Source organism: Macaca thibetana, chromosome 1 (assembly GCF_024542745.1).
Source record: "Macaca thibetana thibetana isolate TM-01 chromosome 1, ASM2454274v1, whole genome shotgun sequence".
NCBI classification, from domain to species: Eukaryota; Metazoa; Chordata; class Mammalia; order Primates; family Cercopithecidae; genus Macaca; species Macaca thibetana.
The window spans coordinates 91861803-92438518 of NC_065578.1; the positions used below are offsets into that span (position 1 = coordinate 91861803).

The following is a 576716-nucleotide window of genomic DNA, read 5'->3' on the forward strand; positions in this document are numbered from 1 at the left end:
TGGATTTTGATCACAACTTCGTGCACAATAAGCCTCCAATGTCAGACACACACAAGGAGAAGGGATTGGTGCTCTCCAGTTCTTGCAAAATAACTACCATGTTTTAGGTTAATCTTAAATTGTTATGGGGAGGAAGCCCTTAAAGCTCTTTTTCTAGAAATAGTTTTGAAATTATTCTTATTTTGCATTGTAAATTTAAAAATTTGCAGGGAATATTTGGTTAGTATAGCAGTGCTTCGAGCATGTTTTCATAAATTACACGTTTTGTTAAGCAATGGCCTGTGCCCCTATTGTATGCCAGGTGCTGGGCACATCTTGTCTGCCTAGCTGTCCTACTTCATTTGCTCAACACATCCCTTCTTTATATATAATTGCAGAGGCAAGCAATCTTGGTCAGAAAGGAAAATTAAGGACATTTTGTTAATACTTTATTTATTGTGTGCTTTGTCTTGGCCTAAGGTATAAAAATCTCACAGTAGTACAAAAACAAATCTTTCCCGTATTCCCTTCTCTCCTACTCGATAGCAGAAAAAAAACAAAAACAAAATTTTAGAATGAAATTATAAATGGGACAAAATGAAATTTCTTATCAACCAAGTTCTAGAGAAATGGTTGGACTATTTCCTTTGCACATTAGCAAGTTCAAAGTCAAAATTTCTTGAAAAGGTGTGGTGACTATTTTATAGTTTAGTTGAGTGTTGCTATTTGAAGTCTCAGAAAACTTGAGGGAGCCCCTGAAGGGGGCAGATAAGCACCTTGAGCAGTGAGCAGTATCACCTTAGAATAAACTCCTTTCATTCAGATTTAGTCTAGTCATCTTGCTTTTCATTTGCCCTTCACAGACTCTTGGGATTTCTGAGTTTGAAAAAGAAAACTGAGAACTGGAACAGGGACACACAGAGAGGAGCAGGTGGGAGGGAGATGGCACTGAATTTCCCTTTATATCTTTTACATGTTGAACCATGTGTATGTAGTACTAACTCAAATAAATACATGTTTAAAAAGTATTTAACAGGTATTCAACACGTTTAAAAAGTATTTAACAATACTTTTTAACAACACAACACTCCTGGATGTACAGTGTTGAAGTGTGACTCCCACACTTGGGGAAGAATAGAAGAAAGGTAAGAAGAGGGGAACCCAGAGAGGTTAAGAAACTTGCCAAGGAACAGTGAAGAGCTAGGACTAGAAATAATGATACAATGAACCCACCTCTGACTTCCTGCTTCTCCAAACTACCTCTTGCTTCTGTTAAACTAAGGGCAAAGAGAGTAAGCCACTCCTTCATGAACATTTTTAGAAGCTACAAAGACTCCCTCTCTCTCCATATATTCCTTTGGAACTGAAATAGATCTAATGGTAAGCAAAATGCATACCTGAGGCATAATTTTCTGTAAATAGGGTCTTTCCAAAGAAATAATTTTACTTTTACTGACTTTTCAGTAATTTACTAATTGTTTCTAAATAGCAATAATAATGTATCTGTAGCTGCCAAATAATAACTGACTTTCTCATACCACAAACATTTCCAAGCCTTGGCCAGTAGCCCATTTATTTCAAGCAGCCTCTCATAGATCAGAATTTCCCTACAACAGAAGATTTGAGACACTAAAAAAAAAAAAAAGGTGGAGATGGAGTCTCGTTATGTTGCCTAGGCTAGTCTTAAACTCCTGGCCTCAAATGATCCTCCTGCCTCAGCCTCCCAAAATGCTGGGTTTACAGGCGTGAACCACTGTGCCTGGCTGAGACATTTTCAAAAAGAAAATTGTAACAGGATATTACCAGTCTCTTCTTTATTTTTTCACAAAGCTTTACAATTATGATCTCTGTCCTTTGCGGGACGGCATGGGAAAAGTGGGTGATCCTGAAACGCTAGGGGGGGCAATACCCCCATTTCCAGCATACATTTCTATGTTTGCCTAATTTGATTCTCACCATGATGATACCAGGAAGGGAAAAAAGAGTTTAGGCATTTTAAAGCTAGTAAGATGTGATTGTCAATCTCTGTTCTGCTAGTACCAGCTTTGAGACCTTGGGTAAGTTAGCTCAACTTCCAGCCTGTTTCTCACCTGTGAAGTCGAAATACTGGTACCTAACCATGCAAGACTGTGGAGCAATCTTTTTTTTTTTTTTTTTTTTGAGATGAAGTCTTTCTCTGTTGCTCAGGCTGGAGTGCAGTGGCATGATCTGTGCTCACTGCAACCTCCACCTACCGGGTTCAAACAATTCTCCTGACTCAGCCTTCTGAGTAACTGGGATTACAGGCATGCACCACCATGCCCAGATAATTTTTGTATTTGTAGTAGAGACGGGGTTTTACCATGTTGGCTAGGCTGACTCTTGACCTCGTGATCTACCTGCCTCAGCCTCCCAAAGTGCTGGGATTACAGGCATGAGCCACCATGCCCGCTGGAGCAATCTTTTAATTTGCACTCTTTACCTGTGCATTTCGGCAGCAAGAGGGTTCCAATGTTCCAATGAGGGTTTCTGAGTTTTAAATATAAACATATAAGAAATTATGCTATATTATTCGTATATTATAAATAATAATATAAATAAGAATATATTACAAATTATGCTACATATATCTGATAAGAAAATAAAACCCTGTAAAACAACTTTCAAGTATTATTGCTCTATTATTTAACAAAAATTTTAATCATATCACAGATACAACTGAGTAGTCTGCTTTTCCCCCCGAATATTATTATTATTTTTCTTTTTTCTATTGTCCTTATTTTCCTATTTCCTTTAATGGAATATAAACTTTTTATAGTAAAAATTATTTAAATAAAAATAACGACAATCATCTTCCTTGCTTTTTATATACCATCTTTCATCATTTTCAATTGCTATAAAAAAGTTCTATCAACTAGTTTACTATAATTTACTCAGTCACTCTCATCTTAATATTTAGCTTGTTTCCATTTTTTACTATTTTAAGTAATACAATGAAAGTATTTTTGAATATAGCTTTCCCTACATTTGGAATTATTTCCTTAGGATATATTTTTAGGGGTGAAATTTCTAGATCCAACAGTGATTATTTTTATGGTCCTTGATACATACCAGAACAAGTTTTATGGATGGCGCTTATGTAATGCATAAGCCAAAATAATTCATATCACTTAACAGTTAAAAGACTACAAAAATAAACTAAGGAAAAGTTAGACCTGGATTGAAGACCAGATATAGAACTGGTCTTTATTTTATGTACAGGAAGTACTTGTTAGAGCCACACCCTGTCATATTGCCATGGTTTTATCCTCATGTATACTAACAAACTATTTAATTTTTATCTTTGGATTAGCTGTCATGATAGGCGTAGTCAAATTGAAATAAGAATTACATATATTTTAATTGTATTAATTCAAGGAAAATAAATGCAAAGTGGTAATTGTGTGATGCCTTAACTTAAATGATAGGTAATATAATTATCCCCTTCTACTCTTATAAGAAGCAGGCTATCAAAATAGAATTCCACTGACACCATAAGTCAGAATATTATTTAATGGTACCATCATTTGTGGGAAGTGGATAATGTTTTTTTGTACCAGCTTATGCAAAAATTGGGAAATGAAGTAAAGGAGAAACACGGAGATAAACAAGTTAATAGAAGAAGACTTATGGTATAAGAACCAACTTTGTATTAATATTTTTTACTTTTCAAACATGAAGAAAAACATTATTTGCTTTTAATAAACATTTTGGGACTGATATATTTAAATCTCATCATATTTAAAAATATTATCTATTACTATAAAGTTTAAATTAGGCTTTTACATAAAGGATTTCAAACATCTGAAGAGGGAGGAGGCTGTCAGCTTTGGTGTTCAGAGTTCAAATAAGAAAATTGTTAATCTCACCACATACGTATTTTTACATTGTTCCTAAGAATAGATTGAATGAAGTGTCATCTTACTGTGGGCTGCGTGATATGACTCCTCATAGAAACATACCTAGTGTGAACTTTTATAGGAAAAAAAAGGAGTATAGTTTGCTTGGTGAATGGAAAATGAAACGAGAGAAAATGCAAAAATTATCTTTCTTTCGAGTTTTTCATCATTTCCTCCAGTATGTTTGGTAATTAGTTCGCCGTACCCCAGATGAAACCCTTCACTTTAAAACAGTACAGCCTATATATTGTAAATTTTAAAAATTACTCACAAAACACAACTCCCTTAGAGGAAATATATGACCCCATATCTGGAGTAAGGTGGGAGTTGAGGCTTCTGAAAATCTCTGGCCACTGCTGTCTGCATGAGGCAGGGCTTGGAGGATCAGCCCACATGAACACCCTCAGGCTCGCCCAAAGAGACAGACAGACAAAAGGACAGCATGAACCGGTAATAGGTAGATGCAGCCCACTGGGTGTTCCACCTCTGCTGCTGTCCTGGGCCTCATGGAAGAGAAGGAAATGCTGGGAGTTCTCCAAGGTAGGCATTCTGGTCATTTCTATTTTATGGATAAGGACACCAGTGGTCCATACATGTGAAAGGAAGGGAAAAAAAGCGGGAGACACCAGTGGTTTAAGAAGCCCAGGTTCTGATAACTAGCAGCCTCTACTAAAAATACAAAAAAATTAGACGGCTGTGGTGGCGGGCGCCTGTAGTTTGTTTTTTATGTGTTTGTGAGCCGAGATTTCCACTGCACTGTAGAGGTAGGCCCACTATGTTTCCCAAGCTGGTCTGGAACTCCTGGCCTCAAGGTGATCCTCCTGCCTTGGACTCCCAAACTGCGGGGATTACAGGTGTGAGCATCCATGCCCAGTTAAAGGCTAGGAATTTTGTCAAGTCTACGGACACATATTGACAAATAATTTTCCTGAATGGTTGTAATAATTACACCCCTGCCAAGAAAAATTATAAATACCACAGTAGCTAAGAGGCAGAAGAGTGTAGCAATTAAGAGCGTGGACTCTAAGCCAGATTTCTAATGTGTGGAAATTTTGGCTCTGCCTTCTTCTATCCTTAGACAAGTTCCTTAACCTCTCTGTACTTCAGTTTCTTCATCTGCAAACATGGTTACAATAACAACACCTACTTCATAGGTTCTTGTACAGATTCAATGAGTTAATACATGTAAAGCATACAGTAGGCATTTACTAAGTGTTAGTTATTGTCACTATTACAACAGGCACTATTGGAGGCCCTTTTTATATACATTATCTCTAACCATCCCATTGAACAGGCTGTGGGAATAGACTCAGAGAGGCTTGCCTTCCCCAAATCACATAGCCAGAGAAGGACAGAGTCCCGATCCAACGTCCCGGTCCTGATGTAGCTGGGATTATAGGCACCTGCCACCACATCTGGCATGAGCCACCATGCCCAGCCATTTTTATATGGATTTCTGATATCCCAATTAGACCTGAGAGACTCAGGCTGCCTTCCCCAGCTCATGGACCTTATTTCCCACAGGAGGCTTTCCAAGGGTCACTTCCAGCTGTCATGGTCTGTGTCCCCATAAAACCAAGCAGTTCATCTGAGCTGAGTCTGGTAGAGAAGTGTTAGGGGATCATTGCCTCTTCCTAAAATATTCTCAACTGTTCTTACTGTCTGGCAAGGAGCAATTTATCAGTAGGGACTATCATGAGTTTTCATTTGAGCTTTAATTAAAACACATGAAGGGCCGGGTGCAGTGGCTCACGCCTGTAATCCCAGCACTTTGGGAGGCCAAGTTGGGTGGATCACCTGAGGTCAGGAGTTCGAGACCAGCCTGGCCAACATGGTGAAACCCCATATCTACTAAAAATACAAAAATTAGCCAGGCGTGGTGGTGCGCACCTGTAGTCCCTGCTACTTGGGAGGCTGAGTCAGGAGAAACGCTTGAAACTGGGAGGTGGAGGTTGCATTGAGCTAAGATCATGCCATTGCACTCTAGCCTGGATGACAGAGCAAGACTCCATCTGAAAAAAACAAAAAAACAAAAAACAAAAAAAACCCATATGAACATACACATACCCCTCCCTGCACACACACATACACATACCCCCGACCCAGCATCAGCTGGAGAATGAACAGAACTTCTGTACAAATCAGAGATTTGCTCATGTACCTCACAGTCACTTTGTTCGATAGTGGAAGAAATAATGGGTTGGTAGCAACAAGGAAACACCAGGGATAAACTCTGCTCAGGATGCTGACCCAGGGGTGACCAGTGTGGAGGATGGTTTAAAAGCAGTCACTGAAGCCTGAAGAATGGAAAGACCCAATGCTGGCACATGTCCTAAAGGAGGACAGAGTTTGTGGACTCAGTTGTACAGTTCAATTCAACAAATATTTACTGAAAAATCTTTGTCCTACGCCATGCCAGATGTGAGGTACATAGACTGGATATGGGGTCTCTGCTCTCCTTCAACTCAGAAGTGAATGTAGGAAGGAAGTTGAATAAAGGAGAGAATAAATAAAGAATGTTTCCCTCCTATCCCAGGCCTCTGAGATGGCTGTCTGGCCTGGGACACAGGACTTTTCTTTTGACCAATCAGCACTTTGCACAGTTGCCACTATAGTTCTGAAACCCACCTGATATGAGGCTGGGGTTAGGATTTTGCAGCCTCAAAATATTCTACTGACTGCAGAATAATAAGATCTACTTTTTGCACAAAAATATTTTTGCCTCTGGTTTGGGAAGCATTTAGCAGTTTGGATTATAGAAAGGCATTTGGCATATTCCACAATGCTTCTCTATCCCAAACTACTCATTGTTTTTGCTGGGATTCTTTGAGGAGGAAGTTGGAGGGTAGGTGGAAATGTTTTCCTTCCTTCCTTCCTTCCTTCCTTCCTTCCTTCCTTCCTTCCTTCCTTCCTTCCTTCCTTCTTTCCTTCCCTCCCTCCCACCTTCCTTCCCTTCCTCTTACCCTCTCTTCCCTCCCTCCTTCCCCTACTTCTCTCCTTAATCACAAAATTGAGATAACTACGACTATTAACTATCCTTGGTACCAGAAAGAACAGACATATTTCCCGCTGCGATCCTGAACAGTAGTTATTGTGATAGAAATGAATAGTGTTCTTATACAATCTTAAAATAGAGGCAACAAAAGTTATTTCCCATAACACTCAATATACATTGTTGACATCACACGAAAGTGCAATTTGGTAAAAACTATACTTTGGGAAACTATGACACTGTCTAGCAAGGTACCAGCTGTCTACTGATCTGGTTTAATCCACGGATATGTTTGAGACTAGACTGTCTGAAAAAGTACATAAGCTGATATATGCTTCAAATAATCCTCTCTGAAATTGCTTCTCCTTACTGAGTTTTTAATAAATATTTGATGACAGGATGAGATTATGCTCTCAGTGAAATCCTGGAATTCTATTCTGTGTTGTTTGAATTCAGATCCATATGCCTTAATAGACAATTCAAAGGTAGGTTTGACCTATTGTGAAAGCTGAGGTACCTAAGAATAGCCGGCTGTATCAAAGGCTTTCTCACCCACAAGGGAAAACCAAAGTCAGGTGTAAGCTTTACCCCAGAAAATTGTTTTGAGTCTGCATAGCACACAAATGAGACCCTACAAGGTCACATCCATAGAACAGGACCAAAAGAGTATTTCCCCAAATTTGCGAATAGAGAAAAGTTTAAAGAGTGGGTACAATGAACTTCCAAATAATCCAACTAAAAAGTTTAAGGAATGGTACAATGAACTTCCAAATAATCCAACTAGATTTGACATCAACATAATTTTAACATTAAACAAAATTTAAAATATTAACACCAATAGAAAAAAATCTTAATTTAATCGTGAGTTATTAGTATGAGTAGGGCTACTTCTTGTCACGCCCTCCAGGATTATTTGTGATGTACAGGGAGGTAATTAAACAAAGTGACTTTTATAACATTGTTATTTCTAAACCAATTAAAAGATGAAAAATACCTACCAGATACCTACCAAATGTAAATTTGCAAATATAAAATATATTTTATTTTGTAAATATCTAATCTTTCTGACAGTGATTAGCCAAAAGGGTTTTATCAGGAGATCTGAGTTTCAGATCATAAGAATTATCTTATCTGCATATAGAATAGTGCATGCCTTTCTGTTTTCTACACTAGAAATGAGTTGTCTTGCTCATCTAGGAAAACTTTTCTATTGTTCAGGTTTGTTCTTTTTTTTTTTTTTTTTTTTTTTTTTTTTTGAGACAGAATCTTGCTCTGTTGCCCAGGCTGGAATGCAGTGGCACAATCTCGGCTCACTGCAATGTCTGCCTCCTAGGTTCCAGCAATTCTCTTGCCTCAGCCTCCTGAGTAGCTGGGATTACAGGCATATGCCACCACATCCGATTTTTTTTTTTTAATTTTTAATTTTTTTGAGATGGAGTTTCGCTCTTGTCGCCCAGGCTGGAGTGCCATGGTACAATCTCAGCTCACTGCAACCTCCACCTCCAAGTTTCAAGCAATTCTCGTGCCTCAGCCTCCAGAGTAGCTGGGACTACAGGTGCCTGCCACCACACCTGGCTAATTTTTTTTGTATTTTTAGTAGAGACGGGGTTTCATCATGTTGGCCAAGCTGGTCTTGAACTCTTGACCTCAAGTGATCCACCTGGCTTGGCCTCCCAAAGTGCTGGAATTACAGGCATGAGCCACTGCACCCAACCACGTTCTTTGGTTCTCCACATACAGTCAAAGGTATTATGTAGACAGTCACTAAACTCCTTGCCTGGAACAAATGGTGAATCAGGAGTGTCAAATGCATTTATTTTGCATAACTCTCTAAACAGTTCATGCCAAGGACTATCAGTGTTCTCCATACTATTAGAATTAGAGCCCTTAGCATTTTTGGGTCCAATCATATTAAGCAGCCAACCCCAGAAACCCAAAACCAACAAAAGAACTCCATCCTTAATATTCTGTTCCTCTAGAACCACTCCTGGTACCAAAATCTGTATTAGTCAGGGGTCTCTAGAGGGACAGAACTAATAGGATACACACACACACACACACACATGCACACACACGTATATATATAAAGGGAAATTTATTAAGTAGTGTTAACTCACACGATTACAAGGTCCCACAATAGGCCGTCTGCAAGCTGAGGAACAAGAAGACAGTCCGAGTCCCAAAGCTAAGAGCCTGGAGTCCGATGTTCAAAAGCAGGAAGCATCCAGCACAGGAGAAAGATGTAGGCTGGGAGGTTAAGCCAGTCTAGTTTTTTCACATTTTTCTGCCGGTTTTATGTGCTGGCAATTGATTAGATGGTGCCCACAGATTAAGGGTGGGTCTGCCATTCCCAGCCCACTGACTCAAATGTTAATCTCCATTGGCAACACCCTCACAGACACACCCAGGATCAATACTTTGTATCCTTCAATCTAATCAAGTTGACACTCAGTATTAACCATCACAATACCCAAGTCAAGATCTAGAATATGTCCAGCACCTCAAGTGCTTTACTGAATTTGCATTTTAAATCAGTTGCTTAAAGTGGGAGACCATTACTGAGCTCTGGTTAAAGACTGGCTTGGGTGCTCCAAAAATCTGGGCCATTGACTATGGTTTGTAGAGTTAGGTAGAGTGGGCTTCCCATGAGCCAACTTACATCTGGGATGCCAGTCCTTCATCTTTCCTTGGAGATTGTTCACATTGCCAAATCCTCAGGTCCTCCCACAAGTTCACAGCAAAGGATGTTTTATTGTTTATTGCTTATTTGCATGGAAAATATTGAACATCTTTTTTTTAAATTTTATTTTACTTTAAGTTCTGGGATACATGTGCTGAACGTGCAGGTTTTTTACATAGGTATACATGTGCCATGGTGATTTGCTGCACCTATCAACCCATCATCTAGGTTTTCAAACATATTTTTAAAAATCAAACTCTACCTAAGAGAATAGAAAAACACACCCAAAGTACCTATCACTCAGCTTCAGAAGTAAATCCATGGCTAATCTTGTTTCATTTTTGTCCCCTGCACTGCTTCCCTCCTCCACCAGACTACTTTGAAGTAAATTCCAATATCATATCATTTCTTCCTGAAAATATTTCAGAATGTCTCTACAAAGAATAAGGAGTCTAATTAAAATAAAGAGCTTCTGCACAACAAAAGAAACTATCACCAGAGTGAACAGACAACCTATAGAATGGGAGAAAATTTTTGCAATCTATTCATCTGACAAATATCTAATATCCAGAATCTATAAGGAACTTAAACAAATTTACAAGAAAAAAGCAAACAACTCCATTAAAAAGTGGGCAAAGAACATAAACAGACACTTCTCGAAAGAATACATACATGTGGCCAACAAACATGAAAAAAAGCTCATCATCACTGATCATTATAGAAATACAAATCAAAACCACAATGATACCACCTCATGCCAGTCAGAATGGTGATTATTAAAAAGTCAAGAAACAACAGATGCTGGAGAGGCTGTGGAGAAATTGGAACGCTTTTACATTGGTGGGAATGTAAATTAGTTCAACCATTGTGGAAGACGGTGTGGCGATTCCTCAAAGACCTAGAACCAGAAATACCATTTGACCCAGCAATCCTATTACTGGGTATATACCCAAAGGAATATGAATCATTCTATTATAAAGATACACGCACAAGTATGTTCACGCAGCACTATTCATAATAGCAAAGACATGGAGTCAACCCAAATGTACATTAATGATAGACTGAATAAAGAAAATATGGTATATATATGCTATGGAATACTATGCAGCCATAAAAAGGAATGAGATCATGTCCTTTGCAAGGACATGGATGGAGCTGGAAGCCATTATCTTCAGCAAACTGACACAGGAACAGAAAACCAAACATCACGTGTTCTCACTTATAAATGAGAGCTGAACAATGAGAACACAGGGAGGGGAAGAACACACACTGGGGCCTGTAGGTGGGAGTGGGGGGAGGGAGAGCATCAGGATAAATAGCTAATGTATGTGAGGCTTGATACCTAGGTGATGGGTTGGTTGGTGCAGCAAACCACCATGGCACACGTTTACCTATGTAACAAGCCTGTATGTTGTGCACATGTATACTGGAACTTAAAATAAAATAAAATTAAATTAAAAGAAAAAAAGAATAAGGAGCCAGGTGCAGTAGCTCATGCCTGTAATCCCAGCACTTTGGGAGGCGAAGACAGGTGGATTACTTGGGCCCAGGAGTTTGAGACCAGCCTGACAATATAGTAAGGCCCCATGTTTACAAAAAGTAAAAAAGAAAAAAAGAAAAAATTAGCCAGGTGTAGTGTTGCACACCTGCAGTCCCAGCTACTTGGAGGCTGAGGTGGGAGGATCAGTTGAGCCCAGGAAGTTGAGGCTGCCATGCCACTGCACTCCAGCCTGGGTGACAGAGTGAGACCCTGTCTCAAAAAAAGAAAGAAATAAAAGAAAAGGAAGGAAGGAAGGAAGGAAGGAAGGAAGGAAGGAAGGAAGGAAGGAAGGAAGGAAGGAAGGAAGGAAGGGAAGGAAGGAAGAGAACTGTTCCTAGCAACGGCTTTTGAGCAAAAGGAAAATTATAGAAAATCTTTAATTTTATATGGGTCGAGTAGCCATTCCAGATTTTGGTTTAATTCATTCATTAATTTAAATTGGTAAATAAAGATGGTATATATTTATGATATACAACATGATATTTTGAAATATATATACATTGTGGAAAGGCTAAATCAAGCCAATCAACATGTGCATGACCTCACATACTTACTATTTTGTAGTGAGAAAATTTAAAATCTATTCTCTTAGCAATTTTCAAATACAGAATGTTATTAACGATAGTTAATACTTAGTAGACAATAGTTAATTGTCACCATGTTGTACAACATATCTTTTTAGCTTACTCCTCCTGTCTTATTGAAATTTTGTATCCTTTGACCAGCATCCCACCCCACCCCCTCCCCCAACCTCCTGGTAACCACCATTCTACTCTCTGCTCTTATGAGTTCAGCTTTTATATATTCCACATATAAGTGAGATTGTGTGGTATTTGTCTTTCTGTACTTGACTTATTTCACTTAGGGTTTTTCATCATTAATCCTACTAAGCTTTCATGGCTACCCAGCAGTCCTTGACAAATCATTTACTAGGAAGATGATGGCCTCATCTGCAGTGAAAACTGGCAATGAGTTTTCTATATCCAAAGCAGTTTATTTAAAATTCAGCTAATGATAAATCACCAGGTATCTGAAAGCTCTCAGCCATTTCACTCTTCTCAGTGCCCTGACCACTCTAATCTCCAGGTATGCTGGCCCTAGGATAGGGATGCTCTTAGTTAAACCAGAGAAAGGATAACTCTCTGTAATTCATAATATTCATTCTAAGGATGGTAAGAAGCATGATAGCAATAACATGTGCTGTAACTACAATCTATGAAGTTATCCGATTAGAGAGGAAAATTTCCCCAATTATATTCAATATCATAAATTTCCATTTGTAATGAATATAAGTTTTCAGCCTAAACATTAGTGGAGAAACTGGTAGAATTGAATAAAGTCTGTGGTTTATACTATTGTACAATTCTTAATTTCTTAGTTTTAACAAATGTACCATGATTATATTAGACGTTAGAGGAAGTTGAGAGAAGGGTATATGGAAACTCTCTACTATCTTTGCAACTTTTCTGTAAATCTAGAACTATTCCAACACAAAAAATTTATTTTAAAAAGCACTTGATTCCTACCTCTTACCATATGCAAAATGATTCATCAACCTAAATGTAAGAGCTAAAACTATAAAAGTCCTAGAGGAAACATAGGAGTGAATCTTGGTGACCGTGAATTAGGCAACGGTTTCTTAGATATGACATCAAAAGCACAAGCAACCAAAGGAAAAATAGATAAAATAGACTTCATCAAAATTAAAACTTTGTGTTTCAAAGCACACCATCAAGAAAGTAAAAAGACAACTCATGGAATAGAAAATATTTGCAAAATTTGCAAATAATATATCTAATAAAGGATTTGTATGCAGAATATATAAATAACTCTTACAATTGAGCAATAAAAAGCAAATAACCCAATTTTTTAAATGGGCAAAGGATTTAAGTAGACATTTTCCAGAGTATGTATATGAAGGGTCAATAAGTATATGAAAAGATGCTCAACACTATTAGTCATTAGGAAAATGTAGATCAAAACCACAATGAGATTCCACTTCACACCCACTAGGTTGGTTAAAATAAAAAAATACATAAAGTGTTTAGCCTGATTTAATCATTCTACATTGCAAACATATATCAAAACATCACATTGTACCTTATAAACATATATAATAGTTGTTTTTCAATTAAAAATAAAATTAAATGATATTAAAAAAACAAAACAAAGAAAAAATATTAAGTGATGATGAAAATGTGGAGAAATTGGAACCCTTATCATATATTGCTGGTGGGATGATAAAATACTCCAGACACTCAAAACAGTTTGGCAAATTCCTCAAAATGTTAAACATGGAATTATTATATGACCCAGCAATTCTACTCCTAGGTATATGCCCAGCAGAATTGAAAACCTATGTCCACACGAAAACATGTACATAAATGTTCATTGCAGCATCGTTCATCACAGGAAAGAAATGACAACAGACTAAATCTTCATTAACTGATGAACAGATTAACAAAATGAGGTATACCCATATGATGGAACATTATTCAGCAAATAAAAAGAAAAAAATAATGAAGCACTAAGAGATGCTACAAAATGGATGAGCCTCAAAAACATTATGCTAAGTGAAGCACACAGAAAGCCACATTCTATTATTCATTTATATGAAATGTCCAGAATAGGCAAATTCATAGAAACAGTAAGTAGAATAATGGTTGCCAGGGGCTGGGAAGAGGAAATGGTAGGTAGTTGCTAATGAGTATTAGGGTTCTTTTTTCATGATGAAAATATTCTGAAATTAGATAGTGGTGATGGTTGTACAACTCTGTGCTGTATTATGCAATTGTACACTTTAAAAGGTTGAATCTTATAGTGTGTGAATTATATCACAATAAAGCCATTGTTTCTAAAATGTACTCAGAGTACTTGTTGGCACAGAGTAAGTACTATGTTTCCAAATATTCACTGCCCTCTCCCTGGGATGTCTTAGCATGTGACTTACCTTAGCCAATGAAATGTGCCTCTGGCTGTGCACAGTGGCTCACACCTGTAATTCCAGCACCTTGGGAGGCCGAGACGGGTGGATCACAAGGTCAGGAGTTTGAGACCAGCCTGGCCAACATAGTTAAACCCCGTTTAAAATATACTAAATATACTAAAAATACACACACACACACACACACACACACACACATACACACACACACACAAATTAGCCGGGCATGGTGATGTACTCCTACAGTCTCAGCTACTCGAGAGGCCGAGGCATGAAAATCGTTTGAACCCAGGAGGCAGAGGTTGCAATGAGCCGAGATCGTGCTACTGCACTCCAGCCTGGGAGACAGAGTGAGACTCCAGGTAAAAAAAAAAAAAAAAAAAGAAAGAAATGTGCCTCGAAATTATGTATATTACATCCAGGGAGAAGCTTTGGGAGCTAGCATGTGGTTCACTGTATCCCTTTGCCCTCTACCATAACACTCAGCAATGTTCAAAACAGGAGTAGCATCATCAGCCTGGGTCCTAGAGTAAAAACAGCATAGAGCAGAGCCACAGCCAGCATTTGATGGACACACAGTATGAGTGAGAACTGATGTAAACTACTGAGATTTTAGAGTATTTGTTAACACAGCAAAATCCAGCCTATCCTGACTAATGCAGGATATTACCGTATAATAATAACTACTATTATCATTACCACGACTAGCAATCAGGAAGTAGAGACTGTTGTGCAATCACCTCAAACAATACCTCCAATGTGCCACACATGGCAAACATGTGGAGATACCATGTGGACAGAGGACGCAGGTGAGAAGTCAAGTCAGAAGGAACACTCTCATCAATAACGATTTACCGAGCAGCCTGTACTGGTTCTGGGGAATTCAGAGATGCCATGTACAATCTCTCTTTCTCAGGGAACTCAGCTAACAACAGCAGCTACTGTTGATTGAACACTTACTATGTGCCAAGCCCTTCAGGCTCCAGTACATGCATTGTCTCCAGTCTCACCAAAGAGCAGTTTGGTGATGAACAAGAAACTTCTCCAATTTTCACCCACAAATAAACAATTCTATTTTAGAGAAATTAGTGAAGCAAATGAAAGGTTGTGGGATCCGTTTAAAATAGCTGCAGAGTGTCAGCGGCTGTGAGCCAGACCAAACAGCACACCTTCCCACACATCCTACTTGGGCCTGTGATTACTCAAATCCCAGCACTGGCCTGGGGAGCTGCCCACCAGGAACATCCCTCCACAGAACAACTAGAAGGCAGCTTGCCAGAAAAGGGCAGAGCTGGACCTGCCTTCAGCCTCTGAATGGACTAAGAGTTAATGGGTGGAAATGCATGAAATTGTTCTTTAAAAATTTGTGCTTAACATCATGACTCCCATGCTTTGGTTTTCTACCACTTCACCTGGCTGTTTGCTTTTGTAGTTCTGGCACTAGTTCAGCCGTGCCGAGGGAGCTGGGAGAGGGAAATGGCTCACAGACTCCTGGGAAGCTGAAGCTTGATCTTAAGTCTATTTGGTGGTAAGGAGGCTGCAGAGACAAACATTCATTCATGTGCTAAATGTTTTAAAACTCTCTTTGTAAATGGAGCATGGTAAGTCTAATTCTGCACTCCAGTGACAGGCACAAGGACAGATGCTGGACCTTGAGACATACAAAAGTGACAAAGCAGGCTGATGAATAAGATGTCATCTCTTCTACCCACGAAGAAGTCATCCTGGTTGAGGTTAGGCTGAGACACAAAATTGTGCCTTGAATGTAGAAGTACAGCAAGTACCAAGGGGGTGCATCTTTTCCTGTCCTGGGGCGGGAAGGGCATAGGTGACACCAGAGACTAGGAAAGCTTCTGCTGGAGGGGAAGAGCCCCTCGGTGGGGAGAAGAGACAAGATTTGACTGGTTTGCTGTGGAGGGGGTGGTGTGCAGTGGCTGCCGTCCCGCCCTCTGAGGCAGAGGCAGGGAACAGTTAGGAGCTCCCAGGTGCATCTCAACTGCCACACCATCTCAGCCTTGGAGTCTCTCATGTGTACAGTATGCATTTCCTTTAAAAAAAAAATCAGAGAAACAACATCTTTAAAGCCAACCAGTTTCTTTCCACCTGACCCTGCTTTCTCCTGTAACGGAGGACAGCCTCAGAGAAGACGCTATGCGGTCTCTGAAAAAGTGGCCAACCGTAGGTAACAGGGGAGTGAGGACACAGCAGCCTTCTGATCTCACTGTGGACACAGTAGCGAACTGACAGTCAGTTCAGGAGGATTTAAAAACGTTCTCTGGGCCTGGTTTAAGATGCCCCATTTTCAGACATTCTTGGTAAAATCTGGAGTGCAGGAGAGATGCAGCTATAGACCCAGTTAGGTGACATCAGCAGGTCACCTCTGAGCAGGTCATAGGGTAGGAGAGAATGGGACGTGGTACATAAGGGTTGTGGCAGGGTCACGGGCACCATCCTGTACACAGGGTGGGGAATGGGCAGGGATGCAAAAGAAGTCCCTCCCCCAAGTTGGATGTAACCTCTGAATTCCCATGGCAGTGCATCTGTATTCCTGTATCTCTTGCCCCATGCATGAGGGTAGGAGTTGGTCTGGTTCATCTTTGCTTCCTCAACAGTGACTGATGGGTGCCTGTGCCAAAGCAATATTGTGTAATTAGAGGACTCCTGAGCTAGGCTGGCTGCATTGGAATCCTGGACTTTCTACTGACATTTGTATTTCACAGATGTTGCTTATCTCGTTAAAATAACGAAGACATTGAAGTAAAATGACTTCTTCAGTTATTCATGCATTCATTCAACAAATATTTATTGAGAGCCAAGGCACTGCTGGGATACAGATAAAAATCTCTGCACTCATAAAGCTTGCATTCCAGTGTGAGGAGATAAACCATAAACCAACGAATATGTAAAACGGGTAGGATGTCAGACTGTAATCAGTGCTATGGAGAAAAGCAAAGCTAGGAAGAGCCTTTTTCAACGGAAGGATCAGAAAAGACCTCCTGTGCAGTCTGAGCAGAGACCTGGTGGAGGTGGGGATCTGCCTTGTAGTATTTAGCTGAGCATCCTAGGAAGGGCAGGGTCCTGATGGGAGTCTGGTGTGTCCATGGATCAGCAAGGAGGTCATGATGTTCTGTTATTTGTCCAGGATTAATCAATACAAAGCTTGAGTCCCAGTCTAGTGCTGTAGTGCTAGAATTTTACACCTAAATATTTTCTTACTTCGTGGGCGCTGCAAATTTTATAACTGCAGGTTTTACTTTTTTTTCCTTCTAAATATCTTTATTTGAGTATCTTTAGTAAATAAGTTGACTTTAAGTTCTTTGTTTCTTTTGAGATGGGATCTTGCTATGTTGCTCAGGCTGGTCTTGAACTCCTGGGCTCAAGTGATCCTTCTGTCTTGGCCTCCCAAAGTGTTGGGATTACAGGCATGAGCCACCATGCCTGGCTGATGCTAAATTCTTAACATGCCTAGTATATTTTAAAAAATAATTTTAACCATTTTTAAATGTACAACTCCGTGACATTAAATGCAATCAGTGTCGTGTAGCCATAACCACTATCCATCTCCAGAACTTTTCCAGCATTCCAAACAAAAGTTCTGTATCCATTAAGCCATTAACTCTCTTCCCTCACCTCCATTGCTGGGTAATGTCTACTCTATTTCTGTCTCTATGAATTTGCCTGTTCTAGATATCTCATATAAGTGGAATCATACTATGTGTCTCTGGCTTATTTCACTTAGCATGCTTTCAAGGTTCATCTATTTTGTAGCATTAGTAAAATTTTACTTTTTATGGCTGAATAGTATTCCATTGTATATGTAGGATATACCACATTTTACTTACCCATTCACCTGTTGATGGTCATATGAGTTGTTCCCACATTTTGGCTATCATGACGAATGCTGCTGTGAACACTGGTATGCAAGTATCTGAGTTACTGCTTTGAGTATATGTCTAGAAGTGGAATTGCTGGGTTACATGGTAATTCTACAATTAACATTTTTTTTTTTTTTTTTTTTTTTTTTTGAGACGGAGTCTCGCTCTGTCGCCCAGGCTGGAGTGCAGTGGCGCTATCTCGGCTCACTGCAAGCTCCGCCTCCCGGGTTTACGCCATTCTCCTGCCTCAGCCTCCTGAGTAGCTGGGACTACAGGCGCCCGCCACCTCGCCCGGCTAGTTTTTTGTATTTTTTTTAGTAGAGACGGGGTTTCACCGTGTTAGCCAGGATGGTCTCGATCTCCTGACCTCGTGATCCGCCCGCCTCGGCCTCCCAGAGTGCTGGGATTACAGGCTTGAGCCACCGCGCCCGGCCTAGTTTTTGTTTCTGTATTTTACAAACCCTTGTGTCAAGGGCTGACTTTCAATATATTGCAGTGAGGGAGCTGCTCTGCCATGTACGAAACCCCAAATGATGTATACATTTTTGTTTGGCCCTAGTGACTTTTTATGACCCAATTCTAAATTTATACCAGTGGTTCTCAACTAGCAGTGATTTTCATTCTCTGTCCTTCCTGCTGGTGACATTTGACCATGTCTGGAGACATTTTGGGTTGTCACAACTAAAGGAGGGGGCGCTACTGGCATCTACTGGGTAGAGGCCAGGGATGCTGCAAAACATCCTACAATGTACAGGGGAGCCTCCCAAAACAGAATTATTTGGCTACTTCCAAGTATCAGTGCCAGGGTGGAGACTCCCTGGATTATAGCTTGTCATATTTCAGGTATCTTCAAAACGTGCCTTAATTCCTTTTGGGAGTAAAGCAGAATATATAGTAAGCTCTTGTGAACTAAATGACATTAACATTGTGATAAAGATGCAGAAGGTATAACTTTCCTTTTATGCTACTATCTATATGTGTACTCAAATTATATATAATTGAATGTATTTATTGAATTAGTTGCTAATTAATAACCTAAAGTACAATGTGAGATAAAAATACTGCTATTGATATTTCCAAAAAATTACCATGTTCCTGAAGGAAACACATCTAGACATCTTTCACTGAAGATGGTCTTTCATTAAATTAAAAAAAATTTACTGGGCCGGGTGTGGTGGCTCATGACTGTAATCCCAGCACTTTGGGAGGCTGAGGCGGGCAGATCACCTGAGGTCAGGAGTTCGAGACCAGCCTGACCAACATGGAGAAACCCTGTCTCTACTAAAAATACAAAATTAGCCAGGTGTGGTGGCGCATGCCTGTAGTCACAGCTGCTCAGGAGGCTGAGGCAGGAGAATCACTTGAACCCGGGAGGCAGAGGTTGCAGTGAGCTGAGATTGTGCCATTGCACCCCAGCCTGGGCAACAAGAGTGAAACTCCATCTCAAAAAAATTCACTGAATGCAATCACGTGCCAGATTCTCTGTTTAGAACTAAAAATATATGGGTGGACCAGGTGGATGTAGTCCCTGTACCTTCAGAGCACAAACCTCGCTAATTAACATTTTGCATCAGGCCAACCTTTTTTTTTTTTTTTTTTTTTTTGAGATGGAGTCTTGCTCTTTTGCTCAGGCTGGAGTGCAGTAGTGTGATCACAGCTCACTGCAACCTCCACCTCCCAGGTTCAAGTGATTTTCCTGCCTCAGCCTCCTGAGCAGCTGTGACTACAGGCATGTGCCACCACACCTGGCTAATTTTTGTATTTTTAGTAGAGACGGGGTTTCACCATGTTGGCCAGGCTGTTCTTGAACTTCTGAGCTCAAGTGATCTGCCCACCTCGGCCTCTGAAAGTACTGGAATTACAGATGTGAGCCACTGTGCCCCACCCATTTGTTAACAGTGTTTTGATGCCCCTCCTCTTTTAAAGTTGAAAAGCTGAAGGCAACAGAAATTCTTATGAAATGGAAAACTTTAATTGTTTAAAGCAAAGGCACAAGTAAACATTTCAGGTTATTATACAATGTTACAATAAAAAATTCCAACAGTAAAATGAAACACATTATAACTTTGCTCCTTGGTAGTATATTGAATGTATTATTCTATCATCTCCTCTTTGGAGTGAAAAGAAAGGATAGGCAGATCAATGGATGTGATGTAAAAACTTGGATCATAAATAGCATCCACTATATCTTTAACCAGAAATTGAATTTCAGTAGAATTAAAATTAATTTTTAAAACTTAGTTTTGTTAATAATAGAGCAGCAATAACTTTCAAGCTAAAACTCATTGTTTTAATAAGTAAATAATTGATTTCATGAAATGTTTGCTGTCAATGTCTGGTATGTTAATGTACATTAATCAAGCTGGTCATGAAACAGTTTTACCAAAATATAATTCATATACTTATTTTACTTTAAACTTGAATATTACAGTGCATTATATAAAAGATAAATGAGAATAAGGAACTAAATTATTTCTTATGATGTCAGATATAATATACTTAAAAAGGTGTAGACCTTATTTTCAATCAAAGGCACTATCTGGAGAGTTAACAAGCTGCATCATGTTCAGAGCTGAGAAAAAGTTTTTCTCCTTCCCAAATAACTGGCCGATTAGTTGAAACCTGACATCTCAGCTAGCAAACACTGAATACCTAGTATCTAGCCAAAAAACAAACAAACAAACAAAAAGACGGTGGGGGTAGAAATTGTGTAAAGTTACATCTTTGACTTCTTTTCCCAGGAAGAAAAAAAATTTTTTTTTTTTTTTTTTAAAGAGATAGGGTCTTGCCATGTTGCCCAGGTTGGAGTGCAGTGGTTATTCATTCACAGGTGTGATCATTACACACTACAGCCTCAAACTCTTGTACTCTAGTGATCCTCCTGCCTCAGCCTGTTGGATAGCTGGGACTACAGGAGTGTGCCAATTTTTAAAAAGGCTGTTGAAGTGTTTTCTTGATCTAAAAGTGTCTGTTTCATTAACTCAATGCAATTTCCATTTTATTCACATCACTTGTATCCTATACTCGCAGCTTGTCAACCCAGGATGGCAATGACAACCAGGAATGTAATTATCCCAAGGGAGCAAGCTTTCTTATTATGAGTCATTTCAGTCACTTTTCTCCCCTGAATATTACTCAACTCTAAGTGTTTAACTTAACAACATTTAAATATCACAAAGTGTCAGAGATTAAATAAAATTTATCAAGAGAACATTGTTCAATGCTTCAAAGTCTTCAACAACATACTTACATTAATTTGAATGAAAAGGAGTCAAACCAGGGCATGATATCCTATTGCATCCTAAAGGCCTGGAAGATTTTAAACTCTTCTGAGGTGTATTTGAATCAGATCTTCAAAGAAAAGAGTGTTATTTCTAGTTTTTTGTTGTCCAAATTACAAGAGTTTCAACGAATTAAGGTTTCCTTACCATGATTCTTTTAACACCTAATTCCTAATCAGAAATGGTACTTAAGAATATCAAAGTTTAGAATTCAAACATGATTCTGAAAATTTCTTATCTTAAAGTCAAATGATAACCTTTACTCAATAAAGTATACCCTTAAAGGTCTGTGATGCATGCTTTAAAGAACGGTGATGGGATTCTGGAATTCTTTCCTTTCTTTCTCCTTCTCGAAAGATACCGATATCTTTCTACAATTTTCTATGGAATAAGAGACTTCATCATATAAAATGGCTGGCATGTTTTCCCTTTTGAATAGTTCTAAGATCCACCATGAAATTTTACGTTTCCAAATCATAAGCTTAATAGCAAAAGCAAACAATTTGACCTACCACTGAGTTAAACTGAAGAAGAAAAACCTGCATTTTAGAGTATCTGTTATCAAGGGTTAGCAAACTTTTTCTGTAAAGGATCAGATAAATATTTTAGGCTACCTGGGCCATATAGTCTCCCTCGCAATGACTCAACTCTGCTACTGTAGCACAAAGCAGCCATACACAGTATTTAAAAGGGTGAGGATGGGTGTGCCCCAATAAAACTTTACATATGGACACCGCAATTTGAATTTCATATAATTTTCATGTGACACAAAATATTAGTCTGTGGAACTTTTCCCCCAACTATTTAAAAAAGTAAAAAGTGGCAGCTGACTGGAATAGCTTGTAGGCTGCAGTTTGCTGACCCCTAGTCTAGATCATTCAGATCTCTTGATGTGAGGGTCAAAGCAATAATGTGGCCATGAATCATCTCACTTCACTTGGGCATTGATAGCCTTTTGAGCTGATAGTATAGAACTCCGAACGAAAAATCCCCAAAGCACAAGACAATCCTACGAGTAAGTAGTATCTACACTTACAAACTGTGTAGAGCTTGTAAGTGTTGATACTCGATATCTATCTGCATATATATTCAGGAAACATTTAAATCAAATTTATTTAAATTACATTGTCAAAAAAGCAGGGAACTGCCAGGTGTGGTGGCTTACGCCTAGTAATCCCAGCACTTTGGGAGGTCAAAGCGGGTGGATCACCTGAGGTCAGGAGTTTGAGATCAGCCTGGCCAACATAGTGAAACCCCATCTCTACTAAAAATACAAAAATTAGCCAGTCGTGGTGGCGTGCACCTGTAGTCACAGCTACTTGGTAGCTGAGGCAGGAGAATCGCTTGAACCCGGGAGGTGGAGGTTGCAGTGAGCCAAGATCGCACCACTGCACTCCAGCCTGGGTGACAGAGTGAGACTTCATCTCAAAAAACAAAACAAAATAGGGAATTGAGAAATTCTTCAGCTGAACCTTTTCAAAAGCTTTGGTGTTAAGGAGATCTAGGTTAAAATCTTGGCTCTCACTGGGTGTGGTAGCTTGCACCTGTAATCCCCACACTTTGGGAGGCTGAGGCAGAAGGACCGTTTGAGACCACGAGTTCAAGACCAGCCTGGACAACACAGTAAGACACCTGTCTCCATATTAAAAAAAATCTTGCCTCTGCTACTTACTAGCTTGTAACCACAGGTAAGTCATTTAACTACCAGAATTTAGCCTGGTGTTAAGGACAGACACAGGGGTATGTTTTCAATTTCATTTCTCAGGCAAGCAAATACCTATAAAAACCTTCCTGGAAAGCCTAGTTCAAAATGTACCTGAAGGCTTAAGTCCTAGGTTTTGACAGAAAACTACTTATCTTTTACTCTATTTCATAATTTTTTTCTCTGCACGCAACATACTGTGCAAAACTGTGCCTCCATACATACTGAATTCTACTTTTCTCTTCCAAGGCTTTTTTCCATAAGTTAACAAAAAAAAAATTTTTTTTTCATAGGCTAAAATGAGAGTAGAAAGTACCCAGTCAACATATTCATGTCATCTTTCCATAGTGCAAGTATAATTTGGGTGTTTTCTCTAATTTATCAGTGACAGGCATCCTGTTTTCTTGGAAATAATATCTAAATGATAAAGGAAAAACTGGTAGGAAAGGATTCTTATGGCTTTATCTATAGAACAAAAACTAGAGATTCTGAAGATCACGTTCATAGATTATTTGTAGATATAATTGCTATGTTTCTTGGACCATAGCCCATTACTTAAATTATATTCAGTAGAATATTAGCACTAACTAATATGTGCTATAACCTCTTCAGTCATGAAAAATTTAGTAGTTACATACACATGAAATAAGATTCCACCAATAGTGTTTTCGAACAGGCATCAGTTATGAATTTGCTAGTGCTGAATGCTAAGCAAAATACTAAAGCTCTTAAAATATTAGTGTTTTATTTTTAACTTTTCATTTAACCTATTATTTACAGAAGTCCTGTTAGATGCCAAAAGCAGTCATTTTGCAACATGTATGTTTTCATATAAAATGATGTTCAATGTTAGGTGGTACAGATTTATAAATATGTACAAATAAACAGTATGTCTGTAGTTAACCTACTACTCTGGTAACCAACACATGGAAGCATCATATGCACATAAAAGTTAAACATTAAAACAAAACTTAAAACTCTCAAAACAGATAAGCATGAATTTGTGTTTATATAAAGTCTTTGCGTGTGGGGACTTTCAGTGGCCCACCAATAATTTTCACGGAAAAAAAAAAAAAACTCCCAGATACAAACACACAAGGTAGGCTGGGTGCAGTGGCTCACACCTGTAATCCCAGCACTTTGGGAGGCTGAGGCGGGTGGATCACTTGAGGTCGGGAGTTCGAGACCAGCCCACCCAACATGGTGAAATCCAGTCTGTACTAAAAATACAAAAAATTAGCCAGGCGTGGTGGTGCGCACCTGTAGTCCCAGGTACTTGGGAGGCTGAGACAGGAAAATTGCTTGAACCCGGGAGGCGGAGGTTGCAGTGAGCTGAGATCACACCACAGCACTCCAGCCTGGGTGACAGAGTGGATCTCTGTCTTAAAAAAAAAAAACAACAATAAAAAAAACAAAACACAAGGTAAATCAGACGTATGTCTTGGTCAAATGTCTGTAGACAGCCACCTTGAGAACAAATTGATAAACATAAATATACAATTTGCTCACTGAGCATAAAATATTGCACAAGAGCAGTTTTGTCTGAAGAAAACTCAATTTTCCATAGTTTTGAACTTCAAAATGGTTCCCCCATATAGATATAGTTGCATTTTCTAAACAAGAAACATTAATATTCAGTAATACTGTTAGAACCTTGTTTTACACATTAACCATATACCAGTCTACTTTATGGCAATGGTAAGTCAGTGGTAAAGATTTGGCAAAGATAAAAAGGCAGATAAGACTGTAAAATATATATATATATGTATATATATATGTACATATGAAACAAATTATTTCCAAAAATCCCTAATCATATGATAGCTGATCCCTTAAATAAATCCATAGTCTAGGTCACAGTGATGGTCAGACAGTGGTTGAATACGACTCTCTTCTTCTCGGGGGCCGCTCCTTTTGAACCACTTGATTGCTCTCTCTGGTCTCCAGCACACTGTCTTCTGTTTCGCTCTCACTACCATCTGCCACTGCGGGGTCCAAAGACATCGAGCCAGATTTTCCGTGCAAAGGAAAACCAACACCAGTTTCCTGTAAGGAATTATCTATAAAATCTTCATCGGAGGAATGGAATGATTCATCATCTCCTATTAAATGGTTGACAATGTGGATTCCATCAAAAGGCGGTTGGCCTGAGAAGCCCCTCTGGCCTTTTAGGCACCTGAGCTGTTAAAACAAAATCCAAATTAATATAGTCAAATGGGGGAAACACACACACACCAAAAAGCAAACATTTTTAAGACTCTTAGCAAAGTTTTAATAATTTGTAAATCATTTTCATCATTTACAGAACTATGGAGACATTTTAAGGAAGAAGGAAGTTTAAGGAAGAAGATGCCTTATTATTTTTCTATTTACAGGTATAATCATAGTTACTAATTTTTGAGTGCCTTCTATGTGTTATATAATGGGCTTATAACTTATTTTTATTTTTTTTTTTTTGAGACAGGTCTCAGTCTCACTTTGTCACCCAGGCTGGAGTGCAGTGGTGTGATCTCAGCTCACTGCAACCTCCACCTTCCAGGCTCAAGCGATTCTTCCACCTCAGCCTCCTGAGTAGCTGGGACTACAGGCGTGCGCCACCATGCCTAAGTTTTTTGTATTTTTTGTAGACATGGGGTTTCACCATGTTGCCCAGGCTGGTCTCAAACTCCTGGGCTCAAGCAATCTGCCTGCCTCAGTCTCCCAAAGTGTTGGGATTACAGGTGTAAGCCACCACACCCGGCCTGTAACTTATTTTAATTGAATCATAACAACAGAGCTATGTGGTAGATTTTAGTATTTACTTTTCTCATTCTACAGATCAGGAAATGGAGACTCAGGAAGAGTAACTTACTAAGGACATATGTAGCTAGTAGCAGAGTTTACAGTCAAATTAAATCTTCAATATACTAGAGATAATATAATGGACTCCATGTACCTATCACCTAATTTCAACAAGTAACACCCATCACAGACAATCTTTTTATATTACACCCCTCTTGTTCCTGGATAATTTTGAGATAAACTCCAGACATCCTATCAGTTTATCTGTAAATATTTTGCTGGCATTTCTAGAAGGTATGAACTTAAAAACCATACTATCACACACACTATCTTGAGAGAATGTCTCCATAGTTCTGTAAATGATGAGAATGATTTATAAATAATTAAAACTTTGCTAAGAGTCTCTATCCTGTTATAATAGCCCAAAGGCCAGCATATCACTGTCACTCACAGTGGGGGAGGACTGCTGCTTCCCACTCATGAGGTTTCCTTCTGCATGGGGGGAGTGCCAGTCCAGTATAGTATTTCTGCCTTCTCTCCCCAACTCCCCCTGGGGAGAAGGTGGGGCTTCTCTTAGTGGGGAGGAGGAGAGAGGAATGGTATGCCTCGCTCATCTCTTTTCCCTTTCTTCCCAGCTTTTAGAACGAGGCTCAAGTACTCAATCCGTGGAGTTTTGTAGTATAAGACCCTCACATGAGAAGGCTTAAGGAGGTCAAAAGCTACCTGTTACTGGGTGGGAAAGTCTGACTAATTCTAGAGTTTAGTATTGAAAAAACTGTGCCACATTTAAATCTAAACCACATTTTCCAAAACCAGTTTTATCATAATTAAAACTGATTTATTTTCATCAGCTGCCACTTCTTTGCTCAAGTTTCCTCAAACTGCCAAACCCACAACCATGATAGTACCAGTTCTACTCACATACAATTAAGTCATCAGTTCTGCCCTCAAGAGTTTATGTTTTAAATATAAAGCTTGATTTTGACATTCTGTCACTTATTTCATTTCTTTCACGCACCATGAATTTTCTCCTACAATAAAGTGAAGAGTAAAAAACCAAAACCAAAAACAAGAATTAGCTACCAAATATCTACTCTATTAAGAATCTTGCTAAAATATGCTCCACGTCTCCTACCCTCATCCTTGGTTCTAAGGGACAAAGTCCTAGTCACAACCTTTCAATTCTTTAGATAAAGGCAATGTGAAATATTCAGGAAATATTACATACACTTTCAAAACTAACGGTTCTAAGAATAAAGACATTACAGCCTCGCCATAATACCTCCCAGCTTTCCAGAAAGACTTCCAGGAAGAAGTGAAGAAACCTCAGCACTTCCCTGCTTATACATGACAGCAAGAATCAACAGGGATGCTGGGACTCAGAACACTGATGTCTGGCCCAAACAGACCTTCAACTATAAAATTCCTGTGCCCTAGACCAAGTGGACAACTTTATAGTGAGGTACAATGTAATTTAAATAATACCATTCTCCTTGGCAGAACAGAGGGATCTATACTTGGAGTTGAATCTTTAGGAAAAGGGCATAGAGCACCACAAAGGCCTCCTCAAGTTTGTGATACCCACTGCATTGTTACAACTGCCACGTTCTGATGCAACATCCTATCGCCATATTGCAACACACGATTTATAGCTCCAAGTGTTAAATTAAGTCAGTTAATCTCTTCCTTTCTCTTTTTCCCCCAGACCTTTTTGAAGAAATCATATGGAACACGTGTCTTCCTTCTTCCTGGCTGTTATAAAGGAGGAGTATGGCAGAAGAACCACAACTTCCCAACTGTTTGGAAAGCTGCAGCTTTCCTTTGCTCTAACAAAATTTACTGCAATTAAAACATGTAGCCTCATCATCAGATGTAATTATAGAAAATTAACTATAGGTTGAAGGGTCATTTCCTCAACATCAAAGGAATCTCACTAACAGCTGTTAATATGGAATAGCAAAGGTAAAGGAATTTATTGGTGGAGAGAAAAAATGGTGAAGGTAAGCGACTATCTGGTAAAACTGAAGCTATCCCTGGTTATCTGTCCCTTAGACTTAGGTGTGTGCACACTGGATCTGATGAGGGAGGAGTCCTGTACTAGGCCTGGAAGTGGGCATTTGGGGAAGGAATTCCAGGGTACTGAGTACCCAGAATATGTTCTAGAAGGGGTTGCATGAACTTCAGGGTCTTCTGGGAGTCCTCATCCTGTGGAAACGGGTTTGGCTAGAAGAAAGCCACAGCTGGGCCCTCTAAAGTGTAGTCCTGGCTATCTGATCTAAATGGTATACTGCTTATCCTTATTACCAGACTGTCAGGGGCAAACTATATTTAGGCAACAACAAAAAGCAGGCAGACAATCAACCTTCCCAACCCCCCCTTTCCTCCAAACAAACAAACAAAAATCCTTCATGGGTATTATCAGTAGCAAACTGAGATTAGCATATTTCAAAATGTAATCCACTAGTCATCTGCATAAGAACTGAGGATCTCTGTCAAAAATGTAGAATCCCTCTTGAGATCTAAGGATTCAAAATTCTGAAAGCGAAATCCCAGAACATACATTTTTTACATGCATCTCAGGAAATTTTGAAATACGGTCAGACCTCTATTATCAGTGGGACCCACATTCATGGATTCAAACAATTGTGGGTCCAAAATAATTAGGAGAAAAAAAAGGATGGTTTCCTCTGTACTGAACATGTACAGACACTTTTCTCGTCATCATCCCCTAAATGATATAGTATAACAACTATTTACATAGCATTTACATTGGATTAGGTGCTACAAGTAATCTAGAGATGACTCAAAGTATATGGGTGGATGTCTGTAGGTTATATGCAAACACCACATCATTTTATATAAGGAACTTGAGCATCCATGGATTTTTGGTATCCATAGGGATCCTGAAACCAATCCCCCATAGAAACCAAGGGATGACGGTGCTCTAAACTCTCAGAATCACTGTGGTAGACCCTCTGGTGCAAATAAAATGGGGCTGAGACAGAAATAAGTCGATTTAGCTGAAATGGAACTATTGATTATTTAGGACAAAAGTGCTTCTGAACTATGAACATCCGACTAGTGTCTGGTGTATAGAAATGTACGTGATCTTTCCAGTAGTACAACCAAGCTGTTCTGGGCCAATTCTACCACCTGGTGGTTGACACAAGGAAAACTGTTTAAACGAACTTTTTCTGCAACTTTCTTCTTGTGGTATAGAGGTAGGGTCTAAAGACCTATATAATTAAAACGCCTGAATAACTCTGATGCACATCTCAGAATAGGGACCACTACTCTAGGCAATGGCTTTTGTTTGTACTTTGGTTTTGTTTGAAATCTCTTTGGGCTCATCAGGGAATCAGGAATCTGATAAAAACTACCCATTTGAAAATTACACATACATAATTTATCATATGCTTTTTTTTTTTTTTTTGGTAGGCGGGAGACAGGGTCTGGCACTGTTGCCCAGGCTGCAGTGCAGTGATGCAAACTCAGTTCACTGCAACCTCTGTTTCCTGGGCTTGAGCCATCCTCCCGCTTTAGCTTCCCAAGTAGCTGGGACTACAGGTGCCTGCCACCACACCTGGCAAACTTTTGTATTTTTTGTAGAGACAGGGTTTTGCCATTGTTGCCCAGCTGGTCTTGAACTCCTAAGCTCAAGCCATCTGCCTCCCTTGGCCTCCCAAAGTGCTGGGATTACAGGTGTGAACCACCATGACTGGCCAAGTGTATGTTTTTGAGGCCCATTGTCTTTCCTAATTTTTGAATACATACTACATGAGTATCTTCAAACATTGAGCAACAACAAAAATTCTCTGTGAAATGCCAGTAAAAAAAAAAGGTATTATATTTCCAGGTAAAATGAGACATGGGTTTTTTAAAGTCACTGAACGTGCGTGGAAGTATTTTTGAGACTCGCTAAGGAAATAGAGGCACCAGCACTCTCTGTAATTTTTAGTAAAAGACTCCTATCTGAGGGAATCTTGGGATTCCCCAAAAAAGGACCTCAGTTTGATCAACCTACAATGAAGGTCAACAAGTCCTACCCAGGAATTCAGAACACCTACTGGTCTTTAGTTCCCTAGTCTTAATTACCAGATATTTGAGGATAGTATCTACGAGAAGCCAGGAAAAAAAGGCAATTAGGGGAGAAGAGACTATCTGGGAAGAAGAAAACTTGTAAAAATCATTTATTGCCTCTGCAGACACTGCATCTATGTAAAAATAACAGGATGCTTTAAAAAAAAAAAAAAAAAAGAGGTCTTAGACATGAATTTCTCTGACCTGAAAGTAATGAGCTTCGAGACTGAAAAGGCCTATCAAGTGTCCAGGACAGTGGATAAAAATAGACCTATACCATGATACATCACAGTGAAATTTCAGGACACTTGAAAGAAAGAAAAGGTAAAGCTTCCCGCCAAAAACAAAAACATGGTTTATATAAAAGATTTAAGAATCAGAATGGCATCAGACTCTCCAACTGCAAAAGACAAAGCGGTGCCTTCAAAATTCTGAGAAAAAATAATGTCTACATTAAAATTTTTATATTTATCTTCAATTTTAAAAATACCCAAACTACCAAATAAATGTGAGGCTAAGTAAGAGTTAAGAGCAACAAGGCCTTTTTTTGTTTTGTATTTTAAACTTCTTTTGGGTCAATCATGAGATGTAGAATCTAATAAAACCTTTTTATGGTTTATCTCCCATAAACCATTTTTTCAGGAAAGTAGATGATATGCTCCACCAAAATAAAGTACATCAAGGAAAAAAGGCATCTTTTGTCCTTGATGGAAGAAAGAGGAAGTCCAGTACTAAAGTATGGCAAAAGGAATACCTAGGGTAATGAAAAATGTCCCCAACATGACAGCTGTGCAAGAGACCTATAGGCATCCAGCCCAGACTAGAGACTGCAGTGGTCAGAAGAAAGATTTCTTCAAGAAGATGAAATTCATAGAACACCTAAATTGTTGGGATAGAGGAGATTAACACATAAAAGGAGATTTCATGACACTAGAGGACAATTACACATAAGAGAACACACCAAGCAAATGAAAAAACCAAGGCAATCATTTGGGCCCATGTATACCGGCAAAACAGTCACATTAAGACACTATTTCCATATAACTGATGCTATTTGGCAATAAAAAGGAATGAAGTACCGATATATGGATGAACTTCAAAAATATTAAGCAGGCTGGGTGCAGTGGCTCATGCCTGTAATCCCAGCATTTTGGGAGGCCAAGGTGGGTGGATCAGTTGAGTTCGGTACTTCGAGACCAGCCTGGCCAACATGGGGAAACTTTGTCTCTACTAAAAATACAAAAATTAGTTGGGTGTGGTGGCGCACGCCTGTAATCCCAGCTACTCAGGAGGCTGAGGTATCAGAATTGCTTGAACCCCAGAGGCAGAGGTTTCAGTGAGCCGAGATCATGCCACTGCACTCCAGCCTGGGAAACAGAGTAACACTCTGCCTTAAAAAAAAAAAAAAAAAATATATATATATATATATATATAGAGAGAGAGAGAGAGAGAGAGAGATATATGTATATAAAAATATATATATGAAAGTTAAGTGAAAGACACAGGAGACCGTATGATTCCATTTATATGAAATGTCCAGAATAGGCAAATCTTAATAGAGACAGAAAGTAGATGAGTGGCTGCCTAGAACTGGAGGAGAGAGAAGAAGAAAGGGGGTGATTGCAAATAGGCATGCAGTTTCTTTTGGGGTGATAGAAGTATTCTAAAGTTGTGCATATAGTTGCAAAACCACACAAATATGCAAAACCCATTGAATTTTATACTTAAAATAGAATTTTATGATATGTAAGTTATATCTTAATAAAGCTTTTTTTTTTTTTTTTTTTAAAGTAGAGCCAGAAAAACAAGAACATCATTTTCCAACTCCCCTGATAACAACATCTTGGAAACATGTGAAAAATAAAACTTCCCAGGCCCTGTCTTCAGTCTCCACTCCAGAAGAAAGGCCTGAGAAGAGGCATACTTAAGCGCTTACGTGCTTGCTGTTCTGTTGTGAGTGACATTTATATAATTCTAATGATGTAAATGTAAACTAATGATGTACATCCTGTAAACTAATCTAACAAAAATCACTACATTAGTAGAATGGAGGGATAAAAAGTTTGTGGGTTCATGGTGGGGGGTGAGGAGGATGAAAAAGAGATAAATCCTTCGCTATGTAAAGATGCCAAAACTGAACACTCAAGAATTAGAGGCCAGGCACGGTGGCTCACATCTGTAATCCCAGCACTTTGGGAGGCTAAGGCGGGTGAATCGCTTGAGCCTAGGAATATGAGACCAGCCTGGGCAACAATGAGACCCTGTCTCTACAAAAAACACAAAAATTAGCTGGGCGTGGTGGCGTGTACCTGTAGTCCCAACTACTCAGGAAGCTGAGGTGGGAGGATTGCTTGAGCACAGGAGGTCAAGGCTGCAGTGAGCTATGATGCCACCACCACTGCATTCTAGCCTGGGTGATTAAGTGCGACCCTGTCTAAAAAAAACCAAAAAAACAAAAAAAGAATTAGTTTGAAAATAGTGGCCTGCAGAAAGCAAGTATGAGATTGCTTCTTTTTTTTTTTTTTGAGACAGGGTATCACTCTGTCACCCAGGCTGGAGTGCAGTGGCACGATCTCAGCTCACTGCAGCCTCTAGCTCTCAGGCTCACTCCCACCCCAGTCTTCCGAGTAGGTACAGGCATGGGACACCACACTTGGCTAATTTGTGTATTTTCTTTACAGACGGAGTTTTGCTATGTTGCCCAGGCTGGTCTCAAACTCTTGGGCTCGTGCAATCCACCCACCTTGGCCTCCCAAAGTGCTGAGATTACAGGCGTTAAGCCACCCTGTCCAGCCAAGACTGCTTCTTTTTGTAAAAGTCTTTTAATTATTCTTTGGCTCTTTAAATTATGTGTATGACAAATGTAAACATTAAAAAATTAAAACCTCCACTTCAAAAGAAGAAATAAAATATATGCTTTATCCAAAATTCAAAGACTGACAGCTGGGTGTGGTGGCTCATGCCTATAATCCCAGCACTTTGGGAGGCCGAGGCAGGTGGATCACTTGAGGTCAGGAGTTCAAGACCAGCCTGGCCAACATATGAAACCCTGTCTCTACTAAAAATACAAAAATTAGCTGGGTGTGGTGGTGCATGCCTATAATCCCAGCTACTTGGTAGGCTGAGGCAGGTGAATTGCTTGAACCCAGAAGGCGGAGGTTGCAGTGAGCTGAGATTGTGCCATCTCACTGCAGCCTGGGCCACAAAGTGAGACTCCATCTCAAAAAAAAAAAAAAAAAAAAAAAAAAAAAAAAAAAAAACCAAAACCAAAACAATTCAAAGACTGACATTAAATCATAATCAAATAGTGTCAAAAAATTATCAATGGGCCGGGCGCGGTGGCTCAAGCCTGTAATCCCAGCACTTTGGGAGGCCGAGGCGGGTGGATCACGAGGTCAGGAGATCGAGACCATCCTGGCTAACATGGTGAAACCCCGTCTCTACTAAAAATACAAAAAACTAGCCGGGCGTGGTGGCGGGTGCCTGTAGTCCCAGCTACTCGGAGGCTGAGGCAGGAGAATGGCGTGAACCCGGGAGGCGGAGCTTGCAGTGAGCCGAGATCGCGCCACTGCACTCCAGCCTGGGTGACACAGCGCGAGACTCCGTCTCAAAAAAAAAAAAAAAAAAAAAAAAAAAAAAAAAAAATTATCAATGATTGCGTGGACTTCTTTTTTTTTGCAGGCATTTTAAAAGCTTAACAGCATAAGAAACTACTGGAAATTGTCAAAAAATGGTCTTCCATATTTTAGTTTTATTATTTACTACATAAACTATACCTCAACTAAAGGCACCTTAGAAAATAAAGCAATTCTATAGTTCACAATCCAGAGATAATCCATTAACATTTTAATATAGCTTTCAAGATAATTTCTCTAACCTTACTTACTTTTCAAAAATGGATTGGTCATTACGCATGTTGTTTAATAACCTGCCTTTTTACTTACTAACATATCAAACATTTCTTGCTGTCATAATCTTTAACCGGCTGCATGGTATCTCATTTAGCAATGTGCCATCATCTGCTTAACCGATTTTGTTTGAAAATTTAGTTTTCCATCTCCTCACAATAGCACTGCCATAAACTCAGTTTCTGAACTCACAGTTCTTCAGAGCTGTCTTATTCTTTCGTTAAGATATATGGCCAAAAATATGAAATACAGCACGAGTTTTAACACTGAACTTTGAACACAGAACTTTGATTTCTATGTTTAAACTGTCCTCCAGAAAGGTGGTTAAGAATTTACACCCTTGCTGGGCATGGTGGCTCATGCCTGTAATCTCAGTATTTTGGGAGGCTGAGGCAGGCGGATCACAAGGTCAGGAGCTTGAGACCAGCCTGGCCAACATGGTGAAACCCCGTCTCTACTAAAAATACAAAAATTAGCGGGGTGTGGTGGCAGGCACCTGTAATCCCAGCTACTCGGAAGGCTGAGGCAGGAGAATTGCTTGAATCCAGGAGGTGGGGGTTCACTAGCTGAGATCACGCCACTGCACTCCAGCCTGGGTGACAGAGCAAGACTCTGTCTCCAAAAAAAAAAAAAAAAAAAGAATTTACACCCTCAACAACACTGAAAAGTTCTGGTTTCCCTACAACTTTGCATCCTTTTTTGCTTTTTCATTTTTGTCAGTTAGATAAGTAAAAAGTTTAAAACATTCATTCATGAGACAGGGTCTCCCTCTGTCACCCAGGCTAGAGTGCAAGGACACAATCATAGCTCACTGCATCCTTGAACTCCTGGGCTCAAGTGATCCTCCTGTCTCAGACTCCTGAGTAGCTAGGACTTAACAGGTGCATGTCACCATGCATGGCTTTTTTTTTTTTTTTTTTTTTTTTGAGACAGAGTGTCGCTGTGTTGTCTTGGCTGGAATAAAGTGACAAGATCATGGCTCACTGCAGCCTCAAAACTCTGGGCTCTAGCAATTCTCCCACCTCAGCCTCCTGAGTAGCTAGGACTACAGGAACACTCCACCACACCAACTAGTATATATTTTATTTCTGTAGAGATGAGGTTTCACTCCGTTGCCCAGGCTGGTCTTTAACTACTAGCCTCAAGCAATTCCCTCACCTCAGCCTTCCAAAGTGGTGGGATTACAGTCATGAACCACTGAACTTAGACCGTGACTAACTTTTTTTGTAGAGGCAGGGTCTCACTATGTTCCCTAGGCTGGTCTTGAACTCCTGGCCTCAAGCAATCCTCCTGCTTCAGCCTCCCAAAGTGCTGCAATTATAGGTGTGAGCCACGGTGCCTGGCCTTTAACTTTTTATTTTGGATTTTTTTTTAAAAAATAAAGTGAATAATTCAGTGAACCCCCATGTTGTCATCACCTTGCTCTAACAATCATTAAAATATGGCCACTTTGTTTCCATGTTAACATTCCCCCCTCCACCCTCACCCTGGCAACCACGGACTATTTATTTGTAAGCAAATGAAAAAGGATTTTTAAATAATGATCTTGGCCTGTTGAAATAGCTATATTTCAGCATTTTAAAAAATTTAATATATATATATTTTTAAAATTACATAATCAAATTCAGTCCTTCACATTATTTTATCTTCAAAGATGGGTATATAAAATAAGTAAAAACAAGTTTATGTTATAATCTTTGTTTCTTTCTAATGAATGTCTTCTAGTTTCTGTAACATTTTAAAATAATGTATTTCAGGTATTCATTAGATGTGCTATCTTCCAAATAACATCAGCAAAAAGAGTCACAACTACCAGAAAGACATTCTCATTGGCTATTCAATTCAGCGAGCCGCTCTAGAGTCCTTACTTCTGTGAGAATATTAGAGATGTTAAGAGTAGCCTTCTGACTTGCTAATTCTCTAGACCAGTAATTTGGTATGTATAATAACCGCCTGGGTGACTGGACGTGGTGGCTCACGCTTGGAATCCCAGCACTTTGGGAGGCCAAGGCTGGCAGATCACTTGAAGTCAGAAGTTCGAGATCAGCCTGGCCAAATGAAACCCTGACTCTACTAAAAATACAAAAATTAGCTGGGTGTAGTGGTGCATGCCTGTAGTCCCAGCTTAGCCCCAGCTACTCAGGAGGCTGAGGCAGGAGAAAGGCGTGAACCTGGGAGGTGGAGCTTGCAGTGAGCTGAGATCGCACCATGCACTCCAGCCCAGGCGACAGAGCAAGACTCCATCTCAAAAAAAAAAAAAAAAAAAAAAAAAAAAAAAAAGGAACTGCCTAGGTTTATTATTTAAAAAAAAAAAAAAGCTTCCTGAGCCCTACTCTCAAACATGTGAATTCAGCAGGACAGGCCCGGGAGTTTGTATTTTAAACAAGTACCCCAGGTGATTCTGAAGAGGGTGGTTGGTCCATAGATCCTACTTTGAGATGCCCTGCTCTAAAGGAACTGGATTTGGGAATTGACTATATTAGACCATGTTAAGAAAATCTGACAAGGGTAAATAAATTTAGAGGTAAAGATTCCTTGTTAATTTATCACTTCCATTTTCACACTGTCCACTGACATATTTTTAAAATACTCTAGCCTAAATGTGGACACACAACCAACCAGAGCGGGGAAAAATCAAAATGAAAATAAACATGAGGCTAGTAAATAATACCTTTAAGATATGACCTAGTCTTGGAAGTTTACAGATACCTTCACCATCTAGTTTCAAATCTAGGCCCATTAAGGTGTTTTGTGGGATTCATCACTGAAGCGCACCCAATTTTAGACATCTCAACAATCACAGTCTACACTTCAGAGAACATGTGTGTTTGGGTGAAACAGCATCAGAACCTTTTCTTTTCTTCTTCCTACTAAGTGTCAGTCTTCAAGTTTTATTCCAAGGATCAGCTTCATATCCAGGTGACAAGCCACATCCTTTAAGGAATAATATGTCCACCCTTAGGAATATAATCTTAGTTTACAGACATTGATAGATCAACTACTTTTTTGTTTTTGTTTTTAGACAAAGTCTCACTGTGTTGTCCAGGCTGGAGTGCAGTGGTGTGATCTCAGCTTACTGTAACCTCTCCGCCTCCCAGGCTCAAGCAATTCTCCTGCCTCAGCCTCTTCAGTAGCTGGGATTATAGGCGCCCACCACCACACCCAGCTAATTTCTTTTGTATTTTTGGTAGAGACGGGGTTTCACCATGTAGGCCAGACTGTTCTTGAACTCCTGATCTCAAGTGATCTGCCCACCTTGGTCTCCCAAAGTGCTGGGATTACACGCGTGAACCACTGGCGCCCAGCGAGATGAAGTATTTTTTAATACAACAACTCAACAGCCATAGGAGAGACACATACATTGGGGTGTGTGTGTGGGGTAAGTTGGAGGGGGCATTTTGTTATAAGATATGAGTCAATTAAGAATCAGTGCCAATGACAATGTTTTATTTATTTAGTTATTTATTTTTAAGACAGAGTCTCAATCTGTTGTTCCAGGCTGGAGTGCAGTGGTGCAATCTCGGCTGACTGCAACCTCTGCCTCCCAGGTTCAAGCAATTCTCCTGCCTCAGCCTCTCGAGTAGCTGGGATTACAGACCTACACCACCATACTTGGCTAATTTTTGTATTTTTAGTAAAGATGGGGTTTTGCCATATTAGCCAGGCTGATCTTGAACTTCTGGACTCAAGTGATTCACCTGTTTTGGCCTCCCAATGCTGGGATGACAGGGGTGAGCCACTGCACCCAGCCAACAATGCTATTTTGATAAAATCCCACTAATATACCTTGATGTTTCTTGACTAGGTTAGTAATTTTAGGTTGACTTTTGGAATATTCTTATGATAATTTGTTTGAAATTTGTGGATTAAAAATGATTAGGTGCCACTGCTAACATTTTAAAACCATTCTTCATGATCAGCTCATCAGACACTGGTACTATTATTAAACCATCAGTCTGTTGCTTCTTTCAGATCCAGGCTCTCATTAGAACAGTAGGAAAGTTTTGCTGTAATTATGTTCCCGTTTTATTTATTTATTTATTTTTTCTTAGGCCAGATATCCATACCAACCCAGTTTTAGATAGGTCTCAGAAGATTATCTCTATGGAAACCCAGGAACTTTAATATAAATGTATACATACAAACATACAAATGAAATATATGTTTCTTAGGGTCAGGCCCTTTCCAAGACTTTGAGTAGGGTTTTGGCTTCTAGAACAACTGAGTCTGTACCAATTATTGTTTTTTTCTTTTGAGATGGGGTCTCCCTGTGTCACCCAGGTTGGAGTGCAGTGGCACTATCACAGCTCACTATAGCCTCCACCTCCCTGATTCAAGCAAGCCTTCTGCCTCAGCCTTCCGAGTAGCCGAGATCACAGACATGTGCCACCATGCCCAGCTAATTTTAAAATTATTTGTACAGATGAGGTCTTGATATGTTGCCTAGGCTGGTCTTGAACTCCTGGGCTCAGGTGATCCTTCCACCTTAGCCTCCCAAAGTGTAGGGATTACAGGCATGAACCGCTGTGCCCAGCCACCAATTATTCTTTCTAGGTAGAAATTATCACATGGTGTCACATCTGAAAAGCCTAATTAGATACGAAAACATGTGCTTAAAATATGGAGGCAAGAGAGCATGGTAGGTCTGAAGAGCTGTTAAGAAGTTTAATATTAGTCTATGAGGGTGTTTGGGTTAGGGGGAGTGACATGGAGGAACCTTAAATGCATATTGCTAAGCAAAAGAAGCTTAGCAAAAGGCCAGATAGTGTATGATGATGACTATATGACATTCTGGAAAAAGAAAAATTATGGAGACAGTAAGCAGTGGTTGCAGGAGTTCAGGGGGGAGAAGTGGGATGAACAGGTGGAACATAGGAGATTGTTAGGCAGTATAACCATTTTCTATTCTACTGTAATGGTGGATACATGTCATTATATATTTGTCAAAACATATAGAATGTACAACACAAATGTAATGTACAACACTAATGTAAACTATGGACTTCAGTTAATAATAATGTGTCAATGTTGGCTCATCAATTGTAACTTATGTATTAAACTACTGCAGGATGTCAATTATAGGAGAAACGCAGAAGGTATTGAGGGGGCATATGGTAACTCTCTTAATTTTCCACCTAATTTTTAATTATTCTGTAAATCTGACTGTCCCCCAAGATAAAGTCTACTGGTTAACAATTAGATGTTCAGTGTTTTTTCCTATGGCCACAACGCTGTAATGGCAAAATTGCTTGAGAAAAGTTTGACGCTATGTGTGTTTCAAGAATGTATTTAGGGCCAGGCACAGTGGCTCATGCTTGTGATCCCAGCAGTTTGGGAGGTCGAGGCAGGTGGATCACTTGAAGTCAGGAGTTCGAGACCAGCCCGGCCAAAGTGGTAAAACCCTGTCTCTACTAAAAATACAAAAATTAGCCAGGCAAGGTGGCACACGCCCGTACTCCTAGCTACTTGGGAGGCTGAAGTAGGAGACTCGCTTGAACCTGGGAGGTGGAGGTTGCAGTGTGCTGAGATGGTGCCACTGCACTCCAGTCTGGGTGAAAGAGTGAGACACTGTCTCAAAAAAAAAAAAAAAAAAAAAAAAAAAGGAAAAAGAAAATAATATATGTATTTAGGCTCATTTTAAAGTGAAACAAAACACAGGAAAATGCACAGATTTTAAGTGTACAAGTTGGTAAAATTTTACTTACATAAATAGTCATGAAATTATCACCCAGATTGAGCTATAGTGCATTTCCCACACCCCAGGAGACTCCCATGTGTCTTCATCCAGAAATTGCCCTACACTCTTCCGGTAACCATCATTCTGACATCTACCATCACACAATAGTTCTGTCTATTCTTGTATTTAATATAAAGGATTATATGGTATGCCTTTGTTTCTGTATCCTGTTATTCAACATTATGTCTGTGAGATTCACCAATGTTGGCATGTAGCATGGTAGTTCATGCTTTTTCGGTGTGGCACAGTATTGTATTTGTGATTACATCATAATTTATCCATTCTAATGTTAATGGCCATTTGGGTTGTCTCCAATCTATTACATATAACACCATTACAAGCATTCTTAAACATGTCTTTTGGTTAATATATGCACTCATTTCTCTTGAGTGTAACTTCTGCGTCATAGAGAAGATTTAGTAAATACTGCCAAACCATTTTCCACAGTTTGTAATAGGTTCCTTAATTTTTGCAAGAGAACTTTTACCTTACTTTCTGCCTAGTTAATTGTCAAAGCCAATTAATGGTCCCTTAACTGACCACACTGAGTAACTTAATTCCATGTTCTTAATAGAAAATACAACACTGAATTTTCAGCTATCCAATCATGTTAGTGAAGATATGGGAATAGGAAGTCTTGTACATTGCTGGTGGGAGTGTAAATTTGTATAAGCACTTTGGAAAATGGCTTTGCAGTATCGACTAAAATTGAATGTCTACACCCTTCATACCTAGAGTAACTATACACTTCAGTGTGCTTGGGACAGTCCTAGCTTATCCCTGTTGTTACATAATAATTTTTAATTATTTTCATTCTCAAAAGTGTCCTCGTTTGAACAATTATAGTAGTCACCCAGCAATTCCATTCCTAGGCATACGAAAAACAGAAATAAATATATTACACCAAAAATTTTATAACAGGGCTCATAACAGTTTTATTCTTAATAACCCCAAACGGAAATAACTCCAATGTATACAATAGTCAAATGCACAAACTATGATATATTCGTAAGAGATGAACAGACTACTGCTGCATGGGACTACATGGATAAATATCAACGCTGAGTGAAAGATCCAAAACCCCAAATAACTCATTCTATATGATTACATTAGTAAAATGTTAAAAACCAGGGATCTTGTTTGTGATATCAGAAGTCAGGAAAATGAGGAGATGAGGGAGAGTGTGTGGGAGCAGTGGCAAGGGCCTTCTGAAATCCCGGTAATGTTCTAGTTCTTCACCTGGCTGAGAATTAAATGGGCATGCTCATTTTTGTGATAATTCATCAAGCGAGACACTTATGGTGTGTATTTTTCTGTACATATCTCATACTTCAATAAAAATGTATCCTAAATAAAAGTCTAAGAAATAATATCTATAAAAGGTTGTTGGAAAGACATGCAATGCCATTCATTCTTCCACTAGTATACCTCTGGATCTAACCAGATGACCAGTAAGTTATGTATTTAGATCCCACTGTTTTTGCCCATTGCAAAATAGGTCTTTATATGTTAAACCATTAGCCTAACACTTTCCTGTTTAGTACATTTCCTTATGCTCTTCATATAGACCCATAAGAGAAATTTCTTTCAAAGTTTAGAAATAGGAAAAGAACAACTGGTTTGGCTTTGTCTTACTAGACACATTTTTCAACATGTTATGCTCCTTACTTTGCTTTGGCTACCAAATATGTGACCTACTTTGATACTGTATGCATTTCTGTTTGCTAATATTAACTCTCATCTTACTAGATTTCACCTTACCAATGATTCTTTTAACTGTTAGATTGAATCATACATTGCCACTTTTTAAGTGAATGTCAAGTATCAGTAATTTATTTTGTTTTAACCTAGTATTTGATTATTTTTGTGTCATGTATTCATACAAACTGCGTAAAAATCTATGGGGAACAAGGTAGGGTATAAATACAAAAATAAACATTTGTCACTGTGCATAGTGAGTCTCAGTTTCAATTATTTGTTTTGTTGTATTCTAAGAATAAGGTCATTCATAAAACAATCAAATATGGCTCCACATTTATTGGTAGTTTGACCATTTAGATAATAATAGAAAGACTAGCCAGAACCAAATCCCTTATCCAATAACAAAATAAAAACAAACAAAAAATGTGCTTCTTTTATTTTTAAAGTCTTTTTTTGTTTTCTAGTATTATGCTGATATTGTTAAACTATTAGCATTTTTATAAACCATTTTAAAAATAATGTTTATAGTATTTAAATCAATGGACATATTTTCATAAATACTTTCATAAAAATTGTACTTATTGTATTTTCATAAATACTTTCATAAATACTGTACTTAACACATGATTGAATGTGTTATTAACACATGATTGAATATATGTAGATAAATTTTTTCTAAATCATATGATTTGACACTAGAGCTAAATATTTAAAATAAGTACTGTTTGGAAAAATATGGAATAATTGGTTGCTGTAGATGTATTCTATCTCTTCTGTTAGTCCCTTGATGGCAGGGATTATTTCTGAATCATTTTTATATCCTAGAACTTAGTACTCTGACTTGATAAGAGCAGGCACATTACTTGGTAAGAGCAGGCACATGAACTACACTGAAAAGATGGTAGGATTCTTGAAAAAGCCCTAGGTAGCAAGGCCACTGAGGCCAGACTGCCTCTCCAGATTCCCTCCTCTCTGGGCAGGGCATCTCTGAAAAAAAAAACGGCGCAGCCCCAGTCGGGACTTATAGATAAAACCCCCACCTCCCTGGGACAAAGCACCTGGGGGAAGGGACGGGTGGGGGCACAGCTTCAGCAGACTTATACATCCCTGCCTGGCAGCTCTGAAGAGAGCAGCGGATCTCCTAACACAGTGTTCAAGCTCTGATAAGGGACAGATTGCCTCCTCCAGTGGGTTCCTGACCCCCGTGTATCCTGACTGGGAGACACCTCCCAGTAGGGGCCGACAGCCACCTCATACAGGAGAGCTCTGACTGGCATCTGGCAGGTGCCCCTCTGGGATTAAGCTTCCAGAGGAAGAAACAAGCAGCAATCTTTGCTGTTCTGCAGATTCCACTGGTGATACTCAGGCAAACAGGGTCTGGAGTGGACCTCCAGCAAACTCCAGCAGACCTGCAGCACAGGGGCCTGTCAGAAGGAAACCTAACAAACAAAAAGGCATAGTATCAACATCAACAAGAAAAAGGATGTCCACTGACAGATCCCAACTGAAGGTCACTGATTTCAAAGACCAAAGGTTGATAAATCCGCGAAGATGGGGAGAAACCAGCGCGAAAAGGCTGAAAATTCCAAAAACCAGAATGCCTCTTCTCCTCCAAAGGATCACAATTCCTTGCCAGCAAGGGAACAAAACTGGATGGAGACTGAGTCTGATGAATTGACAGAAGTAGGCTTCAGAAAGTGGGTAATGACAAACTCCTCCGTGCTAAAGGAGCATGTTATAACCCAATGCAAGGAAGCTAAGAACCTTGAAAAAAGGTTAGACGAATTGCTAACTAGAATAAACAGTTTAGAAAAGAACATAAATGACCTGATGGAGCTGAAAAACACAGCATGAGAATTTCATGAAGCATACACAAGTATCAATATCTGAATCGATCACGCGGAAGAAAGGATATCAGAGATTGAAGATCAACTCAATGAAATAAAGCAAGAAGACAAGATTAGAGAAAAAAGAGTGAAAAGAAACAAACAAAGCCTCCAAGAAATATGGGACTATATGAAAAGACCAACTCTACATTTGATTGGTATACCTGAAAGTGATGGGGAGAACGGAACCAAGTTGGAAAAATCACGATATTCTCCAGGAGAACTTCCCCAATCTAGCAAGGCAGGCCAACATTCAAATTCAGGAAATACAGAGAACAGCACACAGATACTCCTTGAGAAGAGCAACCCCAAGACACATAATCATCAGATTCACCAAGGGTGAAATGAAGGAAAAACTGTTAAGGGCGGCCAGAAAGAAACGTTGGGTTACCCACAAAGGGAAGCCCATCAGACTAACAGCAGATCTATCAGCAGAAACCCTACAAGCCAGAAGAGATTGGGGGCCAATATTCAACATTCTTAAAGAAAATACTTTTCAACCCAGAATTTCATATCCAGACAAACTAAGCCTCATAAGCGAAGGAAAAATAAAATTCTTTACAGACAAACAACTGCTGAGCGATTTTGTCACCATCAGGCCTGCCTGACAAGAGCTCCTGAAGGAAGCACTAAATATGGAAAGCATCAGCCGGTATCAGCCACTGCAAAAACATACCAAATTGTAAAGACCATCGACACTATGAAGAAACTGCATCAATTAGCGGGCAAAAAAACCAGCTAGCATCATAATGGCAGGATCAAATTCACACATAACAATATTAACCTTAAACATAAATGGGCTAAATGCCCCAATTAAAAGATATAGACTGGTAAATTGGATAAAGAGGCAAGACCCATCAGTGTGCTGTATTCAGGAGACCCATCTCACATGCAAAGACACACACAGGCTCAAAATAAAGGGATGGAGGAATATTTACCAAGCAAATGGAAAGGAAAAAAAAAAAAAAAAAGCAGGGGTTGCAATCCTATTCTCTGATAAAACAAACAAAGATCAAAAGAGACAAAGAAGGCCATTACATAATGGTAAAGGGATCAATTCAACAGAAAGAGCTAACTATCCTAAATATATGTGCACCCAATACAGGAGTGCCCAGATTAATAAAGCAAGTCCTTATAGACTTAGACTCCCACATAATAATAGTGGGAGACTTTAACACCCCACTGTCAATATTAGACAGATCAACAAGACAGAAGGTTAACAAAGATATCCAGGGCTTGAAATCAGCTTTGGACCAAGCAGACCTACTGGACATCTAGATAACTCTCCACCACAAATCAACAGAATATACATTCTTCTCAGCATCACATCACACTTATTCTAAAACTGACCACATAATTGGAAGTAAAACACTCCTCAGCAAATGCAAAAGAATGAAAATCATAACAAACAGCATCTCAGACCACAGTGCAATCAAATTAGAACTCAGGATTCAGAAACTCACTCAAAACCGCAAAACTACATGGAAACTGAACAACCTGCTCCTGAATGACTACTGGGTAAATAACGAAATGAAGGCCGAAATAAAGATGTTCTTTGAAACCAATGAGAACAAAGACACAATGTACCAGAATCTCTGGGACACATGTAAAGCATTGTGTAGAGGGAAATTTATAGCACTAAATGCCTATAAGAGAAAGCAGGAAAGATCTAAAATTGACACCCTATCATCACATTGAAAGAACTAGAGAAGCAGGAGCAAACAAATTCAAAAGCTAGCAGAAGGCAAGAAATAACTAATATCAGAGCAGAACTGAAGGAGATAGACACACGAAAAACCCTTCAAAAAAAATCAATGAATCCAGGAGCTGTTTTTTTATTTTTTTGAAAAGATCAACAAAATAGATAGACTGCTAGTCAGACTAATAAAGAAGAAAAGAAAGAAGAATCAAATGGGTGCAATAAAAAAAAAAATAAAGGGGATATCGCCACTGATCCCAAAGAAATACAAACTACCATCAGAGAATGCTATAAACACCTCTATGCAAATAAATAGAAAATCCAGAAGAAATGGATACATTCCTGGACACATACACCCAAGACTAAACCAGGAAGAAGTCGAATCCCTGAATAGACCAATAACAAGTTCTGAAATTGAGGCAGCAATTAATAGCCTACCAACCAAAAAAAGTCCAGGACCTGTCCACAGTTGAATTCTACCAGAGCTACAAATAGGAGATTGTACCATTCCTTCTGAAACTATTCCAAACAATAGAAAAAGAGGGAATCCTCCTTAACTCATGAGGCCAGCATCATCCTGATACCAAAACTTGGCAGAGACACACACAAAAAAACAAAATTTCAGGCCAATATCCCTGATGAACATTGATGCAAAAATCCTCAATACAATACTGGCAAACCAAATACAGCAGCATGTCAAAAAGCTTATCCACCACGATCAAGTCAGTTTCATCGCGGGGATGCAAGGCTGGTTAAATATACGCAAATCAATAAACGTAATCCATCACATAAACAGAACTAATGACAAAAACCACATGATTATCTCAACAGATGCAGAAAAGGCCTTTGACAATATTCAACAGCCCTTCATGCTAAAAACTCCCAATAAACTAGGTATTGATGGAACGTATCTCAAAATAATAAGAGCTATTTATGACAAACCCACAGCCAATATCATACAGAGTGAGCAAAAACTGGAAGCATTCCCTCTGAAAACCAGCACAAGACAAGGATGCCCTCTCTCACCACTCCTATTCAACATAGTATTGAAAGTTCTGGCCAGAGCAATCAGGCAAGAGAAAGAAATAAAGCGTATTCAATTAGGAAGAGAGGAAGTCAAATTGTCTCTGTTTGCAGATGACATGATTGTATACTTAGAAAAACCCATCATCTCAGCCCAAAATCTCCCTAAGCTGATAAGCAACTTCAGCAAAGTCTGAGCATACAAAATCAATGTGCAAAAAATCACAAGCATTCCTATATACCAATAACAGACCAACAGAGAGGCAAATCATGAATGAACTCCAATTCATAACTGCTAGTAAAAGAATAAAATACCTAGCAATACAACTTACAAGGGATGTGAAGGACCTCTTCAAGGAGAACTACAAACCACTGATCAAGGAAATAAGAGAAGACACAAACAAATGGAAAAACATTCCATGTTCATGGATAGGAAGAATCAATATTCTGACAATGGTCATACTGCCCAAAGTAATTTCTAGATTCAATGCTATCCCCATCAAGCTACCATTGACTTTCTTCACAGAATTGGAAAAAAACTACTTTAAATTTCATATGGAACCAAAAAAGAGCCCGTATGGCCAAGACAATCCTAAGCAAAAAGAACAAAGCTGAAGGTATCATGGCTACCTGACTTCAAACTATACTACAAGGCTACAGTAACCAAAACAGCATGGTACTGGTACCAAAACAGAGATATAGACCAATGGAACAGAACAGAGGCCTCAGCAATAGCGCCACACATGTACAACCATCTGATCTTTGACAAACCTGAGAGAAACAAGAAATGGGGAAAGGATTCCCTATTTAATAAATGGTGTTGGGAAAACTGGCTAGCCATATCCAGAAAGCTGAAACTGGATCTCTTCCTTACACTTTATATACAAATTAACTCAAGATGGATTAAAGACTTAAAGGTAAGACCCGAAACCATAAAAATCCTAGAAGAAAACCTAGGCGATACCATTCAGGACATAAGCATGGGCAAGGACTTCATGACTAAAACACCAAAAGCAATGGCAACAAAAGCCAAAATTGACAAATGGGATCTAATTAAACTAAAGAGCTTCTGCACAGCAAAAGAAACTATCATCAGGGTGAACAGGCAACCTACAGAATGGGGGAAAATTTTTTGCAATCTATATTTGCATCTGACAAAGGGCTAATATCCAGAATCTACAAAGAACTTAAACAAATTTACAAGGAAAAAACAAGCAACCCCATCAAAAAGTGGGCAAAGGATATGAACAGACACTTCTCAAAAGAAGACATTTATGTACCCAACAAACATATGACAAAAAGCTGATCATCACTGGTCATTAGAGAAATGCAAATCAAAACCACAATGAGATACCATCTCACACCAGTTAGAATGGTGAACATTAAAAAGTCAGGAAACAGTAGATGCTGGAGAGGATGTGAAGAAAAAGGAACACTTTTACACTGTTGGTGGGAGTGTAAATTAGTTCAACCATTGTGGAAGACAGTGTGGTGATTCCTCAAGGATCTAGAACTAGAAATACCATTTGACCCAGCAATCTCATTACTGGGTATATACCCAAAGGATTATAAATCATTCTACTATAAAGACACATGCACACATATGTTTATTGCAGCACAGTTCACAATAGCAAAGACTTGGAACCAATCCAAATGCCCATCAATGACAGACTGGATAAAGAAAATGTGGCACATATACACCATGCAATACTATGCAGCCATAAAAAAGGATGAGTTCATGTCCTTTGCAGGGACATGGATGGAGTTGGAAACCGTCATTCTCAGCAAACTAACAGAAGAACAGAAAACCAAACATTGCATGTTCTCACTCATAAGTGGGAGTTGAACGATGAGAACACATGGACACAGGGAGGGGAACATCACACACCGGGGCCTGTTGTGGGGTGGGGGGCTATGGGAGGGATAGCATTAGGAGAAATACCTAATGTAGATGATGGGTCGATGGGTGCAGCAAACCACCATGGCACGTGTATACCTATGTAACAAACCTGCATGTTCTGCACATGTATCCCAGAACTTAGAGTATAATAAAAAAAAAAAGAAGAAGAAGAAGAAAAAGCTCTAGGTACTATTTATTTATCCCATCCTTTTAAATGCTGAAGGAGAACATTAAGAAGCAAACAGATGGGAGTACTAATAATACAAGACCCAAATAACATATTCGTTCTTACCTGATGTGGACTGCTTCATCATGTTATGCATTAAGAGACAAAGTATAAAAAGTAAAAACATGTAAAATTTATTTAAAAAATACTTAAGACTCTGACACACTCAGCACAAGTTTAATAGTTAACAAAATCTTTTTTTATAACCTCTAAATCTACTTTAACGAAATCTTAACTTTGCATTATCAATAAAGAGATTGGATTTTAGAATTTCTCTGTGTGTATTAAATAATGCTGGACCCCCCAAAACGTTTAGTAATGATAAAAGGAAAGCAGTAAGTTATTATACAATTTACAAAGAATAAAGTATAAAAATGCAGTATAGTTAATAAGAAAACAGGAAACTGTCATGTTCATAGTCTGATGAAAGGTTTTGACAGGAAATAGCAGAGTTTCTTATTGTATGATAGTAAAAATTCAAACACTAAAAAAACACTATTTAAAAAAGATTACAGCTATTCCACGCAACTTATCATTGAAATTCTACAGCAGGGATAACTTGTGAAGATGAATATTCTGAAGCCCCAAAGGACTTCATAATCATTAAGGATACATAAATATTTCTAAATTTTTCATTAGTCTTCTTTATTGGCTAAACCACTAAATATTAAGACAGAAATTTCTTTTGTGAAACAGAGAAGTGTCATGGTTTTAGAGTTTTGTAGTCTTTAAATGTAGGTTCTTTAAAAGTGATACAGAAATCTGTGCTGAGAAAATATGATCACCTGGGCAAGTGTCTGCGTGGCTAGAGGAGACAATGTGCTATGTGTCTGCTTTCTTTTAGCACATCAGAGGACACTGGTAACTCGAAAAAGTTACGGTTTTCTTTTACACTTGATTTTAAAGAGACATAACAAGTTATCCTTCTTCAATTTTAACATCTGGGGTAATGGAGTTAATAATACAATCTTATAAATATATAATGCTTTACAGTTAAAAGTGCTTTCATGCATATTATTTCAACTTAAAAAAATTTTCCCCTGTGTGTGATTGGAGGTTGCACTGTGCAGACAACTACCACTTTCTGAGATTCAAAAGAATAAGAGGAAGGGCTGCATTGGGTATTTTGAAAGACAATCAATCCACAACAAAGTGGAAAAAAGTCATCCACACACCAAAAAAACCCCTAACCAAATGAACTTTGATCACTACTAGACAGGGTTTAAACCATTGAAGTGAATCATGTGATACCAAGTGAACTGCAAAACAGTTGCAGTAAGTTTCCAAGACTGAGTCATATCAGATTATAAAAGCTCCTATTTGTACATTTGAGTTGGTATAATCAGTCTTTGTAAAACAAAGAGCTATACCTTTTTGAGCCAAACATAGCATTTCTGTAAGTGATATACAATATATAAAATTTTAAATAACAATGCATTTTACTTTTCATGGAAAGATCTAATAATCACATAGTTTGTATTTGTAAGTTCTAGAGGCTTTACTTTTTTTTCCATCCTCAGAGTTTGGTCAGTAATTTTGTTGGATTCCTTATAGAATACCTTTAATAGTTTTCTCAGTTTTCAAAATCTAAAATAAATTTAACAGGAGATGATATGCAAAATTTATTCTCAATTATCAACTTCTTTAAACACTGAATTGTAAACATGACAAAGATTAAACTACCAATAACCACACAAACAAAATGATTTCCAGAGATTCAGAACAGGAAATCAGTAAAAGTGATCGACTGGAGGTCATGATTTCTTTATTACTTTATTACATAGACAAGAGCCAAAATTCCAATCTATAGTACTTAAAAAAAAAAAAACTTAAAAAAAATTCAAGAATTTTATTGAAATAATACTAGGTACATAACACTGAAAATGTTTTTGGTTTTAAGTAAATCATAAAAATATAAAACATTTAGAATGAAAAAATTGTAGATTTCACATAAAAATGTATATAATGCAATAGTTAAAGCTGACGTTTTCAGAAGGAAAAAACATGCACCCACATTAATAAGTAAAAAAAGTAGAAAGGAAAGGAAAGTTTGGAATTGAAGAAACTTACAAGTGCAAAATTTTTACCTGAGAAGAAGAGAGGGGGAGTCATTTACAGAGAATTCTTAATCTTTCTACAGTGCATACTTAGATGTATTCAGTATTGTGGGCAAACAAAATGAAACTGCCACTGAATGTCTTCTTCCTGGCAGCTGACACATCTTGATAAAACTGAAACCATTAACATTATTTAGAAGGTACTCTAAGGTCAACGGTGATGAGGCTAGGAATATGTGAGGCTCTATGTAAATTTATGACCAATTACAGGAAATAAATCACTTCACACTTGTTTCACTTTGAACTTTTAAAGCTACATCAAAGTACCATGTAGATTTCATTTGATTTAACCTTTAGCAAAATAAAGCATTTAAAAATTCAAACCTTTAGCAAAACACCCTCATGAAAATGAAGTACTTCTTTTCTATTTGGATTGAATTCTGTTAAGAGAAAATTATTGTTCTCTAAAGCTAAATCATGTGGTTTTTTTAGTCCATCAATCAATTAACCAAATATGCACTGAGTGCTTAGGTGACAAGTGTTGTGATGCTGGAAAGGCAAAGACAAATGACAGGGCTCCTGCCCTCAGTTAAAAATCTGAAGGGCAAGACAAAAAAACCAAACAGCGGATTCCAAGGTGGCACACTGTTAAGTAAACCCACAGGAGAAGCAATACACTGGCTAGAAGGGAGAATTCTTAGGGAAGGAGTAAGATGATGATGTTTGAGTTGGGTCTGTAAGGATGAGCAGAGGTGGAGGGAAGAGAAATCAGGCACAGGTGGCATGTGGCATGGGGAAAAGCCTAAGGCCAGAGAATGTATTATGTGTTAGGAAACTGCAAGTGGTTTGGTGTGGCTGGATATAGGTCTCAAAATAAGAGGTGAGAGATGAAACTTGAAAGAAAGCTGGGGCTAAACTATGAAGAATCTTATGCCATGTTAAATAATTAGAACTTTATCATGAAGGTTATGGGTGAGTCACTGAAGCAGTGGAGTAGTGTCATTAGATTTTATCTAATCATTTATAATATCACACTGTGACTATATAATGTATAAGTGTCTTGTGGTATAGCTGGAACAATAAGGACACTTATTTAGCCCTTACTATGTCCCAGGCTCCGTTTTAAGTGCTTTTCCAGCATTAACTTACTTAATTCCCCTAATATCTCCCACAAGATAATTGAGAGATGGAGGAAAACTTTTTTTAGGTGTTAAATCACTCAAGAAATCTGATGAAAATCTTGAACCCATTCTCCCAAAGATTGGCCTATGTTTATACATAAAATATTTGTAAATACTTTAATAGACCCCATCCATGGGCCCCAGGTTAGGAAATTGTCCAGAAGAGAAATACTATGATTTTTAAAATGACTTTGAGATATAATTTGCATTCCATACAATTTACCCATTTAGAGTGTACAATTTGATGGCTTTTAGTATATGCATAGAGTTGTGCAACTATCACCAAAACCAATCCTAGAATATTTTCATCATGCCATAAATAAACCACACACTTCTTAGCTGTCATCCCCTGAAAACCCTCTCTTCCCCTCCAACCCCAAGGAACCACTGATCTACTTTCTTTCTCTATAAATTTATCTGTTCTGGACATATAAATGAAATACAATATGTGGCCTTCTGTGAATGGATTTTGAAAATTTATCATCCATGTTGTGGCATGTGTCAGCACTTGATTCCTTTTATTGCCTAATAATTGATCATATGGATATACCACATTTTATTTATCCAGTCATCAGATGATTGACATCTGAATTGTTTCTACTCTCTAAATATTATTAATAATGCTGCTATGAATATTTATGCAGATGTTTTAGTGTAGACATGTTTTCATGTTACTTGGGTATATACCCAGGAGTGGAACTGCTAGGTCATATAGCAACTCTATGTTTAACCATTTAAGGACCTGCTATACTGTTTTCAAAGCGGCTGTACCATTTTACATTCCTATCAGCTGTGTATGAGGGTTCCAATTTTTCTACATCCTTGCAACATTTTTATTATCTGTTTTATTACAGACATCCTAGTAAGTGTGAAGTGGAATCTCATTGTCATTTTGGTTTGCATTCCCTTGATCACCGATGTTGTTGGGCATATTTTCTTATGTCCACTGGCCATCTGGTATATCATTTTTGGAAAACAGTCTATTCAGATCCTTTATCCATTTTATAACTGGGTTATTTATCTTTTTATAATTGAATTGTAAGAGTTCTTTATATATTCTAGATACAGGTCCCTTATCAGGGAAATGATTTAATTTTTTTCTCCCATTCTCTAGGTTGTCTTTTCACTTTCTTGATGGTGATCTTTGAAGCATGAAAGTTTTAAATTTTGATGATGTTCAGCTTATCTATTTTCTTCTCTGTTGCTTGTGCCTTTAGTGTCATATCTAAGACAATGAATTTTTCCGTAAGTCTCATTTCCCTTTCCTATAAAAACAGAAGCTTGGCCAGGCACAGTGGCTCATGCCTGTAATCCCAGCACTTTGGGAGGCTGAGGCAGGAGGATCACCTAAGGTCATAAGTTCGAGACCAGCCTGGCCAACATGGTGAAACCCCATCTTTACTAAAAATACAAAAATTAGCTGGGTGTGGTGGCAGGCACCTGTAATCCCAGCTACTTGGGAGGCTGAGGCAGAATTGCTTGGCCCTGGGAGGTGGAGGTTGCAATGAGCTGAGATCATGCCACTGCACTCCAGCCTAAGCGACAGAGCAAGACTCTGTCTCAAAAAACACAAACAAACAAACAAAAAAGCAGAAGCTTAATCTATAAAGTCAACCACTCTCACTTTTAGCATTCCATAGAAGAAAGCCTGAAAATCATTCTAGTCATATAGAAGTTGTTTCAGTTTTAAAAATATAGTGAAGAAAAATATTTAAAAATCAGAAATCATGTATTTGATAAGGAACACACATTCAGAATGTGTAAAGAACTCTTGCAACTCAATTATAAAAAGAAAATCCAATTTAAAAACAGGCGAAGGATCTAAATAAGACATTTCTCTGAAGAAGCTATAAATGGCCAACAGGCATATGAAAACATGGTCAATATCATTAGCCACCAGAGGAATGTACATCGAAACCATAATGAGATGCTACTTCATTAAAAAGATAAATAATAAAGATAGTAAGAATGTGGATAAATCAGAACACTCATACACAGCTGGTGGGAATGTAAAATGGTACAGCTACTTTGGAAAACAGTAGGGCAGTTCCTCAAATAGTTAAACATACAGTTACCATATGACCCAGCAATTCCATTACTAAGCATATACTCAGACCAATGAAAACATATGTTTATATGGAAACTTGTAAATTAATGCTCAAAACAGTATTATTCATGATAGCCACAAAGTGGGAATAAAGCAAATATCTATCAACTGATGAATGGATAAATACGAATATCAGAATAAAGCGAGTCACATGAATTTTGTTTCCCAGTGTATATAAAAGTTATCTTTACATTATATTGTAGTCTGTTAAGTGTGCAATAGTGTATGTTTAAAAACAACGTATATACTTTAATTAAAAATAGTTTATTCCTAAAAAATGCTAATGATCACCTGAGCGGTCAGCAAGTAATAATCTTTTTGCTGGTGGAGGGTCTTGCCTTGATGCTGGTGGCAGCAGGCTGGCCAGTTACTGAAGGTTGGGGTGGCTGTGGCAATTTCTTGAAGACAACAATAAAGTTTACTGCACTTCCTCACTCGGTCTTGCACGAAGTATTTCTCTGTAGCATTAGATGCTGTTTGGTAGCATTTTACTCACAGTAGAACTTCTTTCAAAATTGGAGTAAACGCTCTCAAATCCTGCCACTGCTTTATCAGCTAAGTTTATGGAATATTCTAAATCCTTTGTTGCCATCTCAACAATGTTCACAGTATCTTTACCAGGAGAAGATTCTAGCTCAAGAAACCACTTTTTTTTTTTGCTCATCCCTAAGAAGCAACTCCTCATCCATTCAAGTATGATCATGAGATTGCAGCAATTCAGGCACATCTTCAGGCTCTACTACATTACTAATTCTAGTTTTCTTGCTCTTTCCACTACATCTGCAGTGACTTCCTCCACTGAAGTCTTCAATCCCTCAAAGGGCTGGAATCAACTTCTTCCAAATTCCTGTTAATGTTGATATTTTGACCTCCTCCCATGAATTACAAATATTCTTAACGGCATCTAGAATGGTGAACTCTTTGTAGAGGATTTCAATTTACTTTGCCCAAATCCATTAAGAATCACTATATATGGCACTATATGTCTTCTGGATAACCAGTTGCTTCTACACCAGCACTTGCTGCTTCACCTAGTACTTTTATGTGATGGAGCCTTATGAAATGATGCCTTAAATAATAAGACTTGAAAGTTGAAATTACTCCTTGATCCACAGGCTGTACAATGAATGATGTTTTGTTAGCAGGCATGAAAACAACATTAATCACCTTGTACATCTCCATTAGAGCTCTTGGGTGACTAGTTGCATTGTTTGTGAGCAGTAATATTTTGGAAGGAAATCATTTTCTCTAAGCAGTAGGTTTCAACAGTGGGCTTAAAATATTCAGTTTACCATGCTATAATCAGATGTGCAGTCATCGAGGCTTTGTTTTTTCATTTACAGAGCACAGGCAAAGTAGACTTAGCATAATTCTTAAGAACCCTAGGATTTTCAGAATGGTAAATGTGCACTTGGCTTCAACTTAAAGTCAACAGCTGCATTAGGCCCTAATGAGAGAGCCATTTGAAGCTTTGAAGCCAGACACTGACTTCTCTGTTGCTAGGAAAGCCATAGATGGCATCTTCCTCCAATGTAAGACTGTTTCATCTACACTGAAAATCTGTTGTTTGGGGTGGCCTCCTTCATCAACAATCTTAGCTAGATCTTCTGGATAACTTGCTGCAGTTTCTACACTGCACTTCATGTGAAGTGCTACTTCACCTTGCACTTTTATGTGACGGAGATGGCTTCTTTCCTTAAACCTTATGAATCAACCTCTGTTAGCTTCCCATGTTACTTCTGCAGCTTCCTCACTTCTCTCAGCCTTCACAGAATTGAAGAGAGTTATGGCCTTGCACCGGATTAGGCTTTGGCTTAAGAGAATGTTGTGGCTGGCTTGATCTTCTATCCAGATCACTCAAACTTTCTCCACGTCAGCAATGAGGCTGCTTTGCTTTCTTATCATTTGTGTGTTCACTGGAGTAGTAACTTTAATTTCCTTCATGAACTCTTCCTTTGCAATCACAACTTGGCTAACTGTTTGGTGCAACAGACCCAGCTTTCAGGCTACCTCAGCTTTCAACATGCCTGCCTCACAGCTTAATTATTTCTGGCTTTTGATTGTATGAGTGCAATTTGTGGCACCCAAAAACAATTACAATAGCAACATCAAAGATCACTGATCACAGATCACCAGAAGGTATAATAGTGAAAAAGTTTAAAAAATTGTGAGAATTACCAAAATATGACACAGAGATATGAAGTGAGCACACGCTGTTGGAAAAACGGCATTGAAAGACTTGCTCAATGCAGGATTGCGACAAACCTTCAATTTGTAAAAACACAGTAGGATATAACAACTATTTATTGAGGCATAATAAAGCAAAGCACAATAAAGCCAGGTATGCCTGTCTATCCATATGATAGAACATTATTAGGTGACAAAAATAAAGCACTGACACAAGCTACAACATGAATGAGCCTTGAAAACATTATACTAAGTGAAAAAAGCCAGTCACAGAAAACCACAGGTTTTATGATTCCATTTATATTAAATGTCCAGAACTGGGAAATCTGTAGAGACAGAAAGTAGATTAGTGGTTGCCTAGGTTGGGGGAATAAGGCTTGGGGAGAAATAGGGAGTGACTAGCTAAATGAGCACAGGATTTCTTTTTGGAGAGATAAAAATGTTCTAGAATTGATTGTGATGATAGCTGCATAACTGTGAATATACTAAAAACCACTGAATGGTAAACTGTATCATATATAAATAATGTCTCAGTAAAGTTGTTATATAGATAAAATCAGACAGCCATTTTGTATGTTTCCAATGGAGAGGATACCAGATTGAAAATAAGTAATTTTCTAATTAGAAAATATAGAAATAATTTTTAATATATTTAAAAAATATTCATCAACAATATAAATCTCCTATATCCAGTTTTTTCCTTAACAGAAAAGACATGTGGTTACCTCCTACAACTTCATTTAAAATTTAAAATGAAGTTGTAGGAAAATATTTGCAATAAAAAGCATTAGGAGATATACCTAATGTAAATGATGAGTTAATGGGTGCAGCACACCAACATGGCACATGTATACATATGTAACAACCTGCACGTTGTGCACATGTACCCTAGAACTTAAAGTATAATAAAAAAAGTTTAATGGTTTAGACAAATATTAATAAGTAGAAGGCGATGAATGCATTTGTAGTATTCACTTTTTTCAGAAATTATAACGCCTGATGGAAAAATAATTTTAAAAATATGTAATATACACATATAGCCACATACCCACACTATTCTGCCACTGAACCCAAAATAAGCTTGCAAATAAAGTTACTATCCCTCTCTTCCTCCTCCTGAGGTGCTCATAGGCTGCTTAGTCAAGATTGGGCACTTGCAAACCACATGACCTCAAGAATGCTATCTTATCATATCACAGGTTCCTCAGACTGACCACAATAACTTAAATCAGACAGGCAGCAAAGTAGCACTAAGTCTTTGACATGTACTATTGGCATGACATTTCTAGCTGTCCAGTTGTGGGGAGTGAAAATCTGACTATCTTGTGTCCACCTGCATCTGTGAGATATGGTTCATAAGAAGCACATGATTTACTGCACTACAGACTCTCAACCACAATTTAAAATTTTAGTTTTTGTAAATCTGAGAGAGCTATCTATTCATCTTTTATCAATTCCTCTTTAATTGACACTTAGTAAATAAGTGGAGCACATTTTCAATTTGAAAAACCGTCAATACTATGTTATTATTTATTTTAAAAAATAACATTATTAATTAATTTTTTAAAAAAGAGACGGGGTCTTGCTTTGTTGCCCATGCTGGTCTTGAACTTCTGGCCTCAAGTGATCCTCCTGCCTTGGGCTCCCAAAGTGCTGAGATTACAGGCCATTGTGCCTGGCCCGTTTCTTTTAAAAACTAGTATATCAAAGTCAAATTACTTGATGTAAAAAAAAAAAAAAGGCTTTTAAAATGAATTTCTATATTTCAAAATCATGCTATAGTCAAAGAAATAAGACTTTTACATTTAAGAATATAGAGAATTAAAAAACAAGCGTGATGTATTGGGTAGCTTAGTGGATAACAGTATTCAGATTGGCTCTGAAACACACCTCATATAGACCAAGACTCCAGAAGTAACGCAATTCCAAATGATTTTAAAAAACACAATCAAGAAAATAACTATATTTTATAGATTTCCTCTTGTTTGATTAAAAAAGCTTTACTTTCAGCCATTAGATCAATCTCTATGAATGTTATTTTCAGTACCACACTCTAAAAACAAACTGAGCAATGTAAGTCTCTCTCTCACTTTGGCTTCAGGAATGCCCCTCTCTACTGATTTTCCTCCTACTTTTCATACTAATCCTTCTTGGTCTCCTTTATGAATTCTTTACTTGCCTCCAAGCCTCTGCATAAACGCCTCTCTGCTTGAAATATCCTCTATTCTCCTTTTCCTACCAATCTTCTACTTCTTCTCTAATACACAATTTAGGCAGCCCCATGATCATAGATTTTCTGACATGTTTCTAGGCCATGGTGCCACGTGGTTCTACTACAGTACTGCCCACACGAACTGCTTCTCCTTATCAGTCTAAACTCAACAACTGGAACTATGACTTTTACACACCTAGCACAGCACTGGGATGGAAGTGGCTTTAGGTACCATTTAGTATAACTGCTTTGCAATCAAGAAACTGAGGCATGGCTTAAGGCATGCCTGTGAATTAAAAGATGTTCAAATATTCACTGATTAAATAGATACATGAAGTGAACTGGCATCCTAAGGTCACCCAGCTAATCAGTGGCAGACAGAACTACAATCCAGGTCTCCTGACTGAAGTCCACTGTTATAAAGATGACAGTTTCTCAATCACCTGTAGTATGATGGGGAACAAAGACACACAAAATCTGGAAAGAAATCTAAACTTATCAAATGAAAAAAAAAAAAAAAAGCCTGGGCACAGTGGCTCACACCTGTAATTCCAGCACTTTGGGAGACCGAGGAGGGCGGATCATGAGGTCAGGAGTTCAAGACCAGCCTGGCCAACATGGCGAAAACCCATCTCTACTAAAAACACAAAAATTAGCTGGGCATGGTGGTGCACGCATGTAATCCCAGCTACTCAGGAGGCTGAGGCAGGAGAATTGCTTGAACCCCGGGAGGCGGAGGTTGCAGTGAACCAAGATCATACCACTGCACTCCAGCCTGGACGACAGAGCAAGACTCCATCTCAAAAAAATAAAATAAAATAAAATAAAATAATAAACAAAATCCAGAATTAAGATTAAGAACCAGATAAACTGCATGAATTTTTTTCTTTTCTTTTCTTTTTTTTTTTTTTTTTTTTTGAGACTTGGTCTCATTCTGCTACCCAGGATGGAGTTCAGTGGAATGATCTTGGCTCACTGCAACCTCGACCTCCTGGGTCAAGGGATCCTCCCACTTCAGCCTCCCAAGTAGCTGGGACTACAGGTGCACACCACCACACAGAGCTAATTTTTGTAGAGATAGGGTTTCTTCATGTTGGTCAGGCTGATCTTGAACTCCTGAGTGATCCACCCGCCTTAGCCTCCCTAAGTGCTGGGATTACAGGTGTGAGCCACTGCGCTCGGCAACTGCATGAATTTCTAATCCTCCCCCTTCTCCGTTTTATGGATGTGCTTAGAAGTACTGATATGATAATGGAAGAAAAAAGTGGGAGTTAGATGAAAGGTAGGAATAATCAGCTTTTTAAAAAAAAATTTATTTATTTATTATTATTATTATACTTTAAGTTCTAGGGTACATGTGCATAACGTGCAGGTTTGTTACATATGTTTACTTGTGCCATGTTGGTGTGCTGCACCCATCAACTCGTCAGCACCCCTCAACTCGTCATTTACATCAGGTATAACTCCCAATGCAATCCTTCCCCCCTCCCCCCTCCCCATGATAGGCCCCGGTGTGTGATGTTCCCCTTCCCGAGTCCAAGTCAGCTTTTGAATGAATGGAAAAACATTTTATTTATTTATTTATTTATTTATTTATTTTGAGACGGAGTCTCGCGCTGTGTCACCCAGGCTGGAGTGCAGTGGCGCGATCTCGGCTCACTGCAAGCTCCGCCTCCCAGGTTCACGCCAATTATCCTGCCTCAGCCTCCGAGTAGCTGGGACTACAGGCGCCCGCCACCACGCCCGGCTAGTTTTTTGTATTTTTAGTAGAGACGGGGTTTCACCATGTTAGCCAGGATGGTCTCGATCTCCTGACCTCGTGATCCACCCGCCTCGGCCTCCCAAAGTGCTGGGATTACAGGCTTGAGCCACCGCGCCCGGCCTGGAAAAACATTTTAAAATGAACACTCAAGCCCTGAAACTAGAGTAAGTTCACAAGATTTTAAAACTGTAGCTCATTTTAGCATCCCATATCAAGTTGAATGACACATTTGAGCACATCCTATTAGTATCACTCAAATAAATATGCTTAATACTACAGTCATGCTAAAAGTTTACATATAATTAAAATGGTTTTAGATGTTTATATTTCATTTCCTCATGTCTGGGATCTAAGAGTATGTTACTAGTATGGTCTCTTCCTGGGATTGCTAAAAGAAAGAGAAGTCTCTTTCACCCTTACTGAATTAAATCTGCTTAAGAATTGCTGTAAAAAACTATAAAACCTGTCACTACAGGCTTGACAGTTCCATTTCCTTCAAAAAATGCTTATCACCATCTGCCTTTATTTTTCATAGACCCTTGACTTCCAGTTTCCCTTGAAGTGGTTTCTCATGACTTATATTTCCATTCTAATTGTCCAAGAGTAATTGTTGGGACCATCTCTTCAGAAATCTACTGGTAAGTATTAATTAACAGTTTTTTAGTTTTTCAGCTACATTTGAAATCTAGCTCTACTCATGTAATGTAATGTAAAATACTATTTAAAAACTTGCCATCTAGTGCCAGGAAACACAGATGTGTTCAAGGACAAATGGGGCTGTAGAAAAAAAAAAGACATTGGAGCCAGCTTCAAAGAGTTCCCATTGGCCAAATTTGGGACAATATGAACACCAAGAGAACTGACTGAATTCATGAGTTCAGACTACCATGCCAGGACTTTCAAAAGACCCTAAGAAATATAAGGCTGAATAAGATAATCTTTGCTGTCAAGAAATTCACAATTCAGCTTGACTCTAAACGTCAGAGAGGATATAACGACCATTAATTAGAACAAATGAATTTAAGTGCTGTGTTGTCTCACATTTCTGAACCATTAAGTATTCTCTATCAGTGCCAACCATACAGTCTTTATCAAATTAACTTTTCCGCTTTTCCCCACCAAACTAAAAGTTCCTTGAGAGTAGGGCTACTCTTCTCATTGTATCTAGGACAATTTTAGAAAAAATTCCATCTAATGCAGCTTAATATTCAAGACTGATTTTACAATTCCACCTGGTTCTGTTTCTTGACCAGTGTGATATATCCCCTGAAGATATTTATTTGGTCCTCTGAGTACCAGATTCAAATCCCTTGTTTTACATTGAGTCTGTATTCTTTATGTTGGCTGCTCACTCGAATTTTTTCTTAGAACTCTCTTAACAAACCCTCTGGAGGCATATCCTACCTTAGTTAATATTCCTAAGATGCCTCCTTACTTGGTTTCTTACATTTTAAAAGTTCTAATATTTTTCCTCACCTGACTTTTAATTGTGATGTTTTTATTTTCTAGGTGATTTCCTTATCTAGCCTCTTACCCCTCTCCTACTAGATCTCTGTGTTCATGTTTTCATTAATTAACTCCAGTTTCTTAATGAAATTACTATCATTAGAGGCACATGTTTTCATTAACAGTATAAAAAAAATTTTTTTACCCATGGCAGGAATTAGATACACAGATGCATATAATGGGTAGAACACCAATTATATTCTATGAATACACCATAAAACTGAAAAGTGGTCTAAAAGTCTTGAATAAAGTAAGGTATCCTGTGTGGGATTATTTATTTATTTATTTTGAGACAGGGTTTCACTCTGTCACCCAGGCTGGAATGCAGTGGTACAATCTCAGCTCACTGCAACCTCTCCCTCCCAGGCTCAAGAGATCTTCCCACCTCAGCCTCCCAAGTAGCTGGAACTACAGGGGCACGCCACCACACCTGGCTTTTTTTTTTTTTTTTTTTTTTTTGAGATAGAGTCTCACTGTGTCACCCAGGCTGGAGGGCAGTGGCATGATCTCGGCTCACTGCAGCCTCCGCCTCCTGTGTTCAAGCGATTCTCCTGCCTCAGCCTCCCCAGCAGCTGGGATTACAGGTGTACACCACCACACCTGGCTAATTTTTGTATTTTTAGTAGAGACAGGGTTTCACCATGTTGGTCAGGCTGTTCTTGAACTCCTGATCTCATGATCCCTCTGCCTCGGCCTCTCAAAGTGCTGGGATTACAGGCACGAGCCACCGTGAACTGCCAATTTTTGTATTTTTTGGTAGAGGGTTTTGCCATATTGCCCAGGTTGGTCTTCAACTCCTGGGCTCATGCAATCAGCCAACCTCGGTCTCACATAGTGCCAGAATCACAGATGTGAGCCACCGTGCCCTGACCCTGTATGGGATTATTACAGTTTTTCCCAGACTACAGTATATTATACATTATTTTAAATGGCAAGAAATACATGGAGAAACATATTGCCTTGGAGTTTTAAAAAAATTAATCTGGAAACATCTTGCCACCAGTTAAACTTCAAACTCTTCAAACAGAATGCATTTAACAGCAAAGGTAATTTATGTCTTTGAATAAGCTTGTATTTCCTAAATAAGAGGTATATATGAATTGGATTGACTTTTTAAAATCAAGTTCTGTGTTTCTCAAAACATCAAATATGGCTAGGAAATCTCAGTTGCCTGTTTTCAGAAAGTCATCAAATATTTAAAAGCTACAATGCTAGTAGCACCAAATGGAAACTGAAGCAGAATCTGAAAGTCAAGTTGGACAAATTCTGCAGTCTCACAAGGAACAGAAGTTGCTGCAGAAAGAAAAATAAAGAATATGAGCTACGAGCAGATTTTTACTAACTAGATGTTAGGTTCTCATCTGAGAGAAGCACTTCAATTTAATTCAATTAAACAAATGCTTATAGAACTCTAACTATGTTTAATATGTCACCATTAAGTGGGCCAGCAGGATCATGGTAGGGCAGTGGGATGCAGTAGATCAGAAGCCACAATGCCCAGGCATGATGAGTTCCATCTCAGCTATGAACTAGCTTTGTAACTTTGGGTAAGTCCCTTAACTCTTAGGGCCTCAGCTTCCTCATTTATCAAATGAAAAACAAGATAAATTTTAAGAACATTTCTGGTTTAAAAAAATATGATTCTTAAATCTCAGCTTTAAGTATTTTACATAGTGATATTGTTCCAAATATAAAAATCTGCATAATAATTTCTAAAATGGACTTCAAATAAGATAAACTGCTTATCCGAGATAAAACAGAACATATAAGAGGAAAAGGAGTAATAGCTACTCATTCAAAGAAGTCATTAAGAATCAGTTTTTGCTGGGCACAGTAGTTGATGCCTGTAATCCCAGCATTTTCAGAGGCCGAGACAGGGAGATCCCTTGAGCCCAGGAGTTCCCGACCAGCCTGGACAACACAGTGAGACCCTCTCTCTTAAAAACAAACAAACAAAAAATCAGGTGCAGTCTTGCACACCTGTAGTCCCAGCTACTCAGGAGGCTGAGGTGGGAGGATCACTTGAGCCCAGCAGGTTGAGGTTGCAGTGAGCGGTGATGGCACCATTGCACTCCAGCTGGGCCACAGAGCAAGACCCTGTCTCCAGAAAAAATAAAGAAGGAAAATAATGGGTTTTAAAAATATAAATGGAGGCTGTAAGATTAAAAAGCAGTGTATGTATTTAACGGGCTTAAAGCAATTTTCACAGAATGGCAAATATAATCTTTCATCATCTACATGGGATGTTCTGGGTAGGGGGATAAAAAACCTATTTACTTGGTTGTATGAGATCCTGAAACTTCCGCATGCTACTTTACACTGCTCTATTTAGAGAAAGAACAAATTTAAGGGAATAATTTCTTTTATTAAGAAGCTGCTACACTGGGAAAACTAATACTTTCTATTATAAAAACATGCAGGATAGCTTGTAACTCCATACACTGAAGTTTTTCTTAAACGTTAACATTTTCTTAAAAGTTAAAATTCACTCATCAGTACAAATAGATAGCACTGTTTTTAATTCTTATTTCTGTTTCTATAAGTAGACTACTGTTACCAATGGAGTTTTATGGTAAGAATGTCAATTCTGTTCTTGAGTATCACTCTGTAAACTAGGTAACATACTTGGAGCTTTGTAGTACCTAAAGGGAAATAAAGACTGGTAGAAACAGAAATAAGAATAAGCACTTTGGGAGGCCGAGGCGCACAGACTGTCTGAGCTCAGGAGTTCAAGAACAGCCTAGGCAACACGGTGAAACCCTGTGTCTGATAAAATACAAAAAATTAACCAGGTGTGGCGGCATGTGCCTGTAGTCCCAGCTACTTAGGAGGCTGAGGCAGGAGAATCGCTTGAACCCAGGAGGCAGAGGTTGCAGTGAGTTGAGATCGTGCCACTGCATTCCAGCCTAGGTGACAGAGCGAAATTCTTGTCTCAAAAAAAAAAAAAAGAATAAGCATGAAGTTAAATAAACCAAAAAACAGTATCATTCAGTATGAAATAAAGAAAAAAAAAATAGCTGCCAACAACTATAGAACCAGATGACTAAGTTCTTTTCTACCTTCAGTATTTTAGTTTTAATCTCTAGATGAAGAGCAGTGCTGAATGAGCCTTAAAAAGGTCTTATTAACTACTTTTTTTTTTTTTTTTTTTTTGAGATGAAGTCTTGCTCTGTCACCCAGCCTGGAGTGCAGTGGTACTATCTTGGCTCACTGCAACCTCCACCTCCTGGCTTCAAGTGATTCTCCTGCCTCAGCCTCCCCAGTAGCTGAGATTATAGGTGCGCACCACCACGCCTGGCTAATTTTTGTATTTTTAGTAGAGACGGGGTTTCACCATGTTGGCCAGGATGGTCTTGAACTCCTGACCTTGTGATTCACCCACTTCGGCTTCCCAAAGTGTTGGGATTACAGGCGTGAGCCACTGCTTTAAGTAGAAAAATACAAGCATAAGGAAAAAAAAAATCCAAAGAAATACAAAAGGGCATATAGTAAGTTCTCACTTAAAAGTTTTCCACAGGTTCTTGGAAACTGTCATTTTAAGTGAGAGCACATACACAGAAACCAATTTTTTCCCCTCATCATTATAAACAAAACGACATTATTCATGGACATGTTATATGTCTTTCACTTTGAAGTCTCAGTTTCCAAGAACCTATTGACAATGTTGAGGACTTACTGTATTGTCAATCTGATTGTTAAAATTCCTTATTTCAAAAATTCTAGTTTAATAACAAAATGAGTATACGTATTAAAAACTATATTAAGAATGTCTAGGACATTAAAATACTTTTTGATATATATTTAATTAAATCCATAGCTCCGGTTTATATAAACAGATATCAGAATTTAAAAACTTAAGGAATATTCACATAATTTTTTTCTTACATTTTTATTTTTTTCTAGAGTTAGGGTCTCACTGCCACCCAGGCTGGAGTGCAGTGGCATGATCTTAGCTCACTGCAACCTCAAACTCCTGGGTTCAGAGCAATCCTCCTGCCTCAGTCTCCCAAGTAACTAGAACTACAAGGCCCACACTACCATTCCTGTTTATATAAACATTTTCTAAGTCAAACTTCAGTAAGGGCTTTATTTAGATTTCTTTTTATTTACTCAAATTCCTAATCACCTACTTAAAAAAAGATTCCTGCGACATGTAATTTAACTTAGAAAAACTGCCTTTCCCAACAAAAAAGACAGGATGACAGAAGACCAGTAGAAACCAATATAATGATTATTCCTAGAAAGTAAGTAGGTTTTATCTACCTGAGTTGTATGTTGTTTACAGCATACCAAAATAGTTCTTTTTTTTTCCCCAGCTTTGTCTTGAAATAGCTTACATTTCTCTTTTTTTCTTTTTCTGGTTTTTTGTTTTGTTTTTTTTGAGACAGAGTCTCTGTGGCCCAGGCTGGAGTGCAGTGGTGAGATCTTGGCTCACTGCAACCTCTGTCTCCCAGGTTTAAGCCATTCTCGTGCTTCAGCTTCCTGAGTAGCTGGGGTTACAGGCACGCACCACCATGTCCTGCTAATTTTTGTATTATTTATTTATTTATTTTTAGTAGAGACGGGGTTTAGCCATGTTGGCCAGACTGGTCTCAAACTCCTGACCTTAGATGATCTGCCTGCCTCAGCCTCTCAGAGTGCTGGAATAACAGGCACGAGCCACCATGCCGGGCTGTTTCTCTAATTTCTTCAGGAAGGGTGTTTCAGTAGTATTTAGTGATAGAACATTTCTCCTTTCAAGTTCTTTCTTAAATCATCCATTGTTCTTTGACAAATCATAAAAAATTCCGAAGAAATCTTTTTTTTTTTTTTTTTTCTTGACACAGGGTCTCACTGTGTCGCCCAGGCTGAAGTACAGTGGTGTGATCTCTGCTCACTGCAACCTCTGGTTCCCAGGCTCAAGCAATTCCCCTACCTCAGCTTCCCAAGTAGCTGGGACTACAGGTGCACACCACCACACCCAGCTAATTTTTGCTTTTTTTTTTTGTAGAGACAGGGTTTCTCCATGTTGGCCAGGCTAGTCTCAAACTCCTGTCCTCAAGTGATCCACCTGCTTCGGCCTCCCAAAGTGCTGGGATTATAAGCGTGAGCCTCCATGCCCGGCCAATAAATCTGTCTTAATAAGTTTATTCTTCAAAAGGATCTGGGAAGTTTAAAATCTAAATAACTACACTGAAATGATCCCTTCCTCCTTCAGGGACTCCTGTGTCTTCACACTCTCCCGCCTATCTCCCTGGTGGTTTTGGTCCTTTCCCGGCTCTCTTGACCTTAAAGGTTGGGAGAACTTCAGAACTTGCTCCTGGACACCCTTCTCTTTATATATGAATGCCATTTACATGCCAGTGAGGGCTACACCTATTTTTAGCCCTGACCTCTCTTCAGAATTTCACACTCACATAGCCACTGCCTATCTGATACCTTCATTTGAATATTTAATAGGAATCTCAACCTTACTACAAACCTTAGAATAAAAATAGAGCTCTTGTTTACCTTTCTCTATGTTGGTCAATGGCACCAACCAACCATTCACTCAATTACTCAAGCCAAAACTCTCTGGAACCAATGAATATTTTTCCTTACGAGATAAACATACTTCTAACACAGCCATATTACATTTCCACTTCTTCCATCCTTCTAAGCCATGTTTGATCTTATCTGGACCATTGTAACAGACTCCTCATGAATTTCCCTCTTCTCACTCTTTCTCTTCTACAATCAGTTCACTGTACAGTAGGCAGAGCAAATGAAATTATAAAATTTTCTGTATGAAACCATCCAAAGACGGCAGGTATGGTGGCACAGCCCTGTAGTCCCAGCTACTCAGTAAGTTAAGGTGGAAGGATCACTTGAGCCCAGGAGTTAGAGGACAGCCTGAGCAATATAGTGAGACCCCCATTTCTAAAACAAAAACAAAAACAAAACAAAACAAAAAAACCTAAACAACCCTAACCAAAAAAGTCCCTAACAACAAACATTCAAAAGCTTTCCACTATACACCCTGGTTTACAAAGCACTACACAGTTGTCCCTCGGTACCTGTGGGAGATTGGGTCCAGGATGTCCCAAGGATACTAAAATCCATGGACGCTCAAGTCCCTGATATAAAATGGCATATTTGCATATAATCTATGCCTGACTTCCTGTATACTTCAAATCATCTCTAGCTTACTTATAATACCTAATACAATGTTAATGCAATATAAACTGTTATAGTGTATTGTTTAGGGAATAATAATAAGGAAAACAATTTGCAGCTGTTCAGTACAGCTACAGATGCAATAGTCTTTAAACAATGTTTTTGATCCAAGGTTGGTTGAATCCACTGATGCAAACCCATGCATACAGAGGACCAATCGTAAATAATCTGACCTAACCTGCCTCTCTAATTTTATCTTATACCGTTTTTCTACCCTTCACTATATTCCAGCCACACTAGTATTGTTTCTCAAAATGACCATTTCATTTTCTTCTAAGGTCTTTGGGCTAGTTGTTTCTTCTGTCTGGAATGTTCTTTCCACTAATTTTCACATATTAAGAGGCTTCTGGATGGGCATGGTGGCTCACGCCTGTAATCCCAGCACTCTGGGAGGCCAAGGCAGGCGGATCACAAGGTCAGGAGTTCGAGACCAGCCTGGTCAACATGGTGAAACTCCAACTCTACTAAAAAAACTACAAAAATTAGCCAGGCATCGTGGTGTGTGCCTGTAACCCTAGCTACTCAGGAGGCTGAGGCAGGAGAATTGCTTGAACCCAGGAGGCAGAGGTTGCAGTAAGCCAAGATCATGCCACTGCACTCCAGCCTGGGAGACAGAGCAAGACTCCATCCAAAGAAAAAAAGCAGCTTCTTGGCATTCCCATGCAACTTATATGTGATCTCATCTGCAAAACCTTTCACAAACATCATTTTTTCATTAGAAACATTTTTACAAAGTACCCAGTACATGCCAACATTGTTCTATATACTGGGGGAAAAGTACTCAATCTCATTAATAATCAGGGAAATGCACATTAAAACCATAATGAGAAATCTCTTCATAGTCACAGAATGGCTAAAATAAGAAAGACTGACAATTCCACATGTTGAAGATGTAGAACAGCAAGAACTTTCTTCACTGCTTATAGACAGTATAAACTGGCATAAATCACTTAAAGCAATATTCTTAACAGACCAACTGGAAATAATCCCAATGTTCACCAACATAATAGATAAATAAATCATGGTATATTTATACAAAGGAAAATTACACAGTGATGAAAATGAACAACCTACAGCTACATTTTAAAATGACAAAGTAAAATCTCACAATGTTGAGCAAAAGAGGCAAGACACAAAAGAATACACACTGCAAGAAGCCATTTATATAAAGTTCAGAAAGTTAAACTACTGTATTAGAAGTCTGAGATCATGGTTACCTTTGAGTAGAAGGGAGGCAGTATGGGTTAAAAGAGTATGAACAGGGCTCTGGGGTCTATTTCTTGGGCCTGGGTGATATCTACATGAGTGTGATCATTTTGTGATAATTTACTGAGCTGGAAACTTTTGACTTGGACATGTCTCTGCATGTTATGCTGCTATACAAAACCTTTTTTTTTGAGACAGGGTCTCACTTTGACACCCAGGCTGGAGTGCAGTGGTGTGATCATGGTTCACTGCAGCCTTGACCTCCTGGGTTCAACTGATCCTCCCACCTCGGCCATTGGAGTAGCTGGGGCTACAGGTGCATGCCGCCAGGCCTGGCTTTTTTTTTTTTTTTTTTTTTTTTTTTTGTAATAGAGTCAGGGTCTCCCTATACCGCTCGGGCTGGTCTTGAACTCCTGGGCTCAAGTGACCCTCCAACCTCGGTCTCCCAAAGTGCTGGGATTGCAGGCATAAGCCATTGCACCCAGCCTACAAAAGTTTTTTTTTTTTTTTTTTTTTTTTTAAGTTTCTGTTCTTTATTTAACTTTTATGATTATGAAGCCATTCAAATGTTAAGTATAATAACCAGGGAACTCACACTAGGTCTCCTTTGTGAGGAAGCAATGGAGAACTTGTTATTTAATCTTAGTATCAGGAATAGATGTGGCTCTTCTAGCTAATTGGTCTGTTGTCATAATATAGACACTCTGAAATGTTTAAGTGACCAGGTTTTGTGTTGGCTGCAAAACCTTAGAGCCAAATCTGAGGCCCACTTATAGGAAAGATATATTTTTATGGTAAGCATTTTTATAATGGTCTTATTCATGCTTCCATATTATATTTCTACAGTTTTTTTTCTTTCCTTTTGCTCCCAAAATTGTAGTTTATTACTTTGTAGTGGTTGCAAATTTCCTTAATTCTATCTGCAACAAGGAAGCGTATTAATAAATAAAAATGCTTTAAAGGTTTTTTTCTTTTTTTTAAAAAAAGATGCAGTTTGTTTGATTTCTACTCTTTAAATCTGCACAATCTAGCTTTCAATTTTCATAGTAGAAAATTCTAACCTGTTGATTAATTTTCTTTTCATGTTTGGATAAGGTAAGACTGCTTTCTTAGGCTACACGTAAAAAACTGACATCAAAGTTAAACTTCACGTGAGTTATTTTCTGGCAGTCCTGATGAGACTATCTATCTATCTATCTATCTATCTATCTATCTATCTATCTATCTATCCATCCATCCATCCGTCCATCTTTCCAATCCATCCTATCTATCTATCTATCTATCTATCTATCTATCTATCTATCTATCTGTCTATCTAATCTATCTATCTATCGATCGATCGATTGATCGATCGATCGGAGTCTCACTCTGTTGCCTGGAGTGCAGTGGCATGATCTCAGCTCACTCCAACCTCCACCTCATAGGTTCAAGCGATTCTTCTGCCTCAGCCTCCCCAGTAGCTGGGGTTACAGGCACACACCACCATGCCTGGCTGATTTTTGTATTTTTAGTAGAGATGGGGTTTCACCATGTTGGATGGGCTGTTCTCAAACTCCTGACTGCAAGTGATCCACTTGCTTCAGCCTCCCAAAGTGCTGGGATTACAAGCATGAGCCACCACACCCAGCCAGAATATCATGATTTTTAGTCAAAGCATATGACAGGGAAAATTAATGTTTGTTGACTGATTTTTACATTAGTTTTAGAAATAAAGTCAATCTATATGTAAGTTTCAGCAACATTAAAGCTTCCTTATCATGAGACATCAAAATTTTAAGTGGCAGGTTGCTTTATTTTAATCACAATTTCCTTTGAGAACACCTTTTGAACATAAGTAATTCCTAGGGTTCTCAAAAGAATAAAGATTTCTAGAACACACTTATTTGTAACTTGTTCTTTCATGCTATGGCTATAGATTTAAAAATATGATAATAAATACACACAAATAGGTAAAGATTATATGTAAGATCCTGAATCCCTCAAACATTATCATGGCTGAAAATTAATATTTACAGGACTGATTTCCCAAATTTCAAAACAAATAAAACTGAGCCACATCTAAGATTTACTGTTCTGTTTATGTTTTATTTCTTCTTCATTTAGAACTGACTCTTAGACTGACTACCCCAGGAGGTATTACCCAAAACACACAGACTTTAACTGAAGGGTGTAATACCAGGAAAGGGTAATGTCTAAACTTTTTCCTTTGAGGTTTAAATTCACTTAGTGGTCAAAATGAGTTTTCTTTTTTTTTTTTTTCTTTCTCTTTCTTCTTTTTAATCAAATGAAAGTTATACTACCTTCTCAAATCTCATTACTGTGAATATACATTATTTTATAAATAATTCAAAACAAGAAATATGGTATTCCATTAGTGTTTAGCCAAATACTATCATTAAAATAGAAAACAATAAAGGACAAGAAAATTGACCTCGAGCCACATTAACATCTCTCTCTAATCAAAACATATTAGTTTAAATACTTTAAATTACTCAGTATAGTACTTAGTAAAACCAAAAGTTTTGTGAGTTGAATCTCACAGATTCAAGGTAGTGCCAGTTTAAAAAGCATTCAGATACTAAGAAATCTGTTAACTGATATTAGGCAAGTATCCTTTTTTGCAATCTCAGTAATACCACCATGAGGGGGAAAAGAAGACAAGAGTAAAAAGACTTCCCTCTGCATGCAACGGTAAATACCACAAATCTATTCTATAGGTATAAGCACAATTGTAGTTTAGTTGAAGTAACTTTGACATCTATGCAAACCATCAAGAGGTTTTACACCACAATAAAAAAATAAAATATTTGCCATGAAAATATTAATTGATCATTCTAAGTCATGCTAATGAGGTTAAGGGAAAATAAATCCCCCATATTAGAACAGAAGATGCTTGCTAAAAAGACAATTTTCAAAAATGTTATTAATTATAACCAATAATTCACAGAAGATATTCAGCACACAAGTGTCAGTCTTATAACCAGTAATAAAGTGTTGTTACAATACAGAGGAAGGAAGAAAGAAATATGTGAAGATCAAAATTTATCACTTACCTCATGATTCAGCTCTGCTATCTGATCTTTCAGTTCCCTAATATACTGGTTAGAATCAGACTTGTTAAGCTGTCCTTGAAGCTTTCCTTCTTCTTTCTGTTTTGTGGCAAAACAACAAAGCAAAAACGAGGCAATTTTTCACAGCATGTACTCAAATATTTCAAGGTATAGGAAAAGCATAGGCACATACCCTTTAATTACCTGAATTCTGAACAAATCCATTCTCAAACTACCTCTGACAGACAAGTCATAGTGAACTATGTTGTTATTTATTTATTTATTTATTTAGAGACAGAGTTTCGCTCTTGTTGCCAAGGCTGGATGGAGTACAACGGTGCCATCTCGGCTCACTGCAAGCTCTGCTTCCCGGGTTCAAGCGATTCTCCTGCCTCAGCCTCCCAAGTAGCTGGGATTAACAGGCATGTGCCACCACACCTGGCTAATTTTGTATTTTTAGTAGAGACAGGGTTTCTCCATGTTGGTCAGGCTGGTCTCAAACTTCTGACCTCCTGACCTTAATTATTTAATTTAAATAATTTAAATTATTTCTTTAAAAATGCTTAATAAAGGTTGTTTACAATAAATATAATTTATAAAATATATCTTTTGAAGGAGTCTCAGAAATCAGTAATTGAATGGGTCTACTGATGAAAAAATCACCCTAGAATTTCAAAGTAATTTATCTAGTTATTTTGAGGGCAGACGATTCTCTACTCATACTGTAAGGGATTCAATACTTAGTCAAGAAGATGGCAAGCTTCCCATATTCTTTCATTCTTGGGAATCTGCTTTTGCTTGGGGAACAGAAAAGGGGGGAAAAAAAGAAAAAGTTGTCCAAATCACTCTAGAAAGGAGAGGACAGCTCTGAGTCTCCTCTGTTTAATTAGCTCTTGATGTGGACTGGAAGTCCTAGATATAGCTGATTAAAAGCTGCTTCTGATCCTAAGAGTTTGTTTCAGGTGAGCATTGGGACTATTTTCTAGGAATACAGATAGGTAAAGAGAGGCACTTTTTCTTATACCACCTGAAAACATACAAATTATTTTTCAGATAAAGAGTTGTTTTGTTTTTGTGTTTTTGAGATGGAGTCTTGCTGTCACCCAGACTGGAGTGCAATGGCGCGATTTTGGCTCACTGCAACCTCTGCCTCCCTAACTACCCTTAGTTTGTTCTTCAACTCCTTTCATCAACTTATTCCTGCAAACTCCCTGTTTTTTGTTTGTTTTGCTTTGTTCTCTTTCTTTTGGCAATCTGTCTTAAAAACCTTTTACTAGAATATGGCCTGCTGAAGTGGTTTAGTGTAATTAATATTGGCATACATATAAAAGCGCAACTACAGCTTCTATAGGCTTAACATTTTTTTCTTATGCAGTCATGTTCCACATAATGATGTTTTGGTCAATGACGGAATGAATACATGATGACAGTCCCATAAGATTATAATAAGAAATTCGTAATGCCTACTGACATTGTAGTTGTACAATGTCATAGTAAAACACATTACTCATGTGTTTGTGGTGGTGCTGGTGTAAATAAATCTACTGTGCGGCCAGTTGTATAAAAGTATAGCATATATAATTACGCACAGTGGATAATTGATAATAATAAATGACTATGTTACAGATTTATGTATTTAACGTACTATACTTTTTATTATTATTTTAGTGTACTCTTTTTACTTATACAAGAAAAATTAACTGTAAGCCTCAGCCTGGTCCTACAAGAGATATTCCAGAAGAAAGCATTGTTCTCTTAGGAGATGACAGCTCCATGTGTAATATTATTGCCCCTGAAGATATTCCAGTAGGACAAGATGTAGAGGTAGGAGACAGTGATACTGATGATCCTGACCCTACGTAAGTATAGAATGGTGTGTTTGTGCCTGTTTTTGTTGTTGCTGTTGTTGTTTGTGAGACAGAGTCCCCTTCTGTCCAGGCTGGAGTGCAATGGCACAATCTCGGCTCACTGCAACCTCCACCTCCCAAGTTCAAGTGATTCTCATGCCTCAGCCTCCTGAGTAGCTGGGACTACAGACGCACGCCACTACGCCTAGCTAATTTTTGTATTTTTAGTAGAGACAGGGTTTCACCACATTGGCCAGTCTGGTCTCAAACTCCTGGCCTCAAGGGATCCACCTGTCTTGGCCTCCCAAAGTGCTGGGATTACAGACGTGAGCCACCGCACCCAGCCACGTGCCTAAGTTTTTAATAAAAAAGTTTAAAGAATTAAAAAAAACAGCTTATAGAATAAAGATATAAAGAAAGAAGATATTTTTGTACAGCTGTATAATATATTTAAACTAAGTATTATTAAAAGAGTCAAAAAGTTAAAAGAAGTTAAGTTTATAAAGTGAAAAAGTTACACTAAGCTAATTTATTATTGAAGGAAGAAAAATTAAGAAAATAAATTTATAGTAAACTGTACTGTGTTTATAAAGTCTACAGTAGTGTGCAGTAATGTCATAGGCCTTCACATTCACTCACTGACTCACCCAAAGCAACTTTCAGTCCTGCAAGCTCCATTCACGGTACCATGCTCTATATAGGCGTACCATTTTAAATCTTTTATATCATATTTTTACTGTATCTCTATGTTTAGATACACAACTCCTGACCTTTGTCTTACAACTGCCTACAGTATTCAGTTGAGTAACATGCTGTATAAGTTTGCAGTCTAGGAGAAACAGGCTATACCATATAGCTTAGGTGAGTAGTAGGCTATACCATCTGGGTTTGTGTAAGTACACTCTATGATTCACACACTGATGACATTGCCTAAGGATGAATTTCTCAGAACATATTCTAGTTGTGAAGCAATGCATAACTGCATATTGACACATACTAATATCAGATACAGTTATCTAAGCCAAAACTGTCTTATTTAACAATTACTATATTCCAAATATACTTCTAAAATATATACAAAATACACCTTGTGCTTTTTAGCCATAAGCCCATATTTAGGAAAAATATATATTCTTCTTTTGAAAATTTGGTTAGAAATACTAGTTTAACCCAACTGCCAGAGAAAAGGCTGAACTAACAGAATAGCAGAGATACTAAGTCAGAGTCCTAATCAAATCATCTCTGAGGCCTTCTCTGTTTTCTCATTTACATGGAACAATAAAGTCCCTCTATTATTTAAACCAGTTTAAATATAAATTTCTGGCTGAGTGTGGTGGCTTATGACTGTATTCCTAGCACTTTCAGAGGCCAAGGTGGGAGGACTGCTTGAGCCCAGGAGTTCAAAATCAGCCTGGGCAACATGGCAAGACCCAGTCTCTACAAAAACATTTAAAAAAATTAGCTGGGCATGGTGATGGGCACCTGTGGTCCCAGCTACCAGGAAGAGTAAGGCAGGAGGATTGCTTGAGTCTGTAAGGTTGAGGCTGCAGTGAGTTGTGTTCATATCACTGCACTCCAGCCTGGGAGACAGAGTGAAAACTTGTCTTAAAAGAAAAAAAATTACAGATTTTTGCCACTTGCAATCGAAATAATAGCTATTATATATTAAACAGTTATAACACTTATAAGCCCTTCTCATTTGAGATTCCCAAAGGATTAAGCCCTAATGTCTAAAGCATCATTGTATGTGTATGATTTAATGCCTGTGCATCTAGAGTAGCACCACGTACTATCCTTGGAAGAACTGAGAAAACACAGTTGACCCGTAACATGGCTTTGAACTATGCAGGTTCACAAATATGTGGACTTTCGTCTGCCTCTGTCACCCTGAGACAGCAAGACAACCCCTTCTCTTCCTCCTCCTCCTCCTCCGCCTAATCAATGTGAAGATAAGAATGAAGACTGTCGCAATGATCCACTTCCATTTAATGAATAATATTTTCTCTTCCTTATGATTTTCTTAATAACATTTTCTTTTTTCTAGCTTATTTTAAGAATACAGTCTACAATGCGTGTAACATACAAAATGTGTTCATCAGCTGTTTATGTTATCAATAAGGCTTCTAGTCAAAAGTAAGCTCTTAGAAGTTAAGTTTTAGGGCAGTCAAAAGTTATACATAGATTTTCCACTGGCAGGGATCAGCACCCTTAATCCCCATGTTGTTCAGGGGTCAATGTAGTTTACTCAAACCCTTTTCTGTAGAGTTTAATTCTCTTGTGGAGCTCTGGTGGAGAAATACTGGCACTTATAATGTGCCAGGAGTTTTCTAAGCTGCTTATGTGTAATCATCACAATGATCCTGTGTGACATGGAATATTATTATTCCTACTTCATAGATGAGGAAACGTAAATGAAAGTCTGAGTGAATTGGCTGCCTAAGAGTCATAGAGATGGTCAATACATTTTTCACCTTAATTTATAGCATTCTGAACATGAGAAACAATTAGGCAGATAGAGATTTATGCAAAGAATCAAGCAAATTTGCTTTCTTGGATTTGTTACAAAAGTCTATGTATTTACCTTAATGTTTATTTTAGCCTCTGATAATTTAAATGGGAACTACAATATATAAAGAATTGAAGATGAAATGCTACAGCTACTTGCATTAATGGCCCTAAGCTAAAGACTCATATTAAACACACACGCTGTCCAATACCATTTACATGTGCTTATGCCTGCCTCTTATTTTTAATCACCATTTTTAAAATGAAATATTTTAGGCCAAGCACAGTGGTCCATGCCTGTAATCCCAGCACTTTGGGAGGCCAAGGCGGGCGGATCATGGGGTCATGAGATCGAGACCATCCTGGCCAACTTGGTGAAACCCTGTCTCTACTAAAAATACAAAAATTAGCCAGGCGTGGTGGCAGGCGCCTGTAATCCCAGCTACTCAGGAGTCTGAGGCAGGAGAATCGCTTGAATCACGGAGGTGGACGTTGCAGTGAGCTAAGATTGTGCCACTGCACTCCAGCCTGGCAACAGAGGGGGACTCCATCTCAAAAAAAAAAAAAAAAAAAAAAAAAAAAAAAAAAAAAAATTTCAAAGGCACAGAATAAGAACAAAAGAGTAATATAAGAAAGATAAACTCACCATTAAAATTCAGCCTGTTTCATAACTATCTCACCCTAAGATTTTCCTTGGCTCTGGACTTACTCCATTTTCAGTTCTGTCTGTATACCCTCAAAGTGGAAAAGGATGACATCAAACAGAGAATAAGAGAGTGAGTGAAACAGGAAGGAAGAATGCAGAAATTGGGGGGGGGGGGGGCACATGAGGAAGAATAGCTCATTCATATAAAAGAAACAAAATCATTATTCTCATAGGAGGTATTCTCCAAATCCCGTATGTGACATGAGAAGTGTCTGAGTAAGCATCTGAGTAAACTGATACACTTCCAAGGAGGACTAATTTGGTAAGAATCACTCATTTGGATACATATGCTCAGCTGTCCTTTTAGGTGTTTTTTGTTGGTGGTGGTGGTGGTGGTGGTGGTTTTTTTTTTTTTGGTGGGAGCAGGGGCGGGGGGGCTGATTTTGGTATGAGGTCATACTCACTCCCTTGGTTGATTAGATGAAAAGTGAAATCCACTACTAGGAAGAAACCCATCTGGATGAGATAGAAAGGTTACATGTTTGCAATATGGAATCCAAATTAGAGAAAAGTATCTTTGAATCTGGTCCTTAATAAAGGTAAAGTTCTTGAGGATTTTGGACATCTCACAGCAATAATACGTGGGATAATACAACATTTTCAGGGCAAAGAAGATGACAAAGGCCAAGGTAAACTCTAACATTGTAAGAGAGAAGTTCAAGAATGCAGAAAGACTTTAGGTTTGAAAGGCAGTAGAATGACTAGTAACAATAATTAATACCAATTCTTTCCTCCAGAGAAACTTGCAATGAAAAAAAATTCTGGTAAAACAAGAATCATTAAATTCGTTATACAAAAAGCTACCAAGTGACTCCGAAGATGTTTTTCCAAAGGTGGGTCTTAGTAGGCTTTAGCTAAAAACTTTGTAATAGCACTTTGATTTCTTTGGAGGAAACACAGCATTTGATGAAAAACAGGGAAGCTAAGAAATTTTACAACAAAAAAGATGGATAAAACAGGGAAGCTAAGAAACTTTACGATAAAACAGATGGAATATTTTTAACTTTAAAAGTGTTTCTTGAACTTCTATTCACTGTCGAAAAAAGACGGAATTTCAAAAAGGAAAACTATATTGTTTTATTAAATCCAATTATATAGTTGTCTTATTTAGATTTAAATAAAATTTAATAAAGCTTAATGTTGGATTTCTTCCGCAAAACTTTAACAAACAAAAAGTTGGACTATGATGACTATTAAGTCATTGTTTCCACGGTGAGGCACACATACATAAACACATGCACACGCACTCAGAAAACAAACAACTTTTAAGGCACACTAGATAAACTGAGGAAAGAGAAAGGGTGATTAAGCAGTTCCAGGCTACGGCAGTAACCCCTGGACAAGCAAATTACTATCTCAGCATATTTGTCACACATTAGTGGCACACCAGTGTGACAGACCAGTTAGAAAGCTCTGCATGGGATATTCTGATTCAACAGTCTGCCTTAAGGCAGATTGTAAAAACAAAAGTAAAAAGTGAGATGTCCTAAATGCTATTTAATAAATTAAAATATATCAATAATCATTTATCAAAAGTCTGTGATTTTTATGTTCTACATTTTATGCTCTCATTTAAACATGTTAATTCAAAGCCTTTTAGGATCCTCCTTAAAACAGGATAACTATATTTATAATACCAAAAGACATAGCAATGAACTACTATATTCTAAGTGGATATAAACTTAATTTTAGTTCTGGGACAGTTCATTCAATTATCTAATGTTTAAGATTTTTTTCTAAGTATTTTTATAGCTTTCTATTTTCAAACAGTGTCCACATGGTTGTTTCTGATAAGCAGGTGGGAAAATGTCAACTACACTAATAAATTTACCCGAAACCTGCATTTTCTTGAGGTTTTCTTTTGGTCTAGCTGATAACAACAGATTGCCAGTTAACTGGTTTCCTAAGAAAAATTAATTAGGTAAGTAACAAAGGCCCAACATATCAACAACTTTGGTATTCTGTACTTTCACTGAAGAGGCCTTAAATACATACCTTTTGTCATATACCACAAATGAAACTTTATAAAGAGGGCATAACATAACATGTGTAAAAGGTGTAAATGCATATTTCACTCTTGGCTCTATCTTTGAATAATTCTTTTAGAGATTACCAATACAATGTCCATAATAATTTGATTCATATTAAGGTCTTAAGCCAAGAGAGCTTTGTATGTATGAGGTTCTTAATTAAATGGTCATCAATAACTCAGTTAAGGAGACGCATATTTAAGTGTTTAGGGGTAAAGTATAACAATGTAACTTTGAAGTGCATTAAAAAATAAGATCCCTACAATGGAAGATGAATATCTGATAAAGCAACAGAAAGAGCAAATATATCAAAATATTAATAGAGTGGAGATAGTGGGCTTATAGGTGTTCACTGTATGACTCTTTCAAATTCTATGAAATTTTTCACAGTGAAATACTGGGAGGAAAAGTTATCGACAAAAAACAATTCATCCCCTCTTTCCTCCTATCATCTGCTAAAAAGTAAACACTGGTCTACCCTGCACTTCTTTTACATATATGAAAAGATATAAGTCCCCTAAAGATTACTTTAGAGTAGGCTCAGTTAGTTTATCCCTTTAATATTTTACTAGGTTTTGTGGCTGTTACTTCAAGATCTATTTGTTCTTCCCCATTACGTAGTGATGATAGGATTGGAATGATCCCACCCTAACTCTATGGGTGGGATCTGACTGGTCAAGTCTACACCAAACAGGATAATCATATCTGTTTTGTACAGCGATGAGTTCAGGGGTTGTTCAAATAGTGTGACTCATAACTTTTGCTGGTAATTATACAGTACAGCTTCTTATTCTGGATACTATGATATATGGATATAAAGCTCCTCTGTTAGCCATTTTAATACAATGAGGAAAACCTCCTGAGGACAGAAATGACAAAAACAGTAGAGCCTTCAGAATCATGGTTTGTTGCAAGTTGTAGCCCAAATCAAACTTTTCCTGAAGCATATTCTACTTCTAGACTTTTTGGTTATATAAGCCAATAAATCCCTTTTATTATCTAAGCCACTTTGAACTGGATATTCTATTATCTGCAATAAAAACATACTACCTAATAAATATTTTTTAAATGGCTAAGGAAATGAATATAGTAACATGAAGAATATACCCTAGAAAACATTTAAAACAGTGATCCCCAAAGATAATAAGAGAAGTATCACTTTAGGAGTTTTATAAACATACAGATCAAGGAAACTCACCCCGACCTCCTAATTCTAAGTATCCAGGAACAGGACTTGAAAATCAGTGTATTTTGAAAGCTACACAAAGAGTGATTCTGACACAGCCAGTGACCTACATTTGAAGTATACTGGTTTGAACAACCTTTGAAAATTAACCATTTTTTAAAACAAATTCAAAATTCTATGTATATGCCAATAATAAATGCTTTTATCCTATCCTAAGGATCTCAAATATTATTTTATAAGTTTAATCTCATTACAGATTTTTAGTATAGGTTCACATATGACAAAGAGATAAATATTTCCTTTACTCCCACCATGGTAAATGTGGTACATGACCAAGGCTCACACACTTATTTACAAATAGTCTCCACATTTTCAGAGTGAATATATCTAAAAACAAAAATACAGGAAAACTGTCAAGGGTCCTTAAATTAATTTCTTTCAATTCTACTATCAGTTTCACTTCACATTATTTCCATGTTAGTTTTTAGCTGGTCAGTTCGCTGTCTACAGAGGTTGATTCAATTTTGAACTCAAATCCCTTTCTTGGTTAACCCAGCTCTCGAGCAGAAAATATTATTTTAAAGTTTAGTAATAAATGATGAGGAACTAAATAAAAGTTTAGGATGGGAGAAAATTCCACACATATGATTCCCATCACTGAAAACTAAGATAATCATTCTAAGGAACAAAGAAAACCCAAACATTTGGGGACCAGCAAAGTAATTATTTTAGCACTCAAAAGCATTGTATCTGTAAAGAGAAATGGCAATAAATAAGGAAATAATGAATCTGATTTTCTAACCCGTATATTATATAGGTAACAGTAAAAAAGCTGTGTTTTCTAATATAACACATAAGAGTGTGTAGAGGAATATTGTACTAAGAGCAGTAATTCCGGTGTTCGATTACCTGGATTGCTTGTTAATGACACAGGCATACACATTCACTTGTTTTATCCCTGCAATCATGGAGAGCTATAATTAGAGAAAGGATGAAGAAGAGATGGAATGTACCCAGGATGTGTCACATATTCTGTTTGTTGAAAAATCAATAAATGCTGCGATCCACAGGAAGACAAAAAGTGAATATGTATTTGTGCTGTGTGTATATGGCCAAAGTAGAAAGTGGGCATTTTATTCAGAGGTGTCTTCACCTGTATCAGCTGCACTACAACATACCCCTTAAAAAGTTGAACAATTAAATGTGGTGGTGCATCAACCTAGGAGATTGAAGAGAAAATAAGAAAGGTTTTCTCTACAGTTCTAAGCAACATGGTTTTAGCATGTGACAGTGCAGCAAAACGGAGGCCAATAAAATGTCAAGTTGCTTTGAGCAAGTGTTTGGGATAAAAGTGGGGTTTAGTAGTGTAAAATACTGAAAAACACTGGGGAGGTAAGAGAAAGAAAAGACGTGGATCTCAAGTGTGTTTAAATCCATACATTTAGTCAGGTTCATTTTTAAAGAGAAGTATAAAGGGTATGCCTAAGAGTCCATTCTTTATGTTTTTACTTGTTTTTCTATAAACATAGTGGGGGAACATTTCAAAACATTTAATAAACTATGTTTATAAATAAATCTATACATGCTTTATAAGGTCCTAAAAATGAATTTTTTAAATCTTTGTTTTTAATGTTGGTTATAACTTACCCTAACTTTCTTAGATAGGAAGATAGCAGATTTTAAAAGCTGTGTTACAAGTCATAGGCTTTCAAATACACTATACAATTGGATAGTTTGCTTACAAGTTGTGTTTTTATTTTTTGAGAATTTAATCAGTTAATACCTAGTTAGTGTATCAGATGCGTAACTGAGGTACTAGAAAGTGCCCCAGACTAAGAGGCAAATATAAAAACTTTGAGTCCATTATTTTACATCTTACAAAATTTTCCCCTGGTTTAGTTTTCAAAATTTTCAAATCTATAGAAGAGCAGAAATAATAGTACAATGACACCCATATGCCCTTCAGCTATATTCACCAATTACCATTTTGCTACGTGGGCTTTTGTTCTTTTGCTCTCTATGTGTATATACGTGTGCACACACACAGATTTTTTTCCTGAACCACTGGAATGTAAATTGCAGGTGTCATGACATTTTACTATTGTATATTTCAGCATGCATCCTCTAAGAATAAGGAACTGCCCTATATAACCAAATATCATCATAACACTTACATTTACAGTAATTCCGTAACATCACTGAACATAGTTCTTTTTCAAATTTCTCCAAATGGACCCAAAATATTTTATTACTGCCCATAATCAAACCAAGGTTCATGGTTACAATTGGTTATTATATCCTTTTAGCCTCTTTTAATCTACAAGAGTTCCTGTGCTTGCTTTTTTTTTTTTTTTTTTTTTTTTTGAGACAGAGTCTCACCCTGTTGCCTAGTCTAGAGTGCAGTGGCACGATCTTGGTTCACTGCAACCTCTGCTTGCTGGGTTCAAGCAATTCTCATGCCTCCTGAGTAGCTGGAAATACAGGCGTGCACCACCACACTTGGTTAATTTTTGTATTTTTAGTAGAGACAGGGTTTCACCATGTTGGCCAGGTTGGTCTCAAACTCCTGACCTCAAGTGATCAACCCACTTCAGCCTCCCAAAGTGCTGGGATTACAGGCATAAATCCCAGCCACCTTGCCTGACCTTATGCATTTTTAAAATTTTTATCATATTAACTTTTTTGAAGAGTCCAAGTCTATAGATTGTATACTAAGTTGAAACAGAAACATTTTCCATTCCAACATTATTTCAAATAAAATACTGTTTTTATTCCTTTTTCCCAAACCAAACAGGCAGCAGAGTACATTAATACAATGCATATTTAAGGGTTAGATGAATCAAAGGATTAAGTATAGAAGACATGGGCACTAAAACTTAAATATCTGAAGTGAAGGACTCAGAAAACATAGGAACAGTGCTAAAAGAAACTGGTAAATATGTATGACATGTATTCCATTTTAGAGTCATATGTATGGTATTATGTATACATGTCATACACATATGTATATGTCTATGTGTACATATGTATATTAGTTAACATACATATTTTGTATATGTACATTAAAAGTTAAACATAACACTGGCAGTTATAATTTTTAAATTTTTTTGACTTATGTTAAACATAAGTATTGGTAGTTATAATTTTTAAATTTTTTGCCTCTTATTAAGAGACTAACCTATACGTTTAACCTTTCAGTGCTATGTAGTCCAAAGAATTCTCTCCATACTTAACATGACTTTATTTTTAAATTTTTACTAAAATATAAGTAAAACTATTAAGAAGAATATTGATAAAATTTATCAAGAGAGACAGCTAACAGGGGTAGAGCAAAAAGGTCAAATACAAAATACTGGTAGGCAAGTAAATGAATAATTTTTAGAGCAGCATTCCTACTAGAATGTCTGGTACAGAAGTGGCTTTTGAATGGCAGATTTTTACATACGAATTTACCTGTATTTTAAGACATCTGACAGACTGCCACCCCACTGATTCTGGTTCCTAGTTCTGTCTACATCTCTGCGCAAATACAAAAGTGATATGTATTCTCCCAGTTAAAAATAAGAATCTGAGCCCTTTGATAAAACTCTTAATGGCTGAGCCTCTTGTCAATCTTACATTTTCATTGTCATCTCTGGTAGTTCAATGACAACCACTGGAATATTCATTGGAATAACATGGGGAGCATTTAAAACTTATCAGAAACCTGGAATTTCCTTCGAGCTTTGGGGCTAGGACTGCCAGTAATGTCCAAAGCATGAAAATAAGTACTGAGTGCCAGAAAAGGACATGAAAAAAACCTTATAAGATACTTAAGACTTGGGAATATATTGAGAAAATGGCACTATCTCTATAACAGGGTGAGAGAGCTCTAGGCCACACTCTTGCCAAGTCCAAATCAGCCTATATAGATGTTAGTCTACCAGTTCAGCAGAAGGGTCCCAATATAATTCTCTTTAAGGAACACAGGCTTCCCCTTTCACCCCATGAAGCTTCTTGAGTTCTGTCAAGCAAAGGCAGAATAAAGGCTTGCTCATCTTCCCCAAGATCCTGCCCATTTCTCCTCGTCCCCTAATTTTCACTCCAGAATATGCTGGTCTGATCTGAAATATAAATTTAAGGAATTAGCTCACACCACTTGCAGGGGCTGGCAGCCTGGAAGTGTTTGTATGGCTTGCCGGCAGGGTAGAATCCAGGTCAGAGTTGATGCTGCAGGGTAGAAACAGTAGGGTGGGCCAGCAGGCTGTCTCGAGGAAAGCTGGTTAGTGAATGCTTCATAAGTTTTCATCTGAACCAAAACCGGTTTCTAAGATGTCTTCTTCAAACTGCTGGCATCACTTTAAATACACAACAAAGCCTTTCAGCCTCTTCTGTCATTTGCCTCTTTGCAAAAAATATTCTATAGAGTAGGTGGATGACTTTAAATTCTGGGAAAAGCATAGCGTTAGTCACAAAGAAACCTCTAAGAAAGGGAGGATCTGCCATAAAAGGAAAGCATCAAATATCCACTCATTAAGCTTCATCTTGCCCATGGGACATTGCTCACACAGCTGGAAAATTCTGTAGCTGAAGAAAATGTGATTCATCTTCTAGACAGATATTTTAATATCCTCACATTCCATGGCAAGGGGATTATCTCGGTGAAAGTTTTATGCCCATTTTTGCTTTCTGGCTTTGTTGTTGGTTTTTTGTTTTTGTTTTTGTTATTTTTGGATACCATAAACTCCAAACAGATGCTTTTGTTTAGTGCAAGGTAGCTTTTGTCTTTTCCCTATAAGGAAAGGAGCTATGGTGCTATATTTCATTTACTAGTGATAAACACTGTCATGCTAGACTAAGTTAAGATTCTGACAAGTCTTTTGGGCAGTGGTGCACTGGATACCATGACTTTTAAAAAATTAGTTTGAAAAGGCCTTTCTGGATCCATGTGAATGCTATTTCATCTTTTTGTCATTCTACTAATCCATATTTCTCTAGATGCTCTTCTCCTAGCTTGATGACTATTATGGTCTAGACCTATTACCTCCATATGGTAGACTCTTCTTGTCACCATTTCTTTCTTTTAGCAAAACTAAAGTCTGGAAAAATCTGGAATGAAAAAGTAATACTAAATCTTCTTTTTTTTTTGGCATGGCCTCGCCTCTCCCTGTGTGTCTTCATAGGTGGCTTGAACTAAACATAGCCTGAGCCTGGCCCCAAAAGCACTAGAGATTAAAAATGGACGGCTGGGCACAGTAGCTCATGCCTGTAATCCCAGCACTTTGGGAGGCTGAGGCGGGTGGATCACGAGGTCAGGAGATCGAGACCATCCTGGATAACATGGTGAAACCCCGTCTCTACTAAACAAAATGCAAAAAATTAGCCCGGCATGGTGGCAGGTGCCTGTAGTCCCAGCTACTGGGGAGGCTGAGGCAGGAGAATGGCGTGAACCCGGCAGGCAGAGCTTGCAGTCAGCCGAGATCGTGCCACTGCACTCCAGCCTGGGCGACAGAGCAAGACTCCATCCAAAAAAAAAAAAATGGACTCAGTGGTTAAGCAACTTATCAAGGACCACATGACTAGCGAAGAAAAAGCAAGGAGTAGAAGTCAGGTTTCACTCTTAGTCCCACACTCTTTATATCATTATAAATGGCTCCAATATAAACCATGGTTTTGTTTGTTTTTAAATAGAGACAGGGTCTTGCTACATTGCCCAGGTTGGTCTCAAACTCCTGGGCTCAAGTGATCCTCCTGCCCCAGTCTCGCAAAGTGCTGGTATTACAGGTGTGAGTCATCACACCCAGCCTAAACCTAAAATCATGATTTTTATTTGAGACAGATCACAGCAGGATATGTGCTAGAATTGTTTTTCTAAAAATGCTGTACTTATTTTATGTTATTCATGTATCTTTTCCTGAGCCCTCTGTAAAGAGTGCTATCAAGTCAAAGTTGGGAAGGAGAGTTGTCAAAGTTTCTTGTGTATCTTCTGTAGCACTGGATGATCAGATAGCTCCTATATATTCATCTTATTAATAAACCATTCCCTTCCCTAGTCTGTCTGAACGGCCCAAGTAGAGTTTATTTTGCCATAAAATATTTAAATCAACTGATTAGACTATTAGTGTATTAGAATTTAACAGAGAGCCAATGGAAAGAGGTCAGTGTGGAAAACCAGATTATAATTACTTATGGATTCAGTAATCCCTTTTCATATGAAGTCAAGGGAGACCAAGGTACAAAGAATAAAACAAAGATAAATCAAAGCCTATATAAAAATATCAAAGAGGGCAAGTTCCTACTATACATTTAGGCTATTCAGTATAGCCTACTGTTCGTGGGCTACAAGTATGTACAGCATGTTACTGTATGGAATACTGTAGGCAACTGTAACACAGTGGTTAAGTATTTGTGTGTCTAAATATCTAAACATAGACAAGGTACAGAAAACATACTGTATTATAATCTCATGGGACCTAGATGATACATGTGGTCCATCGTTGACTGAAACATGCGGTGTGAGTTAATTTTTAAAGTAAAAATAATTTCAGGCACTGACAAGAGCCATAAAGAATATAAAACATGATAATGAGACACAGTAACAATGTGAGGGGCCTACTTTACAAAGGTGGTCAGGCAGTGACTTCTATCTAGGCTGAGATTTAAATGATGAGAAGGTATGAGTCACGGGAAGATCAGGGAGCACAGAACTGCAATCATAAAAAAGAGCACGAGCAAAAGCCTTAATGTAAGAATGAAAGAGCTTGATTCAAGAAACAAAAAGGAGGTGAGTAGCTGCTGGAACTAACTGGTGAAGGAGAATACCATTTAAAATGGGTCAGAGAAATGGGCAGGAGCCAGACAACACTCAGGGACTTGAAAAAAAGGTGGCACTTTTGCTTGTTAGACCAAGTTTCCTTTGTTGCTTTTTCCCTATAATTATTTGGAAGTTCTAATTCTTATTTCCATTCTAGCAACAGTTACTTTAAATGTCATTTAAATATACATAAAATATTATAATGATAATCATATAAATTCATACAGAATAAAAAATGAACTCATATCCTCTACTCTTTTGCACCAAGCCCTTTACTATCTCCTGAAGGAATATTTCAACAGTTTTGATAGGATCACTGCAGCCAATTTCAATGCATTTAAGTATATATGCATGTAACAAATGTACATATTAACATGCATATGTACTTAATATATATAAATACAATACATATACTTACATCTGCTTTTTAATACATACAAATGGGAATATATATTCTGCTTATAATTTGCTTTTTTCACTTAGTATGTCTTGTAGATCTTTATTCTTTCTGAAAGATGCAGAATATTCCAGAGTATAAATATACCATAGTGTAACCATTCTCCTACTGATGGGTAGTTACCATTTTTTCTAAATATTAAAAATAACATTGGGGCCAGGTGCGGTGGCTCATGCCTGTAATCCCAGCACTCTGGGAGGCCGAGGTGGGTGGATCACTTGAGGTCAGAAGTTTGAGACCAGTCTGGCCAACATGGTGAAACTCCATCTCTAATAAAAATACAAAAAATTAGCCAGGCATGGTGGCACGTGCCTGTAATCCCAGCTACTTGGGAGGCTGAGGCAGGAGAATCGCTTAAACCTGGGAGGTGGAGGTTGCAGTAAGCCGAGATCGCGCTTCTGTACTCCAGCCTGGGCAACAGAGTGAGGCTCTGTCTCAAAAAAACAGAAAACAAAAAACAAAAAAAACCACAAATTAGATTTTTCATTCACTTTAATCAGTTACATAAAGAATACAAAAGAAATCTAAATTAGAAGGAAAAAATAAGAATAGGCATAAAATTTTAAAGAAGATGGCTTATTTAAATTTGCAATTAGTTTCTAGTATTGTACTGGCCAACGGTATTAGAAGTAAAGGCTACTGGAAGTACCAATGCTTTCTCTCTTGCTTTTTTTTTTTGTACATTCTTTCCAGGTATCTAATATAACAAATTGAAACTTATAATTAGTTTTTAAATTTTCACATATTAACTTTAGGATAGGAAACCACTACTTAATATATTGTAACATTTTACTCCTGGCTATTAACATTTACAACATGGGTTACAATAGATATCATACACCTAAAGGAAGTAACAGAAACAATTAGTAATCTCCCTGTGCTCTTTTTCATAGAGATTTCAAAATAAATCTAAGGTTATGCATAGGATGTGGGTTTTTCTCCGGGAGTAGTATTACAGAAGGTTTGTGGTATTAGAAGGGTCATGACACAATGCAAGTTGCTTAGTCTCAAACAAAAGTGTAAAGCTTTCATTTTAAGAATATTTTATATTATACCCACAGATGAAAAAAATCTAACAAAAAGAGAGACTGTGGTACATGAAGATACATTCAAGCACTCTCTCTTTTGTAAAAAATCAAATCTTTTTAGAGACAGTTTAAAAAGCAATCTCTTGATTAAAAGGTTAAATAATGCTTTTTTTTTTCCAGGCTTTATTATGAAACTATGTTCAACGGTCACAGAGGCAACCACATTAACTTGCAGCATGGACACGAATTTTAAGTTCTACATTGATATTTTCAATGCACATATGAAGCAAAATGTCTTAAGCAAATTATTACTGCATATTAAATTACTATAGTAGAAGAAAACCCAATAATTTGAGTAAATCTGTAACACTTGGTAAGTAATCACTCTGATTAATCAACATCACCTTACTGAAACATCAATAGCAACTACTAAGCTTTAGTAGGTTATTACTGATTTGTACTTTGCCAAAGAAAAATTAATCAGAATGGTAAATGTGGTAAGCGGTAGCCTCTCCATGACTTCAAGGTGACTCATTTGAAACTTCTAAAAACAAATCCTACTCATATCATGTACTGATAAGTTTTTGAAACAGTTTCCTGTAATTTAAAGTCATGAACAAAGGTTTGAATATTCTTCTTAGTAATTAGAAAAAGTAAAAGTACACATAAATACCTTTTAAAAACCAATAATGCAATCTGAAAAATATATAAGGGATAAAAGAAATCAGTATTTGGCTAGTATCTTTCAGTATTAAGACTGATTTAATTCCATTTCAGAAGAGAAATATACATATACACACATTTTTCAAAGTGATGTTTCTTACAGGATTAGCTAAAGGCACAGTTAAAAAATACCAGCCCAAGGCCGGGTGTGGTGGCCCACACCTGTAATCTCAGCACTTTGGGAGGCCGAGGTGAGCAGGTCACCTGAGGTCAGGAGTTCGAGACCAGTTTGGCCAACATGGTGAAACCCCATCTCTACTGAAAATAAAAAAATTAGCCAGGCGTGGTGGCAGGCGCCTGTAATCCCAGCTACTCAGGAGGCTGAGGCAGGAGGATTGCTTGAACCCAGGAGGCCGAGGTTGCAGTGAGCCAAGATTGTGCCATTGCACACCAGCCTAGGAGACACAGTGAGACTCCATCTCAAACAAACAAACAAAAAAAACATCAGCCCAGTGCTTTGCACGGCTGAGTCAGGAGGATTATTTGAGGCCAGAAGCTCAAGACCAGCCTAAGCAACATAGCAAGACCCCATCTGTACAAAAAATTTAAAAATTAGCAGGGCATGGTGGGGTGTGCCTGTATTCCTAGCTACTCGGGAGGCTTAGGTAGAACTGCTTGATCCCAGGAGTTCAAAGTTGTAGTATGCTATGATTGTACCACTGAACTCTATCCTGGGCAACAGGATAGACCCTCTCTCTCTTAAAACAAGTCAGCATTCACACAAGGTCTAAAAGGTAGAAAATATTCCTCATAAATCATAATTTAATTGGAAACAAATCAATTTTGTGACCAATACTTAAAATTTGATATAATTTCAATGGCTCCTAAAAACTATGGACTCACAAACTAGTTTTTTAAAAAATTAGACACTTTTAAGAAAAGTTTTAAATTTACAGAAAAATTGAGAAGATAGAGAGTTCCCACATACCCTCCCACAGTTTCCCCTATTATTAATATGTTAGTGTGGTACCTTTGTTACAATTAATGAACCAATATTGATACATTACTACTAAAGTCCTTCATTTATTCAGATTTCCTTTGCCTTTGTTTTTTAACCAGTTTTTTTTGGGTTTTTTTTGTTTTTTTTTTTTTTTTTCCTGTTTCTAAAATTCTACCCGGGATACATTACCTTCAGTTGTAATGTCTCCTTAGGTTCCTTTTGGCTGTGACTGTTCCTCAGACCTTGCTTGTTTTTGATGATCTTGTCAGCCTTGAGTCATTACTATTCAGGTATTTTGTAGGATCTCCACAAGTGGAATCTGTCTGATAGTTTTCTCATGGTAAGACTAGGGTTATGGGTTATCAAGAGGAATACCAGAGAGGTAAAGTGCCATTTTCATCATGTCACCTGATAATCAAGGGTATGTACTATCAGTGTAATTTACGACTGCTGATGGTGATCTTAATCACCTGGCTTAGGTAATCTTTGTCAGGTTTCTCCACTGTAAAGTTACTCTTTTTGTCCCCCACACTTATCCTTTGGAGGGAAGTCACTAAGTGCAGTCCATGCTTATGGAGTGGAGATTTATACTTCCCCTCCTTGAGGGTGGAGCAGCTACAAAAATTATTTGAATTCTTCTGCATATTTGTCTCTTATCTCCCATTTATTAATTTAATCATCATTTATATCAATATAGGCTCGTGGATATTTATTTTATACTTTGGATTATAATGTACTTTGGGTTATTATACTTTGGCTGTGTATTTCAAGTATATAATACTTCAAATACTTTTTTTCTCAAATTGTTCTACCTTTGGCCATTGGGAACTCTTTAGTTGGCTTCTCTGTCCCTTCAACATAATCCTAATTAATGTAGGGTTTTTTGGGGTTTTTTTTTTTGGGGGGTGTGTATTTTGAGCACTTCCTTACTTACTGGCATTATAAGATGCTCCAGGCTTATGTTCTCTATTTCCTGTCCCAGTCCTAGAATCAGCTATTTCTGTGAGGAGCCCTGGTTCCCTTTATTGGAGAATGGTATTAAAAACAAAAATCTGGGCACTAAGTGTACATAAACTAATTTTTAATAACACCAAGTGAGCACATATATTATGGTACTTAAGAGTCCAAACTCCCCTAATTCTTAACTGAGATCTTACTATGAGCTCATCTTGGGGGAGCCAAATGATGTTCTTCAATTCTAGATATAGCAATATCCTAAAAACCTCCAGATACTTCGTCCCTTTAAATTTAACTGCGTACTGAAGTTTGGACACCAAAGAATCTCTGAACACTTCAGAAAAAAATTTTTAAACAGAATCTCACAATCCCTAATGACTAGATAGCAAGCTAGGTAAAGCAGTCTATATACGTATCTTCCTGAGAATTAGTATTAAGACTAGATACAATTATAGAATAGATATTTTTTCAAATTAAAAATGCTTAAAATTGAGAAATGCCTTAAAGAAAAATGAAAAATATTTTAATATTTAGGTAAGTTGCTCAAAACGAAAGCCATAAACGATTGTGCTTCAGGGGCAAAAAAAAAAAAAAAAAAAAAAAAAAAAAAACTATTAACAAGTTAGCTCAGGAAACTGGAAAGTACAAACTAATCACAAAGCTTTATGATAAATTCCATCATTTAGTAATGTCACGGTAATTTCACATAATTAAAAAATATAATATTTTTAAGTTAATGGTAAAGGTTTTATCACTTCCTCTCCATCTCTGTCAAAACTACATAGTGATCTGAGCACAGTGATTTAAACCTAGCACCCTCATTCTATGTCAGAACAGAATTTTGAGTGGGCGTTTTTTAAGCCAAAAGTGGTTGGGGTATTGCCCAACTGAGGCATCCCTAGAGGTTATCTGTTGGGCAAACTAATCAAAATGGGTAAATGTTACTGGGTACCAGGAAAAAAACCAAAAGTTGGATTTGAGTAGACCCACACTCTTTTGAATGAAAAACTTTCCATTACTTGTAACAAAGTAGCATTAATTTTATAGATATGCTTAGCCCACAGAAGCTTTTAACACAGTTACAAAAATCAATATGCTTATCTTTATAATAACCAAAATACAAACTCAATCCCAGGTTAAATATTAGAAGGCTTGGGTTTAATTCTCACCTATTTTCCTTAACTGAGCAAAAAATTAACTTTCCTATGTTTTGTTCTACTCCCTGGAATTTAGAGATAGCTCTATTTAGTATTAATGTAAAAATTAGGTCTTCAAATAATAAATAGCATTTAGATTGTGGAAAACTCCAGTAACAAGAGGAAACTTAATTTTTAACCTCATTTCCCTCCAAACTAAATACTATGAATTCTTACAAGTATTTTTTTGAATCAGTTCAATTAAATCTTTTTAATAGCTTAAATGTCATCTAACTGATCACTGCCATGCTCAAAACCCTCCAGTGATTTTCCATCTGAGTAGGGAAAGGTCAAAGTTCTTAGGTCCTACATAATTGGCTCTACTTACCTCTCAGATTTCCCCTATCCCCATGTCTCACTCTATCCAGACTCTACTTCAGACATGCTCCTTATGTCAGAACCTTTGCCTGTACTATTTTCCTAGTAAGTAGTTCTTCCCCCAAATCTTCATGCCTCATCTGCTTCAAATGTTTGTTTAAATAAATATCCCCTTCTAAGGAACCTTTATAGACCACATTATTAAAATAGCAACAGTTCTCCACCCCTAATACCTTCTCTTTCCCACATTTTTCTCCATTGTCATTCATTGTCTAAATTACACACCATAAGATTCATTTATTTTTTTCATCTAACTTCTTGTTCTGCCATAAAGCTCAATGAGGAAAGGGGTTTTTATATTTTACTAATCCAGGTAGTGTTTAGAATAGTGACTGGCACATAGTAAGTACTCCATAAATATCTATAAAATTGAAACCAATACTCCATTTAAATTTGTAACTTAATCTGCTCTTCACATGTGGGTTTTAAAATTAGAATAACATTTAAAGTCAAATTGATATTTCAAGAAATAAACTATTACACACAGATTATTTCAGTAAATAAAAATATTTTAACTGTCACTAGTATGCTGATATTGGAAATATAAAGTCAAATAATGGTCCTTATCCTCAATGAACTTCAGCTGCACGTAGTGGACAGAAAAGTTGAAAAGAATTACAGTAGTATGAGATGGTATAAGAAAGGTCTCTAACAAAGGGTGTTAGAAGAGCAGAGACACACGAAATCAGGTAAGATGGCATTATCAGGGAATGCTGATCACAACCGGTCAAGCTTAAGCTGACTTTTGAAATAAAAAGCAAGATCAAAGGAGGAGGGAGAAAAACATGGAGTAAAATGGGATGACAGATTTGAAGGATTCTTAACTAGTATAATGGGCCTCAAGCACAGGGCATATATATGTTAGGGTAACTGGGAAATAAAGCTAGCAAAGTAGGCAAGAATTCGAGTAGGAAGGATCTTAGGAGGAGAGTCAGAGTTTGAATTTTTCTCCAATGCCAGGGGAAACAACTGAAAAATTTTAAGAAATGAACAGGGAACTAATAGTAACTTTAGTTGTATAATAAGCAGATTTACAGGAGGCTGTCAATATGCTATTAAGAAAAATTATAAAACTACCATGACAGTATGTTGAAATACTAAAGAAAAATTCATTTTATTCCTGGAGAAAATTCAAGAGTGGGTTTTCATACAAACAACAAAATCTCATTTTAAAATCTTCTCTATGCCTCAGTTTCCTCAACTATAAAATGAAGATATTAACAATATCTTGCTGGGCTTGGTGGCTCATGCCTGTAATCCCAGTACTCTGGGAGGTCAAGGCGAGTGGACTGCTTGCGCCCAGGAGATCAATACCAGCCTGGGGAACATAGTGAAACCCCACCTCTACAGAAAATACAAAAATTAGCTGGGCATGGTGGCATGTGCCTGCAGTCCCAGCTACTTGGAGGCTGAAGTGGGAGTTCTCTTGAGCCTGGGAGGTCGAGGCTGCAGTGAGCCGTGATCGTGCCACTGCATTACAGCTTGAACGACAAAGTGAGACCCTGTCTTGAAAACAGTAACAAAAAAACACCAAAACCAATATCCCATATGATTTTTGTGAGGATTAAATACGTGAACATCCTCAAATGGCTTAGAACACTGCCTGATATGTACTAAGTGTTCAGTAATGCCAGCTATTATTACTCTTATTATTAGTATCCTGGAATAATTAAAGTTGTTAAGTAGTAAACTCTATATTTCCAAACACAGCCAACACACAAAAATGAAGTGTAACTAAATAGGGGTTCACAGTGGACAGAAAGAAGCTTACTTAAGTATGTATTACAGAAAAAACAAAAAGCCAAGATAATTATTGAACTCCTGACCTCAAGTGATCAGCCTGTCTCAGCCTCCCAAAGTGCTGGATTACAGGTGTGAGCCACCACACCAGGCCCCAAGATAATTCTTAATTTCAGGCTCTACATAATTTTTGGAAAGGGATATATATTCAGTATCTAAGGTTGTTAAAGACTATCTTTAAGGAAACCCAAAGAGTTTCAGAACTTTCTAGTTTGGTTGTAATTTTGGGGACTCTACAATATTGAATGTGACTTTTTACATAAAGTCTACGAGCTGTTTTTCTGGATATTATGTAGGCAAGAAAGAACACTTTACACTTTACTTTCTCATTTGATCCCAACAACTGTAAGGCAGATAGCTTTAGAATCCTCAGTTTTGAAGGAGTGAATCAACAAACACATTAAATAACTTGCCAAAGATAAGAGGCTAATAAGAGGTTGGACTCCAAAATCCATTCTTTTAAACAATACAGAATCTCTAGCAATTAGAAGAAAACAAAAAGACAACAAGTTGGGACCACAGAGACATTCAGGATTTTAAAATCCTCTTGTTCTTCATAACTAAATTTCTTGAAGATCTTTATTCTGATTAAGATATGTCATATTTATTTTTGCAGGCTACTAAAAGAAGTTCCTTTAGACTGAGACATTCAACCAGAAAACTGGGTTCTAAAGCATATGTGAGGATAGAAAACAAAAAATTCTGATAATAGTTGGCATCTTCTCGCATGTTATTACAGTCATTAATACCAACAATAAATATACATTAATTTTCAGAGGTTTAAATTCTATTCAAAAACATTTCAAAGAAGGGACCTAGGCTCAGTCACTCCGACTCTGTAATGGTAAATACATTTGGATGGAGGCTGAATTCATTTTCTCCTTCCTAACTGGTAGTGACCTAATAATAAAATAACATATACAAGTTGATGCATGTGTGAATATAGTGACAACTGCATACATTAAAAATCATTTACTGTAGAAATAACATCAGCAGATGAATTAATTATTATCAAAATTCAAATATCTACTGGTCAAATTTGGTCAAATAAAAATATCTACTGAATGATGGTTATGCACCAGGCATTATATAGTAAGCACTCAATACAGCAACGAGGCTATGTGCAGTGGCTTACACCTGTAGTCTCAGCACTTTGGGAGGTCCAGCACTTTGGGAGGGCAGATCGCTTGAGCTCAGGAGTTCGAGACCAGCCTGGACAACATAGCCAAACTCAATCTCTACAAAAAACACAAAAATTAGTCAGGTGTGGTGGTGTGCTCCTGTAGTCCCAGCTACTTGGGAGGCTGAGGTGGGGGAATTGCTTGAGCCCAACAGGTCAAGGCTGCAGTGAGCTATGATCACACCACTGCACTCTGGTCTGAGCAACAGAGCGAGACCTTTTTTTTTTTTTTTTTTGAGATGGAGTCTCGTTCTGTCACCCAGGCTGGGGTGCAGTGGTGTGATCTTGAGACCTTGTCTCCCCCACCACTGCCCCAAAAAGAATATAGTAATGAATAAGACAGACAAAAATTCCACTCTTGCACTCCCATGGAGCTTATGCTCTAGTGGGGAATGTGGACAATTAAAAATAAAAATATGTTGAGGAAGAAGGGGGGGAACAGGGAGAAGAACAGAAAAGATAACTATTGGGTACTGAGCTTAATACCTGGGTGATGTAATAATATGTACAACAAACCCCCACGACATGTGTTTATCTACAAACCTTCACATGTACCCCCACATCTAAAATAAAAATAAAAAATAAAAATATGTATAATTTATGAAAAAAGTAATAATTGTTATGAAGAAAAAATAAAGCAACATAAGAGTCTAGTAACTAGAATAGGAAGTTATTTAAGGTAAAAATTTGGCCAAAGTGAAAGTCACAAGGTGGCCGGGCACGGTGGCTCTCGCCTGTAATCCCAGCACTTTGGCCAAGGCAGGCGGATCACGAGGTCAGGAGATTGAGACCATCCTGGCTAACACGGTGAAACCCCGTCTCTACTAAAAAAAAAATACAAAAAATTAGCCAGGCGTGTTGGCAGGCGCCTGTAGTCCCAGCTACTCAGGAGGTTGAGGCAGGAGAATGGCGTGAACCCGGGAGGCGGAGCTTGTAGTGAGCCGAGATCGTGCCACTGCACTCCAGCCTGGGCAACAGAGTGAGACTCTGTCTCAAAAAAGAAAGAAAGAAAGAAAGAAAGTCATAGAGGTATTAATAGAGTGAGATGAGTATATAATAATTAAAATTCATGGTAACTCAGAATTGTCAAAAATATTTAAATGCTATACAAGGTATAATATTGTTTTGTATGTGATAGAACCTTAGAATTCAACTCCTTAATTTTACAGGTTGTATACTCTGTTCCCAACTGAGCATTACAGAACAGTGTAATAATTTTATAGCAAAAAACCCACCAATAAGTAATTGTCATTCATTTAGAGAAGAAAACTAGGTAACAGTAACTTCTAAAAACAGTTCTAGGAAAATGTCTAAAATTTGAAAGCTGCTACACTTAAAAATGGTTAAGTTCACTGTAAGACACAAATACAAAACAGCTCCAACAAAGACAGGGTGGTGGAGGAGGCATTATTATAAACAATATAATTAGATTACAGATGTAGATATGTCAGAATAATAACATGGCAGTAGATGGTAAATCTTAAATTAGACCTAAAAATTCTAAGTAGACTGAATAATCTTTGAAAATAAATTTAATAAATTTAAGTCTACCTATATCTATATACTACGTAGTATATATATAGATATACTATAATCTATATATAAGTATCTATATATTACAATGTTATAGTATTTATAAAAATGAGTATTTCTTCATCTAATGTATTTTCTCATCGAAATAAGATGTTTACAAAAGTATAATTTTCATAGCTACAGTAAAAAGCAGGCTTTAATTATATGAATAACAGATTAAATAATAATATAATTTATTAAAAGAAGAGTTTGAGAGAATTCAATTTGTGCAAAAAAATTTTACTCACAAGAGAGTACCAGTAATTGGAAGACTTAATCTGAAGAGATCTGAAGTACATAAATCTTAGACTAAGTTGAGTTCTCCCCCTAGTGGAACTTGAAAATGATCTAATATATTTCCATGACTAAGAAATAACCTAAAATATATTACTTTGATAACTGAAAAAAGTTTCAGGTTTTAATGAAAGATCTATTTATGAATCTTAATCTGCATTAAAAATATACCTCTATACATCTGTATCTATATAGAGATATACATATAATTAAATATTGAAGCCTGTTTAAGACATCTACTGAAAACTCATTTACTAAGCAAATTAACAGAAAGCCAAAAAGCACTCAGTCGTAAGACCTGAAAGAGAAACAGAAATACTTCAAAAGTACAGGAGTAGGAAGTTCAGAAAAATACAGCAATTTAGGAAGACACAGCAACATGCAGAATGGCACAGAATTTTGAAAGAATGTGATAGGTGCAGGAATAGGATAATTTACAGTGGGTAGAATACAGCATGTAAGTGTGGGGGATGAGGATAGGGAGATAATGGTGAGAGATGAAGCTAGAAATTCAGTTTGGGCAATAATAAAAAGGATGCTAAGGAGTTTTGATATGATTTGGTATTTAAAAAGCAGTCAATGAAATTTCTATGTTTTAGAGAGACAGCTTTTGTAATTTACAGAAGAGCTGAAGCTGGAGAAAAGGAAACTGGAAGGGGGGTTACAACAAAGGTTCAGGTAAAGGATAAGCAGATGAACTAATGGAGTGGTAGGGAGAAGAGAAATGTTATTGAAGACTCAAAAAAGTTTGAAAAATGACTCAAATTACCTTTTATTTAGTTTTTTACTTACTTAAGACTTTTCTATTTTGAAAGATTGAAGAGTTGGGCGATACACTTTAACCTGTACGAACTCTTATTGAGAATTATCTGAAGGCTAATCTACAATAGCTAACAGGTTGATGGGAAAGAAAAACTAGCACAAGCACTTTGTGAAATAATGTTAGCTGCTAAAACTGAAAATTTGCATGCCTTACATATACACCCTTGGTACATACGCTAGAGGGTAAGAAAGAGTAAGTGAGATTACCAGTAGGTTGAAATATTTGATAAGAGATGATCTTTTATTTTGTTTCCTTTTTTGGGGTTTTTATTTGTTTGTTTTTTTGAGATGGAGTCTCATTCTGTCACCCCGGCTGGGGTGCTGTGGCATGATCTCAGCTCACCACAACCTCTGCCTCCTGGGTTCAAGGGATTCTCCTGTCTCAGCCTCCCAGGTAGCTGGGATTATAGGTGTCTGCCACCACGCCTGGCTGATTTTTGTAAGAGATGATCCTTTAATAAAGACTTGAAATATACAATAAGGAAAACATTTTGGAACACATCTGATTTTAAACATGTTAAATTCAAAGTTTCTGTACTGCTTCCACGTAGAATGGTTCAGTGCCCATTAAAACTACTGGTCTACTCATCAAAAGACACAATAAAGGAAAAATAACAACAGGACAAGTTACAGAGTGGTAGTAGCTATTTGCAACATATAACATCAATATATAAATAACTCCATATCCATAAGAAAAAGACAACCTAATAGAAAAATATAAACAAAAGACATTAACAGGCACTTTACAAAAACGGAAATCCAAAATGGCCAACATCCTTAGTAATCAAGAAAATGAAAACGAAAAACACAGTGAAATATCACCAGATTGGCAAAAATTAAATCATGTGACACCACCAAGTATTGGAAGGGTGTGGAATAACAAGAACTTCAACATGCAGCTGTTGGGAGTTTAAACTACCACAAGCAATTTGGAAAATAAAGTTGAAGATTTGCAAGCTGTACAATGCGGCAATTTCACACTTTGGTATACACGCTAGAGAAACTTACGCACAATAAGAGTGTTCATAATCACCATATTATTTGTAACATTCCCAACCTGGAAATTCCCAAACATCTTCTAATAGTAAAATGAATACATTGTGATATATTTTAAAAAATGAAATATGTACAACAACAAAATGATTTTTACAAAAATAATGTTGAACAAGAAGACATAAAATATCCCATATGACTCTGCAAAACTGAGAAGCTGGGAAAACTAACTGTATAGATCAGAAATGTATAGAAAGATGACACAATTATAAGGAAAGGCAAAAGAGTGATTGTCATAAAAGTCCAGGATAGGGAACAGGGTGTGATTGGATAGACTTCTTGAGTACAGGCAATTTTGTCTGTCTTAAACTTGGTTAGAAGTTTTACGTATAATATTTTTACACATATAATGTAACTTTGTTTTATTAACTTTTCTGTACATCATGTTTCATAATTTTTAAATTATTAAACCATTTAGAAAATTATTGGTAAGGGGAAACAGGCTAGGGCTAGAGATAAATTATGATTCACTGTTGCAACGATTAGTGGTCCCCAACCTTTTTGGTACTAGGGACAGATTTCGTGGAAGATAATTTTTCCATAGAGAGGTAGGAGAATGGTTTCAGGATGAAACTCTTCCACCTCAGATCATCAGGCATTAGATTCTCTCATAAGGAGAGTGCAACCGAGATCCCTGGCATGTGCAGTTCACAATAGGATTTGTGCTCCTGTGACAATCTAATGACACCACTGATCTGACAGGAGGCGGAGCTCAGGCAGTATGCTGCTGGTTGCCCGCTCACCTCCTGCTGTGCAGCCCAGTTCCTAACAGGCCATGGACTGATACCTGTCTGTGGCCTGGGGGTTGGGGAACCCTGGTAAAGACGGCTCCTGAAGCCACGTAAGTGAGACCCTTCATTCGGGTATAGTTTGTAAAAGCCAAAACCTTGGATTTCAGAGGAATACACACATCCACAACTGATAAAGATGACTGTAAACAACAGTTTAACAAGAAAGAACAGAGTCAAAAGTAAGTGGTGGTAGCAAAGTTAGGGGAGGTGAGAATGCGAGGAGGATGAAATGGTCAACAACAAATGCAATAAGCATGAGCAGGCAAATACTGAAAAAATAGCAACAAATTTGGCAATTAGGATTCCAGTGATCACTTTATCAAGAGCCAGCTGATGATAATATACCCCTACTGTAATAACAGTAACAATTCTATCACCTCACACCTGTTAGAATGGCCATTATCAAAAAGATGAAAGATAGCAAGTGCTAGAGAGGATGTGGTGGAAAGGGAACTCTTACACACTGTGGGTAGAAATCTAAATCCTCAAAAAATTAAAAACAGATGATATGATCTAACAATTCTACTACTGGGTATATATCCAAAGGAAATGAAATCAGTATGTTGAAACGATATTTGCACTCCCATGTTCACTGCATTATTCACAATAGCCAACACATGCAACCAACCTAAATGTCAATCAGTGGATGAATGAATAAAGAAAAAGTGGTGCACATACACACAATGGAATATTATTCAGTCTTAAAAAGGAAGGAAATTCTGTCATTCACAACAACATGAATGAGCGTGGAGAACATTAAGTGAAATAAGCTAGGCTCAGAAAGACAAACACTGCGTGATCTCACATGTGGGATACAAAAAGCTGAACTCAAAAGTACAGAGTAGAATGGTGGTTACCAGGGGCTAGATGCAGGGATAGGGGTAAAGGATTGGAAGACGTTAAAAAAAAAAATTCCATGAATTTTCTATTTTTCAAAAATACTGTAACGCATATCATATTTCATTTTAAACAAAAATCCTGCATGCCAGGTTCTTCATTTTAATAACTATTTCAGAATCAACAAAAAGAGTTATTTAAATCTTACTATTCTGTGACTAAGATGTATAGAAATGTGGTAAATTCTTACGATTTTCTTGATGTTAGAAAAGTACAGACTAATGCTAAAATCACATATGATAGCATGATTGAAACAAACTAATTACAAATATATTATGCAGTTAGTTCATATTTGAGGTTTTCCTGAATATGTGCACTTTATGGGGATTACTACCAGCAGAACATAAAGGATACCTTTTTATAAACATACAAATCATAATGTGTTGTGGTTACCTTTGATCCAGATTAAAAGATGAGGCTATAATATAATATGTAAGTTTGGAAATCAACTACATTTTAAATTGAAATTTAAGGACAAAAGGAAATTTCAGGTGGGAAGAAAATTCTAGATGTTGCAGCAAAGACTATTGTGACTTGGAGTACAATATAATTAAAAACTTTGAAAGACAGACTTTAAACATAATATTTCATCCACAGGGAAAACTTAACACTTTTATCATATTATACAAGAAGAAGTAAGGCATAAGAAGTGACAAAACACATTTACTTTTATTTAAAAAATTTATTTTAGAGACAAGGTCTCACTCTGTCACTCAAGACTGGAGTGCAGTGGTTTGATCACAGCTCACTGTAATGTGGAACTCCTACTTCTGGCCTCAAGGGATCGTTCCACCTTAGCCTTCCAAGTAGCAAGGGCTATAGGAGTGTACTATCATGCCCCCAGCTAATTTTTTAAAATTGTTTTGTAGAGACAGGGTCTTACTCTATTGCCCAGGCTGGTCTTGAACTCCTGACCTCCAGCAATCCCCTGACCTTGGCCTCTCAAAGCACTGGGATTACAGGTGTGAGCTACTGTGCCCTGTAAAAACATATTTATTTTTAAAGCTTTGAATTTTCTTTTGAAGATAGTTTTATAATATCAAAATATGATGAATTTTCACTAAAAAATGGACCTGGAGCACAGTCAACAACACCAAAAAAAAAAAAAAAAAAAAAAACCCCAGGTAAGTTGATTCAGCACAATTAAAAACTTTTGTGATAAAAACACTATCAACAGAGAAAAGGCAACAAACGTAATGGGAGAAAATATTTGCAAACCATATATCTGATAAGAAAGGGATATTGAGAATATATAAATAACTCCTATAACTCAACAACAAAAACAACAAACAACCTGGTTCAATTAAGCAAAGGACCTGAATAGCCATTTATCCAAAGAAGATACATAAATGCGAAATAAGCCCATGAAAGTATGCCCAACACAGCAAATCATCAGGGAAATGCAAATCAAAACCACAATGAGATACCACTTCACACCCATTAGGATGGTAATTATAAAAACAACAACAGAAAATTAACAAGTGTTGGTGAAAATGTGGAAAACAATGAAATCCTCATGCATTGCTGGTAGAAATGTAAAATCGTATAGATTCTGTGGAAAATGGTGTGGCAATTTCTTAAAAAATTAAACAATTACTATATGATCCAGCAATTCCACTTCTATGTACTCAAAAGAAGTAAAAGCAGGGACCTGAACAGAAATTTGTACACCTGTGTTCATAGCAGCATTATTCACAATAGCTGAAACATGGAAGCACCCTAAATGTCATCAATGAATGAATAGACAAAAAACGTGTATATACATACAATGGAATATTATTCAGCTTTAAAAATGAAGAAAATTTGTACATACACTATAACATGGATGAACACTGAGAACATTAAGTGAAATAAGCCAGTCACAAAAGGACAAATACAGTCACATACCTCTTAACAATGGGGATGTGTTCTGAGAAATGCATCGTTAGGCAATTTCATCATGCAAACACCATGGAGTGCACTTACACAAACCTACATGGTATAGCTTCCTGCAAACCTAGGCTACATGGAATAGCCTATTGCTCCTAGGCTACAAACCTGCACAGCATGTTACTGCACTGGGCACTGTAGGCAACTATAACACAATGGTCAGTATTTGCGTATCTAAACACAGAAAAGGCACAGGAAAAGTATGTTATAAAAGATAAAAAATGGTATACCCGTATAGAGCACTTACCAAGAATGAAGTTTGCAGGACTGGAAGTTGCTTTAGTTGAGTTAGTAAGTAAGTGGTGAGTGAATGTGAAGGCCTAGGACATGACACTACTGTAAACTTTATAAACATTGTATAGTTAGGCTACACTAAATTATAAAAAATGGTTTTTCTTTCAATAATAAATTAACTATCACTTACTATAACTTTATAAATTCAGTTTTTTAAACTTTTTGACTCTCATAACATCTAGCTTAGCAAACATATTGTACAGGTGTATAAAATATTTTCTTTTTTATATATTTATTCTGTAAGCTTTTTTCTATTTTTAATTTTTATTTTTAGTAAATATATTTTTTGAAACAGGGTCTTACTCTGTGGCCCAGGCTGGAGCGCAGTGGTGTGATCATGGCTTACTACAGCCTTGACCTTCCAGGCTCAGGCAACCCACCCACCTCAGCCTCCTGAGTAGCTAGGACTGGGACTATAGTGCACCACCAGGTCCACCTAATTTTATTTTGTATTTTTTGTAGAGACAGAGTCTCACTTTGTTGGCCAGGTTGGTTTCAAACTCTTGGGCTCAAGTGATCTGCCCCCCTCAGTCTCCCAAAGTGCTGGGATTACAGGCATAAGCCACTGTGCCTGATGAACAAAAAATTTTTTTAAGTTAAAAAAAAATTAAGGCTGGGCGCGGTGGCTCATGCTTGTAATCCAAGCACTGTGGGAGGCAGAGGTGGGCGGATCACTTAAGCCCAGGAGTTCGAAACCAGCCTGGCCAACAAAGTGAGACCTCATTGCTACTAAATAAATAAAAAAATAAGCTGGGCGTGGTCATGTGTGCCTGTAGTCCCAGGTACTGGGGAAGCTGATGAGGACTGCTTGAACCAGGAGTTGGAGTCTGCAGTGAGCTATGACTGTGCCACTAAACTCTGGCCTGGGCAACAGAGTGAGATCCTGTCTCAAAAAAAACAAAAACTAAAAAAAAAAAAAAAAAAAAAAAATTAAAACATTTGTGTTAAAAACTAAGATACAAACACACATATTAGCTTAGGCCTACACAGGGTCAGCACCACCAATATCACTATCTTCAACCTCCACATCTTGTCCCACTGGAAGGTCTTCAGGGACAGTAACACGCATGAAGCTGTCATCTCCTATGAAAACAATGCCTTCTGGAAAACCTCCTGAAGGATCTGAGACTGTCTTAGAGTTAACTGTTTTTTTGTATAAGTAGAAGTAGACTGTAAAATAGCAATAATAGTATAGCAAAACAACAAATAGTATAGTAAACATACGAACCAGTAACATAGTCATTTATTATCAAGTATTATGTGCTATACACAACTGTATGTACTATACTTTTATAAGAGTGGCAGTGCAGTGGGTTTGTTTATACCAGCCTCATCACAAACACACGAGTAATGTGTTGCACTATAACATAATGATGACTATAGTCACTAGAAAACAGGAATTTTTCAGCTTCATTATCATCCTGTGGGACCATCATCATATATGTTGTCTCATTGAAATGTCCTTATGCAGCATATGACTGTATTGTATGATTCCACTTACATGAGGTAACCAGAGTGGTCAAATTCATAGAGACAAAGTAGAATGGTGGTTTCCAGTTGCTGGTGGTTGCCAGTTGCTGGGGGAATGGGAAGTTAGTATTTAATGGGCAAAGAGGTTCAGTTAGGGAGGATGAAAAAGTTCTGGAAATGGATGGTGGTGATGGCTGCACAACAATGTCAAGTACACTTAATGCCACAGAACTGTATACTTTAAAATAGTAAGTGTTATGTCTATTTTACCACCATAAAAAAAATAAAGTTGGAAATGAATGATTATTGAAAAAAGAATCACAGTCATGAAGATAAAGACTAAGTTACTGTTCAGACAAAGAGGATAGAAGAAACCATATTTTTACATGTACTTTATTATTTTCATATGATACCTGGATTTCAAGCTCAGCAATGTGTTGTCGTAGTTCAGCCACAGCAGCTATACTATCTGCTTCCCGGAGCCTCACAGCCATCACTTCTTCCTTATTCTAGTGTGGTAAACCAAACCAAAACAAAATAAACCAGGTGTGTTTGGAATTCAGATTTTAGAAAAGTAATAGGAGGCATAAACCATACATTAGTATTATCTAGCAGGGTCTAAGGCAGCATCCATAGTGAAACAATATGCTCACTGCATACAATGAAGCAGTGAGACACAAATGTTCACATCAAGTGGAATAAATAACAATTATAAATGGCCATATATCAATTCAAATTTTAAGTTTCGCCTACAAAGGAATTTGTGTGAAATTTATGAAAAAACTCTAGGGTTTTAGAGTGTTCTGCATTTTGAAACTGGAGTTCATAGGCTTGTAATATCTCAACTTTAAGGGAGAACATTCAAATTAAGTTGAGAGGGAAAATAACATTAATATTATAAATAATATCCACACATTTTACACAAAAAATAAAAAAGCTTTAATAATTATAAGTTAATCATAAGCTATAATCTTATAATACTAAACAAAAATGAATCAGATTTATATAATTCAAGGACTGGCATTCTTGAAAAATTAACTTTGTTCCTGAATCATTCCAACATAACAGGGCAAAATATACACATTTAATCAGAATGTACTAGGTGCTAGGGTAACAATACATTGGTCATTCTCAAAATCTGCAAAGGCATTATGAAAGATTGAATAAATTAACACACAGCTTAAACACCGGGGAGATATCAGAGTCTGCATCTGTAACATACTTCACAGAGGTATTAATGAACAATTAAAAATTAAATAAAATCCCATATTAGTTCATAAAATCCTCTAATATTCTAAATCTGAGCCCATTACTTAGACAAGTTCAAAGAAAATTATTATTTTCAACAGTAAGTTCCTTAAATATTTATTTCCAAAGAACACTTTACTTTTCTCAACAGGTACTAGGGCATTTGAGGAGCAATATTAAATCTAGTAACACCGTTATCAAAATATGTTTACGGAAAACTAACATCAATAATAAATAAAAGATTAAATTTAGTTATCGACAAGATGTCAACACAGATAATTTAGCATCATAAAAACTCAATCAGATATTGGTATGACAAATCAGATTGATACAACCTCATTTAATATTATTTTATTTATAAATTAGTTTAGTCATATCCTTCAAAAGTGACTGTGCTTTAGTATGAATTTCAGTACTGCCTACAGATTTCTGTCAGTATACATTGTAACAGCCATGCATATTTATAAGGATGTAATTTCATCTCTGGATTTCAGTGACACTGATAAACCATTCAAGCTTCACTCTTGGTTTTTAATGACACCAGAATAAGTTGATGGAATTACAGCTTTATATGTGCCATCAAAAGTCTTATTTCTTATATAATAAGGCTGGAATCTTTAAAGGGTATCATTCCTGCTATCTCACCATGGAAAGGTGGATGCCTAGTTTATTTTTTTAAAATCCCATAACTTGCCTTTAGTAATCCATTCTAATGCTGAGTCTACAGTCATTTCTTTATAGTTATTTCACGCACACACACACACACACAGAGCAAACCCTCCCTCCTCTCCTTCTATCTCCGTGCCTTTCCCCACTCTCTCACCACCGCTATACTGTAAATTTATTTCAGGAAAGAATGTACTTGCATTCAAATCCTTTTGATGCTTTTTGAATCCAAACACCTCACAAAAAAGTAAAAGTATATAACTGATTAAAATAATAATGGGTAATATACCCATTTTTGCCAACACACTGGTACATACACATTTCTCTTGCTCTCTAATCTATCCAGAAAACATGTATCAATGTTAACTGCCCACTAATAAGATAACAATCAAAGCAGAGGAGCCCTAAGCTCTCTAAATGACCCACCTTTTTTGATCAAACCATTAAAAGCTCCGGTTTTAAAGGGTTACCAGTCAAAAGAAAAACTGTAAAGAGATACTAGTAAATGCCAATCCAGGAAATTAAATTAACCAAGGAAGTGACTGAAAATGTTTCTTGACTGAAATCCACCCCAGAAGCAAGATGAGCTAACCTGGTCTGACAGCAACTACCAAAACAAGTTCAGGAAAAGTAGAAAATAGGACACGCTTTTTTGTTTTGTTTTTAAGATAATCTAATCACAATAAGACAAACACAAAAAAGGCATTATTATATTGACAAAAAACAAAATCAGTTAATTGACATATTTACCTTGCATTCAATCTCTGCTTGTTTGCGCTTTGCTTCACTTAACTGAGTAAGGAGTCCTTTGTTCTGTGCAGAAAGATACTGCACTTTCTCCTGTAGGCTAACCACCTCTTGTTCTGCTCTTCGAAGATGGTTACTATTGATCTGGTTCTAATAATCAGAAATATAAATACTCAGACTATAGTTACAAGACCTAAAAATTAAAAAAAATTACCTATCCATTTTATATCACAACACTATTAAAAATGTTACTAGTTATTAGGTCAGTGTTATTCAACAAATCAACTTTAAAAAATACGATAAAACTGCCTTTAAAATCAAGTCATCCAAAGGAATGCATACTGTCAATATTAGAAATTCTCATTATAGCTCAATATACCATTTATACAAAAAATAGCTGTAAACTATAAAAATGCTTATATACAACTTGAAGGCATTCCTAAGATTGGCAATGGGAGTACAAAGTGGATAGATAGAGGAATGGTGAGTTTAATTCCTCTTTCCAGTTCTGGAAAGAAAGCACAACCAGTCAAAAGGTACCATCATGCCTAGCACAGTGGCTCATGCCTCTAATCCCAGCATTCAAGACCAAGGTGGGCAAATCACTTGTGGCCAGGAGTTTAGGACCAGCCTGGCCAAAATGGTGAAACCTGTCTCTACTAAAAATACAAAAATTAGTCGGGTGTGGTGGTACATGTCTGTAATCCCAGTTACTTGGGAGGCTAAGGCACAAGAATCACTTGAACCCAGGAAGTGGAGGTTGCAGTGAGCTGAGATCACGCAGCTGCACTCCAGCCTGGGTAACAACAAGACTCTGTCTCAAAAAGAAAAAAAAAAAGGAAAGGAAAAAAAAAGGTACCATCACTATTTATTGGGCTGTAAACCTGATGTCACACAATATGGCCTATGTGTATTTCTACATGCTCTCAATGTCTAGCACAGTCTCTTTTGATGAAGCACAGATTTTGAATTCTGGTTTTAATATTTGGTCATTAAGCAAACAAGCTAATATCTCTGAGTCTCTATTTCCTTATTTGAAAAATGCACATAAAATACTTTCTATTCCTCATTTTGGTGTCTTCAGAATTAAATGAGATAATACGTGTAACAGGGCCTAATATGTAGCAATAAATCCTAGCTGTTTATTGTATTATAATTACAGAATGTGCTTAAAAAAACATATAGACCTTGAACTAACATGAGATAGTTTTCACACTCAGGTATGACCCAGCCTGAATTCTCTCAATCCTAAATTACTCTATCAGAGGCCTGAAAGAAACAGTAGGGACTTTCATAGCAGAAAGAAGTAAAAATCTAACTTCTCCTTTAACAGTTCTTAAACCTTGGCCAAGTTATTTAATCCTACCAAATTTCAGTAGAGATAGTATTACTTGCCTTTTGAGGCTACGTTGTGAAGATTAGATTATGAGAGAAAAGTTTATGAAAGCAGTCTCATACAATCATGTCATGTCATGTCATGTCATTTCATTTCATTTTTTTGAGACAAGAGTCTCACTTTGCTGCCCAGGCAAGAGTGCAGTGGCATGACCTTTGCTCACTGCAACCTCCACCTCCTGGGTTCAAGTGATTCTCCTGCCTCAGCCTCCCAAGTAGCTGGGATTACAGGCATCCACCACTATGCCCGGCTAATTTTTGTATTTTAGCAGAGACAGGATTTCACCATGTTGGCCAGGCAGATCTTGAACTCCTAACCTCAAGTAATCCACCTGCCTCAGCCTCCCAAAGTGCTGGGAGATTACAGGCGTGAGCCACTGCACCCAGGAAATTTTAGATACTTAATAAATGTTCAGTTGTTGCCATTATTATACCTACTTTACCTCACCCTATGAAAAAGACCCTGCCTCTAGTTTTAATGAAAAAATGTAGGTCATCTAACAGATGTAAACTCCAAAATGTTCAACCACTTAAAACTTTCTTTATCTTTACTTTTACTTATCTTCCTGTAACACATACTGTAGTCTTTCTCATTCTTTTTTTTTTTTTTTTTTAAGATATCATCTCACAGGAGCTTGCTGTGTTGCCCAGGCTAGAGAACAGAGGCACAATCATAGCTCACTTGTAGCTTCAATCTTCCAGGCTCAAGCTATCCTCCCACCTCGGCCTCCTGAATAGCTGGGACCACAGGCATGTGCTGCCACGCCCAGATAATTTTTTTAATTTTTAGTAGAGATGAGGTCTTGCTATGTTGCTCAGGCCAGCCTTGAACTCCTGAACTCAAGTGATCCTCCCATCTTGGTCTCCCAAAATCCTGCAATCACAGGCAGGAGTCACTGCACCTGGCCTCTTTCTCATTTTGAATCAACAAATAAGTCTGTCTACAAAATTAAGTAAACTTCTTAGCACTGTATTCAAAATGTATCACAGCCTCTTTTTACTGTCTTACCTGCTACCATCAAAACAAATAACTACACTTCAGAGGGACACATCTTTGACATAAGTTGCAAATAAATTTCCACAGATAAAACCCCTCCCTGCATCCTTGAACACAAGACCATAATTCCACATTATGGTTGATAAATAATACACATGAAACCCAATTATTGACCATGAGTGAGAGACAGCAGAAAAAAAAATATTTTAAGAACTCTAAAGATAAAAAATTATAGGACTTTATATAACATAGGTTATGTTTAAAATTACAATATTAATGACATAAAAGGAAGATGCCAAAACATAAGCAAAGAACAAGTCACTATCAAAAAAACATTAAGCAAATCAGAAAAATAACCAAAGAAAATTTCTATAAATACAGCCACTGAATTCAATGAATGGGTTAGACTGGAGATTAGCTGTACTGAAAAAATAATTAGTGTCCCAGAAGAGGTCATTAGACACAGAAAAGAGAATAAGGTCCAAAATAGGTCCAAACCTAATAGGGGTTGCAGGATAAATAGTAAAAAAAAGGTGAGATACGATGGTTTAAGAGATGGTAATAGCTGAGAATTTTTTACAATTTAAGAAACAAAAGATATAAATCTACACTTTAGGAAACACGATTAGTTCCAACCAGGATAAAAACAAATAAATCCCTACCAAGATACACTGTAACAAAACTTAGAATGCTAAAGAGGCAAATCAAGGGAAAAACTGAGACCTATAAAGGAAGGGTAATGAAATGTCTAGCAGATATTTCAACAGCAAAAATTCATAATGCTTAAAAAAGAAACTTCACCCTATAGTAGTATACTGAGCTAAACTATCACACAAGAAAAAACTAAATTTACTTTAAGAAAGTGGGCCGGGCACAGTGGCTCACACCTGTAATCCCAGCACTTTGGGAGGCTGAGGCAGGCAGATCACAAGGTCAGGAGATCGAAACCATCCTGGCTAACACGGTGAAACCCTGTCTCTACTAAAAATACAAAAAAAAAAAAAAAAAAAAAAAAAAAATTACTCAGACGTGGTGGTGGGCGCCTGTAGTCCCAGCTACTCAGGAGGCTGAGGCAGAAGAATTGCTTGAACCTGGGAGGCGGAAGTTGCAGCGAGCCGAGATCATTCCACTCCATCTCAAAAAAAAAAAAAAAGAAAGGAAAAGAAAAAAAGCCAGCCAAACTCTAAGTTCAACCCCAGAGCCTCCCAGGAGAGATGCAATGGGATTTAAGCACTTTCTCACCTGGGGCAGAGCAGATGCAGCCACAAGCTAAGAATGATACAGCTAGAATAAATATCAAACTGGTGGAAGCTAAGTATTGGCTGGCTAGACAGTGTGGAGGCTCAGGAGGCAGCAGACTTAGAGCCTAAGTTCATAAACTCTTGCACACTTTTCTTCAGGTACTCCAACAGGTACACACAAAAAAGACTGGTGAGAGTCTTGAGAAAAAAACCTTCATGATACAGGACTCAGGAAGGGGAACAGCAGTCACTATGGGAAGGTGCTAAACTTTGCCTGTCTCCTCTAGGGAATATATGCTTTAATCTGTGTGGATCAGGGCCAACTATTGTCTTTGGGGCACTGGTGAAAGCCACTGCATCTTAGGGAAGGGCAGAACTGCGTTTTGTGCCTAGGACTACATCTAGGGGTAGGCAGGAGCACTAAAGACCAAATGCACCAGATCAAAGGACATAATGAAGTCTAAGACTGAATTTATTTATTTTTTACTTTATTTATTTATTTTTTTCACAGAGTTTCACTCTTGTTGCCCAGGCTGGAGTGCAATGGTGCGACCTTGGCTCACTGCAACCTCTGCCTCCCAGATTCAAGTGATTCTCCTGTCTCAGCCTCCCAAGTAGCTGGGATTACAGGTGTACGCCACCACGTCTGGCTAATTTTTGTATTTTTAGTAGAGATGGGGTTTCACCATGCTGGCCTCGAACTCCTGACCTCAGGTGATCCACCCACCTCAGCCTCCCAAAGTGCTGGGGTTACAGGTGTGAGCCACCATGCCCGGCCATTTCTTTTTTTTAATTTAGAAACAGGATCTTGCTTTGTGGTTTAGGCTGGAGTGGCTTAGGCTGGACTGCAGTGGTGTTATAGTTCACTACAGCCTCAAACTCCTGGGCTCAAGCGATCCTCCCACCTCAGCCTCTCAAGTAGCTGGGACTACAGGCACATACTACCACGCCTGGTTGATTTTTTAAAATTTTTATATGAGACAAGGTCTCACTATGTTGCCCAGGCTGGTCTCAAGCTCCTGGCCTCAACTGATCCTCCTGCCTGGGCCTCCCAAAGTCCTGGGGATTATAGGCATTAGCCACTGTGCCTAAGACTAAGACTTCATCAGAACAATAGAAAACACTGTTGCCCCTCCAACTCTTCTGTAATAAGTAACAAATGGAATACTGCTGAAGACAGACCCTTTTAAAGTGTTATGCAAAGGGAAGACCTAAAGACACAAAATCCCTCTGGCAAACCAGCTCCTACTCTAAATATAAGGTATTGCTAAGGGAAAAATAAGGTATTGCTAAGGGAATTTGAAGCCTGTGGTGCACTGACGATAACCACAGAAACAACAAACCTCAAAGTCAGCCCATCTCTGGACTATATTAACTGCAATCTCCCACATTAAAGGCCTAGCAGAAGGAAAAATGTGCCCATTTCCAGGCAGAAAAACTATTTGACTTAGTCCGCAGTCCTACATAAGCTATCCAGCCTTCAACAAAAAAAATTACAAAGCTGGGCCGGGCGCGGTGGCTCAAGCCTGTAATCCCAGCACTTTGGGCAGCCAAGACGGGCGGATCATGAGGTCAGGAGATCGAGACCATCCTGGCTAACATGGTGAAACCTCGTCTCTACTAAAAAATACAAAAAACTAGCCAGGCGAGGTGGCAGGCGCCTGTAGTCCCAGCTACTTGGGAGGCTGAGGCAGGAGAATGGCCTAAACCCAGGAGGCGGAGCTTGCAGTGAGCTGAGATCCAGCCACTGCACTCCAGCCTGGGCGACAGAGCAAGACTCCGTCTCAAAAAAAAAAAAAAAAAAAGAAATTACAAAGCATAGCAAAAGGCAAGGAAAAACAAAGCACTCCCAAGAGACAAAGCAATCAACAGAACCAGCATTACATATGACACAGATGTTAAAAATATCTGTGATGGTTAATACTGAGTGTCAACTTGATTGGATCGAAGGATACAAAGTATTGATCCCGTGTGTATCTGTGAGGGTGTTGCCAAAAGAGATTAACATTTGAGTCAGTGGGATGGGAAAGGCAGATCCACCCTTAATCTGGTGGGCACAATCTAATCAGCTGCCAGCCAATATAAAGCAGGCAGAAAAATGTGAAAAGGAGAGACTGGCCCAGCCTCCCAGCCTACATCTTTGTCCCATGCTGGATGCTTCCTGTCCTCCACCATCAGACTTCAAGTTCTTCAGTTTTGGAACTCAGACTGGCTTTTCTTGCTCCCCATCTTGCAGATGGCCTATTGTGGGACCTTGCCATCGTGTAAGTTAATACTTAATAAACTCCTATATACATATATATGTATATGTATATATATATAGGAGTTATATATATGTGCATTTATATATAACATACATATTATATAACATTATATAACATATTACATATGTTTTATATATATATATATATTATTCCTGTATATATCCTATTAGTTCTGTCCCTCCAGAGAACCCTGACTAATACAGATATTGGTACCAGGAGTGGTTCTAGAGGAACAGAATATTAAGGATGGAGTTATTTCATTGGTTTGGGGGTTTCTGGAGTTGGCTACTTAATATGATAAGACCTAAAAATGCTAAGGACTCTACTTCTAATAGTATGAAGCACACTGATACTTCTTGGCATGAACTGTTTAGAGTTATGCAAAATAAGTGCATTTGACACTCCTGATTTACTATTTGTGAGAGGCAAGCAATTTAGTGACTCTATACATAATACCGTTCACTATATGTGGAGAACCAAGGGATGTAATGAAGTTGGTTGGTTGCTCCTAAGTTCACTGGACAAAGTGATGAAAGAAAATGATGAACTCAGGGATTCTGTCTCCCAGCTTCAGAAGCAGATACTAAGCCTCAAATCTGCTAAGACTGCCTTGAATGAGAGTAGACAGTCACAAGCTCTTCATGAGAGTGGCTGACCTGCAACGAAAGATGCATGCACAGCCTTGTCAGGTGTCTACTGTTAAAGTGAAGGCATTGATTGGAAAACAATGGGACCCTAAAACTTGGAATGGGGATGTGTGGGAGGACCCTGATGAAGCTGGGGACACTGAGTTTGTAAACTCAGATGAACCTTTTTTATCAGAAGGAACAGCTTCCCCATCCCTAGTAGTGGTAACAACCCCTTCCCGACCCATGCTGCCATCAGCCTTTCCACCTTGGTCTGAGGAAATGAACCCTGCACTGCCTGAGGCAACATTGATGCCCTCCCCTGAGGAAGTTGCCAGGCAAGATAATGTTGATTCTTCTCAGGAGCCACCCCCAACACCTGTTTGCTTCTAGACCTATAGCTAGGTTAAAGTCTCAGTGGGCCCCTAGAGGTGAGGTTGACAGTGTGACCCATGAGGTGTGCTACATTTGAAAAAAAAATGTTTGAGTTCTCTAATTTATATAAACAGAAATCTGGAAAACAGGCCATGGGAATGGATATTAAGGGTATGGGATAATGGTGAAAGGAACACAGAGTTGGATCAGGCTGAATTTATTGATTTGGACCCACTAAGTAGGGACTCAGCATTTAATGTTGCAACTCTGGGGGTTAAAAAAGGTTCTAATAGTTTATTTTCTTGGCTGAAAGATGGATTAGAAGATGGTTCACAGTGAGTGAGCTGGAAACTCCTGATCTCCCTTGGGTTTTTTTTTTTTTGAGACGGAGTCTCGCTCTGTCGCCCAGGCTGGAGTGCAGTGGCCGGATCTCAGCTCACTGCAAGCTCCGCCTCCCGGGTTTACACCATCCTCCTGTCTCAGCCTCCTGAGTAGCTGGGACTACAGGCGCCCGCCACCTCGCCTGGCTAGTTTTTTGTATTTTTTTAGTAGAGACGGCGTTTCACCGTGTTAGCCAATATGGTCTTGATCTCCTGACCTCGTGATCCGCCCGTCTTGGCCTCCCAAAGTGCTGGGATTACAGGCTTGAGCCACCACGCCCGGCCTCTCCCTTGGTTTAATGTAGAGGATGGGATCCAAAGGTTTAGGGAGATTGGGATGGTGGAGTGGATTAGTCACTTTAGACCTACTCATCTCAGCTGGGAGGGTCCAGAAGACATACTCTTGACCAATGCCTTTTGAAATAGATTTGTGAGGGCAGCACCTGCATCTTTGAAGAGCCCTGTAATTGCTCTTCGCAGTATGTCAGATCTAACGGTGGGAACTGTAGTTACTCAACTACAAAATTTAAATACAAAGGGAATAATTGAATCCCAAGGTGGCAGCGGCCAAGTGACAGTACTTAACCATCAACGGCAAGGTGGATGTAGCTACTGTAATGAACAGCAGCGGCAAACGGGCAATCAAAATAGTCTGACTTGTTTAGAACTCTGGCATTGGCTAACTAATCATGGTGTTCCTAGAAGTGAAATTGATAGGAAGCCTGCAGGATTCCTACTTAATTTATACAAGCAGAAAACTTCTAGGTCGAATGGACAAAATACTAATTTGAATTACAAAAACAGAGATTCATGGCCCCTACAGGTGAGTCACAGCAGAGACCTCTAGGATTTTGGAGCGAGACCCTGCCATCTTCTGCAGACAACTACTCTCCTTTTGAGAGACAGCTGTTGGCCTGTTATTGGGCTTTGGTGGAAACTGAACCATGGTTCATCATAGTCACGAACTGACTATGGGTCATCAAGTCACCATGCGACCTGAACTGTATATCATGAACTGGGTACTTTCTGACCCATCTAGTCATAAAGTGGGCTGTGCACAGCAGCACTCCATCATCAAATGGAAGTGGTATACACGTGATTAGGCCTGAGCAGGTCCTGAAGGGACAAGTAAATTCCATGAGGAAGTAGCTCAAATGCCCATGGTCTCCACTCCTGTCACCCTGTCTTCTCTCCCCCAGCCTGCACTGATGGCCTCATGGGGAGTTCCCTACGATCAGCTAACAGAGGAAGAGAAGACCAGGGCCTGGTTCACAGATGTTTCTGCACGATATGCAGGAACCACCTGAAAGTGGACAGCCACAGCACTACAGCCCCTTTCTAGGACATCCCTGAAGGACAGCGGTGAAGGTAAATCTTCCCACTGGGCAGAACTTTGAGCAGTGCACCTGGCTATGCACTTTGCATGGAAGGATAACTGGCCAGATGTGCGAGTAAACAATGATTCATGTAGCTGATGGTTTGGCTGGTTGGTCAGGGACTTGGAAGAAGCATGATTGGAAAATTGGTGACAAAGAAATCTGGGGAAGAGGTATGTGGATGGACTTCTCTGAGTGGCCAAAAACTGTGAAGACATTTATATCCCATGTGAGTGCCCACCAACGGGTGACCTCAGCAGAGGAGGAGTTTAATAATTGAGTGGATAGGATGACCCCTTCTGAGGACACCCCTCAGTTTCTTTTCCCAGCCACCCACTGTTGCCCAATAAGCCCATGAACAAAGTGGCCATGGTGGCATGGATGGAGGTTACACATGCTCTCAGCAACATGGACTTCCACTCACCAAGGCTGACCTGGCTACAGCCACTGCTGAGTGCCCAACTTGCCAGCATCAGAGACCAACACTGAGCCCTTGATATGGCACCATTCCTTAGGGTGATCAGCTAGCTACCCGGTGGCAGGTTGATTATATTGGACCTCTTCCATCATGGAAAGGGCAGAGGTTTGTCCTCACTGGAACAGACACTTACTCTGGATATGGGTTTACCTATCCTGCACGTAATGCTTCTGCCGAGACTACCATCTGTTGACTCACGGAATGCCTTAACCACTGTCATGGTATTCCACACAGCATTGCCTCTGACCAAGGCACTCACTTTATGGCCGAAGAAGTGTGGCAGTGGGCTCACGTTTATGGAATTCACTGATCTTACCATGTTCCCCATCATCCTGAAGCAGCTGGATGGATAGAATGGTGGAATGGCCTTTTGAAATCACAATTACAATGTCAACTAGGTGACAACACTTTGCAGGGCTGGGCCAAAGGTCTCCAGAAGGCCGTGTATGCTCTGAATCAGCATCCAATATATGGTACTGTTTCTCCCATAGCCAGGATTCACGGGTCCAGGAATCAAGGGGTGGAAGTAGAAGTGGCACCACTCACCAGCACCCCTAGTGATCCACTAGCAAAATTTTTGCTTCCTATTCCCTCAACATTAATTCTGCTGGCCTACAGGTCTTAGTTCCAGAGTGAGGAACGCTACCACCAGAAGACACAACAACTCCATTAAACTGGAAGTTAAGATTGCCACCTGGACATTTTGGGCTCCTGCTACCTTTAAGTCAACAGGTTAAGAAAGGAGTTACAGTGTTGGCTGGGATGACTGACCCAGACAATCAAGACGAAATCAGCCTACTACTGCACAACAGAGGTAAGGAAGAGTATGCATGGAATACAGGAGATCCATCAGGGCATCTTAGTATTACCATGCCCTGTGATTCAGGTCAATGGGAAACTACAACATCCCAAACCAGGCAGGAATACAAATGGCCCAGACCCCTCAGGAATGAAGGTTTGGGTCACTCCACCAGGAAAAAAAACACAACCCGCTGAGCTGCTTGCTGAAAGCAAAGGGAATACAGAATGGGTAATAGAAGGCAGTCATCAATACCAGATACCACTACGTGACCAGCTGCAGAAACAAGGACTGTAATAGTCATGAGTATTTCCTCCTTTTGTTAAAATCATGTTTGTGTATGTAATTTGTACTAAGAAAATATATTTTATCATGTGACACAAGATTTATTGACTTCATATCAGCATTTAAGTATTGTTAACTTTATGTAATAGTTTTTGAGTCGGGGATTGGTGCATTTCCGGTTGTACAAAGGATAGCTGTATTACGTTAGGTGTAATTATTACCGCATTATTGTCTTTATTTGAAGATTATGTATGATCTCAGGAGATGTGCATAGGTTCAAGTTGACAAAAGACGGACTTGTGATGGTTAATATTGAGTTAATATCCAAGATCAATACAAAGTATTGATCCTCGGTGTGTCTGTGAGGGTGTTGCCAAAAGAGATTAACATTTGAGTCAGTGGGCTGGGGAAGGTAGATCCACCCTTATCTGATGGGCACAATCTAATCAGCTGCCAGCGGATATAAAGCAGGCAGAAAAATGTGAAAAGGAGAGCCTGGCCCAGCCTATATATTTCCCCCATGCTGGATGCTTCCTGTCCTCGAACACTGGACTTCAAGCTCTTCGGTTTTGGGACTTGGACTGGCTCTCCTTGTTCTTCAGCTTATAGACAGCCTATTGTGGGACCTTGTGATCGTGTAAGTTAATACTTTAAATAAACTCCCCTTTATATATATATATCCTATTAGTTCTGTCCCTTTAGAGAACCCTAATACAATAGCTGACAGAGAATTTAAAATAACTGTGATTACTATACTAAAGGCTCTAAGGTAAAGGTGAAAATCATATAAGATTAGACAGGTAATATCAGCAGAAAAATGAAAACTGTGAGTCAAAAAGAAAAGCTAGAGATGGGCTAGGCACAGTGGTTCGTGGCTGTAATCCTAGCACTTTGGGGAGGCTGAGGTGGGAGGATCACTGGGCTCAGGAGTTCGAGACCAGCCTGGGCAACACAGTAAGACCCTTTCTCTTTGAAAAAAAAAATTTTTTTTCAAAGAAAAGCTAGAAATGAAAAATGGTAACAGATGTAAAGAATGCCTTCAGTGGCTCATCAAACAACTCCACAAAGCAATGGAAAGAATGAGTGAACTTAATAACTTGTCAGCAAAAATGTTTTAGTCAATGGAAACTGAAAACAGAAAGAGAAAAATAATAGGGACAAAAAGAACAGAGCAACAAAGAGTTGTCAGACAACCTTGAACAATCTAACATATGTATAATTGAAACCCCTGAAGAAGAGAGCGTGAGAAGAAATACTTGAAGAAATAACAACCAAGGGCCGGGCATGGTGGCTCACGCCTGTAATCCCAGAACTTTGGGAGGCCGAGACCAGCGGATCACCTAAGGTCAGGAGTTTGAGACCAGTCTGACCAACAGGGAGAAACCCCGTCTGTACTAAAAATACAAAATTAGCCATGCTTGGTGTCACATGCCTGTAATCCCAGTTACTTGGGAGGCTGAGGCAGGAGAATGGCTTGAACCCAGCGGGCAGAGGTTGTAGTGAGCCGAGATCACGCCATTGCACTCTAGCCTGGGCAACAAGAGTGAAACTTCATCTTAAAAAAAAAAAAAAAGAAATAACAACCAAGAATTTTCCAAAATTTATGGCATACACAAATCTATAAATCAAAGAAACTCAAGAGAAAAAAAAAACAGATCTAGGTATATCATATTCAACCTGCTATAAAGAGAAAAGCTTGAAAGCAACCAGAGGAAAAAATACGTTACATGTTGAGGAACAAAAATAAGAATTACAACACAGTGCTGGCTGGCATGGTTTCTGACAAGAAGATAGTAGAGTGATTTAAAGTTTTATAAGAAAAAAACTGTCAAGGCAGAATTCAATATCCTGCAAATATATCTTTTAAAATTGAAGAAATAAACATTTTCTCAAACAAAAACCAGCACTAAAGAAAATGATAAAAGAAGTTCTTACAGCAGAAAAAATAAGATACCAGACAGAAACATGGATCTGCACAGAGTGCTGAAACAGAATATCTTGAAGGAAAAACACATTTCATTAAAAGTTTTTCAATTTCTATGAAAGATAACTTTAATGCAAAATTAGTAGTATATATGTTTGGACAGTATGTAAAATGTATGACAATTTCACAAAAGAGGTAGAAAGATTTGAAAATACACTGTTGAAAGAGCCTTAGATTACACATGAAGTGTAATATTTATTCATTTATTATTTATAATTTATTATTTGAAGGTACACTCTATTTATTGTAAAACCCAGAACCACTAAAAAAACTCTTGAAAGATGTATAAATAAATAAGTCAAATGTGAAGATACAAATGGAATCACAATAAATATCTAATAAATCCAAGAGAAGGTAGAAAAAAAATAAAGAAACAAAGAACAGACAGAATAAACAAAATAGCTAGCAAGGTGACAGATATCCATCCAAATAAAATCACAAAACTGAGACCAAACATGATGGTAAAAGAAACTATGAGACTAAATGGTTTTTAGTTTTTAGTTTTTTTTGTTTTTCTTTGAGGTGGAGTCTTGCTCTGTCACCCAGACAGGAGTACAGTGGCGTGATCCTGGCTCACTGCTGCAACCTCCACCTACTGGGTTCAACCGATTCTCCTGCCTCAGCCTCCCGAATAGCTGGGACTACAGGCATGTGCCACCACGCCCGGCTAATTTTTTTGTATTTTTAGTAGAGATGGGGTTTCACCATGTTGGCCAGGCTGGTTTCAAACTCCTGACCTCAGGTGATCCACCTGCCTTGGCCTCCCAAAATGTTGGGATTACATGCTTGAGCTACTGCACCCAGCCAGTTTTTATAGCTTTATTGAGATACAGTTCACATATTATAAAACTGACCTCCCTCAAGTATACATATATTCAGTAGTTTTTAGCCTATTGAGAGTTGAACAATCATTTATCAGACTGTATTTTTAAAAGTAACCATCTATATGCTGTTTATCAGAGATAAAAACACATACAAACAAATTAAGATGGGAAAAAATATAGTACAATTTATCTTAAGAAATCTAAATCTAGGCAGGGCGCGGCAGCTCACACCTGTAATCCCAGCACTTTGGGAGGCGGAGGTGGGCGGATCACAAGGTCAGGAGTTCGAGACTAGCCTGGCCAGCATGGTGAAACCCCATCTCTACTAAAAATACAAAAATTAGCCGGGCACAGTGGTGGCCGCCTGTAATCCCAATTACTCAGGAGGCTGAGGCAGGAGAATAGCCTGAACCCAGGAGGCAGAGGTTGCAGTGAGCCGAGATCTGGCCACTACACTCCAGCCTGGGAGACAGAGCAAGACTCCATCTTAAAAACAAAAAACAACAAAAAAAACTAAATCTAAAATATTAAAAACCTGAATGGAGCAATGGGAATGTGTTGTATCTCTGTGTATGTGATCTCCATCACAAATATGTTTTTAGTATTTTGATAACTATACCTCAATAAAAGTGGCTGGGATTTATGCATTAAAAAATATTATTTTAAGAAGGGGTCTACAGGTTCCAGACTGCCAACAGTGTTGATGGCAGAGACAAACACAAAAATGATAAGAACCTTTGTACTTAAGAAACTCTTGAAGATATACACAAGGAAACCTAAGCAAGAATGTTCAGAGTAGCACTGTTCGCAAGAGCAAAAAGGAGAGTGGATCAATAAATTGAGGTATAGTCACTGACAGACTTTTCTAAAAGTCCTTAAAATGACAGAACTGGAGTTACATGTATAAACATGGACAAATTTCTTAATCTAAATGGTGGATACATGAGTGTTTGATATAATACTCTTTAGATTACTATACACCACCACCATTACACCATACGATTTTTTTTGTTTTCTTTTTTTTCATTTATCAATGTGAAAATTTCATGGATCATCACCAGTCCAAATACTGGCTGGCATTTAGGAACCAGTGCTTCATACCATCCTGCTTCCAGCAAAATCCATCCAAAATCACACTTATTAGTCAGCGACAGTATTAGGCACAACACAAATTCCTTAGGAAACCTTTCTCCAAACCACCTAGTTGAAATTAATTTTCCCCTCTTAGTCTCCATATAATTCCTGTCTAACTCTCTACTTACCAAATTTCTGAGTTATATTAAATACTGTCTGTGCATACCTGATTTCCCAAGTGTAAGTCCTTTAATGGCTGAGGCAGTGCTTTGTGTTTCACAAGTTCTCAAAACCATGTCTGTTGGATTTGATTTATTCACCTCTACCCACTGTGAAATAAATCCTCAACAATGGCTTAAAAGCTGTGTTTTCATCTTTAGTATCTATACTAAAATAAAATCTGATTACAAAAATAAAACTTCCCATTGTAAAACTTAAGATTTCTACTATTCATAATCTCAAGTGTACCTCTTCCTATTTTAATTATACCGAATAAAATAATGCATGGAAAGTATTTTATATAGAATAATACAAGAAAAATATAAGAAAATAACTTTGAACAATGTAAAACAAGATATATTTATTTTGAAGAAATTACATATTCATGTTATCATGTTTGAGATTATGATCATTTTGCACACTGGAATACAGAATGATGTATGAGTTAACTATGCCCCCTACTGACTGAATAAATACTTTAAAAACATTCACAGAGTGTAAGAATATGGTCCAAACAAATGTACCACATGAAAACCAAATGTGCCTTTACCATGCAAATGGGCTTCATAAAAAGACCTTGGCAGATCTTAAATATATTTAAGATAGAATTTATTGGAGAGAAGAGAGACCTGAGAAGAAAGAAGGGCAATTTTAGAATTTACTGCCCAGGGTCACCACATTAAACAACTTTAGGAAGCATCATTCACATTATAGTATACATCAGTGCTTCCCAACTGGGGCAATTTTGCCCCCCAGGGGACATCTGGCAATGTATGTGGAAACATTTTTGGTCGTCACAACCTGGGATAGGAGAGACGTTACTGGCAACTAGTGGGTAGAGGCCAGGGATGCTGCTAAACATCTACAACGCACGGACCACCTCCGTAAAACAAAGTATCTTCTAGCCAAAAATGTTAAAAGTGTTGAGTTTGAAAAATTTTGCTCTACATAGTGTTCCTTCTCAAGTCATGCAGCAGGGCAATGCTATGAGTTTTACCCAATAAAGTCAAATAAAATTTGACTGGCTTGAACTTTGTTGAATGGGTCAAAGAAGGATTAAACCTCTGAAATCCAATATAAAAATTTTTTGCCATCTTCATTTGGGCTAGAAAACTGCAGTCTATACAGTTTCATATCTTCACCTTTTATCTCTATTCTAGATGATACAATCTGTGCACAAACCCTTGATCAGCTAATGATACTTTTTAAAGATACTGGGCTTTCCCATCATACCTGTGTTTCCATTTCCATCATCTTTTGTTTTATTTCTCTTATTTCTGCCTGTGTTTCAGCTTCTTTAAGTCGAATGGTCATCAGTTCATCTTGTAACTCATTCATAGCATTTTTCTTCGGTGGGTCTTTCCATCTCCCAGTGGTACGAGCTAAGTGGCGCTAAAGCATAAAAAATTATATTGCAGCAAGTACTCTCAGTATCAAAATCAGAGCTAATATTACTGAGCACTTATTTCAGGCCTGTGCTATATAAAACACTTTCCACACATTATTTTATTTAATCCCTAGAAAATCCTATTAATCAGGCACTATTATCATCTGAATAAAAGGGTTTCATAAAAAGACCTTTGCAGATCTTAAGCATATTTAAGATAGAATTTATTGGCCAGGCACGGTGGCTCACACCTGTAATCCCAGCACTTTGGGAGGCCGAGGCAGGCAGATCACCTGAGGTCAGGGGTTCGAGACCAGCCTGGCCAACATGATGAAACCTCGTCTGTACTTTAAAAAAAAAAAAAAGATAGAATTTATTGGAGAAAAGAGACCCGAGAAGAAAGAAGGGCACTTTTAGAATTCACTGCCCAGGATCACCACATTAAACAATTTTAGAAAGCATCATTCACATTATTGCCATTATTGGTTCCCAACTGGGGCAATTTTGTCCCTCCAGGGAACATTTGGCAATGTATGTGGTAACATTTTTGGTTTTTCACAGGTAAGAAAATAACACTGTGATTAAATAACTTCAGGAGTATCACACAGCCAGTGCAGATCTGGGACACAAACTCAAATATAGTTCAAATTTTTTTCTCTATATACTGCAGATGAATTCTTGAAAAGAATACAATTTTCACTGTAATTTTTTTAATGAGAGATTTTTCATATTATCTTCAATGAAATCCCAATAAATTAGGAAAAAAAATGGGGCCATCCTTAAGGAAGGAATGTTAGAAGTTAAGGGCAGTGTTTCTCAAAATATCTGTGACAAAGTACAAATTTTGTCTTTTTTGTTTTAAAATTTCAAGTTTATTGCAATCTGATACTTTGTAAAAACACGTTTTAAAAAAACGGCATGACAATGTCAAGGCCTAATTTTGGTCCTTACATAGAATATGTATTTTGTTCCTTGTCAACATTTCCCTCATACATGAATAAATTTGTGGTCATATACCAGATAAATGTCATTTATTTGGTGAGGTAACTAAGTTACTAATTTATACACTAAATTTATAATGTTGTCACTCTTCTGGTGTTTCACACTAACCAACAATGGACTTAATATCAACGTAAGATAAAATATGTACAATATAGAATACTTTTACAGTTTTTCAGAAAAAGTTATACAAGGCACAACGGTACAATTACAAAAATATGATCCGATATCTACTGTATCTTTTATTTTATTATAAGAATTAAAGAGAGAGAAACAGCCTAAGAGCACTTTCAGTTTATAAATACTCTCAATTTTGACATTAAACAGGGTCTCTCTCACTTTAAACTCATCTCCTACTGTAGGTCATCAGGTACTTCAAACTCTTACATATTGGAAATTTGGGTTTTATTCTCTTTTTAAAAAGCACAAAAAATATATTAAAATACCTGCCAGTGTTCCTCTAAATCCTTGACTTGCTGTCTAAGTTCTTTCAAACCCATAATGGCTTCTGCTTCTCTCAGTTTCACAGCAATGAGTTCTTCCTGAAGCCTTGCGATATTATTCTCATCAGGAAGGGAGTTATTCCTCTAAAGAAGAAGAAAATTTAATTTGGGACTTTTAAAATTAAGGAATAAAATACAGCACACATAACAGCTATTTTGTTACACACTTAAATGTAGTTAATTTTATGCAGCTGTACTGAAATATAATTCACAAACTATGAAACTCACCCTTTTAAAATACACAAGAGCTAGTGGTTTTCAGAGTATTTACAGGGTTGTTTAAACATCACCATGTTCTAATTTCAGAATATTTTGATCATGCAAAAAAGAAAACCTATACTCATCACCAGTCATTCTACATTCCCCATTTCCCCAGCCCCTGGCAACCACCAATCTACTTTTTGTTTCCATGAATTTGCCTACCTGGACATTTCTTGTAAGTGAAATCATATGTATTTATAGCTTTTTGTGACAACCTTACTTCACTTAGAACAACGTTTTCAAGGTTCAATCTTTTTTTTATGCCAAATGATATTCCACTGTATAGATATACCACATTTAATCTATTTATTCATCAGTTAATACAAATTTGGGTTGTTTCTACTTTTTGACTATTATAATGTTGCTATGAACATCGGTGCAAAAGTTTGTGTGTAGACTTAGGTTTTCAATGTTCTTAAGATATACTTAGGAGTAGAACTGTTGGCTCAGATGGTAATTTTTCTATGTTTAACTTTAGGAAACTGCCAAACTTTTCCAAAGCAGCTGTACAGATTTTCATTTCCACGAGCAATGTATGAGGGGAACTGTACTTAATTTTGAGAACACAGAAATCTAACTCTGATTTGTTAATAAAATACTAAAAGTTACGGAGCAACAGGATTAAAAATTTTTTCAGTATGGCAATAAACTTACTAACCTCTGATCAGGACTCCAGATAAAGCATGAACATCATTTACTTTTTAAATATGTATAGAAAACAGTAGTCCAAAATCTGTTTTTGTTGTATTTCCTCAGTATGTTATTTCTGAGAGAGGCATCAACTCTCTGTGTATTAGTCACTATTTACATCAACAGTCAAGAAATTAATACAAATTAAACAATTTAACAATTGATTCAAATGAAATGACTGAAATTAAACAACTTGATTCATGGATACAAGACTTATTTATTTATTTATATTTTTCCATAAGTTATCAGGGTTCAGGCAGTATCTGGTTACATAAGTTTTTTAGTAGTGACTTGTGAGATTTTGGTCCACCCATCACCCAAGCAGTATACACTGCACCTTATTTGTAGTCTTTTATCCCTCACTCCCCTCCCACTCTTCCCCTCAAGTCCCCAAAGTCCACTGAATTATTCTTTTGCCTTTGAGTCCTCATAGCTTAGCTCCCACATATCAGTGAGAACATACGATGTTTGGTTTTCCATTCTTGAGTTACTTCACTTAGAATAATAGTCTCCAATTTCATCCAGGACAGTGCAAATGCTGTTAATTCATTCCTTTTTATGGCTGAGTAGTATTCCATCTCATATATGTGTATATATATATCAATCACAGTTTCTTTATCCACTTGTTGACCAATGGGCATTTGCATTGGTTCCATGATTTTGCAATTGTGATCTGTGCTGCTATAAACATGTGTGTGCAAGTATCTTTTTCAAATAATGACCTTTTTTCCCTCTGGGTAGATAGATACCCAGTAGTGGGATTGCTGGGTCAAATGGTACTTCTACTTTTAGTTCTTTAAGGAATCTCCACACTGTTTTCCATAGTGGCTGTACTAGTTTACATTCCCACTAGCAGTGCAGAAGCATTCCCTGTTCATTGCATCCATGCCAACATCTACTGTTTTATTTTTATTTTTTGATTACGGCTAATCTTGTGGAAGTAAGGTGGTATTACATTGTGGTTTTGATTTGCATTTCCCTGATCATTAGTGACGTTTAGTACTTTTTCTTTTCTTTTTCTTTTTTTTTTTTTTTTTTTTTTTTTTTGAGACGGAGTCTTCCTCTGTAGCCCAGGCTCGAGTGCAGTGGCACGATCTTGGCTCACTGCAACTTCTGCCTCCCAGGTTCAAGCAATTCTCTGCCTCAGCCTTCCGAGTAGCTGGGATTACAGGCGCCTGCCACCACAACTGGTGAATTGTTTGTATTTTTAGTAGACACAAGGTTTCATTATCTTGCCCAAGTCTTTATCATTATCAAGGCTGGTCTTGAACTCCTGACCTTGTGATCCACTCACTTTGGCCTCCCAAAGGGCTGGGATTACAGGCGTGAGCCACCGCACCCAGCCGATGTTTAGTATATTTTCGTATGTTTGTTGGCCATTTGTATATCTTCTTTTGAGAATTGTCTATTCATGTCCTTAGCCCACTTTTTGATGAGAGTATTTTCTTCTTACTGATTTGAGTTCGTTGTAGATTCTGGATCTTAGTCCTTTGTCAGACATATAGATTGTGAAGATTTTCTGCCACTCTGTGGGTAGTCTGTTCACTCTGCTGACTGTTCCTTTTTCCGTGCAAAAGCTCTTTAGTTTAATTAGGTCCCAGCTATTTATCTTTGTTTTAATTGCATTTGCTTTTGGGTTCTTGGTCATGAAATCCTTGCCTAAGCAAATGTCTAGAAGGGTTTTTCCAATGTTATCTTCTAGAACTTTTATAGTTTCCGGTTTTAGGTTTAAGTCCTTAATCCATCTTTTAAGTTGATTTTTGTATAATGTGAGAGAAGAGGATCCAGTTTCATGCTCCTACATGTGGCTAGCCAATTATCCCAGCACACGGATACAAGATTTAGATCAATTTCCCACCATATTAAAAGATAAAAAGGACACAGGGTAGCCCAGTATCAAACTTCTCCGGAGAGTTACCAAGAGATCCAAAATTAGGTCCTAGGGAAAGCTCCCTAGGTAAACAGGTAAACTGAGGTAACATTGAGATTTCAAGGCCTGATTCTATGAAATTTTCTATCTCTAAATATTTCATGGTACACATGCAAATTTCTGCTCACAGGGATGATGAAATGAAGTTATTCTCACCAATTACACATTCTTATGATGGACTTTAAATATTTTCTCAGTTGAAAACCAAAAATTTACTGCATATGCATTTAAAAGATTGCTGGAAGCAGAAAAAAAGAGAATGCTGCATGAAGAAATTACCATAGGAAGCATGCTACCTTTCAAATTCCTTTCTACTTTATAATGTGAAAAATGAAAAACACCACAGCCACTTACGAAATCCAGTTTTGAATGGAATCCAAATACACTTCTATCAAATATTCAAAATCTTTCTAACTGCAAGACACAGATTCTTCTCTAAATCATGTAACCCAGAATATACCTAAGTTAGAGACCAAATATTCTGTTAGCCATTTCTTTTAGCACTCTTGCTGGCTTTTTTTTCTCAACAAATAGAAAGAATACATTTTCCAGAAATATAAAAATAGCAAGGAGCTTTCCAGCAAAATTATTCCATTACTGTTTCTCGTTACACTTGTCCTATTTCATTAAGAAAATAGTTAAAAATACCTGAGACTGTTATGTCCATTATCTATCAGGTTTTTGGATTCAGTAGCTAGCTATTACCTAAGAGTAAAAAGGAACTAATGACACAGAGCACAGGCCACCAATAAATTTACAGATGAGAAAACAAGAGATTCAGAGTTTGTAATCTAGAACTTTTAAATCTGAAAGTTATAAGAAACCTGAAGTTCTTCTATTCCCATTACTTATCTGATCTTTGATGTTCTTCAATATCCTTGAAAAGAAGTAAGTTAGCTTCTGTGAGTACACTCAGGCTAAAAGGAACTTCCTACATATCCTGAGGTAACTTGTTCTAGATTGGACAGTTCTAACAACTACACTCAGATCAAATTTTCCCTGAAATGTCTATGTATTAGTCCTATTCTATCTCTTCTACATGAAAATATTGCAATATTTGACGACAGCAGTTAATTTCTTTCACCCGAGTTTCTCTTCTGCAACATTTAGATACTCTTTTTATGAAAATTATTCTGGTCGTTTTCCTCCAAAAGGGCTCTAATCTCCATTTTTATCCTTAAATATGGGGCTTTGATTAGTATGAAGGCAACAAGGAATAACTGGCAATTTTAAAAATCTTTTTTTCCTTTTCCTCTTAGTAACTAACATGTAAGGCTTCTAATGTATAAAAACACCAAGTCAATTAAATTGCTCAGTAAGTACTTAACAAATATTACATATCCCCTCTAATTTGGAAGTGACTGCATTTGTGTAGGTTTCTTACCTTCTCTATATCCAAGACTTTATCCTGCATCTCTTTTAGTGCACACTGAGACTCAGCTTCACTCAGTCGGGCTTGGACCAATTCCTTTTCTAGCTGTAGTACAAAATCTTCGTTGTAGTTGGAACTGCATTTATGCTAAAGGTTACAGACATACATTGAAATTTCATGGAAGTATAAACATGTATATACAGTAAAAACAATGCAACTACCTAATACAGTTATATTAAGGGCAACTAAATAGGAGAAGTTCCATCTACCCAATATTACCAATGTATCTCCTCCAATTAACTTTTCCAATGAGTAAAAAAGCCCAACTTTGATATCTATAAAGACGACCACATTATTGGGCTTTGGTAACTAGTTATTGCACTGATCAAATCTGATTCATACAAGATAAACATCTCCTTTTATCTGTCCATCCATCCAGACACAAAGAATTCGTTCTGACGTTACAGACCTACACCACACAATAAATAGGATAGCAATTAGCCACATGTGGCTACTGAACATTTGAAATGTGGCTAATCAAGATTAAAACAAGTTTTAAGTATAAAATACAAACTGGATTTTGAAGACTTAATATGAAATAAAAAAATCTCAATGATTTTTATATCAATTACATGTTAAAATAATATTTTGAATATACTGAGGTAAATGAAAATATTAATTTTACCTTTTTTAAACTCCTTTTAATGTGGCTATTAGAAAATTTTAAATTACATCTGTGACACATTATATATTGCTATTTGATAGTACTATTATGTACTACAGAAGACATGTAAACATTACTCAAAAATATATTTTAATCTAATGGAAAAAAAACAGGGTACCCACAATAATGTGAACCATCTAAATTCCAAAATAACAAAATTGTATTTGTGCTTAGAAATCTTCTTCAGAAGATATGCATGGTTTCCCAGCACTTTGGGAGGCCGAGGTGGGTGGATCACTTGAGGCCAGAACTTCAAGATCAGCCTAGCCAACAAGGTGAAACCCTGACTCTACTAAAACTACAAAAATTAGCTGGGCATGGTGGCACACATCTGTAATCCCTGCTACTAGGGAGGGTGAGGCAGGAGAATGGCTTGAGCCCAGGAGGTGGAGGTTGCAGTGAGCCGAGATCATGCCACTGTACTCCAGCCCAGGCAACAGAGCAAGACTCTTGTCTCAAGAAGAAAAGAAAAAAAAAAAAAGATATACAAAGAAATAACTGCTGGAAGCAGAGAAGACACAGATGCTGCACGAAGAAATTAACCCCGGAAGCACGCCATGTTCCCATTTGCTTTCCTACTCTATAAAACATGAATATTGATGCAAACACTTAAGTCACCATTTTTAAGCCAGTGCCCATACAAAAGCTTCTGTACAGAAGCAACATGCAATTCATCATTATAAAATACTTGCTAAAATAAATTGTCTATTACTTCACATTTAATTCATGTAGTAAAGAAAATGTGGCAACTCAAAATTACAAAATAAAGTCATAAAAAACAATCTTCTACTGAACTAGCATGAATAAAGCCCAGTTATTTTTACTCTTTAATATGTTAGGAACAAAATAGATGTCAAATTATAACTATTAAAAATAACCAGATGCTTAATACATGGTACTCTCCTGCCCCAGTTACCCAAAAAGATGTGCAAATGAGGACTTTAATTCAATGCATTATACATTATTTCTTCTAGTAATTTTGATACTATTGAAACAATATTTCAATACGAAAAGAGAATCTGCAACAGATACATCATCTTAGCAAATACTTACCTTCTATCAATTAGGAAAAAGGCATTCTTTTGGAATGACCACATCCCAACTAGAAGTGCCATAATTTATTTAATCAGATCATAGTTATTTCATGGGTACTGGTAGAATTTTTTTGCCCTCAACTTAAAGCCCTGGCAACTGTAGTACAGGTTTGTTTGCCAAGACTTTATATTAGGAGATCCCCAAGAAAACATCAAACTCAAAGGCTCATATGAGAATGGAACTCTTGATTGGAATATACCAACTAATCCAATCAAGTACAAAAGGCTATAGTAATGTTGGGAACAAATCTTTATTAATAAAATTTACAGAGAGCTGAAATGCTCTGATAACAAGTCATTCTGGATAATATGTATCTTATGCTTTTTATACACTAAAACATATTATTTTAGTCTTCTGGATTAAAATAATTCTAAATGTATTAGGTAATAGTTTTGCCACTGACACAGTTTACAGAATATAATTCTCTTAATTATCAGGTCTTCATGATGATAGTCAACTAACACATTGCAAATTACACAGCATCTAAGGAAAAGATGCTGCTGTGAACTATAAATTGCCTGAAGCTAACCACTGTAGTTTCAATTTATTCTATTTTCCACAGGGGGAAAAACAGTTTTATAAACACGTTTTAATGTTTGACAGAAATGACAATTATGACAGCAGCTAACATCTACTCACCACTTACTATGTGCCAGATACAAGTTAAGCACTTTATATTCTCCTTTAACCCTCACCACAATTACTACCTTACTAATAAGGAAACTAATAGGGTGCACCAACGTCAAACAGCAGTTGATAGTGCTATTAATTGAGAGTTTGTATTACAGAGCCCATGTTCCTCACCTTTAAGCCATATAGGTGTTGAAGAGTTTAATATATTGTTTTAATGTATACTGTTCTAAAAATCAATGATATAATATTTTAAAAATCCAAACTTCTAAAAAAATCTAAGCATATAGATCTCACATGTTCTTGTATTAAGAAATTCCTAGAAGAGTGCATTTCATATTCAAGTGAGTAACTTGGACAAATACGCAATTTGTTTTACCAAATGACAACTGCCACAATTATGATGGCAGGCAGTCTCAGCAAGGGGGGCTTTTATTTAAAAGCGTACAAATGACAGATGACTTCCCTATACTTATATCAAGTTAATTTATGTAAATGAATCTCATAATGTTTCTGTGATACCAGCAATCCCAGTCCAATGAAACTGACAGAAATTCTTTTTAGTAAGCAGAGTCTGCTTTTCAATCCTATGTGCTTTTCTGGTGTTGCAAAAATTATAAAGGTAAAGGTAAGTTAGAAAGTTCTCATTAATCTTTTTGCTTGTTTCTTGAGCTTAAAAAAAATCTTCAATATTTTAAGGATATAGGAGTAATACAGTAAAAAGTAAATATTTGTACTGGGGGAAGTTTCTCATATTATTAAGTGGAAAAAACTGAAATTAGAAAAAGGGTTGTCCACACAAATATATCAAGTATTGCTTGAATTTAAGTATACATTAAGCTTTTAACTAACTTCAAGATATGACATTTATATGTTCTTTTCAGGAACCCAAACATTTCATGGAACCCTGTTCTTGTCCCTTTTGTAACACTTATCACAACTCTAAAAAAAAAATTGTGTAAGCTGCCCAAAGTAATTCATAGATTCAATGCTATTTCCATCAAACTACCACTGACATTCTTCACAGAATTAGACAAAAACTACTTTAAATTTCATATGGAACCAAAGAAGAGCCTGTATAACCAAGCAAAAAGAACAAGGCTGGAGGCCTCATGCTACCTGACTTTAAACTATAATACATGGCTACGGTAACCAAAACAGCATGGTACGGGTACCAAAACAGACATACAGACCAATGGAACAAAACAGAGACCTCAGAAATAACACCACGCTTCTACAATCATCTGATCTTCGACAAACCTGACAAAAGCAATGGGGAAAGGAACTCCTATTCAATAAATGGTGCTCAGAAAACCGGCAGCAAACTGAAACTGGATCCCTTCCTCACACCTTATATAAAAATTTACTCAAGATGGATTAAAGACTTAAATGTAAAACCCCAAACCATAAAAACCCTAGAATAAAACCTAGGCAAGGTATTACTCAGGACATAGGCATGGAGAAAGACTTCATGATGAAAACACCAAAAGCAATTGCAACAAAAGCCAAAATTGACAAATGAGATCTAATTAAAGAGTTTCTGCACAGCAAAAGAAACTACCATCAGAGTGAACAGGCAACCTACAGAATGGGAGAAAATTTTTTGCAATCTACCCATCTGACAAAGGTCTAATATTCAGAATTACTGGGGGAAACCAGCCCCCGATAATTCAATGTTATTTCATATAGGTTCTTTTCTATTTCCCTAAGTGTCAGCCGGTCTCAGAAATACAGGGAAAGAGTACAAAAGAGAGAAATTTTAAAGCCGGGTGTCCGGGGAAGACATCACATGTCGGCAGGTTCCATGATGCCCCCCAAGCCACAAAACCAGCAAATTTTTATTAGTGATTTTTAAAAGGGGAGGGAGCATACGAATAGGTTGTGGTTCACAGAGATCACATGCTTCACAAGGTAATAAAATATCACAAGGCAAATGGAGGCAGGGTGAGATCACAGGACCAGCGCAAAATTAAAAATGCTAATGAAGCTTCGGGCACACACTGTCATTGATAACATCTTATCAGGAGACAGGGTTTGAGAGCAGACAACTGGTCTGACCAAAATTTATTAGGTGGGAATTTCCTCATCCTAATAAGTCTAGGAGTGCTACGGGAAATGGGCACTTATTTCATCCCTTATCTACCACCGTAAAAGACAGACGTCCCCAAAGCAGCCATTTTTGAGACCTCCCCTTGGGAACTCATTCTCTTTCTCAGTGATGTTCCTTCCTGAGAAAAAGAATTCAGTGATATTTCTCCTATTTGCTGTTGAAAGAAGAGAACTATGCCTCTGTTCCACCTGGCTCTCAGGCAGACAGACCTAATGGTTATCTCCCTAGTTCCCTGAACATTACTGTTATCCTATTCTTTTTTCAAGGTGCACAGATTTCATATTGGTTAAACAATTTGTGCAGTTAACGCAATCATCACAGGGTCCTGAGGCGACATTCATCCTCAGCTTATGAAGATGACAGGATTAAGAGATTAAAGTAAAGACAGGCATAGGAAATCACAAGGGTATTGACTGGGGAAGTGATAAGTGTCCATGAAATCTTTACAATTTATGTTCAGAGACAGCAGTAAAGACAGGTGTAAGAAATTATAAAAATAATAATTTGGGGAACTAATAAATGTCCATGAAATCTTCACAATTTATGTTCTGTCATGGCTTCAGCCAGTCCCTCCATTCAGGGTCCCTGACTTCCAGCAACACAGAATCTACAAGGAACCTAAACAAATTTACAAGAAAAAAACAACCCCATCAAAAAGTGGGCAAAGGATATGAAGAGACACTTCTCAAAAGATGATATTTACATGGCCAAAAAACATAGGAAAAAAAGCTCAACATCACTGATCATTAGAGAAATGCAAATCAAACCCACAATGAGATACCATCTCATGCCAATCAGAATGGCAATTATTAAAAAGTTGAGAAACAACAGATGCTGGTGAGGCTGTGGACAGATAGGAATGCTTTTACAGTGTTCATGGTAATGTAAATTAGTTCAACCATCATGGAAGACAGTAGGGCGATTCCTCAAAGTTCTAGAACCAGAAATACCATTTGACCTAGCAATCCCACTACCGGGTATATACCCAAAAGAATATAAATCATTCTAATATAAAGACACATATGGCCGGGCGCAGTGGCTCACGCCTGTGTTGCCAGCACTTTGGGAGGCTGAGGTGGGTGGATCACGAGGTCAGGAGATAGAGACCATTGTGGCTAACACAGTGAAACCCTGTCTCTACTAAAAATACAAAAAAATTAGCTGGGCATGGTGGCGGGCACCTGTAGTCCCAGCTGCTGGGGAAGCTGAGGCAGGAGAACCGTGTGAACCCAGGAGGCAGAGCTTGCAGTGAGCTGAGATCGCACCACTGCACTCCAGCCTGTGTGACACAGCGAGACTCTGTCTCAAAAAAAAAAAAAAAAAAAGACACATGCATACATATGTTTACTGCAGCACTGTTTACAATAGAAAAGACTTGGAATCAACCCAAATGTCCATCAATGATAGACTGGATTAAGAAAATGTGGTACATAAACACCATGGAATACTATGGAGCCATAAAAAGGAATGAGATCATGTCTCTTGCAGGGACATGGAAGCCATCATTCTCAGCAAACTGACACAGGAACAGAAAACCAAACACCACATGTTCTCACTCATAAGTGGCAGTTGAGCAATGAGAACACATGGACACAGGGAAGAGAACGACACACACCAGGGCCTATTGGGGGTTGAGGGGGAAGAAGAGGGAACTCAGAGGATGAGTCAGTATGTGCAGCAAACCACCATGCCACAGGTATACCTATGTAACAAACTTGCACATTCTGCACATGTATCCCAGAAATTAAAAGTAACATTTAAAAAAAAATTGTGTGATTAATTTTTTAAATGTTTATCTCTATATATACTATATAAGCAAATGCCAGAGACAGTCTGACTGATTTACCATTGTAAATCAGTAACTGCCTGGTTAACAGAACCAAACAGTGCTTTTCATAGGTAGGTGAGCAAAATATTATCTGCTGAATGAATCAGTTAATCCTTGGTTTAACAACAAAATCCCTGTATTATATAATTTACATTAAACATGGGAAGTGGAAGTTGAATGCTGCAAAAAAAAAAAAAAATCTATAAAACTGATGGTTAATCTATTTTTAATTGAAATGCCTACCTAGCAATCTTGAACCATTTTCCCAAAACAAAATAATGATACAATGTTTCAATTTGCTCCAAAAACAAAATTTGTAACAATGTGGGAAGATGGCACATTTGGACCACCATATCCAAAAGCATCTGAAAAAAAGTTATGCAAGGCAAGTATTCTGGAATAGGTTTCTACAGCACAAAATCACAGCAGAAAAAAATAAAAAGTTACATCTTCCTTTCCCTCAGCATATGATCCCAAAAAGATGTTTGTAATCCTCCCTACCACATGCTATAAACAGGATTTTAAAAAACCAAAGCAGTATGGTTGTACTATTTAAATATCTGCTACACTAAAATTGTTGAAAAATAGGCCAGGCACGGTGGCTCACACCTGTAATCCCAGCACTTTAGGAGGCTGGGGCGGGTGGATCATGAGGTCAGGAGATCAAGGCCATCCTGGCTAACACGGTGAAACCCCGTCTCTACTAAAAATACAAAAATTAGCCGGGCGTGGTGGCCCATGCGTGTAGTCCCAGCTACTCAGGAGGCTGAGATTCGTTTGAACCCAAAAGGTGAAGGTTCGCAGGAGATTTGCTTGAACCCAAAACGTGGAAGTTGCAGTGAGCTGAGATTGCGCCACTGCACTCCAGCCTGGGCAACAGAGCGAGACTCCATTTAAAAAAAAAAATTTTTTTTTGAAAAATACATAATTTTTATATGATTTGTGCTCAACATCCAGAAATTACATACATCCTTTAAAAAGACATTTACCCCTGGTTATTGGTGTAAATGTAAGTTTTTTGTTGTTGTTGTTAATGATGTAAGAAAATGTTAAGAAAACAATTTCCACTAAAGTAACCCCTCATTTATTATCTAAAAGGAAAATACAATCACATACTAATATAAAACATTTTATCTTTAGACTGAGGTCAAAATTAGTTCTGGAAAAAAATCTCTGTCCACATTTATAGATATAGTGACCAAAAGTTGAAGAATTTACCAAATTACATGTGTAAAGTCATCTATCTATCTTGGATTTTTAGAGAGACCTATAACAACTAACTTCTATTTTCCTAAAGAAAAACAAACCCAGACATTCTTGTACATTGTATCTTTGTTCTCATTGGTTTCAAAGAACATCTTTATTTCAGCCTTCCTTTCGTTATGTACCCAGTAGTCATTCAGGAGCAGGTTGTTCAGTTTCCATGTAGTTGAGCGGTTTTGAGTAAGTTTCTTAATCCTGAGTTCTAGTTTGACTGCACTGTGGTCTGAGAGACAGTTTGTTATAATTTCTGTTCTTTTACATTTTCTGAGGAGTGCTTTACTTCCAACTATGTGGTCAATTTTGGAATAAGTGTGATGTGGTGCTGAGAAGAATGTATATTATGTTGATTTTGGGTGGAGAGTTCTGTAGATGTCTATTAGGTCCGCTTGGTGCAGAGCTGAGTTCAATTCCTGGATATCCTTGTTAACTTTCTGTCTTCGTTAATCTGTCTACTGTTGACAGTGGGGTGTTAAAGTCTACCATTATTATTGTGTGGGAGTCTAAGTCTCTTCGTAGGTCTCTCCAGACTTGCTTTATGAATCTGGGTGCTCCTGTATTGGGTACATATATATTTAGGATAGTTAGCTCTTCTTATTGAATTGATCCCTTTACCATTATGTAATGGTATTCTTTGTCTCTTTTGATCTTTGTTGGCTTAAAGTTTTCTGGGACACATTTAAAGCAGTGTGTAGATGCAAATTTATAGCACTAAATGCCCCACAAGAGAAACCAGGAAAGATCTAAAATCAACACCCTAACATCACAATTAAAAGAACTAGAGAAGCAAGAGCAAACACATTCAAAAGCTAGCAGAAGGCAGGAAATAACTAAGATCACAGCAGAACTGAAGAAGACACAAAAAACCCTTCAAAAAAATCAATGAATCCAGGAGCTGGTTTTTGGAAAAGATCAACAAAATTGGTAGACAACTAGCAAGACTAATAAAGGAGAAAAGAGAGAAGAATCAAACAGATGCAATAAAAAATGATAAAGGGAATATCACCACCGACCCCACAGAAATACAAACTACCATTCTCTATAAACTACGTTTCTAGAGAATACTATAAACACCTCCATGCAAATAAACTAGAAAATCTAGAAGAAATGGATAAATTCCTGGACACATACACTCTCCCAAGACTAAACCAGGAAGTAGTTGAATCCCTGAATAGGCAAATAACAGGCTCTGAAATTGAGGCAATAATTAATAGCCTACCAACCAAAAAAAGTCCAGGACCAGATGGATTCACAGCTGAATTCTACCAGAGGTACAAGGAGGAGCTGGTACCATTTCTTCTGAAACTATTCCAATCAACAGAAAAAGAGAGAATCCTCCCAAACTCATTTTATGAGGGCAACATCATCCTGATACCAAAGCCTGGCAGAGATACAACAAAAAAAGAGAATTTTAGACCAATATCCCTGATGAACATCAATGCAAAAATCCTCAATAAAATACTGGCAAACCGAATCCAGCAGCATATCAAAAAGTTTATCCACCATGATCAAATGGGCTTCACCCCTGGGATGCAAGGCTGGTCCAACATATGCAAATAAATAAACATAATCCATCACATAAACAGAACCAATGGAAAAAACCACGATTATCTCAATAGATGCAGAAAAGGCCTTTGACAAAATTCAACAGCCCTTCAAATTCAGTATTGATGGAACGTATCTCAAAATAATAAGAACTATTTATGACAAACCCACAGACAATATCATACAGAATGGGCAAAAACTGGACGCATTCCCTTTGAAAACTGGTACAAGACAGGGATGCCCTCTCTCATCACTCCTATTCAACATAGTGTTGGAAGTTCTGGCCAGGGCAATCAGGCAGGAGAAAGAAATAAAGAGTATCCAATCAGGAAAAGAGGAAGTCAAATTGTCCCTGTTTGCAGATGACATGATTGTATATTTAGAAAACCCTATCGTCTCAGCCCAAAATCTCCTTAAGTTGATAACTTCAGCAAAGTCTCAGGATATCAATGTACAAAAATCACAAGCATTCTTATACACCAATAACAGACAAACAGAGAGCCAAATCATGAGTGAATTCCCATTCACAATTGCTTCAAAAAGAATAAAATACCTAGGAATCCAACCTACAAAGGATGTGAAGGACCTCTTCAAGGAGAACCACAAACCACTGCTCAATGAAATAAAAGAGGACACAAACAAATGGAAGAACATTCCATGCTCATGGATAGGAAGAATCAATATCATAAAAATGGCCATACTGCCCAAGTTAATTTATAGATTCGATGCCATCCTCATTAAACTACCAATGACTTTCTTCACAGAATTGGTAAAAACTACTTTAAAGTTCATATGGAACCAAAAAAGAGCCTGCATTGCCAAGACAATTCTAAGCAAAAAGAACAAAGCTGGAGGCATCACACTACCTGACTTCAAACCATACTACAAGGCTACAGTAACCAAAACAGCATGGTACTGGTACCAAAACAGAGATATAGACCAATGGAACAGAACAGGGCCTTCAGAAATAAAACCATACATCTATAACCATCTGATCTTTGACAAATCTGAGAGAAACAAGAAATTGGGAAAGGATTCCCTGGGAAAACTGGCTAGCCATATGTAGAAAGCTGAAACTGGATCCCTTCCTTACATCTTATATGAAGATTAATTCAAGATGGATTAGAGACTTAAATGTTAGACCTAAAACCATAAAAATTCTAGAAGAAAACCTAGGCAATACCATTCAGGACATAGGCATGGGCAAGAACTTCATGTCTAAAACACCAACAGCAATGGCAACAAAAGCCAAAATTGACAAATGGGATCTAATTAAATTAAAGAGCTTCTGCACAGCAAAAGAAACTACCATCAGAGTGAACAGGCAACCTACAGAATGGGAGAAAATTTTTGCAATCTACTCATCTGACAAAGGGCTAATATCCAGAACCTACTAAGAACTCAAATAAATTTACAAGAAAAAAACAACCCCATCAAAAAGTGGGCAAATGGCCGGGTGCGGTGGCTCCAGCCTGTAATCTCAGCGCTTTGGGAGGCCGAGACGGGCGGATAACGAGGTCAGGAGATGGAGACCATCCTGGCTAACACGGTGAAACCCCGTCTCTACTAAAAAATACAAAAAAACTAGCCTGGCGAGGTGGCAGGCGCCTGTAGTCCCAGCTACTCGGGAGGCTGAGGCAGGAGAATGGCGTGAACCCGGGAGGCAGAGCTTGCAATGAGCTGAGATCCAGCCACTGCACTCCAGCCTGGGCGACAGAGCAAGACTCTGTCTCAAAAAAAAAAAAAAAAAAAAAAAAAGTGGGCAAAGGATATGAACAGACACTTCCCAAAAGAAGACATTTATGCAGCCAACAGACACATGAAAAAATGCTCATCATCACTCGCCATCAGAGAAATGCAAATCAAAACTGCAATGAGATAGCATCTCACACCAGTTAGAATGGTGATCATTAAAAAGTCAGGAAACAACAGCTGCTGGAAAGGATGTAGAGAAATAGGAACGCTTTTACACTGTTGGTGGGATTGTAAACTAGTTCAACCATTGTGGAAGACAGTGTGGCGATTCCTCAAGGATCTAGAACTAGAAATACCATTTGACCCAGCCATCCCATTACTGGGTATATACCCAAAGGATTATAAATCATGCTGCTATAAAGACACATGCACATTTATGTTTACTGCAGCACTATTCACAATAGCAAAGACTTGGAACCAACCCAAATGTCCACCAGTGATAGACTGGATTAAGAAAATGTGGCACATATATACCATGGAATACTATGCAGCCATAAAAAGGGATGAGTTCATGTCCTTTGTAGGGACATGGATGCAGCTGGAAACCATCATTCTCAGCAAACTATCGCAAGAACAGAAAACCAAACACTGCATGTTCTCGCTCATAGGTGGGAATTGAACAATGAGAACACTTGGACACAGGAAGGGGAACATCACACACTGGGGCCTGTCGTGGGGTAGGGGGACGGGGGAGGGATGGCATTAGGAGAAATGCCTAATGTAAATGATGAGCTAATGGGTGCAGCACACTAACATGGCACATGTATACATACGTAACAAACTTGCACGTTGTACACATGTACCCTAGAACTTAAAGTATAATAAAAAAATCAATAAATTTTTTAAAAAGAAAAAAAAAGAAAAACAAACCCACCAGGTATATCAGGTGTGGGTAATTCCTAAATGCTGCTGAACAAACATTTTCTAAAATACATTATATAGAAGAATTCACAACTTCACTGATAAACAGGTAGTTTTTATTTTATTAACATTTACTCATGTGTTTAATCCAGGTAAGATGAGTTTATATTCCTCATATCAAATCTTTGGTTCTTAAAAAGCCTACATAATTCTTTGATGTTCTCTCTAGAATTACAGAAAAGGGAGGGAAGATGAGAAGAAATCCTGTCTAGTCTTCCACTAAGTACTTCTTAGTATGAAGGTCCCAATAACTTCAAACGGCAGTCATTTCAGCATTCAGCAGCTTTTAACTCAAATTCCTCCTTATTTATGCTGAACTAAACAGCAAAATAAAAATACCTGAATGGTAAGACCAAGAACAGCTGGATAAAACTGCATAATAAAAATACCTGAATGACAGGCAGTCATAGGTGAGTCACAAAGCTTTTAAAGGGATTAAGCTAGACTCAGACAGTTGGTCTAATCAGGAAAAGTTGTCCAACATAAACACATTTGTTACACCCCACATTAGGAAGAGTCAGATGTGCAACTGTATGAAATATCACTAGAGGATTTCTATGTCTAGGGGCTTCTTGCAAAAACTCATTGGAGCATGTAAAATACTTAGACAGTTTAATCTATATGCTCAGTTTGATCTTATGCTTAACTTATTTACTTAATTTATTTAGTGCACTAAATACAAATTCAATAATAAATTAACTCAATTTTTTTTTTTTTTTAAGAGATAGGGTCTTGCTCTGTCACCCAATCTGGAGTGCAGTGGCACATCAATGATCACTCAAGCGAGCCTCCCACTTCAGCTTCCCCAGTAGCTAGGACTTATAGGCATGTCCCACCATGCTTGGCTAATTTTTTTTATTTCTTGTAGAGACAGGGTCCTGCTATGTCACTAGTCTTGAACTTCTGGTCTCAAGCAATCCTCCCGTCTTGTCTCCCAAAGTGCTATGGTTACAGGCATGAGTCACTGTGCCTGGCCTTCAATGATTTTTGAAAACTAACAATAGTAGGTTCCAACTATCAAGTGCCAGCGTAAAATGGAAGCAGTGACCTACTAAAGACAATCATTCTATAACTGGAACTGCAGAAACACTTGTTAAACAAAGCCAATACTCAAAATTAGTTAAAAATAAACTTTAGCTTTTAAAAACTGCTGCTCCGAAGTTTAATATACTATCGTAAGATAACTATACAGCATATCACTGCACCAATAGCATTGAAACTATTAAGAATTATATGAAATATTGAACAAAAGTCAATAAATCTGGAGTAACATAAAAGAGTTTATAGTGAGTCAGAGGGAGCCAGAGATATTAAAAGCAAAAAAAGAGAAAGGTTCTTGTTTATAGCTAATAAATGTAGAAAAATGAGAGAATATGAAAATCACCATTTTAGAAACCTAATGTAATAACTGATTCCATAAGGATCATCCATGGAGGGTAAAAGCATTCGGTAAAAGGTGGATGGAGAACAAGATAGTTACCTAGTAAAAAATATTTCAAACATATCACTTAATAGTGGCAAACATGAAATCATAGCTTTTACGAGGGAAAGAGTCTTGAGATAACCAAACCTAGCACGGAAACCAAACTCAGCATCACTAATAGTGGGCACAATTTATATCATGTGCCTTCCTGATTTAAAGCAAAAAGAAGTTTACAACATCATCTGTAATCTAAACGTCTGAGTGTAGTTTATAAGAAATACAATGACACCATGAGGAAGGAATTCGACAAATCTAGAATATGAAATAAGACAACTAGGCCACACCTGTAAAAAGTTAATGTCATTCCTGACATTGGTTGTTTCTTTCATCAGTCTGGACAGAGATTTGTCAACTTTACTGATCATTTCAAGAAACCAGCTTTTGGTTTCACAAATTTTCTCTACTTTTGTTTTCAATTTAACTGATTTCTGCTCTTTTTATTATTTGTCCATTCTGCTTGGTTAGCTTGAATCTGCTTTATATGTCTAGTTTCTTAAGGCGGAAGCTTAGATTATTGGTTTGAAACTTACTGACTTGCCTAATAAGCACTTAATACATTTTCCACTTAATATTATAAGCACTTAACACATTTTCTACTAAGCACTGCATTAGATGGGTCCCACAAATTTTTAGATATTGTGTCTTCATTTTTACTTAATTAAAGTATGTTCTAATTTCCTTTTAGACTTCCTCTTTGACCCATGGGTAAAAACGTATTGTTTAATTTCCAAATATTAGGGGATTTTCCAGATACCTATTATTAATTCCTAGTTGAATGCTGTTAGAGTCAGAGAAGATCCTTTGTATGATTTCTATTATTTCAAATTTGATAGTTTCTTTTAAGGCCCAGAATATGTTCTATCTTCATAAATCTTCCATGTATGCTTGAAAAGAATATGTCTTCTGCTGTTATGAGGTAGAGTGTTCCATAAATACCTATCAGGGCAGGCTGGATGACAGTACTGTTCAGGTCTTCTGCTACCTACTTGCTTCATCAATTACTGAGACAGGGACGTCAAAGATTTGAACTTGTTCACTCTACCTTTCAGTTCTATCAGTTCAGGTTAATGTTCCTGCTAGCATACACACCTTAGGTGACACACACTCCTAAACACACTCCATAACAATCTTATTTAAGATTGTAATGTCTTCTTGGTGAACTATCATTATAGATAGTCCCCTTTACTCTTGGTGTTATTCCTTGTTCTGAAGTCTACCTTGTCTATGATCTTCATGCAGACACTCCAGGCTTTCTTTTGCTTAGATTTCCATATTTTATCTTTTTCATCCTTTTAATTTTTTTCCAGTTGTAATTAAAATATTATGTCCAATAATTACAGGCAGACCATCTTGATCTTTCACTCCTAGAAACTGACTGTGGGGGAAAGTCACTATCATTAGCTATCAAGCTCTACATGTTTCCAATAGCTACACAGCAACCTACTTTGGCCTCTGTAATTTCTAATTTTTGTAACTGAGACTCCTTCGCCCCTACCTACAGGCTCAGATTCACTGATATTTTGCGACCAACCTTATTTCTAAGTAGAGGGACATGAAGACCTTATGTCTGCTCTACTCTGACACATTAAATTGAGCTATCCTATCCAAACATCACATCCCCAAATCATATCAAATCTTAGCTGTGGGTAATAGCCCCCATATTCATCCTTGTCCAAGCTGTTCTCCCATTACTGGAATATCAGTAAACACTGATATTCCAAATTAATGTCTCTTACGTCTTAATCCCCTTGCCTTTGGGCTATAGGCCATTGATCTGATAATCTGTTGCAACTCACTTCTCTTGCTGCCACCCAACCTGCTCTGCTTCACTTCACATTGCATTCTCCTTTATAAGTCTCAAGGCAACCACAACTCTGATCAAGACTTGCCCAACCCCAGCCCTGAGTGAATCTCCTAATCCTCCCAGGCTCCTCCTGCAAAGCAGATCACTTGTTGCTGGTTCTACCCTGACCCTCACCAATGGGTTCTAGCACTGAGACTTTACATGTTCCCCCATAAACTCATCTTCTACCGCAATCACTCAAATGTGTTATGTTTCTTTGAGCTTTATATTATCATTTATTTAGTCTTTTTAAAAACAATTTATTGAAGCAAAATTCTAAAATCATTTTAATACTATTTCACTTCAAAAACATTTCAACATTCTAAACATACAAAAAAAACCCAGAACACTGAAAATCACATTTAAGTACAGAAGGTTCTTTCTTGAACTTTCATTGATGCACTGGCTCTTTAGTTTGCTGACAATCGTTCTACAGCTTGTTCAGAAAGTTTAGACAATGCACTTAACTAAAAAAATCCAAACACTGCTCAGGCCAGCTGACCCCTCTTTGTCCACAGCTAAGAATGGTAGCAGAGTGTTACATTACCGTATGTAGAAACAAGACAAGCTGAAGCTAAATGGATGAACATTGCAGGGGAAACAGGACTAGCCTCACAGTGCACTACGACCCCTCCAAAAGGCGTTGTCCCCCACAGGCTCAGTGCCAAGAAACAAGCACCAAGAGTTTGTCTTGGTTGTTTCGTTCTTTTCATAAACTATATATATGTACAGTTGATAACAGGATTTCTAGCCAATAACCATATAGTTAATACCACCTTACAAATGTTTTTTAAAATGCCAGAAATATCTTTAAATGCTTTGTCACACCAACGGCAAAGTGCATAGAGTGAGGAAAATATGAGATTATCTTTTCATTTTTGGAATGTTTGGAAATATGTACAACTTTGATACAATTTCAGAGTGTTCCAGACACATATGACCACTTCAGGTAAACCACTGTCAATTTTTAGAGCACTCTGAGAGACTATAATATGATTGTGATCGAATTCTGTAATTAAACCTAATGAGGGCAACAGACATTTCTCAAACAACAGATGTGTCAATTACCCTACTTTCTAAGGTATTCGCAAGGAGACAGATAAACAGTTTTTTATTCATCATCACCTTCTTCTTCCTCTTCCTCCTCCTCCTCTTCTTCTTCACATCTTCTTTGACTTCTTCTTCCACGTTTTTCCAGGGAACTTACAGGGAACTTTAGCAGGACCCTTTGCACCAGACTTGCTGTTAGACTTAAAAGTCAGCAACACCCTTCTCGTATTTCTCCCTCAGCTTCACTACCTTAGTGATGCAAGGCTGCTTTTCACTGACACTTAAGTTATCCCACATCTCACCCAGTTTTTTTGCTACATCTCTCTAATAAAGATGCCAGGGTTTATGGATTTGATCTTGGGGTGAAATTCTGAACAGTACAGGAAGAATCCAGACGGTGGCCTTTTGGAGACATGAAGGTCCTTGCCTCACTTAACTGGTTCACAATCCTTCATCTTCCAAGCATAGCATACTTTATCTGCCTTTGTCATTTCATCACATGTAGGGTTCTCTTTGCCAGACATTATCTTCCACCTCTCAGAGCACTTGTTGGAAAATTCTGCAAAACTGACAGAGACCTCTGGGTTTTTCTTATGTTCTTCTCTGCATGTCTGCAAAAAGAAGACATAAACAGACACCTTTTCCTCCGGTTTCTTGGGGTCACCTTTAGCCATCCTGACTAAATTGCTTCTTCCTTCCTGGTCACCTAGCAAGAGGGAAGCTGAAGGGGGCAGGAAGGGTGCATGGAGGAGAGGCAGGGGGTCAAATAACCTTTTTTGTGGGGGACAGGGGGTATAGAATTTCTCCCTGTCGCCCAGGCTGGAGTGCAGTGGCACAATCTCAGCTCACTGCAAACTTCACCTCCCAGGTTCAAGAGATTCTCATGCCTCAGCCTCCCAAGTAGCTGGGATTACAGGTGTGCACCACCATGCCCAGCTAAGTTTTGTATTTTTAGTAGAGATGGGGTTTCACCATGTTGGCCAAGCTGGTCTCAAACTCCTGGCCTCAAGTGATCCGCCCATCTCAGCCTTCCAGAGTGCTGGAATTACAGGCATGAGCCACCATGCCTGGCCTCAAATAACCATTTTAAAGTGGCCGGGCGTGGTGGCTCACGCCTGTAATCCCAGCACTTTGGGAGGCTGAGGCGGGCGGATTATGAGGTCAGGAGATCTAGACCATCCTGACTAACATGGTGAAACCCCGTCTCTACTAAAAATACAAAAAAAAAAAAAAAAAAAAAAAAATTAGCCAGGTGTGGTTGTGGTCGCCTGTAGTCCCAGCTACTTGGGAGGCTGAGGCAGGAGAATGGCATGAACCCAAGAGGTGGAGCTTGCAGTGAGCAGAGATCGCACCACTGCACTCCATCCTGGGTGACAGAGTGAGACTCTGTCTCAAAAATAAATAAAAATAAAAAAATAGAGTCCCATTACTTCGACCTCTGCCACCGCCGGTGCCTCCGCCACCTCACGGGAAGAGAGGAAGCAGGAGAGGAGCCCACGTCGCCTGTCACCCAATATCTCCAGTCGCGTGGTCCCGAAGAGTGTAAGATGTTCGCCTGCGCCAAGCTCGCCTGCACTCCCGCTCTGATCCGAGCTGGATCCAGAGTTGCATACAGACCAATTTCTGCATCAGTGTTATCTCGACCAGAGGCTAGGACTGGAGAGGGCTCTACGGTATTTAATGGGGCCCAGAATGGTGTGTCTCAGCTAATCCAAAGGGAGTTTCAGACCAGTGTAATCAGCAGAGACATTGATACTGCTGCCGAATTTACTGGTGCAGGTGCTGCAACAGTAGGAGTGGCTGGTTCTGGTGCGGGTATTGGAACAGTCTTTGGCAGCCTCATCATTGGTTGTGCCAGAAACCCTTCACTGAAGCAGCAGCTGTTCTCATATGCTATCCTGGGATTTGCCTTGTCTGAAGCTATGGGTCTCTTTTGTTTGATGGTTGCTTTCTTGATTGTTTGCCATGTAACAAATTACTGCTTGACATGTTGGCATTCTTATTAATTACAGATGTAATTCTGTGTATCTTACTGTGACTCCGAAAACTGTAGTATTGGTGTCATGGAAATGTATGTTATTTCCAAAGTCATTTCACTGAAGATGAAAACTTTAATTTCTTCTGTGATCTGTACTTACACTAAGTTTGGATTATCACAAAGAAGAATGTGCATTCAGACAAATGCTGTCCAATTCAGAGAAAGCTACAGCAGTTGCTCCACTGATGAAAATATCCCAATGTAATTTTTATGGGAATTCTTTTATATAGTGTTCTGCATATTGTAATTCACAGGGCTTTTGTTTATTCACATAAAGGACAAATATTTGGGTGTTTTGAGCTTCTATAAAATCCGATTAATTAAAGATAGTTAATACTCAAGACAGTCTTGTGTTTTTAAGGTCTAACATCAGTTAGACTACTTCAAATCAGAATCACCTTTCAGGTGGTTGGTTCTAAAAATAAATCACGTCAGCTTTTTAGGAAATGAAGCCTTAAGCTGGGCGTTAATGTGATTTTTATTTTTCAGTAAGTCTCACATTAAGCAATTGTGTGCTTATAATGAATCTTCCATGTCTTTTCAGAACAGGTTCAGTCCAACTAGCAGCTAGTTTCTTACTTGAACAAGACTATTAAAAACCAAATATCAAAAAGTAGACTGAATTGACTAGATTTTTACAGCCAAAAGTTGCTGTAAGGCAGCGTTTATCACTGTTGCTAACATGTTTATAGTGGGAGTCTTAGGGATGATAGCTGGTTCAAGAGTATTTTGCTGCTAATACTTTATGTTGCTTCTTGGTCATACTTTTCCCATTCAAAGGAAGAAGGTGGTGCTACTATAGACAGTTTTTCCCCTAGCAAATATATTGTACCATAATATCTATCGTCCAAGTTTCAGGGTTTTTTGAAAGTTGATAATTAGGAAAGCGACATTTTACTTTTTTTAGTGCCCTTTGCCTCTTTGATTTCCATTGAGAAAGAGCAGTCAGTTACCAAAGTTCCTCAAGTGTGGGAAGACCGCCTACATCAGAATCAGTGTTCGTTTAAAAAATAAAAATCCCTAGGTTCCAGACCTACTGAATTGGACTCTTTGGACACTAGACTCAGCAATCTGTGTCTTTAAAAAGGCTTCCCAGGTGATTTTTGTGCATACTGTTTGAGAATCACTAAGTTATACATATGCTACCTTCTGTAAAGTGAAATGAGGCCCACAAAAGCTAAAGAGGTAGAGCTGCTACCACGTTTTTAGTTGATTCATCATCTAGTCTATATCACCCAAAAGAACTAGAAATAGGTATTCAAACAAAAACCTGTATACAAGTATTCATAGAAGCACTACTTACAAAAGCCAAAAGGTAGAGACAACCAAATGTCTATCAGCTGATGAATGGATAAGTAAAATACATCCATATAATGGAATATTCAGCCATAAAAAGGAATGAGGCACCGATACATACTGAATAAATGTGAGTGAACCCTAAAAACATGCTAAGTGGAAGAAGCCAGCCACATGATTCCATTTATATGAAATACCCAAAATAGGCAAATCTATAGTGACAAAGCCAATTAGTAGTTATCAGGAACTAGGGAGATGGGTGAAGAGGGAGTGACCGCTTAATGCGCATGGGGATTCCTTTTAGGATGATGAAAATAGGATGAATTACGGCTGGTCCGATGGTAGTGGGTTATCAGAACTTATTAACCTTAGTGTCATTAAAGTTGGTATATAGCCCCTCACTGCTAAATCTGGCTGAAAATTTTTTTTAAATTTTGATAAATTAGTGGTGATGGTTGCACAACGTTGTAAATATACTATAATAAATGTCACTGAATGGTACACTTTAAGGTGGTTAAAATGGCAAATTTTACATGTCTTTTCCTGAAACTAAGTACTGTACTATGTAATACAAAGTACATAGTATAAAATTTTAAAAGTGATAGGAAAATGCTTAGATTAATAGTCATCTATTCCAAGTGTATTTTAAATAAAACTGGTCTTGGTAAAGACCTGTTAAAAATAAAATAAAATAAAATAATTTTTAAAATGAAGTGAACAATTCAGTGTCTTATGGTACATTAAGAATGTTGTATGACCATCCATATCTAGTTCCAATCATTCTAAAGTAAAACCCCTTACCTATTAAGCAGTTTCTTATCCTTCCCCTCCCCCCAACCACCACCTTCTGGAAACCACTAATCTGTGTTCTATTCTCTTTAGATTTATCTATTCTAGATATTTCCTATAAATGGAATCATATAATATGTGGTATTTGGGGTCTGGCTTTTTTCACTTAGCTTAAGGTTTTGGAAGTTCATCTACTTTATACCATATATTAGTACTTCATTCCTTTTTATGGCTGAATAATATTCCATTGTGTGTATACGACAATTTGTTTATCCGTTCACTCATTGAGGGACTTTTGGGTTGGTCCACTTTTCTGTGAATGCTGCTGCTACAAACATGTATACACATACTTGTTTGAGTACAAGCATTCTCTTATTTGGGGCACATACCTATGAAATGAATCTATGCTTAACTTTTTTGAGGAACTGCCAAACAGTTTTCCACAGCAGCTTTATATTTCATTTTATATTCCTACGAAAAAAATGTATGAGGGTTTCAACTTTTCCACCTCATTGCCAACACGTTTTTTAAAAAATTATAGCCATCCATTATAAAGGATGTGAAGAGGCACCTCATCATGGTTTTGCTCTGCATTTCCCTCATGAAAAATGATGTTCAGCAGCTTTTCATTTGTTTTTTGGCCATCTGCATATCTTCTTTGGAGAAAAGTCCACTCAAGTCTTTTGCCTATTTTATAACTGGGTTGTCTTTTTGTTGTTGAGTTGTAAGAGTTCATGATATATTTTGGATGGCAGATCCTTATCAGCTACAAAACTTGCAAATATTTTCTACCATTCTACAGGCTGCCTTTTCACTTTCTTAATAATCTCTTTTGATGCACAAAAAGTTTTCATTTAGATGAAGTCCAATTTATCTTCTCTTTTGTTACTCATGTCTTTGGTGCCTAAGAACCAATATCTAAAAACACTGACAAATCCAAGGTCATAAAGATTTATCTCTACGTATTCTTCTCAGGGTTTTATGGCTTTAAAAACATAAAAATGTTATTTTTAAATCATAAAGTTGGCTGGGCACAGTGACTCATGCTTGTAATCTCAGCACTTTGAGAGGCTGAGGCAGGCAGATCACTTGAGTTCAGCTTGAGGCCAGCCTGGGCAACATGGCAAAAACCCCATCTCTATTAAAAAATATGAAAATTAGCTGGACATGGTGGCATGTGCCTGTAGTCCCAGCTACTTGGGAGGCTGAGGTGAGAGGATCATTTGAGCCCTGGAGGTTAAGGCTGCCGTGAGCTGATTGTGCTGTTACACTCCAGCCTGGTGACAGAGAAAGACCCTGCCTAAAACAGAACAAAACTGTAAAATCTACAGAATATTTTTAGTTAATTTTTGTATACAGTTATGTCTTAGGAGTCTAATTTCATTCTTTAGCAGGAGAATATCCAGTATTCCCAGCATCATTTGTTGAAGAGACTATTCGTTCCTCATTGAACGTTCTTAGCATCCTTGTGGAAAACCAACTGGTCATAGATATATGGGTTTATTTCTGGACTCTCAAGTCTATTCCATTAATCCATGTGTCTATCCTTATGCCAGTACTACTTTGACTACCCTACCTTTGTATTAAATTTTCAAATCAGAAAGTATGAGTCCTCCAACTTTGTTCTTTTTTTACAAGATTGTTTGGCTATTCAAGGCCACTTGCAATTTCATGTGAATTTTAAGATCAGCTTTTGCATTTCTGCAAAAGTCCATGGGAATTTTGATAGGTTTGATAGGATTGAATCTGTAGGTGATTTTGGGTAGTAGTGACATCTTAAGACTTCCAATATACAAATATGAGATATATTTTCATTTATTTATGTCTTCTTTATTTTGACAGATGAGTAAACATTATTTCAGTTTTCAGAGTACAAGTCTTTACCTTCTTGGTTAAATTTATTCTTGTGCATTTTATTCTTTTGGAAGCTACTGTGAATGGACTTTTTTTTCTTAATTTACTTCTCTGGTTATTCATTACCAGTGCATTCTTCTACTTTTAATCTACCAAGATCTTTGTATTTAAAGCAAGTTTCTTGTAGATATGCTTTGACTTTTTATCCAATCTTATAATTGGTATATTTAAAATACTTACATTTAATATAATTACTGAGATAGTTGGAATAAAATCTATAATCTTCCGAGTTTTCTATTGGATCCACTTACTTGTTGTTCCTTTTTTCTTTTTCCTGTCTGATCAAATAATTTCTTAAATTACTCAATTTTATCTCTGTTATTTGCTACCTAATTTTATATATATATATTTTTTTAAAATTTTAGGTGGTTTCCCTAGGGTTTATAAATACACATTTTACTGTTCCGCGAAAACCACAAACTTATTCCTTGATAAAGGCCTTTCTACTAGGTGTCTGTTCTATCTGGAATGTTTCTTCCCAGATCTTCAAATAGTTTCCATCTTCACATCACTGAGACTCTGGTCAAATGTTAGCTCCTCAGGGAAGCTCTCCAAAACTAGCTTACCTACAGTAGCACCTGCACAAACCACCTCTCCTCTGCTTTATTTTTATTTATCATCACCTTATTACCACCTGAAATTGCATTTGTTTAATGTGTCTCCCCAACTAGAACACTTCATGTAATAGCAGTTTTCATTTTTCTTGTTTACTATTATTGTATCCTCTGCACTTAAGACAATACTTTGCACATTAGTTTTCAAATAAATATATGAATAAGTTCATTCCATTATAAGATTACCACATATAGGACTAAGGAAAATACAAAGTGCTTACACAAATTGAACCTGATATATTTACAATAAATTACAGAATAAAGAAATAAGTTATCTTTCCCATGACTAAATTGGCCGCTACTTATATTTGGAGAAGAGGAGAAAGAGAGGAACTGTAAACAAAATCTGGGTCAAAAAATAACTATTTAAATGTCTATTTGATACAGTCTTTGCATTGAAAGAATTTTAAAGTTAAAGATTTGAACCACAATGAGATACTACCCTACACCTACTAGGATAGCTATTACTTAAAAACAAACAAAAAACAGAAAATAACAACAGTTGGCAAAGATATTAAGAAACTGGAACCCTTGTACGCTGCTTGCGGGAATGGAAAGTGGTACAGTTGCTATAGAAAAGTCTGATGCAACCTCAAAAAATTAAACATAAAATTACATATGATTCAGCAACTCCACTTCTAGGTATATGCTTAAAACAATTAAGAGCAGGAACTTAAACAGATACTTATAGGACAATATTCATAGCAACATTATCCATAATAGCTAAAAGGCAGAAATAACCCAAATGTCCATCAACAAACAATTGGATGAACCAAACGTAGTATATACACACTATGGAATTTTATCAGCCATAAAAATGAATGAGATTCTGATACATGTTACAATGGTGGACTTTAAAAACATCATGCTTAGTGCAATAAGCCACACACAAAAGGACAAATATTGTGTGATTCCACTTATATGAGCTACCAAGAATAGGCAAATTCATAGAGACAGAAAGTAGAATAGATGTTACCAGGGGCTGGGAAGATGGGAAAAGATTATTGTTACTAGATACAGAGCTTCTGTTTCAGACAATGAGAAGGTTGTAGAAATGAACAGTGGAGACAGCTGCACAATATTATAAATGTACTTAATGCCACTGAACTGTACACTTAAATGGTAAATTTTAAGTTGTGTATATTTTATCACAATGAAAAAAATCAGACACAGCAATCCCACTGCTGGCTCTAAAAGAAATAAAATCAGTATGTTGAAGAGTTATCTGTACTCCCACATTTATTGCAACACGACTCACAAGAGCTAAGATATGGAATCAACCTAAATATCCATCAACAGACAAATGAATAAGGGAAATGTGGTGTGTATGCACAAATACTATTCTTGGGGAGAGGGTTCAAGATGAATGACTAGAGGTGTCCAATGCCAGTTCTCTTTAGAAAGAAGAACCAAAGTTACAAGTGAATAACCAAAACGTGAATAGACTAACAAGCAGAGAATGCTGGAGGCTAGTAGAGAACTCATGAGAAGCAGCTGGGGCACAGAAAAGGACGGAAGCAAGAGGCTGGCAGAGATCTGCTAGGAACCCCGAGGGACTTGGTATCTAGTCAAAAGGGTAGGTGGGAGTGTTTGGGCTCCTCTTTCCCCTGTGACAAACCACTGGTATCTGAACTGTCAGAGAGCTCCACCCCCCAGAAACTCAAACACTGGTGTGGGCAGTGATCTGGGGACTTCTTGAGGGCACTGCACCAGATTACCAACTTGCACTGGGTTGCTCACTCTGCCCCCAGACTTGAAAGGCAGCGATAGGGTGCTATACTGGGAGCACAGCCATCAGGGGTCTGTGTCCTGCCCAGGGAACCTCAGCCTTTGTGTCTCCACATCACTAAAACCCCATAGACATTCCTTGGCATCTGCTCAAATTGTGGCAGCAGCAAAGGGATGGCTGGACCAAGGGAGTTGCAGGGTTCCTCGGCAAGTGCTGCCCTGAAGAGAAGAACAAGTATTGCACACCAAGGGAGCGGTCACTGGGACAAAGAAAACTAAAACACATACTTTCCTGTGCCCAAGAGCTCACCACCTATGGACTAAGAGTGAGTGTGCTGTTTCCAGCAAAAATGTGGGCACTGTGCTTGGCTCTACAAAACTTCTCAAGTATGATTTCATCCTGGGGGCCAACCTGGTTTCAGTGCTCAGACCCAGGCATGGAGATGGGGACTCCTTCCCACCCCCACTGCTGTAGGCATAGCCATGGCTGACCCCACAGGAAACTGGCATGGGTGCATCAGAGGACAGACTTTCTGGGGCAGACAGGGGTGACTGTGGTCTTACTGGCAATCAGTCCACCCTATCTAAGCTTGCCCAAAAGGTGGGACCCCCTCCCCCTCTCCATAGAGAGCAGCAGCGTTCCTGCAAGGGAAAGAAGAAGAGTCAAAAAGCTGTGTGTTCTGAATTGAGGGAGAAGACTCCAAAACAAAGACATTCTGGCAGCAAGCCATGGGCAGTCACCTTTTAAGGCTCTCAGGTACATTGCAGCCTAGAGATAAGACAGTGGTGTCTGACCAATTTGAGTGTTCTGAGTATGGGGACAGGGGCATGACAGGGAGGGAGATTACATTCCTGCCTGCCCAGGCTATGGAGCTAGGGTACCTACCTGCCTCTCTGCAGAGACCTCAGTGTACTTACCAGGAGCTTCCCTGCCGCCCCCTCAGGGCTGCTGCTTGTGCTTGCCATTGGGGAATCCAAGGGAAGGCTTAGCTTTCCATCTCTGCCCTGACTTGTCCCCTGCTAGGGGGTGAGCAGAGAGCTCAGGCCACTGTACATTCCGTAGCCCAGCCCATTGCCTGAAGCAACAGAGAACTTCCCCAGTAAACAAAGATCAAGCACCTGCCCATCTGCTTCTGTTGCAGCAGGCTCTTACCCACGACCACCGCCACCTTTCCTGAAGGTTGAAATGTACAATCCAGTAGAAAACCTGCTGACACAAGTGCACAGTGCTGGGAAATGAGATAAGATTCTTGAGACTTCCGCCATCCCAGCCCTGCAGGAAGCTGTGATACTGCTCACGCACCCAGTACGCTGCTACTACAACTAGCATTTGAGAAAACCACCACACAAAGGCTATCTATGTTCAAAGAACTCATACAGAGTTTCTGCCAAGGAAGCACCCAGAACATACATTACAGTTACATCCTTCAGAGGAAAAAAATTCCTATCCAAATGAAAGTAAATTCAAAAGAAGAAGAAAAAGGCAGTTTCTCCATACGAGAAGGAAACAGCCAAACAATTCTGGAAGTATAAAAACAGTGTTATGACGCCCTCAAAAGATCACATTAAATCTCTAGCAATGGATCACAACCAAAATGAAATCTTTGAAATACCATATATAAAGAATTAAAAATACTGATTTCCAAGAAGTTCGATGAGATCTAAGAGAAAGTTGAAAATCAACACCAAGAAATCTGAAAATCAAGTCTGGAAAAGAAAAATTCATTGAAGAAATTATAAAATGCAGGTAAAACTTTAACAGACTAAACCCAGGAGAAAAAAGAATCTCAGAGCTTAAAGACAGGTCTATTGAATTAGTCCAGTCAGACAAAAATAAAGAAAAAATAATTTTCAAAAATGAACAAAGCCTTTGAGAAGTATAGGGGCTATATAAAATGTCTAAACCTACAAGTTACAGGTATTCCTGAGGGAGAAGAAAAGGCAAAAAGTTTGGAAAACCTATCTGAGGAAGTAACTGAGGAAAACTCCCTAATCTTGCTAGAGATTTAGACATCCAAATAGAAGATGCTCAGAGAACTCTAGGAAAATACAGTTCAAGAAGGACTTCACCAACACATATAGTCAGCAGACTAATGACAATATGAAGGAAAAAAAAATCTTCAAATCAGCAAGAGAAAGGTGTCTAATCACCAATAAAGGAAATCCCATCAGACTAACAGTGGACATATTGGCAGAAACTTTACAACCCAGAAAAAAAAAATCACAATCCCATTTCAGACTTATTAAAGAAAAAAAAAAAACCTGTCAACCATGAATTTTTCATCCTGCTAGAATAAGCTTCATAAATGAAGGAGGAAAAGTCTTTCCCAGACAAGCAAATGCTAAGGTAATTCATCACCATTAGACCAGTCTTACAAGAAATGCACAAGGGAGTTCTAATCATGTAAACAAAAGATCAATACTCAACATCATAAAAACAGACAAAAGCATAAAACTTACAGGTCTTATTAAAAGGATGATCCAGTAATATGCTGCTTACAAGAAACCCACCTAACACAGACTGAAGGAAAAAGGGTGGAAAATGATATTCCACACCAACAGAAACCAAAAGCAAGCAGGAGTAGCTACATTTATATCAGATAAAACAGACTTTAAATCAACAACAGTGAAAAAAGACATGGTCATTTTAAAATGGTAATGGGACAAAGTCAACAGGAAGATACAACAATCCTAAATATATATGTACCTGATATAGGAGGTACCCAGATTCATAAGACAACTACTACTGGGGCACATGTTCTCAGGACATCCTGAGACAGTGCCTTGGAAACAAAAATAAATAAAAAGAAAAAGAAAAGAAAACCAAAGAAAAACTATCTAAGAAAAGAGACAGCAATACAATAATAGAGAAGGACTTCAACATCCCAATGACAGCATTAAAAATCACTGAGACAGGAAATCAACAAAGAAACACTGGACATAAATTGGACTCTAATAGACATTTATAGAACCTTCTATTCAACAACCATAGAATATACATTCTTCTTAACAGCACATGAAATGTTCTCTAAGACAGACTATATTTTAGCCCATGAAACAAGTCTCAATAAATTTTTAAAAATCAAAATCATATCAAGTATCTTCTTGGACCACAGTGGAATGTAACTAGAAATTTATTCCAAGAAGAACTCTCAAAACTATACAAATACATAAAAGTTAACCTGCTCCCAAATCATCTTTGGGTCAGCAACAAAATTAAAATAGAAATCTAAAAATTTTTTGACACAAATGACCATGGAGACACAACATACAAAAACCTCTGGGATACAGCAAAAGCAGCACCAAGTGGGAAGTTTGCAGCATTATATGCCTACATAAAAAATAACCAGAAAGATCACAAATTAACAACCTGGCATCGTACCTCAAGAACTAGAAAAACAAGAACCCAAAGCAAGCAAGAGAATACAAATAACAAAGATCACAGCAGAACTAAAGGAAATTGAGAAGAAGAACAACAAAAATACTAAGGATCAAAGAAATGAAAAGTGGGTTCTTTGAAAAAAATAAACAAAATCAATATACTGCTCAACTAACCAAGAAAAGAGAGAAGACTCAAATAAACAAGTGATCGGAAATGAAAAAGGAGACATTACAACTGATAACACAGAAATACGAAAGAACACAGACTACTATGAAAATCTCTAAACTCACACTAGAAAATCTAGAAGAAAGGGATAAATCCCTGGAAACATAAAACTTTCTAAGGCTGAACTAGGAAATCCTAAAAAGACTAGAAATCCTAAAAAGACTAATAATGAGTAGTGCAATTAAATCAGTGAAAACAAATCTCCCAACAAGAACAAGAAGCCCAGGATCAGATGAATTCACAGTCAAATTCTACCATACATACAATGAAGAATTAGTACCAATTCTCCTGAAACTCTTCCAAAAAACATCGAGGAGGGACTCCTCCGTAACTCATTCTATGAAACCAGCATCACCTTGATATCAGGGAAGGATCCACAAAAGAACAAAAACTACAGACCAATATCTCTGACGAACACAGATGCAAAAATCCTCAACAAGATCCTAGCAAACCAAATCCAGCAGCACATCATAAAGATAATATACCACAATCAAGTGGGTTATATTGCAGGAATACAAAGATTGTTCAACACAAATAAATCAGTAACTGTGATTCGCCACAAAAACAGAACTAAAAACAAAAACCGTATGATCATCTCAACAGATGCAGAAAAAGCACTTGATAAAATTTAGCATCTCTTCATGATTAAAAACAAAAAAACCCCAACCAAACAAAAACCAAACATAGGCCAGGTACATCAGCTCATGCCTGTAATCCCAGCACTTTGAGAGGCCAAGGCAGGTGGATCGCTTGACCCCAGGAGTTCAAGGCCAGCCTGGGTAACATGGTGAAAACCCATCTCTACAAAAAATTCAAAAATTAGTGAGGCATGGTGGTCTGTGCTTGTAGTCCCAGTTACTCAGGAGGCTAAAGCAGGAGGATCACTTGAACCTGGGAGGTTGAGGCTACAGTGAGCCACGACTGTGCCACTGTACTTCAGCCTAGGTGACAGAGTGAGATCCTGTTTCAAACAAGCAAACAAACAAACAAAAAACACCTAAAAAATCTAGGTTCTCCTTGCATTGTTATAAAGAAATACCTGAGGCTGGGTAATTTATAAAGAAAAGAGGTTTAACTGGCTCATGGTTTTGCAAGCTGTACAGGAAGCATGGCACTGGCATTTATTTCTGGGAAGGCTTTTACTCACGGAGGAAGACGAAGCAGGAGCAGGCACATCACACAGTGAGAGTGGGAGCAAGAGAGAGTAGGGGTGGGGGTTGCCACACAGTCTTAAATAACCTGATTTCACAAGGACTCACTCATATGAGGACAGCACCAAGCCATAAGGTCTTTGCCCCCATGATCCAAACACATCCCACCAGGAACCACCTCCAATAATGAGGATTACATCTCAACATGAAATCTAGAAGGAAGATCCAAGCCATATCATAGGCATTGAAGGAATATACCTGAAAATAACAAAAACCATATGAAAAAAACCCACAGTCAACATCATAATGATTGGGGAAAAGTTGAAAGCACTACTCTAAGATCTAGAACAAGACAAAGGATGCTTACTTTCACCACTCTTACTCAAAATAGTACTAACAGTCTTAGCCAGAGCAACCAGGAAAGAGAAAGAAATAAAGATATTCAAACTGGAAAAGAGGAACTCAAATTATCTGTTTGCTGATGTTACAATCTTATACCTAGAAAAGCCTAGAGATCCCTCCAAAAGGCTCTTAGATTTGATAAAATAATTCATTAAAGTTTCAGAAAATCAATGCACAAAATCAGTAACATTTCTGTACACCAATAACAATCAAGCTGAGATACAAATCTAGAAGTAAATTCCATTGACAACAGCTACAAAAAAATTTAAATACCTGGGAATACAGTTAACCAAGGAGGTGAAAGATCTTTGCAAGGAAAACTTCAAAATACTGATGAAATACATTGCGGATGACACAAACAAATGGAAAAAAATATTCCATGCTCATGGATTGGAAGCATCAATGTCATTAAAATGACCATACTGCCCAAAGCAGTCTACACAGAGTCAATGTATTTCCTATAAAAATACCAATGTCTGTTTTCACAGAGTTAGAAAAAAAAAATACTAAAATTCGTATGAGACCAAAAAAGACCCAAAACAGCCAACGCAATCCTAGGTAGAAAGAACAATACTGGAGGTATTGCATTACTTAACTTCAAATTATACTATAAGGCTATCGTAACCAAAACAGCATGGTACTGGTTTAAAAACAGACACACAGATCAATGAAACAGAACAGAAAACCAGAAATAAATGCACATACCTACAGCCTCCAGATCTTCAACAAAGTTGATAGAAACATACACTGAGAAAAGGACACCCTATTCAATAAATGTTGCTGGGAAAATTAGCCATATCAAGAAGAATGAAATTGGATTCATATCTCTCATCATTTACAAAATTAACTCAAGATGGATTAAAGAGAAGGAAGAAAATATGGATTAAAGACTTAAACGTAAGACCCGAAATTTTTAAAAGTGTAGAAGAAAACCTGGGAAGAACCTATCTGCTGATTGGCCTAGGCAAAGAATTCATGACTAAGACCTCGAAAGTAAATGCAACAAAAACAAAAATAGACAAATGGGACTTAATTAAACTACAAAGCTTCTGCACAGCAAAAGGAATAATCAACAGAGTGAAAAGACAACCTACAGAATGGGAGAAAATATTTGCAAACTATACATAAGACAAAGGACAAATATCCAGAATCTACAAGGAACTCAAACAACTCAACAGGAAAAACAAAAACAAAAACAAAAACAAACAAAAAAAAACCACTTCATTAAAAAGTGAGCAAAGGCCATGAACAGATGTTTTTCAAAAGAAGACATACAAATGGCTAACAAACATATGAAAAAAAATGCTCAACATCACTAATCATCAGATAAATTAAAATTCAAACCACAATGCAATACCATCTCACACCAGTCAGAATGGCTATTAAAAAGTCAGAAAATAACAGATATTGGTGAGGATGTGGAAAAAAGAGGACACATATACACTACTGGTGGGAATGGAAATTAGTACAACCTGTATGACAAATGGTATGGAGATTTCTCAAAGAACTAAAAACAGAACTGCCATTCAATCCAGCAATCCTACTACTGGGTATCTACCCAAAGGAAAAATCATTATATCAAAGATACCTGTACTCATACATTTCTCGTAGATTTATTCACAATAGCAAAGATATGGAATCAACCCAAGTATCCACTGATGGATGACTGAATACAAAAAAATGGTGTGTATATACACCATGAAATATTACTCAGCCATTAAAAAGAATGAAATTATGTCTTCTGCAGCAACATGGATAAAACTAGAGGATATTATCTTTTTTTTTTTTTTTTTTTTTTGAGACGGAGTCTCGCGCTGTGTCACCCAGGCTGGAGTGCAGTGGCGCGATCTCGGCTCACTGCAAGCTCCGCAAGCTCCGCCTCCCAGGTTCACGCCATTCTCCGAGTAGCTGGGACTACAGGCGCCCGCCACCACGCCCGGCTAGTTTTTTGTATTTTTAGTAGAGACGGGGTTTCACCATGTTAGCCAGGATGGTCTCGATCTCCTGACCTCGTGATCCACCCGCCTCGGCCTCCCAAAGTGCTGGGATTACAGGCTTGAGCCACCGCGCCCGGCCGAGGATATTATCTTAAGTAAAATAACTCAGAAAGTCAAATATTGCATACTGTCACTTATAAATAAGAAATAAATAATGTATACACATGGACATAGAGCATAGAATAATAGACACTGGAGACTCAGAAAGGTAAGAGGGTGAGAAGGGGTGAGGAATGAGAAATTAACTCATGGATACAATGTATACTATTCAGCTGATGGTTACACTAAAAGCCCCAGACTCCACTACTAGGAAACATATCCATGTAACAAAATGCACTTGGATCCCCTAAATGTATAAAAATAACACTATTCAGCCATTTAAAAAAATGAAATTGTCATTTGTGACAACATGGATGAACCTGGAAGATATTATGTTAAGTGAAATGAGCCAGACACAGAAAGACAAATACCACATGATCTCACTCATATGTGGAATCTAAAAAAGCTGATCTCATAGAAACAGAATAGAATAGTGGTTACTAGGGACTAGGGAGGGGACTGGGAATATGATGATGGGAAGAGAATGGTCGACAGGTACGAAGTTACAGTTAGATAGGAATAATAAATTCTGGTGTTACATTGCACAGTAGAGTGACTATAGTTAACAATAACGTATATTTGAAAATAGCTAGAAGAGTGGATTTTGAATATTCTCACCACAAAGAAATAAATGTTTGAGGCAATCAATGTGTTAGCTAATTACTCTGATTTGATGTGTCAATTAAAAATAAAACTTTCAAAAATCATCAAAAAAGTGAATAGATATGCTAAGTGAAAGAAGCCAGACATAAAAGTCACATACCTTACAACTCCACTTATTTGAAATTCTAGAAGAGGTAAAACTATAGTGAAAGAAAGCAGACAAGTTGCTGGGGTTGGGGGGTGGTGAACCATAAAGGGAATGATAGACATATTACTTGTTTTGACTGCGGTAGTGTTTCATAACTACACACATTTCCAACACATCAAGCTTCATACTTACATTTGATTAATTTTATTACATGTAAATTATACTTTAATAAAGTTAATTTTAAAAGTGAAAGAGAGAGACCTGAGAAGGTCTAGCCCTATTTAATCATTTAGGGGAAAACACACACACACACACACACACACACACACACACACACACAAAACTGTCTTTGAGTATACAAGATCACACAGTTGGCAAAACAGGACTAGAATCTAGTTCCATAAATAAAATCCAAAGCTCTTTATATCATATAAATTGCCACTATTTGGCAGTAGGGAGTGGTGGTGGTGGATGCTTATATTGGTAACTCAATACCTCCTGCTGGAATACAGATTTAAAACCCTTATTCTGAAACTTTGAAGAATTCATAAAGTTATATTAGGGAAGGCTATAATCAAAACACTGAGCAACAGATGTTCACTTTCTATCAGTAATATGCTCATTCATTTTATTCTGGCTATGTTTGCTTACCAAGTTAAATTTTTTACTATCAACCAGCATTCTATCCCTTTGATATACATCTATCAATTGGTCTCAATATTTGAAAAACAATGTAAAAAGTTTAATTCATGATTCTAATGTATTATGACTGTAGCTTATGCTAAATGCAAACAATACTTAGTTTTCTTTAAAAAATCACATTGAAGTAACTTATTTCAGGTAAATTCCTAACATAATTCCACAATTGTTTTTTCTTTTGAATGCTTTGATATTATTGACATTTCATACAAAAGTGGAGCAAAATATGAGTTCCCTTCTTTTTAGTATTATTTTATCACTCTCCTATTCATTTTTCTTAGCAATCTTCAATAACAGAAAAAAAAAAAAGACGTTTATGGCTCCTTCAATTGCCAATTTTTCTTTTTGCTTTTGGTTTTCTGATTTTTCTGTACTGAGATGATGATGCTGTGTCTTAATTTTACTGAATAAAAAGAATGTCCTACTCTGCAGTCACTCTATTTGCCTTCCAGATCTGCATAGAGTTCTAGGATTAACACAACTTTTCCTGCTTACTTATTACAATGTAGTGCCTACCTGAGGATAGAAAACTGAAACAACAAATAATATGTTTTCAAAGATAAACAGTTGGCTTTTCTTTTACCCTCATATTCCTGATTAAGATCACCCTAGTCTGAATTTGCCAATGGAAAATGTCTAAGCTGCAAAAGATACCTGAGGCTAGATGTACAATTAGTAGTTGTTTCGTACATACCCTAGGTTGATTAAGATAATTAGAAACACACTCTAGGTTAATTAAGATAATTTTTAAAGGGTTAATCTTTTTCATCTTTGCAACTTCTCTCCCTCTGAAATAAAGGCATACACCTTAACCCATAATTCAATGTCTTGATGTAGGAAGTCTAAGCAACAGTATTTCGTAAGACACAAATTGCCACATTGCCGAAGCTTTAAATGAGATAACCACATATATTCTGCGTGTTGGGTAATATTTCATCTGCACAATGAACAAAAACTAGCTGAAGTTGGGATTTAAAAATTACTGTTAGCAAAATGACAGCTATTATGAAAACAGATTTCTAAAAACTTAAAAGCAATTCTGACATACACTGCTTATTTACCATTACTTAAAACACAGTGTAAGGAAAGAAAATATTACCTATTTCTAACAAAACTATGTAGACAGAAAAAAAATTAGAACAGGAGTCCTTAGGCCACAATAAGACCCCTAAATATCACAGAACATAAAAATGTATAATTTAAAAGTTCAATTAAAGTTGAAAACAAAGTTATTTAAAACAACAGCACAGAATCTGTGCTATGAGAAAAAAAAATGATTGAAAGGAAGGGGGATGAGAAAGGTGAGAAAAGCACTACCAGACTCCTTACCCATTGTTGTTGGTGCTGGAGCTTCCTGATGGTATTTTCAGCTTGCTCCAGCTTAGCACTGGCCTCATCACTCTGCTGTTTGATGGTGGCCAACTCCCGTTTTATGAGGTAGTTTTCCTCAGCCTCCTGGGCTCTTGTCACTTGTCCCTTAGGACATAATTTTTTTGTGTGTAAAGCAATTTAGGATAGATTCAAGAAAGACTGCCTTTGTGAGGTTTAGTTATTTACTTTGACATGTTAAAAAAAAAAGTCACCTCAGCGAATAGAACAGCCTAGGTAATCATTAGCTAGCAGCTTGTTATTGCTCCAGCAAATTTTGGGAAACTAAATGAAAATTTCACCTGACAAGAACAATTCTTCTTTCAGTCAGTAAAAATTTAATTCATGCAATATTACTGAGTTGTACATGCAGGACTAAAATTTTCAATGAATAGTAGTTAATTTCACAGAATCCACTTATTGCCACTTTGAAATAAATACTTAAAAAAATAAGGTTAGCTTTAAAACGTGCAAAAATAAAACAAGATAACACTTTGTTATAAAAAATTAAATTTATACCCACATACACCACCCAAAAAATTATTTCTAGAAAAACGCATGTAAAATTGCATGCATTAAAATATGAATTTTGAGGTTTAGGACTTTCCTTAGAAGTTAGAGAAGATGTTTAAAAGAACTAAAACAAAACAAAAACTATACCTGTATCAATCTATCTGCCAAGGAAGCACTTTCCTACAAAAGGAAAAATTCAGATAGAAATATAAGAGAAAGAAATAAAAGTGATAAAATTAGGAAAAAAGAAACAAATATATGCAAATTCCACCTACTTTTCACTGCTAATTGAAATGGACATTTATTAAATTTTAAAACCATTTTTTACTGAATGTGTTTTTATTTTTAAACCTTAAGAAAAATATACAAAAACAAGGATAGGTGGTTGAAAATCATGTGTTTCCTGAAGATACCAAACACAAAGTCCAAGCGGTTTTTCATTACCTGCAACAAGCACAGTTTTCTGTTTGTTTGTTTGTTTGTTTGTTTAATAGAGACAGGGTCTCACCCAAGCTAGAATGCAATGGTATGATCACATAGCTCATTGTAACCACCAACTCCTCGGCTCAAGGAGTTTATCCTTCTGCTTCAGCCTCCTCAGCAGCTAGGACTACAGGTGTGTGCCACCATGCCCAGCTAGTTTTAAAATTTTTTGTAGAGATACAGTCTAGCCATGTTACCCAGGCCAGTCTTGAACTCCTGGCCTTACGCAATCCTCCTGCCTCAGCCTCCCAAAGTGTGGGGATCATAGGCGTGAGCCACTGCACTCAGCCAAATATTTCTTCTTCTTCTTAATGTATTTACATCTTTTAGACTTAATCCATATTGTCAACCCACTTATATGAAAGGGAGAAGGAATTTGAGTAAGCAATTCCACTTAAAAAGTGTGACAGCAATTTGTACAACAGCAACTTTCAAAGAAACAAAGCAAGGAAAATATGACAAATAAAATTAATGAGCTAAACTTAAACGTTAGCAATAACTGAGAAAGTATACCTTTTTATTACAGAATTCAATTGATACATAGTATTTATAGAATTCTAAGTGCTAAGTGACACAACTGGGCCATCTAAGCCAATAAAAAAAGGAACTTAATTTTCTAGAAGCAAAATCCAAACTTAACATTTTCTTACAGCCTTGTTATCATTCCGAAGGTTCAATGAAATACTATAATGCTTTCCCGGTTTAAACGTCTTACTCCAAAGATTAAAAAAAAAAACAAAAACAAAAACACCAAGACGACGTGCATATTTGATTGTAAGCTAGATATTTAGTGGGAAAAAAGAGTATATAATTAAAACAACTTAAAAGCAAGCTCAATCTTCCTGTGGAGTCACCAAAAGTAGAATTATTCTCATAGCAACCCTAACATGATGACAGAAAAACAGGGAAACTATTTTTGACTTAATATGATGTATCTGCAATTATTATCCAACAAAGGCAGACATGTAATAAATATCCTGTCCTTATTATGCACTTCTATTTAATATGAAATCATCAAAACTTTTCAAACCAATGACAAATACTACAAAATATTCATATTTCCATTTATTTATTTCTTGAATATTTATCTGTAGATTTTCAGGGAAGATTTTAAGATCCTTGGCAATATGATGAGGGGTATGTTTAAATCTACTTAATCTCATCTCTAGTTAAAGAAAGAAAAAAGTGGTCAGGCACGGTGGCTCATGCTTGTAATCCCAGCACTTTGGGAGGCCAAGGCAGGCAGATCACAAGGTCAGGAGATCAAGACCATTCCTGGCCAACATGGTGAAACCCCGTCTCTACTAAAAATACAAAAATTAGCTAGGCGTGGTGGCGCACGCCTGTAATCCCAGCTACTTGGGAGGCTGAGGCAGGAGAATCGCTTGAACCTGGGAGGTGGAGCTTGCAGTGAGCCACGATTGAGCCACTGCACTCCAGCCTGGGCAACAAAGCGAGACTCTGTCTCAAAAAAATAAAATAAGAAAAAAGCACCAAAAGAGTGTGAATTCAGATGTCTTTCTTTTAATAAAACGAAATTCTTAAACCATACTTTTACTACTCAATTCATTCTTACAGCATCTGAAATGACTACAAAAGATTTTTCATCAGAAGCACAGTATGAAAAATAATGCAAAATTTCCATATTTGCCCAGTTATTCTGTATAAAACAGAAAATGTAACAAGTAGATACCAAAATAATTATAAGAACTAAAAGTTTATGCACAATTCCTTTGTGTTGAAAATCAATATAAGAGTGAATTTTTATGTAAGGAAGCAGTCAGTCACTTCAACTAAAAGCAATCCTAGGCCTTAAAGGAATCACCGCCACGTTCAATATGCTAGAAAGTCCAGGGCAACATTTGAAACTCATCTTTAAAATGCTATATTAGAATGGACTCCCAACTAAATTCTAAAAGAACATACTTTTTAGAAATTATGTGTAAAGAAAACAAATAGTATCAATATGTTACTCTTAATCTCAGTTAAAACTTGAATATTAAAGTTTAAGAACCACTACAACTGATCAATTTTTTATTAGTAACAAGTTATCTGGCTAAATAGTAAGGTAAGCAAGCTAAGCATTCAATACTACAACATAGGAGACATGTGCCAGAATTTTTGAGGATTTTTAATAAATATACAGAAAAAACACTAGGCATTCAACAGAAGCTTGCATAAGTAGTCACTTACTTTTTCTAATGTCTCGATGCGCTGTTTTAAAAGTCTATTTTCTGTGCGTAACCTCTGCCAAGAAAAAAAAATGTTTTATTTGCAAGCATTTTTGAGAGGAAAAAAAAGATTCCTAAATCACAGTCCTGAAAACGTACTACCTTTTATAAATAAGAAAGGAGTCTAAGGGATGATTACATTATCAAATGTCAAAGACTCAGAGTAAGAAATACACAGAAGGCAGGGCACCATGGTTCACGCCTGTAATCCCAGCTCTTTGGGAGGCCAAGGCGGGCAGATGGCTTGAGTTCAGGAGTTCCAGATGAGCCTGAGCAACATGGTGAAAGCTCGTCTCTGAAAACTACACACACACACACACACACACACACACACACACACTTTAGCCAGGAATGGTGGTGATGAGCCTGGGCAACAGGGTGAAACCTTGTCTTTATGAAACACACATACACACACGAACACACGCACACATGCACACACGCACATACACACACACACACACAATTTAGCCAGGAATGGTGGTGCAAGTCTGTCGTCCCAGCTACCTGGGAGGCTGAGGTGGGAGGCTGGGAGGTGGGGGCTGAGGTGGGGGGGCGGCGGAGGTTGTAGTGAGCCGAGATTGGACCACTGTACTCCAGCCTGGGTGATAGAGTGAAACCCTGTGTCCAAAAAAGGGACGGGAGGGGAGGGGAGGGGAGGGGAGGGGAGGAGAAGGGAGGGGAGGGGAGGGGAGGGGAGGAGAAGGGAGGGGAGGGGAGGGGAAGGGAGGGGAAGGGAGGGGAGGGGAGGGGAAGGGAGGGGAGGGGAGGGGAGGGGAGGGGAGGGGAGGGGAGGGGAGGGGAGGGGAGGGGTGGAGAAGGGAGGGGAGGGGAAGGGAGGGAAAGGGACGGGAGAAGGAAAGGAAAGGAAAAAGGAAAAGGAAAGGAAAGAGATAAAGAGAAATAAATACACCACGGCAAAGGAAATAATCATATTCATCATTCCAGCTGTGATTAAATTTAAAATACACCCTACAGTACATATAGAAATAAGCTGTTTCATTTCTATACTTACCATAATGACTCACAATCAAATATTTTCTTATGTGTTTTAACATCCTCATTAGAAAAGATTCTAACTTGCCTACCTCCAACAGAGCCTACCCATATAATCAATATTCAAATGTCAGTTGAATGAAGACACAGGAGATATAAAAAACGCACATTCATAGGCTAAACATCAAATTTTCCATTTAGGGCCTGGCTCAGTGGCTCACACCTGTAATCCACTTTGGGAGGCCAAAGGCAGGTGGATCACCTGAGCTTGAGTTCAAGACCAGCCTGGACAACATGGCAAAACCCTGTCTCTACAAAAAATATGAAAATTAGCTGGGCATAGGGGCATGTGCTTGTAGTCCTAGCTACTCAGGAGGCTCGGGTGAGGATGGCCTCAGCCCTGGAGGTGGAGGTTGCAGTGAGCCAGTATCACATTACAGCACTCCATCCTGGGCAACAGAGCAAGATCTTGTCTCAAATTTTTTAAAAAATGCCCATTTAGACTTCAACAGTCTCCATTTATAATATAGTATAGATGACGAGTTGCAAAATTCTGAAAATACAAATAATTTATTAATTTTTTCTGAGAAAACAGCTCCAATTACTAGCACTTTCTCATAGTTCAAAAAGTAAAACCAGATTTTTTAAAGAAACACTTTACCTAATTATTCAATGCCTGGTTCCCAAAAAGTTGTCTAATTACTGTCATCAAGTATTAAGTCCAAGTCACTCTACATTTTTAAAAAGTTATTTTTGCATATCCACCAATATAATTGCTTATTAATCCCCTTTAGAAGTTATCTTTTTCATTTTCAAATTCCTCAGATGTTGTCCCTTCATTCTGCCATCACTCAAATTTCAGTTTCAAGGTAATTGCTTTTTTTTTTTTTTTTGAGACAGAGTCTTGCTCTGTCACCCAGGCTGGAATGCAGTGGTGCGATCTCAGCTCACTGCAACCTCTGCCTCCCGGTTCAAGCGAATCTCCTGACTCAGTCTCCTGAGTAGCTGGAACTACAGGCGCATGCCACGATGCTCAGCTAATTTTTTGTATTTTTAGTACAGACGGGGTTTCACCGCATTAGCCAGGACGGTCTCGATCTCCTGACCTCGTGATCTGCCCGCCTCAGCCTCCCAAAATGCTGGGTTTACAGGCATGAGCCACTGCGCCCGGCCTCAAGGTAATCACTTACATTTTTGTACCAATTTGTTCCAGAACTCAATCAAGCCTTTTTCCAGCCCCACCTTCCTATAAATTTCTGCTGAAAAATGTCTGTCTCAGAAAATTCTTCCATCAATTCAACCTATTATTTTGCTAGTAAACGCTTAAATATGGTTTATTATAACATATAAAGTCTTAGGGCAGGGAAATGAGAGGCTCTATGAATTACTGCATCTTATTAAGTGGATCACAAATTGAAACAAATCTTAGAGTTATTACAAAGATACTTTGCAAATTAGATTCCCTGTTCTATTCACTACAATTCAGATGATCTGAAATGGACATTATGATATATAGGAAAGTTAATAACTAATCTCAGACAAAATAATAGCTTGAGAAGTAGAAAATGTTCTCATGGCTTGGCTCCTCCTACTGTGTGCAGCATAGTGGTCTACACAAATAAGCAATTATTAAATGCTGCTAAACTCTAGAGAGTCAAAGAAATAAATGGGATTCTCACCATGTTCTCAATCATACTACATCAACAAAAGGTAATGTTTTATCTCAAAAGACTCAGAAAACTAAGTTCCCACCAGACAACTGAGTGAACGAAGTTATGACAGAAATCATGCTAAAATAAAATTTAGAACTGAAAACACTCATCTGGATTTCCTTCCCCAACCCGCTTTAAGGCTTCTGAAATCTATTTCATTATAAATAAAAATCTAAATTGATTTTCTTCCACAGGCAACTAACCAAACGCTTAACACCATTTAAAAATAAATCACCACTTCCTCATTTGTATAATATTTACATCAGGAATTGATCAATAGAATAGACTTTTTCAGTTAATACAGACCATTTCAGGGTTTTTTTTTTTTAAGTGTTTTTTTTGTTTGTTTATTTTTTTTGAGACGGAGTCTCGCTCTGCCACCCAGGCTAGAGTGCAGTGGCATGATCTTGGCTCATTGCAAACTTCGCCTCCCGGGTTCACGCCATTCTCCTGCCTCAGCCTCCCGAGTAGCTGGGACTACAGATGCCCGCCACCACACCCGGCTGATTTTTTGAATTTTTAGTACAGACGGGGTTTCACCATGTTAGCCAGGGTGGTCTCGATCTTGTGATTCACCCGCCTCGGCCTCCCAAAGTGCTGGGATTACGGGCATGAGCCCTGTGCCTGGCCTCAGGGTTACTTTTAAGTTTCAAGTGTTACTGTATTTTTTTTTTAACCGAATATAACAGTATTTTGGTAATTATAGCTTTGCAATCTGTTTTAATACCTGGTAGAGCTAATATCCCCCATTCTTATATTTGTTTATTATTCCCAAACCTCAAATACTAGTATATTAAAGTAGTTAAGAGACTAGGTTTTGAAGTTAGGCAGATTTAAGTTCAAATTCTCATTCTACAATTAACACTTGTATATGACATTCAATGTTTTAGAATCTCCATTTCTTCATCCAGAAATCAGAGTAATAAAACCTATAGGGAAATGAAAAATTAAATGAGATAGCATAGCACCTAATATATGCCAAATACTCAATGATAAGCACTGCCCACAATATTTTTGAAGTTAGGCGTGAATATTGTTTTACTACTTTTGTCTATTTTTAAAATTATTCTTAAGTTTTTTATTGCTCTGGAATTTTACAAGGAATTAAATTTCACTGAATTTGAGGGCCAGGTACAATGGTTTACAGCTGTAATCCCAGAACTTTGGGAGGCCAAGGCAGGTGTATCACTTGAGGCCAGAAGTTCGAGACCAGCCTGGTCAACATGGTGAAACACTGTCTCTACTAAAAATACAAAAATCAGCCTGGCGTGGTGGCGCATGCCTGTAATCCCAGCTACTTAGGAGGCTGAGGCAGGAGAACCGCTTGAATCCGGGAGGTGAAGGTTGCAGTGAGCCAAGACCGTACCACTGCACTCCAGCCTGGGTGACAGAGCAAGGCTCTGTCTCAAAAAAAAAAAAAAAAAAAAAAAAAAAAAAAAAAAAAAAAAAAAAAAAAAAAAAAAAAAAACCACTGGGAAATTCATATCTTTATATAACATGGAGCTATTTTTGTCTATCTTTAGTTTTCTTTTTAAAATGTCTGTGTGTAAAGTTTTCCAGTGTTTGTTAGGTCCTGTTCTATTTTTCATTTAGGTTACTCCTGGATATACTTTTATTTTTATTTCAAATGGAACTTCTTCTTCCAGGATATTTTTGAACTGTTTATTGATAATACATAGAAAAGTTAATAACTAAAATCTACCACCTGATTGATTCTCAATAATTCTTCAATATCTTCCTCACATTTTCTAGAATAGAGTGCTTCCTAAACTTTAAAGTGAAAACCACAAAGAGGAAGATACCTAGATACAGCTACATAAAAATGTTTGTCTTGTACACTGAAAAAGAAAATAGAGACAATATTTTGACCTACCAAATTAGAAAAAAAGAGGACTAAAAGTGAGAGTAAGAATGAAATACTTAGTGTTGGCAAAGTAGTCATGAAATGGAAACTTGTTGCTAAGACAAACATACCGTGGACACATTCTTTAGGAAATTCATATACTACACAGTAAAAGTCTTTAAAGTGCTAATATCCTATAACTTATTAATTCTACTTTTTACAACTGGCTATGGAAATAATAATAAGAGACAAAAAACCTTGTTATATACAAAGATGTTAGCCATTAGCATTAAATAATGAAAAACTAAAAGCAACCTTAATATCCTGAAATAGGATAATCTCGTTTCAAATAACCCACTCTTCAATCACCATTTCCTATTCTTTCCAGCTTACTCAGTTTACAAAGTAACCCAACCCCAACAATTGTTTTCACTGAGACAATCTAGTGATCCCAACAACTTTTCACTGTCCCTCAATCTTTGATGTTCTCTCTTCCTTCTTGACAAAGTTTAATTTGCAATCATTATACACCTCCCTTGCTTTTAAGCCCCCTTGCCCTTCTCTCCCTTTGTAGTATACCTGCCTGGAAAAAACACTACTCTGGATCAACTCTCGACAGTTTTGAGCCTATACCTATGCCAGTAAATATGACCCAAGAAAAACAAAACCATGATGTTTATTTAAATTACTGATCAGTAAATTCAAAATGGTTCTTAGCAATAATAATGTCCTTCTATCCCCCTAAATCACTATTTCACACCTATTCCTCTCTCTTCAAACCAGCAACTCTCCAATCCATTGTCTCTCAGTTGATAATTTTGCCTATGACTTCACTGAAAAAAACTGAGGCAATTAGAAGAGAATTTCACAAGCTCCCAAAACCACATCCTATATCTTAACTGCATTTTTGTCCATATATTTTGATTTCCTGTTACTGTGGATTAACTATTCATGCTAGCATACTAAGTAACATCTCCTAGCTTTGCACTAAATTCCATATCCTCCTGACTCCAGTGATTATCCCCCATTCATAATGATCAATTTTTCCTACTTGATTATCACCGTAAAAGCATGTAGTTATTTCTCCTATCTTAAAAAAAAAAAAATAGAAAACAGAAACAAAAAATTCAACATAATTACCCTCTCTAGCTACTGTCCCATTTCTTTCATCCTTATAGCAAATTCCTTGAAAAATACCTCTAATTTTTCTACTTCTATTCCAATTAGGTTTTAGTACCTACCATTCTGCTCCACTTGTTTCTAGGATAAATTATAATCATGCTGAAAAATGCAATGGCTGTTTCTCTATCCTCATTTCGCAAAAACTATCTTCGGTATTTGACATGGTAAATCCTTCTCTCTTTCTCACTGTCCCTTGGCTTCTAGGAACTATACCTACCTGGTTTTCTCCTACTTTGCTACTTTCTACTTGTCTTCCTCATCTTTAAATGCTGGTTTATTCTCAGGCTCAATTCTTGAACTCTTCTCTATTTTATCTACACTCATTTCCCAAATAATCTCACCCATTCTCATGGCTTTCAATACCATGAATAACTGCCAATAACTGCCAAATTTATATTTTGAGCTTTGCTTCTCGTAATTTCAGATCTGAATATTTAAGAAGCTAACTGGACATCTCCTAGGCATCTCATTCCCAAAATATCCAAAATTGGGCTCCTGGTATCCCCACTAAACTAAATCCTCCTGTAGTCTTTCCCATCTCAGGTAACAGGAACACCATTTATCTACCTGCTTAGACCACAAGGCTCGATTCCTCCTCCTCACACATCTCTACATTCTAGCTGTCCACTTTATATTTAAAATCTATTCAGAATCCAATTACTTCTTACCTCAGTCCAAGCCACCACCATCTTTTTTTTTTTTTTTTTTTTTTTTTTTTTAAGACAGGGTCTCACTCTGTCATGCAGGAAGGAATGCAGTGGCATGATCACAGCTCACTGCAGCCTCAGCTTCCCAGGTTCTAGTGATCCTCCTGCCTCCACCTCCTGAGTAGCTAGGACTACAGGCGTGCACCACCACACCTGGCTAATTTGAAAAAAAAATTTTGTAGAGACAGGGGCCCACTATGTTGCCCAGGCTGGTCTTGAACTCCTGAGCTCAAGGAATCGCCCACCTTGGCCTCCCTAAGTGCTGGGATTACAAGCATAAGCCACCCTGATGGTAGGCACGCCTGGCCCACCATCATCTTTTGTCTGTATTACCACATCAGCCTTCATCAGAACTGCTCTCAACCCCTGCAATTTACTCTCAACACAGCAACCAGAAGGATCAACTGAACTTAAATCACATTTTGTCCTTCTCTACTGAAAACTGCCATCCAACCAGAGTAAAAGTCAAACTCCTTACCACTGTCGACAACACCTTACATTGTCTACAACCTGCTCCATCTTACTTCCTACCACTTTTCTCATCATTCATGCTGTCCCATCCACAATGCCACTTTACTGTTCGTCACCAGGCACACTCCTGAATAGGTTCTGCCCTTCTTCCAGATAGTCACATATCTAGCCCCATCACTTCCTTCAGGTCTTTTTTCAAAAATCACCTGGTTAACTTCTCTAAATTTTCTACCCAAACACTATCGTTTTACATTCCCCCTCCCTGAGGTTATTTTTTCTCCTTAACACTTAATCATCATCCGAAATACTGTACATTTGACTTTTCTGTTGTTTTTTCCATATTAAAATATAACCTCCATGAGGACAGAACATGGTCTACTTCATAGCCACATTTCAAGTGCCTAGAACAGTGCTTGGGCATCTAGTAGGCACTATAAATTATCTGTTAAATGAAGTGTTATTGAATAAATCAGGTTAGCATACCTCCCTTGGATATTATTACATAGCCATTAGTTTTTTAATGAAAAGTTTGATATGCCAGAGAAAAATGGGCATCCAAATCTTACATCACAAATACATCAAAGTCTCTCTGGGAAAGCAGCAGTAGCACCATGTATATACTGAAGACTACACATGGGCCTTAGAATAACACCAATCAGACTTCAAATCCTTGACTCTGTTTCCTCGCAGTGTGACCACTGGCATATTATTTGAGCTTTCTGAAGCCTAATTTCTTCACAGGTAGGGATAAGAACCCTTTAATAATTCTGTTCTAAGAATAAGGGAAAATAATGCATGTAAGTGACCCATCATATATTAAGGGCTAAGTAAGCTTCATTTCTAATACTTCACATTGATTGTCAAAATGTAATTCCTGGGCAACTTAGATAATACTTCTCTTTTTTTTTTTTTCTTTTCTTTTTCATTTTTATGCCAGGCAGTGAATATGTGAGCACTTTTATATTATTTTCTAGCTTTCAGCATATCTGAAATGTACCATAGTTTTTAAACAAGAAAAATACTTAACTTTTGACTAAAAACCGGCCAGAATTTCTCATACTTCCCTTTATATGGCTTTAGATCTCTGCATCCCGAAGCACAAATTTAAACATAAAAATTAGATTATCTGTTCGTATGTCTATCTGAATCAAAGTTTTTTTCCTTTTTAAAGATTTGCGGGTTATCCTAATATAAGTTAGAATTTTATTTTTATAATGTTTTTCTTTTTTAAAATTGAGATGGGTCTTGCTATGTTGTCCAGGCTGGTCTCAAACTCCTGGGCTCAAGTGATCCGCCTGCCTCGGCCTCCCAAAGTGCTAGGATTACAGGTGTGAGCCACCGTGCCTGGCCAAACTAGAATTTTAATACTTCTTACCTCTTCCCCATCAGGCAGAACATCAATAGACTGGAAGAAGATACTGATAAAGATGCTTCTATTAACAAAAAATTTCACACAGCAAAATTTAAGCTTTTCCATATGAAGACATTATTATCAAAATCTTCCTATAACACTTTTAGGGAAGAGGTGAAAAAAATATTTAAAAGTCGCGTCTTAACCAGGAGGCTCACTGACAGATATGGTTCTTAGAATAGAAGGTCATCACCCCAAAGGTCTTATAATTAAATTAAAGTAAAAACAATAGAGACCTTATAAACACATTTCACAACACCAAAGGCTGATTTTATACTTCTATATCAAAACATCAAACAATTTGATGATCATACCAATGGCCTGTAAAAATAATGGCACAAAACTATCTTCCCATGGACTTTTAAAAAGAACCAAAGCAAAAAAGTACTAGTTTACAACTAGAACCCATTCTCTTGTAAAAGAGACTTTTGTGGGAGGGAGGGAGTGTGCACAAGGAGTAGCATTTCCCATTTTACAGCAAGGCTCAATTAATATTATATCTGGTTAATGAATTGTAAATAAGGTGGTCATCTGATCATGATTAGAATGAGTTGTCAGGGTCTAAGCAAAAAAATCAGACACCCTGGAACCAACCCAAATGCCCATCAATGATAGACTGGATAAAGAAAATGTGGCACATATACACCATGGAATACTATGTAGCCATAAAAAAAGGATGAGTTCATGTCCTTTGCAGGGACATGGATGAAGCTGGAAACCATCATTCTCAGCAAACTAACACAGGAACAGAAAACGAAACACCACATGTTCTCGCTCATAAGTGGGAGTTGAACAATGAGAACACATGAACACAGGGGAGGGGAACATCACACACTGGGGCCTGTCAGGGGGTGGAGGGCTAGGGGAGGGATAGCATTAGGAGAAACACCTAACGTAGATGACACGTTAATGGGTGCAGCAAACCACCATGGCACGTGTATACCTATGTAACAAAACTGCATGTTCTGCACATGTATCCCAGAACTTAAAGTATAATTAAAAAAAAAAAAAAAAAGTATTCAGTTGAAAAAAAAAATCAGACACCCCTAAATATGAAGTTTAAAAAACTACAGTCATTCAAAAGTTGTTTTGGTTTTTATATTTTGTGGAATTGGGGAGTGAAGAAACAGATGAAAATGGTGTAAGAAAGAATTACATGGAAACAATATTATACAAAGAGAACAGACTACCTTTGAGATCAGCACTTTATTTACCTGATGTGTTCCATTAACTTTCTAAACTCTTTTTCCCAGATTCTTCTCTATAGACAATTTTATGCCAACTGCCTGAGGCATATGGAGCTAGATTCAAAAGCATTTCTTTAGGAATATGAACTATAACTTTCCCCAAAAAACAAAGTATAGAAAATACTGCAAATGGCTGGGCGTGGTAGCTCATGCCTGTAATCCCAGTGCTTTGGGAGGCCAAGGCAGGCGGATTGCCTGAGTTCAGGAGTTCGAGACATGGTGAAACCCTGTCTCTACCAAAAATACAAAAAATTAGCTGGGCATGGTGGCATGCACCTGTAGTCCCAGCTACTTAGAAGGCTGAGGTGGGAGGATCGCTTGAACGTGGGATGTCAAGGCTGCAAATGAGCCAAGATTGTGCCACTGCACTCCAGCTTGAGTAACATAGGGAAGGGGAGGGGAGGGGAGGGGAGGGGGTGGGGAGGAGTGAAGGGGAGGGGAGAGGAGAGGAAAGGAAAGGAGAAAAAAGAAAAGTAAAGACTGCAGGTATAGGTGAAAGTCTGCTAAAAATCTGTTTTCTGAAAATGCCTTTTGGTATTCATACATTCATGTACTTAATTTTATAAGAAACCCCTTCAAGAGTAAGGATTGTCCACAGAACTGTGATTTTTTTTTCAATAACATAGTGTGATGAAATGAACAGGATGGCTTCCCCATCCTCAGATTCTTGATTTGCAGTTCCGAATATCTGTAGTACGTGAAAACCCATACTCTCTCCTCAGTCATCATGATGACATACTTTTTACTTTCAGTAAAAGTACCCTTATTCATGGTACCTAAAAGAAAAGCAAATAGGGCCAGGCGCGGTGGCTCACGCCTGTAATCCCAGCACTTCGGGAGGCCAAGGCGGGTGGATCACAAGGTCAGGAGATCAAGACCATCCTGGCTAACCCGGCGAAACCCTGTCTCTACTAAAAATACAAAAAATTAGCCAGGCGTGGTGGCGGGCACCTGTAGTCCCAGCTACGCGGGAGGCTGAGGCAGAAGAACGGCATGAACCCAGGAGGTGGAGCTTGCAGTGAGCGGAGATCGCGCCACTGCACTCCAGCCTGGGAGACAGCGCAAGACTTCATCTCATAAAAAAAAAGAAAAAGAAAAAAAGAAAAGCAAATAGTAGAGCAGCAGTTGGGTGACAGAATAAAAAAAAAAAAAAAAAAAAAGAAGGGAAAAACATCCACATGGGTCTTTTCTCTCTATATTAAAAATGTGGATGTATCTATATCCATTTGATAAGGTTTGGTGATAGAAATGGGAATAGAACCTCTAGAAATGGGAGGACAGAGTTGGTAAGAGACAGTTAACATAAGAAAACTGGAGAGACTGTCTCCTAGAGGCTTTTGAGTAGGACCAAGGAAGGAGAGAGTGTTAGTTTAACAGAACCCATTCCCTTGTAAAAGGAGAAAAATAAGGTGGTCATATAATGTCTTGCCAGGTCCAAGTCAAAAATCAGACACATTCAAACATGAAGTTTAAAAAGGGAGGAGAAGGCCGGGCGCGGTGGCTCAAGCCTGTAATCCTAGCACTTTGGGAGGCCCAGACGGGCTGATCATGAGGTCAGGAGATCGAGACCATCCTGGCTAACACGGTGAAACCCCGTCTCTACTAAAAAATACAAAAACTAGCCGGGCGAGGTGGCAGGCGCCTGTAGTCCCAGCTACTCGGGAGGCTGAGGCAGGAGAATGGCGTAAATCCGGGAGGTGGAGCTTGCAGTGAGCTGAGATCCGGCCACTGCACTCCAGCCTGGGCGACAGAGCAAGACTCTGTCTCAAAAAAAAAAAAAAAAAGGGGGAGGAGGGAGTCACTCCATTAAAATTATTTTACTTTTAACCCTTTTCTCCAGGGGCTTGGGGGGTGGAAGAGAATAAAGAGATTAGAAATTGAATTGGCCAATCACTAAGCTCTTTGACTCATGCTTCCACTTATCATCCCCATCCTACAATATCAGCATAAAAGGCAACACAATTTTTCTCAAGTCCCAGCTCCAAGAGTGCCACAGACCCTCAACTCAAGAATTCCTTGGTTTATGGGGGCAGGAGGGAACAAATTCTATATTTTTAGGGTACATATAGGGTATTCACATGCCCTTTGAATTGAAAATCTCCTTGATTTTCTGGAGAGAAGTAGTTCAAAAGTATAACCCTTGCTTAGAGAAGAAAAAGTCAAATCAGTCAAAGCTTCTGTAGCCCCAGAGCAACCACAATTAGTTCTAGTGTAATATGTGCTCTATTTAATGTTTGCCTAAGATTATACTCTTGTTTGGTCTCAGCATAGAAAGTGTTATTACAGATTGTCTTCTCTGCAACTTTAAAAAACATGCTTAAATGGAATGATAATTATCTTCTCCATGGAAGTGTTTTCTCCTGATGAGCCACCAACAAATCTAGAAAAAGGGAAAAGCTTGCTCTCCTTCACACTGGAATGAAAGCCACTTCAGTCGCATTATTCTACTTTTTTGAAATGTCTATTTTTAACTATAATCTAGTAGGATGGTAAACACATTTATGAATATAAGAAGTATAAACTTTAAACATCTACTGTCTAATAATTGATTTCAATCAATCAGTACTTTAAAAAGCCCCAAAATGCTTACTTTAATTTCAACTTGCTCTTCCATTTCTTTTGTTTTTATTGTAGTGTATTCCTTTTCAAGCCTAAGAAAGGAAAAAAAAAAAAGAGTTAAAGGTAATGTTTTCATTCAAAAGTAGTTATTAAATTACAAAATTTAAAAATACATATGAACATAAAATACAATTTATTTAGTTTCCTCTAGCTTGTAACTTGGAGATATTTGATGTGAGAATAATCATGTAGCTTCATGAGTTCTTATTAAAAACTCACTTTACAAGTGACAAAAATAAAAATCACACAAAAAGAAAATTTAGAAAGTGAAATGTATAAATCACAAAATACAACTGAGTTTACGATTCTATTCAGCTCTAAACTTACAAATGAAGCATCTATTCTTTTTCCTCAAATTAAAACACACCTGTAGGTTCAACTGGCTCTTAACTTAAAAATCCTGGTACCAACATGGACTTTTTTTTTTGTTTTTTTTTTGAGACGGAGTCTCCCTCTGTCTCCCAGGCTTGCGTGCAGTGGCCGGATCTTGGCTCACTGCAAGTTCCACCTCCCGGGTTTACGCCATTCTCCTGCCTCAGCCTCCCGAGTAACTGGGACTACAGGCGCCTGACACCTCGTCCGGCTAGTTTTTTTGTATTTTTTTAGTAGAGACGGGGTTTCACCGTGTTAGCCAGGATGGTCTCGATCTGACCTCGTGATCTGCCTGTCTCGGCCTCCCAAAATGACTTTAAAAATTTTAATGAGGGAAAGAGGACAACTCTTCCTTACAGAAGAATTTCATAATAGACATAGAAGGAATAAGGTAAAGATAAAAATCACCTTTAGAATTCCACAGTAATAACCACTGCGGGAGGAAACACTAATGGATGCTAAAGTTAGTGGGTGCAAGTTTTAAGCATAGTCTCAAATTATTACTCCTAAAATATTTCGTGTTAAAGGAAAATACTAAATTTATAGTACAGAATCCTAGCAGACTGCACCTGAACTGATTAAGGTTACCATCACCAGTAATACATACTGACATCATGCATCCCTGTTAAGATGTACTGAGTTAAGTGAATTAACACAAGAACAGAAAACCAAAACCCATGTTCTCCCTCACAACTAGGAGCTAAACACTGGGTACTCAGGGACATGAAGATAGGAACAACAGACACTGAGGACTAATAGAAGGGGAAGGGAGGGAGGAGGACAAGGGCTGAAAAACTAACCGTTGGGTACTATGCTTGCTATCTGGGTGATGGGATCATTCATATATCAAACCTCAGCATCATGCAATATGCCCATGAAATAAATATGTGCATGTACCCCCGAATTTAAAATAAAGGTCAAAATTATTTAAAAATAAAAATAATTTAAAACATGACACTGGGCACAGTGGATCATGCCTCTAATCCCAGCACTTTGGGGGGCCCAAGTGGGCCAACTGCTTGAGGCCTGGAGTTCAAGACCAGCCTGGGCAACATGGTGAAACCCAGTCTCTACAAAAAATACAAAAATTAGCCAGGTGCAGTGGGTGCATGCCTGTAGTTGCAGGTACTCAGAGGCTGAGGTGGGAGGATTGCTTGAGCCGGGGAGGTCAAGGTTGCAGTGAGCAGTGATCAAGCCACTGCACTCCAGCCTAGGAAACAGAGCGGGACCCTTCCCCCCAATCCCCCAAAAGTGATAAACCATTAAAAAAAAAAAAAGATGTACTGAAAAGGGCATATCACCTCTGTGATCTGTCACTGATTGGAGGAGAGTAAGCATGATATGCAATTCTACTGTAAGTCTAAAATTACCTTTATAAAAATGTATAGGCCACACAAAAATTAGTACCACCAAATTTTTTTATCTTGCTCTTGACAAAAAATATTAATACCAAGTTTACTTCAAATGTAAACCAGACTAGGCTCCAAATAACTTATAGCTGCTTTCAAAAATAAAATTCTCCCTCAAAGGACAGAAATCTATTACTTATCTCATTTAGCTCACAACAACTTTTTAATATAAGTTGTTATATCCACTCTGAGGTTTAGAAAGCTTGAGAAACTTCTGTATGGTCACAGCTTTGACTGCTACATTACTCTGTCTCTCACTAAAGTGTATCTTAAAACAGGGGTCCGCAACCCTTGGGCAGTGGACCAATACCAGTCTGTGGCCTGTTAGGAACTGGGTCACACAGCAGTAGGTGGACGGCAGGCAAGTGAACATCACTGCCTGAGCTCCGCCTCCTGTCAGATCAGTGGCAGCATTAGATTCTCATAGGAGTGCAAACCCTATTGTGAATTGTGCATGCTGGGGATCTAGGTTGTGCGCTCCTTATGAGAATCTCATGGCTGATGATCTGACGTGAGGTGGAACAGTTTCAACCTGAAGCCATACCTGCAGCCTCTATAAGTGGATAAATGGTTTTCCATGAAAGCAGTCCCTAGTGCCAAAAAGGCTGGAGACCACTGTCTTAAAAGACTGTAAGATAGCTGAAAGAATTTATTAAAGACTCCAAAGAGCTGCAAAACATTTTGAACAGCTGCACTATTAAGTTTATAGCCTTCACAAATGACTACTCTGAAGTAGTTATCATGACGCATTATGTAAAAACATCACTCATTTACACACCTAAAAATAAACCCTACTTATTTCACTCCACTGATAGTGTTTTTAATAAACTTAATTTTTTAAAAAAAGTATTGTTTACAAAATGACGTGAAGATAGTACAGATATTCCATGTATCCCATCCCAGTTTCCCCTATTATTAATATGTTACAGTAGTATAGTACATTCCAGCCCAGGCGACAGAGCGAGACTCCGTCTCAAAAAAAAAAAAAATAACGAACCAATATTAACATATTGCTGTTACCTAAAGCCCATGACAGTTTTGAGGAGAACCTTGACAGTTTTGAGGAATACTGGTCAGGTATTTTGTAGTTATCATTATGTGATCTTCAAATGGGACCATTATGTCCTTCAAATGGGATTTGTCTCATGTTTTTCTCATGATTATACTGGGGTTATTGGGTTTTCAGGAGGAAGACCACAGAAGCAAATGCCATTTTCATTACCTCATACTAAGGGTACAAACTATCAACAGAACATCACTACTGATGTTGACCTTGATCACCTGGCTGAAGCAGTACATACCAGGTTTCTCCAGTGTAAAGTTATTTGTTCCCCCTTCACTGACAGTGCTTTTAGACCCGCATTATAGTTTGTCTAAATCACTAGAAAATACTCATAATTGTTCTTTCTATGGCCAGTTTCATAACTCAATGTTTTCTATTCACTATTAACAGAGGGATCTTCTCTTAAAATGTTGATTTGGATCATGCCACACCCAGAGTGTCCATGGTTACTCATTACCTTCAGACTAAATTTCAAACGCTTACAAAAAAGTAATCAAAGCTCTCTGGAGAAATAGCTCATTACTGCGCAGGAGCCAAGCAGGTATAAGTGGAACCTGGAACATTTTGTTGCCCTAAAGAAATGAAATTCCCAAAGAATAACGGGAAAAATATCCAAAGAACAATGCACCCAGCTTGCAAGGGTTCCCACTGGACAAAGCAGGGACAATTTAATAGTAATGGATTATAGCTCACTGAATAAAATAATTCATGAATTCACACTGATGTAAATAAATGAATAAATAAATGAGGGTGAAGGGAAAGCTCTTCCTTACAGTAGAATGCTGATTAATAAATGAAGAACGAGGGAGTGTAGGAAAATCATAAATGGATATAAAACTGGTAATGGTAAAGTTTGGTAAAGAAAGAGGTTACTACGGCCAGGCGCAGTGGCTCACGCCTGTAATCCCAGCACTTTTGGAGGCGAAGCGGGCGGATCATGAGGTCAGGAGATCGAGACCATCCTGGCTAATACGGTGAAACCCCATCTCTACTAAAGATACAAAACATCAGCCGGGCGTGGTGGTGGGCGCCTGTAGTCCCAGCTACTCGGGAGGCTGAGGCAGGAGAATGGTGTGAACCTGGGAGGTAGAGCTTGCAGTGAGCCGAGATCGCGCTGCTGCACTTCAGCCTGGGCGACAGAGCGAGACTCCGTCTCAAAAAATTTAAAAAAAAAAAAAAGAAAGAGGTTACTACATAATCTCAAAGTAGCCTGCCACAAATTACCTATTACAAAAGGGGAAATAACTTTACAGTAGTAAAATCTGGCAGACATCACCTTAATCAAGTGACCAAAGCTAACATTACCAGTTTTGAGAGAAAGCAATATCATATATATCATATGGTGAACCGAGAAGATATAATATCAGGGGTATACCTGCCAAAAATGCACAACCTGAATCTAATCCTGGGGAAATTCCAGAAAAACTCAAACTTCGAGATTTTCTACAAAATAATTGGCCTGTACATTCTTTAAATATATCAGAAACACAAAGACTGAGGAAATGTGTCAGATTAAAGAAAACCAAATAGGTATTAACACCTAAATCCTACACATGATCCTAGAACGGACCCTGGATGGAGGGGTGGGGAGATAGTTATACAGCATATTATTGTAACTGGTGATAAAATCTGAACATACACTGTGGATTAGATAATAATATTGTAACTATTAGGTTGGTCGAAAAGTAACTGTGGTTTTTGCCATTGAAAGTAATGCAAAAATTGCAATTACTTTTGCACCAACCTAATATAATTTCCTTGTTTTGATTAACTACTGGGCTTGTGTTAAAGGAGAGAAAAGTAGTTGTTCATAGGAAGTACACATTCAAGTATTCATGGATAAAAGGCACAATATCTAAATTTACTCTCAAATGGACCTCCCCCAAAATGGGAATGGATTTTACATACACACACACACACACACACACTACATTTACATACGCATATGGAGGAGAGAGGATACTAAAGCAAATGGGATGAAATGTAAATAATTGCTGAGTCTTGGTAAAGAGTATATCAGACCCCTGGTACTATATTTGTAACTTTTTTATAAGTTTAAAAGTAAACCAACATAAAAATTCACCAAAAAAAGTCAAAGGCTAAGACTCAACTCTTACAACTTTTATGTAGTAAAGGAACCTCTGAGCCTTTGTACTTATTACCGTTCTTCTCAAAATGCCCTCCTTCTCTTCACCTGGCCAACCTTTATTACAGCAGAGAGTAAAATTTTTAACACCAGATCATGTCACTTTTCTCAAAATCCTCTACTGGCTTCCCTTCAGATGTGGAAAAAGTCTGGCCCACGAGGAGGACAATAACCAACAAAACGTTTGACAGTAACGAAAACGTGCTAGATCTGTATTGTCCAACAGAGTAGCCATTAGCCATATGTGACTAATTAGCACTTGAAATATAACTGATGAAATAAATTTTTAATCATATTTAGACTAAATAGCCACATGTGGGTAATGGCTACCACAGTAGATGGCACAGCTTTAAATACCCCAGCCCCCTACCATGTTTCTGACCTCACTGCTCACCACACTCCTATTTGCCTACGCTACTCCAGTCCCATCGGTTTTCTTCCTTTTCGTTTTTTGCAGAGATGGGGTTTTACTATGTTGCCCAGGCTGGTCTCAAACTCCTGGGCTCAATGGATCCTCCCACCTCAGCCTCTCAAAGTGCTGGGATTATAGGTGTGAGCCACTGTGCCCAGCCTCTCACCAGTTTTCTATCCCTTGAATGTATCAATCACATTCTTGCCTCAGTCTTTACATCTACTGTTATCTTACTGTAGGATATACTTCCCCCAGATAATCCCATGACTCCCACTCTTACTTCCCTCTGGTGTCGGCTCAAATAGTACCTTATCAGCCTGTGAGCCCTATCTCTGCATGCCCTGGTCTAAAAGAGTGCCCATCTCTCCATGTCCTTTATCTGGCTTTATTTTCTTCATGGCACTTTCACTGATGGATGTTATGCTGTATATCGTTCTATGTCAGTCTTCTGTATTTCAGTAAGTTCCATATCAGCAGGGATTTTCTGTTGCAGTCATAATTTAACCCTAGCAATTAGAAACAAAGGTCTTCAGCCAGTCATGGTGGCTCATGCCTGTAATCCCAGTACTTTCAGAGGCCGAGGCGGGTGGATCACCCGAGGTCAGGAATTTGAGACCAGCCTGGCCAACATAGTGAAACCCAGTCTGTACTAAAAATACAAAAAAAAAAAAAAAAAATTAGCTGGACATGGTGGCATGAGCCTGTAGTCCCAGCTACTCAGGAGGCTGAGGTTTGAACCTTGGAGGCGGAGGTTGCAATGAGCCGAGATTGCACCGTTGCACGCCAGCCTGAGGGACAGAGCAAGACTCCGACTCAAAAAAAAGAAAAAGAAAGAAACCAAGGTCTCCAAAATTGTACTCAGGTATTATCTCCTTCAGAGAACTACCTGAAACTTCCTCCTCTGCCATCATCCTTGCCATGTCTGTGGTCTTATTTTTCTGCTCATGTATCTGCTAAAAGAATGTTTCCTCATATACATTTTAAAGACTTCTAAATTTTGTTTTATCTCAAGTGTAAATATAGTTAAAAAGGACATACCGTTGTAATTTATATGTACTTTAAAATTTTTCCACTGCAACTTAAGTGACATTTATCTTATTTATGGACAACGTCTACTCTAGGACCTAACTGGCAAAGGCAGTCGTTATTATTAAACCAATGAGCCAAATTATATTTACTTCCTCTCATTAAAGTGTTGCGTTCACTTTTCAATTCAAATAAACATGAATTAATAATTTGTCCCATAATTACAATTCTACTTCTGAATTCTAATTGTAAGAAAGATAAAGCAGGCTTGCCAAGCATTTCTCAGCTGGATGAAAACAGAAACCCAAATTAGAAATTAGAAAAATTCCATTTTTCGGATTGGCTTCCAAGATGGCCAAATATGAACAGCTCCGGTCTGCAGCTCCCGACGAGACTGACACAGAAGACAGGGAATTTCTGCATTTCCAACTGAGATACCTAGTTCATCTCACTGGCACCGGTTGGACAGTGGGTGCACCCCACAGAGGGCAAGCAGAAGCAGGGTGGGGCGTCGCCTCACCCGGGAAGCACAAGGGGTCGGGGGGATTTCCATTTCCTAGCCAAGGCAGACCATGACAGACTATAGTTGGAGAAACTGTACACTCCTACACTCCTGAGCAAATACTGAGCTTTTCCCACAGTCTTAGCAACCAGCAGACTAGGAGATACCATCCGGTGCCTGGCTTGGCGGGTCCCACGCTCATGGAGCCTTGCTCACTTCTAGCACAGCAGTATGAGATCGACATTCAAGGCTGCAGCCTGGTGGTGGGAGAGGCGTCCACCATTGCTGAGGCTTGAGTAGCTCAGAGTGTAAACAAAGAGGCCTGGAAGCACGAACTGGGCAGAGACCACCACAGCACAGAAAGGCCTACTGCCTCTATAGATTCCTCCTCTGCGGACAGGGCATAGAACAAAAGGCAGCAGACAGCTTCTCCAGACGTAAATGTTCCCATCTCACAGCTCTGAAGAGAGCAGTGGTTCTCTCAGCATGGCGTTTGAGCTCCAAGAATGGACGGACTGCCTCCTCAAGTGGGTCCCTGACTCCCGTGTAGCCTGACTGGGAAACACTTCCCAGTAGGGGACGACAGACACCTCAAACAGGCGGGTGCCCCTCTGGGATGAAGCTTCCAGAGGAAGGATTGGGCAGCAATATTTGCTGTTCTGCAGCCTCTGCTGGTGATACCCAGGTCTGGAGTGGACCTCCAGCAAACTCCAACAGATCTGCATCTGAAGAGTCTGTTAGAAGAAAAACTAACAAAGAGAAAGAAATAGCATCAACATCAACAAAAAGGACTTCCACACCAAAACCCCATCCGTAGGTCACCAACATCACAGACCAAAGGTAGATAAAACCACAAAGATAAGGAGAAACCAGAGAAGCTGAAAATTCCATAACACAGAGCACCTCTTCTCCTCCAAAGGATTGCAGCTCCTCACCAGCAAGAGAACAAAATTGGACGGAGAATGAGTTTGACAAGTTGACAGAAGTAGGTTTCAGAAGGTCGGTAATAACAAACTTCTCTGAGCTAAAGGACCATGTTCTAACCCATCACAAGGAAGCTAAAACCTTGAAAAAAAGGTTAGATGATTGGCTAACTAGAGTGTAGAGAAGACCTTAAATGACCTGATGAAGCTGAAAAACATGGCACAAGAACTTCATGACACATGCACAAGCTTCAATAGCTGATTCAATCAAGTGGAAGAAAGCGACTGAAGATCAAATTAATGAAATAAAAAGAGAAGACAGATTAGAGAAAAAAAGAGTGAAAAGAAATGAACACAGCCTCCAAGACATACAGGACTATGTGAAAAGACCAAACATACATTTGATTGGTGTACCAGAAAGTGACGGGGACAACGGAACCAAGTTAGAAAACACTCTTCACGATATTATCCAAGAGAACTTCCCTAATCTAGCAAGGTAGGACAACATTCAAGTTGAGGAAATACAGAGACCACCACAAAGATACTCCTTGAAAAGAGCAATTCTAAGACACATAAAATGTCAGATTCACCAAGGTTGAAATAAAGGAAAAAAAAATGTTAAAGGCAGCCACAGAGAAGGGTCGGGTTACTTACAAAGGGAAGCCCATCAGACTAATAGTGGATCTCTAGGAATAAACCCTACAAGCCAGAAGAGAGTTGGGTCCCACATTCAACGTTCTTAAAGAAAATAACTTTCAACCCAGAATCACATATCCAGCCAAACTAAGCTTCAGAAGCGAAGGAGAAATAAAATCTTTTACAGACAAGGAAATGCTGAGAGATTTTGTCACCACCAGGCCTGCCTTACAAGAGCTCCTGAAGGAGGCACGAAACATTGAAAGGAGCAACTGGTACCATCCACCACAAAAACATGCCAAATTGTAAAGACCAGTGACACTATGAAGAAACTGTATCAATTAATGGGCAAAATAACCAGCTAACATCACAATGATGACAGGATCAAATTTAAACATAACAATATTAACCTTAAATGTAAAAGGGCTAAATGCCCCAATTAAAAGACACAGACTGGCAAATTAGATAACGGTCAAGACCCATCGGTGTGCTGTATTCAGGAGACCCATCTCACATGCAAAGATGCACACAGGCTCAAAATAAAGGGATGGAGGAAGATCTACCAAGCAAATGGAAAGCAAAAAAAAGGAGGGGTTGCAATCCTAGTCTCTGATAAAACAGACTTTAAACCAACAAAGATCAAAAGAGACAAAGAAGGCCACTACATAATGGTAAAGAGATCAATTCAGCAAGAGCTAACTATCCTTAATATATATGCACCCAATACAGGAGCACCCAGATTCATAAAGCAAGTCCTTAAGAGACCTACAAAGAGACTTAGATTCCCACACAATAATAATGGGAGACTTTAACACTCCACTGTCAATATTAGACAGATCAACAAGACAGAAGGTTAACAAGGATATCCAGGACTTGAACTCAGCTCTGGACCAAGCAGACCTACTAGATATCTACAGAACTCTCCACCCCAAATCAACAGAATATACATTCCTCTCAGCACCACACTGCACTTACTCTAAAATTGACCACGTAATTGGTAGTAAACACTCATCAGCAAATGTAAAAGAACAGGAATCACAATAAACTGTCTCTCAGACCACAGTGCAGTCAAATTAGAACTCAGGATTAAGAAACTCACTCAAAATTGCACAACTACATGGAAACTGAGCAACCTGCTCCTGAATGATTACTGAGTAAATACTAAAATGAAGGCAGAAATAAAGATGTTCTCTGAAATCAATGAGAACAAAGATACAATGTACCAGAATCTCTGGGACACATTTAAAGCAGTGCATTGAGGGAAATGTATAGCACTAAATGCCCACAAGAGAAAGCAGAAAAGATCTAAATTCAACACACTAACACCACAATTAAAAGAACTAGAGAAGCAAGAGCAAACAAATTCAAAAGCTAGCAGAAGGCAAGAAATAACTAAGATCAGAGCAGAACTGAAGGAGACAGAGACATAAAACACCCTTCAAAACATCAATGAATTCAGGAGCTGGTTTTTTGAAGAGATTAACAAAATAGACCACTAGCAAGACTAATAAAGAAGGAAAGAGAGAAGAATCAAATAGATGCAATAAAAAATGATAAAGGGGATATCACCACCGATCCCACAGATATACAAACTACCATCAGAGAATACTATAAACACCTTTATGCAAATAAACTAGAAAATCTAGGAGAAATGAATAAAATCCTGGAAACATACACGCTCCCAAGACTAAACCAGGAAGAAGTAGAATCTCTGAATAGACCAATTAACAGGTTCTGAAACTGAGGCAATAACCAACAGCCTACCAACCAAAAAAAGTCCAGGACCAGATGGATTCACAGCCAAATTCTTCCAGAGGTACAAAAAAGAGCTTGTACCATTCCTTCTGAAACTATTTCAATCAATAGAAAAAGAGGGAATCCTCCCTAACTCATTTTATGAGGCCAGCATCATCCTGATACCAAAGCCTGGTAGAGACACAACAAAAAAAGAGAATTTTAGGCCAATACCCCTGATGAACATCGATGTGAAAATCCTCAATAAAATATTGGCAAACCGAATCCAGCAGCACATCAAAAAGCTTATCCACCACGATCAAGTCAGTTTCATTCCTGGGATGCAAGGCTGGTTCAACATACGCAAATCAATAAACGTAACCATCACATAACCAGAACCAATGACAAAAAACACATGATTATCTCAATAGATGCAGAAAAGGCCTTTGACAAAAGTCAACAGCCTTCATGCTAAAAACTCTCAATAAATTTGGTATTGATGGAACATATCTCAAAATAATAAGAGCTATTTATAACAAACCCACAGCCAATATCATACTGAATGGGCAAAAGCTGGAAGCATTCCCTTTGAAAACTGGCACAAGACAGGGATGCCCTCTCTCACCACTCCTATTCAAAGCAGTGTTAGAAGTTCTGGCCAGGGCAATCTGGCAAGAGAAAGAAATAAAGGGTATTCAATTAGAAGAAGAGGAAGTCAAATTGTCCCTGTTTGCAGATGACATGGTTGTATATTTAGAAAACCCCATCGTCTCAGCCCAAAATCTCCTTATGCTGATAAGCAACTTCAGCAAAGTCTCAGGATACAAAATCAATGTGCAAAAATCACAAGTATTTTATACACCAATAATAGAGAGCCAACAAATCATGAGTGAACTCACATTAACAATTGCTACAAAGAGAATAAAATACCTAGGAATCCAACTTGCAAGGGATGTGAAGGACCTCTTCAAGGAGAACTACAAATCACTGCTCAACAAAAGAAGAAGACACAAACAAATGGAAGAACATTCCATGCTCATGGATAGGAAGAATCAATATTCTGAAAATGGCCATACTGCCCAAGGTAATTTATAGATTCACTGCTATCCCCATCAAGTTACCACTGACTTTCTTCACAGAATTGGAAAAAACTAAAGTTCATATGGAACCAAAACAGAGCCCACATAGCCAAGACAATCCTAAGCAAAAGAACAAACCTGGAGGCATCATGCTACCTGACTTCAAACTATACTACAAGGCTACAATAACCAAAACAGCATGGTACTGGTACCAAAACAGAGATATAGACCAATGGAACAGAACAGAGGCCTCAGAAATAACACCACACATCTACAACCATCTGATCTTTGACAAACCTGACAAAAACAAAATATGGGAAAAGGATTCCCTATTTAATAAATGATGCTGGGAAAACTGGCTAGCCATATGTAGAAAGCTGGAACTGGATCCCTTCCATACACCATATACCAAAATTAACTCAGGATGGATTAAAGACTTAAATGTAAGATCTGACACCATAAAAACTCTAGAAGAAAACCTAGGCAGTACCATTCAGGACATAGGCATGGGCAAAGACTTCCTGACTAGAACACCAAAAGCAATGGCAACAAAAGCCTAAACAGACAAATGGGATCTAATTAAACTAAAGAGCTTCTGCACAGCACAAGAAACTATCATCAGAGTGAACAGGCAACCTGGGAGAAAATCTTTGCAATCTACCCATCTGACGAAGGGCTAATATCCAGAATCTACAAAGAACTCAAACAAATTTACAAGAAAAAAACAAACAACCCCATCAAAAAGTGGGCAAAGGATATGAACAAATACTTCTCAAAAGAAGACATTTATGCAGCCAACAGACATATGAAAAAATGCTTATCATCACTGGTCATCAGAGAATGCAAATCAAAACCACAATGAGATACCATCTCACACCAGTTAGAATGGCAATCATTAAAGTCAGAAAACAACAGATGCTGGAGAGGATGTGAAGAAATAGGGATGCTTTTATACTGTTGGTGGGACTGTAAACTAGTTCAACCATTGTAGAAGACAGTGTGGCAATTCCTCAAGGATCTAGAACTAGAAATACCATTTGACCCAGCAATCCCATTACTGGGTATATACCCAAAGGATTATAAATTATGCTATTATAAAGACACATGCACATGTATGTTTATTGCGGCACTATTCACAATAGCAAAGACTTGGAACCAACCTAAATGTCCATCAATGATAGACTGGATTAAGAAAATGTGGCACATATATACCATGGAATACTATGCAGCCATAATAAAGGATGGGTTCATGTCCTTTGCAGGGACATGGATGAAGCTGGAAACCATGATTCTAAGCAAACTAGGACAAGGACAGAAAAACCAAACACCATATGTTCTCACTCATAGGTGGGAGCTGAACAAAACCTGTACGTTGTGCACATGTACCCTAGAACTTAAAGTATAATAATAATAGTAATAAAGAAAACTTCCACTTTTCTTGCTTTGCTCTCTCAGGGGATACTCCCTCACGAGCAAGTCATTCTGAAACTGTTCTTTTTGTTTAGAGCTGCAGAGATTTTTTATAAACTAAAGTAATGTACCATAGTAAGATCTAGATTGGCTGACAGGTTTTCCTTCCTTCCTTTAATAAAGTGGGAGAAGGCATGCTGTAAAAGGGAAGGTGCGAAGGAGAACCAAGGCACCTCTACTACAGAAATGTTATCAGACAGATAAACTGTAGGAAAGAATATGGATAGAAATTGAAAATCTACTTAACTAAGCTCTGAACATTTTCCTGACACCCCGCAGACTGTGTATGCCAGTTTGAAGACATACGGGTTAGGTATCTCTAACATATAATTTTAATGATCTGTTATATATTTGCATGTAATAAACCATTTACTTTTCTGTGCTGCCACCCTCCAACCAACAGGAAGCTTGAGTATTTTTGAGAGGTACGTCCAGTTGTGAGTTTATTATATATTCCAAGACTGATACTTGGTAGAAATGAACAAGACTTATCTTTTAATACTGACAAAAGATTACAACCCAGATTACAAACAACTAGCAACCACTAAGAAGTCAAAGCAGTATGAAGTAGACACTGCAAGAGAAAAGGGAGGAAAAAAAAAATAGAAGAAAAATATGAAGCCAATAAACGTATGAAAAGATGCTTACTCTTATTAACAATCAGGGAAATGTAAATTAAGTAGAAAATGAGACATTTTATACTGGCCACAATGAGAACTCATACACTGCTAGGTTAGACTATAAATTAGTGTCAGTTTGGCAAAATTTTGTGATGCTGAACACAGCTTACTTTGCAATGTTAAAGCATTCTGAATACAAGCCTGCAAGCCCTTAATAATGCCCCTGTGATTGATAAAAATTAAGCAGATTGGCAAAAATTAAGAATAACCAAGCACTGATGACAAAGTAGAACAATGAGACCATTTTTTTAGACAGGGTCTCACTCTGTCACTCAGGCTGGAGTGCAGTGGCACAATCGTGGATCACTGCAGCCAGGACCGCCCAGGCTCAAGTGATCCTCCCACCTTGGCCTCTTGAGTAGCTAGGACCACAGGTGTGCTGGTGCCACCACACCCAGCTAATTTTTGTATTTTTTTGTAGAGACAAAGTTTCACCATGTTGCCCAGGCTGGTCTCAAACTCCTAGGCGCAAACAATCTGCCTGCCTCAGCCTCCCAAAGTGAAAGGACTACAGGTGTTAACCACCGCACCTGGCCACAATAAGAACTCATATACTGCTGGGTTAGACTATAAACTAGTGTCACTTCGGCAAAATTTTGTGATGTTCAACACAACTTACTTTGCAACATTAAAACATTCTGCATATAGGCCTGTAAGTCCTTAATAATGCCCCCTGAAAAAGAATAGACTAATTCAAAAGAATACCATTCCCACTAACTCTTTTCTCTGGAATTTGGTAATTAAAGGGACTAATGAAGTTTTTTTGTTTTGTTTAAGAGAGAGGGTCTTACTCTGTCACCCAGGCTGGAGTGCAGTGCTGTGATCATAGCTCACTGCAGCCTCCAACTCCAGACTCAAGCCATCTTCCCACCTCAGCCTATGGAGAAGCCAGGACTACAGGCACCTGGTTAGCTTTTTTTATTTCTTGCAGAGATGGGGTCTCGCTATGTTGCCCAGGTTGGTCTCAAACTCCCAGGCTCAAGCGATCCTCTTGCCTGGGCCTCCCAAAGTGCTGGTATTGTGGGTGTGAGCCACCATGCCTGGCTGAAATAATGAAGTGTTTATATGTGTTTCCAGTAGAATGAAGTTAGCTGCAGTTAAAGAAGAAAAGGTTATGAAGAAAGCTGACTGATAAACGTAAGAAGAATGACATTTTAAAAATCATGCTTTTGTTATCCTAAATGAAACAATTTAACATGAAAAGTATCCCCAGTGATACTTTTTTTTTGGAGACAGAGTCTCACTCTGTTGCCAAGGCTGAAGTACAGTGACGCAATCACAGCTCACTGCATCCTTGACTTCTCAAGTGATTCTCCCAACTTAGTCTCTTGAGTAGCTGGAACTAAAGGTGCACACCACCACACCTGGCTAATTTTTGGTCTTTTTTTTTTTTTCCTTTCCTTTAGAGACAGGATTTCACCATGTTACCTAGGCTGGTCTTGAATTCCTGGCCTCAAGTGATCTGCCTACCTCGGCCTCCCAAAGTACTGGGATTATAGGTGTGAGCCACTGTGCCTGGCCCTCAATAATACTTTTGAGCAGACTGAGTCAAGAGGTGGAAAGTCATAAGGAACTGGATATTCTTACGATGCCAAAATATTAACTTACAAAGTACTTACTAGGTGCCAAGAGGGCCATCACAGCTATTATAATAAAGAAATCTGTCATTACCTTAATCTAGTCATCAATCATGGCATCTCTAATAACAGTGAGACAGACATTATACATCTTTTAAGATGAATAAAGTACATGGTATCACCTATTAAGTACTCTTGCCAGAAATGTTCATGCTTAATTAGATTAAGTCTTCACATTAGCTCCCAGTTTATAGAAAACACAAGAGATACAGAAGTTAAATGAGATGACAAGGAAATAATCAGATGAATCCTTCAGGTTTGATATTCTCCATAAAACTGACTTGGTCTCTTCAACAAGTCAATATATTAAAAAGGAAGATTGGAATAGGTAGTGCTGATCTAAATTTTTGAAAATGTAAGTGAACAACCGAATACAATGCAATCAATGGCAAGGAAATTTTTGGCACAACTGAGGAAATGTGAACATAGACTGAGTATTAGGCAATATTATGGAATTACTGTTAAGTGGTGAAAGCAATGTGGTAAAGGAGGCAAATTACTTTATGGACATGAATACTGACGTATTAAAGAGTAAAGTGTCACAATTTCTGAGCTTTACTTTGAAATACTTCGAAAAAAATAAATGACAAAATATTAACAATATTTACTTTGAAATACTTTGAAAAAAATAAATATGACAAAATATTAACGATTGTTAAATGCAGACAATAAGCAATGGATATTTATTATTCTATTTTTCTGTATGTCTGAAAATTTTCCCAAGTGAAAAAAAGCAAATAGAATGTGACCTGTAGCTAATGAGTAAAATCTATTGTTTCCTTCGCAGCTAAGCTTCATAAAAGGAAAATGAAATGCTATGTTGAGGAAGGTTTTATTTTGTTGCTTCTAAGTCAGAACTAAAAATTATTTTCTTAGATTGAAGAAAATGAAACAACAGAGAGAGAGAGATTGAAGATAGCAGACAGAAGGAATAGTTAATGGAGCAAGGAGCTGGAAGAGATGGAAATGAGTAACATCATGTATTCTGAATTAGCATTATAAAGGAAAAAAATACTGTATTCTACAAGGAGAATAAAAAGAACATAGCTAAGTCTACAAGCTGGAAGACAGCAAGTTTAGGAAGTTTGAAAATGATTGCTGAATTAGGAATAAGGTAATCTGGTGAGAGTTAAGTATGGCAAAAAGGGGATGGGAGTTTGGGAAGAATGGTAAGGTTTGAAGTAACCACTGTGAGGAATCAGATAATTAATCAAAGCCAATATAAGCACACATGGAAGGCCACTGGAAACATAATTTACTGTCAGCAATCTCAGTAACTATGCAACAACAATTGGCTACATGAATACAGGAAACAAAAGGGCAGAGGAAGTACAGTTGTTCATATCAGAAGAAGGCTTTTACACCTCAATCTAGAGATCTTGATAAAGCAGAATGGGGGGAGCATGAATAAGGTAGTGAAAGAACTAGGGGGCCAGAAATCTGATAAGTAAACAGGATTAATTGAAATTTCAGAAATGGATTGTACATATGACAAGATCTATACAAGGAGAATTAGTTACCAAGAAGGTTAAGGAACCTCATTCTCTATCAGACTTCTAAAGTAAAATAAATTCTCTGCCTGGCTAGTGTGAGTTCAATGTGGTTTTACCACGTGACAAAAATTGAGGTAATTCATTTTTATCAGTTACAAGGCACAGCAGCTTTTTGGTCTATATGATGTCTCCACATGATGGTAGTTATTTAAAATGTATCAACATGATGGTGCTTATTTAAAACATCACAAGCAACTTATTAATAATAAAGTTGAAGCTAAAAAATTGGCTCAGCTTGCTTTTGTCAATTAGAGCTAACTTTTTAATTTTTTTTAAAGAGATAAGGTATCACTATGTTACCTAGGCTGATTGTGAACTCCTGAGCTCAAGCAATCCTCCTGCTTCAGCCTCCCGAGTAGCTGGGACTACACATCATTTGTGCATGGAAAAGCTAACTAATTTTAATAACAAAATTCTCACTCATATTTAAATATACTTTGTGGAGTAGGAATATCCATGGGAGTAGTATGTTGTACATGTTAATGTAATTTCATATTGCAGCAGAAAAGAAACTGCTAACTGCTAGCATACAGTATTGTTTTCATTTCAAAGCATTTTATGCCATAGAAAGTACATGACCACAGGTTAAGAATTAAGTGCTGGAAGCTAGAGAAATCATGGCTATTATTTTAATTAATATACTTAATCTGTTTCAAAAATAAAACTAATGAGCCAAGACTGTTTATTTTGAACTTTTAGGACATGCATACCAAAAAAAGCTTCATTAGAAAGTAGCACAATAAATAAAATTTGAACAGGTGCAGCGGCTAACATCTGTAATCCCCACATTTTAGGAGGTTGAGATGGGAGGATTACTTGAGCCCAGGGGTTCGAGACCAGCCTGGGCAACACAGTGAGACTCTGTCTCTACAAAAATATTTTTTAAATTAGCCAGGCATGGTGGTGTGCACCTGTAGTACACCTGTACTTTAGTAGAGACAGGGTACTTCCCGTACTTAGGAAGCTGATGTGGGAGGACAACCTGAACCCAGGATTTCAAGGCTACAGTGAGCAGCCATGATCACACCACTGTACTCCAGCATGGGTGACAGAGCAAAAGCCTGTCTCTAAAATAAATAAATAAATTTTTAAGTTCTCAATCCATACCTCATGTCTATCTTGCTGGTTATGCTAATTTTGAACTTAAGTGACACTCTGGGGTCAAACTAAGAGGAAAAGAATGTCAATGAATGGGACCACACCAGAAAAGTGGTTTCAAAAATAACAGCATCCTCATATATGTATATCCATTCCAGGCTCCTAATTCTAGTCAACAGGTAAAAGGAGGAAAGTTTTAAAGGTAGTACATGCTAGTCCCACGCACCACTATTAAAAGCAGTATATTCTAATATTAGCTTTATGTTATAATGAAACTAATACCACCAAAAAAAATAAAACAGTTCTATAACCTAAGGAGGAAAACTGTATCACTAGAATGTTTTGCAACTTCCACTGAATTTCCAACAAAAATATAAAATACTTACTTTTTCATTTTCTTTGAGTTGTATTTGACTTGGTAAGCTGCTTGGATTAGCTTGTCTGGGACACCGTCAAACTGATGTGGAATGACCTTTTGAAAGTGCTAAGATACAAAAAAAGGAAAATATAAGAATGACTTAAGTGCTGTTAATAGTGAAATCCAAAGACATTCAAGAAATTATGGGCTGGGCATGGTGGCTCATGCTTGTAATCGAAGCACTTTGGGAGGCTGAGGCAGGTGGATCACTTCAGGTCAGGAGTTCAAGACCAGCCTGGCCAACGTGGTGAAACCCTGTTTCTACTAAAAATACAAAACTTAGCCGGGTGTAGTGGTGCACGCTTGTAATTCCAGCTACATAGGAGGCTGAGGCGGGGGAAGGATCACTTGAACCTGGGAGGTGGAGGTTGCAGTGAGCCGAGATCATGCCACTGCACTCCAGCCTGGGCAACAGAGTGAAACCCTGTCTCAAAAACAACAACAACAAAAAAAGGAATTATGAACTTACCTGTAACATCCCTTCCATGTCAAGTTGCATCAGTTCTGCCTGATTCATCTGAAGAAGTGCTAATCCTACACGAAACACTATTTCTAAACCCTGAGGAAACAAATTAAATAAATCTAAATTTATCTTACTCTTCCATCAACAAAAACAAGTCATTTGAAATAATACTAAGGTAAGCATTTAGGGATCTAAACTAGAGGCTGGTAAACATTTTCTGTCAAGAGTCAGAAAGCAAATATTTTAGATTTGATGGGCTATACTGTCTGTCAAAATTACTCAGCTCTGTCACTACAACCCCAAAGCAGACATACACAACACATAAATAAATGGGCAGGGTTGTGTTCTAGGAAAACTTTATAAAAAACAGGTGTGGAAGGACAGATTTGGCACAAAAATCTGTCCATCTGATTGGGATATGAATCACAGGTGGCCAACTGTGATCTGAACTAATTTAGATAGGTAATACAAATTGATTTTCCCAAGATGTAATTAATAGCAACACTGAGTTCACAGACTAGAAAATAAAGGATTACCTCTATGTACTACTGACAAAAGGACAATAACCTGCAATGTGTTCAGAGAATAGAAGACACATGCTTATTACTTCTTACTCTTTGGATGACAGATGCATTGCAACAATTTTAACTGTAAGACAAATATTTTACCTCTCACAAACTTTCACTGTATTAGTTAGGAGGTGATAAAAAGAGGTATGGTTAACAGTGTAGGCTCCAAACTGCCTATGTTTGAATCCTTGTTACAATACCACTTATGTATTGTGTGTCCACAGGCACGCTACTTAACCTTTCTCTAAGTCTCAACTTCCTCATCTATCATCTAACAAATGGAATAAAAACAGTATCTACCTGATAGGGTTATTACAAGGTTTAAATGGGATTATCCATGTAAGCAGTTTTGCATGGGACACATGGCTTTCCTTCATTGCTCTCCTCATTGCCCTGCTCTCACTAACTCAGTGACCCCTTTGCTCAGCTCCTGCTCTTTGTCTGCCCATTAGCTTACCTCAGACATAAAGATATCAAATATCCTTGTTGCAATTGGTAGTGGAAAAGTTGTAAGAAAGATAGTCAGAAACCAGGATGATGCATACATTGAGGTATGAAAACTCTGAGATTGAAAATGTACAAAGAGCTCTGGAAGATGCTCCTAAAGAGAAGAAAACAGTTAGTTATAACACAGTAAAACTGAGTATTTCAAATTAGATCATTATATTTATACTAGATCAGCCTATACCAAACACAAAGATTAGATCAAGCATCATATGGAAAACGTAAGACATAGAATTTGAAACATTTGGGACAGTGGCTAGTATCCAGGAAAGAAAGAAGGGGAAAAGAATGCGAAGTTGGAATTTTGAGTATAACATTTAATTTATTAATAAAAAGAAACCAATAAAAGTTTTGTATTTGTTTAATCCTGTTGGTGGATACAAGAGTGACTGATATTTTCTATACTTTTCCATCAACTATAATATTTCAAAAAGACGTTTAAAAAGAAAAGAAATGTCATGTTAAAATACTTTCAGGCACTATCTACCATTGATCATTCTTACCTTCCTAAAGAATAGGAAAAATACTCAAAATACAGATGTTTCAGCAAGTCTAGTAATTCAAAACATAAATAAGACTTTCTTTTTTTTTTTTTTTTTTTGGAGACAGGGTCTCACTCTGTCACTCAGGCTAGGGTACAGTGGTGTCATCTTGGCTCACTGCAACCTCTGCCTCCCAAGCTGAAGCAATCCTCCCAAGCTGAAGCAATCCTCCCAAGCTGAAGCAATCCTCTCATCTCAGCCTCCCAGGCAGCTGGGACTACAGGTGCACACCACCATACCCAGCTAATTTTTTTTATTTTTAGCAGAGACAAGGTTTTGCCATGTTGCCCAGGCTGGTCTCAAACTCCTAGGCTCAAGTGATCTGTCCACCTCAGCCTCCTAAAGTGCTGGGATTAGAGGCATGGGCCACTGCATCCAGCCATAAATTACACATTAATTGAAAAATATAACATTAAGAGAGTTTAAGGCTGCTAAAAACAAGCCTACTATTTCAGAAAAGAATTAATTAAGAATAATCTCAAGTCCAGCCACAGCGGCTCATGCCTGTAATCCCAGCACTTTGGGAGGCTTAGATAGGAAGACCACTTGAGCCCAGGAGTTCAACACCAACCTGGACAACATAGTGAAACCCTGTCTCTACAAAAAATTTAAAAATAAAAAATAAAAATAAATAAAAAACTATTCAGTTGCAGTGGTATACACCTGTAGTTTCAGTTACACAGAAGGCTGAGGTAGGAGGATGGCTTGAGCCCAGGAGGTCAAGGAGGCAGTGAACCATGATTGTGTGTCATTGTACTTCAGTTTGGGCGACAGAGCTAGACTCTGTCTCAGAAAAAAAAAAAAAAAAAAAAATTCATCTCAAGACCTATTCTGGCTTTTTCTTTAAAATATATAGAAACAAAAAATATGTACTCCATAATGTACAACTATTGTATGTCAATTAAAAAATCAGCTGGGCACAGCAGTGGCTCACGCCTGTAATCCCAACACTTTGGGAGGCCAAAGTGGGTGGATCCGGAGGTCAGGAGATTGAGACTATCCTGGCTAACACGGTGAAACCCCGTCTGTACTAAAAATACAAAAAATTAGCCGGTTGTGGTGGTGGGCACCTGCAGTCCCAGCTACTCGAGAAGCTGCGGCAGGAGAATGGTATGAACCCAGGGGGCAGAGCTTGCAGTGAACCGAGATTGCGCTACTGCACTCCAGCCTGGGCCACAAAGCGAGACTCCATCTCAAAAATAAATAAATGAATAAATAAAAAATAAAATGTAAGAACATTTTACATATCCCCTTGCTCCCACCATAGATAGAAAAAATTGGAGTTTATAAGGCTGCCAGGAGACAGGAAACTAATAAAAATGGCTCCCATGCCAGCTGATTCATTAGCCTATTTTCTTAAATTCTGCTCATTTAATTGAAATTGAAATTTAAATAAGTGAAAATATTTACATTATAGCAAACTTAAATATACAAAATATAAAAATTAAATCCAGAAAGGTAAAATACTTCAAAGGTATTTTTCCCTTGATTTTGATTCTGCTCCTATTCTCTCCACCTTCATTCAGTCACTAGATAACTTGAGTCTTAAACTAGCAACATAAAAAGAAAACATTACAGGAAAAAAAATTACGGGCTAGTAAAAAATAAAAATAAAATAAAAGTAAAAAAGTAGAGGAGAGGACTCAAAGAGATAGAGTCTCAAAATAAGGGGACTGATGTCAGTGTGATAATATCATAAAGCTCCTGTAAGAGAGCTTAGACCATGTAACAATAATAGGATATAATAAGGAAATTCATGTGCTTACGTAAGGGGTGTATAGTACATTTGGCAGAAATGCTTAAGGATTGAATACGAAAACTGGAGTCAAGTTCTAGACTGTGATCTACCTAATGTGAAGGGTCAAATCATACATAAACCAACCAAAAAAAAAATCATGTAATTAAAACACTTACACATTCAAGTGCTTTAACGCTTTTAACATTAAATTTGATCAGTTGGCACTCAGAACAAGATATAAAAAATACAACGGCAATATGCCTTTTTATCAACACTGCACTTTTACCTGTATCATACATTCAAACTGGTACATACAAAGGCCCAATTCTGCCATACTTGGTTTAAAAAGTTCACGAAGTCTATAATCTTGCATTAATTTAACAAATACACAGAAAGCTTCTTCTTCTGGCATCTACATCGGAAGGAAAAAAACAACATAGGTTAATGTTCTATGATACACAAATAAACCAATGATATTTAAACTAAGTACCCAGCCAACCATAAGCACTGTTTGAGTGGCTGTGTGCTGCAATGCTAAGAGCAATTAGCTAAGAATCAGAAAGTTCTAGTCTCCCATTCCATCACCAAGAACGAGAAGTTAAACAAATCTTACAATCTCTGAAACCAACTGTCTCAACTTGCCTCATTCATTAATTCAACCAACAAATACTGATTTATAGCCAGATACTTTTCTCTCTCTGGGTATACAGCAGTGAACAAAATAAACACAATCTCTATTCTCAAGGAATCTGAACTTTCTAATGGAGGGAGGCAGACAAGACACGGAATAAATCAACTAATATGTATGGCAGATGGTGACAGATGCTACAGAAATAAAACAATGTAGGGTAACAGGGAATGCTGGGGAGACACACGGCTATTGATGTAGATCAGGAAAGGTCCCCTGATACGGTAACAGTTGAGCAGAATCCTGAAGAAAGCAAGGGAGCATTTGAGGAAAGAACAGTTCCAGAAGACCAAAGAGTACAAAGGTCCTAAAATGGAATCACACTTGGCATGCTCAAGAAACAGCAAATAGAGAACTACTAAATTAGAATACTATGAGTGAAGCTTACGTCATGGAGGAGAAATAACAGGGAACCAAAATGCAGAGGGCTGTAGAGGCCATGGTAAGGATTTTGACTTTTACCTTAAGCGAGAGAGAAGGTTTTTTGAGGATTCTGAGCAAAAAGTCATATGACATGGTGCAAGTATCAAAAGGACATGTTAATTATGTTTTCATATTATCTGAAATTGGGGTTTAAAGTTACCAATTTCACATTTTATGTGTAAATCACCAGGAAATCATATCAAATAAGATAATCAATATGAAAGCTCTGTAAAGAGCTACAAAGATATTCAGAATACTTAGGCAAGTAACTACCCAAAGTGTTAAGCCATCTTTCTCAAAATAATAAAATTTGCTAATTCTCATTCATTCCCATTATACCGGTGTGTTTCAAAAGAGAACATCCCAAAAGATCTCCAGGCCTTCTTCTTGCTGAAGACTGCTGCTAATAACAAGACATTTTCCCTGGCCTTGACACAGCCACGGACAGGAGCCAAGAGTTACTCTTGGCAAAACCTGCACTTCTTCTTTCCTCTCAACACACATGGCCACAATTCTACTTTGGAGGTTATCTCTATTAATTATATCAAGCTCCACAGTCCCACTGAATTATGTCAGTCACTACGAGAAGCCCCAAATCCCAGGACTCTCATCCTACATGATTTTACTGCTCCCCTAATCTGACCCCATTTCCAATCTTTCCTAAATCTTTTCCACAGCATTTTCTGGAACCCATATCCTACCATGAACACAATAGTCTACCTATATCCTCAATCTCTTTTCCAAATGTTGCTCTCTTTCTTTAGCTGAAATCTGGATTTCCCTTAAGAATATTTCAACACTGAAACCTGGCTCTCTCCTAAGGTAGTTGTGTTCTCTTTTCTCTCCCACAGCACTGGAAGGGGACAGAGATTACCGAGGTATATGTCCTCACACGATTTAATCATTGTACGAACATCATAGAGTGCACCTACACAAACCTACATCATATAGCTTACTATACACCTAGGCTATATGCTATATAGCCTATTGCTCCTAGGCTACAAACCTGTACAGTATGTTACTGTACTGAATACTATATGCCACTGTAACATGATGGCACATATTTGTATATCTAAACATTGAAAAAGCAAAGTAAAAATAGGGTTTATAATCTTAGGAGCGCACCATCATACATGCATTCCACTGTTGACCAAAATGTCATTATGGAGTATGTAATTATAATTTCCCTTTTTGTCTTACAACAATTTCTTCTCTTCTGAACATATCAAAACAAGTTTCATTCCCTCTCCTCTTTGCAATAGCATTAATATGGGAAATAGAGGAGAATTTTTTTAATGGCAACATTTTAAAAACTAAGTTGAGGTAATTTGGAAAAAGAGGAAAAGGAGACAGAAAAAGTATCACTAGGTCCTTCTCAAAAAAATTGAAACCATGGCGACAAAATGAAAAAATGTGACACGGAGTGGCATATACCAAGTTGTTTTATAGTCATTCCTTTCCATTAGAAAGAAATCAAGATGCTTGAGTCCTAGAGCAACGTGCTGCTACATACTTTCTCTGTGACTCTGAGCTGATAAGAATCCATGTCTTTTGCAAAGGTCTAATGCAGACAATATACCTAATTTTATAGGAGTGAGATATACACAAAACATACATATCCAACACTTTTAACCATTTTGACACAATATGTACTAACTTTGCAAATTTTATCAGACTCTGAGTTACATTTCTAAACTGAAGTTATGGGAGAACAATATACCACAAGATGTGAGCATAAACTTCAGAAACAAAAAGAGCTTTTCTACCTTATGGCCCTGGGTCATAAGTGACTACTGTTGTGTTAATATATTGCTGCCACTGACAAGAGCTAAGTAGATCAATCACCAAAATATTATTTATTACTCCAATGGTGGTAATAATACTTATTGAAGTTAGTATTTCTACCACCACTGCTTGCCCTGTCTTGAAGGAAACCGTGATTCCTTGAGGATTCACAGGACCCACAGGATTCCTAGAGAGCTAGGTCAGCTGTTCAGAGATCCAGACCTCAAGCAGAGAAAAACTGCTCTTTAGATGCCCAAAAGAAATGACTACTAAAACGTCATTGTGGAGCTAACAGGAAAATAAAAGGAACAGAACAGCAGCAAAAATCACTAGACTGATAATAAGGATGTCTGAGTTCAATAATGAAGGATCTACCAGTACTAAACAATCAAAGTAGGAAAATCGTAATTTCAATTAGCAATAATTGTGCCTCGGATAAACCTCATTGGCTACGATATTGTCACTGCGCAAAGCTGGAAAATCGTAATTTTGTTAAACAACTATACCTCAACATTAACAAACCTAGTTTTGCACTGTATTATTTATAACCTAATTCCACTTAGAAATCAATAACCACTGGGAGCACTTCTTATGTGTTCTTACATATGCTATAACACAGAGTAAAAATTATTTTTATTATTAACCAGTGTCTCTGACATCAGGTTTATTCTACTCAGAAAAGAGGGGTGTGTATACTCCTGACAGCAACAGAGCTTTAAAACTCAAAGCAGTTGGGAAACTGAAGCAAAGCATCAGGAAACGGTTTGTGATTCCTGCTTTGCTTTTATCTACCAGGATGCATGATCTTGGGTAAATCACTGAACTTTCACTGCCTATCTCCTATGGGCCAAACACCATGCTAGGCTTCCACATACATTACCTCAAATAACCCTCACAACTAATCTGAAAGTAGATAGTGTTATCTTATTAAGGCTCAGAGAGTGGTTAAATAATCTAGCCTAAATTCATACAGCATGTGCAGAACTGAGTTGCAAAACCACCCTATATGACTCAAACCAAGTATCTCCATGATTCCTTTTCAGGACTAAAATCTGAGACTAAATAAAGACTAACACGGACTTAACATTTCAACAAAGTTGAAGAGATAATACTATATGCCATTTCCCTTCAAAGCTATGATTATCCTACTCCTGAATTCTGAAAACATCCCACCCAAACCCACTGCACAATTACTCAATAACAAAGTTATATCCTTATGGAGTAAAAGTGGCTGAGTACCACTATTTTAGAGCATACAGTGAGGTATGCATAATGAGCTTTTAGCTCCATGATAAATTAAATTCTCTACAAATCTCTAAAGATATTCTACAATATAAACAAGATTTTCTTACCAACACTTTAATTATTCCCTCCTTGGTTAGAAAAAGATTACTCTTCATTAAATGTTAACAAATAAGATTTTAAACTACTGTAGATACAAGCTTTAGTAGAATATTGTAGTAAAAATGTATACATCATTAAGTTGAAATTTCATTTGGTGGTAAGATATTATTGTATGTTATTTTAACACGTTTAATCTTTTAAAATGCAAACTAAATATTTGTATTCAAATTATGCCTAGGAAAAAATACCCATATCCACTTATATTTAATAAAAACAAAGACGTTTTTTAAACTCTCCAATCCAACTTTAATAAAGAATTTCATTGGACATTTAATACTTATATTAACTTACCTGCATAAGCAACAATCCAACTATAAAAGCACTTCCTTGACAGTAACCAACCTCACGATCTACTAAAGAATAAGCCTAAAAAGTAAAAAAAAGTTGTTCAAAATACATGGTAAGTTATACCTTCCTTCTCCAAAAAACCTAAAATTGGCAAGACAGGCAGATTAAAAGACCATTTATTTTTGAGAAAAGCTCTTGCTTGCTTGTTATAGATGTTACCCTATACATATTTAAAAAGCAAATGTTTTATTACATGAAATTTTTATTTTGACAATTTCCCAATCCAAACTTGGTAGCTCCTAAAGACATAAAATAAAATAAAATAAAATAAAATAAAATAAAATACAGGAATTTGTAACAGGGCTTAAACATCAAGTAAAATTGAGCCAGGCATGGTGGCTCATGCCTGTAATCCTAGCACTTTGGGAGGTGGAGGCAGGTGGATCACCTGAGGTCAGGAGTTCGAGACCAGCCTGCCAACATAGTGAAACCCTATCTCTACTAAAAGTAAAATTTAGCTGGGTGTAGTGGCAGGCGCATGTAATCCCAGCTACTAGGGAGGCTGAGGCAGGAGAACCGCTTGAACCTGGGAGGCAGAGGTTGCAGTAAGCTGAGATCACACCACTGCACTCCAGCCTGGGCAACAAGAGTGAAATTCCATCTCAAAAAAAAAATCAAGTAAAATTTATATTGATGTAGATAAAACTAGACTAGGTTTAAAGCAAAGGATTGGCAAAATTGAAATGATTTAACAAGAAATCAGTATTTCACAGAGGTAGCTGAAATAAAAAGTAACTGTGGGAAGAGAAATGGTAATATTGAAGAAAAAATGTCAATGGTACACCTTTCAAGGGCTAAGTGCTCTTAACAATGCTGGTCATAGCAAGCAGAAAAATTTGCTAACTGTAGGAATGCAGAGATGATAGGAGAAACCCACATCCCAGGTTTTGAACTTTACAGATGGTGAATTATCCATTTTTATGAGGATCCCTCTATGGTATGTGATTGATTAAGCTATTCCATTTCCATCAACTAATGCTGAATAATGTAGTAAATGTTCTAACAAGTTCTCTACACTAGACAGTAATGTAGCATCAGAATTAATGCAAAAATAATGCTAAAACCAATTTTATTGCTAAAGCAACTGATTATTGCGGTGGGAGGTCATGCCTCATCGTGAAAAATGTATAATTTCAACCTTCCAGGAATTAATTTCATTTCAAAAATGAATAAATAAAACTTACCTTCATTACATTAAATAAAACCTCCTGTCCAAGGCTATCTTTTTCCTTAAAAAAGTTGTGTTCAGGATAAGTTCTAGCAATGTCCCTTCGGATCAATTTTTCACAAGGCGAGGTCATTTTCAGGAGTTCTGAATACTGATCCTTAATTGGCATACTTTGTGCACTGCATAAAAGTTGCCAAACTATTGCTCTAAAGTGATGGGGTATCCCTTTACGAACAAGTTCCTAAAAATAAAATAAAATTATAAAAATGAATTATTTAAGTCTCCTATCTTGCAAGCCAAGGAAGACTTATTAGGGGGTTGGAATGAAGCGGTAGACTTCATTAAATTTTTGACTCACAAAGCTAGCTTTATAAGAAGACTAGGGAACCCTGTAAGTCAAGGGTAAGATTGGGCCCTGGGTGTATCCTGTTCTGGTCAGGGGATTAATAATGGTCACTTCACCTCAGTGTGTGGCCTCTTAAGGTAATGGACTTGAAACCTGCAGAGCTATGAATGACAGTACAGTACCCATCATTCAAAGGGCTGTTGAAGGCAAAAAAAAAAAAAAAAAAAAGTAAAATACTGTTATCAAGAATGCAGTATGTCACAACTTCATTTCTGAATCGATAAAATGAGAGAATTTAACTTCTAAAACAATTTTCGGGCCAGGTGCGGTAGCTCACAACACTTGGGGAGGCCAAGGCAGGAAGACTGCTTGAGGCCAGGAGTTTGAGATCAGCCTGGGCAACAAAGCAAGATCCTATCTCTACAAAAAAGTGAAAATAAAAAATTATCCAGGTGTGGTGACACACACCAGTAGTCATAGCTACTCAGGAGCCTGAGGCAGGAGAACCGCTTGAGCCCAGAAATTCGAGGTTATAGCGAGCTATGATTGCACCACTGCACTCCAGCCTGAGTAACAAAGTGAGTCTCTATAAAATAATAAGTAAATAAAATAATTTTCAGTTATATATTTCTACATTATCAGGACCTCTGTAACAACTGATGTCTACAAATTAAAACTTCCAGGGGTACAAGTAAGTGAAAACAAATAAAGCGGACCTCTTTAATACATAGCTTGGAAGTTATATTTGGGGGGGTGGGGGTTTCTAACCCTCTATTAAGTTATGTCTGACGCACTTTAGAATAAGAACTTCAACAAAGAACATGAATACCTTAACTTGCTTTTCCTTCTTTTTGCGTACATCTTCCCATTCATTAACAATTCTTCCCCAAAGAATCCAAGAATCTTCTTCAAGGTGACTGAGGTTGCTAGAGGCTGAAGAACTCGACACAAGAGAAGAGCCACTGTTTCTTCTTGACCCATTTACAGATCTTAAAGACTTACTATCCGTTTCTAACAATCTAAAACATAATTAAAAACTGTTCAAGATCTAATCTGACAGTGATATTAGAAGAGGCAGTGATGATACTTAGAGCTTTATTACTGCAATTTAACCACTGTTTTAAAATATAGTTTTAATAATATACGTAATTTAAATAAATTTTGGTCAGCATCAATAAAATTACCGCTATATTTTTTTCACCTATCATAGTAGTTTGAAAATTTGAAAAAGCAAATTATGTTACAACTTTTTGAGCTACTAGCCCCATTATAATTTCATCTCCATTAAAAATTCAAATTAGGGGAAATCTGATGAGAAAAGTATTTGGGTAGGCTTCAGGAAAAAAGAACTTATACTTGGAAGAGGTATAACAAATCTATGAAATAACTAATCCTAAAATGTTTACAATGTGTCTAAGGTTTAAAAGTAAGGCAGAGCCCCCAAAATTAACCAAATCACTTTTCTTTTTTCATTTCTCTTCACACATGCATAACCAATCTGCCCAAAAAGCATTTATTTAGCCCATGCAGTGTTTGTATAAAAACTGAGCTATTACTAATATATTAAAATTGGAGGATTTCACATATTTGTTTATATGCATTTATACTTTATAATTCTAGATTATCTTGAAAAATAAAAAGATAAGGCAAAACCGGTCCATATTTCTGCACAGTAAAAACAGGATATAGCTGCATGGGAGCTTCTTCCTTCAAATGCAGAAGGACTTTAATCTGCTCACTTTCCATAATCCCTACAGTTTCCCCTAAAACTCAGGCCAGCTAACGCTGCTATTTATTACTAGGCTTACACTGTTAAACTGGGACCTCCTCACTCATAAGATCCCTGTTGACTTTTGAGCTTGCAACCCCATGTTAGGCCTCCTCCTTATCTGTTCAAAGATGGGTTAAGATAATTTCCAAGATCCAATCCATGACTAATCACTACATTAAGTCTTTTATTTCTTTCACATATGCACCAGCTAAAAGGAAGGTGGAAAATGTGGCTCTATTTAACACAGCTACTACTCACTTCCAGTAATTCTTCAGGAAAAGTACAACAAATGCTCACAATACTAATTCATAAAATACAAAAGCTGAGAAAGAAAATAAACATATAGAGGTCAAATCCTATTTAACAGATTATAGAACCACCCTTTGAGAGCCAGATTTATATGCTACTCATCTTTATACCCCTTAGAACATTTAGCTCAATGCAAAGCATATTAACTATCAAAATGAAATAAAATCCTAAGTCCAAATTTTAAAATTCCAAATTCCAGGTATGTCATATTAAATAACACAATAGTATAAACTGAACAAACAAACTCTATCCTTATTGAGGGAAATTTTAATATCTTTTCATGGCAACAATAATTAAAATAAAATTTCCCAAATACTGCTAAAAACATAAAAACATACCAAACAGCCAAAGTGAGCATGAACTAATTACTATAAATAATTTTACTTGAAAAAAAGAATTCAGAACGAGGTCTCTGAGGAAAAGAAAAAGACGAAAAAAGAATTAATGATGATGTTTTACTTTAAATACTGTTTTAAAATACATATTATTTCACTAAGTCCATAATATATCTTATGGAAAAATTAGTTTACATAGGTAATTTTCCACATGATTCTAAACCCTAAGAATTGTAAATGCAATAGAGAAACAAATTTTACTGAAATAACCTGAATCTTAGTTATCTGCTTCACTTATTTACTGACTGCTTGCTACGTCTCAATTAAACTGCATCACTATCAACAGAGATATGCAGTTCAAAGAAAATAATGGTTTTCCTAAGTTAAACCTAAGTTCGAGCTGTAATCCAAGTATAGATGAAGCAGCACCTATATAGAAGGCTTTTAGAGAGTCAAAAAGTCTTGGATTGCTGAGTTATTAATACAGGTTCTAGGACAGGCATGAATATCAAGTGAATTCATAGCATTCATGAGTTAGAGAAGATTAAGCAGTTAACTCTCTAAGAACACTGAAATAGCACATCCAATTATACAAAGCTGTGTGGAACGTTTACAAATAAAATATCTCAAGACATTACACTATTTAAAGATACTGTCTCTGCTTTATCTTATTTCATATGTAAAAATGATTTAAAATAGATAAGCCCAAATATAACAAAACTATAAAACTCCTAAAAACAAAATATAGGAAAACCTATTCACACAACCTTTGGGGTAGGCAAAAATTTGTTTGCAGGACATAAGGAAACAGTAACTACAAAAGAAAAAATTGATTTAAAAACTGGACTTCACCAAAATTAAAGAGCTGTGCTCCTCAAAAGATACTATTTTAAAAAATGAAAAGGCAAGCCAGACCAGAGACTAAGACAAAAAAAAAAAAAAGAAGTCTAAATACAGGAATCTGACAAAAGATAGCATATGAATATATGAACCAGTCTTAAAGAAACCAAACACCACACTTCAAAAAATGAGTAAGAGATGTAAACCGAAACTTTCTAAACAAGATAATCAAATAGCCAATAAGTACTTGAAAAATGTTAACATCTTTAGTCATCAAGGGAAATGCAAATTAAAACCAAACTATATACATATTAGAATGGCTACAATTCTAAAGACTGACCATACCAAATGTTGGCCAGGACGGAAGCAATTCTATCAATATTAAAAGTATAAAATCGTATAACACATTTGAGAACTGCTTGATAATTCCTCATACAGTTAAAATACATTTCCATATGGTCCAGCACTAAAATGAAAACATATGTACAAAGCTGAAAGTTCATAGCAGCTTTATTCACAATAGCCCCAAATCAGAAACAATCCAAATGTTCAGAAAAATAAGTGATCAAACTGTGGCACATTCATTCCGTGTGATACTACTCAGCAATAAAAAGAAATAAACTGCTGATACGTGCATCAACATGGATGAATCTTACAGATGTTAGGTAGAATGAAAGAAGCCAGGTGCAAAAGAGTACAGACGATATGATTCCATCTATATAAAGTTTAAGAACGAGCATAATATAGAAGAAAATACAGGAATAAATCTTCATGACTTTTGAGTTAGGTAAAGCCTTAAATATGACCAAAAGCACAAGTGACAAAAGAAAAAACAGATACACTGGAATTCATCAAAATTAAAACATTTTGCACTTTATTGGCTACCACCAAGAAAGTAGAAAGACAATTTACAGAATGGGAGAAAATATTTGCAAATCATAAGGGACTTGTATCTAGAATACATAAAGAACGTTTACAAATCCTTACAAATCAATAATAACATGATTTTAAAATGGACAAAAGATCTGAATAAACATTTTTCCAAAGAAAATGGCCAATAAATAAGAAGATGTTCAATGTCACTAGTCATCAGGAAAAAGCAAATTGAAAACACAATGAGATACTTTACAACCATTAAGATAGTTACAATCAAGATGACAAATAACAGTAAGTGTTTGTGAGAATATGGAGACAATGGAACTCTCATACACTACTTGTGGGAATGTAAAATGGTACAAGCACTTCAGCCTGGCAGTTCCTCAAATGATAAGCACACAATTACCATGACTCAGCAATTCCACTCTTAGGTATATATTCAAGAGAAATGAAAATTTATATCCATCAAAAACTTATATACAAACATTCACAGAAACATGATTCATGATATCAAAAAAAAAATCCAAATGTCCATCAACTGATGAATGGATAAAAAACATATGGTATACCTAAACAATGGAATACCAGCCACGAGAAGGAATTATATTCTGATACACACTATGACATCAATGAACCTTGAAAAGATTATGCTAAGTTAATGAAGCCAGTCACAAAAGGGCATATTCCATGAATATTCATGGAATATTCCATTCATATTCCATGAATACATTTATATGAAATATCTAGAAGAAAAAAAATGGAGATTAGCAGCTGCTGAGGGCTGTAGTAAGGGTGAAGGTAGTCAGGGAAACATGGACTGCTAATGAGTGTGCAGTTTCTTCTTTTTTTTTTTTTTTTTTTTTTTTTGAGACGGAGTCTCGCTCTGTCACCCAGGCTGGAGTGCTGTGGCCGGATCTCAGCTCACTGCAAGCTCCGCCTCCCAGGCTCACGCCATTCTCCTGCCTCAGCCTCCCGAGTAGCTGGGACTACAGGCGCCCGCCACCTCACCCGGCTAGTTTTTTGTATTTTTTAGTAGAGACGGGGTTTCACCGTGTTAGCCAGGATGGTCTCGATCTCCTGACCTCGTGATCCGCCCGTCTCGGCCTCCCAAAGTGCTGGGATTACAGGCTTGAGCCACCGCGCCCGGCCGAGTTTCTTCTTGGAGTGATGAAAAAATTCTAAAATTGATTGTGTTGAGAATTGCACAACTCTGTGAGTACACAAAACACAACTGAACTTTACACTTTAAGTGGGTGAATTAAATATATGGTATATAAATATCTGAATAAAGCCATTATACAAAAAAGAACAGGTAGAAGAGAAGTTTTGACAGAGGGTGGGGTTGCTAGAAAGGACACAAAGGAATTTTCTGAGACGATGGACATTTTCTAATATAACAGAAACTTTCTAAGTCTTAATAGGTATGTGGGTTATACATAGGTATATACATTTTTTGAAACTCAAACTCTACACTTAAGAACTACACATTGGCCGGGCGCGGTGGCTCAAGCCTGTAATCCCAGCACTTTGGGAGGCCGAGACGGGTGGATCACGAGGTCAGAAGATCGAGACCATCCTGGCGAACACGGTGAAACCCCGTCTCTACTAAAAAATACAAAAAACTAGCCGGGCGAGATGGCGGGCACCTGTAGTCCCAGTTACTTGGGAGGCTGAGGCAGGAGAATGGCGTAAACCCGGGAGGCGGAGCTTGCAGTGAGCTGAGATCCGGCCACTGCACTCCAGCCTGGGCGACAGAGCGAGACTCCATCTCAAAAAAAAAAAAAAAAAAAAAAAAAAAAAGAACTACACATTTCGGCCAGGCATGGTGGCTCACACCTGTAATCCCAGCACTTTGGGAGGCTGAGGCGGGCGGATTGCCAGAGGTTGGGAGTTCGAGACCAGCTTGGCCAGCATTGTGAAACCCCGTCGCTACTAAAAATACAAAAATTAGCCGGGCGTGCTGGCACATGCCTGTAATCCCAGCAGCTACTCAGGAAGCTGAGGCAGGAGAATCGCTTGAACCTGGGAGGCAGCGGAGATTGCACCATTGCACTCCAGCCTGGGCAACACAGCAAGACTCCATCTCAAAAAAAAAAAAAAGAACTACACATTTCTCTGCATATTATTCATCAATTTTTAATCACTTCATCAATATTTGTAAAAAATATTATCTACTTAATGGCACTAGGGATAGTAAAACTTCAGTGAGAAACGACTGCATTTTATTATTGTAAGCTCTTCTGAACTTTTTAAAACCATAACTATTACTTTTGTAAAAGATTATTTTGGGTATATTTTATAAAGAAAGAAAGATATAAATATTACTCCATATTTGCCTTTTCCAATTTCCTGGTCATTCCAGAAAATTTTAAAATTCTCTAGAGAAAAACTTTAGAATTTTTATAATGAAGAAGCCCTTTTCTGTGAGAGAGTCGGAACATTTTGCACAAGTAGTAATACTTGAATTGATACTATGAAGTCTCCCCCCAGTGAACTATAGCATGTATTTTTCTACAGCATGTAGAAAAATAAATTACATGTTCCTCAAGAACACGTAAACTTTATAGACTATGTAGTTAGAATCAAGCATTTTTATTCCTTATTGCTAAATGTGATGATGAACAACTCAAGACGGCTTTTAAACAGGTTTCCACCTAGTTTCAGTATAATTAAGATATTCTGACATGGTAGGGGAGGGGGGCACTGCCTGAAAGTCAACAATTTACAAAGCCTTGAGCTTGGCAGCTGGGAAAATGGTAATACAGCATTACTCATAGGTTTGTGGGCTAGTGAGAAGTATATCTAAAACTTTTTCACATATTTTCCTCCTCCCAGATCACATGGGTGCACTGCCTTACATGGATTTATTGCAAAGCAAAAAAAAAAAAAAAGGAGGCCAAGGCAGATGGATTGCTTGAGTCCAGGAATTTGAGATCAAACTGGGCAATATGGAGAAACCCCATCTCTACTAAAAAATACAAAAAAATTGCCAGGTGTGGTAGTGCACACCTGTAGTCCCAGATACTGGGGGGCTGTGGTGGAAGAATCGCCCGAGCCCGGGAAGTTGAGGCTGCAGTGTGCCATGATTGCACTGCACCACTGCACTCTAGCCAGGGTGACACAGTGAGATCCTGTCTCGAAAAAAAAAGCAGGGGGGACAGTGGGGGAATAATTCACCTCACTTCCCATTCCATCCCATCATAATCTCCTTCTAACACAAGAATGCTGACTATCACAGATTTAAAAGAATACTATCCAAGCAGGAATATTGTACATTGTAATCTAAGGTGTCCCTGTAGGTTTGTGTAGCCTCCTGGCCATTTCTTATATGCCACTTTTATACAGTAAGTAATTCACAGGCCTAAATTCATTCATTCTCCCAGAATGACAGACTAGGACATAAGAGGTTGTTTTTCTGTCAACAAGGGAACACACAATCCTGTCTCCTAACTGGGTCACTACAAGTTTCTCTTAAGAGTAGCTCCAGATCCAAGGGCAGCCATTCAAAATGGCTACAGTCACACATTAGTGAGACGGGGCGGGCAGGGGTGCCAATATACCATCTGGACTACAAAGAGTATTAAAGATGGAAAGTCAAGGAGTGGTTGCTTCCAGAAGTTTGGTAAACTTTGTAGGGAGAAGGCATTTCCAGTTCCCTAATGGGTGGGACTGGGGAACAAGCTGAGAACGAGAAAATATTCCAGCACAGAGAACAGTCTCGGTCTTATCTTACACAGATGAACTTCACCATATCTTTGCTTCTGAGAATCAAAACTCCTTACCAAGATGTCACCAATGTAAGGAAAATGACAGAGTATACACTTCATGATGGCCATATAAGAAAAAAGAATAGCTTGTGTATGGCAGCATGCAGATGATAAACAGCCCCCCCAAAAAGCTTATCTGTAATACTATAATTTGAAAATACAAAGGAGGAAAGGGAAAAGAATGCATTCTCTTTTGAGTATTGGGAGTTTGAAGTACTTGGGAGAAAATCCATGTAGAAAATAAGCACAGCAGTTGAAAAGACAAATCTGAAGTTCATAAGCAAGGTGAACGCTACAAACAAAAATCTGGTAATTATCTGAAAACAGTTGATATTAAACTTTTTGAATACCCTACTGTACTCAGCTTAAAGTTTTCCTATGGATACCAGAACTCAGAAAGCAGGATACAACAGCAACTGGTCAACATGCCAGTTGGTAATTTATCAACTGCTAAGATAATTTATAAGGAACTAAGAAAGGATCTAAGGAAGAAAAATGCTGTATGATACAAACACCTGGGAAGCTAAACACACTGGCACTTAAAAGCACAGAGATGCTGGGAAAGGTGGCTCACACCTATAATCCCAGCACTTTGGGATGCTGAGGCAGGTGGATCACTTGAGCCCAGGAATTTGAGACCAGCCTGGGCAACACAGCGAAACCTCATCTCTACCAAAAGAAAAAAAAAAAATATATATATATATATATATATATGCCAGGTGTGGTGGAGCGCGCCTATAGTCCCAGCTACTCGGAAGGCTGAAGTGGAAGGACTGCTTGAGCCCAGGAGGTCAAGGCTTCAGTGAGCCATGATCACACCACTGCACTCTAGTATATGTGACAAAGCAAGACCCTGTTTCAAAAAAAAAAAAGGCAGACAGACTTATTATGGAGGAGGCAACTTTTCAAACACAAATGTTTGTAATTTCAAACATCTCTTTGTAATGCAACACCAGAGAAACAGGACATGAATGTGCAGCAACTTGCCAGGTAAAAGAATGGAAAATGAGTAACAAAAAACTTCTTTTAGTCCATTTGAGCTTCTATAACAAAATATCTTGGACTGGGTAATTTTTAAACAACAGAAATTTATTGCTTACAGTTCTGGAGGGTAGGAAGCCCAAGATCAAGGCATCAGCAAGTCTGGCATAAGGTAAGGACCCATTCCTCACAGATGGAGGCTTTTATGGGCCCTCACATGGTAGAATGGGCAAAAGGACTCCCTCAAGCCTCCTATAATGGCACTAATCCCATTTATGAGGATTACAGACTCCCAGAGGTCCAACATATTAATACCATCACCTTTGGGATTAGATTTCAACACATGAATTTTAGAGGGTAACAAATAGACCATAGCAAAACTACATGCCTAACCCAGAGAGGAATCACATCCTTTCACATCAACAAAATCAAGCACAAATTCATGTCTCACAGCAATAGAAATACTGTAACAAGGAGAGAATTTGGAGAAGACACAAGGAATTATGACAGGAAACAACTCAGAGACAACACAGAAGAAAGATACCTAAATGACAGGGATTTCTCTAGTTCTGAAAAATAGAGATTTCTTTTTTTTTTCTGTGTTTAAGATCAGGGCTTGGAGAAGGTTTATAGGCACCTCCCAAATATTATGATCAGAAACTAAGAGTATGGAAATTACTTTATACAGACATTCCAGACAGACAAGCCTAGCAGACTTCACTTTTAAGATTTCTTACTTTCAAGAGACTATCTTAGGCTAAGCTAGTTGCCACAGAAAAGGTAGTATAATAAATTGTTTAATTAATTATATCAAATTCTTTAGGAAATCAGACAACTGATAAAAATTTTAAAACAATCCTCAATGAAAATAACAAGAATAAAGACTTCAAATAAAGATCTAAAGACCTTTCCTATGATTAAAAATCATGAATTTTTAAATAGAGACTTGAAAATACCTATTTTGCTTGCAAGCCCTTCACTTCCTTGGTATTGCTGGATGTTTCATGGAGAATATCCTCAGGAAAATTGAGGTAATGCTATGATGGTAAAATTATAAATATAAGATGGACATTAGGTCATCTAGATCAGCCTGTCCAAAAGAAATACAATGCAGTCCACTTATGAAATGCTAAATGTTCTAGTCACTACAATTAAAAGCTTTTAGAAAAAGATGAAAAATATATATATATATCTTAAATAGAGATGGGGTCTTGAGAGCCTGGTCTCGAACTCCTGGGCTTAAGCAATCCTCCCACCTAGGCCTCCCAAAGTGCTACCATTACAGGAGTAATCCACCAGGCCCAGCCTGAAATTAATTTTAATAGTTTATTTTATCAAATACAGTTGAAATGTCACTTCAACAGGTAAACAAATTTTTTTTCAATTACTAAGACAGTCTCTTTTTCAAATCAAGTTTTAAAATCTGGTACATATTTTACTCTTATAGCATATCACAAGTCAAACCAGTCAGATTTTGGGTACTCAATTGCCACATATGGTTACCGGCTACCATACTAGACAATACAGATCTAGATTTTGGTAGGATATAACGATATATAAATTAAGTTTTCAAAGATTCCTGTTTACTGTATTTTTTTTAAATCAGAAAATACATTTATTACTTTAAAAAGAACCCTTTCTGGCCAGGCGCAGTGACTCACATCTGTAATCTCAACACTATGGGAGGCTGAAGTGGGCCAATCACTCGAGGTCAGGAGTTTGAGACCAGCCTGGCTAACATGGTGAAACCCCATCTCTACCAAAAAATACAAAAATTAGCCAGGCACAGTGGCGTGCGCCTGTGAACCCAGCTACTTGGGAGGCTGGGGTCAGAGAATCGCTTGAACCAAGGAGGCAGAGGTTCCAGTGAGCCGAGATTGCACCACTGCATTCCAGCCTGGGTGACAGAGTGAGACCCTGTCTCATAAATCAATAAACCCTTTCTTTTTCTTCATTCTCATATCTCAGTCCCCAAAATACGCTAAAAAGCAAAATATGATTCCAAATAACAGAATATAAAAGGGAACAAATATGGCTGCAATGCCTAAGTTTTAAACCATGCAAATAATGGCTCATTCAAAATTTAAATTAGCAACATTCCCCTCCTTAATTAAAATGCAATCCTATTATACTTGAGACTTACCTCCATAAATTCATCTCTGCCAAAGCCTTTGTGTTTTTAAAATGAAAAAAGAAAAGCACATTTAACACACAAGGGGAAAAAAAAACTATCCGATTTCAACTTTAAAGCTATCAATTATTAACTTTCATCAAATAGATCTTTGACATTACATTAAACCATTTCTTCACATCTTTCTGGGATTGCCACATGCACTTATTTTTAAAAAGTAACAGCTGCAGTAAAACTATAAAAAGAAAAAAATTTCTTTATAGAATTTGATATTTTCATGTTCCTTAAATTTTAATTTTCTCAAATGTTGCTATTTTTACACTTTCTGAATCAAAGACAGTTAACACAACCAGAGAATCATCTACATTTGGGGAAGGGAAGAATAAACATCTACTTTATTATGCTACAAAGTGTAAGTCGTATCTTATAATTTTTACTTTAGATATATAACTTACATACCTACATTATAAACCACAGATGTAGAGAGAATTTAAATTATTATTCTTACAATTTTTCCCCAGACTTACTAGTTGGTGGGGTGATAGGACAGAACGGGAAGAAGAGCACTAAAGCTTAGTGTTTGTCATTTTACTTTATTTAATCTTATTTTTCAAAGAGAGGGTCTTGCTCTGTCACCCAGGCTGGGGTGCAGTAATGTGATCAGAGCTTATTGCAACCTTGAATTTCTGGGTTACAGCAATACTTCTGCCTCAGTCTCCTGGGCAGCTACAACTACAGGAACATGCCATCACACCCAGCTAATTCCTTTTTTTTTGTACTGACGGGGTCTTGAAACGTTGCCCAGGCTGGTCTTGAACTCTTGGCCTCATGCAATTTTCACGCCTCGGACTCTCAAAATCCTGGGATTACAGGCATGAGCCTGTAATTTTTTTTTTTACTAAAGTCAGAGAGATGTTTTTTCACCAGGATTGTTCTCCTACGGGAAAACAAGACTCATTCTCTACATACAAATCCTTCCCATGGATTCTGAGTTTTAATGATTTTTTTCCCCTTTTTTATGGAGATGGAGTCTCATTCTGTCGCCCAGGCTGGAGTGCAGTGGCACGATCTCGGCTCACTGCAACCTCCGCCTCCCAGGTTCAAATAATTCTCCTGTCTCAGTCTCCCAAGTGGCTGGGACTACAGGCGCACGACACCACCTCCAGCTAACTTTTTGTATTTTTAGTAGAGACGGGGTTTCACCATATCGGTCAGGGCTGGTCTCGAACTCCTGACCTCACGTGATCCACCCGCCTCAGCCTCCCAAAGTGCTGGGATTACAGGCATGAGCCACTGCACCCTAACAGTTTTAATGATTTTTTAAAATACACACACATGACTCAAAATTCGAACCCAAAGTTCAAATATTTTAGTACTTCCACACAAGAATAAAGAGTGACTTAAACTTCTGCTCCTTTTATTTCTTCAAGTTCTTGTCAAAATCTCTTTTCTGAACATCTTTCAACAACTCAAATAAGGAGGTGCGTTCCAAGATGGCTGAATAGGAACAGCTCCGGTCTGCAGCTCCCAGCGTGATTGACGCAGAAGATGGGTGATTTCTGCATTTCCAACTGAGGTACCTGGTTCACCTCACTGGGACTGGTTGGACAGTGGGTGCAGCCCACACAGGGCGAGCCGAAGCAGGGGGGTGCATCGCCTCACCCGGAAGAGCAAGGTGTCGGGGGATTTCCCTTTCCTAGCCAAGGAAAACCATGACAGACTATACCTGGAAAAACGGGACACTACCGCTTAAATACTGTGCTTTTCCAACAGTCTTAGCAAACAGCACACCAAATTATATCTTGCGCCTGGATCAGTAGGTCCCATGCCCCTGGAGCTTTGCTCACTGCTAGCACAGCAGTCTGAGATTGAACTGCGAGGCAGCAGCCTGGCAGGCGGAGGGGCATCCACCATTGCTGAGGCTTGAGTAGGTAAACAAAGCTTCCGGGAAGCTCAAACTGGGCGGCAGGGCATAACTGAACAAAAGGCAGCAGAAACTTCCACAGACTTAAATGTCCCTGTCTGACAGCTCCGAATAGAGCAGTGGTTCTCCCAGCACAGTGTTTGAGCTCTGAGAACAGACAGACTGCCTCCTCAGGTGGGTCCCTGATCCCCATGTAGCCTAACTTGCAGAAACCTCCCAGTAGGGGCTGACTGAAACCTCATACAGGCAGGTGCCCCTCTGGGACAGAGCTTCCAGAGGAAGGATTAGGCAGCAATATTTGCTGTTCTGCAGCCTCCACTGGTGATATGCAGGCAAACAGGGTCTGGAGTGGACCTCCAGCAAACTCCAACAGACCTGCAGCTGAGGGATCTGACTGTTAGAAGGAAAACTAACAGAAAGGAATAGCATCAACATCAACAAAAAGACATCCACACCAAAACCCCATCTGTAGGTCACCAGCATCAAAGACCAACGGTCGATAAAACCACAAAGATGGGGAGAAACCAGAGCAGAAAAGCTTAAAATTCTAATAGCCAGAGCACCTCTTTTCCTCCAAAGTATCACAGCTCCTCGTCAGCAACAGAACAAAGCTGGATGGAGAATGACTTTGAGGAGCTAATAGAAATAGGCTTCAGAAGGTCAGTAATAACAAACTTCTCCGAGCTAAAGAAGGATGTTTGAACCCATCACCAGGAAGCTAAAAACCTTGAAAAAAGATTAGATGAATGGCTAACTAGAATAAACAGTGTAGAGAAGAACTTAAAAGACCTGATGGAGCTGAAAACCATGGCATGAGAACTACGTGATCCATGCACAAGCTTCATTCAATAGCCTATAATCAAGTGGAAGAAAGGTATCAGTGATTGAACATCAAATTAATGAAATAAAGCGATGAGAAGTTTAGAGAAAAAAAGAGTAAAAAGAAATGAACAAAGCCACCAAGAAATATGGGACTAAGTGAAAAGACCAACTCTGTATTTGATTGGTATACCTGAAAGTGACGGGGAGAATGGAACCAAGCTGGAAAACACTCTTCAGGATATCATCCAGGAGAACTTCCCCAACCTAGCAAGGCAGGCTAACATTCAAATTCAGGAAATACAGAGAACACCACAAAGACACACCTCAAGAAGAGCAACCCCAAGATATAATTGTCAGATTCACCAAGGTTGAAACGAAGGAAAAATTGTTAAGGGCAGCCAAAGAGAAAGGTCGGGTTATCCACAAAGGTAAGCCCATCAGACTAACAGCGGATCTCTCGACAGAAACTCTACAAGCCAGAAAGAGTGGGGGCCAATATTCAGCATTCTTAAAGAAAAGAATTTTCAACCCAGAATTTCATTTCCAGCCAAACTAAGCTGCATAAGTGACGGAGAACTAAAATCCTTTACAGACAAGCAAACACTGAGAGATTTTGTCACCACCAGGCCTGCCTTAAAAGAGCTCCTGAAGGAGCACTAAACATGGAAAGGAACAACCGGTACCAGCCACTGCAAAAACATGCCAAATTGTAAAGACTATCAATGCTATGAAGAAACTGAATCAATTAATGGGCAAAATAACCGGTTAACATCATAATGACAGGATCAAATTCATACATAACAATATTAACCTTGGCCGGGCGCGGTGGCTCACGCCTGTAATCCCAGCGCTTTGGGAGGCCGAGGCGGGCAGATCACAAGGTCAGGAGATCGAGACCACGGTGAAACCCCGTCTCTACTAAAAATACAAAAAATTAGCCGGGCGCGGTTGTGGGCGCCTGTAGTCCCAGCTACTCGGGAGGCTGAGGCAGGAGAATGGTGTGAACCCGGGAGGCGGAGCTTGCAGTGAGCCGAGATCGCGCCACTGCACTCCAGCCTGGGCGACAGAGCGAGACTCCGTCTCAAAAAAAAAAAAAAAAAAAAAAAAAAAATATTAACCTTAAATGTAAATGGGCTAAATACCCCAGTTAAAAGACACAGACTGGCAAATTAGATAAAGGAGTTTCCATCAGTGTGCTCTATTTAGGAGACCCATCTCACGTGCAAAGACGCACACAGGCTCAAAATAAAGGGATGGAGGAAGATCTACCAAGCAAATTGAAAGCAAAAAAAAGCAGGGGTTGCAATCCTAGTCTCTGATAAAACAGATTTTAAACCAACAAAGATCAAAAGAGACAAAGAAGGCCATTACATAATGGTAAAGGGATCAATTCAACAAGAAGAGTTAACTATACTAAATACATATACACCCAATACAGGAGCACCCAGATTCATAAAGCAAGTCTGGAGAGACCTATAAAGAGACTTAGACTCCCACACAATAATAATGGTAGACTTTAACACCCCACTGTCAACATTAGACAGATCAACGAGATAGAAAGTTAACAAGGATATCCAGGAATTGAACTCAGCTCTGCACCAAGCAGACCTAATAGACATCTACAGAACTCTCCACCCCAAATGAACAGAATATACATTCTTCTCAGCACCACATGGCACTTACTCCAAAACTGACCACATAGTTGGAAGTAAAGCACTCTTCAGCAAATGTAAAAGAACAGAAATCACAACAAACTGTCTCTCAGACCATAGTGCAATCAAATTAGAACTCAGGATTCAGAAACTCACTCAAAACTGCACAACTACACGGAAACTGAACAACCTGCTCCTGAATGACTACTGGGTACATAATGAAATAAACGCAGAAATAAAGATGTTCTTTGAAACCAATGAAAACAAAGATACAATGTACCAGAATTTCTGGGACACATTTAAAGCAGTGTGTAGAGGGAAATTTATAGCACTAAATGCCCACAAGAGAAGCAGGAAAGATCTAAAATCGACACACTAACATCACAATTAACTAGAGAAGAGCAAACACATTCAAAAGCTAGCAGAAGGCAAGAAATAACTAAGATCAGAGCAGAACTGAAGGAAATAGAGACACAAAAACACTCTTCAAAAAATCAATGAATCCAGGAGCTGGTTTTTTGAAAAGATCAACAAAATTGATAGGCCGCTAGCAAGACTAATAAAGAAGAAAAGAGAGAAGAATCAGATAGACTCAATAAAAAATGACAAAGGTGATATCACCACCAATCCTACAGAAATACAAACTACCATTAGAGAATACTATAAACACCTCTACCCAAATAAACTAGAAAAATCTAGAAGAAATGGATGAATTCCTGGACACATACACCCTCCCAAGACTAAACCAGGAAGAAGTGGAATCTCTGAATAGACCGATAACAGGCTCTGAAATTGAAGCAATAATTAATAGCCTACCAACCAAAAAAAGTCCAGGACCAGACGGATTCACAGCTGAATTCTACCAGAGGTACAAGGAGGAGCTGGTACCATTCCTTCTGAAACTATTCCAGTCAAAAGAAAAAGCGTGAATCCTCCCTAACTCATTTTATGAGGCTAGCATCATCCTGATACCAAAGCCTGATAAAGACACATCAAAAAAATAGAATTTTAGACCAATATCTCTGATGAACATCGATGCGAAAATCCTCAATAAAATACTGGCAAACCGAATCCAGCAGCACATCAAAAAGCTTATCCACCACGATCAAGTCAGTTTCATTCCTGGGATGCAAGGCTGGTTCAACATACGCAAATCAATAAACATAATCCATCACATAAACAGAACCAATGAAAAAAACCACATGATTATCTCAATAGATGCAGAAAAGGCCTTCAACAAAATTCAACAGCCCTTCATGCTAAAAACTCTCAATAAATTTGGTACTGATGGAACGTATCTCAAAATAATAAGAGCCATTTATGACAAACCCACAGCCAATACCATACTGAATGGGCAAAAACTGGAAGCATTCCCTTTGAAAACCGGCACAAGACAGGGATGCCCTTTCTCACCACTCCTATTCAACATAGTGTTGGAAGTTCTGGCCAGGGCAATCAGGCAAGAGAAAGACATAAAGGGTATTCAATTAGGAAAAGAGGAAGTCAAATTGTCACTGTTTGCAGATGACATGATTGTATATTTAGAAAACCCCATTGTCTCAGCCCAAAGTTTCCTTAAGCTGATAAACAACTTCAGCAAAGTCTCAGGATACAAAATCAATGTGCAAAAATCACAAGCATTCCTGCACACCAATAACAGACAGAGAGCCAAATCATGAGTGAACTCACATTAACAACTGCTACAAAGAGAATAAAATATCTAGGAATCCAACTTGAAAGGGATGTGAAGGACCTCTTCGAGGAGAACTATAAACCACTACTCAACGAAATAAACAAGGACACAAACAAATAGAAGAACATTCTATGCTCATGGATAGGAAGAATCAGTATCGTGAAAATGGCCATACTGCCCAAGATAATTTATAGATTAATTGCTATTGCCATCAAGCTACTATTGACTTTCTTCACAGAATTGGAAAAAACTACTTTAAAGTTCATATGGAACCAAGAAAGAGCCTGCATAGCCAAGACAAACCTAAGCAAAAAGAACAAAGTCAGGAGCATCACGCTACCTGACTTCAAACTATACTACAAGGCTACAATAACCAAAATAGCATAGTACTGGTACCAAAACAGAGATATAGACCAATGGAACAGAACAGAGGCCTCAGAAATAACACCACACATCTACAACCATCTGATCTTTGACAAACCTGACAAAAACAAGAAATGGGGAAAGGATTTCCTATTTAATAAATGATGCTGGGAAAACTGGCTAGCCATATGTAGAAAGCTGGAACTGGATCCCTTCCTTACACCTTATATAAAAATTAATTCAAGATGGATTGAAGACTTAAATGTTAGACCTGAAACCATAAATACCCTAGAAGAAAATCTAGGCAATATCATTCAGGACATAGGCATGGGCAAGGACTTCATGACTAAAACACCAAAAGCAATGGCAACAAAAGCCAAAATTGACAAATGGATCCTAAGTAAACTAAAGAGCTTCTGCACAGCAAAATAAAACTATCATCAGAGTGAACAAGCCACCTACAGAATGGAAGAAAATCTTTGCAATCTACCCATCTGACAAAGGGCTAATATCCAGAATCTACAAATAACTTAAACAAATTTACAAGAAAAAAACAAACAACCCCATCAAAAAGTAGGCAAAGGATATGAACAGACACTTCTCAAAAGAAGACATTTATGCAGCATACAGACAAATGGTCATCATTACTGGTCATCAGAGAAATGAAAATCAAAACCACAATGAGACACTATCTCACACCAGTTAGAATGGCGATCATTAAAAAGTCAGGAAACAACAGATGCTGGAGAGGATGTGGAGAAATAGGAACGCTTTTACACTGTTGGTGGGAATGTAAAAAATTAGTTCAACCATTGTGGAAGACAGTGTGGCGATTCTTCATGCATCTAGAATTAGAAATACCATTTGACCCAGCTATCCCATTACTGGGTATATACCCAAAGGATTATAAATCATGCTATTATAAAGACACAAGCACACGTATGTTTACTGCAGCACTATTCACAACAGCAAAGACTTGGAACCAACCCAAATGTCCATCAATGATAGACCGGATTAAGAAAATGTGGTACATATATACCATGGAATACTATGCAGCCATAAAAAAAGGATGAGTTTATGTCCTTTGCAGGGACATGGATGAAGCTGGAAACCATCATTCTTAGCAAACTATCACAAGGACAGAAAACCAAACACTGCATGTTCTCACTCACAGGTGGGAATTGAACAATGAAAACACTTGGACACAGGGAGGGGAACATCACACACCAGGGCCTGTCAGGGGATGGAGGGCTGGCGGAGGGATAGCATTAAGAGAAATACCCAACGTAAATAACAAGTTAATGGGGGGAGCAAACCAACATGGCACATGTATACCCTTGTAACAAACCTGCACATTGTGCACATGTACCCTAGAACTGAAAGTAAAACAATAATTTTTTTAAAAAAAGACTCCAGTAATTATTCCTTAGTTGTCAACATATACACTAAACACATCTGGTATTCCGGGGTAAATTGTGAATTGTTTGGGAACAAGCAATTCATCTATACCCATACCTTACCTACAACAATTTTAATATAGTGCTTTGTGTATTTTAGTTGCACAGTAACTATTTATCACAACCATAAAAATAAATTCAACTTTGGTCACTTACAAAATCTATACCAGAACTTATCTTTACTGTAAACTACTTCATCCTTGTATATAATAATCAACTGAACACTTAAAAATCCTTTATACCCTTCAGCACCGTCTGTAAGTGCTTTACTTTGTCAGCCCTGCCCTAGCTTCATGTCCCACTATTTTTCTATCACATACCTCCTTTTGCTCTATTTAATAGTCCCTGTCATTTCCTTTTCTCTGAGAACCTATTTGCTCATAACAGCCCTCACACAACCTAACACTCCACTTTGATCTTTCAAGATCCTCTTCTAATTTCATCTTATCCAAGAAACTTTGAGAATCTACATATTATTTTAAAAGACTATCTCTTCCCAAAACTTCTAACCAGAGGATTTGCTCAAAATCTTTCAAATGCAGTAAACGAAGGGGTAGAAAGTTAAAACCAAAACATATATACACACACTAAACCCACATAAAGTTATCATGTGGCACACCCAGCTTTCTATCTTACCCACTGAGTGCTGAGAGCCAAAGAAAACCTTTAAAAGGGCTTTCTAGGAAATGATCATAAGAAAGCAGTATTTTCTATCACCAGGTTCGCATGAGTTGATATTAGGTCCTATTCTTGGGGCTCAATGAGGCCAGACTCAAAATCTATAGTTCCTAAATCCTGTCCCTGTGAATTTCCTTCAAGCTTCTGTTGTGTGTCTCCATCTCAATATAAAGGGACCAAGTCTGAGGACAGGTAACTATTTAAAGTAAAAATTACCTCAGCGGTAAAAGTATAAAATTACTTCAATAATTACCTCAGCAGTAAATTTTTTTAAAGCTAAGCAGAGGTAACATTCAGAATATATTTATATATGATATTAACTCCAATATCTAATTGTCAAATAATATAAATCAATTTTTCTAACTCTGTTCAGACTTCTTCCCATGCCAAAGGAAAATATAAAACTTTATATGAAAAATTATTTCATTCTTGCCATGATGAAATAATAGAGACTAGATATACCCTCTTTCCTGAAACCAAAAAAGACTGAACAAAATACATTAAGTTATATCAAACAATTATTTTCAAGACTTTAGGCTTGGAGCAGTCACTCATGCCCATAATCCTAACACCCTGGGAGGCCAACGTGGGCAGACTGCTTCAGCCCAGGCGTTCGAGACCAGCCTGGGCAACATGATGAAACCCCATCTCTATTAAAAGTACAAAAATTAGCTGGGCATGGTGGCACACACCTGTAGTCCCAGCTACTCGGGAGGCAGAGGTGGAAGGACCACCCAAGCCCAGGAGGTCAAGGATGCAGTGAACTGTGATGGCACCACTGCACTCCAGCCTGAGCAACAGAGTAAGACTCTGTATTTAAAAAAAAAAAAAAAAAGACTTTAGACAACAGGCAGCATTGGAGAAGAATTCCTGAGACTCAGGACATAAGTAAAGTAAACTCTATGACTGCCATCTTAACCACCTTGAAATCCAGTTTCTAGGCCCCATAACAGGTGGGGAAAATTGAGATACAGTCTTGTGTGCTCCCTGAATTGAGGAGATGATGAGGAGAGTCACCGCAAGTCAGACAAGCCACATTTCAGGTACACAATGGCAGTGAGACCAAGGTGGCTAAAGTTCACAGGACACCACCAGAGATGAAAGAACTATACAGAGATCTTCAGAGATTAGTAGATCTCCATCAAATATTCAGCTGGGAACTGATCAATGCATTCATGTAAGGAAACTACCCATGGTCAGAGAATCAACCACCAGAAAAGATTAGATATAACCATGCCTAACATTCACAGAGGGTAGAGAATTATACCTATCTCCACCAGCCAGACTGGAAAAGCTACTGTTTCAAGATACATTGGGAAGAGTGCACAAAAGCGTCTCACCTCGGTAGAGTGGAATAATAGTCCTAGGCTCTGCATTACTCTAGAACAAATTCTTTTGAAGTAATTTAACTGCATACCAGAACAACATTCAAGAATATTTACAGGAAAATAGAAAACAATCAAACACAACAAGATAAAATTCACAATCTCAGGTATTCAATAAAAAATTATCAGGCTTTGAGACCAGCCTGAGTAACATGGTGAAACCCCATCTCTACAAAAAATACAAAAATTAGCAGGGCATGATGGGGCACACCTGTAGTCCCAGCTACTTGGGAGGCAGAGATGGAAGGATCACTTGAGCCAAGAAGGTCAAAGCTGCAGCGAGCCATGATCACGCCACTGTACTCAAGCCTGGGTCACAGAGTGAGATTTTGTTTCAAAAAAAAAAAAATTGGCATGCAAAGCGGAAGAAAGGTATAACCAATAATTAGGCAGGGGGGAAATCAATCCATCAAAAGCAAACCGGCATTAACTCAAATGTTAGAATTACCAGACAAGCCCATTAAAAGTTACTGTAACTGTATCCTATATATTCAAAAGTTTAATAGAGACATACTAAAAAATACTCATCTCTAACTTCTAACTTTAAACTTCATAATACAATGTGAGAGATAAAAAATACACTAGATGGGATTAACAGCAACTTAGATATGGCAAAAGACAGTAGTAGTGAAATTGAATATGTAGCAACTTTCCAAAAAATAAACAAAGCATCAGTGAGCTGTGGAACAACTTCAAGTGGCCTAATATGGGTGTACTTAAGAGTCTCTAAAGAAGAGGCAAGAAAGGGACAAAAAATTATTTGAAGAACATTGGCTCCAAAATTTCCACATTTGAAGAAAACTATAAATCCATAAGAAGTTCGACAAATCACAAATGTAAGAAACATGGAAAAAACAATGACACTTCAGAATAAATTGCTTAAAACCAGTGAAAAAGCAGAGAAAAAAGACATATACAAAGAAAAAAATGTGCTTGAGAGTAACAAACAAACAAAAAGATAAGGAACACATGAAATTTCTCACTGAAAACACGAGAGAAATCAATGAAATCACATGATTAAAATATTTGGAAAATAAAAACTCAACCTATTAAATAGAATTCCATAGTCGAGAAATATTTTTAAAAAATCAAAGCCAAAATTACGACTTTCTCAGACATACAAAAGCTAAATAATTCATCACCGACACCACCACACTACATGAAATGTTAAAAAAAGTATTTCAAGAAGGAAATATCAGATGGAAATCTGGATCTAAAGAAAGGACAGGGCCGGGCGCGGTGGCTCACGCCTGTAATCCCAGCACTTTGGGAGGCCGAGACGGGCGGATCACGAGGTCAGGAGATCAAGACTATCCTGGCTAACACGGTGAAACCCCGTCTCTACTAAAAAATACAAAAAACTAGCCGGGCGTGGTGGCGGGCGCCTGTAGTCCCAGCTACTCGGGAGGCTGAGGCAGGAGAATGGCGTGAACCCGGGAGGCGGAGCTTGCAGTGAGCTGAGATCAGGCCACTGCACTCCAGCCTGGGCCACAGAGCGAGACTCCATCTCAAAAAAAAAAAAAAAAAAAAAAGGACAGAAGAGCATTAGAAATGGTAACTAGGTAAACACATAAAAGTTTTTTCTTATTATTTCAATCTCATTTAAAAATAACTGACTGTTGAGTTAAAAAATAATGTAGTATAGAGTTTATAACATAAAAGTAAAATCTTTGACAAAACTGGTACAAAGGACTGGACAGGAGAAATGCAAGTGTGCTATTATAAGGTTCTTACAGTACATGTGAAGTGGTATAACCCTCAAAGACAGACTTACAAGTTAAAGATTTATATTATAAATCTTAACACAACCACTAAAATAACAGAGTTATAGCTTATAAATCAATAAACAAACTATAACAAAATTATAAAAATATTCAATAAAGTCAAAGATGGCAGAATTAAAGGAAACAACAATATAAGATGATGACAAGTTTAAATATAACAATATTAATAATCACCTTAAATGTAAATAACCTGTTTTCCTCAAAATCTCAAAAACATTATGTTGTGTGAAAGAAGAGTTACAAAAGGCCACTTATTGTATCATTCCATCACAATTAAATGTCCAGAATAGGCAAATCCATAGAGACAGAAAATATATTAGTGGTTACCAGGGGTTGGAAGGAGGGTGACATGAGGAGACTAATGGGGACAGAGTTTCTTTTTGGGGTGATGGAAATATTCTGATTGGGAGTTTGGGTAGTAGTAATAATTGCACAAATTTTGTGAACATATTAAAAACCACTAAACCATACTCAAAAAGTGTGAATTTTAGATCCATCCCTGCTAGATTTGCTCATAAAAGGTTTGGCCATCTGACTCACTTTGGCCAATAAAATTTAAGTAGAAATTATGTATACCACTCCCTAGGGGATGCTTTAAGGTATTTCAACTAGATCTCTTTTCCATCTGTCGTGAGTCTGGTTTATCCCAGAAAGACACCGATTGCTGGTCACAAAACAAAGCAGTGTAAACCAAAGATATATCCAATCTACCAACTGAGATGAATGAAATGTGAGCAAAAAATAAAACTTTAATTTAAAAATAAAATAAAATGGTTTAAATAACCCAATTAAAAGACAAAGATTGTCAGACTGTATTTCTAAACGCAAGACCCAACTATATGCTACTAACAGACAAACTTTAAAGATTTTTCCTAGGTATGATGGCTCACACATGTACACCAAACATTTTGGGAGGCTGAGGCGAGAGGATTGCTTGAATCCAGGAGTTCAAGAACAGCCTGGGCAACATAGCGGGACCCTATCTCAAAAAAAAAATAAAATTTTGTAGTCCCAGCTACTTGGGAGGCTGAGATGGGAGAACTGCTTGAGCCTGGGAGATGAAGCTGCAGTGAGCCATGATCATATCATTGCACTCCAGCCTGGGTGACAGAGTGAGACCCCGTCTCAAAAAAAAAAAAGTTAAAGATAAACAAAAAAAAGAGAATACAAGCAAAAGGCTGGGAAAATATATAAGATGTTAACACTATTCAAAAAGAAGTTAGAGTGACTATATTAATGTAAGATAAAGTAGATTTCCAAGCAAACAACATTATCAGAGATAAAGAAGGTCATTTTACAAGAGGATATAACAATCCTAAATGTTTATATACCTAAAATAGAACTTCAAATTACATGAAAGACAGAATTTAAAAGGAAATAGATAAATCCACAATTATAATTTGAAGTTAACTTCTCTCAATATCTGATATAATATGTAAACAGAAAGCCAACAAAGATACACAAACAATAGTCATCCCTTATCCATAGTTCTACTTGTAATGGTTGCTTTTTTTTTGGTGGGGGGAGACAAGTCTCGCTCTGTCGCCCAGGCTAGAGTGCAGAGTGCAGAGGCGCGATCTCTGCTCACTGCAATCTCTGCCTCCTGGGTTCAAGCAATTCTCCTGCCTCAGCCTCTGGAGTAGCTGGGATTACAGGCGCCCGCCACCATGCCCAGCTAATTGTTGTATTTTTAGTAGAGACAGGGTTTCGCCGTTGGCCAGGTTGTTCTCGAACTCCTGACCTCAGGTGTTCCAGCCACCTCGGCCTCCCAAAGTGCTAAGATTACAGGCATGAGCCACCAGGCCCAGCCAATCATGGTTTCAATTACCCACAATCAACTGTAGTATAAAAATATTAAACAGAAAGTTCCAGAAGTAAATAATTCAAAAGTTTTAAATTGTGTACCATTCTGAGCAACACAATGAAATCTCCTGCCATGCGACTCTGTCCTGCCTGGGAAGTGAATCATCCCCTTGCCCAGTGTATCCATGCTGTAAGTGCTACCAGCCAGCTAATACTTAGTAACCATGTGAGTCAGTTATCAGATATACTATTGCGATATCACAGTGACTGCATTAAACCCACCCTTATTTTACTTAATAATGGCCCCAAACCACAAAAGTAGTGATGCTGGCAATTTGAATATGTCAAAGAGAAGCTGTTAAAGTGCTTCCTTCAAGTGAGACAGTGAAAGTTCTCTACTTAATAAGGAAACAAACAAAATTGAATGCTGAGGCTGCTAACATTTATGGTAAGAACAAATCTATCTGTGAAACTGTGAAGGAAAATAAATTTATACTAATTTTACTCTTACACTTCAAACTACAAAAGTTATGGTCACAATGTATGATAAATGCTTAATTAAGATGAAAACAGCATCAAATTTGTGAGTAGAAGTCATGAACAGAAATATGTTTCAATTGATGACAATGAGGTATGAAACTATCCACAGTTTCAGGTATCTCCTGGGCGACTTGGAAAATATCCCCCACACAAAATGGGGGACTACTATATAGCACTAAACAACTTTATTAGAAAAGAAAGGTCACACAGACATTACAAGGTGACAAGATATTACCGATAAAGGTCAAGGACATTTCAAGACAACTTCATATCCATTTCCCTCTGATGCACAGATGCAAATACATTCATCTCTCCATATCCTTCAGAGATTGGTTTCAGGCCAAAGATACCAAAATGTGAGGGTGGTAACGTCCCTTAGATAAAATGGTATACTATTTACATATAACCTATGCACATCCTCCTTATATGTTAATCAGCTCTAGATGACTTTTAGTACCTAATACAATGTAAATATTATATAATAATTATATGTATTTTTTATTTGTATTATTTTTTATTGCTGTATGTTATTTCATACATACATACATCGTATCTTATTTTAAAAAATATTTCCCATCTGTGGTTCTGCAAATGCAGAATTTGTGGATATGGAGGGCAGACTGTATTTCAAACAAAATTTCAGCAAATTGAATCCAATATTTTACAAAGACAACATACAATGAAGTAGGGTTTAGCTGAAGAATGCAAAGTTTGTTAAACATTGAAAAATCAATGTAATTTGCCATATTATCAGACTGAAAGAAGAAAACCATTAATGATCACTTCAGTAGAGGTAAAAAAAAAAAAAAAAAAAAAAGCATTTGACAAAATCCGAAATCTGTTTTACATAAATTCTCAGCAAACAAGAAATAGAAAGGGTTGTCAAGTGCAGTAGCTAATGCCAGTAATGCCAGCCTTTGGGAGGCAGAGGCAGGAGGATCACTTGAGCCCAAGAGTTTAAGACCAGCCTGGACAACATGGCAAAACCCTGTCTCTACAAAAAGGCACAAAAATTAGCCAGGCATGCTGGCATATGCCTATAACCCCAGAGGCAGAGTTTGGAGAATCGCTTGAGCCCAGGAGGTCAAGGCTACTGCACTGACTGTGACTGTGCCACTAATTGTGCCACTGCACTACAGTAGCCTGAGTGACAGAGCAAGACCCGATCTCTAAAAGAAAGAAAGAAGGAAATGGAGAAAGAAAGAAATAGAAAGGGGCTGGTCACAGTGGTTCATGCCTGTAATCCCAGCACTTTGGGAACCCAAGTCCTTGAAGCCAGGAGTTTGAGATTAATCTAGGCAACAAAGCAAGACCCCGTCTCTACAAAAAAAATTTTTTTTTAATTAACCAAGTGTAGTGGTGCACGCATGTAATTCTAGCTACTCAGGAGGCTGAGGTGGAAGGATCACTTGAGCCCAGGAGACCAAGGCAGCAGCGAGCCATGATTATGCCACTGCATGCCAGCCTGGGTGAGAGAGCAAGACCTTCTCTCACAAAAAAAAAAAAAAAAAAAAAAAAGGAACTTCCTCAATCTGACAAAGGGCACATCCAAAAAAACACAGTTAACATCAAGCTTAACACTTTCTTCTTAAGATCAGAAAAAGAGCAGGTATGTCTGTTCACCACTTCCATTCAAATTTATACTGGAGGTTCCAATAAGTAGCAATAGTCAAGAAAATAGATAAAAGGCATCCAGATTGGAAAGAAGCAAAAGTGCTCTTATTCATAGATGATAGGCTCATCTATAGAGAAAATCTAATGGAATCTAGACAAAAAACAAAAAACAAACAAACAAAAAAAAAAACACCAAAACAATAACTGACTTTAGCAAAGCTGCAGGATACATGAATCAATATAAGAAAAACAATTGTAGAGCCAGGCGCAGTGGCTCACGCCTGTAATCCTAGGAAATAGGCAAATCACTTGAGGTCAAGAGTTCGAGACCAGCCTGGCCAACAGGGTGACACCCCATCTCTACTAAAAATACAAAAATTAGCCGTCATAGTGGCACATGCCTATAATCCTAGCTACTCAGGAGGCTGCGGGAGGAGAATTACTTCAACTCAGGAGGCAGAGGTCACAGTGAGCAGAGATCACGCCACTACACTCCAGCCTGGGTGAGAGAGTGAGGCCCCATTTCAAAAAAAAAAAACAAAAAAATAAATACAACTGTATTTTCTTTTTAACACAGAAGGTGTTGACAATTGTATTTCTATATGCTAGCAATGAACAATTAAAAATGAAGTTCACAAAAAAAATACCATTGACAAATAATAATTGAGAAATACATTGTGTTCATGGGGAGGAAGGCAATACTGTTAGGGATTTAATGCAAATCCCAACCAAAATTCCAGCAGGCATTCTTAAATTCCATAAGAAATTAACAACGTGATTGTAAAATTCATTTGGGAATGCCAAGGACCAAAAATAGGCCAAAAAAAAGAACAATGTTGGAGGCCTAACACTATCTGATTTCAAGACTCAGTATAAGCCTACAATAATCAAGGCAGTATAGTGCTAGCATTAAGACAGACATAATCCTATGACTTTTTTTGTTTTTTTGAAATGGGGCCTCACTCTCACCCAGGCTGGAGTACAGCGGCGTGATCTCTGCTCACTGTGACCTCTGCCTCCTGAGTTGAAGTAATTTTCCTCCCTCAGCCTCCTGAGTAGCTAGGATTATAGGCACAATCCGTAAAAGAACAATTTGAAATTGTGACTTAATCAAAATTTAAAATTTCTGCTCTTTAGTGGCACAAGAGAGATGGCACAGTTGAACACTGGGCAGCACTGCCAGATTTTCTTTCATTTGTGTGTGATACTCAGGAATACTTTGCCTTGAACACAAAAGCTGGCAGTCTCGTGGTTGTCCTGAGATGACTATAATCAATGAGAGACTGAAGACATAAATTTTACCCATGCTCATTCAAGGGCCGTGTTGAAAGAGAACTTGTGGCAGTTATACATCCTTACTGTGAGAATAATTTTTGCCTGAGACACCATCATCAGTCAGATCACAAGTGTGAAAAACTGGAAATCCCAAAGCCTTACACGGCTGCCACTCAGAAACTTGTTAAAGACATTGATTCCAAAACAGAAGAGACAGCAAGTAAACAAGGGAAAGGTGACAAAAAATAGTGAACCAGCTGCAAAGGAATTGCACTGATGAAATTAAGGATATACAACGATGGGGATAAATCACTGCCACAGGCATAAAGTATTTGCTTTCAAGTTTTCTTACCTAAGGGGAGCAAAGAAAAAGGTAAACCAATGTTCTTTTCCATGGATGAAGCATCAAAAAGGTCACAGACTTTGCTGCTTCTCTGGCCAGTCTTAAAGATGACAATAGGCTAGGCACGGTGGCTCACATTTGTAATCCCAGCACTTTGGGAGGCCGAGGAGGGCGGATCACAAGGTCAGGAGTTTGAGAGCAGCCTGGCCAACATAGTGAAACCCCGTCTCTACTAAAAGCACAAAAAATTAGCTAGGTGTGGTGGCGGGAACCTGTAATCCTAGCTACTTGGGAGGCTGAGGGAGGAGAACTGCTTGAACCCAGGAGGCAGAGGTTGCAGTGAGCAGGGACAGCGCCATTGCACTTCAGCCCGGGAGACAGTGTGAGACTCCATCTCAAAAAAAAAAAAAAAAAAATGACACTAACAGGCCAGGCACACTGGCTCACACCTGTAATCCTGACATGTTGGGAGGCCGAGGCAGGAGGATCACTTGAGCCCAGGAGTTTGACACCAGCCTGGGCAACACAGTGAGACCTCATCGCTATTTTATTTTAAAAAAAAGAAAAAAAAATTAACAGCTAAGAAATTAAGGTTGTGTCGCATTACTTCAGGAGAAGCCTTATCCTTGGATCTTACTTTGGAAACCTGGATTGCTAAATTGGACTGTTCTTTATAAAATAGTGGAAATATAATCTTGGAATATCTTAATGATGAATGACAATTTTGTAAAAATGTTGACTCTTACTTGGAATAGTCATTCAAGGATTCAGGCCAGAAATCACAAAGAAAATTCTACATACATGTTTAAATCAATTTCTTTTACTACAAATACAATTTTTTTTAATTCTTTAAAGTTGCTTTTTAACTTATTTCCACTGATGTCATATTTCACATTATCATCCTTCTTTTTTTTTTTTTAAATGAGATGGAGTCTTACTCCGTAGCCCAAGCTGGAGTGCGCTGGCACGATCTCAGCTCACTGCAACCTCCACCTCCCAGGCTCAAGCAATTTCCTGTCTCAGCCTCCTGAGTAGCTGGGACTACAGGCACGCGCCACCACGCCCAGCTAATTTTTTTTTTTTTTTTTTTTTTTTTTTTTAGTAAAGACGAAGTTTCACCATATTGCCCAGGGTGGTCTCGAACTCCTGAGACTGGGCAATCCACCCACTCAGCCTACCAAAGTACTGGGATTTACAGGTGTGAGCCACAGCGCCCAGCCTACATTATCACCTTTCTATTAAATTTGGGTGTTTGTGTTTTAACTATATACTGATCCTCAATTATTATCAAATTCTTATAATTAATTAGCTTTCATTAGGTTATGCTGCAGTTAACAACAACAAAGGTGCATTTCCTGGTGAGTATTGCCAGCTGTTGACTGGCTGTAGCACTGCTCCAAGTCATCTTCACTCCAGGATCAAAGGTGAAGGAAAGTCCCTTTTGGGAGACTGTCATTCTTTCAGCAGAGGAAGAAAGAGATGAAAGAAACTTCAGTTTTCTCTTACAAGAACACATGTACCATATTTGCTTTAAGCAAGTTATATGGCCACGCCTAGCATCATGGGGGCCAGAAAGTACAGTCTCGCTGTCTACCTACATCATGATGTATAAATTGATGTGTATACATGAATTGTAGGAACTTACAGATCATAGTCATTCAATCTCCTAATTTTTGCATAAATAATGTTAGGACTAGGATAGGAAAATGATTTTCTTGGTATCACTTAACTGCGTTGGGGCATATTTCTGATAAAGACCCACTTCTAGTAGGATTCATCTTTTTGGTTTGTACGAATGTGTTACAAATGAGAAGAAAGTTGGGATAGCTCAACCTCATTACAGTCTGTGTATAAATACCAAAGCAAAACACTTGCCGAAAGTAACTACATTTTACCAACAAATTGAGATAAATGCTCTTGACTGATGTTTTCTATTGATACCCAGAAAAATACCACTATAAGTAGAATAGAAACTATTTCTATTTGTCCACTGTCTCTTTTCTATTCTAATTGTCATGGACATGTATAGTGGCTTTAGATTTACTTAAAGGAGTAAACTTAAAATGCTCAAAAATAAATAAAATAAGATAAAACTTCTGCTTTTTGAAAGACGCTTTTAACAGAATGGTAAACTGCCAGCTGGGGGAAGAATTTGAAAGTCATGTGCTTGATATAAGACTTTTACCTCAAACATATAAAGAACTTTCAAAACATAGTAATAAGAAAGCAAATAATCACATTTTTTAAAAAATCAAAGAATATATACAGATGACAAGCACATAAAAAGATGCTCAAAACCAATAGAAAAATGCAAATTAAAACCAGAGCTACTAATACCTAATAAAATGGCTTAAACTAAAAAGACTGATCATACCAAGTGTTGGCAAGGATGCAGAAGAACTGGAAATTTCATACACTGCTGGTGGGATATCAAAAAGTACAGGCCCTTTGAAAAACAGTTTGGCAGTTAAACATATACCTACCATATGATCCGGTAATTCCATTCCAAGAGAAATGAAAGCATACATCCATGCAAAGGCTTATACACAAATGTTTATGGCATTTAATAGCAACAGGTGAGAGAACAACCTATGATATTTCCACATGATGGAATACTATAAAAAGGAATCAACTATTGATATGTGCTACAGCATGACTTTCAAAATTATGCTGAGTGAAATAATCCACACCAAAAAAACTACATACTGTATGATTCCATTTCTACAAAATTCTAGAAAATGCAAACTACAGAGGCTGCCTGTGGATAGTGGAGGGATAATGGAGATTTTCATTTTCTTGATTTTGGTGACAATTTCACAGGTGTATACATATGTCAGGATGTATCAAATTGTACAGTTTAAGTGTGCATAGTTTATTATACCAATGATACATCAAAAAACCTATTAAAAGTTATTTTTGTTATGATTTTAAGCCACTAGCATCATATAGCTTGACTGAGCACAAAAGGGTGCTCTTCCATATGTATATAATGTATATACATTATATATTATAGTATTTATAATATATACTATATATTTACAATATATATGTATCATATAAAATATTACATAATATATTATAATAATATAATCTATTATAATATAATATATATTTATATATATAAATAAATATATAAAAGAGATGATGCCCTAAAGAGCTTCTGACAACAACATGGTAAGGAAACACACAGAGTCAATATGCATTCCTAGCAGAGCAGAAAACTATCCTATTTAATACCCATTACGAGAAAAGGATATTTTGCTTTCTATGAATAATTTATGAAAAGATTTTCCACTCTAAACCACAAATCAGTTATCTATACTGGATTAAATTATTTTACGATTTACCAAAGGAGACTGTTCAGAGAGTTGAAAATTAAAAAGTGATAGTTTCATTTACTTTTTAAAAAACTGATAAAATTCAAGAGGGATTCAGGGAATTTGCTATATTAAGAAAACAAACCTATAAAGCTATTTGAGCCAGAAGAAAATTTTAGTCTCTTTTAAGACCAGTCTCCCCCCAAAAAAGACGAACACTTCTGTAAGCAACTTTGATAAATAAGAAGCCAAAAAATAGGAAAAAAAAAAAAAAATCTTAATGTAAGTAAATATGAATGGCTGGATTTGTATGATAATTGGAGAGAAAAAAGCCAAGCAACCTCACTCACCTATTCTGTTCTTCCAGTTTAGCCAGGAGTTCTAAGTCGTCTGGACTCAACTGTGATGGGGAAGATGGTGAAAGGGCTGGTGTTGATAGTGTGGTAGATGAGGATGTGGTATGTAATGAAGCAGATGGACTCGCCACCTGACTGGCCATCTGACTGACTGTATGCGATACTGTGTTCTTCACCCATGAGAGAGTAGAGCTCAGCTTTTCTGCAACCTTGTCTGTCGCCACCTAAAGACAAAAATAAAAGTTGCATATACTTTAGTTTCACTGTATTCATTACCTAGAACTTAATAATTCTGTCAGGATTTACTTAATAACCATCATCAGAATACTCTCTTTGAGGAATTAAAGGTAAAACCTATTTTAGTAACAACCCCTAATATCCAGCTTTTGCAAACTGTTTATTTCAGTTCTGCAGCATGAACAAATCAGAACAGTGTTCCAAACTGAGATCCATCAAGAAGTGACAAAAATCAACCAGCGTGTTTTAAAAATGAAAAACAGCAAAAATATCAAATTAAAGATATGTTGTCTAATGAAATTCTTATTTTAAAAATATACCCTCATGTATGTATGTATATGGGTGTACTGAGTCAGGATGTAAAATGTATTCTTTCTTGGGGTTTTAGTCAAAAACACATGCAAGTCAAGGAATTAAAATATGTCCCTTAGATGATCATGGAAATCCTGTAACATGACTAACAATTCAATAAAAACTGGGTGTATTTAGCATAAATAAAATGTAGTGAGGCTCTTGATCGATCTCTCTTCAAACCACTAAAGAGTGTTGTTATAGAAGAGGGACTAGCACCACAGGAACAAAATTATGCTAAATGGCTGGGTTAACAGAATAAGAGGGGCTCAAGGTAGAATTTCTAATAGTTGGTTTACTGAGAAATAGAATGGGATGCCTAGAAAGAGTAGTACATTCCCTACCAATAGCTACATTAATGTGGCAATTGTAAAAGCCAAATATCAAGAGTTGGTTAATGGTAAGTTTCTGTTTTAGGTGGCTAACCAGGAAGAAAAAAGCCTTTAAGATTCCTCTCTAAGACTCAATGAATTATACATATGCTCATATATTTGTCATAAACCATGCCAACCTCCTAAGCAGATATGTATACAACAAATTCAGCTGAAAAAGAAAATGTACATACTGTTCAAAGCTAATACTGGTTTATATATGGCAATCCATACGAACACATGTACACACAAAAAAAAATCCTGTCCAGACTCCTGGTAGTAGGTACCACTCTCCTCATTGGTTACCCAAGCATTTCCTCCTCCCCTCAATATATACATGGCTCTTTCTCTGTCTCCACTTCCTCCACTTCAATTTAGCAGAAAAATTCCAAGTACGGAAAGGATAAAATGGAAAAGCAATTCTAAGGACATAGCTAAGCCACTTAACCTGAGGACAGGGCATCTAAAAGGACAAAGATTCCATTACAAGTGCTGAATAGGGGCAAGAGTTTTATTAAACTCAAGATACCTCTCATTTTCTTTTCATTTGCCAATAATTTTCCCCTTTTAGAACTTACTTCCTTTACAAATGATATTATAGAAAGGACCAGTGGGCTGTTACCATTGAGAGAAGAATCCCAAGAAAGAAAAGTTGAATGGCGTAAGAGACCTAAGAAAGAGAAGCATGAGGCAATCATTTATGCCTGCTTCCAGGCAAAAGAAGTCCTTCCTGTCAACTCAAAGATGAGCACAGCTCATCAAGGCAAAAAGCCATATAGGAACCAAATAATAATTTAGCCAAAACGTTATTTGTGCCAGGAAATGGCAGAAGCCATAGTAGGCACCAAGATAGCCTACTGTGTGATTTGTTATCCTATTGATCTTAGGATAACAACTACAAACTCAATTGCAAAAACGGCACAAATTTGCATTCCCAAAGCACATTCTAATATATTAAAAAGAGAAAACCTAATGTATAAAATTTACAGAAAAATGGAAGAAAACCTAATGTATAAACTTTATAGAAAAATGGTACACTTTACTAATACATTAATTTCAAATATACTTACAATTTTCAAGAATTAATGCTTTACATTTTCATTATATTAAACTCCCCTACTCGGTAAGTTAATTACTGCAAAAGCAAAAGACACCTATTAATTGCTTCATTAAAAGAAATTTATATCATACCCCTTCTGCACATGGTAGCAACAGGCTTAGATTTAAAGAGTTTGGAATAATCAAGAGCACAATTCTGCCATGCTTTCAACCTCACTGAAATGGAATTCGGCCTATAACTACTGAAGACTCAACTTCAAATTTTAAGTTCTTAAATACGGTTAGAGTATTTAATTGCAGTTGCAATTTAATCAAGTTTAATATTCATAGAATCTAGAAATCCCACAGGGCTAAATTATTTTTCATATATCATCATGTACTATTTTTCCTTTAATTTTACTTTTCCAAACTTCCGCCTTGCCACCCTTGTATCTCTTTTCCTCAACCTAGGGTAAATTGAGGTCACATAAATAAACATAAATAAATCTGACAATACAACTATGTCACAAAGTTCCTGTCTATCTCATAGAGGTGTTATGCATTTATTTTAAAAAGTGAACATACTGACTGGGCGCAGAGGCTCTCGCCTGTAATCCCAACACTTTGGGAGGCCGAGGTGGGCAGATCACCTGAGGTCAGGAGTTCGAGACCAGCTTGGCCAACATGGCAAAACCCCGTGTCTACTAAAAATACAAAAATCAGCTGGGCATGGTGGTGGGCGCCTGTAATCCCAGCTACTCGGGACTCTGCAGCAGGAGAATCGCTTGAACCCAGAAGGCAGAGGCTGCAGTGCGCCAAGATTACGCACTGCACTCCAACCTGAACAACAAAAGCAAAACTCTGTCTCAAAAAAAAAAAAAAAAAAAAAGTGAACACACTTTGAAAATGCAAAAACCATCATTAAAAAGGTTTAGAAGGCCGGGCGCGGTGGCTCAAGCCTGTAATCCCAGCACTTTGGGAGGCCGAGACGGGCGGATCACGAGGTCAGGAGATCGAGACCATCCTGGCTAACACGGTGAAACCCCGTCTCTACTAAAAAATACAAAAAACTAGCCGGGCGAGGTGGCAGGCGCCTGTGGTCCCAGCTACTCAGGAGGCTGAGGCAGGAGAATGGCGTGAACCCGGGAGGCGGAGCTTGCAGTGAGCTGAGATCCGGCCACTGCACTCCAGCCTGGGTGACAGAGTGAGACTCTGTCTCAAAAAAAAAAAAAAAAAAAAAAAAGGTTTAGAAATCACACACAAAAGGCCACATATTGTATGATTCCATTTACATAAAATTTCCAGAATAGGCAAATCCAGAAGTAGATTAGTAATTTCCAGGGCCTGGGAAAGGGGATGGGAAATGACTACTAATGGGTACAGGATTTCTTTATGAGGCGATGTAAATATTCTGGGATTGGTCAGCAGTGATGGTTGCACAACCTTGTGAATATAATAAATGCCACTGAATTTTACACTTTAAAAGGGGCAAACTTTATGGTATATAAATTATATCTCAATTTTTAAGTGTACTAAAAGCATTATATACTATTACAATATTTGAATACAATCTCCCATGAGAAACAGACATGATTATATCACCTTATATTTTATTAAAAGGATGCTCTTAACTTCCCTAAAACTTCTCTATTTTTAAAGATTCTGATTTTAGATCAAAAATCATGAGGGAGAAAAGGCCATGGCTATGGTTAATTACCTCCTGAATCATACTGTGAAACTGCATCACATTTCTAGAGTATAATATTCCCCTCTGGGTAAAGGGTACTATTGTGGCTAAAGAGGAACTATGAGTATGGTGGGTACCTGTGCCATCACTGAGAGTCAAAAACCCAACAGATCTTTAAATGTCAAAGGTCAAGTTACATTTAAAAAAAAAAAGTGCAGTACGGCAGTACACATTTCATAACGTCAGGACTTCAGCTATATACAGATGTCACAAAGAAAATCAATCATTTTGCAGTTCTATCTTTTTAACCTTCCTTAGAGCCAGGGAATATTTCCTAACACTTTTTCATATCTGTTTACTGAAATGAATGCATGAGATGATTTTAAAATATAGTTAACATTAGTGTACATACAGCTTGCTTATATAAACAGTTCACTATTATCATTTTATAATCTTCCTTCAAAAAGTACAGGAAGCAGAAACAAGTAGCTTTTAACACAGAAGTTCAAACACTTTCAAGGGCTATTGAGGACTAAGAGACTTTTCCACCACCACACCACAATGCAAAACTGCTTTATTTTCCGTCTCTTACGAGCTTCTCCAAAGTACCTGCTGTTTATTCCCACCCCTCTAATCTGTGTTACACTCATTTTTCTCTCTGCTTTTTCTTTTCTTTTCTGGTTTCTTGTCTCTTGACAATTTTCTTACACTCTTTGATTCTCACAAAGCTGGCCATTATGAGGGACTGCCAACCAGACATCTCATATTCCTTCCTTGAGATGAGTGGACCAAAAACACACAGGTCAAGATTTTGGTTTTATTTTTTATTGGGCTCACTTTCACTGTATCAGATATACATATGTGTATATGTGTGTGTCTGTGTACATGTATGTATAAAATCAACTAATATTTACTGAGTATTCTGTGTAAGTCACTCACTATGCAAAGCATGGAGACTGCTATAATTAAAGATAGTCCCTTATCCTGTCATTATTCCTGTATTTCTTATAGTCATATGGAAAAGTATCTAAAATAGATCCCTGTCACTCCCTTTAGTATCTTTGTTAATTGTATGGCAGTCTTAGACTTAGTGCTGAAAGCCAGTATAACAGTTTCCACATGGTATGGTTTTTAGGGACTCTGATGTGAAATTTTGACCAGCCTTCTGCGCTACCTCAACTCCACATTCCATGCAACTCCCACTGTATGGTACCACAGAGGTTTGGAAACAAAGTTTCAAAGAGGAGGGGAATATATCAGCAAACACTTTTTCAGCATTTAAATCGAGCCAGGTACTGTTCTAACACTTTATATGTATTAAATCTATTTATCATTAAAATGCTATAAAGTAGGTATTACTATTTTCCACATTTTACAAGTGAAGAAATGATGACACAAAAATGCTATACAATTTACATAAGTTCACAAAGCTAGTAAGAGTCAAACACACGCAATCTGGTTGGAGATTCCTTGCTCTTAACCACTATCAACAACGAGCAAGACCAAAGGTTGGCAATGGGCCGGGCGCGGTGGCTCAAGCCTGTAATCCCAGCACTTTGGGAGGCCGAGGCGGGTGGATCACGAGGTCAGGAGATCGAGACTATCCTGGCTAACATGGTGAAACCCCGTCTCTACTAAAAATACAAAAAAAAAACTAGCCGGGCGTGGTGGCGGGCGCCTGTAGTCTCAGCTACTTGGGAGGCTGAGGCGGGAGAATGGCGTGAACCCGGGAGGCGGAGCTTGCAGTGAGTCGAGATCACGCCACTGCACTCCAGCCTGGGAGACACAGCGAGACTCCGTCTCAAAAAAAAAAAAAAAAAAAAAAAAAAGGTTGGCAATGGATGTAGTCACTAATGACTTCAGTGACTCCATTTCACCAAGAGAAGGCAGAAACCAGATTATAGTAAGCTGAGGAGTATCTGAGAGATAAAGAAATAGGAGCTGCAAAATATTCCTATTCCTACCACAATGACCTTTATTCTTGAGATTTCTTGAATCAGACTAATTCCTAAAGGCTGGAGATTCCAAAAGGATAGTCAGAATATTATTACATAACAAATCCTATTATCAAAAAAAGCCTTCAAAAAGACAGTAACTTCTTTTTATTTTATTTAAAAAAAAAAACAACTGGTACAATTCAGAAAACTGGGCTGATGGGGTTATTCTTTGTCAATGTGGGGTTAGCTTGCCTCATAATATAAAGGCTGATTCGACAACTCTATTTTATTTTTTGAGAACTTTTCACATCATTTAATATTAACTCATTTTAGTGCTGATTCATAACTCTATAAAGTAGGTAATCTCTCCATTTTCGAGATAAGAAATCAAAGATTCAGCTCATTTAAAAGACCTCTTAAATGACAATGGATTAAAGACCTAAATAATAGAACTAAAACTATAAAACTTAGAAGAAAACATAAGCGAAAAACTTCATGACAATGATTTGGCAATGATTCCTTAGACTGACACAAAAAGCACAGGCAACAAAAGGAAAAAAAAGATAAATTGAACTCCATCAAAATTAAAAATTTGTGTGTATCAACAGAGTAAAAATAACCCACAAAAATGAAAGCAAATATTTGCAAATCATATAGCTGTATGGGTTTAATATCTAGAATATATAAATTATTCCTCAAAATAATTCTACAAATAACACACACAAAAAACAAATAATCTGATTAAAAGATAAGCGAAGGATTTGAACAGACATTTCCCCAAAGAAGATATATAAATGGCCAATAAGCACAGGGGCTTATGAAAATATGTTCAACATTACTAATTTTTTTAAGAGATGAGGTCTTGCTATATTGCCCAGGCTGGTCTTGAACTCCTGGCCTCAAGCAATCCTCCTGCCTCAGCCTCCTGGATAGCTGGTACTATAGGCACGAGCCACTGTGCCCAGCTAACATCACTAATCATTAATAAAATGCAAATCAGCCAGGCACGGTAGCTCATGCCTGTAAACCCAGCACTTCGGGAGGAAAAAGCACGTGGATCACCTGAGGTCAGGAGTTCGAGACCAGCCTGGTCAACATGGAGAAACTCTCTCTCTACTAAAAATACAAAAATTCGCTGGGCGTGATGGCAGATGCCTATAATCTCAGCTACTCAGGAGACTGAGGTAGAAGAATCACTTGAAACCAGGAGGCGGAGGTTGCAGTGAGCTGAGACAGTGCCATCATACTCCCGACTGGGCAACAAGAGCAAAACTCTGTCTCCAAAAAAAAAAAAATTAAATTAAAATTAAATAAAATGCAAATCAAAACCACAATGAGGTATCATTTCACACACATTTTGATGGCTATTATCAAAAAGGAAAATAACAAGTGTTGATATTGTTAATGGAAATATAAATGGCACAGCTGCTATGGAAAACAGTATGGCAGTTCCTCAAAAAATTTAACACAGAATTATAAGATCCAGCAATTCCACTTCTGGGTATTTATCCAAAGAACCGAAACAAGGACTTAGACATTTATATACCCATGTTCATAGCAGCATTATTCACAATAGCCAAAAGGGATAAACAACCAAGTGTACATCAATGGATTAATGGATTAAAAAAATGTGCTATTTCTATACAATGAACTATTATTCAGCCTTAAAAAGGAAGGAGAGCTGGGTGTGATGGCTCACACCTGTAATCCCAGCACTTTGGGAGGCCGAGGTGGGTGGATCGCCTGAGGTCAGGAGTTCGAGACTAGCTTGGCCAACATGGCAAAACACTGTGTATATTAAAAATACAAAAATTAGCTGGGCATGGTGGCGAGCGACTGTAATCCCAGCTACTTGGGAGGCTGAGGCAAGAGAATCGCTTGAACCCGGGAGGCGGAGGTTGCAGTGCGCCAAGATCGCACCACTGCACTCCAGCCCAGCGACAGAGCAAGACTCCGTCTCAAAAAAAAAAAAAAAAAAGGGAAGGAAATTCTGACATACTACGACATGAACAAACCTTGAGGACATTACACAAAGTGAAAAACACCAGCCATAAAATGACAAATATTGTGATTCCACTTTTATAAGATAGTCAAATCCACAGAGAAAGTAAAATGGTGGTTGCCATGGGAAGAAGAAATAGGGAGTTATTGACTAATGGCCACAGAGTTTGCCTGGAAAGATGAAAAAATTCTAGAGATGATGGTGATGATGGTTGTACAACAATATGAATATACTTAATTATAAACTTAAAATGGTTAAAACTGTAAATTTTGTTATGAATACTTTATCACAATGAAATCTGGGGGAAAAAACTACTCCTTTCATTCTTGACATTAGTAATTTGTGTCTTCTCTCTTTTGTTCTTGGTTACCTTGGCTAGAGATCTGTCACTTTCACTGACCTTTTAAAAGAAACAGTTTTTCTTTCATTACTTTTGTAATTATTTTCCTGTTTTCTATTTCACTGATTTCTAATAATTTTTATTATTTGTTTTATCCTGCTTGCTTTAGGTTTATATTGCTCTTCTATCTCTAGTTCCCTAAAGTAGAAGCTTAATCACTGATTTTTAAATCTTTTTTCTACTATATGATTCAATATAAATCAAACTCTAAGCATTGCTTTTGCCGCTTTTCATTTTCCTTTAGTTCAAAATATTTTTACTTTGTCTTGAGACTTCAACTCGTGTTATTCAGAAGTGTTTTTTTTAATTCCCAAGTATTTTCAGATTTTCCAAGTATCTTTCTAACTATACAACACAAGTTGTATAGATAATTGTTAGTGATCTCTAACCTAATTCCACCATGGTCTGAGAATACAAGTTAAGATGTGTTTTATGTCCCAGAATGTGGTTCATCTTGGTGTAGGTTCCATATGACTTTGAGAAGAATGTGTTTTTTGCTGTTGTTGGATGAAGCAGTCTATATATATCAATTAAATCCAGTTGATAAATGGTGCTATTCAGCTATAGCCTAACTGATTTTCTGTCTGCCACACTATGTATTACTGAGAGGTGTTGAGGCATCCAACTATAGTAATGAATTTGTCTGTTACTCCTTACATTGCTATTGGTTGTTGCCTCGCAGACGATTTCATCTTCTTGGAGAACGGACCCATTTATCATTATGTAATGCCTGTCTTTATCCCTGATAATTCTCCTTCTTCTCAAGTTTGCTTTGTCTGAAATTAATATAGTTACGCCAAGTATCTTTATATTAGTCAAAAATAAATAATTAAGTAAAACAGCTACACACATACACGCACACATACAGGACAGCGAACTTGAAGACAATGGTGGTTTCTAGAGTGGCTCTGTTTTTGGAGAAGGGGCATTTCTCTTACATTCTTGAAAATACAACTTTGCGTTTAAAAGGATGTTTGCATTTTGAGATGCTTTATAGAGGAAGAGTTTTTCTAAACTATGTAGTAAATCACATTATTAAAAGCTTTGAAGTCCCAAAGTAAAATTTTTTTATTACAGAAATTCTCAGATATTATTATACACTGTCAAAAGTAGAAGGTAAAGGAATTTACTTTCCAAACTTGACTAGTCAGGAATCGTTTCTCTCTCTTTTTTTTTGAGACAGGCTGGAGCACAGTGGTGCAATCATGGCTTACTGCAGTCTCAACCTCCCGAGCTTAAGCAATCCTCCCACCTCAGCTTCCCAAGTACCTGGAACCACAGGCACACAACTACGAGGCCTGGCCTTTTTTTTTTTTTTTTTTTTTTTTTTGGTAGAGACAGAGTTTCACCAAGTTGCCCAGGCTGGTCTCAAACTCCTGGGGCTCAAGCGATCCACCTGCCTTGGCCTCTGAAAGTGCTGGTATTACAGGCGTGGGCCACCGCACCCAGCCTTTTTCACTCTTTACTGCAAAACAAATTCTGAGAAATGCTGCTCAGTTGCCAACAGTACTCATTCTTTAAGGTGTTTGTGTGCTCTGTGTCACATTTCTCTTCACTTCTATGGTACTTCTTGTTTATATTAAACATTGTGACATTCATTAATAATGATAATAATATTCACTGAGTACTTTCAGGAAAATACATTGTTATCACCTAATTTAATCTCCACAGTGCTATATGTGCCATATTATGCTTATATTATATTATTAACCATTAGATGTACTACTGCCTCTCAGTACCTTAAGAAAGAAAAATAGGTCAGGTACAGTGGTTCATGCCTATAATCCCAGCACTCTGGGAGGCAGGAGGATCACTTGAGATCAAAAATTCAAGACCAGCCTGGGCAACATAATGAGACCTCATCTCTACAAAAAAAAATTAGCTGGTTGTGATGGCACAGACCATAGTAGTGGCACTTGTGAGGCTGAGGTGGAGGATCGCTTGAGCCCAGGAGCATGAAGCTGCAGTGAGCTATGATTATGCCACTGCACTCTAGCCTGGGTGACAGAATGAGAGCCTGTCTCAAAAATAAAACAAAAACATTATTTCATATATATTCCTGTAGGTCAGAGAGACCATTCATTACTTTTCATGAATCTTCTTGATGACTTGAAAACAAAATTGGTGAATAGTGTTAAATTAAACTTGACCTAACGATAGCTATGTACTTGAGTCCTTACATAACAAAGAGCAACCTAACTTAGTTGGTAAACTAACTGAAAGCCTAAATTGGGTGTACAGTATACTTATGTAATAAATAGCTAAGTCTCAATCAATCATAGCAACCGAGCTTTAGGCAGCCAACATTCAACTCATGTTCTAATAAAGCAAATGCCAAGCTGTAACCAAAAGAGCTGTCTCTTTACCGCGCTTCTGTTTTCTGTCCATAAATGCTGCTTGACCACATTGCAGGCCAGAGTTCTCTGAACTTGTTCTGCTCCTGAAGGCTGTCTGAGTTGTGAATCGTTCTTTGCTCAATTAAACTATGTTAAATTTAATGTGTCTAAGGTCTTTCCTTTTTACCAGTATTCAACACTTTCTCAATGACTTTTGATTAATTTTGATTGTTAAATAGCACATTTCAGTGAAGGTATCTCCTATTCAAAATTCCCTTTGCAGCTATACACACTAAAAATAACTTTTAAAATATTATACTGGCTGGGCACAGTGGCTCACGCCTGAAATCCCAGCACTTTGGGAGGCCGAGGTGGGTGCATCACTTGAGGTCAGGAGCTGGAGATCGGTCTGGCCAACATGGTGAAACCCTGTCTCTACTAAAAATACAAAAATTAGCCGGGTGTAGTGGTGCACGCCTGTAGTCTCAGCTACTTGGGAGGCTAAGGTGGGAGGATCACTTGAGCCCAGGAGGCGGAGGCTGCAGTGAGCCAAGACTGCATCACTGCACTCCAGCCTCGGCAACAGAGCTAGACTCCATCTCAAAAAACAAAACAAAAAAAAACAGAAAGTATTATACTCATTCGCCAAAGAAAAAAAAGTTAACATATAAATTAGTCTGATGGCTATTAAAATAGTCCCTTCTGGTAAATTGCTGTTGGATATAGAAAAGTGTAAATGGGTGAGGCACAGTGGCTCATGCCCGTAATCCCACTACTTTGGGAGGCCAAGGCACAAGGACTGTTTGTGTCCAGCAGTTCAAGATCAGCCTGGGCAACAGAGTGAGATGCTGTCTCCATGAAAAATTAAAAAGAAAATTAGCCAGGCATGGTGGCATATGTCTGTGATCCCAGCTACTTGGGATGCTGAGGCGGGAGGATCACTTGAGCCTGAGAGGTCAAGGCTGCAGTGAACTGTGATCATGCCACTGCTCTCTAGCCTGGGCAACAGAGCAAGACTCTGTCTCAAAAAAAAAGTGTTTTAAAAAAAAAGTATAAGTGGGTAAAACAACCATATATTATTACCCGATACAAGTAATGGGGGCAAAGCTATAGAATAATTTTTACGACACATTTGTAACGGTCTGTATTTTCCAAAGATGGCCTATATAGTCCGCAGGTTCCACATCCGCAGGTTCTGAACCAACCACGCATCAAAAATATTCAAAATAATACAATTAAAAGTAATACAGATTTTTAAAAACAGTACTGTATAACAACTACTTACACAGCATTTACATTGTATTAGGTATCAATAAGTAATCTAGAAATGATTTTAAAGTATACAGGAAGATGTGTGTATGTTATACACAAATACTGCACTATTTTATATATAGGACTTAAGCATCCATGGTAGTATGAGGGCAGTGATCTTGGAACCAATCTCCTGCAGATGCAGCAAGAAAACTAATTGTTATCTTAGTTTCCTAGTACTGCTGTTACAAAGTACCCCAAACTGGGTGGCTTAAACAACAGAAATAAGCCGGGTATGGTGGCTCACGCCTGTAATCCCAGCGCTTTGGGAGGCCGAGGCGGGTGGATCACTTGAGATCAGGAGTTTCAGACTAGCCTGGCCAACATGACAAAACTCCATCTCTACCAAAAATACAAAAATTAGCTGGGCATGATGGTGGGCGCCTGTAGTCCCAGCTACTCGGGAGGCTGAGACAGGAGAACTGCTTGAATCCGGGAGGCGGAGGTTGCAGTGAGCCGAGATCACGCCACTGCACTCCAGCCTGGGCGACAGAGCCAGACTCCATCTCACAAAAAAAAAACAAACCAGAAATGTATTGTCTCACAGTTCTGGAGGCTAGAAGTCCAAAATCAAGTTGTCAGAAGGGTCATTCTCCCGCTAAAACCTGTAGGGAGAATGTTCCCTTGCCTCTTCTTAGCTTTGGGTGGTTTGCCAGCAATGACCAACATTTCTTGGTTTGTAGTTGCAGCACTTTTAGCACTTGGATCTTGGCCTCCATGATTACGTGACATTCTCCCCTCCAGTGACTGTGTCTTCCCTAATTATATTTGCAACAACCTGTTTCCAAATAAAGTCACATTCTGAGGTGCTAGGGTACTGTGATAGCTGGACTTCAACATATCTTTTTGAAGGACACAATCCAATCCATAACATGGCCATATTTCCTATCCCACGTCTTCCCATAGAGTGGTGAAGTCCACATCCCCTCCCCTTGAACCCAAGCAAAGCTGGTTGACTGCTTCAATCAAAAGTGGGCACCAAAAGTGATTACTAAGCTTAACTCTTGGAATCTGGCTACTATGCTTTCAAGAAGCCCAAACTAGCCCACACAGAGACCACATGGAGAGTACAGGCATTCTCACTAACAGTCCAGCTGAGGTCCCAGCCTCAACCACCAGACACAAATATAAATATACCCCCAACTGATTTTAGGCCCTAAATGAAGAGTCAACCCCAGCCTGTAAGTCTTCCCAGCTGAGACCAAAGACATGAAGCAGAGACAAGTCCTCTTCATAATCCTCTGTCTAAATTCCTGACCCACAGAATGTAAGCACATACTAAAATGATTATTTGAAGCCATTAAGTTTCATAGTGGTTTGTTACACAGCTACAGTAACTGAAACAGTATCACACTATCCCACAAAACAAAATTAAAATATTTAACAGTCTTTGAAATAAAACCAGGAAACTAAAAGTATAGAGTATCAGTAAAGACAGCATACCAGACTTATTTTTATTTTTGAGGAGACAGAAGATTCAAATAATTGAAGAAAAAAACATCTTTTCATTTGTCTATAGTGTGCTATGAGTAGGTACAAGGACACTAAGAAAATATAAATAAATATTGGCAAGGCACAGTGGCTCACACTTGTAATTCCAGCACTTTGGGAGGCCAACGCAGGTGGATCTCCTGAGGTCGAGAGTTAGAGACCAGCCTGACTAACATGAAGACACCCCATTACTACTAAAAATACAAAAATTAGCTGGGCATGGTGGTGCATATGTGTAATCCCAGCTACTCAGGAGGCTGAGGCAGGAGAATCACTTGAACCCGGGAGGCAGAGGTTGCAGTGAGCCGAGATCGTGCCATCACACTCTAGCCTGGGCAACAAAAGTGAAACTCTGTCCCAAAAAAAAGAAAAAAAGAAAATCCTATTAATGCTCTGGAGGCCTGAGAATAACATTTAATTAGGGTAGGAAAACTTACTGATTTGTGGCTCAGAGTCACGATGCATATAAACCCTGAATAAAAAATTAAACCACATCATTACTTTTTCACTGCTATTAAAACAGTATTTTGATTAGCATGCTAAGGCAATGCTGAGATACATGATCTCCAATTTAGCCTTTTAATATGTAGACTATGTCCATGAAATCAGAATCTTGTTTTTTTATGTAATATAGGAAACAAGTTGAAGATCTTATTGTAAATATTCATATCTTCACTGACTAAAATAAAGCAGAAACATTTCAGTAAAGATACTGAGATGAGATTGGGTCAATGTCACAGCAGTCCTAATTAAATTTACATTTTAGAAAATTAGATCACAGCCATAAAAACGAATGAAGTACTTACAGATTCTACAACATGAATTAATCTTGAAAATATTGTGTTAAAGTGAAAGAAGTCAGTGACAAAAGACCACATATTACGATTCCATTTATATGAAATGTACAGAGTAGCATATTTATAAACAGAAAGTAGATTACCAGTTGCTTGGGGCTGGGGAGGATAGAAGGATGGGGGGCAATAACTAAAGGGTACAGGGTATCTTTTCGAGGTGATGAAATTGTTCTAAAATTGACTATGATGATGGTTGCGCATATCCATGAACATACTAAAAACCACTGAATCATACCCTTTAAATGGGCACATTGTCTGCAGCGTGTGAACTATATATCTAGAAAGCTGTTTTTAAAAATTTGTCAGCTGGGCGCAGTAGCTCACGCCTGTAAACCCAGCATTTTGGGAGGCCAAGGCGGGTGGGTCACCTGAGGTCAGGAGTTCAACACCAGCTTGGCCAAAATGGTGAAACTCTGTCTCTACTAAAAATACAAAAAAATTAACCAGGCGTCGTGGCATGGGCCTGTAGTCTCAGCTACTCAGGAGGCTGAGACAAGAGAATCACTTGAACCTGGAAGGTGGAGGTTGCAGCAGTGAGCCGAGATCCACTGCACTCCAGCCTGGGCAACAAAGCAAGACTGTCTATAAAAAAAAAAAAATTGTCATACAAATTTGTCCATAAAGTAACAAAAAGCACAGTATGATGCAAGCAATGCTTGATGACCCTATTCCTCTCTAATCAAAACTCTAGTATATTCCAATCTTCATTTCTTTTTCCAACTTTCTTCACCATGTGGCTCTTTAGACATTCCCAAGTGGCTTCAACTTAATAAAGCAGAAGTGATCTAATATTAAGTTCCCCATTTCCTTCTAAATCCACTTCAAGACATCTTATAGTGTAATGTATCTTAATAGCAAACTTATAGGAACAGCACAGAAGACAGACAACATTAAAAACTACACTTGCATGTAGGACAACTCAGAAAAGTATCATGAATAGATGGAATCTACTGAATGATAAAAATGCTACAAACACCATTTAGTTGCCATCAATAAGAAATTTACTTGTTTTAAAAAAAATCCAGGCCAGGTGCAGTGGCTCACGCCTGAAATCCCAACACTTTGGGAGGCCAAGATAGGTGGATCACCCAAGGTCAGAAGTTCAAGACCAGCGTGGCCAACATGGCGAAACCCCATTTCTACTATAAATACAAAAATTAGCTGGCCTGGTGGCACGCCCCTGTAGTCCCAGCTACTCAGGAGGCTGAGGCAGGAGAATAGCTTGAACCTGGGAGGCGGAGGTTGCAGAGAGCCGAGATCGCACCACTGCACTCCAGCCTGGGTGACAGAGTGAGATTCCACCTCAAAAAAAAAAAAAAAAAAAAAAAAAATCCAAATGCTGGCATTATCCAGAAAATTTTAACAGGTTGATTTATAATTGTCATAAAGTTGAACTGCTGAAATTTAACATCGACTCGGATTAATGCTTTACACCGCCACATTTATATTAAAAATTCACACAAAGGCCAGGCACAGTGGCATGCACCTACAGTTCATCCCAGCTTCTCGACGGGCTGAGGTAGGAGAATCACTTGAACCCAAGAGATTGAGATTGCAGTATGATATGATGGTGCCACTGCACTCCAGCCTCAGCAGCAGAGCAAGACTGTCCCTAAAAAGAAATTCACACACAAATGAAAATGGAAAAACTGCCCATACCTGATTTCTGATCCTACTTTTTCCATTCACAATCATATACTTAGGAACCTTTTGACCTCATGAGGAAAAAAAAAAAAAAATCTAACATTCAGAACTACTAAGAACAAGAAGAAGAGAATTTTTGTTTTTCATTGAAATGTTTTCCACCATGGTGGTTTGTTTTTTTGTTTTTTTGTTTTTGACAAGGTCTCACTCTGTCACCCAGGCTGGAGTGCAATGGCATAATCTCAGCTCATAGCAAACTCCACCTCCCAGACTCAAGTGACCCTCCTGTCTCACCTCCCAAGTAGCTGGGACTATAGGTGTGCACCACCACACCCGGCTAATTTCTGTATTTTTAGTAGAGACGGGGTTTCGCCATGTTGACCAGGCTGGTCTTAAGCTCCTGGGCTCAAGTGATCCACCCACTGGGCCTCCCAGAGTGCTGGGATTACAGGTGTGAGCCACTACGCCCAGCCCAGATGAGGCATGCTAGTGAAATATCTTGGCATAATTGTTACACATTTGGCATGGAGAGCACACAGGGTGGTGTCTTCAAAAAGGACAACCAGATAGGCCTCACTTGCCTCCTGCAAAGCACCAATAGCTGCATTCTGGAAGCACAGGTCTGTTGTGAAGTCTTGAGCAATTTCTCACACCAGACGCCGGAAGGGAAATTTGTAAATTAGAAGTTCAATGGATCTGATAATATCTAATTTCATGGAGTGCCACAGTACCAGGACTGTAATGATGAGGCTTCTTCACTCCTCCAGTAGAGGGCACACTCTTGCAAGCAGCTTCTGTAGCCGGTTGCTTCCTGGATGTTTTATCACTGGTGCATCTGCTGGCAGTAAGCTTTGTACCAGCCATGGTATAGAGCTCTCCTTACTTAACCTCCTTCTCCTTCAGCTGGAGCTCCTAATTTTTAACTTCTTAAAAGGCAACCATTCTACAATATGAACAAATAAGCCTGGGCATTCAGAAGCTTTTAATATGGATACTCTAATACATCTTTAATAACATATACAAAGTTCAGTTTCATCTACTATTTAACTTTCCAAAAGGAGAGACTGCCTTGAATACCTCTATATCCCCAGTATCAAAGATCTTGTCTATCATAAACCAGATGCTCAATAAATGTCTCTGTGGAATAAAGGGTAATTTCTACATATATATATAGTATATATAAATATATATACCTAGTTAAGCAGGAGAGTACTAATTACTGAATATGAGTATTCACTTAATTAGCCAAATCATGCTAACTTCAGACAGGGAAAAACTCCCTCCCCATTTAGAGCACAGAAAGTGTTATAAAATAATGTACTTTGTCAAGCATTTGAAGAGTCACTAAAAGGTAGATCCAACCTTATCATACATAATCTACATCCTGCTAAAAGTGGGCCCACAGCCTCAGATTTCCAAATATCCATACTAATTCATGTTCACATAACTGTTCTCTAAGTCTCTTAAAATACTCAATCAAGCCACCAAAGTTGACACAGATGAAAATAAGCTCACCATTCAAAAATATAACTCACACAAGAGACAAAACTCAATAAATGACAGCTGAGCATAGAATTAGACCCACAAGCACTTCAACTATTGGAATTCTCAAATACAGAATATATAACTAACTCTAAAATGCCCAAAGCAATAAAAGAATTATTTAAATGAGCAAGGAATAGGATACAAAGATCGTGCAAATTTTTGAAGTATCCAAATGGAACTTACAGAAATAAAAAATTTAATAAATGAAATAGGAAAAAAAGGGAGGTGAGATGTGGGGAAGACAGAGGGGTAGAGAATTAAACAGGCATAAACAGAAAATGAACAAGAAGAGCTGAAGACATTAACTCAGAAGGCAGCACACATACAAAGCAATACTCAAGAGATTTATTTTAATATAAAACCAAATAAAAAATGGTATTTGGTTTACCAAACTAAGTCGTCTTTCATATAACAAGATAATGAAATAATTTAATACATGAAAACATAAAAATAAATCAAAAATCAAAACTAAAACTAACACTTTCACGAACACACTGAAAAACACCACCATCATCACACTACACTATGCTCTTTAGACATTTTAGGGGTCACAAACTCCTTTGAGAAATTCATGCACATATGAACAAACTTTTGCAAATCATTTTTGAACATTCCTATCATCCCCAGATCCAGAAGAAGAATTCCTGACCCTCCTTTGGCTATAATAAATGTCTACCCCATTGCCTTTTTCCCTTACTTTTAATTTTTACCACTTATATGAGGCCTACGACCAGAAAAAAAAAAAAGTAATATTTTATCTGTCAACTTCTTCCTGTGAAAAAGGTCAATTAGTTCTTTCCCCATCATCCATATCATCAACCTTGCCCACCATAACATACAAACACTTCATACATTCTATCATCCCTATGTAATTAAAACATGTTTTTGGTTACACCAATATTCAGTGTATGCATTAACATGACTATGTAACTTTAGTCACAGTTGTTCTATGAGGTATGCTCTGATTACTTTTACTTTTACTTTCTTTTTTACCTTCCCTGGAGTTAATAAATGTCTTAATTGTTTAGCTTTATTTGTACTTATAAATTCACCCCAATTCATCCAATTATATAAATCTCAACATATTCAAGCATATCACATGTGCTATCAATTTTATATTTTTGTACAAGTCCTTTCTGCAACCTTCTGACTTGCTCCATTCTGGACTAGCTGCTCTACACGTGGTACACAACTGTGATCCCAGGTATTCCTTTCAACTCTCTTGGGTTGGATCATTTGTTTCCTAAACCCTATGTCTTCCCTTTGCTCAAAACACTTTTATTTTGGTGGAGTACCTCCTCTATTACCTTCCTGAAAGGGGTTGCATGAGAGGTGAGTTTGAGACACTGCATATGTGAAAATGCTTTTTCTACTGTTACACTTGAAAGGACTGCACTATAAACTCTTAGATTACAAATTATTTTCCCAATCGGGCACAGTGGCTCACATCTGTAATCTCGGCACTTTGCGAAGCCAAGGTGGGTGGATCATCTGAGCTCAGGAGTTCAAAACTAGCCTGGGCAACATGGTGAAACCCCATCTCTACTAAAACTACAAAAAATTAGCTGGGCGTTGTGGCGCATGCCTATAATCACAACTACTTGGGAGGCTGAGGCAGGAGAGTTGCTTGAACCCAGGAGGCAGAGGTGGCAGTGAGCCGAGATCACGCCACTGCACTCAAGCCTGGGCGACAGAGACAGACCCTGTTTTAAAAAAAATAGTAATTTTCCCTTATACTTTTTAAGATATTGCCCTCTATTGTCTTTTTGCTTCTAGTATTCTTGTTGAAGTGCCTGAAACTACTCTAATTTTATTAACAAACTTATTTTTCCTTTACCTCTGGGAACTTCTCTATCTTCTCCTTAGCCCCTTATTTGTGAAAATTCAGTAAAATGTCTTTTTTTTTTTTTTTTTAAATACGGAATCTTGCTCTGTTGCCCAGGCTGGAATACAGTGGCACAATCTCAGCTCACTGCAGCCTCTGCCTCCTGGATTGAAGCAATTCTCCTGCCTCAGCCTCCTGAGTACCTGGAATTACAGGCAGGTGCCACCATGCCTGGCTAATTTTTGTATTTTTAGTAGAGACAGGGTTTCACCATGTTGGCCAGGCTGGTCTCAAACTCCTGGCCTGAAGTGATCTGCCCGCCTCAGCCTCCCAAAGTGCTGGGATTACAGACGTGAGCCACTGCACCCAGCCTAATGAAATGTCTTAATACAGATCTTTTTTTCACCTGTTGTGCTTAGCGCTCCAATGGGCCCTTTTAATTTAGAAAAGGACGCATCAGAGCGCTAAACACAACAGGTTGTTCAGTTCTGGGAACTCTTCCTTTTTTGTGGGGAGCAGGGAGTCGACCTGCACGTGCTGAGGGACCGCGGTGTTGCACAGCCCTGTTTTCCTAATTTCTTTTATGACATCCTCCTCCATAGTTTCTTTCTTAAACTCCTGTCTCCTTGCCAGTCAGCTCACAATAAAGCCCTTTTTCTTTTCTCAAAAGCCGGTGCCATAGTATTGGGTTCTATGAGCATCCAGCAGTGAACCCACTGCTTAGTAATACCAGTATCACTCATTTAATAAGAATTTATTTGGAATCTACTCTAAAAGAACACTTTATTGGGTGCTAAAAGTATCGTCATAAACAAAATAGACATGCTCCTTTCCCTCACAGAGCTAGTTAAGAAGTCAAATCGTGCCGGGCGCGGTGGCACAAGCCTGTAATCGCAGCACTTTGGGAGGCCGAGACGGGCGGATCACGAGGTCAGGAGATCGAGACCATCCTGGCTAACACGGTAAAACCCCGTCTCTACTAAAAACATACAAAAAACTAGCCGGGCGTGGTGGCGAACACCTGTAGTCCCAGCTACTCCGGAGGCTGAGGCAGGAGAATGGCGTAAACCCGGGAGGTGGAGCTTGCAGTGAGCTGAGATCCGGCCACTGCACTCCAGCCTGGGCGACAGAGCAAGACTCCGTTTAAAAAAAAAAAAAAAAAAAAAAAAAAAAAAAGAAGTCAAATCGTGAACAAATAAATGCAGAGAAGGATACATGACATGAGGGCAAAACACTAAATAACTTAATTTGATAGGGTGGAGGACTGCCTTTCTGAGGAGGCAACGTTTAAGATAAGATCTCTGAAATGAGCAGGAGGAAGCCAGATAGACAAAGAGCCAGGCAAAAAATAAAAATAAAAAGAAGGAAAATATACAAAGGCCCTGAAGAACTGAACATTTTGATGGGTTAAAAAGCACTCTCATCCAGTCGACATGGCTCAGGCCTGTGATCTCAGCACCTTGGAAGGGGGATCACTTGGGCCAGGGGTTCAAGACTAGCCTGGGCAACACAGTGAGACTTCATCTCAATCAATCAACCAACCAATCAATCAGTCATCAACCAATCAACCAATCAATCAATCAATAGAAAAGCACTCTCTAATAGAAATAAAAGGCAAGCCACAAATGCAAGCCATATCCGTTATTTAAGATTTTCTAGTAGCTATATTTTAAAAAGTAAAAAAAAGTAAAACAAATGAAATTAGATTTTTTAACCCAATATACTCAAAACATTATTTCAATAGATAAGGAATATGAAGAAATTATTAGTGTAATATTTTACATTCTTTCTTTAATACTAAGTCTGAAATTCAGTATGAATTTTACATGTACACCATATCTCAATTCAGACTAGTCACAGTTCAAGAGCTCACTCATCACATATAGTTAGGGGCCTCCCTATTAAACAACACAGGTTACAAGAACTAAAAAGTACCAAATGTGTGACTCAAAATTATACCTAATTTTGGAATCTAATTTTGGAATATATTTCCTGAACATAATTAGGTATAATTCTCTGTAGTAACACTGTCTCTCCATAATCTATAAATAAAAATAATCCACTAGGATATAGTTAAGTACTGTCTCTTGCTACATATACCAGCAAATCCTAAACTGACAGGACTTTAGGTCTTTGACATTCTTCCATATTTTGAAAAAGAAAAAGAAAGAAATTTAGCTTCAGTTAGTATGCCTAGGAGGAAGTCTGAAATAAAAAGTCATCTACAGAAAAGACTGTATCCTAACCCAAGCCCCAGAGAACAATAGTGAAGTAAAAGCCACATGCCATAACTTCAAAATCAATGCCATACTCCCATAGCCAGGGTAGCATTAGTAGCTGAGAGGCTTACTTTTACTACTATTCAGAAGAAACAATGTGGTCTTTACATGCTATCCAACAATGACTCATGATTCAAACATCAGGCTATCTCAGCTTTAGGGATTTAATATCCCTTCTAAATTTTTTACCTCCACAAGAACACTATTAATTTCACTCAACAAGTACTTACTAAACATAGGTATAAGGCTAGGCATTGAGTGGGAAAATAAGTAAGATATAGGGCTCCTGTCCTGTCTTCAAATTGCTCACTCGTAATGAAGTATGGGGAGGCAAACATGGAAACAATTACAAGTCTCTTTCTCTCATCCATTACTACCAAACCTAGTAGCTTAATATATTAAATATTTATTATCTCACAGTTTCTGTACGTCAGAAACTGGAGTACAGTTTAGCTGGGCAATTCTGGCTCATGGTCTCTCATGAGCTTGCAGACAAGATCTTGGCTAGTGCTGCTGTCATCTGAAGGCTTGACTGGGGCTGGAAGAGCTGCTTCAAAGATGGTTTCCTCATATGTTTATTGGCAAAAGGCCTCAGTTTCTCACCATGTGGAGCTGAGTATAAGACTGAGTATAAGACTGCTGAGTATCCTCACCATGTGGCAACTGGCTTCCCCCAGAACAAGAAAGCAAGATAGAAAATCCTCACATGACTTAGCTTCATAAGTCACTCTGACGTTTTTGCAATATTCAATTGGTTACACAAGTCAGCCCTATTCAATGTGGGAAGAAAGTGCATAAGAGTATAAATATAAGGAGGTGGAGACCATTGACAGCCATCCTGGAGGCTAATGACCTCATGTGACATATTATGTTCAACACACAAAGTTGAGCAAAAATGAAAATGTAAAAGGGCATGTTTATATGATATACTGTTTATAAACATACATATAAGTATAATGTTATATCTTAAAGAAGATGGGGACTATATTTACAAGTATATTTGTAATGTTTGTTTCTTACGGTGGGTGATATGAACATAGGTTTTTTTTTTTTTTGCATCTGAAATATTCATTATAAAAAACTGATGCTTTGGGCCAGCTGTAGTGGCTCACACCTGTAATCCTAGCACTTTGAGAGGCTGAGGTGGGTGGATCACTAGAGGTCAGGAGTTCGAGACCAACCTGGCCAACATGTTGAAACCCTGTCTCCACTAAAAAATACAAAAATTAGCCAGACATGGGTGGCACACACCTGTAGTCCCAGCTATTCAGGAGGCTGAAGCAGGAGAATCACTTGAATCCAGGAGGCGGATATTGCAGTGAGCCCAGATCACACCACTGCACTCCAGCCTGGGCGACAGAGCAAGATTCCATCATAAAAACAAAACAAACAAACCAAAAAAACCCAAAAACAAAAAACGGATGCTTTGTCTAAAGGAAATTAGTATTTTTAAAGACATTATTGCCGAATACATTCATTAATACAGCTGTTCAGAACAACTATTTGGAAGTATCCATGATATATGCCCATGGGCTGATTCAGAAATCTGTCCCAATAAAATACTCAAATAAGCAAGGATCTACATACTGAAATTAATCACAGAATTGGGAGCCGCCTGCCAGTCCTTTAACAATGGGGGGAGCTCAGCCAGGGCTGAGACTGGTGCTTCGCAGCTGGCTGTCTGCAGCACCAGCAGGGCCGACGCCAAGAGGACTGAGGCTGTGAGGGCTGTGGGGCGGGACTGTAGTCGTCGCGTCTGGCTGCATGCACCTCAGGGTCCCAGGGAGCTGGAAAGGCAGTGATGGCGAGGAGAGCTGGCCACCAATATTCACCGAGCACTTGCTACGAAGAGCTGAAGTTGCCCTCCTAAAGAGGCCAATCCCCTCAACTGAGTCTCAGCCAGTATTTTGCTGACGACTGCCATTGTGAGTGATCACGTCACACTCTGCCTTTCTATTCCAGCATCTTGCTATTTACTAGAACTATTTATGGATTGCTATGACATCTGTATCTAGCAGCTGTATTTAGCTGCAGTTTCCTATCTGCTTCTAGTAAGTAAATTTGAAGAAAAAGAAGATAGTGTGCCTAAGCTGGAACAGCTCAACAGTTGTATGACTAATATGAATGTAGTAATAACAAAACAAAATTTGCTACATGTGTAACTATATTATTAGAAACCTATCAGTGGAATGGACCTCTGCCTTCCAACAGCTGCCCATTTCACTGAATTTGCTCTCTGAAGTAGTACACAAAACAGATCTTCATGATGGCTGGCCAACAATTTGCCTGGAAAAGGTTAAACACCACATAGCCAAATGTGCAGATTTCCTGGAAGTACTGTTGCAAAATTACCCCTTTCTAAATGACGCACTTTCTTCAGTAGCTGCTACATGTATGGGCTTCTTCGAGGATTATACTTCATCTTTCTCCAACATGGCCTACAAGACTACATCACTACATCATCTTACTGCTTACTCCTGGGATTTCTTAGTGCCGTGTACTGAACAGCTATTGACTGCTCATGATAATGATATGAAAGAAGCAAAGAGAGGACAAGCAGGACCTCAACTGGCACAACTAAGTGTGTTCTAGACAGTCTCCTAGCCCTCGCAGCCAGTTCACTTTCAGCAACCTCAGCATGTCAAACAGTCACATAGACCTCACCGCTGTATCGCCATCCTACATCAACCAAACTGTCAGCAGATGGTATCTACCATGTACACCTCATCTTACAAGCTACAGACATGTCCTCCTGGCTTCCAAACTAGTGTTCAGGGCCTTGGGCACATGCGGACTGGTATTGGGATGTCCCTCACTGGCAACTGCAGCAGAAGTTAAGCCCTGTCTGAATGTTTCTTATAAGCAGAGCTTTCACACAAATAAACATTACCCTTGTATTACTCCATGCTTTTGAAAGGTGATTATGTGTAAGGTTAATAACTGACCCAGACTGCCTTGTGACTTGAAGCTCTGGGTAAGCTTTTTGTAAACTTCCATTCAAAAGTAAAGAGATCCAAATGACATCAGAACTCTTCAGGTACCAGCACCAGGAAGACTGAGTATCTCTTTCAATACACCATGAATACCTGGGAGGACTAAACAAACACTATGACGGTGTGTGTGTCAAATTCAGTTACAAAAAATCCCTGTATGACAAAAATGCTCAAGTCCTGGCTAATAGTACAAATATTTGAAAAATATTCAATAAACAGAAAATTTGGACAGAGTCCAATTTGCCATTTTGGCATTTGACCTATGGGAGATTCTGGGCCTAACATTGGCTTATAAGTCAAAAACGTTTATCTTGGGCTTGCCAAACAGTCTTTTATGATGTAAAGTTAAAGGATTAATTTTTGAAGAGGTTTCTTTTATTCTTCAGTTTTGAGTTTTATCTTTGTTCTACAGATGAAATTTTGAGTAAAGTCATGAATTCCTATGCTATACCAATCTGTACAATTAAAAAAATTTAGATTATTCTACATAACTTCCTATTATAAATAGTATAGGTATATGGATTTATGTACTAAAATTAAGGCTAGAGTAGATCTCTTATTTTTAAAAAGAAAAAAAAAAAAATCAGGCCAGGTATGGTGGCTCACACTTGTAATCCAGCACTTCGGGAGGCCAAGGTAGGTGGATCACTTGAGGCCAGGAGTTTCAGACAAGCTTGGCCAACATGACAAAACCCCGTCTCTACTAAAAATACAAAAATTAGCTGGGCATGGTGGCGCACACCTGTAATCCCAGCTACTCAGCAGGCTGAGGCACAAGAATCACTTGAACCCAGGAGGCAGAGTTGCAGTGAGCTGAGACTGAGCCACTGCAAAATCCAGCCCGGGCCAAAGAGCGAGCGAGACTCTGTCTTAAAAAAATAAATAAATAAATAAAAATAAAGCATTATTTATAATAAGAAAAAACTGGTAATAACCACAATGTTCATCAATCAGAAAATAAGCAAATAAATTATGACACTACCATACAACAGAATGTAATGAAGCCATTGAAAACAACATAGTTCCCAATTTGATGGAGCCAATCAAATATAGGTAAACAATACGATATACATACAATATAATACCATTTTTTGATAGGCTATCAATCTATTAACAGCTACCTCAAGATAGTGAGAATGTAGCAAGGGAAATAAAAACAGAGAAAGAAAACTTTCCTACTTTAGTGACTTTTGTATTTAAAATTTTTTAGTATCATGTAAGCCTTTTGTAATTTTGTTTTAAAAAGTTGGTTAAGGCTGGCCAGGCGCGGTGGCTCATGCCTGTAATCCCAGCACTTTAGGAGGCCGAGGCGGGAAGATCACAAGGTCAGGAGATCGAGACCATCCTGTCTAACACAGTGAAACCCCGCCTCTACTGAAAAAAAATATACAAAACATTAGCCCGGTGTGGTGGCAGGCGCCTGTAGTCCTAGCTACTCAGGAGGCTGAGGCAGGTGAATGGCGAACCTAGGAGGCAGAGCTTGCAGTGAGTGGATATTGTGCCACTGCACTCCAGCCTGGGCGACAAAGCAAGACTCCATCTCAAAAAAAAAAAAGTTGGTTAAGGCTGGGCACGGTGGCTCATACTTGTAATCCTAGCACTTTGGGAGGCCAAAGCAGGTGGATTGTTTGAGCCCAGGAGTTCAAGACCAGCTTGGGCAACATGGCAAAACCCCATCTCTACAAAAAATACAAAAATTAGCCGGGCATAGTGGCGCACACCTGTGGTCCCAGCTACTCAGGAGCCTGAGGCAAGACGACTGATTGAATCTATGAGGTCAGAGGCTGCAGTGAGCCATTATTCAGCCACTGCACTCCAGCCTGGGTGACAGGGCAAGACCCTGTCTCACTAAATAAATAAATAGACAAACAAATAAATAAAATTAAAAATCTGGCTAAGACAACAATCAGGCAGACCATATGCAAAATGTTAATGCAACAAAAAGTGAAAAGAGAACTCAAATTACATATATATTCAAATTAGATCAAAGATATAGGCAGAGACATGAAGAAAATACATCAAAATTAAAATAAAGGTTATGTCAGAATATGAAATTTGGGGTCAGAGAGAGTCCTTTCTCTTTTTTCTAATTATCTCCAATGTGGTTATATAAAACTTATAATGAAAGAATGAGATCCACACATCAAAAAAAAGGTGAAAGATGATCTAGAAAAAAAAAAAAAGACACTAGACAGTAGCCTAAAGAAGATAAATACTATCTAATGTAGTTTTGTTTTTAAAGTAATTCTTGGCTGGGTGCGGTGGCTCACGCCTGTAATTCCAACACTTTGGGAGGCCCAAGCAGGCAGATCGCCTGAACTCAGGTGTTAGAGACCAGCCTGGGCAACACGGTGAAACCCCATCTCTACCGAAAATACAAAAACTTAGCCGGGTGTGGTGGCACCCATCTGTGGTCCCAGATACTTAGGAGGGAGAACTGCTTGAGCTTAGGGGGCAAAGGTTACAGTGAGCCGAGATCACGCCACTGTACTCCAGCCTGAGCAACAGTGAGATCCCATCTCATAAAGAAAAAAAAAGTAATTCTTATGTGTAAATGTTTTCATTATAAGTGATCCATATTTATGGAAAAAAAAGAAAACCAAGAAGAAAATTTAATGGTCCACAAACTCACCACTCACATAATCAGTGCTTTTTTTTGAAAAAATGATGGAGCATGATTAATATACAGAGAGACACCTAAGCCTCACTCAGAAGTAAAACTGTGAACTAGCTACAAGTCGTTAAGGGTTTCAAACAGACTTTTTTTTTAAGTATATTTATAGTAAAACATATAAAATTTGCCATTCTCATTATTTTTAAATGTATGGTTCATGGCATTTAAAACATTCACAATCTTGTGCAACCATGAGCATTATTTCCAAAACTTTTTCATCATCCCAAACAGAAATACCATATCCATTTCCCTTTCTTGCATCCTTGGGTAACCTCTAATTTACTTTCTGACTCTATGAATTTGCCTATTCTATATATATATATGTTACAGGTGGGATCATACTTGTATGATTATATGTAAAACTAGCCTTTTCTGTCTGGCTTATTTTACTCAGCATAATGTTTTCAAGGTTCATCCATGTTGTAGCATGTATCAGAACCTCATTCCTTTTTGTGGCTAAATAATATTCACATTCATACATATACAGACACCGCCCACATACATTCTGTCTATGAATTCATCTCTATGCTGAGGGACATTTGGGTTATTTCCACCTTTTGACTCTTGGGAATAATGCTGCTATAAACACGAGCATACAAGTACCAAACTGAGTTTTAATAGTTTGCTCTGGCTAAACTATAAAGAAAACACAAGTAACAGAAACTGCCAAAAGCAATTACCACAATAAAATTCAATGTAAGACATTAACTTTGTGATTTTTAATATTATTTATACTTATTTTTCCAAATTTTCTTAAATATGTATTATTTTGCATAAATGAGGGGAAATTAATTTTTGTAGAGACCTTTGCCATGACAAGAAAAATATGTTCTAATCTGAAAAGATATAAAGTAAGGAAATAAAAGGGAGAGAGCAACACAATGCTGAAGATATCAGGAGATCATTACTGAGGTCAGGATTGCAGGTTAGCAGCACAGCTGAGAAGGGAGCGGACTTGGAGCCTAAAAGCATCTTTTTTTCTTTTTTCTTGTTCTGAATAAGAGAGGGTACTAGTCTTCTCTCCATAATGACGAGCACAGCAGCCAGTATACACTAAACAACAAAAGTTGGCTGAAAGAAGCTGGGCACAGTGGCTCATACCTGTAATCCCAGCACCTTGGGAGGCTGAGGCGGGAGGATCACTTGAGGTCAGGAGTTTGAGACCAGCCTGGTCAACATGGTGAAACCCTGTCTCTACTAAAAATATAAAAAAATTAGCTGGGTGTGGTGGCACACACCTGTAATCCCAGCTTCTTGAGACACTGAGGCAGGAGAATTGCTTGAAATCAGGAGGTAGAGGTTGCAATGACCCAAGATCACGCCACAGCACTCCAGCTTGGGTGACAGAGTGAGACTCCATCTCAAAAAACAAACAAACAAAAAAAAAGGGTGGCATAAAGAATTAATGAATAGGCCGGGTGCAGTGGCTCACACCTGTAATCCCAGCACGTTGGGAGGCTGAGGCGGGCGGATCACAAGGTCAAGAGATCGAAACCATCCTGGCTAAGACGGTGAAACCCCGTCTCTACTAAAAACACACAAAAAATTAGCCGGGCGTGGTCGCGGGCACCTGTAGTCCCAGCTACTCGGGAGGCTGAGGCAGGAGAATGGCATGAACCCGGGAGGCAGAGGTTGCAGTGAGCCGAGATTGCGCCACTGCACTCCAGGCTGGGCAACAGAGCGAGACTCTGTCTCAAAAAAAAAAAAAAAGAATTAATGAATAGATAAGCTCTATTCATTTAAAAAACATGACATAAGCTCTACCACCTATGTCATATTTTTTAAATTATTCATATTTTCATTCTCAAATTGACTATTACAAGTACCTCATGTTTCAAAGTAAGTTTTATAGAAACCATAAACTCAGGGAAATTGGCAGGTAGGTGAATGACAGGTAATTATGTCTCAGGGATCATTATTTAAACTGCAACTTTGCTTAAACAAAACTACAAACCAGAATGTGCAGACTTATAGCACGATATTTTTTTAGTGGGTATTTGTCTAAGTATGTGTAATACCAAATGTATCCAGAGTTCTTTTCTTACTTGCTTCTAAAATAAACAGCAATATATCAAATTGAGAAGCACATCCTAAAATGTTTGCTAAAATTTCAAAATGCTGTATCAATGCAAATATAAAAGGTCATTAATTTGTATCTGTATACATCGTTATGTCTCCCACCTCAAGGAGTTTTCAAGGAGTTAGAAACTCTGAGCCCATAAAAAACCTGATATACAACTGAATTAGTACATGAAAAGTTAAAAATAATATTTACACCAGTTCCAGTAAAAATTTTTTTAGGAGATGGTGTCTTGCTACATTGCCCAGGTTGGTCTCAAACTCCTGGGCTCTAGTAATGCTCCCGCCTCAGTCTCCCAAGTAGCTTGGACTACAGATGTGTGCTACAACACATGGCTTAGTTCCAGTAAGATTTAAGGTTGGTACAAATATCTTATTACAGTAGGATTTAAGACTAGTACAAATGTAATATCTACCTTCAATCTTTTAACAGGTTATAAGAATTGTTGTTCCAATTCTGTAAATGGGAATAAACACCCATGTAATGTCTTGCGTAAGTATTATCAAAATACTTGATATTAAAATGGAATGTAAGTTTTAAAACATATCCAAAAAGAAGAATTTCAAGTTATGTCTTTCACTTATTTAAGCTAACAACTATCAAAGAGAGATGGAAGCTACAAAGATACACAAAGTACTGGCTTCAGAAGAAATAAAAAAACAGAAGAGTAGGAATTACAGAGAAAGGGAAAAAAGAGGAAATAATAGCAACACGACAGACAACTATCTTTTCTTAGATGTCTATATGGCATGTTTCTCCAAGTTAAGATTATCTGTAGGCATATAACATATTTCTTTCTCTCTCTGATCCTTCCTTACAGCTAACTTTCAGGAAAACAAAACATGTACACAATGATACATCACTGCTGCTGCTACCACCATCATTTACTATATGCTTTACTACATGCCAGGGACTGTGACAAGACTTTAGATTCATTATCTTATTTAATCCTCACCATAACCCTGAGATAGATTTTACTGAAGCTTATAGAGGTTAAACAACTTACCCAAGATCCCTTAGCTAATTAATAAATGATAGAGCCAAGATACTAAACATTCAGCCCTAAATGTTCTGACAACTATAAATCACTGCTAAGAAGGTAAGCTAAAACTAACTGTAGAACATAAAAGTCAAAACACAGCATATCAGAATATGTCATGACCCTGAGGATTTTACTGCCTGCCAAAAACTAATCTATTACCTATTTAAGAAATTCTATTAACTAAAATATTAAAGCAGAAATTATATTTGAAAATGAAGTTGTCAACATGAAAATTCCTAACTTATCTGAAAACAGCCTATTATAGACTATACTTAATCATTTTCTGCTACATCAATGTAGTAATACCAGTATTTTTTAAAAGGTCTCAGAGTGGGAGGGTGGGAGGCAGGTAAGGAAGGAGAAGTTACTTACTGGGTACAATATACACTATCCGGGTGATGGCTACGCTAAAAGTCCAGACCTCACCACTACACAACATAACCATGTAACGAAAACTGCACTTGTACCCCTAAATCTGTAAAAACAAAAAAAAAGGGCTGTGCATGGTGGCTCACACCTGTAATCCCAGCACCTTGAGAGGCCAAGGCAGGAGGATCGATCCCTTGAGTCGAGGAGTTCGAGACCAGCCTGGGCAACATAGGAAGACCTTGTCTCTACAAATACATTAAAAATTAGCCAGGTGTAGTGGCACATGCCTGTGGTCCCAGCTACTCAAGAAGCTGAGGTGGGAGGACTGCTTGAGCCTGGGAGGTCTGCTTGAGCCTGGGAGGTCAAGATTGCAGTGAGCCATGATCACACCACTGCACTTGGCCTGAGCAGCAGAGTGAGACTTTGTCTCAAATAAATAAATATATATACATATACTAAAAATGTTTAAAGGTCTCAAGAATATCAACAAAAATTTTTATAATTTTTGTATTAAATATAAACCCTATAAACCCAAACAGAAACTTTCCTGACTTTAAAATTAACATTTTGAGGCAGGCACGGTGGCTCACACCTGTAATCCTAGTGCTTTCAGAGGCCAAATTAGCCGGGCATGGTGGTGTGTGCCTGTAGTTCCAGCTACTTGGGAGGCTAATGCAGGAGGATCACTGGCACCCTGGAGTTTGACGCTGCAATGAGCTATGATCATGCCACTACACTCTGGCCTAGGTGAAAGAACAAGACTCTGTCTTTAAAAATAAATTAATTAATTTAATTTAATTAACATTTGGGGCTGGGCATGGTGGCTCACACCTGTAATCCCAGCACTTTGGGAGGCCCAGGAGTGAGAATCACTTGAGACCAGGAGTTTGAGGCTGTAGTGACCTATGATTGTGACACTCCACTCCAGCCTGGGTGACAGAGGGAGTCTCTTAAAAAATGAATAAATAGAATTTAAATGAAAGGAAACCTCTTCATAAACTATAAGCAACAGTTTCTAAAGAAAAAGAAAGGAAGAAGAGAAAATGAGAGAAAATCAATAGAGAAAAAGCATCAAATGGCTACCACATCATAATTACATGCCTATATCAGAGGCAAATGGAAATTTTCAAAGGGTAAGAGAAACACTAAACTAATTGGTTTAGTGTTTCTCTAAAGTTGGTTACAGGACTTAAGTATAAAAAACAAATCTAAATATAAAATGTCAGGTTTGTGGTTAATTTTTTATACTTAATGCTCTAGTAGTATGAGTTTGTGTTTTAGTTGGAAATTTATATTTATATTCACTGTTAGAGAACTTTACTAAACAGTACCACATGCACTGCTCTCCAGCTAAATAAAACCCCCTAAATCAGCTAAACAGCTCAGAAATATCTTGAGCTACATACAAAGTTACCACATATACCTACACTCATTTTTGCAACAGTTCAAAACATCTGAGTACTGCTGATATTTCTGTGTTATCTGATCAAGGCATTTCACATGAATAAATGAAGTATTACTCAGTTTAAGCATTTTCAATGTTTGTTAATCTAGGAATATTTAAAATGATAGTAGACCACAGGTGTGGCAAGAAGTCTTTCCATAATTCCATTTCTACTCTAAGACAGAACACATTTTTAAACTTCCTCTCCCTGGTCCTTACATGTAAGGAAAAATACCAGCCACACCCTTAGATTCAATAAAACCAGAGTTAGCAGCTGGTGATACTGATTACCAAACTTATTTTAAGATATCCAAAACTGTACGAGATAGAGCATGCAATTACCCTGAAAAATTAGCATTTATTTGGCATCTGAAACCTTCTGAATTATACAAGTGTAACTTCGCTCAAAAATAATTAATGAAATACTTTAACCAGCCATTTAATCTACTACCTAACATTACGTCCAGTACATTCATTGCTAGATTATACTTATTTCTTATGAAGAAATAATGATCTTAAAACTATAAATAACAAATTACAATTTATTTGTTACAAATAACAAAAATTTCCATGGTCTGTGAATCTGAAGTAAGTTTCCTACATGCTAAAAAATTATGTCTTATTTACTGTTATATGCTTTGGTAAACACAATCTATAAAAGAATTATACAAACCCAGGACCTCTTCTGCTACTAGGCCAACCTAAATCATCCAATGAACAGAATAATTAATATTTTTAAGCACATACATCAGTTTTATGAGGTGGACAATATAATCCTCCATATTACCATAAGAAAACTGTCATATAGGCAATTTTGGTAATATATTTAACAATCTGGTAATTCAACAAAACTGAAATCAATTTTGCTACTAGATATTCCTTATATATATATCTTCAATTTCATTTGAGGTTTCTGCATTTTTTTCCTTTTTTTTTTTTAAATAGAGATGGGGTCTCACCACGTTGCCCAGGCTGGTCTTGAACTCCTGGGCTCAAGTGATCCTCCCGCCTCAGTCTCTCAAAGTGCTAGGATTACAGGTGTGAGCCACTGTGGCTGGCTGCTTTATGCATTTCGCTTTCCTTTAATATTATAATCACAAAATTAATATAGCTGCTATTTATACTGATGACCAAAACATATAGCAAGTACTGTTCTAGGCACTATATGCTATTATTTCCACTCCTCATGACCAACTTTACACAGTAAATATCAAGACACATATTTTTCTGATAAAAAAGAAAAAAAAAAAGACCCAGAAAGTTTATACACAACAAAGACATGAAACAAAACCCATGTTCTACTATGCCATGCCACTTTATTTCCCAGGCACCAATTCTTTTTACAATCAAATTATTTTCAACACAGAATTTTGCTAGATTCCCTACCAAACCTAAAGTTGCCTTCCTTCATAGAGAAGGAATTATTACATGAACCATTTTGCTGTATTACCAAATTACTGATTTCCCCACAAATCCTTTTGTGTTAAAACTCGGGGAAAAGGGCGGGGCACAGTGGCTCATGCCTGTAATCCTAACACTTCGGGAGGCCAAGGCAAGAGGGTCGCTTCAGACCACAAGTTCGAGATCAGCCTGGGTAACATAGTGAGATTTCATATCCACAAAAAAATCTTTTAAAAACTAGCCAGGCATGGTGGCATGTGCCTATAGTCCTGGCTACTCAGGAGTCTCACACAGGAGTCTGTCCAAGTGTCAGGAGTCTGACACTTGGGATTACTTGAGCCCAAGAGTTCAAGTTTACAGTGAGCTATGATCATGCCACTCCACTCCAGGCTGGGTGACAGATCAAGACCCTGCAAAAAAAAAAATAATAATAATAATAATAATACAAATAATAAATAAATATATTGAATAAGAACACTGGAAAACTGAAATTTGATTATTTAAGCTGCACCTAAAATTGTTACACCTAAGCTGTTCAAGCTCACAAGTGAGGAGCTAAGCCTATTCCCTAACCTCAACCTTCCAATGCCACAACAAAATTGTTTTGTTTCATTTTGTTTTTTTAAAAAAAAGGATATCCACACACAAATTTTTCTTGACAGCAGCAAAGGTATTAAAATGTTTCCTTATGTTTCACGCTAGTGCTTAAAAATACAAATTCAGAACAAGCAACTCTTAAAATACAGTATATATTATATGAATTTTATATTTCAGTAGACACAATATATGCAGCACGGTGTTAAGTATGCTCAACAGCATTATCATTCCCTTCCCAATGTGAAATAAGAATGAAGTACTACTGTTTTGAAAAATCCTAAAATGTCAATAAGAATCTCAATATAATCCTCCAAATGGGTAAATAGTGCCTAGATCACAGCAAAGGCCTAAAAACTCGATTTTAATGCTAGTCATTTTAATTACTTTAATTACACAGGTAATTACTTTAATTACAGTAGTTCCTCCTTATCTGAGGTTTCACTCTCTATGGTTTCAGCTACCTGCCATCAACCTGGTCCAGAAATATTACTTGGAAAATTCCAAAAATAAACAATTCATTAATTCTCGGCCAGGTGCGGTGATTCAAGCTTATAATCCCAGCACTTTGGGAGGCCAAGGCAGGCGGATCACTTGAGGTCAGGAGTTCGAGAACAGCCTGCCAAAATGGTGAAACCCTGCCCCTACTGAAAATACAAAAATTAGCTGGGCGTGGTGGCACGCACCTGTAATCCCAGCTACTTGGGAGGCTGAAACAGGAGAATCACTGGAACCTGGGAGCTGATATCACACCACTGCACTCCAGCCTGGGCGACCCAGCAAGACTCCGTCTCAAAAAAAAAAAAAAAAAAAAAAAAAAATCCAATTCATCAATTTGAAATTACATGCCATCTGTCCTGTTCCACCTGGAACATGAATCATCACTTTGCCCAGTGTATCCATACTGTATATGCTATCCGCCTGTTAGTTACTTAGTAGGCATCTCGGTTATCAGATCCACTGTTGTTGCTGTATGACAGTGCTTGTGTTCAAGTAATCCTTATTTCACTTAATAATATTTAACTAGTAATAATTAATTGTTGTCTTTACTCTGTTACTGTGCCTAATTTATAAATAAAACTTTATCATAAGTAGGTATGAACAGGTAAACACATACTATGCATAGAGCTTGGTCCTATCCACAGTTTCAGGTATCACTAGCAGTCTTGGAATGTATCTCCTGAGGATAAGGGGGAACTACTGTATAGGTAAAAGAAAAGAGCAATGAAATTATGAGGTGGAAAAAATGTTCTATCTTAATGAAAACTGGATAAAAGATACATGTGAAAAATCAGGGAATTCTGGCACAAATATACTAAATATCAGTAAAATAATTTTTTAAAGGTCTTCTGCATCTCAGCAGGTAAAGTACTATGTTCTATTAACAAGATGCGTGGCTTTGACAAGTTATTTAAGTTCTTTGAACCTTGGTTTCTTTGAATTATATAATAATTCTAATGCTTTCCTGTTGTAACATTCCAGAGAAAATTTATACAGACTCAAAAAAGCAGATTTTTTTTTGGCAGAGCACGGTGGCTCACACCTGTAATCCCAGCACTTTGGGAGGCCAAGGTGGGTGGATCACTTGAGGCCAGGAGTTCAAGACCAGCCTGGCCAACGTGGCGAAACCCTGTCTCCACTAAAAATGCAAAAATTAGCTGGGCATGGTGGTGCATGCCTGTAATCCCAGCTACTTGGGAAGCTGAGGAAAGAGAATCACTTGAACCTGGGAGGCGGAGGTTGCAATAAGCTAAGATCACACCACTGCACTCCAATCTGGGCAACAGAGTGAGACCCTATCTCAAAAAAAAAGAACTCACATAAGCATGTATTTTATGCAATGGTTAGTTTCAAATATAACAGGAAAAAAAATTCTCTAAATGTTATACTATAATAGAAAACTAAGGTCTTAATTCCCTGAGCTCCATATACTAGGCTACAGAAACAATCAGACATTTCTGGGACAAGTCAATACAATGAGAGTACATTAGCAAGACTAAAGATACATAGCTACACAATAACTGACTTTCAGAAGATGCCAAAAAAGCATTTAGGACGGCAAGAGTTTTTTTTAAATCTGATATTAAAGGAATCTAAAGTGTTACACACTTAACTCTGACACATATCCACACCTCTCTAGTTCTCACCTGCCACAGGCAAGTAAGTGTTCTGTCTAAAGTCAGAAGACTTCCGTCAGAGCTTATGCTCTTTGGACTCTCCTAGAGCTCAAGTGATTGCTCCCTTCTTCCCAGTTTCTGCTTTTCTGCTCTCAATTTTTAAACATGCTCCTCCGCCATATTTAAAAATCTTGGCTGGGTGTGGTTACTGACTGACACCTGTAATCCCAGGACTTTGGGAGGCCAAGGCAGGTGGATTGCTTGATCCCAGGAGTTTAAGACCAGTCTGGGCAACAAGGTGAAATCTCATCTCTACAAAAAATACAAAAAGTAGCCGGATATGGCAGCACATGCCTGTAGTCCCAGCTACTCGGGAGGCTGAGGTGAGAGGACTGCTTAAGCCCAGCAGATCAAGGCTGCAGTGATCCATGAATGCACCACTGCACTCCAGCTTGGACGACAGGGCAAGACCCTTTCTCAAAAAAACAAAACAAAAACAAAATATCGCTGGATCTTCATTCCACCCCAAAGTACCCTGTGTCTCACTGTGTCCTCCCTTCCCCATAGCTAAGCAACTACAAAAAATGTTTACCTTTTCACTCTTTCCTTTCTCACCTCCCACTTTTTCATTGCAAACTGGCTTCTATTCTACCATTTTTCTGAAACCACACTTAACTAAGGTTACTTACTGAGAACCTCTGTGTTGCTAAATCAACTAAACACTTGACAGTCCTTATCTTACTTGCTCTCTCTGCAACATGTGCCCCAGTACCATTCTCTCCTTTTATTCTGATTTTTCTGATTACAAAATACATGTTAAGAATCCAAATATCGGCCGGGCGCGGTGGCTCAAGCCTGTAATCCCAGCACTTTGGGAGGCCGAGACGGGTGGATCACGAGGTCAGGAGATCGAGACCATCCTGGTGAACACAGTGAAACCCCGTCTCTACTAAAACTACAAAAAACTAGCCGGGCGAGGTGGCGGGCGCCTGTAGTCCCAGCTACTCGGGAGGCTGAGGCAGGAGAATGGCCTGAACCCGGGAGGCGGAGCTTGCAGTGAGCTGAGATCAGGCCACTGCACTCCAGCCTGGGCGACAAAGCAAGACTCCGTCTCAAAAAAAAAAAAAAAAAAAAAAAAAAGAATCCAAATATCACAGAAAAAAATGGAAGTCAAAGTACTCTGTAATCTCTCTCTCAAAGACAGTCACAGTTAACAACATGGTAATATATTCATCAAGATTTCTTTTCTAATAATACATATGACATATAGGTATACAGGTAATTTTTTAGATTTTACAAAATTAGAAAATTTTACATATTTCCTTGACAATTTTTTTTACTTAACGTACTTTGATCTTCTGTCCTTGTCAGTATTTGCGGCATGAAGATTAATTCCTCCCCTCCCCACGCACCCCCGCCACCCTACCTGCCCCAGGCAAAGAGCTCCATATCCTAATACCTGGAACCTGTGACTATGTTATCTTATATGGCAGAAGGTGCTTTGCAGCTGTGATTAAGTTAAAGATCTTGAGATAGGCCAGGCATGGTGTCTCATGCCTGTAATCCCAGTACTTTGGGAGGCTGAGGCAGGCGGATCACGAGGTCAGGAGATCGAGACCATCCTGGCTAACATTGCGAAACCTTGTCTCCACCAAAAATATATAAAATTAGCCAGGCGTGGTGGTAGGCACCTGTAGTCCCAGCTACTCGGGAGGCTGAGGCAGGAGAATGGCATGAACCCGGAAGGCAGAGCCTGCAGTGAGCTGAGATGGCGCCACTGCACTCCAGCCTGCATGACACAGTGAGACTCCGTCTCAAAAAAAAAAAAAAGATCTTGAGATGGGAGGTTATCTTAAATTATCTGGCTTGTGCCTGATATAATCATAAAAGTCCTTATGAGAGAGAAAACAATGTGAAGGCTCAAACAGAAAAAATTTGAAATTGCTATACTGCTGGGTTTGAAGATGGAGGATGCGGCCAAGGAACGCAATACAAGGAATACAAGGAACATAGCTCCAGAAGATGGAGAAGATTCTCCCCTAGAGCCTCCAGAAGACACCAGCCCTGCTACAATCTTGACTTTAACCCAGTGAAACATTTTGAACTCTGACCTTCGGAACTGTGAGAGACTAAATTTGTTTTAAGTCACTAAGTTTGTACTAATTTGTTACAGCAGCACCAGAAAGTAACACAGTATATACACCATATTCCATAAGCTGTACAGCATTCCATCACACAAATGTACTATACTTTATTTAACCAATCCTCTATTGATGGATACGTGGGGTGCTTCCCATTTTTTACCATTATTAATGTATGTTAAACATATTTTTCCACATGTGTACGTTTCTCTAGGATTTATTCCATAAAGTATAACTACTAGGACAAGTAACATGATATTACAAGTTTTAACAGATATAAAAAGAAACCTCCAAAAGTCTGGGTTTTTTTGTTTGTTTGCTTTTTGAGACACGGTTTCGATCTGTCACCCAGACTGGAATGCAATGGCCCAATCCCGGTTCACTGCAACTTCCGCCTCCCAGGTTCAAGTAATTTTCCTGCCTCAGCCTCCCAAGTAGTTGGGATTACAGGCACCTGACACCACACCCAGCTAATCCGTATTTGTATTTTTGTAATTTGTAATTGTATTTTCAGTAGTGACAGGGTTTCACCATGTTGCCCAGGTTAGTCTTGAACTCCTGACCTCAGGTGATCCACCCGCCTCGGCCTCCCAAAGTACTGGGATGACAGGAGTGAGCCACAGCGCCCGGCCAGAAGTCTGTATTTTTACTCACACTAACAACATTCCAGTCCCTCCCTCCCTCTTCAAAGTTCTATTTTTTTAACTTCTGTTAAATCACTTTCCTTGGTTTCCTTTTATAGTGGCTACTCCTTTTGGTCTTATGCAGACTCTACATCAGCTCATTTCTTAAATGTTAATGGTCCCCAACATTCCAATTCCATTCTATCCTTCCTACACACACTCCCAGATATATTTCATACTTCCTTTTATCCCCAATTACTACTTACAAACAAAATGGAATTCATTGCTCCTTCCCTTTAAATCTTTTCCTCCACAGTGTTTCAACATCCAGCAGCCTATAACAGATACATAGGGGTCACCTGATCCCTACCTTATCCTCACCCCATATATCAAGTCTAAGGAGTTCATGTCCTTATAGCACTAGAATCCATAAACTTATCTACCTCCCTACCAATTCCTTTGATAAGGAATACATCAATTTTCTTTTTTTTTTTTTTTTTTTTTTTTTTTTTTGAGACGGAGTCTCCCTCTGTCGCCCAGGCTGGAGTGCAGTGGTGCAATCTCAGCTCACTATAATCTCCGCCTCCCGGGTTCAAGCAATTATCCTGCCTCAGTCTCCCAAGTAGCTGGGATTACAGGCGTGTGCCACCACGCCCGGCTGGAACACATCAATTTTCAAGTGTATTACTTTACTGTGTGTTTTCCCTATTCCAAGTCTTATACTCTCACTGTACCAGATATTCTTTTTTTTTTTTTTTTTTTTTTTTTTGAGACGGAGTCTCACTCTGTCCCCCTTGCTGGAGTGCAGTGGCCGGATCTCAGCTCACTGCAAGCTCCGCCTCCCGGGTTCAGGCCATTCTCCTGCCTCAGCCTCCCGAGTAGCTGGGACTACAGGCGCCCGCCACCTCGCCCGGCTAGTTTTTTTGTATTTTTTAGTAGAGACGGGGTTTCACTGTGTTAGCCAGGATGGTCTCGATCTCCTGACCTCGTGATCCACCCGTCTCGGCCTCCCAAAGTGCTGGGATTACAGGCTTGAGCCACCGCGCCCGGCCAGATATTCTTTTTTTTTTTTTGATACGGAGTCTCTGTCACCCAGGCTGGAGTGCAATGGTGCGATCTTGGCTCACTGCAACCTCCACCTCGCAGGTTCAAGTGATTCTCCTGCCTCAGCCTCCTGAGTAGCTGGGATTACAGGCACGCACCACCACACCCAGCTAATTTTTGTTATTTTTAGTAGAAATGGGGTTTCACCATGTTGATCAGGCTGGTCTCAAACTCCTGACCTAGTGATCCACCTGCCTCGGCCTCCCAAAGTGCTGGGATTACAGGCATGATCCACCGCACCAGCCTGCCCACTGTCCCAAAATAATCCTTCTAAAACTCAATTCTGATTTGTTACTCAACTAGATCTTTTATAGACGGCAGGTTGGAATGCAAAATGGTGTAATTTCTTGGGGAAAATTGTTCAGTATTGTCTTCTAAAGTTAAACATACATCTTCCGTATGACTCAGTAATTCCACCACTATTTATTTACCCAAGATAAATGAAAGTGTATGCCTACAAAAAGACTCACAGTCAAAACTTCATAGCGGCCAGGTGCAGTGGCTCATGCCTGTAATTCCAGCACTTTTGGAGGGTGGGGCGGGTGGATCACCTGAGGACAGGAGGAGTTCAGGACCAGCCTGCCCAACACGGTGAAACCCTGTCTCTACTAAAAATACAAAATTAGCCGGGAGTGGTGGTGCACGCCTGTAATCCCAGCTACATGGGAGGCTGAGGCAGGAAAATCACTTGAACCTGGGAGGTGGAGGTTGTACTGAGCCGAGATCGCGCCATTGCACTCCAGCCTGGGCGACAAGAGTGAAACACCATCTTAAAAAAAAAAAAGGGCCAGGCATGGTGGCTCACAACTGTAATCCCAGCACTTTGGGAGCCCAAGGCAGGCAGATCACCTGCGGCCGGGAGTTCAAGACCAGCCTGACCAACATGGAGAAACCCCATCTCTACTAAAAACACAAAATTAGCCAGGCATGGTGGCACATGCCTGTAATCCCAGCTACTCAGGAGGCTGAGACAGGAGAATGTCTTGAACCCGGGAGGCGGAGGTTGCAGTGACCCAAGATCGCCAGATTGTGCCATTGCACTCCAGCCTGAGCAACAAGAGCAAAACTCTGTCTCAAAAAAACCTTCATAGCTACTTTATTCATAATAGCCAAACAGGAGATGGGACAAATAAATTGTGTTATATTCACACAATGTATTAATATGCATGGATTAAGAAGAACTATTGATATGTGCAAGATCATTGATGAATTTCAAAAACATTTTTTTGACCAAAAGAAGCAGACACAAAAGAATACACACTGTGTTATTATTCTACTTATGTGAAGTTCAAGAACAAGAAAAACCAATCTATGGTAAAAGATATCACAACTCCAGACTGGGCAACAGAGCCAGACTCCCAAAAATTAGCCAAGTGCAGTGGCACAAATCCTGTTGTCCCAACTAACTTGGAAGGCTGAGGCGTGAAGATTGCTTGAGCCCAGGAGTTCAACGCTGCACTGAGCTATGATCATGGCACTGAACTCCAGCCTGGGAAACAGGGCGGGACCTCATCTCTAAAAACAAAACAAAACAATCACAACAATGGGGATTAACTAAAGCAACCACAATAGAAATGATTCACATAGGTGTATACCTTCATCAAAACTCATTAAATTGGTCAGGTGCAGTGGCTCACACCTGTAATCCCAACACTTGGGAGGCCGAGGCAGGAGGATCGCTTAAGCCCAGGAATTTGAGACTAGCCCTACTCAACATAACAAGACCCCATCTCTATGAGAAAAAAAAATGCTTTTTAATTAGCCAGGTGTGGTGGCACATACCTGTAGTCCCAGCTACTCAGGAGGCTGAGGTGGGAGGATTGCTTGAGCCCGGGAGGTCAAGGCGGCAGTGAGCCATGATCACCCCACTGCACTACAGTATGGGCAACAGAGCAAGACCCTGTCTCCAAAAAAATACAAAAAACAAAAAAACTTATAAATTATTTCTGGAATTTTCCATTTAATATTTTCAGACTGTAACTGACCACAGCTAAGTAAAACTGCAGATAAGGAAGAACTACTGTATTCAAAGACATTACATTATTCATGACTTATCCCCAAAATTCATTTTCAATTTACGTCAAGGTCCTTTCACCATCAAATTATGCTCAGTTTTCCAAACTATCCTAATTTCTGGTATGCCTGAAGATATTACATTTTTCTTCTACCTTTCTCATGTATTTCATTCAAATATATTACATAATCATTAAAGCTACACTTTTATACAGTATCTGCTAATGCTGTTCTGATAAAGTCACTAGCATAATTTATGAGCACACTGGATTCATTTCTAATACACAAAAGATTCAGGACAAAGACAACAGCAAATAATCATTTGAGAACCAACTCAAAGACAAAATCCCCATCCTTCCTTCTATCTCAGTGCTTACACTTTTCTATGAACAAACAAAAAAAGCATTTATCCATAATAAAGCAAGTTTTGTTCCTATCTCTCATGAAGGTCCCTTTCAAGAACAAAGGAGCTAGCAGTTAGTTAGGAAGAGTCCAGATAACAAACTTACAAGACACTAAATAGCAAAAACAACAAGGAAAATCCAGATAATAGACAGTTTAACAAACTTCAGGGAACACTTTTCAGAGAGTTGGATGAGCACAAAGAACAATTAACAAGCCACTAAACCCACATTGTCTTTGGCCACTTAAAAGGATAAACTGCAAACAGTACAAGCAGAGAAAGCTCTCTTTAAGTAAACAGCTAAAAATGTAACAAATAAACATACCAGGCTAGTAGCAATACCTAGTGAGAAACAAGATGACACTTTGTAAGCAAACTTATGGGGTCACAATAAACAGGTTCTAACAACAATTAATCAATCTACATTCTTCCAATGAGGAAGGACTATTGTAACACCATGAGAGATAGTAAAAATTCCCCATGTCATCTGATTGATATCTCGAATTTTATACACAAACACAAAAGTAAAATACAGTCATGCACCACATAAGAACATTTCAGTCAATGGAGACCACATATCCTGGCCCTGGCTGGGCATGGTGACTCATGCCTGTAATCCCAGCACTTTGGGAGGCTGAGGCGGGTGGATCATTCGAGGTCAGGAGTTCAAGACCAGCCTGGCCAACATAGTGAAACTCCGTCTCTAATAAAAATGTAGAAATTAGCCAGGCGTAGTGGTGTGCGCCTGTAATCCCAGCTACTGGGAGGCTCAGGCAGGAGAACAGTTTGAAGCCTGGAGGCAGAAGTTGCAGTGCGCTGAGATAGCGCCACTGCACTCCAGTCTACAAGACACAGCGAGACCCCATCTCAAAAAAAAAAAGAGGGTGGTCTCGCGAGATTATAATATAGTACTTTTGGTGTATCTTTGCTGTTTAGATAACAAGTACCACTGTGTTACAACTGTCTACAGTATTCTATACAATAACAAACTGTGCAGGTTTGTAGCCTAGGAGCAAAAGGCTATACTATATAGCCTAGGTGTATAGTAGGCTCTGCTATCTAGGTTTGTCTAAGTGTACTCCATGATGTTCATGCAACAGTGAAATTGTCTAACAACTCATTTCTCAGAACGTACCCCCATTGTCAAACGATACATGACTGACTGTTATTAACTTGTGGTAGAAAGAAAAGGCCAATGGAGATTTTGTGCAGTGAGAAGCAGGCTTTTGTATTTTATAAGACTTGTTAAAAATTAATTTGAAAAGCAATATGTAGGGCTCGCAGGTTTTTATTTTTTGCCAAATATTAGAAGGAAAAATCTACTATCTAGAATCACAACTTCATAAGAAAAAGGGCATTTTAATACAGAAAAAGGATGGATATAATTTAAAGGTGAATAAATTGTATAAACATTGACAACATTTCTATTTCATCATGAACTTCATGGTAAAAACTCTGACTCCAAGAGCAGCATTTGGGAAGCTACTGATTTAGTGTTTTTAAGAAAATAAAAATATAGAATGTCAAAGAATAACAAAGCTATTAGAGATAATTAAAATAAAGTTTTCAATGAGTGGTTTTATCATTCACTTCATGTTAACTAGACACTAAAATCTCCACAACCTTATTAATCTTTAATAATAGCTGGTAACTTTTTCTAGTTTAGAAGCTTTTCTCAAAATAAAAAGTTCTGAGTACTACCTCTCCCCATAATTAGATTTAAGCATTACTAACTGAAATAATAAAACCATCATGACTTTTTTTTTTTTAAAGAGATGGAGTTTCACTCACTGTCACCCAAGCTGCAGTGCAGTGGTGTGATCTCGACTCACTGCAGCCTCTGCCTCCCATGTTCAAGTGATTCTCCTGCCTCAGCCTCCCAAGTAGCTGGGACTACAGGTGCACGCCACCACACCCAGCTAATTTTGGGGGTTTTTTTGTTTTTTTATTTTTGTTTTTTTGAGATGGTGTCTCGCTCGTCGCCCAGGCTGGAGTGCAGTGGCAAGATCTCGGCTCACTGAAAGCTCTGCCTCCTGGGTTCATGCCATTCTCCTACCTCAGCCTCCCAAGTAGCTGGGACTACAGGTGCCCGCCACCACGCCAGGCTAATTTTTTTGTATTTTCAGTACAAACGGGGTTTCACCACGTGTTAGCCAGGATGGTCTCAATCTCCTGAACTCGTGATCTGCCCGCCTCGGCCTCCCAAAGTACTGGGATTACAGGCGTGAGTCACTGTGCCCAGCCAATTTTTTGTATTTTTAGTAGAGATGGGGTTTCACTATGTTGGCCAGGCTGGTCTTAAACTCCTGACCTCAGATGATCCACCTGCCTCAGACTCCCAAAGTGCTGGGATTACAGGCGTAAGCCACCACCACGCCCGGCCCATTATGACTTTTTAATAAATTTTATTATATATTACAAATAAGCAAGATCTATTATTCATGCGACATTTAATGCACACATGGATTTTCAGATCCCTTGTAGAGATCTACAGCCCAATCCATTTCTCCAGGTACTCATCTCCTCTTACCATGAGTTTCTCACATTTTAGGCTGGACAATTCCTTTAGAGAAGGTTATCAAATAGCTCGTTAAACTGGATCATCTTCAAAATCACTTCCAATCTTGAGATTATAACATCCTGGGACAATGAGTACTTCTAAAAAGAATTTTGAGACTGCTAAAGAAATGACAGCTTGACCAATATTTAGGTCCTCTACCTCCTGACACTCTTTTCAGACAACTGTGAAGAAATTTAAAAGGAGGAGACAACAATGGAGGACAGATGGCAACAAGTTTCTGTGTAATGGAAAGCAGATAGTGGACTTCCAGGGTGAGATGGCAGATTGAACACACACACATCTAATTTTGCTTTCTCCCAAAACTTTACTAAAATAAGGATAAAGAAAGTTGTGTAATTGTTGTTTGTTCTGTTTTTAGGACACAACCCATTAGGATGGTGAGAATGAGACAATAGCAATAAAATTTTGGAAGCTCGAAAGCAGCTGGATAACTGACCTAGTCAAAGATGCCAAATTCTTTGTGTATGTGTGTGACGGTGTCTCACTCTGTCACCAGGCTGGAGTGCAGTGGCGCAATCTCAGCTCACTGCTACCTCTGCCTCCAGGGTTCAAGCAATCCTCCTGCCTCAGCCTCCTGAGCAGCTGGGACAACAGGCGCCCGCTACCGCGCCCAGCTAATTTTTGTATTTTTAGTAAAGACGCGGTTTCACCATGTTGGCCAAGACGGTCTCAATCTCTTGACCTCATGATCTGCCTGCCTCAGTCTCCCAAAGGGCTAGGATTACAGGGATGAGCCACTGCACCCTGCTAAAGATGGCCAAATTCTAAGCCAGCAATGCTGACAACTAAGAACAAACCAGTTTATGCCACAGATTCCTCAAAAGGCTCAGGAACTGCCAGAACAAAGAGGGGAAGGGGGACTAAAAGAAAGGAGCAAGTGAATGCTGAACAGTTAGAAACCCAGATTTCCTCCAAGCTGCTGAGTGGCCCCACCCTCAATGTGGCAGGTGACAGATTTCTTTTCTCTGTTAGGTATCCTAACAGAGACAGGTTGTGTGAGCCCATATACTAAACGTTCTATGGCTCCTCCTTACCCAACCCTCTTTTCCTGAGTTCCCAGATACTGACACTAGACCCCAACTCTCCAAACAGAAAACTGAAAGATACTCTCTGGAAAATATGACCAGGACAAAAGGAAAGATAAATACACTGGAGATAGCCTCAAACAATCCACCCAGACCAATCATTTCAATCTTGGCCACACACTGGAATTATCTTGGCAGCTTTAAAAAATACTGGTGCTAATCTACAGAGATAGAAATCAGAATAGTGATCACCTCTGAGCTGGGAGTGAGACAACAGAAGAAAGGGATATGAAGGAATTTTCTAGAATTTTTTGCCATGCTCTACATCTTGTGTCAGTTACATGGTAAAAATCAAACTATACACTTAAATTCTGTGCATTTTATTGTATGTAGCCACACCTAATTTTTTTTTAAATCGCTACCTGGGACCTTTTCTCAGAGATTCTGACATATTAGCAGCAGGGATTTTTTTTTTAAGCTCTTCATGTGATTCTAATGGGCAGCCAAAGCAGAGAATCACTGCTTCAGACTCTAGAATATAAGGTAAAACTACACGTCCTTAAGCCCTACTTACAAGTTCAGGACTTCCCATCAGCTTTCAGTAGCCCACTCTTAACCATGAACAGACAACCATAGATTACCAGTCTTCCAAGGAGGGCCTCTACTAATAAGACTATATCAAATAGGAAAAAAAAGTAACTTGGAGGAAACTATGCAAGGAAAAGAAGGTCTAGGCCACGCACAGTGCCTCACGCCTGTAATCCTAGCACTTTGGGAGGCCAAGATGCACGGATCACCTGAGGTCAGGCGTTCAAGACCAGCCTGGCCAACATGGTGAAACCCTGTCTCTACTAAAAACACAAAAATTAGCTGGGCATGATGGCGGATGCCTGTAATCCCAGTGACCTGAAAGGCTGAGACACGAGAATCGCTTGTACCCGGAAGATGGTGGCTGCAGTGAGCTGAGATCACGCCACTGCGCTCTAACCTGGGCAGCTGAGACTCCGTCTCAAAAAAAAAAAAAAAAAGGAAGGTTTAAGAAAATTATTTTTAACATTCTCAGAGAGATAAGAACAGATATGGCACCCATGAAACAAGAACAGATAGAGAAATAAATGACTGAGTAGAGGAGGCTGAGCCTACTGGCCTGCAAAAGGGAATACAATCAAGAAACAAGCTGAGGGAGTCTCTCTGAGCCTATTCTGGCTCAGGAGACTGCCGGATAAAGTGATATAAAAATTTTTTTAAATTTAAAAAATAAAAAGAAGCAAGCTGATTTGGCTAACTCACAGAATCCCGGAAAGGCTCAGGATCTAGGAGCCTAGGAGTTCCCAGGTATAGGGTCAGTGGTGGAAAGGCATGGGGTTAAAGAGAAAGTAAATAGTTTAATGTCTATGTAAGGTACAGTTGCACTCTACTCTAGGTTCCCTCCTCCGCCACCATTCCTATCTCATAAATTCATTTCCTAGAAACACTGACCTGGTGATATGGTTTGGCTTTGTGTCCCCACCCAAATCTCACCTTAAATTGTAATAATCACCACATGTCAAGGGCAGGACCAGGTGGAGATAACTGAATCACAAGGGCAATTTCCCCCACCCTGTTATCTTGATAGTGAGTGAGTTCTCATGAGATCTGATGGTTTTACAGGGGGCTTCACCCTTTGCTGGGCATTCATTCGCTCTCCTGTTCCCCTGTGCAGAGGTGCCTTCCACCATGGTTGTAAGTTTCCTGAGGCCTCCCCAGCCATATGGCACTGTGAGTCAATTACACGTACTCTTTTCTTTATAAATTACCCAGTCTTGGGTATTCTTCATAGCAGTGTGAGAACAGACTAATACACCTGGTGAGACTCCAGACTCAAGAAAAGTAAAGTGAGGCTCAAGGCTGAAAGCCAAGGGGTTAAACAGAAGTGTGTTTGATGAAAAACAGCCCCTGCCCACAGCCCACTTCCTTTGTCCACCTCTCAGAACACTGGGAGCCAAGCCTAGACCCTCTTCCCCTCCCCTAGATTTGATTTAGATACCCCTCTGCATGCTGCCAAGCCAATTTCCATCATAGTACTTCTCCTAGTGGAAGATAATGATCTATTTTTTTAATTTCTACTATCCCCACTAGACTCTGAACTCCTTAAGAGCTGAAGCATCTTAATCAGTTTTGTATCCCCAGAGCCTAACACAATGACTATCAATATACTAAATACCATATAAATCTTTAATTGGTCCAACATACTGGCGATACCATGTTAAAAAATAACACCATGCAAAACTTAGTTGGAAATACTAGAACACAGAAGGTGTACTTTGGATTAGGTGTGAATAAAGAGTAAAGATTTAGAATTTATTGATAAAATGATGTCTCGGATTAGTTTAAAATAATCCCAGTGCCACCCCTCCCTCACCCTGCAAAAAAACCCAGATGTGTTTCTACATGCAGGTCACAAATGTTTTAAAATATGTTACAATAACATCAAAACACATCAAATATCTAAGAATAAGTAACAAAAATGTGCAAGGCTTCTACACAGAAAACAACATTACCAAGAGAAATTCTTAAAAGACCTAGATACAGAGATATACCATGTTCATAAATTGACTCTCAATATTGAACCATCAATTATCTCCAAATTTATATATATTCAACTCCAATTCCAAAATTTGTGGAAATTGACAAACAGATTCTGAAAATTATATTAAAATGCTAAGAGCCAAGAACAGCCAGAAAACCTTAAGGAACAAAGTTGGAGAGCTTATATTACCACATATCAAGGTTTATTATAAAGTTACATTAATACAGTGATATTAGTGCAAGGATAACAAATACACAAATAAAACAGAACAAAGTATCCAGAAACAGACCCACACTAATTTCATAAATTAGCTGACCATACTGTTATCTCAGTTATGAAAAAAAGTGCCACACAGTGGAGAGGATAAGGATGGTATTTGCAATAAATGGTACTGGATCAAACAGACGTCCATATAGTAAAAAGTGAAGGAAAAAAAAAAAAGTAAATCTTTTTCAGCATCTTAATCAGTTTTGTATCCCCCAAAAAAAGGAAAAAAATTTTTTTTTTTTGAGATGGAGTCTCACTCTGTAATCCAGGCTAGAGTGCAATGGCACGATCTCAGCTCACTGCAACCTCCGCCTCCTGGGTTCAAGCGATTCTCCTGCGTCAGCCTCCTGAGTAGCTGGGATTACAGGCGTATGCCACCACGCCCAGCTAATTTTTTGTATGTTTAGTAGAGACAGGGTTTCATCATGTTGGCTAGGCTGGCCTCAAACTCCTGACCTCATGATCTGCCCACCTCGGCCTCCCAAAGTGCTGGGATTACAGGCATGAGCCACCACGCCCGACCTAAAAAGGGATTCTTGACCCCTGCGATTCATCGAGAATTTACCGTAAATTATACACCTTAAATGCAAAAAGTAGGGGATGGGTACAGTGGCTCACACCTGTAATCCCAGCACTTTGGGAGGCCAAAGAGGGCAGATTGCTTGAGCCCAAGAGTTTGAGACCAGCCTGGGTAATATGTTGAAACCCTGTCTCTACAAAACACACAAAAATTAGCCAGGTGTGGTGGCATATGCCTGTAGTCGTAGTCACAGCTACTCAGGAGGCTGAGGTGGGAGGACTGCTTGAGCACAGGAGGTAGAGGTTGCAGTGTGCTGAGGTTGCACCACTGCACTTCAGACCCTATCTGAAAAAATATATTTTTTTTTCGCAAAAAGTAAAATAAAATTGTTATTAAGGCAACACAAAAAAATATGTTCATATTTTCAGGTTAGGCACTGACTTCTTAAACAGGACACAAAAAGCAGTAACCATAAAGGACAAGATTGATAAAGTATACTTTATTAAAATTAAGAATCTCAGGCTGGGCACAGTGGCTCATGCCTGTAATCCCAGCACTTTAGGAGGCCGAGGCAGGTGTAGGTGTATGACTTGGGCTCAGGAGTTCAAGAACAGCCTATGCAACTTGGCAAAACCCCATTTCCACTAAAAATACAAAAATTAGCTGGGCATGGTGGTGCTCACCTGCAGTTCCAGCCTAAAAAAAAAATTAGGCAGGAGGATTACCTGAGCCTTGGGAGATCAAGATTGCAGTGAGCCATGATCATGCCACTGTACTCAAACCTGGGCAACAGAGTGAGATCCTGTCTCAAAAAAAAAAAAAAAAAAAAAAAAAAAAAGGCCAGGCACGCTGGCTCACACCTGTAATCCCAGCACTTTGGGAGTCCGACGCGGACGGATCATGAGGTTAAGAGTTCAAGACCATCCTGGCCAACATGGTGAAACCCTGTCTCTACTAAAAATACAAAAATTAGCGGGGCATGGTGGCACACACCTATAGTCCCAGCTACTCAGGAGGCTGAGGCAGGAGAACTGCTTGAACCCAAGAGGCAGAGGTTGCAGTGAGCCGAGATCGCGTCACTGCACTATAGCCCAGCAACAGAGTGAGACTCCATCTTACAACACACACACACACACACACACACACACACACACACAAATTAAGAATCTCCAGGCATAGGCTGGGCACAGTGGCTCACGCCTGTAATCCCAGCACTTTGGGAGGCCGAGGTGGGCAGATCACGAGGTCAGGATATCAAAACCATCCTGGGTAACACAGTGAAACCCTGTCTCTACTGAAAATACAAAAAAAAAAAAAATTAGCCAGGCGTGGTGGCGGGATTCTATAGTCCCAGCTACTCAGGAGACTGAGGCAGGAGAATGGCATGAACCTGGGAGGCGAGGCTTGCAGTGAGCTGAGATCGCGCCACTGCACTCCAGCCTGGGTGACAGGGCAAGACTCCGTCTCAAAAAAAAAAAAAAAAAAATCTCCAGGCATGAAAAAAACACCATTAAAAGACTGACAAGACAAAATACAGACGGAAAAAATAAAAATGCAATACATATATATCCTAGAAAGGACTCATATCCAGAATAAAGTATTACAAATCAAAGAAAAATAAGCATATCAATCAAAACTGGGCAAAAAGACTTAACAGGCACTTCACAAGAGGAAATATAAATGGTCAACAAAAGATACTCAACCTCAGTACCAGGAAAATGCAACATGAAACCACACTGATATATTACTGTACCTCTACTAGACTAGCAAAAAAACATTTCAACTGACAAGCACCAGCAAGGATGTGGGGTAACCAGAACATTCCCTGCTAATTGGTACAACCACTTTGGGAAAATGTTCAACAATATCTAATACTAAAGTTTTATCATGCATATACCTCTAAAATCAACAATGCCACTCCTACGTACATACTCCAATCTAGTAATGTTCTATTTCTTGATCTTTGGTGGTTCACTTAGTAAAAATTCATCACAATGTTTTTTGTTTTTGTTTTTTTTTGAAAGACGGTCTCACTCTGCCATTCAGGCTGGAGTGCAGCGGCATGATCAAGGCTCACTGCAACTTCGACCTCTCTCGCTCTGGTGATCCTCCCACCTCAGCTTCCTGGGTAGCTCGGACTACCAGCATACACAACCACACACAGCTAATTTTTGTATTTTTAGTAGAAATAGGGTTTTGCCATATTGCCCAGGCTGGTCTCGAACCCCTGGGCTCAAGTGATCCACCTGCCTCTGCTTCCCAAAATGCTAGGATCACATGTGTGAGCCACCGCACCCGGACCACCTGCACATTTAGAATTGTGAACTTTTTCTCTATACTTCAATAACTTAGTTCTAAGATTTATTTAACACAAAGTTCTCAGAAATCTTAAAGTTATCATTTTAGAATAGAAAAAAAGAGCTTCTGGGCCGCAACAGAAGTGCTCAAGCCTGTAATCCCAGCACTTTGGGAGGCTGAGACGGTAGAATCATTTGAGGTCAGGGGTTCAAGACCAGCCTGACCAACATGGTGAAACCCCGTCTCTACCAAAAATACAAAAAAAAAAAAAAAAAAATTAGCCGGGCGTGGTGATGTATGCCTGTAATCCCAGCTACTCGGGAGGCTGAGGCAGGAGAATATATCCAGCCTGGGCGACAGACTGAGACTCAGCCTTAAAAAAAAAAAAAAAAAAGTAAGAAAAGAAAAGAAAAAGAAGGCCGGACACGGTGGCTCACACCTGTAATCCCAACCCTTTGGGAGGCCGAGGTGGGTGGAACACGAGGTCAAGAGATCAAGACCATACTGGCCAACATGGTGAAACCTCGTGTCTACTCAAAATACAAAAATTAGCTGGGCGTGGTGGCACGCGCCTGTAGTCCCAGCTACTCGGGAGGCTGAGGCAGGAGAATTGCTTAAACACAGGAGGTGGAGGCTGCAGTGAACCAAGGTCGCCACTGCACTCCAGTCTGGCGACAGAGCGAGACTCCGTCTCCAAAAAAAAAAAAAGAAAAAAGAGCTTTTGGTACACTGGTGAAATTCTACTAACAAAATTTTAATACACAAAAAAGTTACTAACATATATCAGCTCTGAACAAAGATTAAAAACTACCAGCAGATCACTTCTCTTTAACTTCAGTAAGCACTGAAATTCATTCTTTCGGCAAAGAAAGGAGTTTATTATTCAACACTGTAACCCAAAGAAAAGATACCACTTCAAGAAAATACTTCTTTTCAAAAGCAGCTCTACCAGCAATAGATAGGAGGAAAGCGAGGAAACCATTCCAAAAGGCTTGATTAACTCTTGGGTGAAAGGACGCCAAATGAGATTATCTAAGAAGCCCCAAAGACAGACAGACACAGGGAAATCAAAGCAACTCTTTGGAGTGCAAACACCAAACCCACAATCCAACCTACCGGATATCCTGAGGTTAATTTGAGGCTTGCCCCACAGTCACAAGGTGATTCAGGGATGGCTACAAACTCTCCTCAAGCGCATCCTGGACCTGGCACATCTGCCTTGCCCATCACCAGCCTGGAGACACGCCATGCGCAGAATCCCGGCGGCCAAATAAAGACGCCAACTTTGCAAGTCAGGGGCGCGAGCGCTCTCTCCCCTGAAGTCCCCAGAGGGAACCGACTTCTGGCCTCGAGGGTGGGGTGCAGGGTCAGTGTCCTCCACGGGATTTACGAGGACGTGCCCCCGAAGCTGCTCCGTCCCTCCACCGCCCTGGGACGCCACAGTTAGACCCGCCGACGAGTTTCTTCCCCAGTGCCCACGAGAAGGAGGGCTGCGACCTGCTGCGGCGGCGACAGGCGAGGAAGCGAGTGCAGGCAACTTAGGCCCTGGCAGGGCCGGGCGCGCCCGCCCCGCTCGCGCAGCAAAACTTGCGGCGCCCCCGCCCGCCGCGCCTCGGCCCAGCTGTGCGCCAGCGGAACACGGACGCCTGGCGCGGCGCCCCTCACCTTGGAAACGTTGAGTAGACTTCGCCGTAAACATTAACTTCCCATCCAGCCGGCAGCCGCGCCGCCGCGTCTCAGCGCCTCGGCCCCGCTCCTGGCTCCACGGGTCGCCCGTCCCGCGTTCCCAAAAGCACCACGCTCACTCAGAAGCTCAGGGCCGCCACCCGACCCTCACCTACCCCTCCCGGTACCACCGCTGTTGGAACCGCCACCAGCCCCTAGCCTGCCGGCCAGCTGGCTCCTCCGGGGTCCGGCCCGGCCGCGTCAGGAGAGCCCAAGGCGCAGGCGCAGCAGGGCCTTAAAGAGACCCGGCCGCCTCTACCGCAGAATGGGTTCGAGCAGGTTAGGGGCCGGGCGGGCCGGCAGAGAAAAGGAGAAGGCGAAGGGATTGGACGGAGTGCAGCAGGGGCGGGGAAATCCCTCTTTTCCCCTCCGCCTCTTTCAAAGCACCAGCCCTCAGCCCGGCAAGTCGCCGACTTCCCCCGCCACTTGAACCGCCCCTTCCATGTTAAAGCGGTGGAAGACACACCCCCTCGGGGGCCCGAAGCGACCCCGAGCTTAGGACTGCAGGCCTCGCGCTGCCGCACTGGCCCGGAGCCTGACTTCCAGGCCCTGGGCACGAAGTGCAGACGCGCAGGCTTCGGAAGGCAGCTTAGGGCACTCTGAAAAACAATAATCAACGTGTAAATGACACTTGTAATGTACTCTTCCACATCTCTACGCACTGGGTTTATGCAGACTCCTGCAGGGGGCAGAACATGGGCACAAATATGTAAGATTCAGCCGGGCAGCCCTCCAGCATCAACGAATTCTTAGAAGGAAAATACTTCGTTTGGGACAGAAACAGCCTATTCTGGTCCAGGGAAAGCAGGCAAGAAAAATTTAAAAGGCAATACAGATACTTTAATTATACGTTTAGAAGTGACAGCCAGGCAGGCCGGGCGCGGTGGCTCACGCCTGTAATCCCAGCACTTTGGGAGGCCGAGATGGGCGGATCACGAGGTCGGGAGATCGAGACCACCCTGGTTAACACGGTGAAACCCCGTCTCTACTAAAAATACAAAAATTAGCCGGGCGCGTTGGCGGGCGCCTGTAGTCCCGGCTACTGGGGAGGCTGAGGCAGGAGAATGGCGTGAACCCGGGAGGCGGAGCTTGCAGTAAGTGGAGATCGCGCCACTGCACTCCAGCCTGGGCAACAGAGCCAGACTCCGTCTCAAAAAAAAAAAAAAAAAAAGGAAGTGACAGCCAGGCGCGGTGGCTCACACCCGAAATCCTAACCCTTTGGGAGGCCAAGGAGGGCGGATTGCCTGAGGTCAGGAGTGTTCGAGACCAATCTGGCCAACATGGTGAAAACACCGTTTCTACTAAAAATACAAAAAAAATAGCCTGGCATGGTGGCGTGCGCCTGTACTCCCAGCTACTCTGGAGGCTGAGGCAGGGGAATTGCTTGAACCACGGAGGTGGAGGTTGCAGTGAGCCGAGATTGCGCCACTGCACTCCAGCCTGGGCGACAGAACGATACTCTGTCCCAAAAAAAAAAGTGACAAAAATTGTAATAATTAGCAGCACAAGAAACTCCAAAATTATTGGTCTAGAAATTAGATATCCCTAGTTATTTTCTAATTTAAATTTATAAGACAGAATTCGCAGATGGGTTTCCACTGAACTAAGCATTTCCAAAAAAAAAAAAAAACAACTTTTTTTTCAACAACATTAGGAAATACCAAGAAATAGGAAGTAAAGCCATGCCCTCCACCCAGCTAAAAACTTTGAAAACTTGAAATTTTATCTGAGGCAAATGTTTGCATAACTTTAGGTTGTGCCATTATTTAAAGAAATTTCAATTAACAGTTTTATTGCAACTGAATCCTTGTGTAAGAAAACTAAGACACATCCTTGATAATGTACCTCTCCCCTCTTATATTCCATCCGTCAGCAAATTCTATTGGTTTTTACCTTACAAATGGTCCTTGAATCTGTCCTCTCGTATCTCCTCCATCACCACCCTAGTCTAGGCTACCTTTACCTGGGGAGTGGGGGTGGAAGGATTACTGACCTAGTCTTCTTGTAGTTTACCCATATCCCTTTTATCCCCTCTCTAATCTCAACACAACAGCAAAGTAACTTTCTCAAAATACAGTGTGACCCTGTCACTTCCCAGCCTAAACCACTTAAACACCTTCCCATTCTCTTAGAAAAAACCCTCCTAACTAACCAAGCCCTGAATGGCCAGGTGCCTTGCCCACCTCTCCACCTCTTCTCACTGCTCAGACCAATTCCACCCTGCTCTCTGTGCTCCAGCCACACTGGCCTCTTTTATTGCCTGTTTACCAGCTTCCTGGCCTCAACAGAGCATTTGCTCATGCTTTGCTCTGTGCCCAGAAAGTTCCCCCCAGTCCTCATCCTTTGACAACGGCTCTAGTATCTCTAGTATCCACCTCTGAGAAGCACCTTCTGACCTCCCTACGGTGGTCTCTTACTCCTTTCACATCGCATGAAACTGTAATTGGGTGGTTATATTGGTGAATTTTTTACTATTAGCTCCGTAAGTCCAGGATTTGATTTTGTTTCATGGTTGTATTTTCATATTTGTTAGATACTTATTTGTTCAGTAAATGAAAATTATAGATGCTAGAACTTAAACTAAATTTGGCATAAAGTCAGAGAGAGGCAAAATGTCCCAATCTGACATTTGGAATCAGAATCCAAAAACTTCAGTTATGTTAAAATTGATTGGCCGGGCGCGGTGGCTCAAGCCTGTAATCCCAGCACTTTGGGAGGCCGAGACGGGCGGATCACGAGGTCAGGAGATCGAGACCATCCTGGCTAACACGGTGAAACCCCGTCTCTACTAAAAAAATACAAAAAACTAGCTGGGCGAGGTGGTGGGCGCCTGTAGTCCCAGCTACTCGGGAGGCTGAGGCAGGAGAATGGCGTGAACCCAGGAGGCGGAGCTTGCAGTGAGCTGAGATTCGGCTACTGCACTCCAGCCTGGGCGACAGAGCGAGACTCCGTCTCAAAAAAAAAAAAATTGATTTTATATCATTTTAGCTGGGTTGTCACAAGATTCTTTGGGTAACCTTTAAAACAGTTCTCAAAGAGCCTTTTTGTAAGCACCTGAATTAATAATGGTAAGACATGGGATGGCCCACATTAAACTAATAACATTGTTTGCTTCAAGAGAGGACAACTGAGCCAAGCACAGTGGCTCACGCCTATAATCTAAGCACTTTGGAAGGCTGAGGCCAGCGGATCATTTAAGATCAGGAGTTCAAGACTAGCCTGAGCGACATGGCAAAACCCCATCTTTACAAAAAATACAAAAAAAGTTTAGACAGGTGTGATGGCAGGCACCTGTGGTCCTGCTACTTGGAAGCCGAGGTGAGCCTGGAAGGGTGAGGCTGCAGTGAGCCATGATCGTGCCACTGCACTCCAGCCTGGGCGGCAGAGAAAGATCTTGTCTCAAAACAAGAGAGAGAGAGAGAGGAAGACTGGGTGACTGGTGGGTACCCGTGGGAAGGAGATTTTTACTGCATGCCCAAAAGGTTTAAAATTGTACCTTTTTTATCTTAAAGTGTGTGAATTATCTATGTGAAGATAAATAAATGACACAAAGTATGTGAATTATCTATGTGAAGATAAATGACACAAAAGAGTGTCATACTGTTCCATTTATTTGAAATTCTAGAAAAGACAAAATTAATCTGTGGTGAAAAAAATCATAACAGTGGTTCCCTATGGCAGGGAATTGACTGGGATGGTACATGAGTGAAATTTCTGGGTGGTAAAAATGGTCTCTATCTTGATAGGGATGTGAGTTACATAAGTATATTCACTTATCAAAAAATATGCAGGTAACATTTCAGTGAATGTAAATTTTACCTTAAAAACTATAAAAAATAGTGGCCGGGTGCAGTGACTCACACCTGTAATCCTAGTACTTTGGGAGGCCGAGGCAGGTGGATTGCCTGAGCTGAAGAGTTCAAGACCAGCTTGGGCAACACGGTGAAACCCCATCTCTACTAAAATACAAAAAAAAAAAAAAAAAATTAGCCGGGCATGGTGGTGTGTGCCTGTAATCTCAGCTACTCGGGAGGCTGAGACAGGAGAATCACTTGAATCCGGGAGGTGGAGGTTGCAGTGAGCCGAGATCACACCATTGCACTCCAGCCTGGGCGACAGAGTGAGAGACTCCATTTCAAAAAAAAAAACTAGGCCAGGCCTGATGGCTCATGCCTGTAATCCCAGCACTTTGGGAGGCTGAGGCAATGGATCTCAAGGTCAGGAGTTCAAGACCAACCTGGCCAACATGGTGAAACCCTGTCTCTACTAAAAATACAAAAAAATTATCTAGGCATGGTGGTGGAGGCCTGTAATCTCATCTTCTCGGGAGGCTGAGACAGAGAATTGGTTGAACCCGGGAGGTGGAGCTTGCAGTGAGCTGAGATCGTGCCACTGCACTCCAGCCTGGGCAATAGAGCAAGACTCTGTCTCAACAGCAACAACAACAAACAAAACCATAAAAATTAAATAAACTTTTAAAATCTAATAGCTAACACCTGGTTGAGCACTCAACATGTATGGGTATTAGCTAAGGCTATACATACACTATTTCGTTTAATCCTCAGACTGCCCTCATGGGGTAGGTATTATTATAACCCCCTTGCATATGAAGAAGCTGAAATTTAGTAAACATTAAATAACTTGCCTCAATCTATACCCCTGGAAAGTGGTGGCAGAGCTTTGAACACAGTCAGTTGAACGCCAGAAGTGGTTAAACATTAGGCCCTATAGCACTTCTCTGAAATTGTAATATTTTGATTTATATATATTACTCATCTACTAGATTAAGAGCTTCACGATGATTGAAATCATATTTTGTCTTTTTGTTTGTTTGAGGTTTGTGGTTTCGTTTTATTTTATTATTTTACAAGACTGGGTCTCATTATGTTGCTCAGGCTGAACTTGGACTCCTGAATTCAAGCCATCCTCCTGCCTCAGCTTCTTGAGTAGCTGGGACTACAGTCACACACCATCACACCCCATATTTTTGTCTTAAGCTTCTCAGTAGTCCTAGCACTTTGCGCAGTAGCTGTTCAATGTATTTTGAATAAATGATTAAAAATAAGCCTGGTGTTGATTTTATTGGTACAATTTATATTTATATATGTAATATTCATATCATATGCTTTTATATATTCGTATGTGTGTATATATATAATTTATACCAGCTTAGCACTGTTGTGCTTAAGTGCCTGAGATGTATCTCAAATGCACAGGCCGGAGGAGAGAAGCTTTTGTCATTAGCTCTGACCCCCGAGCACTAACCCTGATTTACCCCTTTCTTTCACTTGCCTGAGCACATCAATTTATTTGGTGAAAGAGCTTACACTTTAACATCTCACTGAAATAGCTCATTCTAACCGAAGAAAGAGCTAATTCTGACCTCCCACGAGTGCTTGAGCATTTGCGTAAGTGAAATTCCACTGTGTGAATTTCACCCACCACCACCTCTGCTCCAGCTCCTGCCACTCTACTGCTCATATCCTGGAACTCCACATGTGGAGCAGAAGACTGAGGATGCAGGGAGGATGCAGGGTGCAGTGGGCAGTAGCACCCTCCTCAGATAGCTTTTCTTTTTTTTTTTCCTCTCGCTCCGTCGCCCAGGCTGGAGTGCAGTGGTGCGATGTCCATTCACTGCAAGCTCCACCTTCCGGGTTTACGCCATTCTCCCGCCTTGGCCTCCCGAGCAGCTGGGACTACAGGCGCCTGCCACCATGCCCGGCTAATTTTTTGTATTTTTAGTAGAAACGGGGTTTCACCATGTTAGCCAGGACGGTCTCAATCTCCTGACCTCGTGATCCACCCACCTCGGCCTCCCAAAGTACTAGGATTACAGGCGTGAGCCACTGCGCCCGGCCCTCAGATAGTTTTATTTGCGGTAAATTCAGTGAGCAATTAAAAGTTTTCTATGTTCTAATACTGTACACCCTTAGCATTGATTTGGGTCACTGTCTGGGAGGGGAACCCCTCTAAACCTGGCAAGGGTTAAACCCTGGAACACCATGCTCTAAACTGCCAAAGGTGTTTAAGTCAGTCATGTTAGCTCCATTGTTCACAGAAAGGAAATGCAAGGGAGATACTCCTCTGAATGGCAAAAACAACCCAAGGTACAAAGAAGGAACTCACCAGAGAAGTCAAACCCACTGGTGAGCAATATTCCTCCTTCACCCTGGGCGCTTGTATTTGGGAGCTTTTTTAGAAAACCAGACCATCTCAGTTACATTCTAGGATTGCACTAATACAGCAACCACTAGAGACACTGGCAGCATGTGACTATTTACATTTAAACTTAAATTAAGCCAGGCATGGTGGCTCATGCCTGTAATCCCAGCACTTTGGGAGGCCAAGACAGGAGGATCGCTTGAGGCCAAGAGTTTGAGGCCAGCCTGAGCAACATAGTCAGACCCCATCTCTACGAAAATAAAAATTAAAAACTTAGCCAGGTGTATTGGCACAACTGTAGCTATTCTGGAGACTGAAGTGGGAGGGTCACTTGAGCCAGGAGGTGGAGGTTGCAGTGAGTTAAGATCATGCCCCTGCACTCCAGCCTGTGTGCCAGAGCGAGTCCCTGTCTCAAAAATAAATAAATTAAAAGTTCAGTTTCATAGTCACACTCACATACTTCAAGCACTCAGTAATAGCACATGTGGCTAGTGGCTACTGTCTGACAGTACAAATATAGAACATTTCCACTCATCAGAAAGTCCTATTGGTAGCACTATTAAAGAAAAAGGAGACATAACACTCCATTTCAACTCCTACTGATGTTCAAAACTGTTTTGTTGTTTTGTTTTGTTTTTTAAATGAAGGTTCACAATGAAATAGTGACAGCCTATCTTACTAGGCTCGTTACTTTCTACAATATGAATCTGAAAGGTACTCAAATAAAAAGCTATAGCCTCCATGCACTGGAGTTATAAGAATAGCTTTAACTTAGCAGGGCATGGTGGCGTGCACCTGTAGTCCCAGCTACTAGGGAGGCTGAGGTGGAAAGATCACTTGAGCCCAGGAGGTGGAGGTTGCAGTGAGCTGACATCACGCCACTGCACTGCACCGCACCCTGGGCAATAGAGCAAGATCCTGTCTCAAAAAAAAAAAAAAAGAAAGAATAGCTTTAACCTCACCACTTTAACACTTTACCTCCACCATATTCATTCTTTAGAAGACCCCGACATCATCTTAGGAAAGAACATTATTAAGAGACACACAATTCTGTTTATCTCTTGATACTTGTGCACAGGTAGAGACTAGATCTGCCATGATTATGGGAAAGAACAAGCTCTCTGGCCGTATAGCTCAGACATCACTTCTATATGTGATCCTACACATTAACACGGTCAGCCCCAAAAACTTTTGAAATTGAGCCACCAGAATGGGACATCAATAGTGTGCCAGTTCCTACCCACCAAAAGGAGAAATTCATTCATTTCTTGACTTTCCAAAATACTTGTTTTAAAGCAAGATAAAATTTGGTGGAACTAGAGTTAGTAATTCCACTTAAACTATCCAATTATCTGGGAACTAGTAACTTCTACATTAATACAAGTGACTAGACTGTGACCTAAAATTTCAAGTGTTCTTGCCAAAAATGTGATCAACCCCTTTGAGCTCTTCGAGCTCCAATCTTCTCATTCATAAACTGGAGATAATAATATCTACTTAAGCACTGAAGTGACAGTTAAATGGAATAATATATACCATGTGTATAACAAGTATTCAAAAATAGTAGCTATTGTAATTACTATTTTCCAAACCCACAAAGTACCAATGTGCAAAAACAAAAAGACCAATAAAAAAGACTGAATTTGAAGAATCCTGATTTTGACACCTGCTAATAGTCTGGCTTTTAACCTCTGTAAGTTTCAGTCTCTTCATCAAGCAAATAAAAATAAGAGTCCCAATCATAGATGCGACGTGAGATGTGTTTTTATTCCATGTGAAATTGTCTAATTAAAGCCAGGTACAAACATTAGCTAATGTTAATTAGCAGTCTCTCCCACCTCCACCAAAAAAAAAAAAAAAAGGATGAAGTGAGGAAACTATTTTAGAAACATGATACTTTACAGAAAAATTAATGTAGCTTTTATTATGAACTGTGTTCCCAAACACGACGGGAGGCAACACTTCTGAAATCATTATTGAGAGACCATGCAACCATCAACATTGTCACCAAATAGAGTTTGTGAACAAATGCTATGGTAACCAGTCATTTTCTTCTTCTCCATATGAGAAATTTGAAGCCCATACAGACACGCTAGGTCTCCTCTGTGAATGTATATTCAAAGAAACGTAAACAGCAGCCAATTACTGCTAGGAGAGAATTGCGACAAGTGTTGAATTACAAAAAGCCAATTACTAAAATACCTTTCTTGCAGGTGTGAAATTAAACCTAACACTTAAACCTAACACTTCATAAATTTTGTTCATCACTCGAATGGCTGCAATACAATGAGATAATAGTCTTAAAATAAAACTGAAGAAATGTTAACAAGCTGTTCCTGTGTTTTGAAGATTAAGCGAAATATATAAATCCTAACTCAATAACAAATTACTTTCTGTTACAGCAGTTATAAATTTTTATAAATTTTAATATAAAATCAAACATTGTTTTACACATTTACCTGTTTCCCACTAGGGTTTCTAAAGGCAGCAGTCATTTTGGTGGTAACCATGATAAGCAGAGAATACAGGGAGACTGGGGATTTGAATTGAATTTATAGCTGACTCATAGGGAGTGTTAACGACATTGCCACTGGGATCCACCCATTTAACACCCTTTCAGTTCCACCTTATACACTTGTTAGGTAGTAGGGAGCTGGGAATGTGGAGGACTAGGAATGCTGAAACCAAAGGTTTTTGGCTTAGGTATGCTAATTGATTTTGGTTTTTCATTCCTTCTTTCCTTCTTTTCTCCCCTCTCTCCCTCCCTCTCTCCCTTCCTTCCTTCCTCCCTCCCTCCCTTCCTTCCTTCCTTCCCTCTTCCATCTTCCTTCTTCTGTCCCTCCTTCCTTCTATGACTTGATTTATCTCAGAATGATGTTATAATTGTTATTGTGTTTGAGTGCTGATGCTGAGGCATTGGTTAGAAACTTCTATAATTAGGTGTTTCCTGACACAAGACAAAATTATTAATTTGGTAGAACTTTCCTCTTTGGCTTTTTTTTTTTTTTTTCACTCGTTACCTGAGGTTTTGGAATTCTGCAGGCTATATTGTGTTCTATTAATGGATGTTGCAGTTGTGTTACTCAGGGGCTATTGAGAGTTTACTATGCAATACAGAAGCAAGTAATATACCTCACAAGTGATATACCTCGTGAAAGCTACCTAAATAGAGAGAAAGCCACTTCTTCAATTCTTTTCTAGGAGATCTGATATATTGGTTTTAAAGGATTACCTCTCTCATGATGGCTTCCATTTTGTTTTGTTTTTTAAAGACAGGGTCTCGCTATGTTCCCCAGGCTGGCCTTGAACTCCTGGGCTCCAGTGACCCTCCTGCCTCAGCCTCCTGAGTGGCTGGGACTATAGGTGAATACCCCCATGTTGCTGATGGCTTATGCTTTTAAAGCACTCACCATAGCTGGGCACTGTGGAAGCGCTTTTCGTCTATCATCTCACTTAATCTTTATCATAATCCTATTGTTATCCCCATTTACAAGTGAATCCCCAAGCCAGTCACTAAGAATGCTGAATTTATTTGCTCCTTCATTTATTCACAAATATATTAAAGATAATCAACTATGTCAGCTACTTTCCTAAGAGCAAGGACAGTAACTAACATTTTCAGCTCCTACAACATGTCAAAAATAATGTTATGTGCTTCCACATGAGGCAACTATTATTTGGCCCATTTAAAATACAGGGAAGCTATGCCTGGTCCAAAGTCAGATCGTTAGTGAAAGAAAAAGCAAAAATGCAAGCATGAGTCTCTCTTGACTACAAAACCTGTATCATTTGGAGTTACAAAAATGTGGTACCTGTGTTCACACTCTAGTGTAAGAAGAATGTGTAGTATAGTATAGAAGACAAATATATGAACAAGTAAATGAACAATAACATTATATGTTCTGTTGTACCAAGATATAATATGGTGGGAACATATAGAAAGGGGAGTACCTATGACTGAGTTGTACTATTTTTATTGTCCATACCCCCTTCCATCTTTTTCCATTAACAGGTATAGATGCCTGACTCAAATGAAGCCAGTCACATTACCTTAACTGCCTGATCATACTGATTGATTCAGGGGGTCAGGCCTGGGAGAATCCTACCCTGGGGTTTTTCAAACCAGAGCTGGAAAAGTAAAAGCCCTTTGCCCTCTCGTTATGAAGCTGTAAGGATGAAACTCTAAGGAGATCCTGGCTATACTCAGAGAAGCTAAATGAGATGGAGAACATCCTGAGGATATTAAAATCCCTGGTTCCAGTAATCCTGCCTTTCCTAAGCCTTTGCTGTTCTAATCTTTCTTTAATGCTGTGACCACCCCCATAACCTTCAAAGGAAGGAGAGAAGGAGGAAGGGAAGAAGAGAAGGAGGAAGGGAAGGAGAGAAGGAGGAAGGGAAAAGGAAAGAAGGAAGGACTCATGTACTCATCAAACATTTTTTTGAACATATCATACCAGACATTGTTCTAGGCACTGGAAATAGACACATGTGGTAGCCATTCTCTGATTTGACCATGAATGATCCTTGCTTTTGACCCAATGATCCTCTTTGCCTGTTATTCATTTATGTATCCATATGTAATCCCTCCTACATCGAATAAGGCTTGTCTGTGGGACCAATAAAATATGGCAAAAGTTACCAATTATGGCTGGGCATGGTGGCTCATGCCTGTAATCTCAGCACTTTGGGAGGCCAAGGCAGGAGGATCACCTGAGGTCAGGAGTTTGAGACCAGCCTGAGCAACATGGTGAAACCCCATCTCTACTAAAAATACAAAAATTAGCCAGGCCTAGTGGTGTGCACCCGTAGTCTCAGCTACTTGGGAGGATGAGACAGGATAATTGCTTGCACCCGGGAGATGGAGGTTGCAGTGAGCCAAGATCACGCCACTGAACTCCACCCTGGGTGACAGAGGCAAGACTCTGTCTCAAAAAAAAAAAAAAAAAAATGACCAATTATAACCTCTGAGACTAGGTCATTGCAGTTTTTGCCTTGTTTTCTTAAATCGCATGCTTTAGGGGAAGCCAGCCACCATGTGTGAACAGCTCTGTGAAGGAAAAAGAACTAAGGCCTCCCATCAACATTCAGGACCAACTTGACAGCCATGCCAATGAGCCACCTCAAAAGCAAATCCTTCAGCCCCAGTCAAGCCTTCAGATTACTCCAGTACCAGCTCACGTCAGACTGAATCTCATGAAAAACCAAAAGCCAGAACCAGTCAGCAAGCTGCTGCTGAATTCCTATTACATAGAAACTGTGAGTGCACCATTGCACTCTAGCCTAGGCAACAGAGTGAGACCCTGTCTCAAATTTTAAAAGGGTGGGGGTAGCAAAGGACTTGAACATTTCTCCAAAGAAGATATGCAATGAGCACATGAAAAGATGCACCACGTTATTAATGATTAGGGACATGCAAATCAAAACCAAATGATACACCACTTCACACTTACTAGAATGCTATTATGAAAAAAGCAGAAAATTACAAATGTTGGTGAGATGTGGAGAAATGTAAACCCTTGTGCATTGCTGGTGGGAATGTAAACTGATACAGCCACTGTGGAAAACAGTTTGGCAGTTCCTCAAGTTAAAAATAGAATTACCATATGATTCAGTAATTCCACTCCAAGCCAAAAGAATTTAAAACAGGAGCTCAAATGGATACTTCTTCACCAATATTCACAGCAGCACTATTTACAATAGCCAAAAGGGGGAAAAAAACCCAAATGTCTATCAAAAACTAAATGAATAAAGAAAATGTGATACATCGAGGTCAGGAGTTCGAAACCAGCCTGGCCAACACAGTGAAACCCTGTCTCTACTAAAAATACAAAAAAATTAGCCAGGCATGGTGGCAGGCACCTGTAATCCCAGCTACTTGGGAGGCTGAGGCAGGAGAATCGCTTGATCCCGGGAGGTGGAGGTTGCAGTGAGCCAAGATTGTACAACTGCACTCCTGCCTGGGTGACAGAGCTAGACTCAGTCTCAAAAAAAAAAAAAAAAAAAGAAAATGTGGTATGATGAAATATATTATTCAGGCATACAGAGGAATGAAGTTCTGCTACATGCTATAACATGAATGAGCCTTGAAAGCATTATGGTAAGTGAAATAAATCCATCATGAAAGGACAAATATTGTATTATTCCACTTATATGAGGTATCTAGAGTAGTCAAATTCATAAAGACAGAAAGTAAAATGGTGATTACTAAGGTCTGGGAGAACAGGGAATGAGGAGTTATTGCTTAATAGACAGTTTCTGGTGGGGCAATAAAAGGGTTTTGGAACTAAGTAGTTGATGATGGTTATCAATATTGTAAATGTACTTAATGCCACTGGATTATACACCTAAATATGGTTAAATCAGCAAACTTCAGGTTATATGTATTTTTCCATAAAATATACATTAAAAATATATCTATGCACAAAATATACATAAAAAAGAGAACAGCTTCTGGGAATTTAGAAAATTTTCTTGGAAAAGAAAAATAAACAGAAAAAGAATCTTGATTTGACTTCATCAAAGTAATAAGTTGAATACATTAATAAATGTATATATAATACATATGATATGAGATGGTATAAGTAAAGGAGAAAGGGATTGTGAAGAAATGTTATTACAAATTTATTTTATTTTATTTTATTTTTTATTGAAACAGGATCTGACTCTGTTGCCCAGGGTGGAATGAGATCAGAGCTCACTGCAGCCTCGACCTCCTGGGTTCAAGCGATCCTCCCACCTCAGCCTCCCGAGTATCTGAGACTACAGGCACATGCCACCATACCCAGCTAACTTTTATTTTTTGTTTGTTTGGGTTTTTTTGTGTTTGTTGTTGTTGTTTTGTAGTTGTTGTTTGTTTGGTAGAGACAGGGTTTCACCATGTTGCCCAGGATGGTCTAGGACTCCTGAGCTCAATTTATTCTAAATTGGTGCAGAGCCACTGCACCTGGTGGTTATTATAATTTTAAACAGGACAGTCAGGGAAGACCTCACAAAGTAGGTGGTGGGGCTGGGCACAGTGGCTCACACTTGTAATCCCAGCACTTTAGGAGGGCGAGGCAGGTGGATTGCTTGAGCTCATGATACTCGAGACCAGCCTGGGCATTTTGGCAAAACCTCGTCTCTACAAAAAATACAAAAATTGCTGGGTGTGGTGGTGCACGCCTGTAATCTCAGCTACTTGGGAGGCTGAGATGGGAGGATGGTTTGAGCTCGGGAGGTGGAGGTTGCAGTGAACTGAGATTGCGCCAATGCACTCATCTGGGTGATAGAGCCAGACCTTATCTCAAAAAAAAAAAACAAAAGGTGGGCTGGGCGCGGTGTCTCATGCCTGTAATCCCAGCACTTTGGGAGGCCGAGGTGGGTGGATCACGAGGTCAGGAGTTTGAGACCAGCCTGGCGAACATGATGAAACCCATCTCTACTAAAAAAAAATACAAAAATTAGCCAGGTGTGGTGGCGGGGGCCTGTAATACCAGCTAATTGGGAGGCTGAGGCAAGAGAATTGCTTGAAATTGGAAGGCAGAGGTTACAGTGGAGCCGATATCGCACCACTGCACTCCAGCTGGGCAACAAGAGCAAAACTCTCTCTCAAAAAAAAAAAAAGATGACGGTGGGCAAGCAAGCCATATCTTGAGAATAGCATTCTAAACAGAGAGAACAGCAAGTACAAAGGCTTTGAGGCAGAAATGCGCTGGGCATATTCAAGGAACAACAAGGAGACCAGTGGTGTGGTTAGAATGAAGTAAGCAAGATAAATACTACCATATGAAATCAGAGAGAACACAGAATCGGATTACATAGAAGGCCCTATAGGCCTTTTCAGGACTTTGGTTTTTATTCTAAATTGGATGGATAAGCAAAGTGACATCTGACTCCTGTAGTGGGTGTGTGTGTGCGTGTGTTTTAAGAGACAGAGTCTTGCTATATTACCCGGGCTGGAGTGCAGCAGCTCTTTACAGATGCAATCAAAGTACACTGCAACCTCCCAAGTAGCTGAGATTACAGGTGCATGCAGCTGTGCCCAGCTTTCTGACTCATGTTTTATGTTTGAAATCATTGGCTGCTGTGAAGTAAATTCTCTAGGGGGTGGGAGTATAAACCTGGAGACCAGTTGGAAGATACTGAGAGATGATGATTGCTTGAACTATGGTGGAAAATGATGAGAAGTGATTAAATTTGGATATATTTTCAGCCAACATGATTTTCCTTCGGATTGGCTATGAGATAAGAGAGAAAGCAAGATTAACTTTGAGATTTGGGGCTTGGGCAACTTGAAGAATGGAGTTGCCATTTACAGAGACTGGGAAGACAGAGGGAGAAGCAGGTTGAAAGGTTGGGTTGGGTTTCTGTCATATGCAATCAAGAGTCCTGACCAGCCTGGGCAACATAGTAAGACCCCGTCTCTTAAAAAAAAAAAAAAAAAAAATTTAGCCAAGCATGGTGGCTAATTTTATTTTATTTTACTGAGACAGGATCTGACTGTTACCCAAGGTGGCACTTGTAGTCTCAGCTACTCAGGAGGCTGAGGCAGGAGGATTCCTTGGGCCTTGAGTTAGAGGTTACAGTGAGCTATGATGGCATCACTGCACTCCAGCCTGGGGAAAAAAGGAAAGAAAAGAGTTCTGATTAAATACTTGAGTAGCCAGAGAAACAAAGTAAGTAATATTTGAGGCAGATCTTAGTGAACAAGAATTCCATTCTTTCTGTTAGGGAATGAAGTGTGTGGGTGTAGTTAATGCTTATTGAACTATCTTTAGAATCTCATCTGCTGGTCCATCTGTATGTGTATATTCTATATGCTGTATCATTGAGCTTTTGCTGGTTATGCTACATTAACAAAAGCCCCAAAATCTTAGCAGCCATACATACAAAGGTTTATTTTTCATTTGCATTTTCTTTTATGGCAGGTTGGCTATGACTCTGCCCTATACAATCTACTTCATTTGTTAGATGGTCAAACCTGTAGTACTTGTAAAATTGTTAAATGTGGTATCAGTATTTTCATTCATTCATTAACAAATATTTGTTCGATATCTGTTTCATGCAAGACAAGGTCAAGTACTGAGAATAGAGTGGTGAATAAGATAGACAAAATCTCTAATTTCCAGGAGCTTATATTGAAAATGAGATTAAACACATACAAAATAATCATAATAACAATAATGAATACTATATTCATAAATAAGAGCTGTAAGAGAATTTAGTACCTTCTTTAAATTAGAAAAATATAAAAATTATTAAAACTAAAATGGCTGGCCGGACATGGTGGCTCACGCATGTAATCCGAACACTTTGGGAGGCCAAGGCGGGCGGATCACGAGGTCAAGAGACCGAGGACATCCTGGCCAACACCGTGAAACTGCATCTCTACTAAAAATACAGAAATTAGCGGGGTGTGGCGGCACGCGCCTGTAGTCCCAGCTACTAAGGAGGCTGACGCAAAAGAATCGCTTAAACCCGGGACACAGAGGTTGCGATCTCAGCCAAGACAGCGCCACTGCACTGCAGCCTGGCAACCAAGCAAAACACCGTCTCATTAAAAAAAAAAAAAAAAAAAAAAGAAACCTAAAATGACCAGGTGTGATGGCTCACACCTGTAATCCCAACACTTTGGGATGCCAAGGTGGGAGGATCATTTGAGCTCAGGAGTTTGAAACCAGCCTGGGCACCATAGAAAGACCCTGTCTCTACAAAAAATGAAAAATTAGCCAGGCATAGTGGTGCATGCTTGTAGTCCCACCTACTAGGGAGGCTGAGGAGGGAGGACTGCTTGAGCCTGAGAGGTCAAGGCTGCAGTGAGCCAGGATCATGCCACAGCACTCGAGCCTGGGTGACAGAGCCTGTCTCAAAAAAGCAAAATTTAATCAATGTAGACCTGAAACTATTGTGTAGAATACTATTGTCTACATCACATCACATCAGTCCTTTAAATGACTTAATGCTTATTTAGGTATGATCCACAAGGTTTTCCTGGTACTTAAGTATACTTAAGTACAATTAAGTATAAAAAAGTTAATGTCGGCCGGGCGCGGTGGCTCAAGCCTGTAATCCCAGCACTTTGGGAGGCCGAGACAGGCGGATCACGAGGTCAGGAGATCGAGACCATCCTGGCTAACACGGTGAAACCCCGTCTCTACTAAAAAATACAAAAAACTAGCCGGGCGAGGTGGCGGGCGCCTGTAGTCCCAGCTACTCGGGAGGCTGAGGCAGGAGAATGGCGGGAACCCGGGAGGCGGAGCTTGCAGTGAGCTGAGATCCGGCCACAGCACTCCAGCCTGGGCGACAGAGCGAGACTCCGTCTCAAAAAAAAAAAAAAAAAAGTTAATGCCTTGACAGGAATATTGAAACATTTTTAAAAGATAAATAATAAATAAATAAAGAGTAAAAATTGTAGCTTTGTGAGTCTCAATGTCTAATTCAAGTCACAATGAACATCTAGAAATAATTCTGAATACCATGTAATTAACTTAATACACTTTGCCTGAATGCCCAATAGATCTGAGTTACCAACACCTGTATGTAGCCAATAAATTGACAATCATTTACAAATTATCACCTATGACTCCATCTGCTCTACCCATTTATTTTGTAAACTTTTATTTATTTATTTTTGTTTTTATGTATGTATTTATAAATACATACATAAATACACTGCCCAGGCTAGAGTGCAGTGGCGCGATCTCAGTTCACCACAACCTCTGCCTCCCAGGTTCTAAGCGATTCTCCTACCTCAGCCTCCAGAGTAGCTGGGATTACAAGATTGCACAACCATGCCTGGCTAATTTTGTATTTTTAGTAGAGACAGGGTTTCACCATGTTGGCCAGGCTGGTCTCGAACTCCAGACCACAGGTGATCCACCCGCCTTGGCCTCCCAAAGTGCTGGGATTACAGGCGTGAGCCACCTGCCTGGCATTTTTTTTTTTTTTTTTGAGACGGAGTCTCGCTCTCTTGCTCTGTCACCAGGCTGGAGTACAGTGGTGCAATTTCAGCTCACTGCAACCTCCGCCTTTTGGGTTCAAGCGATTCTCGTGCCTCAGCCTCCTGAGTAGCTGGGATTACAGGTGCGAGCCACCACACCCAGCTAATTTTTGTATTTTTAGTAGAGACGGGGTTTCATCAAGTTGGCCAGGATGGTCTCCATCTCCTGACCTCGTGACCCGCTTGCCTCAGCCTCCCAAAGTACTGGAATTACAGGTGTGAGCACCACACACGGCCAATTTAATTACGTATTATTTATTTTTTGTAGAGACAGAATCTCACTATGTGGCCCAGGCTGGCCTGAAACTCCTGGCCTCAAGAAATTCTTCTGTCTCAGCCTCCCAAAGCACTGGGATTACATGCATGAGCCACTGCACCCAGCCTATTTTTTTAAATCATAACTATTTCTTTTACATTTTTATCTTAGATTTTTCCACACCTATACCACAAGGAAATTCTGAATCTATCCAAAGTTAGAAACATTGTAATAAAACTGAAGAATATCAAAGAAAATATCTCAACAGCAGCCTGAGATAAATGAATAGCAGATTTAAGAGTAAATAAAGCAAGCTAGAAGACAATAAAGTAAGATTATTAAAAATGCTAAGAAAAAGTAATTGTTAGGCTGGGCATGGTGGCTCACTCCTGTAATCCCAGCACTTTGGGAGGCCAAGGCAGGTGGATCGCCTGAGGTCAGGAGTTCAAGACCAGCCTGGCCAACATGGTGAAACCCCGTTTCTACTAAAAATACAAAACTTAGCCTGGCGTGGTGGTGCACATGCCTGTAATCCCAGCTACTTGGAAAGCTGAAGCAGGAGAATCACTTAAACCTGGAAGGTGGAGGTTGCAGTGAGCCGAGATTGCACCACTGCACTCCAGCCTGGGTGACAGAGCAAGTCTTTGTCTCAAAAAAATAAATAAATAAAAAATAAAAAATTAAAATTAAATGAAAATAAATACAAATAATTGTTAACGTAGAATTGTGTGCCCGTTCAAGAGTGGTGAAATAAGGACCTTTTTGAATAAATAAGAACTGTTTACCACAAGAGACCTGCACTAAGGGAATTTCTAAAAGGCATACTTTGGGACAGTGCTTTTCAAACTTTAATGTACATACAAATCACTTGGAGATTTTTATTAAAATCAGATACTGATTCTGCATTTCTCATAATTGCCCAGGTGATGCCAACGCTGCTGGTCTTAGAGCCAGAGCCGCAAAAGAGGTAAGAAGGAAAAACTTAGTTGGAAGGTAGGAGATGAACTAATGAGCAAAGGTATAGATGAGCATGTAGTTAAACCTAAACAAATATCTATATAACAATAAACATTTCTAATTTGGAGGATTAAGAAAAAGATAGAACTAAAAAACTGGAAGTAATAAATCAACAGAGAGTAACTACATAATGAAAATCTACCAATTCACCAAGAACGAATGTAGCAACTCTATTTTTAAAACATTGTTATAGAAATATTCAAACATACACAAAAATAGAATAGTATAATACAGTGGTTCTCAAACTTTGGCATGCATCAGAATCACCTGGAGAGTTTGTTAAAACACAGATTGCAGGGTCCTGTCCCCAGAGTTTCTGATTTAGTAGGTGTCAGGTGGGATCCAATACACTTCTAGCAAGTTCCCAAGTAATGTTGATGCTAATGGTTAAGAGACCACAATTTGAGAAATTCTCATATGATGATGAACCTCTAAGTACTACCATACTACCATCCATTTCGGCAATCTTGTTTCAGATATTTCCCCAATTTTTTTTCGGCAATCTTGTTTCAGATATTTCCCCAATTTTTTTTCGGAGGGCAGAGGTGGTGAGTGAAACGAACTGGATTTTTTTTTTTTTTTTTTTTTTTTTTTTTTTGAGACAGAGTCTTGCTGTGTCACCCAGGCTAGAGTGCAATGATGTGATCTCGGCTCACTGTGACCTCTGCCTCCTGGGTTCAAGCAATTCTCCTGCCTCAGCCTCCTGAGTAGCTGGTATTACAGGTGTGTGCCACCATGCCTGGCTGATTATTGTATTATTAGTAGAGACAGGGTATCACCATATTGGCTAGGCTGATCTTGAACTCCTGACCTCAAGTGATCTGCTCGCTTCAGCCTCCCAAAGTGCTGGGATTAAAGGCGTGAGCCACCGTGTCCAGCCTGGAACTGGAGTATTTTAAAGCAAATTCTGACAGCATATCATTTCACCTGTAAATACTTAAAATTTTTGTAAACACAGTAATTAACAGCCTTAATTTATTATGTGAAGATAGAATCCTATATCCAACTGTGTGAAAATATTCATTCTTCTAAAGCACACATAGAACATTTATAAAAATTGGCCGGGCACGGTGGCTCAAGCCTGTAATCCCAGCACTTTGGGAGGCCGAGACGGGCGGATCACGAGGTCAGGAGATCGAGACCATCCTGGCTAACGCGGTGAAACCCCGTCTCTACTGAAAAAAAATACAAAAAACTAGCCGGGCGAGGTGGCGGGCGCCTGTAGTCCCAGCTACTCGGGAGGCTGAGGCAGGAGAATGGCGCAAACCCGGGAGGCGGAGCTTGCAGTGAGCTGAGATCCGGCCACTGCACTCCAGCCTGGGCGACAGAGCGAGACTCCGTCTCAAAAAAAAAAAAAAAAAAAAAAAAGAACATTTATAAAAATTAATATGAGACTGGGAGTAGTGGCTGATGCCTGTAATCCCAACACTTTGGGAGGCTGGAGAGGGGCAGATGGCTTGAGCTCAGGAGTTCAAGACCAGCCTGGGCAACATGGTGAAACCCGTCTTTAAAAAAAAAATACAAAAATTAGCGAGACGTGATGGTACGTGCCTGTAGTCCCAGCTACCCGGGAGGCTGAGCTGGGAGGACTGCTTGAGCCTGGGAGGTCAAGCCTGGGAGGTCTTGGCTGCAGTGAGCCAAGATCACACCACTGAACTCCAGTGAGACCCTGTCACAAACAAAACAAAACAAAATAAAACAAAACAAAACCGGGGATTCTCGAATCTCAGGTTCTCCCATTGTCTTTCCTTAGGGAATGCCCCTATCTCTCAGTTACTCAATGCCTGGGAAATACAAGTAGGCCCCATCCTGGAAAATGCATACAAATTGGCATAGTTTTTGATGACCAAAGCTTTTTCTCTCCCAACTTTAAGGAATTGCTTCAAGTCTGCATGCTTCACATTCATTTCCAAAGTGTTCTGGTGCTTAGGGTGGGAAGGAAATGTTTCAAAGTTCACTGGGTAAGTTTCTCTGCACTCTTCCAGGCATACATCCTTTTTGTTTTGTTTTTTAATCTCATTAAATAAATATTACATATTAATTGTGTAAAATGTGAATACAAAAAAGCACAAAGATTAAAATCACTGTAACCTAGCTGAGCCAATGGCGGGTGCCCGTAGTTCCAGCTACTAGGGAGGCTGACACAGGAGAAACTCTTGGACACAGGAGAAACTCTTGAGCACAGGAGTTGGCCACAGTGGATATGATCATGCCTGTAAATAGCCACTGCACTCCAGCCTGGGCAATACTGCAAGACCCCGTTTCTAAAAAAACAATCACTTCTAATCTAATCACCAAATGATAATCACCATTGATGTTTTGGTCTTTTTCCTTTCTGTTTCATTTCTGAGTATATAAATACATAGAATTTATTTGTTTATAAAAAATGGGATAATGGGCTGGGTGTAGTGCTGTAATCCCAGCACTTTGGGAGGCCGAGGCGGGCAGGTCATGAGGTCAGGAGATGGAGACCATCCTGGCTAACACAGTGAAACCCCGTCTGTACTAAAAATACAAAGTATTAGCCGGGCGTGGTGGTGAGTGCCTGTAGTCCCAGCTACCCGGGAAGCTGAGGCAGGAGAATGGCACGAACCTGGGAGGTGGAGCTTGCAGTGAGCCGAGATCGCACCACTGCACTCCAGCCTGGGTGACAGAGCAAGACTCCGTCTCAAAAAAAAAAAAAAAAAGGGATAATGAAAAAATGGAATAATACTTCCTGATACACATATATATATGTATGTATTTATATACATATATATGTATGTGTATACATGTATGTATATAAAGCTGGAGAGCAGTGTCTCAATCTCGGTTCACTGCACCCTCCGCCCCCTGGGTTCAAGCAATTCTTCTGCCTCAGCCTCCCAAGTAGCTGGGATTACAAGTCTGCGACACCACACCTGGCTAATTTTTGTATTTTTAGTAGAGACAGGGTTTCACCATATTGGCCAGGCTGGTCTTGAACTCCTGACCTCAGGTGATTTGCCCACCTCCACCTCCCAAAGTGCTGGGATTACAGGTATGAGCCACAGCACCTGGCCATTCCTGGTATATTTAAAGCTATTAAATTGAATGAGAGCTGAGATCCCCAAGGGTGTGAGTATAGATGGAAAACAGAAGTTCAAAGGCTGAGTCTCAGCTAGAGCACAATTAGAGGTTGGGAGAAAGAGGAGCTAACAGACTGAATGGCCAGTGAAGTAGAAGGGAAATCAGGAGAGTGTAGTGTCTGGGAAGACACACAGAAAAAAGTACACAGAAAAAGGTACTACAAGAATATCGAGTTGGCCCGGTCCAGTGGCTCATGACTGTTATCTCAACACTGGGAGGTTGAGGCAGAAGGATTGCTTGAGGCTAGGAGTTCAAGAGCAGCCTGGGCAACATAGTGAGACTCTATCTCCACAAATAAAATAAAATAAAATAAGAAGATAAGATAAGATAAAATAAAATAATACTGAGTCATTGCTACCCATGGGTCAAGAGAAATGACCGTTGGATTCGACAACATGGAAATGTCAACCAAAGGAAAAAAACACTAGAGAAAATGATCTCTAAATATGTTGAGTTTACACAGGAATATAAATAAGGATTCTAATCTGGAATGCACAGAATGGCAAGCCACCAGTGCATTCGGTGAGAGACGAGTTAGAGAAGCTTTTATTAGCAAAATAGAGATTTACATAAACTGCCTAGAAACAGAGTTCATTGGTTCCAGAGGTTCAAAGCCAGAATTATTGCCAGTTCATTGGTGGAGATGCTGTTGCTGGGCAAGTGTTCTTTCAAGAACGTCTTATCTGAGTTACTGCAGTTCTAAAGAATGTCTAGTGAAAAACCTTATCGAAACAGGACATGCTGGCTGGCCTGGTGGCTCCCGCCTGTAACCTCAGCACTTTGGAATGCTGAGATGGGAGGGTCACTTGAGCTCAGGAGTTCGAGACCAGCCTGGGAAACATAGTGAACCCTTGTCTCTACTAAAAATTAAAACAAATATAAAATAAAATAAGCAGGAGATGCATAAAGGATCAGAAAGGGTCTTTAGAAAGTACTAGAGGCCTGTGTAGTGGTTTATACCTATAATTCCAGCACTTTAGGAGGCTTAGGCAGGAGGATCCTTTGAGCTCAGAATTTTGAGGCTGCAGTGAGCTATTTTGCCACAGCACTCCAGGTTTGGTGACAGAACAAGACCCTGTCTCTTAAAAAAAAAAAAAAAAAGGACTTGGAAACGGTTTTTATCTCAGACATGTAGGCATGAACTGCCTCTACTTTGGGGCTTCCCAGCCCTAGTTTGTTTGGATATAACAAAAGTGATTTCATCCTGGTATCTGCAACTTTCACAATAGTCATTGGTGACTATGATAGGACCTATTTTCATGAAATGGTGGAGGCAAAAGCCTGACTGTAGTGAATCCAGGAGAAAACAGGAGGAGAGAGTGTAGAGTCAGAGGAACAGAAAATCTTTGAAAGGATTTTGTTTTACAGGAAAAGAGAAAAATGGAGGGGTAGTTGTAAGGAAGAGCATTTTTTGTTGGTTTGTAAAATGGGACAAATAACAGCATGTTTGCATGCTGATATGGTTTGGCTGTGTCCCCACCGAAATCTCAACTCGAATTGTATCTCCCAGAATTCCCATGTCTTGTGGGAGGGACCCAGGGGAAGGTAATTGAATCATGAGTTCTGGTCTTCCCCATGCTATTCTTGTGATAGTTAATAAGTCTCACAAGATCTGATGGGTTTATCGGGAGTTTCCACTTTTCCTTTGCTTTTTTCTCATTTTCTCTTGCCACCACCATGTAAGACGTGACTTTCATCTCCTGCCATGACTCTGAGGCCTTCCTAGCCATGTGGAACTGTAAGTCCCATTAAACCTCTTTTTCTTCCCAGGCTCAGGTATGTCTTTATCAGCAGCGTGAAAAGGGACTAATACACATGCTGATAGGAAAATCCATTAGAGAGGGGAATTGAGGGTGCAGTAGAAAAGGGGGAGAATTACTGGAGCAACATCACAGAGTAAGTGAGAAGGGATGGGATCTAGTGCACTGGTGGAAGGGTTAGCCTCACAGCCTCACATGAAAACATGGACAATTCCTCTATTATTACAAGAAAGAAGGCAGGATATATGTACACAAAAGCATGTAGATGTGTGGATATGCTGGGAATTTGTAGACATTCTTTTCTGATTGTGCTTATAATTTCTCAGTGAAATAAGAAGAAAGGTCATCATCTGAGATTGAGGGTAGAGGAAATATTGGCAGTTTGAGGAGCAAAGAGAAGTTATGAAATTGTTGTCTGAGTAAGTATGGTCTAAATGTTTGTGTCCTCTCCTGACCCAAGTTCATATATTGAAAACCTAATAGCCAATGGGATAGTATTAGGAGGTAAGGCCCTTGGTCGGTGATTAGATTAGGATAGAGCCCTCATAATGAGACTCATACCCTTATCAAAGAGGCCCCCAGAGACCTGTTTTGTCTGTTCCACCATGTGAGGACACAACTAGAAGACACCATCTATGAACAAGAAAGTGGGCCCTCACCAGACACCAAATCTGCTGACACCTTGATCTTAGACTTCCCAAACTCTAGAACTGTTAGAAATAAATTTCTGTTGTTTATAAGCGACCTAATTTATTGTGTTTTGATATAGCAGTCAGAATGGACTACAACACTAGGAGAATGAAAAAGCAGGCCGGGCTCGGTGACTCATGCCTGTAATCCCAGCACTTTGGGAGGCTGAGGCAGGCGGATCACTTGAGGTCAGGAGTTCGAGACCAGCCTGGCCAACATGGTGAGACCCCCATCTCTACTAATAATACAAAAATTAGCCAGGAGTGGTGGCACACACCTGTAATCCTCGCTACTCAGGAGACTGAGGCAGGAGAATCGCTTGAACCTGGGAAGTGGAGTTTGCAGTGAGCGGAGATCCCACCACTGCACTCCAGCCTGGGCGACACAGCAAGACTCTGTCTCAAAAAAAAAAAGCAAATTCACTAGAGAAATATAATATAAGAGGCAAAGATACAAATAAGATTAAAACTCAAATTTTGGTCAAATGATTTTCTGTGGCTTTAAAACTGCATTTTTCCCCAAATTATTTTTCTTTCTTTCTTCTTTTTTTTAATACAAAGAGTCTCGCTCTATCATCCAGGCTGGAGTGCAGTGGCATGATGACATCTCACTGCAGACTCAACCTCTCATGCTCAAGGGATCCTCCTATCCCCCTCCCAAGTAGCTGGGACTACAGGCACATGCCACCATGCCCAACTAATTTATTTTATTTTTTTCATTTTATTTTATTTTATTTATTTATTTTTAGATAACGTCTGTCACCTAGGGTGGAGTGCGGTGGCATGATCACAGCTCACTGCCACCTTGAACTCGTGGGCTTAAGCAATCCTCCTGCCTCTGCCTTCTAAGTAGCTAGGACTACAGGCTGCACCACGTGGCCCAATTTTTAAATTTGTTTTGTAGAGACAGGATCTCACTATGTTGCCCAGGCTAGTCTTGAACTCCTGGGCTCAAGCAATCCTCCTGCCTCAGCCTCCCAAAGTGCTGGAATTATAGATGACAGCCACCATGCCTGACCCCCAAATTATTTTTCCGATGGAAAATAAAATGAAACATATTTCTACCAATACAACATTTTAGTAATATCTGTTCACTATTCCTATCTTCATTCTAGTCTTTTAGTTTCATAGTTACCAATCTCACTGCCTACCTAATTCATCGTACCCCCATAGTTTGATGCATGAGTTAGTCCTCCAAGCTTTTATTAGCATTTTTCACCTGTAGCTGCATTTCTTCTTCCTATCACCTCCGTTTTGACTTTCTGGCTTGGCAAATTCTTGGATACTCTGAGTCACACCTTTCCCTGTTTAATCTTGTCCACAAAACCCTCTTTCCCTACCCTTGAGTAGGACCTAGAACACATATAAACCCTTGATGGGAGGTAATTAATTCCTCACTCAGACTAAACATTTTCTTTTTTTTGAGACAAAGTTTCACTCTTGTGGCCCAGGCTAGAGTGCAGTGGTGCGATCTGGCTCACTGCAACCTCTGCCTCCCAGGTTCAAGCGATTCTTCTGTCTCAGCCTCCCAAATACCTGGGATTACAGGTGCCCGCCACCATGCCCAGCTAAGTTTTCTATTTTTAGTAGAGACGGGGTTTCACCATGTTGTCCAGGCTGGTCTCGAACTCCTGACCTCAGGTGATCCACCCGCCTCGGCCTCCCAAAGTGCTGGGATCACAGGCATGAGCCACCACGCCTGGCCAGGCTAAACTTTTTCAGAAGTAATTTTTCCAACTCCTGACATAATTTCCAATAAATACCCACTGCCATTACAATGATGTTGCACCATATTTGGAAATGTTTTTAAAATGGGAAGAAAATTTCATTTTTAATCAGAAAATATGAATACATATTGCTTACTGTTTTATGTACTTGAAGTTAGAGGAAGCTCATTATTAATCATGATCTGATAAAAGTGGAGTTTTAGAAAAGTGAAACTTATGGAAGCATGAAGAACAGATGGAGGAAGAAAATGCTGGTGATAAGTTGGAAAATTATCCATGGCGCAGGTAATTTAAGTGAGATAAAAGGATGTGTTTGTTTATTTATTTACTTGAGACAGGGTCTCATTTTGTCACCCATGCTGGAGACAGCGGCGTCATCATGGCTCACTGCAACCTCCACCTCCTGGGTTCAAATAATCTTCCTGCCTCAGCCCTCCAAGTGGCTAGGACTACAGGTCTGCACCACTACACCTGGATAATTTTTGTATTTTTGTAGAGACAGAGTTTTGCCATGTTGCCCAGGCTAGAAGTGTGTTTAATTGGCCATGTTTAATCAGACAGCCATTTAATATTTATAATATCAAAAAAAAGTTTCTCACTGAGACAATCCACGCCATTACTATATCTATTAGGTTTTCCTTTGTTCAGATGGTCCTCAAAAGTATAGTAGTGCTTTGATTTTTGAGTACTTTTTTTAAGAATGTGAAGTGAGTAGTTTTTGAGTCATTTGGCAAGTTGAATTTTTAAAATCTGAACCGTTAATATGAGTAATGTCTGAACAAATCCTGGTTACATAGCCACTCCTTTCCCAGGTGTAGCAATTAGTTTATCTGAGTTTTAATCAATAGCTAGGTGCCCTTTGGGACTCCAAAATAGCAATTTCTAACTTGGATCCCAAGCAATATGTTATATCTATAGTAGTTTTGGAAGCATGTAATGGCTGATACATGACATAAGCCAGGAAAGGGTCTATCACTCGAAATCTTTAGGGTTTGGAGGCTATTTCTGTTTCCCATGCTTTTTTTTTTTTTTTTTTTTTGTCTTTTTTCTTTGCTTTTTTTGTCTTTACCTTTTGTCCTTAAGGAGTAGAATGCTGAGACGGCCAGTCTTCCTGCAGTGATCCTGGTACAGTGGGATCCGCAGTCTAACTGTAAAGTCCCTGAGCCACGAGAAAAGAGACACCTCTGACAGCTCCTCCCTGGGGATCCCAGAGGCCACAGAGGAAGGTGGCAGAACAAGCAACTCATAGTGGACAAATAGACAAATATTCTCAGTAACAGTGAAGTGAAAGTTCTCTGGAGGGACCAGGACCAGCTTTGTGTAGCCACTTTGCGTTGAGAACGAGTTGAGGGTCTCACACTTCCTGTGGGAGTTCTCATTCTGGTCCTATTTTTATTAGAACCTTTCTTGCATTATCTCCCTCCTTTTAGTGTCTCTATTGGATTTTGTGGAGCTTGTTTTGACCTATGCCCAAAGTATACCCCATGTATCAGAGAAACAGAACCAATAGGACACACATCCAGCCTACCCTACACACAATTCCTTTATTTTAGGAAACTGGCTCATGCGATTGTGGGGGTTGGTTAGTCTGAAATCTGTAGGACAGGCTGGCAAGATAGAAAATCAGGTAGGAATCGATACTTCAGTATCGAGTCTGAAATTTGTAGGGCAGACTGGTTGGGTAGAAGCCCAGGCAGAATTTTAGGCTGCTTTTCTTTTTCTCTAGGAAACCTGTTTTACTCTTTAGGTCTCCAGCTGATTAGATGAGGCCTACCCACATTATAGAGGGTAATCTCCTTTACCCTCAGTCAACTGACTGTAGATGTTAACCACATCTTCAAAATACCTTCACCCAACTTCTGCATTAGCACTTGATTAAGTAAGTGGGTATTATAGCTTACGCCAGTTAACACATAAGGCTAACCACCATACCTAACATAAAAACAATTACAAAAATAACTATGTGCCAAGTGTAAGGCTAAGCACTTCAAATGAACTATATTATTTAATACAAAAACTCAAGAGGTAAGTATTATTATTATTATTATTATTATTATTTTGAGACAGAGTCTTGCTTTGTCCCTCATGCTGGAGTACAGTGGCCCAATCTCGGCTCACTGCAAGCTCTGCCTCCCAGGTTCACATCATTCTCCTGCCTCAGCCTCCCGAGTAGCTGGGACTACAGGTGCCCGCCACCACGCCCAGCTAATGTTTTGTATTTTTAGTAGAGACAGGGTTTCACCGTGTTAGCCAGGATGGTCTTGATTTCCTGACCTCATGATCTGCCCACCTCGGCCTCTCAAAGTGCTGGGATTACAGGTGTGAGCCACCACGCCCGGTGGTAAGTAGTAGTATTAATCCCATTGTATAGATAGGGAAACTGAGGGTTAAAGTAGTTAAACAATTTGCTTAAAGTCACACAATGAGTGAGGCACTGAGTCAGTACTCAAACTTAAGTCTGTCTAATTCCTGAGAAGTTCATGTTCTAGGAAGTTCTTTATAACTCATAGATCTCCTGTACTTAGTTCCCAAATCTCCAGTAAAATCACTGAAACTGCCTCAAAGCTGAAAGCCACAAGCCTGAGAGTGGCCAAAACACTGTGATTCTCAGTTCTAGTTCTTAGCCTTCAAGACCACATGAGCATCCAGAGAAATTAGCCCAGTACAGTATGGTTGAGCAACATAAGAATGAAAGGCAGGTAGGCAAGCCTAATCACTTAGTCTGGTTTTGAAGGCAATACCCACAGATGGAAGTTTCCACTCTCCATTTTGGCTTATCTAACATTGTCCAGATTCATCATCTACTATACTGTTAAGATTTTGAAGATGGACTCTCTTAATTCCTAACATTTTAATCACTAAATCCTTCAAGTTTGCCTTTGGGACCCTCCCCTTTTTTCTATTTGTTTTTTCTCTTTTTATCATTATCAGAAGCCCATTGTCCCATACTTTCTCTTTCTTAATCTCATTCAAAGCCTTTCCTCTTAGGAAAAGAATGTTTAAAATTATTCACTCCACGGTGTGAATAATTATTCATTCCAAGGTTATCTTTCCTAGCAGCATTTGCATTTGCATTTAAGTAAAACCTTCATTTAAATGACTAGATTTCTAATTATGGGATGTTAGGCATTAGCCAAGGAGGCATTTAGTAGCTGCGGAACTTTCCAGTAGAGGTTGTTCTGAGAAATTCTTTGTTATCACTGCCTGCCTTGTTTATGTCTAGCTCTATTTGGAAGAAACTCTCTTTGTGTTCAAGTACTGACACTTTCCCCATATCCATTTCAAGAGATAAACCTGGCCGGGCGCGGTGGCTCAAGCCTGTAATCCCAGCACTTTGGGAGGCCGAGATGGGCGGATCACGAGGTCAGGAGATCGAGACCATCCTGGCTAACACGGTGAAACCCCGTCTCTACTAAGAAATACAAAAAATAGCCGGGCGAGGTGGCAGCGCCTGTAGTCCCAGCTACTCGGGAGGCTGAGGCCGGAGAATGGCGTGAACCCGGGAGGCGGAGCTTGCAGTGAGCTGAGATCCGGCCACTGCACTCCAGCCTGGGCTACAGAGCGAGACTCCGTCTCAAAAAAAAAAAAAAAAAAAAAAAAAAAAAGAGATAAACCTGAAACCAAGATGATAGTGAAATAATAGGGTAGGAATTAGGCTTATATGTTGCTGTGGTCTATGTCACTTCCAAAATTCGTGGTGAAATTTAATTGTTGGCTGGGCCTGGTGGGTCATATCTGTAATCCAGCACTTTGGGAGGTCGAGGCAGGCAGATCACTTGAGCCCAGGAGTTTGAGACCCGTCTGGGAAACATGGCAAAAACCCATTCCTACAAAAAAGACAAAAAATAGCAGAGTGTGGTAGCACACACCTGTAGTCCCAGCTACTTGGAAAGCTGAGGTAGAGCACATACCTGTAGTCCCAGCTACTTGGAAAGCTGAGTTAGGAGGATTACTTGAGCCTGGGAGGTCAAGGCTGCAGTGAGCTGAAATCATGCCACTGCACTCCAGCCTGGGCAACACGAGACCCCGCCTCAAAAAATGAAAGAAAGAAGGAAAGAAGAAAAGAGAGAGAGAGAGAGAGAGAGAAAGGAAGGAAGGAGGCCGGGCGCGGTGGCTCACGCCTGTAATCCCAGCACTTTGGGAGGCCGAGGCGGGCGGATCACAAGGTCAGGAGATCGAGACCACGGTGAAACCCCGTCTCTACTAAAAATACAAAAAATTAGCCGGGCGCGGTGGCGGGCGCCTGTAGTCCCAGCTACTCAGGAGGCTGAGGCAGGAGAATGGCGTAAACCCAGGAGGCGGAGCTTGCAGTGAGCCGAGATCGCGCCACTGCACTCCAGCCTGGGCGACAGAGCGAGACTCCGTCTCAAAAAACAAAACAAAACAGAAAGGAAGGAAGGAAGGAAGGAAGGAAGGAAGGAAGGAAGGAAGGACCCCCCCATCCCCCCTCTCCCCCCCCGCCTCCCCCCCCTCCCTCCCCTCCCCGCCCCCCCCCCCCCCCCCCCCCCCCCCCCCCCTCCCCCCAGGAAGGAAGGAAGGAAGGAAGGACGGAAGGAAGGACGGAAGGAAGGAAGGAAGGAAGGAAGGAAGGAAGGAAGGAAGGAAGGAAGGAAGGAAGGAAGGAAGGAAGGAAGGAAGGAAGATGGCAGCTTCCGTTTAAAATAAATATTTTTAAAAATAAAATTTAATTACCATTATAACCGTATTAAGAGATGAGACCTTTAAGAGGTGATTAGAGCCTGGGCACGGAGGCTCACGTCTCTAATTCCAGCACTTTGGGTGGCCGAGGTGGGCAGATCATGAGGTCAGCAGATCGAGACCATCCTGACTAACACGGTGAAACCCTGTCTCTACTAAAAATACAGAAAATTAGCTGGGCGTGGTGGCGGGCGCCTGTAGTTCCAGCTACTCGGGAGGCTGAGGCAGGAGAATGGCGTGAACCTGGGAGGCGGAGCTTGCAGTGAGCCGAGATGCGCCACTGCACTCTAGCCTGGGCAACAGAGCGAGACTCCGTCTCAAAAAAAAAAAAAAGAGGCGGGCGCGGTGGCTCACGCCTGTAATCCCAGCACTTTGGGAGGCCGAGACGGGTGGATCACGAGGTCAGGAGATCGAGACCATCCTGGCTAGCACAGTGAAACCCCGTCTCTACTAAAAAATACAAAAAAATTAGCCGGGCGAGGTGGCGGGCGCCTGTAGTCCCAGCTACTCGGGAGGCTGAGGCAGGAGAATGGCGTGAACCTGGGAGGCGGAGCTTGCAGTGAGCTGAGATCCGGCCACTGTACTCCAGCCTGGGCGACAGAGCGAGACTCCGTCTCAAAAAAAAAAAAAAAAAAAAAAAAAAGAGGTGATTAGAGAATCCTCTCCTTGTCTTTGACTTTTAAGAGGTCGATTACCACATGTCTTGGAGTAGACTTATTTAGGTTGAATGTGGTTAGTGATATTTTACCTTGCTGTAAGATATTTGTATCTTTCTCTAAATTTGGGAAGCTTTCTCTTACTTCTTTGAAGAAGCTTTCTACTCCTTTGGCATTTTCAAGAACCTCTTGAACCCCAACAACCTACATGGTACTGGCATAAAAACTAATAGAACAATGGAGCAAAACAGAAAGTCCAGAAATAAACTCATGCATCTACAGTCAACTGATTTTCAACAAAGGTGCCCAGTACACAACCTGGAGAAAGAGCAGCCTCTTCAATAAAAGATGCTGGGAAACCTGGCTATCCAGATGCAGAAGAATGAAACTAGACCCTTATCTCTCATCATATGCAAAAACTAACTCAAAATGGATTACAGACTTAAATGTAAGACCCAAAATGACAAAACTACTAGAAGAAAACACAGCCAGGGAAGCTCTGTGATATGTGGCCTAGGCAAGGATTTTCTTTTTTTGTATAAAACCTCAAAAGCACAAACAACAAAAGCTAATGTAGACAAATAGGATTACATCAAACTCAAAAGTTTCTGCACAGCAAAAGAAACAACAGGCCAGGCCCAGTGGCTCATACTTGTAATCCCAGCACTTTGAGAGGCTGAGGCGGGTAGATCACCTGAGGTCAGGAGTTCCAGACCAGCCTGGCCAATATGGTGAAACCCCATCTCTACTAAAAATACAAAAATTAGCCAGGCGTGGTGGCAGGCGCCTGTAATCCCAGCTACTGGGGAGGCTGAGACAGGAGAATTGCTTGAACCAGAGAGGCGGAGGTTGCAGTGAGCCAAGATTGTGCCACTGCACTCCAGTCTGGGCAATAGAGTGAGACTCCATCTTTAAAAAAAAAAATCAACAGAGAAAAGAGATAACCTACTGAATGGGAGACTACATTAGCAAACTATACATCGCATAAGGGGTAATAACCTAAATATGTAAGAAACTCAAACAACTCGGCAACGACAACAACAAAAAAACATCTGATTTTTAAATGGGCAAAAAACCTGAATAGACATTTCTCAAAAGAAGACATGCAAATGGCCAGCATATATATGAAAAATGCTCAACATCACTAATCATCAGGAAAATGCAAATCAAAAATGCATGAAATATCATCTCAGTCTCATCAAAATGGCTACCATCAAAAAATAAAAAATAAGTATTGAAAAGGTTATGGTGAAAAGGTTACCCTTACACACTGCTGATAAAACTACCATATGATCCAGCAATCCCACTACTGGATACATAAAATCAGTATGTCAAAGAGATATCTTTACTTCTATGTTTACTGCAGCAGTATTCCTAATAGTCAGGATATGAAATCAACATAAGTGTCCATTGATGGATGGATGAATTTACCACATTTCATCAATGGATGAAATTATACCCAATGGAATACCAGTCAGCCTTAAAAAAGACAGAAAGCCTGGCATTTGTGACAACATGGATGAACCTGGAGGACATTATATTTAGTGAAATTAGGCAGATATAGAAAGACAAATACCACATGATCTCACTCATATGTAGAATCTAAAAAGTTTTTATCATACAAGTACAGAGTAGAATAATGGTTACCAGTGGATGGAGAGAGTAAGAAGGAGGAGGGGATGATGAGAGATTGGTCGATAGGTACAAAGCTACAGTTAGATAAGAGAATTAAGTTCTGATGGTCTATTATGTAGTAGGATGACTAGAGTTAACAATAATGTGTATCTCAAAATAGAAAATATTTTAAAATATTCTTATCACAAAAAATGAAAAATGCTTGAGGTGACGGATATGGTAATTACTTTGATCATTAAGTAATTTATATATGTATCTAAATACTACATTGTACCCTATAAATAAGTATAATTATTGTGTGTCAATTGTATTTCTTTTAAAAGAGGTGACTAGGTCACGAGGGCTCTGCCCTCCCGAATAAATTAATGTTTTGGGTTTCTGGGTTTTTTTTGAGACACAGTCTCATTCTGTCACCTAGGTTGGAGTACAGTAGTGTGAACACAGCTCACTGCAGCCTTGACCTCCTGGGCTCACGTGATCCTCCTGCCTCAGCCTCTCATGTAGCTGGGACCACAGACATGTGCTACCATGCCTGGCTAATTTTTTTTTTTTTTTTTTTTTGAGACAGAGTCTCACTCTGTTGCCCAAGATGGAGTGCAGTGGCATGATCTTGGCTCACTGCAACCTCCACCTCCAGGGTTCAAGGGATTCTTGTGCCTCAGCCTCCTGCATAGTTGGGATGACAGGTGCCCACCACCACACCCGGTTAATTCTTGCTTTTTTTATTGTTTTTTGTTTTAGTAGAGACAGGGTACCACCTGTTGGCCAGACTGGTCTTAAACTCCTGGCCTCAAGTGATCTGCCCACCTTGGCTTCCCAAAGCACTGGGATTACAGGAGTGAGCCACCACGCCTGGCCTAATTTTTTAGTTTTCTGTAGAGATGGGATCTCCCGTGTTGCCCAAGCTGGTTTCAAACTCCTGGGCTCAAGTGATCCTCCTGTCTCAGCCTCCCAAAGTGCTTGGATTACAGGCATGAGCCATGATGCCCAGACTAAATTAACGTTGTTATTGTGGGAGTGGGTTAGTTATCGTGGGAGTTTGGCTTTCTTTTCTCTCTGTCTCACATGCTCACTTGTCTCCCACTTTCCACCATAAATTATCCTCACCAAACACTAGACTATGCTGTTGGACTTCTCAGTCTCCAAAACCATGAGCCACATAAACTTCTACACTTTACAAGTTATCCAATCTGTGGTATTCTGTCATAGCAGCAGAAAATGGATCAAGACATATGTATTTCCATCAATACTACTATTAACAATGAATATTGAGCATTTATTTAATCCTCACAATAATTCTGGGAGGTAGTACTATTATTATTGCCATTTTATGGGTAAAAAATTGGGAGCTTAGGGAGGTAGGAAGTGTTGGAGCCACACAGAAACCTAGAACCTGCTCACTCTCAAGCTCAGGCCTTAACAGGTACAGCTAACATTCATCCCAAAGAACAGGATGCAGAGGGATAGAGCAGGAAAATGACACAAATTATCTCTGGGGATTTCTCAAAGTTGACTTGAGTTTATCAAAATTTCAGTCTTAAACCTCATTTTCTAACAGTTAATTAGTTTAAAATGAGATATATTTCTGCAAAGTTTTGGGGATGGGAGAGAGTGTTTTGGGTTTTTTTTTTTTTTTTTTTTTTTTTTTTGAGATGGACTCTTGCTCTGTTGCCCAGGCTGGAGTGCAGTGGCATAATCTCAGCTCACTGCAACCTCTGCCTCCCAGGTTCAAGCGATTCTTCTGTCTCAGCCTCCTGAGTAGCTGGGACTGCAGGCGCCCACCACCATGCCCAGTTAATTTTTGTATTTTTAGTAGAGACAGGGTTTTACCATGTTGGTCAGGCTGGTCTCGGACTCCTGACCTCAGGTGATCTACCCGCCTCAGCCTCCCAAAGTGCTAAGATTATAGGCATGAGCCAGTGCGCCCAGCGAGAGTGTTTTTAAAAACATAACCAGTAGATTCTTTTTTTTTTTTTTTTTGAGTTAGAGTTTCACTCTTGTCACCCAGGCTGGGGTGCAATGGCTTGATCTTGGCTCACTGCAACCTCTGCCTCCAGGGTTCAAGTGATTCTCCTGTCTCAGCCCCCTGAGTAGCTGGGATTACAGGTGCCCGCCACCACGCCCGGCTAATTTTTGTATTTTGAGTAGAGAAGGGGTTTCGCCATGTTGGCCAGGCTGGTCTCAAACTCCTGACCTCAGGTGATCCACCCATCTCGGCCTCCCAAAATGCTGGGATTATGGGTGTGGGCCACCGTGCCCCGCCATAACCAGTAGATTCTTAAAGGTAACATGGAAAAGCCAATTCTGGTTTTGTTTGTTTTGGGTTTGTTTTTGTTTGTTTGTTTGTTTTTGAGGCTGGGTCTCACTCTGTCACCCAGGCTGGAGTGCAGTGGTGTGATCACAGCTCACTGCAGTCTCTACCTCCCAGGCTCAATTGATCCTACCGCCTCAGCCTCTCAAGTAGCTGGGACTACAGGCACATGCCATCACACAGAGCTATTTTTTTTTGTATATAAATATACGATTTTACTGGCCTAAAATTTGGGAAGGGAAGGAGGATATAGGGAAAGCCTGGGAGAAGCTTGCCAAGATTCCTCTGTTTCCAATAATGGAGGGGCAGGAGCAGGCACCATCTTCTCTCTCTGAGGCACACACTCTCAGTTTGAGTGTGTGTGTGTGTGTGTGTGTGTATTTGTGTATGTAGAAATGAGGTTTCACCATGTTGCCCAGGCTAGCCTCGAACTCCTAGGCTCAAGTGATCTGCCTGCCTTGGCCTCCCAAAGTGCTGGGACCACAGGCGTGAGCCACTGCGCCTGGCTACCAATTCTTCTTATGTGGATTTTAAATTTCCAAATAATAAAGTTAGAAACTAATTACCCTTCCGTGTGACATGAACTTTTAGGCCTGAAGATTTGTGTTAGGCAGTGCTTTACCTTCCCAAAATAATTCTCTTCAAGAATTATTTCAGATGTCAACTAGGGAAGCTCTTTCCCCTCAGAAAAGCAGTTAAATTCCACTCAATCTTTCAGTTTTTGAGGTCTGTAAAATCCAATGTCCTAACTAGAATTCCTGCTAATTCCCAGTGACTTATAATTTCTGATCATTTCTGCCTTCAGCTCATATTTTGGGGCTTGCTGTTTCTGTTCCTCTTTCATTCATGCCAGCCCAGAATTTAGCCCTACATAACTTTTCACAGGAAATTCATTTCCACCAACATTTTGCAGATTTTAGTAGACTTCACTGACGACAGTGGGGTCATGGAGAAGGGTCAATTCATAGAAAGCCAACATGGTGGCTTCACTCTCCTCTCTTTCCTTTCCCCCGTCTCATTCATATGGCTTCCTTTTAGAAGCAAAGCAAATTATTCCCCCCGCTCCACCCCCGATGGAGATGGAACCTTGCTGTGTTGACCAGATTTGTTTGTTTTTTAGAGAGATGAGATCTCATTCTATTGCCCAGGCTGGAGTGCAGCTGTGTGATCCTCCTACTTCAGCCTCCCAAAATGCTAGGATTACAGGTGTGCAAAGCAAATTCTTCACCTGGCTTTCTGCATAGCAGTTCAGCAAGCCTGATGCTTCAGCATGTCCTTGAGGCCTCACCCTCCACAGCAGCACCTTATCCAAGTATTTCCTCCAGCAAACAGAGGATTCTAGTAGAAAAAGAAAAAATATAGCTATTCTATTATAGAAAAAAAAAGATTATTTTATTCTGGAAAAGAGGACTTGTTCTATATTCTTCAACAAGCGTGTAAGTAATGGTGACAGTAAAATTTTAAAAGTCTCATCTAGGAAGTCATGTTAAGTTTCTACTTTTGATGAATAAAAAAATTATTCTAAATTGGGTGGTTTTAAAGGAAAAAATCATCTAGAGATTTTCTTGCCTGGGCCTTTACTTCATCTATGATGGGGACGACACCAAGGTTTAATGATTATTTCAGCAATAAATGACCAAAGAAAGTACATATGGTGATCTAGAGGCAAATATTCTAGTTTAGCAAGGAAGTTAAAACTATACTCACTTGTGCCCATACTAATGCTGATCAGAACCTGTTTTTCCAATGTAAATGCTGCAACTACACTGGTTGTGTTAGACTTAAAATGGGCAAAGTTCAAAGAATCTCAATTGCACCTACTCCAGGAAACCAAATGTTATGGGTCATTGCAGATAACCAACCAGGGATGGCTTTAGGATTTTTATGTAGCAGGAGCATATATCAGCTTACTAGGTGGGGAGGTAGGGTGAGGAAACAGGTATTGAAGCTGCATGTACATAGCACTTTATAGAAATTGAGAAAATACTAATAGTTTATATCAATGATGGGGTGCTAATGAAGACTGTGGGGATCCTAAAGGTCATTCTCTCCTTTGGTGCTACCCATGGCCCTGGGGGCTGAAATGGTCTGGAGTCTTTCTGACTTGTTAGTTTCAAACTTGAAGCCATCCAAGAATTGTTTCAGCCTCTTTTGGTATTGAGAATATATAAATTCACTACTACTGATAGCCTCAGACATTCTTGAAAAAAGGAGTCCCCACCCAAGGCTGGTCTTTGTCTCAACCAAAGACTGGCAGCAGGGATTCATGGGTTAAAGAGAGGGGCAAGAATTAGGAGGTAGTGGGTCTAGGAGGTAAAATCAATTTCATAGCTGAAGGAAGAATGGCCATTTGTGTATTATAGAAGATAAAATGCAAAAGACAGTTGTGGAACACATATAGGTTATACCATATTTTTGGACCAAACTCAGAAGTGCACATGAATATGACCTGTGTAAAATCCATGAGGTCCTGTGCTTACTTCCTGGTTTTAGGATAGCAACACTTTGAATTGTGAAGTCACTTACTGACATCTAATGACCCTGTCATTAGCCACCTTCTCTCTCTGAGGCATCACCTCAAACACCCACAAACACACAAACTCAAACTCACCTGCTTCTGCCCCTCTGTTACTGGAAATAGATGAATCTTGGCAAGCTTCTGCCAGGCTTTCACCAATATCCTCCTTCTCTTCCCAAATTTTAGGCCAGTAGCCAGTAGCTGCACCCTTCTTCAGGTATACTTGGATGGAAAGAAGTAGGTCATTTGTTCATTTCCCAATTTTCTATCTGCCTCTTGAAATACAGCTTCATCTTCTGATAGCTTGCTGGTCACACTCCTCCTTCTGGTGAGTAGAAGCACTGCAAGCAAGACCAAATTACCCCTAATCCACTGCAAGCCTGTATTTGTCAAAACAAAACAAAAACACCTCAAATAAAATTAGAGGACAGGCCTGGTGGCTCATGCCTGTAATCCCAGCAATTTAGGAGCCCAAGGAAATCGTATTACCCGAGATCAGGAGTTCGAGACCAGCCTGGCCAACATGGCAAAACCCCGTCTCTAATAAAAATACACAAAATTAAGCTGGGCGCAGTGACTCATACCTGTAGTCGCAGCACTTTGGGAGGCTGAGGTGGGCGGATCACTTGAGGTCAGGAGTTCGAGACCAGCCTGGCCAAAATGGTGAAACCCTGTCTCTACTAAAAATACAAAAAGTAGCTGGGCATTCTGGTTGGCGCCTGTAGTCCCAGCTACTTGGGAGACTGAGGCGGGAGAATCACTTGAACCCGGGAGGCAGAGGTTGCAGTAAGCTAAGATTGTGCCGTTGTATTCCAGCCTGGGTAACAGAGCAAGACTCTGTCTCAAAAAAGAAAGAAAGAAAGAAAGAAAAAACCCACAAAAATTAGCTGGGTGTGATGGCGTGTGCCTGTAATCCCAGCTACTTGGGAGACAGAGGCAGGAGAATCACTTGAATCTTGGAGGAAGAGATTGCAGTGAGCTGAAATTGCACCACTGCACTGCAGCCTGCACAACAGAGTGAGACCCTGTCTAAAAAAATAAAAAAATAAAAAAAAAAAAAAAAAAATTAGAAGGCCAGGCTCAGTGGCTCACGTCTGGAATCCCAACACTTTGGAAGGCCAAGACAGAAGGAGAACTTGAGCCCAGGAGTTTGGGACCAGCCTGGGCAACATAGCAAGATCCTGTCTCTACAAAAAAAATTTAAAAGGCCAGATGCAATGGCTTACACCTGTAATCCCAACACTTTGGGAGGCAGAGGTGGGAGGATTGCTTGGGTCCAGGAGTTTGAGACCAGCCTGGGCAACATAGCAAGATTCCATCTCTACAAAAAATTAAAAAATTAGCTGGGCATGGGGGCATACATCTGTAGTCCCAGCTACTCAGGAGGTTGAGGTGGGAGGATCCCTTGAGCCCGGGAGGTCAATGCTGCAGGGAGCTCCGATAGCACCATTACACTACAGCCTGGGTGACAGAGTGAGACCCTATCTCAAAATAAATAAATAAATAAGTGTTATTATTTTAAGCCTCTATATTTTCAAGTAGATTGTTACATACTAATTGATAAACGGAACAACTAAAATAAATGGTGAGAGGTTATAATGTGCCTGCCATAATAGTATACTCATTTCATTTACTCATTACATTTATTTTATACCAAACTCTGGTGTGCATGCTGGGAATACAGCAGTGATTGCAACAGATAATGTCCCCTTCCTGACTTCACAGACTGTTTGGGGTAGGGAGGGTAGACGCACTAAACAAATTAACAAATAGATGTGTAATTCCTAGGTTGTAGCAAATGCTGTGGAGAAAACGCAGGATACAGGGAAGACAGAGTGATGGAGTGCTTTATTTTAGATGTAATGATGAGGGAAGGCCTTCCTGAAAAGAAGACCTAAAGAAGTAAAGCAGCCTACCAAATGAATATTTGGTGGCTGACAGTCAAAGCAGAGGGAACAGCTAGTACAATGACTCTGAGAGAAGTGTGCCTAGAGGCCAGTATTTGGAATGGAATGAGGAAAGGATGAGAAGAGGTGAGGTCAGAGAAACATGTGGAGTCCAGAGCATGTAGGATTTTGTGGGCTGTGATGAGGAATTTGACCACTGGAGAATTCCGAGCATAGGAATAGCATAATCCGACTTGTATTTTTAAAATATCAGTCGGGCTGTGTGGAGAATAACCTACAGAAGGGCAAAGTTGGAAGCAGAGTGAACTGTTGAAGTTAATGCAATGACCTGGGCAATGATGATGGTAGCTTGGACCAGGGCGGTAGCAGTGGAGGGTATGAGAAATGGTTGGCTATTTTATATATATGTATTTTAGAGTACAGCCACCCGGATATGGATGTAGAACTTGAGAAAAATAGTCAAGTGTGACTTGGGTTTCTGGTCTTATTTGCTCTTTGTCAAGTATTCTTAATGTACTTGTCCTGCCTCTTCCATCAGAGCTCCTAGAGTCATTCTGTGTATTCAAACACTCATCTGATGGCTGTGGTGTCAGTGCTAAGTGCCATTCAGATGACTCCTTTAGGCACAGACTCTCTAAGATGCTGACCCCATGCAGAAACATGAAAATGACTAAGAGCATTATGAGCATCACTTAGAGGTTGTCTATAACAAATATAATTACACCTTTATATTTGCAATATTTCCTTGAAGAAGTTGGCTTTATTGTTATGTGCTAAGGGAAAAATCCATACTTTATGTTGTTTCTCCCAAATAACTTGGTGAGCTTTCATGTATATATCTTAGGTCCTCTTTATATGCCCAGATAACTGAAGAGGGAGACAGACATTGGTGTAATTTAACAGGTAGATTCTCAAAAGGGTTTATAAACTTTGTCATTTGTCATACATGTTAAACCTTGATGAACTGGCAAAATAAGACCATAGTCACTTTCAATAATTCCAGAAAGGATGTAGACTCATAATTTTTGTTCTTAGGATTCCTAGCTTGTAACACACTCCCAAACACACACGCACACACACACACAATATATATATATTATATATATGTATATATTAGACAAGCAGGGTGAATGAAAACTACTTTATTTATTTATTTATTTATTTTTGAGATGGAGTCTCTCACTGTCGTCTAGGCTGGAGTGCAATGGCGCGATCTCAGCTCACTGCAACCTCTGCCTCCTGGGTTTAAGCGATTCTCCTGCCTCAGCCACCTGAGTAGTTGGGACTACAGGCGCCCGCCACCACGCCCGGCTAATTTTTTGTATTTTTAGTACCGACGGGGTTTCACTATGTTGGCCAGGCTGGTCTCGAACTCCTGACCTCATGACCCACCCGCCTCAGCCTCCCAGAGTGCTGGGATTACAGGCGTGAGCCACCATGCCTGGCTGAAAACTGCTTTTAGGCCGGGCGCGGTGGCTCAAGCCTGTAATCCCAGCACTTTGGGAGGCCGAGACGGGCGGATCACAAGGTCAGGAGATCGAGACCAGCCTGGCTAAATACGGTGAAACCCCGTCTCTACTAAAAAATACAAAAAACTAGCCGGGTGAGGTGGCGGGCGCCTGTAGTCCCAGCTACTCGGGAGGCTGAGGCAGGAGAATGGCATAGACCCGGGAGGCGGAGCTTGCAGTGAGCTGAGATGCGGCCACTGCACTCCAGCCTGGGCGACAGAGCGAGACTCCGTCTCAAAAAAAAAAAAAAAAAAAAAAAGAAAACTGCTTTTAAAGTGGCATTGACTTCTAAAGTTTAGCAACCTTTGGGCATTCCAACTTCCTTTTTTATGACTTGTCAACTTCACCTCTAGGAAGCCATCTAAATATTACAGAATTACTTAAATATTTTGACTTTTGTATATTAGCTATCTGAAAAATTGATGTTTAACTTCCCAGAGTTGTCCTGAGACTGCCTTCTTTAGGTTTGCAGGGCTTCCCTCATATTTCTTTTTTCATTTTTTTTTTCTTTCTTTTTGAGACAGAGTCTCACTCTGTCGCCCAGGCTAGAGTGCAGTGGTGTAGTTGGGATTACACCACGGAGTAGTTGGGATTACAGGCGTGCACCACCTTGCCTGGCTAATTTTTGTATTTTCAGTAGAGATGGAGTTTCACCATGTTGGCCAGGCTGGTCTCGAACTCCTGACCTCAGGTGATCCACCCGCCTCAGCCTCCCAAAGTGCTGGGATTACAGGTGTGAGCCACCACGCCTGGCCTGACATTTCTTTCCATTCATAGGGGCTTTAATCTGATAACAGGACTATGTCCCTTAGTTCATGCTGATCAGAGTTTTGAAAGTCTTAATTTTCTGGAAGATTGTAATGCTTCAGTTTCAGCCTGAGGACCTGGGAGATAACAATCAGCTTCATCTTTATTTTGTTTGTTTGTTTGAGACAGGGTCTCACTCTGTCACCCAGGCTGCTCAGGAGGCTAAGGCAGGATTGCTTGAACCCAGAAGGCGGAGATTGTGGTGAGCCAAGATTGCACCACTGCACTCCAGCCTGGGTGACAAAGTGAAACTCTGTCTCAAAACAAAAAAATTTTTTTTTTTTTTGCAGAGATGGGGTCCCCCTGTATTGCCCAGGATGGTCTCAAACTCCTGGACTCAAGCAATCCTCTCACCTTGGCCTCCTAAATTGCTGAGATTATAGGCGTGAGCCACTATTTGTGCCCAGCCCACTGTTTTTAATATACAGAAATCTGAGAGCCCCCTTTCTTTTCCCCATGCACTGTCCCAATCAAATCTGAGTCATCAACAACAGATCAGTGGAAGCCAGTGAAAATCTAGCACAAGCCAGGCCAGGCGTGGTGGTGCGTGCCTATAGTCCCAGCTAGTGGAAAGGCTGAGGCCAGAAGATTGCTTGGGCCCAGGAGTTCCAGCTGCGGTTACCTGCGGTTGCACCACTGCACTCCAGCCTGAGGGACAGAGTAAAACCCTGTCTAAAAACAAAACAAAACAAAACAAAAGTCCAGCACAGCAGACCAGCAGGCAGGGGCTCAGGAATTGTGATCTTAGTGGGGTGAGAAGTTTCCATGAAGTATCTCCCTTTGACCCAGGCAAGAGGGAAACTTCCTCTGACCCTGCACTTTATAAAACTCATGTCACGGCCGGGCGCGGTGGCTCAAGCCTGTAATCCCAGCACTTTGGGAGGCCGAGGCGGGCGGATCACAAGGTCAGGAGATCGAGACCACAGTGAAACCCCGTCTCTACTAAAAATACAAAAAAAAAATTAGCCGGGCGCGGTGGCGGGCGCCTGTAGTCCCAGCTACTCAGGAGGCTGAGGCAGGAGAATGGCGGGAACCCGGGAGGCGGAGCTTGCAGTGAGCCGAGATCGCGCCACTGCACTCCAGCCTGGGCAACAGCGTGAGACTCCGTCTCAAAAAAAAAAAAAAAAAAAAAAAAAAAAAAAAAAACTCATGTCACAAACATACGAAAAAGTAAATTTAAAGAATGCATGGTGACAGGCCGGGTACAGTGGCGCACGCCTGTAATCCCAGTACTTTGGGAGGCTGAGGCAGGGCAGATCACAAGGTCAGGAGTTCAAGACCAGCTTGGCCAACATGATGAAACCCCGTCTCTTCTAAAAATACAAAAATTACCCAGGCTTGGTGGCAGGCACCTGTAATCCCAGCTACTTGGGAGGCTGAGGCAGAAAAATAGCTTGAACCCGGGAGGCAGAGCTTCCAGTGAGGCGAGATCGCACCATTGCACTCCAGCCTGGGCAATGGAGCAAGACTCTGTCTCCAAAAAAAAAAAAAAAAAGAATGCATGGCTACAAAACAAAAACAAAAACAAAAACAACGCATGGCTATGGTTGCCTCTGTCACTTAGGACTTGGTACTCAGTTCTGACCAGAAACGCTAAGCATCTGCCCTGGAAATCAACACCTTCCAGGCTCTAGGGATATGCTCCTTCTCATTTCTCATGCCGTGACCTGAAAACAAAAGGCAACTGTGTCTGAATGTCATGAAGATTTTGGAGTTGTGCTGCAGTTGACATTTGAAATGGACACTGCTTTGGAGAGCAGGGAGGTTTGAGTAATGGAAAGTTTTTTACCTAATAGGGAAAAAACAAATTAACTTATCAAATCCTGTCTTTCTGATCATGGGAATGCAAAGGATCTTTAATAACAAAGTAGCATGCCTTGAGTAATGAAGAAAGTGTATTCATTTTCCTGCTTGTATTTATGTTTTAATTCCTGGTTCCAGGGGCATTCATCATGTTGAAACAGTTAGATTTGATTTAGACGAGATATGAGATGATCTAGAAGAGTAAAGTGAAATAACGGAAGGTGCTCAAGTAAAGACCAAATCAGGGACCTAGGCAGAAAATGATTTGTTTTGAGTTTGTACTATCTAGTTTTTTGATACGTAGCATTGCTTGCTCTTTTAATTTATTTTTTAAGACAGGGTCTCACTCTGTCACCCAGACTGGAATACAGTGGCAGTATCATGGCTCTCTGCAGCCTCGGCCTCTTGGGCTCAAGCAATCCTCCCACCTCAGCCTCCTGAGTAGCTGGGGCTACAGCAACTCACCACCACACTTGGCTAATTTTTTCTATTTTGTGTAGAGACAGGGTCTCACTCTATTGCCTACGCTGGTCTTGAACTCCTGAGCTCAAGTGATCCTCTTGCCTTGGGCTCTCAAAGTGCTGGCGTTACAAGCATGAGCCACCACACCCAGTCTTGCTTGCTTTTAATAATGTTAATATGGACAGGCATGGTGGCTCACGCCTGTAATCCCAGCACTTTGGGAGGCCGAGGCGATGGATCTCGAGGTCAAGAGATTGAGACAATCCTGGCCAACATGGTGAAACCCTGTCTCTACAAAAAATATAAAAATTAGCTGGGTGTGGTGGTGCACGCCTGTAATCCCAGCTACTCGGGAGGCTGAGGCACGAGAATCACTTGAACCCAGGAGGTGGAGGTTGCAGTGAGCCGAGATCATGCCACTGCACTCCAGCCTGGAGACAGAGCAAAAAAAAATCTCAAAAAAAAAAAAAGTTAATACAAGTTTTAAAAACTCAAATAAATTTAAATTGTAAAAGAATTAATATTTTTTAGAGAAATTTTTTTTTTCTGAAGTGAATGAAACTGAATGAAAACCAACAAAATTGACATTCCAATTCAATACAAGGGAATTAGAATGAGGAAACACAAGTTCACATAACTGTAAGGAAGAAAACTTACGTAAAAATATGCCTAAAACTAATTCTTATATTGTTTTCTGAACCTGATAAATTAGTGTATAGTCTAATTGAAAAGACATTTGAACAAATCAAGCAACATACTGCTAGTTTTGATTTTCTTTATTATACCCTAGCATTGAAATATTGGAAAGGAGAAGAATTTTCCAAAACCTTCATGGATGTAGATACAACTACAAGATAGTGAAAATAGCAATCAGGCCGGACACGGTGGCTCACGCCTGTAATCCCAGCACTTTGGGAGGCTGAGGTGGGCAGATCATGAGGTCAAGAGATCGAGACCATCCTGGCCAACATGGTGAAACCGCATCTCTACTAAAAATACAAAAATTAGCTGGGTGTGGTGTCACGTGCCTATAGTCCCAGCTACTCAGAAGGCTGAGGCAGGAGAATCGCTTGAACCCCGGAGGCAGAGGTTGCAGTGAGCCGAGATCACGCCATTACACTCCAGCCTAGGTAACAGAGCAAGACTCCGTTTAAAAAAAAAAAAAAGAAAAGAAAATAGCCATCAAAGTGACAATGATTTACGTGGCAATATTAAAATATATAGTAATAGTTTCTGTGAAAACAATGAATGATCACATGTGAACCATCACATTGTTTAAATGTGATATGTAAAAATCATGGTTCATTTCCAAATCTAAGTATTGCTTTAAGAATTTTATTTAAAATTCCAGTTTATCTTCCTTCGGCAGAACAAAATTTATTGGAAATAATAAAACTATTTAGGAATGACAATGGGTTGAACTTGGCGGCTCACGCCTGTGATCCCAGCACTTTGGGAGGCTGAGGCGGGTGGGTCATTTGAGCCCAGGAATTTGAGACCAGCCTGGGCAACATGGCAAAAAGAATGACAATGACCCAAGAAACATTATCTAATTTGGCATTACTATCTGTAGAACATAAATTATGTGATATCTTAATGATAACAACAAAGAAACTTTGCTGAAATGAAGACACAAAAAGGAATTTTTATGGAATACATATAATTATGAATTGTGTATGTCCTTATTTTATTAGTCATCCAAACATCAATAGCCTATGAGCAGAACACCCATCATAATTATAATTGTCATTGATATTTTGCTGACTTTCAGTCCCACGAAAAACCGTAGATTTACACTTTTCTTTTTTTTTTTTTTTTTTTGAGACGGAGTGTCACTCTGTCGCCCAGGCTGGAGTGCCGTGGGACGATCTCTGCCCACCGCAAGCACCACCTCCCAGGTTCAGGCCATTCTCCTGCCTTAGCCTCCCGAGTAGCTGGGACTACAGGCGCCCGCCACAACACCCGGCTAATTTTTTGTTTTTTAGTAGAGATGGAATTGCATTGTGTTAGCCAGGATGGTCTCCATCTCCTGACCTTGTGATCCGCCTGCCTCGGCCTCCCAAAGTGCTGGGATTACAGGCATGAACCACTGCACCCGGCCTGATATTACACATTTTTTAAAAAAGAAACAAAGTTTACTCTTTCTTTGGCTAATTAATTTTTCCTAGGTAAAAGTACAGGTTTAAAAATGTTTCAGCGGGGTGAGGGGGCTCACACCGGTAATCCCAGCACTTTGAGAGGTCAAGGCTGGAGGATCACTTGAGCCCAGAGTCTGAGACCAGCCTGGGCAACATGGCAACATTCTGTTGCTACAAAGATTTAAAAATTAGCTGGGCATGGTCGTGTGTGCCTGTGGTCCTAGCTACTCCAGAGGCTGAGGTGGGGGGAATCATTTTAGTCCAGCCAGGAGTTCAAGGCTGCAGTGAGCTTTCATTGAGCCACTATACTACAACCTGGGAGACAGTGAGGCCCTGTCTCAAAACAAACAAAAATGTTTCAGCTAGGCACGATGACTCATGCCTTAATCCCAGTGCTTTGGGAGGCTGAGGTCAGAGAATTGTTTGAAGCCAGGAGTTTCAGACCAGCGTGGACAACATAGTAAGACTCTCTCTTAAAACGAAAAATCGGTGAGGTTTGGTGGCATGGGCCTGTAGTCTTAGCTACTCAGAAGGCTGAGGTGGTAGGATTCCTTGAGTCCAGGAGTTCAAGATTGCAGTGAGCTTGGCCGGGCGCGGTGGCTCAAGCCTGTAATCCTAGCACTTTGGGAGGCCGAGACGGGCGGATCACGAGGTCAGGAGATGGAGACCATCCTGGCTAACACGGTGAAACCCCGTCTCTACTAAAAAATACAAAAAACTAGCTGGGCGAGGTGGCGGGTGCCTGTAGTCCCAGCTACTCGGGAGGCTGAGGCAGGAGAATGGTGTAAACCCGGGAGGCGGAGCTTGCAGTGAGCTGAGATCCGGCCACTGCACTCCAGCCTCAGCCACAGAGCAAGACTCCATCTCAAAAAAAAAAAAAAAAAAAAAAAAAGATTGCAGTGAGCCAGTGAGCCAGGATCGTGCCGCTGCACTCCAGCCTGGGCAACAGAGCAAGACCCTGTGTCAGAAAACGTTTCAAATTTTTTCCACTGGATTAATATCTATAAAGAAGATTCAACTGTAAAGTAGTTGGCCCTATACACTCTCATGTAAAGCAAAAACCAATTACAAACAAAATTTTGTAAATAACATGATATTTTTAAAAATACCATGATTGACTAGTAAATATTAGACACATTTATTGTGTACAACGTGAAATATATATAAACTGTGGTATGGCTAAATAGAGCTAATTAATATATGCATTACCTTACATACTTTTTTTTTATGAGAACACTTAAAATCTATTAAGTGTTAAGATTTTAACACTTAAAATCTTTCTTAGCAATTTTCAAGAATATAATACATTGTTATTAACTATGGTCATCATATTGTACAATGGATCTCTTGAACTTATTCTCCCTAGCTGAAATTTTGTATTAAGATGTTCTTTGATCGTGGCCGGGCGCGGTGGCTCAAGCCTGTAATCCCAGCACTTTGGGAGGCCGAGACGGGCGGATCACGAGGTCAGGAGATCGAGACCATCCTGGCTAACACGGTGAAACCCCATCTCTACTAAAAAATACAAAAAACTAGCCGGGCGAAGTGGCGGGCGCCTGTGGTCCCAGCTACTCGGGAGGCTGAGGCAGGAGAATGGCGTAAACCCGGGAGGCGGAGCTTGCAGTGAGCTGAGATCCGGCCACTGCACTCCAGCCTGGGCGACAGAGCCAGACTCAGTCTCAAAAAAAAAAAAAAAAGATGTTCTTTGATCGTAATCATGAAAGTTGCTTGTTTCAATATATAACCAGCTAATCAGAGCAATAAGCAGGCACCTCAAAATCATAGTATATAGTTAATATCTTAGAAACATTTTCACATATTTGTGTTAAATCATCAAATAAATCATCAGTGCTAGAACTAAAAATTGCTGATTTTTTTTTAAACTTATAAACAACGAAACTTTATTTCTCACAGTTCCAGGAGGCCGGAAGTCTGAGATCAGGGTGCCTGCATGGTTCAGTTCTGGTGACGGCCTCTTCCAGGTTGCAGACTGCTGACTCCTCCTTGTGTCCTCACATGGTGGAGAGCAGAGAGAGCTGCTGATTTATTTCCTATTTGTAATGTATGGTTGACATATTTGACGAAGATATGTTTTGTCTTTTTGAACTCATGAAGATCTGAGTTCACCCCTTTTTTTTTTTTTTTTGAGATAGAGTGTCGCTCTGCCACCCAGGCTGGAGTGCAGTGTCGTGATCTCAGCTTATTGCAACCTCTGCCCCCCACATTCAAGAGATTCTCCTGCCTCAGCCTCCCGAGTAGCTGGGACTACAGGCGCCCACCACCACCCTCAGCTAATTTTTGTATTTTTAGTAGAGATGGGGTTTCACCATATTGGTCAGGCTGGTCTCGAACTCGTGACCTTGTGATCTGCCCGCCTGGGCCTCCCAAAGTGCTGGGATTATAGGTGGGAGCCACTGTGCCTGGCCATATCTGAGTTCACTTTCATTTCAAATAATAAAAGCTATATTCTAGGAGGAATAATAAATAAGAAATAGCTCCCATTCTAGCAGCAGGTTTTTTGTTTTTTGATTTTACGAGACAGGGTCTTGCTGTATCACCCAGGCTGGAGTGCAGTGGCGAGATCATGACTCGCTGTAATCTCTGCCTCCTGGGTTCATGTGATCCTCCCACTTCAGCCTCCCAAGTAGCTGGGACCACAGGCACGTACCATCATGCCCAGCTAAAATTTTTGTATTTTTTGTAGAGATGAGGAGTCATCATGTTGCCCAGGCTGGTCTCAAACTCCTGACCTCAAGCGATCCACCTGCTTAGGCATCCCAAAGTCCTGGCATTACAGGGGTGAGCCATGTTGCCCAGCCAATGTTTTATTTTTTATTTTGAAATAATTTCAAAACCACTGATTGGGTTAAGAACCGTACAAAGAGTTTCCATATACCCTTCTCCCAAGTTCCCCGCTGTCACCATTTTAACACATTTTTGCCTTAATCTCTCTCTCTTTATATGCACATATATGTATATGTATATACATACATGTAATTTTTTTCTAAGCCATTTACTAAGAAAGTCACTTACTGCAACTAAGACTAAGTTGCAGAAATAATGCCCACTACTCCAAAATAGTTCAGTGTGTATTACCTTAAAAAAAAAAAAGAACTCTCATTCATAACCAGTCTACCTATGAAAATCAGAATTTAGCCAGGCTTGGTGCCTCACGCCTGTAATCCCAGCAGTTTGGGAGGCCAAGGGGGGCAGATCATCTGAGGTCAGGAGTTCGAGACCAGCCTGATCAACATGGAGAAACCCCGTGTCTACTAAAAATACAAAATTAGCCGGGCGTAGTGGCGCATGCCTGTAATCCTAACTGCTTGGGAGGCTAAGGCAGGAGAACTGCTTGAACCCAGGCGGCAGAGGTTGTGGTGAGCCGAGATTGTGCCATTGCACTCCAGCCTGGGCAACAAGAGCAAAACTCCATCTCAAAAAAAAAAAATAAGAAGAAGAATTTAATATTGATTCTTTACTATCACCTAATCCAGACTTCAGTAAAATTTCACTGATTGTTCTGACAATGTCCTTTGAACAAAAGAAATACAAAGCCTTCTTATTTCCCTTTTTCCTGTCTTGTCCAGGATGCAATATGGAATCACACATTGCAGACAGTTGTCGTGTCACTTTGGTCTCTTTCAGTCTGGAATATTGTTTAGGCTTTCCTTATCTCTCATGATCTTGTCATTTTTGAAGAGAACAGGCCAGTTACTTTGTAGAATTATCTAAATTTGGGTTTACATGTAGTTTCATCATGATTAGAATTGGTTGGTACATATTAGATAACTATTTTAGATTAGATTATGTAAATTTGGTAGGAAATGCTTTTGTGTTCTTCTCGGCGCATCAGGAGGCATATCATGTTAATTTATTTTTTCTTTCCTTTCCTTTTTTCTTTCCCTAGAGATAGGGGTCTTCTTATGTGCCCAGGCTGGTCTCGAACTCCTGGGCTGAAGCGATCCTCCTGGCTCAGCCTCCCAAAATGCTGGGATTACAGGTGTGAACCTATAATGTTAATTCATCCCACTGTTGATGATTTTTAACTTTTACCACTTGAATAAGGTGCTGTTATCTGAGGATCTGGACAATTACCCCCTGGCCCCTGGTGTCACCAACTGCACTGGCTGAGCAAGCCATGCTAGCCATAGACCCCTGACTGTGACCAAGGGGAACAGGTATACATATTTTTAATTTTCTTGTTATGGATTTATAAGGTAAAAAGGAGAGGGATAAGGATGATAAAGTATATTTAATTTAACATGTTATTTGTTTCATAACTTCTTTGTTTGGATTTTATTTTATTTATTTATTTTTTTGAGACGGAGTCTCGCTCTGTCGCCCAGGCTGGAGTGCAGTGGCCGGATCTCAGCTCACTGAAAGCTCTGCCTCCCAGGTTCACGCCATTCTCCTGCCTCAGCCTCCCGAGTAGCTGGGACTACAGGTGCCTGCCACCTCGCCCAGCTAGTTTTTTGTATTTTTTAGTAGAGATGGGGTTTCACCGTGTTAGCCAGGATGGTCTCCATCTCCTGACCTCGTGATCCGCCCGTCTCGGCCTCCCAAAGTGCTGGGATTACAGGCTCGAGCCACCGTGCCCGGCCTTCGATTTTATTTTTTATAGAGACAGGGTCTCACTATGTTTCCCAGGCCGGTCTCCAACTCCTGGGTTTAAGTGATCCTCCTGCCTTGGCCTCCCAAAGTGCTGGGATTACAGGCCTGACCCACCACGTCCAGCCTGCTTCATGACTTTTTTTTTTTTTTTTTTGAGACGGAGTCTCACTCTGTCACCAGGCTGGAGTGCAGTGGCACAATCTCAGCTCACTGCAACCTCTGCCCCCCTCGTTCAAGTGATTCTCCTGTCTCAGCCTCCTGAGTAGCTGGTACTACAGGTGCGTGTCACCATGCCCGGCTAGTTTTTGTATTTTTAGCAGAGATGGGGTTTCACCTTGTTGTCCAGGATGGTCTCGATCGCTTGACCTCGTGATCCACCTGCCTCAGCCTCCCAAAGTGCTGGGATTACAGGCGTGAGCCACCGCACCTGGCCTGAGCTACTGTGCCCGGCCCATGACTTCTAAATATTCAGATGAATGGTATGTGGGTCTTCCCATGAACCCTTGTCCTAAAACACACAAAAGTTAGGAGCGGGCCTGTATCCAGGCAGACTTTCCTTCCTGATGCTTTTGCCTCCAATGTAAGCAAGGCCTGACCAAGACATGGAGCCCTTTTGGTAGGCTAATAACTTGATAATCCACCAAAATGAAGGTTTTTAAATATTTTCTATAAATACGAATTGAATACGTCTTTCTCTACACTTTCAAAGGTGGCCCTGCAAAAATAGAATCACAATTCCTGTGAGAAGTGTTTTAAGTTTTCTGCTCTAGAGCTCTGTTGACATCGGCCATAGTGGACTCTGTTTATTTTTCCTGTTATATAAGGAATTACAAGTTGGAATCAGAGGTAATTGGCACCCTAATTCTGATTTATCCTAGTGGCAGTGTTTTGGAGTCACTTAACCCTGTCATCCTGGTTGGCCGTACCTTCTTCCAGCTCTGATGGTGAGCAGCTGATACCCTGCTAGGTGCTGGAGAGTCAGAGGTGGACATCAGGGCCCACCCTCGGAAAGTTGACAGTCTGTGGTGGGCTGAAGCCGGTAGAAAGCTGCCGTAGGAAGGCAGAGGAGTGGCCCCTATCCCAGGCTTGGGGCTCTCAGGGAAGGCTTCCTGGGGGTGAGATGGGAGGGTGGGTCCGTTTGCTCTTGGACCAGGATGAGTAGCCCAGAGAAGGCAAGAGGGCTCCCAAGCAAACTTGCCCTATTTAATTTTTTTTTCCTGCTTAGAAAAGCAAAATACGTTTGTTATGAACAAAACAGAACAGAACAAAACAAAACAAAACAAAACAAAACAAAACAAAAACGCTGTAGCAAAGAAAGCGAAAGGCTCCACTAATCCTCCCTGCTCCTCCTCACCGCACGGATCCTATGAGATACCCCGAGCGTTGGAACCTTGACAGCTTGTGCAGGCATTCACCCTCCTGCCAGCAGGGGGCGGAACGTAAAACGCTTTGTGGCCGACGCCTTCTCTCTTCCACACGTCACTGGCGTGACTGCCTGCGCTACATACTGCGCCTGCGCAAGAGCTGTGGCCCTTTTCCCCCCCCTCTAGCGCCGCTGGGCCTGCAGGTCTCTGTCGACCCGCGGACGCTGGTGTCTGTTCCGCAGGATGGTGAGTTTATGCCTCGGTCTCGGGGCTCTAGATACACGGAGGTTCCCTTTTCTTGTCCGTACGCCAGCCTAGGGCCCGTGTCGCGCGTCGCAGGGGCCGGATGGCGTTAGATTGCTGGCTGTGACTAGGTCGAGGTGCAGCTCCCAGCGTGGCCTTAAATGGCTGCCGCCCGGTGCGCGAACTTGGGGGGAGGGGTTGGCGAAGAAGGGTAGCGAGAGCTTGGACTGCGGATTGGGGAGAAGGGTGAGTTTAGACGGCCTGAGTGGGGATACTGCCGTCTAGTGTGAGGGGGCGCTGGCAAGCGGCCTGGCGTGAGAGGTCGCAAGCAGTCGGCCTCAGCCTAGCTGGAGAACGCCGGAATGGAGGGGGGCTGTAGGTCCTCGGGTCCCGCTCGAGCTCCGAGTACCGAGTACTTCGTGGCTTTTCCGGGAGAATGTCGGAGCGGGCGAGTCTTTTAGGAAGCTTGTGCTGGTGGGCCAAGCAAGTGGCTTTGAAGCCAAAATTGTCAGTGGAGCTTGGAGGCGGAGGTGTTCCTGGGCCCCGGAAACTCCTTTAACGTGGAATACGTGCCTCCTGCCTCTTCCTCTGGAGGCCGTCGCCGGACGAGTTATTAATTATTGGGGTAGGGCCCCAAGGGTGGGATGAAATGTTGCTTTAGCTGATGGGGAACAGTGCTGTTTTAGTGGGGAATTATTGCTGAATGTGCTCTTACCCAGTTAAGCTTTGTGGCAGGTAATTTAGGCTTTTGAAAAACATACGTGGGAAGCGAGAGAGGTATGTAGTTGTTATTTGAGGCTAGATTTTCGAAATGGGACATAGCGTGTTCCGAACAGACTGACGTTTGGCGCCACTGACTGCTGTCTAGAGCAGTGCTTCGCAAAAGTTTGGCACAGTTGCTGGTGCTGGTCCTCGAAGAAAAAAGTACGGAAATTGAGAGCGTTTAAACCTTTTGAAAGCAATGTAACAATAATTTTATAGCTTTAAATGTAATAAATTGGGATCTGCATTTTGTATGTTTCTTTTATTCCATATTTCTCTAATGATTCGTTTTTATTGTGTTTTATAAAACTATCAGTCTGTGACATGGAATGTAGAGGAAAAAATTCTTGAACCCTAGTTGCTTGTGAAACATGGGATTCTGCAAGTGACAGTTTGTTTTTGCTCTTGAAGTTCGAGTGTTATTTTGTTACATGGTTAATTCATGTCAAAAGTATCATAGGCTAAGACATTATCAAAGTTTTAATAACATCCTTTTTTCTTTAAGGGGTTTGTTAAAGTTGTTAAGAATAAGGCCTACTTTAAGAGATACCAAGTGAAATTTAGAAGACGACGAGGTACTGTCACCTTTTTGTGTTTACAATATTAATCTGCTTTGCAGATGCAGTGGAATATCTTTTCTAAAATTACTTTTTTCTTTCTCAGAGGGTAAAACTGATTACTATGCTCGGAAACGCTTGGTGATACAGGATAAAAATAAATACAACACACCCAAATACAGGATGATAGTTCGTGTAACAAACAGAGATATCATTTGTCAGGTAAGTTATATTCTAGACATTCCCCTTTTTTTTTTTTTACTGCTAGAGAAATTGTGCTTGGGAAGCAAAGCACATGGTGTGTGTGTTAGAAGGGCTGTCTAGCACCTCCAAAAGCATTCAGTGAATAATTTCTTTTCCTTTTAGTAAGTCTAGAATTGGAGCCTGGGAAATTGGTACTTTAAAAAATGCTCTTGGTTGGGCATGGTGGCTCATGCCTGTAATCGCAGCACTTTGGAAAGATTGCTTGAGCCCAGGAGTTTCAGACCAGCCTGGGCAATATAGTGAGAGTTTGTCTTCACAAAAAATGTAAGAAAATTAGCTGGGCATGGTGGGGCGCGCCTGTAGTCCCAGCCACTCAGTGGAAGGATTGTTTGAGCCCCGAGGTTGAGGCTGCAGTGAAGTGAGATCACACCTCTGCCCTCCAACCTAGGCGAGAGAGTAAGAGACTGATTTGTTTTATGTGTGTGGGATGGGGAGATTAGAAGCAAGTAAGAAGTTCTTGCCCATCCCAATTCCAGTAGAAGAGTAGGGTTTGTCCTTATTTTTCCTATATGGCCTTGTATGCCACTTAACCACTGAAGAGGTAGTTGCGAGTTAAACAGGGATTTAAGCTTGTTCTGCTTATTCTTTGAAATAGGTTTTAATAAAATATACAAAGGTGGCTCCCGCATGAAAGACCTTTAGGAAGTGTCAGTTTGCTGTTGTACCAGGAGCACTCTCACTGGACTCTGAAAGCTAGAATCCTGGGCTTTTACAACTAGGAGAAATTCTGAGAGTTAAGATTTATTGATATTTTGTAGCAGGTAGGCACACCTGTGTTCTGGGCCAATAATTTGTTGATTGTGAAGGCATTGTCTTCCTCCGTACCCAAGTTCAGATAACTAAACATTAGGTTCCTGAGACTTTGCCGAATTTAGTTATGTTTAGTTCAAAAGATGATTGAAATATTTGGATATTCCTCTTTGACTTTTTAAGTACCTCTAATTTACTAGTAACCCAGCTAAGAGTCTTAAGCATTTTAAGTGATGCACATTTATGTCCATCAATGTTTTTTTAATTCCTTTGAAAAGAAATCATTAAGATGTAATGAGAGTGTGAAAGCAACAGATTACTAACCTAGTTTTTCTCTTACTGTAGATTGCTTATGCCCGTATAGAGGGGGATATGATAGTCTGCGCAGCATATGCACACGAACTGCCAAAATACGGTGTGAAGGTTGGCCTGACAAACTATGCTGCAGCATATTGTACTGGCCTGCTGCTGGCCCGCAGGGTATGTACAAGATGACTTTAATTGATGTAGTTTGCGGCTCATTGCTTGGAGAGTTTTCTGTAAGATGTCTGTAAATGGATAAGATAGCTTCAGTTGTGCTTCAGGAGAGTGCCTGCTTCCAGTTTTCTGCCCTGTTTATGGATCTATCTAGGTCAGCTCTTTCCAGTAAACTTTTCTGCAATGACACAAATCTGTAATTTGCTGTCCAGTGGTTTTGCCACTAGCAACCTGTGGCTGTTGAGTTCCAGCAGTATATAAACTTGTATTTGAAAATCTACTTGGCTGGGCACGGTGGCTCAAGCCTGTAATCCCAGCACTTTGGGAGGCCGAGATGGGCGGATCACGAGGTCAGGAGATCGAGGCCATCCTGGCTAACACGGTGAAACCCCATCTCTACTAAAAAAAAAAATAGAAAAAACTAGCCCGGCATGGTGGTGGGCGCCTGTAGTCCCAGGTACTCGGGAGGCTGAGGCAGGAGAATGGCGTAAACCCAGGAGGCGGAGCTTGCAGTGAGCTGAGATCCGGCCACTGCAGCCTGGGCAACAGAGCGAGACTCTGTCTCAAAAAAAAAAAAAGAAAATCTACTTGTAGCTAGTGACTATTTGCTACTTAGGTATACATTCTGGATGTTGGCAAACATTAAAAATGCAGACTTTTGGGAACTCCACTCTAGACCGTCTGGAATCTGTATTTTGATAGTATGTACCAAGTGATTTATATGCACATTAAAACTGGAGAATCTTGGCTGGGCGCAGTGGCTCAAGCCTATAATCCCAGCACTTTGGGAGGCCGAGAACGGTGGGTCACTTGAGGTTAGGAGTTTGACTAGCCTGGCCAGCATGGTGAAGCCCTGTCTCTACTAAAAAAAATAGAAAAAAAAAAAAGAAAGCCGGGCATGATGGTGTGTGTGCTGGTAGTCCCAACTACTTGGGAGGCTGAGGCAGGAGAATCACTTGAACCCAGAAGGCAGAGGTTGCAGTGAGCTGAGATCACGCCATTGCACTCCAGCCTGGGCAACAAGAGCAAAACTCCGTTTCAAAAAAAAAAAAAAAAAAAGAGAGAATCTTAGTGTTTTGGAGAGTGGTCATTGATAGGAAGATTTATTTTTGTTCTAAACATTTTTCCATCTGGTTGGCAGTGTTTGCTGTATATGCTCTATTTTGCTAGCAAATGAAGATGGGATTTTGCCTTGTTTTTATTATCTCAGTTTTTGACCTGGTTTTGCAATGGAATTGTTAAGCATGTGCATCAAGGTTGATGACACAACTCACATCATTGGTTATAAACAACATTTGAATGGAGAGGACATTGTCATGAGGACAATTTGGTTTAAAGGCACTACTTGTGGAACCATACCTAGGCGACTGTGTACCAGCAGAGGAGTGGCTCAGGTTAACATAATGTAGTTGGAGAATAGAGCCACAAATGATGCTCCTTTTGTCCAGGATTCTACCCTTAAAATTTTACTCCAGATTAAGTTAAACTACATGTTATGGCATCAAAATATGTAGTTGATGAATTATTCTAAGCAAATATACTGGATGTGGAGATAACCTCCCTGAGTAAGTGTAAGAATCAAATTTATGCATTTTCATTGATTGCTGCATAAGTCAAGTGTGGACATGTAGCAAAGATGCAGAAGTCATAAAACAAAATTGTTTCAGGTGAAATCGAATGTTTTAAGATTCTTTTTATAGCATTTAAAAATTCATGACCAAGTGGATCTGGTGAAAGGGGTGGGTGTGGAAGGAAATTTTCTTTTCCAGATGTCAGTGGTCCTTACGGTTATGACATAAGCTATTTTAATTTTAGAACAGCTTGAATAATTCAAACCAGCATTTACGTTGGTTTCTTTAATAGCTTCTCAATAGGTTTGGCATGGACAAGATCTATGAAGGCCAAGTGGAGGTAACTGGCGATGAATACAATGTGGAAAGCATTGATGGTCAGCCAGGTGCCTTTACCTGCTATTTGGATGCAGGCCTTGCCAGAACTACCACTGGCAATAAAGTTTTTGGCGCCCTGAAGGGAGCTGTGGATGGAGGCTTGTCTATCCCTCACAGGTAAGAATACTATTTAAGATCTTGGTGCCTGGATTCTGGTACTTCCCTGTTTTTAACTAGTTGGGTTGTGGGGATAACTGAATTAAAGTAGCTATCATTGAATGCCTCCTGTATGCCTAGGTACCATGCAGGAGAAACCTGGTAGGGCAGGAGGGAATTATAGCCCATTTTATAAATTAAGAGTCAGAGGCTCAGAGTTATTTGTCCAGGTTTTTCGGGCCAGTTAAAGAGATGGGATTGAAACCACTACCTTTTGCATATGACTTAATTTTTATTAGCAATGAGCAACTCCATCCTCTTTCTCCATGTACTTTCTTTTTTCAATCAGAATAAAAATGATTTGCTGAATTATGCAAAAAGGTGGATCCTAGAATTTGATAAGGAGTTTGAGGAAAAGGCTTATGAGAGATTTCTAAACCTGCAACTTAGGAATAAGATTGTAGGCCATTTTGGGAAGTTAAGTAGGTTAATTTGTAGTTCTGTTGGTTTAATGGTATTTTTTATTGTTGAGTCTATGCATCTTGATTTATTAACTTCTTAGGAATATTTTAGTATTTGGTGATTTAACCAAGAAATAGTAATTTTTGGTAAGCCTAAAATATAGCCCAACTGAAATTTTGCTTTTATGATGTGGAGGTGGGTGGGGGGAGTTAGTTGCAAGTACACCAAGAGCATTCTCACTTGACAATTTCATTAACTGTGATCTTGGACAAATCACTTATTCACATATACCCACTGAAAATTAAAGGATTTAGAGTATAAGTTTTGAAACTCCTTCCTGTGCTAATGTGCTGGATACCTAGTTTTGCATGGTAGAAAGCCTTGGTAATGGCTTTTAAAGGTGTTTGTAGCATGAATTTCATTTCTGTCCTGGAATTCAGAGATGAGCTGCTGAATGATGATATCCCACTAACTGAGCAGTCAGTAGTTGGTCCTTTGGTTGCATATGATGCGATAATTGTTTCAAGACGGGACTGATGGCAGCTACTGAAGTAAATTCTTACTAGTAAACTAAGTTAAGTGAGTCTATACTAAAATATGAATAACTTTATTTTAGTACCAAACGATTCCCCGGTTATGATTCTGAAAGCAAGGAATTTAATGCAGAAGTACACCGGAAGCACATCATGGGCCAGAATGTTGCAGATTACATGCGCTACTTAATGGAAGAAGATGAAGATGCTTACAAGAAACAGTTCTCTCAATACATAAAGAACAGTGTAACTCCAGACATGGTAAAACATTTACCTAAAAATATCTATATTGGTTAATTTATAGAAATAGGTTTATTACTTGTTTTGGGGGCAGGTAACATTGTTATATAGGTAGTTTCAAGGTAGTACTGAGCTAGACATGTCAACATTCTTTTAGTAATCTTTTAGATCCTCAGGTGTGGGAGACTTCAAGTATCTGAAGATTTGGCTACCTTTTATGCTTTGGCTGTTATGTATTTGTAGATGTCATTCCTGTAATCATAGTTGTAATCTGCTTTGTTTGATAGGAGGTGCTAGATAATAAACTTCACTTATTTGGTACCATCTGAGAGGGAAGCTCTTCGTAGCATATGTGTGCTATATTCTGGGCTTTCCAATTATCTCAGACATGTACACAGGAAAAGAGATTTGATCACTGGGTTTGCATGATGTAGAAATGAGGGGAGTCATGTATGCAAGAACCAGTCCCAAAGTGCTGGGCTTACAGATGAGAGCCATTGTGCCTGACCCAAGTCCTTTTTTGTTAGTGTGTAGTAGCTTCTATTTTGGATAAAAACAGAGTTGTAGTTGGGAAATGATCACTTTCTGTTATTTCTATGCTTTGGACACAGTGTAAAGGCTGAATAAATACATAGCTTGAGTTCTGAGTTAGGAAAAGAAGAGTAGTTTTTTATCAGTAATGTAGGTGCACGTTAATTTTTACTGCGTTATATTTCTTTGTTACTTACGACTTCATCCTGGTAAAGAAAAGAGGTCATTTACTTTTAGATTATGATTCTATTAGTCCTGCAAAATTTACTTCCTAACCTATATCTTGATGTAGTCATGTCATACTTGCTCAGAACTTTCAGACTCACAGTTTGTGCTTTCAGATGTTGACTTCCTAATGCTTTCCTGTATACATGCCTTCCTTCAGCTAGACTACTTTTTGGCTAATGTATTTTTCTAGCTGGCTCATTAATTTTATCTACAGTGGCCTCTATCCTTCAGTGTGCCTGCTGAAATCCTATGCAGACATCCGATGTGTCTCCAACAGGAAGTGGTCTTTACCTGATTCATGGCATTATCTACATGTCTACTTGTCTGATGTCTTGGAAGGAACTGGGTTGCTTAGATTTGTTGAATGACTATATATGAAGTCATCAAATGGATTTGTTATTTGTTAGTGAACAGCTATAGTAGAGTGCTAAAAGAGGTAGGGAAATTAACTTTCAAAATGGGTATAGGTAGTTGAGGTTTCAAATGCAGTGAGCATTTTTGCATTATTTTCCTTTACTAATAATCTTTATGCAAATACATGTAGTAATCACATCTCCACATTGAATGAATAATTTTAGAGACCTGGATTACTGTGACATAGTCTGTAGTGGGCTATAATTATTAGGTATTCAGAGAGTTGCAGCTTTTTTTTTTTTTCCCCAGTGAGTTTTAGAACAAAATTGCCCTGGCAGGGCATGGTAGCTGACTCCTGTAATCCCTGGACTTGGGAGGCCGAGGCAGGCAGATCACTTGAGGTCAGGAGTTCGAGACCAGCCTTGCCAATATGGTGAAACCCTGTCTCTGCTAAAAATACAAAAAGTAGCTGGGCATGGTGGCTCACTCCTGTAATCCCAGTGACTCAGGAGGCTGAGGCAGAAGAATTGCTGGAATCCTGGAGGTGGAGGTTGCACTGAGCTGGGATTGCACTACTGCACTCCAGCCTGGGCCACAGAGCGAGACTTTGTGTCAAAAAACAAACCAAAAAATTGCCCAATAACATACCTAATCGGTTGGCTTTTCAGGAAAATTTCTGACGTCTTTCTGGTCCTAGAGGCCTTGTATTACCACCAGATACTAGGGATTGGTAGTAGTGAAAGACAGAAGAGGTCCTTGGTACATAATGCTGGGAATTACTTTAAAAGGCCTGTGAAATAAAGATGGAAAACAAAAGCCTAGGGATTGTGGGATGACAGATGAATTTGCTTGTTGGCCTGTATCCAGTCCTTGGTCTCAGTTAAGCTATGTCAGTGTTGTGACTCTTGGTCACATACATTAATCATCTTAACTGATACTTTTGGCACTTGTTCCTGAATGAAAGAATCTAGGCCAGACAGCATTTTAAAATGAGAAGCACAATATTTTTGCCGACAAAAATTTGATTTAGAGTGACTCAAGAAGTGTGGCTGAATTTCTCAGAAGTACCTGCAGATTTTTCTTTTTCTTTTCTTATTTTATTTATTTATTTTTTTGAGGCAGGATCTTGTTCTGTTCTGTTGCCCAGGTTGGGGTGCAATGGCACAATTATAGCTCATTGCAACTTCAAACTTCTGGGCTCAAGCAATCCTCCCACCTCAGGCTCCCGAGGTAGCTGGGATTATAGGTGTGCATCACCATGCCCTGCTATTTTTTTTTTTTTTTTTTTTTTTTTAGTTTTTGGTAGAAGATGAGGTCTGATTCTGTCACCTAGGCTAGGGGTCCAGTGAGCTGTGATTGTGCCACTGCAGCCTTGACTTCCTGGACTCAAGTGTAGTTCCGCAGCTGGGACTACAGGTGCATGCCACCATTAATAATTGCCACTTGGCTAATTAGTTTTTTTGTGGAGACAGGTCTCACTGTGTTGCCTTAGCTGGTCTCAAACTCCTGGGCTCAAGTGATCCTCCCACTTCAGACTCCCAAAGTGCTTGAGATTACAGGCATGAACCACCACACCTGACCTGATTTTTTTTTTCTTAAGATGGAGTTGTATGAATAGCGATAATTCACATTGCATAAGGCAAAAATTGGGAATTTATTAGAAGTTAGTGTTTACCAACATTGATTTAGTTTAGTTCCTTTTGAGAATCTGACTTAGAAGGACAAAATAAGTTATGGTTGCATTAATATAGTAGGGCATATGAAATGAAACCAAGTACTGTTTGCTTTCCTTTGTTTCAGATGGAGGAGATGTATAAGAAAGCTCATGCTGCTATACGAGAGAATCCAGTCTATGAAAAGAAGCCCAAGAAAGAAGTTAAAAAGAAGAGGTACGTCATTTTTTTTTTTTTTTTTTTTTTTTTTGTCTTTTCAAGAAAACAGGTTGGGAGTGGTTCCCACGTGGGGCAGACTTGGTGTAATTGTGCAAACTCGATCACTAGCTCTGCATGATGTGGCAGAAGCGAAGGGAACCAGGTTTGCAAAAGTAACTGTGGTGATAGAAATGTGTTAGCCTCAGACACTACTGAGGTGGCTTTCTATCCTAGTACAGTCTAAGTACTGGTTACTGCATTTTTTATTGGCCGACAAAAAAGTTGCTTTTTGTTGCTCTTTCATGTTTTGATCTTTAAATGGAATAGAAAGTAATACTTGATGAACACGTAAGCATAAAGTGATGTGATGGCCTATAAATACAATGTGTAGTAATCAGTGTATTTAACATTCACCTCAAATACTTAACACTTTGTGGCAAGAACATTTGAAATTTATTCTCTTAATTGTGAAGCGTACAACACTCTATATTATCATGCTGTGCAATAGAACTAAAAAAAAAAACATATTCCTCCAGTTGGAGGTTTTATACTTGACTATCTGCCCATTCTTTGCACCCACCAACCTCTGTAACCACCATTCTTCTCTCTACTTCTGTGAGTTACATTGTTTTAGATTCTATATGAATATGAAGTATTTGTCTTTTTGTGCCTGGCTTACTTCACTGAGCACAATATTCTCCACTTCCATTCATGTTGCAAATGACAATTTCCATCTTTTTTAAAGACTGAGTAATATTCCATTATGTATATGTATACCACATTTCCTTTATCCATTTATCTGTTGTTAATATATAGTGCTGCAATGAACATGGGAGTGCCACTCTCTTGGACAAACTGATTTCAAAACATTTGGGCAAATACCTAGAAGTGGGATTGCTGGATCTAACATGTCTTCTATTTGACTTTTGACCCTGTGGTAGTAGGACATTATAGAACTTGGGGTTTGGGAAAGTTAGCTTAAGATCATACATAAGTAAATGTATTTGAACTTGGATTATTTAGCCTCCTTGTGATTGCAAAGTCTTGAATATTCTCTTAAAATAAACTATTAAAATTAAAATTTTAAATTATTCTCTATTCTCTTCAGTTATGCTTTAAAAAATATATATTCGTATCTTTTGTAGGTGGAACCGTCCCAAAATGTCCCTTGCTCAGAAGAAGGATCGGGTAGCTCAAAAGAAGGCAAGCTTCCTCAGAGCTCAGGAGCGGGCTGCTGAGAGCTAAACCAAACAATTTTCTATGGTGATTTTTCAGATAAAGATAATAAACTTACAGACAGAAACTACTTCTGTGTTAAGCTCTTATTCTTACAAACCTTATAGGAAATACCCTGAAATATTTTATAAAAGCAAAGGAGTTGACAGGTTTTTTCCTCCAAGAAAACAAGCGTAACTGTTTAAGAAAAAGTTGTTATTTCTTGGGCTTCTGTTTTACCTGACAGGAGTCATTATCCCTTATGTTGTATGATGAACAGCTCTTCCTAAAAATCTGGCAAGCAACAGACCAGCCATCACTGGGAAATATTTCTTCCATCCATTTATTATAACCAGATGATAAATGGGAAAAGTACCTTAAAGTAAACAAAACTGGTGCTAATCCATGGCGTTGAAGGAAAGTTTTGAGAGAAAGCTGTCCAGTGAAGGTCACATAGATTTTTAACACATCCACTTTAAGTAGGTGAAACCTTTGAGCAGAAAATACTGGATCTTTTCTCCAAAAGGTGTTTTAATTTTATGGAGATGTTGAAAGGTACATGCCAAATCTGAGTATATGTGTGAAAATATGAAAGGAGCAAATATTAAACCTTGAATATCAAGTTTACGTGGGGAAAAAAACATTAGATGAATACATTTACATGCCTCTTCAAGAAATAGCCCTTTGGCCCACAGAATGTATACTGTTTGAAAATGGAAAGTTAAAAGTCTGCTATAATTTATTTTAGTCTTGCACTTACAGTCCCACTTGCACAAAGATCAAAGTCAGGATATGTGGATCTTGATTGGGCCTTAAGATGTCAGTTTTGAAGGGCTCAAGTCAGCTGTGTAATATTAAGATGGGCCCTTTGACTCTTTAGGAAAGTTCATCCATTTTCAGTCAATAAAATTGGTGTATTGTCAAGTATAAGATTTCTTGAAGTAAGCCACTTGAAACATTGTGAAGCTACACATAACAGCTGATGGCTGAATGAGGTTAAAAATGGGTGTATAAGTCTTTAATAGAATAAACCATGCTATTAACCCAACATCTGTTTATAAAGGAGCAAGTTTAACCTGCTTTGCAGTCTTAATTTCTGTTAATGTGCAAACTTTACCATGCTAAGACATTAGTAAATTTATAAATTTTCTTGTTGAACAGCAGCTTCAATGCAAACACAATGTTTCCAGCATTGGTATTTTGGCTAAGGTAAATCTACAGATGACTCACTATTGATGTTTATGGAATGAGGCTTTTCACAGCATTGGTTTTTAAAGTCAGTCAAAATAGTTAAATAATGAACATCAGAGATGTAACAGGGCTTCTAAAAGGGCAGGAATGACATCTTGGGGACCTGTTGATCTTACACCTGCCATTACTTCAGTAATCACATCCTGGTGGCTTCTCAGGCCTGGGGGAAGGAGTTGTGTGTAACTGGCAGGAATCTGAAGCCATTTTTTTAATGCTCAGAATTGTTCTTTAAAAGTGGCAAGTTTCTTAAAATTGTAACTATGTCCAAATGAACTAAGAGTCATTAGTGTAGGAAATTTTCTTCCACAATAATGTTTTTAGGTTATTTAGTATCAAAGAATGTTCCATTTCCATTTGATTTGCTGTGACTTTGAGAGCAATACAAGAATAAAGCTGCTTTTCTAATTCTTCACGAATTTCACTTGGAGCACCACGCAGTAGGTAGTCTTTGAGTAACTGACAGGCTTTTGCCAAGTTTGGTTGTATCACTTCTGAAGTACACTTCATTGTACTCTGATCACAGCTAGTTCTACAATCTGTGCCATAGACACAGTCCAAATCAGACTCACAGTGACGATCCTTAATAAGTTCTTTCAGGTTTGTCTCTGGCACAATTTTTCTCATATCCACCATTTTCAAATCATACTTATCATTATATCCTAGGTTTCTGGCACTAGTATCGCACATGAGGAAATTTCCATAGGGGCCATGGAAAACATCTTCCACAAATTCTAGAAGTCCTATGGCTATTTTTGCCTTTCTTGGCCATGATGGTGTGAACAGCTGATCCATGCTTCTTCTGAACCCAGAAGGAATAAAAAGTTCAATGACCCAAGGAAGGCTTATTCCATAAAGAGAGGTATATTCAACACTTTCCATCACATACAGGTCACCACAGAATCCCATTAATTTGGGGGTATGTTCTTTATCTTGAAGTATCACCATGAGAAGAAATTCATTCAGTTGAAGAAGTGCCCATGCTGATTTTGCTTCTCCCAAGGAAACCTGGCCATCTTTGTCTCCATCAGCCACCGTCAAGATGAGATTAACCAGTTCAGAGAGGTTTCCTTGGTCACCCAATTTTGCCTGTCAAGAATTTGGCTAATTATACAGAAGGAATGAAAAATATCTCCCATGCTATAACATACTAAGTTCCTTTATGGGCACTATTAACCATGCTAGAAATAATTGTACTGAATTCCCATAAAAGAACAATGTATTATATCTCCAAATATTTATGATGCTTCCTAAGTGAACTAGAACCATGCTTTATGTAACTGCAGTAAAACCCACTGAATACTTGTCTGTTTCTTAGAAAATGGCACTCTAACTCCCCTGTCCCCTTCAGGCCCTTTAGATAGTTAACCAACAAAGTAATTATTCCTCATTCATACATTAAAAAACCACCCCCTCATATGTGGACTTGAAAAAATTGTACTGTAATGTATTTACATCAAAGTTATAATAAGGGTCAACTAAAAATTATTTTCTCTTTTGTTTAGGGATGGGGATCTCACTATGTTGTGCAGGCTGGTCTCAAACTCCTGGGCTCAGGTGATCCTCCTACCTCAGCCTCCCAAAGTGCTGGGATTACAGGCATGAGCCACCATGCCTGGCCTAATTATTTTATCCTATTTTGTCTTTATCACATTAATAATTATTTTGTTCAAGTAGTAGTAGTATAATAATGAAGGTTAAAAAGTATTTCCCTGTTTCTCTGGGATAAAATAGTCTGAAATGCATGTAAAATGGCCAAATAAAAAATTTGAGTGAAAATAAAAGAGCAATGAAAATAAATTTTTTTCCCAAAACTTTCTTTTTTTTTTTTTTTTTTTTTTTTGAGACGGAGTCTCGCTCTGTCGCCCAGGCTGGAGTGCTGTGGCCGGATCTCAGCTCACTGCAAGCTCTGCCTCCCGGGTTTACGCCATTCTCCTGCCTCAGCCTCCGAGTAGCTGGGATTACAGGCGCCCGCCACCTCGCCCGGCTAGTTTTTTGTATTTTTTAGTAGAGACGGGGGTTTCACCGGGTTAGCCAGGATGGTCTCGATCTCCTGACCTTGTGATCCACCCGTCTCGGCCTCCCAAAGTGCTGGGATTACAGGCTTGAGCCACCGCGCCCGGCCCCAAAACTTTCTTATATTTCTATTTAATCTTTGTATTAGTAGTTCTCTAAAGTAAAAAAAATAATTTGCAGAGTACTATTTTTTTTTTTTTTTTGCATGGGAGGAACTGCTATGCTTTTTTTCCCATTAGTTTTAGTGATATAACTACAAATTTATGGGATACTGATGGGCGCAATTGCTCAAGCCTGTAATTCCAGCACTTTGGGAAGCCAAGGTGGGCAGATAGCTTGAGCTCAGGAGTTCTAGACCAGCCTGGGCAACATGGTGAAACCCTGTCTCTGCTTAAAAAAAAAAAAAAAAAAAAAAAAACTGCTGGGTGTGGTGACTCACGCCTGTAATCCCAGCACTTTGGGAGGCTGAGGCGGGTGGATCACCACGAGGTCAGAATTCGAGACCAGCCTCGCCAAAATCCCATCTCTACTAAAAATGGGAGTGAAATCCCATCTCTACTAAAAATACAAAAATTAGCCGAGTGTGGTGGCAGGTGCCTGTAATCCCAGCTGCTTGGGAGGCTGAAGCAGGAGAATTGCTTGAATCTGGGAGGCAAGGTTGCAATGAGCCGAGACCATGCCATTGCACTCCAGCCTGGGCAACAGAGCGAGACTCCATCTAAAAAGAAAACAACCTTAGCCAGGTGTGGTGGTGCGCCTGTGATCCCAGCTACTTGGGGGGCTGAGACTGGAGGATGGCTTAAACCCCGGAGGCTGAGGCTGCAATGAGCCGAGATCATGCCACTTGCACACTCCAGCTTGGGCACGAGAGCAAGACCTTGCCAAAAAAAACAAAACAAAAACCAAACCAAAACAAACAAAAAACTGTCTTTTAAAAAAAGGCAGAAAACCAAACCAAACCAAAACAAAACCCAGGCCTCCTGGTGCTATCCCAAGCTGGGTTCTTCCACTGACTGTACAGAATGAGGAGGTAAACTCCCATGTGCACCTCAGCCTAGGCCCTGTGCCTTATCTGTATTGTGCATGGGAACACACAGAAAAAAAATTCATGGGATACAGAGTGATATTTCAATACACGCATACAATGTGTAATGATCAAATCAAGGTAATTAGCATATTTATGTCTCAAATATTTATCATTGTGTTGTGAACATTCACAATCCTTTTAGTTTTTTGAAAATATACAAAAATTATTAATCTCTCTACCCTATAGTGCTATAGAACACTAGAACTTATTCTGCCTATCTAGCTGTAATTTTGAATCTGTTAACCAACCTCTCCTCCTCTCTGTACCCTTCCCAGCCTCTAATAACCACAATTCTGAGTATACTAATTTTATTTCACCTTTTTTGAATTAATTTTCATGTCAAACTGTACAGCACTCCGATTAATGAACTCCCTCCTCATATCTGGACAGTTTTAGCTATCATAAATAATGTTAAAGTAAACATTCTCCAATACAGATTTCTTTTCTCTTTTTTTTTTTGAAACAGGGTCTCACTTTGTCGCCCAGGCTGGAGTGCAGTGGTGAGATCTTGGCTCACTGCAACCTTGACCTCCCAGGCTCAAGCAATCCTCGCACCTCAGCCTCTCAAAGTAGTTAGGATTACAGGCACATGCCACCACTCCTGCCTTATATATATATATACATATATATAGCTGAGGTCTTACTATGTTGCCCTCCTGCCTTGGCCTCCCAAAGTGTTGGGATAACAGGCGTGAGCCACCATGCCCGGCCTCTTACAATTATTTCCTCAGGATGGAGTGCCTGATAGAGGTCAAAGAATATCAATACTTTATGGCTTAGGATGAGGTCCTGCCAATTCCTCTGAAGAGTCCCACTTCACACTAGCAACGTGTGAATGGATATACTTACCTTAAAGAGACTATAGACCATTTCTTTAAATTTCTGTACAGTAGTTCCTCTAGTTGGCTTATCAAATAGCACTATTTCTTTTCTTGGTTCCAATTCAGTTCCAAAATCAAGATGAAGCGCTTGTTCCATTTGACATTTCACAACACCTGGTAGATTATCCCAAATCCCTAAATACATCTATGTAAAAAAGAGTGGCAAGTTACGTATTATACTGAGTAGAAAACTCTAAGAAATATACCACTATATTTTTAGGGTCCTCCTCCTCTAAACAAAACAAAACAAGCATCAAACATTGAGGTTGAAGTGTGACTTTATTTTTGAACTGCAAACTTGAAATCATACTCAAGATTTTTTCCTTAAACTAATTTTTTTAAATTATAAGAGTAATACATGCCTAAATATATTTTTCAAAAAGTCCAATGAGAAGGATGTAAGGCAAAAGCAAAGTTCCCAAACATTCTACTTCCATAATCCCACTTCCCCAAAATTAACTACTATTTAAGTATCTAGTTATTTATCAAACTAATATTATATGGTGTTAACTATGTCCTATGGTCTACTAATTTATTTTAGAGACAGGGTCTCGCTTTGTCACCCAGGCTGGAGTTCAGTGGCATAATCATAGCTCATTGCAGCTCAAACTCCTGAGCTCAAGGAATCTTCCTGCCTCAGTCTCCCAAGTAGCTAGGACTATGGGCATGTCCCACCAAACCTGGCTAATTAAAAAATTTTTTTTTTTTTAGAGATGGGGTCTTGCTGTATTGCCCAGACTGGTCCTGAACTGCTAGCCTCAAGTGACTCACCCGCCTCAGCCTCCCCAGTTGCTGGGATTATAGGCATGAGCCACCACACCCGGCTTTTACTGATTTGCTATTATTTTAATCCTCGTACCAACCTTAGGTGGTAGGTACTATCATTATACTTATTTCACTGATGGGGAAACTGAAGCAGAGACAGGTGAAGTAACATGCTGAAAAGAGCTGAGGTCTTTACCACTAGGATAGGTTGCCCCTCTTCTACATAAAAAAAAAAAAAGATCATATTATTAATATTAATCCAAACAAAACATTATTTCACTGCCTTGCTCCAAACCCTCTAATAAATTCCCATTTCAATTAAAGTCCAAAGTCCTTTGCATGACCGGTTGGGCTCCATTTGAGCTGGCCTCGCCTATGTCTCCAACCTGATCTTGTACCATGTACTCCAAGTTTCTCAAAGTCCCAGCTACACTGGTCTTTCTGTGATAGGCTAAAGCTATCATGCTTGTTTTGGCTTCCTGACCTGCTTCACTTGCTGGCTCTGCCTGGAATGTGCTCTCCCAGATCTTCACGTGGCTGGCTCCTTTACATCATTCAAGTCTCAGATCACACATTGCATTTAGAAAGCCTTCCCTGACCCCCTGTCTAGAATAGATCCTCTTCCACCTCCGGGTCACCTCTAATCCTGTTTCATTATCCTCATAGCCTTTTGTACTGTCTAAAATTATCATATTTATTTATTTATCAGTTTATTACTATCTGTCTCATCTCACATTAGAACACGAGGTTAGAGGCTTTATCTGTCTCCCTCAGTGCCTCAAACAGTGCCTGGCATGCAGGAGACACTCAAATGTTGGACTTTGTTTTAGAAATTGTCTTTAACATGATTAATATTGTCAACTTAAAAATTATTTTAAATTTCTATAGGAATAATGCATATTTATGCAGGAAAATTTAGTAATCATAAGTTGAACATTAAAATGCAATTTTCCAGTGCTCTGGATGTTTCGTTGTATTTTATTCTACCCCAATTAGATATTCTATTGTTTTATTCTTATTTCTCTGATGAAAAGTAAGGTAGAATTTTTTTTCATTATGTTCATCAGCTGTTTGCAGTTCTTTTGTGATTTAGTTCATCCTGTCCTTTGCCCATGCCTATGAATTCTTTATTAAGGTATAAGTTCAGATATTATTTCAGAAAGGTCTTCTCTGATCACATCCTCTAAGGCACTTCTCACCATCCCCGACACTACATTCTCTATTTGCCTTCTGTATCTCCCACAGAACACACCATATTCTATAATTATTTTGTTTATTTATTTATTTATCAGCTGTGCCTCCTGTCCCTCTGGGATCATGTAAGGTCTATAAGGGAGCAATCTTGTCTTTTTTTTGAGATAGGGTCTTACTCTGTCACCCAGGCTGGAGTGCAGTGACATGAACGTGGCTCACTGCAGCCTTGACCTCCTGGGCTCAAGTGATCACCCCACCTCAGCCTCCCGAGTAGCTGGGATCATAGGTGTGTGCCACCACACCCAGCTAATACATATATTTTTTGAGACAAGAGTCTCGCTCTGTTGTCCAGGCTGGAGTGCAGTGGTGTGAGATTTTGGCTCACTGGAACCTCCACCTTCCAGGTTCAAGCGATTCTTGTGCCTCAGCCTCTGGAGTAGTTGGGATTACAGGCATGCGCCACCACACCCAGCTAATTTTTTGTGTTTTTAGTAGAGATGGGGTTTTGCTACGTTGCTCAGGTTGGTCTCGAACTCCTGGCCTCAAGTGACCTACCACCTCAGCCTCCCAAAGTGCTGGGATTACAGGTGTGTGCCACTGTGCCTGGCCACCCAGCTAATTTTTGTATTTTTTGTAGAGACAGGGTTTTGCTATGTTGCTCAGGTAGGCCTCAAACTCCTGGACTAAAGCAATCCACCCACCTTGGCCTCCCGAAGTGCTGGGATTACAGGCATGTGCCACTGGGCCCAGCTGTCTGTATTTTTTTTTATTTTTTGAGACAGGGTCTCACTCTGTCACCCAGGCTAGAGCACAGTGGTGGGACCATAGCTCACTGCAGCCTCAACCTCCTGGGCTCAAGCAATCTTCCCACCTCAGCCTCCTGAGTAGCTAGAACTACGGGTGTGTGCCACCACACCTGGCTTTTTAAAAAATTTTTTTGATTTTGGAGAGACAGGGTCTCACTACATTGCCCAGGTTGGTCTCAAACTCCTGGGTTCAAGTGGTCCTCCCATCTCAGCCTCCCAAAGTGTTGGGATTACATGTGTGAGCCACTGCACCAGGTTGCCTTAATCACCATTGTATTCCTGGTAACTAAAACAGCATCTGTCTAAGATCAAAGTGCTGACAGAAAAACAAAAACAAAACAAAACAGTGTCTGGAATATACTGGGAATAGATTAACACATATCTGTTGACTGGCCAGGTGCAGTGGCTCACACCTATAATCCCAGCACTTTGGGAAGCCAAGATGGGTGGATTGCTTGAGCTCAGGAGTTCGAGACCAGCCTGGGCAACATGGCAGGACTCTTTCTACAAAAATACAAAAAATTAGCCAAGTGTGGTTGCGTGAGCCTGTAGTCCCAGCTACATGGGAGGCTGAGGTGGGAGGCTCACTTGAGCCTGGGAAGTGGAGTTTGCAGTAAGCAGAGATCTCACCACTGTATTCCAGCCTGGACAACAGATTCTGTCTCAAAAAATTAAAATAAAATAAATGTCTGTTGAATCAATTAATCAAAGCATACAAAATTGAAATACATATAATATCTCAAAGCTTTGGTTCAAGAATTCTTTTAATAATGCCTTTAATTTCTGGTAAAATTAGAGTACACTATAATTCTGGAATGTTTACTCATAATGTCCCTACCTGATTGTTGGGCTTGGTGGATAAGCATTTTCCAAAGTAAAGAGTTTCTGTAACACAAAGGCTGTTACATGCAGGCCCATCAATAACTCCAGTCTTGTACTTGTCACACTAAAAACCAGGAAAGAAAAAGTAGTTAATAGAAAAATATTCATAAGAAAAAGCATAAAGAGATATCTTTATTCTTTATGAGAAAGTTCTATGACAAAAAGAACTGAGGCTTTGGACTTCGACAGACCTGGATTTGATCTAAGCTGTTACTTACACCTATATGATTATGAGAAAGCTTTTTGCTGTTGGGGTGTGTGTAGAACTTTGAAACTATTTTACCCACTTGATGTGGTCTAAGGCGGTATGTTACCTACTCCTTCCAAGAATAGAGGCACTCTATTTTTAAAAATGGTTCCAGTTTTAGGCCAGGCGCGGTGGCTCACGCTTGTAATCCCAGCACTTTGGGAGGCTGAGGCTGGTGGATCATTTGAGGTCAGGAGTTCAAGACCGGCCTGGCTAACATGGTGAAACCCTGTCTCTACTAAAATACAAAAATTAGCCAGGCGGTAATGGCGGGCACCTGTAATCCCAGCTACTTGGGAGGCTGAGGCAGAAGAATCACTTGAGCCTGGGAGGCAGAGGTTGTGGTGAGCCGAGATCATGCCACTGCACTCCAGTCTGGGTGAGAGAGTGAGACCCTGTCTCCAAAAAAAAAAAAAAAAAAAAAAAAGTTCTGGTTTTAAAATAAATAAAGTTTAGAATAACAAAATAAAGTTACCCCTGTCATGTTGTCATCCTTGAGATCACCCAAAAACAAGAAAGGGGAAAAAAAAAACCATCCACTCTGAAAAAATAAGGTACCAATGAAACCCTAGGTACGATAAATGAGGATGACCTGCCAAATTCAGTAAAGACTACACCAGAGCCTAGAAGTATGCTGAGATTAAATACCTGCTGTGGGCCCCACTCGCAGACAAAGTTGGCAGAGCACCAAGGAGGTGGTCCATCTGCAGAGCACAACCACTACCCTGGTTGCAACAAAGGTTTAAGGGGCACAAGCTGTGGGAACTTCCCAGAACTCTATTTGGCACCATGAAATAGTAAGATAAGGCAGGCCTGAATGATAAAATCCTCAGAAATGTTCTCTTTGCTGGAGGCAGTCTGTTGATGAACTATGGCTGGGAGACAGGGCCACAAGCAGCTTCACTACCAGCTCAGTTTACTGCCCAGTTGCTTCCTGCACATGGCTGGCTCATTTCACTCAGTAATGAGTAATAATCAAAACCAAACAAGCAAAAGATCTACATAGCAAATCTACAAGAATTAGGAAGAATGGAATAGGAAAAGCAAATGTCAGATAAAAAAAATTTTCTAGGCAGGGCACAGTGGCTTACACGCCTGTAATCTCAGCACTTTGGGAGGCCGAGGTGGGTGGATCACCTGAGGTTGGGAGTTCAAGACGAGCTTGACCAACATGGAGAAACCCTGCCTCTACTAAAAATACAAAATTAGCTGGGCATGGTGGCGCATGCCATGCCTGTAATCCCAGGTATTCAGGAGGCTGAGGTGGGAGAGTCGCTTGAACCCGGGAGGCAGAGGTTGCAGTGAGCCGAGATCACATCACTGCACTCCAGCCTGGGCAAGAAAAGTGTATCTCCATCTCAAAAAAAAAAAAAAAAAAAATTCTAGAAGAATGTTGCTATGAAACAGACCAAACATATTGTTATGAATTTAAAGGACTTACTGAACCAGTTTAAAATAAGACTTCAAAGCAGAAGAAATGATGAGGCAATAGGAGGAAGTTTAAAATAAGCTAACAGAACTCAGACAGGAAGGAAAATAAAACATCCTAGAAATAAAAGCCACATTAAAAATGAGGGGAAAGACAGACAGGGATAAAACACAGTAAGATTTAGGAGGACTAGGCCAGGCGTTGTTGCTCATCCCTGTAATAACAGCACTTTGGAGGCTGGGACAGGCAGATTGCTTGAGCTCAGGAGTTTGAGAGCAGCCTGGGCAACATAGCAAGACCCCATCTCTACAAATAATACAAAAGAATTAGCTGGGTGTGGGGGCACACACATGTAGTACTAGCTACTTGGGAGGCTGAAGTAGGAGGATTACTTGAGCCTGGGAGGCAGAGGTTGCAGAGAGCCAAGATTGCACCATTGCACTCCAGCCTGGGTGACAGAGGGGGATCCTGTCTTTAAAAAAACAAAAACAACAACAAAAAACTCTGGAGGACAAGGTTGAGGAATGCAAGCAAAATGAAATGGAAATTTAAAAATAAATAAAATGAATTTACGATATATTTATAGATATAAAAGACAAAGTATATCCACCATATCCATATGAAGGAGAATGGGAACAAGTGGAAAAGAAAAAATACTCAAAGTAGAATTCAAGGAAACTTCACAGAAATTAAAACACTTTAATCTACAGATTGAAAGGACATACAATGAATGTCCCAAGAAAAACTGACATGAATGACCCCTGTGACATATCCCACTGAGGTTCACTGAACTTCAAAAATAAGTTATCCTTTGAGCATCCAGGTAAAAAGATCAAGGCACCTTAAAGGGGAAACAAATCAGATTGGCCCCAGATTTCTCCATAGCCATATTTAACAGTAGACAACAGTGGTGCAATGGCAGCGGAGGCTTTGGGAAAGGAAGTGAGACTCGCCTGTGTCCTAATAGTCTCATCTGTGAAGGGGATGTTAATAGGTCTTAATTTACAGCATCATTATGAGGATTAAATAGTCTAAGTATAGATCACCTGTGACTTTCATAAGTGCTCAGTCATAGCCTATTATTATTTTATATAGCTGAACTTTCTTTTAGTAGGCACCAAATATTTTTGAACACGTAAGGTTCAGAAAACATAATTTCCATGAGCATCTCCTGAAGAAATGATTGGAGAAGGAATTTCAGCTAACAAAGAGATGAATGGAGAAACGGAACATGAAAGCCAGTTGAAATGGATTGGAATGAAAACAGCTCAGGTAATTGAATTAATAAAAACTGATTTTTTTTTTTTTGAGACAGAGTCTGTTGCCCAGACTGGAGTGCAATGGTGCGATCATGGCTCACCACAGCTTCGACCTCCCAGGCTCAAGTGATCCTCTTGCCTCAGTCTCCCGAGTAGCTGGGACTACAAGAATGTGCCACTATGCCTGGTTAATTTTTAAATTTTTTGTAGAGATGGCGCTTCACTTTGTTGCCCAGGCTGGTTTCAAATTCCTGGGCTCATGTAAGCTTCCCACCTCAGCCTCCCAAACTGCTAGATTTACAGGCGTAAGCCACTGTGTCTGCCAATAAAAACTGTTTATATAAGGCCGGGCGCGGTGGCTCAAGCCTGTAATCCCAGCACTTTGGGAGGCTGAGACGGGCGGATCACGAGGTCAGGAGATCGAGACCATCCTGGCTAACACGGTGAAACCCCGTCTCTACTAAAAAATACAAAAAAAAAACTAGCCGGGCGTGGTGGCAGGCGCCTGTAGTCCCAGCTACTCGGGAGGCTGAGGCAGGGGAATGGTGTGAACCCGGGAGGCAGAGCTTGCAGTGAGCTGAGATCCGGCCACTGCACTCCAGCCTGGGTGACAGAGCAAGACTCCGTCTCAAAAAAAAAAAAAAAAAAAAAAAAAAAACTGTTTATATAGTACCTGATAGTTAGTAGGTGTTTCTTAAGTGTCAGGCATTGTTCCTAGCACTATACATTTATTACCATGACAACCACCCTGGGAGGTGGAACCTATTATCCATTAAAAGATAAGAAAACAGAAACAGAAATATCTGTTAAGTAACTTGTTCACAACTACAAAATAATAAAGCCAGGATTCCAACCCAGTCAGTTTGGCTCCAGAGCCCACTCTCTTAATGACTACTGTATATTGCTCAGAATGGCACAGGCTCCTCAGGCCTGCCTCCTGTACCCTCCTACCAACACTCCTTACAGTTTGCTTTGAGGATAACGGAGATAAAGAGCCCTGCCCATGTGCAGAGTTAAGTGTCAACACCAAGGCACTGTTGCCCTTCAGCTATTAGTAGTGGAGAAGTTCCTGGACAAGCCCTTGGCTATGACCTGGTTTCTCTTGCAGATCTGTCTGCAGCTAAGAAAATTAAGTTTCATCTTTGGGAGAGGAGCAAAGCAATCTAGTTCTTTTTTTTTTTTTAATTTTTTTTGAGATGGAGTCTCACTCTGTCGCCCAGGCTGGAGTGCAGTGGCACGATCTCAGCTCACTGCAAGCTCCGCCTCCCGGGTTCACACCATTCCCCTGCCTCAATCTCCCAAGTAGCTGGGACTAGAGGCACCCGCCACCACGTCTGGCTAATTTTTTGTATTTTTTGTACAAACAGGGTTTCACCATGTTAGCCAGGATGGTCTCAATCTCCTGATCTCGTGATCCGCCTGCCTCGGCCTCCCAAAGTGAGCAATCTAGTTCTTAAACTCAAGTTTGGGAGGTCACTTGGGAGAGGCCCAATGTCTTTCTTCCATCTGGTCAACCTTTGGGGATATTTTAGGAAATGCAGGACCATCTGTTAGGCATATGTGCTTGGTAGCAGATGGCCAGCAATTTCATTGGTATGTTTCTTCCTTGAGGCAAAGATGATGGGAATTCTGAGGCCTCATTAGGAGAAGCTTGAGTGAAAGCTCCTGTAGGTATGGTTTAGGGTTTCCAAGGAAGTTATATCATATAGACCACATTCTCTGACCACAAATAAATAAAAAATAAGTGGAACAATAAAAGTCAAGTTGAAGTCCCATAGCTCAAACATGGCCCATTGCGAAAGAAAAGAGACAAAAAGAAATGACTGAAAAACTCTACAATTTTTTTTAAAAAGTAAAAAGTAGGCCGGGCGTGGTGGCTCACGCCTGTAATCCCAGCACTTTGGGAGGCCGAGACGGGTGGATCACAAGGTCAGGAGATCGAGACCATCCTGGCTAACACGGTGAAACCCCATCTCTACTAAAAAATACAAAAAACTAGCCGGGCGAGGTGGCGGGCGCCTGTAGTCCCAGCTACTCCGGAGGCTGAGGCAGGAGAATGGCGTGAACCCGGGAGGCGGAGCTTGCAGTGAGCCAAGATCCGGCCACTGCACTCCAGCCTGTGCGACAGAGCGAGACTCCGTCTCAAAAAAAAAAAAAAGTTAAAAGTAAAACAAAAAACAAACATACGTTTGGAAACTAAAAAGCACATTCCTAAATAATTTGTGGGTTAAAGTAGAAATTACCATGGAAATGCAAAAATATTTAGAAGTGAACAATATAGGTATACATATCAAAACTTGTGGGAGGCAGTCAAAGCAGTTCTTAGAGTGAAAATTATAGCAATTTCCAAATTTAAACGCAATGATGAAAAAACCAAGATACTGAATATAAATAATCGCTCAACTAAAGAGACTTAAAAAAACAACCAACCAAAAAAAAAACCAAAAAACAAACCCAACAGACCGGCTCAGTGGCTTACAACTATAATCCCAGCACTATGGGAGATGAAGGCAGGAGGACTGCTTGAGGCCAGAAGTTCAAGACCAGCCTAGGGAACACAGTGAGACCTCATCTCTAAAATTTTTTTTTTTTTTTAATTAGCCAGGCATGGTGGTGTGTGCCTATAGTCCCAGCTACTCAGGAGGCTGAGGAAGGAGGATCCCTTGAACCCATGAGGTTGAGGCTGCCATGATCATGCCACTGTATTCCAGCCTGGGCAACAAAGTGAGACTCTGTCTCAAAGAAAAAAAAAAAAAAGAAAGCCCAACAATAATGAAAATAAACTCCCAAAAGAAGTAGGAGAAAAGAAATAATAAATGAAGAAATAAATGGAAAAAAAATCAGGCCAGGTGTGGTGGCTCATGCCTATAATCCCAGCACTTTGGGAGGCTGAGGAGGGTGAATCACTGAGTTCGGGAGATCGAGACCAGACTGGGCAACATGGCAAAACCTTGTCTCTACAAAACATACAAAAATTAGCCAGGTGTGGGTGCACACCTGTAGTCCTAGCTACTCGGGAGCCTGAGGTGGGAGGATGGCTTGAGCCCTGGAGGTCAAGGCTGCAGTGAAATGTGACTGTGCCACTGCACTCCAGCCTGAGTAACAGAGTGAGACCCTGTCTCTAAATAAATAAATAAATAAACAAATAAATATAAAAAGGTAGTTCTTTGAAAACTTTAACAAAAAAGATACACCTTTAGCAAGACTGATTATGAGAAAAAGAGGAGAAACAAATAAATATTATTAGAGAAGAAAAGAGTAGTGACGGCAAAAAAATAGAAACAATTTATGGTAATACATTTGAAATAAACAATTTTTCTAGAAAAATATACATAATAGAAAGTCATGCAGGAACAAATAGAAAAGCTGAATTAGATTAATACATATAAAAAATTGAATCAATAACCAAAAATGTTTCCCTCCAAAGAAAGCAGGCCAATAACTCTATGAAAGATTAGTTTATTTATTTATTATTTATTATTATCATTATAATTTTTTGAGATGGAGTTTTGCTTTTGTTGCCCAGGCTAGAGTGCAATGGCGTGATCTCGGCTCATTGCAAACTCCATCTCCTGGGATCAAGCGATTCTCCTGCATTCGCCTCCCAAGTAGCTGGGATACAGGTGTCCACCACCACGCTCAGCTAATTTTTATTTTTAGTAGAGACGGGGTTTCTTCATGTTGGTCAGGCCGGGCTCAAACTTTCAACCTCAGGTGATCCACCCGCCTCGGCCTCCCAAAGTGTTGGGATTACAGGCGTGAGCCACTGCACCCAGCCTTGAGAGATTAGTTTTAAGGAAGGAAAAAAAAAAAAGAAAAGAACAGACCAGACAAGACAAGACGCAGGCCCAGGGTACAGTCTTAGAAGGACTGCAGCATGCCATCCGGATGCAGTACTGGGAGATTTGCCATCCAGATGCAGTTTATGAGAGTGCAAAATGGGTAAGAACATTAATGCCCCTCAACAGGAGAATGGTTAAATAAATTGTGGTATATTCATAGCACGAAATACTATGCAGTCATTAAAAATGAGAGAATTAGGCCCAGACATATCAACATAATGTGAAATGGAAACAATTTCAGAATGACGTGAGCAGTTTAGTACCATTTATTAAATGGTACTACATGCAAACATAAACATAGTATTTATGTACCCCTGCCACATGTAGTGAAAGAAAAACATCATGGCAAAAACTCATACCATATTCAAGATGGTGCTTCCTGTGAAGTGGGAGGAAGGAGAGTATCAGGCAGGATAAGAGAGCTTCAACTATACTTGTAATGTTTTACTTATTTTTAAAAATGCAGCAAATATGGCAAAAGGTTAAGATTTGTTAAGAAGGTGGCAGATACACGGCGTTTGCCATATTGCTTTTTTTTTTTTTTTCTGAGATGGAGTTTCGCTTTTGTCACCCAGGCTGGAGTGCAATGGCGCGGTCTCGACTCACTGCAACCTCCGCCTCCCCAGTTCAAGCGATTCTCCTGCCTCAGCCTCCCGAGTAGCTGGATTATAGGAACCTGCCACCACACCCAGCTAATTTTTATATTTTTAGTAGAGATGAGGTTTCACCATGTTAGCTAGGCTGGTCTGGAATTCCTAACCTCACGTGATCTGCCTGCCTCGGCCTCCCAAAGTGCTGGGATTACAGGAGTGAGCCACTGTGCCTGGCTGCCATATTGTTTTTTATATGCCAATACTGTTCTATGAGATTTGCATGTATATATATCTTAAATTCTCACAATCTCCCTATGGAATAGGTATCACCATTATTTCCATTTTATTGATAAAGAAACCAAGGCAAGAGAGGTTAAGAAGAGGGTAAGAATTTTACAGAGAGCAGGTTAATGGCAGAGTTGGAACCTGAGCCCAGAGAGTCTGTCTCCAGAGCCTGTTCTTTTAACCACTAAGGTAACAGAACCAGGATTATTGATATTGGAGAGGACCATGCAGAGCAGGTTTAGTACCGACTGTGTCAGATGCCCCTCCTGAGTGCACCCACTAAAGGTGTCTCTGGTCATTCCCTCCACACAAGCAACTCACAACAGGGCTAGGACTTTCATCCTTGTTTCCTGAGGACTTTGCACAATGCCTGACACATAATCAAATAGATAAAAAAGCACTTGCCAAATGGATGAATGAATGAAGTGTATGCTGGGTTTTTATCCAGAAGTAGGGCACTCTATCATGAACAATTCATGGGATTGGACTTAAAGAGCAATACCCTTCCACTGTTCTGATCTTGGGCTCCTGAATCTTAAACACTTTATCTTAACTCTGTTCAATGTCAGGATTTAAACATGACTCTTTCCACAACAACTATCTTTCAATAAATCATCTTGGGAGTTTATATTTCTTTCCTGAGCCTATTTTCTTCCTCCCTTCTTTCTGTATATTCTCAAATCTAACATTATTTTCGTCCATGTTATCTTCCCTTGTGGAAAGCTGGATGATTTGAAGGCAGATACTTGGTTACATTCATCTTCAAATCTCTCCTCCTCTCTAGCACACAGCACCGTTTGGTATTTAAGTGTTCAGTAAATGTTTATTAAATAACCAACATAAATAGTGGTTTTGGCTTTAAAATCTCATTGAGGATTAAAGTGCATACTTTTCTATAACATTTAATACTTTTTTTTTTTTTTTTTTAAATAGCACAAACCAGGTAGCTCATTAGTAAACGTATTGGGAAGCAGTAAAAACTAGTCTGGCATTCAGCTACAAGACTGAAACTCTAGTTCTGAGCAAAAACCTCAGGCCAACCATTCATCAAAGAGGTAGTTACAATGAGCAGGCTCTTCCACTTGTGGCTTCCATCACAAACCAAAAGCAAATTTCCCACATGCTTGTATAGAAAGGATGGTTGGCCACGTACTGTTTCGTTTTGTTTTGTTGTTTTTCAGGCACAGCCACACACACAAACTGTAATTACTGTCAGTAAACGATATTCTAAATAAAAAGACACAGAAATTATAGAGAATGTTCCACTTTACCACAGGATAATCAGCGAAAACATCAAAGGTTTTTCCTGTCCTAAGATTTTTCTTTACTCGGGTGATTCTCCTAAATGCCTCCCTTGCTTGCACATACCTCATCACACCAGGAGATGGCACTCTTTAGTTTTATTTGACGAAACCCACCTCGTTGAATGAATAATTTCATGAACTATGGAAACTACCACAAGGGGGCAATAACGATGAACAGATGTACACTACTACTAGGTTTTAAGTAATTTTCTAAGATTTATGTTCTAAAAATGTATTTCAGAAAAACTCATCAATTTTTCCTAAGAAAAAAAAATAGCTGAGTTGGGTTTTTAATAATGCCTGAAAATCTTCCACGCCTCTAGTCCCGTTCCCCGTATCGACAATATTAAATCTTCACCATTTTCTAGACTTCCACTTCAGGTTCACATTCTTATCCTCTCAGCCATTAAGAGTGCTCAAATCTCTCTCTCCCCTCCCCCCAACACACACATACTCACCACTCTTTCCTTCCTTCGGTTATAACAGAGTCTGCAATTTATTTTAAAATTCCTCAGTGTAAGTTATAGTCCAGATGCTTCTCATATCCAAATCAGGAATGCACAGGTGCTTGGCTAGAGCTGTAATCAGGAAGCCAATGCTCGAGGCAGCTACTCTAAGCACTTCCATATTCCTTATCTCCTTACTTTGATCAAGATTGGTCAATTTCTGAGGTTTTTGTTAATTAGGAAATCTGGCTTTTATTGGTGAAATTTGTGGTTTTCTGTTGAGACAGGGTCTCACTCTGTTGCCCAAGCTGGAAGTGCAGTGGCATGATCAAAGCTCACTGCAGCCTTGACCTCCTGGGCTCAAGCAATCCTCCCACCTCAGCTTCCTAAGTAGCTAGGATTACAAGTGCATGCCACCACCGTGGCTAATTTTTTTTTTAATTTTTAGTAGAGATGGTGTCTCAATTTGTTGCCAAGGCTGGTCTCAAGCTCCTGGCCTTAAGCAATCTGCCTGCCTTGCTCTCCTGAAGTGCTGAGATTACAGGCATGAGCCACTGCACCCGGCCTGTGGTTTGTTAAATAGCATGATAAATGTTACAAGTGAATGATAAGTGGTAAAATTAAAGGTATCTAAGATATGTGGATTGGCTAAAATATGAGATATTCCATACCTTTTTATGAAGGGGGTTTAATAACTAGTTGAGGCTATAATCTTTACCTTTAGGGAGGTACCTGGAGCTAACAGTTTTACAGTTAGAGGTTCTCAAACTTTAGAGAGCTTCAGATTGCATGGAGGGTTGATTAAAACACAGTTTGCTGGACCCGTCTCAGAGTTTCTTACTCAGTAGGTCTTGCATTAGACTGAAAATATGCATTAATTTTAAGTGCCCACGCTGGCCTAAGAGACCACATATTGAGAATTATTGGTTTAGAATTTCTAGTGGCCTGACGCTAATTATAAGGAAACACAAGCCTGCCTTTGAAGTATCATTGCTTTTGCCTTGACTAAATCTTTCATGCAAGTTGATAGAGCACTTAAAAGGGTAGACTTGGGGGCCAGACACAGTGGCTCACACCTATAATCCCAGCACTTTGGGAGGCCGAGGCAGGTGGATCACCTGAGGTCAGGAGTTCGAGACCAGCCTGGCCAACATGGTGAAACCCCATTTCTACTAAAAATACAAAAAAAAAAAAAAAATAGCCAGGTGTGGTGGTGTGCACCTTAGTCCCAGCTACTGGGGTGGCTGAGACAGGAGAGTCACTTGAACCCAGGAGGAGGAGGTTGTAGTGGGCTGAGATCGTACCACTGCACTCCAGCCTGGGCAACAGAGCAAGACTGAATCTCAAAAAAAAGAAAAAGGCAGAGTTAGAACTTTAATAAGTTTACAGGCAGATTATATGAAATGTTTCATGACTGCTTGAAAATAAATTTATTTGTTGCAAATAAAATGTTTTATGACTGAATAAATGTCTACATGTCTAGCAGAAATTGCTTTCATACAGCCTAGTAATAAGGTTGTATGGGGGTACTGAATCCTCACTTACATCAAACATAGGTGGATTCTGTTTCTTCCCTCCCTCCTGCCCAATCTCTACGTCCTTTTTTTTTCTTGACTTATTATAGGATATTATAGGATATTCAGTAATATGTGAATAGAAATGAGAATGTATATCCTTGCTTTGATCCTAATCTCAGAGATTATATATTCAGATTTTCACCATTACATATGATGTTGGCTGTGGGTTTTTCATAGATGTCTTTTATCAGATTGAGAAAGTTCCCTCCTATTCTTAGTTTGCTGAGAATTGACTGAATTTTGTCAAATGTATCTATTTAGATAATCATATATTAAGTTTTTCTATTCTTTTTTTTTTTTTTTTTTTTTTTTTTTTGAGACAGGGTCTCACTCTGTCACCCAGGCTGGAGTGCAATGGTGTGATCTCGGCTCACTGCAACCTCTGCCTCCTGGGTTCCAGCAATTCTTGTGCCTCAGCCTCGCAGGTAGCTGCTGGGACTGCAGGCAAGAACCACCAGGCATGGCTAAGTTTTGTATTTCTAGTAGAAACGAGTTTTTGTCATGTTGCCCAGGCTGGTCTCTAACTCTTGGCCTCAAGTGATCCACCCACCTTGGCCTCCCAATGTGCTGGGATTACAGGCATGAGCTGCTGCGCCCAGCCAATACTCATAACAGTTTTAACAATGATCTCTGACTTGCAAATTTTAGTCCTTATACTATTTAACCTCCTTCAGCATTTGTCCTGGTTGACCACACTGTTTTAAAACTCTTTCCTATGGCTTCTCTCTTCATGTTTTCCTCCTCCTTCTCTAGCAACTCTCTTTTATCTTTTTTGAGACAGGGTCTCACACTGCCACCCAGTCTGGAGTGCAGTGGCGTTATCACACCTCACTGTAGCCTCAACCTCCCTGGGCTCAGGTGATCCTCCCACCTCAGCCTTCCAAGTAGCTGGGACTACAAGCACGCACTACCACACCCGGCTAAGTTTTGTATTTTTTGTAGAGACAAGGTTTCGCCTTATTGCTTAGGCTGATCTTGCACTCCTGAGCTCAAGCGAACCACCTGTCTGGCAACTCTTTATGAGTGTTCTTTATGGAATTCTCTTCCTTTCTCACCATCTTAAGTATTAGTGTTTTCCAGGGTTTTGTTCCATTTTCCTTGTGTTCTCTGTATACCATCATCAGTGACATTCCCACAGCTCCAAGGAATCCTGGTTCTATCCCAGCCTAGGCCTTTTTCCTAAATTAAATATCCAAGTGCTACCTGAACATCTCTTGTCTCGATTTGGATAACCTAAAAGCAATTCACACTCAGCCTATCCAAGACTGAACCATCACACCCTGCCCTCCTCTGTCCCAAGGGTTGTCCTCCTTTATGGCCTGCCTCAGTGGAAGGTGCCATCAACCACCTAGGTACTGAGGAGGGAAGCAGTGAGTTGTCCTAAAGTTCTTGTTCTTCCCCATTTCCCCAAACTCAACTGGTCACCAGTTGCTGGCAATCAAATTACTTCCTTCATATCCTTTGAGGCTATTTCATCCCTTCCATTCCCACTGTCAATGCCATAGTTTAAACTCTCGTCACTTTGTGCCTGGATTATTACAACTGCCATAAAACAGATCCCCCTGCTTGTGCTGTCTCCTATCTAAACCACCCTCTCCACTACAAGTAGCAAAATTTTTCTAAACATAAATCTGATCAGTCACTTCCCTGCTTAAAAACTTCTACTGATTCTCTACTGCTCTGAAGGTAAAAGGCAAATTCCTTACCATGATATACAAGGTCTGTTATGAGTTTGACCTGGCTTCCTTCACCTCTGCCAATTGCCTTTCATCTTCTCTGCTCTAGCTATGCTATGCCTGGAATGTAGCATTATTTCTTATGTTTGTAGCTTTGCACATGCCTCCTTCTGTCTGCAATGCTCATTCATCAAAATTCAGCTCAGATGTAACCTTTTCCAGAAAGTTGTCTGGGTCCTTCTTCATTGGGGTTTCCGAGCAAAATGTTGCTTAGGATATACTTATGCTGAAAAATTATTGTTCTTTATTGGCAATATTTGGGATATACTCAAGGTAGTCCTAGTTTATTTTAAATTTGAATGTAACTGAGCATCCTGTATTTTTATTTGCTACCTAGCAACCCTACTCCCAGTCTCGTGTATGTGCTCCTCCTTTTTATTTTTCCATATCCCCTACTAGTCTGTAAGCATCTTCAGGGCAGGGATACCTCTCATCTCTGTATCCCCAAGCTCAAGCACAGTGCCAGTAGGCAGACAATAAATATTTAATTGAAATAAAATGTTTTATTGCTGGCTTGTTCTTTCTAAGTTGGCTTTAACCCTTAGTCTCTTTCTTGCTTCACAGGAATGAGCTAATCTTAACAGTGATACCGCCTGTGCCAGGATTACAACAAATATCACAAAATATAAGACAGTGTAGCATAAGACATGAAGGCCACCAGAAGTGCTACTATGATTTAAGATTGGCCGGGCAGTGGTGGCTCATGCCTACAATCCCAGCACTTTGAGAGGCTGAGGCGGGGGGAATCAATTGAAGCTAAGAGTTCAAGACTAGGCTGGGCAACATAGAAAGACCCCTGTCTCTACAAAAACAACAAAAACAAAACAAAAAAAACCCACAAAAATCAAAATAAAATAGAGATTTCCTTAGAATAGGGTTTATGTGTGTTAAGATTTCAAATAAACTTGTTTAATAATTTTTTTTATAAGTTCATAAAGAAGTTGGTATAAAGGGAAAAGGGTTATACTTTTCTTAAAAGGAAAAAAGCTTGTACTTTAAAACAGTGTGTTCTTGCCAGGTGCGGTGGCTCACGCCTATAATCTCAGCACTTTGAGAGGCCAAGGTGGGCGGATCACTTGAGGTCGATCAGGAGTTTGAGACTAGCCTGGTCAACATGGTGAAACCTCGTCTCTAATAAAAATACAAAAAAATTAGCTGGGCATGGTGGCGCATGCCTATAATCCCAGCTACTCCAGAGGCTGAGGCAGGAGAATCTCTTGAACCCAGGAGGTGAAGGTTGCCGTGAGCTGAGATGCGACACTGCACTCCAGCATGGGCAACACAGCAAGACTCTGTCTCAAAAAAACCAAAAAACCAAAAACCAAAACCAAAAACAAAACAGTGTGTTCCAAATAGGACTGGTTCAGTATATCTCAAAAACACAGGATAATGGCAGAAAATATACTTGTCAAGTTAAATAATAATTGATCCTAAGCAAAGGGAAAGCTAAATGAAATAGTTAGCTATATATCACTATCTAATTGAAAACATGGTTCCAAATATCTTAAATTTAGTATATCTTATGTTAGTTGCTTTAAGCAATAATCCATTATCCCAAGAAATCAAATTTCAAAAGAGACTGTAATAAAACTGAGAGGCCCTTTTACTTTTTAATACTTCCATTTAAAGGATGTGCTCATATAATGGCCACAAAGGTTTGCTAGAGTAATGTAGTGAGTAATTCCTCATTATTACCCAGGTAGGAACTTAGAATTTGCTTGCATAGAGGAATATGTCAGAAGAGATCAATATTAAACAATGTGGTCCTGAGAAATGTATAGAAGGGGAATATTCTTCTCTGCTTCTTTTTTTCCCTTTATGAAAGAACCCAACAAACAAAATATCTGTTTTTTGTGTCAAGAGAATCTTACCTACAAAGTCAAACTGTAAAATGTCTTTATGGGTAAACACCAAATAGGATTTGCTGAAATAATGAATAAATTAATGATTTCTATAATCAGAGAAAACACAAAAAAATGATACAACAAGGCTGGGCACAGTGGCTCACACCTATAATCCTAGCACTCTGGAAGGCCAAGGCGGGCAGATTACCTGAGATCAGGAGTTTGAGATCAGCCAGGCCAACATGGCGAAATCCTGTCTCTACTGAAAATACAAAAAAATTAGCTGGGTGTGGTGGTGTGTGCCTGTAATCCCAGCTACTCAGAAGGCTGAGACAAGAGGATTGCTTGAACCCAGGAGGTGGAGGGTGCAATGAGCTGAGACTGCGCCACTGCATTCCAGTCTGGGCGCCAGAGTGAGACTCCGTCTCAAAAAAAAAAAAAAAGATACAACATACTATATAGCCAAGAGCAGTGACTCACACTTGTAACCCCAGCTACTCAGGAGATCCAGGCGGGAGGATCGCTTAAGGGCAGGAGTTGGAGATCAGACTGGGCAACACAGTGACAACCCATCTCTAATAAAAATTTTAAAAATTAGCTGGGCATGATGGCTCATGCCTGTAGTCTCAGCTACTCGGGAGGCTGAAGTGGGAGGATCCCTGCAGCCCAGGAATGCAAGGCTGCAGTGAGCTATGATCGCCACTACACTCCAGCCTGGGTGGCAGAGAGGGATTCTGTCTCCAAACGAAACAAAAAAAGCACCTGCTCCTCCACCATATTATGTAATTAGCTTGGTGGAAAAAGAAAAAAGCACAATTGACAAAAAAAGTGGATTTTTCCAACCACATCTAATCAGGGTTAGTTGTTGCTCTCATTTTTAGACAGTTCTCGTTTCCTACAACTTTCATAAGTTAACAAAGGCTTTTCTGGGTATACCGTTCCCACTCCATTTCCCTTCTTGGCGTTTTAAAAGCTTATTATCCATCTCACTAGAGTCAAACCCTAAATAATGGATGATGACAGTGGAAAGTTTCATATTTTTACTAAAACTGAAAACAGTAAACTTAAATTCAAACTGCAAACTAATGTACAGTGTGCAAAATTAATCTGAATTCTGGTTCCCACCTTATAGCATTACCCTAAATCTCTTAATAAAAATTATCCATTGGTTACAGAAAACATCTCAGGAAAATAATACTAAGTTCTGGGAATTCTCTGGTCTAGTGTTAATCAGAATCTTATTCTTTGGGATAAAAGTGCTAAGGTAAGCCTGATTTATAATTAGAGGGAAAAAGAAACTCTTTCATGTCTTTCCAAATCCTTTCTATTCCATAAGGTCCTGTAGAAGTTTGTTTTTTTTTTTTTAGACGGAGTTTCTCTCTTGTTGCCCAGGCTGGAATGGAATGGCATGATCTCAGCTCACTGCAACCTCTGCCTCCTGGGTTCAAGTGATTCTCCTGCCTCAGCTTCCCAAGTAGCTGAGATTATAGGCATGTACCACCAGGTGTGACTAATTCTTGTATTTTTAACAGAGATGGGTTTTCACCATGTTGGCCAGGATGGTCTCGAACTCCTGACCTCCGGTGATCCACCCGCCTCAGCCTCCCAAAGTGCTGGGATTACAGGCGTAAGCCGCCGCGCCCAGCCTTGAAGGCCCTGTAGAAGTTCTACCTCCTCTATGAAGCCTTTCCACACTATTCTGTCTAAAATAATCTCTCTATTCATAGATGCCTTCTTTTTTTACCTTTTTATAGTACAACTACTTACCATACAAACTAAATCATTTTAATCTGACGTGATGGTCTTCTGATGTGCCAACTTGGCTGGCTAGGCCATAGTCCCCAGTTATCAAAACAAACAATCTAGGTGTTGCTGTGAGGGTATTTTGCAAATGTAATTAAAATTCATAATCAGTTGACTTTAAGAGAGTATCCTAGATAGTCTTGGAGGGCCTGATTCTTTTTTTTTTTTTTTTTTTTTTTTTTGAGACGGAGTCTCGCTCTGTCGCCGGGGCTGGAGCGCAGTGGCCGGATCTCAGCTCACTGCAAGCTCCGCCTCCCGGGTTTACGCCATTCTCCTGCCTCAGCCTCCTGTGTAGCTGGGACTACAGGCGCCCGCCACCTCGCCCGGCTAGTTTTTTGTATTTTTTTTAGTAGAGACGGGGTTTCACCGTGTTCGCCAGGATGGTCTCGATCTCCTGACCTCGTGATCCGTGGAGGGCCTGATTCTATCAGTTGAAGGGCCTCAAGAGCACCACTGAGGATTCCCTGATGAAAAAATGTTGCCTGTAGACAGCAGCTTCAGCCAATGCCCAAGAATTCCAGCCTGCCCTTCCTTATTGCCTTCTGTATGGATTTTAGTTGCTCAGCCAGCCCCACAACTGTATAAACCAACTCCTTGCAATAAATCTCTTTGTATCACTTTTGCTTCTCTGGTTGAACCCTAACTAATACACCTGATTAAATAATATGTGTATGTGTGTGTGTGTGTGTGTGTCTCATCTTCCCAGTCAGACTCAAGGGCAGGAACTTGAGAATATAACAATAATAACTTACTGTACATTTACCATGTGTCAGATACAGTGTTAAGTCTTTCAATACATGAACTCATTTTATCCTTACAACCACCTGATATGAAAGTATTATTAATCTCCATTTTACAAAGCCTAAATAATTTGCCCAGCTTATATAGCTCAGAAATGGCAAAGCTGGAACTCAAACCTAAAGTTCTTTTACTCCAATGCTTACACTCTTAACTATTACAATGGATGGGGCCCTTCACACACAAACGGAGAGAGAAAGACAGAGAGGCATGCAGAGAAGAAAGCTATGGAACACAAAATAGACCACAACTGTTAAACAGATATAAACTGTTTTTTTTGTTGTTGTTGAGACAGGGTCTTGCTCTGTTGCCCAGGCTGGAGTGCAGTGGCGCAATCTCAGCTCTCGGCAACCTCTGCCTCTCAGGTTCAAGTGATTTTCCTGCCTTGGCTTCCTGACTAGCTGGGATTATAGGCGTGCACTGCCACGCCTGGCTAATTTTTGTATTTTTAGTAGAGATGGGGTTTCACCATGTTGGCCAGGCTGATCTCAAACTCCAGACCTCAAGTGATCTGCCCATCTCAGCCTCCCAAAGCACTGCGATTACAGGTGTGAGCCACCGTGCCCAGCGGTAAACTGCTTATTACAGTTTGTTGACAATCTGTCCTCCCTAACTCCTAAGCCATGATTTCAGCTTGGAGGTAATGCTCTCAATGGGACAGCTACAGCAATCTTCCAGGAAATTTTTGAATTACAATGCTAGGTTACAGCAATGACAAGTAATGGGGTACTTGCCCCAGATCAAATGAAGTAAGTCAAGGACTTGAGAACCTTCTCTATGTTCAACAGATATGTCAGAGCATCATTCAGTGTTAGATTACCAGGTTAATTAGTTCAATTCTACTTTATCTTCATAAAATCTGTGATGCAGGTAGGACAGAGATACTTTTATTTGAACCTGTATAATGTAGTTAAAGCAAGCCAATGAAATAAAGTCACTTATTCAAAGCCACACAGTATAGCACAAGAAAAAGTGAGGCTGGGGCTTTCACTTCAGCCTAGCATTTTTTCTAATAGACTGACATGATACGGTTTAGCTACTAGTAATCGAGAAGTTCTTCATAGGGAGTGGGTTGTACCACTAATATCCAACATTTAAAAATGTACATGGTGTTACTAAAGGAATAAGACAGATTTTCATAAGCCACATATGAAAGCAATCAGATTCCTCAAACTCCCCTCTTTGGGCATTTGCATTCACTGTCCTTTCTCTTTAAATGCTTTTTGCCTAGATTCTCACACAATTGCTTCCTCTCATCAGCTTCCAATTCAAAATGCCATCTTTTCAGAGAGGCTTTTCCGGTTAAGACAGCATGCCCTAGCCATTCTCTACTAAATATTGCTATTACATTTTTTTTTTTTTTTTTTTTTTTTTGTTTTTAGGCGCAGTTTCGCTCGTGTTGCCCAGGCTGGAGTGCAATGGTGCGATCTCGGTGATCTCGGCTCACCACAACCTCTGCCTCCTGGGTTCAAGTGATTCTCCTGCCTCAGCCTCCCTAGTAGCTGGGATTTCAGGCATGCACTACCACACCCAGCCAATTTTAATTTTTTTTAGTAGAGACAGGGTTTCACCATGTTGGTCAGATTGGTCTCAAACTCCCAACCTCAGGTGATCCGCCCACCTCGACCTCCCAAAGTGCTGGGATTATGGGTGTGAGCCACCACACCCGGCCAGTTATTACATATATTTTCATTGCACTTGTCAGAACCTTATTAATTTACTTGTTTTTGTTTTTATTATACACATTCCACAATAAGAATGTAAGCTCCTTGGCTGGATGTGGTGGCTCACACCTATAATCCCAGCACTTTTGGAGGCCGAGGCAGGTGGATCACCTGAGGTCAGGAGTTCGAGACCAGCCTGGCCAACATGGTGAAACCTTGTCTCTACTAAAAACACAAAAATTCGCAGGGTGTGGTGGCGGATGCCTGTACTCCCAGTTACTAGGGAGGCTGAGGCAGGAGAATTGCTTGAACCCGGGAGACGGAGGTTGCAGTGAACTGAGATCATGCCACTGCACTCCAGGCTGGGTGACAGAGTGAGACTCCATCTCAAAAAAAAGAAGAAAAAGCTCCTTAAGGCATGAATTCTGTCTTGCTTACCACAATATGCCTAGCACCTAGAAAAATAACTTAGATGTAGATGTTCAATAAATATTTAACTGACTGATAGATACCTCTTCTAAAATGGATTATACTTTTAATATTATTGCTATACGACAGTAGTTACCTTGAAAATAAATATTAAATAATAATAATAATTATTATTATTTTGATACTGGGTCTCATTCTGTTGCCCAGGCTGGAGTGTAGTGGTGCTATCATGGCTCACTGCAGCCTCGACCTCTTTTGCTCTAGTGATCCTCTCACCTCAACCTCCAAGTAGCTGGGACTACAGGTGCATGCCACCGTGCCCAGCTAATTTTTTATTTTTTTGTAGAGATGGATTCTCACTATGTTGCCCAGCTGGTCTTAAACTCCTGGCCTCAAGTATTCCTCCCACCTTGGCCTCCTAAAGTGCTAGGATTACAGATGTGAGCCACCATGCCTGGTGCTGGTTAAATTATAAAGAATAGGAAAAATAAGTGAAAGGAAAGATTTTGCCAACTTTTAAAGAGAATAAAAGAACCCACACTTTAAAACTTAAAACTTAAGCAAATAATATCTGTGGAACCTCTTTTGGATCTTCTGTGCCTCTTTATAATCTTCCTTAGTTCACAAAGATGAAATTGACTGAAGATTTTGAAGGGAATCTGTTCAAAGGTTATACACAGGATACTGTAATCCTTTGATGAGCATGTATTTACTAAGCATGACTTTAAGATTATGCAGTTTTATATTTATATACCTAAAATTCAAAATTAGCAATTTTATTATATGCTTTGGTTCTCTTCAATCCACTTAAGAAAAGAACAGTCCATGCACTAATACAGGCGGAGAGAGGCAATCAGTTTAGATTCCACATTTCAAAGCAGTAATGACCAGGACCAGAAGTATGTGTGGATATTGCCATAATTCATGAAATGGCCAGGTAATTACTTAGGCAGATATTGTAAAACTGAACCATGGGAGAAACCAATTTAAAATATATCACATTTCAAGTTAGGAAGGGCTGCTTAGACTTTTAAAAAAGGTATAATCTGCAATATAAAACTTATATGAATTATACACACACACACACACACACATCTGTTGCTTTCCTCTAAACATCCAAGAATTTGCACATTTGCATAAGTGGCTTCATATTGTTTTACTTTCAACATCTCTATATATTTCGGATATCTCGATAATAGCTGGATTTTGATTTTTTTTTTTTTTTGGAGGTGGAGTCTTGCTCTGTTGCCCAGGCTGGAGTGCAATGGCACGATCTCAGCTCACTGCAGCCTCTGCCTCCCAGGTTTCAGCGATTCTCCTGCCTCAGCCTCCTGGGTAGCTGGGATTACAGGAGCATGCCATCATGCCTGGCTAATTTTTGTAGTTTTAGTAGAGACGGGGTTTCACCATGTTGGCCAGGCTGGTCTCAAACTCCTGACCTCAGGTGATCCACCCACCTCGGCCTCCCCAAGTGCTGGGATTACAGGCATGAGCCACCGTGCTTGGCCTGGATTTTGATTTTTAAATACAGCCTCACAATCTTTGTCTTTCAACTGAATCATTTGGTTCACTGATAATATACTGTAATTACCATCATATGTGGGTTTAAATATACTCCATCTGATGCCATGGTAAGCCACCCAAATCTCCTTCTCCAGGATTGGAGCACTTATTCCTTCAGCACTGGGAGTATAGGTAGCAAATAGCTCTCAGCTGAGTCCTTCTTTAGGCCTGCCCTCAGCTAGAGTACAGCCTTGCCCAAGGTGATACCTCCTTGCAGGGATGGGGGTAAAGGTGGGAATCTGCTTCCACTGACTGGTCAGTGAGGGGGATAAAGGTCTGGACCTTTGCAAGGTCATCCAGCTCCAGAATTCCCTATAGGGTTGACCTTTAAGGCCTTTGTTACTACTGCAGTGCAGTTCAACTTTTCCCTCTGACTTACTCTGCTTCCTCACTCTCTACAGATGTTAATCCCAAGAGCCCAACTTAATCAACTTGCTGCAGGCAAATCTTAGTCTCTAAGTCTGCTTTCCAGGGAATTCAATCTGTGACATCTTTCATCTTATTATGTATTTTTTTTTTTTTTTTTTTACTTATCCTGCCTGTTCTGTTTCTTTTTCTTTACTTTCTTGCCTTCTTTTGGGCTAGTCTTTTATTATTATCTTTTTTTCCTGAGAGACTGAGTTTTGCTCTTGTTGCCCAGGCTGGAGTGCACTGGTGTGATCTTGGCTCACTGCAACCTCCACCTCCCGGGTTCAAGTGATTCTCCTGCCTCAGTCTCCCAAGTAGCTGGGATTACAGACATGCACCACCACGCCTGGCTAATTTTGTATTTAGAGGTGGGGTTTCTCCATGTTGGTCAGGCTGGTCTCGAACTCCCAACCTCAGGCGATCCACCCGCCTCAGCCTCCCAAAGTGCTGGGATTACAGGTGTGAGCCACCGCACCTGGCCTCTTTTATTCTTTTATTATTCAATTTTTTCTATGTTAGTTTGGAAATGATACACTCTTTTTCTATTCTATAGGTTATCCTAGAAATAATAATATGCATCCTTGAATTATCAAAGTCTAAAGTTAACTGGTTGATTCTTTTATCCTACTCTGCAATATTGTAAGGACTTAAACACTTTAACTTCCTTTATCCTTCTCCCATTTTATATGTAATTGTTATTCTAGGTATTGCAGCATATAATGGAATCATACAATATTTGTCTTTTTGTGTTTGGCTTCTTTCACGTAGCATAATGTTTCCAATATTCATCCATGTTGTAGCATGTATCAGAATTTCACTTTTTTTAAAGGCTAATATTCCATTGTATCTATATATGATGGACAGTTGGCTTGTTTCCACCTTTTGGCTACTGTGAATAATGCTACTGTGAACCTTGGTGTGCCAGAATCCATTTGAATCCCTGATTTCAATTTGTTTTGGTATATATACCCAGAAATGGATTTACTGGATCATAAGGTAATTCTATGTTTAACAATTTGAGAACCCTCCATACTATCTTCCTGATTCTTTTTCTTTAAATCTTTTTTTTTTTTGAGACAGAGTCTCCCTCTGTCACCCAGGCTGGGGTGCAGTGGTGTGATCTCAGCTCACTGCAACCTCTGCCTCCTGGGTTCATGTGATTCTTGTGCATCAGTCTTCTGAGTAGCTGGAATTACAGGTGTGTGCCACTACACTCGGCTAATTTTTTGTATTTTTAGTAGAGACAGGTTTTTACTATGTTGGCCAGGCTGGTCTCAAACTCCAGGAGTCAAGTGATCTGCCCACCTCGGCCTGCCAAAGTGCTGGGACTACAGGCATGAGCCACCATGCCCAGCCCTGATTCTTTTTTACATATTACAATTCTCTGTTAATATTATCCATTGTTTTACCTATTTCTTCTACCTTTATTCCTATTTAATTGAACATGAATATAAACAGTTATTTTTACATCCTTTTTGAATAACTCTAATATCTGGATCATCTGCAGATCTGCTTCTAGTATCTGTGCTTATCTCTTGATTTCTGGTCATTTTATTTTGTCTTTTGGCATTCTTTGTACTTTTTCATATAATGTCTCCAGAGAGGGTTTCCTTCTGTCTAGGAGACAAAGGTAATGGTAGCTGATTACCTTAACAAAATGAGGGGCTGTTTGAAGTTGAGGCTCTGTTGTAGCTCTGGGTAAAGCTCTAGCTACTTATGTCCAAGGATATATATCCCTCTAGGATTTTTTTTTTTTTTTTTTTTTTTTTTTTTTTTTTTTGAGACGGAGTCTCGCTCTGTCGCCCAGGCTGGAGTGCAGTGGCCGGATCTCAGCTCACTGCAAGCTCCGCCTCCCGGGTTCACGCCATTCTCCTGCCTCAGCCTCCCGAGTAGCTGGGACTACAGGCGCCCGCCACCTCGCCCGGCTAGTTTTTTTGTATTTTTAGTAGAGACGGGGTTTCACCATGTTAGCCAGGATGGTCTCGATCTCCTGACCTTGTGATCCGCCCGTCTCGGCCTCCCAAAGTGCTGGGATTACAGGCTTGAGCCACCGCGCCCGGCCCCCTCTAGGATTTTTAACTGAGAGCTTGGTATTCACTGGGGTTTCTCCTTCTGGCAAGTTCATAACTCTAATCTGTATCTTGTGAGACTGCCAAAGTGTCTGCTCTGCTTTTCAAAGGTTTTCCAATGCAGTTTTTAACCTCCCATTCTGCAGAGCCCAGGAATTGGCAAATATCCCAATGGGATAACTGGCTGTATGCATGAGGTTCCCCTGGTTTTCTACAAAGGCTCTGCTGGTTTCTTGTCCCCAGTAGGGGCTTTCCGCCAATATAAGGTTTCTGCTTCTCAGACCCCTGCCCATGCCCAGAATCAGCAAATTCCCCCCAGGGTAAAAGAGACCATAAAAGTCAGCTCACCATTCTGAGACTCTTTTAGTTTACCTTTACTCCTGGGGTTCATTCCTTTAAGGTCTCAGCCCAAAGCATGGTGTGCCAGGGTTCCCATCCCATCCTTGGTTGGATGTAGTAGATTTTTATTACCCTAGCCCCATAAGACTGTATATTTCAATTTTAGATCATACATCTCCAGTTAATAGCAGCCACAAAAACTAGGCTCAGCTCTTTAAAATCTTATCCTCGTGGCTGGGTGCAGTGGCTTATGCATGTAATCCCAGCACTTTGGGAGGGCAAGGCAGGTGGATCACCTGAGGTTAGGAGTTTGAGACCAGCCTGGCCAACATGGCGAAACCCCATCTCTACTAAAAATAGAAAAATTAGCCAGGTGTGGTGGTGGGTGCCTGTAGTCCCAGCTACTTGGGAGGCTGAGGCAGGAGAATCATTTGAACCTGGGAGGCAGAGGTTGCAGTGAGCCGAGATTGCACCATCGCACTACAGCCTGGGTGTCAGAGCAAAACTCTGTCTCAAAAAAAAAAAAAAAAAAAAAAAAAAAAACTTATCCTCTCCCAGATCTTGATCAAATAATTCCCTCCTATCTTGTTAGCACTTTGTGGCTTTAAAATATACTTTTTAAAAGGTTATTTTATTTTTGAGATGAAGTCTTGCTCTGTTGTTCAGGCTGGAGTGTGTTGTGGCAGGATCATAGTTCACTACAATATAAAATTCCTGGATTTAAGGGATCCTCCCACCTCAGCGTCCCAAGTAGGTGGGACTACATGTGTATGCCACCCTGCCTGGCTAAAATATACTTTAACAATATTTGTTTTGCTTGCTTTTTAGTTCCAATCCCACAATTGCTATACAATATTAGTACTATCTTAGCTTAGTACTACTGACTTTAGTACTACTAGTTATGATAGATTTTAAGAACATAATCCCAAATGCAGGATAACTCTAATTTTTTAAAAGCCAGTCTTAGGAAAATGATGTATTTTAGACTCAGAAAGCTCTTTCACTATCTTCAGGGTTTGATACACTAACCATTAAATTATGCTAGAATTATGTTCTGTTTTCACTTCTTATAAATTAAAGGGAAATTAAATCAAAGTGAAAAGTAATGAAGCACTTCAACTCTAATTTACTCATGACAGAATATATACCAATATTTGCCTTACATTTGAAGGATATTGTAATAATACAAGATATTTAAAAGCATATCCATTTCATTTTGTCTTAATCTCTTAGAACAGTCTTTGTGACATTACCAGATGATGTTAACAGGTCTTCCTGGAGGGCTGTGGTGGGGACATGGTTTTTTCTGATCAAGTATATTTGCTCTGTCTTGGAGATGCATAACACACATTGGTATTTAAAAGACCCTAAGAAGTCCTCAGTAAAGTCAGCTGTTATCTTTATTTAACCCTCTGTTTCCAAGTACATCTGACCAGGGACATATTTTATCCATGGAATATCTATTAATGTGCTCCAAGGTACCTAGTTTGAGAAACGTGGCCTAGAGAAAGAGAAATACACATTTCAAATAGTTTTGGTTATTTGTATGTTTTTGAACTTGACTACCTCCTGTTTCCTCCTTCACTGAAGGCTAGAAACTGAGTTTTGTGGGGTTTTATTAGCTTCATTAAACTGTCACTTCTTCTGTCAGTCTTTTCTGATGTAGGGTAGCAGAAGGAGTATGAGCTTCACAGAGAGACAGAATTAGGATCAAATTCTGGTTCCATTATCTTGGGCAAATTCTCCTGTCTCTCTGGGTCATAGTTCTTTATCTGTACACTATTATACTAAGGATTAATGAACATGTAAAGTACCCAGTACATTGGCCCCGGAGGTACCTCCTATCTTAAAATTCCTCAAGGATCTAGAATGGCCAGTTGGAATGAACATAGGATTGCTATCTTTGAACCTTGACTTAGGACTCTTCTTTACTAACTCATTCCCCTCCCTTGCCTAGTTAAGAGACTGTAACACTCCTGCGGAATAACGCGCTTTTGTATCCTGACTGATGGAGCACCTCGTGTTAAACTGGTTTTTATTTTCTTAGAACTTGGGGAAGCTCCAGGTTTCCGTCTTATGTTCCCATAACAGTTACTATCTTATTTATCTTACCTTACTGTAATTACTCATTTTCTTTCCTGATCCAGTGTAAGTTTTATAAGGTCAAAGACATTTTTTCCCTGTTATATGCACGCACCACTGGCCTGGGTAAAGAGTAGCCACTCAATAACTATAGAATCTTTAATAAGTTATAATAATTGGAACTCCCAAAATCATTATTATTCAAATATAATCCTGAGATGAAGTGTTTTAATATTCTTTATATTAGAAAGTACAGGTAGAGGCCAGGTGCAGTGGCTCATGCCTGTAATCCCAGCTCCTTGGGAAGTCAAGGAGGGCGGATCACTTGAGGCCAGGAGTTCGAGACCAGCCTGGGCAAGATGGTAAAATCCCGTCTTTGCTGAAAATATAAAAATTAGCCAGGCGAGGTAGTGCAAGCCTGTAATTCCAGCTACTTGGGAGGCTGAGGCAAGAGAATCGCTTGAATCCAGGAGGCAGAGGTTGCAATCAGCTGAGGTTGCACCACTGCACTCCAGCCTGGGCAACAGAGCGAGACTTCATCTCAAAAAAAGAAAGAAAAAAGAAAGTACCAGTAGAAAACAAGGAGTTAAATTTACTTGAAATTCTCAAATTTTTAAAATATAGGTCTACAGAATCAATGATCACTACTAGAAATCTTAGACTGATAGTCATTTTTCTGAGATATATCCAAGCACTAGGATAGAAACAGAATAATATTCTTTTTAGATACATTTTGGTATTCAAGAGTAACTCCATTTATTCAAAAGATGTGTTCTAGAAAGTCTGCCTTTAAATAAACTTTTATAGTCTAAACATTAAAAAACTCATCTGATTGAAATAAACTAAAACTTAAATATAGTTAAAAAAATATATATATATCTAAAAAATAAAAATACCTCTTTGTATTGAGGATGTCCCACATTAACTTATCTATGTGTAATATATTTAAATTTCTGAACACTGGAATTTTCAAAGTGGGGAAAACTTTACTAACGGGTCATATCAAAAAGCTAAGAAGATTAGCACAATTCTAATGTCAAATTAACTTTTATTTTTAAAAACATCATTAGTAAGTATGTAAGTAGTAAATATAGTGTGTTATGAAGAGGCTTTTTAGTAAACAGGAAATTTAAAATACTTACTATTATTTTCTTACAGTCCTTTCCTCTGCATAATTCTGTATAGGTAGAATACTGCACATATATTATCCAGCTTCCAACAAAAACTGCTAACCAGGAAAAGAAAAGATATTTCATCCGCACATATGAGAAGCGAGCCTGTGAGTAAAAAAGAACATAACAATCATTCATTCAGCACCAAATCAGCATTCGATGTCCTAGAACGTGACTTCTCACCCTTCTTGGAATAACCCAATATATATTCTAGGCTTTCATATGGCAATTCTAGAACAAAGTGCACTTTCACGGAGTCCAAACAGCACTGGTGTCAGAAAAGGAAGCCCCTTGGTCCTGCCAAGGAAAAAGGGAACAAAATATCCTTTAAGATGTATAACCTTTCAAATACCACCATCATCCAAAGCTACTTTTTAGGCACAAGCACATGTACCACGCTACCCTGGGCACCTTGTGAGATCAGGTAAATAGAGGTACAATTCCTATTTACTAGAAGCTTACAAAAGACTGTTTCACATAAGAATCTTAAAGGTCTTTAGGAAAATCATGATAAAAATAATTTTGTTTTAAAGAAATAAGAACAGAGAATCTGGCTATTTGTCTAATGTCTCATACTGACAACCAGAACCAGAAATTAAGCTCTACAGTCATTTCTATTTCCCTATTGTATTCACCAGGGCTTTATGTTCCTTTTGTTCAACCAACCAAATGTTTCACCTAATAGATATTCTGGAAACTGAGGAGACGCTAACAACTGTTAAAGGAGAAATGACTGAAGAAGGGTTAAGATATAGTAAAAATAAATTACTCTTTGCATGTCAACTTGTAAAGCTACACAATAGGATCCTCTTTGCATTGTTTTGTTTCCAGTGCTCTTGTGTTCTAATTGCAACTCGGGCTGGTTGATGCCTTTTTTCCATCAACTACATATCAAACAGTTTCATCTTCAAAAGTGACACTTGAAGTCAAGACTAGTTGACATTTATTTTTTGAGTCTGTAGCACCCATGGTCTGGTTTTATAAACAGCAGAACTGAGGACTACGAAGAGAATTCGGCAGAATAAATTAAAGATACGTAAACAAACAATGAAAAGCTAGTTTTGCTTTTACAATCACGAGCCAGTTTCTCACACTGGGAACAGTAGGAGACTGTGGGCACTGTGAGCATGCAAAGAAGCAGAACGAGATGAGACAGAAGCGCACCTGCAGAAGACAATGAGTGCAAACGAAAAAGAGACTCAGGAAATACTGAATTCTGTTGGCCCTATTTGTGGTTTAGATATCTTTGTGAGGTTAACAGATGGTGAATCCCTGTACCAAAAGGCTTGAGTACAACGAATTCTCAGTAAAACTGTAGGTCTTTGAGCTTTATTATTAAAATTAAAAAGTGCCTTTAATGCAAGATACTTTTGAATTGCTCTAAGCAAAAAGAAAATTCAGATTAAACCCCAAATTAAATCACATAAATGACAATGGGGTATATACCATGGGGTTTGTTTGAAAGATATTTAAGATGACTCGTCTCTAATAAGAGGTCTGGTCATCAGATAGAAATTGACATGTACTAACATTGTGAACCTAAATAAGATGAAATGACATAATGCCTATAAAATATAAGCATATTGCTGGGCACAAGTATTCAGCAAATGTTAGCTAAATCAATTTGCCAGTCACTGGGCAAGAAGCCAACAATACTGTCAGTGGCTATCATCTTCTTTTCGGCCTTGCCAAAAAGAAAACTGAATCTGAATCTGATCAAGCCTTTTAGCTGCAGCTACCAGTTTACAGGAAATACACGAGACAGAGGAACACAAGTGACACTTAAGTAAGTGACACTATAAGGATATAATCAGCAAACTCCAGCCTGTGGGAAGCACTGTAATACAAACAATCCAGTTTCTTCAACAAATAAATTACAAGGAGGGAGAAAAGGGGAAGGGGAAACTGAAAAAATAAAAACCATTTAAGAAATATATTAGGCTAGATGTGGTGGCTCACATCTGTAATCTCAGCACTTTCGGAGGCTGAGGTAGGAGAATCACTTGAGTACAGGAATTTGAGACCAGCCTGGACAATATAGTGAGCCACTGTCTCTATGAAAAAATTTAAAAATTAGCCAAGGCCACCCTGGAGCTCACGCCTGTAATCTCAGAACTTTGGGAGGCCGAGGCAGGCGAATAACTTGAGGTCAGGAGTTCGAGACCAGCCTGGCCAACGTGGTAAAACCCCGCCCATACTAAAAATACAAAAATTAGCTGAGTGTGGTGGCATGCACCTGTAATCCCAGCTACTCAGGAGGCTGAGGCAGGAAAATTGCTTGAACCTGGTAGACGGAGGTTGTAGTGAGCCGAGATTGTGCCACTGCATTCCAACCTGGGTGACAGAGCAAGACTCCATCTCAAAAAACAAAAATAAAAATTAGCCAAGCATGGTGGCTCACACCTGCAGTCCCAGCTATTTGGGAGGTTAGGGTGAGAGGATTGCTTGAGCCTGGGAAGCAGAGGTTGTAGTGAGCCAAGACTGCACTGCTGCACTCCAGCCTGGGTGACACAGAGAGACCTTATTTCAAAAAATGAGAGAAATAAATCAAATAATTACAACACATGTATCTTTTTTGAGTCCTGATTCAAATGAAAACCTGTAAAAAATGACATTTGTAAGACAATTGAAAATTTTAAGAATGACAGTATACTTGATGACAGTAAAGGATTATTTTAGTTTTTTTTAGGTGTGATAATGGTTCTGTGATAATATTTAAATATTTTTCTTTTCTCTATCAAATAGCTATGTTTTTCTACTTCTTCTGGCATATGTTTAAATGGAAAAACACCCTATGAACTGGATTGCCCAGTGACTACTTGTCATGATAAAGAATGCCAAACATTTTTGAGAGGAAGTTAGATTGATGATGTTCCCAGCAGGGCATGGGCATCACCTGTTGTAGACATAATAACAAAAGGAGTGAGACACATTTTTCTTCCAGCTTGCCATGGAGAATTGCTGTGATTTGGGGATAACACAAAGTAGTAAAAGGACCTTCATGGGTCCTTTAATATCTGCAGATCCTGCAGCCTCACATTTAAAAATAATGATTGAAGAAACAGCCATAAATTACATCTGTAGCTATTAACCAATTTAATTTCCCTGTGTGCCACTCACTAAAATGTTTCTAGCGGTCTGTTCTGTACCAATTACCTAGATAATGTAGTCTTTGATTAAGAAATGTCATCTGACCTTTTTATTTATGCTGAACTATTCACAATGACTGCCCAGCAGTTTTTTATTCTGCAGATTGTGTGCCTAGCTGGTAATGGTATGTTGCTTTATTCCTCATTGTGTTCCTGAAAAGCAGGGTAAGAATTTTTGTAAATACACTATGGCAGTGATTCTCAAATGGACTTAGTTTGCCCCACAGGGGACACTTGGCAATGTCTGGAGACGTGTTTGGTTTCCCAACTGGAGGTTGCTACTGAAATCTTGTGGAGTAGCAGCTAGAGATGCTGCTAAACATCCTACAATGTACAATGTAGCCCCCCCACAGCAAAGCACCATCAGGCCCACAATGTGTTTGAGAAACTGTACCACAGTTACACAATAAAATGAAAACAAAAATTGTGGGGTTGAAAGAGCCAAATTTGTACGACAGTAGCGTTTTATCTTAAATTAGCCTTTAATGCATAAACTATTACTCAATTTTAAAAATATAACATCTGTCTGGAAATAACAGAAGCAGTTATCACTAGAGTAAATGATTGCCAATATTTTATTGTAAGCCCATGATGACACAAAATGCCAATTCTACTCTAAAAAATAGTAATAATTTTTCTTCTTTTAAAATACTGTTTGATTTCATTGTGATAATTTATTTCAAAACAAACCTGAAAATCTTTGCTCTTGTTTGTAACTTTACATTAAGTTTTAAAAATAGGCAGAAAGAGGCAATATACCAAAATTTAGCCAGTTAAGACTACTTCTGGCCGTGCAGTGGCTCATGTCGGTAATCCCAGCACTTTGGGAGGCTGATGCCAGGGGATCATCAAATCAAGAGATCGAGCCCATCCTGGCCAACACAGTGAAACCCCGACTCTACTAAAAATACAAAAATTAGCTATGCGTGTTGGTGGGAGCCTGTAATCCCAGCGATTCGGGAGGCTGAGGCAGGAGAATCGCTTGAACCCAGGAGGTGGAGGTTGCAGGGAGCCGAGATCATGCCACTGCACTCCGGCCTGGGCGACAGAGTGACGCTCCGTCTCAAAAAAAAAAAAAAAAAAAAAAGGCTACTTCTATTATCTATTTTTCATACTCTGCATCTTTCATAAACTTGTAAAGCACAAAGTCCTTTTACTTTACCCCAAATTACTCTATACACAAATGTTCTTTATTTTGAGAGTGGGGACTCTGTCTCAAAAAAAAAAAAAAAAGGCAATATGATTCTACTGGTCACTGTTTTAGCATTCTTAATCTTTTTAAGAGGTGAATTTTTGTATTTATAGAGAGAATCTGAATTATTCTTTGATCTGAAGTTTAAAGATTTTATTTGCAGGAGCATGTTCTGTGTTTTGATTTTATGAAAAATCAGGAAATAAAGTTTCAATAAAAAACAGATAATTTTCACATTTTCTCTGAATGCTGGTTCATATTTCTTATGCTTAGAGGCTGACAGCATAACAAAATGCCAAGAACAACTAGGGAATTAATTGCATGGGGTGATTCTCAAGCCTGTGACTAGGCTCCACAGTAAAACACTATTTCAAAGAAGTGTCAAAGTAAAAGAAATAGCTCGTGATACATTAAGTGAAAAAAATCCGCTTTCAAAATCCCATGTATGATATGTTCCCAATTTGGCTTTTAGAAAGAGAAATCACCAAAAAACTTTAGAAACTGCAAGAAAATAAACAAAACATGAAGGGTTGTTGTCTCAAACTGTCAAGAGGTGGTGGGATTATGGATAATTTAAATTTTTCTTCTCTTAATTTTCTATAACAAATATGTATTACTTTTTAAATTAGAAAAATATATTTGCATATATGTGTTTAATGTACGTATTTATATATGTCTCTAAGATCTACAAGTCTCTCGATGCTTAAAAAAATCTTTTTTACTGTAAAATATTAATATAGAATTATATAAAATATATAAATACAGCTTATATTATAATTATAAAGCATATATCTAAATAACTACCACTTGGGTAAAAATACAGAATTTTCTGGCCAGGTGTGGTGGCTCATGCCTGTAATCCCAGCACGTTGGGAGGCTGAGGCGGGCAGATCACTTGAGGTCAGGAGTTCGAGGCCAGCCTGGCCAACATAGTGAAACCCCATCTCTATTAAAAATACAAAAATTAGCTGGGCATGATGGCATGTGCCTGTAATCCCAGCTACTTGGGAGGTTGAGGCAGGAGAATCACTTGAACCCAGGAGGCAGAGGTTGCCGTGAGCTGAGATTGTGCCATTGCACTCCAGCCTGGGTGACAAGAACGAAACTCCGTCTCAAAATAAATAAATAAATAAAAACCCCATAATTTTCTAATACCCTCACTGACCCCCAACCTCCCAACATGCTCTTGACTACCGTGATAATCATCGGTTTATGTGCCTTTTCTAAGTAGTTTAACTGCTGATCATGTATCCCTACAATGCAGAGTTTGATGTTGATTGTTTGAACTTTACACAAGTAGAAGCCTATTCTATTTCGACTTGCATCCATCCCTCAGCATTATACCATGAGATTTAACCATGCTGATACATATAGCCAGTTTGTTCATTTTCTTTGCTGTAGAGTATTCCACTGATTTTTCAGTAAGTAATCTTTATACTTTTATATACAAAGAATATAAATATCTAAAAATGTATATTTTTCTCTTCAAGTTCTGTAAGGAAAAAAAATCCACATAATATGGAGCTGCATTCTGTGCCAGTCACTGCAGGAGATACTCTGTGTATCCCATATATTATATTCAATGTTCCTGAAAATCATAGACTTAGAAGGTTTGAAAGAGACTTTGGAAACATATATTTCAACCACATGCTGATGTGATATTAGGCTTAGAAAGCTGAAACAGCTTTGGCTCCAACTCTGTTGTGCCAGGAGGAAGTCTAAAGGTTTTACACAGGATGTGTCACAGACATGCCCTGGGATGGGTGCAATTCTAGGTCTTAGCCACTGAGGAAGTGACTTCTCCTGGCAAAAGCTGAAGACTATAATCCTTTTCCTTGCTCCAGCTGCTTTAGAGAACACAGGCCAGGCACATGTTGAAAAAGCTTCAAGGCTAAGAAAACAAAAGGCATCCCCAGGGTTAAAAAAGCAGGCATGCAGATGGGTTTTAATTAACAATTAGACAGCCAGCATCTTACAGAGCATATGGGAGGAAGGTGTAACCTCCACTAGCAATCTATATATAAAAGGAATGTTGGCATTTGCAATTGCAGGTGAAAAGAACTCATCATAGGGATCTTCAACATCCCAGTGCAGAAGGACAAGGATAAGCAAAAACACTAAGTGTTTTGATTTTCCATTGCTATATAACAAACCATCTAAAACTCGGAGGCTTAAAATAACTATTTGTCTCTCATGGTTCTGAGGGATGACCGGACTAAGCTAAGCAGTTCTCTCTTTAAGGTTCTCATGCATTTGTGATCAAGACTGGAGCCATCTGAAGGACTATGTGGGTTGGATGTGCAGATAGATGGCTTCTTCATTCACATGTCCAACCTCTCAACTGAGGTGGCTGGAACAGCTTTATGTGGCTGGCTGGGCTTCTTCAAAGTTTGGTGGTGTCAAGGCAATTGAACCTCTTACATGATGGCTGACTTTGCTCAGAGTAAGTGTTCCAAGACAGCAAAGGGAAGGCTGCATCATTTCTGTAGAATTCTTTTGGTTAGAAATGGCCAGCTCAGAATTAACACAGGAAAGGACCACATAAGGGAATGACTACTAGTAGGCATGGTTCACTGAGGGGTCTTCTTTGGAGACCAGCTACCACTCCAGAAGAGGATCAGCAAAGCAGGGTCTAGGGGTAAGGAGAAAAGCAATGGGGACATCCCAACTAGAATAGAGACAGCCTTCTTGGCCATTCTGATTAAGGATTCTTTCTTCTGCCTTAGAGGAGAAGAACTGGAAGTTCCTATTAGAAGCCATTAATAGTATTTGTAGTCACATGTATTTATGCCTAAGTTGACTGAAAACAGTTCTCATTGCATATGATGGGCTCAATAACTATCAACAAATCTTTTGCTATGTACACCAAGTTCCATGATAAAGAACTCCAAAGTATTAGAAATTGCTCATGATACTAAGAGTGGTGGCTCACACCTATAGTCCCAGCACTTTGGGAGGCTGAGGATTTCTTGAGCTCAGGAGTTTGAGACCGGCCTGGGCAAAAAAGTGGGACCCCATCTCTACAAAAAATAAAAAATCAGCTGGGTGTGATGGCACATGCCTGTGGTCCCAGCTACACAGGAGGCTGAGGTAGGAGGATTGCTTAAGCCCAGGAGTTCAAGGCTACTGTGAGCCATGTTCACACCACTGCACTCTAGCCTAGGTGATACAGCAAGACCCTGTCTTGAAACAAACAAACAAATAAACAAACAAACAAAAACACTCCTTGCGATATAGACATAATAGAATTCATATTACCTTATTATTGCAGTTAAGATGTTAAGATTCTGCCACCAGAATGGGCAAATCAGGTGTCCATTTCTCCCTGAGATTAGGCCTAAGGTGCCACAGTGGATCTAGTGCTTACTAAAACATGCAATAGCCACACACAAATCTTTGATGGGAATCCTAATTGGCACTTAAACTCACTAATGATTCAATTACTAAAAATAAAGTTTAACTCTGTTTTACCTAAACTTAGAGATGAGAATGCATGGTCCTTTTATACTTCAGAGTCTAAAGCATATTTTAGGGCAAAATTTACTTGGAGTAGTTACTTCTAAGTACTTACAAGCTTATTAATATAACAATTTTCAACATAGCTTAGACTCTTGGAGTATCCAGGGGCTGATTATAATTTAGATAAAACTTTATTACTGTAAAGGGTTTTAAAAAATAAATTAACTTTAATTGCTAATATTCTGTGAGATTGGTGAAAGAGGCTACGGGGTTCTGAAGCTTCCTTTCCAGTCTTTATTCATGTGACTCCTAGACACATGGTAATTAAATATTGAAAGCTAATCTCCCCTTGATACATAAAAAAGCAGAGGTATATGTCCAAATACTGAAGAGGCCAGGGAGGGGTGGAGGAGGTTGTTCACCTCCAAGTATCAGTATTCTGCCTTTGTTATCACTGAAAGGACTGTGGTTGCTCAGGGAATGTGGTCCCAAAGGAGCTACTGTTCATACAGCCTGAGACTCAGTGAGGAGATACGCTCTTCCCATTGTTTGGTACTCTGACATAGATTTCCAGGAGTCCTAGAACAGAACAACATTTCTTTAACAACAACAACAAAAAAAAATTGGAAAGTGACCATCTAATTCTTTTTTTTTTTAGATGGAGTTTCGCTCTGTCTCCCAGGCTGGAATCTCAGTTCACTGCAACCTCTGCCTCCCAGGTTCAAGCGATTCTCCTACCTCAGCCTCCCAAGTAGTTGGGATTACAGGCGTGCACCACCACACCCCGCTAATTTTTGTATTTTTAGTAGAGATGGGGTTTTGCCACGTTGGCCAGGCTGGTCTCTAACTCAGGTGATCCGCCTCCCTCGGCCTCCCAAAGTTCTGGGATTATAGGCATGAGCTACCTCGCCCAGCCCCATCTAATCCATTCTAATCAGCCATCTCTGAAGGTAAATACTTAGTTTGTTAAGCAATTAAAACACAAGTGGAATATAAAATGATAAACACATTAGAGCTAGAAGAGTTTTCAGTGAACCCAGATTCCATCCTTCTTATTGAAATAATGCCAGATTGCTATGCCCAGTGGAGAAAAAATGGACAATGAATAATTACATTAAAAAATTAAATGATCCCATTTGACATACTCCTTTCCTACCTGTTTTCCATGTTTAAAATATATTATAAGAAAAATAAGGTTGGGGTCATATGAAACATTACTTATCTCTTTTTCTCATTTAACATAAACATGTTTTTATGCCATTATATAGTCTTGATATATCTTCAAAAAATTGATATTTAAGACTGGGCACAGAGGCTCATGCCTGTAATCCCAGCACTTTGGGAGGCCAAGGTGGGTGGATTGCTTGAGTCCAGGAGTTCGAGACCAGCCTGGATAACACAGTGAGACCCTGTCTCTACAAAAAATAAAAAATTAGCCAGGCACAGTGGCTTGCACTGTAGTCCCAGGTACTTGGAAGGCTGAGGCACGAGGATTGCTTGAGCTGGGGAGATTGAGGCTGCAGTAAGTGATGATGTGCTATTGTACTCCAGCCTGGGTGACAGAGCAAGACCCTGCCTCAAAAAAAAATTGATATTAAAAAAAATTTTCTTTTTAAATAAAGACAGCGTGTCACTATGTTACCCAGGGTGATCTCGAATTCCTGGACTCAAGCAATGGGCCTGCCTCAGCCTCCCAAAGTGCTAGGATTATATGCGTGAGCCACTGTACCCATACTGTAAAATGTTATACATCCATTTAAATATCAATTTTTTTTGGTATTTAAATGGATGTATAACATTTTGCAGCACAGGTATGCCATAACTTATTTAACCCTATCTGTATTGTTTAATATTTTTATTATTTCCAATATTGTGCTATAATATTGGATAGTGATAACAAACAATAAATGAAAGCCAATATTTATTAGTGCTACTCTGGAGAGGAATGTTAAAAGCACTTTCTATATATTAATATACTTAATCCTCATAAAACTCTATGAGCTGATGTGGTAAATTAGTTAGGAGTTGGAAAACTATGGCCCATGAGCCAAATCCAGTCTGCTGCTTGGTTTTGTAAATATAGCTTATTGGAACACAGTCACTCTCGTTGTTGGTACATTATTATCTAAGGCTGCTTTCATGCTATAACGGCAGAGTTCAGTGGTTGCAACAGAGACAATATGGCCAACAAAGCAAAACATATTTACCATCTGGCTCTTTACCAAAATAGTTTGCTGACCCCTGGACTGTTCAGCAAATATTCATTCTCTCCCACTGCCTCACCTTCCCTGACTTATTGGTGTTGGGCTCAGCCATGTGACTTGCTTTAGTCAATGTTTGTTAAGTGCAAACATTAGATGCAAATAAAAGTATGCAATTGGGCCAGGTGTAGTGGCTCACACCTGTAATTCCAGCTTTTAGAAGGCCAAGCAGGAGGACCACTTGAGCCCAGGAGTTTGAGACCAACTAGAGATGCATAGGAAGAACCCATCTGTACAAAAAAAAAAAAAAAAATTAGCTGAGCATGGTAGCATGCGTCTGTAATCCCAGCTACTTGGGAGGCTGAGGTGACAGGATTGATTGAGACTGGGATGTCATGGCTGCAGTAAGCTGTGATCACACCACTGTACTCTAGTCTGGGTGACAGAGGGAGACCCTGTCTCAAAAAAAAAAAAAAAAAAAAAAAAAAAAAAAAAGCAAAGAAAAGGAAAGAAAAAGAAAACTATGCAACTGAACTTGCTCTCTTTCATGTCAGATACTGCCAGTAGAACAGATCCCTAGTAGTCTACCGACACACACAAAAATAAGTTATACTATAGCCCGCTTGAACCAAAATGAAGTCAAGCCAAGCCTAGAATAGTGGGACTCCAGCTGACCTGGAGATGTGCGATTGAGAAATAAATGCTTATGGTATGTCACTAAGTTTTGGGGAAATTTATTATGCAGCATTGCTGGGGTAACTAACTGATACTGGAGGAGACTACTATTATCCCTTTACAAGAATTCTATGAGTAGGGGACTATTCGTCATTTTACAGATGGAAAAACTGAGAAACATACAGAGGATAAGCAGGGCCATACTAGTCATAAGTAGGAGAACCAGGCTTTGAATGGAGGCAGTCTGGCTTCAGAGCCTGCATTCACTCTACTCTACTGCCTACTGCATTAAATACATAAATAGTTACCTGAGTTTTAAAAAAAAAAATTAGGTAAGAATTTATTAAATAACAATCTAGTATGGAACACTATTCCTTTTTTCCCCATCACCCCAAACGTTGATCATTTCTTTGTATTTGGAACATTGAAAATCCTCTCTTCTATTATTGGAAAAACAATGAATTGTTAATTATAGTCACCCTATATTGCTATAGAACACTTGAACTTACTCCTCCTATCTAGCTGTGCTTTTGTTATCTGTTAACTAATCCTTGGTTATTCCCCTCCTCCCCTTACCCTTTCCCACCTCCAGTAACCACTCTTCAACTCTCTACTTCTATAAGCTCAACTTTTTAAGCTTCCACATGTGAGTAAGATCATGCAACATTTACCTTTTTGTACCTGGCTTATTTCACTTAATATAATGTCCCGCAAGCTCATCCATGTGGCTGTGAATGACAAAATTTCACTTTTTTTATGGCTAAATGGTATTCCATTATGTATATATATCACATTTTCTTTATTCATCTGTCAATGAACACTTAGGTTTATCCTATTTCTTGGCTATTGTGAATAGCGCTACAATAAATACGAGAGTGCAGATACTTCTTCAACATACTGATTACCTTTCCTTGGTATATATGCCCAGTAGCTGAATTTCTGGATCATATGGTAGTTCTATTTTTAGTGTTTTGAGGAACCTCCATATTGAGTTCCATAATGGCTACACTAAGTTACATTTCCACAAACAGTGTAAGAGAGTTCCTACTTCTCCACATCCTCACCATCATTTGTTATTTTTTGTCTTTTTGAAAATAGCCATTCTAACTGGGTTTAGATATCTCATTGTGGATTTTATTTGCATTTCCCTGATGATTAGTGATGTTAAACATTTTTTCATGTACCTGTTGGTCATTCATATGTCTTCTTTTAAGAGATGCCCATTCAACTCATTTGCCCAGTTTTAAATAGAATTATGTGTTGTTGTTGTTGTTTTGCTGTTGAGCTCTTTGTATATTCTGGATATTAATCCTTGTTAGATGAATAGTTTACAAATATTTTCTCTCATTCCGCACATTGTCTCTTCACTCTGTTGATTTTTTTCCTTTGCTGTGCAGAAGCTTTAATTTGATATAATCCCATTTGTCTACTTTGCCTGCGCTTTTGAGGTCTTCTCCATAAGATCTTTGCCCAAACTAGTGTCATGAAGTGTTTACCCTATGCTTTTTACTAATAGTTTCATAGCTTCATGCCTTCTATTCAAGTCTTTAATCCATTTTGAGTTGACTTTTAATATGGTGAGAGATAGAGGTCTATTTTCATATTTCTCCATATGGCTATCCAGTTTTTCCAACACTACTTACTGAAGAGACAGTCCCTTTCCCAATAAATGTTCTTGGCACCTTCATCAAAAATCAGATAGCTCGGCCGGGCGCGGTGGCTCAAGCCTGTAGTCCCAGCACTTTGGGAGGCCGAGATGGGCGGATCACGAGGTCAGGAGATCGAGACCATCCTGGCTAACACGGTGAAACCCCGTCTCTACTAAAAAATACAAAAAACTAGCCGGGCGTGGTAACGGGCGCCTGTAGTCCCAGCTACTCGGGAGGCTGAGGCAGGAAAATGGCGTGAACCCGGGAGGCGGAGCTTGCAGTGAGCCGAGATTGCGCCACTGCACTCCAGTCTGGGCGACAGAGTGAGACTCCGTCTCAAAAAAAAAAAAAAAAAAAAAAAAAAAAAAAAAAAAAAAATTCAGATAGCTGTTTATTTCTGGGTTCTGGGTTCTGTACCATTGGTCTATTGGTCTGTTTTTATGGCTAGGACCATGCTGTTTTTGTTACCACAGCTTTACAGTATATTTTGAAATCTGGTAGTGTGATGCCTACAGCTTTGTTCTTTTTTCTCAGGATTACTTTGGCTATTCAGGGTCTCTTATAGTTCCATATTAGTTTTAAGATTGCTTTTTTTTTTTTTTTTTTTGAGACGGAGTCTCGCTCTGTCACCCAGGCTAGAGTGCAGTGGCCAGATCTCAGCTCACTGCAAGCTCTGCCTCCCGGGTTTATGCCATTCTCCTGCCTCAGCCTCCCGAGTAGCTGGGACTACAGATGCCCGCCACCTTGCCCGGCTAGTTTTTTGTATTTTTTTAGTAGAGACGGGGTTTCATCATGTTAGCCAGGATGGTCTTGATCTCCTGACCTCGTGATCCGCCCATCTCGGGCTCCCAAAGTGCTGGGATTACAGGCTTGAGCCACCGTGCCCAGCCTTAAGATTGCTTTTTTATATTTCAGTGAATAATGTCATTGATATTTTGATAGGGATTGCACAGAATCTGTAGATTGCTTTCGGTAGTATGGTCATGTTAACAATATTAATTCTTCCAATCCATGAACATGAGATATCTTTCCTTTTTTTTTTAAATTGAGATGGGGTATCACTCTGTCACCCAGGCTGAAGTGCAGTGATGTAATCTCAACTCACTGCAGCCTCTGTCTCCTGGGCTCAAGCAATCTTCCCACCTCAGCCTCCCAAGTAGCTGGGACTACAGAACATGTGCCACCATGCCCAGCTAATTATTTTGTATTTTTGGTGGAGACAGGGTTTTGCCATGTTGCCCAGGCTGGTCTTGAACTCCTGAACTCAAGCAGTGTGCCGGCCTTGGCCTCCCAAAGTGCTGAGATTACAGGCGTGAGTCATCATGCCCGGCTGTCTTTCCACTTTTTTGTGTGTCCTCTTCAATTTCTTTCATCAGTGTTTTATAGTTTTCCTTGTAGAGATCCTTCACCTCCTTAAATTTATTCCTAGATTTTATGTATGTATGTATGTATGTATGTATGTATGTATGTATGTAATTTATTTATTGTAGTTATTGTAAATGGGATTGCTTTCCTAATTTCTTTTTCTGCTAGTTCATTGTTGATGTATAGAAATGCTACTGATTTTTGTATATTGATTTTGTATTCTGCAACTTTACTGAATTCATTGATTAGTTCTAAGAGTTTTTTGGTAGAGCTTTTAGGGTTTTCTATATATAAGATTATGTCATTTGCTCATATAGCCAACAGACACATGAAAAAATGCTCATCATCACTGGCCATCAGAGAAATGCAAATCAAAACCACAATGAGATACCATCTCACACCAGTTAGAATGGCAATCATTAAAAAGTCAGGAAACAACAGGTGCTGGAGAGGATGTGCAGAAATAGGAACACTTTTACACTGTTGGTGGGATTGTAAACTAGTTCAACCATTGTGGAAAACAGTGTGGCGATTCCTCAAGGATTTAGAACTAGAAATACCATTTGACCCAGCCATCCCATTACTGGGTATATACCCAAAGGATTATAAATCATGCTGCTATAAAGACACATGCACACGTATGTTTATTGCGGCACTATTCACAATAGCAAAGACCTAGAATCAACCCAAATGTCCATCAGTGACAGACTGGATTAAGAAAATGTAGCACATATACACCATGGAATACTATGCAGCCATAAAAGAATGAGTTCGTGTCCTTTGTAGGGACATGGATGCAGCTGGAAACCATCATTCTCAGCAAACTATCACAAGAACAGAAAACCAAACACCGCATGTTCTCACTCATAGGTGGGAATTGAACAATGAGATCACTTGGACACGGGAAGGGGAACATCACACACCAGGGCCTATTGTGGGGAGGGGGGAGGGGAGAGGGATGGCATTGGGAGATATACCTGATGTAAATGACAAGCTGATGGGTGCAGCACACCAACATGGCATATGTATACATATGTAGCAAACCTGCACATTGTGCACATGTACCCTAGAACTTAAAGTATAATTAAAAAAATAAATTTTTAAAAAAAGATTATGTCATTTGCAAACAGGGACAATGTAACTCCCTCCTTTCTTTTTTTTTTGAGACGGAGTCTCGCTCTGTCACCCAGGCTGGAGTGCAGTGGCCAGATCTCAGCTCACTGCAAGCTCCGCCTCCCGGGTTTAAGCCATTCTCCTGCCTCAGCCTCCCGAGTAGCTGGGACTACAGGCGTCCGCCACCTCGCCCAGCTAGTTTTTTGTATTTTTTAGTAGAGACGGGGTTTCACCGTGTTAGCCAGCATGGTCTCGATCTCCTGATCTCGTGATCCGCCCGTCTCGGCCTCCCAAAGTACTAGGATTACAGGCTTGAGCCACCGCGCCCTCCTTTCTAACTGGATGCCCTTTCTTTCTTTCTCTTGCTTAATTGCTCTAGCTAGGACTTCCAGTACTATGTTGAATAAAAGCGGTGAAAGTGGGCATCCTGGTCTTGTTCCAGATCTTAGAGAAACAGCTTTCAGCTTTTCCTTGTTCAGTATCATGTTGGCTGTGGGTTTATCATACATGGCCTTTATCATGGTGAGGTATTTTCCTTCTATATCCAATTTGTTGAGAGTTTTCATCATGAAAAGGTGTTTACTTTCATTGAATAGTTTTTGGTATTTATTAAAATGATCATATCGTTTTTGTCTTCAGTTCTGTTAATGTAATGTATCATATTTATTGATTTGTGTACGTTGACCTATCTTTGCATCCCCTGAATAAATCCCAAATAAATCATGGTAAATGATTTTTCCAATGTGCTGCTGGATTCAGTTGGTTAGTATTTTATTGAGGATTTTTACATCTATGTTCATCAGGTATATTAGCCTATAGTTTTCTTTTTTCTGGTGTCCTTCTCTGGTTTCGGTATTGAGGTAACACTGGCATTATAGAATGAGTTGGAAGAATGCCCTTTTTTTCAGTTTTCTGGAAGAGTTTGAGAATTGGTATTAGTTCTTCAAATGTTTGGTAGAATTCTGCAGTGGAGCCATTGGGTACTGGGTCTTTTTCTGATAGGCAACATTTTATTACAAATTCATAGATTCAATCTCATTATTTGTAATTGGTCTGTTCAGGTTTTCTATTTCTTCTTGGTTCAGTCTTGGTAGAAAATATGTGTCCAAAAATTTATCCATTTCCTCTAGCTTTCTAATTTGTTGGTGTATTTGTTCATGATACAAAGTCTCCAATGATACTTTGTATTTCTGTGTTATTAGTTGTCATATCTCCTTTTTCATTTCTGATTTTATTTATTCAGGTATTTTCTCTTTTTTCTTGGTTAGTCCAGCTAATGGTTTACCAACTTTGTCTTTTTGAAAAACCAATTTTTCATTTTGTTGATCTTTTGTGTTTTTTTTTTTTTAGCTGATCTTTATTATTTATTTATTTCTAATTTTGGGTTTGGTTTATTCTTGCTTTTCTAATTCCTTGAGATACACTGTCAATTCATTTATTTAAAATCTTTCTATTTTTTGGATGTAGGTGTTTATTGCTATAAATTTCCCTCTTAATCTGCTGTATCCCACAGGTTTTGTTATATTGTGTTTCTATTTTCATTTCTTAATACATTAAAACATTTCCTTTTTCATTTCTTCACTGACCCATTGGTCACTCAGGAGCATGTTGTTTAACTTCCTGTTTGTACAATATCAGAAGTTCCTTTTTTTCTTTTTGTAAGAGACAAGGTGTATTAATTTGTTTTGTATCACTATAAAGGAATACCTGAGGCTAATTCATTTAAAAAAAAAAAAAGAGGTCTACACTTTGGGAGGCCAAAGCAGGTGGATCGCTTGAGGTCAGGAGTTCAAGACCAGCCTGGCCAATGTGGTGAAACCTTGTCTCTACTAAAAATACAAAAATTAGCCATGTGTGGTGGCGTGCACCTGTAGTCCCAGCTACTTGGGAGGCTGAGGCAGGAAAATTGCTTGAATCTGGGAGATGGAGGTTGAAGTGGACCAAGATTGTGTCACTGCACTCCAGCCTGGGCAACAGAGCGAGACTCCATCTCAAAAAAACAAAACAAAAAAACAAGAGGTTTAACTGGCTCACAGTTCTGCAGGCTGTACAAGGTACAAGCAGCATGGTGCCAACATCTGCTCAGCTTCTGATGAGGGCCTCTGGCAATTTACAGTCATGATGAAAGTGACAGGGAATCAGCCTGTCACATGGTGAAGAGAGCATGGGGAAGTGCTACACACTTTTAAACAACCAGATCTCACATGAACTCAGAGCAATAACTCACTCATTACCAAGGGGATGGTGCTAAGCCATTCATGAGAGATCCACCCCCATGATCCAAACACCTCCCACCAGACCCCATCTCCAATACTGGGAATTACATTTTAACATGAGATTTGGAGGGGACAAACATTCAAACCACATCACGAAACATATCACCCTGTCATCCAGGACAGAGTGCAGTGGTATGAACATAGCTCACTGCAGCCTTGAACTACTGGGCTCCAGGGATTCTCTCACCTCAGCCTCCTGAGTAGCTAGGACTATAGGTGTGAACCACCACACCTTGGTAATTTTTGTTTATTGTTTTTGTGGAGATAATGTCTTGTTTTGTTGCCCAGGCTGGTCTCAAACTCTTGGCTTCAAGTGATCCTTCCACCTTGACTTCCCAAAGTGCTGGGATTACAGGTATGAGCCTGTCTTATTTAGAGACAGGGTCTCACTCTGTCACCCAGGCTGGAGTGCACTGGCACAATCATGGCTCACTGGCCTTGACCTCCTGGGCTCGAGCAACCCTCCCACCTCACCTTCCCGAGTAGCTGCGACCACAGACACGTGCCACCATGCCTGGCTATTTTGCTTTTAATGTTTTTGTATAGACGGGGGTCATCCTATGTTGCCCAGGCTGACCTCAAACTCCTGGGTTCAAATATCCTCCCATGTCAGCCTCTCAAAGTGTTGGGATTACAGACATGAGCAATTGCACTTGGCCTAAAATGTACTTTATATTTATTTCTGTTGTTGATTTTCTGTCTAGATGATCTATCCAAATGCTGAGTGTGGAGTGCTGAAACCCCCAACTTTTATTGTATCGGAGTTTATCTCTCTGTTTAGATCAAATAAGATTTGCTTTTTATATATCTGGGTACTACAGTGTTGGGTTCATATATATTTATAATTGTTATATCCTCTTGCTGAATTGATCCCTTTAACATTATGTAATGACCGTCTTTGTCTTTTCGTATACTTTTTGACTTAAAGTCTGTTTTATCTGACATAAGCATAGCTACTTCTGCTCACTTTTAGGTTCCATTTGTGTGAAATATCATTTTCCATCCCTTCACTGTCAGTCTATATGTGTCTTTACAACTGAAGTGAGTTTCTTGCAGGCAGCATATAGCTGGGTAATGGTTTTTTCATCCATTCAGCCAGTCTATACTTTTTAAGTGGGGGATTTAATCTGTTTCTATTAAAGCTTATTATTGATAGGGAGGAACTTGCTTCTTCATTTTATTAATTGTTTTCTGGTTGTTTTGTATATCCTTTGTTCCTTTTTTCCTCTCTTAATGTTTATCATTGTCGTTTGGTGGTATTTTGTAGTGCTATGGTTTCATTCCTTTCTTGTTCTCCTTCATGAATCTGCTCTACTAGTAAGTTTTATACTTTTGTGTGTTCATGATAGTGATGATTATCTTTTCACTTCCAGAGATAAGACTTCCTTAAGCATTTCTTATAAGGCTGGTCTAGTGGTGTTGAATTCCCTTTATTTTTGCTTATCTGGGAAACGCTTTATTTCTCCCTCATTTCTGAAGGATAGCTTTGTTGGCTGTGGTATTCCTGGCTGGCTATTTTTTTTTTCTTTCAGCACATCCCATTCTCTCCTGGCCTGTAAGGTTTCTGCAGATAAATCTGCTGTTAGTCTAATGAGGGATCACTTATATGTGACTTAACACTTTTCTCTTGGAGTTTTTAGAATTCTGTCTTTGTTTTTGACTTTTGACAATTTGACTCTAATGTGCCTCAGATAGGATCATTTTGGGTTGAATCTTTGAGTTCCTTGATCTAGATGTCTACACCTCTCCTCAGTCTTGGAAGTTTTCAGCTATTATTTCATCAAGTAGGTTTTCTCCACCTTTTCCCTTCTTTTCTCCTTCTGAAACTCCCATAAGACAAATATTTGTTCACTTAATGGTGTCCCATAAGTCTTGTAGGCTTTCTTCACTGTTTTTCATTCTTACTTTTTTTTCTCTGACTAGGTAATTTCAAATAATCTGCCCTCAAATCCAGAGATTCTTCTGCTTGATCAAGTCTGTTGTTGAAACTCTCTAATGTATCTTTTCATTCATCAACCTCTTCAGCTGCAAAATTTCTGTTTGGTTCTTTTTTATGATTCTATCTCTTTGTTGAATTTCTTGGTCATATCAGGAATTGTTTTCCTGACTTCATTGTCTATCTGTATTTTCTTGTATTGTATCTCATTTAGTTTCCTTAAGATCATTATTTTGAATTCCTTTTCCAGAAATTCACTGATTTCCTTTTCACTGGGGTCTGTCACTAGAGAGTTATGTTCCTTTGGCAGTGTCAGGTTTCCAAATTGCAGCCCTACCCTACTCCTGAGGCCCAAATCTTCAGAGCACCCCTTCTTCCCCAGAGTGGGGCCAGTGTTGTGCCCTGCCCCCAAGGGTAGAATTACAGCTACAACCTAGCCCCATGGACCCAAGCTGCTAAGGGGTATATCATACTCACAGATCCTGGCTTGGTAAAAGTGGCTTTTCTTGCTTTTCTTCAGCTTTCCTTGCTTTTTCATGTTTCTTATGTCCATGTGTTGATGTCTGTGCAGCTGGAGCAACAACTGTTTCTTCAAAACTTTCTAAAGCAGTTTTCATAGAGAAAAACTTTCACCCATAGTTGGAACTTAGCATGCTGGTTAGGAAGCATGCAATGACTCTGTCCAGATAAGTGTAGTGGTACAGTCTCTGTGTAGCTTCTTCAGCTGTGTTCAATGTTAGCAATAACTGCAGACACCTCAATGGCATAGGCTATAGAAGAAGTCTGTGGTTGTGGCAGGGTGGTAGCATAGGTTGTTAATGTCCTCAGTGTCAAGGGCCTTTGGGGTCCTTCTATTGTTAGTTTCCCCACAATGGGGAGACTTAACTGAGGGGATCCTTCTTGGTGTCAGGTCTGACATGGCCTACAAGCAGCTGTAGCAGTGCTGGGTTCTGGGAGCCGGGGTTCAGAGCAGCTGTGAGGCCAGGGTCCTAGGTGCAGGTTTTTGCCAACCTATTGTAGCAGCTGGGCCTTGGGGCACAGGTTCATTTTCTGTGGCAGGTTGGATGTAGGCTGCCCACTGAGCTACGATCTGTGATTGTGAAGTACTCCCTAGCAGCTTGGGTCCATGGAGCTAGTCTGTAGCTGTGATTGGACCCTTAGGGGTCAAGGCATAGCACTGACCCCACTCTGGGGAGGAAGAGGTGCTCTGGAGATTTGGGATTCAGGAGCAGGGTATGGCTGCAATTTGGAAACCTAAGCCAATACGGCTCAGTAACAATTCAGGTCCCAGGGGATAAGGCACTGTGTAGTAGTGACTCTATACCCTGAGATGGTGGGACCTGGAAGTATCTCAGATTCTGTGATGCCAGGTGCAGTGACAGCAAATATCCCAGAATAATGGAACACAGCTGTTTTTTGGGCCCTGGGAGGCAGGGAATGCAGAGCAATGACTATCTACCCAAGGAGAGGGGTGTCAGCAGCTCAGACTCTAGGGAGCTAGTCCAGTTCCAGGGAAGCAGGGTACTAAAGCTGTTTGGCTTATAAGGTGGGATGTCTCAGCTCAGCCACTGCTCTGTTTCCCTAGGACACAGGATATTACATCAGCTCAGCCCTGGGACGCACAGCTGCTCAGCTTAGCCAGTGCACTGATTACCTAGTGGGTGAAGTGCCACCTCAGCTCAGATTGGCTGGTGGGGGGATACGGGAGGGTAGTGTGTGAATGTTCTCGGAAGCCCAGGCACCATTTCCCTGGGATGCAGGGTGCCACTTCACCTTAGGTACCGAGGTGTGTGACCACTCTGGGCAGCCAAGGCATTGTTTTCTGGGATGCAGAGTGCTGCTTCAACTTAGGCACTGGGGAGGCCTGAGCAGCCTAAGTACTGTTTTCCCAAGAGACAGATTACTACTTCAGCTCTGGCCCAAAGGGCAGGGTAAGGGGTAGATGGAGTAGCTCCACCTCCACTTGTCCCCACGGAAGAGTGTAAACGCTACTTACAGCTTGGCTTGGGGATGTGTGGCCACTGGGCTGGGGTAGTTCAGTAGTAGCTTAGCCTCAGGGATGAAGGGGAGCTGTGGCTACTCATCCATGGAGGAAGACACACTCCAGACACAGTACCGGTTCCAAGATGGCATAGTGCAGTAGCCAGGAGGCCCACAAGGAGTGGAGCACAGTGTCTACTTCTTCGTCCTTGGGGAGACCATAGCTATGTGGACTCTAGGTGGCTCCCTCAGCTGGCCTTAGTGTCTGTGAAAACTGCCCGGGACCCTAGTGGTGAGGTCTATAGTTGGCCAAGGTGTTGACAGGGGTTGCTAAGAGCCTCTTGCTTACCTCCTCACTGTAGGGAGAAACTTCCCCTGGTTTCCAGCTGATCCTGACTGGAGAATGGGGTGGTGGAGGCCAGTGTTTCCTTCCGTTCTCTATGTGGGCCTACCAAGTTCCTGTGCTCACCTGTTTCTTTGATTTCTCCAACGTACTCCAGTACTCTCATTCAGTTATTTTCATTAAAATGTGGTTTAGCCATTGTTTGGGTTCTTTGTGAGGATGATGAGCACGAGGGGCTTCTAGTCAGCCATCTTGCTGATGTCACTTGGAGTGTGCCTGAGTTTTTGATTATTTCCTCAAGAGAGATATTCAGTAAGTAAAATTCTTAGGTCAAGGGGTATGCATTGCAGTTTTTAAAATTTCTGAAACATGTTATACTGCTTTCTTTTTATTTCTTTATTTTTTGAGAAAGGATCCCACTCTGCTGCCCAGGCTGGAATGCAGTGGCTCACTATAGCCTTGACCTCCCAGGACCTCAGGTGATCCTCCCACCTCAGCCTCACAAGTAGCTGGGACTACAGGCGCACACTACCACTCCAGGCTAATTTTTGTTATTTTTTGTAGAAACAGGGTTTTTGCCACGTTGACCAGACTGGTCTTGAACTCCTGGTCTCAAGAAATCCTCCCACCTTGGCCTCTCAAAGTGCTGGGATTACAGGGGTGAACCACTGTGCCCAGCTTAATGTTACACTGCTTTCTAAAATGCTTGTAACAATTAACATTCACTGCATTTTACCTTCTCCAGCATCCAATTCTATAGGCAATTACAGTTTTAGTTTCATTTCTTTGACAGTGGCCTTGACATTTCAAAAAATATGCTCTCTTAATGTTAAGTACTAACTCTGGTCAAAGTCCAGTTATACTTAGACCTGTGGGGCACTGATAAGAGCTATGAATGACCAACTCAGAACTTCTAAAATGCAGAATTTCAGGGATTTATCTAGGAAATGTACATCAAAGTGATTACAGGAGGCAGGAAAGCTAGTCAAAATCTAAAGGACCCTCAACATAGGGATGACCTAGGTCAAATTCAGGTATTGTAAGAGCTACCAAGTTTGAATTCTTTGGGTTCGACCTAAAATAATTAAAACAGTGAAATCTAAGATAAGCTGTCAGGTTATGTGGGCCCAAGTAATGAGAAATACGGCCTTAAACTACCCATCTAAGTGTCTCAGAGAACAGAGAAAGGTTGTTACTGTAGCATTCCTTCTTAGAATGAACATCACCAACACCTATTTAACTATTCTCTTTTCAGTTTGATAGTAAAACGTTGACAGCTGCAGCAGTTTTTAGATGAGCCTAAAAATCTCTTTGGAATGGTAAAATTCTATTTTGCGAAACATGTAAACCAGATGGCCATTTCTAATTTTGGAATTTCTCAGACAGGTGTTAATCCAAAATTGTCTTCCCATTTCTCCCTTAAATTCCAAAGAAGGCTAAAACCAAAACAAAACTTACAGAAAATGTTTCAGAGACAAATGACAGATCTTTTGATCAAAGTAATTTTTACTTAGAAGGAAACAGCTGACTTACAAAGAAATTGCACTGAGGCTATTTCTAAATAAAAGTGTTTTTGCTATGGCATTGCAGGGAATTGAGGCACCTTCCATACTGGTGGTTATTTACAGCAACACAAGTACTTAGAAAAATAATAGGCTTCACCTTGCCATATGGGAAAATGCTGAAAAATAATTACCCAAAGATCCTCATGAAAATACACTGATAGAATTATCTATGGTGTTTAGGGTAATGGGTATCTTGTAAATTATGTTTTAAGTGAATGTTGCTATAAATCTCTTAAATATGCAGCATATACCTATAAGCAAAAGATGGCAATAGAATTTTTCTTAATTTTTATTTTTTATGGGTACATTATAGGTATATATATTTATGAGGTACATGAGATATTTTGTACAGGCATGCAATGCATAATAATCAACTCAGGGTAAATGGGGTATCCATCACCTCAAGCATTTATTTTTTCTTTATGTTATGCACATTCCAATTATACCCTTTTATTTTTTAAAAATGTACAATAAATTACTGTTGACTGTAATTACTCTGTTGTGCTAACAAATACTAGATCTTATTCAGTCTAACTATATTTTCATACCCATTAACTATCTCCACTTCCCGTCCACACCACTACCTTTCCCAGTCTCTAATAGCCATATTTTACTCTTTATAAGTTCAATTGTTTTAATTTTTAGCTCCCACAAATAAATGAGAACATGTGAAGTTTGTCTTTCTATGCCTGGTTTATTTCACTTAACATAATGACCTCCAGTTCCATCCATGTTGTTGTAAATAACAGGATCTCATTTTTTCTCCCCTATGGCTGAACAGTACTCCATTGTGTATATGTACCACATTTTCTTTATCTGTTCATCTGCTGATGGACACTTAGGTTGCTTCCAAATCTTAGCTATTGTGAATAGTGCTACAATCTAATGGGAATGCAGAAACCTATTTTATATACTTAATTCCTTTCTTTTGGGTATACACCTAGCAGTGGGATTGCTGGGTCATATAGTAGATCTATTTTTAGTTTTCTGAGGAACAACCATGCCATTCTCTATAGTGGCTGTACTAATTTACATTCCCACAAAAAACGTACAAGGGTTCCTTTTTATCTACATCCTTGCCAGCATTCGTTATTGCTTGTCTTTTGGATAGAAGCCATTTTAACTAGAGTGGGATACATTTCTCTGATGATCAGTAATGTTAAATACCTTTTCATATATCTGATTGCCATTTGTATGTTTTCTTCTGAGAAACGTTATTCAGATCTTTTGCGCATTTTAAAATCAGATTATTAGATTTTTTTCCTATTAAGTTCCTTATATATTCTAGTTATTAATCCCTGTGTCAGATGGGTAGTTTGCAAATACTTTCTCCCATTCTGTGGGCTGTCTCTTCATTTGGTTGATTGTTTCCACTGGTGTACAGAAGCTTTGTAACTTGACGTGATCCCATTTGTCCATTTTCACTTTGGTTGCCTGTACTTGAGGGTATTAATCAATAAATATTTGCCCAGACCAATTTCCTGGAGAATTTCCCCAGTGTTTTCTGGTAGTATTTTCATAATTTCAGGTATTAGATTTAAGTATTTAATCCATTTTGATTTGATTTTTCTTTTTGGTGAGAGATAGGGGTCTAGTTTAATTCTTCTGCATATGGATATCCAGTTTTCTCAGGACCGTTTATTGAAGAGACTGTCCTTTCCCCAATGTATATTCTTGGCACCTTTGTCAAAAACGAGTTCATGGTAGATGTATATATTTATTTCTGGGTTCTCCATTCTGTTCCCTTGGTCTATGTGCTTGTTTTTATGTCAGTGCCATGCTGTTTTGGTTATAATAGCTCTGTAGTATAATTCTAAGTCAAGTAATGTGATTCCTTTAGTTTTGTTCTTTTTGCTCAGGATGACTTTGGCTATTCTGGGTCTTCTGTGGTTCCACATAAATTTTAGGATTTTTTTTTTTCTATTTCTGTAAAGGATTTAAAAAATTATACCAAAGAACAAGCTAGCTTGATACTGTTTTAAATGTAAGTTTCTCTTCTTCCACCCACTATTTCCTAACATTGCTAGCCATTAATATATGGATAATAGGGCCATATCTGCAAAGAAATATTAAATCAGAGACTAAGTCTTAGACAGATGAATGTTAGCTAGCATAGAAGCACAGGTTGTTAAGGGCTAGAAGAGGCCTTGAAGATAACATAGTTGGAATAACTTTATAAATGAGGCCCTAAAATGGTTTGGAATTTGTCAACTATTACCCAACTAGTAAGTTACATGACCTTGAGCAAGTTACTAAACTTCTTTGAGTTTTAGTGTCTTCATCAATAAAATGCAGATATAAAATTTAAATAAAATCATCGACAAAATATATATTTTAAAATTCCTATTTATATAAGTATGATAATGTATATAATATGAATACAATGATACCTACATGGGGGATATACACTCAAAAAATTTCCCAGTAGAGATGCACAACCAAAAAAGCATGCAGATAAGTGAAAAAAAAGGCACAGTATGCGGGACCTGGTAGTGTTTGTTTCTCCCAGGTAAGTGTAATATCTAGCACTCTTGCTCTTTTCATGATGCCATGGAATTCCATAGAGAATCTATGGATCTAAAACCAGCCTACCTGTAAATGAAAAGGCTGAGCTACCTGTATGAGAGCCTAAATTACCTCTTATCCTTAAAGACAGTGCCTCTGAATTAGAACTGAATCCACTGTGGACCATTATAAACAAGCTCACATTTCACTGCCTCTACTGTACCTATCCTATAAACAAACAAACGAAGTCAGTGTCTGGGTTCAGTAGTGTCTGGGTTCAGTTAGGTTCTTTAAATGTTTAATATTCAAATGAATGACAAAACAATTTAAAATTTCTAATCAATATTTTTAATTGCTAGGAGTCTTAAGGTATGACTTAAACAAGTCAATTGGGGAAATAATATAATAAGGAGATGGGAAGATGTTGCCATAGCACAGTCCATAATGCTAAGGAAAAATTTTAAAGTTGAACAAAACAGGGCAACTCAAGTTAATCATCACATGCCACAGGTCCTATATTTTAGAGCAGCTCCACTTGAATACTACCAATAAATTATTTTTAAGGTTTAGAGCATCTTTTTGTGTTTTATTCTGCAGTATTGTTTTAAAAATACATTAAAACATTTAAAAATTGAATCAGATCAGTGGTAGATTTGGAGAGTGACTGACTGGGAAGGGTCACAAGGGAAATTTCTAGGAAGATGGAAATGGTCTGTGTCTTAATTTTTTTTTAATTAAAAAAATTTTTTTAGAGGCAAGGTCTTGCTCTGTGGCCCAGGCTGGAGTACAATGGCACAATCATAACTTATTGCAACCTTGAACTCCTAGATTCAAGGGATCCCCTCCCTTCATCCTCCTGAGTAGCTAAGACTACAGGTGTACCCCGCCACGCCTGGCTTACTTTTTATTTTTTGTAGAGATAGGGTCTTGCTATGCTGCCCAGGCTTATCTTGAACTCCCCTGGGTTCAAGTGATCCTCCTGCCTCAGTCTCCCAAAGTGCTGGGATTATAGGCATGTGCCACTACGTGCAGCCTGTTCTGTATCTTAATAGGGATGAGGCCTACACTAATAAATGCATTTGTCAAAGCTGAACAAACTGTACAACTTAAAATCTCAGCATTTCACTATATGTAAATCAGACCTCGATAAGAAAATTAAAAAATATATATATATTTTTTGAGACAGGGTCTCGCTCTAGCACCCAGGCTAAAGTTCAGTGGCATGATCCCAGTTCACTGCAACCTCTGCCTCCCAGCTTCAAATGATCCTCCTGCCTCAGTGGGTGATAGTGAGGAAGAAATCAAGTAGGACCCCCAAGTTTCTGGCTTGAGTAGATGGATTCTAGTGCCATTTTCAAAAACACTGAAGGACAAAAACATAGGGGTAAGGATGAGTTCAGTTTTGAACATGTTGAGAGTAAAGTGTCTATGAGTCATGCAAGTGATATTTAGCAGGCAGCTGTATGTACAGGTCTATGGCAGGAAAAACAGAGGTTAGAAATGGAGCTAGAGGTGTGGGACTCACAGGGAAAGTAATAAGCCATGGGAGTAGCCGTCATCACCTGAGCAAAAAAATTAGAGTGAGAAAAGGTTTAGGACTGACTCCTGAGAATCTTCACTATTTAATGGTTGGGTTAAAAAAAAGACAAGCTAATAAAAGAGAGCATGGAAGATCAGATAGGGTAGAAGAAAACGAGAATGTTGTGACACAGAAATCATGGAAAGGATTTTGAGAAGTAAGTGGTCAACGGTGTCAAAGACTGGAGACTGGAAAGTATCCATTGGATTCAATGACATGGAAGTCACTGTTGACCTTGATAAGAGCAATTTCATGGTAGAGAAGCCAGACTGGAGTAGATTAAAGTGTAGGAGGTGTGATATTAAAGACAATCAGGTAGATATCCCTTAAGAGAAGTTTGACTATGAAGGGGAAGACAGACATAGAGCATTAGGAGGCTTGAGGCAGAGGTTTTTTAAAGCCAAGAGAAACTAGCACATATTTAAATGTTGACAGAAAAGTGAGATGCTGACAGCTAAATAGCACAAAGGTTCCTGAGAGGTTGGAAGGGAGGGATCCAAAGAGGGGACAAAGGGGGTGGACTTGGACTCAAGGAGAGACACCAACTCCGCCGTCCCTAGAGCAGAAGGAAGGGTGTAGGATAGATGCACAGCTGAGGGTGGGGAGGTGGGACAGCTTCTACCAGATGATTTCTGTTTTCTCTGTCTTTCAGAATTAAGAGATATAAACTTAAAGCAGAAAAATTACTGCAACCTAGATTGATTTTTCCATCTATTAATAATTTTAAATTACAAAACATTTCCAAATTCAGGAAAAAATATCCATATAGAAAATTAGGAAAGTAATATAAAACCTACCACTAAATGTAAACAGATGTCAACAGTTTACTATATTAAAACTCTTTTCTAAGAAGAAATAAAACGTTATGACTAGACCTAAACCCTCTCTCCATAAATTCCCCATCTTTCCCTTCATCTGCAGAGGAAAATATCTGAAATTCAGTGTGTCTCATTCTTATATATATTTTTGTCTCTTTACTACACAAAATACCAACTTATATAAAACACAAAATGCTATGTGCTTTGTGCTATGAGGCACAAAGAGAAAATAAAAGCTGCACATCAAAATGAGGTGCCCAAAAAATACACACAATAAAAGCCAAATGGGTCAGGGCTGGTTCTCCAATGCCTCACCATTCCTGAGTCATATCTGGGGTCAAGAGCAGGGATGATTTGCAGAGGCTTCTTTGGAGAGATGTACTTGTTCTCCTGTGATCCCTCTGGAAAGGAAGGAGTTGGGAAATCCTTCCTAGCCTCAAGCCCAGAGAGAGTGGCTTTCACAGGACAACTCACCAATTCAATGTGTATATCCAGGATTTTGGGAAACAGTAGGACTGGACTCTGACATAAGCCCAAGAGAAGATGTTCTGATTATTGGCCCCAGGTGTAGAGCAGAGAGGGTCACTCAGATTTCAACAAGCTGCAACCTAGGCATCCCAAAAGGTAGAATAGAATTTCTCTATATCTGCTTTTCAATAACAGCAATCATTTTAAGTGACTTGACTACCAGGGTGTAGGGGGGAATAAAAGGACTGGCCAAGTGCTTTAGTTGGAACCTCATTTACAAAACATAAAGAATTAAATGAATAGATTATTTTCAGAGCTTATAAAGTGCTTTGGCATTCTTCACGCTAGTATCCTTCCTTTGGCACGGTCTGTGTAACTAAAGCAGGAGTCTTTGCCTTCTTTGTACCAAATAAATCACGAGTGGTCAGGCAGCTAAGAGACGGGAAGGGCTCCTTCAACGTAAGAACCTAGCACAAGCTCTTTTTGTTCAAAGTTCTTGTTGATTCCGAGCAAGTAAAACCTTCAGTTTGGTCAAACATTCTTTCTTCAACACGTGGGTGTTTGGAAAATTTTATCAGTACTTTGCTATTAAAATTCTCACCTAACTACAAATCCTCTATGCCACAGAGAAATTTAAAGGGCTCTTATTTACTCACCATAACAAGTATGATTTATTGTTTATAATTGTTCATCTCTTGAGCCAGAATTCAATGGAATGATCAGTCAGTTGATAAAATTCTTTAATTGTAGGTTGCCAGAATCCACCCCTAGACCTACTGAATCAGAATCTGTAGGGAGTAAGCCTGAGAACATGCATCTTACAAGCTCTTCAGGTTATTCAGATTAAATTTACGGGGAAAGTGGTATAAACAAAAGCTAAATAGAAACCTCTCAGAAATACCTGCCTAGTTTACTAAAATGAGATTGTAGCAAACACCTACCAACAACAGTGCCAGGACTAGAGTGCATCATTCAAAGGTCCCTTCCATTTCAAGATTTCATTCATTTATAAATAATTTAATAATAAATAATTATTAATAAAATGAATATGCTATAGTTCTTAAAAATTTGAACCGTAATTTTATTTAAAATTGCATTTTTTCACTTTGAGATAATGGTGCAATGATACGCACCTGTAAGAAAGAATACAGATATCCCTTCGCCCAGTTTCCCCAATGGTAACATTTTGCAAAATTATAATATCACAACTATGATGTTGACATTGATACAATCCACTGATTTTATTCAGATTTCCTGTTTTACTTGTACTCTTGTCAGTGGGGTGTAGGGGATGTATTTAGCTTTATACAATTTTATCATGTGTAGGTCTGTGTCTCCACTATTATAGTCAAGCACACAACCACTCCATCACCACCAGGATCCCTCATGTTGCCTTTCTATAGCCACATCCACCTCTATTACCTCCCCCATTCCCTGGCAACCATTAATCAGTTCTCCATTTCTATGATTTCAAGAATGTTAAATAAATGGATTCATACAATATGTAAACTTTTGAGACTGGCTTTTGTCAGTAAGCATAATTCCCTGGAGATTCATTCAAGTTGTTGTATGCTATGGTCTGAGTGTCTGTGTCCCGCTCAAAATAAATGTTAAAACCTAAAGTCCATTGTAATTGGATGAGGAAGTGAGTTTTGGGGAGGTGACTAAAACATGGGGGCAGAGCCCTCACTAATTGGATTAATGCTCTTATAACAGAGGCCCCAGAAAGCTGTCTTGTTCCTTCCACCCTGTGGGAACACACCTAGAAGGTACCATTTTACGAGCCAGGAAATGGGTTCTCACCAGACATTGAATCTGTAGGTACCTTGTTCTGGAACTTCCCAGCCTCTAAAACTTTGAGAAATAAATTTCTGTTGTTTATATGAGCAGCCCAATTTATGGTACTTTGTTACAGCCCCTTGAAGAGACTAAGACATTACACGCATCAACAGTTCCTTGCATGGTATTGTTAATAGTATTCCATATTATACATGTACCATAGTTTGTTTAACCTACCGAAGGACATTTGAACTGATTCCACTTTTGGGGTATTACAAATTGAGCTGCTATGAATATTCATATAAAGGTTTTTGTGTTAAATTTTCATTTCTCTGGAATAAATGCCCAGGAGTGTAATTGCTGGGTCATATGAAAGTTACATGTTTAGGCCAGGCACAGTGGCTCATGCCTGTAATCCCAGCACTTTGGGAGGCCTAGGCAGGTGGATCACTTGCAGTCAGGAGTTCGAGACCAGCCTGGCCAACATGGCGAAACCTTATCTCTACTAAAAATACAAAAAAATTAGCTGGGCGTCGTGGCAGGTGCCCGTAATCCCAGCTACTTGGGAGGCTAGGCACAAGAATCACTTGAACCCAGGAAGCAGAGGTGCAGTGAGCTGAGATTGCACCACTGCACTCCAGCCTAGGTGACAGAGCAGGACTCTGCCTCAAAAAAAAAAAAAAAAAAAAAAAAAGGTATGCTTAGTTTTTAAAGAAACTGCCAAACTATTTTGCAGAGTAGTTATACCATTTTATACTCTCAACAGCAATGTATGAGTGATCCAGTTTCTCCACATCCTTACCAATATTTGTTGTCATTGGTTTCAATTTGTTTTAATCACAACACTACACATTTTAAAAATAAGGAATGAAATGTATCAATATACAGATACTTATTAGGAAGAGCACTGGACTCAGGATGAGAATGTTCAAGTTGCTGCCCCACGCCCAGCACTTACTAACACAGACTAACTTAACACTAACGTTGTGATAGGTTCATGGGCGTTAGCTTTTTATATGATTCATAACTTACAAATATTATATTCATAACTTACAAATATGTATAATATATATGCCAAACATTAATGTAATTTTAAAAGAAGATCTCTCATTATAGGTCCAAAAAATTCCCTTAGAACTAAAGGGGAAAATGCAGAGAACTAAAGTGTTATATGAAAACATAGATGTAATTTTTAAAATACTATAGAATGTTAGATACCTATAAAAAACATATTAGATCACTTTCAAGCCCCACATACCCTCTTATTCAAGGCTTGATGAGTCCAAAGATCTAGAGCTTAGAGTCCAACATTCTCACTCAAATTTTCTCCAAAACCCAAGTGGTTATAAAAAATTAAAAGTCAGAGGCCAGATTTAATCATCTAAAATATGCACTTTTTTCCCCTGATGTAGCTATACCTAATACATTACACTACCAGCCACAACATCATGTATCTATATATATAAGAAGCCATAGAGGCCAGGCACAGTGGCTCACGCCTACAATCCTAGCACTTTGGGAGGGCGAGGAAGGAGAATCACTCGAGTCCAGGAGTTTCAGACCAGCCTGTGCAACACAGCAAGACCCCGTCTCTATGAAATTAAAAAAAAAAAATTAACTAGGCATGGTGGCATGCACCTGTATACCCAGCTACTCAGGAAGCTGAGGCAGGAGAACTGCTTGAACCCAGGAGGTCGGGGCTGCAGTGAGCAGCCTGAGTGACACAGTAAGACCAAGAAAAAGAAAAAAAAAAAGATGACAAAGTTAATCAGGCCAATATTTACAGCTATCTTATTCATGCCAAAACATGTTAGCTTCCTTTTTTAAAATCAAGTCACCGAGATGAGATGTTAGCTTTCTAATTGCAGGATAAAATTCAATATTAAATGACTACAATACTGCAGTTTACACAATTTATTCCCAAGCTACTGATTGCTTCAACCTCAGGTCAGTCACCTAAGTTGACAGTAGCCCTGTATGTTTGCTCTAGTGCTTTACAAATTATCATTCTTTTATGCCATGATGTGAAAAAAAAAAAAAAAAAAGGGAAAATACTGGTCTATTTATTTGTCTCCCTAGCTGGAGAACATTTCTGCTTCGAGAATACTACAAGATGGATTCTCAGCCAATAAATAAAAGATGGCAAAAATATTCAATTTATCTTCCCTATTATTGGCCCCTTTTGTATTAATTAGGGTGAAAATAGAGTTATTTGCATGCTCCATGACACATTCTGGAAGCGAATTAAATAATCTCTAAAGTTCCTTCTTGCTCCATGAGCTGTAACTGAATTATTTTATTGAACTGACACACAGGGGGCAGCAGTAAGTAATATACCATATACAATATGTTATGTGCCTGGGGGCCTTAGCCACTTCTCTGCCTCATAGCTCTCCCTCTAGCAAAGCTTTTTATTTTTGCCCTCTATGCCTGTCTTCTCCGATCTGTATCTTTCTTTCTCCTCCTGCCAGACCTTTCTTTCCATTTTGTCAGACTTAGAAAATCAAGAACAGATCAATATTACCATTCTGGAAAAAGGTAAGCTAATCAGCAAGAAGTCCTTAAACCCAATGTATACACAAATGCGATGTTTTGCCATACACACTCTGAGGCATTCATTCAATCAAAGCACACAATATTTTGAAATCAAAGAAAATCAGTGAAATGATTATTAGAATATGCAGATAATATAATATACATAGACACTCCATCACCGCAATTTCTTTTTCTCAGTTGTCTCTCTGACATCCAATTTGGGCAAGGAAAGGATCTAAAGGTATAGAAAAAGGAGCAAAAGGCAATGGAGAAGAGAAACAGGTACCTAAACAGTGCCTGACACATACTAAATTATCAGTAAATATCTGTCAGATGAATTGGATTAATGAGCATGAAAGGAAAGAAAACATTTTAAAAATGTAACAATGGGGGAAAAAACCCACAGTGTAACACAATGGCTTATTTTTTTTTTTTTTTTTTGAGACGGAGTCTCGCTCTGTCGCCCGGGCTGGAGTGCAGTGGCCGGATCTCAGCTCACTGCAAGCTCCGCCTCCCGGGTTCATGCCATTCTCCTGCCTCAGCCTCCCGAGTAGCTGGGACTACAGGCGCCCGCCACCTCGCCCAGCTAGTTTTTTGTACTTTTTAGTAGAGATGGGGTTTCACCGTGTTAGCCAGGATGGTTTCGATCTCCTGACCTCGTGATCCGCCCGTCTCGGCCTCCCAAAGTGCTGGGATTATAGGCTTGAGCCACCGCGCCCGGCCCACAATGGCTTATTCTAGGTCGTCTTTGTATTATCAACATTTTAATTATTAATCACATGTAACGTTCTTTTATATGAACTTCCCCTTAAAGCAGAAATAGGAAGACATCAGGGAGGCAGCAAGGGAGTAAGGAAGAAGAAATACAGAAAAGGAGGTGAGGACAGGGAAAAGAGATCACACATAAGAAGTAGGCACTGGCCAGGCACGGTGGCTCACGCCTGTAATCCCAGCACTTTGGGAGGCCGAGGTGGGTGATCGCTTGAGGTCAAGAGTTCAAGACCAGCCTGGCCAACATGGTGAAACTCTGTCTTTACTAAAAATACGAAAATTAGCCAGGCATGGTGGCGGGCACCGGTAGTCCCAGCTACTTGGGAGACTGAGGCAGGAGAATTGCTTGAACCCAGGAGGCGGAGGTTGCAGTGAGCCAAGATTGTGCCACTGTACTCCAGCCTGGGCGACAGAGTGAGAGTCTGTCTCAAAAAAAAAAAAAAAAAAAAAAAAAAGGAAGTAGGCATCTAGGGCTGGGCGCGGTGGCTCACGCCTGTAATCCCAGGACTTTCGGAGGTTGAGGTGGGTGGATTGCTTGAGGCCAGGAGTTTGAGACCAACCTGGCCAACCTGGTGAAACCCCATCTCTACTAAAAATACAAAAAAATTAGCCAGGAGTGGTGGTGCACACCTATAATCCCAGCTACTCGGGAAGCTGAGGGGCCAGAGTCTCTTGAGCCTGGGAGGTGGAGGTTGCAGTAAGCCGAGATGGCACCACTGCACTTCAGCCTGGGTGACAGAGCAAGACTGTCTCAAAAAAAAAAAAAGGACACACACGCACACCCTCCTGTACTTCTAACATCAGTGATCTTGGTGCTTAAGGTCCAGGTCTCCACTTTCCTTCTTTATCTTCCCTTGCTCTGATAGCCTTCAGCTATAACACAGCAACATCTGTAGATCTCTTTCCACTACCACACAATTCAGGACTCAGGAGGACAAAACAGCATGCCCTAAATATATGAGTCCGTGTATTTAATATTTACAGACTTCAGATCCATGAGCAAGTAGTTTACTTGAAGAAAACGGAAGAAATTTATACACACACATTTATAATCTCTCTCTATAAAATATAATATATACCATTACCAATTAATGCGAATAACAAAAGCAAGATGCAGTGTAGTAAAGGAAATAATACAGGAACTTCATTTTACATATAGTTAATGTATCTCAAGGTAATTATCAGCTTTCTCTAATAATAGTGAGGACAATATCAGAATAGTTAGCATCTATTCTTGGGTTTCCTATTTAACAAGCAGTGTGTTAAGAACTGGAAGGGGATGTCAAAAGATCATCTGGGAACTCTCCTTCATTGCTAGTTGGGATGTAAAATGGTGTGGCTACCTTGGAAAACAGTTTGACAGTTCCACAAAAAGGCTTACAACATGACCCAGCAATTTCATTCTTGGGTATATATTCAAAAGAACTAAAAATATATGTCCACACAAAAATCTGTACACAAATACTCATAGCAGCATTACTCATAATAGTCCAAAAATGGAAACAATCCAAATGTCTATCAACTGATGAGTAGATAAACAAAATGAGGTATATCACACAATGGAATATTATTTAACTATAAAAGGAAACGAAGTATTGATACATGCTACAACATGGATGAACCTTGAAAACATTCTGCTAAGTAAAAGAAGAAAAGTACAAAAGTCCACATATTGTATGATTCCATTTACATGAAATGTCTAGAATAGGCAAATCCATAGAGATAGAAAGTAGATTACTGGTTGTCAGAGGCTGGGGGAGGGAGCAATGGGGTGTGATGGCTAATGGGTATTTTAATAATAATGTTCTAAAATTAGAGAGTGGCAATGGTTGTAGAACTGTGAATCTATTAATAATTACTGAATTGTGTGCTTTAAAAGGATTTTATAGCACACAATGAATTTTATTTCAATAAAGCTGTTATAAAAATGGTCAGATTTGATCCATCTTTTTTTTTTTTTTTTTTTTTTTTTTTGAGACGGAGTTTCACTGTTGTCACCCAGGCTGGAGTGCAATGGCGCAATCTAGGCTCACTGCAACTTCCACCTCCCAGGTTCAGGTGATTTCCTGTCTCAGCCTTCCAAGTAGCTGGGATTACATGCGCCCACCACAACGCCCAGCTAATTTTCGTATGTTTAGTAGAGACAGGGTTTCACCAAACAGTTCGTCTCGAACTCCTGACCTCAGGTGATCTGCCCACCTCGGCCTCCCAAAGTGCTGGGATTACAGGCATGAGTCACTGCATTCGGCCAATCCATCTTTTGCAATATAAATAAATCAATCAATACCGCTTTCTAATTTTTCTTAAGAATCTCTGAAAATGGAGTCTACAATCTCCCCCAGGAGGCCATTCCAGTATCATTACCCTGATAATATTCATTTTTATAAGTTTCTAAGAAAGCAGAAGTTTCCTTATTTCCCACAATGTAATTATTTCGGTCCATAAGAGAAAGAAGAAAGGGGCTCAGATTCCAGAGTCCTTCCTTCTTTTTGCTGCAAAACTCTCAGAATAACAATAATTTAAATTAACTGACAATCTGAAACTCAAACTTTTCCTATGTACTGAAAAAGCATTCAGTAAAATTTCAAAACTTGCCCATAATTCCAATACACTAGAACAGCTGTTTTCATTATCCACTTTCCTTTCTAGTTGTCCACATGCAATTCATTTTATACACAGCTGTAATCAGTGTATATATAATTGTGTATTCTTTTCTCTTCGTACTGTAAACATTCAATGTTGTTAACATAGTTTTTATAATAGTCATTTTCAGTGTTGCAATAATATTCTATCTAGTTGATGTATCATTATTTACCTAACTCTTCCCCCTATGTTGACTTTAAAGTTTTCTTTCCCCAACTTTTCTGCATCTAGACAAGGCTACATATAGATTTTTTAGATTTTCATTCCTTTGAATTATTTCATTAAGTTGTTTCTCAAAAGTAGAGTTCTCAGGTCATACAGTATCAACATTTTTATGGCTTTTGCTTTCCAAATTATTATAAGTTTTTCAACACTATTTTGCACTACGTTGGTAGTGGGGTGTGTGCATGTATGTACACATATAGATAGATAGGTTCATTTAATAGACCTGAAATGGTAGAAAAGGCTCTATTCCTGATTTCATTTTTCAAAATTGAACCATCTTTACTTTTCAGTTACAAAAACAGCAAATGCTCATTGTCAAACTTAAACAATTTATAAATTATATAAATACAAAGTGAAAGGTTCCCCCATTCTTCTTTTGGAGGATTAAAACACACCTCCTCCTAAGTTTGAGTTTATATAAGTGCAAAATGTATTTACTGATCAAAGGTTCTAGGAAGGTATGCATAGAAACCCCCACGGCCTGCCGAAAGTCCACGCTAGCTCAATGGAAGAAGAATACCCAACCAGAGAGTTGTGGGAATGGGAGGAACTAGTGGGGCAAGGAGAAGGTTTGGGTTCCTATATTCCATAAGGAAAAGGGCAGAGGCTGTGGTGAATTTTTGATAATAAAGAGATGAAAGGAGGGCCTAAGATAGTCCCTGTGTAGTATGGACTGACAGTAGTTTGGCAGAAACCCAGAGACCCATTTTATATGAACAATAAACAATGTCTAGGGCAATCTGAATATCTAAAGATACAAATAAAAATAGTGGAAAATAACTGTTAACTAAAGACGTAACACATAGGCTCCCGTCCTTAGTAGAGAATAAGAAAATAAATGTATTTATGATACAGAAAAATAAATGTGTTTTTTGTTTTATATTATAAGGCTTAAAGATGATTACTTGTTGGTCTAGGTAAGGAATCATGTCTTTTTTTTTCTGAGACAGAGTTCACTCTGTCACCCAGGCTGGAGTGAAATGGCTCGATCTCAGCTCACTGCAACCTCCACCTCCTGGGTTCAAGCGATTCTCCCACCTGAGCCTCTGGAGTAGCCGGGATTACAGGCACCCACCATCATGCCTGGCTAATTTTTGTATTTCTGTAGAGATGGGGTTTCACCGTGTTGGCCAGGCTGATCTTGAACTCTTAATCTCAGATGACCTGCCCACCTTGGCCTCCCAAAATGCTGGAATTACCGGCATAAGCCACAGCGTCCGGTCAGGAGCCATTTCTTTATGGTAAACTACAGAACATCAAGAAGTTTCTAATTTATAAGTACATTCCTCAATTTTGCATTTTCCACACTCAGCTAGCTCTTATGGAACTTGTTTTTCTTAAGGCCAAAATCAGGTTGTCTCTTTCTAATTACACACTCTCCTAATCATTCCTACAACTCCATCAAGATTGTGCTTTTACCCCACCTTTACAATTTTGATTGGCACCAGTCTGTAGATTGCTTGCTAAGTGCTCTATCTAAACAAGCAGTCCCCAAACTTTTTGACACCAGGGACGGGTTCCATGGAAGACGGTTTTTCAACAGATGGGGTGGGGAGTGGGGGTGAGGTGGGGCGATGTTTCAGGATGAAATTGTTCCACCTCAGATCATCAGGCATTAGTTAGATTTTCATAAGGAGCAGGCAACCTAGATCCCTCGCATGCGCAGTTCACAACAGGGTTCCAGCTCCGGTGAGAATCTAATGCCACCGCTGATGTGACAGGAGGCGGAGCTCAGGCAGTAATGCTGCCCGCCCACCACTCACCTCCTGCTGTGCAGCCTGGTTCCTAACAAGTCATGGGCTGGTACTGGTCTGCAGCCTGAGAGTTGGGAACTCCTGCTCTAAACTGTGTGGATATATTCTGTATCCTCAACAAGACTATAAACTCCAGGGAGCATCTTCTTTTTTATTCTCATCCACCTATACAATAAACACTAAAATATAGCCAGAGAACTTTGTGTAAAGCAATATATGGCTTCATGTTTGGATTATAAATATCATCAGCTATATTAGAGACCTTACCATTCTCTTAACTAAAAAGTCACCTAAACATAAAAGATTGTGGCACTTAAAAATATTGCCTATTATCGTAGCTTCATCTCTCAGCACCGCTTGCATCATCATTCTACTGAACTTAATGTTGCAACAATACCAAAGTACTTATTGTTTCTGGAAGACATGGTACTTTCACTTCTCTAGGCCTTTGCATATTCTCTTTCTTCTTTTGGAGTACCTTTCACTGACCTGAGCATGGAGAGTATCTTTTCACCCTTGATAACTCACTCAGAAGTCACCTCCTCCAGGATACTCCGTATCACCCTAAGAATTCTATCATGCTTTCTTCCATGCTATCTCTATATCTGGAACACACTTTGATTGTTACTCTGAGTATACTATGCTATAATTAACCTCCTTACGTTTATTTACTCCATTAGATACAAATCCAGGCTCAGTAAAAATTTATCCAGACAAGGATGAATGAGAAGGAAGAACAAAGAAATGGAGGAAGGGAGACCGAGGGAAGTTTCTTCTGGGCAGGAACCATGTCTTACTAATTTCCATATATCCAAGGGACAAGGCAGTACTTAGGATACATGGGTGCTCATCAAAATGTCTAATAAATTGATTTGACATCAATCTTAAAGGAAAAAGAACCAGATAATTCTTATCAAATGGAAAACTGCCATTAATCAACATGATGTAATATTTGAGCCAAATCTATCGTGTTGTACACAAGTACATCATAGGCTCAACTTCCGACTCTATAGAACCTACTAACTGACAAGAACTAAGCTAAACATTCAGAATTCAACGATGCATGAGACATGACTCCTTCCCTCAATCAACTCATAGTTTAGATGGGGAATCAGGTAAGTAAAAAGATAATTGCCACCTAATATGATAAAAACTATATCCAAGTGATATGATTTGTCTGTATCATCACCCAAATCTCACCTTGAATTGTAATAATCCCCATGTGTTAAGGGCGGGGCCAGTGGAGATAAATGAATAATGGGGGTGGTTTCCCCCATACTGTTCTCATGGTAGTGGATAAGTCTCATGAGACCTGATGGTTTTATAAATGGGAGTTCCCCTGCCCAAGCTCTCCTTGCCTGCCACCATGTAAGATGTGACTTTGCTCCTCCTTTGCCTTCCACCATGACTGTGAGGCTTCTCCAACCATGTGGAACTGTGAGTCAATTAAATCTCTTTCCTTATAAATTACCCAGTATCAAGTATGTCTTTATTAGCAGCATGAGAAGGGACTAATATACCAGGACATATTCAGAGTAACCATGGTACAAAGAAGAGATATGTATCTAGCTGGAGGTGATAGAGACAGAGGGAATTCTGAAAGGACATCTTGGAGAAGATAGTTTCTTCACTCAACCTTAGAAGACTAACAGATGTTTTAATATGGTTGGTTAGTGAGTTAGTCCATGAAGCAGGGAACACTTGTTCTGTGGCTCCAGCATCCTCCTAGGAAAAAATTCATTCTAAAGGAAAGTGAATCCAAGCACATAAGCTACGGTAAAGAGAACGGGTTGGTATTGCAGAGGCAGGGCAATGCATCGCTTGAACTAGACCAGCTGAAGAACCAAACCAAAGAACTGAGTCTCAGAGAACATTGTGTATCAGAGCATGGGGGTGGCAGTAGATTTTGCATAGAAGCCAGAGTGTAAGAGGAAGGAAAGGGGTGTGGGGCATGGTATCTCAGAGAAAAACATTCATGGAATATAGGCTGGGGGAAATGGCCACCCACAGAGTAGTCTAGAGAATTGTAGTCAAAGGCAAACTTGAGCAATCCCTGGGGACTCCCTGGACTAGTTGGGGAAGGGGTTGGAGGAAGCCAGTTTCCACAGTTAGGAGGGTAATGCAGAGCCAAAGAAATGCTACTTGCTGCTGTTACTGACACTTTAGTATTTTTCTTTTAATACCAAGCTGCTTTATTCTAGGTTGCGTAAGAAAAGTATGAGACACGATTTCAGCCCTCAGACACTGTTGATTTCAGGAGTTTATAACTGTATTGAGAAACCAATTGTGTTTTGGTTTTCAATTGCTATGGAAACACACTCAGGATGGACAAATTGTGAACGATGTCCCAGAAAAAGAGAGCCCAAAGGAGAGAACACAAAGATGACCATATCAGACCAAATCCAGAGGATGTATATAGAAAATGCAATGTGTTTCAAAAAAATTGACAAAAGTATAAGGTAGCATATATAGGCTTACTAATTAGAAAGCAGAATTTGCTAGTAGGGAGTAAAAAAATAAGACAGTTTGCTACATCCTAAGTGCCTTTGAGGACAGGAGGACAATGGAACCTGAGGAACCTGGCTGAGCGGGAGTCATTCTTGGGCAGGACATCTCTGGAGTGGAAGTACTGTCTGGGGAAAGACCAGCTCCTCAGAGTTGGGCAGTTAGAACAGGATCCAAAGTGAAGGCTAAAAGTTTGATCCTGCCTCTGTTTTCAAGTATCAAACCAGGGTAGTCAATAAGAAGTGAAAGCAAGTCATCTATAAAAGGTACAAGGAAAGGGACCAGGAGTTCTATCCTCAGCCCTTGGCTCTCCAACCAAAGAACAATTACCCGTAAAGCCCTGAAGCTTGAAGGCCATCAGAATGTGCTCTAATTGTTTGCCTCAGGTTGGAGGTTACTGCACAAAGAAATTAAGACTTCACATTTATTGTCTGTTTTTTTTTTTTTTCCTGGTAGAGCAGTCACAAGGAACTTAATGTCTGTTTTTAAAATTTAAGAATTTTAAATCTAAAAAGTTTAGTGTTTTAAATGTTCATTTTTACATTGTTTAAGCTAATACTATTGTTTATATAATATTTATGTTCTCTAGTTTAACTGTTTAATTAAAATCTTAATTGTTTCTGGCTTTTGTTTCACTATTTTGTATGCCCTTTTGCTTAGTTAACAGCATTTTAATCAATTTTCCTTTATCTATAGCTTTTTTTTTATTGAAAACTACATGCTCATTTCAAAAGTAGAAGATTTAAAAATCACGACAACTTAGTAGTCATTTAATTTTTTAACATTTGAAATATTTCTTTTCAGTTTTTTTGAAGTTTTTTGTTTGTTTGTTTGTTTGTTTGTTTTTTAAGCATTATTGTACTATAATCTTATTTAATTGAACTTCTGGATCTTGTGGTATATAATGCCTTAGGGAGAGGGTTTACCAGATGAATTATTTTGCCCAACTACACAATTTTGTCTGGGGAGAATAACTCATGAGGGAACTGTTTGCTTTTAAGTGCAATCCAGATGCCAACACGACACACATTCCTGCAGCCTCATCCATGGACTCAGTTCAATCAATGTGGTTTGCTGAGGATTCTAAGAACTCGGGAGAGCCCTGTACTTGCTGGCAGTCCTCTGGAAGTCTGAAGGTGTTTAGTAACATCAATCCTATTCTTAAGTTCATTTTGATTTGTCTTTCAGTCAATTAAAACTTCGTTCATTTGTTTTTGTTCTCCAAGAAGGCTATGTGCACAGCATATTTTGAAACCTGGCATACATGAATGTCTGTAACCTTCAAGAATGAAACAAAATGCAGCCGGTACAACACTCTCCAGTCACAACCTTTTCCCCTGAAAACTTTGGCTCACAAGTTCTGGCACTGGTGATGTAGAAAAGTCTGTCATCCATAGCTACCATCTCCCTCACAGTTTTCACCTCGTTTCTTTTTTTTCCTCTGCATTTAGAGAATATTTCTCAAATGTGTTTTCCACATCATTGCTTCAGTACACCTCAGGGTGAATCATTTTCACTCTCTTCCGTTTATATCTTCACTGCTATTACATGTCCAGTTTACCTGTAGCTTTCCATGTTTATTGTTCCCTTTTCATCTCAGCCTATTTGTTCCTTATACTTTGTGTGTGTGTGTGTTTGTTTTTGCTTTTTTGGGATGGAGTCTCGTTCTGTCGCCTAGGCTGGAGTGCAGTGGCACTATCTCGGCTCACTGCAACCTCTGCCTCCTGGGTTCAAACGATTCTCCTGCCTGCCTCCCGAGTAGCTGGGACTACAGGTGCCCATCACCATACCCGGCTAATTTTTGTATTTTTAGTAGAGATGGGATTTCACCATATTGGCCAGGCTGGTCTCGAACTCCTGATCTTGTTAGCGCCTGCCTTGGCCTCCCAAAGTGCTGGGATTACAAGCATGAGCCACCTCACTCAGCCTGTTCCTTATACTTTTATATTTCAGTTCCACAGAGGCTGTATCTTCCTAAATCAACTAAGGATGCTAGAAAAGTTTTGAAATTTCTTACATGTCTATAATAAATAATTTTCAGAGAGTTACACTTCCTCTAAATCTTCATAATGATGTTCCCTTTGTTCAGAAAGTTTTATAAGTCCCGTATTGTTATGTGATCTCTCATTTGAGGATGAGAAAAACATCTAGACCTGGTATTTGATAACAAACAGGTATATGAACCACCACTGGCCCCATTCTGTCAACATATGTGCTAGTGAAATCTGCTCTAATCTACAGCTGCATAGTTGATGAGCATAACTTCTAATCTAATTCCCGATGTCTTAACAGGCTTCCATCTGGGGCAGGTCTGCTAAACTCAAATCCAACCATCAGGCTTAGTGTTACACAGAAATGATGGAATATTTAGAAACAAAACAAAACAAAACAAAAACAAAACTATAATCTCCGGCATATTACTTGAGACTCTTCATTATAAGTCGATGGAAAATCTATCTCTAATTGGCTTCAACTGAAACAGAATTTAGGGACTCAAATAACATACTTCTCCATTTATTTACACCTTTTTAAATTTCTCTCAGCAGTATTTTATACTTTTCGGTGTAGAGGTGTGCCTGTTTGTTAAATTTATTCTTAAGTATTTTGGTGCTATTAAAAGACAACTGGTTTTTAAATCTTATTTAAGTAAAAATACAATTAATTTTTTATTGCCCTTGTATCTCAAGACTTTGTTAAGTTTACTTATTGTTTACAGTACTTTTAAAATTGATTCCTTAGGATATTATACTATATAAATAGTTTGAGAATAGGGCGTTTTTACTTCTTCCTTTTTAATCTTTATTTTTTTTACTTCTCCTTGCCTTATTGCATTGGCAAGGACATTCAGAAAAATGTTGAGTAGAAATTTTGGGAATGGTATCCTTGCCTGTGGAGCACCCAATTCTGTCGCTGTTCGAGGCATCACTGTGTAACCCGCACAGTCCTAGGGAGACTGAACAAAGCGGGGGCAAATGTGGGAATAAAAGACAAAGACAAAAGAGTATATTTGGAAGAAGGGGTGGGGGGCACCTTGCCTCTAGTGGACAAGGGCCCTGAGCTTTACACAGCCCTTCATATTTATTAAGCAAAAGAGATAGTGAGAAGTGGGGTGGAAGAAGGGGTCAGCTGCTCGGTCCAGAGTAGGCTTGCAAGACTGCATTCCTTGAACAACAGGTTCTAGATGTCACAGTAGATAACCCTCAGTGCCAGGGAATGACTGCCTCCAGCAAACCTGTTGGCAGGAGCAGTTGTGAGTTTGCTCACATCCTGCATTCATGATAAATAGTTTGTTGTTAGATCATATAGCCTCCAGTGGAATGCTGAGTTGGTCATGTCCCATGGGCCTTCGGCTCCCTGCCCTTGCCTTGTTCCTGGTTTTAAAGGCATAGTCCTCAGGGGCTTATTATTAAGAATGATGTTAGCTGAAGGCATGTTGTAGGTGCCCTTTATCAGACTGATGAAACTATCTTCTAATTCCAGTTTGCTGAATTTTATTTAAGCCCCATGCTGATTTTGGTCAAATGCTTTTTCTGTGTGTATTGAGATGGCCACATTTCTTTTCCTTATCATTAATATGGTGGATTACATTTATTTATTTTCAAATACAAAACCAATCTTATATTCCTGGGATAAAACCCATTTGATCATGTTCTATTAATTCTTTTATTTATAGCTGGATTCAATTTGTTAATATTTTGTTAAAGAGTTTTATGTATGTTCATAAGAGATTTTTAACTTTTCATAATATCTTTACTAGATTTTAGTATGTGAATTACACTAGCCTCACAAAATTAGTTGATAAGTTATTTCTTCTTCCTTTATTTTCTGAAGCCGTTTGTTAGATTTTACAGTCTCTTTCATAAATATCTGAGAATTCACTTGTGATACTCTCTGGGCCTGAAGTTTTCTCGGTAGGAATGTTTTCTATCACAAAGCGAATTTCTTTGACACACAAAAGACTATTCAGTTTTTTGGGTTTTTTGTTTGTGTTTTGGTTTTTGGGGTTTTTTTGAGACAAGAGTCTCGCTCTGCCACCCAGGCTGGAGTGCAGTGGCACGATCTCAGCTCACTGCAACCTCCACCTCCCAGATGCAAGTAATTTTCCTGCCTCAGCCTCCCGAGTAGCTGGTATTACAGGCGTGTACCACCATGCCTGGCTTATTTTTGTATTTTTAGTAGAGACGGGGTTTCACCATGTTGGCCTGGCTGGTCTTGAACTTCTGACCTCGTGATCCACCCTCCTCGGCCTCCCAAAGTGCTGGGATTACAGGCGTGAGCCACCGTGCCCAGCCAAGACTATTCAGTTTTTAAATTTAATTTTGTATCAGTTTTGGAAAGTTACATTTTTCCAGGAATTTGTTTCATCGAAGGCATCAAATTTATTGGCATAAAGTTGTTTTTCGAATTTGATTATCTTTTTGAAGTTTACAGATACATAATGATGCTCCTCCTTCATTATCAGTATTGGTATAATAAGCTTTTTCTAGGGGTTTTCAATTTTTTTTATCTTTTGAAAAAACCCATTTTGGTTGTATTTATTGTTTCTATTGTCTATTTTCTAATTAACTGCCATCTGCTATTGTCTTCACTTTCTTCTTTCTTGGGTTTAATTTGCTTATTTTTTTCCAGCTTCTGGTAACTTAAATATTACATTTTAATACTTCTTCCTTTCTAATATGAACAATTAAAGCTATAAATTTCTCTGTAAGCAATGCTTTAACTGCATCCCCAAAATGCTAACACATTTTTTATTATCATTCAGTTCAAAATATTTTCAGAAATATACCGTTTCATTTCTAAGTCTTTGGAGACTTTCCAAATATCTTTTTGTTACTGACTTATAGTTTAATTCAGTTGTAATCAGAAAACATACTCCGTTAGATCTCAATCTTCTGAAACTTGTAAAGTACTTGTTTCATGGCCCTGGATATGGTCTATTTTGGTAAAAGTTCCATGGTACCTAAAAAGACTGTTTATTCTGTATTTGTTGGGTATTAGGTTCTATAAATATTAACTGGGGCAAGCTGGTTAACAGTGCTATTAAAATCTTCTCTATCTATACAGACTTTTGGCCTAGTTGTTCTACTAACTGCTCTAAAAGGGATATGAAAATCTCCAAGTATGACTGTAGACTTGAATCCTTTCTTCCATCTGTCAGTTTTATGCTTTATGTATTTTGAAGCTAATTAGGCATATATGCATTTGGGATTATGTCTTTCTGATATATTGAGTTTTAAAAATTATAAAATGTCCCTGTTTATCTCTGGTAGTACTCCTTGAAGTCCATCTTTTCCATTATTAAAATATTTATTCTAACTCTATTTATGTTTACATGGTATATCCTTTTCCATCCTTTTACTTTGAAGCTTTGTACCTTTTTGTTAAGTGCATGCCTTGTAGACAGTTTATAGTTGGGTAATGCTTTTATCCAGCTTGACAATCTCTATCTTTTAATTGTAATGTTAAGTCGATTTACATTTAATTTGGCTGGATTTGGCTGGACTGGCCATTTTAGTGTTTTCTATTTGTCTCATCTGTTTGCTGTTTCTCTGTTCCTCTTTTGGGGTGAACTGAAAAAAAATTCAGTATTGTCTTTTAAAAACAGCTTTATTGAAATACAACTCATATTACAATTCACCGATTTAAAGTATAGAAGTCAATGTTTTGTTGTTGTTGTTGTTTTGAGACAGGGTCTTGTTTTGTCACCTAGGATGGAGTGCAGTAGCGATCACAGCCCCACAAGGTCACAGCCTTGATCTTCTGTGCACAAGTGATCCTCCCATCTCAGTTTCCCAAATAGTTGGGACTACAGGTGCATGTCACCATGCCCAGTTAATTTTTTTTTTTTTTTAATAGAGATGAGATCTTACTGTGTTGCCCAGGCTGGTCTCAAGGTCTCAAACTCCTGGGCTCAAGCAATTCTCCCACGTCAGCCTCCCCAAGTGCTGGGGTTACAGGCATGAGCCACTGCGCCTGGCCCAATTCAATGTTTTAAAAACTATATTCATAGGGTTGTAAAAACATCACCACAATCTAATTATAGATCATTTTCATCCCTTTCAAAGAAACCCTGTACTCATTAGCTGTCCTTCCCCTTATTCCCCCAGCCCAAAGCAACTACGAATCAACTCTCTTTCTCTATAGATTTGCTTATTCTAGATGTTTTATATAAATGATAATACAATATGTGGTCTTCTGTGACTGGCTTTTTTCACTTAACATAACTTTTCAAGATTCATCCATGTTACAACATGAATCAGTACTTCATTTCTTTTTATTGCTGAACAATATGCCACTGTACAGATATACTACATTTTATTTTTCCATTCGTCAACTGATGGACATTTGGATTGTTTCCACTTTTTTACTATTTTAAAAAAGGCTGCTATTAACATCCATGTATATGTTTTTCTGTGGATGTGGGTTTTCATTTCCATTGGGTATATATCTAGGAATAGAACTGCTGGGTCTTATGTAACTCTATATTTGACTTGTTAAAAAACTACTAAACTATTTTACAAAGTAGCTGCAATATTGCACACTTTCACTAGCAGTGTATGAGTTCCTATTTCTCCACATCCTTGTGAACACTTGTGATTGTTCTATCTTTTTCATTATAGTCATCCTAGTGGATGTAAACTAGTATTTTGTGAGCCTCTATTGTCCTTTGCTGAACTCTTTGTACTTTTGTTTTACTGGTTGCTTTAGAAATTAAAATATACATCCATAACTAATACAATCTACAGTTAATGCTGTACCAATAAACACTAAATATAGATGTCTTGTAACAGCAAAATTCTATTTATCCCAGTCCTTTGTGCTACTGTTATAAACCCTACAAAACAGTGCTTTAATTTTTAACCATTAGTATGTCTTTTAAAGAAATTAAGAAAATAATCTATAGTCTTTCATATTTATTCACTGATTTGCCATTTCTATTGATCTTCATTCATTTCTGAAGATATGAGTTACCAGTTAGTGTCGTTTGCAGTGTTATTTCCAGTATTAGTTCTTCAGCCTGAAGAACTTATTTTACCATTTCTTATATTACAGGTCTGCTGGTGAAGAATTCTTGTTTTTCTCTGAAAAATATCTTTAGTTAACCTTCATTCCTGAAGACTAGTTTTTCTGGATATGTAATTCTAGAGGCCGGGTATGGTAGCACATGCCTGTAATCCCAGCACTTTGTAAGGCCAAGGTGGGCAGATAGCTTGAACTCGGGGGTTTGAGACTAGGCTGCCCAGCATGGCAAAACCCCGACTCTACTAAAAATACAAAAATCAGCTGGGTGTGGTGATGCATGCCTGTAATCCCAGTTACTTGGAAGGCTGAGGCATGACAATTGCTTGAATTCAGGAGATGGAGGTTGCAGTGAGCCAAGATTGCACCACTGCATGCCAGTCTGGGTGACAGAGTGAGACCCTGACTCAAAAAAAAAAAAAAAAAAATCCTAGAGTGGCACGTTATTTCTTGTAGAAATCTAATGATGTAATGCCATTGTTTTTGGCCTCCACTGTATCTAATGAGAAGTCAGTTGTAATTATGTATTATTGCTCCCCTGTGTGTAAAGGGTTGTTCTTCTCTCACTGCAGCCAAGATTTCAGCAGTTTTATTAAAATGTATCTGATGTGGTTAACTTTGTGCTTATTCTTCTTGGGGTTTGTTAAGCTTCCTGGATCTATAAGTTGATATTTTTTCACCAAATTTTACTGTTGGTGAAATTTTCTCAAAATTTTTTGCCCCATTTTCTCTCTTTGCTCTTTTAGGAACTCTACTTACATGTATGCTTAGACTGCTTGCTAGTGTCCTAGAGGTCTCATAGGCTCTATCTAGTTTTCATGAGTCTTTTTTCTCTCTGCTCTTTGAGTGTTTTCTATTGATGTCTTCAAGTTAATTGACTCTTTGATGTCCCAAATCTGCTGTAAGGTCCATTTTTCATTTCAGTTATTATACTTTAGTGTTTTATAATTTTCACTTTTAAAAAGTGTCTCTTGGGAGGCCAAGGTGGGTGGATCACCTGAGGTCAGGGATTCAGCACCAGCCTGGCCAACACGGTGAAACCCTGTCTCTACTAAAAATAAAAAAATTAGCCAGGTGTGGTGGTGCATGCTTTTAATCCCAGCTACTCAGGAGGCTGAGGCAGGAGAATAGCTCGAACCTGGGAAGCAGAGCTTGCAGTGAGCTGAAACCACACCACTGCACTCTAGCCTGGGCAACAGAGTGAGACTCCATCTCAAAGAAAAAAAAAAAAAAGGAAAAAAGAAAAAATTTCCCTTTCTGTTTGAGGTTTTCTACTTGTTCAATTACTATACACATATTTTCTTTCATAGTCCTTAAGCATATTTATAATGACTGCTTTAACAGCTTTGACTTAGAATACAAACACTTGGTCATCTTGAAGATATTTTGTTATTGACTACTTTTCTTTTGAACGTTGTTACATTTTCCTGTTTCTTCACATGTCTAGTGATTTTTGGATTGGTTCTTACACATTATGTATAATATGTTGTCATGACTCTGGATTCTGTTACATTCCTCTGAAGATGGATCTTTGTTCTAGCAGGCAGTTAATTTGGTGGAACTCTCAATTTCCAAATTCTGTCTCCCCTGCCATCAGCATCTGTTGAAACCTCTTCTCTGTTCTTTTAGCTTCCAGGTGCTGCTTTTTCATTGCATTTCCTGGGCCTCCCCACACATATGAAGGAGTTGGGCAGATGTTAAATGCAGGTTTGGTGACTAATCTTTCTGCATCTCCTCCCCTTCCAAGATTTTTTGCCTAAGTTTCTGGCTGCTCTACTAGTCCTGAGCCCTGTTATCCAAGATTTCTGCCTCTGGAGCCAGGCACAGACTGGGGAGGACCTTCAGGGGCAAGTTCCTTCCTTTCAGATTGAGTTTATCTTTTCTTTCACTTCCTTTCCGGTGCCTTTAAATAGCTGTTGCAAATATATAAATGTATATATGTAATTTTTAAATCTACATTTCAATAATCTTTATCTGTGGGAGGTTAGTGTGAGTAATCTATTATGCCATCACCAGCAGATGAAATAATCAGTGTTGTTTTGATTCAATGTCTCACACTGGGAGAATTTTTTGGATTCTTCATCCACCTTTCAGAGGTTCATCTTTATCCTGGCTGACTTTCCAAGTTGTCACAAGATGGAACCAGCAGCTTTCAGAGCTACATGCTTCCATCTTCAAAACCAGAGAAGGAAGAAAGAGCCGAACCATCAAACGTGGTCCTGGGCTTCACTCCAACTAAACAAATTTTTAGAAAACATAACAACCCTTGAACCAAGCACTGTGGCCAGTAGAATGCTATGAGCCAACTGGCTTAGGCTTGGGTCACTGGTCATCTTCTCCCTCTGGCCCTATTCCTTGTTTCTGACTCCCTGAAGGCCTATAACCCCACTTACAGGTCCCTGTTGCTTTTGTAAGCCAGGGGAGTGATGCTGTGGAATACTCTTCCTCAAGGGCAGCACGGCCTTTTGTGGCTCCCAATTTTAAGGACACAGGTCAATTGCAATTCTCTGACTCTCACAAGCCTGAAGTCTTTTCTCTTCACCTCATATAGCACTTAAAAGTATGGTTCCCACTCCCCATTGGCCATTTTGGCTTTAGCTCTCTTTCATATCTGGGTTTGAGTTTCCTTGTCACTTCTGGTATCTGGAGATTTCCTTTGTCTGCTTTCAAACTTAATCAGGTAGTAATAATAATAAAAAAAAAAAACTGAGAAAGGGAGCTTATATTTTATCCAGCATTTCTATGTATTCGAAGAAGAAAAAAAGAGGAATCTTCTCATATTAACTAAATCAGTAACTTTCCTTAGCCTTCAGGATATAGAACCAATTCTAATTCATTTAACACAGAGGGCCCTTCATGGTATCATTTACCCTCTTAGTTTCATGACCTGAATACCCTCAAATGCAATCTTTTCTTTTGCGAAGGAAAGAACTTTTTGTAATTCTCTGATCATGCCATGCCATTTCTTCTTTCCATGCCTTTTCTGATACTGTTTACTCTATATAGAATATTATCTCCCCAAGGTGCCCATGCCCTCACACACAAATTTTTATCTAGTCAACTGATACTCATTCTAAAAGTCTCCAACTAAACTTGGCTCTTAAAAGCCTTTTCTGTCTCTCCCTCCCCTATATCAACTAAGACTAAGACAGTCCCTTCCTGGGGTTCTGTAACACTCTATACACACTTCTGAAATACAAATATCACTCCAATTGCTGGATTACTTTTCCCACTAGACTACACTCCTTGAAAGAAATATGTCTTACGTAATTGATTACTTCTAGTACTTCATTCTTCGTTTGGCACACATTAGATATTTGACAAATGTTTGTTGAATGAATGGAGAGACAGATTCTTTTTTCTTTTTTAAAAAAAATTAATAGATTTATTCTTTAGAGCAATTTTTTTTTGGTTTACAGAAAAACTGAACAGAAAGTACAAAGTTCTCATAGAATTGGCAAAACCTGGAAGTAACCAAGATGTCCTTCAGTAGGTGGATGATACATAAGCTGTGGCACATCAGACAATGGACAATTATTTAGCAATAAAAAGAAATGAGCTGGCCCCTCATCCCATGTGCAGACCCCACCACTGGAAGGCCTGGTGCCCACACCATATCAAAGAAAAAAGAGACTGAGTGCAGAAGAAAAGACAGCCTGCATGATGGAAACATTTTTTAAAACAGAAGATGTATTTCAATTAAAAGAGATGGAGAAGGCCAGGTGCAGCGGCTCACGCCTGTAATAGCAGCACTTTTGGGAGGTTGATGCAGGAGGACTGCTTGAGGCCAGGAGTTGAAGATCAACCTGGCCAACCTAGCGAGACCCATCTCTTAAAAAAAAAAAAAAAAAAAAAAAAGACATGGAGAAGACTGCTCCCAAAGAGAAAGGCATTACTGCTGTGTTAGTAAAAGAAAAAAAGTCCTTCAAAGTTTAGTTGATAATGATATGGTTGGTGAGAGAACTGGAACTTCTCATTATTATCAGGCTTTTCCAAGTAAAATTCTTCATGCAAGGACCTGTAAATTGGAGGTTCTGAAATCTCAGTTGTTTCAGAGAATCCAAAAGCATGCAAACTTACAGAAAAGCATCAGAAAAACTAAAACTGGCCAACATGAGATGAAGGAGTGAACCATGCTAGCCAAAGAGCATTCTTCACTCTGGGATCAAAGGGAACAGCTAAAGACAGAAGTTGAAAAATGCAAATAATGTGACCCGCAAGTTGTTGAAGAAATACATCAGGCAAATAAACTACTTGTTAACAGATGGACTGATAACATATTTGCAATAAAATCTTGGGCCAAAAGAAAATTTGGGTTTGAAGAAAATAAAATTGATAAAACTTCTGGAATTCCAGAAGACTTTGAGTACATTGACTAAAATATACCATGGTGGTAAAGAATCTATGAGCTCATAAACATGCAAATTTTTAAATATTATCCAACTAGGCCGGGTACAGTGGCTCACGCCTGTAATCCCAGCACTTTGGGAGGCTGAGGCAGGAGAATCACAAGGTCAGGAGATCGAGACCAGACTGGCTAACATGGTGAAACCCCATCTCTACTAAATATACAAAAAATAAAAAATAAAAATTAGCCGGGTGTGGTGGCACACTCCTGTAGTCCCAGCCACTCGGGAGCCTGAGGCAGGATAATCACTTAAACCTGGGATGCAGAGGTTGCAGTGAGCTGAGATCGTGCCATTGCACTCCAGCCTAGGCGACAGAGCGAGACTGTCTCAAAAAAAAATTTTTTTTAATTTAAAAAATATTATCCAACTAAATGTACTGAATTGTCTTTTACCTATAACAGTGTTTATCATTTTATTAAAGTATAAAATGTAAAAATTTAGAGAAAGAAATGAACCATCAAGCCATGAAAAGACATAGAGAAATCTTAAATGTGTATTCCTTTTGTAGTAATTCTAAGATTTTAGAAAATTATTTGTCAGTTATACCCTACCTGATTGAAAAATGCAAATAATGTGACCCGCAAGTTGTTGAAGAAATACATCAGGCAAATAAAGTACTTGTTAACAGATGGACTGATAACATATTTGCAATAAAATCTTGGGCCTAAGTGTATTCCTAAGTGAAAGAAGCCAATCTGAAAAGGCCACATACATACTGTGGAATTCCAACTATATAATATTCCAGAAAAGGCAACAGTAAAAACATCAGTGGTTGCTAGGGGTTGGAGGGATGAACAGGTGGAGCACCAAGGATTTTTAGGGCAGTGAAACTACTCTGTTTGATAATAATATAATGGTGGATACATGCCATTATACACTTGTCAAAACCCAAAGAATGTACATCAAGAGTAAACCCTAATGTAAACTATGGGCTTCTGGAGATAATGATGTGTCAACGTAGGTTTGTCAATTGTAACATATGTACCACTCTGGTGAGGGATGTTGATAGTCAGGGAGGCTGTACATGTGTGGTGCAGAGGGGTATATGACAATGCTCTGCTTAATTTTGTCACAAATTTTAAATTGCTCTAAAAATTAAAGTATATTTTTTAAAAATATGAAAGAGCTAAATATACATCTCAAGAAGAAGAAAAAAACCAGAAAAACAAACAAACCCCCCCAAAACCCAAGAAGTAGAAGGAAAGAAATAATAAAGATAGAAACTAATAAAACAGAACATAAAATAAAAATCAACACAACTAAAACTTTGTCCCTTTGAAAAGTTCTAAGAAGAAATTGAAAAGGTGAATAGTTTCTATATCTAAAAACCACAGAAGGAAAAAGTATCAGGGAGGCAGGCATGATCAATAGTATATAATTGCCATAACAAAGTAAAGTACAATTAATATTGAAAACTGCCCGGTGTGTGGCTCCCATCTGTAATCTCAATGCTTTGGGTGGCCAAGGCAGGAAGATTGCTGGAGGCCAGGAGTTTGAGACCAGCCTGGGCAATATAGCAAGACCCCTTAAAAAAAGGAAAAGAAAACTGCCTGATCTAACAATAAGGAGATCACTGATAACTTGGGCAAGAATAATTTAAGTGGAATGGAATGAAGTAGAACAAGTCTCTAAAAGCAAAAAAAAAAAAAAAAAAAAAAAAAAAATCCCAGATGTGTTGACATTAATGCTGACATATATCTGCAAGAAGCTAGATTTGATTTATCTTTACCTTTGCACAGTGCCTCACATATCACTGCCTGCAACACTATTTGCTGAATTAATTTAGTTGGATGGAAAAGAAAGGACAACACATAAAGAGCTTTAAATGCTTGACAGTATTGAGGCTTAAATGAAGAAGTTTTAAGATTTCTCAACAGATAAACAGTCTGATGTTTAAAGAAGATTAATCTGGATGTTAGCTTAAGACTTTTAAAGGGAATACTGAGGAAAGGGAGACTAGTTAGGAAGTTATTGCAGCAATCTAGGCCCTTCTGGATTAGGATAGGCCAACAGTAGTGACGATAAAAGGGTAAAATTTGAGACATTATGAAAGTAAACTTCTTAGGATTTGTCAACAAACAGATATGAAAGTTAGAAGAAAAAGATGTTAAAGGTTTGAAAGACTGAAAAACTTAATAAAGAACAAAGGTCAGTGGTAACACACAATGGCATTTTAACTAAATGCAACCTCAACTGGATCTATTTCTACGGTTTAAGAAATTCACGTTTTTAATTTTCAGCATACAACTTTTGGTCACAAAATAAATTTTCTTGAACAAATGAATTTTAAATCTAGATGTAAACTGAGGTCTTTATAAATGAATAAAAAAACAGTGGAGAATTTATTCAAATTCATATACTTCTATATTTATTTCCAGAAGGCAAGATAATGGGATAGTTTTGAAATATCTAGTAGAATATGCCAATTTTTCATAAAAGAAAAGTTTTTTTTCTTAACAGTTTAAATCTAGAAAACTAGTTTAAAATCAAAAAGTTATGCATGAGAAAAGCTAAAATGACAAATCTGGCAAGATATCTACTTTTATATACATATATCAGAAGTTTTCTATTTGTGGAAACATGCAAACTCGCATAGTTCAAATGTATTTCCTGAGTCAGCATATACTGGAAGGTTTCTCACCTTCCTCTTTTCATCTTATTTTGGCTCACCTTCTCCCTCAAAACATCTTGAAACATAGATACTGTGGAAACAAATGAAAATGATCTATCTCTGAAAGCATTCAGAATCAAATAGCTCAGCATTCCTCTTCTTTTTCACTAAATTGTGCTCTGCACCACAAAATTAAACAGACATCCCTAGGGATACAGATTTGCCAAGAGTGTTCCTGGCAAAAATAAAACCTGGCCTTTCTCCAGACTGCTATACATGGACAACAATGGAAGTTCTACGAATGGAGATTGATTGCTGGCTGGCTGGCGGGTCTGTGGTTACTTACTAGTGTCAAGATGAAGAATGTTAGGCACAGATCATTTTCATGTCCAAAGACTTCTGAAAAATGTGCTCTGCTTGACTTCTCACATTCAACAAAGTGAGAGTTATCTACTGAAGAAACAGTTATAATTCTAGCTCTATTCCTTTAAGTATCAGACTAGCAAACTGAAGCCCAGCGAAGGTGGGTCATTTGCCCAGAATCATATAGCTAGTTGGTGACAGGACAAAACACAGGTCTTGAGATTCCCAGTTCAATATTTCCACCTCTCTATTGAGCAACACTACTCTCTAAATAATACTAAAAAGAATGTGTTACTCATGTCTTAAACTCTTTTAATCTAAGTCATTTCATAACTTGACATTCCTGTTTGGTATTTTGCTAGAAATTGCAATACACTTTTATTTTGTGAGATACTATACATTAATATAACAGTTTTTAAAAGAACTATGTATTTTAAGTCCCAGAATCACCAAAATAAAATGAGATTAGAAATGGTTTTAAAACTATTAAAACGCAATTAATAAATTCTGAATCTTTAAACTTGGGGAGATTCTTTAAAAATTACAGCTGAATATATTTAAAAGCAGAGAGGGGTACTGGAATCAAGGTCACAAGACCAGGATTTAAGTGCTATCCCTGCTACTGACTAGCTGCATGACCTGAGCATGTTTCCTCCTTATCTATAAAATGAACAGGGTCAATCACGGTTGCTGAAATCAGTTTTATCATTTAAAATACAGTTCCAGACAACTCAAGGATAAGATCTTTATCTTATCCTTATTATATTATAACGTGTTCAAATAATTGAGCAAAAAAAAGAAAAAAAATCCCTCACTATTCTATACCTAACTAACTAAAGACAATAAAACACAGGAAATGGCTGGGCGTGGTGGCTCATGCCTGTAATCCCAGCACTTTGGAAGGCTGAGGTGGGAGGATCAGGAGTTCATGACTAGCCTGGGTAATAAGGCGAGACCCTGTCTCTACAAAAAATAGGAAGATAAAAATTAGCCAGGCTGGAACATCTACTCTGGTGGCTGGAACAGCTACTCAGGTGCCTGAGATGGGAGGATCAATCACCTGGGCCCAAGAGTTCAAGGTTGCAATGAGCTATGATCATGCCACTGCATTCCCGCCTGGGCAACAGAGAGAGACTTCATCTCAAAAAGAAAAACAAAAGAACAATAACAACAACAAAAAAACCTCACAGGAAACATCATCTCTACTATAAAAAAGCTGTAGATTTGGCTCTGCGTAGAGTCAGCAAGAAAAACAATGTCAGAAAAATGCAGTACACAGTTGAAGTTATGGAAATCTGGATCACATCTTTCTGCATTCATTTAACTAAATAGGCAGCTTTGAAAACCTAAGTATAGTTTTTCTGAAGGGGAAACAGAAGGAGAACATAAAAGAAGCTCAGAGAAGCCGGGCATGGTGGCTCATGCCTGTAATCCCAGCACTTTGAGAGGCCAAGGCAGGCGGATCACCTGAGGTCAGGAGTTTGAGACCAGCCTGACCAACAAGGAGAAACCCCGACTCTACTAAAAATACAAAAATTAGCCAGGCGTGAAGGTGCACGCCTGTAATCCCAGGTACTCAGGAGGCTGAGGCAGGAGTTCTCCTTTTGCTTGAACCCAGGAGGCGGAGGTTGCAGTGAGCCAAGATCACACCACTGCACTCCAGCCTGGGCAACAAGAACGAAACTCCGTCTCAAAAAAAAAAAAAAAAAAAAAAAGAAAAGAAAAGAAAAAGAAAAAGAAAAAAGAAAGAAAGAAGCTCAGAGAAGTTGTTTTAGTCCAGTTCTGCCAGACCCTCCACAGCAAGTACCATGCAGCACTATCAGACATCAAGACCCTTTATCCATTGCTTTATTGAGTGCTGTTATACATGGTCCTGGATGATTTGAACCTGTTTAATAATAGGTCTTTTAGATCTTTGGGGGTGAAATTAACTGTAAAAACAACTTTTACTTTTGCTTTTCTACTACTTGAGACAATTGTGAATTCACACAGATATAGATACCCTTACATACAATTCACTGTTCATTCACTCTATGGAAATCCAAAAAGTACAAACATAGTCCCTGTACCCCCCAGCTACCAAGAGTTTACAATTGAATAGGATCATGAGTTTTACTATTTAATAAATTCTTACCAGTTTTTATGTCCAATTCACTGTGCATTCACTCTATGGAAATCCAAAAAGCATAAACATAGTCCCTGTACCCACCAGCTACCAAGAGTTTACAACTGAATAGGATCATGAGTTTTACTATTTAATAAATTCTTACCGGTTTTTATGTCCAATTTAATTGCACTTAAGTCCTTTGTCTCTTAACAGACGTAAAACAGAAAAATTAATTTGTAAGGTACTAGAAAAAAGGATTAAGGAATCATAAAGAGCTAATCCAAGGTTGGGCATAGTGGCTCATATCTGTAATCCCAGCACTTTGGGAGGCTGAGGCGGGTGGACCACTTGAGGTCAGGAGTTTGAGACCAGCCTGGCCAACATGGTGAAGCCCTGTCTCTACTAAAAAATACAAAAAAAATATAGTGACTTCTTCCTAGAACATTAACTGGTGACTAACCTATCATAAATACTTTGCAAGTATTTCTTCACAGATACTGCATGATATACTTCTACCTAACTTTTGCAGATGTGACTTTCAATTTGTGGGGATCACAACAGAAATCTCCACATGCTTTATTTGTTACAGACTAAATGGTGAATCCAGAAAGAAAAAAAGGGTCTGACACAATCTTTCAGCCTCCTTTTGGGCTAGGATTGGAATTCATTCTAGTGGTGAATGACCCAACTATTGCCAAAGTTGTTTTTTTTGGCAATGCTGCTTTTAAAAAAAAATCTCAGTACCAGGTCATTTGAATATCTAATTGGAAAAAATACATATATCTTTAATCACACCATATACAAAAATCAATTCCTAACTGACTACAGATCTAAATGTGAAACATAGGACAATAATGCTTTTAGAGAAAAACAATAGAATAGCTTTGTGACCTTAGAATATTTAAAGTATTTGTGTCTTCTTAAACTGGACACAAAACCTCTAATCATAAAATAAAAAATAATAATAAACTTGATTATATTAAGAATTTCTGTTCGGCCGGGTGTGATAGCTTACTCCTGTAATCCCAGCACTTTGGGAGGCCAAGGCAGGCAGATCACGAGGTCAAGAGATCGAGACAATCCTGGCTAAGACGGTGAAATCTCATCTCTATTAAAATACAAAAAATTTAGCCAGGCATGGTGGCGGGTGACAGAGCAAGACGCCATCTCTAAATTAATTAAATTTAATTTAAAACAACTTCTGTTCTCCAAAACACAATATTAGAACAAAATGACCACAAAAGTAGAAGGCAATAATATATCTGACAAAGGGTTTACATAGAGATTGCACAGAGAATTCCTATGAGTTGATTTAAAAAAATATACAGAACACCAACAGAAATATGAACAAAATACCTGAACTTGAATGACTTCATAAAAGAGGATATCCAAATGGAAAATAAACCTGAAAAAGATGCCCAACTTCATTAGTTATCAAGGAAATGCAAATTAAAATTGCAACATGGTATCAGGCTGGGCCTGGTGGCTCATGCCTATAATTCCAGCACTTTGGGAAGCAGAGGTGGGCAGATCACTTGAAGTCAGGGGTTCAAAACCAGCCTGGCCAACATGGTGAAACCCCGTCTCTACTAAAAATATAAAAATTAGCCAGGCACGGTGGTGGGCACCTGTAATTCTAGCTATTCAGGAGGCTGAGGCAGGAAAACTGCTTGAACCCAGGAGGCGGAGGTTGCAGTAAGTCAAGATCACGTCATTGCACTCCAGCTTGCAGACAGAGCAAGACTCAATCTCAAAAACAAACCAACCAACTAAAAAACCACAACATGGTATCACTCTACACCCATCAGAACATCTAAAATGAAGATGTGAAATACCAAGTATTGGGGAGGGAGTGGAGCAACTGAAACTCTCATACACTACTTGCTATGGTTTGAATGTTTGTGTTTCCTCCAAAATTCATGTTGCAAGTTAATCTCCAATGCAACAGTATTGAGAGGTAGGGCCTCTAGGAGGTGATTAGGTCATGAAGACTTCACCTTGGTGAATGCGATATTAAGTCCTTTAAAAAAATGGTTTCACACAGCAATTAGCATCTCTTTTTTTTCTGCTTCTACCATGTACAACATGGCAAGACCACATCTCTAAAAACAAAATAAAATAAAGATGGGCATTAAGAAAAACAACTGAACATAGAGGGAGATGTTGGGCAAAGGACAGAAAACTTCAATTAGACAGAAGGAATAAGTTCAGGAAATCTATCATATAACATTGTGGTTATAATTAATGACAATGTATCATATACTTGAAAATTGCTAAGAAAGCAAATTTTAAGTGTTATCACCTCAAAAAAAAGTATGTGAGGTAATGCATATGTTAATTATTAATAGTTCGATTTAGCAATTCCACAATGTATACATATTTCAAAACATCATATTGTACACCATAAATATATGCAATTTACATCAATTTTTAAAAAATAAGTAAAATAATTTTTAAAAATGGAACATAGGCATATCTAGGAACTACCCATTCAATTCCACAGAAATGCTTATGTATGTTCACCAAAAGACAGGTACTAGAATATCCATAGCTTCAATATCTGCAATAGCTAAAAACTGGAGAGGGCCAGGCACAGTGGCTCATGCCTGTAATCATAGCACTTTGGAAGGTCAAGGCAGGAGGATCACTTGAGCCCAAGAGTTTGAGACCAGCCTGGGCATCATGGTGAGATCCTGTCACTACAAAAAAATAAATAAAAGAATTAGCCAGGTGTGGTGACGTGCACCTGTAACCTGTAGTTGCAGCTACTAGGGAGGCTGAGGTGGGAGGATCACTTGAGCCCAGGAGTTTGAGGTTACAGTGAGCTATGATCATGCCACTGCACTCCAGCCTGGGCTGTATACAGAGCGAGACTGTCTCTAAAAACAAAAAACAGTAGAATGAATAAATAAATTGAGGTATGTTGACACATGGAATACTAGACAGCAATGAAAATGAAGGATATATAACTACATGTGACAATAAGGATGGATCTCACAAACATAATGCTGAGCAACAGAAGCCAGACCCCAAAGATATGAGTCCACTTATATCAAAAACAAAATCAGGCAAAACTAGACTTCCATTAGAAGACAGGAGATGTTAATAACAGGACAAGAAATGAGGGAGGCTTCTACCATGCTGGTAAAATGGTGTTTCTTGAGTGTAAATGTACATTTCAATATTCATGTTATACTTTATTTATTTATTTATTTATTATTTTTATTTATTTATTTATTTATTTTTGAGATGGAGTCTCGCTCTGTTGCCCAGGCTGGAGTGCAGTGGCACGATCTCGGCTCACTGCAAGCTCCGCCCCCCGGGTTGACGCCATTCTCCTGCCGCAGCCTCCCAAGTAGCTGGGACAACAGGCGCCCGCCACCACACCCGGCTAATTTTTTTTTTTTTTGTATTTTTAGTAGAGATGGAGTTTCACCATGTTAGTCTGGATGGTCTCGATCTCCTGACCTTGTGATCCACGTGCCTCGGCCTCCCAAAGTGCTGGGATTACAGGCGTGAGCCACCGCGCCCGGCCTCATGTTATATTTTAATGAAAAGTTAAGGACTACTTTTTCTTGCTACTTAATATTAAGGTTCTGGCCTTTCACATAAAAAGCCAGCACCCCGACCTTGGATAAATACCAAAGTATACTGTAAAGGCTAGTAATGAAACTGGTTTTAAGCTAACTACAGATTAACCTTTACCCCGGGTCACAGCTTCACAGAATTCGGAACCTACTAATAGTCTGGCAGAACAAATTTGTTCTTTTCTAATTTAAAAAATTAAAAAGGCATTACAAATGAATGATTTTCTTCCCTCCTCCCACTTATTGTTATGAACTATACACACAGCAAAATATATCACATATTATTTCATTTAATCTTCATAATAATTCCATGAAATAATATTTTTTATATTTTTCATAATTTTATAGTTAAAGAGATTTAGGTTAAGCACATTGTCTAAGATCAGTTAGTACATACGTAGTAGAGCCAGGATCTGAATCCTGGTTTGTCTGATTTCCAAACGTTCTTTACCACTTTATACTGCCTCATTGTTATACTGGGGACTGTGTAGGATGGAGTGATGATCATCTTCTAGCTTTAGTCACTTTAGAAGGCCAGGTCTGAACAGAACATTTCTTTCCACCTCTTTTTTAGAAAGACCCATAAAGGGACTGGACTGTTATGGAATGAAAGCCGGGCATTAATAACGGAGAGCCCATGCCACCAACAGGCCTGCAATAAAAGTGTTTGACTGCTTTTAACAACTGGCTAAATGGGAAATTGGGCAGAGTTCTCAGCAGACTGGTCTCAAATGAACCAACAATTGAGGATGAGTGTTTTCCTTAGGCCATAGTGGAAGAACCATGGATACACTATACAATTTTGTTAAAAATGAGGATTAATGAGCAGGTTCTTTCTTAGCAGGTTTTTTTTTTCTTTTTCTTTTTTTTTTTTTTTTTTTTGAGACGGAGTCTCATTCTGTTGCCCAGACTGGAGTGTAGTGGCGCGATCTCTGCTCACTGCAAGCTCCGCCTCCCAGGTTCACGCCATTCTCCTGCCTCAGCCTCCCCAGTAGCTGGGACTACAGGCGCCCGCTACCACGCCCGGCTGATTCTTTGTATTTTTAGTAGAGATGGGGTTTCACCATGTTAGCCAGAATGTTCTCGATCTCCTGACCTTGTGATCCGCCCGCCTCAGCGTCCCAAAGTGCTGGGATTACAGGCGTGAGCCACAGCGCCCGGCCATGAGCAGGTTCTTTTTTTTTTTTTTTTTTTTTTTTTGAGACAGAGTCTTGCTCTGTCGCCCAGGCTGGAGTGCAGTGGCCGGATCTCAGCTCACTGCAAGCTCCGCCTCCCGGGTTCACGCCATTCTCCTGCTTCAGCCTCCCGAGTAGCTGGGACTACAGGCGCCCGCCACCTCGCCCGGCTAGTTTTTTGTATTTTTTTTTTTTAGTAGAGACGGGGTTTCACCGTGTTAGCCAGGATGGTCTCGATCTCCTGACCTCGTGATCCGCCCGTCTCGGCCTCCCAAAGTTCTGGGATTACAGGCTTGAGCCACCGCGCCCGGCCATGAGCAGGTTCTTAACTGTGCACAGGTATCTGCATTTCTTTAAATCTTCTTCTAGGGTATATTATTTTTTTCAAAAGTTATACTGACAAGTATTTATTATTTAATATGGACGCTATTAAAGCTTTAACAAAAGTTTAGGTTGGTAGAAAAATATGACTGACTAGACTACTGATTTTTAAATAGCTTCTGATCTTTAATCATATACTTCATTCAGTAAGTTAGCAGATACTTTCCCAAGTTGCAGATCTGCTACCTAATTAAAATTAAGCACGGCTGGGTGCGGTGGCTCATGCCTGTAATCCCAGCACTTTCAGAGGCTGAGGCAGGCGGATCACGAGGTCACAAGTTCAAGACCAGCCTGCCCAACATGGTGAAACCCCGTCTCTACTAAAAATACAAAAATTAGCCAGGTGTGGTGGTGCGCGCCTGTAATCCCAGATACTCAGGAGGCTGAGGCAGGAGAATTGCTTCAACCCAAAAGGCAGAGGTTGAGCCGAGATTGTACTGCTGCACTCCAGCGTGGAAGACAGAGCTAGACTCCATCTGGAAAAAAAAAAAAAAAAAGAGAAGAAAAAGCAAAAACTAAGCACTTTTACTCATCTACTTTGGAAAATCCTAAACTTAAAAAGTAACTTCCAGCTTGTGTGAAAGGTCAATTTCATAGTTAAAAATCACACCCTGACCTGAGATTTTGTTGTATAATCACAGCATCCTTCATAAAAGGAATTTCAAAGTTTGTTTATTGATTGGTTGATCAACTGAGACTGGGTCTCACTGTGTTGCCTAGGCTGGAGTGCAGTGATGCATTCATGGCCCACTGCAGCCTTGACCTCCCAGGCTCAAGCAATCCTCCCACCTCAGCCTCCAAGTAGCTGGGACCACCCAGTTAATATTTTATTTTTTATAGAGTCAGAGCCTCCCAGTGTTGCCCAGCTGGTCTTGAACTCCTGGCCTCAAGCAATCCTCCTGCCATGGCCCCACAAACTGTTGGGATTACAGGCGTGAGCCATCATGCCCAACCCAAAGTTTATTTTTGAACCATGCAATATCAAAGTCATTTGAAATTTAAATGTCATTCTTTATAATAGAGGAAAAATATATATGCCATATTATATAGAACTCTATACTTGATGTGTATGTTAGAGGTTGTTTTTTTTTTTTGTTTTTTTTTTTTGAAATGGAGTCTCACTCTGTCACCCAGGCTGGAGTGCAGTGGCGCAATCTTGGCTCACTGCAATCTCCACCTCCTGGGTTCAAGTGATTCTCCTGGCACAGCCTCCCAAGTAGCTGGGATTACAGGCATGCACTACCATGCCCAGCTAATTTTTGTATTTTTAGTAGAGATGAGGTTTTGCCATGTTGGCCAGGAACACAAAGTCATAATCTTTAATTATGAACTACAGATACTTCTACTTGCACCCCTGCCAATACACCTATAGTTGAAGCAGCTTGCTGGTGGTATTAGAATCCCCACAACTTTCTGAGTGGAGGAGGCTCAGTGTTTGACTCTAAGCTGTATGCACCTGCTGTAAGGCTTAGATAAAGGGTATCCCATCTAGATACATATTTATTAACTTGCCTCTTGAAAGTATAGATCCAGGGGGGAAAATCACATATGGCTCTCTAGTAAATATACATAATATCTATTATTTCTCGATTGTGTTATTCTATCTAGGCCTATTCCTCAAGTAAAAATGTAACTGTGGCCTGGGCAACATGGTGAAACCTTGTCTCTACAATACATACAAAAATTAGCCAGGCATGGTGGTACACAACTATAGTTCCAGCTACTCAGAAGGCTAAGCCAGGAGAATTAGCCAGGCATGGTGGTGCACACCTGTAGTCCCAGCTACTCAGGAGGCTGAGCCAGGAGAATTAGCCAGGCATGGTGGTGCACACCTGTAGTCCCAGCTACTCAGGAGGCTGAGGTGGGAGGATCACCTAAGCCCAGGGAGGTCAAAGCTGTAGTGAGCCATGATCACGCCACTGCATTCCAGCCTGGGCCACAGAGCGAGACCTCTTCTAAAGAAAAAAAAAAAAAGTTGATTCCTCTAAGCCAACTCATAAACATATACCAAAGACAGACAATTAATTTGAAAGAAGAAATTAGTCATTTCACTAATTTGACTTCAAAAAATTCTTCAAATAGGCAAAGAGTCCAACATAGAAAGCCATAATGTATTTTTGGAAAGTCATTCAAAAATTTATAATTTTTGGATATATCATTTTATGAGCAAGCTAAAGAATTCCTATTTCAATAATGAATTAATTCTCCCAGAATTATTAGGGAGGTAAGAAAAAAACCATCCTAATCAATCATCACCTCACTGGTAAATGAAAAAAATAAGGGTCAGAAGGACAAAGGAGCTTGACACAAGCCAAATCACACACTTGAAATCTCATGCTAATGCATATTATTCATCTTAAAGTTGGATAACGTTAGAATTCTTTCTACTTTTCTTTATTTATTCATTTATTTTTTAGACGGAGTCTTGCTCTGTCACCCAGGCTGGAGGCAGTGGTGTGATCTCAGCTCACTGCAACTCCTGCATTTCGGGTTTAAGCAATTCTCCTGCCTCAGCCTCACAAGTAGCTGGGATTACAGGCACCCGCTACCACGCCTGGCTAATTTTTTGTATTTTTAGCAGAGACGGGGTTTCACCATGTTGAACAGACTGGTCTTGAACTCCTGACCTCAGGTGATCTGCCCACCTTGGCCTCTCAAAGTGCTGGGATCACAGGTGTGAGCCACCACACCTGGCCTTCCATTTTTCTTTAAATTCAAAATTACTTCAATAAAAATACTTGCTACATAAGACATTTATAACCAAATACTATCATTTTGTACACTGAATTTCTATCACCTTTGGGGAGGGAAGTCTACATAACTGAATGACTTTTACATTCACTTGGTAGATCTAGCTATATGCCATTTTTGCATTAGTCTGATTTAATAGGATCTATTTTAGGTTAATTAATCTTCAGGGATACAAATTTCTTAATAGAGCAGTCAGCAGTATTTTTAAAAATTAACCAAAACATTCCTAAATCATGTGAAGTAATACATTAGCAAGACTAAAATACCTCATTTCTATTTGTAGCCTTCAAAGCTTAACCCTCTTCCCCACCTTCCCAAATGCCCCCTTCCACCCAGTGATACCCCTTTCCTCCCACATTCTTCTCTGTCAACTAAAAAATGACCATAGAAAATTTACATTTATCAGGGCCAGGAGCAGTGGCTCATGCTTGTAATCCCAGCACTTTGGGAGGCCAAGGCAGGAAGATCACTTGAGGTCAGGAATTCAAGACCAGCCTGGCCAACATAGTGAAACCCTGTTTCTTTTTTTTTTTTTTTTTTTTTTTTTTTTTTTTTTTTTTGAGACGGAGTCTCGCTTTGTCGCCCAGGCTGGAGTGCAGTGGCCGGATCTCAGCTCACTGCAAGCTCCGCCTCTCGGGTTTACGCCATTCTCCTGCCTCAGCCTCCCGAGTAGCTGGGACTACAGGCGCCCACCACCTCGCCCGGCTAGTTTTTTGTATTTTTAGTAGAGACGGGGTTTCACCATATTAGGCAGGATGGTCTCGATCTCCTGACCTCGTGATCCGCCCGTCTCGGCCTCCCAAAGTGCTGGGATTACAGGCTTGAGCCACCGCGCCCGGCCGTGAAACCCTGTTTCTAACAAAAAACACAAAAATTAGCTGGTGGCGGCCCACGCCTATAATCCCAGCTACTCAGGAGGCTGAGGCAGGAGGCGGAGGTTGCAGTGAGTTGAGATCACGCCACTACATTCCAGCCTAGGCAACAGAGTGAGACTCTGTCTCAAAAAAAAAAAAAAAATTATATTTATCAAATGACTGAAATTCATTTATACTATAATCCTGCAAGTACCTGTATATTAAATCGGCTACTGGTGAAATGGAAGGCTTAATCCCCTACTTAAGAAGACTGGGACAGTATCATCAAGCATATACAGAGATTTTCCATACATGGGGAGCTAGAAATAGGAAATCTGAAATCATGCATTATCTAAAGGTAAACCTAATGTAGTCCTTTCAGGGTGATTCTAAAAACACAACTCTCCCCTGACCTGCCTTTCCTTTTCCTCTGTTGCCTTTTTAGAACATGGCTATTGAACACAACTGTCTGAGCACATCCCCTGACCCTGATTTTAAAAATAGGCATTTAAAGCCAATAACATCATCTTAACATAGTACGACACTTCTTTTTCTTACTCTTACTAGTGCCATATTTTATATGATTATCATTTAATTAAGGGACTTTTGGTACTACAATTCTACCCCTTAACAGACAAATGCCAAGTTCCTTAATATTTCAACTACCTCTGATATTTAAGATTCTGATTTCTTAAAAAGCATTCTTTTGGAATGTAGCCACTTCGGCAATGGAGGTATGTTTTTAAACTCTAGCAGTTTTGTTTGTGGATCCCACAAAGAATTTGAAAACTATACACCCCCTTGCATATTTTTAAGTTGATATCTACAGTTTTTCACCATAAGTTTAAATAGTTGCAAACTGCTTTCCATGGCTGTATCATTTTACATCAATTTATGAATGATCCAGTTGCTCTGCGTCCTTGCCAGCATTTGATGTTTTCACTATTTTTAATTTTAGTCATTCTGATGATATCTCATCACAGTTTTAATGTGTAATTCCCTAATGGCTAATAAGCTTGAATGTCCTTTCATCTGTGTTTACTTGCCATCTATATATCTTTGGTAAAATGTCTACACGTGTCTTTTTCCCACTTTCTAACTGGATTATTTTTTAAAACTGAGTTTTGAGAGTTCTTTATATATTCCAGATACTAGTCCTTTGTGAGATACGTGGCTTGCAAATACTTTCTTCCAGTCTGTAGCTTGTCTTTTCCTCTTTTTTAACAGGGTCTTTATCAGAGAAAAAGATTTTAATTTTGATGAGATCAAATTTATCAATTTTTCCTTTATGAGCCATGCTTTCGGTGTCAAGTCTAAGAACATGCAGTAACTATTATTTCTTGCCAGAATGAAATAGGACTCAGCTATTAAAAAATAGATTTATCCCTATTTTTTGTTTTTATAACTTTAAGTGGTGAGAAACCTTTTTCACATACATGAAAAGATAAAAATGGAAGTCTTGTTATAGCAATTATCTCTCAATTCTTGGAAATCTTTTGAGTTATGTGACAAAAATAACGGTAACCTACCATCAAAAATATACTTACTGATCTATTAGTTACTTAGCAGACAACTACATTAGGCCTTCTTTCAGTGTTGTTGAGAGCAAAATATTGGAAACTAATATTGCAAGACTGTTATCTAGTCATTCCCCGAGACAGTATTTCCTGTCATTCACTATTTTAACACAGACACCAAATTTTCAATTGCCCTTTTGTTTGGTGTTCTGGTAGTCTTTACATCCAGGGCAATGGACCTTTGTAAGACCTGAAATGGATGAGCAGTGTGCCTTTCCTTTCTACAAGTGGCAAAGGACAACTATGCAATAAAAGGTGGAAAAGCAGAGCACGAACCTCCATTCCAAACACATTCTCTGGCAGAGCAATGTTAGGAAAAACTACATTGGGAATTCAAAAATCTAGAAATTGATTCCCTTAACTATCCACACTCCATACTCGAAAAATGCACTCAAATTTACAGATAAAAGCCAGGAGTGGTGGTGCGTGCTTGTAATCCCAGCTACTCAGGAGGCTGAAGCAGGAGAATTGCTTGAACCCAGGAGGCGGAAGTTGCAGTGAGCTGACATCGCACCATTGCACTCCAGCCCGGGCGACAGGGCGACTCCGTCTCAAAAAAAAAAAAAAAAAAAAAAAATGCCAGTGTGCATCTACAGCCCACAGCATCAACACCAGCACAGGGAATATATAGACATGAGCATTAAATACTTTTTGAAGAGGAAAAGAGAAGCAGCAAAATGATGAGCAGCAAAATAGCAACATGATACAGTTTGTGAAAGGAAGAACTCAAAAACTAAGAATCAGACAGAAGTAAATTAAGTTGTTGCTTAAAGCACAATAATTAAGGCTTTTAAATTCACCAAACCATTCTGCTATCACAGACTAAAAAGGCTTGTTTATCCCTTCTCTGTCCTAGGGGAATAAATTATCTCATGAGTCTTTCTATTTTACCAAATTGCTATTTAAAAGCTGGTGAAATGTTTAAGCAATTCATTACATTAATATAAAGACCTTTTATAGGACAAAAGCATTATCAAAACCAAGTATGAACAGAGCATTATGAGTAAAGTGGAAAGGATATTGTTTACTTAAAACCCATTGAAATCAACCACAAAACTGATTCTAATTTAGGAGCAGTTTTTTCTTTTTCCTTTTTTTTAATCAAAATAAACTGTATACAAGATTTTCTGGGAAAAAAGTTCCATCTTATTTTTATTCCTTTGAGGTTATTTACTCTAATTATCTCAACTTATTTTATTGAAATAATTTGTTAATTAGGTTTTTATTTTTATTTATTTATTTATTTATTTCTGAGAAGGAGTCTAGCACTGTCGCCCCGGCTGGAGTGCGGTGGCGCAATCCTGGCTCACTGCAACCTCTGCCTCCTTCACGGGTTCAAGTGATTCTCCTACCTCAGCCTCCTGCGTAGCTGGGATTATAGGCGCCCGCCACCACACCCAGCTAGTTTTTTGTATTTTTAGTACAGACAAGGTTTCACCATGTTGGGCCAGGCTGGTCTCGAACTCCTGACCTCATGATTCGCCCACCTCGGCCTCCCAAAGTGTTGGGATTACAGGCCTGAGCCACTGCACCCAGCTAATTTGTTAATTATGTAATGCTTAAACAGCCACCGCAGTCACGAAGATAAATAGGGTAGGTAAATACTCAGAAAACAGATGCTGCAGTTTAAAATTCACATCAGGACTTTCAGTTTAAGATGGCAGACTAAAGATATATGTTTGCTACTTACAGCTTGCAAAAACACATTCAAATAAGGAAGGCAAAAGAAGCAATAAACCTCTAATAGCTGAAAGAAAGAAAAGTAGGAAATTCACCAGTGGATAAAAGATCCAACACATTTCTAGTTTCAAAAAGCAAATGGAATTGTGTGGATGGATGAGGCAGGCAGAGAAAGCCACAGCCCAGAATACTCTACCAGGCAACCTAAAAGGAGCTGGAAGCCAAACTGCTTCTTGGAATGCTAGAGGGAATCTAGAGCACCAATCTGTCAGTTGGAACACCTGATGGCTCTGGGCTCTGAGCCAACAGGTAGAAGGGAGGGCAGGAGTGAGAAGTGAGGTTGAAGACGGTGGGAATAATTGAAGATCTGTACCTGGAACTGCACTGGTTGGCACCCCCAACCACCTCCCCCACCCCACAGAGATCACGGGAAGCCTAGCATTAACCCTCACTCGAAAAACCACATAGCTGAAAGAACAAACAAGCTGCAGAAAGCCAAGGCTTCTAGTGTGGGTACGTACAGCCCAACAAGAGTAAAGTACTCCGCTGGCACGAGGGACCACAGAGCCCAGCAAAGTGTCAACCTAGAGCAAACAGGCCAGCCAAGGCATCCCATCCTACATACAGGGCTCAGTCAGGCATCTATTCTGGTGATAGGTCTAATGGGAAAACAGACTAATTTTAAAACAGCAGAGGAAATCCACACCAGTTACCTAGTCCTTCTTTCTAAAATATGAACAGACAACCAGCAATCACCAAGCACATGAGAAAGTCCAGCAGCATGAAAAATAAGAGCTAAGATAAATATATAGAAGATAAAATCTCTGAAAGGAATGAAGACAATTACAGGGTATAAGAAAACATTAAAAAATAAAACTGTTATAATCAAAATACTGAAGAGGATGGTGCATCCACGTAAACTATGAATAGTTTGTAAAAAGAAAATCAACAAATGATCTGGAAAATAAAATTGAGAAACTCAACAATGAGAGTACATGAATAAAAGATAAAAATAATAGAGAAGCTAGAAAAGACATAAAGAACCAATCCAGTAGGTCCACCATTTGACTAGGAAGAGCTCTAGAAGGAAGAAACAGAGGAAAAAGAAGGGAGAAACTATTCAACAAATAATAGAATTTCCCAGAGCTGAGAAAGGACCCAAGTCTTAAGATTTAAAGGGCTCGGTGAGTACCCATACAACTGGTAAAAGACCCCTATTTATACATTTTCTCTGGAAATTTCAAAATAAAAAGTATAAAACAGAGATCCTGAACAGGAAAAACAGGTCACCCACAAAGGATTGATAATCAAACTAGCTTCTTGTCAGCAACAGGGGATATCAGAAGTCAAAGCAGGTGCATCTTCAAATTTTCTAAGAAAATTATGTTTGGCCCAGAATTCTACACCCAGCCCAGCCACAAACAAGTACTAGGATACAATAAAGGCAGTTTTTGTTTTGTTTTGTTTTTCTGAGACATGGTCTTACTCTGTCACCCAGGCTGGAGTACAGTGGTACGATCTTGGCTCACTGCAGCTTCCACCTCCTGGGTTCACAGCATTCTTCCACCTCAGCCTCCCGAGTAGCTGGGAGCACAGCTAATTTTTGTAGTAGGATCTCTTGAACCCAGGAGTTTGAGCCCAGCCTGGGCAACATGGCAAAACCCCACAGGCTGGCTCAAACTCCTGGGCTCAAGTGATCCTCCTGCTTTGCGCTCCTAAAGTGCTGGGATTACAGGCGTGAGCCACTATGCCTGGTCAAAGACAGTTTTAGACATGAAAGCACTCAAAAAGTTTACTTCCCACACATCCTTGCCAAAGAAGAAGATGGCACAAATTAGGACAGGGAAAGACTTAGGGTCCTGAGAACAGCGACACCAACCAATGAGAAGAATGGAGGGAAATCCTAGGAAGCCAGTTGTGTAGTAGGCCTAGAAAAGCATCCGGTCACCCTGGGAACGCAAGCATGGAGGAGGGAGGTTTCTGGTAAGAAGAAAAAAAAGAAGAAGGAGGATTCCACCACATAATATGAAATATAAGTGAGAGTACAGAAAAACTAAGGCTATGATAAAGGAAGATTGTGCCAGAAAAAGAAGGCAATTAGAAACTCCGGGCAAAATTTTTTTAAAAAGGAAGGAAAAAAAGACAAATAGCATTAAAAAGCTACATTTCAAACAGGAAACAAGCTTATATGTACCCTGATTACAAGGAACTGATAGAGTGTGAGAAAAGAGTATACAGTTGCTATTAATGTTGAAGTCTTGAGAGCCCAGGGTCATTACCCTGGCCCTAGCAAGAAGAAAAAGTAGTCCTAACATAGAGTTGGCTCTGCACTAAATAATATTTATAGAATCATATTTTAGGGGGTACTAAAATTAGAAATGTCTTTCATCTTAGGCAAGAACTAACTTTGATATATTTGGTCTCAAGACATAAATTTCAGGATCCTAAGAGAAAGACTGGCCAAAAGTATCTCACTCCTCTTCTATTTTCTATAAACGCAGAATCAAATGATACCTAGTTCCTTCGTGCAATTAACTCCCTGACGGTGAGAGTCATTTTTATTATTTGAATGGTCTAGAACTCCAGAACAAGCTCAATTCACTTGGATTTGGGGGGGAGCAGATGACAGAAAAGTCCACTTTCTGCAGCTAAGTATAACCAGGTAATTATTGCAAAAGACAAATACTGCATATTGACTGCTCAGGGAGAAACTGTGGCCAATGGATGGTGATTTCAAATCATAATTCTGTTACTTCATTAGGGATCCCAAAGGCTAGGTTTTAAATTATTATTTTTTAATAGAAACATCAAAAAGCAAGCAAGCATGATTTCTAAATACAAGGGACTTTTTAATAGGGAATTTACAAACATCACATGTTTTTTCCCTATTGGCAGAAATATGGTCTAGCTTCTGGGGAGGGACAAATCCTTGTAGTAATGCGCTAAAAAACAAGGGGCAATTGTTGAGGTCTGTGAATTCTACTTGCTTCCTATAATAAAAGGAAAATAACTATAAGCTGCAGACAATGGGTTTCAAGTTTATAAGGGAGATTTTCCTTTATGGAAGAACTAACAAAGTCATAATACTATAATATTATTTATAGTTTTCATATTTAAGATTCAACTTGTATGGAGACTTGGCTGTATAACAGGAAAAAATATAAATGTTATCAACTTTGGCAGTGTAAAATAAAAGTAGCTGACAGAAAGTGAGAAGTAGAAGAGAGGAAAAAACAGGTAGAAAAAGGAGCACATGTTCTCATGTCCCTTCTAAAAAAGGGGAGAGTCAAGAAAGACTGTCAAAAGTGGATGAAATAAGAAACAGTTGTTATTTCTGAGGTTACCAAGTTAAGCAACAGAATAAGTTAAATTAAAATTACAACTATCAAACACTGGAGAGGGATAATGATGTGAGAAAACTAAATATTCATTTTTTAACACCAAGTTAGCAATTATTAACTAAATTTGATAAATCAAAAAACAGAGGAGAGCTGGGTCCGATGGCTCATGCTTGTAGTCCCAGTACTTTGGGAGGCTGAGGCAGGCAGATTACTTGAGCTCAGGAGTTTGAGATCAGCCTGGGCAACATGGTGTGAAACCCTGCCTCTACAAAAAAATACAAAAATTGGTCAAGCCTGGTGGCACTTGTCTGTGGTCCCAACTACTTGGGAGGCTGAGGTGGGAGGATCTCCCAAGCCAGCAATGTTGAGGCTGCAGTAAGCTGAGACTGCGCCACTGCACTCCAGCCTGGGGTGACAGAGTTAGACCCTGTCTCAAAAAAAAAAAAAAAAAAAAAAAACACGTCTATTATATAGAGCATAATGATCTCATGATGATCTCCAAATTTTTTTGATAGTACAATCCTTTCAGGAAAATAGTAATAAGCACAAATCCCCAATATAATTATATTTAGTTATTTGTAATCTATATAAAACTATGACTATACTCATCTATTATATGTATATTGTAACTTACACAAAAATAAAAGTTCTAAGTATGTAAGAATAATTTTGAATGCATTTTTCAAGGTAGGGAAATACAATAATACATCAAAATACAGAAAATCATCAGTTATTCTTACATAAAAATAAACATTTTAAGATATTTTTTAAAAGCATACAAGCTGGGCAAATGATCTGAACAGACATTTCTCAAAAGAAGACATACAAATGGTCAAAACAAGGATAAGAAAAAATGCTCAAAGTCATTAATCATCAGGGAAATGCAAATCAAAACTACAATGAGCTATCATCTCACCCCAGTTAGAACAGCTATTACCAAAAAGACAAAAAGTAACAAATACTGGCAAAGATGCAGAGAAAAGGGAACTCTTACATACAGTTGGTGGTAATGTAAATTAGTACAGCCATTATGGAAGAGTATGGAGGTTCTTAAAAAAAACTACAAATAGAATTACCATATAATGCAGCAATCCCACTACTGGATATTTATCCAAAGGTAAGGAAATCAGTATGGAGAGACAGCTGTACTTCCATGTTTACTGCAGCACGATTCACAATAGCCAAGATAGGGAATCAATCAAAGTAATGGAATACTCTTCAGCCACAGAAAACAATGAAATCCTGTCTTTCAGCAATATGGATGAGCCTGTAGGAGAGTATGTTAAGTGAAACAAGCCAGGCACAGGAAAATAAATACCACAAGTTTTCACTCATATGTGGAAACTAAAAACATTGATCTCATAGAAATAGAAAGTAGAAGAGTGGTTACCAGAGGTAGAAAAAGGTACAGGGGAGAGAGGAAGAGCTAAAGATTGGTTAACAGATACAAAAGTACAGCTAGATAGAAGGAATAAGTTCTAGTATTCTACAGCACTGTAGGGTGACTCCAGTTAATAATAATTTATTGTATATTTTCAAATAGCTAGGAGAGGATTTTGTACGTTCCCAGTTTAAAGAAATGATAAAAGTTTAAGGGGATAGACATGCTAATTATCCTGATTTGATCATTATACTTACATGGAGACTTGGTTGTATAATAGGAAAAAATATAAATGTTATCAACTTTGGCAGTATAAAAGTAAAAGTGTAGCTGACAGAAAGTGGGAGGGATATTCCAAGGCAGAGAGGAAAGGTGGGGTAGACACGTTGACACATGAGAGAGCATGTTGTCTGGGAAACTGGAAGTTTTTCAGGATTGCTAGAGCAAACGGTACATGAGGTGGTGGTGGCAGGAATGGAACAGGTATTGAAATATCACATTGTACCCCATAAATATGTACAATTATGTGTCAACTAAAAATAATGTTTAAAAATTTTTAAAAAGGTAATTACCTTTTTTCTTTAAAAAATAGAGACAGGGGTCTCATTATGTTGCCCAGGCTGGTCTCGAACTCTTGGGCTCAAGTGATCCTCTTGCCTCAGCCTCCCAAAGTGCTGGGATAACAGGCATGAGCCACCACACCCAGCTAAAAGGTAGTTAACTTCATATTCATATATATATATATTTTCCCCCCCTGAGGTGGAGTTTCACTCTTGTTGCCCAGGCTGGAGTACAACTACACAATCTTGGCTCACTGCAACTTCCACCTCCTGGGTTCAAGCGATTCTCCTTCCTCAGCCTCACAAGTAGCTGGGATTACAGACGCCCACCACCACGCCTGGCTAATTTTTTGTATTTTTAGTAGAGACGGAGTTTCACCATATTGGCCTGGCGGGTCTCGAACTCCTGACCTCAGGTGATCCACCCACTTAGGCCTCTCAAAGTGCTGGGATTAGCTAACTTTGTTTTTTAAAAACAGCATACAAATAAAGAACCAACGATTTGACATTCTTCTTACCCACTTCTCTACCCTCCCACTCCCACCCCCAAAATTAGAACTTCACCTTCTTCCAGGAAGTATATTCAAGGAACTGAAAACACTTAATAAAGGTAATATACTTTCCAAAAAAAGTGTACAATAAATAAAATTTCAAATAATCCCTTTCTTTTCTTTTTTTTTTTTTGAGATGGAGTCTCGCTCTGTCATCCAGGCGGGAGTGTAATGGTGTGACCTCAGCTCACTGAAACCTCCGTCTCCCGGGTTCAAGCAATTCTCCTGCCTTAGCCTTCGAGTAGCTGGGATTACGGGCATCCATCACTATGCCCAGCTAATTTTTTTGTATTTTAAGTAGAGACGGGGTTTCACCATGTTGGCCAGGCTGGTCTCGAACTTCTGACCTCAGATGATCTACCCACCTCGGCCTCCCAAAATGCTGGAATTACAAGTGTGAGCCACCGTGCCCGGCAATAATTTCTTTCAGTACTCAAATTAAGCATCTTATGCACCTCCCAGGATGTGTACAGTTTTCTTTAGACATACAGCTATAGAAGTCAGAGGCACAGTAACCAGAAAATCCAAAAATATAAATCGTTAAAGAGAGGCTACCTTTAGGGAATAAAGCTGGGGGTAGGATAAGCTGGAAGGAGAAACAAAGTTTGTATCATAAGCTCATCTATACTATTTGACTTGCTGTGTACACGTTCTTTCAGATAAGGAATTAGTTTAATCAGTTCTATAAAACTCTGTCTCTTTACAAGCATGTATGCTGATTCATTTCATTCAACAAATATTTTTTCAACATCCGCTCTGCCCTAGCCACAAAAGACAGAGAGAAAACTGACATTTTAGCTCTCAAAGAGATCACAGTTTGGGATGGAAGAAGGATATGGAAACCACTGACAACATTTCAGTCTTGTAAGTGATTAAGAGAAGAGCGTGCCAGGTATCATACACTCGCAGTTTGGGTCACACAAGAGGTACACTAACACTGTGGAGTATTAAGGAGGGATTGCTGAAAGGTCACTTCCTCTTCAAGTTGAGACTTAAAGGACAAGTAAAAAAAAAAAAAAAAGACAATAAACCAGATGAATGGGTATGGAGAACAAACGGGGAAAGGACATTCTAAGGCAAAGAGGAAAGGTGGGGTAGACATGTTGACACATGAGAGCATGTTGTCTGGGAAACTGGAAGCTGGTGGCAGTGGCAGGAATGGAACAACAATATAGGAAGGGGCAAGAAATGAAGAGTGGTGCTCAGAACTCTGCATAGTCTCCTAAAGGCAATGGGAAGCCACTGAGGGATTTCACCAGCAGGAAGGGAGACCTGAACAAATTACTTTGGAAGCAATGTGGAGGACAGATCTGAAAGGGGCAGACTGGGCTATTACAATGGGCCTAATTAGACAAAAGGAGGATGTGAATTACAGTAACAGCAGAAGAATGAAGATGAGATGATGCATTCAAAAGGTATTTGGGAGGCGGGAGGATAGCTTGCTTGAGCCTGGGACGACGCTGCAGTGAGCCACTGCACTCCAGTCTAGGAAACAGAGGGAAACTCTGTCTCAAACAAACAAACAAAAAAGAATAGTGTTTATGGTAAAAACAAGTATTTCCAAATGTAATTGTTAGCAGCTATTTTCATTTTCCTTCCTTTAATAAATATCCAAAACTCCTTTCACCGTTATTGCCAGAAGGATTAATACAATCATAGCTCTCTTATAAAAATCTCTTCATTGGTACCATCTTTAAACCTAATATTAATACAAAAGGCACAAAATATTTTAAGAAATATTTACTTTTTTTACTATTAGAATTCAATTATATCTTCCTGTGGAGGCAGAATTCTATAGATATCCACCAACATTTCCACCCTCTGGTTATTTCAAATACTAATCTAAGTACTGCTGTGAAGGAGGGACTTTGCAAGTGGAACTAAGGTTACTAATCAGATGACTTTAATATAGAGATTATCCTGGATTATCTGAGTGGATCCAACGTAATCATACGAGCTCTTAAAAGCAGAAGAGGAAGGCAGAGGAGTTAGTGAGATGAGGCAGAAGAGGGAGGCAGAGAGATGTGAAACAAAGGACTCCACCCCTAGTTGCTGGCTTTGAAGATGGAGAAAGGGAACCACGAACCATGAAATGCAGGTGGCCTCTAGAGGCTGAGAACAATCCCAAGCCAGCAGCCAGCAAGCAAATGGAGACTCAGTCCTGCAACCACATGTAACTGAATTCTGACAACTGTAAAAAATTTGGAAGCCGAATCATTCCCAAAACTCTAGAAAGAAACTTAGCCCTGGTGACACTGATTTCAACCTTGTGAAACTTGGAGCAGAGAAACAGCTGAGTCACACTATGCCCTGACTTCTAAGTTAACAAAACTGTGAGATCAGGGTACAAACAAATGGGCGTTGTTTTAGGCTATTAAATTTGTGGTAATTTGTTACAGGAGCACTGCAAAACTAATATTCTTTCTTTAATCACTGACTTAAAATACTCTGTCAAATCTCATTTTTCTATTAAGAGATGTAACTTTGAACAGAGTTCATACATTTCCAGTCATACCCAATTACTATAAAATCCAGTCTAATTTATTTTTCCCAAACATGTTTTGAAGATGTTTAAACCTACAGAAAATTTCGAAGACTAATACAATGAATACTCTTATACCCTATACCTACCTATATTTATCAACTGCTAACATTGTTCTAATTTATTTGCCTTTTCACCCTTCCTAAATGTACATAAATACTCCCCCGCCCCCCACCTTCTCCTTCTCTGTATCAGGCATTCTAAACTGTAGATGATTTTGCCCCCCAGAGGACAACTTATCATCAGGAAAATGAAATTAAAACTACAATGAAATACCAACTCACACCCATGAGAATGGCCACTCTTTAAAAAAAAAAAAAAAAAAAAAAAAACAGAAATGTCTGGAGACATATCTGATAGTCACTACTGGGGGAATGCTACTGACATCTAACAGGTAGAGCCCACAGATGCTGCTAAACATCCTGCAACACAAAGTCCCACACAATTATCCAGCCCAAAATATCATTAATGCTGAGATTAAGAAACCCTGCTTTCTGCATATGTGTATACAAACATTTTTTCCTGAACTATTTTTTATTTATTCCTGAACTATAATTTTCCTGAGCTATACTGAAATATTTCCTGAACTATTACTGTAACTGTAAGTTACAGACGTTATGATACTTTTTACCCTAAAGGCTTTAGTTTTGGCTGGGTGTGGTGGCTCACGCCTGTAATGCCAGGACTTTGGGAGGCCAAGGTGGGCCGATTGCTTGAGCCCAGGAGTTCGAGATCAGCCTGGGCAACACGGTGAAACCTGGTCTCTACAAAAAACACAAAAACTAGCCAGGTGTGGTGGCGCATGCCTGTGGTCCCAGCTATTTGGGAGGCTGAGGTGGGAGATCGCTTGAGCCCGGAAGGCTAGGTTGCAGTGAACCATGATGACGCCACTGCACTCTAGCCTGGGCAACAGATTAAGACCTTGCCTGAAAAAAAACTACAGTTTATATTTTCTAAAAACCAGAACACTATCTCATACAGCACAATTTAACATTGATACAATACTACTATCCAATATACAGTCCATTTTCAAATGTCCCTATAATCTAAAAAAAATCCTTTATGGCTTTTTTAAAAAAATACAGGATCCAAAGAAGGGTACATAGGATGGCAGCCTGATCAACATTTTAGATTTAAAATAAATAAGGAGTCCCAATTTTCAAGCAAAGGGGGACAGGGAGTAAAACTTGTGGCATTAGCTCTAAGATCTAATAGTCTATGACTCTGATACCATGCTACATCTGAAATGGATGTACTAATTCAGAAGCTTGTTAATACATTAAAAATCTCTCTTGGGAGAATATCTTCAAACATGTTTACCCTGTACTTAAGAAAGGTGAACTCTGTTCTCAATAACACATAACCCTGTTGAATAAAAATATCAATCTGAAACAACAAATCAAGAAGGAACTTTCTCCAAAGAAGACACACAAATGGCCAATAAGCATATGAAAAGATGTTCAACACCACTAATCATCAGGAAAGTGAATAAAAACTACAATGAGGTATCAACTCACACCCGTGAGAATGGTCACTCTTAAAAAAAAATAGAAAATAAGTGCTGACAGGGATGTGGAAAAATTGAAACCCTTGGGCATTGTTGGTGGGAACGTAAAAGGGTAAAACCACTTTGGAAAACAGTATGAAGGTTCCTAAAAAAATTAAAAATAGAATGACCAGGTGATCCAACAATCCCACTTCTGGATATACAGAAAAATTGAAAGCAAGATCTCAAAGAGATATTTGCACTCCCATGTTCATTGTAGTACAATTCACAATAGCCAGGAGGTAGAAGCAACCTAAATGTTCATCGACTGATGAATGGATAAAGGAAATGTGGAATATACATACAATGGAATACTATTCACCTTTAAAAAAGAAGGAAATCCTGTCATACTCTACATGGGTGGCATCATGTTAAGTGAAATAAGGCAGTCACAAAAGACAAATGCTGTGTGATTCCACTTTTATGAAGTATAAAGCAGTCTAATGGAAACAGAAAGCAGAATGTGGTCACCAAGGGCCAGGGGCAGGAGGAAATGAGGAGTCATTCAATGGGTAGAGTTTCGACTTTGCAGGATGAAGAAGTTCTAGAGATCTGCTGCACAGAATTCAAGACCAGTCTGGGCAATGCAGTGGGACCACTGTCTCTTAAAAAAAAAAAAATTAAATTATCTGGACTTGGTGGGATGTGCCTGTAGCTACTCAGGAGGCTGAGGCAGTAGGATCACTTGAGTATGGGAGGTAGAGGCTGCAGTGAGCCATGACTGTCACCCAGACTGCACTCAGCCTGGGTGACAGAGGGAGATGCTGTATCAAGAAGACAAAAGAAAAGAAGAAAAGGGGGAAAAAAAAGAAAAGGAGGGAGGCTATTTATGTGTCAGGACGACGAGTATATGGGAAATCTCTCTGCATTCCTCTCAATTTTGCTGTGAACTTAAAATGGTTCTAAAACATTTAAAGTCTTTAACTTAAAAACAAAATCTGAGGCACTGAGAAGACTACAATGAAGAAACACTTTTACTGTATGGTCCACTCTGAAAGAAATGTGGTAAGGATGCAATCTCCCTGAGAATTCACCATTTCTTTGAGCTTCTAACAAAGGTTCAAAAGCAACTAATGGTAATATCAAATGGCTCTCTGTACACATACCAGTCTCAGAAAGCTAATCATAGTTCTGGAGATTAAGTTTCAGGCAAAGGCAAAAGCTAATCTCTGAACAGCAGGTCTAATAAAGTTAATGAGAACTATACAAACTACAGATCTTCTCCCTCTATTGTCTTTGGAGGATAGGGAACAACCATAGGCTCTAATTATCCTTAGATTTAAAATAATCCCGGAGACTGAAAATGGGCAAAAAGCCATATTAGTCTTACTACAGTATTTGGCGACATTACTACTATTACCAGTTAATCTGTATCAGTAACCCTGTCTGGCACTAAATCTCACAAAATATCCACATTAACTCATAAGGAACCAAACCATCCACAGAAGTCATGTTTGAAAAATTGTACTAATATGAGCCAAAGTGCCAGGTATCAGAAATATTAAACAAGTGCCAACACCCTAGTTAGAACATGCCTACTACCTATTCACTCATGACAACCCTACTGAACACATACTGAAATTGCTAGGGCAGTCATTTTCAAGAGGATACTTCAAAAACTTTAAGCCCTTTACAAGCAAAAGGGCTTGAAAACCTTCAAAGGACCCAAGTATATGGGACTTCAAATTTCCATTAGAACTGTACCAACTTTTCATATGCAACAGAACACATAGGCAGAATGATTGGAATGGAAAATGTGTATAATCTAAGTACAGAGAATTATGCTGAATTGTCTTAACTTTCATTCTTTCAGGACTTAACAATAGTGAGAAGGAAGAAGGTATTTTAAACCAAAACCAACAAATTACAGGGTTGCTGTGTTATCAGCTTCACTCAGACTACGAGTAAACCCTAAACAAAGTAGATCCTAGTTTGTAGAAAACACATTGTTAAAAACAGACAAATGCAGGTGTCATTCTGGGTTATCACACCCAAGCAGGCCACAAGTAGTATGCACTATAATGGCACATGGAAGAAAAATACTTCTAAAAATGGTTTAAACAGTTAATACACCCACAGTTTCTGATCTCAGAGGCAGGATTCTACTCTGTTCAATGTGCTGCATCATTTAGCCAGTCCAGGAAGTGTTATTTCCCAAGTAATGTTTCAACAAAATATCTAGAAAACACGGAACTGTAAATTAGCTTGCTTGCTCTGGGCAAGATGCCTTGCCATGAGAAGCTTGTTGCTCAGGTAAATGTCTGTTGGCTCTTCCAGGCAGGTCACAAGTCCTCCTAGCCCACAGAGAGGCTGCACAGACTAACAGTGTGCCTGCCCGGCTCCCCTGGAGGAAGTGCTCCCTACACCAAAAAGCTGGCCTTGGTGGAATCTGCAGCAAAAGGCAGAGAGAAGGAGGACCACTTTCATGAGATAAACTCGGTTCATTTATTTTCCTTTTTTAACAGTTTTATGGAGATATACTAATAATTCACATATCCTACAATTTATTCATTTAAAGTATAAAGTTCAGTAGGTTTTAGTATATTCACAGACTTGGGCAACCATCACCACTATCAATTTTAGAACATTTCTGTCCCCCTCAAGAATACCTCGTATTCATCAGTAGTTACTCCCCATTTCCCCCCAGGCAACCATTTATCTATTTTTTTGTCTTTATATAGATTTGCCCATTCTGGACATCTCATATGAATGAAATAATATGTGATCTTTTGTGACTGGTTTCATATATTTAAGGTTTTTAAGGTTCATCCATGTTACAGTGTGTATGAGAACTTCATTTCACTTTATTGCTGAATAATATTCTGTTGTACACATACACCACACAAGTTCTTTTCTTCACAGGCAGTAGAATCTCCTTTGCTATATAAGCAAAGCTATAAACAGTGATAAGGTGCCTGCATTAGCTCATGAATGTCTATTATGGCTGAAACTATATCATTAATTGCATAATGCTACAGTTTTCCAAAAGCATTATGAAGTGCCACTGGATTAATAAAAATACTGAGAATGAAGTTCCTTTACAAGTAAGCTGACTGCTTGGAAGTTTTCTCCTGTACGCTGCAGAAAAAAGGGAACTTACAGCTCCTAAGGCCTGAACACCTCAGGACATAACTGGTCTTTGACCCCATCCAGTTAAAGATAAACAGCAAAACTGCCAGTATACAAAGCTGGTCTCTGCAACCTTTCTCTCCTCTTCCTGGCCCTCCATCTCTTTCCTCTATCTGTGAAATAAATCCAACTTCTTCCTGTCCTCTTACCCTTCCCTACCCCCAAACAGAACAAGATCTCTCATACCTGCTGAATAGTTATACCCTCACTCTAAATTAAAATAATACATTCATTCATAGGAAAAGTTACTTAAACCAGACATCTGTATTCTAAGACATTCTTCCAAAACATGAAATGAAACTAGTTTCCCTCATAAGAAGAATTTCTAGCATAAACGAGCTGATAAGAGGAGGGTTTTTTGTTTTGCTTTTTGCAGAGAGACCCATTGAAATCACAGTAAACCCACTCCATAGCAAATCAGATTTAGTCAGTAATCTCAGGTTCATGCATATCTACAAGGGGATGGGAAAAAATAAATTGTTGTTAACTTTGTTAGGCATGATAATGGTATTATGATTACATCTAAAAATACCCTTATCTACTAGAAATGCATATTGAGGTACTTAGATGAAATGATGTGATGCCTGAGGTTTACTTTAAAATACTTTGGTTCAGCCAGGCATGGTGGCTTATGCCTGTAATCCCATCACTTTGGGAGGTCAAGGCAGGAAGACTGCTTGGGGCCAGGAGTTCGAGACTAGCCTGGGCAACACGGCGAAACCCTGTGTCTACAAAAAGCACAAAAATTAGATGGGCATGGTGGTGTGTGCCTGTAGTCCCAGCTTCTCAGGAGGCTGAGGCGAAAGGATTATCTGAGCCTGGTAAGTCGAGGCTGCAGTGAGCCCAGATGGCGCCACTGCACTCCAGCCTGGGCAACAGAAGACCTGTCTCTAAATAAATAAATAAATAAATAAATAAATAAATAAATAACAGTTGGAAGAGGGTTTTGGGCGAGGTGAAATGAAATAAAATATTGATGAGGGTGGCTGATAGGCATATGACAGTTCATTATTCTTTTCTGTTTTCTGAATGTATAAAAATATCCATAGTAAAACACTTTTTGTTGTTGTTGTTGTTGTTTTTGAGACGGAGTCTCGCTCTGTCGCCCAGGCTGGAGTGCAGTGGCGCGATCTCCGCTCACCACAAGCTCCGCCTCCCGGGTTCACGCCATTATCCCGCCTCAGCCTCCCGAGTAGCTGGGACTATACGCGCCCACCACCACGCCCGGCTAATTTTTTGTATTTTCAGTAGAGACGGGGTTTCACCATGTTAGTCAGGATGGTCTTGATCTCCTGACCTCGTGATCCGCCGCGCCTCGGCCTCACAGAGTGTGGGGATTACAGGCGTGAGCCACTGCGCACGGCCTGTTGTTGTTTTTTGTTGTTGTTGTTGTTGTTGTTGTTTTAAGAGGCACGGTCTCACTCTGTTGCCCAGGCTGGAGTGCAGTGGCGTGATCTCTGCTCACTGCAATCTCCGCCCCGGGGCTCCAGTCATACTCCCACTTCAGCCTCCCGGAGTAGCTGGCACCACAGGCCCCCTCCATCCCACCCAACTTTTTTTTTTCTTTTTCTTTTTCTTTTCTTTTTTTTTTTTTTTTTTTTGGTATTTTTAGTAGAGACGGGGTTTCACAATGTTGCCCAGGCTGGTCTCAAACTCCTGAGCTCAAGGAATCAGCCCGCCTTGGCCTCCTAAGTGCCGGGATTACAGGCGTGAGCCACTGTGCCTGGCGGGTAAGAGTTTTTGTTTGTTTGTTTGTTTTGACTCACATAAAAGACTACAAAGAGGTACCTGGCCTGGGTTGAATTCTAGACAGGGTTCTGAGAGTGTTACTCAAGGGCACAATTACTATTGGTGATGCTTGCTACAAAGACTCAGTTTTATTCGTACACGCTTAATATCATGGGTTGTCAAATCATTCTTCCAATTTGCAGTACATCACTCGTTTCAGGGTAATGACTTAATACAATTTTCAAACAAAAATGTAAGATTTACTTGCCCAATGATGGTTATCTTCTCAACTTTTTTCATAATTTATAAAAGCACCAGCTGACCCTAAATCATCTACCAATATCTTTAGGCCTTTTAATGCAAGCGGTAAAGGAATACTGTCCTCTGAATGCAGCGTTGGCTAACACTGCTGACCCACGCAAGGCATTGATTTGTAGTTGTTTTTCCATCGGAGTGATGGATTTGCGCTCAGCTACTCGCGGTGTCTACTAGGTCCCCCTGGTGACCAAACAGTACACTTAGGCAGTAGTAGGGTTCCAAGGCACAGACTGGCAGCGGAACAGAGGGTGGAACGGGAAATCATGAAAAATTAACACGCGAACAGTACACACGACATGACTGAGAATCACGTTTGCATTGCTGGGGTATTTTGGATCCAAAGACGAGCAACTAGCCCCTTTCCTTTAAAAAGCAAACACCCATCCGCCTGGTTCAGGCTTATCGATCTCCACCTCCCATTTAAATCTTGGGTGTGATGGAAAGACCCAACCAAGGGGCTCGGCACGAGGCACACGCTGCTTTTTGGTGTCTGGTGAAACACTGGTGTGACAAATTGTCATAATTTTCTAAGATATGGAGGAATGCTACACCACCTTTCCTACCACCGACTTAAGACCCAAGACACGGAGTCAAGAGCAGCCGACCTGCGGGGGCCTACGGGGGAGGGGGGAAAGCCCCGAAAACACCAGGGAGAAGGCGGCCCGTCGAGCTCCGCCTGGAGGGGCGCAGGGCTGCGGGCAGCGCCCGGAGCGCGGGTCGTACTCAGGTCACGTCTCGGGGCTCTCAGGGTGAAAGGGCGAACCCGGGCGGGACGACCCGGGCCCTGGAGCCCGGCTGGCCGCGGCGCGGTAGGCGCGAGGGCCGCGGTGGGGGGCGTCGGCAGCGCAGCCGAGGGGGCTGGGGAGGGCGCGCCGCCAGGTGCCTGACGGCAGGGGGCAGCGGGGTTCGGGCGGACGCAGACCCAGGGAGGGAGGAAGGGAGCGGGGGCGAGTCCCGCGCTGCGCGGCAGGGCGCACGGCCGGGTGCTCCCGCAGCGGGTGGCTGGGCGGCCGCCGGCCTACCTGGAGGTAATAGGGTTTCCTTAGCCAGGCCCCCGGACAGAGACTCCTCGCCATGGTAATCACACATCGCCCCGCCGCGCTGCAGTCAGAGGCGGACCCGAGCGCTGGCGGCCGGGCTCCCCGCCTCCCCGCGCCTCCCCCAGCCTCCCCGCCCCCTGCCCGGCCGGGCCCGCCCACTCCTCCACCCCCGCCGCGGCGCGCGCCGCGCTCCCCTCGGCCCGGCGGCAGTAAGGGCGGCTAGCGACCGGAGGCCCGGCCTCCTGCTCTGTTCGCCCGGCCGCCGCGGCTGTCAGAGAGGCTGGTGCCGACTCCGCCATAAAGGGGAGTCGCACCTCGCCTCCGCCGACACAAATCGACTGCGCCTGGAGCTTAAAGGGGAGGCGCGTGGAGGCGGGAGGGGGCGCCGCGGGAGCGGGGATGTTGCACGCTCTATGCGGATTGGGTCGTGGGCCTTGCTGGCTGATGCTGCGACCCCTGGACCGCGCTGGCTTCGCAGTCTGCTCTGGCTTCTGGCTCCCCGCGCTGCGCCTCGCTGCGCGTCCCGCCACCCGCCCAGGCAGCACCGACGCTCCCCATGGACTCTGCTTCTGGAGTCAGTACGTGTCTGGACGGGTTGTTTCGAAATTCAGGGGAAGCTTGGGGCTCCTTCCCTGGGGACTGGCTCATCCTCCCTCGCTCTTGGTGGCGGTCGAGGGAAGGGGGCGTCTGCCGCAGCTGGAGACGCAGACCGGGGCATCCCCCCAGGACTGGGCTCAGCGTCGAACGCGGACAGGGCGCCCCGCTGCTTAAGTCGGTGCCGCGCTACCACTCTCCAGTTAGCCTCGAATGGCCTACAACTTTTTTTAAAAATATACTTTTAAAAAATTCCGACTTTTTTGTTTATATTGTTTTTAAGACAGCTTCAGAGTTTTCCTGGCCCCACCCAGGAACACTGATTTCAAAAGAAAACAAAAACAAAAACACCGAATTAAATACAGTCCTGAAGGCAGGGAGCCTGGGACGTGGCCTGCTACTCGGTTAAGGCTACATAACACTGGGTGTGGTGTCTTTCTTTTGACAATGAGTTCCAAATAAGGGAAAAAAGAGCCACCCTACTGGGAGAACAGCTGTTGATCCTAGTGACTTGTAATGGAAGAAGCTTTTTTTTTTTTTTTTTTTTTTTTTTTTTTTTTTTTTGGCTGCTTTTTACCCCACCTACCACCTTTAAACGTGATGCTAACAAAGTTTAGGTGGCCGGTTAGAGCTCATTCGGGCCAGTTTCTCTGAGAAGCGGTTTCCCCAGAAGCAAACCATTACTCCTTCTCACTTGGTTTTTACATAAGCCTTGTTCAGGTGCCTTGTTCCTGAAGAGATACCTTCATGTCTGCCCCTTCCCTCAACCCACACACAGACACAGGTTTTAAACCTCGGTGATTTTGGTTGTGGTGGTGGTTCTTTCTGTTTTTGAGAGGGGTCTTACCATGTTGACTAGGCTGGACTCACACTCCTGGGCTGAAGCCATCCTTCCGTGTAGCTGGAACTACAGCTACTTGGTCTTATTTTATTGCTTGCAGACAAACCAATTTTTCATTGATTTTGTTTGGGTTAAGAGATGGTAATTTCAGAATAAGATAAGGGTGAATCCTAATGGTTTCATGCATTCATTTAATAAAGATTTATGAGTACCCAGGCACTATTCAAGTTGTTTGGGTTACATAAACAAAACAGACAAAAATCCTTGCTCTGGTGGATATGAGAGAGAGGGGCAATAAATAAAAATGTAATCAATAAAATCAAATAGGATAAGAATGCTAATAAAGGTTATGGGGAAAACAAGGGAAATGGAGAAGACTACAAGTAGAGGAAGTTTGAGGCAAAAAAGTTCAGTTTTCGACAAGTTACATTTTAAGGTATCTATTAGAAATTGAAGTGGAGATCTTGATTAGGCAGTTGTATGTGTGAATGAGTCTAGGATTAAGGAGCGTGGTCCAAGCTAGAGGTATATGAGAGATATCAGCATTTAGATGGCGTTTAAAGCCATGAGACTGCCTAAGATAATGGGTAGGAAGTGAGTGTAAATAGAAGATGACTGAGGATGGAGCTCTGGGGACCAATGCAGCTTTAAGGCAGGGTAGTGGATGAGCCAGCCAAGGAGACTGAAAAGGAGCTGCCAGTGAAGTAGGAGACCCGAGTGAGGTGCCCTGAAGCCGAGTGAAGCTCGTAGATCTAGCAGGGAGTGCTCCTCCGTGAGTGAGCACTGAGAATTGACTGTTGGATTTAGTGACATGGAGGCCATTGATAACCCTTCAGTGGAGCAATAGAGGAAAAACTTGATTGGAGTGGGTTTAAGAAAAAAATGAGAGGAGAGAAACTGGAGATGGCTAATACAAACAATTCTTTTGAGAAGTTTGTTTACAAAGGGGAGCCGAAATCTGGGACAGTGACTGGTGGTAGAAGCAGAGTCAAAAGAAGATTGAAAAAAAAATGGGAAGAGGCCAACCACAGGAGGTCAAGGATGCAGTGAACTATGATCCCATCAATGCACTCCATCCTGGGTGACAGAGTGAGACCCTGTTTCTTTAAAAAAAAAAAAAAAACAAGAAAAAAGAAAAAAGTGGTGGGGGGAGAAATACTTGTTTTGAATGGAAATGATCTGGAAGAAACGGGAAAATTCAGTGGAAACAAGAAGTGAGAAGTGCTGGAGTGGTGTCCTTGAGAGAGAAAAAGCGTTTGAAAACTAACACACAAGTGGAAGGATCATCTGTAGACAGGAGTACAGACTGTTCATCTATGGAAACAGGCAGGCAGGTGGGTAGGCATGGTAAATAGGAATCTTTGGAAGTTCTCTTCTGATTGCTTCAATTTTCTTAGAGATGTAGAAGGGAATGCTATCAGCTGAGAGGAGGTGGGAAAGATTATGTGAAAAGGGAAGAGAAGGTGTAAAATGTCATCTAGGAGAATGAGAAGACAATGGACCAGAAAATAATTGTGTGCTTGTTGAGTGTCATGTAGGGCCCACTTCAGTTTATGGTCATGAATTTAAGTGAGACAAGTTAGTGTGAGTGTGCTTCTTTCTCCAGCAATAATTAGCTCCTGGGAAGAGTAGGCTGAGAATTCTGTTTAATCACATTTTACCAAAGGAATAAGAGCAAGGAAGTTGAGGATATAAGCAAGGGCATGATTATGATTCACCATGGAACTTAAGATGATTAAAGAGGGAACAGTGGATATGGAGAGGTTAAGGACAGTGAAAAGGTGGTAGGATCAATACATTGCAAGTTGTCCTGGGGTTGAGGGGTTGTAGGAGTCTAGGGAAAAGAGAGAATGATCTGGAAATATAGGAGGTATATAATAGTCTGAGGCTGGGCATAATGTCTCCAGTACTTTGGGAGGCTGGAACGGGAGGATCATTTGAGGCCGGGAGCGCAAGACCAGCCTGAGCAACATAGCAAGACCCTATTTCTACAGAAAATTTAAATATTAGTCAAGCATGGTGGTGTGCACCTGTAGTCCCAAGCATGGTGATGTGCACCTGTGCACTCCGGGGGCTGAAGTGGGAGGATCCCTTGAGACCAGGAGGTGGCGGTTGCAGCAAGCCATGATCGTACCATATATTCTAACCTGGGCAACGGAGTGAGACACTGTCTCTAAATATATATCTATATTGCAAGTCTGACTCCATTTTTTATATGTACTGACAGCTTTGAAGCCCTGCCAGTCCTGTTTCCCCAGTGTAAACATAAGAAAGCCTAGATGCCTTTGATGCCAGCAGGAAGTACAAACCGTGCAAGACCCAGCCCATATGAGAGAGCCCTCACTGTGGTCCTACCCCTTAACCACCATGACATCCTAAGATAGTCTCCTTTCTTTGCTCCCTTAAGCCATTTTTGAACCAGTTTGGGAGCCTGCCCTGCTCTCCCCAGAAAGCTGCAGTATGTGAACAAACCTTTTCACACCCTCTTGGTGCATGTGTAGCATCATCAGTCTCAACATCCAAATTAAATTTTAGGTGCAGGAGCCCATCTGGCTTCTTCTGCAGGGTGACCACAACAATGTGGTGATTTTAGTGGGATCCATGAAATTGAGACTATGGAGGAGTGATGAAACCTAGGGTGGGATATGCGACCATGGCAGTGAATGGCTAAGGGATGTGGAGGCAGGATCATTGGAAGAGAGTCAAGGACAGACTGTCATACAGATTATATGCATGTGTATTAAAAACAGTAAGACTTAGGACAAGGGAGGTGCTGGGGAAGATGTCAGTAGCAAAAGCTAAAGTCCTTGATAAATAAGACAGTGACTGTGAGTGAGTAGGTGAGGAATGGGGAAGGTGAGTGACAACATCAGAGGACATGAGTTTTAAGATAATGGGCAGGGGCAGGAATTAGGAGGGAGGAAGAATAGCTTAAAAAAGAAGCAAGGAAGAGCCCTCTCCTCCCTCCCACTCCAGTGGTATGAGGGCGCTGGGAAGGCTGCAGGGACAATAGCATCCACAGGAATCAGCCAGCTTGGCGTTAGGACAAGAAGGTGCAGGAGATATTTAAAGAAGCGGTTGAGGATATAGAGGATTTTGCTGATGATAGACAGAGGGCACAGTGGGACTTCTCAAGAAACTGGGGAGTCTTGAGAAGAGTTCAGAATAGTTGATGTGAAGAGCCTTGAGAGGGTCAGGTGGAAGGTGAGGGAGGCCTGGTGGTCTGGGGTTTCTCATGGTAAAGGATATAAACAAGGATAACAAGGACAAAATGTGAACCAAATGAGAAGAAATGGTTATTCGGGTTTCCTTTTAGAATCACCCAAGACTAAATGAAATTAATGTTTTATTTGAATGGAGAAAAGTAGTTTAGAAGATTTTCATTTCAGACTTGAGTTGCTTCCCTTGTCTTCACATGCCCCAAGACCCTGGCCCTCCAGGGCCCATGCTGAGGACCTTGCACCCAGGTGGGTACAGTGAGCTCTTGTATCACTGGACTTGCAGTTTGGCTATAAATCCACTTGGATGAGTCCCAAGATGGATCCAAGCAGGTTGGCCTTGGCAAATTTAGGCAAGATCCTTTCTGCCTCAGGTCTGATGTTCTCCTGAACTCTCACTGCAGAGGCCTGGCCATCCTTTATGTCATATACTGGACCTACTTTACAAACATCCAAATGTACTTGTGCTAGTGCCTGTTCTTATGGCCCTTAAAAATTTCATTTTTTCTAAGTAAAACCTAGCTAATCCAAAACTAATTCATATGGTTGTGTTCAGAGGTGCTAATTTGTGGCCTCTTAGTCATTGTCACATGTAATGTAACGTTGGCCTTCCAGAGACAAAGAAATTACTCCAGTGGGTTCCAATACAGGAAAATCAAGATCAGTGGACTTTCAACTTTCTTGTTTGCACATTCTCAAAAGAATTTTGAAAAATATATGAATTCTCTGATGTTTTATATCAACATCCAAAATTTTTATCATAAAATTAAACAATTGTAAAGAAAGTAATTTTCAGTTTTGTGTTGTAAATATTGGCATTAAAAAAAAAACAAAAAACTGTGGCTGGGCGCGGTGGCTCACGCCTGTAATCCCAGCACTTTGGGAGGCCAAGGCAGGTGGATCACGAGGTCAGGAGTTCAAGACCAGCCTGGTCAAGATGGTGAAACCCCCATCTCTACTAAAAAGCAAAAAACTTAACCAAGTGTGGTGGCAGGTGCCTGTAATCCCAGCTACTCGGGAGGCTGAGGCAGAAAATTGCTTGAACTTGGGAGGTGGAGGTTGCAGTGAGCCGAGATCACACCACTGCACTCCAGCCTGGATGACAGAGCGAGACTCCATCTAAAAAAACAAAACAAACAAACAAAAACCCAAAAACTTGTCATACAACTCTTAAGTGTATCCAGTGGAATATATATAAATACCTTGATACCTTAGTATCATGTACCTTGATACCATTTAAAGAGTATCATCCTTTAAGTTATAAGATTATTTATTTAGCTATCAGAAATATAACATTGTTCCCTTTTCTTCTTCTTGAACTTTTATAATTCTTCTTCCCTCATACAATGTTATAGTTTTTTATTTTTATGCTAATTTATTTATTTATTTTTTTAATCTTGCTCTGTCACCTAGGCTGGAGTGCTGTGGCATGATCATAGCTCACCATAATCTAGAACTCCTGGGCTCAAGGAATCCTCCCATCTGAGCCTCCTTAGTACCTAGGACTTACAGATACATGGCACGATGCCCAGTCTCTATTTTTCAACCTATCCTACTTCTCCGTATAATAGGTAATTTTTAAAATGTGATTTTAATGTTTTTTATTTTTATTTTAAAATTTATTGTAACTTTTGAATATGTAATATTTTCATCTGGTTCAAAAATAAAAACTAAATTAAAAGTATTCATTGAGAAATTTTACTCTCCCTTGTCCAACCCCCCATAGGTAATCACTTGTTTTAGTTTTAAATTTATCCTTCCAGTGCCAATTTTTTACATAAATAAAAGCAAATTTGAATATATATTTTTAAAATTGAATATATATTTGTTTCATTTCCCCTTTCTTACCTAAAAAAAGTTACTTTATTACATTTTTTTAAAACTGCAGAATGGAAACCTATTAATTAGACTAATGAAAATGTACTAATTAGACCAACATCAAATCACACTCCTGATAAGAATCTTTTCCCTTCTCTTTTGCTTTGACAGTAAGGTTAGATCACAGAATTCAACTGACATTCTTCAAGGACATTTCGGAAACCTGTGGTGTTTTCAGTGCTTTAAATTCAATACCAATGAGAACACAGGTTGCTAATGTCAGCCCTGGGCAGATTGTATTTTGTTTCTTCCAATATTTACAAACTGGGACATTTTACATAAACATCTAGATTTCTGGCTCTTTTGAAAATTAGATCAGCTAACCAAGCCTCTCACACACACCAACGGTGGGCTGGTGTGACCTCTGTGTGGCACTTGTCCTGCGGTCTGCTATAGACCCTCTCACTTCCTAGTTTTCTTGCTTCAGCCCTCAGCATTTATTTATCTTTCCCATCTGGTCCCTGTAGGCATTTGACTTAGCCACCTCTGAGTTAAAATCATAGCAGTGACTTGGGAAAGTACACTTAAAGAGGAGCTTCTTTGAAGCTTCAGAATGGGAAGCAAGAAAGGAGCAAATGAAGAGAATAGAGAAAGATTAGGCTCTGGATTAATGATTCCATGTTTTACCTGAAATTCCTCAGATAACAGGACCAGTGAATTCTTTCCATATACTGTGTAGTCTATATTCACCTTCTCAGGCCACTAGATGATACAGGGTATTGGTAAGCCAGGGTGGTGACTGAATTTGCACCCCAGGAAAAATGAAATCTATTGCGATTGAATCATGAGAACATAGACTGAAATGAGAGACAGAGCTCTTTTTTATCTTCTATGAAAAGGCACATTGGACATTGGAATTTAAAAATGCAGTGGTTCCCTAGTTTTCTATTAGCACTACCACCAAATATTAAGAATCTGTTGTGTCTAAAATTTTATAAAATGCTGTTCAGAGTATGGAACACAAGAAACTTATAAAGTAGGACAGGTATTTTATGTATCTGCTTTTAATATAGAATACAGTGCTTTAAAAAAAGAAGAATGATAAGAATTTGAAGGGAAATTACAATTTATTGTTACTTCCTTAACACCTGGCCTACAGAAGGTAATCCATAAACATTTCTTAAGAGAATAAAAGAATGAGGCCGGGCGCGGTGGCTCAAGCCTGTAATCCCAGCACTTTGGGAAGCCGAGACGGGCGGATCACGAGGTCAGGAGATCGAGACCATCCTGGGTAACACAGTGAAACCCCGTCTCTACTAAAAATACAAAAAACTTAGCCGGGCGAGGTGGCGGGCGCCTGTAGTCCCAGCTACTCGGGAGGCTGAGGCAGGAGAATGGCGTGAACCCGGGAGGCAGAGCTTGCAGTGAGCTGAGATCCGGCCACTGCACTCCAGCCTGGGTGACAGAGCAAGACTCCGTCTCAAAAAAAAAAAAAAAAAAAAAAAAAATGAATGAATAAATAAGGCTTCCAAGAAGATAAGATGTATAATAATAAAATAGGTTTTAAAAAGGTTTTTACCTGAAAAGCAGCATTCAAAATCTGAAACAGTCATGAATGACAATCTTTATTTTGTTCTTTATTCTTATCAGTACATTCCCTGAAGAAGTGCTGGGGGTTTTTGGAATAGTTCTTCAAGAAAATGAAACACCTATAAGAATTTGGTACTAAGATTTTGTCTGACTTAAGGCATAACACTTTTAATTCTGGATCTTGAAATTCCTCCTAATGAAAATGTTGCACTAAAAGACTTATATTGATAATTCACAGTGACTGCAGCAATAATGTCAGAAATGAACATCACATGAGACCTATCACATAGAAGTTACTTAAGGATTCACCTTATTGTGGTGGGTTATAGACTTGAGGAGGATATGAACTTGTCCTGAGACCATCTGATGACATTTTCAGTCTCTGGCAATAGTCTCTGGGATTTTGTGTAAACTGTCAATGTCATAATATACAGATTTTAAAAATATGGAATGCTTCACAAATTTGCCTGTCATCGTTGTGCAGAAGCCATGATAGTCTTCCCTATATGGTTCCATTTTTAGTGTATGAGCTGTCAAAGCGAGCATGACAATGTCATAATATTAAAATAGTATTTCACAATAGGGTTTCCCTACTCTCTTAATTTTGTGTATAAGAATATGCCATGTTCTCTGGTGGCACTACAAGAGCACTGTTCACCGGGCGATTTGTAGTGCATTCTTCCTTCTGATGACTAACCCTAAACCCTTTCCAATTCTCTCGAGCACAAGAATAACCATCCAAGTCCAGGAAACATTTGATTCTCTCAGATGACAGTAAAGATCTTAGAGAACCCAGATGTTTCCTTGCTGATCACCCCCAGTAAAATCCAGTTAGAACCAACAAATTCAGAAAATGTAATAAGGACTCCAGACTTCTTGTGGAGTATATTCTTCATCTTTTCCTGAGTTTTTTCCTGTTTTTCAATGTTTCTTTTTTGCATTATAGTGGTTAGGAGCTCTACAAGAACCACTGAAAACAGATAGGCTCTCTGTTTAGTTCTGCCACTTTTTAGCTATATGACCTTGGGCCAGCTGTTTAAAATCTCCATGCCTCAGTTTCATTTTCAGCAACAGGAGGATTAAATGGGGTTCTGTGTTATAAAGTGCTCAGCATGATGCTTAGCACAGAGTAGGCACTGGACTCATGTAGAAGTCTGAAAAAGATGTCTAAAATGTCCTGCTATAAGGCTGTGTATGATTACTTTTTTTTTTTTTTTTTTTTTTTGAGACAGAGTCTTGCTCTGTTGCCCAGGCTAGGATGCAAGGGCTCTATCTCGGCTCACTGCAACCTCTGCCTCCTGGGTTCAAGCAGTTCTCACATCTCAGCCTCCTGAGTAGCTGGGATTACAAGGCACCCACCACCATGCCTGGCTAATTTTTTTGTACTTTTAGTAGAGACAAGGTTTCACTATGCTGGCCAGGCTGGTCTCAAACTCCTCACCTCAGGTGATCCGCTCTCCTCTGCCTCCCAAAGTGCTGGGATTACAGGTATGAACCAGCACGCCCAGCCTGATTACTCTTGTTGTTGAACAAATCAAGGGAGCGCCAGCATCTTCAACAAACCTTCCCAAAAAGCTTTAGGTAAAAATTTATTTTTGAGTTATAGGGAAGTGGGCTTTCCACACAAATTAATTTTCTCAGTAAACAAAACTAGTCCCTTTAAGGCACCAACTCTTGTAAAACTGTTGACCGTTGTTACATTAATAGAGATCTTTTTGAACTGTGACACCCATGTCTCTGTTTTATGAAACGCTGTAATGAATATAATCTAACTATTTCTTGATGCTGTAGGATTATACAATACAGAATCACATATCTGACATCTCGGAGTGGGCCAAGTATGGCCTGCTAATACCAGAGAGGAGAAGAGAACCAGCATTGAACATGTCCGCTGGGATGGACTGGAACTTGGTGATGCTGACAGGGCCAACAAGTGTTCAAAATAGTTCCAGGTATCAGGCTATAGTTCGTGAAAGCAGTTGTCAGTGTTGGATTAGGCAGCAGCTGGATAGAATCAAGTTGACACAGAATCAAGTAGTTCAGAGGGAGAGACTCCTCTGAAATTCAGGCCAGCAGGTTGGAGGTGGTAACTGGGAAGTCTGTTGAAAGACTGCCAGGGTCTATAACCACCACCTGTATGAAGGCAAAATTTAATTTCCAGTTGCCTGCACAGCACAGTTATCTCTAGTTTTAAGAATAAGGACTCACAGGAAGAGCCCAAGGTCACAGCATGTGTGGCTAGAGTTGGTTAAAAATCTTTCTCAGGTGGGAAAAGGTTGGGTAACTTGCCCAAGGTCATGCTGTGAAGGTGCACACCCAGAATTCTATTACAGGCAAACTCCGTATCCGTTTCTGCTACTTAGCTCTACTCACTTTAAAATAAAACAAATGGGGCCGGGCCCGGTGGCTCAAGCCTGTAATCCCAGCACTTTGGGAGGCGGAGACGGGAGGATCACGAGGTCAGGAGATCGAGACCATTCTAGCTAACACGGTGAAACCCCATCTCTACTAAAAAATACAAAAAACTAGCCGGGCGAGGTGGCGGGCGCCTGTAGTCCCAGCTACTCGGGAGGCTGAGGCAGGAGAATGGCGTAAACCCGGGAGGCAGAGCTTGCAGTGAGCTGAGATCCGGCCACTGCACTCCAGCCCGGGCGACAGAGCAAGACTCCGTCTCAAAAAAAAAAATAAATAAAATAAAATAAAATAAAATAAAATAAAACAAATGTTTCACTATTCTGGCAGACATAGAAATGACTGGATTTGTTTTTCTGATTCTAAGGAAAATTACAGCTATATAACTCTAGAGTCACATAATTCATCATTTTTGAAGGGACAAGAGTGAGTTACATATTTATCTATAAGACAAACATGTTGTTGTTATAGAACTGATTACTATAGGGGTACCTTAAGAATTATCTGTCTTAAATTCCTACAACCTAAAATTAAACCTTTCAAAAGGAGCCAGTGAATCGCTATGAAAATAGCACAGTTCAATTAGATTTAAATTAAACATTGGTTTCAAATTTGGGATACTGAAAATAAGTTATTATAACTGAATTTTAAATTATTTTACCCATTAAAAGATCTAAATTCATATATTCAAAATTTGATAATGAGCTAAAAACATTTAGTTCAAAGGAGCTACATTTTCATGATATGAAAAACAGAACTTTTGTTCTTCCTCATCCTCTGACTCTCAAAAAAAAACCCAGAATATTATTAAGAAGGAATGATCAGGCCAGGCGTGGTAGCTCACGCCTGTAATCCCAGCACTTTGGAAGGTCAGTGAGGGTGGATCATGAGGTCAGGAGTTCAAGACCAGTCTAGCCAAGATGGTGAAGCCCCGTCTCTACTAAAAATACAAAAAAATTAGCCAGGCACAGTGGCAGGTGCCTGTAATCCCAGCTACTCGGGAGGCTGAGGCAGGAGAATCGCTCGAACCCTGGACAGCAGAGGTTGCAATGAGCCGAGATCTCACCACTGCATTCCAGCCTGGGTGACAGAGTAAGACGCTGTCTCAAAAAAAAAAAAAAAAGTAGTGATCTATCAGGGTTCTTGTTTTAAATTATTCTTAGAAGATTACTATTTTGTTACTTAAATTACCAACAATAAAAGGATTTCTATTTGAATTCAGGTATTTTTCACTTTATATTCTCCATTATTGCCTTCCTGAGATTCAGTTGTAAAGAAGACTAAACTTGCCTCCACTCTAATCCTGCATTTCCTCTTTCCAAAAAGGCATTTCCTCTTGATTACTCCACTTCATGCTCTAAATATGTGTCAGTTCTGGGACTGTGAACAATGATTGTGTTTTGCAAAAACAGGTTTAAAAATATCAAATAGGTGAAGGAAGCTGCAAGTAGAGTCTTGGCCAGGCAATGGGCCAGCAAGATGGAAAAACAGGAGTTGAGAAGGACCCAAGAACCAAAGGACAAATTAGTGACCTAGAAGCCAGAGGCAGGCAGAATTTAGAGTATGCCAGAAACTAGGCATGCAGATAGCAACAAAAGAGATCAGAAACCCCAAAGGAGAATGCTTTAGAAGACCAGGCATGCCAAAAGTCAGGCAGGGTTAGAAACCCAGTGAGTGAAAGGGGTGGTCAGGAGGTAAGAGCACAGTCTCAGCAAGAGGTAGGGGCAGCAAAAGTCAAGCACCCAAGCAAAGAAGCCTCCAATGAGACCTTGATTCTCAGGCCAGTGTCCTGCCTGGGACTGTCAGAAGAAGTAGAAAAAGACACCTAGTTGCCCAGGGAATAGGGACTTGGACCGACCAGAGCAGGTCTTTCCTTTTCCTGCTGTTAACAAATGATTTGGCTCCATGACTAGATAGTTGGCGAATTTTCTTCACTTTTGGATGCTTTTATCCTGACGCTCTCTGCTGCTCTCTTCCTAGGTAATGTAGAGTTCTTAATCGGTACCCACAGATGCTGTACTGATTCAACTTGGCAAGAGACTTAGAGCGTCTCAGGACAAGTTGGAAACTGAAAATAGATTCTGCCCGTTGACTCAGCAGGATTGGGGGGTTGCCTCTTAATAATCACACACCAAGTTAGAACTTGTCATGTCTAAGATGTCCTATTCCATTCCAGTGTGGTCTCATTTTGTTCCAAAGGTGGTTTTCCTTTTTAAAAACAGAAGTATTGACAGCTGGTCCCATGTTATATTTTTCCTCTTTATAGACTCTAACAAAGTTCTACAGATAGGAAAGTCTGGTGACATTTCCCTTCCCTTTATAAAGTATGGATTTCACAGAACCCACTCCCTGTCAAGGCCATCTGGGGAAGTAGAATCTTTTATCTCTCTAGGCGAAAGGGTTTATCTGTTTTACTTCCTTCTTTTAAGCTGAGGACCTTCTGAGGTAGTTTCTTTAATAAGTAAATTACTTTCTTCCCTTGTCTTACCTGACTGTGTTGATAGCAGAAGTGAGGGCATTTCCTTAGAAGATAAGATTTCTTTTTTTTTTTTTTTGAGACGGAGTCTTGCTCTGTCACCCAGGCTGGAGTGCAGTGGCCGGATCTCAGCTCACTGCAAGCTCCGCCTCCTGGGTTTACGCCATTCTCCTGAGTAGCTGGGACTATAGGCGCCCGCCACCTCGCCCGGCTAGTTTTTTTTGTGTTTTTTAGTAGAGACAGGGTTTCACCGTATTAGCCAGGATGGTCTCGATCTCCTGACCTCGTGATCCGCCCGTCTCGGCCTCCCAAAGTGCTGGGATTACAGGCTTGAGCCACCGCGCCCGGCCGATAAGATTTCTTTTACATTGGGTTCATGAATGAGGATCGGTGGATCCAGTCCCCGCCTCCCCACCCTGGGGCTGAAATGAAGAACTGAAGGTCTCTTAGGCAATTCTGGGCCACATTCAGCCTTGTTGAGACCTCTTTGGTGTGATTTGTATGAATTTGGACCAGATTACCTGAATTTGAATCCCAGTTATATGATTTTCTGGCTCTGTGACTTTGAATAAGTTACATACCTAATTTCTCTGGCTTTAGTTTTCTCATTTCCAAAATAGAAAAAAAAATATATCCTAACCTTGTTGTGCAGATTAAACAAAATAATATATCTGAAAGTGCCTTATATATTGTCTGTAAGTATTCTGTGCATGTTAACAAAATCCTTAAAAAGGTAGGGTGGACAGTGCTCCCTGTAGGTTACCAATCACAGGACCTTTACACCTGAGGCTATTCTTTCACAGTGCATTATTTTATTTATTTTTATTTATTTATTAATTTAGTTTTGAGATGGAGTCTTGCTCTATCATCCAGGCTGGACTGCAATGGTGCCATCTCGGCTCACCACAACCTCTGCCTCCTGGGTTCAAGCCATCCTCCTGCCTCTCAGCCTCCCGAGTAGCTGGGATTACAGGTGCGTGCCACCACACCCAGCTAATTTTTGTATTTTGAGTAGAGACAGCGTTTCACCATGTTGACCAGGCTGGTCTTGAACTCCTGACCTCGTGATCCACCTGCCTTGGCCTCCCAAAGTGCTGGGATTACAGGTGTGAGCCACTGCGCCCGACCTATTTTTTTAATTAGAGAGGAAGTCTTGCTTTTTTGCCCAGGCTGGAGCGCAGTGATGCAATCATAGCTAGTACAACCTCAAACTACTGGGCTTGAGTGATCCTTCTGCCTGGGCCTTCCAAAGTGCTAGGATTACAGGTGCGAGCCACCATGCCCAGCCCATAATTTGATTTTTATTTTATTTTTAAATTGTATTCTGGGAGACAGGTTCTGACTATGTTGACTATGAGTGCAGTGGCTATTCACAGGTGCAATCCCACTACTGATCAGCATGGGAGTTTTGACCTGCTCTGTTTCTGACCTGGGCCAGTTCACTCCTCCTTAGGCAACCAGGTGGTCCCCTACTACTGGGAGGTCACCATACTGATGCCGAACTCAGTGTGGACACCAAGTGACCATAGTGCACTACATCCCAGAACCCCTACATGCAAGCTATCCTCCTGTCCCCTGTCCCCATCTCCCAAGTAGCTGGAACTACAGGCCTGCCACTGCACCCCACTGATTTAGAAAACTCCCAAAAGGCCTCTTTTCTATAGCCTTCCTCCTAAGTGGAAATTTCCAGTATGCTGTTCCCTAGAGAAAGTTTAGCTCAAATTTGTTTGTAGCATTTTTTTTTTTTTTTTGATGGAGTCTCGCTCTGATGCCCAGGCTGGAGGGCAGTAGCATGATCTCGGCTCACTGCAAGCTCCGCCTCCCGGGTTCACGCCATTCTCCTGCCTCAGCCTCCAGAGTAGCTGGTACTACAGGCGCCCACCACCATGCCCAGCTAATTTGTTTGTATTTTTAATAGATACAGGGTTTCACCTTGTTAGCCAGGATGGTCTCGATCTCCTGACCTCGTGGTCCGCCCGTCTTGGCCTCCCAAAGTGCTGGGATTACAGGCGTGAGCCACTGTGCCTGGCCATTTGTTTGTAGCTTTAATGGTAGATCAGTAGGTAGTTCAGCATCACCGTGTGCTTAAGGAACAGAGTTTTTCACCCTAGAAAACAGTCTTCGGAAGGTTGAGTTATTTATCATAGCTCATGTGGTTAGTCATTTAAAACAGTTCAGTGGTTCAGTGGCACCTGTGCTCCACCCTCAGCTAATGCTACTGTCCCTCAAATGTTCTGCATTTAGCCACAGTGCTCTTCTTTCAGTTCCTCCAGTGCCTATGCACCCTCCTGCCACATGGCTCATGCACATGCTGTTCCCACTTCCCAAAATGCTTCTTGCGTCTCCCCATCCTCTACCAAACTTCTAATTATCCTGCAGATCTCAATTCAGAGAAGTCTTCCCTGACTTCCAAGAAAAGTTCTGATCCCTCTGCAGTCCAACCATCACCACTGATAATTACCTGTAACTATATTCATGTGATTATTTGATTAATGTCTGTCTTCACTTCTAGATAATAAACTCTATGAGGACACAGGCCATGTTCATTTCTGTTTATCATTGTTATCTGCAGAACCCACGTGGATGCCTGGTACATAGGAAACTAATTACAAATATTTAAATGAATGAATGAATTTCCCAGTGGTCAGGGAAAAACAAAGCGATTACAATATTCGCAGTGTCTATAAGATAAAAGAGGACCAGGTACTCACAAAAAGAAACCAGCTTTTCCTGTGTTATTGTGATATGTAGACAATGTTCTCGTAGGGGAGAAAAAATATCTTTTCCTTCTATCCATCTTAGGTTCATTGGCTGAGGCCAGTGTAATGAGAGAGAGATTAACAAGATAAAAGCACACACATTTATTTAATGTAAGTTTTACATGATACAGTTGACTTCATAAGGAAATGAAGAGCTGAAGAAGCAATTGAGAGTTTTTATGCTACATTTGATGAAGAGTAGAGCGTCATGGATAAATGTGATAGGATAATGAAAAAGTATGAGCTAGCTAAGTGTAATAAACTCGGGAGATGGCATGGCCTGTTCACCCAGATTCCCTTTGGTGTTCCCGTGTCCATGGAGATAGGGGTGCTCCTTTTCTCCAAGTATGGGAGGGCACCTCTCACATGAGGATCTTATGACTTGCTTCAAGGGAAGGCCAGAATATCCTTCCTGTACATGTTGTTTCTCAAATTCCTTCAGCTTAAAATATTCAATATGCCAAGGTGCCATATTTTGGAATAGTGTGTGGTTTTTTGTTTGTTTGTTTGTTTGTGACAAAGTCTCACTATGTTACCCAGGCTGGACTTGAACTCCTGGGTTCAAGCAATTCCCCAACCTCAGCCTGCCAAGTAGCAGGTATTGCAGGGGCATACCACTGTGCCCAACTCGGTAGTGTGTTCCATCATTCCCAACGACTATCCTACAGTTTCTACAATGGTAAATGTAATGTATTTCTTTCTTTCTTTCTTTTTTTTTTTGGTTCTTCTTTTTTTATTTTGAGACAGAGTCTCACTCTGTTGCCCAGGCTGGAGTGCAGTGGCATGATCTCAGCTCACTGCAACCTCCGCCTCCTGGGTTCAAGTGATTCTCCTGCCTCAGCCTCTCCAGTAGCTGGGACTACAGGCAGATAGAGATGGGGTTTCACCATGTTGCCCAGGCTGGTCTAGAACTCCCGGGCTCCCACGAGCCACCACGCCTGACTAATTTTTGTATTTTTAGTAGAGACAGGGTTTTGCCATGTTGGCCAGGCTGGTCTCAAACTCCTGACATCAGGTGATCTGCCTGCCTCGGACTCCCAAAGTATTGGGATTACATGTGTGAGCCACAATGCCTGGCCATGTATTTCTTAAAACACCTCTCAGTATAGATTCAAGGCAAAATGCTAAATGTAGGTCAGCAAAGGGCCAAGTCATGGGGGAGGTGGGTATTGAAACAATGTAATCCAAGAAATCTCTCCAAGGATTTATCTCCAAACCTGACAAAATTAGGATGACTATGGAATGAGCCCATTCCTATCAGGCCATTCTCCTCAACGTGATCTTTACAACTAAACATTTGCTAATAATTCAACACCAGATAATTCAAGATTATATTTTCTGAGAACTTGAAGTTTGGAAGTTCCAAGGTGTAGTAAAGCGTAAGTAACTGAGAATTGATGTCCCTTCTGAAAGGAAAGCACCTAACCAGTATGCATACTTAAATAGAAAGCCACCCAACTTCCCCATGGGGGTGAGCTGGAAAATGCCGGGCAAAGATTTTCCTTAGATTATATTTTTGGGTTCATTCTAACATATACACAGTGAGCATATAACATTAATTCTCAGCTGGTAATAAAAGAGTTTTAATTATGAAAGTAATAATCACTTGTAAATTATTCAAACACACAGAAGGCCCTCCTACTCCCATCCTCCCTATTCTTGCTCCTTCTGGGTAATCACAAGGATGGTTTCTTGTGTCTCCTTCTAGACCTTCCTCTATGTGTATCTTTAAGGAAATCCCCTGGGGGGGCATGATATCCCTAATATTGTTACTTAATGATTCTGTTTTTCCACAGAGCAGGTGAGATGAGCAGGCTGTAACTATTGCCTATTATTCTTCAGCAAGGTACAGCAAGATCCATGTGGTCCTGCCAAGAAGATGGGACTCATAATGTGCAATAAAGGAGAATTTCTGGAAATTCTCTACTTTAAGCTGCTTCATATAGAGAGCAATGCTGCTTTTTGTGTTTCTACAAAAGACTGGGCAGAAACCTGCCTGTCCTTCAGGGTCCCAAATGAGGTTAGAGGCCAAAGCTGGCCATCACCATGGGTGTCACAATTTATGCCCTGAGAGAATTAATGGAAAGCATCAGAACATCTCGTTTTGGAACATTTGTTTGCTCAGTTTGGCGGAGGTTGAGCAGAAGTAGAGATGTCCCTCTTGTTGATTGATGCTCATTGCCTAGTGAGCAGAACTCACTGTGGGGCCCAGTCCTCTTCGGATCACTGAGCAAGCTCACCTTCAGGCAGAGGGGCAGGGGTGGTGTGGTGGGTATCAAGACAGTGCCAAGTCTAACTGCAAAACAACCCCCACCCTCACTAAATATAGACGTGTGTGTGTGTATGTGTGTATTTTAAACTACAGAACCCCCCTCAAAACCCTCATAACGCTCTCTATGTATCCTTCTATTTTCATCTCCTGACTTCTTTAAAAAATCAAAATAGAGTCCTACTCTGAGAGATGAGGAACCCCCAATTTTGGCAGATTCTATATATGTGTATTGTTTAAATAAAGGAAAATAAATGAAATTATATGCTATATTTCATTTTATAATTTATTATTTTCATTTTACACTATATTACCTATATGCTACCACCTAAATTCACTGCAACCTCCCCTCCCGGATTCAAGCAATCCTCCTGCCTCTGCTTCCTGAGTAGCTCAGATTACAGGCGTGCGTCACCACACCCAGCTCATTTTTGTATTTTTAGTAGAGATGGGGTTTCACCATGTTGGCCAGGTTGGTCTTGAACTCCTGACCTCAGGTGATCTGCCTGCCTTGGTCGTTCTATTTTTTTATAACAGTTTTATAATAAATATAGGGCCATAGTTATAAAGGATCTTATAAAATTGTTATAAAATGTACCATCACATGAATGTACCACAATTTACTGAAACTTTTTTTATTAACGAATATTTTACATTGACTCCAATTTTCACTTGTTCAAATCATGTTTTAGTGAATATTCTCGTGTGTATCTCCTTAAACTCTAGAGTGCTGTTTCTTAGAAATAAAATTGTTGGTCAAAAGATACATGCATTTTAAATTGTGGTAGTTATAGGTAGACTATCCCTTATGTGAAATACTTGGTACAAGAAGTGTTTCAGATTTTGGATTGTTTAGTATTTGCATGTATTTATCAGTTGAGCATCCCTAATCTGAAAATCCAAAATCCAAAGTGCTCCAATCAACATTTCCTTTGAGAATGACCTTTAAACATCATGTCAATGTGCAAAAACGTTTCAAATTTTGGAGCATTTTAGATTTCAAATTTTTAGATTATGGAAGCTCAACCTATATTAGAAAATTTTTCTCTACAAACTTGGTACCAATTTATATTCTCACAATAATATATTACAATATATGTATCCTCCTTTTGTTTTTTGTTTTTGTTTTTGTTTTGAGTCAAGGCCTCACTCTGTCACCCAGGCTGGAGTGCAGTGGCTCTACAGAACCTACTCAACCTACTAGGCTCAAGTGATCTTCCCGCCTTAGCCCTTCGGGCAACAGGGACTACAGGTGTGTGCCACCACTCCTGGCTGTTTAGTATTTTTTTGTAGAGATGGGGTTTCACCATGTTGCCCAGGCTGGTCTCGAATTCCCTGGCTCAAGCTGTCTGCCCACCTTGGCCTTCCTAAGTGCTGGGATAACAGGCGTGAGCCACCACACCTAGCCAGCCTCCTTTTGTGTTAATAATTATTTTCCTAATTAGAATTCAGAGTGTGAATCTTTTTTATATGTGCACTAACCATTTATTATTTCTTCTCGTGAGATTTGCTTTGAATGTAGTGTTAATTCTTTAGTTAAATTGGCCTTGTAAGGTGCTGCCCAAGGACCAAAATTAGCCCCTAAGTGTTCTCTTTTATTGACGACTGGGGACATATTAGGCACAGGCACACTTTGCTTTGTTGCACTTTGCAGATACTGTGATTTTTACAAATTGAAAGCTTGTGGCAGCTCTGTGTTGAGCAAGTCTGCCAGCACAATGCTTCCGACAGAGTGTGCTCACTTTGTGTCTCTGGGTCACATTTTGGTAATTCTGGCAATATTTCAAGCTTTTTCATTATTATTATATCTGTTATGGTGACCAGTGATCTTTTACAATGCTATTGTTATTGTTTTGGGACACCATGAACTGTACTCATATAAGACAGAGAACTTCATCCAAAAATGTTGTGTGTAGTCTGACTGCTCCACTAACTGGCCATTCCCCTGTCTGTCTCCCTTTCTTAGGGCCTCTCTATTCCCTGAGACACAGCAATATCGGAATTAGGTGAATTAATAACCCTAGAGTGACCTATAAATGTTCAAGTGAAAGGAAGAGTTGCAGGCCTTTCACTTTAAATCAAAAGCTAGAAATGATTTAGTGAGAAAGTCATGTCAAAAGCTGAGATAGGCTGTAAGCGAGGCCTCTTGCACCAAACAGCCAAGTTGTAAACACAAAGGAAAAGTTCTGGAAGGAAGTTAAAAGTGCTACTCCAGTGAACACAAGAATGGTAAGACAGTAAAACAGTCTTATTGCTGATATGGAGAAAACTCTAGTGGTCTGGATGGAAGATTAAATCAGCTAAAGCCTAATCCAGAGCAAGGTTCTAACTCTCTTCCATTCTGTGAAGGCTGAGAGAGGTGAGAAAGCTCCAGAAGAAAAATTAACAGAGGTTGGTTCATGAGGTTTATGAGGTTTAAAGATGCCACCTCCATCATGTAAAAGCACAAGGTGGAGCCGTAAGCACTGACGTAGAAGCTGAGCAAGTTATCTAGAGGATCTAGCAAAGATCTAAGACTACACTAAACAACAGATTTGATTTTCTTTTCTTTTTTTTTTTTTTTTGAGACGGAGTTTCACTCTTGTTGCCAGGCTGGAGTGCAGTGGCGCAAACCTCCTCTTCCTGGGTTCAAGCGATCCTCTCTCCTTAGCCTCTCGAGTAGCTGGAATTACAGGCTCGAGCCACCACACCCAGCTAATTTTTGTATTTTTCACAGAGACAGGGTTTCGCCATGTTGCCCAGGCTGGTCTTGAACTCCTGGCCTCAAGTGATCTGCCTGCCTCAGTCTCCCAAAGTGCTGGAATTAGAGGCATGAGGCACGGTGCCCAAATTCTTCTCTTCCCTCCCTCCCTCCCTTCCCTCCCTCTCCCTCCCTTCCTTCCCTCCCTCCCTTCCTCTTTCTTTTCCTCCCTCCCTCCTTTCCCTCTCTCTCTCTCTCTTTCTTTCTTTCTCTCTCTCTCTCTCTTTCTTTCTTTCTCTCTCTTTCTTTCTTTGTTTTTGACAGTCTCCCTCTCTTGCCCAGACTGGAGTACAGTGATGCAATTACTGCTTAAGGCAGCCTCAACTTCCTGGGCTCAGGTGATCCTCCCACCTCAGCCTCATGAGTAACTGGGACTACAGGCCCGTGCCATTATGCTTGGCTAATTTTTGCATTATTTATAGAGACAGGGTTTCGCTATGTTGCCCAGGCTGGTCTTTGTTTGTTTGTTTGTTTGTGGTTTAAACCAGAGAGGGGTGCGTTTATTTTCTCACATTTAAAAAAAGCTGAACTTAAGTAGTCCGGGGCTGGTACCTCAGCAAAAGCCCAGGGTCCTTCCCGCGTTCTGCGTCAGCAAAGGCCCAGGGTCCTTCCCGCGTTCTGCGTCAGCAAAGGCCCAGGGTCCTTCCCGCGTTCTGTGTCAGCTCCACTGTCCTCAGGGTGTGACTCTTTCCTCATGCTCTCAGGACAGCTGTCCCAGCACCAGCCATCACATCCATGTTCCAGACAGGAAGAAGGCAAAGGGGAAGGGCCCTGCACCTGGCAGCTGAGCCCCCTTCACAGGAGCTTCCCCGAAAGTCTCTCCTAGCACCACCCACCTCCATGCCACAGCTGCACACCCCAGGCTGCGAGGGAGGCCAGGACATGGTTCTCATCTGCCCGCTGTCAGAGCTGTGCAGAGGCACCGGAGTTCTGTTAGTAGGGAGGAAGGAGAATGGATGCTGGGTTAGCAACTTGCAGAGTCCCCACCACAGCCAGGACTCAGGCAGGAGCGATCCCCACTAAAAGGCAAAGATTTCACACTGGGCTGCAGTGGGGAGGTGCTAGGTGCTTGGGCTGGGGACTCACCTTCTAACAAACATGAGGCTCTTGTTAAAGATTTAACCCTGTGAGGGTGGCCTATGGCCCACGTGCACCCAGACCAGCTGCCTGGTGTGCCTCGGCCCACGCCAGGACTTCCAATTCACCCTGGGGCGGGGGAGGCCTGGGGCATGCGGTTTTCACACACACTCCTTGCTGATTTCTTCTATAATTTATAAAATTAACACTGTGCTTGCTGGATGGGATGAAAAGGCAAATAAATATGTATCGAGAAAGTTCCCCTCCCTGTGTGTGCCCCAGGCTGACCTCCTTACAGCCTTTCCTGCTGCAGGGGCTCCTGGGGTCTTCAAGGTCCTTGAGAAACTCTCCAGTCCTGGACCAGTGCTGGAACCAGCTCGGGGGGTGGGGGGGTTGTCTCCTCAGCTGGCTGAGCCTTGACTGCCGGACCCCAAGGATGCCGGCGGCACTGACACCACTAAGGGCTCGGCCGCTGCCCTGGGTGGTAGTCAGCCATGTCATCAAGCGACATAGCACCTAACCCCCTCAGCACCAACAGGCAGGAAGGGGCGCCTCAAGTCTGCGCTCCAGGGTTTAGGATGAGGGCTGCAGCTGAGCCAACGCCACGGGGCCACGAGGCTTCCCAGGTTTCACAAGGGTTCTTTTCAGGCCGGGCTGAGTCTAGACGTTGGGCCAGATGCAAAGAATGGAGGCCAAGTCCAGAAAGAGGAGGGCCCTCCCCTGTGGGAAGGCACGCTGGCTCCCCTTTTGCCCCTAGATCCTAGGCTGGTTCTGGGCTCAGGAGGCCGCCCCCTCCAGACCAGTCCACCTGTTCAGCCAATGGGCGACCCACATGGTCACAGGTCCTGCAGGCTCAGGAACTCTTGGCTCCAGGCGTCCTTGCCCCTGCCCCTTCGGGACAACTGGGGACAGGCTTCCTGCACCACCTAATCCCAAACCTCTGCCCACACCCCTGAAAGTCCTTAGTTGAATTCTTCTTAGTTAAATCCCTGGCTGACACGGAAGGAAAAAGCCAAATTTCATCTCACAAGACCTTTAGTTGAGAGAACATGCACAGCTGCCTGCCTTGAAAGCCCCAGGCGTCCCATTCAGGAAGAGGCGAGGAGAACAGACCGATGTCTACTACGGTCGCGCGTGGGATCCTCTGCGATGGCCGGCAGCACAGCTCATTCAGCACACCTGTATCATCATGGACGTCACCATGTTATCAAAGGCCCTGGACTGGATGCAGTCCCCCGGGTTGTAGAAGGGGTTGCACATCACGTCCGTGTAGGAGTTGTGTAGCTTCCTGAACATGCTGCGAATTTCGTTGTCTCGAAGGGCTGTGTTGGAGGAATCCACCACCATGACAAACTTCACCTTGGAGTTGGTGACGTAGCCGTATACCTTGTAGTCCTCCGTGGGGTAGAGCAGGTCCAGGTACAGCTCCCTCTGGTCGACCAGGGCCTTCGCCATTGCGGAGATCTTCTCATCCACCACGTCCAGAGATGTGTGCACCATGTAGTGGAACTTCAGCTCGTTCTCCGTGGGGGTGCTGCGAATGTAGAAGGGGTAATTCTCCTTGGCGATCACCGCGATGCAAACCGACAACTTGGGAGGCCCGGCGCGTGCCGCATCACGTGACCCGCCGCTGGTCACGCAGCTCCCCGCCCCGCACCCAGGGCTGGTCTTAAACAACTGAACTCTAGCGATCTGTTGGCCTTGGACTCCCAAAGTGATGGGATTAAAGGCATGAGCCACCACGGCTGGCCAACAATAGATTATCAGGGTAGGCAGAACTGTCTTACATTGGGAAAGATGTTACCTAGGACTTTAATAGATGGAGAGAAATCAATGCCTGGCTTCTAATCTTCAAAAAACAGGCTGACTGTCTTGTTAGGGGCTAATGCAGCTGGTGACTTTAAGTTGAAGCCAATGCTTATCTACCAGTCTGAAAATTCTAGGGCAATTAAGAATTATGCCAAATCTACTCTATCTATGCCCTGTAAATGGAGCAACAAAACCTGGAGTGACAGCACATAGGATTACAGCATGGTTTACTAAATATTTTAAGCCCACTGTTGAGACCTACCGCTAAGAAAAATATGTTATTTTTAAAATATTACTGCTCTTGACAATGCACCTGGTCTCCCAAGACTTCTGATGAAGGTGTACAAGGAGATGAATGTTGTTTTCATGCCTGCTTACAACATCCATTCTGCAGCCGATGGATCATCAAGAAGTAACTTGGGGCTGGGTGCAGTGGCTCACTCCTGTAATCCCAGCACTTTGGAAGGCCAAGGCAGGCAGATTGCTTGAGCCCAGGAGTTCGAGACCAACCTGGGCAACATGGCGAAAACCCATCTCTACAAAAAGTACAAAAATTAGCCAGGAGTGGTGGTGGTGTGCACCTGTAGTCCCAGCTGCCAGGGAGGCTGAGGATCACCTGAGCCTGGGAGGTCAAGGCTGAACTAAGCTGACATTGTACCACTGCGCTCCAGCCTGGGTGACAGAGTGAGACACTGTCTAAAAAAAAACAAAGTAATTTTGATTTACTTCAAAATTTTCAGTCTTATTTAAGAAATACATTTCATAAGGCAATAGCTGCCATAGATAGCGATTCCTCTGACAGATTTGGACAAAGTAAATAGAACTACTTCTGGGAGGGATTCACTATTCTAGATGCCATTGGGAACCTTCATAAGTCTGATCCGGTGGCATGCACGTAGCTACTCAGGAGGCTAAGGCAGGAGGATTACTTTAGGCCAGGAATTCAAGGCTGCAGTGTGCCATGACTGTGCCTGTGAATAGCCACTGTACTCCAGCCTGGGAAACGTAGTGAGACCCTACCTCTAAAAAAATTGGTTATTCATAGGAGGAGGTCAAAATATCAACATTAACAGGAGTTTGGAAGAAGTTGATCCAACCACCACAGATGATTTTGAAGGGTTCAAGACTTCAGTGAAGGAAGTTACTGCAGATGTGGAAAGAGCAAGAGAACTAGAATTAGAAGTGGAGGCCAGGCACAGTGGCTCACGACTGTAATCCTAGCACTTTGGGAGGCAGAGGTGGGCGGATCACTTGAGGTCAGGAGTTTGAGACCAGCCTGACCAACATGGATAAACCCCATCTCTACTAAAAATGCAAAATTAGCCAGGCATGGTGGTGCATGCCTGTGATCCCAGCTACTCAGGAGACTGAGGTAGGAGAACTGCTTGAACCCAGGAGGCAGAGGTTGCGGTGAGCCGAGATGGTGCCATTGCACTCCAGCCTGGGTAACAAGAGTGAAACTCCATCTCAAAAAAAAAAAAAAAAATTGTGGAGCCTGAAGATGGGACTGAATTGCTGCAATCTCATGATCCAACTTGAACCAGTGAGGAGTTGCTTCTTATGGATGAGCAAAGAAAGTAGTTTCTCAAGATGGAATCTACTCCTGGTGAAGATGCTGTGAACATTGTTGAAATGACAACAAAGGATTTAGATATTACATAAACATCATTGATAAAGCAGCAGCAGGGTTTGAGAGGACTGGCTCCAATTTTGAAAGAAGTTCTATTACGAGTAAAATGCTATCAAGCAACATCACATGCTAGAGAAATCTTTCATGAAAGGTAGAGTCAATTCAGGTGGCAAACATCTTTGCTGTCTTATTTTAAGAAATTGGGGCCGGGTGCGGTGGCTCACATCTGTAATCCCAGCACTTTGGGAGGCTGAGGCGGGTGTATCGCTTGAAGTCAGGAGTTCGAGACCAGCCTGGCCAAACATGGTGAAACCCTGTCTCTACTAAAAATACAAAAATTAGCTGGGCGTGGTGGCAGGCACCTGTAATCCCAGCTACTTGTGAGACTGAAGCACGAGAATCACTTGAACCCGGGAGGTACAGGTCGCAGTGAACCAAGATGGCACCACTGCACTCCAGCCTGGGTGACAGAGCAAAATTCTGTCTCAAAACAAAAAAGAAAGAAAGAAAGAAAAAAAAAAAGAATAAAGACAGCATTTCCTGAGTCTGCCTGCCTGTCGTCATACCAACCCTAAACTGCCTAGATTTATGGAAGGGAAAAATTAAACTTTAATTTGCCTAAGTTCCTACTGTGTTGAATTTGCTGTCACTTGCAGCCAATACAAATCCTAACTGATATAGAAGGTGCTGTTACACCAGAAGAAGGTAAAATTTCTGGGTAAACAAAAAATCGAAATGTCTCTGCACAGATTTTGTTAATAATTTTTCAAAAATCTCCCATTAGTTATCCACAAGGTGAATTTTCTCACTTCCTTCAAGTTCTTGCCAAACTATCACTTTTGTCTTTAAACACTTTTATCGAGATATAATTGATATACAATAAACTGCATGTATTTGAAGTGTACAGTTTGGTAAGTTTTGACATATGTATATACTGTCAAGCAATCACCACAAAAGATAGGGGATATATTCATCACCCACACAAGTTTCCTGTACCCCTGTCCTTCTGCCCCTCTCTAGCCACTCCTCCCCAGGTAATGATTGATCTGTTTTCATCACTATAGATTAGTCTGCAGCTTCTAGAGTTTTATATAAATGAAATACTACAGTGTGCCTTATTTTTTTTCTAGATTCTTTCACTCAGCATAATTATTTTGAGATTCATCCATGCTGTTGTGTGTATCAATAGTTCATTGCTATTTACTGTAAGTAGTGTGCCATTGTTTGGATAGATCACAGTTTGTCTATTTACCCATCGATAGACATTTGGATTGCTTCAGTTTTTTGCTATTACAAATAACTCTGCTATGAATGTTAATGTACAAGTATTTATATAAACATATGTTTACTTTCCTCTTGGGTAAATGCCTAGGAGTTGGCTGGATCATATGATAGATAAATATTTTACTTTTTGAAAAACTTCCAAACTGATGGGTATCATTTTGTGTTCCCACCAGCAGTGTATGAAGTTCCAGTTTCTTCATATCTTTGACAACAATTTCCTATTATAGTGGCTGCATAGTGGTAACTTATTGTGGTTTTAATTTGCATTTCCCTAATGTCTAATAACGTTGAGCATCTTTTCATGTGCTTATTTGTCATCTGTATAGCTTCTTTGGTGAAGCAACTGCTCAGATAGTTTGCCCATTTTTTGTTGGATGTTTGTCTTCTTATGGAGTTGTAAGAGTTCTTTATATATTCTGAGTACAACTTATTTTTGAGATGTATCCTTTGAAATGTTCTTTCCTGGTTGATGACTTGTCTTTTCATTATCTTAACAGTGTCTTTTGAAGAGCAGAAGTTTTTAATTTTGCTGAAGTTGAATTCCCTCCTTCCTTCTTTCCTTCCTTCCTTCCTTCCTTCCTTCCTTCCTTCCTTCCTTCCTTTCTTTCTTTCTTTCTTTCTTTTTTTGAGACGGAGTCTTGCACTGTCTCCCGGTCTGGATGCAATGGCGTGATCTTGTCTCACTGCAACCTCCACCTCCCGGGTTCAAGCGATTCTCCTGCCTCAACCTCCCAAGCAGCTGGGATTACAGGCACCTGCCACCGCACCGGCTAATTTTTTGTATTTTTAGTAGAGATGGGGTTTCACTGTGTTGCTGAGGCTGGTCTTGAACTCCTGACCTCGTGATCCGCCTGCCTCGGCCTCCCAAAGTGCTGGGATTACAAGTGTGAGTCACCGCGCCCGGCCTCTTTTCCTTTTTGTTTGAGACAGAGTCTTACTGTGTCACCCAGGCCGGAGTGTAGTGGGGCCATCACATACCACTGCAGCCTTGTCAAGCTCCCCGGCTCAAGCAAAACTTCCACCTCAGTCTCCAGAGTAGCTGGGACTATAAGCATGTGCCATCATGTCCAGCTAATTTTTAAATTTTTTGTAGAGACAGGGACTCGCTATGTTGCCAGGGCTGGTCTGGACCTCAAGTGATCTTCCTGCCTCAGCCTCCCAAAGTGCTATGATTAGAGGCATGAGCCACTGTGCCCAGTTTTAGTTTTCTTTTATGGATTTTGGTGTTATACCTAGGAAATCTTTATCTGACTTAATATCACAGACTTTATTCTATTTATAAGAAATGTTATTATAGCTTTAGGTCTTATGTTTAGGCTATGATCCGTTTTGAGTTAATTTCTACGTATAACATGAGGTACGGATTGGAGTTCATTGTTCATTGTTTTCCATCTGCATATGCAATTGTTCGAGCACCATTTATTGAAAAGACTATCCTTGACCCACTGAATTTTCTTCATACATTTGTTAAAAATCAGTGTGCATAATATGTGGGGTCTTTTTCTCAGACTCTCTTGTCATAGTCAGTTTGGGCTGCTGTGACAGAGCACCATAAACTGGGTGGTTCATAAACCACAAAAATATTTTTCTCATAGTGGAAGCTGGAAGTCCAAGAGAAGGTGTCAGCATGGTAGGGTTCTGCTGAGGGCCCTCTCCAAGTTGTAGACGGTTTACTTCTTGCTGTATCTTCACATAGCAGAGAACAGAGAGGGAAAGCAAGCTCTCTCGTGACTTCATAAGTGCACTAATTCCATTAATGAGGTCTCCACCCATAGGACCTCATCTAAACCTAATCACCTCTTAAAGGTCCCACCTCTTCATACCATCATATTGGGCAGTAGGGTTTCAACATATAAATTTTGAGTAGGGCACATTCAGTCCAGACCACTCAATTCTATTGTTTTGCTCTATTTTTCTATCTTTACAACAATAATACACAGTCTTGAATACTGTATAAGTCTCTATAAGTCTTTATATCAGGTAGTATTTGCCCTCCAAATTTGTTTTTTTTCAAAATTGTTTTGGTTATTGCAGTATTTTACATTTCCATATAACTTTTATAATCAATTTGCAAATTCCAGAGAAAGTCTGCTGGGATTTTTATTTGAATTGCTTTGAATATATAGAACAAATTGGAAAGAATTGACATCATAACAATATTTAGTTTTCTGGATCAGAACAAAGTATGACTCTCCATTAAGTTATTCTTTCACTTCTTTCAACAATGTTTTATAGTGTTCAGTGTATAGGCCTTTGACATCTTATGTCAGATTTATCTCTATGTATTTAACTTTTTTTAATTAAAATTTTTTATGAATCAAGAAAGAGCTGGAGTATTATATTTGTGACACTATTGTAAAATTATATTTCAAAATTTCAATTTATAATTCTTTGTTACAATTATATAACAATATAATAGATTTTTGAATGTTAATCTTGTATCTTGAGACCTTGCTAAAGTCATTTATTATTTCTAGTAGTTTTTTTTGAGATGGGGTCTTGCTCTGTCATGCAGGCTGGAGTACAGTGATGCAATCATAGCTCAGTGTAACCTTGAACTCCTGGGCTCAAGCAATCTTCCCACCTCATTTCCCAAGTAGCTGGGACTGCAGGCATGAACCACTGTACCTGGCTAATTTTTTTGTTTTTTTCAATTTTTGCAGAGACAGGGTCTCGCTACATTGCTCAAGCTGGTCTAGAACTCTTGGGCTCAAGCAGTCCTCCTGCCTCAGCCTCCCACAGTATTGGGATTATAGAGTTGAGTCACCAAAATAGCCTATATCTATTTTTTGTTTATTAGTTCTAGTAGATTTTGGGAGCTCCTGTTAGACTTTCTACATAGATAATTATTTTATTTGTAAATAAAGATATTTTTACTTCCTCCTTTCTAATCTGTATCTCCTTTTTCAATTATACTGCCTAGAACCTCTAGTATGATGTTAAGCAGAGATAATGAGAATTATTATCAATCTTAGGTAGAAAGTACTTAGTCTTTTGCCATTAAGTATGATGTTAGCTGTAGGTTTTTCATAAAGGCTATTATCAAGTTGAGGAAGTTCCCTTCTAATCTTTCTCTGTAGAGAAGATTTATCATCAATGGATGCTGGATTTTGTTGAATGCTTTTCCTGCATCTATTGAGATGATCATATATTTTTTCTTTTTCAGCTTGTTAATATGATAAATTACATTGATTTTCAAATGTTAAACCAATTTTGCATTCCTGGGTTAAACTGTATTTGACTATTATGTTGTCTTTTTTATATATTATTGAATTTAACTTGCTAAAAATATTTTTAGAATTTTTGCAACTATATTTATGAGGGATACTTGTCTATAGTTTTCTTTTCTTATACTGCCTTTGTCTGGTTTTTGGTATCAGGATAATACTGGCCTTATAGAATTATTTGGGGGAAAATCCCCTACTTTTCAATTTTCTGGTAAAATTTCTGTAGAATTGGTATTGTTTCTTCCTTCTATATTATTTAGAATTTACTAGTGAAGCAACTTCGACTTTTCTTTGTGGGAAGACTTTTTTAAACAAATTCAATTCTTGAATAGATATAAGGCTATTCAGGTTACTTATTTCTTCTTGAGTGAATTTTAATAGTTTCTGTCATTCAAAAAATTTATCCATTTCATCTATGCTGTTGAATTGATATGTAAAAAGTTACTTATAATATATCCATATTATTATTTTAATAACTATAGAATCTTTAGTGATGTTACCACTCACGTTCTTGATATTGATAATTCATATATTCTTTCTTTTTTCCTGATCTTCTCAAAGAACCAGCTTTCAGTTTCATTAATTTTTTCCTATTGTTTTTGCCTTTTCTTTTTTATTTATTTGTATCTCATATTTATTATTTCTGTTCTTCTGCTCACTCTTAGTTGAATTTGCTCTTCTTTTTCTAGTTTCTTAATTTTTTTTTTTTTTTTTTTTTTAAGAGACAGAGACTCACCATGTTGCCTAGGCTGGCCTTGAACTCCTGGGCTCAAGCAATCTTCCTGCCTCAGCCTCTTGAGTAGCTGGGAGTACAGGGGCACACCATTGTGCCTAGTTCTTAAAGTAGTTTGTTAAGTTTCTAAAGTTTTTTCTTTTTTTTTGTTGTGACTGGCAGGAGAGTAAATCTAGTTCCCAAATCCCATCGTGTCTGGAAATGAAGTAAGATTAAGTTCATAATCATGTCTTCATCAAACTATTATTGATCACTGAGCCCAGATCTTTCTTTTCATATTTGTTAGGCCTACAGATTCCAAATCTGCTAGAGACAGGGTCTTGCTGTGTTGCCTGGGCTGGAGTGCAGTGATACGATTATTGCTCACTACGATTTTGAACTCCTGGGCTCAATTGATTCTCCTGTCTTGGCCTCAGAGTGCTAGGATTTCTGGCATGAGCCCCTGTACCTGGCCTGGTTTTCATTTGTTCATTTGAACAAAATTAGAAACAAATTGGTAGTTCTTTCTGAGTGAAACACTTAACCTTTTTATATTCTATGACCTTTCTTTGTGTCTTAATCCATTATTGTTGCTATAAAAAAACACCTGAGACTAGGTAACTTATAAACAACAGAAATTTATTTCTCACAGCCTAGAGACTAGGAAGTCCAAGATCAAGATGCCAGCAGGTTCGGTGTCTGGTGAGGGCCTGGTGTTCCCTTCCAAGATGGTGATTTGTTGCAGCATCCTCTGGAGGGGAGAAACGCTGTGTCCTCACATAGAGGAAGGGATAGAAGGGGCAAAAAGTGGCAAACTCTCTCCATCAAGCCCTTTATAAGGGCACCTAATCTTATTCATGAGGGTGAAGCTATCATGACTCAATCACCTTTTATAGGCCACATCTCCTAATATTGTTGCATTGGGGATTAAGTTTTATGAATTTTGGAGAGGACAAAACATTCGAATTATATAGTATTTTGTACTTTGTAAGCTTACAGCTCAGCACATTTTCTAAGAAGAAATACTTTAGCATTTTTAGCAATAACAGCATGATTGGCAATCATGGTTTTAAGAAAATAATGGGAAGAAAATATTAAAAACAAAAAACAAAAAACTCACTAGATGCCGTGACTCACACCTGTAATCCCAACAGTTTGGGAGAGTGAGGCAGCAGGATCACTTGAGCTCAGGAGTTGGAGACCAGCCTGGGTAACATGGTGAGACCCTGTCTGTACAAAAAATTTAAAAATTAACAGAGTGAGGTGGTGTGCAGCTGTAGTCCCAGCTACTCAGAAGTCTGAGGTGCGAGGATCCTTTGAGGTTATAGTGAGCTGTGTTCCTGCCACTGCACTCACTCCAGGCTGGGTGACAGAGTGAGACCCTGTCTCAAAAACAAAACAAAACTCAAGGATAACTGGGCATGGTGGCTCACACCTGTAATCCCAGCACTTTGGGAAGGCAAGGTGGGAGGATAGCTTAGGCCAGAAGTTTAAGAGCAGCCTGGGCAACATAGCAAAACTCTGTCTGTATTAAAAAAGAAAAAACTTCAATGATCTAATCATGCCCCTGGGTTTATCCATGCACGCTCAAGAGAAGGAGTAAGTGATGGCCTCCATGGCATAGGAGGATCACAGGTCATGTCAGCTGCCATGTGAGTGAGCCATCTTGGAAGCAGATGCACCTTGCTAAGGTATTCCTGGATTCTGACTTTTGGAAACTGTGTGAGATAAATGTTACTTTAAGCTGCTAATTTTGGGATAATTTGTTATGCAGCAATAAATAATACAGACTCACAATGAAATAGGAGTTTCTAGGATTTGAGATAAATAGTAGCAGGTTTCTAGAACTCAGAAGGGTAAATTTCTTTGCCATATTGTGTACAAAGCACTCAGAACACTTGACAAAACAGTATTCACAGGTTCAGAGAGTCCAATGCAGATTTCTGTGGTAAATGGTTGCAGGGAAGTGGTTCTGTATTTCCGGAGAAGTACCAGATGTTTTTTATGGTGATAAGAGAGTCACAGAGTTGAGAGCATTCAAAAGAGGAAAGGTAAGAATGCCAGAGCTCAAAAATTGGAGGGCTATTTTATAGAGTAATGAAAAGAGGAGTTTTCTTTATTTTTACCCTGTTAATTTAACACTAATGCATTCAGAAAGTTTAGAAAATATAGGTAGGCAAAAAGAAGAAAATAAAAATCACCGTACGGAAATAATCGCTGTTGCCAGGCTTAGTGGCTCACACCTATAATCCCAGCACTTTTCTTTGGGAGGCCAAGGCAAGAAGATAGATTGAGTCTAGGAGTTTAAAACCAGCCTGGGCAACGTAATGAAATCCCATCTCTATAAAAAATAAATAAATAAATAAATAATAAATAAAAATAAAAAGAGGCTGAGCGTGGTTCCGAAGTGGGAAGATCACTTGAGCCCAGGAGTTCAAGATCAGCCTGGGAAACACAGTGAGACTTCATCTCTATAAAAATAAAAATAAAAATAAAAATAAATTTTAGAAAAATAATCACTGCTGGTATTTTTATCATGTTACATTGACAAATAAATAAATGAATATAGACAGACTGACCCACCCATAAAGTCAGTATTTCAGTTGCCCCTTTAGAAGGCCATTTTGGCATTCTTTGAGCCTCATGACATCTGGATGGTGTGGCATGTGATATGACCAGTGGAACCCATGGTCATGGGTCCATTCCTGTACCTCTGCTTCAAAGCAGGTCACTTGGCCAGATGTTATGCTGTGTGGGATTCCGTGCCTATGGATCAAGCATTCTATAAACCCCTAGATAGCAGTCCTGGCTGAGGCTCTGTGGGTAGGAAAGGCAAACCCATACCTGGAATAGGCATTATTCTTGTGACAGTGAACCACTAACCCTTACGGAATAGGAGAGTTCCAATATCCAGGATGTTTTCCTTGAGAAATAATATGTTGAAGACTTAGTGATGGCCTCTGTTGCCGACAAGTCGAACATTCAGAGGTAACTAGACTGGTTTTGCTCTGAGTCCGTGCTGTTGGGCCCATATGTGGTCTCCACCTGTGCTATATGGTCACCCCACTTATGTGCCCATTATCTCAGCTCTGGGATTGCCAGTGATGCAGTCTAATATCAATTGGCAGAGCCATTATGTCTGCTTGGTTGTTTAATGTCTGGTGGATACTTTCCGGTAGACATGTGATACAACTGTCTTCATGCTTTGTGCCTACTCTCACATGTCCATCCACTTCCTCTACCCAGATTTCCTTTGTCTCTGGTCTTCCAGTCCTCTGCATTCCAGGCCTTCAACCAGACAGCCAAGCCATTGGCCACAACCCAGGAATTTATATGTAAGCCATTTTTCCTTCCACCAAAGCAGATTCCCAGCTCTGTCCTTGGGGAAGATTTTTCCTCTCCACTGTCTTTAAGGAACACCTCTGAATGTGGCTATAATGCAGTCACCACTCATTTTTAGTATGCACTTCATGAGAGGACCCATCTATAAATGAATCTTGGGCTTTTCCTTCCACTTTAACTCGTCATAAGAGACCTTTCACAAGGCCATTGGTGTAAGCCATGGCAGAGGAACTAGTGAACCGTAATGGGTGACGCGAGGGCCTGAGCTATTTGCCGATAGAGCTGGCTTTACCCTCTGGTCCCACTTGGACTTGATCCTGGATGTACCTGGATATACCATTTTCATCAACCAATGGATTGCTACTGGGTCCATCTAACTTTTTAACTTGATGTTATGGATAGAACCCTGATTATAATGGGAAGAAGTTCTGAACGCATGGGTCATTTCATGTTCAATAGTCAAACATTCTGCCTCTACCAGAGTAACTTGCCTTCTGCAACTTGCCAAGACAAGAACTTGACAAGAACTGTTTTTCAAAGGGTATGTAATTTTCTGCTGCGGGCGGCATGACCTTTCTCCAGAATCCCAGGGGTCAGCATTGTGATTCTCTCACTGGAGTTCTCCATAAGCCCCTCACTGCATCTTTAGTCTACGCTGATACCTCCAACACCATAGGGCCTGCTGGATCACGTCACCTGAGGAGGGGGCTGCTTGTACCACAGTCTGGACCTGATGGAGTGCCCTTTCTGCTCCAAGCCCCCTCAAAGCTGGCAGGCTTCCATGTCAACCAGTATACGGGCAGGTGCAATATTCCTAAGTGTGGGATATGTTGCATCAGAACCTAAAGAGACTTCCAGGCTCTGTGCTTTCTTCTTTGGGTTAAGGTGGAAGATGCCACAACTTGTCTTTTACTTTGGAGCGGCTATTCCAGCACGTCTCTCACCACTGGACTCCTAAAAACCACACTGAAGTAGCTGGGCCCTGAATCTTCATGGAGTGTATCGACCAATTCTGGAATCCACATGTCTTACCAAGGCATCCCGCCACCTGTACCTGACCACGGGACACCTAATATGAAGTGAGTTGCCCATTTTAACTGGGACTTGTCTGAGACACCAAACCATAAATTTGGTGAGCCCAGAGCATTTCATCATTAAGCGGAATTGGCATACATAAGCTCAGGTTTAAGCAGCTTCTGAAGACTAATTAGTTAAGCAGGTGACCCTCACTCACAGTATGCCTACGCTTTTCACACTCAGTCCACAACTATATCCTAATGGGAAGTTCCCTGTGATCAGTTGAGAAAGGAAGAAGGGGTTCAAGGCTGGATGGCTCTTCATAGTGTGGTGCTACCAGTCAAAATTGAACCACAACAGCTGTCCAACTTAGATGTGGCCTGAAAGACAATAAAGAATGTAAATCCTCCCGCTGAACATAACTTTGATCACTACACGCCATGGTCCATTTGCTGAAAAAGGTGGACTGAGATGCAGATCTACGTACTTTCAAGGGCAGGGGCTAAGTGCAAGGTCACATGTTCAAAAACTTGGAAGAAAGAACAGAACACCAAGGGATTGGTAGCTGGAGATTTAGGGGAAATGTATGTGAATGAATATCTTGGAATGATCCAGAATGTAAGAATATTTGTGTCTCATGTGAATGACCGCCAGATAGCCTTTGCGGTTGAGACGTTCTGAATAGCCAGTGGACAAGATTACCCATTTTATGACTCTCATATTTTTTCCCCAAACACTTCTGTACTTGCACAATTACTTATGGTCTTAATATGGGCTTCCCCTCAGCAAAGCTAATCTGGCTACTGCCATTGCTTGAATGCCAGCCTGACCTTGAGCCCTCAATTCACTGCTATACTCAGCAAGAAAAGACTGACACCTGGTGGCAGGTTGATTACATTGTCCCCTTCTTTGACTAAGGAAGAGCAATTTGGTAATTTACTCTCTTTGGAATAGAAATTCATTCTGGATAATCTGCCTTTCTTGCCCGCCATACATCTGAGAGAAATATTATCTATAGATTTACTTACTGCCTCATTCACCATCATGGTATACCATAAAACACTGTTTCTTATTAAGGAGCTTATTTTATAGTAAAAGAAGTAAAGCTGCTGGGCGCAGTGGCTCACGCCTGTAATCCCAACACTTTGGGAGGCCGAGGCGGGCAGATCACCTGAGGTTGGAAGTTTGAGAATGAAGCTATTCATATGTTTATTGGATTCACTGGTCTTAACATGTGTCTTATTCTATGCAGAGATGCTATTCAAGGTAATCTACTCAAAATTTAGGTCCCCAGAAGGAATGGGGGCCCAGCTCCTGGGAAATGGGATGGCATGAATGAGGTGGAAAAGCAGGACCTCGGCTTCTAAACAGGGCTCAGGGTGCCCTCTGTAGAATAGAAAGATGGAAAAGCCATGAGACCCAGCAAGAAGGAATACAAAAGGGGATCTGGCTTCTTTTCACCAGGACATTGTGTTCAGGCTGGCATTGTAGCATTTAGCGTCGCTCTCAGCTGGTGAGCAGCTAAACCAGTTTTGTCATATCTCAGTTTCCTAATATGCCTTTTTAATGCAGGTCTTTGTGCCTTCTCTTACACTGTTTTTGGTATGCCTTTCTCCATTTATCTGATCACTACTCACACCACAGCATCTCCAGAAAGTCTTCCTTTACTGGCCACATTAGTCCACAGTGACCTCTTCCTGAACCATAACACTTTCTATCTGCATCATTTGTTTGGCATTTATCATTTATTCTTCAATGATAAGTGGACATATCATGTCTTCCCCAGCAGATTCACAGGAGCAATTTCAAAGACCTCATAGTATGAGCACAGTAATCGTCACAGTTATGCACAAATGCATACTGAATGATTGATGGATATAACCGAGCACAGTGAGGAGTAAGTGCCATAGGCATTCATGAAGGGAACTATCATAAGACAGCGCATAGCAGGCACTCAGTAATCATTTGAGTGACTAAGGGAATGATCAAATTGAAGAATGGGTTGACATGACCGGGAGGTTGCATAAAGGAGAGAGGGCCTTACTTTTGTTTGAGGTGTGGAGAAGATGTGTTTAGAGGAAAGGCTAAGAGGCGAGGGAGTGGGTATGGCCTCTCCCTTCTCAACAGTCTGCTGCTGTGCTCCTGTCTCCTAGAATGTCTCCAGCCCCCTCCATGCCCCACCATAATATTGCTTAATAAAGAAGTAAGATTACTGGGCAAACAAGCCACTGCTGCGTAGGCAGGAAAGTAAACTTTCCTGATGGTTTCTGATGTGACCATGTAATCTTTCCTACCTTTAATCTCCAGTACCATGGCAAAGCAAAATACTTCGGTGAGTGGTGCTCAAACGCAGGATTTGGTTTTACGCCTGTCCTAGTGGCACAGGCTCAAATTGAGCAAGCCTGTGTCTTCTGCCATCTATCTGGAACGTGCCAGTTTTGACTCCTTCCTTAGCCCTGTGGTATTCTGGGAGGTTAGGCTGGCTGCTTAGAGTATTATGCTGTGGATTGAAATCAGACCAGGTGGAAGGGAAGCCTGTGACAAAAAAAAGCCATGACCTTCTCTGAGGTAATTATAGATAAACTCAGATTTTGCATAATTTCTTGGCCCTGCTGTATCAGGAGCTTGCTAAAGTCTTGTGTTTTTTACTTAGTCATTTCTTTTGTCCCAAGGATGGGGGTTGGGAGAAGCTTTGGGATTGCTGTGGAAGGGAGGAGGTGCAAGTCTCAGACACTCTGGAAGGGTCCAGGTAAGTACAAGGATATTAGTAAGCTTAGCCTGGTGACTTCTAGATCCTCTGCCTGGAATGAGATATTTGCATAGGCAAACTGGAGAACTCCAGGCTGTCAAGGCCAATAACAAGCCACAGGTGCCTATTTTATAGCACGTACTTCCCTGCTCTCCCCAGGTGCCCATCATCCAGCAGATTTGTCTATAGATCATGGTATTATCTCCATTGCTTCTGAATCATTGAGTGTTTTTCCTGAGTCAGGATGCATTTATGAGGGCCACTTAATTTCTTTAATGTCAGTCACTTAATCATTTTTATTATTTATTACTAAATCTTTGCCTGAGTTTTTCTTCACTTCCTGGGTTTGTTTTTGTTTGCTTGTTTTTGAGTTGGCGTCTCGCTCTGTCCCCCAGGCTGGAGAGCAATGGTGTGATCTTGGCTCACTGCAACATCCACCTCCTGGGTTCAAGCGATTCTCCTGCCTTGCCCACTGAGTAGCTGGGATTACAGGTGCACGCCACCATGCCCAGCTAATTTTTGTCGTTTTAGCAGAGACCGGGTTTTACCACGTTGGCCAGGCTGGTCTCAAACTCCTGACCTCAAGTGATCTGCCCGCCTCGGCCTCCTAAAGTTCTGGGATTACAGGTGTGTGCCACCACGCCTGGCCGAAATAGTTTTTCTTAACTATGTTTATTCTGATTAATTATCTATATTTTTTCTGCCATCGCCCTTATTGAAAAAGAAATTACTTTTTTAGAGGCATATTATGCCAAACTTATTTTCCTTTTTGGAGTTCTTTTTGCTCTATTAAAGAGGTTTTTAATACATTAATTTCATCAGGCAGTTTTAATTCTCTTTACTATTCATAAACACGGGAACTGATTAATATTCGGGGTTTCCCTTTTTCTATCCAAGTCCCTTTCCAACAATTAGGTCATGTCAGTTTGCCAAGCAAAAAATGAAAAGGGCTACTGCAAAACACATTACTACTGAGATTTGACTGAAATGTTTGAATAGTGTTAAATGGTGCCATGGACACTGCAGATACCACTGCTTTTCTTATGATTCTTACTTTTGGGATTAAGACATCATGAGACTCATCTATTGCCAGGAACTTTAGTTATCAGGTTCTCATAAACCCAGAGGATCCTATTTCTCTTCTTGGTGATATATAAAACAGAACTTTAGGTGCCCACAAAACCAGGGCTTCTTCACTCACTTTTTCCCTACAAAAGGAGTTCAAAAGAAAGGCGAATGCAAAGTGTATATTCTGCCAGGCATTATGCCATTTGTTTTATATATGAAGTCTCACATGATCCTCACAATAACCTCACTGTGCATATTTGACAAATGAGAAAATTGAGGCTTGGAGTAGTTAGTAACTTAACCAAAATTACACAACTGGCAAGTTGGCAGGGTGAGATCCAAACACAGACCTGCCTAACTTCAAGGTCTGGGCTATTCTACTAGATACAGTGCTCAGAAAAAGACAAGGGTTCCTTATCTCACTGGGCAAGAAGTCATCAGTAAATATTTTATCCAGGTGCCCATAAAAATTAGAGGCCAATGCAAAGGAAGGAATTATAAATTCTAAACAGGATCAATAGAAATTAAGGAGATAGAGATTTCACAGGTCGTGGCAGAAACTGGGTGAGCTCTGGGGGGTGGGAGGTGGCGTTTGTAACAGGCTAGGGAGGAACGTGTGGGCAGAGAATGAGGTCCTGTCAGGACATAGTCAGAGAACTGTCTGTCCATCCCATCCTGCTGCCTTTAAATGGGTGTGGCCTGTCTGTGCAACATCTTCCAAAGAAGTGTATGAACATCTCCCAGATATCAGTTTCTGTAAAATTCATCCTGCTACCCTACTCAATCTTGCTACCCCAGATCTCCCTCCTCTCACTCTGTCCAACTTGGCCAGTACTGAACCCCTTTATTCTGATGACCCATTTGGACACACTTCTCTGGTTTAGACTGGCTCTTGATTTTGGCCACAGTTGTAGAATTTGCCTTCCACTCTATAGCCTCCAGGCCTGCGAAGAGATAGCCCTGCCTCTGGGTCTATCTTCCATTTGCCTAAAGGAGTCAGGCCAATCTCCCTGCATGGGAATGGGGTCTGACCCAGGTCTGACCAGGTATATGAGAGTCAGGTCAGAAGTCAGGCAGACAAGTGAGAGCTGGAAAAGCTATGTTATCAAAGCAAGAAATTAAGCAAATGAATAGTCAAGAATGACCATAGAACCCCCAGTACTGTGAGTGACCCAGGGAAAAGATTTTGAGGAACTAGATGGACTTTGGAAACCTGTAACTTTACTGTTAAAGATGAACAGGAATTAGTTTTCACAAATTGGTTTTAATAAAACTTATTTTCGTACATCTTGGCTGATTTGCTTTGTGGTGGGAGGAGTTAATGTCAGTGTATTGAGTTGCCCATAGAGAGATTTTCTGAGGTTGCTGGTGGAAGTTGAAAGCAAATAAAAGAAAATGTACCAAAACCCTGTCTGTGTGGGCATCTCTGACACAAGACATATGAAGTGAGCTGTGTTGTATGTTACTGGCCAGTTACATACATGGCACCTGTAAGTCCTGGAGAGCCATAGAGCCAGGGGATGAAGCCAGGCAAAATGGCCCTAGCTTTGGTCCAAAATTTGATCTCAAATCTCTTTTGGTCTCCTGCTCCACTGAGCTGTGCTGGAAATCATAGAAACTACAGAAGTCTCCTTTATCTTTCTGCTCTAATAGGACAGCCAGGCCCAAGCTTTTCCGTCTAGGTCTCCTCTTTGCTGGACCTCACCCCTGTCATCAGACCCTTCCCTGACCCTCATCTGACTCCCGGGCCTTCCAAGGGCAGAGGAGCCCATGGCAACCTGCAGGCCATCTCACCACACAGCTGCCTAGACTGCCAGGAGAAAGCAGTGTGAGGCCACCCGAAGGGCAGCTGAGAGCCAGAGGGTAAGTCCCTTTGCTTCTCCCATAAACAGAAGTCCAAATGACATGGAGATGCCCAACAAGTCTAGCAGGATGGGAACTTGTGGAATTCCTCAGTACCCATAGACGCTCTGTGGAGACTTCTAGAAACACTGCTGTGGAGTTGAGAGGGAGAACACTGTAGTGGGGTGGTCATGAATAGGTGGGGATCATCGCCTCACAAAATGTGTATAAAAATGCTCATTTGTACTTACAGGCTAGAGGCCTGTGGATATTCAGATTTCATGAAAGAAATGGAAGATATTTGTAGGTTCTTCTCAACTTTTCTTTTTAAAGAGAATTTTGCTCTGTCACCCAGGCTGGAGTGCAGTGGTGCCATCATAGCTCACTGCAGCCTTCAACTCCTGGGCTCAAATCATCCTGCCATCTCGGCCTCCTGAATAGCTAGGACCACAGTGTGAACCACCACACTTGGCGATTTTTATTTTTATTTTTATTTTTGTTGTAGAGATGAGGTCTTGCTATGTTGCCTAGCCTGGTCTTGAACTCCTGGCCTCAAGTGATCCTCCTGTCTGGGCCTCCCAAAGTGCTGAGATTATAGGCACGAGCCGCAGTACCTGGCCCTTCCTCAACTTTTTGAATTGAGTTCATGTAAAGGAGGGACAGGGGAACTTTGTTAATTTCATCAGCCCCATGGAGTAATACCATTAGTGAAAATTATAAAAAGTGAAAACCCCACTTATTTCCACCTCATGTGGCAATATTCCAAAGAATCTTGAAATGGGGCTGATCCATTTCAACTTGACCCAATTCTCTATGCATATGATATGACATTCTCCACTTTCATACCCGGAAGTAAGAGTTTCTCTAGTTTAAAATAATAAAGATAGAGAGATTTACAAATGCTGAGGTTTCTAAGTTCTGGGTAGCAATTTCCTCTTCTAGAAAAATAAGTTCTAGTGGTACCCAGGTTTTTTAAAGGGTTGCATTTTTTTAAATGGGATTAATATATTAATGGTGTTCATATATAGTACTAATATGAATACATTAGACCTGCGCTTCTCAGGAATTCCACAGGAATTTCACGAGCATCAAGGTCATTTTTCTATTTCTCCCTCTTCATTTTCCTTCATTCTCCATCATCTCTCTTGCCCTTAAATGATTATAACTTAGAATTGGATTTTTTGAATTAATTTTTACTTTGGTTAAGTAGAATTTTCTGTTCCTTACTTTTAATTTTTAAAGCTAAAATACTAAATTAAGTTGCCTTTTGCTTCTAAGGCTTTTTACTGTCACTTCTTTGTTGCTCTTAAACTTCGATAGTTAAAGTGTTCAGAAACCAAGCTTTTCCAAGCTCTTCATGCAGCCTCCCCGCCTCACCCTCTCAATGTTGTTTCCCCTTTCTCAAGGGGAGGACTATCCTAGGAGGGCACAGACAGACTGCAGGAGGAAGAGGAAAGGGGAGAAGGGATAGCATTCCACTTTGTTTGTATCCACCTCACAACCTGCTGTTGACCTGCCTACATGATTAATCTCAGGCTGCAGTTTGGCCCAAGACAATATTTGATAAAGAACCTTTATCTAAGTAGAGAAGAAAGTACTTGATTTAACTTGCAGGCAAATATTCTATTTAAGAAAACGGATCGACATTTATATGTACTTAAAAATACTGTGACATTTTTGGGAATTGCTGGGCTCAAATATCTTTCTGGAGTTAGGAAACCAGAAAACCTGCCAGATGACATTTTTGCTCAAGGAAGGGAGGAGGTATAGAAGAGAAGGAAATTTGGATTCCTGGCCGAATGTCTGGCTTAGCTGTTAAGCCTCTCTGGCTGAGAATGTGCTTTCTCGCTTCTGTTTTTGGTGTAGTGCCAAGAGAACTGTCAGACCACAAGTAATCATTGTTAACTTCAGTGGAAACCAGAGCTATTAAGAAAAATATTAAAAGCCTGTTCCAGGATTATACCATTTTAGAGAGCAAAGAAATAAGATACCTGACTAACCTGTTTTATTGAGTCATAGATGGAAAATGTCCTGACCAGCTGGATTTTAAGCAAGAATGACATTTTTTCCATATGATTTGTCATGGATTTTAAAAAGACAATGTGCTTAGAAAAACAAATCTGCTGTAACTTGGTTAGTGGGGGAAAATAACTGGCAGAAAGCTTGATGACTCAAATTCATGATACAGCAGAAATAATTTTGTTATTTGGCCAGGATGGCCCAGTCCTGATATGCTTAAGCTCCAAAGAGTTGCCTAGGTTGTCTTTGCGGAAAACAATCCGCATTTGTGTAGGATGCAAGCTGAATTCCTTCGAACTTCGCTGTGAAATCTGCATTTCTCAAAAAGCATTTTAGAAGATTTTGCTGAAAGATTGGCAAAAGCTACAGATACCAAAAAGTTATTTTCACTGGAATTTACAACTAAATATCCTGAGTAACAGATAAGCATGGGTGAAGGTCTCGCAAAGAAAGACCACAAATAGGTGAGGTGTTGGATATGTTAATCAGCTTGATGTAACCATTTCACAATGTATACATATATTGAAACATTACATGGTACAACATAAGTATATATAACTTTTATTTGTCAACTCCTTAAATTTTTTTTTAAAGGGGAGATGTATGGAGGGGCTTCCTCCGACAGTTGAGGAAAAACTTCACACATTTTCCTTCTTCCATTTTTGTTTCCCAATTAGAATATTTAAAATCCCACCCTTGACTGGGTGAGGTGACTCATCTCGTAATCCCAGCATTTTGGGAGACCAAGGTGGGAGGACTGCTTGAGCCCAGGAGTTCGAGACTAGCCTTGGCAACATAGTGGGACTCCCATCTGTATTATTAAAAAAATGTAAATAAATAAAATTCTACCCCAATGTAGGCCAAGAAGTGAGACTTCGAATTGTAAATTTGGTTGACTATGTCTGGTAGAGTTTGACAGAGTTTGGTTGGCTTCTGTTTGCCACTTCAGCTCCATTTTCCATTCTTTGTTCCACACTTCCACCTGGAGGTTGGTCTGAACACTCCGCACCGTACCTTCCAAGTCCTCTGGCTTCCAGTTGGGGTTGACCAATGGGGATTTGGAGCATTGGACTGATGAAAGGGAGGAAAATGAGTCAGGAAGAATTTTTACTCCTTGGCTTCTTCCCTGTGAGTCCCTTGACCAAAGATTACAGCTTTTCTCCAGGTGACCTTCTCCATGTGACTACCTCCTTCTGGCGTCTGGTGACTGCTCCCTCCCTCATCACTGGGGCCAAGGGTTATCCTTTGTGGTTCCCCTATATCCTGCCCACATCTCTATAAGCAACCCTTTGTAAATAAACCCACTTAGAATGATTGTAAGTTAAGTGTGTCATCCAATTCCTGCTAGTCTTATAATTCTTCAAGTCTTATCACAGTCCTCTAAGGATATTCTAAGATACTCATGACATAAGAAGCATGTAGTCAGTCCCAGCCCATTGCTGAACCCCATCTGCCAGTGTGTATTGTGCAGTGCCCAATCTCAGAGCCTTGTCCTCACCTCTGCTCCACCAGCCTGCCAATCACCATGTCCCCCACCTTCCTCTATTCCCATTCCCACCTCTGTGACCCAAAGCACTACAGTCTCCCAATATCTGCTTTAGAAGCCTGCCCACTCGGCTCTGTGCCTCCTCTTAAAAAGATCCCATGTTGCAAAGTGCTCTTTCTATACTGTGAATCTCGTCTCGTCATGTAAACATTGCTCCATAAATAAAGGTTAAGTTAGGGAACAAGTGATGTTCCTTTTAGACTTAAAATCCCTCCATGGCTTCCTATTGCACTTAGGCTAAAGCCCAACAGTCTGACCAGGCTTGTAAGGCTTGTAAGACTCTGGAAGATCTGCCTCCTACTGCCTCATCTCACACAACTGCTCCTCTTGCTCTTTGCTGCACGCACACTGGTCTCCTTTTAGTTTCTGGAGTGAGCTGGGCTTTCCCTGGCCTCAAAACTTCTCACTAGTATCCCTTGTGCTAGAAATTTTCTTCTCATCTCCCTTTCACTTATCCTTTAGGTCCCAGCTTAAATGTCATTTGCTCAGAGAAACCTTAACCAACTCCCCTCCCATCCCCTAGACAAGACCAAGTTGCCCTATTCATCCCTTTTGTAACATATATCCCAGTCACGATTAGCTATGTGAATTGTCACTTAATGCCTGACAAGTCTAGTATGTGTCTCTACTGCTTGCCTGGATGGCTGAAAGACCCTCCTAACCAGTTTCCAGGCTTCCACTCTTGCTACCTCCCCATGTTCAGTTTTCCACATGGCTGCCAGAATGAGCTTTTAAAAACATAAATAAGCTGGGTCTGGTGGCTCATGCCTGTAATCCCAGCACTTTGGGAGGCTGAGACAGGAGGATAGCTTGAGGCTGGGAGCTCGACACCAGCCTGGGCAACATAGCAAAACCCCATCCCTACAAAATAAATATCTAAAAAAATTAGCCAGGCATGGTGGTGGGCACCTGTAGTCCCAGCTACTCAGGAGGCTGAGTCAGGAGGATCGCTTGAGCCCAAGAGTTTGAGATTGCAATGAGCTGTGACTGTGACACTGCACTCCAGCCTGAGTGAGACCCCATCTCTAATAAATAAATAAATACATACAATTTTAATTTTATTTTTCAGGTGGAGTCTCTCCCTGTCGCCCAGCCTAGAGTTCAGTGGCGTGATATTGGCTCACTGCAACTTCCACCTCCTGGATTCAAGCGATTCTCCTGCCTAAGCCTCCTGAGTAGCTGGGACTACAGGTGCATGCTAACAAGCCCAGCTAATTTTTATAGTTTGAGTAGAGACAGGGTTTCACCATTGTTGGCCAGGATAGTCTTGATCTCTTGACCTCACGATCCACTCACCTTGGCCTTCCAAAGTGCTGGAATTACAGGCATGAGCCACTGTGTCCCGCCCTAAATTTAAAAAAATAAATAAATACAAATAAAAACAGAAATGGATCATGTTACCTCCTGGCTCAAGACCCTCTGAGGGCTTTCCAGGCACAGAGTAAAACCCTAGCCCTGCACCCTGGCCTGCTGCACCTGCTGTGCCTGCTAATCTGCTGCTTGACTCCCTCTCAGTCCTCATCCCAGGGTGCTAGACCTCACACATTCTGGCCTCTTCTGTTCGTCCAACTTCTGCCCCTCACCATCATACCTACCATCTTCCTCCTGTTTCTCTTTTTAAGTTTTGTCTCTGAAATTTCTAATGTGGTTGAATAGTTTATGATGTGCTCATGGATACCATGTGCATTTACTTCTCCAATGTCCTATGTCCTATTCTCTTGTTAACTGTACTCCCCTTCTTCAACTGATCCTCTCCTATGCCAATTCAGTTTTTAAAAATTGAGGTATAATTTACATATAAAACGCTGTACATAGTTAATATACACATCTTGACGAGTCTGAAGATAAGTATACACCTGTTTAACTGTCACTATAGACGATGCCATAAACATCCCCATCACCCCTAAGATTCCTCCTCACTTTCTCTTGTGTGTGTGTGTGTGTGTGTGTAATAAGAATGTTTAGCCTAAGATCTACCCTCTTAGCAAATTTTTAAGCATATTCTACAGTACTGTTAACTATATATACTATGTAGTACGGTAGCTATCTAGGACTTACTTATCTTGCATAACTGAAACTTTTTGCACCCTTTGGCTGACACCTCACCATTTCCATTTCCCCTTTACCCAGCTCCTGGGAAGCAGCATTCTGCTCTATGCTTCTGTGAGTTTGACTGTTTTGGATTCCTGACATAAGTGGGTCGCACTCCAATCTTCATACTGCCTCCCACTCCCCCAGTGGGCATGTGACCCAAGTCTGATCAGTCTAGGCTCTCATACCCTGGGGCTTTTCTTCTCTTCCATCGGAGAAGACATCATTGAAACCCTCGTTCTTTATTATGCATATTCTTAGAGACTGTCACCCATAGAGAAAGTAGACAAACTCTTAAATTAAGCAATACATAAGTAAGGAGTTCCTAAATGCTTCAAATTCATGTATTTATTCAACATTTATTGAGCACTTTCCATGCTACCTACCTATTGTGCTTGGAACCGGGGAAGCTTATGGCAATGAACAAAGCAGACAGAAATCCCTGCCCTGAACAGTTCCACAGCTGTCAATATCAGCCATTTGATTACTAAAATTCTGAGCACTGAAAGGGGGTGCAGAGCACTTACTGGATCCATCAAAGACTTTGTGATCAAACAAGTTTTAATACAGATTTTGCGGATGCTAAGACTAATCTACTCAACAAAGCATATTAAAAATGCAAGCTATTAATAGAAAGAGACATTAAAATTCTAATTGTTCAAAGAGCTGAATCACTCTGCTGGTTAGAGATAATATGTAATCAGTTCTGAATCTAAAATGGCTCTGGAAAGTCAAGAGAAGCCACAAGGTCATGCTCACATCTTTCCTCTCCAGAGAATTTCAGAACATCAGCACTGTATTAAAAATAAAATGTTCAAAAAAAGAGAGAGAGAGAAAGAGAGAGAAATTCTAGACCTACGAACTGAAAGTGCAAGAATATGAGTTTGGTATTGCGGAGAAAAAAAGTTAAGCTATTCAATCAGTTTAATACAGTAAAAGCCTTCTTAGCAGTGATGCATTTCTATTTTTGTGATTAATTTTATTTTTATATCATTTTATTTAGTGAGGAATAGTTAAGAAAATAAGTAAGAGAATAAAGAAAAAAATAATCTGCTATATTCCTACCACTCAAAATTAACTCCTGTTAGTATTTTGGCATATTTGCTTCCAAGTCCTTTTTGATGTTCCTACTATTTTTAAAAACATTGCTCTCTGTCTCACTGTCTCTCTCCATCTTTTTGTCTCTGTCTCTCTCTCTTTCTGCCTGTGTATATACATATATGTGCACACACATATATACTTCTTTAAAAAATATTGGAACATTAAGTTAATGCTAAAGTCTCTTTTGAATGTTATCCCTCTTGGTTCCCAGAAGTAATCATTATTTTAATTTTTTTTTGTTTTGATACAGGGTCTTGCTCTCTTACCCAGGCTGGAGTGCAGAGGCACAATCATGGCTCACTGCAGCCTCCATCTCCTGGGCTCAAGTGATCCTCCTACCTCAGCCTCCCAAGTAGCTGGGACTACAGATGTGCACAATCATGCCCAGTGAATTTATTTATTGAGACTGAGTCTTACTCTGGTGCTCAGGCTGGAGTGCAGTGGCACAATCTCAGCTCACTGCAACCTCCACCTCCCAGGTTCAAGTGATTCTCTGCCTCAGCCTCCCAAGTAAATGGGACTACAGGCATGCGCCACCATGCCTGGCTAATCTTTGTATTTTCAGTGGAGACGGGGCTTTACCATGTCGGCCAAGCTGGTCTCAGGCTCCTGACCTCAAGTGATCCACCTACCTTGGCCTCCCAAAGTGCTGGGATTATAGGCGTGAGCCACCGTGCCTAGCCCCCAGTGAATTTATTATTTTAAACTCGATAAGTATCATTCTACTCCATTTGCTATGCTTTTATATACATATGCAAATAAAAGGGATATTTCGCTACTTGCCCAATGCCAGTCTGGGATCACAGTGGGGTGGTTGTAGGATCTGTATGCCCAGATGGACATCTGAATTATAGTTTAGGCTAAGCTGAGAGCTCACCAAAAAGTACATGCATACAACCATTTTTCTGGAAGGAAATTGTTCCCATCCCATAAGATAAAATTCAATACATTATTATGTCACAAAGAGCATCACGATTTCCCAATATCTGATCCTGAATAAGTATGAAGACCACTGCTCTGTCAGAGGGGTTGAGGAAAATATTGAGAAACCCATAGATATCAGGTAATGATCAATGTGTTAAAAATGGAATCAGACCGGGTGTGGTGGCTCGCGCCTGTAATCCTGGCACTTTGGGAGGCCGAGGTGGGCGGATCACGAGGTCAGGAGTTCGAGACCAGCCTGACCAACATGGTGAAACCCTGTCTCTACTAAAAATACAAAAGTTAGCCAGGTGTGGTAGCGCATGCCTGTAATACCAGCTACTCAGGAGGCTGAGGCAGGAGAATCACTTGAACCCAGGAGGCGGAGGTTGTGGTGAGACGAGATCGCACCATTGTACTTCCGTCTGGGTGGCAGAGCAAGACTCCATCTCAAAAAAAAAAAAAAAAAAAAGGAATCAAATATGAGAATAGAGGTGAGGGTGCCTAAGTGGGTGGGGGAGGTCTCCAAAGAGGTGATTTTCAATGTGAATACAATAAACGCTGTAAATACAGTGTGGGAGCAAGCCAGAAAATGTCAGGAGAGCAGAGCAAATTGGTGCAATGTGATATTTGACATGAAATGCCACACTAGGGCCCTGTGGTTCACATTACAACCTAATCTCTTGAGGAAGAAATGCTAATGGTCAGAAATGGGTGCATTTCCTTCTCCAGCTACCTGAGTAGCAGAAGGTAAGAGGCCTCAGTCAGTATGTGGTTTGTTAGATTATCAGAAGCTATAACCAGGGGTGATTTGGGGGACTATGCAGGGCTGTTAGGACTTCTGGGGCCCTTAAAAAATGTGCCAGGAGTTTGTCTTTGCTACACTTAAACCTCTCTGAGCCGGTCACGGTGGCTCATGCCTATAATCCCAGCACTTTGGGAGGTCAAGTTGGGTGGATCACCTGAGGTCAGGAGTTTGACACCAGCCTGGCCAACATGGTGAAACAGCATCTCTACTAAAAATACAAAAATTATCTGGGCGTGGTGGCACACGCCTGTGGTCCCAGCTACTCAGGAGGCTGAGGAAGGAGACACTTGAACCTGGGATACGGAGGTTGCAGTGAGCTGAGATCGCACCACTGCACTCCAGCTTGAGTGACAGAGCAAGACTCCATTTCACAAACAAAAAACACACCTCTCTCTGAGCCTTTTGCCCCTCTGGGCCCCCAGGGCACTCACGCTTCGCAGGGTCATGCCAACCTACCCAGGCATTTCTGGTGGACACCTGGTGTGTGCCAGCCCAGAACTCCTCCCTTCTTTGGGTAATGGAACCCCTTTTCTTCTGACGCATGTTCTTCTCCCCATTACAAACATGTGGTTCAAAAGGAGCGCCACGTTATTACAAATCCTGCCCTTTGGCCACATTCATGAGTCTTTGGGTGGGAACATGACTAAAACTGGGCCAGTCAGAATACTTTGTGCACTGACCACAGAGCATTCCACAGCCTGGTCAAAGCTAGGTCAAACCACAAGCCAAGTTAAGCAGCATCCATCCCCAGGATTTTTTCACTTGGAGCTTAAGGAAAGAAATTCAGTCTCTGTCTAGGAACAACATTGTGAGTACCAAGGCAGGGGAACTGTTGACAGTCCTGTTCCTTGCTATGAAGGAAGCTGTGCTGAGAGAATGAAGCCTCATGCAGACAGAAGCTGAGAGATAAGGAAGAGTTAGTGGTATTGGAGCTCCTGGTTCCAGATATCCTGGAATTCCGACTATATCCCCTCTGCAATTATGAAAGGCTGCCAAAAAACCTCCGCCATTGCCTAATTTAATTGTGCTCAATTTCTTTCATAATACGAATCCTAATATAAATGTCTTCCTCCACATTGCCCTAAGTTCTAAAATTGCCCTCCCGCTCCCCTGCTTCCTAAATAAAATTCTTCCTCAAGGTGATAGCCCAAAGTAATCTGATTGGCTACTTGAAGCAATTCAGCCTGTGGTATGGACAATTCAGAAGCTTCCTTGTGTTGATAATGGGGTAGACTGCACACAGGTGGGGGCAGGGGTACATGGGAAAGCTCTGTACCGTCTAAATTTTGCTGGGAATTTAAAACTGCTGTTTAAAAAAATCTTAAAAGCTTCCCTGGAGCCTTGGTCCTTAAGATTGAACAACTTTATGACCAAGCAATTCTACTTCTGGGTATATAACCAAGAGAATTGAAAAAGGGTATATCCACACCAACATTTGTACATAAGTGCTCGCTTTAGCAGCGCACATACCATTAGGTTGGTGCAAAAGTAATTGCGGCTTCAGACCATGAATTTTAAATCATTATAACTCAGCTCAAACACATCTTTATTCATCAAAGTAGGAATCATTACAATCAACATAATTTTGCCGATGAGAAATAAGTTTGTTTATTCCTGTAGCATAGAAATCCGTGCTTCGGGATTCCACGAACTCTTGGAAAGCATTTTCTGCATCCTGCTGATTGTGGAAGCATCTTCCCTAAAAAAAGTTGTCGAGATGCTTGAAGAAGTGGCAGTCAGTTGGCAAGATATCAGGTGACTATGGCAGGTGAGGTAAAACTTCATAGCCCAATTTGTTCAACTTTTGAAGCATTGGTTGTGCCGCGTGAAGTCGCACGAAGCGAGGTTGTCATGGAGAAGAGTTGGGCCCTTTCTGTTGACCAATGCTGCAGGTGTTGCAGTTTTTGGTGCATCTCATGGATTTGCTGAGCATACTTCTCAGATGTAATGGTTTCCTCAGGATTCAGAAAGCTGTAGTGGATCAGATCAGCAGCAGACCACAAACAGTGACCATGACCTTTTTCTGGTGCAAGTTTGGCTTTGGAAGTACTTTGGAGCTTCTTCTTGGTCCAACTAATGAGCTGGTCATTGCTGACTGTATAAAATCATTGCACATCACAATCCGATCTAGAAATGGTTTGTTGTTGTTGCGGAGAATAAGAAAAGAGGACATTTTAAAGCAATGATTTTTTTTTTTTATTTTTGCTCAGCTCATGAGACACCCACTTACGGAGCTTTTTCAGCTTTCCAATTTGCTTCAAATGCTGAACAACCATAGAATGGTTGACGTTGAGTTCTTCGTCAACCTCTCATGTAGTTGTAAGAGGATCAGCTTCGATGATTGCTCTCAGTTGGTCGTCGTCAACTTCCTTTGGCTGGCCACTAGGCTTCTCATCTTCAAGGCTCTTGTCTCCTTTGCAAAACTTCTCGAGCCACCACTGCACTATACGTTCATTCGTTAGCAGTTCCTGGGCCAAATGCGTTGTTGATGTTGCAAGTTGTCTCCCCTGCTTTACGACCCATTTTGAACTCCAGTAAGAAAATTGCGCGAATTTGCTTTTTGTCCAACGTCATTTACATAGTCTAAAATAAATGTAAAATAAACAGCAAGTAATAAGTCATTACCAAAAAACAAAAGCAAGAAATGTACATTAAAATCATGTATAACATAACCACATTTATTTAAGAAAGTATTCCAATATCAAACAGCAAATTTCAACAATGCAAAAACCGCAATTACATTTGCACCAGCCTAATAAAACTGGAACAATACAGAGAAGATTAGCATGGCCCCTGCACAAGAATGACATGCATATTCAGAAAGCATTTCATATTTTTCCATTAAGACTTCTTTCACCTCGGCCAGGTGTGGTGGCTCACACCTGAAATCCCAGCACTTTGTGAGGCCGAGGCAGGCGGATCATGAGGCCAGGAGATCAAGACCATCCTGGCTAACACAGTGAAACCCCGTCTCTACTAAAAACACAAAAAAAATTAGCCAGGCATGGTGGCAGGCGCCTGTAGTCCCAGCAACAGGCTGAGGCAGGAGGATGGCGTGAACCCAGGAGGCAGGGCTTGCAGTGCGCTGAGATCGTGCCACTGTACTGCAGCCTGGGCGACAGAGTGAGACTCCGCCTTGAAAAAACAAAACAAAACAAACAAAAAACTTCTTTCACCTCAAAAAACCCTTATACACAAATGATCATAGCAACATTGTTCATAATAGCCAAAAAGTGGAAACAACCCAAGTGTCCATCAACAGATGAATGCATTTAAAAATATGGTTATTTATACAATATAATCTTATTCAGCCATAAAAAGGAGTAAAGTATTGATACATGCTACAGCACATATTGAAAACATCATGCTTATTGAAAGAAGCCAGTCACAGAAGACCATGTTTTGTATGGCTACATTTAGATGAAATGATCAGAATAGGCAAATCCATAAAGACTTAAAGTAGATTAGGAAATGGGGGAGGGGATATAGGGAGGGACTGGGCTTTTGTTTTGTTTTGTTTTGTTTTGTTTTTAGACAGTCTTGCTCTGTTGCCCAGGCTGGAGTCCAGTGGCGCGATCTCTGCTCACTGCAACCTCCACCTCCCAGGCTCAAGTTAGCCTCGCCAGTAGCTGAGACTACAGGCATGTGTCACTATGCCCAGCTAATTTTTATATTGTTAGTAGAGACAGGGTTTCACCACGTTGGCCAGGCTGGTCTCGACCTCCTGACCTTAAGCGATCTTCCTGCCTTGGCCTCCCAAATTGCTGGGATTACAGGCATGAGCCATGGCGCCCAGCCGGGTATGGAACTTCTTTTGGGGGTAATAGTGTTCTGGAATTAGATAGTAATGGCTGAACAACCTTGCGAGTATATTTAAAAACCACTGAACCTTGCATTTTTAAGTGGTGAATTTTATGGTATGTAAACCATATGTAAATTTTTTAAAAAAGGGAAAAAGATTGAGCGATTTGTTGACTCTCCTGTTAGGATGTAAGGGGGAGATATTTTTGAGCAGGGGTAGCTCCTGTTGCTCCTTCTCTGCTCAGTGCTCCTGCCCTTCAGCGAAGCAGAACAAGAGAAGCAGGATTTGGACAAGGGCCTGACACTTGCATCAGACCCAGGGGTTTCCAGGCACTTACTATCAAGAGCTAGAATGAAATAGGTCCCACCTTTTTCAATGACAGGTAAAAGGTTAATGGGTATATATTTCTCAGTGTTCAGATTTTCACACATACTATATCTTAAAACGTTGGTGCTGCTTCCACTTGTCTGTTGGGGAGTGTTAATGCAACGCTTACCACACCAAGAGAGAAATGAATCTCAGAGAGCACTAGAAGGCAGACCTATTTGGCAAACCTCAGTTTTGTTTTTGTTTCTGTTTTTTAGAGACAGGGTCTCCCTACTCTGTCACCCAGGCTGGAGTGCAGTGGCGCCATCACAGCTCACTGCAGCCTCGAACTCCTGGGCTCAAGTGATCCTTCTGCTTCAGCCTCCAAAGTAGCTGCAACTACAGGTGCGCACCACCACACCTGGTTAATATATATATGCAGACAGGTTCACACTGTGTTGCCCAGGCTGATCTCAAACTCCTGACCTCCAACAATCCTCCTGCCTTAGCTGGGATTATAGGTGAGAGCCACTGTGACTGGAAGCAAACCCCAGTTTTGAGGTTATAGGCAGAGCTTCCACTAGATGAAATTAGGAGGCAGGTGACATTTGTCTTCAGAGACTTCCATCTTCCCTTGTGGGGAGTGCTCAGTGCTCTCTCTTACACACTCATCATCACCCTGGGAATCTGAGATCCTGTCCATTGGCGACTCATCCTTGAAACTGGTTTATTATAACCCTATTTTAAAACTTTAGTCTGTAGAAAATATTCACATAAGTACACAAAGACACATGTATGAGGATGTTCATGGTATCATTTTAATTACAGTTTCCAATCAGAAACAACCTAGATAATTGCTAATAGGAGAAATATTGTTCTTCTGGCAAATAAACCAACCTCACAGAGGATTTGTATTACAGAGCATGCTCAGGGAGAAGCCCCGTCCTAAATTAACTGATGTGTGTGGGTGGGTGTTGGGATTCGGTAGTAGTGGGGAACCGCACACGGAGGCTGATGAAATACAAGCTGGTTTGCTACTCTGATATTTTGCTTATTTTTTCCTTTGCCTGGTATATGCTCCCTTTCTACCTGCTCCCATTCCAAAATCTGACATTAGCACAACTTTCAACCTTACATTGCTCAAATGCCACTCTTGATATACTTTTCCCCATTCAGCTAAGGGCTTGGTGTCATTCCTTTTTGAATCTCTGTCATTTAGCAAACATCCTGGCATGTAGTAGAAGTGCAAGAAATATTTTTTAAACAAAATAATGAACAACTGAACCTACCTCTTCCAACTATATTAAGTATTCCATTCTCTGTGAACCCACAACACTTTATTTATGTCTCTCTTTTGGCATTACGACTTTCTACCTTGTATGGTGATTTATTTGTGTAAATCTTTGCCTCTTTACTGGAATGAAAGCCTTTTGTGGGCAGAAACCACATAACACCAAGCATAGTGCTTTGTGTATAATAAGTACGCAATTAACACTTAATTCAGTTTGGCAAAAAAACTTTTTAGAAAAGAAATTTATAAGGATCTCATAAATATGAGAAGTAAATGTATGTATGCTAATACAGATGCAGGAATATAAAAAGGACTTTATTTCCATAATGCTGTCATCCTTGAGCCACCAGGGATAAACCACCGAGGTTTAAGCTTACTGATTTATGCATATAGGGCCTAGCAGCCTAAGCAGCTCAATCAACTTGCTCTTCCTCTCTCTTTCCCTCAGGCCTCCCCTCCAGCTAATGATAATTTTGACTTTCACACTATAAGGAAAACCAGTGCCTGGAAAAGTCAGAGGGTTCAAACGGCAAGTCAACTGCAGAATCAAGAATAGTGAATGCCCTCTCAGCCTCCTCTGGCATGGACCTTCTCTGACACAAACCCTGGCCTTGGGAATATGGTGACCGACGATTCCCACATTCAGGACTCACATCAAAAGAGAAGCTGCTCGTCAGTTCTACTCCCTTCCCCACATTTGGTATGCAAAAGAGCTTCTCTGAGACCTTAGGACCCCAGTGTATACCTGTTTTATATTTCAGACTCTTCTTAATGGCTTGTGAGCATGTCACAGTCTGTTAGCCTGGGGTAGGGCATAATTATCTTTGTATTGTGGGAAGAACTCTGTGGTATAAGCTACTTAATATTCAGAGAGCAATTTGCAGGTACTCAGCTTAGTCACAAAGTCTGCTTAATGATGCTGAACATGAAAGTCTGGATTGTCTATTTCCAAGCTGTTATCCAGGCTGGCTAAATGACCCATCTCCCCTCTGGCCTGAACTCTAAGAGTAGCTGGAGTTTGGGGCCCGAAGTGAACCAGGGTTTCTTTTCCTGAGCACTATCGACATTTTAGGCCAGATAATTCTTTGCTTTGGGGGCTGTCCTTTGCATGGTGAAATTTTTAGCAGCATCCTTGGCCTCTATACATGAGATGCCCATAGCACAACTCCTCCCCAACCAGTTGTGACAACCAAAAACGTCTCCAGATATTGCCAGTGTCCCCTGAAGAGCAAAATTGCCCCCAGCTGAGAACTGCTGACTGTGGACTCTGAGCTACTTGCTCGCTATCCTCCAGACCAGAGACAGACGTTTTCAAACTTCTCTTGCCTCCAGATTCCCCAGACTGAGGGGTGTCTTCTTTCTTTCAGCCTTAGCTTTGACTGTTCCTTCCTTATTTGCCTGATGGTCAGTGGTCTCCTGGTTGCTTCAGTCACTTGGTCTCATTTCCCTCTGGCCTTAGATGACCTCACTGCTGTCCTGTTTCAGCTCATAAACTTCTGGACTAACAAAAATAGTGTACTTCCCCAAAGCCCAAATTTGCAACATTTATTCAATAAACATTTATTACTATATATTTTGCTCTAGTGACAGGCTAGGATATGCTTGAGATTGTGGAGTTTATTGGCTAGAATTCTGTTTCATTGCAAGTGACAGTGGCTTGAACAAGATAGAAGTTTATCCCACATAGAAGTCCAAAGTGAGACAGGCCAGAACTGGTGTGGTGATCTTGTTCCATGGAGTTGATCTGCTGGGTCTGAATTTTCTTCTAAGATTACTCCATGATCCAAGATAGCTGCTCACCCCCAGCCATCAGCTCCACCACCAAGTCAGAAGGAAGAAGGAAGGAATGGAGAAAAAAGCAATATTAAGAAAGATTCTTGAAGACTGCTATATAACATGTAAGCTTGCATCTATTTGCCTGAACTTAGTTACCAGGCCACAGCTGTCTGTAAGGCAGGCTGAGAAAACGTGGTTTTGTTTCTGTTTTTGTTTTGGGACGGAGTTTCACTCTTGTTGCCCAGTCTGGAGTGCAATGGCACAATCTTGGCTCACTGCAACCTCTGCCTCCCGAGTTCAAGTGATTCTCCTGCCTCAGCCTCCCAAGTAGCTGGAATTACAGGCATGCATCATCACTCCCGGCTAATTTTTGTATTTTTAGTATAGACTGGGTTTCACCATGTTGGTCAGGCTGGTCTTGAACTCCTGACCTCAAGTGATCTGCCTGCCTCAGCCTCTGAAAGTGGTGGGATTACAAGCGTGAGCCACCGCACCCAGTCGGAAACGTGGTTTTTACTCTGAGTGGCCATGTGACCCATTTAAAAACTGAGGGATCTAGTACAACGAATATTAGAGGACAATTGGAAGCCTCTGCTGCACGGAGGGTACAAGGACACTTGAAACACACACCCACCCTCAGGATGCTTTGATACAGTAGCAGAATTAGTTGCACAGTATACACAACTACCTCTAGTTAAACTTGACTAAAATAACTTTCTTTCGAAAGGGGAACGTGTAATTACAATAATGATAAAATGATAATGACTGTAAACTAAATGTTAACTAACCACATTAGGAAGAGGATACATGTTTATATTTGTGCAATTCTGACTATCTACAGTTCTTCAGATCCTTAAATTTTATTCTACAGCAAATTTGAGTTTAATTTTTGGAAGTTTGCCTCCGAGGAAAATGCATACAGGAAACTCAATTACCAGTTTTTGAAATGTTGGAAATAATAATTATGAATCACTTTTTATTATCTAGCAGTGGGTGTCAAATTAACTGCTGCTTTATTTTTAGCTATGTGATGTGTCACTCAGTATACGTTCTCTAGAGGATTGCATTAGTTGAAATATGAGAAAGATCTGCAGAGTCAATAGGGTTGCCAAGTCTTCATCAAAGATTATCCCAAACTGGTATTTTGGTTTTGGTACAAATTGACATGTCATCTTACAGTGTCAAAAGTTATGACGACCGAACAGAGTGCAACTGAGGCAGTTTTTTTCCCCAGTTTCCACATGCTTATAAATCTTCCTCCTGGAGAATTTTATTTCTTAATAGTGCTATTCTAATGGCCTCCATGGAGTGTTGATCCAATCTCAAGGCTCAGTTTTGAACTCTTTGAGTAGGAAGTAAACGGTCTAAACGCAGATTAACAGAATTGCTTTGACTTTCTTCAGGAAACTTACATGGGGCAGAGTGAAGAGAAAGTTGACTTCATTTTATTACTTTCATAAAAGAAAAGCTTGGTGCTTTCCCATTCTATTCTGAATTCCTATCATCACTCATTCTTGGAATTGTTTAGGTAAACAAAGAGTCATAGAGGTAAGGGAAAAAAATGCAATGTGCTGGAGACCTGATCCCTGATTAAGACAGAGGAGGTTGCTGGGGAATGCAGCAAATGATAATGCCACAGCTTTTCCAAAGCTTTGGGACCTCTAGAAGAGGAGCTGGAGTGAGAAACGGCTGTGTTGTAAATGTGGGTTTTGATGAATGCATAATGTCATGTATCCACCATTACAATATTATACCGAATAGTTTTACCTCCCTAAATATCTGCTGTGCTTCATCTTCCTAATGAACCCCCATTCTCAACCCCTGGCAATTGCTGGAGATGTATTGTCTCTATAGATTTGCCTTTTCCAAAATGTCAGGTGCCCTTTCACTCTGATGATAACAGTAACTCTAACTTATAGAGCACCTACTACCATGTGTCAGACACAGTGCTGGGCACTTCACACACATTTTTCCTCATAATTCTTCATGTTACACATGTGCATGTGTAACACACATACATGCAAAGCTGCAGAAGCACTCTATAATTCCTCCTGTTGGAAGCTGACACTCGGAATGGAGTTGCTGTTCACGTGTGTGAGGATGACTAAAGAGATGCTGTCTTGCATGCCCTTTGACTCTGGCTGCAGCAGCCGCTTTCAGCCATTATGCTGATTAAGTAAAGTCATTTAGGAGGTAGGAGAGTTTCAGGAAAGGAGGCAGACCACGGCAGTAAAATCTAACTATTAAAAATGTATGAAACGACCTCACTGAAGGAAGTAGGGGGAACACATACTGACCTAAACTTACTTTGGAAATGAGTGGAATATTTAAGACTAAAGGCAAAAGAAATTGCATACTAAAAGCATGTAAGAACACTTCTTTAAAAATGCAATAAAAACAAAAATAAATAAACAGGACTTAATTAAACTAGAAAGCTTCTGTATAGCAAAATAAATAATCAACAGAGTAAACAGACAACCTTTAGAATGAGAGAAAATATTTGCAAACTATACATCTGACAAAGGACTAATATCCAAAATCTATAAGGAACTCAAACAAATCAGCAAAAATAAAACAATTCCATTAAAAACTGGGCAAATGATATGAATAGACATTTCTCAAAAAAAGATATACAAACGGCCAACAGACATGAAAAATACTCAGCATCACTAATATCAGGCAAATGTAAATTAAAACCACAATGAGATACCACCTTACTCCAGTCAGAATGGCCATTTGAAAAAGTCAAAAAACAATAGAGGTTGGCGCAGATGTGGTGAAAAGAGAATGCTTGCACACTGTTGGTGGGAATGTAAATTAGTACAACTTCTATGGAAAAAAGTATGCAGATTTATCAAAGAACTGAAAGTAAATCTACCATTCGATCTAGTAATCCTACTACTAGGTATCTACTCAAAGGAAAAGAAGTCATTGTACAAAAAAGACATGTGGCTGGGTGCGGTGGCTTACGCCTGTAATCCCAGCACTTTGGGAGGCCAAGGCAGGTCGAACACCTGAGGTCAGGAGTTCGAGACTAGCCTGGCCAACATGGTGAAACCCCATCTCTACCAAAAATAAAAATTTAGCCGGGTGTGGTGGTGCACGCCCGTGATCCCAGCTACTCGAGAGGCTGAGTGAGGCAGGAGAATTGCCTGAACCCAGGAGGTGAAGGTTGCAGTAAGCTGAGATCACACCACTCTACTCCAGCCTGGGTGACAGAGCAAGATTCTGTCTCAAAAAAAAAAAAAAAAAAAAAAAAGACACCCGCACTTGTATGTTTATTGCACAACAATTCACAATTACAAAGATATGAAATCAACCTAAGTGCCCATCAACAGATGAGTGGATAAAGAAGATGTGATACACATATACCATGAAATACTACTCAGCCATAAAAAGAACAAGATAATGTATTTTGCAGCAACTTGGATGGAACTGAAGGCCGTTATTCTAAGTGAAGTGACTACAAAATAGAAAACCAAATACCATATGTTCTCACTTAAAAGTGGAAGCTAAGCTATGGATGTGCAAAGGCATATAGACTGGTGTAATGGACACTGGAGACTCAGAAGTGAGGGAGGGTGGAAGGAGGATAGGGAGAAAAAATTACCTGTTGGGTACACTACACACAGATATACTAAAACCCCAAATTTCACCACTGTACAATTTATCTGTTACCAAAAATCACTTTTACCTCTAAAGTTATTGAAATAAAAACAAATTTAAAAAAGAATGCTGCTTTAGTTGATAAAGTTGTTTCATTTGGGGGCATGGGTTCACAATTCTGATACTGCTACACATGTGTACTGGAACTAAATGACTGAGTAAATAGATGGCGGATTGTAGGAGCTAGGTTTCTCACTGCTGGAGTGGGAATTTACAGATAAGCAAGGAGAAAAAGCTAGAATGATCCATATATTAATGGATTAAAGTTGGACACATCAGTAAGAACTCATATTTAGCTTAATATGGATATAGATTTTTTTTTAAGAGACAGGGTCTGGTTCTATTGCCCAGGCTGGACCACAATGGCATGATCATAGCTCACTGCAGCCTTGAACTCTTGGGTTCAAGCAATGCTCTTGCCTTGGCCTTTTGAATAGCTGGGACTACAGTCATGCACCACTACATCCAGCTAATTTATTTTTAATTTTTTAGAGATGGATCTCTCTATATTGCCCAGGCTGGTCTCAAACTCCTGGCCTCAAGAGATCCTCCCGACTCAACCTTCTCGGTAGCTGGAATTCTGGACATGAGCCACTGCACCCGACCCATATAAAAATATTTATAGATAGATGTATATACACTGGTTAGTATACACACATTTATTTATTTGATCTGTTGGCAGAGAAGTCCTCAAAGACCTAGCATATTCTCTAGTACACAGACACCTACCATCCAGATGTTGGTTCCTAATACCATTATCTAATAAAAGGAACTAAGGGCTTTTTGGAGACATGACTGATTCTAGAACTGGGGAAGGAAAGACAAGATGTGCCTGGAGCATGTTGCAGTGCCGAAAAGTAAGGAAGTGCTAGAAAAAAAAAATCATGTTGTTGGATTATGTCAAAGGGGCATAAGAGCCAACTGAAAGAGTTCCTGGTGACCAAAGGGGAAACAATTTGAGCAAAAAAAAAATAATAATAATAACAGTAATATTGAATCATAACCTTAAGTATAAAACAAGTACGCATGAGCTAATTATGTTATAAATACATAATTGAATAAATTAATAAGTGGTGGGAAGAGACAAATTGTCCATACAGAAGAATTGCAAATAATTTATGTAGATACTCTGCCCCCCACCAGAAGGGACCATACATCCACTCCTTATGTATGGGCAACACATAGTGAGTTCCCTCCAAAGATTATGGAAAGAGAGGAAAAAGAGTAACTTTACAGTGGAGAAACTTGACAAAAACCACCTCAGTCAGTGATCAAGGTCAACATCAGCAGTCATAATTCATGATGACAGTATATACAGGGATACGATGTGATGAAAATGGCACTTTGCCTCTACGATCTTCCTCCTGTGCCCTCATAACCCCAATCTAAGACAAGAAAAACATCAAATTCCAATTGGAGAACATGATCCAAAACACTTGACCAGTACTTCTCAAAGCTCAATTTTTCTGTAAATCTAAAACCATTCTAGAGAATAAAATCTGACCAGGCATGGTGGCACATACCTGTAATCCCAGCACTTTGGGAGGCTGAGGAGGGAGGACTGCTTGAGGCCAAGAGTCGAGAGCAGCATGGCCAACACAGTGAGACCCTATCTCTATAAAAAAATTTAAAAAATAAAAAGAAAAGAAAATCTGTTTTTTAAAAATTTACTGACACATAGTTGTTGTTGTTGTTATTATTATTATTATTATTTTGAAACAGAGTCTGGCTCTGTCGCCCAGGCTGCAGTGCAGTGTTGCAATCTCAGCTCAATTCAACCTCTGCCTCCTGGGCTCAAGTCATCCTTCCACCTCAGCCTCCGGGGTAGCTGGGACTAGGGGTGCATGCTACCAAACCTGGCTAATTTTAGTGCTTTTTTAGTAGAGATGGAGTTTCACCATGTTGCCCAGGCTGGTGGCAAACCCCTGCACTCAAAAGACTCTCCCACCTCGGCCTCCCAAGGTGGTAGGATTACAGGCATGAGCCACAGCACCCAGCCAATTGTTCATTAGTAAATGACCCAAGGCCCAGAGAAGTAAGATAATTTCCCCAAGTTAGCAAAAATGTGAATTATCATCAGTATAACCTAAATATAAGAATGATCTTTATTGTGATTTGCTCTAATTTACTTAGCAAACATTTATATTATGCTTATTATGTGATATGCACTATTCTAATTGCTTTTCAAGTATTCGTTCAGTTAATCCTCATTATAATGTCATAAAGAAAGTACTGCTATTATTCCCACTTCATAGACAGAATATTTGCCCAAGCTCAAATAGCTAGTAAGTGGCAAAGCTGATGTTTGGATTGAGGCAAGCCTAGCTCAGAGATTACGTGCTTGACCACTACACTACTCAGCCTCTCTTATTCAAAGAAAACTTTGAAAAGTCGATTTAAATGAAAGTTTTCCTCACCGTTTTTTGGCATCAAAAATTGTTACAGAACATTAAGTTCAGACGGACAGTTACTATGACTTGCCACTAGGAGGTGTCAAAACTTACAAACCTGTCTAATGACCGTATTTCAAAGGGAGTAAAGGACAGTTTCTCACCTACATTGCCATTAACCTGTTTCCTTTTGCTAGCCCATGAATAAAAAGAAAAACACACAAATGAAATGAGTTTAGAGATGTTTGAATTTCGAAAAAGTGTTTCACTTGTCTTTTTTTTTTCCTTTATTGTACATGGCCTTCCATATTATAGTATGTAACGCTTCATTATATACCGTTTTGTTTTCAAGTTGTTTCATTTGTTTTGTGCTCACACTAAGATGTAAACTTTTTGTTAGCAGGGAACATGGCTTATATTAAACTTATTATTTTTAAAAATTGTATAGCACCTGGCATAGTGTTAGGTACTTTATAAACACTTGCTAATCAGTTAAACTGCTTAAATGTCTTAATTTACGTAATAAATGTGCTTTGAGGCTGGCATAAGTGAACTTAAAAATTCACTAGGGGTGCTAGATATTTAAGGGAATCCAATAATGAATCCTTTTTAATTAGGTCAAGAAGAACTCTGTAATTTGGCCTTGTGTAAATCTCTATTTTCATATATGGTACGACTTAAAGCAGGAAGGCACCTGGGTATGCATCATTGGTTGAATAAAAATTTATTTCTGTATCTTGTACAGGTTTAAGAAAGACTTACTTGAATTCTGCCTTGTCTCCTTTCTGATGCTGATGGCAACAAACCAGGGTAGATCAAGTGGTTAAGATGCTGTTTGAAGAGACCATGACTTGAGATCCCAGTCCTGCCCCGCCTCACTCACTGGCTGGGCTATCCACTTGAGCTTTCTGGGACTCAGCGTCCTCATCTATAAACAGAGTGAGTTGAATGACATGAGCTCTTTCTTTTTTTTTTTTTTTTGAGTTGGAGTCTTGCTCATCGCCCAGGCTGGAGTGCAGTGGTGCGATCTCGGCTCACTGCAAGCTCTGCCTCCTGGGTTCATGCCATTCTCCTGTCTCAGCCTCCCGAGTAGGTGGGACTACAGGCGCCTGCCACCATGCCCAGGTAATTTTTTGTATTTTTAGCAGAGACGGGCTTCACCATGTTAGCCAAGATGGTCTTGATCTCCTGACCTTGTGATCCGCCCGCCTCGGTCTCCCAAAGTGCTGGGATTACAGGCGTGAGCCACCGCGCCCGGCCTGACATGAGCTCTTTCAAACTCAACATTCACCTTCCCAGGTAAGGGGGCAGGCAGACAGTAGAAGAGCCTTCACATACTCTCCTACCAGACTACCACACTTACAGTACCTGTGTTCTTTATCTTAGATGCCATTGACATTGAGATAGTCATAATGTAATGATACAGTCATTGTCCACAACATATTTAATATTTCCTTTATCCTCCCTGTCATCCAGGACACTATACAAACATAAGGGCAGGTAACAACCTTATGTTCCAGTTTCAAAGACAAGTATGCTAAGGGAGACTGGTAGAAGACATGACAGTTGTTAAAACTTTTATTTCTCTCCAAGGCTAACTTAAAGAAAACCCTTAGGCTGGGCAAGGTGGCTCACACCTGTAATTCCAGTACTTTGGGAAGCTGAAGTGGGAGGATCACTTGAGCCCAGGAGTTCAAGGCCAGCCTGGGCAACATAGTGAGACCCTGTCTCTACAAAAAAGTAAAAAATTAGCCAGGTGTGGTGGCATACATCTGTAGTCCCAGCTACTTGGGAGGCTGAGGCAGGATGATTGCTTGAGCCCTGGAGGTTGAGGCTGCAGCGAGCAATGGTTGTGCCACTGCACTCCAGCCTGGCCGAGAGAGCAAGACCTTGTCTCAAAAAATAAAAAAATAAAATAAAATAAAAAGAAAACCCTCAGATGTTAATTTTTTCCAACATATAATTATAAACATTCCAAAAGTATAAGATTATTCAGATATTTAATTTTCTACTGAGGGACACTATGGTTCATTTAACTTTAGAATCTATTATTGGCAAAGAGGTTTAGGGGCCATCTGGGAGGGGTTTATGAGCTGTAAATTGAGTGCACTGAGAGCAATTAAGCATTTAAATTGTAGCGATGTGTAAATTTAACAGCTGGTAGGTGTTGTCAATTGCAAGCTACAGGCCACCTGCTTGGCAGAAATCTGCATACAAACTGAAGAAAATCTATGGAATAGTGAAAAGTAGAACCTGGATTTGGTAATTTGGAGCATAAATTCAGATGGCACATACAGCTGAGAACCTTTAAGATTAATCTAGAGGTATGGCATCTCCTCTAGGAATGCTTCACGGGACAAAGATTTGTTAAGCTATTTAAAATGTGCTTAAATTACAAGTTAATTACTCTCACAGTTAATAGTTACAAGAGAATCTGACCTTGAAGACTAATGTATTTATCTCATCATCGTTTTTTTTTTGTTTTTTGTTTTTTTTGGTGCTAAAAACAATGGTTGTTGAAGACTTAGAAGCTTCTATTTACGTGCACGGTATTTATAGAATTTATTAAAGTAGTGTCTTTTACCATGTTCCCAGGATCCTCCTTAAGGGTTGCCACAAGGGCAAAAAATAAAAAAAGGGGGGAGGAGTTTCTGACATATTGATCTTCTAGCTTTCCATCATTGACCAACTTCTTAGTTAAATACATGTTTTAAACTCTCTGAAATAAGGCATTGATAATTGTTGCAGGGGAAAAAGATCAGGGGATTTGGATTAAACTTGGTCTGACCTATACTTTCTACTCCTCTTTTTCTTTTACTTTTCTTTTCTTTTCTTTTCTTTTTTTTTTTAAGACAGAGTCTGGCTCGGTCGCCCAGGCTGGAGTGTAGTGCTGCGATCTCGGCTCACCGCAAGCTCGGCCTCCTGGGTTCATGCCATTCTCCTGCCTCAGCCTCCCGAGTAGCTGGGACTACAGGTGCCCGGCTAATTTTTTGTATTTTTAGTAGAGATGGGGTTTCACCATGATGTCGATCTCCTGACCTCATGATCGGCCAGCGTCGGCCTCCCAAAGTGCTGGGATTACAGACCTGAGCCACCCCGCCCGACTACTCCTCTTTTTCATCTCAAAATCTACCCTTCCTAGATCTGTTGCTTTCTGAGTTGTTGGGTGTTTTTGTTTTACTTGTTTTTTTGAGACAGAATCTTACTCTGTCACCCAGGCTGGAGTACAGTGTCACAAACTCGGTTCACTGTAACCTCCGCCTCTTGGATTCAAGCAATCCTCCTGCCTCAGCCTCATGAATAGCTGAAATCACAGGCGTCACCACCAGGCCCAGCTAATTTTTGTGTTTTTAGTAGAGACGAAGTTTTGCCATGCTGGCCAGGCTGGTCACGAACTCCTGGCCTCAGGTGATTACAAGTGTGAACCACTGTGCCTAGCCTGCTTTCTGAGTTATTTTTTTAAGGTAGCAGATTTAGTAACTTCTGATAAACCAAGGGGCATACATCACTTCAGGAAACCTTATTTGTTCTACTAATTTTATTTATTTATTTTTTGAGACAGAGTCTCACTCTCTTGCCTGGGATAGAGTGCAGCGGTATGATCTCGGCTCACTGCAACTCCGCCTCCCGGGTTCAAGCAATTCTTCTGTCTCAGCCTCCCAAGTAGCTGGGACTACAGGCACCCACCACCATGCCTGGCTAATTTTTTTATTTTTAGTAGAGATGGGGTTTCACCATATTTGCCAGGCTGGTCTCAAACTCCTGACCTCAGATGATCCACCTGCCTCAGCCTCCTAAAGTGCTGGGAATTACAGGTGTGAACCACTGAGCTCGCTCTTGCTCTACTAACTTAAAAACGGAATGTTTTTACAACTTTGAAGAGCTTTTTTAAGGCTGCTGTAGTTTCTTTGGCTCCTTAACCTTCTTACCTTGGTGCTTTGAATAGACAAGATCATAAAACACATTCTCAGGCTCTCATGCATTCATGATCTCATTCAACCAACAATGAAACAAAGATGAATAAGACTGTTCCTGGACCTCAAGGAGATTCCATGGTCAAGTAGGAGAGACAGAAACACAGATATAGCCACAACATAATTAGAGTGCTTAATGTCAGGCACTTTACTAGATGATTTACATATGATATCATTTAATCCTATCACCAACTGTAAGGGGCAGGTGCACATCTCTCCATTTGCAGATGAGGAGACTGAGGCTTAGGAAGTTACCTTGCCTTTCTCTTGCTCTCCTTTGTACAGTGCACTTGTCTCTCAAAATTTTAATATACTATTTGTCTGAACCCTCAAGTATATTGCATTAGGATTGTAATCTTTCAGGTGAGAACAGCTTTGTCATCTTTGTATCCCTGGAACATGGCTCAGTGCTTCTCGTGCAATTCATGCTCCATAAAAGCTATTGGATTGAATGAAATATGGCAGAGTCAGGATTTGATCCTATGTGTGCCTGGCTCCAGAGCCCTAGCCCTTTCCACTCTGTTAATTTGCCTTCCTATCTCATAAGTGCAATAGTAAAAATACATACAAAATATGGGAGCACAGAGAAAGCAATGATGTGGTTCACAGGGAAGGTAATATTTGAGTTGGGCATGTGAAGAATGCCCAGTAATTTTTCGAGTTAAGAAAGCAGTGAAAACCTCTCGGCTGGAGAAATAGCTCACACAATGGCATGAAAAAGCAAGGTGCATGTGATTTATGAAGAGCGCTGACTAATTCCTTACTGATAAAGCACGAGTTGAAAGGAAGTGAATGATGGTAGATGGAACTGGAAGGCTAGTGCACCGGCACGTAAGGGACCTTGCATGCCATTTTCAGAAAACAGTTTGGGCAGTGGAAAGCCACTGAGGGTTTCTAAACAGAGGACTCACTTGGTAGAGAGGGGCTGGAGTCAAAATATTTGGGTTCAAAACCTAATTTTGCCTCTTACCATGTCATCCCCACATACAGAGGGTTTCCCATGTCCTCAGTTTCCTAAATGAAAATGATAGCATCTATCAACCACTGGGATTGTTATGAGATTCAAAAAAGTACTTTGTAAGCTATAAATCCAACTATAAATGCTAACTATTATTAAATTAGCATGTGTGTTAGTTTGCTAGGTCTCTCATAACAAATGCCACAGATTGGGCGGCTTAAACAACAGAAATTTATATTCTTTTTTTTTTTTTTAGAGAATCTAACATTTATTGAGCATTTAGTATATGCCATTTTATTAGAAAAGTATGATCTTAGCCAATGCATAGTATTTAAACAGTGAATTATTCTATTAGATTCTCATATTAGAGGTAAGGGAGAATTACCAGGTAAGAAGATGTTTAGAGGCCACTTTAATTACTACTCCCCCCGCTATAATTCCCACTTATTTCTATGTGTAACTGAGACTGTTATGTGTATATGTGTAGAAAATAATAAAAGTTGAACAAATATGTTGATACATATATACATTTAAGTTTTGCTTGTTTTTACTTTTGTAGATGCTGCAAATTTGCTTTTTTTTTAAAAAATTATACTTTAAGTTCTAGGGTATATGTGCGCAATGTGCAAGTTTGTTACATATGTATACATGTGCCATTTTGGTGTGCTGCACCCATTGACTCCTCATTTACATTAGGTATATCTCCTAATCCCTCCTCCCCTCCTCCCCACAATAGGACCTGGTGTGTGATGGTCCCCTTCCTGTGTTCAAGTGATCTCATTGTTCAATTCCCACCTATGAGTGAGAACATGCAGTATTTGGTTTTCTGTTCTTGTGATAGTTTGCTGAGAATGATGGTTTCCAGCTGCATCCATATTCCTACAAAGAACATGAACTCATCCTTTTTTATGGCTGCATAGTATTCCATGGTGTATATGTGCCACATTTTCTTAATCCAGTCTGTTATTGATGGACATTTGGGTTGATTCCAGGTCTTTGCTATTGTGAATAGTGCCGCAATAAACATACGTGTGCATGTGTCTTTATAGCAGCATGACTTATAATCCTTTGGGTATATCCCCAGTAATGGGATGGCTGGGTCAAATTGTATTTCTAGTTCTAGATCCTTGAGGAATCGCCACACTGTTTTCCACAATGCTTGAACTAGTTTACAGTCCCATCAACAGTGTAAAAGTGTTCCTATTTCTCTACATCCTCTCCAGCACCTGTTGTTTCCTGATTTTTTTAATGATTGCCATTCTAACTGGTGTGAGATGGTATCTCATTGTGGTTTGGATTTGCATTTCTCTGATGAAGAGTGATGGTGAGCATTTTTTCATGTGTCTGTTGGCTGTATGAATGTCTTCTTTTGAGAAGTGTCTGTTTGTATCTTTGCCCACTTTTTGATGGGGTTGTTTGTTTTTTTCTTGTAAATTTGATTGACTTCTTTATAGGTTCTGGATATTAGCCCTTTGTCAGATGAGTAGATTGCAAAAATTTTCTCCCATTCTGTAGGTTGCCTGTTCACTCTGATGGTAGTTTCTTTTGCTGTGCAGAAGCTCTTTAGTTTAATTAGATCCCATTTGTCAATTTTGGCTTTTGTTGCCGTTGCTTTTGGTGTTTTAGACATGAAGTCCTTGCCCATGCCTATGTCCTGAATGGTATTACCTCAGTTTTCTTCTAGGGTTTTTATGGTTTTAGGTCTAACATTTAAGTCTCTAATCCATTTTGAATTAATTTTCATATAAGGAGTAAGGAAAGGATCCAGTTTTAGCTTTCTACTTATGACTAGCCAATTTTCCCAGCACCATTTATTAAATAGGGAATCCTTTCCCCATTTCTTGTTTTTGTCAGGTTTGACAAGGATCAGATGGCTGTGGATGTGTGGTATTATTTCTGAGGGCTCTGTTCTGTTCCATTGGTCTGTATCTCTGTTTTAGTACCAGTACCATGCTGTTTTGGTTACTGTAGCCTTGTAGTATAGTTTGAAGTCAGGTAGCGTGATGCGTCCAGCTTTGTTCTTTTGGCTTAGGATTGTCTTGGTAATGTGGGCTCTTTTTTGGTTCCATATGAACTTCAAAGCAGTTTTTTCCAATTCTGTGAAGAAAGTCATTGGTAGCTTAATGGGATGGCATTGAATCTATGAATTACCTTGGGCAGTATGGCCATTTTCACAATATTGATTCTTCCAATCCATGAGCATGGTATGTTCTTCCATTTGTTTGTGTCCTCTTTTATTTCACTGAGAGTGGTTTGTAGCTCTCCTTGAAGAGGTCCTTTACATCCCTTGTAAGTTGGATTCCTAGCTATTTTATTCTCTTTGAAGCTATTGTGAATGGGAGTTCATTCATGATTTGGCTCTCTGTCTGTTACTGGTCCTTTATATCCCTTGTAAGTTGGATTCCTAGGTATTTTATTCTCTTTGAAGCTATTGTGAATGGGAATTCATTCATGATTTGGCTCTCTGTCTCTTACTGGTGTATAAGAGTGCTTGTAATTTTTGTACATTGATTTTGTATCCTGAGATTTTGCTGAAGTTGCTTATCAGCTTAAGGAGATTTTGGAATGAGACAATGGGGTATTCTAAATATACAATCATGTCATCTGCAAACAGGGACAATTTGACTTCTTCTTTTCCTAACTGAATACCCTTTATTTCTTTCTCTTGCCTGATTGCCCTAGCCAGAACTTCCAACACTACGTTGAATAGGAGTGGTGAGAGAGGGCATCCCTGTCTTGTGCCAGTTTTCAAAGGGAATGCTTCCAGTTTTTGCCCATTCAGTATGATATTGGCTGTGGGTTTGTCATAAATAGCTCTTATTATTTTGAGATATGTTCCGTCAATACCGAATCTATTGAGAGTTTTTAGCATGAAGGGCTGTTGAATTTTGTTGAAGGCCTTTTCTGCAACTATTGAGATAATCATGTGGTTTTTGTCTTTGGTTCCGTTTATATGCTGGATTATGTTTATTGATTTGCGTATGTTGAATCAGCCTTGCATCCCAGGGATGAAGCCCACTTGATCATGGTGGACGAGCTTTTTGATGTGCTGCTGGATTTGGTTTGCCAGCATTTTATTTAGGATTTTTGCATCGATGTTCATCAAGGATATTGGTCTAAAATTCTCTTTTTTTGTTGTATCTCTGTCAGGCTTTGGTATCAGGATGATGTTGGCCTCGTAAAATGAGTTAGGGAGGATTCCCTCTTTTTCTATTGATTGGAATAGTTTCAGAAGGAATGGTACCAACTCCTCCTTGTACCTTTGGTAGAATTTGGCTGCAAATCCGTCTGGTCCTGGACTTTTTCTGGTTGGTAGGCTATTAATTATTGTCTTAATTTCAGAGCCTCCTATTGGTCTATTCAGGGATTCGACTTCTTCCTGGTTTAGTCCTGGGATGTAAGTATCCAGGAAATTATCCATTTCTTCTAGGTTTTCTAGTTTGTTTGCGTAGAGGTGTTTATAGTATTCTCTGATGGTAGTTTGTATTTCTGTGGGGTCAGTGGTGATATCCCCTTTATCATTTTTTATTGCATCTATTTGATTCTTCTCTCTTTTCTTCTTTATTAGTCTTGTTAGCAGTCTATTAATTTTGTCAATCTTTTCAAAAAACCAGCTCCTGGATTCATTGATTTTTTTGGAGGGTTTTTTGTGTCTCTATCCCCTTCAGTTCTGCTCTAATCTTAGTTATTTCTTGCCTTCTGCTAGCTTTTGAATGTGTTTGCTCTTGCTTCTCTAGTTCTTTTAATTGTGATGCTAGGGTGTCAATTTTAGATCTTTCCTGCTTTCTCTTGTGGGCATTTAGTGCTATAAATTTCCCTCTACACACTGCTTTAAATGTGTCCCAGAGATTCTGGTATGATGTATCTTTGTTCTCATTGGTTTCAAAGAACATCTTTATTTCTGCCTTCACTTCGTTATGTACCCAGTAGTCATTCAGGAGCAGGTTGTTCAGTTTCCATGTAGTTGAGCAATTTTGATTGAGTTTCCTAGTCCTAAGTTCTAGTTTGATTGCACTGTGGTCTGAGAGACAGTTTGTTATAATTTCTGTTCTTTTACATTTGCTGAGGAGAGCTTTACTTCCAACTATGTGGTCAATTTTGGAGTAAGTGCGATGTGGTGCTGAGAAGAATGTGCATTCTGTTGATTTGAGGTGGAGAGTTCTGTAGATGTCTATTAGGTCCGGTTGGTGCAGAGTTGAGTTCAATTCCTGGATAACCTTGTTAACTTTCTGTCTCGTTAATGTGTCTAATGTTGACAGTGGGGTGTTAAAGTCTCCCATTATTATTGTATGGGAGTCTAAGTCTCTTTGTAAGTCTCTGAGGACTTGCTTTATGAATCTGTGTGCTCCTGTATTGGGTGCATATATATTTAGGATAGTTAGCTCTTCCTGCTGAATTGATCCCTTTACCATTATGTAATGGCCTTTGTCTCTTTTGATCTTTGATGGTTTAAAGTCTGTTTTATCAGTGACTAGTATTGCAACCCCTGCTTCTTTTTTGTTTTCCATTTGCTTGGTAGATCTTCCTCCATCCCTTTATTTTGAGCCTATGTGTGTCTCTGCATGTGAGATGGTTCTCCTGAATACAGCAAACTGATGGGTCTTGACTCTTTATCCAATTTGCCAGTCTGTGTCTTTTAATTGGACCATTTAGTCCATTTACATTTAAGGTTAATATTGTTATGTGTGAACTTGATCCTGCCATTATGATATTAACTGGTTATTTTGCTCGTTAGTTGATGCAGTTTCTTCCTAGCATCGATGGACTTTACATTTTGACATGTTTTTGCAATGGCTGGTACCGGTTGTTCCTTTCCATGTTTAGTGCTTCCTTCAGGATCTCTTGTAGGGCAGGCCTGGTGGTGACAAAATCTCTCAGCATTTGCTTGTCTGTAAAGGATTTTATTTCTCCTTCACTTATGAAACTTAGTTTGGCTGGATATGAAATTCTGGGTTGAAAATTCTTTTCTTTAAGAATGTTAAATATTGGCCCCTACTCTCTTCTGGCTTGTAGAGTTTCTGCCGAGAGATCTGCTGTTAGTCTGATGGGCTTCCCTTTGTGTGTAACTCGACCTTTCTCTCTGGCTGCCCTTAACATTTTTTCCTTCATTTCAACCTTGGTGAATCTGACAATTATGTGTCTTGGAGTTGCTCTTCTCGAGGAGTATCTTTGTGGTGTTCTCTGTATTTCCTGAATTTGAATGTTGGCCTGCTTTACTAGGTTGGGGAAGTTCTCCTGGATGATATCCTGAAGAGTGTTTTCCAACTTGGTTCCATTTTCCCTGTCACTTTCAGGCACACCAATCAGATGTAGATTTGGTCTTTTCACATAATCCCATATTTCTTGGAGGCTTTGTTTATTTCTTTTTACTCTTTTTTCTCTACACTTCTCTTCTCGCTTCATTTCATTCATTTGCTCTTCATTCGCTGATACTCTTTCTTCCAGTTGATCGAGTTGGTTACTAAAGTTTGTGCATTTGTCACATAGTTCTTGTGTTATGGTTTTCATCTCTATCAGTTCTTTTAAGGTCTTCTCTGCATTGATTATTCTAGTTATCCATTCATCCATTCTTTTTCCAAGGTTTTTAGTTTCTTTGTGCTGGTTATGTAGTTCCTCCTTTAGCTCTGAGAAGTTTGATTGACTGAAGCCTTCTTCTCTCAACTCGTCAAAGTCATTCTCTGTCCAGCTTTGTTCCATTGCTGGCGATGAGCTGCGTTCCTTTGGAGGGGGAGATGAGCTCTGATTTTTTGAATTTCCAGCTTTTCTGCCCTGCTTTTTCCCCATCTTTGTGGTTTTATCTGCCTTTGGTCTTTGATGATGGTGACGTACTGATGGGGTTTTGGTGTGGGTGTCCTTTCTGTTTGTTAGTTTTCCTTCTAACAGTCAGAACCCTCAGCTGTAAGTCTGTTGGAGTTTGCTTGAGGTCCACTCTCGACCCTGTTTGCCTGGGTATCAGCAGCGGAGGCTGCAGAAGATAGAATATTGCTGAACAGCAAGTGTTGCTGTCTGATTCTTGCTCTGTAAGCTTCATCTCAGGGGTGTACCCCACCGTGTGAGGTGTGAGGTGTCGGTCTGCACATAGTGGGGGATGTCTCCCAGTTAGGCTACTCAGGGATCAGGGACCCACTTGAGCAGGCAGTCTGTCCATTCTCAGATCTCAACCTCCGTGCTGGGAGATCCACTGCCCTCTTCAAAGCTGTCAGAGAGGGGCATTTACCTCTGCTGAGGTTTCTGCTGCTTTTTGTTTAGCTATGCCCTGTCCCCAGAGGAGGAGTCTACAGAGGCAGGCCGGCCTCCTTGAGCTGTGGTGAGCTCCACCCAGTTCGAGCTTCCCAGCGGCTTTCTTTACCTACTTAAGCCTCAGCAATGGCAGGCGCCCCTCCCCCAGCCTCGCTGCTGCCTTGCAGTTAGATCTCAGACTCCTGTGCTAGCAATGAGGGAGGCTCTGTGGGCCTGGGACCCTCTGGGCCAGGTGTGGGATATAATCTCTTGGTGTGCCCCTTTGCTAAGACCCTTGGTAAAGCGCAGTATTAGGGTGGGAGTTACCTGATTTTCCAGGAGTCATGTGTCTCAATTTCCTTTGGCTAGGAAAAGGAATTCCCTTCCCCCTTGCGCTTCCCAGGTGAGGCAATGCCTTGCCCTGCTTCAGCTCTTGCTGGTCGGGCTGCACCCATGGACCAGCGCCAACTGTCCGACATGCCCCAGTGAGATGAACCCAGTACCTCAGTTGAAAATGCAGAAATCACCTGTCTTCTGTGTCGCTCACACTGGGAGCTGGAGGCTGGAGCTGTTCCTATTTGGCCATCTTGGGTGCACCCCCAGAAATTAATTTTCTTACTGTTCTGGAGGCTGGAAGTCTGAAATCAAGGTGTGGGCATGGGTTGTGAGGGCATCTGGCTGCAACATCTGTCACCCCAATGATCCCCAGGGTTGACTCAGCTCATCTGGCTGGCTCAGTGAGTGTCCCCTTCCTCACCACTCCATGTGTGTCCCTCCTGAAGCTGCATGCTGATAGAGGAGGACTGTCCCTTGGTCAAGGATATAAGAGTAGCTGTGCTTTTTCTGAGTTTTTCAAGGAAGTAGCTTTGGTAACTTCTGATAAACCAAGGGACATACATCAGGTTCTAGCAAGGGACATAACTATTCTTTCGTCAAAGATATAAGAATAGCTGTGCTCTGCCAGGCGTGGTGGCTCACCCCAGTAATCCCAGCACTTTGGGAGGCCGATCACGGCCGGGCAGATCACGAGGTCAGGATATCAAAACCATCCTGGCTAATATGGTGAAACCCCATCTCTACTAAAAGTACAAAAAATTAGCCGGGCGTGGTGGCAGGCCCCTGTAGTGCCAGCTACTCGGGAGGCTGAGGCAGGAGAATGGCGTGAACCCGGGAGGCAGAGATTGCAGTGAGCAATTCTCAAATAAAAATAAAAATAAAAATAAAAATAATAAGAAGAATAGCTGTGCTCTTTCTGAGTTTTGCTACAACCTCCAAATAAGCTTTCAAGGTCTTTTTATAAGAAAATGTAGGAACGTGGCCGGGCGCCGTGGCTTAAGCCTGTAATCCCAGCACTTTGGGAGGCCGAGATGGGCAGATCATGAGGTCAGGAGATCGAGACCATCCTGGCTAACTTGGTGAAACCCCATCTCTACTAAAAAATACAAAAAAATAGCTGGGCGAGGTGGCAGGCGCCTGTAGTCCCAGCTACTTGGGAGGCTGAGGCAGGAGAATGGCGTAAACTCAGGAGGTGGAGCTTGCAGTGAGCTGAGATCCGGCCACTGCACTCCAGCCTGGGCGACACAGCGAGACTCCGTCTCAAAAAAAAAAAAAAAAAAAAAAAAAAATGTAGGAACGCATGTTGGATCTCCCAGAATTCCAGGCAAGTCCAAATGAGGTGCTGCATGTGGCAATCCGCCTTCCTTAAAAAAAAAAAGGGTGGGGGGAGGGTCAGCAGGATTGGCTTCATTCTGAGACCTTGCTCTTTGGCTTGTAGATGGCCATCTTCTCCACTTGTCTTCACATGGCCTTTCCTTTGTGTATGTCTATGTTCCAATCTCCTCTTATTATAAGGACACCAATCATGTGGGATTATGGGACCCAAGTGACCTCATTTTACCTTAATTACCTCTTCAAAAGCCCTGTCTCCAAATATAGTCACATGCTGTCATACTAGGGGTTAGGAATTCAACATGTGTATTTCGGAGGTTCACAATTCATTCTATAACAGCACATAAGAAGATCAAAATGTAGCAACTCCACAATGTCTACTCAGGCAATGCTAAGTGAAAAATGGAAAGTTTACATTATTTTCTTTTTTCTCTCCATCTTTTTTTAAGGCTACTCAAGTAAAGAAGTGGAAGTGGGCCGGGCGCGGTGGCTCAAGCCTGTAATCCCAGCACTTTGGGAGGCCGAGACGGGCGGATCACGAGGTCAGGAGATCGAGACCATCCTGGCTAACACGGTGAAACCCCGTCTCTACTAAAAAATACAAAAAACTAGCCGGGCGTGGTGGCGGGTGCCTGTAGTCCCAACTACTCGGGAGGCTGAAGCAGGAGAATGGCGTGAACCCGGGAGGCGGAGCTTGCAGTGAGCTGAGATCCGGCCACTGCACTCCAGCCTGGGCGGCAGAGCGAGACTCCGTCTCAAAAAAAAAAAAAAAAAAAAAAAAAAAAAAAAAAAAAAAGAAGTGGAAGTGGAGAAGGAACAAAGAAATCTGTAACAGATCAAATCATTGTGAACACCACTGTTTACAGCCATGACTGTCCTATTCAACCAGGAAATGGAGTCATGGACCCAGAGCCACATCTCTTCCTTATGAAATAGATTGCCTGGTCAGAGGCTATATTGGATGAAATTCTATATCTGTGGGTCAGCCTTTCCAAAACCCCCCAGAAAATCGTGCTGACGGAGGCTCTGTGGACAGGAAAGGCAAATCCATGTCTGGAATAAGTATCTAGCCTGTGAGCATGAACTACTGGCCCTCCTAGGATGGAAGGGACCCTCAGGCTGGCCTCCTCGGGGACCCCAGTATTGGTCTATATTGCTGAAAATTTGAACATTGAGAGGCAGCAATAGCCAGGCTGGCCCTGGAAAGTGGGAGTCCATGCTTTTGGGTCAATACATGGCCTTCATTTCTGCCACCATAGCCAGTCTGTTCATATGCCCATTGTGCCTGTCCTGGGATTGACAGTGGCAAAGGCTGACTAACATCAATTAGCCAAGAAATTTTGTCTACTTTCTTCAGGAATTATTCCGTGGTGGTTGCTCTGGTGGCCATTAACACATGACGCAAAAATCTTCACACTTGGTGCCTACTCTCTCGTGTCCTTACACACGCCTCTGTCTCCAATCCCTCAAGCCCCTGATCAGCCCCTGATGGTCAGGCCATTGACTACTGCCAGAGTCTGTATATATTCTTGCCTCAGACCATTTATCCTTTCACTCCTGTTGTTAAGGAAGATGAGCATGTTCCTTTTCTGTTTCTCTTTGGCGTCTGCCCTCCTGCAGGGAATACATGCATTCTGTGTGTCTCCTCTACACTGAATTGTACAGCAAGAGCTCCAGGGTCACCCAGGTTTGCCTGCGAGTGGGTAGCCCAGTCTGTATAGCAGCCCAGTCTGCTGCTAAACTACATCCTCCAAACTACCCTTTATCATAATTAAAGTGGTATTTTGATCTCGAATTGACCCTTGCATCTTTCTCCTAATTAGTTCCAAGTTCTGGAAATGTTATTGATTATACAGTCTGAAGTCTCAACAGAAATTATCAAAGCTGGGATTTTGGCAAGCAAATAGGCAGTACCTCTCTACTTTAAAATTTCTCCAGAAATACAGGCATTTTCCCGGGCTTAGGGAATTATAGGAGTATTTGATCCCATGGTGGACACAGGAGCCTGAAGAGGCTTGAAAAAACATGGACAGAAAGTATGAATGACAATTGGGTCTGAACAATGTGGAGGCAGGTGCAGTCTTGTTGCCTCATCTCCTTGGCTCTCTGCAGGACTCCTTTCTAGGAGGCTGATGTGATGAGAGCCAAGACCAGCCTCCTGCAGCAACCCAGATTCTTTGAACTCGTGGTTCATTTGGACCACGTCGTGGAGAGAACTTTGGAAGGATCAGTGTGAAAATGCTTTTTCTAACTCTTTTTGAAAGACCAAATATTTTTCTTTGTATGAGTTTTTGTTGAATGTTATAGCAAGATGCTTTCTATACATTTAATTTTACACAAATGTTAAATGTCTATTGTATTTGAGATGTTAACTATGTAGTATATAATATGTACTATATAGACTATGTATGTACATGTACATATACACACATATATACAAACAGTATATATAACATATATCTAATATATATAGTGTGTGATAGAAGGAAATAAGCAGTTACGTTTCTCACGTTTCTTAAAAGTATTTTTTTCATGACTACATACCAGTATACAATAACTAACTTTTCCTTTTCAAAGCAATGTTGAAATACTTTTGCTCAAGCTAGTAAATTATTAGGAAGTTTACACATAAGTGTGGGAACTAGAACACTCAATTTCACCTCATATGTAAGTGTCTTGTGCTTTTGTTCTAAGTTAAAAAAAAATGCATTTGATGTTCACTCTGAATTTTCATGGTAGCAACTGTTGCCCATAACTGGGATTCTGGTGGCCACACCTGGGGCATCACAGCACTGAAAACAGATGTATGGGCTCCTTGAGAAGCGGAAGCGAGTGTCAGACTCGATCAGAGAAGCAATGGGAACATCACGGGGTGAAGCCTGTGTTTAACCACAGGGTGTCAAATTGGATCAAAGGATGCCACAGACTAAGAGAGGCACAGATCAATAGCTGAGAAAAGGGGAAGGGCAGAAGGAGATAATAGATGGAGATAGGAGATTTGAGAGCAGATAGAGAGCAAGCCAGTGTGCCTTGGCTTGGTGGTGTGTTTTGGGGATTGGGTTGCTTTGAGTGAACACAGTGCCACTATTATTCCTCCCACCCTACTGCACTGCCCAACATTTGACACCTGTAACATGAAGGCCTAATGCCATAGCAGTTAAAAAGACTGAGCTTTGGAATCAGGAAAGCTCGGTCCAAGCCCAGCTCCATTATTTACTACCATGTGACCATGAACAATTACCTTAGCTCTTGACTTTTAGGTTCTTTATCTGTAAAATGGAGCTAATAAGGGATTGTTTCTCATAGAAAGGGGTGGTGGTGATGATTATATGAGATAATAGATTGTAAATAGATTGTAAAGTTCTTAGCACAATGCTTGGCACATAGTGACTCCCAGTAAAAGTTAGTCAATATGGCCGGGCGCGGTGGCTCAAGCCTGTAATCCCAGCACTTTGGGAGGCCGAGATGGGCGGATCACGAGGTCAGGAGATCGAGACCATCCTGGCTAACACAGTGAAACCCCCGTCTCTATTAAGAAATACAAAAAAACTAGCCGGGCGAGGTGGCGGCGCCTGTAGTCCCAGCTACTCGGGAGGCTGAGGCCGGAGAATGGCGTGAACCCGGGAGGCGGAGCTTGCAGTGAGCTGAGATCCGGCCACTGCACTCCAGCCTGGGCGACAGAGCGAGACTCCGTCTCAAAAAAAAAAAAAAAAAAAAAAAAAAAAAAAAAGTTAGTCAATATGAACCGGGCACGGTGACTCACGCTTGTAATCCCAGCACTTTGGGAGGCTGAGGAGGGTGGATCACCTGGGGTCAGGAGTTTGAGACTAGCCTGGCCAACATGGTGAAACCCCGTCTCTACTAAAAATACCAAAAATTAGCTGGGCATAGTGGTAGATGCATGTAATCCCAGCTACTCAGGAGTCTGAGACAGGAGAATTGCTTGAATCTGGGAGGCAGAGGTTGCAGTGAGCTGAGATTTCGCCATTGCACTCCAGCCTAGGCAACAAGAGTGAAACTCTGTCTCAAAAAAAAAAAAAAAAAAAAAAAAGGGGGGGGCCAATATGATTAACTTGGGTCACGAGTTCTCTAACTGAACTTTGGAAAGACCTAGAGATGTGTTGTCTTCACCAGAGCCATTCCATTTTTATCCACTTATATATTGTTCTTTTGTGATGATTTTGCTTGAGTAAAGAGTTATACTTTACAAAACTAATCTTTAAGGCTGGGAGTGGTGGCTCATGCCTGTAATCCCAGCACTTTGGGAGGCTGAGACATGAGGATCACTTGAGGCCAGGAGTTGAAGACCAACCTGGGGAACACAATGAAACCCTGACTCTACAAAAATACAAAAAATATTAGCCAGGTATGGTGGTGTGCAACTATAATTTTAGCTACTCAGAAGGCTGGGGTAGAAGGATTTCTTGAGCCTAAGAGTTCAAGGTTGCAGTGAGCCATGATCACGCCACTGTACTCCAGCCTGGGCAAGAGTGAGATTCTGTCTCTAAGAAAAATAAAAAAAGAAAAAATATTATATATCTTCAAAACCATGATCTCAATCACCGATATAAGTCTTAAAATGGGCAATTCCAAGTACTTGCCCAGGATGCTTTACTAGAAAATTCCTTCCAGACTGGTAGACACCCTTTGGGTACAGTGTTCCGTGGGCTATGAAGCCACCTGTAATACCATCCTTCCACTTCCACTTTAATATGTTATTCACAAGGAGACAATGGAAGATTTTTGCCAACTTCTCTGCTCTAGTTAGGAAACATTCGATTCTTAGCATTTCCTCAATCTATCAGTCTGGTTGATAAAAAAGAAAGTCTATGGTTTTTCTTTGGTGTCATTGTTTCCAATACAGCTTCCCAGTTCACCGATGATCAGTGCTAGCATCCATCATTTATGGGTCCTTAGATTGCTAACACAGACTTACTTCTTTTTTTTTAGACGGAGTCTCCCTCTGTGACCAGGTTGGAGTGCAGCGGCACCATCTCAGCTCACTGCAACCTCCGCCTCCCGGGTTCAAGCGATTCTCCTGCCTCAGCCTCCTGAGTAGCTGTAATTACATGCATGCGCCACTACGCCCAGCTAATTTTTATATTTTTAGTAGAGATGGGGTTTTACCATGTTGGCCAGGATGGTTTTGATCTCCTGACCTTGTGTTCTGCCCGCCTTGACCTCCCAAAATGTTGGGATTACAGGCATGAGCCACCATGCTCGGCTGACTTACTTCTTTTAGATAAAGAAATTTTTACGTAAATATTGGATTAATGGCATTCATGATAAAGCTGTTTCTTAAATAAAAAGTCCAATACCATGGGAATTCATACAATTCAAATAAAGTAAATAGGAGAGTAGGTGTAGGAAAAGCTTTGATTTATATACTTTTATGCCGAGGAAGTTTAACTGAGAGAGAAGTTAAAAATATCTCTTTCTAGCTAATAGTTAAATAGTTTTCTTAAGAAAACAACCAAGCTAGATACATCATCATTTTAAAAGGCTGATGCATCTGTTCATGCACTGAGTATTCTTAATGTAGAAGAAGATCCCACAAGGGCTTTCTGATTGTTCTATGCTTGAACAATGCCATGAAAATTGGTCTGGGATTGTATTTCTCATGCTTCCACCTCCCTTTACCAATCAGTAGTGTATTAACTATCTGTACAGGTATAAAATTTACACTTGCATCTTGTAGTTTTAAAACAGTACATTGTTTTGATATAAGGCTTGTGGCACACGAAAGCAACAAAAGTGAATTTTATAACTATAGAAGGGCAGAGGTCTAGAAAAGTAGATAAAGTATTACATTTATTTGACAATGATGAAAAGTTTTTTGAAAAGCAGAAATATGTTTTTGATATATAGAGAAATTTGGATATCTTCATCTAGAAATTAAGTAAATAAAATCTTTACTTACTAGAGTTTTTATGTTTGGCCAGAGAATAGGATATATTGGTAATCAAATACTATGTGTACATTATAAATAAGATATTCCAGAAATTAAGTCTTCAAAGCACTGAAATGTGATAATATTATTGAAATAAAATGGAACATAATGTCACCATTCAAAAATTTTGAATCACTACGTAAGTCCCAGGGTCTGCATATGGCTCTCCAAATTTGCTCCATGAACACAGAATTGAAATCCTATAATAATGAAATAATATATGAAATCCTATAATAATTATATGGTACTGGATTAAAAAGGGAAATGTTCAGATAACAGGCATTTCTTACTAATAGAACAATGGATAGTAGAATTTACTACATTTGATAGTGTCTAGCAGCCCATCACTGCAGTTTAAAATGTTTTCTTCAAAATTAGATTCCTTTTTCTAATTCTATATTCAGTAAAGATTTTTGAGCTTGTATTACTATCATAGTTATGAAATAACTTAGAGTTGTCCTGTGCTTTACCTTAGTGAATCTGTTTAACGTATTTTTCTGGTTAAATAGTATTATAAATAACTTGTTATTTAAATATTTCTCTAGGTAATCTGTATATTGCCTTTATTAAGGCCATTAAATGACATGTAGATAAAAAGCGGTATTTATTATTGTTGAGCATTTGCAATTTTAATTTACAAACTACCTTTCTATCCATTTATTCTGATGCTCTGCTGTTCTTCTTAGAGAGGATTAGGAGGTTGAAGAGCTTTGTATCAGACCTCTCTTGGTTTACCTGATGCACATCTGGATCAGATGCATGCCCCGTTGAGCTACATGCATGCCCCATGCTCCCAGCAACATCCAACTGCTCAACCCCTCCCCTGTTCCCTGTCAACCACAGGCCCTCTTGGGGGTTAAAACCTTTTGAACAGGGCCATCTGTTCTTCACTTCGACAAATTGAGCAAAATGACTCAGCAATTCACTCTTCTAGTTTTTTAAGTCAGGACAGGATAAGGGAGAGATGAAAACATCCAATTCAATTCCAAGAACTTGCCAAACAATACATCATTTGCTCAAAGTCACTCAGTTGGGAAGAAAGATTAGAACTCAAGAAATGTTATGCCCTCAGATGCATTGCTTATCCAAAAATGTATCTAAAATGATTTAGAAATCTAGTATTTCAATTAGCATTGGCTTCACGGGTGTGCAGCCTGTGCAGTCACACAGGGTCCACACTCAGAAGAGCCTTGCACTTGGTTGAATGCTCTGCTGTCATTTTGAAATTCTTAGTAATTTTACTTTTGAACTTATATTTTGTACGTGATGTTCGATGGGACAATGGCATGAGCAGAGAAGATGCATGAGTGCCCTCCAGTCTTTGTTACCACATCGTCTGCATATGACTCTCCTGATTTGCTCCGTGAACACAGAATTCCACTACAGACCCACAATGCCTAGAAATTTAGCAGACACAAAGGAAGTACATGATTAGTATGTATGTCCACAAATAAGTAGGCACTGACAGTCCTGAGAGGCCATGTTTTCTATTCAAATTGGAGCCTGTTTTGACTGCAGAGAGAAAGCAAAGGCGTCCTAAAAAAAACTATGAAAGGAATCGTGTCATATTCATTCTTGCTTATGTTGCTTCCCTGTATTAGCCAACCACTTACACGGAAAATGATGCCATATAAGGAAAGGGAAAGATAACAGCTCTTAGTTTCTTTCTCTTTCAGTGCCTCCTTACTCATCAGTAAGCTGAAGATAGTGCTGGGAGGAATGTGTGCAATCAAGAAGTGAAATAAAAACAGTTGAGTTAGTTTTGTGCAGTGTTTCTACTGTTCTAGTAAGAACAAACCACATGTGTGTGTATAAGCTACGATATACAAATGGTGTAATTTTGGTGATTCTGCATGAGTTAAATGCTCTGACATTTTCATTTAAAACTGGCATTGCACAATAGAAAGATGAACATTAAAATTCATGATAATAATTTTAAATTTAAATTTTTCTTTATTCAGAACAACATTAAATAGCAAATAAAAAATACCACCGCAGGTCCAGGAAGATCTCAGAAGAAAGGAAAAAGCTTTATATTTTAGCACTTTTTAAAAACAGCTTTACTGAGATATAATTCATGTATCATATACTTTACTCACTTAAAAATGCACAATTCAATGGTTTTTAGTATATTCACAAATAGGTACAAATAGGTACTGTTACCACAGTCAATTTGGGAATATTTTCATCACCTCACAAAGAAACATTGATAAATTAGCCAGGTATGGTGGTGCATGCCTATAGTCCTAGCTACTTGGGAGGCTGAGATGGGAGGATTGCTTGAGCTGATCTTGAGCTCCTGGGCTGAAGTGATCCTCCCACCATGGACTCCCACAGTGCTGGAATTACAGATACGAGTCACTGTGCCTGGCCCAGCATAATGTTTTCAAAGTTCATCTCTGTTGTAAGTAGCAGTATTTCATTCATTTTTTTTATGGCTGAATAATATTCACTTGTACAGATATGCCGTGTGTTATTCATCCATTTGTCAGTTTGTGGACATTTGGGTTGTTTCTACTTTTTGCATATTATGAATAATGCAATTTGCCACAGGAAATCGACAAGATATTTAATTTAAAAAAATTTTTACAAAAGATAAAAAAAGATTATTGTTTAGTTCAGTACTTTTTTTTTTCTAGAGATGAGGTGTCACTATGTTGCCCAGGCTGCAGGGCAGTGACTATTCACAGGCATGATCACAGCAAACTAGGCCTTGGAACTCCTGCCCTCAAGCAATCCTCCCCTCTCAGCCTCTCTGGTAGCTGAGACTATAGGTTTGTGCTACTATGCCCAACTCTTCACTGGTTAATTTTGAAGAAATTAGAATATTTTAAAAATTTACTTAGGCCAGGTGTGGTGTCTCATACCTCTGATTCCAACAATTTAGGAGGCTGAGGCAGGAGGATTGCTTGAGCCCAGGAGTTCAATACCAGCCTGGGCAACACAGTGAAACACTGTCTCTACAAAAAAAAAATCAAAAAAATTAGCTGGGCATGGTGGTGCTCGCCTGTTATCCCAGCTACCCAGGAGGCTGAGTATCGCTTGAGTCTGGGGAATCGAGGCTGCACTCCAGCCTGGTGTTCAAGCCACTGGACTGCAGCCTGGGTGACAGCGTAAGACACTATCTCCCAAAACAAACAAAAAATCTTCTTAGCATGAAAACACTTCAATACATAGAGTACAGGTAGGCCTGGAGAGGTAGATCTCCATGGAAAAATATGCTCCGACCTCTGGGATCTGGGACCAGCACAGGCCAATTACAACAAAATACTGACTCCTGAGGCCTGACAAACATGAGTGCCCTTTCCCTGAAATAAGCAGAAAACAATAGACATGCTGGTAAGGACCAGGGAAAACCAGCCTCTGAAGCTGCCAGGTCTATTGAAGATAGAGGAGAAAGGATTTAATATTTGGTGAGAGCAATTATAGTGACTTTATTTGATCTTGTCTCTCTATTGCAACTAGTGGTGGCCATTGAAATAAATCACAGTTGGCTGGTGAATGGTCCACATGAAAAGAAAACTAGGATATCAGTCTGAATCAAAAAGTACCTCTACGACTTAAGAGTGAGAGCAAGCCTGGAGGATCCTTTAATATTTCAGAATTGGACAGAGTGAGTGCGGACTGAGGAAGGATGGTCCCCAGGACACGCATGAGTGTAATTCCTGGTTCCCTGCCATTATAGAAATAGGAAAGAAAAAAGATCTTATGAGAAAGAAACACATAACAAACAACCCATGTAGTTTTTTTTTTTTTTTAACTTTTTTATGGGTATATGTAGACTAACTCTAATGAAAAAGCATAGGCAAAAATAAATGATATAAAAAGAAATGTTGTTCATCTAATTACTGATTCATCACCTAATTATATTGTGAAGCTGCTCTGTGATAGCACATACAGGAAGAAGACATGGTCCTTTGTTTTCAAGGAGCTCAGAGTAAAAGGGGAAGCAGGTAAGTCAACATATATATAAATCGCAGTGTGAACAGTGAAACATGGAAATACAAACAAAGTGAATCCCAGAGGAAGGAACTTCTAATCTGGGCACTAATGGGACTAAAGTCTAGCATATTTGAACTGGGTTTTGATGGATTAGGATGAGGTCACCATGTGAACAAAGAAAGGAAGTTTATTCTAGCAGAGGGAGTAACATAGAAGACCCAGGACTATGAACGAGCATGTTTTGGGCCAGGTGAGGCAGCACATGCCTGTAATCCCAGCACTTAAGGAGGCTGAGGCAGGTGGATCGCTTGAGTCCAGAGGTTCGAGACCAGCCTGGCCAACATGGCAAAACCCCGTCTCTACAAAAAACATAAAAGTAGCAGGGTGCTGTGCCTTGTGCCTGCGGTTCCAGCTACTCTGGAAGCTGAGACAGGAGGATCACTTGAGCTGGGGAGGTCAAGGCTGCAATGAGCCGAGATTGCTCCCCTGCACTCCAGCCTGGGTGACAGAGTTGACTCTGTCTAAAAATAAAAAACAAAAAACAAACAAACAAAAAGAGCATGTTTTGTTTGGGGGATGTGACTAGACTAGTGGGCTGGAGAGTGAGATGCAGAGCAGGGGAGTGCAGGAGACAGCAGCGCGGGAGAGGAGGGCTCCAAGCTCAAGCTACCGCCCAGGAATGTTGTCTTTGTCTTGTGGAATTTGAGGTGTTTAAGAAATGGCCCAGTGAGGCAGCTCCTGCCTGTAATCCCAGCACTTTAGGAAGCTGAGGTGGGTGGGTGGATCGCTTGAGTCCAGGAGTTTCAGACCAGCCTGGCCAACAAGGTGAAACCCTGTCTCTACTAAAAATGAAAAAAAAAAAAAAAAAATTAGCTGGGTGGTTATGGGTGCCTGTAATCCCAGCTACTCGGGAGGCTGAAGTAGGAGGATCTCTTGAACATGGGAGGCAGAAGTGGCAGTTAGCTGGGATTGCACCACTGCATTTCAGCTTCTCAAAAAAAAAAAAGAGAGAGAGAGAGAGAAGTAATGTGATCAGATATAACTATGTAACTCAGGGCTGCAGGAAGAAAGAATCTTTGAAGGGAAAAAAAGAGAACTGAGGCTCAGAGACCAACAGGAGAAAAGGCAAGAAATGATGGGTTGAGCACTGGCAATGGCAAGAGAAAAGAAAAAAGATCTGAGCACATTTCAAGGTATAATCAAAAATATTTAGGGATCAGCTGAATGTAAATCAAATGTAAGCTGAAAGCTATATGATTGGGTCTACCTAAAAGTCCTCACCTGTAAGACAAGTTTACAACAAGTTGAGAAGGCAAGGCAACCCCCCCACACACACACACGCACACACGCATGCACACACACACACACAGCCCAGCAAACAATAGCCTAGACAGTAAATGACAAGTCATTTTGTACATGATAGACTTTTTTTTTAAAAAAACAGTCGCACTCTGTCACCCATGCTGGAGTGCAGTGGTGTGATCTTGGCTCACTGCAACCTCAGCCGCCTGGGGTTCAAACGATTCTTGTGCCTCAGACTACAGGTGCCTGCCAGTACACCTAACTAATTTTTGTATGTTTAGTAGAGATGGGGTTTCACCATGTTGGCCAGGCTAGTCTCAAACTCCTGACCTCAGGTGATCTGCCCACCTCGGCCTCCCAAAGTGCTGGGGTTACAAGTGTAAGACACTGCACCTGGCCTCATAATAGACACTTAATGCTTGATGAATGAATAAATGGGTAATACAGTTGACAAATGCTGTAAGAGTCCAGAGTAACACAATGGTACACCATGAAGTGCAGTGTGTATGAGAACAGGCTTTGGAATCAGGTCTTTTTTCAAATCTGGCACAACTACTTAGCAGCAGGAAGAACTTGAACCTCACTAAGCTTCATTTTCCTCATTTGTAAAGTGGGCATAATAATCACTCCAAAGTGTAGATGTGAAGATAATAAAAGTATTGTATGAATAGGGCCTAGCACATAGTACATGATTAACAAATACATGTATTACATTTATGGTGGCTTGGTGATGGTCCAGGAAGACTTCTCTAAGAAGGTGGAATCTTGTAGAACCTAAATAGGATTCTGTAGGAAGGGTAATTTTCTTGTTGGCCATGAAAGCACAAGACATTCACTATAATCAGGAAGATTGATATGAGCAAAATTGAAAGTAAAACAAGGCAAATTCATAAACCGATTTCTCTTTGCTTCTTTTCTGTACTTCCAGAACATTCTGTACATACAGGGTGTTTAAGGCCTAATTCCTTCACTCCTCATTGAAAGCAAAAAATGTGTTGTTCACGGCTGGGGCTGTATTCAGTACCTGTCATTATGCTTGGTCACAGTATGCACTTAAACATGATGCTGAATGAATAGAGGAATAGACAGATCTCCATAGAGCTCAGGTTCAGCTGCAGGATTAATCAGAGATGGATACTTTGCATGACATTGTCACTGATATACGTTATCAGCAGGATATCTTTTTTTTTCTCCTATGAAGTAGTTATTTTTATTTGAGTCACAACTGAAGGATGGTTTTAGATCCTTGGCAAGAAAAGGACAGCAGCTTGATTCTTTTCTGGCCTAGAACTTTAAATAATAAAGTATCTTCAAAAGGAAATTAAAATGCATTGGAAAGATGTAAGTTTATAACTTCCATAACTCGTTATTAATAGATTCCAGAACAGATCTCTGAGCAATTCTTCACAGTAGCACAAGAACCTGTTATAAGCAAATGCAATCAACCTTCCAACACTTTCTGGAAATAACTTTAATTTGTATGAGAAATATTGTTTTAAAATTAATTTTTGCTCTCTATAGCTTCACTATTTATCTTGAACATTCTGGATGAAAATTGTAGCCTTACTTTCACACAGCTAAACATTCAAGTTATCTAGAATATACTTTAAAAAGTGTTATGGATGCCGGGCACTGTGATCTAGAATATACTTTAAAAAGTGTTACGGATGCCGGGCACTGTGGCTCATGCCTGTAATCTGAGCACTTTGGGAGGCCTAGGAGGGTGGATCATTTGAGGTCAGGAGTTAGAGAGCAGTCTGACCAATATGGTGAAACCCTGTCTCTACTAAAATAGGAAAAATTAACCAGGCGTGATGGCGGGTGCCTGTAATCTCAGCTACTTGGGAGACTGAGGCAGGAGAATCGCTTGAACCCAGGAGGCAGAGGTTGCAGTGAGCTGAGATCACGCCACTGCACCCCAGCCTGGGCAACAGAGAGTGAGAGTCCCTCTAAAAAAAAAAAAAAAAAAAAAAAATATATATATATATATATATATATATGAATAATGGAGATACAGCCTTCTCTCTCCATCTCCTCACATCCTTGTAATTATAAAAATGTAGCTTTCTTTCTTATCTTGTTTCCATTCTTTTTATTATTGAATCAGTATTACATATTAGTGCATTGAAAGCTCCTCATTGTTTTTATAGCTACATAGTATTCCACTTGTGAATATACCATTGTTTATTTAACCAGTTCTCTATATATAAGTGGTTCTCAATTAGAGAATCTGGGAGGTTTTTGTCCCTAACTGGGGTCATTTGGCATTGTCTACAATCATTTTGGTTTGGGGGGAAAGTGCTGCTCACATCTAGTAGGTAGAGGTCAGAGATGCAACTAAATATACTGCAATGCACAGGACGGTCCCATAACAAAGAATTATCTGTTCTAAAATGTCAATTAGTGCTGAGATTGGAAAATTCTGCTATGGATGGACATTTGGGCTATTTCCAATCTTCACGGCTATACAAGCAATGCCTCAACAAATGACCATGTAAATTTGTCATTTTGGATAAATGCAAATATATTTTAGAATGAATTGCCAGAAGTGAGAGTGCTGGGTCGAAGAATATGTGCAATTGAAATGCCCTCCAAATGATCTCCAAAGGGATGTGGATTCTGCACTTCCAACAGTAGTTTATTTATTTCTACAATCTCATGAACAAAGTGTGTTGCTATGCTTTTGTTTTTTCATAATCTGAGAAGTGCAGGATGTTATTTCAGTTACTCTTAATTTGCAACTACCTTATGATAATGTCTTTTTATATAGTGAAGGGCCATTTGAATTTCATTTTGTTTCTTTTCCTTTTTTTATTTTTTAATTTTTAATTTTTTTAGACAGAGTTTCTTGTTGCTCAGGCTGGAGCGCAATGGCACGATCTCAGCTCACTGCAACCTCCACCTCCTGGGTTCAAGTGATTCTCTTGCCTAAGCCTCCTGAGTAACTGAGATTACAGGTGCCCATGACCACACCTGGCTAATTTTGTATTTTTAGTGCAGATGGGGTTTCTCCATGTTGGTCAGGCTGGTCTCGAAATCCTGACCTCAGGTGATCTGCCCGCCTCAGCCTCCCAAAGTGCTGGGATTACAGTCGCGAGCCACTGTGCCCAACCTGAATTTCCTTTTCTATTGCCTTAGTGTGAGATTAAGACAGTTGTCTGAACACCAGGTGGGATTTTCAGAGAGTCTGTAGCTATAGCCAGGGTTTAAATATAGTAAAGGAATCTGCACTTTTATCAAGGCACCTGAAGATACAAAACTCAAGAAGTCTAGTCCAACCCAATGTATTAGAAAGAGAAGAATCAAATGGCAGGAAGACAGGACAAGTCCCCGTTTCAAAAGGCCAGAAGAGGGCTGGAGCCAGAGTAAAGGAGCCTAGAGTCCAGAATCTGCCAGCGGAGTCAGGTTGGAATAAAACTATATTGGAGAAAAACTAATCGTGTGAGATGACTAATAGCAGCAGCTGGCTTAGAAGAAACAATGGCTGGGTAGACACATGGGCTGAACAGGTTCCTTTCTCCTCAGATAATTTTGTTCTTTCTTCTATCATAGTATTTAACTTGTATTGCGATTGTCACTTACAATGCCTGGCATGAAATTAACCTTTATTAGAGGAAGAAAGGAGGAGGGGAGGGAGGGAGGGATTTATGTTTGCTTTTGATCTTATTCTTTATCTTTTTAAAATTAATTTATTTATTTATCTTGGCAAAGTTTTGCTCTTTCACCAAGAGCAAAACTTAACTAGAGTTAAGTGGCCCAATCTTGGCTCACTGCTGAGAACGTCCATCCCCCAGGTTCAAGTGATTCTCCTGCCTCAGCTTCCCAAGTAGCTGGGATTATAGAGGCCCGCCACCATGCCCAACTAATTTTTGCATTTTTAGTAGAGATAGGGTTTCACCATGTCGGCCAGGCTGGTCTCGAACTCCTGACCCCGGGTGATCCACCCATCTCAGCCTCCCAAAGTTCTAGGATTACAGGCACAAGCCACTGCACTCGGCCCTTATTCTTCTCTTCTTATCCTTTATCTGATACTAATCTTGAAGTTCTGCCTTAGCCCTCCTCTATTAATCTCTATTTGCACTATAAATAATTGGTTTTTTGCTCTAGGTAACATGCTCCATCACCACCTCCAAATATACTAATTAACTGTGACAATTAAAGTGTTTATATTCTAATTGAAATTAATAAATATACCCCGCTGATGATTAGTGCAGCATATGCAGTTTTATTTGTGTGTCTTAACGACCAAAGACAGGGTATGAGGAAAGTCCTACTCTTGTAAAAAAATAAAATAAAATAAAACAAAAACAACCCATATTACTGTTACCAGTAGAGGGTCTTGACTGAAAGCCGTCCAGGTTCTTGGCATTTTAAACAAAGAATTGAGTAAAACGCACAGCAAAGCAAGGAAAGAATGAAGACACGAAAGCAGAGATTTATTGAAAGTGAAACTACACTCCACCGTGTGGAAGCCCTCCCAGCAGCGGCTCAGGGGCTCTGGATGCAGAATCTTCTTGGGTCCAAATTCCCGCTAGAGGTTTCCTATTGGCCAATTGGTGCTCACTGCATGTAAATGAAGTGGCGGTCCACAATTAGTCTGATTGTTTGCAGACAGCAATCAATCAGAGGCTGAAGTGAAGTTACGAAGGTCACACTCCTACGCAAACATCTGATTGGTTGTGGAAAGCAAATAATCAGAGGCTAAAGTGAAGTTACAAAGTTGCACTTCTATGCAAATGTAGCCTTGGCCCATAATCATAATCTTTGAAGTAAAGTTACAACGTTATATTCCTATGTAAAGGTCTGATTGGTTGCAAAAAGTAACCACTCAGAGGTAGTTTCAATTTCCAATCTGCTGTGCAGAAAAGGTCAGGGTTTGCAAAGGGAGTAGCCCCTGGTCCTTTTGTTACTTAGGTGCAGAAAATTGAGGTTTTTCTTTCGATTTAGTTCTAGGAAGTCAGGGTGAATCAGCCTTGGGTTCCTTGCCTCCAGACCCTATTCTGCCTCATTACGATATTCCTTTCACATTCTTTGTGAATATTTGGTGTTTCACATGAGACACTCTCATGCCTAGTGAAATACTAAAATTCAGTTACGCAGATACTCTTGTCTTAAAAAGTTCTCGAAAGCACTACTGAAACTTTAGTTTCCAGCTTTACTTCTGGACTACTTGATACAAACTCTCTCTCTCTCTCTCTTTTTTTTTTTCTTTTTGAGACAGGTTCTTGCTTTCTCATCCAGGCTGGAGTGCAGTGGCTTGAGCAAGGCTCACTGCAGCCTCCACCTCCATGGCTCAAGCAATCCTCTCATTTCAGCCCCACAAGTATCTGGGACTATGGGTGAGTGCCACTATATCTAGCTATTTTTTTTTTTTTTTTTTTTTTTTTTTGTATTTTTGTGGAGATGGGGTCTTGCTATGTTGTCCAGGCTGATATTGAACTCCTGAGCTCAAGCAATCCTCCCACCTCGGCCTCCCAAAGTGCTGGGATTACAAGCATGAGCCACTGCACAGAACCAATACAATCTCTTTTCCTGGTATTTAAAAAATTATATTACCAGGCTTTGTTCAACAGGCTTGTATAAGTGTAATGACCTATGTTATAAATTATTTTTATTGTATTTTAAATTGGATGTTTCTTGATGACTTAGAAAGAAATACACTACTCTCAACACTAAAAGCCTATTAATATTAAATTACAAAATTTAGTATTTCCAGAATATTTATTACAGACACCAATCCCATCAAAGTTTCAACTCAATTTAACAGGCATCTTGTGAAAAACTAGTATAGAAAATCAGAGTTTTGCTCAATGCCTAATTATCATAAATTGAAGTATTTATTGTCTTCTATGTTCTGAGTACCGTATGTAGTTACAGGACAATTCAAAGTTGAGTAATGCATATTTTCTACCTCCCAGGACTCACAGATTAATAAAAGAAATATGTAAAATATACAACTAATGACAATATGAGCCAGACTGTGGTGTATTTCTTTTTCCTTTTTTAAAGCCCCAACTGTGATTATAAACAAATGCTAAATTAATGCAAGGGTTGGGTCAGAAGTGGTCTTACCAAACTAGTGACATTTGCTCTAGGCCTTAAAGGATGAATGAGATGTAAAAGGATAAGATGGAGGGCAAGGGCCTTCCAGGCAGAGGGAAGAACATGAAAAAAGTCTTTGAGTGGTCAGAAAAAATATGGCCTAGTGATTTGATGCACCTGAAATGCAAAGTGGAATTGGGGCAGAAAATGGTGGATGTATAATCAATATTGGAACACGTGGAGAGTGGGTATTGTTAGTGAAAGAGAAGGAGGAAATAGATGAACTGGTTTAGGAACAGTAGTCTAGGGAATAAAAAGCAAAAAGACTGAGAAATTGGTGTTGTGGTTATTAAAGGTTCAGCAGAGGAAGATAAATCAGCAAATACGCAGGTGAAAAACTTAAAAGAAAAGTATTCAAGTTTGAAGATTCATATTCTTTTATTGTATTTCTTGGTGTTCTTCCTCACTTTACAGATACATCTTGATAATGAGTTTATTCATTTATTCTTCTTCTTTATGTTGATAGTTTATAATTAGTCATATTTAAAACTTAAAAAAAATTAATAGGTCTCTTCCAGAGAATTTCCTTCTGTTTTCACTTCTGGTTTCATGGAGCTATTTATCAGTAATCTCCAAAACAGATATTAGAAAAGAAAATATTCACAAATATATTTATTCTCACTCCTAGTATTTCCTACTTCCAATTTAAATGAGCCAATGATGTCACATTCTTTCTTCCTTTTATAAGTACAGTGGTGAACTGTATAACAACGTTTCAGTCAACGACAGACCACATATAGAACACTGCTCATAAGATTATAGTGGAGGTTTTTTTTCCTCTTTTTTCTCCTCCTTGGGAACTTCAGAATGAAGGAGGCTTTTATACTGTATTTTTACTGTACATCATCTGTGTTTAGATATGTTTAGGTACATGAATACCACTGTGTTACAATGACTACAATATTCAGTGCAGTAACATGCTGTACAGGTTTGTAGCTAGGAGAAATTAGGCTATACCATACAGCCTAGGTGTGTAGTAGGCTCTACCATGTAAGTTCATGTAAGTGTACTCTATGATGTTCACACACGGACAAAATCACCTAACAATGCTTTTTCAGACTGTACCCTGTCATTAAGCAACATATGACTGTGTTTTATATGGGAATATGGACACCAAAATGTTATTCTCTATGTGTATTATGAGTAATTTTTATTTTTTGTTTTATACTTTTTTATTTTTTCAGAAATAACATCAATACAATGTAATCGGAAAAATATATTTTAGGGATAACTATTGGCTTGTACAATTTTTTTTTTTTTGCTTTTGTGAAAATACGGAGGAAAAACTAATGTTATATTATAATGAAAATGGTACATGTTACAAAGGAATCCTTTTACAGAAACTCCTTAGAAATAAAAGGAAAACCAAGGCCAAAGCAAAAGTCATGTCATGACTTTAGAGCACTTTGCACCCCAGGATACAAAATCTATTAATTTTAACAGTGGGGCTACTGTTTGTAAGAGTACCAAATATTCTGAATAGACAGAAGCCTCCAGCTGTAAACTGATGGACTTTTGTGGTCTCAAAGCAGTTGAGGGTTTCTACCCTTAAAATACCATTTCTCATGTTACAGCAATTGAGAGTGTGCAAAATATATAGAACAGATTGTGTTTCACTCTCTTTATTTACATGGCTTGTTGAAGGTAGATTAATACTGTGGGAATCCTTACTCCATTCATAACTCTGAATACGTACTTATGGTATTTATATATCTAGAGTTTAAGTAATCACTCTTGCCCACCGTCTGTACATGGATAATTTTTACCCTGAGAGCTATTGGTTCCAATGTATTGTTTTGACATACACGATAGCTGATTCAAACAGAAGTAAATGCCACAACAGTTGGTACTCTAAAACAAAATCCAGACCAATGACTTTCACAATTTTGTGGAATCTAGTATGCCTATTACCCACACTGAGTCCACTACAGAATTAAAGTGAAAACTTGGAAAAGTAAGAATGAGATCTATATAAAAATTATCATCCCTCACTTGACAAAAAAATTCTCTGTGAAATCAGTTGAGACTACAGAGTTCAATTTAGGAAAGTTGTATAGACCTAGCGTTCCCCAAATTTCTCAACTATGGCTGTTGACCGATATTTATGGCTTTCCTTTTCATTTATATTCTTTTTATTTTCAATCACAGTATAGCATAACATGTTTAATTTTTTTAAAGGCTGAAGACTCAAAAACAAACTAAACAATTCGAAAGCAAAAATCTTACTGGGAATGCAGATGCAACCTACACAATATGAGAATAAGATGTGGAGATCTTTAGGGATTATAACCTTTTAGATGATGATGAAGATAATAATAATAATTATTTTTTGAGACGGGGTCTCACTCTGTTACCCAGGATGGAATGCAGTGGCACGATCTTGGCTCACTGCAACCTCCACCTCCCGGATCCTAGTGATTCTCCTGCCTCAGCCTCCCAAGTAACTGGGACTACAGGCACGTGCCACCATGCCTGGCTAGTTTTTGTATAGGTTGATGCAAAAGTAATGGTGGTTTTTGCAATTTTAAAAGGTATTTAATATTTTTGGTAAAGATGAGGTTTCACCATGTTGGCCAGGCTATTCTTGAGCTCCTGATGTCAAATGATCTGCCTGCCTTGGCCACTCAAAGTGCTGGGCTTACAGGTGGGAGCCACTGAGCCTGGCCCTTTAGAAATTTTAATAGTAGTCAAGGCATGATCGGTACCAAACTATCTAATTCCAGCTACAAAGGGTTGCTTGAAAACTCATTTTTAAAAGTTTGAATAGCCTGTCCATAATCATAACACTTCCCACCAGCTTCAAAAAAAGAAAAAAGCAGGGGATACCACATGGATTATACAAAAGGATAAAAAGATTATTATTATGTATTTATTTATTTATTTTTGAGACAGAGTCTCACTCTGTCACCGAAGCTAGAGTGCAGTGTTGCGATCTTGGCTCACTGCAACCTCCACCTCCCGGGTTCAAGCGATTCTCATGCCTCAGCCTCCGGAGTAGCTGGGATTACAGGTGTGCGCCATCACAACTAGCTAATTTTTGTATTTTTAGTAGAGTTGGGGTTTCACCATGTTGGCCAGGCTGGTCTTGAATTCCTGGCCTCAAGTGATCCGCTGACCTCAGCCTCCCAAAGTACTGGGATTACAAGCCTAAGCCACAGTGCCTGGACAAAAAGATTATTTTAAACATAACTGATGTTGCTTATTTACAAGTTTTTATGTATTTCTAAATTTCAATATATTTAAAGTTTTCTGTTGACTAATTTAATCAAAACCTGTCTAAAGGTGAAGAGAGAAAAGACCGTGATAAGTTACGTACTGATTAATTCCTAACCTTAGTTGTAATGTATATTGACCTAACTCTAACTTTATCTAAAACTAGTAGGTCAACCTAATATTAAGTCAATATTATTATTATTATTTATTTTTATTTTTTTCTTTTTTAAAGGCAGAGTCTTGTTCTGTCGCCCAGGCTGGAGTGCAGTGGTGCGAACTCTGCTCGCTGCAAGCTCCGCCTCCTGGGTTCCCGCCATTCTCCTGCCTCAGCCTCCTGAGTAGCTGGGACTACAGGCGCCGCCACCATGCCCAGCTAGATTTTTGTATTTTTAGTAGAGACGGGGTTTCACTGTGTTAGCCAGGATGGTCTCGATCTTCTGTAGGTCAGTATTACTAACTGAATACTAGGTCAATATTATTATAATATTCTAATTCTGAATGTTCATACCCACATGGTTGGCTCTAATAACTGTTGAATATGTCTGCAGTTCACCAAGGAGTTTTGTCTTGTTCTAACAACAAAACAAAAGAAAAAGAAAACAGAAAACAGTGGGCATATTCAATCGTCAGAGAACCCAATAACAGAGAGAAATGTAATTTACATTTCTTTTTTTTTTTTTTTTTTTTTTTTTTGTTTGTTTTTTTTTGTTTTTTTTTTTTTGAGACGGAGTCTCGCTCTGTAGCCCAGGCTGGAGTGCAGTGGCCAGATCTCAGCTCACTGCAAGCTCCGCCTCCCGGGTTTACGCCATTCTCCTGCCTCAGCCTCCCGAGTAGCTGGGACTACAGGCGCCCGCCACCTCGCCCGGCTAATTTTTTGTATTTTTAGTAGAGACAGGGTTTCACCATGTTAGCCAGGAAGGTCTCGATTGCCTGACCTTGTGATCCGCCCGTCTTGGCCTCCTGAAGTGCTGGAATTACAGGCGTGAGCCACCACGCCCGGTCAGTTTACATTTCTTGAATGCCACTATACATCAGACATTATGCTAGGCATTTTACATGGATTTCTTACTTAATCTTCCCAACGATCCCATGAGTAATTATGAGTAATGTATTATCCTATTTTACAGATGAAGAAAATGAGACTTGAAGGTGGAAAGTGGAATGTAGATGACACTCATCTCTTCTTTGAGATGAAAACCCAAATGCATGAGGATAAATCAGAGGAATAAGACAGGGAGGTTGAGCAAAAATGTGTCACATGAGTTTCAGCATGAACACAAGCAAGGTACTTTCATTTAAAATGTATTTAGAGGATAACAATAAGTCATTATTAACTACTCCTCTAAAATAATAATCCTCAATGGTTACAGCCAATATGGCAATAAAGGATTGGGCATTGCCAAAAATTAAATGGAAAATTAAATTGAAAACACTATCTTTCCCTTCAACAAACTATGATATATCCACATCTAAAATATTGTACCCCATTCTGCTTGTTTCATCTCTAGAAATGAATAATGGAACCAGCCAGGCGTGGTGGCTCACACCTGTAATCCCAGCACTTTGGGAGGCAAAAGTAAAAGGTTGGCTTGAGCCCAGGAGTTTGAGACCAACCTGGGCAACATAGTGAGATTTCATCTGCACCAAAAAAATACATAAATAAATAAGTAAATTAGCTGGATGTGGTGGCACGCACCTGTGGTTCCAGCTACTCTGGAGGCTGAAGGTGAAAGCCACAGTGAACCATGATCACACCGCTGCACTTTCAGCCTGGGTGACAGAGCAAGACCCCATCTCAAATAATAATAGTAAAAATAATAATAATAATAATAATAATAGTGGAACCAAGGAAGGCTCAAATGAAATTGAGTTTTTACCAAAAAGCGTCACTTGAAGTTTTTTAGGCTAAGAATAGTGTCTTTTATTCTCAGATCACTTTTCATATGTTCGTCTAAACCCTGGATTATGGTGGCAAGAACGATGAACATGCTCACTCAGACTCGTATTCAGTAATTGACATAACAAACGTTATACACTGTACAGGCACTAGAAATCAAAGATGATAAAGGTAACTTTTAGACACTTCCTGTCTAGACATCCCTGGCATTTTACTCTGATTTGGGCTATAAAGCTAACCTGCACCAGGTTCTACCTGCCCCCTTTGGCTTGGAGAAATGGTTCCTTATTGTTGCACTGGTTTTCTTCAGCCTCTATCCTACACCATCCCTGGCCTAGATCATTTTCCCATCCCTCAGAGGCAAGCTGGTTACAAAAGTTTTATTGCCACTATTCCTCACCCCAGCTAGTCTGGCTTTATGGACAAAATGTTTGATCTATGTTGGACCCTGAGATCAAAGTCCCCATGTCAACTTCAAATCCTTGCATAAAAGAAAGCGGCAGAACCCATCTCTGTTCATAGACTCGATTTTTATGTAGAGTAAAATATTTTCATCAGGACTTAGTGCAGATCATAGCACATGAAGACAATAAATCTACAGTACATTTTCTAAAACATTTATTTGATAAAATATGGTCAATTTAATTTACCATTTAGAAAGAAAAAGTGCAGCTCGCTGCCAGTGCTCTCAATTAATTTTCCGTAAACACTCTCTTTGAGGCTGAAGCAAATCTGACTGATTTTCAATGTGAAAACAAAATATAAAAACTGTTCTTGGAGCTATTTCTAAACAGAAGTAACAACAGAATCATCTGAATTATCAGAATCATCTATTTCAGAAAAATCAGATTCATCAAATGAATCTTCAGCCAACAATTGTCCAAGAACAATGTTAATTAACATCATGCATAGGAATGCTATGTATTCTAGGATTTGACATTTTTAGCCATAGAGAATTACTGTATTTTGTAAATGGAAATACCATTACTAAAAACAGAATGCTATAAATAGAATGATGTCTTTTTTCCTTTTTCTTTTTTAAGACAGAGTTTCCCTCCATCACCCAGGCTGGAGTGCGGGGGTGCCATCTCAGCTCACTGCAACCTTCGCCTCCTGGGTTCAAGTGATTATTGTGCCTCAGCCTCCCAAGTAGCTGGGATTGCAGGCATACACCACCATGCTCAGCTAGTTTTTGTATCTTTTAGTAGAGATGAGGTTTCACCAAGCTGGCCAGGCTGGTGTCGAACTCCTGGCCTCAAGTGATCTGCCCACCTTGGCCTCCTGAACTGCTGGGAATACAGGCGTGAGTCACCACTCTTGGCCTGAAAGATGTCTTTTGTTTACAAAGTTGATATACTAGAGCACTGTGAAAATGATAATGAGGCCGGGTGCAGTGGCTCGTGCCTGTAATCCCAGCACTTTGGGAGGCCGAGGCAGGCAGATCACGAGGTCAGAATGATCGATACCATCCTGGCTAACATGGTGAAACCCCATCTCTACTAAAAATAAAAAAAAAAAATTAGCCGGGCGTGGTGGCAGGCGTCTGTAGTCCCAGCTACTCGGGAGGCTGAGGCAGGAGAATGGCGTGAACCTGGGAGGCAGATCTTGCAGTGAGCCAAGATTGCGCCACTGCACTCCAGCCTGGGCGACAGAGTGAGACTCCGTCTCAAAAAAAAAGAAAATAATAATGAAAATGAGCTATTTTATGGCAAAGTTATCTCGAGGTAAATGCTGCAGCAGCAAGTGCTGCTGGCGAGTACTCTGTGGGCAAACGGGAAAAGGGTTAATGAATGTTAACTCAATTAATGTTAACAAGCTGCTAATGGGAAATATATGGATCTTTGAAATAACATTAATCTAGTAACTACAATGGAAGTAAAGGTCAGAACTAGCCTGGTAGTTTCAGAAAACACCAGAGGACTGGGCCGCTCCTTCCCAAGGTTGGCCCTGCACTGGGCACAGAAGATTCATAGCACGAACAGCATGCCTTTTCCGATGCTGGCTTAGATGAACTCACTGAGCCAGACTCCTTGGTTTGGCCATCTTTTTATCCCTACAGTTATCATCATCTATTTTCTGGCCTGGAGTACCTCTCATATGAGCAGCTGGGTACAACTGCCCCTACTAGGCGCCTGTACTTTTGCTGAAGGCTAAAGATTTGTCACAGGTTGAGTTCTCTGGGAAGAACACCCTGAGATGGAAATTAGCATGCAGGAAGTTTATTAGGAAGTCTCTTGGGATCAATACCTGTTTGGGAAGGGAAGAAAGTAAGATTGGGCAGAAGGAGAATTTGGCTACAATGCAGTCACAACAAGGCCTTAGGGACCCCCCCTGGGGAGCTGTGAAGATGGAGAGTTGCCTCCAGTTGAAGTAAGGGGGCCTGGTGGTTGATGATGTTGAACATCTTTTGCAATGAGGGAGGCTCCGTGGGCATGGGACCCTCCGAGCCAGGCGCGGGATATAATCTCCTTGTGTGCCGTTTGCTAAGACCCTTGGTAAAGCGCAGTATTAGGGTGGGAGTGACCCGATTTTCCAGGTGTTGTGTGTCACGGTTTCCCTTGGCTAGGAAAAGGAATTCCCTTCCCCCTTGTGCTTCCTGGATGAGGCGATGCCTCACCCTGCTTTGGCTCTCGCTCGTTGGGCTGCACCCACTGTCCTTCACTGACTGTCCAACATGCCCCAGTGAGATGAACCTGGTACCTCAGTTGGAAATGCAGAAATCACCCATCTTCTGTGTCGCTCACACTGGGAGCTGGAGGCTGGAGCTGTTCCTACTTGGCCATCTTGGCACCCAATCTGATGTTGAACATCTTTTGATGTGCATTTTGGACATTTGAATATCTTCTTTAGAGAAATGTCTATTCAGAACCTCTGTCCATTTTTAAATTGGGCAATGTGTCTTTTTATTGAGTTGTAAGAGTTCTTTACATATTCTGGATAAAATTATTTCAATATATATGATTTGCAAATATTCTATGGTGTCTTTTTACTTTCTTGATAGTGTCATTTGAAGTACCAATTTTTTCTTTTTGATGAAGTCCAATGTATTTTTCTTTGGTTGCTTGTGCTTTTGGTGTCATATCTAAGAAATCATGGTCTAATCCAAGATCTCAGCTATAGTTTCTTCTGGGTTTTGTAGTTTTAGCTCTTACATTTAAGACTGATTAATTTTGAGCTATCTTTTGTATATCATACACAAGTAAAAATTCACCATGGACAACAACCTATACACTGTAACACTTGGCTAAATTACAAAGCAGTCAAGTGAGGTCATCTGAAGGCTTAAAGTAAAGAAGAATATTTTCCGTCAGAACTCCTGGTTGTGTGTATACTGCCATGAAAGGCCTGCAGTTCTTGGCAGGTTGCTACCATACATTCAATGTCCTGAATATAGTCTGCAGAGACATATGTGGCCTGCATGCATCATAACACCTTCTTGTACCTGAGGGCCTACACCACCTGCCTGGGTCAAAGATAGATCCTTCAGGCACACGGGGTGACAGTGCCCACTCCCCAGCGTTTGCACAGGCATGTGGCTGACAAGTCTGTCCTCAAAGTTCTGAATATGTAAATCACCTCAGGTAACATAGAAGGAATGCAGAAACATTTTAAAGAGATTAATCGGATTTTAGGTTAAGCTGATCAAATCTATTAGAGGTAACCTTTAGAAAGTTTTCAAAGCAAGTTGAGCATGGTGGTGTATGCCTGCAGTCCCACCTACTTGGAAGGCTGAGGCAGGAGGATCCTTTGAGCCTAGCCTGGGCAACATAGCAAGGCCCTTGTCTCTAGGGGAAAAAAAGAGAACATTTTCAAAGTAGAAGAGCAGAAGAAAAGAAACATTTTAAGAGCTAAACTGATGTGTGCTCAGGAAGAAGTATCCTTGATAAAGCATCCTACCTAGACCTCAGCAGAAGA

General features: G+C 39.7%; 5 protein-coding genes, 4 non-coding genes and 5 pseudogenes across 14 annotated transcripts; 9 read left to right on the forward strand and 5 right to left on the reverse strand.

The window, feature by feature from the left end:
- Positions 1–19877: 19877 nt before the first annotated feature.
- On the reverse strand, positions 19878–300527 carry EVI5 (ecotropic viral integration site 5). 6 transcript variants are annotated; one of them, XM_050806893.1, is made up of 20 exons: positions 300456–300527; positions 238538–238767; positions 207357–207546; positions 206198–206422; positions 204957–205031; positions 200652–200777; positions 198039–198182; positions 197019–197108; positions 196518–196615; positions 178363–178423; positions 166169–166222; positions 163640–163672; positions 162941–163087; positions 128295–128429; positions 123973–124113; positions 122374–122532; positions 106827–106973; positions 104576–104671; positions 71318–71413; positions 19878–25091 (listed from the first exon to the last, which is right to left on the reverse strand). In XM_050806893.1, exons 1-20 carry the CDS (start codon positions 300504–300506, stop codon positions 24777–24779), a joined length of 2613 nt encoding a protein of 870 aa, XP_050662850.1. In that variant the 5' UTR covers positions 300507–300527; the 3' UTR covers positions 19878–24776. The 6 variants fall into 6 exon arrangements, with proteins under 6 accessions (XP_050662850.1, XP_050662856.1, XP_050662862.1 ...); XM_050806899.1 differs by lacking the exon at positions 300456–300527 and adding an exon at positions 291775–292022; XM_050806905.1 differs by lacking the exon at positions 300456–300527 and adding an exon at positions 291226–291651.
- Positions 145948–146606, forward strand: LOC126964152 (ATP synthase F(0) complex subunit C3, mitochondrial-like). Its single transcript, XM_050806960.1, has one exon. It carries the CDS (start codon positions 146074–146076, stop codon positions 146530–146532), a length of 459 nt encoding a protein of 152 aa, XP_050662917.1. The 5' UTR covers positions 145948–146073; the 3' UTR covers positions 146533–146606.
- On the reverse strand, positions 203570–203736 carry LOC126944343 (uncharacterized; annotated as a pseudogene).
- LOC126951286 (AN1-type zinc finger protein 1-like) lies at positions 232341–235625 on the forward strand (annotated as a pseudogene).
- LOC126951291 (cyclin-J-like) lies at positions 239447–262765 on the forward strand (annotated as a pseudogene).
- A 43569-nt stretch (positions 300528–344096) lies between the features above and the next one.
- RPL5 (ribosomal protein L5) lies at positions 344097–354572 on the forward strand. The gene is made up of 8 exons (XM_050806944.1): positions 344097–344195; positions 345460–345529; positions 345618–345733; positions 346871–347005; positions 348866–349068; positions 350126–350303; positions 353196–353284; positions 354412–354572. The coding sequence occupies exons 1-8, from the start codon at positions 344193–344195 to the stop codon at positions 354509–354511; spliced, it is 894 nt and encodes a 297-aa protein (XP_050662901.1). The 5' UTR covers positions 344097–344192; the 3' UTR covers positions 354512–354572.
- On the forward strand, positions 349959–350053 carry LOC126945054 (small nucleolar RNA SNORD21). The gene has a single exon (XR_007722282.1). It is a non-coding gene; the product is annotated as a small nucleolar RNA SNORD21 (small nucleolar RNA).
- LOC126945113 (small nucleolar RNA SNORA66) lies at positions 353377–353507 on the forward strand. Its single transcript, XR_007722296.1, has one exon. It is a non-coding gene; the product is annotated as a small nucleolar RNA SNORA66 (small nucleolar RNA).
- A 236-nt stretch (positions 354573–354808) lies between the features above and the next one.
- Positions 354809–475518, reverse strand: DIPK1A (divergent protein kinase domain 1A). Its single transcript, XM_050806935.1, has 5 exons — positions 475368–475518; positions 390220–390354; positions 363317–363424; positions 359682–359858; positions 354809–356818 (listed from the first exon to the last, which is right to left on the reverse strand). Exons 1-5 carry the CDS (start codon positions 475419–475421, stop codon positions 356006–356008), a joined length of 1287 nt encoding a protein of 428 aa, XP_050662892.1. The 5' UTR covers positions 475422–475518; the 3' UTR covers positions 354809–356005.
- LOC126945402 (uncharacterized) lies at positions 358720–358842 on the forward strand (annotated as a pseudogene).
- Positions 430572–442142, forward strand: LOC126951297 (meiotic nuclear division protein 1 homolog; annotated as a pseudogene).
- An 8367-nt stretch (positions 475519–483885) lies between the features above and the next one.
- On the reverse strand, positions 483886–483992 carry LOC126944820 (U6 spliceosomal RNA). The gene has a single exon (XR_007722202.1). It is a non-coding gene; the product is annotated as a U6 spliceosomal RNA (small nuclear RNA).
- Positions 483993–496580: 12588 nt separating this feature from the next.
- On the reverse strand, positions 496581–498831 carry LOC126964165 (trafficking protein particle complex subunit 2-like protein). Its single transcript, XM_050806969.1, has one exon. The coding sequence runs from the start codon at positions 498677–498679 to the stop codon at positions 498350–498352; it is 330 nt and encodes a 109-aa protein (XP_050662926.1). The 5' UTR covers positions 498680–498831; the 3' UTR covers positions 496581–498349.
- Positions 498832–527076: 28245 nt separating this feature from the next.
- Positions 527077–527183, forward strand: LOC126944568 (U6 spliceosomal RNA). The gene has a single exon (XR_007722118.1). It is a non-coding gene; the product is annotated as a U6 spliceosomal RNA (small nuclear RNA).
- The last annotated feature ends 49533 nt before the right edge of the window (positions 527184–576716 follow it).

What these genes read in the sequence shown, in the direction of transcription:
- LOC126964152 (XM_050806960.1), top strand. Translation starts at nt 146,074, where the DNA reads ATGTTCGCCTGCGCCAAGCTCGCCTGCACTCCCGCTCTGATCCGAGCT.
- EVI5 (XM_050806893.1), bottom strand. Translation starts at nt 300,506, where the DNA reads ATGGTTACCACCAAAATGACTGCTGCCTTTAGAAACCCTAGTGGGAAA. An exon ending in TTGATATCTTTATGTCTGAG is followed by an intron (nt 197,109 to 198,038) that starts GTAAGCTAATGG and finishes TTGTTTCCTCAG; the next exon opens with GGTTTAGAAATAGTGTTTCG. An exon ending in AAGTCTTGGATATAGAGAAG is followed by an intron (nt 124,114 to 128,294) that starts GTAAGAAACCTA and finishes CTTCTTCTTTAG; the next exon opens with AGGAATAACTCCCTTCCTGA.
- RPL5 (XM_050806944.1), top strand. An exon ending in GCCTGCTGCTGGCCCGCAGG is followed by an intron (nt 347,006 to 348,865) that starts GTATGTACAAGA and finishes TTTCTTTAATAG; the next exon opens with CTTCTCAATAGGTTTGGCAT. An exon ending in AAAGAAGTTAAAAAGAAGAG is followed by an intron (nt 353,285 to 354,411) that starts GTACGTCATTTT and finishes TATCTTTTGTAG; the next exon opens with GTGGAACCGTCCCAAAATGT.
- DIPK1A (XM_050806935.1), bottom strand. Translation starts at nt 475,421, where the DNA reads ATGGCGAGGAGTCTCTGTCCGGGGGCCTGGCTAAGGAAACCCTATTAC. An exon ending in GGAAACCCTATTACCTCCAG is followed by an intron (nt 390,355 to 475,367) that starts GTAGGCCGGCGG and finishes TTTTACTCACAG; the next exon opens with GCTCGCTTCTCATATGTGCG. An exon ending in AGGACTGTAAGAAAATAATA is followed by an intron (nt 363,425 to 390,219) that starts GTAAGTATTTTA and finishes CCTGGTTTTTAG; the next exon opens with TGTGACAAGTACAAGACTGG.
- LOC126964165 (XM_050806969.1), bottom strand. Translation starts at nt 498,679, where the DNA reads ATGGTGCACACATCTCTGGACGTGGTGGATGAGAAGATCTCCGCAATG.